Source organism: Eutrigla gurnardus, assembly GCF_963514095.1.
Source record: "Eutrigla gurnardus genome assembly, chromosome: 8".
NCBI lineage: Eukaryota > Metazoa > Chordata > Actinopteri > Perciformes > Triglidae > Eutrigla > Eutrigla gurnardus.
In genome coordinates, this window is record NC_139922.1 from 16,455,896 (window position 1) to 17,011,512 (window position 555,617).

At 42.0% G+C, this 555,617-nt stretch overlaps 27 protein-coding genes, 1 long non-coding RNA gene and 1 pseudogene across 68 annotated transcripts; 17 read left to right on the top strand and 12 right to left on the bottom strand.

Annotated features, from left to right (window-relative positions):
* Window positions 1-22,882: 22,882 nt before the first annotated feature.
* Window positions 22,883-189,489, top strand: prdm16 (PR domain containing 16). Of its 11 annotated transcripts, XM_084016445.1 has the most exons (17): window positions 22,883-23,145; window positions 76,547-77,010; window positions 110,197-110,247; window positions 164,236-164,376; window positions 169,573-169,675; window positions 173,308-173,509; window positions 173,619-173,766; window positions 173,957-174,110; window positions 174,660-176,283; window positions 176,454-176,538; window positions 178,381-178,550; window positions 178,711-178,788; window positions 179,211-179,380; window positions 180,893-181,064; window positions 184,191-184,448; window positions 184,897-185,074; window positions 186,200-189,489. In XM_084016445.1, the coding sequence occupies exons 1-17, from the start codon at window positions 23,109-23,111 to the stop codon at window positions 186,332-186,334; spliced, it is 4,170 nt and encodes a 1,389-aa protein (XP_083872571.1). In that variant the 5' UTR covers window positions 22,883-23,108; the 3' UTR covers window positions 186,335-189,489. The 11 variants fall into 11 exon arrangements, with proteins under 11 accessions (XP_083872571.1, XP_083872569.1, XP_083872573.1 ...); XM_084016443.1 differs by lacking the exon at window positions 184,897-185,074 and having other exon boundaries at window positions 173,619-173,784; window positions 174,627-176,283; window positions 176,451-176,538; window positions 186,200-186,357; XM_084016447.1 differs by lacking the exon at window positions 184,897-185,074 and having other exon boundaries at window positions 173,619-173,784; window positions 174,627-176,283; window positions 186,200-186,357.
* A 5,412-nt stretch (window positions 189,490-194,901) lies between these two features.
* tprg1l (tumor protein p63 regulated 1-like) lies at window positions 194,902-198,092 on the top strand. The gene is made up of 6 exons (XM_084015793.1): window positions 194,902-195,245; window positions 195,443-195,534; window positions 195,892-195,942; window positions 196,048-196,173; window positions 196,612-196,765; window positions 197,250-198,092. Exons 1-6 carry the CDS (start codon window positions 195,024-195,026, stop codon window positions 197,442-197,444), a joined length of 840 nt encoding a protein of 279 aa, XP_083871919.1. The 5' UTR covers window positions 194,902-195,023; the 3' UTR covers window positions 197,445-198,092.
* On the bottom strand, window positions 197,672-211,974 carry wrap73 (WD repeat containing, antisense to TP73). The gene is made up of 13 exons (XM_084015792.1): window positions 211,848-211,974; window positions 211,123-211,210; window positions 210,832-210,984; window positions 209,604-209,720; window positions 203,825-203,897; window positions 203,025-203,128; window positions 202,577-202,663; window positions 201,609-201,743; window positions 201,447-201,524; window positions 201,268-201,370; window positions 201,035-201,160; window positions 200,193-200,384; window positions 197,672-199,709 (listed from the first exon to the last, which is right to left on the bottom strand). The coding sequence occupies exons 2-13, from the start codon at window positions 211,189-211,191 to the stop codon at window positions 199,597-199,599; spliced, it is 1,350 nt and encodes a 449-aa protein (XP_083871918.1). The 5' UTR covers window positions 211,192-211,210; window positions 211,848-211,974; the 3' UTR covers window positions 197,672-199,596.
* On the top strand, window positions 209,824-234,384 carry tp73 (tumor protein p73; the record flags this gene model as incomplete). 3 transcript variants are annotated; one of them, XM_084015789.1, is made up of 14 exons in its annotated part: window positions 209,824-209,870; window positions 214,892-214,987; window positions 215,688-215,838; window positions 221,097-221,345; window positions 227,620-227,806; window positions 228,007-228,122; window positions 228,693-228,802; window positions 229,128-229,270; window positions 229,460-229,548; window positions 229,713-229,840; window positions 230,036-230,187; window positions 230,352-230,484; window positions 231,899-231,992; window positions 232,309-234,384. In XM_084015789.1, exons 1-14 carry the CDS (start codon window positions 209,839-209,841, stop codon window positions 232,708-232,710), a joined length of 2,082 nt encoding a protein of 693 aa, XP_083871915.1. In that variant the 5' UTR covers window positions 209,824-209,838. The 3 variants fall into 3 exon arrangements, with proteins under 3 accessions (XP_083871915.1, XP_083871917.1, XP_083871916.1); XM_084015790.1 differs by lacking the exons at window positions 209,824-209,870; window positions 214,892-214,987; window positions 215,688-215,838 and adding an exon at window positions 219,979-220,197 and having other exon boundaries at window positions 232,309-234,378; XM_084015791.1 differs by lacking the exons at window positions 230,036-230,187; window positions 230,352-230,484; window positions 231,899-231,992; window positions 232,309-234,384 and having other exon boundaries at window positions 229,713-229,844.
* A 1,496-nt stretch (window positions 234,385-235,880) lies between these two features.
* On the top strand, window positions 235,881-242,737 carry rer1 (retention in endoplasmic reticulum sorting receptor 1). 2 transcript variants are annotated; one of them, XM_084015795.1, is made up of 8 exons: window positions 235,881-236,002; window positions 237,953-238,034; window positions 238,312-238,416; window positions 238,578-238,674; window positions 239,214-239,292; window positions 239,915-240,050; window positions 240,810-240,864; window positions 242,226-242,737. In XM_084015795.1, the coding sequence occupies exons 2-8, from the start codon at window positions 237,954-237,956 to the stop codon at window positions 242,234-242,236; spliced, it is 564 nt and encodes a 187-aa protein (XP_083871921.1). In that variant the 5' UTR covers window positions 235,881-236,002; window position 237,953; the 3' UTR covers window positions 242,237-242,737. The 2 variants fall into 2 exon arrangements, with proteins under 2 accessions (XP_083871921.1, XP_083871920.1); XM_084015794.1 differs by having other exon boundaries at window positions 240,810-242,737.
* A 1,610-nt stretch (window positions 242,738-244,347) lies between these two features.
* On the top strand, window positions 244,348-249,019 carry LOC311017771 (taste receptor type 1 member 1-like; the record flags this gene model as incomplete). Its single annotated transcript, XM_084016347.1, has 5 exons — window positions 244,348-244,532; window positions 244,701-244,998; window positions 245,117-245,842; window positions 247,267-247,387; window positions 248,091-249,019. The coding sequence occupies 5 exons, from the start codon at window positions 244,348-244,350 to the stop codon at window positions 249,017-249,019; spliced, it is 2,259 nt and encodes a 752-aa protein (XP_083872473.1).
* Window positions 249,020-258,334: 9,315 nt separating this feature from the next.
* On the top strand, window positions 258,335-263,120 carry LOC311017772 (taste receptor type 1 member 1-like; the record flags this gene model as incomplete). Its single annotated transcript, XM_084016348.1, has 6 exons — window positions 258,335-258,519; window positions 258,687-258,984; window positions 259,103-259,828; window positions 260,398-260,604; window positions 261,244-261,364; window positions 262,192-263,120. The coding sequence occupies 6 exons, from the start codon at window positions 258,335-258,337 to the stop codon at window positions 263,118-263,120; spliced, it is 2,466 nt and encodes an 821-aa protein (XP_083872474.1).
* An 11,738-nt stretch (window positions 263,121-274,858) lies between these two features.
* On the top strand, window positions 274,859-278,400 carry LOC311017773 (taste receptor type 1 member 1-like; the record flags this gene model as incomplete). Its single annotated transcript, XM_084016349.1, has 6 exons — window positions 274,859-274,962; window positions 275,152-275,449; window positions 275,598-276,323; window positions 276,578-276,784; window positions 276,984-277,104; window positions 277,472-278,400. The coding sequence occupies exons 1-6, from the start codon at window positions 274,886-274,888 to the stop codon at window positions 278,398-278,400; spliced, it is 2,358 nt and encodes a 785-aa protein (XP_083872475.1). The 5' UTR covers window positions 274,859-274,885.
* A 7,568-nt stretch (window positions 278,401-285,968) lies between these two features.
* Window positions 285,969-287,068, top strand: her3 (hairy-related 3; the record flags this gene model as incomplete). The annotated part of the gene is made up of 4 exons (XM_084016350.1): window positions 285,969-286,076; window positions 286,189-286,284; window positions 286,415-286,496; window positions 286,632-287,068. Exons 1-4 carry the CDS (start codon window positions 286,023-286,025, stop codon window positions 287,066-287,068), a joined length of 669 nt encoding a protein of 222 aa, XP_083872476.1. The 5' UTR covers window positions 285,969-286,022.
* A 4,903-nt stretch (window positions 287,069-291,971) lies between these two features.
* On the bottom strand, window positions 291,972-317,261 carry gpr153 (G protein-coupled receptor 153). Of its 2 annotated transcripts, XM_084016465.1 has the most exons (7): window positions 316,904-317,261; window positions 306,819-307,446; window positions 303,485-303,914; window positions 299,550-299,739; window positions 297,612-297,641; window positions 295,414-295,433; window positions 291,972-294,882 (listed from the first exon to the last, which is right to left on the bottom strand). In XM_084016465.1, exons 2-7 carry the CDS (start codon window positions 307,190-307,192, stop codon window positions 294,061-294,063), a joined length of 1,866 nt encoding a protein of 621 aa, XP_083872591.1. In that variant the 5' UTR covers window positions 307,193-307,446; window positions 316,904-317,261; the 3' UTR covers window positions 291,972-294,060. The 2 variants fall into 2 exon arrangements, with proteins under 2 accessions (XP_083872591.1, XP_083872590.1); XM_084016464.1 differs by lacking the exons at window positions 295,414-295,433; window positions 297,612-297,641 and adding an exon at window positions 296,958-297,142.
* Window positions 317,262-322,057: 4,796 nt separating this feature from the next.
* acot7 (acyl-CoA thioesterase 7) lies at window positions 322,058-362,188 on the bottom strand. Of its 3 annotated transcripts, none has more exons than XM_084016313.1 (10): window positions 361,977-362,188; window positions 356,701-356,818; window positions 355,560-355,716; window positions 348,074-348,165; window positions 347,730-347,844; window positions 347,192-347,206; window positions 346,938-347,024; window positions 336,902-337,018; window positions 331,953-332,131; window positions 322,058-322,512 (listed from the first exon to the last, which is right to left on the bottom strand). In XM_084016313.1, the coding sequence occupies exons 1-10, from the start codon at window positions 362,024-362,026 to the stop codon at window positions 322,414-322,416; spliced, it is 1,029 nt and encodes a 342-aa protein (XP_083872439.1). In that variant the 5' UTR covers window positions 362,027-362,188; the 3' UTR covers window positions 322,058-322,413. The 3 variants fall into 3 exon arrangements, with proteins under 3 accessions (XP_083872439.1, XP_083872437.1, XP_083872438.1); XM_084016311.1 differs by lacking the exon at window positions 361,977-362,188 and adding an exon at window positions 358,170-358,356; XM_084016312.1 differs by lacking the exons at window positions 347,192-347,206; window positions 361,977-362,188 and adding an exon at window positions 358,170-358,354.
* A 1,104-nt stretch (window positions 362,189-363,292) lies between these two features.
* Window positions 363,293-364,302, bottom strand: LOC311017047 (transcription factor HES-2-like; the record flags this gene model as incomplete). The annotated part of the gene is made up of 4 exons (XM_084015161.1): window positions 363,293-363,708; window positions 363,813-363,900; window positions 364,014-364,109; window positions 364,213-364,302. The coding sequence occupies 4 exons, from the start codon at window positions 364,300-364,302 to the stop codon at window positions 363,368-363,370; spliced, it is 615 nt and encodes a 204-aa protein (XP_083871287.1). The 3' UTR covers window positions 363,293-363,367.
* Window positions 364,303-374,422: 10,120 nt separating this feature from the next.
* Window positions 374,423-375,466, bottom strand: LOC311017851 (transcription factor HES-2-like; annotated as a pseudogene). Its single transcript, XR_014599284.1, has 3 exons — window positions 375,163-375,466; window positions 374,871-375,054; window positions 374,423-374,766 (listed from the first exon to the last, which is right to left on the bottom strand). The product of XR_014599284.1 is annotated as a transcription factor HES-2-like (transcript).
* An 11,568-nt stretch (window positions 375,467-387,034) lies between these two features.
* On the top strand, window positions 387,035-424,826 carry espn (espin). 5 transcript variants are annotated; one of them, XM_084016457.1, is made up of 15 exons: window positions 387,035-387,823; window positions 389,996-390,189; window positions 396,724-396,910; window positions 397,258-397,440; window positions 398,570-398,701; window positions 400,500-400,755; window positions 401,077-401,360; window positions 405,255-405,413; window positions 407,544-407,781; window positions 408,548-408,595; window positions 411,838-411,986; window positions 412,892-413,278; window positions 421,099-421,177; window positions 421,942-421,963; window positions 423,192-424,826. In XM_084016457.1, the coding sequence occupies exons 1-15, from the start codon at window positions 387,479-387,481 to the stop codon at window positions 423,337-423,339; spliced, it is 2,811 nt and encodes a 936-aa protein (XP_083872583.1). In that variant the 5' UTR covers window positions 387,035-387,478; the 3' UTR covers window positions 423,340-424,826. The 5 variants fall into 5 exon arrangements, with proteins under 5 accessions (XP_083872583.1, XP_083872584.1, XP_083872585.1 ...); XM_084016458.1 differs by lacking the exon at window positions 421,942-421,963 and having other exon boundaries at window positions 405,252-405,413; window positions 421,099-421,178; XM_084016459.1 differs by lacking the exon at window positions 408,548-408,595.
* LOC311017846 (espin-like protein) lies at window positions 414,981-418,894 on the top strand. Its single transcript, XM_084016463.1, has one exon. The coding sequence runs from the start codon at window positions 415,368-415,370 to the stop codon at window positions 417,420-417,422; it is 2,055 nt and encodes a 684-aa protein (XP_083872589.1). The 5' UTR covers window positions 414,981-415,367; the 3' UTR covers window positions 417,423-418,894.
* A 992-nt stretch (window positions 424,827-425,818) lies between the features above and the next one.
* On the top strand, window positions 425,819-437,245 carry arhgef16 (Rho guanine nucleotide exchange factor (GEF) 16). The gene is made up of 15 exons (XM_084016462.1): window positions 425,819-425,997; window positions 426,689-427,306; window positions 427,757-427,808; window positions 428,659-428,822; window positions 429,152-429,208; window positions 430,842-431,002; window positions 432,124-432,276; window positions 432,363-432,492; window positions 432,689-432,763; window positions 432,872-432,964; window positions 433,075-433,226; window positions 434,229-434,417; window positions 434,712-434,782; window positions 435,587-435,688; window positions 435,835-437,245. The coding sequence occupies exons 2-15, from the start codon at window positions 426,743-426,745 to the stop codon at window positions 435,972-435,974; spliced, it is 2,103 nt and encodes a 700-aa protein (XP_083872588.1). The 5' UTR covers window positions 425,819-425,997; window positions 426,689-426,742; the 3' UTR covers window positions 435,975-437,245.
* On the bottom strand, window positions 436,909-441,808 carry ybx1 (Y box binding protein 1). Of its 4 annotated transcripts, none has more exons than XM_084016467.1 (8): window positions 441,533-441,808; window positions 439,618-439,681; window positions 439,333-439,366; window positions 439,156-439,245; window positions 438,680-439,027; window positions 438,277-438,374; window positions 437,694-437,980; window positions 436,909-437,257 (listed from the first exon to the last, which is right to left on the bottom strand). In XM_084016467.1, exons 1-7 carry the CDS (start codon window positions 441,636-441,638, stop codon window positions 437,740-437,742), a joined length of 981 nt encoding a protein of 326 aa, XP_083872593.1. In that variant the 5' UTR covers window positions 441,639-441,808; the 3' UTR covers window positions 436,909-437,257; window positions 437,694-437,739. The 4 variants fall into 4 exon arrangements, with proteins under 4 accessions (XP_083872593.1, XP_083872594.1, XP_083872595.1 ...); XM_084016468.1 differs by having other exon boundaries at window positions 438,289-438,374; window positions 441,533-441,805; XM_084016469.1 differs by having other exon boundaries at window positions 438,743-439,027; window positions 441,533-441,804.
* A 1,976-nt stretch (window positions 441,809-443,784) lies between these two features.
* ppih (peptidylprolyl isomerase H (cyclophilin H)) lies at window positions 443,785-453,016 on the bottom strand. The gene is made up of 9 exons (XM_084016473.1): window positions 452,825-453,016; window positions 446,900-446,964; window positions 446,783-446,806; window positions 446,450-446,494; window positions 445,858-445,900; window positions 445,219-445,311; window positions 444,814-444,901; window positions 444,646-444,686; window positions 443,785-444,287 (listed from the first exon to the last, which is right to left on the bottom strand). Exons 1-9 carry the CDS (start codon window positions 452,888-452,890, stop codon window positions 444,219-444,221), a joined length of 534 nt encoding a protein of 177 aa, XP_083872599.1. The 5' UTR covers window positions 452,891-453,016; the 3' UTR covers window positions 443,785-444,218.
* Window positions 447,041-451,074, top strand: LOC311017165 (putative G-protein coupled receptor 160). Of its 2 annotated transcripts, none has more exons than XM_084015342.1 (2): window positions 447,041-447,656; window positions 448,710-451,074. In XM_084015342.1, the coding sequence occupies exons 1-2, from the start codon at window positions 447,631-447,633 to the stop codon at window positions 449,830-449,832; spliced, it is 1,149 nt and encodes a 382-aa protein (XP_083871468.1). In that variant the 5' UTR covers window positions 447,041-447,630; the 3' UTR covers window positions 449,833-451,074. The 2 variants fall into 2 exon arrangements, with proteins under 2 accessions (XP_083871468.1, XP_083871469.1); XM_084015343.1 differs by lacking the exon at window positions 447,041-447,656 and adding an exon at window positions 447,984-448,441.
* A 382-nt stretch (window positions 453,017-453,398) lies between the features above and the next one.
* On the bottom strand, window positions 453,399-456,379 carry taf10 (TAF10 RNA polymerase II, TATA box binding protein (TBP)-associated factor). The gene is made up of 5 exons (XM_084016472.1): window positions 456,032-456,379; window positions 455,631-455,788; window positions 455,017-455,081; window positions 454,004-454,118; window positions 453,399-453,843 (listed from the first exon to the last, which is right to left on the bottom strand). Exons 1-5 carry the CDS (start codon window positions 456,162-456,164, stop codon window positions 453,754-453,756), a joined length of 561 nt encoding a protein of 186 aa, XP_083872598.1. The 5' UTR covers window positions 456,165-456,379; the 3' UTR covers window positions 453,399-453,753.
* A 304-nt stretch (window positions 456,380-456,683) lies between these two features.
* Window positions 456,684-461,869, top strand: LOC311017848 (putative oxidoreductase YteT). The gene is made up of 14 exons (XM_084016466.1): window positions 456,684-457,048; window positions 457,352-457,460; window positions 458,038-458,122; window positions 458,212-458,285; window positions 458,378-458,437; window positions 458,574-458,681; window positions 458,915-458,971; window positions 459,089-459,219; window positions 459,371-459,425; window positions 459,504-459,596; window positions 459,889-460,023; window positions 460,178-460,279; window positions 460,822-460,983; window positions 461,246-461,869. Exons 1-14 carry the CDS (start codon window positions 457,035-457,037, stop codon window positions 461,372-461,374), a joined length of 1,314 nt encoding a protein of 437 aa, XP_083872592.1. The 5' UTR covers window positions 456,684-457,034; the 3' UTR covers window positions 461,375-461,869.
* Window positions 461,870-470,183: 8,314 nt separating this feature from the next.
* Window positions 470,184-478,404, top strand: errfi1b (ERBB receptor feedback inhibitor 1b). Its single transcript, XM_084014657.1, has 4 exons — window positions 470,184-470,349; window positions 474,344-474,496; window positions 475,113-475,192; window positions 476,197-478,404. Exons 2-4 carry the CDS (start codon window positions 474,450-474,452, stop codon window positions 477,189-477,191), a joined length of 1,122 nt encoding a protein of 373 aa, XP_083870783.1. The 5' UTR covers window positions 470,184-470,349; window positions 474,344-474,449; the 3' UTR covers window positions 477,192-478,404.
* A 571-nt stretch (window positions 478,405-478,975) lies between these two features.
* On the bottom strand, window positions 478,976-488,321 carry emc1 (ER membrane protein complex subunit 1). Its single transcript, XM_084016456.1, has 22 exons — window positions 488,180-488,321; window positions 487,603-487,730; window positions 487,442-487,507; window positions 487,191-487,284; window positions 486,973-487,101; window positions 486,331-486,457; window positions 486,068-486,217; window positions 485,693-485,860; window positions 485,296-485,367; window positions 485,031-485,129; window positions 484,787-484,883; window positions 484,133-484,249; window positions 482,936-483,135; window positions 482,670-482,819; window positions 482,382-482,543; window positions 482,141-482,260; window positions 481,657-481,794; window positions 481,105-481,278; window positions 480,763-480,973; window positions 480,594-480,678; window positions 480,381-480,510; window positions 478,976-479,939 (listed from the first exon to the last, which is right to left on the bottom strand). Exons 1-22 carry the CDS (start codon window positions 488,269-488,271, stop codon window positions 479,760-479,762), a joined length of 2,889 nt encoding a protein of 962 aa, XP_083872582.1. The 5' UTR covers window positions 488,272-488,321; the 3' UTR covers window positions 478,976-479,759.
* Window positions 488,322-488,930: 609 nt separating this feature from the next.
* On the top strand, window positions 488,931-537,153 carry ubr4 (ubiquitin protein ligase E3 component n-recognin 4). 16 transcript variants are annotated; one of them, XM_084016426.1, is made up of 105 exons: window positions 488,931-489,070; window positions 491,690-491,787; window positions 491,903-492,006; window positions 492,276-492,405; window positions 492,694-492,839; window positions 493,232-493,331; window positions 493,535-493,676; window positions 493,896-494,020; window positions 494,255-494,379; window positions 494,522-494,581; window positions 494,820-495,010; window positions 495,142-495,241; window positions 495,680-495,832; window positions 496,119-496,236; window positions 499,274-499,461; window positions 499,647-499,803; window positions 499,930-500,015; window positions 500,153-500,322; window positions 500,527-500,806; window positions 501,100-501,232; window positions 501,810-501,889; window positions 501,983-502,111; window positions 502,411-502,593; window positions 502,725-502,847; window positions 502,977-503,206; window positions 503,463-503,581; window positions 503,664-503,761; window positions 504,125-504,282; window positions 504,400-504,606; window positions 504,709-504,810; window positions 504,889-504,989; window positions 505,181-505,568; window positions 505,724-505,787; window positions 505,959-506,150; window positions 506,981-507,051; window positions 508,384-508,576; window positions 509,244-509,477; window positions 509,571-509,741; window positions 509,853-510,035; window positions 510,474-510,632; window positions 510,925-511,077; window positions 511,213-511,440; window positions 511,680-511,837; window positions 511,963-512,137; window positions 512,306-512,507; window positions 512,953-513,116; window positions 513,266-513,482; window positions 514,015-514,231; window positions 514,821-514,853; window positions 515,140-515,203; window positions 515,292-515,426; window positions 515,935-516,109; window positions 516,324-516,458; window positions 516,644-516,765; window positions 517,168-517,279; window positions 517,502-517,632; window positions 518,030-518,207; window positions 518,663-518,767; window positions 519,084-519,221; window positions 519,348-519,516; window positions 519,758-519,962; window positions 520,048-520,161; window positions 520,427-520,660; window positions 520,749-520,898; window positions 521,202-521,429; window positions 521,528-521,606; window positions 521,704-521,940; window positions 522,092-522,260; window positions 522,461-522,605; window positions 522,826-522,911; window positions 523,005-523,092; window positions 523,390-523,583; window positions 523,772-524,011; window positions 524,106-524,244; window positions 524,416-524,541; window positions 524,930-525,058; window positions 526,016-526,362; window positions 526,790-526,880; window positions 527,038-527,122; window positions 527,336-527,463; window positions 527,663-527,792; window positions 527,920-528,080; window positions 528,170-528,279; window positions 528,414-528,555; window positions 528,778-528,859; window positions 529,065-529,238; window positions 529,710-529,831; window positions 529,948-530,145; window positions 530,324-530,404; window positions 530,554-530,641; window positions 530,834-530,961; window positions 531,560-531,667; window positions 531,843-531,959; window positions 532,068-532,258; window positions 532,477-532,650; window positions 532,766-532,865; window positions 533,021-533,239; window positions 533,326-533,439; window positions 533,622-533,764; window positions 533,876-534,001; window positions 534,272-534,466; window positions 534,602-534,826; window positions 535,380-535,470; window positions 535,702-535,864; window positions 536,088-537,153. In XM_084016426.1, the coding sequence occupies exons 1-105, from the start codon at window positions 488,946-488,948 to the stop codon at window positions 536,150-536,152; spliced, it is 15,588 nt and encodes a 5,195-aa protein (XP_083872552.1). In that variant the 5' UTR covers window positions 488,931-488,945; the 3' UTR covers window positions 536,153-537,153. The 16 variants fall into 16 exon arrangements, with proteins under 16 accessions (XP_083872552.1, XP_083872562.1, XP_083872560.1 ...); XM_084016436.1 differs by having other exon boundaries at window positions 520,451-520,660; XM_084016434.1 differs by having other exon boundaries at window positions 516,327-516,458.
* Window positions 537,154-538,836: 1,683 nt separating this feature from the next.
* On the bottom strand, window positions 538,837-539,739 carry LOC311016894. The gene is made up of 2 exons (XR_014597549.1): window positions 539,684-539,739; window positions 538,837-539,151 (listed from the first exon to the last, which is right to left on the bottom strand). It is a non-coding gene; the product is annotated as an uncharacterized lncRNA (long non-coding RNA).
* Window positions 539,740-541,688: 1,949 nt separating this feature from the next.
* On the top strand, window positions 541,689-543,163 carry LOC311016881 (transcription factor HES-5-like; the record flags this gene model as incomplete). The annotated part of the gene is given in 4 exon segments (XM_084014881.1): window positions 541,689-541,739; window positions 541,741-541,794; window positions 541,798-541,950; window positions 542,062-543,163. Coding segments are annotated over 4 exon segments (681 nt in total). The 3' UTR covers window positions 542,485-543,163.
* Window positions 543,164-546,287: 3,124 nt separating this feature from the next.
* Window positions 546,288-547,480, top strand: LOC311017078 (transcription factor HES-5-like). The gene is made up of 2 exons (XM_084015216.1): window positions 546,288-546,536; window positions 546,650-547,480. Exons 1-2 carry the CDS (start codon window positions 546,468-546,470, stop codon window positions 547,082-547,084), a joined length of 504 nt encoding a protein of 167 aa, XP_083871342.1. The 5' UTR covers window positions 546,288-546,467; the 3' UTR covers window positions 547,085-547,480.
* A 1,238-nt stretch (window positions 547,481-548,718) lies between these two features.
* Window positions 548,719-549,377, bottom strand: LOC311017907 (transcription factor HES-5-like). The gene is made up of 2 exons (XM_084016557.1): window positions 549,304-549,377; window positions 548,719-549,195 (listed from the first exon to the last, which is right to left on the bottom strand). Exons 1-2 carry the CDS (start codon window positions 549,370-549,372, stop codon window positions 548,773-548,775), a joined length of 492 nt encoding a protein of 163 aa, XP_083872683.1. The 5' UTR covers window positions 549,373-549,377; the 3' UTR covers window positions 548,719-548,772.
* Window positions 549,378-551,073: 1,696 nt separating this feature from the next.
* tas1r1 (taste receptor, type 1, member 1) lies at window positions 551,074-554,795 on the bottom strand (the record flags this gene model as incomplete). The annotated part of the gene is made up of 6 exons (XM_084016351.1): window positions 551,074-551,996; window positions 552,656-552,776; window positions 553,020-553,238; window positions 553,329-554,099; window positions 554,214-554,523; window positions 554,611-554,795. The coding sequence occupies 6 exons, from the start codon at window positions 554,793-554,795 to the stop codon at window positions 551,074-551,076; spliced, it is 2,529 nt and encodes an 842-aa protein (XP_083872477.1).
* Between the last annotated feature and the right edge of the window lie 822 nt (window positions 554,796-555,617).

A 555,617-nucleotide genomic window follows, 5' to 3' on the forward strand; every position in this document is an offset into this window, starting at 1 on the left:
ATGCAGTCAAAAATGAAATTGAAGGTCTTTCACCCACCTGGATTATTTCCCACTGATCTCTCTGAATTAATGCCATGGCGGATAATGAAGATGTCCATAAAAAGCATTAGTGGTGTGATGTCAGCCATAATTCTCCCCTGAAAGATTTCTACCCTCAAGCTTTTTTCCTGCTGCATGTTGTTCCACTGCGTCCGTCATTATGTGCTATTTGAAGTCGTTACTGTAATCACCAAACCATCTTTGGGATTTAGCGTAATCTGTCTATAGATTTTGGGATTTCATTGTTTAGAGGAAGGAAGACGTGAACTAGATAATGGCTCATGTAAATCACGAGAACACGGTTGAAATTTTGATCCAGCATTGTACAGTGTGTGCACACAATCATAGAGTCAAAGAAAATTGTCTTGAGTTTATGTTCTGATTGTTCAGATCCTGGAACTCGTCAAGCAGACGTTGACTCCGGCGAAAGCCCCTGTGGACTTGAGGATGATCCAGTTAAATGGACAGCAACAGGGCTTAGTTTGTGCCAGAACCCTCCACATTAAGAATAGCAAATATGTTGTGGCCCTCTGGCACCATGTGATAATAAGATGAATTTTAAGCATTCCTTTATCTCTCACAAAAATGTGTCAATTCAACAACGTTACCATCAGCACTACTTGACATTTGCTCGCTGACATGACCAGCAGAAGGAACTACAAGAGAACGTGGACCTAGAGGCTTGATAAAGGTTTTCTTGAAGGTGAGAACCTGCTGTGTTGGATCTGTACCTTATCTGTGCTCTGACACCTCCCAACTCACAAATGTATCCAGACAGCAAAGTTACTCATTTTGGTTTAATTCAAAAGTTGACAGTGGTGATGGCTTCCACATACATAGTAGGCAGGATAATCCCTGTGCTAAGTTAAGGTCTATTAAGAATTTGGAAGACAAGTCTGAGTAGTCATGCTTACGATCAAAGTTGGGGTGACAAAGACCATTTATATATAGCATGCTCTGTACGTTTGTGTCGTTGCTGCAGACAGCACTGCATTTACAAGCTTTGTCATCATTAGTTCAACTGTAAGCAAAGGTAGAATGATGAAGCCAAGGTTCTTTTTAGCACTGAGAGGAGGAAGTTTCACACAAAGCAGGCAGACAATGTGCTTCTCCATCCAGGCACTGCATTAATACTGTATTTGCTACTAACACGGAGTCATTTTACAGTATTAGAACTGGCCAAATGTGATGTGCAAAGCAGTGGAATTTATAAAAAGGTGCAATGAAAATTCAGTAACAATTAAAATAAAAAATAAAATAATTCTTGGTGTAGTGCAATCTGGCATTTCTGATTGAAGTTCAGAGGCTAGGTTAGCAGGGACATTCCTTCTATATGCAAATTACATCAAGCCACCAATGCAAATAAGCTGGAAATGACTCAAAACAACAAATGCTGTGTTTGTAAATGTGGCAGTGCAGGAAACCAATCAAGAGAACATGTCAACAGTCTGAAAATGGTAATTAGAATAATATGTGGAAGGCCCACCGATGTTTAGTAGCCATTAATAAGTTTATATGCAGATTTAAAAAAAAATATTTTACTCACTCTGAGGGAGCAGCAGCTTTATCCTCACCAAGTTTAGGAAACAACCCCAATGTTTAACCACCAACCTATTAATTAATACAATAGCTTAATTTGCTACTCTGTGCTCTCTGTGTATAATTGGCATTGTGTATGTTTGAGGCTGAGAAACAGAGGCAAAAGAGGGTAACTAAGAGATGCCAGTAGGCTGTTTACATATCTGCCCAAAGCTAGTGCTATAATTGTAAAATGTCTTGTAATCATGTTGTAATCGTCAAGTTAATTTTACAGTAAAACAATATAAAAGTTCAACAATCAACAGTTGCTTTGGAAAAACCTACCTTTTGCTGAGTTCTTCAAAGTGCCAAAATGGAATCAAATCATTTAATGTTGTTCTGCTACAACTTCTGCTTGTTTAGGACATTTGCATATACATATAATGTTGTATTACACAACAATAATTTTGTCAAAAGGCCAGAATGGGAAGCTTTCATATTCGTGATGTTGACAATACAGTTGTTCACAATTGAAAACATAGCTTACTCCTGAATATTTGCAATTTAAAGATTGAGTGTTTTCCTCTAGATGAATGCCTCACAGCAGACTGCTCTCCACATCAATAAAATGCCATTAGCCTCTGTGTTGGCTTCTGTGCTCCATGTTGTCTGCATAAATAGTTTGCAAATTGAGGAGAAAATAGATTATTTACCAAAAAAGGGTTTCATTTCCCGGTTAGTCTAAATAAAGTAGTATTTTATCTGTCACTCAGTTTCACTGTTTGCAATAAAAATCAAACGTTCAAAAGGCCTTGTGTAATATATTAGATCCAGACTTCTCTGTTCGCACAGCCTTTCATTTTAGGGAAATGTCCAAAACAGCATATTTTTCCCCTTAGAATCAATCCCAAGTCAGGCAGATACTGTATGTCCTTTTTTATGTCAAAACTCTATCCACTCATAATCTATCCATCATACATCCTTTGATTTGTTATGAGGATTACATTAAAATGCTTTTTCTAAGTTCTGTAGTGTTAAAGTAAAGGCATTCAGTGTCTTCAAAGCTAAAATAGACACATTTATTTGATTTTAGTTTTTCTTTCATTGCCTTCTTACCTGGCACATGTAAAGTAAAATGTCATACCCCCTGCATTTAGAGAGATAAATGATCTCGCCGATTACGTATTTAATATTTAGTAGTTCCATATGAACCTCTGTGTATGCTGTTCACAGGATTCAGGACTGTTACTGGAAGAAATCAGCTGGAGTCTTACAGTAACAGTACCACCAGCTTGTTGGCCATCTCATGGGCTCTCATTTCTGTAAGTCCTTAAAGCCCAGTCATTTAATATAGGTTAGTATCTACGTGAAATCCCCACCACACCACCATTTTTCACTTCGCTCCTCTTTGCTGCTGCTTCACTCCCCATGCCTGCCTGCTGGTTGTGGGTCAGATCTGATCACAATCCTAACACAATTAGTGCTATGCAGATGCACATTATGTCCCAGGTGCACAGGCAGGAATACAGTAAACGATGTATACAACAATGTTGCAGTTTGGAGGCACCTAAAGACAGATTTATGATTCATGTAACACATATATGTACATACATTATACATGTCTAAAAAACATTGTTTTCATACTAGCTTCAACTGAAGTTTAAAAAACATGGCAAACCCCACATTTAGAGCTGCTATGCCACCATGTTACATCCAAATAGTAACTTGCGATATTAACATGATTAATGAGTAGTTTGTTACTGCTGCAGGTGACTGACCCTTTGATGAATGTCATTTCCAGCGCAATGATAAATGTGATGCAGTGATAGCACAGTGTTGGCACAGCCAACGTAATCAGAGGTTAATATGTTGGTTTACACAAACTTAACGATCTGTGGACTAAATAACAATAAAGCCCTAATTAGTATGTTTATGAGAGCACTTTCATTTTGATAGACGACCACGCAGCGTTCAGTGCCGCTAGCTAGCATGGCTAGCCTAATGTAAACACCTCAGTCCAGCGCTCTCAGTGACAGACCAAGTTGTAAAAACATTTACAGGATTAAGAGAATGGTGGGGGGGCAAGAATGAATTGTGTGTGTGTGTGTGTGTGTGTGTGTGTGCGTGCGTGTGTGCGTGCGTGTGTCTGATAGGGGTCAGCTGATAGACTACCAAGGCAGTTTTTCTGCTGAGTGGAGTGCTTTGGAAATATTGTTTCGTCTTTTTTTTCCCCCCTCTATTTTCTTTCCTTGTTGGGGGAAACTAGTCTATGAATTCATGCCAGCACTGTTTCTCTGTCACTCCTCCAGGGCACCAATTCTGTAAACTATAGACACACACCCACACACACACACACACACACTCCAGCCGAGTTGAAGAATTGACTCTACAGCTTTTTAAGATTTTTGTGACCTGACCTAAGAGCATGGCCATGTTTAAAAATAATGTTTGTATATTTTGATAACACGAGACCCAAGTTAAACAACTTGTTTGTGTTAGAATACTGTATCTATATTTGGAAACATTGTTATTGGCAGACCTTTGAGGAGTAAAATATATGATCTACAGTAAAAATCCCTAAAATGGATATAAAGGGGTGTGGATTTTTTTATGTGGGGTAGATTTTTATCTTATGTATTTCATATGAATATAAATGCATATTAAATATGTATTAAGGTCTTACAGCAATTAACTTATTAAACTTTTATTTTGCCTCATAATGATCAGATTGGAGGCCAAACCTCTTTTTCACCACTCTGTATTAGCTGTGTATGAGCATATTCTTGGAGGACCCATGGTTTATCACTTATTACATATTTTAGTCTTTTGAGACAAACTATTTTGCACCCCCCAAATAGTAAAAAAATAAGCTAAACTACTTAAATGTTCTTCAACATTATATTTTTATTATATTATTCATTTTTATTGCTATGCAGAAGAGCGCATGCTCAAAAAACAGGTGGTGATTAATTACTTTATTTATCTCTCAGGGGCATTATTGGCTAAAATGTTTTAAAAATCAAATTTGCTACTTTCCATAAGCCTCAGTTTAATATTCTTTGCAAAATAATATCCATCTACAATACCGAAAACTATCTGAGAAAACCCCTCCCTACCTCCTGATGAATGACTGATTCACTGTGCATAGTCACAAAAGATAACACAAAATATAATGTGTTTTTAAGGCCTTTATTTAGCGTGGATGCTCCCATTTTGCGCACTATTGGCCAGTGTTTAGTCACAAATGAGTGAACATGAATGTTCTGCACAGTATTTCAGCACAGGCCCCCCTAATTAGTTTAACATTAGCAACCACAATCAAACATATGCTGTTCTTGAGTGAGGGAAGTCGTAAACCTCAGTATTTACTTTGTGTGCCCCTGTTTGCACCATTAAAACGGCTAATAGGTAATACTGCCTTTTTCACAATTGATAACAAGTGCTTTGAGACTGAGGTGTGAATAGCGATTTCTTTGAATGCAAACTTTGAAAAGTGAACGAATGGTGCTATTAAGATTCATTCTTTTTGGACAGAAGTGGACGGCATATTTATGTTAAATGGACTGAGCCACCAACTTTGTAAATTACGATTGACAGGAGCACTGTAATGATCAAGTTCATTACTGCAAGTTACCGCTGCATGATCTGACGTTTTCACCATGATCAGCATTTCTGAGACACAAGCCTACCTCCTAGCCTCGTCCAATCTTACACCCTGACACCTACTGAAATCTCATCCAGTATCACCAGCTAATAGAGTGACTTACCCCCTCGGCTGTTTTATGATTGGCATTTTTTATGAGACCACAGTGGGCCTTTCAGCCCTGAGAGGTCAGATGGCTCGACAGCAGCGGGCAGAATGAATGGCTCATTTCCTAGCCGTGGCACGATGGAAAGGCTACAGTTCCTCTTGCCTTTCCTCCGGGCTGTCATTGACGAGACACACAGACGGAGCAAATCTTAAAAAGTGTGTCAAACCACTGTCTGCTAGCTCTGCTTCATGTACTGAACACCACATGGGTCATTATGAGCCGTTTCAGTGTGACAAATCTCTACAGAAGACGCAGACGCACATCACTCAAAGGGATCTGTTCCACTGTAACTGGAAAAGGTAGCTAGTATTTAGCCACCCCCAGAAGATGTGGTTGATTTAATTTTATATGGAGTGAAACAATGAGTCAGGACAGGCTACTGCTGAGCTCTCAATGTGAAAGGCAGCCATCCCATCTGGAGGTGACTGAGTGGGATTTGTACGAGCCAGCACTGGATATCCTTGCTGTCGTCTTTTATATGCTCATAAGGACAAAAAGGCGGAGGAGGAGGAGTGCAAAGGGGGTGGCGGTGTGGCTCTGAAAAGGCAAAGGAATTCTGGCTTTTGCCCTGTGCGTTTTATGAGAACTCGGAGCAAACGTCATTGGACAACCCACTTGCAGATCAAGCCCCCACGGCTATTGGATATCTCTGGTTTCCATCACGAGGGAGGGCGCGTGCATGAAACATGCAGGGGCATGTATAAAAAGACAATTATACACAAGTGCCAACAAATAGTTGCAAACACACACACACTGACACACACGCTTATATATATATATATATATATATATATATATATATATACATACATACACACACAAGTGAAAACCCTCACACACTCTGTTCACTACATGTGTATCAATCCCATATAAAGCACACAATCCTCTCTCCGTCTCTCTCACTCACACACACACACACACACACACACACACACACACCCACACACTGCTGTGAGGGTCTGGGAGCAATCAAAAAGCTGCACTACATAGCCCGTCTGAATCCTGTTTTCCTGTGCGTCTGCACCCATGTACCAGCGGTTCCTCCACAGTGCTCCAATAAAACCTCACTAATGATCCCCCTCACCCCCCTCACCCACACCCTGGCTCTGGCACCCGGCCTGTAGATGCACAAACCAAGGGGCACTTTACGAGTTAAGCGGCCGTCCTTACCCGTGATGTCATCTGCAGCACTCACTTAATCCTGCCAATCCCCCGAGAGCTGCCAACCAGACACACCAGAAGAATACAGCTGCTATTTCTACCTTCTTTCTTCACTGCTCCCCCATCTCTTTTCTATTTGTTTGTTTGTTTATTTTTCAGGTTGTAAAAAGCACTGCCTGTGCACCACACACACACTCTCTCAGTCTGCGGGCAGATATTTTTATAAAGGGCTTTTCCCCAAAAAATACTGCTTGTCCAATTACTGACACATTAACTGCTTCTCATGTGACGCACCAAGTGGTGAGCGGACACTGACTCACTGTTTTCAGAAAGACTCTATTCAAGCAGCATAGATGGATTATAGGTTTATTTCTGCCCTCTACATGGCTGCCTCCATTCAAATAGGACGCACTCTGACATGCAGTCACACTCTTTAAATCCACCACCTGATGTTTTTCTTAACTCGTTTAGCCTTTTCCTTAAAAAATAAAAAAAGGGAATATCTATTCTATTCCATAGGTGTTTTTCAATCAGCCCCTGTATTTGTATTTAAATGAAATGCACAGAAATGTAATAGGATTCCATCCGTACGGAAAAGTAATGAACCTCATTCTTAAGCAAAACATTCTTCTGTAATGTCATCCTCTCTGTAACTGAGCACACACACCTTGTGCACAACTTTCCCAGCTCTCAGGATAATTTTTCCAGGTTATGTGTCAGGCTTTCAAAGAAGTAATAATGAAATTGACTTCCTAATCGTTTAATGCTATGATGCAACATTGTTTTTAAATGATGAAAGCAAAGAGGTTGTTTCTTTAGTCCATGAGTTGTGATTGTTTACATCTTTGTTCCAGATTCAGCACCACAGGTCACAGTGTGATGTATGGCCGCTGCCACCTAATCAGCTCTGGGAAATGAGCACACATGCACAGGAACGCATTTAGACACACAAACTAATTGTTGTGTTGTTCGATAAATGTGAACAAAATTACTTGTTTTCTTTAAATCTTTGGTCAGTAAACATTATCAAAGATGTTTTGTTGTCATCTGTTTTGAAAAGGACAAAGATAAAGCTGTCATCATTCAACTGCGTTTGCTGGAGGAGAATCGCAATCGAAGATAGTAAACGACATGATGACATTTTTTACTTAATTCCAAATGGCTTAATTTAGCCTCGCCCTCTGTTTCTCTCTCTCTCACACACACACACACACACACACACACACACACACACACACACACACACACACACACACAATATATTCTGCCCCAACTCTCATGCAGACTCGGACACACCGTACAACATCCAACTTAGGTAGCTAATTATGGGGGAAATGACCCTTTACTCATTTGAAAGGTATCCAGACAAGCTCTTGCAACACCTACTCAATTAGCTGCCAGTTGTCCCCTTGAAATGAATGACTCGCTCTCTCCTCAGTTACTCAAAACATGAACACTTCAGTCTTTGATCTGCTGTTGAATTAGATCAGATCTTCCACAAGTGAGGTACTCAAACACTCACAGTCATGTAGTGGGAAAAGAGTGTACATGTTATTTGATTGGCTTAGTTGTACAAATGGTGCTCTATACATGCAAATATAAAACTAAAATCTCCTGATACACATCACGTCTGACATTTACATGGTTGCAAATTGGCTTGTAACGGTATGAGATTTTCACAGTGTACTATAACAGTGGCCAACATCACGGTTTCACAGTAAAAGTACAGCATTATTATTATTATTTACAATGACCTTGATGAAAAATGAACATAACTATAACGTGTTATTTAACTGATGTGGGCTAGTTTACTGTACTGTAATATGTTAAATTAGCAAATAAATGAATAATAACGTTTTTTCATAGGTGAGCAAATGTACATGTTATGATAACCATCACTTTTCACAACAAAACTACCACTCCTATTTCCTTTGTAAAGGAAGAAAGGTCTGAGAGGGTGTTTGGGCCCCGAGAGGACAGGTGACTGGGCTTCACCTTGCTTCCTCCTACCTCTGAAAAGAAAACAAGTCATAAACCAAAGAAAAAAGAAAAAAACTTTCTCAGCTAAAGAATCCGCTGGGTGAATGGAGAGAGGGAGGGTTATATGGAGCGGGAGAGTCCATTAAAAAGAATGACGGCCACAAAAAAAAGAGGAAAAAATCCCCACGGCAGCACACAATGCCATAGCTGGGGTTAAGTGCTAGGATTTCAGTCGATGGGGGATTTGGGGGACCCTGCGTTTTTAAGCCTCTGTCCCCAAACCTCAACTTCATCCCACCTCCCTCTGCAATACACTCTCTGTTTCTTTTGCTCTCTGGCTCTCACACACACACATGTACGTCTTTCCCAGATCTCCCATCTCCACCCCTCCTCCCCCGAGTCCCAGTCATCTGCCATAATCAGAACGATGATATACGGGCCCCATTAAAAGAGAGGGGCTGCTGACATGCAGGACAATAGCCCCTCACAGCGTGTCCAGGAAGCCTGCCCATCCAGGTGCACTCTCCCTTACAGCCAGAGGCCTGCCACTCTCCCTCCTCTCTCTCTCCCTCTCTCTTTCTACCTTTCTCCTGCTCGTTTTCTCCCCCACTCTCCAAAGGCGGGGTGAGCCCATTGAGAGGAAAGGTAGAAACAGGAGAGGCACAAATGGGGAGCGGAGGAGTTGTGTTGGGGTAAGGAGGGATTTGCGGGACTGAGATTTGGGAGAGAAAAGGGAGGGTAGTGGTGGGGACAGAGGGGTGAGGGAGAGCTCAGGTGTGTTGAAAAGACAGGACATTTGAGCAGTCAGTGATGGGGGGGAAATCAGTGAGGTTGAAACAATGGTGATAATAAAAGTCTCCCCTTTCACCCTGTGTGCCTCTCTCTTTTTGCTCACAGTCTCTACCTACCTGACCTACCGCAGCGCATCATGGGGCACAGTGGAGGACGAGGAGGAAGGAACGGCTGATGGGACGGCAATGGTGGCAACGGGGGGGAGGAGTGTGGACCGGTGGCCCATCAGCACATCCTCACTGACAGCCGCTGGCCTGTCCGTCATCAGGTAATTTAGACGGAGGAAGGTCTGCACCCACACACTCACACAGACAGACACACACATATGTATGTGTGCCTGGGCAACCTTGGTGGTGGTATGTTTTCAAGTGTATCCATCAATACTCAGATTAATTCTTACAGTATGTGAGAATGTGAGGATGTTTGCATTTTTATTATATACTATAATATATACTCGTGACATCAAATTATTCCTATTCGCGAAAATACAGCCAAGAATGCTTCAAGCATAAATCTCCCATTGTCTCGACTGATTGTAAAACAGTGACAGTCCTATATTGCATTTAAAATGAATGCACGGTCGACATCACACTGCTACAGCATCATACTGATGTGCAGGCCATATTACATACAACCTATTTTAAACAGTATTTAAATAATAAATAGTAAATATTTCAGTTTGAAATGGACCCTAACCACACACTCGAATACAGTCAGTGTTGTTGAACTAACTGTAACTGTAACATCATGAATGACCTTCTAATAATCAAATCTGTGCTAGCTGGGTGAAAGAGTTATGTTTCTAATTTTAGAAATTATATGTTGCATCACGGTTTCCCCTGTGTGCTCTGTAGCCTTTAGTGAACCATGGAGGCATATGGTCTTTCTCCTCAGTAGTTAGTGGCCCAGGCTCTGTCACCAATACTGAGGGCCACCACCAGACCCCCAGAGAGCCTCCAAGGTCCACTGCACAAATCCCCTTCTGCGCCAACCAGTCCGATAATCCACACCGACTATCTGCCCCCAGCTCTCTGTGTGGTCCTCCTCCGAAAGAGATGTCAGCTCTCTTTCACATTTCCTCTGTCTGCGAAGCTCTGCCTTTTCCTGGCGGTCACCTATCCTGTATCTATGGCAGAGACTCTGGTGCAATTAAGATAAGAAACACTTGGCTGATTATTTCCTTTCTGTGACTGGAGAAGCTGAAAAAATTGAGGATACAACACACTCATCTGAGTAGGTTTCTCCATCCTCTGACTCACAATCTCCTAATCATCTGAGCTCAGCATTGTTATACTCTTAGATACATTTCAGTGTCGAGAGCTGTTTTCCAGGACATCCCTTCCATGTCCAATTTAAGGTTTGTCTCTCTTGCCTTTAGCCAAGCTGCACTCCCTCGCCATCCCTTGTGTCCCTGAGAGGGAAATGAAAGCTGGTTGGGGAGATGCAGTCAACAAGGTGGTAGGAATTTTAATGACCGGCTTTCTGCTGCCTTTTCCTCTCCCGTCGTTTTGGCACTCAAATAATGATCCGGCAGACTTTGCTGTTTGGCACCTACTGGCTTTCCTCCCTGAAAAAGGTGGTGGACAGAATTAAGGACAAGTCCACCACACCCCCCGCCCACTCACTGTTAAACGACAAAGGCAAATCAGCCTCAGTAAATAGATGGATCTTATGTGCTTTATTCTTTTGACTTTTTATACTTCTGTAAAGTTTCTCTGTTCTCTTGATGTTTCTTTTCCTCCATCTAAATGCTGCAAAGAAATATTTCTTGCTTATGCATATCCCCCGTGTGCACGTATATTGAAAAAACTCTACACACATAATCACACACAGTAACAGACTTAAAAGGTGACAGGCCTTCAAACCCTTTGTAGCAGAGAGCATTCGTCACGACCAATCAGAAGAGCCAGTAGAGTTTGTTATTGGAGCTCTGATTTTGGACCACGGGTGCTCATACACTCAGCGGTAGGTAACACTGACAAAGTCCTGGCTTGTGTGTGTCTCAGTGCAAGTGTGTGGCACACTCGGTTCCTATCAGACCTCTTTCTCCTTCATTTGAAGCAGAACAGATCCTCTGGATAAACTCACCCAGAATCCCCCCCTACTATATCCTATATTGCATGCCTCCCCTGCTTCCTTCCCGTCATCTCTCCTGTCTTGATCTATTGCTCAGTGCATAATGGAACAAAGACAAGTGTGATTTTTCTACTATTCTCTGATTGCGCCTTTTTTCTATAGTGTGGATGAAGGTCCTGAGTTTCCCAGTACAGGCAGGGCAGAGTAGGACTGCTGGGAGCAGACAGCAGCCGATTGTGAATGGTAGGAGACCGTGGTATTCTGCCATGTGAATGATGACTGATGCTGTTGCATACACACCCTGTCTGTCCAGGTGTGTGTATGTCATGTACACACATCCTTACATGTGTATGTGCAACATTAAGTAAATGCATTTCCTTTTCAGTTTGCTTAGGTTTCTCTGCATGTGATGTTATTTTCCATTTGAGCTTCCAAAATGAAGGAAAAAATACATCAACATAACTCCAAGTCATCTTTATTGAGATAGAGATATTGAATGGTAAACCTCAGGTTTCCAAAAAATGGACTTAGAACATTCTTCAAAAATTGTCCTGTTAGAATGGAAGCCTTGGCGCGCAGTTGGCGGAGTGGTTAGAGCGCATGCCATGTACGAACGTACATACGCAGCAGACCCCGGTTCGAATCCAGGCCGGAGGTCCCTTCTTGCATGTCACACCCCACTCTCTCTCCTATGTTTCCTATCTGTCCACTGCTAATAAAGGCATCTATGGCAAAAAAAAAAAAATCTTAAAAAAATAAATAAAAAGAATGGAGGCCCTCGGGTGTACCGGCAATTTGGCATGACACATTTTTTTAGTATGAGTATGGCAACAATTGACACAGTAGCTTGTTTACCAAGATGAAAGATGATGAAATAAATATATGTATTTCTGCTTTGGGTTTGATTGTAAACTCTCTACACAACGTTAAATGAAGAGCCAGATTTTGGACAATCGGGATTTGTTGTTCACTGCAGGCCACCAGAAACCCATTTATTTTTTAGTACCACAAAGACGTCAGCTGGTGTTAACCGTGGTCACTTAATTTCCTCCTCGCTGGCACTGGAGGGTTGACTGGAGCTGAACTGTTGGATGACATCACACAAGGACAATGCTAGCAACCAGTTATTGTATATCAGCAATAACACAGTGATGGTGTGAACATTGTGGAGCATATAATAGAATACTAATGCTCAGTTTAACACTCCAATAATGTTTAGTTAAGTGGAAGCTCGTATGGCAGTGGAGTCCAGCGTGCAGCAGTGACCATTACATTTCAAAGTCAAACCATGTTACTGTAGATTCCGGTGATGTAGTTCAGAGTTTTGTTTACTTACATTTAGGTTATTCCCTTCAGTTCAGGTTAGATTTACAGAAGCAGACATGCACACAAATCCCACAGGACTGGAAAAGTTGAGAGGTGCCACCATGACCCCCAGGCCTACAGGTGTCTGTAAGCCCTGTCTTCCATACACTGAAGTCCCAGCAGCTGACAGGCTATAAGTGTCCCACAGTAGCCTTGTTCCAACCGACAACTTCAAAGGTTACACTGCATGGGTCACAACAAAACATTATTTTCAGCATATGTGTTACTTGTTGGTGTGGGGGGAGGAATGGGAACCCCAAAATAGAGTGGCAAGTTGTCCAGTTTTACCATATGGCAAATGTCACAATGTGACATATATGGGCTTATGAAAATGGCAAGCGAGGACGGGGCGGATCGCAAATCCAATCGTCTGTCACACTTTATTAGCACGACCAGAAAGGCTGAATCGTACTATGTGACACATTTGGTCCACAGATGCGCTCCATTGTAAAACAAGTCATTGGATGTTAACAGAAACCACACTGCCGAATAAAAATCCTCTCAATGATGGGCAATCAGCATTAGTGTGCAGGCAGACATTTGCATGCTGGCGTCCCACTGAGCAACTGTCACTCTCTGCTCTTTCTCCCCTAATTCATCTCAACAAACATCACTTAAAATTCACCTCGGCACTACACACGCTGTACTTTGACATGCAGGGTTATTGTTTTTTTTTTGTTTTTTTTTTAAATGAGAGGAGAAGGCCCAAGTGGTAACAATTTGAAGTCAATAAACTCTTCTCCTCTAAAATGCCCTGGCTTCAAAAGGGTAGTGTGGGTGTTCTGCGCGGCGGTAATGGAATTGTTAAGCATGCTCAGGGATTTGGCAGCCAGCTCCCTTCGGAAAAGAGCAGGCGTAGAGGATGACAACCTGTTAAAATTTGTTTCTCTCTTTCCCTCTCCCTCGTGATTAGGTGTGGCTAGGAATGCACACAAACATGCAGGGCCAGTATAGGTGATTTTAGGTCCATATAGTAAATACAAAGAATGTCTTCCCCGACACACATGCAAGCTTTGTATAAATACACATACTGTGCACAAATTAAGACAAAGTTCTCCTTTTATATACAAATGTTTAACTTCAGCATACATCCAGATCCAGTAACCTCAGCAACGGTGTATTCTGTGTTATGACTGGCCTCTGTCTCCCAGCACAAAACCTCTTAAAGGAGGCCAAATTCAGTAAAGAGAGAGAGAGAGAGAGAGTGAGTGAGTCTATTGTGCAACATGTGTTTGTGCGTCTGACACAGGAGGGCAGTCTTTCAAAGCTTCCCTCCATCTGTGGAGGAGACCACCTTACCGTTTAATTGCATTGTACTCTCAATACTGGGCCTTAGCAATTTTGTTGTCTTTAATGTCAATGGTCTCCAGTAATGATGATTGTTTGATTTGCTTATTGGAAAATGGTTTCATAGCTTCATCTTCAGCAGGAGAAAGAAAATGTCCGCTTCAACTTGAAGAAACCTCCCATTTGCTTGATTTTGACTTCCCGTTGCTCTCTGCCTCTCTTGCCATTAAATTCCTAACATAAGTTCATAGTTCAGAACTAAAGTTCAAAAAGTCACTTCCATCCCCTGTCTCCTCCTGTCACCACCACTACATCACCTGCCCCCCCGTCCCTGTTTTAGCCAAGAACACTTACAAATCCTGCGTGAGCCGTCATAAGGGAAAGCGGTCCAGAGTCAATATTTATCCAGGTTGTGCGTGAAGGTATCTGCCATTTCAGCACTCGCTGTGCCCCTTCTACAAACAACATGCAGCTCTGATGCACATTGAAATTCCCCCTTATGTGTTTCTTCCCCCTGCCCTTTTCTTCCTTCACTCTTCTTGCTGTAAGCAGACTAATTATACAGTTCATCCACCCTGTTATGAATGTGTGTCTTCATTAACTCTGTCTGCTCATTCTGGGGTTACTCCATGGGGATTATGTGCTGGGGTGGAGGAGATTTTAGGGAGCGGGATGGTCCTACTGGGGGAAGTGGCGGCAAACCCTGTGAAGTGCTGTTGTTTTTGATGTGTTTCTTGAGTCCCACCGAGCCCCCACTTCCACCCACCATCGCTGCCAACCCCCCTCCCTCATAAGTCCCCTTGGCTGGAGCTTCTATTAATCATCCTGTCAGTCCAGCGACGCACATACACTTGCTTTGTCGCCACAGACAGGCCGCCACCACCACCACACATATACACTGTGCAACAAAACAAACAAATAAATAATGTAGCCCGGTCACTGCCGAGCCACAGGAGTCTGAAGAAAGAATGAGGAAATAATCTCTATGGAAATGGAAACGGTGCAGGAGAGCTGCCAGGATTGTTCGCTACTTGCAGTGTTTGTGCTTCAGTCGTTGAAACCTTTATTGGTCTTTGTTGGGTTGTGGAGTGTTTGGTGCTTTACGGTTTGTTTCCTATGTGATGTCAGGCTTATAGTGTAAGTGTGCTGCTTGGCGCAAGTTATTTTTTTTCCCCATGCTGGGAAGTCATCCACTCCTGTAGGGGAAAGAGGCTAACTTGAAAATGTTTTTGCCACAGAGTACAATACAGCGCAGCACTCGGTAGCACAGCACTAGTGCTGGTGTTAGTGTGTGCGTACACATGAAGGAGTGTGCGTCTGCCTGGATGTGTATCGGGTTGAGTTTAAGTCATTTTTTGTGTTTTGCTGAAATCCCTTACAGTGCCCCTTGGACTGCAGGTCTGCATACTTTGGCAGTGGAAGCATATTACCGAGAAGCAAATCCATTTAGCTTGAGAATGTCAACAAGACTTGCGGGTTTGGGTCAGAGATGATAACTGCTACAGTCTGTATATGAGATACACTCATGAATATTTGTCATCAATTAACTTGTATCTATTCAAGCAAACTGAAAGTGCATCATTAAATGACAATTCCAATATGTCCATATGATTTAGAACCATTTTTCTTCAAGGCCGGCGGAGGAAAGGCTCTCCATAACCGGAGCCCTTCCCATCCCTCCTGCTAAGCATTTTCACCACTGTTAGTATGGGTGTGTTGTGTTTTGTTGTGGGGCCCCACTGTAGCCGGCTGCAGTGGCGCCACTCCCCACATACAGTACTGTAATACATCAGGGCTGTGTCAGTAGTCGTATGGAGACTGGGATCTGGAGCTGTTTGGAAATCTTACTAGATAATTTTGGTCATTTGGCTTGCTGATTTACAGCTATGTTGTGCTTGTACAGATTTTGAATGGCCACCTTATCGTAGTGACCTTAACATTTCAGTCAGTGATAAGATTCAGCCTTCATCCTCATTATAATTAATTAATCTGGCCCTGCTTTTTACAGATATTGTACATGACTGTATATTATTATCGATATAGTAATGGGACACAACAACCTCCATTGCACCTTGTACTTGCACACTTCCCTAAGCCTCACTGTGCTATCAAAGCCTAAATAGTCACTGAAGCTGCTATGAGAACACTCCAGATCCAGGTCTTTACTGGAGGTGAGAACACGAATCTTAGGTTGAAACCCTGCAAAAGGGGTTCTTTCAAATATGAGTTAATCAATTTCGGTCATTCCCTAGCTTCTCCAGAATTCCCAGAAGCTGGTGTGCTTCAAAGGGCTGCTGAGAGGTGGTAGATGGCTCTCTGGAGTCCTAAGCTGCTGCCATGCCAGGCTGGTGTGAAATGGACACTTGTGGACTCGGCCTGTTCTTTCTGTCCACAGTGGTTAATGATAACATGCACCAGCCTCAGCACATCATGCTGCCCACGTGAGCCCCTTGTTTCCTGCCAAGTTGTGTTTGCCCTGTTCTTGGTGCTATTACTTCTGCACCAGTGGTTGGTACCTGGACTCATTCTGCATAATACCTGCTGCGCTCACCGAGTTTAGCAGGGGGGGGCGGGGGGGGGGGGGGTTTGATACTCATACATTTATCCAATAGCTTTTATCTTATTTGCTGACCCTTTTGTCTTTTCATTCTCCCCTTCAGGTATCTCCTTGTAAATATAACAAGACCGAACCTCATTCTGGCTTTGTGACAATTTGTTTTAATTAAAAGATGAAAGAGCAAATCTGATATACTTTCTTAAAATATTCATGGTTTCATGAATTTCTTTATTTTAATTGAATTGATGTCCATAAGGAATCTTGGTCAAACCTTGTGAGAAATTATCTTTGTGATATTCCTGAAAATAGTTAGTTTCCATTTCACTTTGAGAATTTGTTTCTCTATTATCATTTCACTTAAGACATTTGATCTAATCATACACTGAAATGCTATATATGTTATTATGTTTGCCTTAAATTACAAGCACTGAGGTTGCATTAAAAAAAAAACCCTGTACAGGCCCAAAGGCCTTTAGGCCTGCAACACAAAATGTGTGGACCTTCCTGTAAATCCCATGTGCAGCCTATATATATTTTTCCAGTAGGCTACTATAAAAACAATATATAACAATATTTCAGCAGTAGGCTTCTCCATGTGTCACTGAACTCATAAACCGTGTGCTTTTTGGCTGAGTTGTAAAATATGACAGGTTATTTCCCCCCCGCCCTCCAAACTAAAAGATTAACATTGTGATTCTCTGAGTCCCAGCAGACAGCTTGATTGATTACATCATATTAAGGCCATTTCTACATCGGCGTAATTTTCACTGGAGCCTCCGGGCGATATTTTAATGTGCATTTGTTTGGCGGCGCTGTCGGCTCCTCTGATCTGCGGGGAAATGGATGGCGACATTAACGAGCGATTAATTAAAAACAACAACATTGATGACGGTGGGACGGGAGGTGGTCGGGATGCTTTGCGGGTTTTTTTTGTTGTTGTTTTTTTTTGGAGGAACTTATTCCCAGTCAGATTCGGTCAGACTATGCATATTCATTGTTAACATTTTGCAAACTGATCGACAGTCGTGGTTAAAATTTCGCTTAGACTGAATATTGTTTATTGAATAATAATTATCTTTATTTAATTTTCAACCAAACAATAATGGTTATTGAAAATGCTAGGCTCTATATTCGTTGGTTGAAATTCTAATACGATATTTGATTCATGGATACCCTGTCATTTCTACTGGCACTATTCAATATTGCATTAATACGATTTGTCGTTTTCTACAGAATTTACCGGGAATTGTCAACGAAAATAAATAAGGCAGAATTATAGAAAGAAAACAACCTCTAAGGAAAAACGAAAATGATTAAATGCATTTGTTGGTTTGTTTGTTTTTTGATCGAGAGCAGGCAGCGAGTCAGCAGTGTTGTAACTGAACCGACAGCTGAATACGTTCCAGGCAGGAGCCTACTGAACTGACCCACAATTAACAATCAAATATGGGAATTTTAACCGGGTTAGCTTTTAGGAGCTAATTGAAAAACAATAATGCATAAGAGTTACCATAAAATGTGTTGGCAAAATATGCGAATCGAAATATCCAGGTTAAGAGTCCCCTGTAATTTGCATAAATTATTATCGACTAATTAAAAAAAACACTGATCTGTCTGATTAACCACCAACCCACACATTGACACTCTTTGTTGCTCTCCGGATGTGAAGCATGCAGAAAGTGCGCTCCCGTGCAGGCCTCCTGCAGTGTGTCTGTATCTGCGCTGCTGCCCTTTAACCTCTTCATATTCCTGCTATCAGTAGCTGTGGCGCAGCGCCCGTCTGTCTCTGACAGCGTGTTAACAACACTGCAAAAGGCCTCAAAGAAACGTCTTGGATTAGCGGTCAGATTTCTCATTTCCTAGACGCACAAGGTCCTGAACCCAATTAATGGCTAATAATTACCAAGGCAACTTCACAGTGACCGCTCCTGGCGACTCCATTAACGGGGAGGAGGAGGGGGAGGAGGGGCCTGCTGGTGGAGTGCTGCTCCGAACTAATACTGAAGGGGAAAATTGGGATTTTCTAATTGATTAGCTGTTGTGATCTTGGCGAATTTGTGCATATCGATCTATGGAGAGAAAAAACAGTGGTGGAGATCATTTTTTATTTTGTCATTTCTCTTTAAAATAACAGCTGTGTGTGGCATCGCCCCCTCCTCGTGCAGGTGGTCTAACCATGCCTCGGTACCATACACTAATATTTTCTATATACAGTCTATGGTCTGTACAGTAGTGTGTGTAACCTGCCTGCCTGCCTGTGTGCGTGCACGTGCTTCCGCGCACGTCCCAGCGACCAGCCGCAGCTAGTTACCATGTTTACTCTCCCATTACATCGACTGTGGCAGAATTGCAGTTAGCAAATTTACAATGCTCGCAGCGCACACAAAAGGGCCCGCTGTGGCTTCTTGATGTCGCCGACCCTGCCTCATCCGCGTGCTGGGCCGCGAGGTGCTCCATTTCACATATCTAATGTGCGCCGATGTTATCTGCGCGTAACGTCTAATCCAGAGACCCGGAGCCTTCTCCAGCGTGGATAAGGCTTGGGTTTCAGACGCCTGTGTGTGTGTGTGTGTGTGTGTGTGTGTGTGTGTGTGTGTGTGTGTGTGTGTGTGTGTGTGTGTGTGTGTGTGTGAGAGAGAGGGAGGGAGGGAGGGTAGAGTGTACAGTCACCGCAGTCCCAGCGATAAACTTCCGTCGCCCCCCCTCCCGTCCACCACACACACACACACACACACACACACACACACACACACACACACACACACACACACACACACACACACACACACACACACACACCTATCTTTATCTTCAGCGCGCCCCTATGATGAAGATAGTGAGTCAGATTGTTTGTTTGTGTGAGGTTCTGAGATTAATTGTGTTCCCTCCACTCTCATTATGTTTAATCCAGACTGTAGCCCCTTATCTATAACTCTTCTAAATTAACTGTAAACAGTCCTCTCATCCTCTCGGTTCCAACCGAATAAATTATCTGAAATAATAACTTTACAGGTCTTTAAGTATTACATTTTTGCTCTTTGCATATTGTGATATTATTGCTATGTTTATATTTGCAAACATGCGCACACACAGAAACACAGGCTACACTATCGCCGTGACACAGAACGGCCGGTTACCTTTTTGAGAATCAGTTCAGGTGAAGCCGTCATCGCTTCATCAATATGAGATTAAGGAAGCTAAAGCGACTTGACACAACCAGTGTCCTACGATTAGTCTCCACATACATGAACAGGCCTCGGTGCACACGGAAGGGCCTGCATGTGACATAAGAGCCATGGAGACAACATCTTGACATATAATGCAGTCGATAATATAGATAGCAGCCACAGACGTCACACTGCGTCCTTTCTAGGCGCAGGTGAGATGCTACAGGTTGATAAATAAGGATAATCAAATAAATCCTAAACCGAACTAAAGGATGAGTATGATGTCAATGGATCGTATTGTTTTTGTTTGTTTGTTTGTGGCTTTCAGCTGACAATGAGTATTCAGTCTAATAAAACACGGTTATTCCGAATTGAACAGGAGTGCAGCAGCAGTAGCACGCCTCTCTTCCGGGGACTGGGCCAGTGGCGCTGCCTTCTCTTCCTCCAGCCGCGGGACCAAAAGAGGGAGGGGGGAAAAAAGCCACATTTTCAGGAAAGCAAATACTCCTAAACGCGAGGTTTTCCTGCGCAGCCGTTCTCCGTTTCCCCAAATCCCTTAAAGGTCGACGTTTAAATGACGCAGACAATTATCTCCCAACGGGCTCGTGTCGGGAGCAACACTTTGCTTTGCGAGCCTAATTACAGCTAATTGCTCCTTAAGAAGGTGTTGCACCGTGTGAAATCATTTGTCCGGGCTGATGTGCGAGAAAATACTCAGAGGCCTGGCTCGAACAGTCTGGTGGAAATAATTTCGACAAACTTCTGCCGAATGGCCTTTTCTTCGGTTTCCCTCTGACTGAAGCTGGATGAAGTATCGATAAAAACCAATCGATTACGACAATGGATTATTGACAACTTGTCGTCACGCTCCCACGCTTCCATCAGACACCGAGCAATAAACAAAACCTTTGTACATCGCCGTTATTCACGTCAGTTATTTGTTTATCGACCCGTTTCTCCGTGTCTGTCACTATTACCTCCGCGCTGCCTGCAAGGCCGTGCGACTCGTGCCTTCAAAATGTAACAGTTGCTATGCTACTGTATTTGAACTACACGTGTTTTCACACGAAGCTACAAAGAAAAATGTTATAGGTCTGTAATGTGGCCGCGTCCCGACTCTTCACGTTCCCTGTGGAAATAGACGTGTGCTTCACACCCTTCTTTGTTTTCTGTGAAGCCAATAAAATTAACCTCCTCGCCTCGTGATGCCAAGACAAACTCCCCATTACACAGATAATGTATGCTAATTACTGCTGATTATTATTGATTAATGATCCCGCTATTAATTTTACTTCAACTCCTGGGGTAACATCTCACGGCAATTTCGGTCCAATATGGGCTGGAGACGTGTTTAATGAACTCGAGCCTTTTATTCAAATCAATTTTTTGACGCGCTATAAATGAGCAACAAGCTGCGGTTCAACCGTGAAGCAAGAAAACCAAAGAAAATGTCAGACAGACCGCGACACATTTGCAGTGGTTTTATGCCAATGTGATATTCAGCAAAGGCCACAATTTCGAAATTATAATAATAATGCAAATAAATCATGATGCAAATAAAAATGCAAATAATTACGACTATTATTTACGCATGGATTTGAAAGTTCCCGTTACATAAAAGTGCGGTGCGATAAGTGTGCAGAGAATTGATCCCTGCAGCTCTCCCAGCAGACTGCAGTTGCTCCATCACCACCGGTCTTTAATAGGCTCCAACATAGAGCCGCCTTTATTCAGCCAAACTAAACGGAAACCATTCCCATATGACATGTAGGCTAAAGGTCCAGGCACCACATGAATATGACGACCAGCCTACCACCACCACTCAAACTGGACTTTCTTATTTTTATAGATAATAAAATGCCCATATAGTATAACCAAGCATCTCTTTTTGAAGTTATTCTTTAATATTTCCGTCAGTAAAAAATATACATTGATTTATCAATACAATATTATTTAATGTAATACAAATATAATTAGTGTTATAATAATAATATAATTCATATTATAATTCTAGTCATAAATATATTAGGATCTACAGATTTGAAATCATGCAAAAACAGTTTAATAAATTGTGTAATAAAATGTTTCCCATTTGCCTAATGAATACAATAAATGATCTAAATTGCAACTTCATTATTAACATAAAATTTAATTTTGCAGCATTATTATGTAGGCCCGTTGTTCGATATTAGAATCGAACAATAGGAATAAATACATTTTTCGTAAATAAAAAAAATTGACCTTGGAGTCCGTCAGGCTTCATCAGACTGCTCGATGCATGGACTACCGTACAGGCGGTCCCCTCGTGTCTGCAGCAAAAACAAACAAACAAACAACCAAACAGGTGCAAGGCAAAAGTCATACTTACGAAGAGAAAGCGTGTCGTCTATCCACCTTCGTTCAGGTGCCTTTACGCGGCTCAGTGGCACTCACAGCAAACACAAACCCTTCCCCGAGAAATAACTGCTGCAAGTTACAAATGTGAACATTTAAGGAAGGAGGGAAAAAAGCCTGTAGGCTTCTGCCCGGTACGACCGCTGCTGATGGAGGCTCCAAGCATGCGTCAAACAGCTGCTGGCCGCTGCTGGTCCTGAGGGCAACAAGGTTTACACACACGCACACACACACACACACACACACACACGACCAAGTCATACTCTGTAAAGTGCAACTCCAATCGAGTCTTGCACCTATTACGTCTGCATGCGCATTAATTAAGTTAAAAATAACCTCTGCAACTCGAGCACTTTTTGGCACATCAGCTGCGTCAACAGACCGAAATAAACGTTTCTGTCAATTCAGAAAAGCAAAAAAAAAAAAAAAAATGTGATGACCAAAATAAAAATATGAGGGGAAAACACTCGTGAAACAATATTATTATTAATAATAATTTAATTTCTCTTATTCTAATACGACCTTGACCTCACTATACCTCATGTGTCCACCGCCGGTTGGAGAAAACCAAGTTGTCGCTGTTAAAGGGGTAAAAATCCAAGGAGGTGCTGGCAGGAGCTGAATGGGGTGGGTGGGGGGTGTCGTAGTGAGGAGGGGGAAGAGGGTAAGGGGATGGCAAGGGGGGAGGGAGGGAAGGTGAGATGGTGAGGAGAGAGCAGGAGGAGGAGGAAGAGGAGGAGGGGAAGAGATAAGTGATCTAAAGGGGAGACGATAGGACAAAAAAAAGTGATGATGATGAATACATTGGAAAGTTTTTTGGCCCGGGCGAGGGTGTCAGATTGAATGGCCTGTGCGCATGTGCGAAGGTGTCCAAACTGACAATGCTGGTGAGATGAAGATAGTGTTGTTGCTGCTTCTGGGCTCACGGAGGACGACGAGAGGAATCTACAAGCCGACAAGATGAGATCCAAGGCGAGGGCGAGAAAACTGGCCAAAAGTAGGTCTTCATTTTCCGCTTCTTATCGCTTTCAGCCGCCGGCTCCAAACTCGTGCTCGCGTAGATGTCCACTGTGTCCTTGTCATTTGTCATATCCTTAAGAGAGGAGGGGGCGACTCTTTGTCCAGGGTTAACTTTTTCTGCTTAAAAAATGTGTCCCGCTCCGGCTGCCCAGACTGCGTTTTCTCCGCACGCTGCGGTCTTTGGCTTCGTTGCTTTCTCAGTCTCAGAAAGTTTCATGTGTGATGAGAAACGCCGCTGGTGCTTTTAGTTGATTGCACTCCTTTTCTACGCGCTACACAGATATAAACACCGCCGTATAAACCTCAGCTCGGTCTGCTCTTTTGCTCTTTTCGCTGGTCGCGACTTTTCGGCGGAGGCGCAGACGCGTTTCCCGAAAGTTACAACGAAAAGTTGTTGAAACGGGATAGTAACTTTTTTTTTTTATAGAGCCGTTCCAAGTCTTGTGAAATCATATTCCCGGCTTCTGAAATAGTGGGCGCTGTGGCACCGCTGCTCTGCTGCACAGCTCCCACCGAGCTGCTGAGCGCACCCGTTCACTCGCCATGCAAACCGAGACGCCGACACACGAAGTTAGATCGAAGGAGCGATATTTTTAATGCACATTTCTTTGCAGTCGATCCCGCCCGAGCCGCAGAAAAACATCGCTCTCTCCGGCGACTGCGCTTTGCCCCGCGGCCCTCGCGCCGCTGCAGACCGGTTCCTCCTCCAGGGAATGCCAATCAATAATGCGTAATGCAAGAAAGCGCCCATATAGCACTAAGTTAGTGGACCGCTGCTCGCGTCACACGGAAAATGCATGTATTTTTTGTGAACACGAGCAGGCCTACTTTGTTGTCGGAAACGGAGCGTGTTTGTTTAACATTTTGTTTATTGTTGCTGGGTTGATTTACCAGTCGTCTTCATACGCGCCGTCTATTTTTGACTGCTGCACGAATACACGCTGTTTTCCACCATGTGGGTCAATCTGCTTTTTTATTATCCACAATTCATGTGTAAGACCACGTTTTGTAGGCCTGCTGCTGCTTGCTTTCGTTATGTGTTAATATCGTTGTTTTATTCATAATGAGGTTCGAGTTGTAGTTTTGTGGAAACGCAGAGCTAAAACACAAGCCATATTTAGCCGAGTATTCATCTTATTTTTTAAGAACAATTTGATTGGAAAATAATTATTTTAAAATAACAGCATACCTGTTATTGTTTTCATTTTGCCCTTGCTTGATTACATGTTTACAGGCCTTTAAAAACTTTGTAACTTTGCAAAGCCACTGTCCCTCTTAATTCTATGAACCTCGATCTTTATATTATAATTTTATTCATTACAAAAATAAAAAAAGGCCGATTTATATTTACACGTCTGACCCTAAGTGAAAAATGTGTGTGCACAGCTTTCAAAGCAAATGTGTTAATTCCCTACCAGCCTGGACTGTAACCTATTTCAGGAATGTATATCTACTACATCTGATAGGATTATTATTAAATGAGTAAACATGCATTCAGATAAATTAAAAGAATAACCAACACTTTTTTGCAGCAGCGTTTACGTTATTATTACCTTCTTACTCTCGCATGTTCTTCGTGATTGGTGCACATGGCTCAAGTTCCCGTATATCACTTAAAGACAAAGAAGAAGAAAAAAAAGAAAAGAAAAGGAACTAAATGCTGAATGGGCTACTTTGTGAAAAATACTTAAACATGTCGAGGATCTGTCTGCTCCTTGCCAGTAATTGCTCTTGGTCTTGATCTTTAAACAGCCTTGATAGTCTGTTGATCCGGGTGCTAATGAACACAAATACCTGGCTTTGTAGCCCCCTCTCATCGGACCACTGGAAACCTCTGCTGTCCAGAGGCCTCGTTGCTGTTGTGTTGCAGCGGCACGAGGGAGAAACGGACCAAAAATATTGTGTTGTTCTTAACATTCAAAACATGCAGGCCCACAACTTTTGAATGCGACGCGTGGGAGTATAATCCACCCTCCTTTTTCTTCTCCTGCCGTTCAAGCGAAATCCTCTCCTGTAGGCCCGCAGCAACATCCCAGCAGCTGCTATATCATTTCTTTTTAACTCTCGTGTATATTTTCTTCTGTCGGCAGATAGCACACAGAGACTAAAGGGCCATGACTCCGCCATCCAACTGTAGAATATGCATATGTAATATGTGTGTTTTTTCTTGATCAGTATGCAGTCGTTCCGGTTTGTGTACTTAATGCTTTGGGGTCAGGATTAAGTGAGTGTTAGTGTGTTTGGATTATAATTTGATATCGCCCTCACAGGTGGGCTTTAAAAAAATGAAAGAAATATTACATTTCTTGATATTTTCCGCAAATCTATTATTTCATTTCGTATACACACTTTTATCTCCGTTTTTTTTAATTGCATTTAACTTTTTATTATTAAGAAGTCATCCGACACATACAAATCTCATTTTATCCAAGATATCGGTTTTGACGTGAGACCTGGTCTTTTATTTTAATAACTTCAATAGGCGGTGCGCACAGGAACACAGTGACAATGGATTCGCTCACGTTGAGTTTGGATCTGACCATATCAGTTCTGTGGCTTATTTCTGTGCGCTACCTCCATATTGGGGTTGGATCAATTAAATCTTCCAGATGACTAATTGTCATTCCCCCCCCCCCCCCCCCCCCCCCCCACATATTTTTTATGTGCACAGGTGAGACAAACACGTAACACGCGCCCCCCCCCCTCGCTCTACCGCACCCTGCAGCCGAGCGCTAAACGTCTCCACAGAAACCTAAAGAAATAGAATTAAAACAGAAACGTGGAGCAGCTTTGCACACATTCGCAGAAACGGGAAGGTGCGTCGATTCTGGCCGCAACTTACACACGTCAGTGATTCTCTAAACCTATTTCAATTACTGGGGCCGTTTACATGATCGAGTAGATGAAAGCAGGCGCCACGCGGGTTGATTTTTTTTTTTTTTTTACCGCTTGGTTTTTGTAAATATATTTATTTTGCTGATTTTGCACAAAATGGTCCCCATCCCTCTCATTACCCTCCACACATTCACACAGGTTCTGACAGTTTGCCTATCATTCACCCCTCTCTGTCTCTCTCTTTTTTGGCCTATATACTAATTGCCAGATATCCTATTGATCTTTGTGTTAAATGCCCTGAGGCTATTAGATGGACTCCCAGTCATGAACTTGGCCTGGCTCAACAGCCTCTGATGTTTTGACAGAAGTAATAAAACCCAACCCATAACACTTTAAAACCAACAATGGTAGCTATGTTAAACTTCTGGCTAAACGTTCAGGGTCCCGTGCATGCTCCCAATGTATTACTGCTATGCAGCTGTAATGTGTGTCAGATAGCACTGCTCCTTGTTCACAGATTAGAGCCTGAACATAAAAATGATAGGATCATCAAATGAAAAGGAAATGTAAAGTCAGTGTCGTGTATGATCGGGACTGCAATTCACTGGCAGCTTTTGTTTTTTGTGAGATCTTCACTTTTTTGCTGCAGACCTTTCCTAGATAAAACACGGTGGGAAACCTGAGCCTCCTGTGGTTCCACAGAACCTATTTGCATTCATGTGTGATGATGTGAATGATCTTACCAGCGCTCTGAATCAGGCAACACCAGTTTTGCCGTTTTACATCTCTGTCTAAAATGACATGATAATCACAGTCTCATGAATATTTGGCCCCAAAAAATGAAGCCATTCAGGAAATGTCATGGGTTGGTTCTGTGCAGTATTCTTTTTTTGTTTTCTCAATACTCGGATATACTGTTAACCATCCAGTCAGACCACCTGCTTTGCAATGATTTTTGTGAAATGGGGTTTTTGATACAGAAATGCTTCAGTAAATTTCATTTTAATTCTATTATTTGGACCAATTTCAGGATCATTTGTGTCAATTTTTGAAGCATTGAAAAATTGTGTAGCTTACTAATTGCATCAGTCCACATTTGGCACGGCCACATATGCTGCAGGAGTACTTGATTATAGAAGTTTGTGGGATGTGAGTCCCTCATCCCTGTGTGTACACATGTAGGATACAGTTTAGTGTGCGTTGTGAGCAGTAAGGCTCTTAGTCTTCTTTCCATATTTATTTCCAGGGCTGGTCCCTCATCTTTGGCCAGTGAAATACCTTTGCAGTGTGCATGTATAACGACAACTATGTTCTCCGATATATGATATTCTATGAAATGCAGTAACTGTTTTGTCATAACACAGCCATAAATATGCCCATTTGTAACATATTAATGGGTTGCATGGGGGGAGTTGGATAAAGTAAAATTGTTGGTCATGGTTACAGTTAGTTCAGTGTCAAGCCACTGTCTGTTTCAGTAACATATGGTCCACATTGGATTCACATAATATGATGCAAATAAAGATGCATTGCTTTTTGTAACCATATCTTCAAATTTTCTGTGAGAGCAGACTCCTAAAGAATGTTCTTCCCAGTAAAGTATTCATATTACCCTGAGGACTAGAGGACAGTGTAGTCACTTACAAGTCCTAAATCTTAGAAACAGGCAGCCATGAAAGAAAACGCGTTTTCTATTCCACCTACAGGGAAATAACTGAAAGAAAGAATCACAATATGAGACCCTGGTTATTCTGTGAATTACATCCTCTCTAAAGCTTTAGGGAAGATTAATTTATGGGAGCAGAGTTCAAATGCGTTGTGACAATCCTCTTTTATAAATAGTCTGTTTTACAACCATGTTCACTATCAATGACTCCCTTTCTTCCTCCCTGAACACTGTGTGAGAGTGTCTTTTATCTCCAGGAAAGGCTTTTATAGATGTCTCTATCCAGTGACGTACAGGTCACAAATTGTGACAATAATTTAGAAATGTGGACATTGTAATGTCATCTCAGTTAATGCCAGTGCGCCTACAAAATACAGAAATGCTGCCTCTTATATCCATCTTTTGTCCCTGCGATCCCCCGCAATACCTTAAAAGTATGCGTTTTTTTCCCTTCAAATGTTATCCCTTTAAATGACGATGTAATTATGAAATGGGAGAACTTGGATGGCCACTAATTTAAGATTTATGTGTTTATTGAATAATCCATATTCAGTATTGTGTTTGCTGATTTAATAAATGTTCAAGACTGTTACAGCATCTCAGTATCTCTCTCTGCATACACGAGATGGAAATGAAGACAGAGCTTTGGCTTTAGTTTTTAGATTAGCAACTAAAGTTGCACTTTAGCAGATTGTTGAAGTCTCTGTGACGCTTTAATGTCAACTGAGACCCACTGAAGGCTTTCCTTAGCCCTCTATCACATTCACCTGCTCACATAGAAACCATACATGCACAATACTGAAGATGTATCCTGGATGGACACACACACACACATACACACACTCACACCTACACACACACCTACATTCACACACACACACACACACACACCTACATACACACACACACACCTACATACACACACACACACACACCTTAGTGCTGACAGATTTTTTTGGGCAATGTTTGGATTTAACCCCAATCAATCACAAACGAGAAAGGTTGAGTGTAAATGTCATCCAAACAGCAGGAGCTGGCACTGTTGGCTGGCTAAATACGTGTGTGTGTGTGTGTGTGTGTGTGTGTGTGTGTGTGTGTGTGTGTGTGCGCGTGTGTGCGTCAGAATCACTGTGTGCATCGTTTTATACAGTTATTGGAGGTCCTGTCACTGTTATGAGCTTTGACCTTGGCGCAGCGATGGGTGGGCACCCCTTACACCTGGACACACACACACACACACACACACACACACACACACACACACTCTCTTTTCAGCCCCAAGCTTCCTGCCTGGTCTCATGCTGGCTAAGTCAAATTTTGAGTTGACATACAAATACCATTGCATTAAGCTCTTGCACATGGCTCTAAATCCCATTCATTCCAATGATACATTGACCTCACATTATCCAGTTGGCAAATACATGCCTCTTTCTGCCTAGCACCATGACCTCATCCGCCATGTTTGTAAAAACACACAGCAATCTCCCAATCATTTGGCAGTGGAGACTGTGGCATGCCTGAGAGAGTTTTAAGATATATCCCTGATGTTTTCTTTTTTCGCAGCCCCCTGTTTTTCGTCTCTCCTCATTCCCTTCATTTTCAGCCTGCAGATGGGGGCAGGGTCTTGTTAAAAATAGCCGGGCAGCATTCAAAGAGCGGTATGTGTTGGCGAAAAGGGGGTTCAAAAAATGAAAAGCCATTACACTGCAGCTAAATGCATTTTGTCTTGACCTGTGGCTGCTTATCGAGTTACGTCCCACCACTGCTGGGCCGGTTCCAGAAGACTCCAGCCAGCCTCTCAGGGCTAAGAATACACCACGGCTGCTGCTAGGAAATACCCCATCCTAACTTCTTGAGTGTGCTGATTAATCCTAAATGATTATCTCTCTGTGTGTCACCTCATTTTGTGTTGTTTTCCAAACAAGAAGCAAATGTGTCAAGTCCCTAATTAGCATATTTTAGCAGCCCTCATGATTTCCCCTCGCATTGTGATATCCCAGGGATTGCTCTGCATTGTGACTAGTCTTATCAGGGTCTAATCCTGATTTGTTTGGTATTAGCCTTTTCACTTTCTTCTCACTTTCTCTCCCTTTCCTTTTTATTCCGACTGACTGACTGTCATTTACACTCTGTTCTCTGAGCTGGAGGACTGTCTTGCTACGAAGACAAAGTGTAAATGAACAAGAGTTGTATTATTTATCAACATTTCTCCGCTGAGAGATATTGTGATGATGAGCTGATGATTGGAGCATTTTGCAAATTTCTCCTGTCTAATTTACGTAGTTTCAGAGGAAGTTGTAGTTTAAAAATAACATGGTTCGAATCTCGGATTGATTAACTGAAAATTGCTATGTCATGATATTTACTCATATTGGAATGTTTCCCTCTTAATACTGTCCCGCATTAAAATTAGCAAATGCAGTCAGCTGGTGGGCTCAGGGAATTTGCTCAATGTCTGTACAGTAGCAAGCTTTTAAGCTGTGAGTAACCACGGAAACCCTTTTTACCAGCTGAGAAATGCATTCTGTTATCATCGCACATGGTGAAAGGTCTCACCCAACTATCTTGAATTTCTTGAAAAACTATTTTCTTCTTCTGTATTTCACAAATTATAGCTCATCTCTTGAAACGCGCACACACACACACGCAGACACACACTCTCCAGTCCCGATCCGGCCCTGCTGATGATGGCTCATCCTGTCCAGATATGATAAGCAGACAAACTGCTCTGTCCCCTGGGCTGTTTGTCTGTCTCAGAAACAGACTGTTGTGTGGCAGCAGCGTCGCTCTAAAGTCCCTCCGCCTGCTTCCCCTTTCATCAGACCGTCGGTTCAAAGCCTTGGCTCCATCTTCAATTCTATCTCTCCCACTTCTCCCTCCCCCGTCCTTCACACTGGATTTCGTTATTACCACAAAGATGGGCACGCAGTGTCTCATTAAAGCGGATTAGAGACATCTCCACATCTCACAGGGGCTGAGCGGGACATTTCTCTTCTCTAGTCACCCCCCACCCTTTTTTTCTCTGAGAGATCAGGTTCTTTGATTTGGCCAGATAAAGACCCCTTTCATGTCGGTGGGGACGGTTAGCGATTACACTGTCAGACCCATCGTTTTGGTGAGTTTGACAAATTTGCCGTGCTGGGTGGGGCGACTGTCGGGATTGTACTGGGGGGGGGGGCTGTACAAGGAGATTCGCCGTAATTGAGCTGTCATTATCCAGTGACCCTGCCAGGAGCTAGTGTGTAGGGCTCACCATTTCTCTATTTGTTTAATACTTGGCTAACTTTCTTTGTGAGTATGACGGATAGAAAGCGAAGGAGGGAGAAGGGGGGTGGGGGGATGGAAGCGGGGTACCGGCCCCCAGATGAATGCCTCTGCTTATTTGACCACCTCTGCTGTCCATGAAAATTGGCTCCACTACATCACTACTGCAAGCTCACCCAGCTCCTCCCTGGTGCAACACAATTAGGCCCATATCACCGGCTGCCATTTATTTTCATACAAAATGAAAACTGGTGGCATGTTGATTACTGAACTTCCCCAGAGACAAAGGGCCACTATTGGTGTGGTTTAATTTCATTAAGTGGAGTGTGGCGCACAGGATAAATATATTAAGAACTCCCTCTCATTGCAGGCCCTCCGTTCACCTCAGCCACTTTGTATGCTAAACACATCCTTAGATGTTACAGTTGTGGGATTGGAACAAATCTCCTGAAATGGTTTGGTCTAAACGAAGCACATTTCCATAAAGTTAACACTTTTTACTCTGTGGTGTTTCCTGATTTCTGACCTGTTACTAACTGTTTGCTCTGGTAGTCTATGTCCAGTAGTTGTTGTTGAAAAATTGAAACACATTCTCAAAACACACTTATCATTAATCAGCTAATGCTGGATTTGCCAAATTTCATCATATTGTATTGAGACATACGTTTAAATGTACCTTTTTGCTGAGATGCATCATTGTCATTTGGTTGTTGCTGACTGTGGGCTGTATATTAGTGTTAGATGTTGTCTGGTGTGATGGAGGGAGACTTTTCCTAGCAGCCGATGACCGCGTTAACCCAGTGATTTTGATGAAGGAAGTTGGAGCCCTCCTCGTTAACCTGGAGTCAGATTGCTTGTGAAGCGATGAGTAGGGCAGAATGTGTGTGTGTGTGTGTGTGTGTGTGTGTGTGTGTGTGCACACACTTGTTTGTGTGTGTGTAGGTGTTGGAGGGGGTCTTGGCTAAAACATTTCAAGATGGCCCATTAGCCGGCACAGACCCGTCCCCTCCCGACACTAGGATTCCTCTCTGCTGACCCCCTCTCCTCCACCTCTCAGCCCCTCTGTCCCAGAGGCCCCTAGCCTCATCCTGCCAAGTGTACGGTTCCAAAGTAACGATGAAGCTGCCTGCGTGTGAAAATATTGAATTGCAAAAACATCCCTGGGTGAGAGGGTGTGTGAATGGAGCTTTCAGCACCGGGGCCGACCCTGGCCCTGTGCTACTGACTGACGGACAACAAATGGCATTTTGTGTCCAGAGAGCGAGGGGACAGAGAGGGGGAAGAGAAAAGACGAGGACGCAGAGAAAGTGTGTGTGTGGGTGTGGGGGGAGGATGGGGGTCTTGGAAGTTTTTCAGGCCTCTGCAGTTTGTGGCCATATATGCAGGTCTGAAATGCCTTATCACATGACCTGTCTGACCTTTGGCCCCCACTCAGCTCAGGCTGTCATGCTGCTCTTAAACGGGGAGCACAAAGCCTCACAGCCTCAAAGGCCACCATTCACCCCCCTGTGCAGCTGTACTCCAAAAGGTAATAGGTAAAAGTAATGTCAATGACCTCCACTTTCCCTAGCACTACAGGAGGGCAAAACTCTTAAGATTCCCTGATAATGTCAAAGGTAGAGGGGTGGCCATTTTGGCTCCTTATCTACTGCTTCTATTAACTCTTATGAGAATAAGTGTAAACCAAAATTAACCTCCTCTTTTGGGGAAAACATTCTTTTGGTTAAAGACACATTTCATATTTTCATGCCTCCAAAACGGATGGGAATTATGATGAAAAAACAAAACAAAAAAACAATTACATGATTTTGTTTTCAGTTGGTATGTGCTTGGAATATAGTTGTGTAACTGCACTGTGCTATCTAAGTGCGTGTGTGTGTGGGGGGGGGGCACATTAATGAATTTCTGATGTCTCAGAGGACTGACTGGGTCACAGTATGACCGCAACCTCCTGTCTCGCTTTGCAACCCACACACTGGCATCTCTCTGTGTCTCTCTCCTGACCAGTCCTACGATTCTTTCTTCTCTTCTCCTTTTCCCCTCCTTCTCTGGAACACTGGAGTTTCTCTCTCTCTCCAGTCCCCTTTGAAAAGATGCGGCGTCTTTGTCCGGCCTGATAAAGGATGCCATAGTTCCCCTTTTCCCCTTCTTTGTGGCTTGGGGCTGGCGGCTCCTGTAGAAGTGCAAATGGTATCCTCTCGGAGGGGCTATCCCCGCGGGCCCTGGAGGGCCCTCTCTCTCCTCCAGGCTTGGCTAATTACCACCCTGCTCCCCTCTCACAGCCCCCACCAGCTCCCTGGTCCCTGGAACCATGGACGGCACATTCCCACAACCAGCACCTGGCCTTCTTTTCTCCTGGCCTGCTTTGATGGCTGACACCCCAGCCTACCCCTCCCTCCTTCTTCATCCTCTTCTTCTCTCCGCCCCACTACCTCATCTCCCTCTCTCTCCCTCCCTTTAACGTCTCCCACTTCTCTCTCTCACTGACTCTCATTACCAGAGGTTTTAAATTGCTTTCTGACCCTGACAAAATGCTCTTGTTGAAAAGGGAGATGTTGAAGAGGGAGGGCAGCGGATGTGAGCAAGAAGTGGAAGAAACGAGGAAGGCAGTAGAAAGTTATGTTTATATGTAAACCATTATACATTTTTTGTTTTATGTTGTTGAAGCAGGAACAAACGTATGTTTCACTTATTTTTCTAATATTAAAACACTTACAAACATTTAAATTGTACATTTTGTAAAGTTAAAGAGGCACAGCGGCACATCATATTGCATTAAGAGCTCCGTTTGTAGAACTTGACCAGTGGTTGATGCAGATTAAGTTGATCTACTGCAACAGTAACACACACACACACACACACACTAACACAAATATCTAATTTAGTTGCATATTTGCGTTCTACTAGCCGTGGGCCTAATCAATAACCTGCCCCAGTGGCTTTGACCAATTCATAGCTCACCTTTGTGCAGTCTAGCGATCCCTGCGAGGCCATTTGGACAGCTTTCTGAGGAAAACAAATAGCTCTATTACAAGCTTGCGTCTCTGTGATGCTCAGTGTCCCAAAGGCAAAGTGTTCAGTCTGTATTAATTGTATGTTCTCCACACAGCATAACACACGTCCAGACAGAAGAGTGTTGCGTTAAGTTAAATATGAGATGGATTATTTAATAATAATTTAAATATAAAATTGGTTGAATAAACTGAATCTCGAAGATAATGTATCACATATTTGAGTGATCGTGTAGCGTGTAGTGTGATTATCAGCCTTCCACGAGTTTTTAAAAAGGTACCTGCTTGGTGGTCAGAAGAAGTAATTTGCATTTTTTATTCTTAGCTGAAAACACACAAAGCAGCGGTTGAATGTCTTGTATTGACTCCCAACGCAACACAGACAGAAGCAGTGGGTGCTTCTGTGAGTTGAACACACCCAGACCAGTTCCACGAGTGTAGCAGAGTTTGGATTTGATTTGTAAGACTGGGACTAGCTTAGTAAATACAGATGACATAATACTGCCAGGATTTTGAATTTGATGGTCAAGCTTTAAAAAACACCCTATTCTGGTTCATTTTTGCAGCTACCATTAGCTATATGTGACGATGTGTTTCTTTCAATGAAAAGTATATCTTATCTCAAATATCGTCTGCCATCCAGTCTGGACTTCCTAAGTATCTCTGCTTCTGCCATTTTCCAGCCACAGCTGCCCTTCCCTGTGTAGTTCACACATCATCACCTATCTCGGCCTCCGATGATGTCATGAACTGGGCTGCTTCTTCCCGGTCGCGCTCAACCATAACGATCATCAACTGGATGTTGCGTCTAAGTTGAATCATCCAGGCATTAAAGTGAAAGTACACTCGGTTATCAATTTGTGATGTTTGATGTTGGTTCATTTAATGGAGAATGTACAATAATTATTAAGTCCTTACTGTCTGAGGAGAACATTAGTCTTCAGCCACTAAACATGTCTGGTTTCTGATTTATGCTGTGGTGCTGTCAGTGAAGATATCTTCTATCATTCTATAATGGATTTCTTTCTGTATCATGATGAACTTAATGGTAGCTTTATAAAAGGCATCGCTGGGCGAGACATTTGACACCATATGTGTTTTCACAAGTTGAGTCGGTTGATTTGACTTGAATAATCTAAATCCTGAGATGGCACATTTAGAATTTCTGCAGTCTGTCGTCTCCCTCCCTTTCCACCTCTCTCCTCATCAAGTCTAGCCACATCCTCTCCTCCGAGTACAGAAAAGGAAAGAGGAAGAAGTTTCTGAATTGTGTTTTATGAGTGGTTAAAACGGCCACTTCTGTGGCTTTTGTCTGTCCGCTCTGACCGTTCAACTCAAAGTTCCTGAGGTTTTTAAGACATGACAATTTAGCCGTTTTAATAGGGAGATGTTATTCCGAACAAATGTTTGCACTCTGGGACCCGTATGTTGGTGGGTGGGTGGGAGACACGCAGCTTTTCACTTATTGCTTTGTTTTAGTGCCACGTTGGCTTTGCAAATATGTTTCTCTTCATTTCTCTCGATGTAGTAAAAGCTCACTTGGATGACCGCAGGAACACACATGCACTGACAGAGGCATCTTGTTTTTCAACGGCGCTGAAGAGCAGTAAGTGTTTAAGAATGGCATGGTGAAGCAGTGACAAAGCAAACAAAAGTGGCAGGTGGGTGAGGCTGCTGTTGGCCTGTTGCTGGCCTTGGCTCCATTTTAAAACCTATTTTATTTTTTGTACATACAGCAATGTCCTTTTTATATAGCATTTTTAAGGCTATGTTGTGATTTTTTGTTATTGTTATTTGTGTTGTGGAATTTTTAAATATATTTCTAAAAATAATTAGCTTGTTTTTCTATTTCTTTACATTTTACTGTCGATATTTTATACATTTCTACAGGAAAAAACTTAATCTTCAACTGTGAGGCAAATAATTCTACATTTTAAAATACAAACTTTGTGCTGTATGTTGAGATAAAATGTTAAAAGATTCAGACCCCAGGTTTACACTTTGCCTCTTTTCTAAAACAAGGAACAGATTAATGGGCCTCTCTGTGGCTCTCTCTCTCTCTCTCTCTCTCTCTCTCTCTCTCTCTGCTTCTCCCTGTTCATCTGCACCCCGCTCTCCCAATTTAATTAAAACTAGGTGTGAGGTTTGCCTTCCCGTCTTTTGACACCTCGGTATTTATCTGTCGGATGCGGGCTCAGGGCAGGACCCACGGAAAAGAAGGGCAGAGTTTTGTTTTCAGAGAACTGCAGGGAACTTTGATGCCAAGTTCCTCTGCGGCAAAAGGCAAGGCCTCGACCCAGCACATCTGAGAGTACTTTGGTGAAATAACAGCAAATGTTTGTTTTGTATTGTATGGCACGCTGCTGGAGGAGCGCTAAAGCCCCTTCTTCCAGCGCCTAAAGCACCTCTTAATAAAATAGTCAAGAATAACTCCTTCACCTTAATCTTCCCCTCAGATTACTGCACTCAGGGCGGGAAATTAGCAGCAGGCCCATGTGCTTCCCCCTTTTCTTTGACACTGTTACATCTTTATTTGCCTGTGCCTCCTCCTCTCTGTCCAGCACCATCTCCCTCCTTTGCTCCGTAATTTTTTGTTTCCGGTCTTTCTCTCTCCATTCGTCATCTCTCTGTGTGGTGGGGCCAGATGAACTCTCTGTGGCAGGGGAAACGGCATTTTATTGGGTCAGTATTAGAAGCAACATGTGGCTAATGGGTGGCTGAATTTTCCATGGTCTGGTCCTCATCAGTGAAGAGAAGAGGCCTAAACAACTAAACATGGCCGTTGACAATTGATACGAGGCCTTTTAAGTGGATCTGCTTGGTTGAAGAGGGGGTGGGCCGGGGCGTGTGAGAGTCTGTGTGAGCGAAACACGCACATGTGTGTGTGCACCTTTCTCTTTGCATACTAATTAGGATATTAACAGACGCACACTCTCGCGCACTCACCAACACGGTGTCCTTTGGGAAGCATACATACAAGAATGTGTGTCTGTGTGTGTCTGTCCCTTGTGTCCAGTAGTGTAACCCACACCTTGAGTACGGTAGCGGCGGTGGCTTTGAGAGAGGTTCGTCCCGCCGTCTGATCCTCGTAACCAGAACTCTCCTTTACGCCTTCCTGTTCGCTTGGCCCACCTTCCCCGTTGCCGCCTGCCATCTGGGTCTGCCAAGTGATGCACACACACACACACGAACACACACAGTGTGGACTGTAACCTGTGTCTTTCACTTACAACTGCACCTTTGAAACCAATATCACACAGAGGAGAAGCGATAAATGGACTACACCATCTATGTTCACAACTTCTCCCTTTTTCTTGTGACATAAGGAATCAAAACCTGTTTTTCCTTTTACTTTTTTACCCAGAGAGTAGAGCAGAGTTGAATGGTTCACGTCATGGTCTTGTATGGACTATTTCCAAAATAATCATGTTTAGACAGGTTTAAAAAACTGATACAAATGTTTATTGGAAGATGATTTAGGACGGGAACCATGCAGGGTAGCAACCACAGAAAAATCAGCGAAAAGTGCAATGATTTCTTCTCACAATGCACAACAGCAGTACTCCATATCCAAATGTGTTCTTCTGTTCTTTATTAGTAGATATAAAAAAAAGTAGTAGTTAGTATGACTAAAAGTGAAATCCTCCATTATACTCACATCAAAGCCTTGTAGTACACTGTGGGTATCTAAATTACATAGTTGTGTCGATAGTGTTTCCGAGTAGGGGGCACTGTGGGTTTTCAGTATCAGAGTTCTGTTTGACACTTTGATCACTTCCTCCACTCTTTATACCTTCATTGTGTTCAAGATCAGATCACGCACGCACACACACACACACACACACACACACGCACACACACTCACACAGAGTGACACACGCACACACCACCACAGGTGGAAGGGGCAGTGTCAGGTGTAGCGGGGGACAATGCAGGGATGCGTAGCAGCGAGCCAACACGGTGTCTGTGACAGTGATGGCGGCAGTGCGCTTCTCAAAGCTGCTCCTCTCCTCTTTCATCACCTCCCGTCACTGAGTGTGTGAGGAACACCGTTGGCCAAAAAGTCACTGGTGATGTCATTTTCTTGAGATACAAATATTCAATATTAGAAATGACGAATTTTTAATGTAAATCAGTGAATGTTTGTATTATCTCTATGTGGGTATCTCAGATAATAGACTTTTTTTTGTCATCTTGTTTCTAGGTGTATGAATTGTCAGTTTTCCCATGAATTATTTGCCTTTGCACCTGATGATATACAGGTATGCAAATGTTAGAGCATTTTGCAACAGCGAGCCTGAACTAATCAGTATGTTGTGCTCATTCAGGCTGAAACACAAATAATCTGCGGTAATAAGATGACGAAATTAGACTAAATACAGCTGTGATGTAGTGTGAATATATTTTGATGTAATTCAGAAGTCAGTGATGGTACTGATAGGAGTTTGATCAAAAGTCCTCAGTGTTTGTGTTTGTTTGGATGCTGTAGTTGATGTACGTGATGGAGGTCAGGACAGCTGACATAAACCTGCTCCACTGAAAACTGATTTTGGCGGCTGCAGAATACCCGATGAAGGTGGATAAACAGAATTGTTTTCACAGGTTTGCTCATGAGGCGATGAGGGAATAAGCAGAGTGGGAATGGAAATAAAGACAACTTATTTATTTTCAGTGAGGCAGGTGCCCGCTCCCAGCTTATTGGTTTTTTGGATGACTCTTTTACTCTAAAGAGGGCAATTTATGTCCCTCTCTCATCTCTCTCCAGAGGCAAGGGCTGAAGTGGCTCGCTTATTTTACCAGGGTCTCGTGGTCTTGACTTGTGGTGACATATTAATTGAGCAGTTCCTCTAAGAAAAGAAACGCCAGTGTCACGATTGGTGCGATGTTGTTTGTAGAGCTTTGAAAATTGGTTTTGTTTGGCTGGAAAGCTCTCAGGTGTTTATTTACACATCAGAATGTTTCGAATGGCAGCTGGCTCTGTCCCCTGCTTTCTGTTTGTGCGTCTCCGTGTGCCTGGATGTCTGGATGCATATCTGCTGCGTTTGCTCACTTATGAACATGCCGTCTGTGTCATGCAAGTTTGCATGAGAGAGATGAAGACAGGGAGAGACACAGAAGTGAGGAGGTGAGACAATTTCCTCAGCCTCTTCTTGAGTTTCCACATAGCAACTTGTCCTCGCTGTGCTCTTCATCCATTATTGACCGCATTCATTCACAACAGCCTCTAGACGTGGCTTCGACTCCCGTGTGGAGTTTTGACAAGAAGAGCACATTTGTTTTCCCAACTTCACCCCAAAGCCGGGTGTATTAGCTCAGCAGTTTAGCCCAGCCAATGAGTGAAGGGAAGTAACTGCTCAGCCACCTATCATAACATGCTTACCAAGACAGTGACTGTTTAGGCTGGCATTTCCGCGAAGAAGATCATTAAAGTTGCATGAGACCTCAGCAAGTTAGTCAGTTGGAAAGCTGGAAAAATGACACATTTGTTCTGGAGAGATTACCTTGTTTTGGGAAAAGTCAAACAGGAGTTTACGTTCAACATTTATTTTTCCATCTTCTGTGATTGGAAATGTTTTGGAGGCATCATGGGAGACATAAAAGGAAGGAAATTGTGGTGATGCATTGTGTGAGTTTTGCATCAACCTAATAGCTGTATGGAATAAACACAATGTTAATCGATGTGAAGCAATTTAGACACAGAACTTTTGTGTTTGACTTAAATAAAAACACATTTTTGTCCGTTCTATGCACACGTATAAAAACCAAGTAACAGGGCAGGCATGTATGCACAGTCATGCCCTGCAGCAGGCAGCTAAACGATCCAGATATATTAACTGTCTTTTAATGAAGTGAGACTGATCTCTCTCTCTCTCTTCTCTGCTCAACTGAAGTATCAATAATAAGATTTATCTGTCTTCCCCTGCAGCCTTGATTCAATTATCTCCATCTCTTTCTCTTCCTCTGACTCCCTCCCTATTTGCCCCTCCACTGTGGATCCGTTTCCAATTGAAGGCAGGTCATGCTTTGTGTTTCTATTTGTCATGACAGGGTTCCTTAACGAGTGGAGGCTCCCTTCCACTGCGGCTTAATCTGATCTGGAAAGGAGGGAGTGAGGGATAGGGAACAAAGAGGTGGGGGTAACAGGTAAAAGTGGGGTCACAAGTAGTTTACCTCCAACTCCTCATTGTCTGCATTTCCCCTTTTTAGGAAAATTAGATTTGTGTGATCCCTCCTCCTCCGCCTCTTCCAAACGTGTGTTTTGTGTCCAATCTGAATCCTTTGAAGTTTGAAGGGTCCCTTACCCCTCCATACGCCCACCTCAGTCAACCCCCCCAACCTTATCTGGCCTCCACCTACTTCCAGACATACCTGATTACCTGAGGCTGTATTGGAAGAAAGAGTGCCGGCTAATCAAATTGACTCTGCAGGTTTTCTGCCATCAGAGGAAGTATCGGCCATTGAGGGGTCATTGGTTCAATGTTAGGTTTCAGCAACAAAAAAACAAAAAAAATCCCTGAAAAAACAAGACAAACCATTGAACGTGTTGTTCAGGCAACATATGTTGTCCTGTAAAGAACACACTGCACTAGCCAACTCGTAACACTAGGTATGTTTCCAGTCACCTGTTTTTATGCCAGGAGGGGAAAAAAGCCCAAAATGCTACAAAACTGTTTTCATATTTGGCTGAGGTGGATAAGTTGCCATATCGAGAAACAGAAGATTTGATAAAGGCTGACAGAAACCAGAACCATATTTTACAAACATACCTTGTATACTTTTTGGCACTACTACTCTGTTTTCTAATGTAGTAAAGCATTATCACCATGCTACAATACAACAGCAATGAAATGCTTCTATCAGAGTTAACCATGTAATTATCATCCCCTTAAATATACTTAAATAAAGGTCGTTAGTGAAAACACGCACAGATTAATGTTTTATCTTGCGGAAATTTCAGAAAATAACTTTCCCTTAAACTCTCAAACTACTGGTTATTTGAGCTAACTCCCATCAACAGCCAAAGGGAGAGTGAGCGAGCTACAGAGTAAATTCAGAGAGACAGAGTTGAGTCTGTTTACAATTGGCAGGTCTGGAGTGTGAACATCTTGAGGTGAGCCTCTGGCTAATTTCACAGAAGCTGTGAATGAAGTCTTTCTTATGGCTTGCACTATGCAAATGACTGCACGCATACACATATATGCAGTAAGTGTGAAGAAAAACACACACTTGCATTTACACACACATCACTTGTTAGTGCACATGAGGGATGAGGCTGGGCGGTGCAGCTGTTGAAGCAGCCAAAGGCATTAGCTGGTACAGTTCAGCAGCTTTGCATTGGCCCAGTGTGTGTTTTTTAGGGTTGCTAGCCATTTGCAGTGCTCTTGGATTTCCCCAGGGAACACAGGGTATGTGATGGATACCAAGCATCTGTCCTATTGCTCAGGACCGGATGGGAATCACACAGTTTTTAAATTAGTCAGGATGAGGCTGGATGTACATTTCTATTGGGTGGATTACATGCTAAGGAAAAATCCCTGGCGCGAGCTCTTACTAGACACCGTAAGGAAAAGTCTGCAGCGAATGAAAAATTAGTTGCCATGTGCAGCTCTCTCAGATGTTGTTTCACATACATTTCATCCATTTAGTATTCTACAGTGAGCTGGTGACGAAGAAAAATCTGATAGAAGTTCAGCTCAGCAGGACACAGGGATGTTGGACGGCTTCGGTTCTTGTAGGAGTCGAATGGGGACTTTTGAGTTAATATGGAATAAAATCTACAACCACAAAGACACCCTGTACCACATTATAACACAGGGATGATATTTCATAAAAAGATATTTCCATACCAGAATAATTCGTCTTCTAGAGATGAACATGATCCACATCAGTGTCCTGCATGGAGTCTTTGTGTGGCAGCCGTCAACGGCCTCATCCACAATGGCTTGTTCACACACACAACTATTGGCATATTTATGATCTGTGTTGGGATGGCTGTAAATTCATGAATTGTTCCCTTCCACAGCTCAGCCGTAAAAGTTGGCCACTTTGGAGAGCTCAACAATCAAAAGCTAGAGCATAATTATTTTTACAGCACATTGTTGAACCGGCCATTTACATCTCACAAATCACCAGTTTTGTCGGTTTTGATTCTTTTTTTTCTGACAGACAATTGCAACTGGAAAGAGGAAAACATCACTCAGTTTTATTTGTCATGAATACAGATGTTTTTTTTCCTTTCGGTTGGTGTGATGGTGGTGGTGGTGTGTGTGCGACAGCTTGTTTGACCTTTTCACATTGTGTATGAACTTGCCTGCACGCTCTGACTCAAAATTGGGATGAATGCCCCCAAAGTGGTGTATGTATGTGTGGGAGGAAGCACTAAAAAGCATCAACATGTTTTAGCGTGTGTTGTCAAATGGCAGCAGAAAGAAGCAACTCATCTTTGGTAAGCGTCCTCTGGCTTTGGCTCCGCGTTGACCTCTCACCCAAATTAAACTTCCACAGTTCTCTCCTTCTCCTCTCCTCCCTCAACATCTCTCCGCTGCCCACTGCCAGGCACTTTTGTTTTCACATGGCCAACTTCTCAGGGAACATGCTCATATTTGTGGCTTTCGGGGTTGGCAGCAGAGTGTGCTGTGCCTGTCAAGTTTTTTTTTTTTTTTCACTCCGACTTACCCCAGCACCCAAATTGAACTGTTCAGTCATTTCCTGTCATCCCCCCTCAACCACCTCCCTTTCCCATATTTGCCAATAATGTCGAATTTCATTGTTGCTGCCAGGGCAAAACATCATGGCCTGTAGTACGTCTTTCCCTCCGTGTAGTAGTCGCCCACGCTGAATGTATAAAGAAAGAAAACACGATCGCCGAAAACCTCTCGAATCCAGATAAGAAATTGACGGACGTCCTGTGGAGCCTTCAGTTCTTTTTGGCTCCTGAGGAATACATTTGTTTGAATGACCTACAAAGCAAAAGCAAACATTTTGGTCTTATTCGGTACCCGCAAAAACCGTTAGCATGAGCGCATGGTTAGAAGAACCCTCCACAAAAACGCCCAGGCTCATCCAAAGCATATCCCTTAATGTGAGCGAGAGAGAAAGAGACATGCAGAAATAAAGGGAGAAAGCAAGATGGTTATCTGAAGTGAGGTCAGAAATGAAACATGTCATAGCAAATTAGAGCCATGTTGTTTGAATTACAGTCCTGCTTCTTAAAGAACAGTCTGCCCGTGGAAAAAAAAGAAGTGGGCAGAGAGCGTCTATTGAGTAAGAAAAGCGAGAGACAGATGAAGGGAGAAATGGGGAAATATGAGAGACACGAGAGGTAATTTACAGTGGGAGCAAAAGAGATAAAGACGTACAAAGATATGAAAAGAAAGAATAACAGTGCAAGTTAGTGAGAGAGAAAACAGAGGGAGAGAGAGAGGCTTGACAGAAAAAGAAATAATGTTTTCTCTGGAACAAATAATGTGACTCGGGCTGAGTCATGGGCCTGCCGAGGAATGATGATGATGATGATGATGAGAAGAAACCTTGGACTCATTTCTGCTTCGAGCTAAGTTTGGGGCATCATTTACCAAACTACTGGAGAGGGGCCCCTGCGTGTGTGTATGTGCAATAATAACCACATTCTCTAAGCATCTTCGGCCACCGGGGCCTGTTTTTATAGCTGGGAACAGGGATGGGCCAACACTCGTTAGGAAGACTATTTCGGAAGATGGGAGGGAAAAAAAACCGGAGGGCTCGAGGGGAGAAGGATGACCAGAAGGGGGTGTGCAGAGGGACAGAGCGCCCGCAGGCTCAGAAACCGGCCCGTACAATTGGGACGTGTTGAACAAGAGATGAGCTTTCTCTGGAAAAATGGCCTCCTGAGACTGAGATCAGCGCAGGCTTTCCAGACAATATTTCACAACTCTGAAAGCTTTTTGAATAGCGACAAATGAACGGGCTAGGTCGTTGGCTGAAAATCATCTGAAAGAATATATCAAAGATTTATTCTCGTGATTTTTCTCCTCACGCAATGGCCAAATAACTCTATTTCACTTGTCTTGTCACCTTTTGTCTTCTCTACTTTGTTTTATAACGTCACATTTTTCATCTGTTACTTTCCAAGATCACCTTTCGATATGCTTTGTTTTCTAACAAAGATGGACATCATGCAAGCATAAATTATACATAGGTGTGTGTCTGTGTTTCTCTCTCTGTGTGTGCAGGAGAGTTGGAGAGTGATATCTCCTTTTCAGCATATTGTGTAGCCACAAAGATTGATATGAAATCGATGTAACAATACGTTCACACAGAAAAGGATAGAGTGCAAAAACAAGCAGGGATAAGCTGAGCTGGTAATCTTCCCTTCAAAAACGGAATGCATTTATGAGACACGTGTGTTTGTGCCTGTATGTGTGTGTGAATGTGCACGAGGCTGCGACTCGTTATTCGCACGGCCGCAGCCTAAGTATCTCATTTTTCGTTGGTATTGTGTACAGCAGTCCGCCGTAGCGCAAGTCGTGCCACCGTAAACACGAGTGGGGACCGGCGTCTCTGAATAGCAGCAGTGTGCGTTGGAAGACATCAGGCGGTGAATCCATCACTTCACCACAGACAGGGCCCAGCGATGAGAAATAAATATTTACTCTAAGCTTCCCCAAATCACATCCAGAGATTTCTCTCTCTGCTTTCGGTCTCCTTTTTCTCTTGTCCTCAGTTTCTCTCCGTCTGTATTTCAATCAGTCAGTCTCTTTTTCCTGATTTTGTCCATTTCTGTCCTTCCTCTTTGATTCCTTTTTCTTTATCACGGTCCCCCACAAACACACGGCAGAGCACAGGGGCCCCGTGTGGACGTGGAACACAGGTCATGTTTCCACTCAAGCGCACACACACACCGACTCCCACAAATGGGGGTACAAACATATACACAAACATACTCGCCACACACACACGCTCACACAAACACACGCACGGTCAGCTTGAGATATCCATCTGGGGTTTGTCATGTCAGACATGGCCCATGTCTCTCTCTCCTGTAATTATGGCAGTATTTATTTTTTCAGACCGTCCCGCTGGGTTAGGAGCGTCCCGTGGTGCGGTTTGGACGTGGAAACACACTCCGCTCAAGACATCCAGCTTAGCAGAAAAATGGGCTCACAGTACATTGACTAGAAATTGGTAACCCATAATTCAGAGATTTAATGTAATGTGAAGGAAGTGCGTGTGTGTGTGTGTGTGTGTGTGTGTGTGTGTGTGTGTGTGTGTGTGTGTGTGTGTGTGTGTGTGTGTGTGTGTGTGTGTGTGTCCGTGTGCTGCTGTGAACGTAAGTGTAGAAGAAAGCAGATGAGTCTGTAACTTTTCACAGCGGGGTAAACGTTCGACAGATTGAGCCTCGCTGATGCCAAGAGAGTGAGATTTGATATTATAATGTCTCATAGCCTTACGTAACACTTAAGACCTACCCATAATGCCTGACTGACTTTGTAACAGCTACTGCATGTGTAATGTATTTATAAGTTCTTGTTGCCTCGCATGTGAAGAACATCCGATGATCAATTTCCAGAAGTATTTTTAAAAATAACCTAATCCTTACGTAATCCGCTTGTCATATCATTGGTTAACTTGATAAGCCTTTTTCTAAAAAAATGTCTTTTACATTTCTTGAGCTGAAACTATAGGTCAATTGACTGATCAGTTGAGTGACAGAAAAGAAAATCTGCTGGTCGAACAAAATGAGGAATGGTTCACCTTTGCCTCTGGGAAATTACAAATGGATTTTTCAGTTGTTTTTTTTGTTTATGAAAGAAGTTTTTGAAATAAATATTAAAAGCTTAATTGACTATTCACTAGATACGCTCTTAATTTAATATTGAGCACATTGAAAGCTGTATCTATTGATGGGGCCTCATGGTAATCCCTGACGAATTACTAAGTTAAATAAACGCACTTCTAAACAGTTTCAGCAAAGGCAGGTTTTATTAAAGGGCATTATATTACAATCGCTGGTACAGCTAAACGTATCCAAATCCCACCCATCACCAAATCCTGGTAATCCTGCCTATCCTAAAGATGACTGTTTGTTTGCAATAACATTTTAATAATAGTAGCATATAACAAAAGTTATCTAAGGACACTTTTCACATAGATACTAGAACACGCTCATGATTTTCAAAGTCCCAACATCAGCCAGGATCGAGCGTTTTTTAACCCTTCCTCTTTTCGTCTGGGTTGCAAAGACTTATAGTAATGAGTGTGCTTGTGTGTTTGTGTGTGTGTCGACCCAGCTGAGGGGAAGCGCCCTCTGTCCTGGGCACACTCGATGAACTTGGCCCTCACACTACCCTTTCACCACTCCTGGCCTCCTTTCACTTTCTCTTCCTTGTCTGTCTGTCTCCTTATTTATCTCTATTGCCTTACAAATCCTTTACCCCCTCACTGTCTTTTTTATCACTCGCCTCCAAGCTGCCTTATTCCTCTGTTGACAAAAACACAGATGAGTCCCCTTGAAAAAAAAGCCCCCCAACAAGATAGAGATAATGGCTTATGTCCAATCGGGCCGTGGTGCTAATCAGCGACTATCGTGGGAAAAGCGCAAGGGGACGGGGGTGGCGGTGGTGGTGGAGTCGGTGGTAGGAGGAAAACCAGGCCCATTGTCCTGGGGAGATTAAAGTCCCCGAAAAGGCGGCATTGTCCACCGACGGGGATAAATCTTCCTCCTCCCGTCACTCAGGGCTTGAATTCAATTCTTCTCAACCCCTCCTAAAAGAGAGGCTTATCTCCTGCTCAATAGCTTGTTGCGCTACAAGCCAGGCAGGAATGCACCAAGTTGTATCCCTGACACCCGCTCACTGAGTTAAAAAGGAATTAGGAGAGGGAGGGAGACAGAGAGGGAGAGAAAGTGAGTGCCTGAATTGCGACCTCTATTTTGCTAGAGGATGTGCGCTGGGAGGCAGATTGAGGTGCAGATAGAAGCTGACAGAAGGAAAGGGGACCAGAGAGCGGGATTGATTGACTGCTGCCGGGGGATTGAGGCCAGCAGAGAAGAATAGCGTCCCGCTCACTCAGCTTTCTCCGGGGCTGCGAGCAGCATGGTAAACTGCTGCCCCATTGGAGGACAGACAGAGGAGGCCCAGCGGAAGAAACCACTTGGGAGCTCCTGGCATGCGGTCTGGATGCCACCTAACAAACTCACCCCCTCCTTTCCTTTCACCCCTTCCCTTTGCCCCCCTATTGCTACAGCAGCATCTCTGTAACTCCAGTCCAGGGGGCATCAGTAGTTGCGAGGACCCACTGCTTCACAACACTTGGATGCCCCACACCCCCCTCCAAACAGATTCAATTCAGAGCCCCCTAGTCCCACGAAAAGGGATAGACAGAGAAAGGATGGCTGGCAAATAAAAAGAACTTGTGCAGACTCGAGCCCATAGTCCTGCTCTGTTTGGCCCAAGGAGAAAAACAAGCCTTGCGTCCCCATTTTTCACCCCTTTCTCCCTTTCTCATTCACTCTACCCCCATTGGAGCTATCTCCGGGAAGAGACACAAAAAAGACAGAAGAGAGAAAGCGAGAGAAATGGATGGTGAGGGAGAGAGAGATACCGATATAACATTCACTGAATGCCCCTTCACTTTAACACTCCTCTCCTTAGAATATGTGAAAACAAGATTTTCCCCTCTTTTGGACACTCTTGCCCACCCCCCCTCCTTCTGTTGCCCCTTGTAAGAAAAAACAGGATTTTTCCGCTTTGTCACCAATTTCCCCATTTGTTGTTTATGCCCACGCTGTCCTCGCTTTCACAATGCACCCCTGCTTCTCTTCACCCCCCATTTACTGTGACTTGGCTCCACTTAATGACGGGGCTTACACCTGCTTACAGGATTAAATTAATTAGCACGAAACAGGGATTGGTGGAGGGAGGGGGGGGCGGAGAAGAGGAAGAAGCAGGGGGTGGCAGAGGGAGGACAACAACAGGGGGTCAGGAGAAAAGTACAGCAGGAAGAAGGCCCAATAAAGAACGGGCCGCTTGGTAGCTGGTGCTGGGCCTCATGGCCTGCCGGATGCTGGGGGTGGCAGTGTGTGTAGGAGGGGGGTGATGGCTTGTTTTCAGTAGAGGAAGTGGGGTTGGCCAAAGGGATGGGGAGACTTGGGTTGGTGTGTTGCGGGGACAAATGGACTCCTGAACAATGTTTGGGTGTGCAGGGTCAGAGGTGACAGCCGCCATTGTGGGGACACGTCTGCCCAACAGAAACTCTGCCAGTTGTTTCTCGTTCAGAGCTTCCGCTTCTTCTGTCTGCCATTGGAGCAGAATAGGGCTGAACTACACAGGATAGACTAGTAGTTCCCAGCAGGAGGCTTATAGGATGAGTTGGTAACAAAGGGGAGTTTATTTTGTGTTTTTGCTTTTTCCACTTGTGAAATACAAAATAGCTTTAGCACTTTGGAATTCAAATCATTCACAAGGAAAAAACCCAGAAGGCAAACTACTAAAGTGATACATTCAGTAGTCACGTTATGTCTTTTACACATGTCCGTTTTCGATTGGTCTTTCAATGTGTTCTTTATTTAGAAAGGGGTTGATGAATATGTACAGGCCTCAGCTTTGCCTGGCCTCTTGTCCTTGGTCTGGGCTTTCCTCTGTCATCTGTCTCATTTCTCATGACCTCAGTCATCTCTCTGTCCCTCTATCTCTGTCCCTCTCGAGCTGCTAGATGTGCGGTTGGAAGGCTGGATCCATCACGATAAGCACTCACAGATGGGCTGCTAGGCCTTTCATACGAGCAGACTTGACTCATTTCAGAGGTTTGGACCATATTGCACTCCCTCTGTGTGTCTGTTGACAGAAAGACAAACTCTCTGTTTTGAATAGGGGATCTTCCTGGTGTCTGTCATCAATGTCATTTAGGCAAAGAACTGTGAAGAATTTTTTGGCAGCATTTTGGGAGTCATTGGGGTAAATCTGGCAAGCACTCAAACATAGATACAGTACACACACACAGGGTTGTCCTTACATGCAGGTTACAGCAATGGTCACATAACTCAACAAACATGTGCTTATCAATAGCTATTATCCAGTCAGTGTCCTTAAACCTCTACTTGTTCTTTCGCTGTCTTCAGTCTGGATAAGTCAGCGAAATACTTAAATGCAAATGTGTCAAACACACACACACGCACTCCAACAGACACACACATACACACAAAGAGGATCTAGTTGATCACAGATGTGGTGTGGTCCGGCCCATTGCGTGGCAGTGGTCACTTCAATCCCTTCCATATGACAGTGATTAGGCAGGACGCACATAATGCTCGTAGATCCCTGCTCTGCCATCTGAAACACACACAAAGGCCAAGACACACACACACACCCCCAACTCCCTCACTCTCTGGCTTAGCACATTCCGTACCTGTATTAACAAACGGCTAAGCTAATTGCTTTCCGTTATTAGTGTATTACAGAACACTTTCTTTGTGTCTCTTAGCTGTGTACTAGCAGAGTGGATTGCAGCACAGTTGGAACGACTGTGGGGTGTGTGTGAGGAACAGATGCAAGCACTGGTTGGATAAGAAAACTATTTTCCGTAGCATTTGATATATGTACAATAATATACGAGAAAATGCTTATGTATATTATATATTTTCTTTGTTATTTCTTTCGTTCGTTCAGACGGTGGAAACTCAGCATTGCACTTGTGGAGCAGGGTGGTTGGGGTCAGCGGCTTTGCTTGCCTACAGGAGTGCTTGTGAGTGTGTTATTGTGCCTGTGTGAGAGTCTACAGCTGTGACAGCCAGTGGCCTTGCCAAATCGGGCCGCATGCTGATAACACATTGACAAGATAGTGGCAGACAGTGTTGGTGGATTGTCACAACAGCTTATTCCATCAACAGGTGAAGATCAAAGGCAGGAAAAAGCTACAGAACAACCAGGTGAAATAGTAGTTTATTGTAGAACTCTGAATGATGGTTACTGTGAGACAATATATTTAAATAATAAATGCAGAACATTGAGAAGATCCCAGTACAATCTTATTGTGGAGGGAGGCTATACAGAAAAGGCTCCTCCTTAGCAGTTGCAACTAGTGTTTTTCTCATTACAGAGTAAGAGGTTGATGGATATGAGGGATTCAGTGGCCTGATTTTACCTTCATCGTTGTCTCTTAAATGTTTCTTTCTGGTTCCTTTCTGTCTGTCTTCTCTTTTAATACTTTTTCCCTTCTGGCATCAGTAGGATCTCAGAGCACAGTTTATGCTGCCCATTCCCTGTCCCCCGCCGAATGCAATCAGCAGACACCGCTGGTGATAACTTTCACTCATACACTTTTCTTCCTCTATCTTCTTGTCTCCGCCTCCCTCTCTCTTTCTGTTTCACATCCCCTACCTGCCTTTCCTCTGATTATATCCTGTCTACCTACCTACCTTCCTACCTACCTACCTACTCTGTTGGACAAAAGTGGCCGAATGAATGGCCATTCGCCCTGGCGTGATAAATCACATTCAGCAAAGAGATCGTCAAATGAAAGAAAAGGAGAGTAGAAAGGGGTTGGAGGAGGAAAAAGAGGCCCCTGCTTCTCCAAGCTTTCCTGGAAACCTTGATAACAGATGCAAAATAGAGAGGAAGAATCAGGTCTGAGAGAGGTGCAAGATTTTTACTTCACCAAAAAATGTTTTTTTGCTCACTAGAAATTTTATATAAGTTTTCTGTTTTCTGCACTAAAATGTGCTGTCTGGGGTTCAGGCATCCATTTGCCTATTTTCTCTGGCATGATCCAACTGAAGTCATTCAAACAACAAAATTAAAGGTGGCTGCCTGCAGAACGACCATTTGCCCTTGCCACAAGATAAATCACACACTCCAATTTAGCATCAACGCAGGGAGCAAAAAAGACAAAAGCAACCAAGGACCCAATGGCATCAAAGCGATTAGTGGCTACCCAGGTAACCCTCCCCCCAATTCTGCCCCACCCTTGTCCCCTCTCCTCTTATCAGGCTAATTGAAGACAAGCTCTTTGAGACGAACGCACAATAGGGCCAACGGTAGAGTGGCATTTGGGACTCGACGGGTGGACCGGAGAAAAGGAGATGCCGGGGTATTCTATAAGCACCCCCACCCACCTCCCTGTCTAAATCCCTTTCTCTGTCTTTCTTTTATCCCATGGCGTCTCATTCAGCGCCCTACTTGACATAGCTCGACCTCTGAACCCAGAGTTTATGAACTGAAGCAGCAGCTATTTATTTGGTGTGGAACTAATGTGTGGCCGTACCATTGTGCGGAGATTTGGAGCAATGTTAGCATTGTGTTCGAGATGCTGTGTGCTTGGATAAGCTGGTGGCTGACAGACCTTGGTGCTAATGCCATTTCATGACCAATGACAACTGGGGGTGAATTGTCACCCGTCAGAAAACTAATAAAGTTATTGCAAAAGGACAAGTCCAGTGGCTTTTTCCAATAAGGGTTACCCTTCCTCCAGCATTGCTTTTTTGTCTTTCCAAATTCCAAGAGCAGGTAGCTTAGCTTTCAATCTTTAGGTGGGTGTAAGCTTATTGGCAGCAATGAAAACACCCTTTTTGAAGAGCGGAAGGCATTGCAGCATTCTGTCACTTTGAGTGAAATGCCTCCACCCACTGAGTAAACTGAGGTAATCTTCATAAAAAGATCAGTCTTCATCATTCATAGTTCAAAGGTAAGATTGTCATATCCTTCCCTGGGACTATTTATCAAATCCCCATGTGCTGTTTGGAGTCAACTCCTTTTGATCTAGTTTGATAGATATGTTGTCACTACTAAACTTTAGAAACTCAATATTTAACAATGCATTTTTTGTCAGCTCTTTAATGTATACGTGGAATTTAGGTTTTGAAGTTCCCCTGACGGTGAGGTCTCATTATTTCGATAGTCGTTGGATTTGATTGCAATGTCAGTCCAAGTCTAATAAATGCCGACTAGAAGCTGCAGCAAATATGAAATTATAAACCTTAAGTTGCTGAAAACAGTATGTGGATACTCGGCAAAAAACTTGGCTGTTTATCAATAAGAAAAGTCACAGATTAACAAGCCATGGCCTGTCTATGTGCTACCTGTGTGTGTGTGTGTGTGTGTGTGTGTGTGTGTGTGTGTGTGTTTGTGTGTGCATGTGAAGGGAACAGGTTAGGTTTTGAAGTGGTTGCGTTGTAGCAGTCTCTTTGGAGGACATGCGGCTCCAAGCAAACAGAGAGCTCTGCTTAAACAAACAAGGGAGGACAGGAGAAATAAGACTAATGATGGGATCCACGCAGCTTACATACACATGTACTGAAAAAAGCACGTACACACATGCACGTATACACTCACAAACTCACTAGTGCAAAGACGAGAGGAATTTGTCCCCGGAAGAGGAGTGGTGGAGAGATAGACTACAGATCTGTACAAGAGGATGAAAAGAATGGAAAAATCCCATCCCACATCTCTGTATTCCCTTCTGGATGCCAAATAGGGCACATATCTTGTTCAACATTGAAATGCATTAATGTGATTGTAAACACATTTTTTGGGTTACACCTTTAAAATCTTTTTTGTTAAAAGCACTGTATTTTCTCATGCTACGTACTCAGTGTAACCTGCGTTTGTGTGTGTGTATGTGTGTGTGTGTGTGTGTGTGTGTGAGCCTGCATGCACGTGTCTCCGCATGCACGAGTCCACGCCTGCCTGAGCGCCCTGACGGCATTGTGCAGCAGAGTCCTTGACAGAAGTGAATTAATCAGACCCCTCTGGCCCATTTGTCTCTATTTGGAGGGCTAATTGGAAAAGAAGCAGGTGTTAATAGAGAGAGGAGAGAGCCACAGAAAGAGTGTGTGTATGAGCGTGTGCTTCGTGTGTGTGTGTGCGTGTGTGTAATAGAAGACTCAGAGCTAAGTTAACCAGACTTAATTAGGCTTGTTCGGGCTCCAGCCAACCTTACATCTTTCTCTCTCCTTATCTGAGGTGAAGGCAACGCAGCAAGTGAGAGATGGAGGGATGTGGGGGAGGAATTGAAGACTGCAGTCAGGCCTCTGGCATATTGGTTGGCTACACTCTTGAAAACAAAACAAACATAAAACTTTAAAACGAAAGCATGCACATGTCCGCACAGATGCTACAGTTAACCAACACAACCACACACGAGTTTAATTTGGGATGCCGCCTGTTGTTTAGCGTGGGCACGGTGCGACAGACAAGGATGGGGAACGCCGCTCTCCTCTCTGCAGATATTTACCTCGACCGCTGCTGTCTGGAATTGTTTGTTTGAGATGCTCAATTGCAAGCGTGCAGCAGGCCTGCGTCCTGTCCTGCGGGTACCTGGCGATAAAATTTGAACCTGTTTGGAAGCTCAATCAAAGGGCCCCACTAGCTCGTTAGCTCCCTGCATATTTAGCTGTCTAAGTGATGTCAGCAAGTTTTAATGGACGACAGCTTTTCTCAATTACGCAGGAGGGAGGCAGGCAAACAGTATCCAGTGGTGTGTGTGTGTGTGTGTGTGTGTGTGTGTGTGTGTGTGTTTGATGTGGTGTTTACTCAGTTGAAAGCTGTCTCCTGTGTGGTCTCGCCACAAAGTTATCCCCCTCCAGATCACATACACGCTCACCTGAGGCAGTGTATGTATGTTTGTTGTGCGCGATTGTGTGTGCCTGTATTCATGGCAACTCGTGGTGCATCTTCATGAATTTTGTCGGGCACGTTGCTCTTGCCACCGATGCCCGGTCCACACAGACCAACACACAGAGCCAAAAACACAGAGATATACAGAGATTCAATACATAAACACGCAACAAAAATCTTCCATAATATTTAGATATTTCTCTATGCGCACAACTATGTGCACCCCTGTGTATATACACATGAAGACACATTGTTCTTGCTTCTTTCCGCATGGCTTCATATCTGTTTTTGTTACAGTCTCACACACACTCAAGGGTGCGGGTGTACAACAGCTTTAGTTCTTAGTCAGTCAGACGACCAATCCTCGATCCATCCATCCACGAGGCTTTATAACAATAAAATATATTTTTAAAATGTAAACAATACCGAGTTCTATCCATCCATCCATCGATTCATTCATCTTTCTTTATTTATACTCAACTATCCTTGACAGATTTCTATAAGGAGACAATAAAGCCACTCTAAATCATTCATTCATTTATCAGATCAAGTTACAGCCTTTCAGGTTCTCAGACTTCTGCTCTCTTCATTCCTCCCTTTTCTTGCTTGCAGCAACCTTTCATCAGCACAAGCAAATAGAATCATTTGAATGCTGGTAGTACTTCATTGACTGGAGTGGAGAAATCTGTGAAAGAGCATTTTTATTTGTGTATGTTATATATTTATTTATTTGAGGAAAGTTTTATCTGAAATGTTTCAAAAAGCTTGAGTGGGTGTGTGTGTGTGTGTCTCTGTGTGTGTTAAAGAGTGTGTTAATGTGCCAAAATATGCATCTATGTGAACATTCTGCCCTCTTGAACCTGGGATGCCCCCTGACACACACACACACACACACACACACCAGTCAGAGGTGGGATGGCTGCAGGCAGGGAGGCAGGTCGGCAGCGATTAGAGGGGCTGTGTGTGTAATGGTTGCCATGTGCGGACCCATCTCATCCACCATTACACACACGCACACGGCGCCCACCTCCCCAATCCCTCCAAGATACCGTACACTTTTAAAAACATTAGCCTCTAATGCTTTAATGCCCTCGCGTCAACGTGGGGTTTGACTGGAGCTAAAATGGCAGACACAGAGGAATGCTGGCTTGTGTTTGCTTAGTGTATAAGGAAGGGCTCTGGCTTACTTTTGATTCAAACATGATGGCGCTATAGCCCAGCTGCACACTCCTCCAAACATGTAATGGACACAACAATACCTTTTTTTTTAATTACTCGTCTTGTTCAATACATTGCTCATATGGAAGTACTATATTTTCTAGTGTAAATCATTAATCACAGGCTTCTATGCAAAACGCCAACCAGTGTGGATATTTACATGAGAATTGCGTGGCCATGCCGGCCCAGTAATGACTAACGAACACTCGGCACGGCTAGTGGTCTGTCTCTGGAGCGTGCCAGGTGTTTGTTCCAGGCCAGACTGCATGAAAAGCAGCGTCTGACCTTGGGACGGGTGGGTTAAACCCGTGTTACCTCGTCTAAATGTCAGGCACCTGACAAAGTGTGAGGCTCCTCCTGTTTGTCCGCCTTTTCTCTCTGTACCTGTCGCTCCACCCTCGATGATGTAAAAAAAAAAAAAAAAACCCTCCTCCTGCATCTCCGCCCTCTTCTCCTCCCACCTCCGACGCACGCACATACAGAACCTTTGGCCATTGGACACTGAACAGCTTCCTTGTCTGTGAGCTCGGTGAATGTAAACACAACCGGAGAGGGCGCAAAAACAAAAGTGTTATTGCGAGGGATTCATTGTGTCAACATCTTAGCTGGTGAGCTCCAGAAAGGATGAAGGGCCACAGTCTAGACTATTTACTGACAAAGGGAGCGTTTTACAAGGGCGTTATTTAATGTACACTTCACCTTTACGTGCACCCGGTTAACTAATCAGTAAAAGCAACATTTTTGTCACGGAAGGGTGATGAGATTCTCCCCTTAGGTTTCTTACAGGGATGTCACTGTGCAGATGTGTCACGTGCATAAGACAGGTATGAAAAAACACATTGTTCCCCCCAAGACTTAGTTAGGAGGGCAGGAAATTGATGTCAAAAACAAGGTCTTAAATGCTTGCCCCTGTGAATATTGGCATTGAGGAGTTAAATACCCGGCCTTTCAGGTGGCCCTTTAGCTGATACATTAGCTAAATGTTGTTGATCAGTTCCAGTGTTTCCCCGAGGTTGACTGCTTTTGGACAGCCTGTATTCAAAACTCATCTACACACCAGATTCTGTTCTCAAATGTAACACTCTGCATGTTCTTTAAATATTTAACAGTGTTCGAAATATCTATCAGGTTATTTTCAATATCAACATGATTCACTTTTCTCATTGGCATGAATGAGATGCAACAGCATGTAATTAAAATGAAAATAGGCAACTTTTAAAGCTGGTACGCCTGCTTCTCACGTTATTTCCTTCTAAAAAGCAGTGGTAAAGAATACCGGGAGCAAATGCCAGGAGTTGAGTTTTCATGAAAACAAATTTATGACTGGTGTTTTAACTGCATGCCAATTAATCAGAGGACAGAAGGCCGCATTGCCTACCATAAGACTGGTTGCTGACAAGCAATGTAGCATTATTTTCTGAAATACTGCGTTTGGCATAAAGTAGCATGAATGCTTTTCTTGAACTGCAGAGACAACCCACCTTACCTATGACACACCAGAATGAGTGGTGAGAACCACCAGAATAAAGTCATTATCAGCACCGCATGTTTAAGCTCTCAGCTGAACTGTGAAAGTAATTATATTGTAAAGTAACTGTTTTTCTTTGATCAGGATTTGGGGAAATAGGTGATAATGAGACTGCCGGTAACTTGGCACTTCACTGCAATTAGCAAAATCAAACGCAGGGGTAGTAAAGGCATTCCAAGGTGCTCGATCAGTTTGCCAATAGAATAGACCCAGTTCTCCTATATCTCCCGTCGCTGATTACACTGTTGTGTTTACATTTGAAACCAATTAGCCAGCACACCTATAGTTAAAACGACCATAACCAGGTAGGAAATCTGTCTGTTAGCTCTAGCTTACATGCTAATGGTGTTAAGCCTGATTGAAGGTGTTTGAGTGTATGTTGAGGAACCGAGAGGAGAGGGAGGAGCATGTTTATGTGTGAGAGCAGGATAGAGAAACAACAACGTAGATGAGAACAATAGCAGAGGTTTGGTGATCTATGCGTTTCATATTATTTGAAGTATTATTATTATTAAGTGTAACTTTTGATGCATTTAGTGGATGAACTTCTCACCTTTCTTCTGATCTTTCCTTGCTTTCATCTATCACTGTGATCGACTCTTTGCCTTCAAACGTTGACCATGCAGGGATCAACTTGATCAATATAGAAAGAGCTCTCTCTTTCCCTCCTTCTTTGTTTGGCTCCGTTTCTCTCCGTCTCTCTCCTTCACACTTGTCCCCCGGGTATAGCAGATTAATAATGCTCCTTCTTTGACCATTCAGTGGAATGTAGAAGGGGAATTGTGTAGAGGCCCTTAATGAACTGGGTGGCCAGTGTTGGCCTCAACACCAATTAACACAGCTTTTAATTATGGCTCTAATCAGAGCAGCGGCTGGCGAGAGCCCTGCATCCCCGGATCCAAGCACCCTGCTGAGACATGCAGATGCACACGAGCACATGCACACACTCTGACTGCTGAATTTTAAAAAAAGGCTTTATGAGAGAGAATGTGCCATACTTTCACGAATCGCTCGTTCCTTACCCAGCTTCCCTCCACATGTAGCTCTCTATCGCTGTTGTTAAACAGATGACTGATTGTACTAAAGGGGTTTGAAAACATATCTGGCCCCCAAAAATAGCCCAAACACATTTTTATTTAGAATCTCTAAGGCAGTCAAGGGTACGCTGCCCCTATCCAAAAACATGAAGCAACAGGAAGAGAATGTCTACTGGAGTCGTCTGCCAACTTCCCAAGCTGAGGGAAATATTGGTATTTTTATTATGAAGAGAGGGCCGCTGACTGTTTGACTTATAGCTCCGAGAAAAGTAGATTTTTTTAAAGGGAAAAGACAGAGGAAAGATGCAACATGCAGAGGTAATAATGAGACCAGATATTAAGCTTGATTCCCTCATCATAAACTACTTTATGATTACTATTTTGTCTGAGAGCCAAATTTGCCTCATTTCAGTTTCAGTGTTTCAACAGCCATTCGGCTGCCAGCTACAGTGTCTGATTCTTCTAACACGGATAGAAGTAATGCTCTTGAGGGGGTGGAAGAGCTGATCTGGAATCAGTTTGACTTTTGGATTAGGGAATGTGAAAAGAGAATATGTCATTTTTGGCAAAAACAAGAAAATACGTTGTAATCGCTGTCTTCTCATATGCATTTGATTTAAAACAAAAAGCATGCATATTCTGTATAACATGAGCACACTGTGTGGTTGAGTGGTGAAGTTAAAAAGAGGTGGTCAAAGTTTAATCAAGCTGCTCGTTGAACTGCAGAAAGTTTACAGTGTCTCGTTCTCATCCTGCTGAGATCTCTACAGATCCCTGACATTTCTTCTCCTGTGATTCCTCACTATTTTCATCTCCATCTTTCACCAGTCTCTTTTTGCATATTCACTGGGAATTGTTAGCAAAGCTCACCCACTGTTTCTAATCAGCTGCCTTTGTAAAGCACGGTGCCCCAATACCAGAAAATGTCTCACACTGGCAACACACACACACACACACACACACACACACACACAAAGGAGAAAAAACATTTTTGGAACATTTAGACAAATGCCGTTTCCCTATCCATGCCTTTTCTATCTCACTTTGTCTCAACACTGGCACAGATATACGAAGATACACACATGCAATCTTGTGCACATACAGACAGCGAGATAGCACAGCAGACAGAATGGCATTAAGAATGACAAATAGAGGAAGATAGATAGTAAGTTGGACAGACAGAGAGAAGCAGAGCCCAGAAAACGACCCTCTTTAAAGCCTGTTAGAAATCACAGCCGTCAGCACACTCGGAGCTGGCATGGCAAACTCTCGGAAAACAGCCCGTCGGTCTCTCAGTTCTCAAAAGCAGCCCCTTCTTCTTCTCTTTCTCCTGCCTTCTCTCCTTTCTTTTCTGTGTCTTTTTGTGACTCTCCAACTTGGTTGTACTTCCTGTAACCCTGGTAGCCTTTATTCCTTTTACTGAGAGAATTGGTTTGTAGTTGCACTGCAGCTCCCAGACAGCTTTAGTGTCTATGATCTCTTTCATGCTGAAAGCACGGAAGGAGACTGAACTGGATTCAGTTTAACTGTTCTCCTCTCTTAAAAGTATGATTTACAACATGTATTGTTTCCATGTATGATTTAATGGGAGTACTGGGCGTATGTGCCATCATATTTTCTTGCAATTGTGGTATTTTTGTATGAGACAGATGGCAATAATGTCAAGTCAAATTCTGTTTTATTTGTATAAATTGCAACTGAAATACAAATATTTGATTATTGGTATTGAAACCCTCTATACATATTCTTCATAAGAAAAAACTTACCGAGAGGGGGGGGCACAGGAAGAGCAATAAAGCAGGCCAAATGAAATAATACATAACAGAAACATGCAATACATGTTGTACAGACAAGTAGTTGCTGTAGTAGAATTTCAAAATCAAGTATATAGAACAAGGTTGAACATTAATTACATTAAGTATATTGTAGTATTTAGTAAACATACTACGTTTAGAAAGATGTATTATATATAGAGGTAGCCTATAAAGAAACACATATTTGAAGCATTTTGAATTTCTTGAGTCTTGATTCAAATAGAGTTGGTTGATTTCAAAGTGGTCCTGATCCTTTCATCACCTGCTGTGTTTCATTATATCAGCTTGTAAGTCTACAGGGCCATGATGCTGACACAACACACACACACACGCACATCTAACCTAATTAAAATGGCCTGGTTAAGCACCATGCGTCAGGGCCTAGCAGGGGTAGGTGTTAAGCAAGTGGAGTCGGTGGGGGTGCTGCGGGGTGGGGGCGCACAAACAACTTAAACGCAAAGAGATTAGACAACTTTTGCAAGATATTAGCTGGTCAAAAATGAGAAAAATGTCCCTAAGCCTCTTGTACAAGCGCCGGACCTTGTCAGACAAGGCCTGCTTTTGTTTCACAGGCAGAGGCATGGGGCTGTGTGTGTGTGTGTGTGTGTGTGTGTGTGTGTGTGTGTGTGTGTGTGTGTGTGTGTGTGTGTGTGTGTGTGTGTGTGTGTGTGTGTGTGTGTGTGTGAGATGGCGGAGAGTCATCAGGCCTGTGGTGTGCAGGATGAGGGGACGGGACTGATCCAGGCCTGTGTGTGTGTGTGCGTGTTGCTGTGTAACAATCAGGCCAGATATTAGCAGCCAGATTACAGTCTGGTCCCACCTTTCACCCATGTGAGACAAAATACAGTAGAGTTTTTTTTAAATTTGTATTGTAGTTTATAGTATTTATTGTCTTGAAACAAAATAGGCATTCATAACTTTCAGAGAGAGCAGTAACATTAGCCTCCAGATCGGATATTAACATCTACTAATCACAGCAAACTTGAAGTACGCTGCCTGTGTTGAAGCTCACTTATACTGAGACTGTTGCTGCACTAACACAACACGGTGTTTATATGACTGTGGGTCTGTCTTACAAAAAGACCTTCAAGACAGATGCAGAACAGGATTGTTTTCATGTCAAAAAAATTAAACTTGGAGCACAGATGATGAGCAAACATGGATTCCAAACAGAATGACGTATATAGAGCGATTTATGTTGGCAGCAAAAATGGCTCTTAATGTCAAGCTACATTTAAAAACAAATATTTCAAATAGTTTGTGAGAGTTTAAGAGTAACGTTATTAGAGCAAAAGGGAACAAAAGTGGCCACCCACATGGCCAAATCTAACTATCTCCATTGGAGGAGAAAGGTATGCAGCTTGAAACGTCAAAACATCGCCCTCCCATCTGACTTACTGAACCTAAAACACTGAGGTACCAACTTGCTGTTTGACTTGGAGACTGGTTATTTCTTGCTATATTACTCTCTGCGTGATAAGGAGAGCCACCAGAGTCCCTTGTGTGACGAGGTCTGGCCCCTGTCATCACAGAGCTCCTGTTGTGGCTGAGAAACACCCACCTCTACCCCTCCACTCCCTCATCGCCAGCTCAGAGAGGGAGAGGTTGGAGACAGTCAGACAGACAGAAAGAGAGAGTCCAGACAGAGGCCATGTGAGCATGTGTCATATGGAACAGATTTAGTACTAATGACCCCCCCCCCACCCCCTGCGCTCTGTGCCCACCCTCTGCCACCCATTCCTCCTACTACCTCACATCACGTCCCAGCCAGTATCATCCCTTCATAAGGAATGCTGGTCAGTTTCAGCTCCAGCTCCATGGCTGGCTTTACACACCCATTAACCTTTCTTTTTCTTCGTTTTACAATTACACATGTAATACCTTTCGGGTTTTATAAGTCTAACAAAATGCTACTTGAAGGTGGCAATAAGCATTTTTCAATATGATATCACTGTCTCTAGCGATTCAAGACTTGACTTGGTCTCATCTTGAACAACATGAAACTTGCCTTCAGGCCTCGAGTTAAGAGTCTGACTTGGATGTGTCTCCCGTGACTCAAGTCTTAAGATGAATGAAGAAAATGTGTGATATTTCAGTCATAGAGAAAGGAAGGATTTTAGGTGAGGCCTAGAAGTGCTGCTCTAACAACCGATTTTTGAATAGTCACATTTGCACAACTTACGATTAAATCATATTAATAAATACATTGCGAAAGAAATCGCAACGTGACGATTCTCAGCATGTTCCAAACGAGTGTCCACCACTTTAGGACTTGACCTCGACATCGACCTTCACCCGGCCCATCGGCCCCCTGCACTTCCCGTATCGCTGTCACATTGACACTGGCATTCTTTCACGTTAGCGCATCGCAGCGCCACAGATAGGCCTGCCAGACACCCCCTGTGCTCTCCTAGTATCTCTGTCTCTCACACACACACACACACACACACAGACACACACACCCACACACACGTGGTTAATTGGTAACTAGACTTTATGGGTAGCCGGGAACTTTTAGTTTGACTGCGCTGTAGCGGGACGACGCGTGCGATAATATGTCGTCTTTTGGTGAGTTATGACCACACGTGTGAGTATTTGAGATGTATGTCTGAAGTAGGGCGCTTTGTGAGATTAGGGTCGGCGTATGTGTGGTTTGAATTTGAGGTTGCGTTGTCATGGTGTGCTGTTTTTGTCTCATGGCGGTGTTTCCTGAAGGGGCGACTGTCTTTTAACGTTTAAATGTGAACATCTTTGAATAACACTGAATATTTGCCTCTGTGCCAGTGAGTGTATGTGTGTATGTGAAGTTACTTTCATTAACACACAAATCGCTAGCAGTTTTCTCCTCTCGCCAAATGTCTTTTTTTTTTGTTTTCCTCCCGAACCTAATCCTCATTCATTGCACAATAATTCAGCAAGATTTTTTTAGGGAAGTTATTTCGCCCCTTTGACTCCTCAATCAATACCAATAAAGTGCTCTAGTTATCTATTTTACCCGCCTTCAACAACTAACAGATCAATACCCATCTGTCATGGTTTCACCCACTGAATGTTATCACTTGTGCCGGAGATTAGCTCGCTGTAGCATCTTATCCTGACATTTGCTGTTATCCTGAGTTATGTAGGTTAGCACTATCTCAGTGCTTTCCAGGCTTCACTTGCTCAATTGCCTCATATGCGAGAAACATTTTAGAAGAATTGCTTAGCAGGTATGTTGCACTATGTATTTTATTCAAGGAAGCTCAAATGTTGGTCTTCTTGATTATAAAAGTATTATTTTTCTATTTTGAATTTCTCTCTAATGGTATCCAACTTAAAAAATAATTGCCCTTCTCTTTGTCATTATAGAATATGTATGGAGAAAAAATAGCATTCTCTGTTTGCACATATAGTTTATTTTTCAAAACGCCCATTACTGAACTATTTTATCTATATAATTGTTTTGTTAATGCACACTATTTGACATTTCAACAAACTAATATGGTGTTTCATTTTGCTGTTTTCATCCTTGTTCGTCTTTCCTCAGCCCTCTAAAACACTGAATTAAAAAAAAAAAAAAAGGTCTATCCCTTGTTAACCCAGGACCCTTTCTCTGTCACATTGGTGTGGAGGGTCATCCATATCCCAGACTGTCACACCACCAAACCAGGTCCATCCTTCATTCCTTTCTCATCCTTCAAGTCCTGACCACTCTCCTCCATCTGTCTGTCAGGCCAGGACTTGACCTCTCACCTCTTGAGGCCCGCCCACCTTGTTACCCCTAACCCTTGGTTGATTGTGTCACTGACCGGCAATGGTTAATGTGTCTTTTTTTCACCCTCAGAAAGCAGGAAATGTATGGCACACGGTTCACAGAAAATGTCTGAAAGCCACCTTTAATAGCTAGACAAAGGAAATCACAAAGAGAAGTGAAAACTACATTTTGGTGCTTGTAATATCTTGAAATAAAATAACAGTAGCCTCAATATACTAAGATATGTCTTTGGGGCGTGGATGCAGTATAATATCACAGAGTAGGAGTAAAATCCTAAAATGAAAGAGATCCTTATTAACACTGAGGAACATAAATCTCTTGAGAGGAATGGTAACATCACAGAGGACTGTAAAAATAAAGTAATGAAGATTTAAATTTCTTTCATCCACCCATCCTTCTCCTTCTCTTCCCCCCGTCTTCCCATCCTTGTACCTTGATGCCTACTTAATGCCCAGACTGATGAGCCCAATTTGGACTAGTTCTGCACCCGGTCCCGTTTGATTAATGGCTCTAGGTGAGGTAGCATCAGCACTGCCTCGTCCTTGTTTCATCACACACACACACACACGTACAAACACGACACACACACACACACATATAGCCAGTCACTGCCACCAGACCAGCCTTGTAATTGATGACAGAGGGCTAACCATTTGCAAACCAAATGTGTTAAAGGGAGACAGAGCAAACTCTGCTGCTAACACCTCCCCAACTCCCTCCTTTCTCTCACTCTCTCTCTCTCTCTCTCTTTCTATCTGTCTCTCCACCTCCTCCCACTGTCTATACACCCGCTCTTTCATTAGGCATTTGTCACATTGATATGAAGGGCCAGGGCAGCATTGTGACATGCTCAGAGGGCAGTATAAATATTTGATTAGCCCTAATGGAAATCGTCATGGAGCGCTAATTGCGCCACACATTATCTGAGGTGCGGTATCAGCGGCGGACATCCCCTTTGATCCTCCCTCCCTCTCCCCCGCTCTTCTTCCTTTAGCCCATCAAAGCCTCTCTTTCTTTTGTTTATGCAGTTTATTTTGGGTCATATGCCATTATCTGCCCCCTCCCACCCCTCCGCCTTCCTGCCTTTTCTTGCCAGCTCTCGTTGTTGTCATCTTCCTTTCAGTGGACACCGACGTCTCCATCTGCCTCCTCACCGTGTGTCTTCAGTGTTGTCCTCTGGTGCTCCGTTTGCTGATGTTTCCCTCTATGACGGAGCTGAGGCTAAATAGCTGCAAGGGCCACACATGCACACTAATAGTCAACACACAAGGGACCGGAGGACAATACACAGCCGGGAAACAACATGCGCGTTTTGCTTGTTCTCATCTGCAGCATGAAGTAGCACTATTAAACGCAATGTGTGGGGAAATGTGTGAAAAATGACCACACGGTTGCAACTCAGCCGTAACACCTTGAGAGTCTGTTGACAATTACTATTTTTAATCACATGTTGGAAGAGCAGCCTGTTCTTATTGCTGCAGTCAGCGCTCAGCTCAGTGAATGTGCACCTTCATTCTGACTGCCTTTTATTCTGCTCGCTTACTTTCAGCTTGAATTGAGTCATCCCCTTAGTTTTTCATGATTAATATGTATCCTTTAAGGTATTGAGCATTCTTTTGATGTGCACACAATGAGTTTTTCTATTCTTAACATGTCCTTCCGTAACCTCCGTCCTGTTTATATTTACTTGTTGTTATTTACGCCGTGTCTCCCGCAAAGATCTGTGACATTGTTTGGTGTCGCTCCTCTTTTCTCTCTCCCTCTCCTCTCACACCCTCCCTCGGACGTTTCCATTTAGCCAAAGACAAAACAAGTTAATTAGATCGGAAGTGCAGGCCTATCAATGGGGAATCAGTATTCAAATCAAGGCCCCGTCTGGACACAAACAGCAGGAAGCCAAACAAGACCCCGGTGCGGCTGAATGAGAGAGGGAGAGAGACAGACTGTAGTTCACACACACACACACAGATGCACACAAGTACGTATATGTTCATATTAGCCCTTAAGAAACTTCATTTATTCTGACTTTGTAACTGAGTTTTGTAACTGAGGGCTCTGCCCTCAACATGTTGTCTGTGAGTTAAATAAAGGTTCAGTCAAACTCAGGGGTCCATAATCTGGCCCACTTGCACTTGGAGTTGGGCAGTACACTATACTGAGAGATACAGAGACTGTAAATAGCATGGAGATAGCAACTTTAAATGTCAAACATGTAGCATTAAAATATTATATTATTATTATCATTATTGATAGCAAGAACCTGTAAGAATAATTTTAGATAACTTAGGAAAAGTAACCAGACTGAATTTAACTTGTGTGTTACTGGTTGATGGCACAAACAGATGTGTTATTATTCAAGTGCTAACAGAGCTGAAACATTAAGACCACCTAGCCCAGACAAAACCGGCAACCATTTTTCACAACTTAATCATTTCAGTATTGTAAAGTTGAAGGCAAATGCATGCAAAACAATGCCAGAGAAGTCAGGAGTTTTACTGTAAGTGACAACATCCTGTTTGTGACAGGATGCAACAGGGTTTGTTCAGAGAAACATAAACATTTGCATATGATTGATTTTAAAAATGCCATTTTGCATCTTTAGAAACTTGTGAACAACATGTAAACTCAGGGAATTCATTTTCCCAATGGGAAAGCCAATGATCCCCTATGACTTTCCATCCCTCCCTCCTCTGCCTCTGTCCTAAAACTACAGCACCCCCTAAAATATCAGGATACAGGTGTTGCTGCTTGTCTAACTAATAGAAAAAATATTGGCTTTATAATACAGAGTGTCTGCATGTTTTTTTTTCACATACATGAGCAGATATGGATGTCAAAGAAAAGGAAAGGCAGAGGAGAGGGGAGGAGAAGGGGGGTGGGAGGGAGGGAGGGAAAGGTCCCATTATCTCATGTGGAGGGCCACCTGAGCTAAAGACAGCCATTTGTTCCCAAATCGACCTGTCGACCCCCGCCTAATTACCAGCCAATTATTTCCAAATGGACCGCATTCACCCCACACTCTGCACACTTAAAGAGGAGAGGGACAAAATTGCTTCTCTCTCTCTCTCTCTGTCTGCCTGTATGACTCGTTCACTCTTCCAATCCGTTTGTCTTTCTGTCTTTCTTTTACTCTCCTTCTCTACTTCCAGCATTTTTTTATCCAGTGAGAAATACTTTTGCACTTATTGTTGCAGGATTTTGTCAGTCCAACCAGCCGCCCATTCAAACACACACACACACACACACACACACACACACACACACACACACACACACACACACACACACACACACACACACTCACTCATTTATTTTCATATGTTTGGTTGCTAATTAAGTGGCCTAATTATGAGAAGATTTGACACCGAGCCTGTGTATTGCCATTGTGTGTTTGATTATTGTCATTTTCACACACAAATATTATGATGCAGTGCTCATAGAGGTGCTACATATCTCTATGCTCTCTCGCCCTCGCTCTCTCTCTCTCTCTGGCACCGGTCAGTCTCAGCAGGCCGATGTGTATCGATGGGTCCGGCATGCAGGAGCCACCCGAAGGAGAAGAAGGCTGTGCCCCTGTTCCCAGAATTCTTTGTGGTTGGCCTCCATTGTTCGCCACCACTTGTATACAGTATTGTCAGACTGATTGTGAGCCTCCACTCTCTCTCACTCCGCGGACGGCTAGAGAGCAAGCAGAGTAGAGGAGACGGAGGGAGAGGGGATGAGGAGGAGGAGGAAGGGAGCAGTAAGCATTGTGTCCCTCGCTCGCCATTCTCCTGCCTTCCCATCTGTTTCCCTCTCTTCCTTCCTGTTTCTGTGGGATAGTGAACAGATTAGTAATAGCACCGCCACAGCTCCTAATAGGGGAAGTCATGGTTGGGAAATACGATGGATCGGTTTGAGATATCATCTGGCTGAGTGGCGCAATAGTTTTGAACTCTGACACCTGGCTGCTTGCTCGCTGACTTTGATCACATAGATGCAGACTTTCTGTATGTTAAACATAGAATATATTATATTGTAATTCTCCACCGCCTGCTCTATTACTCATCTTGTTAATGTTTGAATCAACCTTTTTGACCACTTTTCTGCCATATGTCAGAGCTGATACATTTAAAGCACCTGCACTTAGCTGTATTCTCATTTACATGGAGTATTAACTATGTTCTATAACTATTACCATACAACCAATATCTGGGAAAATATATAATAATGAATGAGTCAGAGAGAGTTTGTGCTTCTGATGCACTGATTGAAGGGCTGCGATGAACATTTTTTTTTTCATTATCAATTAATCTCTTGATTAATTTTCATTTTAAACTTTCATCCAAAAGGCATCCTTATTTGGAAGCATTGTTGTTTTATAAATATATATAATAGTTGACTTACATTTTCTGTCATTGGACTCACACTTGACATTTATTCCAAGTTTATTATGCACTAATTAAGGGGTATAATTATGGGAAGAATTTAACATTTTTAGATGAAATATTTAGTCCATCAAATGCCCTAAACAGAGATTAAAAGCCAAGGTATATGTCTTTAAATTGCTTGATTTGTCTGTCCGCTAGTAAAAAAAAAAAACATTCAGAAACCTACAGTATGACCGTACTAACAGAGAAAAGCATCCTGACATCTGCAAAACATTAAACACAGAATATTTGGTATTTTTGCTTGATAGATTAAGGGATTGGCTGATTATTTAATAAACTCTAGGAAAATGTCTCTCATTTGTCTAATAATTACAGGATATTTTGATTGCCTTAAAGACAGCCTCAAAATGACATTTTCTTGACAAAACCTGAACACTAAAATCTTCACATTATTTGTGGAGGGGCTATTGACTTGCCTTATATTATTTACAGGTGTTATGGTTAATGTGTCCACCCCCTGTGGACTATTCTTCTCATATAATATATATCCTATTGAGCAGCAGCTTAATATCCCCACAGGGATCATTTAAGCTTCATCTGATCTAATTTAATATACATATTCTGGAAAGTTCAGTGTTATGTGGCTTAATGTGGCCGCCTCAGATGTGTGTGTGTGCGTGTGTGAGTGTGTGTGTGTGTTCTGCTCACTGTGGACTGAGACAAGGCTGCGTACCGGCCTCCTGGCTGAGCTTGAAGCTAAGTGGATTAGCATATCTCCCATGTCAGCTCCATTCACTGTGACAGCCTGATGACATGGGACTGGGTGACGGCCGCGACCCACCTGACGTCCACGGCTCAGGCCTCCCAGCAGGTGGTCTGACTCTGGGAGGGAGGGAGAGAGGGCGAGAGACTGAGTGAGCGGTGGGGGGAGTCAGAGATGGGCTTATAGAAGGAAAAGTCATGCTCTCTGCAGTTACAAGAGTTTCAGTGAACAGCAAACATTCTTGTCCGTCGTTTTGTGTCGGTATAGTTGGAGTTGTGCTGTCGGTCTTGTGTCTTAAGTTTCTCCTCACTGCATAATAGGTCTGTGAAGAAAGACATTTGAATCATAAAAGCCTTTTAAAAAATGGGCATCTAGTATGCAATATTTGATTAGATTGTTTAACATGATCCTTTTCATATAGAAACTTTTTATTAAAACATTTGTGTCAATGATAAGAGGATTGAATGTTGTATGTACTTCAGTATGTGTATATATATATATATGTTCATACAGAATACATATTTTATACTTTTTTATAGTTTGACTGAACTAAAAATAAATGTAATTGTATGCTGAATGGTATGTGCAATAATAGTTTGTATTATTCTAAGCATGGAACTTGGAATAGCAGCAGCTCTGCCCGCTGAAGTGCAGAAGACCGCTGCTGGTCGACTGGTTTATTATTTTTGTTCACCTTGAGTACACTCTCTGTAACTACATTTAACTGTTCTATTACAGAAATCCAGAAATCAAACACATTTATGCACACACAGACTATATATATATATATATTCTCTGGCTCACACTGGCCTTCCTCTCCTCGACTTATCTACTCCCTTCTCTTTATCTCCTCTCCTCTGAACCTTTCGTACCTCATCTTCTCCTTCAGGACCGTTGCATCGTATCTCACTTCTCCTCTCCTACCACACAGACTCTCTAGTCCCCCGTGACCCACCTTACTCTCCTTCTCTCTAACCCTCCTCCTCCTCCTACACAGTCTCGTGCAGACCTAGCCAGGCAATGCTAACACTTTTGTCAGGGTGATTAATAGCATGCTGCATTGTTGTTAATTCACTGGCTAATGACTAAAGGGAGCAGGCGAGAAGAAGAGAGGAGCAGAGCGGAGCGAGGCTGGAGAGTAATAGACTGATGTATGGATGTAGGCTGCTTCTAGTGGCAGAGGTGAATATCATCACCCCCCCACCCCACCCTTCCATCTTCCATCCACACCCCCACGTACGCAGACATACAGCTACTGTATTGTAAGCAGAAAAGGCTAGAATTTAGCACATACACTGACATGTTCAGCGACACATGGAGGTACATGGCACTCGGGCAAGGTTATGGCACAAAACACCCATGGGCTGTGAACATGATTATGCATAACTAAAGCTTGATAGAACAAAGACATAAATATTTTTGTTTAATTAAATAGTTAATCAGGTCTTCCAGGATCTCAAAGCAACTCTTTTTTTCTTTTCTTTCTTTTTTTAATGCAAATATGTGACTTTTTCCAAAAGTATTGGACTAAAAATGTAAACTAATAAGTGTTAATTTGAGATAAATTGATTTTTATTTGAAAGGACAGCTATATGTTCCAGTGAGAGTAAAATTGAGTTTTTGCAGATTGTCATTTGACTGTGGCTCGTAAAAGTGGTTCTCAAAATTGGCAAAATGGTCACAGTCTTTTGTGGAAGCATTGCTGGAATTTGAAAACGAGTTATTGGATATGTTTGTGGTAATCGTTAGCGGATTATGAATTCTCTGAACATTTGGTCTAGCATTCTCCCTGCCTCACGTTGCCTCATCTAGATATTGCACACATTTATTTTCAAATTGTTGAGAATAGTTGGACAAGAGTGAAGACATACAGTACGTTACTCGCCTGGATGTGACGGGAAGATGTAATGACATTTTATTGAATCAAATTACAAAAAAATTAGACTTCATGTTTTAGACTAAAGACAAAAGATGTCTCCATTTCACATACGAACGCTGACGTGCACACAAATAGTCACAGCAGCTAACCCTTTCCACTCCCTGGTTAATAAGAATAGATGGGTCTGTTCTGCACACTGTCTGCCTTGGTGCTCCCATAGCTGGCTGGCCGGCCCCGAGTGGCTTGCTAAATGAAGCTGCACCAGAAGTGGGTGTAGGGACACACACACACACACACACACACATATGCATACTCAGTACAATTTGTTTTTCCTCCATAGACTTCTATCAAATGATCTGGGTCTGCTTATAAAAAAAGGGACATTTTGCTTTAACATTTAATTTGCCAGAATTATGTACCCCGTATTCGACTTTACATTGTTAAGAATTTTCAGAAAATTAAATTATTGCTATTGATTACTATCACTTCTGTAGATAATGACATATAATCTTCACTGTTCGTCCCCCTCATAGATCGCTCACAAATCTACATCAGTTTCTACATCAAAACCTACCTCAGAGAAATAGGACAGAACCGTTTATTGATTTTCCAGATTCTCCTCCAGTGGTGGACTAGCTGCTATGACATATTTAGTAGTGCTGCCTTCATTTAAATGATCTCTTGTAAATGTTCTTGCTTAGGTATGCCGTGTTCGGCCTGGACAGATTGTCACATTACAGATGAACCTCATTTAGCTGACAGTAAAGATGACCAAAGGTTAAGGTCTTTATCATCACAGTTTCATGCAGTTAAATCACATCTATTTTTATTTCACGCTCATCTCTTTTTTTCATTCCACCTTTTCACTTTCTCATTTTGCCTGCCAATCCCCCTCTCTTCTTCCTGTTTTACCCGGCTCCTTTCCCTATCCATCTTCTCTGTTTTTTTGCCCTTCTCCCCTCTCTCCACCCTCCCCCTGGGTGATGTTTGCAACTCAATTTGGTAAATGTAACTCAATATTGATTATTATTAATATTTATCATGTTTGCGAACATGTTTTCCTCTAGTGCTATTAATCTGCCCTGTTAATAAATGTCTGCAGTAGCCGGGGCCCCGGGGCGCCTGGGGACCACAGGGCCACCACACACACACACACACACACACACACACACAAACACACACACACACACCTGCTCTCGGTTGCAGGACGTCGCCTGCTGTCTTCTATTTGCCTGGAGGCTTGATTTCAGCGTAAACACACACACACACACACACGCTGTTGGAGGATGGAATGCCTTCAGGCTGCTCAGCACAAATAACACATCAATACATCAACCGTGTTGTTTCGCCACTACACCCAAAGACAAAAGTGCACACTCACATATGAAGACACAAAGGCTCCAGTGTGTTCCTTATTGAGCTACAGAGACCAAATTCAGTCCAGTTGTTTGTTTACGAGTGCTACAAGAGAAAGGAAGTAATGGAGAAATAAACTACAGAATAGAGCAAGAGATCAGGACAGGGACAGCTCCCCCTAGCAGGATTTATAGACTGATAGCCATACCTGTCAGAGATAGTAAGGGAAGAGCACCCACACACACACACATACACACGCACACACACACAATGAAGACTATGCCCTGCAACAAGGTATGTCTGGGACTGTGTGTGTGTGTGTGTGTGTGTGTGTGTGTGTGTGTGTGTGTGTGTGTGTGTGTGTGTGTGTGTATTCCGACCTTTGCACACGTTCCTACACGGCGTATATGTGCATAGATACATAGAAATGAAAACACTATTTCAGTTTTTGTTTTGGTGTTTATTTTGGTCATGTTAGCACTTAAAGTAATAAACACAGTTTACCACACATGAGCACAGAAGCAGTATACAGGGTGACTCACAAAAGCATAAACTTTAATGTAGCAGTAACTACAGTTAAAACATGTGATGGTTATTGTGCAATTATTATGCAGAGCAGCATGTGCACCCCTGTAGGGCAAAGCTTTTTAAGCACAACTCCTTTTCTTTCTTTCTATGGTCCTTTCATTTATTTATTTTTTTGTCTGCCACTGTGATCCTTATTTAACCACTCTGTAGAAGCCATGTTGTAGTTTAAAGTGTTGTTTGGAAATGTTCCCCGGTGCTTTTACAAGGGGAAGTGTGGCGTTCTTGCTGGTATTGTAGCTGACTGTGCCCCCGATCCTCGCTCACTGCTCCCAACCTCACACACTAAACACACAACGTCTCCCCCGAATGCTCTCCTTCGGCTCCCTCGTCACATGCTTCCATTTATACATAATTTTGAATACAGTACCCCAATGCCACAGTAGAAAAAACGCACCATTGTACATTTATTCACCTCGCTTTTTCACCTCGCTCACTCCACCTTTTGATTTGCAGCCGTTTGATTTTTACAGCTGCCTCTCTCCTCCGCCCCTCCTGTTTTAAAGCGGAGGGTGTTCTGAGCTCTTTTGTGTGGAGACAGAATCATCAAAGGCCTGCTTAATACATAGGAACAGGTACCAATATCACTCTGTGGCCCAATAACGCAGCTAAGTGGGACCATATTGACGCAATATAGCAGCACAAACAGAAGATTAAGCTTAGGGCTTCAATGCCGCCCCTCACAAACTTCTACACACATATGTGCACATGTAGGCACAAAGCTCCCACATCAAAAATGTTTGGTCATTTATTGCTCAACCAGCTACCCATTTTTCATATCTGTCAGGGTCCACACATTCTCCCTCTGCCTTCGTTTTTTTTTTTCTTTCTCCAGACGATCTTTCCTCCCCATATTTGGAGCCGGTGCAGAATTTTGCATAGTTTTGCCTTTTCCCTGGATACTGTCTTTTCATCAGTGGCTGGCTTTCCTTTTGAATTGAACCAGATCAATTTACGGCCAGACAAAGATACAGTCTCTGTGTGCATTGGAGGGGGAAGGCAGTGAAGGAAATAGAACGTGTGTGCTTTATGATGGCCATCATTGGCACACATGTCCTATTTCCAACTCTCTTTTCTTGTTATCATAGCCAGAGCCATGGCCCCACCGTGCTGCTTGCTCTCTAGCAAAGCATACACCTGGTCTGAATGCTCAAGCTATTGTTGGCATGTTGCAGTGGTCTGCAATGCTTTACACTATGTGCATCCCTGTATACAAGTAAAAATGCATCTGTAACTACAGTTTTACAAAGATTTGTGATTTTTCTCAATAAATACTTGGCTGCTTATTCATTTTATCCATTTATCCAAAAATGAGTTTATCCTTTTTTGATGCACGATTTATAGGTTCCTTCCCAGAAATCCTGCATGCAGTCAGTGTTGTTCCTTTCTACCCTGACTACGTCGACAATACAGCTCAGACTATATGCCACAAGGCACATGTGTTTATGTGTGTCCAGGCAGACGGCAGAAAATGACTCCAGATCTCTATCTATCTGCATTTAAGTCTAGAGTGCTCTGATTAAACACAACCACAGAACAATTTGCCCGTTGTAAGGCCCTCCGATTAAACCGCTGATTTCCAGCACTGTGTCAAGTTATTTTGCCATGGCAACCCTGATTGCAATGTTATCAGCATTTCATATTATTTTTGTATTTTTTTTCTTCTATTTTTTTAATCTTGAATCTTGAAAGGACATATAGTCTGATTTTTCTTTAATGGCTAGTGTTTTGTGGTTGCCTTTGGAATATTTGACATTGTTAAGTGTGCAGTTTAGAGGTTCATGCCTATAAATGTCATATCTCTGTCATATCTTGTAATTTCACTGGGACACGCTGTAATTATGAGATATCATCTTTAACTACAACACCATCTGATGTGTTGCACATGTGTGTCGAGTACAGTAACAGCTCCTGCAGACAGATGTGTGTTTGTGCGATAGCCTGCATCTGTGTTCATACGTGCCCTCAAATCTTTGTTATTGCAAGCCATGCTACAAAGTAAAGAGCTCCGTTTATGGCACGCATTTACAATTTATCAAATAAATGGGATGCCTTCATGTGGCCTGTGCCGAGCTCTCAGGCAGAGCAGCGTAGTTTTCCACTGGAATAACAGCCGCTGAACAAGCAACCCATTGTAGCCGCAGCCAGCACCGGGACCCCCAAGGTGCGAATTAATGATTGACCCCTGATGTAATCAGGGTAAATAGCTCCCCGTAAAAAGAGCAAGAGATGGCGAAAGGAACAGCCAGAGAAAGAACAACATAAGGAGCCAGGTAGAGGAAGGCACTATCTGGCCCGTGTGTTTTTTAAGAAGCCCTCAGGGAGACGAATCTAACATCTCTTTCTGTGTCTTTTGAGACGCAGAACAAGCATACAGCTGTTAAAAAGCAGCTCAATCGTCAGTTTTTAGACTCTTCGCCTCCTCCTCTTCGTCCTCTTCCTGGCCCCTTTCCTTATATTATTCCTTACTTTTTTCAGTCGAACATATTCGACTTGTCTTTGAGAGGGAAGGAGAGAGAACTTGTCCCTAGTTGCGACTAATCTGAAAATGTCCTTTTTTTCCCCTCCAGGCAACATTTTTTTTCGGAATGAACTAAATTACAACTGAGAGTTGAACTTTCCTCATACCACACTGTGTTAGCCATTTGTGCCTTTACTGCTTCGTGTGTCTCACAAAAGATGTTTTGTTCATTAAAATTAAGAGGGGTTTTCCCCCCCTCTTTATCCTTGTTACTCAATTATTTGACGTAGCGATCTGTGCATTTTTGGTGCTCAGAGGCTCTTAAAGCCAAATCGTATTTAATAGATTTTCCGAGGCTGTCTTTCTGCTTGTCAAAATTGCCCTCAATGGGTCAAGTGCCAGTGAGAGTGGGGATGTGAAGAGGGAGAGTGAGTGTAAAAAAAGTGTTTAAAAGCCTGAAAACACTTGATTGTGCAGAGGGAGCAGCAGATAGGGCTGAGTTATAAAACTTTAATTGATCTGTGAAAAGTGGAAGCTACTGCTGGCTCACTTGTTCCAATGCTTAATTGCACGCCTGTTCAGAGCCCCTATGAAACAGTGATCATTAAAAAAATGGGTTCTTTTCCAGTTGAAATCACTGGATGACGCAGAATCAGTCATAAAAGGCTGGATTTTACTGCTGCAGCTTTATATGATAAGTTTCCCGGATCTGTGTGGACATGCTGCAGGTTTGCCAGGCGCTGAAAAGCTCTTTTTGCATGCTTTCATAGTTTCACATTTCACATTTTAAAATGTACATGTCGGTTAATTTAACAACTTTCACAGCCCTCATCTGTCACTGGGCAGGAAGCCAAATATTTATCAAAGAACGAAAAACTGATGCCCTGTACGATGAATGTGCTCTTGTACAATTTCACTGATGACTTTTTTTCTACTTTGGTTTCTTGATTGGCTTTGATAATTTACAAGCCTCAGTGTTTCCCACCTCGCTTTATTAAGCATAAACAAAAAAAATAGTTCAAAAATTAGTACAAGCCTAAAACAGAAATAAAACATATTGTTGTTTGACTTTAACTTATGAATGATGCATATCTATTGTATTAAAATGCAGCCAACACACATTCACCTAATAAACTTTCAAGTACTAACAAGCACATTTTTAAGATGTCATGTTGCAGCTCCAGCAAGAATCTGGGAAGCGGTGGCAGGCTTGGCAGCCGGCTACATGGAGGCTAACAGAGGGAGAAATCTTGATTGGAACCACCCCTGCTGTAATTTTGGGCCTAGTTAGCCTGCTGATTGCCAGTCCTTGTATTTAGATATTAAAACTGCAGTGCTACTTTGACTAAAGACAGCAGAATGTGACATAGATGTGCTCTAACGCACACAAAAACAAGTTTTGTATAGACCAAGGCTGGGTATTGAACCTCTGCTCTTTGTTAATGCTGACTGAAGTGTATTGGCAGGACCAATATCTTTTCAGCACTGATGTCCAAAGGGGCGTATGGTAAAATTGTGTTGGTAAAAATCCTGTAGGCCCCAAAGAGCAAATCACACTGAGATGTATTGGCACATGTACATTTACAAACCTTCTGTGTCGACAAAAAAATCCTCAATAACACTTTTAGAGAAATGGGATGAAAATGAAAGCCAAATGTTATGTATACACACACTCACGTGGGATGGTGGGACCATTGAGCACAGGCACAATCATACTGTCAATCTCTTGATGGGACAATAATGTTAGGGGACGAGGCTAACCAGTGATAGACACAGCGATTATTTGTGAAATGAGTCCTGGCAGAAACCAGTGACTGGTGTGGAATTGAGAACTTTTCCCATCAACCACTTGGCTAACCTAAAGCTTCTTCTCTTCATCTGTCTGACTCTTCTCAAGTAGCCTCTCGAAAATCAATGATCTCAGATGAATACGTTTTCTTTTCTGCGCACCCCCAAATTCTCAGACAGTTGAGAGGTTTGGATATTGAGTGTTTTTGGGGTTTCTTTTTATGTGATGGTCAAGAAGTCATTGGGTGCGTAGTGTCTGGTGATGATGGAGATATTTCTTTGTCTCTGTATTTCAAGTTCCGAGTTAAATAGTACAAATGTAACTGGGTTAAACAGAGCTGTTCTCTCACATGCCGACAGTAAAATCCATGGGGTAATCTCCTAATACATTGCATGCCGTGTTACACTTCCTCTGCCTGCCTAGTAACAATAGTCTCTGTATATGTGTTCTGTCTCATAGATGACAGTGAGCCAGTGGACAGCATGTACGACACAGAGGCCGACCTCCCGGGTCTAGCGGGCGGAGGCAGTGCCGACAGCCCAGAAGACGATGCAGAAGACGGCGTCATCAACATGTCTCCCCTGCCCTCACCAACCCCTTCCCATCCAAACAACAACCACCACCTCCTGCTGCACCCCCATATCTACGCCGCCCACCACCACCACCACCTTCACAACAACAGCAACAGCAGCAGTAATGACCAGGATTTCACCACGCCCAAGGAGGGATCGCCCTACGAGGCACCCGTCTACATTCCTGACGACATTCCCATTCCCAGCGACCTGGAGCTGCGGGAGTCTTCAGTTCCTGGTGCCGGTCTGGGCGTTTGGGCCAAGACCTGTATTGGTGCTGGCGAGAGGTTCGGTCTGCACAGCACGCTGCATCATGAGACCACAGGCAAAGACAGCTCCTTTGGTTGGGAGGTAGGAACCAACCGGCCTTCTTTGTGTTTTGTTTTATGTCTCCATTCATTTCACTGTCCCTCACTTTTGACCACATGTAGCACAAAAACACCGTAAGATATGAGATGAAAGAGTGATCGAAAACAATGATGCAACAGTGAAGAGGGTAAGTGAATGAAACGAACCACTCTTCATTCATTCACATTTCCAGCCATCACTCTTTATCTCATCATCAGCAAACATGCTCATCCATTTGCATCCCCCCCCTCATCTTGTGAACCTGCACATACACACACACACACACACACACACACACACACGCACACATACAAAACACAGAATTTGTCCAGAATTCCAGCAGCACAGCAATGTCAGATGGAAAAATCTGCCTGATTAGTGGAGGTATCAGCTTTTCTGGGCGTCAGTCCGAGCGAGCACACTCATTTGGTCACGCCACCCGATATGGAAATGGAAGAAGCATGCCTCATGCAGTGGCGGCATATTGAACTATTAATTTTCATTTCAACATGACATTAGAGGATATTGAAGTTGCTTCAGTAAGCTCATTAAAAAGAAAAAAAAAGAAACTCTTGATCTCCGACTCACTCGCTGCGCTGTCTACCTTTCTCTCTTGCTCATGTGCCTAATCAGAGATGAAATACACTGGCCTGCTTTTCATTTCACTGACTCCTTGACTCTTCGTTTTGAGAGGGCCGGTCATTCACATAGTCTTATATTACATTTGTTTGTTATAAGCAAAGGAGACTTTGACAAGTTAACAATTTGAACACCATGTTGGAACGGGCATAATGTGCTTGAATTAGACACCACAGCTGATGTACACAAGTTTATAACATTTTCGATGTGGACCTAAAGGCCCTGCAATCATTTTGACACATTATTTTAGTGTAGTTTCTGGTTACTATGTGTAAGATTGTGTTTGGTAATATTAGAGTTTAGAATTAATTTTTCATTAAAAATTGATATTGATACTCATGTTGTCAAAGCATGTGGCATTTTTCAGTTTCTCCTGAAAAGAAAATGTTTATGTAGTCTATATATTGTAACTCTAATATCTTTAAAAACTTGTACTATGTATGATTGTGAATCCCTCATTGAGAAGATTTTTAAATGGGCTCAGTGTGTAAAACACAGGGTGGTTTTCACCAAAGCCTCCATTTCTCTTTTCACCCTGGTTTCCTAACAGTTGTAGGAGCAAGCAGACGATTAGAGCACGCAGGCACACGCTATGTGGCAGTGTGCCAGGCTGAACATTTTCCTTTTTAAAGTTCATATTATGGCTAGCCATTCGGGGTGCAAAGGGCACCCCTCCAAAAGCTACACTCTTCCTGTAGCTCTCATGTTTTCTCTCAGTTTTCCTCCTCCTTCCTCTTTTCTCCCCAGACGCCCCTGTTAATGCATATTCATCAGCTAAGCTTTTGCTCTCTGGCTTGTAGGAAAAGAGGCCACCTTCAGCTCTAAAGAGATACATGTGCTCACAGAAATGTTCTGACCTCCCCAAAAAAAGGAGAGATTCAGCATATCGTTGCATTTTTTTAAGATGGCCAAAGAGTTTGAAGTTAAATAAACCACCTGGTACAGGTAGTCCATGAACACAGTCCATATGCTAACACTGACTTTGACACAGTTTTAGTCTTTCATGGCATTTAACCAAAAAAATGTGTTTGTGAGCAAATGCTTCAGATCAATTAGCCTGAGGAGGTCAGTTGTGTTTCCCCTCAAGGTAAAATCTTGCTCATTGCCTCCAAACGTGTCAAAGCAGAACGATTGATCAGTCTTTTCTCCTCCTCCTCCTGAAATGTCGTTGGAGGACTCTCTCTGGGTTAGGCTGTATTATTTTTTAAAGATATCCTGTCTGGTTTGGGGCTGGAAGGCTTTGGGGGCTCTCCTCTCCCAGACTCTTATCACAGATAGTCATAACAGTCAGCCTGTTGATAATCATCAACAGACTCCCCTAGGAGTCCCGTACACCCCCTTACACCATCTACGCCTCTACTCATCTACTGCCTCTGGTCTTAGACAAATAGACAGGCGAGGGAGTGACAGAAGTAATACTGAGTGAAGAAAGATGTTGAAAGAAACCAGAGAGAAACAAGGATTAATGGGGATGGATAGAGTAGGAAAAGAAGATGCAAAACACATATTTCTCACAGCATCAGTAATGCTGGAGGAGTCTTAATACTCTTCATGGAAATACTGTGAATGCGTGTGTGTTACAGAAGCCCCTTGCCAAACAGGGGGATGTGTTATGAGAGATAATAAGTGAAGTCATCTGAGATCTCTGGTGTAAATGTGATCATATCTATCCAAGGCCTCACACATTTATTCTCAGCCCTTCTTGGTGGGAAGCCAACAGTGGATTTAGTGCTCAATTTAGTTATCTGAGTGATTAGTGTAACTATGTTTCCACTTTCTAATTAATAGCAGTATACTGTATTGCTGACGTTGGTTGAAAACCGTTCTTCCCACCTGAGACTTAAACAGTCTTGATGACTACTTAATTTATGATCAAGTTGATTGAATGATCTTCAAATCAGAGGTTGTACATGATACTGTTTGTGTAGCCCTATAATCCTTAAAAACATGTAATCACAGGTTGTTTTTTTTCCTCACCAGCAATAATATATGCCATCTGCAGTGGTATGCCGAAATCCCAAACAGTTTAACTACATTGATTGCATTTTTGTGGATTTTTTACTAAGACTGGCAGTAACTCATTATGTTGGCTTTGCAAGCACCGCGGTCTACCAACGAAACCAAACAGCTCTAACAATCACATGGCCAACGCTGTGGTGCTCTCTGGATAAAGGAGTGGAAGTGTAGATTGGTTGGAAAGAAACGGAGGGAGCGATAGAAAGAGAGAGTGAAAGAGTAGCGGTGAGAGAAAGAAGAAAGAGGAAGGCAGAGAGGAAGCCTACTATTGTCTGTCCAGGGGCGCTGGGGACTGGAAGAGGTGTTAACTCAGACTCATTTCAGCGAGACGGACAGCTCAATCTAAGAGCTGCTTTGCTGCAGGCCATGGCCATTCTCTTCTGTCTCACACTCCCTCTCTGGGCCAGCACCGAGTCATCCATTTAAAAACCATTATGCTCCCCCTTTAGCACAACATGATAGAACGGCAGAGCCCCGGGTTCTGTGTGTGCGTGTGTGTGTAGGGCTTTCAACCCCTCGGGATAGGAAGGCCTGAGCAGAGTGAGGCTCGGCCCTCAGAGAGTCCGGCGTGGGGATCTGCTGTCAGAGTGACTGCTGCTATTATCTGGCCGGTAGATTGGCCTGACTTGCCTATTGATAGAGACATGTCACCATACAATGGCTGGAGGTATTGTGCTCTGTGCGCACTGACTGGCATTGAGTGGACTCACTGATCTAACTCCCTCGGGTGTTCAGATGGCAGGAGAGAGGGCAACACGTCCGTGGATGTGTTCGGAGGAAGCGGGTGCATGTTAATAGGAACAAACTGCAAATTTACCGCTCGGATCTCTGAGAAACATTAATCCGTCCCACAGTTAACAACTTTGACTTTGATCTTTAGAGAAAAGAAGGGAAAAAAAGATCAAATCAAGTCTCTCAGTCGTGTCTGTATTCAGAACCTTTGTGAAGCAAACAAACGGTATGACCAAGCCCTCTCACAGCGATATTAATGGTGTTTACTCTCACTTCTCCTTAGCCTGTGACCACTGGGCGTGTCCTTACACCTCTGAATCATGGCTTTTGACACTCCTCCAGCACCTATTAGCTTTGTCTTTTCTCACTACCTTTTTTTTCCTCTAGCTTGAAAGTGTTTGCTTTATCAGAAAGTTCTAGAAGGTCAACGCACATCAGGTGTTGTAGCACAACCCCGCCCACTGTGGGAAGAATGACTTTCTTGTCAAATTTGGATGATTTCCTGGTTGCTAAACTTGTAATTTTCAGTTGTGGTGTTCTGCCATTATCAATTTATAGACTATAACTGTAACACAGCATGATACCTTCAGGGTATCATATATTCTGAGGTAGGATACCGTTATATGAGTAGCATTTTGATTTTAGGGATGTGCATTGATGTAGACCCTTTGGACAAGGTCAACACAAATGCTTTCACGCACAAAAACACTTATCGTAGAGTCCATGTCAGCCCTGCAGGCATATTTTCCTCTTTGCAGCAGTGGACCTTGGGATGACTTTGTTACCAGGCACTTCTTTTTCTCTGTCCCTCATTCTTTTTCTGTTTACTTTTTGTGGGGTGATTTTCCATATCAGTATCATTCATCCAGTGATGTGTGGAAAGAGGCGAAAAGTATGCTAGCTCTTCTGTTTACCCTGTTATTGACTTAGCGATAGGCTAAGACGTTTGGCGGGCACTCTCATGTCGCCAAGGTCCTACGTGACAGATACCCATCCGGCCATGGCATCATGAGTCTCCCTCACCCTCTGTCAGCCACTAAATCTCCAGCTTGACAGCTCACTTTTTCACGCCAATGCTGTGTTTCTTTTGTCCTCGACCTAATCTCTGAGTTAAGCTAATGTCCTTGTCTCCGAACTTTAGGGAGAAGAAGTCCTGGCGCACCCTGACACTTATCTGTCCTGAACCACCTCTCGCCTCCGAAAGTGTTTGCTCGCCTTTTGTGTTTTGCCTGAGGAGGGCGGATGGCCAAGTTCTGCAAGATATCCCTATAGGGCATTCAAGGTGCAGCTTGGAACTTGTCTGATCTGTTTGCCTTCTACAGAAAGGTGTTCTTTATCTTGATGTTTGGCCCTTAACGTGACTGGTACCGAACTGATAGGACAGAAACTCTCCGGGACAGTGGTCACACCGAATGAATGGATAGTGTGAGGCAGGGAGAGAAAGAAAGGGAGTGAGATAATGAGAGATAGAGTTGTTTCCTGCATGATTTAGCTAATGTGCTTTCCAGTGTTCTCACAGTGACAGTCCTGTTCTGCTACTTCTGAGTGTTGGTTAATGTCTGAGAAAGTAAGCTTTCAAGAACCTTACACAGGAAACCATAATTCTACATGAATCCATTTGTTCATCGTCTATTTTTAGGCACCCGATCCCAACACTACTCTTAGTTGACTTGAAACCCTACCGTGTGGACTATTGTATAGCATGAGTGAAGCTCTTCGCATAAATGGGGTCATTATCATGTCTTTTAGTAATCAAATCAGGACCATGCTCTGATGAGCCCGGCCGTGAGCTGAGAGTACTTCTTAAAGCCACTTAACAGGAAAACAGCAAGCCTTCTTAGTTTTACCTCCTCAGATCTAGTTTCATTGGAAAGTGGAGGATAATTTTTTATTAAAGGGTTAGTTCGCCTCGATTGCACAGCGAGAGATAGAAAAACATATTTCTCCACTTATCCCTTATTCTGTCTAGTTATGGAGTTTGAGATGTCCAATAGTGATACTTTTGCTGACACCCCTATATAACAGAAATAAATAGGAAATATAATTCATTATTTTTTTATGAAAAACACATGAAAGTTTTAAGAAAAGCTAATTCCCCAAAATCTGGGTGCATGAAAATGAACTGTCTTCATGGTTATAATCTACCAGGAATTAGTACAAACTCACAGTACAGCCCCTTTTGAAGTTAAATATAAAATTATTTACAATACTTAATTCTGCATTGATACATGAAGTATCCTGCTTTTTATGCCAGTGCTGTGAAGAAAAACAATCTTCCTCTGAGAAAAGGAATCTTTTAAAATCCTTTCATAGTGAAACATGTATTCACAGCTAACTGCATATTTTTAAGGGTTGGTTCTATGAAATGATGTGTTAAAGAAAGGAGTTACTTTGGCACATGTGCGTCCCACATTGTAATGAAAGGGATATCAAACCTGTGGTTTCTAATAACAGTATTGACCAACAGTGTGCGGTTTTCTGTCATCATTATTTGACTTTGACAGAAACCCCAAGTTTACACACGGTGCGAAAACACCCGAGAGGGAGCGTAACACCACAAGTCTCGGCCTGGGTGCCGTAATATCTTCCATTCACGTTCATTTTATGTAGGTTTTAAACATGCCATTAGCCAATTTAATCCAATTTTCCCAGCTTTCGGAGCACTCCAGTGGAACAGATTCCATCTAATATTAAACATATGGTCGTCGTTGCCCCTAGAAACTCCACAGCAGCGCTGCGCTTTTTTAAGAAGCTGTTAAAGACAAGCCTCCTGTGTCCCAGTGCAAACCATTGTCAATTAACTTCAATGGACATGGTAATTGATAACGAGGAAGCAGGGCAGCAAATTAAATGTCAGGTTTGATTAGAAGCCTGATACCTTATCATTTGTTCATAACTCGTTACCAACATCTGTTAATTAGTTAATAAATGAATCTGCAGGGCTTAGATGAAAGGTGCGCAGGCTCCCGAGGAAGTACATCGGGCAAAGTCATCCATCTTTGAAGAGAGTGGAACTCGACAAATATTGTCCCTGGGATTTGGACTGTTATTACTTGGTCATTGGTTTCAGACCTCAGCCACTCCAACCAAGCGTTCTCAATGGAACCTCTTGTTTGCCTGGAAACCCCCCCACAGTCTCCTCACGCATCTCCACCACAATGCTGTCCTTTATTGCACGAGGTTTCTCTGAGCAGACGTGCTTTAAACATCCATTTAAAACCCCTAACATCGGTCCATCAGTCCTCCGTGGTGAAGTGCAGGTAACGCTCCTGTTCAATCCCCGTCTCCTTCTCCTCCTCCTCCTCCTCCTCCTCTTTGTATCTTGTGAAACCACATCGTTCATCGTTACCCTGATAAATAGTCCCATCATTTACAGCCTCAGGGCAGGAGCAGACAATGACACTGCTCTTAGCCACAGTGGAAGATGATGACATTTGTCAAATGCTGTTTATATTTGTGATTTAGATTTATGCTATTATGTAGATAATATACCCTTTTCTGCCTTCCCAGCGCTTGCTGCTTGGCTGATATTTCTAAATTAGTCATGAAGCAAGGCTCATCTTATGTCAGCCCTGTCACATTCTGTCAAATCTATTTTATATGTATAATATAATACATTTTTGTGTGCCTATAACACGTATAGGTGCAAGCCTTCAATGCCAAACCGTTGTTAGTCACAGATCACTAACTCTTCCATTTTCACTTACTTTCCATTTCTCCCTTGCTTTAAATCTCAATCCCCTGTGCCTGCTTAACATTTCTGTGACTCAAGCAGGAGGTGGTGACCTATTAATCAGGTTCCCGTGGCTGTTGTGATTGCCATTTTCCATAATCAGATACACAACACGGCCTAAAAGCCTTGGCTGTAGAAATCCTTATTTCCGTTAACTCCTTACAGTGTGTACTGTAGGCCTCGATCCATAAGTAGTGAGCACAGGACGAAACCAGGGCGCTCAGCTGTGCCTTTTAATTACTTTTTATTAGGTATAAGGCCTAACATTTCAGCACAGTGTGCGACTTTGTCCAACTCAAACAGTCGTGGTACAAAAAGAGAGTGTAAAGACCTCATAAGATTGGTTCTAGGAGGAGAGGCAGGACTCTAACCAGTATATTATAATAAGTATAAAAGTTCAGGTAACCTTCACATTCGCTGTTTTGTTTTATAAACATATCGTTGCTTTTAAATGCTCCAGATTATAAAAATATTAATGTACTGTGTGTTTCAGTGTGGTTCCACACGAACATGCACAGGCACATGAACCGTCCATTACAACACGCACATACGTCCGCACAAACGTAAAGAGACACGGGCAGGCAGGAAAAAGACATTCTCCCATGTTATTCTTTCCTCGACTCGGTCATTTAGAATAACAGGGTAGAGTGAGAAGCTAAGCACGATGACGACATTAGATCTAAAAACAGTGTTGAATTGTTGAAGTGTCGAACACGGGAACACGGGATGTCTTTACTTTGGAAAGTCTCCGGAATCGCTTGGGTGATTTTCGCTTATTTTCTCCACCACTGTCATTGGGAGAAAGACCCGGAGTCTCGTCCGCATGAGACAACAAGGAGGTTTTGACAGAGTCACGATTGGTAGAGGTGTACTGTGTGTGTGTGTGTGTGTGTGTGTGTGTGTGTGTGTGTGCGCGCATCTATGTGCACACACGAGCACATGTACACATCACTATCTGTTAATCATCTTGGGCACCGGCCCGCCGTCCACATAATCCTAAATCTGTCAAACTTCCCCAACTAAAACAGGATCTCACCAGGAGTTTGGTGTAATATCTTAATTTAGTACGAGTGCTTGTGTCAAGATGACAAATAACAGTTTAAACAGATGTTTCCCAGACATTTCATTTATGAGATCGTATTGCCTCATTCAGTTGTGTTTGCATTATTCTGCACACGCGTCACACTGACATTGCATTGTAGTGATTATTCGCTGCTGTAAAGCATTTGATTTTGATGTTTCTTATTGTCATCATCAGAAGAACAGTAACTGTAAGATGCATTGTACATCTTGAAAAGATGTTTACTGGGATTTTTTTAAGATGGCTCGGATTGACAGCAAGTCTTTAGAAGCCCTCAGACATCATATTAAACTATTTAAAAATGCAAAACAAATTAATAAATTAATATTTTATTATAAATTTATAAAGTGGTTAAGTCCACAGAGCTTCTTTTATGTTGCCATAACAGTTGTCACCAAGGCATTTATTACCATAAGGGTGTGAAACAGACTTTATTTATTTATCATATCACTGCTTTGCCACTGCTGAACCCTTAAAAGATGTTATGTCAATTTATTCAAAACATATGAGTGGCTTCTACTCCTGCTTTCACTTTATAGTACCAGAAATGTCACCGACAACGGGGAACAATAACCCGACTTTTACATTGGCTCTCCAGAAAGAAAGGGAAGTAACAAACTAACTTGAGTTATGCACATCTACTAAATGGTCGGAGCAGTGTGCTGCCAGCCTCTCGGTCATTCTGTCCTCTAGAAAACTCGTAGGATTCTGCTCTTTGTCGCTCCTCCTGGAGGGAAGGTGAGCTGCTGTTGGTACAGCTGGTACGCAGCGGTACCCAGCATGCCACCCAGTGCCACGGAAGGGCAGGAAAACAGACTGAAAGATAATCTAGTTCTCTGAGACTTGCCATGTGATACTGAAGTTATGCCAAACAACAGAACAAAAGCATTGTCATATTGAGTGTGCGTGCATATGGCCCCCACATTTACCGGCAGATTATATTAGTGTCACAATCTCATCATTTTCCTTACACTTCTGAACATTCTGTGTCATTCATCATTATTTAATAGTTGAGATCAAATACCGGACATATTTATAATGAAACTTTTTCAGATGCCATTTTGTCTGCTCTTATTTTATTAAGCCTTAGTGCTTCTGCTGATAAAGCCTGCTCCCCTCTGCTGGCCAAGAGCTCATAATGCCTCTTTCTGAACAGGTTCTAAGTGCTTTTAATGTTGTGTCGCCAGTGTTGTTTATTCAGGCAGGGTGAGAGAGGCAGATAGTACAACTGTAGAAAAACATACAAGTGTACAGAACACACCAGCAAACATTGTCATTCACACACACACACATACACACTTGAAACACTGCGCCTAGCAAAGTACTCAAGCGTACAAACAGCACATTTTTCCAACTCTTCTTCCTCTCCTGTGGAGAAGGGGACACATGACAGACGTCACCTTCACTCTCTGTCTTTACACTTCTTTCCATACCCAATGTTCCCTTCTCATCTCTTTACCCATGTTCTCTGTCCACTTGCACATGTGTTCACAAGATGGATCACCACAGGGTCTTCAGAGCATCCCTTCAGAGTCTCGTCTCCGGCTGTACACTCGTATACAAAGATATTACAATGCTTGCAGATAGCAGACTTTGATCTCTTTTCGCATGCCAACGTACTGTCAAGTGTTGATGTCTGTGACTTGGACATTATGTGCTTTCATGACAAAATACTGGTCATGTGCTTTAATTATACCCAGATCACAAACTAAAATCTTTTCTTTTGTGATTCATTGATTTTTCAACCCTGCTCACTCAATCTTACGTGTCCTTCCTCTCTACTTCTCCTCTCTTTCCTTTCTTTTCACTCCCTCCTCCTCTTTTCCTGGCCTCCGGGGTCCCAGTGCTTCTAATTCGGCCTTATCAGTGAAGTAATTTAGCTGCCACAGCTTGGGTTTCTGTTGCGCGGCAAGCGGCCCCATTGTCCGGCCATGCTGTTGCTGAGATAAACCCTCAGATTGAACAAAGTCCGTGCTGACCTTTACAAACTCCCAAATCTCGCTCTGTACACCCCTCCAACAGAGATTCTCTCTGCCTCAAGGTCTTTCAGGGTGGGAGGAGGGGACATCAAGTGGGAGGTGGAAGGCGAATGAGTATGTGTATGTGTGTGAACGAGTGTGTGGGGTCAGAGTGGATTGAGTGAGCGTGAGATGGACAGGGGAGAGGGATTAAGATGGCTGACTGAGCTTGTCTATATTTCCAATGGCACTTTGCTCTGAGAGGGAAGCTGAGGAGGGAAAAAGTGCACCGCAAGCAAAGCATTCAAGCGTGCTTATTTCTGTTTCGTTCTGACTGCGAGGGAAGGTTTTGTGAGACACATTCTCTGACCTGTGTGCCTTCAACGCTCAACCTGAAATATGATTTATTTGACGTGAAAGAGACTGTTTGTGTCTGAATTCCTCGCACTTGCCGTTAGCTTCCCTGCAACGGCTCATTGAGAGAGTCCTGACAAAAGCACCGTTGAACCCCTCGTCTTACCTCCATTGTTATATATCATGTCCTTCATTCCTTGGCAGAAGGCCCAAGAGGAGTCTGTCGGGATTGTTGCTTTGACACAGTGAAACGGCTAGAGAGGAACGGTTGAAGCCAAGTGGTGGATGGGGATGGGGGGGCGGGGGTCGATTCTGTGCCGGGGAGGCTTGGGGCACAATGAAGCAAGAGTACCCTCTCCATTGTGAACCACTGTCATCCTTCAGAAGCCACTCGACCAGCTCTCTACGCCGCAAATCCTCTCCGCTCTCTATTCCAGCCGTATGTCGGTCAGGCAGGGAACCTCATCAAAAGGTCTTGGAGTTGGGGATTGGGGCAGAGTATGTGGAGGGGGGCAGGTTGGTGGAGAAGAGGGGAGGAAGGTGTTGTTAGTGTAGAGTCTGGGTGGTGGTGGTGTGTGTGGGCGGGGGTGGCGAGGGACAGGACATACCAGGCCCTAAGTTAAGGTGTGGGCTTCAGAGTCAGTGATGAAGAAAAGGAGAGAATCCACACTATTTTATCTGATGGTCAGGGTGGCCCTGTGTTCATCACACCCTTCATCCCTCCATCCATCCCTCCTCCCCCCCCCTGCCCAACACCACCTGCCTGCAAGCCACCACCAGTGTTCCCAGGGAGATGAGCGCTACGGAGAAGAAGGCCCACAAGGGATTAACTTTTCACATGGCTGGGAGTCCTCGTCTCAAAAGACCTGACAACCCCAGACGGCTTGATTAAAAAAGAAAAGAAGAGAAGAGGAAAGGAGGGAGGGAGGGAGGGCACAGGAGGAGGAGAAGAGGGGGAATTCTTCACATGATGGCCCTGAGAGAGGGATTTTGGATATTGGGTGTCTTTTTTTCCTTTCGTCCAAAGCCCCCATGTCTTGGTTGAGAATGAGCAAATTGTTCCTCCTGTTCTCTCGGCAGTCCCTGTGTTGCCCGGACTAAAGATGTGGGTGGGCACAGGCACACATTGTTGACTCCTCACAGGAAACCTAAAGATGCCCTCTAGTGTAAAAGAAAAAAACATGGAGGAAGTGATGCCTTTTAATCCACTTTCCATCTGCTTTTCAGTCATGGATTCTAATTTTCCACAATGATTATATTATGATGTATTATTGATTAATCTGTCATTAATGTATTATCAAAAGCCCTCTGTTGCTCCATGTATGTCAGCATTGCATTACAGTCAAGGAAGACATTGGCAGCAAGAGTCTGCGAACCGTTGCCGGCTTAAAGTTCTAGTGTTCAAGTGGCAAGGCGCCCTATTTCCCCTCACTCTAGCCCAGGTAAATTGGGCCTCTCAGGTTTGTCTGTGAGAAAGAGAGGACAAAAATCAAAACAAACGCTCCTACTGAAGTGAAGATGGGAGAAGGGGTTGGCTTTCCTCTCTGGCTAACGGATCAGCAACTCAACCTAGCGGGACAGCGGGCCACTTAATACCTCCCATCTTGTCCAGGTAACAGAGTGGCCTGACAGGGGGGTCAGGGAAGGTAGCAGGGTATCGTCTTACAGATCACCGCTCACCCTCTGGCTTCCTCCACATGGCTCACTTACCTTCTTCTCATCTCCGCTACTGAGACTCTCTTCCCACACCCCTTGGAAGGTATAGAAACATCCTTTTGAGAACGTTTTTGTGGATGTTTACTCCCAGATCCTCTTGAAAGGTCCTCTGAGAAGAACCAAAAACTGCATGCATGCTTGTCAATGACTTAGTTGGGATTTTCACATTTCCCTGCAATTGCAAGATTGATTTCAAATAAACCAATCTTCAGTTAGTGTATTTGTGTTCAAATCTATTGATTCCCATGGGGATATGTGCTTAAAGTGAGAATAATGCAAAGAAAAACAAATCACACACCAACTTGTTTAGTAACTTCTGCTGTCAACACTAGTAGTGCAAAGGACAAGAAATGCCATATCCAAGGGGTGACTAACACAGTTAGTTAACCCTAATATCAACACAGATTTCTCATTAATCATGCTGCTTACCCGCCATATGGCCCCAGACTCCAAAGTGGCTCTGAACCTATTTGCTGTGTACTTGACCTTGCTGATGGACCCAGGGGAACACCGAAGTTGAGTTCTGTCCTCCAAGATGTTGTGGGTTTTCTTCCTGTTCTCCTGGATAAATAAATGAACTCATGGAAAGATGAACAATGCTCCAGTAATCTTACAATGACCCACAGGTGGTTTGTGTTTTTTGCTTAAAGAAAAGCATATCAACATAGAGCATGAATAAGAAACACAATGCCCAGTAGACAAGTGAAGGTTAAGAAAAAGGATTAAACTATGATAATACTATGGCAACGGCGGTGCTTGTATACGGCACGTTTCATGTAGGCTACTGTCTTTGAGAGACAAAGATAGAGCACATTTCCCAAGAATCACATTTTATTTTATTTGACGCATCCCTGCTCCACTGGTGCTGTTTTGCCAAGAACTGATAATAAATATAAATGTTAGTTCCAGCTGTAGTATGAAAACAGGAAACCTATGTTGTGAAGTCGTGGAGAAGAAGGGTGTCTCCACACAAAGAAAAACACACTGTGGTATTCATTATTGTTCTGAAAGAACAGTGCGGTTTCTGGAGTATTAATACATCCATAAATTATGTGGCTCCTTCAGTCTATTCCCTAAAGACCGATTATGGAAGTTGCAATCCAAATTTAAAAGCACATCCAGTTCCACAGCAGGGTGCTCTGTGGATTACTGTGGAAAAAGTAACAAAAAGTATGTAAAGTATGTGATCTCTAATAATAATCACTCAAAGCTTGGACCCCTGCTATTCCTGAAGTGACAGAACTGATATGATATACTGAGTCACATTCTTCTGACCCTTGCACTGAATCAATATCCAATCAGTATTCCTTTGTCTGAGCACTCCTTCCCTGTAGCACGGCTATCATTAAGTGACTCATTTAGGCCATCACAGGTAGGCCCAAATTAAAGCCTGTTGGTGGCTTTTAACGGGGAATGGAGTTCTTTCTATTACTTTAGTTTGGCACTGAATGAGTGCCAGAAGACGCAGCAGCGAGCCTTTAACCTGGGGACGACAGGGCCATGATTATGTTCACCGCAGGATCAGCTCGGCTCGGCCAGAGGACACTCAGCTATACACACAAAGGGAACCATGTACAATGACATAAGTGGACACCGAGGCAATTATGGCCTTATATTTTTCACAAGTTACATTTTCTATGGAGGAAGTGTTTTAATACATTTTTTCCCCCATTTAAATTAATTATTTTTTGTTGTCGTGCTGTTTCAGTGAGGTGTCATTTCATGCTACTTGTTTTTTCCCCAAACATTGAGGGAGAACTATTGTTGATGCCTGTTGGTTACAGAATAATATTAAACAATCTCTTTAAAGTGCAGATTCACTCAAATAAAGAAATCAAACAAACAAAAAAAGAATTATTTATACACATATACACAGGTGTCATTTTAAATTTCAACAGAAGTATAGTGTGTTGGGAGAGAAATTTGTTTCAATGAAAAATAGATTATTAGGAGAGTAATTATGTTTACACAAAATATTTAAAAGACAATTTTAAATATCCCATTTTTCATTCCTTCAGCCATCCTCTTGAAAAAGTCAGCATTGCCATATTGACACGTATCAAAAAACCTGTTGATATCCGAGTCTTTCTTAATGTTTAAAAGTAGGTTCTCCTTCCGACCACAAATGTGGCTTTTCTTTTTGGTGTGCATCTCTGAAAAGTGTTAGCTAGTTTGTTTGTGTATAACTAGTGTGCAATGCACAGAGCTGGCCGCAAGTGAATGTGTGTTAGACATACACTAATGCATGCATGCACACACACACACACACACACACACACACACGTATAAAATGTCAGGTTGGCACAAAATAGGCACACTTATTTTGCCGTCCCATTTCCCTTCTCTCCACAATATCAGCTCTGTTACCATGTTTACTGTCTGTATTCACTTACTGACTCTTTCTCTTACTGTCTCTTTTGCACACACACACACACACACACACAAACACACACAGAAACACACACAGGATCCAGTCGTATTTCAAGATAATTCTCTTTCCCCTCACTCCTCTTGTCTCAGTATCCTGAGCCACTAGACACTGAATGGACCAAAGAGAAAGCTGATCTCACAGACACATAGTCACAGATACACACACTCACACACACACACACTCACACAACTGCGTGTGGTCCCACCGTTTCAGTCCTCCTGTTTTCTAATGCTTCATCAGGTCTGAAGGTCAGGGTTTTAGACTTAAGACTAATCTTTTAAATTCCTCACTGTTTCAGCCCCTTTTGTCTCATCAGAAGTCACCTTCCCACCTTTATCGCTTTCACTTCCACAGTTTTCTTTTGTGTGCAAGATTTCACCTCTTGGTGACTACAAAAGGTTAAGATGTTTTCTTTCCCATCCTTCTCTCCATCTCTCTTTCTATTTCCTTCTTTCTTTCCCCTTCCTCCCTTTGCATAATTCAAATCAGAATCCCCATGTGAGCACCTTGCTCTTGACCTAGCTTAGAAGGCTCCTGATTGCTTTAATAGCAGTCCTAGGACCTGGAAGGTGGGCGTCTTTAAGGAACTCTGTGTGTGTGTGTGTGTGTGTGTGTGTGTGTGTGTGTGTGTGTGTGTGTGTGCACAACCGAAGGGTGGTTGATTAGAACTGACCTCAAGAGTGTCGGGAGAAAAAGAACTGCAAATATGCAAAGTGGATGTGTGCTCTTGCATAATTGGGGCAGAGAGGAGTGCAGAGAGGTCAAGAAGAACAAATGGACAGCGGAGTGAATTCAAAGTCTATAAAAAAACCACACAGAAACACTCACTGCATATATACGTCTAAAGAGCACTGGTCACTTTGAGGTTAGAGAAGTGAGGCTGTGATGGAAAAAGTTGCCAGTTCCACTCCCCAGTCAGGGATAGCAAACCTGTGGTTTGTCGAGGGAAGCTCCCAGATGGAAATGAGTGTACACGTGTGAAGCATAACATTACTGAGAAAGAGCTTATGTGCTCCGTTGGCTTACCCCTGGCAAGTTAGATTTAAATTATCAGTTGGCACACACAAAAGCATAAATGCAAGCTGGTGTGTTTTGCCGAAGAGGCACAAATGTGCACAAGGCTAAGTCCTTCAACAGTGGGATTGCCCGAGCATTAGCCAAAGTCAGGAGCTCCAAAGTAAGGCCAGCTAAGGTCGGGGTGAGGCCTGGCAAACCCAAAGATTGAGTCTGAATTAGGCCCACCATTCAAGGCTACTGAAAGGAGTTCCTGAGCCTCCTATTCTATGCCAGCAAATTGGGAGGAAATCTGGCTATTGTGCGGAGTTTTGAAGAGACTGGTGGTGGGGAGGGGGGTGCACACTGTGCTTACCTATAGATGAGAGTGGAGACAAAGGCTCCTGAGACATCGAGGAGAGGCTTTGAAATCCCTCTTGGCTGGAGACGGAGGCAGCCTGGAGTAGCTCCTAGTGTAGAAAAGGTCAACAGTGTCTCGGTCAGCATAGACACCGAATGGAAGGGGATTTAACTTGAGAATTTGTTTGAATGGGAGAGATTAGAATGAGATTTCCATCATTTGAAAAGAGTTATGGTACTTTACAAAGAGTATGAAAAGTATGGTAGTTTTGGTACTTCTGACATGGGTTGTAGCAGATTTTTTAGCAGGTTTTCAACATCCACTCTAGGTGTGAAAGGTGGCTCGGGAAAGTTGTCAGTTTCCTCTTGTGCTGACTTTGATTTAAATTCACTTACAATTTGCCTGAGGGGAAAACAATTCAGAATCTCCATATGAACTTCTAGCACCACTTTTTGCTCCTCACACGAACTATGAATTATTGACACTGTTGATGTCAAGGTCTATGTGCCATGCTCTGTATTTTCTTATTTTAAATTGTGTGGTTTTTCATGACGGAATTACACTTAACGTTTTCAGAATGTAGCTATGATATGAGTAGATGACGACATTTAGTGGCAAGGTCCATGTGCTGTAGAGTTCAAACTACTGCTGTTTTCCCTTTGTGAGAAGCAGCTGAGCTTCTTAGATGGGTGACAACAAAGCAACTCCCTAATAATGGCGATGACGATGCCGGTCTTTTAGGAGCACTTTGATGGATGAAGATTGATGTGACCTATGTTGAATTGTGTGTGTCTACATGCATTTGTGTGTAGAGACAAGTATCAAAAGACACGCACATTTTTCTTTTGATGGGCACTGTTACACTGCAGTCACCCTCTTCCTGATCAGCAGTGCAGCCCGGGGCTCTTCCGGAGTCACTCTCACCCCTACGAGAGTCCAACCCCCCCTCTGGCCTACTATACCAACCCTTCTCTTCTTATTTTCACTCTCTCTGTCTTTCTCTCTCTCTCTCATTAATCAATGTCAAGCTGTCCAACAACAAGGCCGGCATTCTTCCCCTGCCTGCCTCCTCGGTTCGTCGTATATGTCATTGTGCCCTGACCCTCCCCCTCCACCAACACAGCGGCCACCGCCATCCTTTCACATGGCCGCGGATCCCAAACCCAGGCCCACACTGCCAACATGAAAGGTTGTTCAGAGGCGGCGTAAGGAAGAGAAAAAAGTGAGGAGGAGGAGGCGTTTCTCTCACTTCTGTCTTCCTCCCTTTTCCTGCCTTCCTCCAGCCAGCAGCAGAAAAAGATTCCATAGACGTTTACATAATTCATCAGACACACAGGAGAAAACGGCCATTGAGTAGTTAAAAAAAAAGTTTGGATTTCGCAGTCATGGGGGATGGAGGGGCATGTAGGCCAGTCTTTGTGTCCCCAGACCCATCTTCCTTGCTTCTCTCCATTCATCACCACTCCCCACACACACAGGCATTGTCCCGTCGTCGTCATTAACCTCTGGTATAAGTCGGCAGCCTCTCTCCCAAGAAAGATATGTCTCCATGGGAAAGAAATTATTTCATCATGCCTTGGCAAACCAGGCAAATAGATGTTTCTTGGCCCCTTTTTGTTGCTGATGTTGACATTTTGATGGACACTGCAGAGGCAAAATCATTAACCCCAGCATACTGTAGCTATCAAGGGGGGGGGATGGGAGAGGCGTGGCTCTGCTAGATGAAATTAAACTTGATTATGGTGAGGTGACGCTGACGTCAGCCATAAGAACTCATGTAAGACACATACGGACCCTAAAATCAGCACCTTCAGCATTTCTAGACATCCCATAGGCACTTGTCAGTTTACCATTACTCTTTGGTGTCTGTTTCATGGTCACATGCTGCATTTGCTCTTTTTTTCCCCCCACACTGCATTTCCACTATTAGCCTGAGAATAAGTAAGGCAAATCACAGACCATCCTATCACTAATACCCTGTTTAAACATTCAACTGTCCACGTTTACATTTAATAATGAGATCTCTTCTCGCTTGAGCTCCTCAGCATACCGCTTGTTTACAAAGAAGCAGATTGTCTTCAAATCAGCAGTCATTTGGGGGGGGGGGCATGTGCTTAGAAATCCTTTCTCTCTCTGCGTCCTCCCTCCCTGAGCATCTGTATGTATTTGTTGTACTAATGAACGGAACAAAAGTTTCCGGGGGCCCTGTGGAAGAAGGGGAACTCTGGCTTGTGAGGCAGAGCAGCCGTATTAAGGCTGAAGTGGAGTCTGCTGAGTGGTCAGTCGCCATGAGGTTGACAGTGAGAGAACAGAAGACAGGCAGAGTGATGGAGACTTGACCCTGCAACCTTTTCTCCCCTTTCTCTTGCCTTTTCCTCCAACCCCTCCTCAACCGTTCTCTTTAGATGATAGATGACCCTCCCTCTCATTCATGTCAATGCTCTCGCCCACCCTCCAGACTCCCAAAGTCATATGCCTATTGTATGTGTGCACATGCACACGCATGCCACGTACACACACATGCACACACTATCGCAGCCGTCTAACCGCTCTCCTTGTCAGCCTTTACATCAGTGCCATTGGGTACAGAGACTCCAACCTCTGAACATTACATGCACATCTGCAGACCTTGTCACACACGTATACAGTCATACACACTCACTGTCACTCCAGCCGACTCCTTTACCTCCAGGCAACAGGTATGGATTTGTAAAGGGTTGGAGATGAATGAATGGATGGATAGACGGATCAGGAGAAGGGCATGGAGAAAGGTAGAGCCAAAAGAGGGCAGTACAGACACAGGGCAGTAAATGACTTTGCCAATCAATCTTCCCCCTGTGTACCCTTGATAAAGGCTGTCCAAACTTTCCTTCACTGCTTTAAGTAAGCCTCCTACAGTCTGTCAGCAAAGGGCTGGGAAATAGGGTATAGAAATAGGTAGCAAGATTAGACCTAGCTGGGAGGAGAGAGGAAAAGACAGAGAGGATCTAAGGAAGTAGGGAGAGAAATAGGGAGGTCAAGTTTGGGAGAAAATGTGTGTGGCAGAGTTTGGATTAAAGGCGAGGGAGACGTGTGCTGTGGGGATGGAAAAGGTACTCATACAGTACAAAAAAAGTAATACTGTTGAGGAATGTTTCCTATTTGTTCTCACTTAAGGATGAGTAGCTTGTAACAGCCACACACACAGCTAGGCTTCAAGGGTGGCATGACAGGATGACTGGCGGTGACTTAAAACATGTGACACCTCACAGCACAGGGCTAAGTCTACGTAAGTTTGAAATCCTTTTTTTCCTTTTTTAGCAACAGAGGCAACAAGTGGAGATCTCCCTGACCACACATGCATGCAAACACACACACACACACACAGAGCCACATGCACCCATAGAACGCTTTCTTTTTTACACTTGTTTTCTGGCAAGTTTGAGAGTCACTCTGCCCAGAACTGTGAAGGGAGAGTAAGGGCTGTTTGGAATGTTAATTTGGTAATTTGTTGTTTTATATAAGCAGGGGTGGGATGGTGGTGGTGCAGCGAGGGCAGCACACACAGTCTGTGTGTTTGGGTCTGTTGGGGGGAGGTTGTGTTGGAAGGCGAGGGTAATGCCGGGTGACAAGGTCCAGCTCAGTGATGCAGATGACTCCCAACCAAGTTATTTTCTACGAGAGAATCGGGCAAAAATACCATGACGGTCGGAGAGCAAGAAGCGCCCCATGCCCATAGAAGGTATTAAGATGTCTCTGATACATAGCTGCCCTCCTCCTCCTCCCCATGTCTCTTACTCTCAGTCACTCTCTCACTCCTAATTCTGGGATGGTGGCCAAGTGCCACCAAGGACACTAAGGCTAATAAATCATCCTCGTTTCAACATCTGCCCAGGCCCAAAGGGCTGCCCACCACCGCCACCCCACCCCTTGTGAAGATGGGTCCTTGGCTTTATTCCTCTTTCAGCATCTCTCCATACTCCCCCACTGACACCCCCTCCCTGACTGACAAAACGTCTATTGTCCCATGCCCAAGTGAAGAAGAGACCCTCTTTTCCCCTCTTTGACAAAAGCCGTCTGAAGCCAAGATGGGGACTGCCAACCGAGATGCCTGGGACCCGGCAGGGGTGCCCCCTCTCCCCCTTCTACTTTTCTCCCGCCTTCTGGTTCATCCATCCCTTGCTCTCACTCTCTTTTTCACTTTTAATACTCCCCTTCTGTGGGGGTCACTCACTCAGCTCGGCCCCACCCTTTTCATGGTGGTGAACTCTCAGCCTCGCATAAAGACATCAAGTGACAGCAGTGAGAGAAAACAGCCAGATTTGGCAGAAAGAGATATTCGACATGGCTGTCAGTGGCCATTCTGCATGCCTTTTGTTCCCTTGGGTGTAGTTGAAATAGATAAATAAACAGTCATAGGCTGAAAAGCCGGGGATCAGAAGCTTGTCGCATTTATTCATATAGAACGAAGAAGAAAAAGAGGCAAAAAACCTGCTGCTGCCAATTAAGAAGAATGAGACAAAACTCAGTTCACAGTGTTTAGATTTGTTTTCACGGCTGAGGCTAAAACTAAGCTATTCAGTGGCCTTCTGTGGTCTGCTCTAAAGATGGCAGTAGGTCTTTAGCATTGTGGGTGTCTCCATGTGGCAGAGAAGATCTGGGAAGTTGTCTCTGGACTCATCAGTTAAGAAGCACTCTCTCCACGGTTACTCACAAGGCTTCATTTAGTGTGAATGCACAGCCCTTTTTCCCAGCACCTCAAATTCACCCCCAACAACAGGGAGTACCGCCCATAACGGTGCACGGGCCAGACTCCGGCTGCATGCACAGGGCTGTCTGCATGTAAAGAACAAAGTCACGCCACTTTGACTTGTCAAAATACTTTGAAGATGATGCTTGCCAGGAAATTTGCAGCATTGCAAAGATTCACTGTTTCTGTTATTTAAAAAAAACTTTTCTTCACAATTTTAGGACAAAACAGACTCAATAAATGTTTAAATCTGCTCACTTTTGTGAGCTTTTGCAACAACGACATGTTTTATGACGGTAATTGAAAGAAAGTAATTAAGAAAGTGGTTTCCATGATAATTACGTCAACAAATGCTTCATTGTTAAACAATATTTTGTATCACTTTTCAGTTTACTGGCGGGCCTCAAACCATAACTGTATGCAAATGTTTTCATTTTTCCAGAACTATTCAAGCAGGAAAGAACATTTACCAACAAAGCCCTGTGATGAATTAGTCAATTAGTGTTAGTGACATTTTTTGTTTCATATTTTATTTTGAATTATGTAGATGGAGGCACTGTAATTAATGTTTTTTTTGTTTTTTTTGTGGTTGGGTCATTATGCATGGAAATATATTTGCCTCTAATTCAGAGCTCAGAGTGTTTGCTCATTAAAAATGGCAAGGGTTTCAGGATGGGAATGTGTCTCCACAAAGGGTAAACATTGTTCATGCATCCACTATTCACTAAAGATGTTTTGTATTTTGCAGTTTGCCTCAACATAGTAATGATAAGAGTAAATACATATCAAATATCTCTGAATAGAAAAATCCTGTAATCAGATTTTCCGCTCCAAGGCAGACTGCATTCCTTCACAGCTCTTCTCTCCCCCTGCAAAACATTTAGATTTCCAATTAGCCGCTGAGAAGAATGGCTAATTTAGCACAGCGAGCAGGCGCCTGATGTCTCAATCTGCTGGGTGTCAACACTGTGAAAAGGAGTACTCTCATGTAGGCACACACACACAAGTGGAATTAAGCATGCTGTACTGTGTGTGTGTGTGTGTGTGTGTGTGTGTGTGAGGGGTGAGAAGTGATCAAATCCGTCATGGGGAGTAGAGGAGAATGTCATTTTTTCATTTTTTAAATGAATACAAAAAAAAGGGGAAGCACTTAAAAACAAGAACTCTGTAAAGAGGGGTCTCATTGATGCACTAGAGTGGTAGGACAGGCATCAGTTCAGTAGTGGCCCCAGATTGACTCGTCTGTGAGTGTACAACCAGCCAGCTCCTACACACAACACCCACATTGTCCACTGTGCCAAGGAGCCAGAGCAGCGCTCCACTCCTCAGGGGGCTGCCTGAGACGAACACATTATAGATACATGTGAGTCTTGGCCCGACCGTCTGTATACTGTGCAGTGCACACAGCGGAAAGGAGACACAGGAAGGAGGGAGGAGATGAGAAATTAAATGCACATGGAAGTTATTGAATGCTACAGAACGGATAAGGCTGTCCGACAGCTTAACAACCTCCAAAAAAAAGTATTTCAAATTCTTATTAAGAGAGCACTCTTATCACTCTTACATCTACTGAATTGAAAATGCTGTGAAACAAGATACACAGTATCTAGACAGCGGGTGAGACGAGATAGAGGGAGAGAGAGATGCTATTTGGTGGGACAAGATGTTTGCAAGAATCCATTGGCTTCACAAGCTAGTGGTTTTGGCTTTGGTTATCTGTCAGAATCCGTTCCCTAGATCTTCCATCTTTTTCTTTGTGCCTTATGAGGCCTCCTGCTTGTCCTGATGGGAAACCTCAAAGCTGCAACGCTATCATGCTGTGTAATGGTCACTAGCAAGCGGCCAAGCTTCCTCCCTGGGCCCTGATAGGGAGAGCGAAGGAGAGATTCCTGTCTGGCTCCCAAAACCCAAACAACATTAGTGTCACTGTCCCATTTCTCCCACTCTCCCTTTCCCAGCCTGCTGTTAAACACACACAGTTCCCCACAAAATGTTGTTTCAGCTTCTATCTCTCCACTGTCATTAACCAGAGGCAGGCTGACTGACTGTCTATGTGTCTGCAGCCAGTCCCTCATTCACTTAAGGCCCATCAGCGGCCACAGTCTTTATCTTGCCCAGGGCAGCCCTGTGATAACACTGTTAACAACAGTAATGTGTGGCGCGAGGGAGCCACTGGAGCTGCCTCTGTCAGGGTGAGTAAGTGAGGTCAAGGGCTTTTAACATCTGGTGACGTTGCACCAAACTCTTGTCCATCTTTTAGTTTTGCAACCCCTTCCCCTGTTCTCTGCTGTCCAGTCTTAACAGTGTGTGTGTGGGGGGGGGGGGGGGGGAACCTTGACTGAGCTCGGCAGGACTGAACAGGGCCTTCTCTCCCCACGTGCCTTAGGGAAAACACTGGTGTTATTTTAGAAATCACACTGTTAAAGATTAATGTGGGCCTGGAGGAGTGTGTCATCGTTCCTTAACGACAGAGCCGAGACGCTGAATAAAGCCGGCACTGTGTTCTGTCCCGCAGCCCAAGGACAGATAAGTTTCCTCTCACCAAGCTCGCCCCTCGCCCTCCCTCCTCCTTTGTCCAATAACTCTCTCCCTAAGTCATCTATTACAACCGCAGGGGCCTGAATGAGAAGAAACGTAATGAGTAAATTGCTCCAAAATCACTTTCTTCCCTGCTCGTAGTTTGTTTGGACATCTTTTTGCTCTTTTGTTATTGAAATGGACTGAGGAGTGAGCGAAGGATAGCTAACATTCTGGCTTTGCTGATATAAAAACAACGAAAAAAGGGTCGAGAGGGTGCTCGCAAACATTTTCCATGCTGATTGCTCTAGTTGGATGACTAATGGAAAGTCCCGGCTCCAAGTTGTGACCATGCAACTCCCCCAATAAAGTCATCCGTCATCATCGCGCTGACTAGCCAGACAGACAGACAGCTATAAACCAGGGTTCAGAGACCACGGCAGAGCATCCTATCTGTATATATCATACCTTTTGTTATTCTAACAGCCAGGAAGAAGACGATAGCTTTACATTAAAAACTGGTATCACTGACACCAATGAAGATAAGAGTGATAAGAGTTTGAACAGTTGGTGATGACAATGATAAAGAGCTGTGAAGTTTGATGAGTCTCAAGTCTGAGGTGTGCAAATGGGACTTAGTATGCCTTGCTGAAGGTTTCTGCTGATAACGGAAGCGCTCGATAAGCCAGGGAACATCAATCTTAGTGACAGAGATAGTCTCTGCTTCACACTAACAGGGTTGTAAAAGGCCTTCACCTTATATGGCCCAGCTAATAAACCCATTTGTGATGGGCCCGAAGGTCAACTAAATGAATATTAGCATTAACCTACATATTAGAGGTGGGAGTTGTCTTTGACGAGGTATAAATCAGTCTGACACACCTGTGATGGACACCTTAAAAGTGTGATATTTAGGTATTGATGTAACAGTTCTTGGTTGGTTTATCCTTTGAGAGATTGAACTTTGGAATGACATGAGGTATCTGTCAGATATTCAAATTCTACTTGGCAGTGTCTCGCACCACAAAGTCCACTGTTGTACACAGTTTTTCCATTCCGTGCCCCGGGATAGCCGGCAGCATCATATCATCACTTTTGCAACATCATTACCACACAGTCTTTTGATGTCTCAGACCATCCTTGAAATGATCAAAGCCAGCTTCACTTCAACTCATCTTGGGTTTTGATGGCAAAAACATCAGACAATGGCCTTTGTACAAGGAGTGGGACTGCTACATTATCTCCACTCAATAATATCTTCTCCGAAGAGTCCTCAAGGCCAAACCATAAAGACTGATGACAGAGGCTCCAGAGATGCAACTGTATCATTGTCAAGCGGTGGTTGACAAGATGTATCGCAACCTGGTTTTTACCACCCAGTGCCGTTTCATCCCAGACACACACAGACGTTGCTCTTCAAGCAAGTTGAGTAAACAGGACAGTGGTGAATCACGCGATTACAATGTTCTGGGACATTGTGGCCGTCTAATCAATTTCATTAGCTGCATAAATCATGACAGCTTGACATTTATTGTGGAGGTGATGGGTTGATCCTGTGGACTTGGAGACAGCTCTCGTGGTGATAAATGTTGCTATCTCTTGAGAGCAAGGATAAATGGAGTGTGCGTGTGTGTATTTGTGTGTCTGTTTGTACAGAAAGACGGAGGGAGGGTTGGAAAGAAGAAGAAGAAAAAAAAACACAGGACAGGGAGAATGAGAGCCCCAAAGAGGTTGCTGTGCAGCAACAAATGTTAGACTGGGCGAATCAATCAGAGCAGAATGGTGGAGAATTCATTCGCACAATAGGCGCAATTAATCATTTCTCAATGTTATTCTGGTGTGTCTCCAAATATTCTTTAGAGTGTATTTTGGTTGTCGAGTGTAGCAAGTTAAAAAAGATCTTTTAATCTGAAGACAGTTTTTGTATCGTTAGTTATTTCGTTGTTACAGTCCGAAAGACTGTTGACGCTTTAATACCATTATCCAAATTGTATTACAATTTGTTAATGTCTGTTGAAAGAACAGAATTTTAACATGATAAAATAATCACATGCATTTGGCAATAATTTCCCCTCTGCCTAAACCTACGCAAAATGCCTTCCACACCGGCCACCGTGGTGAAAGCAAACATTTGTAGCCAGTATGCCGAGACAGTATCTTTTGGCAGTAGCAGCGGGCGTAACTACACTGGTCTTTATACGTTTCCACCGTACAAATAATCTGATTGGCCACCAGAAGAAATCACAAGGATAAACATTGCGCTAGTTACAGACCATTTGTTAAAGACAAATGCTTTTTGTGTTTTATCTCCACATCGTACTCCAAACGATACACATGCTAATGGCAGTCATTACAACTATTAAGCTGCCGTTATTATTGTTGGTATTTATATCGTGTACGTGCTTCAGTTACTTGCGTTTGAAATAAAAAACCTTTTGAAAAGCGTTTTTGACCCTACTCATTGATGGCCTTGCAGAATGCGGAAACCCACTCTTTATTCCTGCGGTTGGTCAGATTCGGTTAAAAGGAAGGAAGGCGTCATGTTTAATGATGTGCAATAAAAGCAACTAAAAACACATGCTACCTCAGTAATAAGAGTGTCCTATTAAAACTATAATCCGCTTATTCTTTCCTCAGCACACGCCACACCATTCACCTCTGTTCCACTGATGACCTGATATCTAAGCTCTACATCTTCCCTCTAAACTCAGAGGCCACACCAATACAAAAAAGACCATTGAGAGTGAAGACAGGCTGAATAAATGAACCAAGTGGATGCTTTGAGTGTAGAGAAGACAGAGGACCTGTGGGAGGAGTTTGATAATCGATCTGTAAATATGTAATGGTTATGGTGTGTGTATGTGTGTGTGTGTGTGTGTGTGTGTGTGTATAAGTTGTGTCTGTTTGGTGCATCAGATCAAACTTGTATATCCGAAAATACGCTGCTGCACACAAACAAAAACACACTTATACCCCAGAGCCGGAAATCCTTGTTTGTTTATCTGCTGGAAAATCTCATCAGCGAGTCACTTGGAGTGACTTTGGCCTTCTCAAGCATCATCATCATCATCATCATCATCATAGTGTGTAGGGCTTGACCTTGGTATAAACCCTCAGAGCCCTAAAGAAAGCCCTTGCTTGTCCCAGGCACTGACCCATATATACATGCACTCAGCCTCTGAGTCACTAGAGACTTTTCACTTCTGTTTGGGCCCGCGCCCAAACTCCTCGCATATGTGTGTGTATGTGTGGGTGAAAAATGCAGAAAAGCCACAGGATGGATTTGGTGGGGGATACCTGACCGACTAACACACACAAGTACAGATACTAGCTGTATCAAAATGTCTCGTCATTTCCCTCTGCCTTGTTCTCTGTCTAACTTCTGTCCACATCCAGTCTTCTTGTTTAAGCCAGCGTCTTCTCCGTCTCCATATATTGGATTTGAAGTAAGAAGGAGAGTGGAGGAATGAAAAGCTACCAAAAGCCCCTCTGTTTACGTTGAAATATGCAAACGGTGTAAATATTTAGCCGGACCCTGATAAACGATATGCAATTTACTCGCCAGTTATCCGTCGTCACGTGACAATATCTCAGTGGCTGCTGTCCAAAAAGCCCCTGATGTGATGAGAGATCCCATCTCTGTGTTTCCGCGTCCTTCTCTACCTACCAAAAGGAATTCCTGGTTTGAATTAGGGATTCATGTTGGCACTAGACAGAGGGACAGACAGTGTGGTCCGGTGTATATTTCTAAATACACAAATTCAGTTTGCAAGGGGAAATGGAGATATGAAACATATGACATTGCTGAGCTGAAAAGCCAATATCAGATTTATGTAGTGCATAAACATAAACATCCATAAATGCATAGGCTGCGCAGGCATCTCGCTCAGCTGAGGTATGTGAAATAAAAAGTATCCGTGGCGTGACCTTTGATTCGATCTATATGCCTTCAAGTCAAGACCCTAAATCTTTCTCCCATAACCCCATGTCTTGCTCCAAGGCAATGTGTGTCATGGGAAGAATAGGAGATCGTTAGAAATAAGACATTTTTTTTTTCTTCCTGCTGCAACGTATCGATAAACTGCAACCTTTATCAAAATGAAGAGGGAGGATGTGATATATCATCATCTGAAAGGCATGCCACAGCAGCTGCCGATGCTGTGTAGGCAATCCTCTTAATCAAAAGGTAGGGTTATTTATTGGGCCTCAATCCTGCAGCTGTCACAGCATCTGCTAGCAGAAGATCTATCGGCACACCCTTATTCACTTATGATTATTACTGATCATCTGCCCAAATGACTTATCAATAAAGCGAAGGCCAAGCAGATAATTTATCTGTATGGTTCTGTCGATATCAAGTTCAGAGTCAACAGCCTTAAAAGGATAAGGGGCCTTGGACGTCAGGTGATGGATGGTCATACAAGGCCCCCATTAAAATATGACCCTCTTAATAAATTTGCAGAATCCTGCTCTCGTCCTGCTCCCTCCACCTCCCCTTGCATTCCTCTCACTCTCTATTCATGAAAGTGAGCTTCTTTCCCAAGGTTTGTTTGCTGACTAAGTGCAAAGCTCACCTTGTAGCATTACTTTCTCACAGAGAAATTAGTTCAAATGCTGCAACTGTCTGATTTATGAACACAAGTATTGAATCCGCTCATTTGTACCAAGTGTATAATGTGTGGCACCAAAACTGCACATGTCTATGCAAGACCTGTGAATCATACAGGACATTGAAATGATGAGACAAGCCTGTCCGGAGTCAATGCAAACCCTGGCGGGATATTTCACTGTGACATTTTCTTCATAAATCACACAAAGGCTCTTAGGACACACGGGGTCACCGCTCGTTCTGTAAATATCAGCCGTTTGTATTTGACAAGTGGCCATGACTTTCCAGAGTCACACAATAGTTCAGAGTGTTTGCTTTCCAAATCTAACCTTTGTGTGCAAAGCTCTATCTCACCAACAGTTCTCAGTTCCGTCACAGGCCGCACCCTGCATAGACCCATCTGAGATGTAGGGTTGGGTAACCGTGTTAGCATTTTGCACGGTGTGATATGTGGCAAGCTAATCTGATCCTCTTTCAGACAATGGCATCTCATGCATTCCTTTGCCGTCGGTTTCTTTTGCTTTTACAAATGAACCGTGTAATTTTCTCACATTAAGGTTTACAGCAAAATAAAGATGGAGATAAGGCACCAAACAGTGATTATATTTATAATTACCTTCTCTATCAACCCAGACAGAGAGGGAGTTTCACTATCAGCACTCCCATTGTGTTTGCCTTGGCCTAACACCTTAAGTCTTCACCTTATTAAAGTCATCATGAATATAATTTATCTGATGGACGCCCATTTTCCTGGTATTCAGCAGTACACATTTGTCCTCCTCCCCTGCGTTGGTTCCCCTACCTCGCTGCTTAAACTTAGTGAGCAACCTCATTGTTGAGGCATGTTTTTAAGAAGTCATAGCTCTTGTCTCAGCAGTCAAGGCCTCTATCTAAGGGAAGCCCAGAAATAGCTTCATTTTACACCCTTTTAAAGGACAAGCCAGAGAAGGGACTTGGAACTACTACCAGGCACCATCTGACTTCATGCTTAAAAGCAGACTGAATCAGACGTGTATCCTTAGTCAAACAATCTTGGATTCTGGCAGGAACGTGTAAAAGGTTTTATCAGGAGTTCAAATGATAGCAAGAGAACTTAGAGAAAAACACTGGAGACTTGATATCCCCACTTCTTTTTCTTCCTTTTTTGGAGCAGTCGTGCCGTTTCATTGATTGTAAAGTGTTCCGATCAGACTTGCCAGTATCTTGGAGTCAGAGGAGTCAGATCTATTTGTTGAGATCATGTTTGACATGATGGTTAGCTCCTATTTTAAAGGATCCAGCAATGAGAAACAGAGCCCCCCCTTCTAAATACACTTTCTCTGCAGTTTATTATTCAACACGACCCACAGCGAAAGACAGCTTCCTTTCCCATCCATACGTCAAAAAGATCAATAACCCTTCCAGGCCATTGCCACCACAATGAAATCCTGTCAACGTGCCAAAAAGCTGCAAAAGTTCCCAATAAATGCATAGCAAAACTTTCAATTTGTGGCTTTCTTGGTGTGGCTCTTGCAGCCAATGGGTTGTCAGTCAGGGCGCTGCTTCAAAAAGCTCTGAGGTTTGTTTGCTGCTGGTTCTTTTTGGAAACTTGCGGCTTTGTGACATCCGCAGCCATCCATTGGGCCGTGTTTCTGTATTGCCTCATATTATCCAGAGTTGAGGAGAATTGTTTTTGGCGACAGAATGCTAACATTTTCCTACGTGGGGCCCTCTTCTTCTCCGCACGCCTGAGGATGATGAGCAAGCTTTTTGAGGTCCTCCTCTAGTTGCTATGGCTACTTACTCAGCCTTGTCATTGGTGTGACTAGAAGTCATGATGTATGGGCCATTCTGTGAAGGCTTGACTTGAGCCATACATGCAAAACCACCACATATGCTTTGTGGGCCCTTTGCAGAAATCCCTCATGGGACATTTCTGCTGTTTTTTCATGTTAAATGAGTTCTGGAAATAAACTGAGCGGGATCTCACTCAGTCATGTGTTTTAGGCTGTGACAGGTCTTGTGAAAACAATGAGGCAGTCCACTTACTGAGTGTCTCTCCCCACGTCGTGTTTTCTTTGTCCGCTTGGTCATCACGGCATGTCAATACGAATGGTGCTAAAGTGGTGTTGAAAAACTCCTGACTCTGTCCAACAACAAAACCTGCGCTATGAAACACTAATAATGGTGGGGTTTTCCCTCCCGCCTGGTGTGAAAGCACACACCACAGACATGGTGAGATTCACACACACACACATGCACACATTCTCTCACATACACAAACACACACGTTTACGCACACCCATAATGAGGGTCTGGACAGCTCTCGGTGGAAGGATTCTGCAGGTGGCTGCACTTTCATCAAGCCACGGCTGGATTTGTTTATATTTGAGGTCATGTGGGCCAGAGAGAGAAGTTTGTGTGCCCAGACACACACTTGCACACTTTCTAATTACCCTCGCTTCAGTGTTTTCTCTTTCCCATAAGACATATTGACATGTCAGCATTCAGCAGAGTAGATACAGAACAAATGGACAATTTTACCTCTCTCTGTGTAGTGGAAAATCTATCCCTCTCAACATAGGCCAGTCTCTATTCCGACCTGTCTCACCGACCCAGCGTAAAAGTCACTTTGAGATGACGGTGGCATGTGCAATAAATCATCGCGCCGCCAGTCAGTGGCCAATCACATTTTCCTTCCATAATTAATAGCTTATTTATTTGCTTGGCGGGGTCCTGCTGCAAGGCTAGGCTATTCTGTGTGTGTTTGTCTGGTGTGTGTGTCAGTGTGTGAGTGTATGCGCGCAGTACATAATGCCAGTGTTGAAAGAGCCTCTCCACCTGCCATTGTTTTACAGTTATTGTCATCATTTCTAAAACCCTTGCTTTTCACCAAAAAAAGACCTCATTGGGTAACTTCTCAACAGACAACAACAATGTGGATCCCAATTGCATAGAATGCAATGCCAGGAAGCTTTATAATTAGCATTTTCCTGACAGTCAGCTCAGTCTTTCTGTACCCAGTACTGAAGTTTGGACCATAGAAAGCCACACCGTCCCGGCCCCCCCACCTGAAGCTGAAAGACATTAAGGCATCAGTAAAACCACGCATGTCTGCTTGCATGTCTTCTACAGTTTTAGGTTACTGTTGCACAATTTGATACACACACATATTTACACTTGGCGTGTAGCTGAACAGTGCAGGGGGAAAGTCCAGAAATTGTCCTATAGTGTTGAACGGCTGGTAGCATTTTAGATGACCCAGCCAAGCTGTTGGTTTTGTAAACTGTTGCAGCTGGTCTTGTGCATTACAAGAAAGGGGAAGTCCTCTCTCTTTCTCTCCCTCTCTTTAACGCTCTCTCCTTCTATATTTCACAGTCTACTCTATCGCCATGTTTTAAAATCACAAGCATACCGACTGAACAAAACAAAGAGAGGAATAGATTAAGAGAAAAATGTAATGTTTGTTTTAAAGGCAAATTTACCATTTTGTTATTTCTCTCTCTTTTGTTTGTTCAAACCAGCACATAAGAATATGTAGCTCTTTAAAAAATATTTATTTCTCAGAGCAGCGTATATGGTGGCATTACAGTTTTTCATCCCTGTGCACTTGACATAAACCTAAAATATGTGTGTTTAGAGTCATGAATACATACTGTGATGGTAGTGCGCCTAGAATACATTCTCATAACAACTGTGAAAAAGATTCCTTAGCTTTGCGCGTTCATCTGATCATTCATCATGGAAACACGATCGCATTTTGAGGAAAGTTACTTCACCTCCACTTATTCAAAATCCAGTTCGGAGTCAAAACGATGTGACAAATTTGATTGGCCGTGAGGGACACAGCACCTCATGTGTGGGGGAGGGGGTGACATGTTGTTGCGTTGCTTGGAGCTGAGTTCAGGAACAGGATGCTTCTGTAAAGGTTTAGATGATGTGTAAGTAGGCTGAGAACACTCTTGTAAGTATCTGTGGTGTAATTGCTCCCATTTGCTGAGGCTGAGAAACCGACTCCTTGACAGCTTAATTTAGGAAACCACTCTGTACGGCACGCCGGTGCACATATGGCCCATCTGATTTTCTGTTTAGTGTGAGGAGAGAAAGAGAACTTGAGAGTGAACTTTTGTTGAGATAACGCTTTTTCTATTTCACTGGGAGAATTAATAATTCTACAGAGCAACTTACAGCATGGACACCTTCATCTAGAGGCATATGTGAGTGCACACATCCACAAGCTCATACACACAATTCATAATCTCCTCCTGTGAATTGAGGCCTTGTATAGAAAGGTGCATAAAAGAAGTTGCTGTATACCAGAATTGAAAGAATGGCTCCACAGTTTCCATGGCAGATTCCACAGCAGATAAAACGTCTCTTTGCCAATCACGGTGGGCCACGCTGGTTTAGGAAATACAAACTTCAATATGTCAGCTCTAATGTAAAGGCAACCAGTCTTGTCACAACACCCTAACAACACGCCTACTGTGAAAGGGCAGATGGGGAGGATAGGGTGCAGGAAAAGGGAGGCTCAGATAGGTCGCGTGTCTGTGCTCGGAGAAGTTTTATAGGCCTAATTTCACTTAAACTCTGTAAAGTACCTGGCTGATCCCCCACCCCACCTAAAACTGCTCTGAAAACAGTCTGCATCTCTTCTTTGATCCACAGTTGCCATCAATGGGCTTCAGAGAGGGAGAGAAAGAGACAGACAGACGGAGAGAGACTCTGGGTTGCCATTATGTGAAATGCCCCCTCATTGCAGCAGGGCAGCCCCATCTCTTCATCATTCCCCCACTTCCTTCATTTCCTCTGGCAGACACTGGGAGCATTCTACCACCCATCTGCCCCAGTAAATATTGCTGGAAGGCTTAATTATACACACACACACAAACTCACAGACACGGTCTCAGCGAAATTTCCTGCAACGCTGAAGCGGAGAATTAACGTCAAATCTATGGGGCATTCATTCATCAGAGTGTATGTGTGTGTGTGTGTGTGTGTGTGTGTGTGTGTGTGGTGCTATGTTTGCTTCTGCATGTGTTTCTGTGACCCCTCAGTCCATTATTGTATCCCTCTGGTCACATTTGTAGCCCAGAGGGTCTGTGTGATGAACTGTGAACACGCTGTGCTCGTGTCATCAAGCGGCGACGGTCACAACCCATGGCCGAAGCCCTGTGAAGCTCAGGAATCAATATTGTCTTTAAATGCTTTCATAAACAGATTTTAACCAAGTCACGTAGTCGTTGTCTTGCTCATTGTGCTGCGTGACTTTTGAATGACTGAAGGTTTTTCTTACCATTAAGTACTTTAACAATGTCTTTTTGTTTGTGTGTTTTCTTAGCAGATGATGAATGACCATGACGAAGCCTCCCCTGACAGCTGCATCAAAAAGGTAGAATAGTTTCCTCTTTTTATGCTCTTTTAGGAATATCTGTGCCCCTGCCTTGTATGCCCACTGTCATGCTGGGTTTACCTATACGTCAATGGCGTCAAATGTCATTGTGTTTGTGGGTGAAATAAATAAAAACAACTCCTCTGAGTCTGCTAGAGCACATATACAGTACATTCAATATCTACCGACATGCAAGCCCAGCTGCGGTTTTCTGGTGTACAGAAAACGATCTACATGCTTTGATTCATACAGTTTTTTTAATAACGATATTATTCTAATAGAATATTATAATTAGTGTTACGTTTTCTAAGATTTCTACAAAAGCCCCAGCAGAGCGTACTTGACTTGAATAAATAAATCATCCTTTTCATGCTGCATTCAATGTCGAGCTTTTGAGTGACTTATGAGCTTTTCTTATCAACACCAGAAAGTCTCTCTTTAAGAAAAAAAAACTGACACACGCACACACACTGTGACCGATACGTCCCATTGACCAGTCACTGACCACTTTATGAGGTGATAAATTTATTGAAGAGGCTGGGCAGTTTGCTTTTACGGCCAGAGTCACCGGGTCAAGAAAGGACAGCGAGAGAATTCATGTCCATCTAATGGTCCGTGAAAGAACAATGCTGCAGCAGAGTGGACACTCTTTCTCAAGAATGAATGATTCCATGCAGGCGCAGCTCCGAGTCAAGTCAATGGCAAGATAGTTGAAACCCAAATCAATGGTTGAAAATGGGACGGCAGTAAATTATGAGTCGTTATTATTCAGTTTAAGTGGAGCAGTTCATATTTGTAGTTTAGCAGCAGCATTCCAAATACTCCAAAACCCACTATGGGCATTATAGTTTTTTACTTTTTTTTTTTCAATTCAAAACTGATTGACTGGCATAACTATAATAATACAATACAAAATGGTTGAAATACGAGCTTTAAATGAAAGCATTTGTTTACAGTTTTCGAGGGGACTTTGATTAATGTTGGTTGACAGAACAGAGCTAAAAACATCATTATGTCTCATGAGTGCCGTCCATCATGGATTTAGCCTTCAGAGAAATTGAAAATGAGATGTGGAATTTGTCTCCAAAGTTTCCGTGTGCCTTATCTTACATGACGGGACGGTCAAAACATCAGGAGCAGAACTAATGGTGGACTATTTTTCAATGCATAATCCAGCTCCCCTTAATAAAAGCAGTGTGTGAGAGGAGACGCCTTAGCAAGACCTATTTCACTTAGAATGTCTTTTGGCGTAATTTACATTTATGACCAGTATGGCCCTTAGAAAAACAAAATCACTTACATTTCCTCATTTACATTTCAGGTCAAGGGTCTTGTTGCTATTCCCTCTATAAACAGGCAGGCATGCAAATCCCAGACTGCTTGGTTGATTTGAAATCCTACATTAGTCAATGAGCTTTTTTTAAGCGTTGACCGCAGGTGGTTTGGGCCGGTCCCTGTTCCCCACATGTTCGTACAATGTGGAAAAACCGAGACGTTTTTTATAAACTACCTAACCACCTCGGCACGCACACACATTTACACGCTAGTTATTTAGCTAGCTATTTACACTAGTGCAAAGACGCAAATACACACACAAATGCACTAATAGGAGCGTGATGTGCAACACACAGGCTCACACAGAATACAGACATACAGTATGCTTACCTACGATACATACAATAAAAACACACACACACACACACACACTGGCCACATCTCATTATGCAGAGTGTGAGTTGCGGTGGGCCCTCATCGGGCGGTGGCAGGCCACATGCCTGTTATGAATATGAATGAAATTATGCATGAGCCATTCCTTATGACATGACTCATTCATCCACATCGTGCAGTCACACACACAAACACAGGTCATGAGCACATGCACATAAACATTGACTTCTCCTTTCTCCACCATGTCATTAACATTGCTACGCTTGATTAAGGCAGAATGTTAATTGAGTTGTAGCTTGTGAATAAACTACTTCACTTCAGAAAGGTGTGTGTGTGTGTGTGTGTGTGTGTGTGTGTGTGTGTGTTTGCATGACTGCAAGTGTTAGTTCTCATTTGTTTCTGAGCTTTATTAAAACAGATGTTATTATGTGTGTTATATATATTTTATATAAAGGGGAATATTAGAACAGTGCACACTATCAAGTGGATGTAAACTGTATTTCGGCCACTATGGTCACGGATTAATTCCGGCCTCTCCGAGCACCGACAAATCAAACTAACCACAATCAGTGGTTCATTCCATGCTGACTCAGTGTGAAAAGAATGTAAAGACAAATGGGGGCACTGCAGAGTCGGGGTTAAGACGAGGGATAAAACGGAAGCAAAGATGTTTTTGTAGCTTCTCCATCCACTTACAGAAAACTGCTGTGTGTGTGTGTGTGTGTGTGTGTGTGCGTGTGTGTGTGTGTGTGAGAGAGAGAGAGAGAGAGAGAGAGAGAGAGAGAGAGAGAGAGTTTAAGGCCTTGGCTACATATACAGCACTTGCTTAGATATGGATCAAGCCATATTGGCTTACACACATACGTCTTCACATCCCACCCACAGAAAATCAAAACATGTGTTATCGGAATTCCCTGTCTTCTTACTTCATCCATCCTCTTTCACTCATTTCATCCTCCTCCCTCCCTCTCAGCCGATGGTGTTGTGGGAGATATAGATTGCTATCAGTGGCTATTGATGGGAATTGCTTGGTTTTGGTACGGTCCAGCTATACAAAACAGGACTATCCGTCTGTTTAGCTGTCCCTGCTTACGTATATTCTCATTCACACACTGCACATACACTTAAGTGTGTGTATGTGTGAACGGTAATTGGGTACTGTAAGACTTGTGTTTCTTTTTGGATTCATTGGATTTAAAAGTGGTAGCCAGATAGGGAGCAGAGGGTAAGAAGGCAGTCTGTGCTCTGTGTGTGTGTTGTGAGAGTGTGTGTGTGTGTTTGTGTGTTAATCCTCATCTTCAGAAGAGCGCTGCTGTCCATCCCGACGTGTGTAAACACTCCAGCAGATCAGATGGCAGATAATGACTTCCAGATAGACACCCTCCATTCAACCAGCAGGAAAATCAATGAGCACTGATTGCTTTTTTCCCAAGACGATCATCTCCCCCAAAGGCTACTATCTATCTATCTCTCTCTCTCTCCTTCTATCTCTCTGTCTCTCATTTTTCTGTCTCTCTCTCTCTCTCTCTCTCTCTCTCTCTCTCTCTCTCTCTCTCTCTCTCTCTCTCTCTCCATTCATTCACCTCTCAATACTACTGAGATTGAATCAGTTCATGCTGCTTTCACCGGGGATTTACTGTGAAAAGATACAGCGAAATATCTCTTTAAGACGATCAAGTCCCCGTTACTCCGCCGGTGTCACTCTTCCTCTCTTATTTGTCTGAGTGAAGGTGGACATGCCTGCCTCACATATTTCTCTTCAGCACTGATGGTTTACAGATAGCGATTCATGCCTTTCTTTCTATTCTTGACAGATATGTGCTTTTTTTATTCAAAGTCTAGTCGTTGTTCCATCTGCATTGTGATGCAGAAGTAAATGTGTGTGTTTGGATGCAGCATTATTTGTAAATGAGAAAATGAGAGGGGTTGATATGAACTCTGACCTATAAGTAGATTTTTCCCACTCCATGTTGAAAGACTAGGGAGCCAAATGGGGGTCAGCTGCAGTTGTGAGTGCATGTGTGTATGTGCATGCAGTGGTGTGTGGATGTCTGTTTTCCCATATCAAGCTGGGGAATTGAATCTCTAAATATGCTAGCTAAATGACCCTAAATGTATGAGGGCTATTATGTGGACAGAGGGAGGCTCATGGGTCACAGAAGTGATCCAATGCTTCAGGCCATAGTTTACCCCCTGCCAACAGCACCGCACTCCCCCCATCCCTCCCCCTGCTTAAATAGGCTCATGATTGATTGATAATTATGATAATTTGTTTGAAATGATTATCTGGATATTATAATCACTGCCACCCCCGGTGCGCCACGGGGGCAAGTCATTTTTCATACTACTGAACGTCACAAATGCCCCCTGGTTACAGGGGTGGCTCTGTATGTAAAGAACGTGGACATTCTCTGAGATTAACGTGGCAAATTTACAAGAAAACGCTCACAAATTTGCCAGATTATGAAGTCCTACATTTACGAGAGAGAAAAATCTGAAAAATAGTCAAAATAGTGTTTGTTTTGTTAAGGTACCACATCCCTTCACTTTGCAAGGCTGGATCAATCTCATCACACCACAGATGCAATCATTAAACACTGCCGTAATGTGAGCCGCCGAGTGCAAGATATATTATATTCTAGGGGACTCTCCATCCATCCATCCATCCATCCATCCATCCAAAACACAGATCTTTGAGGAGTCAAAGATACAAGATACTTTCCCGTAACCTCAACAATATGGGTATTACTGTCTATAAACATCAAAATTCAGACGGCTGGCGTTACCACATCTTATATTACCCTTTCGCCCGACTCCATAATTGTTTTTTTGTTGTTTTTTTTACAATGGCCTAATACACCATTGTAGAGAAAAGAGCCTTCAGTTAATCAGTGGACAATAATCAGTAAATTAACTTCCCAATTCAAGCACTTGAGTAACCCTTATTTATACCATTATGTCCTAAAAGTAATAAAAAATGCACCAAAAACCAAATCCAGAGTTATTTTCTTCCTCTGTTAATGTAAATGAGATTGAGGCTGGACCAAGTGTGTGTGTGTGTGTGTGTGTCATAGTAATGAACGGGGCTCCGCCTCCAACACTATATCCACTTCCCTTTATATATCCATGAGTCGGTTCACTAGGGCCATGACTTGACTGTGGAGTGATGTGCCCAAAGAGCAGGAAATGGCCCAAACCCATATGCTCTACACACACAGAAACATAAATAGAAAGGCCTAGATAGTTGGAATTTACCAAAACAACCCACACAGTATGGCATAGATACGATGCATGGATGGCTGTAGAGCTGAAATGTGTCTTAAAATCAAGTCAATCATCAGAAAATGTTAGTTATTAAACAACGATAGGTCAGACAAAATAAGCTATCCGAATGCTTTACATGGGTTCTGGGACATTGTGAGAAATAGTTTGAACTTCTTTCTTTCTTTTTTTTTATTGACTAAAACGATGAGAATTAATCTTTAATTAAAAATGTAATGAGCATGTAGGTAAGATAGATATATGGATGGAAAGGTGTGTCTACCCAAAGTGAGAGAGTCGGCCGACTTTACCAGTGTGATTTACTTCATGTCTGCTCTTGAAAACATACAAACTGATGCATGATCAGGAAGTTCCCAAACCATCTTCTTGTCATTCTCAGGCAGTGAGCAAACATGGCGTAGCTCCAATCATCACGTCTTCTCTGTCATCTGAAGGAAAAGAAGGGGAGGGGTGTGTTAGCATGTGTGTATTGAGGGGGTGCAGGAATAATATTTGCGGTTTTCGCTTCACCCCGAGATGACTTAATGATGATATAGGTCCCTTTCTTCTGCTGGGCAGGGTTACGTTTTAATGGGCCCTGAGTGACATGTTTTCATTTGGCTCTGTAACCTGCCCCCCCCTCCCCTCCCCAGTACCACCACCTTCACCCCCCCCCCTTCAAAATATACACCGCCAGATCCTGCACTGTGTCAGGTCAGACAAGAGAAAAAGAAAGTGGTTTGAAACCAGAGGCAGTCAGCACTGAGCTTCCATGTTGGTGTGGTAGGTTAACGGAGGGATGGGGAGTGGTCCCCTCGCAGACGGGCAGACAAATATGCAGAGACTGAGCTCACATGGTCGAAATCATGTATGTTGGGGAATGTTTGGATCCTAAGGCGGGATAATCTTTCAAAGCATACCGCTTGCCTCCGAACATCGACCTGTGCTTAGAGAAGGTTAAATTAAAAAAGAATTCTCCCGCGAAATACTCAGTGCATGTAAGTTTGAAAGGTGGCTCTGATAGGTTTGTAGCTTGCTCGTTTGCCGAGGATGGAGGGATGTCACTGGCAACAAAGATCCATCTCAAGCCACTCCGGTAAATCTGCTGTTGATCTGTCGGGTCAAGATGTTCCAAGTACTCAAAATGTGCACACAAACCCAAATACACTCCTTCTACACCATAGCTCTAAAGTTTTGCTGGTGGTGTCATATTGAACCATTTATCGACTCATTATTGTTTATGTATTGATTGTGCTGCAGGGGTGGTTGGATCAGTTTCCATTGGTATTTTTAGAATTTTCAGCAAACTACAAACTTTTCTTTGCTGGCATATTCCTTTATTGTTTCTTTAATCGCTGGTTACGTTGATTAAAGACAACCAAGTCGTCTGTCCAGACTTTGTTAGCCAATAGTGTTCATCTATGGAAGGTCTCATGGTCTGGACAAAGTCAGGGTTGTTGGAGAGGAGGTGGGGTGTAGGAGGAGAGGTGAAGACAGAAAGAAATGCTCTTTCTCTCTCGGCCTGTCTTGTCTGTGGGAACTGTCCCAGTTATGGTCACTGCAGAATGCTGTCATTATGCCTTGTGAGGAGCTTTCACTCAAAGGCCACTGCTGTGTGTCACTGCTGTGTTCATGCCTGTGTGTGTCCGAGCGCCACTTTTTAACTTGCAATGGCACTTTTAACTGTGTGTGTGCATGTGTGTGTGTGTGTGTGTGGGCCCTGACTGACGCATCTCTGTTGTTATCGCTGATCAAAACCGAACGTCACAATGGAGTGAAGCGCTGGGAGAGGAATTCAAGTGGGAACGAAAGAAAGAAAGAGTGGAACAGATAGAGAGAGACAGAGCGAGGGGGCGGAGGAGAAGCACGAGGTGATCGGAGGCACTTTCACATCAGCTGGCTCCCTGACCTCTCGCTTGCTCTCTCTTTCTCTCCCTCCCTTCTTTTCTTGTGCCTTTCACTCTCTCTATCCTTCTCTCGTTCCCTCTCTTGCAGTCTTTGTCTCTCCATAATCTCTCTCCCAGTGGCCATTCCAACACATTCTCTGGGGTCACCCAACAAAAGGAGGAGGGCGATAGTCTGACAGTTGCGGGGGCTGTCATATGGGTTCGCTCGCACACACACTCACTTTCACATTTTTTTTTTTTTACTATCCATAAGAGGACATACTGTTGCTCCCTAATGTCTTTTTTTTAAGTTATTTTTTTGGCCTTTTTGCCTTTATCGTGATAGGACAGCATGCGAGTGAAAGGAGGGGAAGAGATGGGGATGACATGCAGAAAGGGCCACCGGTCGGATTTGAACCCGGGGCCGTTGCAGGCCGTCTTAGCCTCGGTACATGGGGCGCCAACTCTACCACTGAGCTATCCGTTCCCCCGCTCCCTAATGTCTAAGGAAACTAAATTCCTTTCTTAAACACTCCAATGTCTGGGGTAATTTTTCTAAGTGTAATACTTTTTGACATATTGTGTAATTTTCTTTCTCTAGCTTTGGATATCCTGTCAAACATAGGCCTACTGTAGGTGATATTTTAATATTTTACTAACTGGAAAGGTGTTTTACGGCTGAAATTTCATCATCCCAGAAAAGGTACTTTCAGGTCTTGCTTAATCCTAAACTTAATCCCAATGGTGATATTCTGATGTTTACCGTAAACCCAGGGACATTATATTGTCAAAAGAGGTTGTTAGATATTCTTTTGTAGTATTTGAATATCTCACATGACAACTTTTATCCTTACTATTTATTGGTAAAATGTACCCACTTTGGAGGATTACCGCCATCTTTGTGTGCTTTAAAGAACATATGGCGCTCACACACTTCAAAAAAGTAAAAAAAAACACACGCACACAAAAGACACAGACACACACACACACTCTTGTCTTGTCTGTCAAGAAAGCAGTGAGTCCATTAAGGCAGACGGAGTGAATGCAGAAGGCCGGCTGGTCAAGCATTGGTGATAATAACATGACGACCCACATGGCGTTGCCACGGAGACTTGGGAGCCAGGGGGAGGCAGAGAACAGAGAGTTGTGTGGTCCAGCTCTTCAAAAATATTTTCACGTGTCAGACAAGGATCTCCCTTCATCTGTTCGTGAGAACGGCTGGGTGCATTTGAAACTATGCGTTGTAAGAGGGAGTATTTCTTTTGTGTTAGGAAAGTCCTCATGTCACACTCAGCTCTAACTTTTAATGTAATTTCCAGTTGTTGCAGCAGTATATTGCACCGCATCTCATCTTTTTATTTTGCAGCTCAGAATATCTCACAAAATACTTTAACATGCTGTGCTTTAGTAGCTATACATGTGATGTATAAAAGAAAATGGGGGCTTTCGACACACCACGCCAAATCTTTAAATGTCCTTTTTTTTAACATTTCATTAATAAACTTGAAAAGCGGAAGGACAGAAATGCCTTGGGAGATGGGGAGGTGTTGACACAACTCACTGTCCATGGATAGACAGGCAAAAGACAGAGTTCAAGCAAGAGAGTGAGCGTCAGTAAAGATGGAAACCCTGAGAGGGCAAGAGACAGCCGGAGGCAGGGGGATGGGGGGCAAGACAGGGAAGGAATGCCAGAATGCCCAAGAGAGGCAAGAACTGCCAGCCCAGTCACAGACACAGCCCGTCTGGGGAAGAAAGACAGGGAGTGGGGGTGAGAGGCTGGCCCCGCCAACACAAGGTCATGTGAAAAAAGATCCCCCTTTCTCCACCCACCCACCTACCCATCCATCCATCCCTGTGTCCGCACATCGCGGATATTTTAGTTAGTCAAAACATTTGAAAATTGTTTGTAAAAAAGAAAAGAGTAGGAGGGGAGCAAACAGACTCGGGGTGTGGTAGATGTGAAGGATGAGGCAATGGCAGGAGACAGTGGCAGTGTGTCTGGGTATAACGGGTCTTAGGGGAGCTTTTAGCCACAGAGTGGTAAGTGACGCGTGCCGTGTGTTGAGGCTGCTCTGGTTAACTGTCTTCTTACTTGGAAGCAGGGCCTCAGACACACACATGCACATGCAATAGGCAAATACCCGTGAGTTTATCCCAGACCATGTGTTTAAATGTCTGTCTCTATACCACGGAAAGAGTGGCTGTTGTGCAGATAACAGCTCGTATAATAAATACACAAACAAATTTATGACATGATTTGGCAAAAAAAATAGTATAGCTCCATATCGGCTAGATGTGTAGGTAAGCAACACATTAGCTGTATTAATGACCACTGATGGGTGATTTTACCAGTTATTTAAGCATGTAACTGCTATTTGTTGGTCAAAATTCTGGCTGCTTCTGACTTAATTCTCATAATTCATCTGGATGATTTTTATTATCATCGGCAAAGAGGAAAAAGTATACATACTTTTGTTTATTTGAAACAGGACTCAAATGCATGTACCAAATCTTATCCTGAGGAGTGTAGTTTGTAGTTTTTGTTTCAACAAATTTTTCCATAAAGTTATATAATGATGTATAGTGATCGCTTGTAATGCAGTCAGTGCATTGTTGACAAAAATCAGTTTTTCTTCCCAGCTGGTTCAGAAATTTAGATGTAGAACACGATGCACAATGTAAAAAATGACTTTATATATTTATTTTATAATTATCACTTATTTTATGCATTCATTTTTTCTCCATTTCACGGTATCTATACCTGCTGCTGCAAATAAGGATAATCCACCCTCAAACACATTCTGAGACCAGGGGTTCTGTCCTCTCCATCCCTACTTTATCCTTTATCCTCACTTCCTTCCCTCTCCCCCTCCTTCCATCTCTCTCCTTCCCTCCGATCTCGGCTGAACAGTATGGTCTTTGACTGAGTCTTAATCTTCATTACAGGGCATTAGTCCACTGGGGAGGCCCTGTCTCGTCTCCCCACAGCGCAGCCTGGCACTGTCCCGCAAGGGACGTCCCGCAACGGCACAGCACACACCCTGCCAACCCCCCCCACCGGCTTCACCTTGGTCACCCCTTCGCTCAAATGAACTGTTAAATAAACGGCAGGCCTTAATCCACATGAAGGAGTCGGGTGGAGGTGGTGGAGTAAGTGGCAAGGCTGGTCAGGAGAAACAATAGAGCCAGCCCTGGACGCCTCCATTTAAAGCAACCATCAATCATACTCACCATGAGATTTTATTCTCATTCTTTTCTTTTGGACGTAGATTTTATCATTAATGACTAAATCTCAGGGAATCAGGGCGACAGTAAGCTGAGGCATGTGGCTCAGCACTCATATGCAGTCCACGAGCATGGCCTAGTGTCTGGTGATGCCTATGTAACCCGTTCTCTGAAGAGGAAAGTGACATACACACACTATTTTACATCGCTGCAGCTTCCCTTTTTCTGCATTTGGCTTTTTACTGTCGCATGGCTCGCTGTCTCAGTATATATAACATATTGTCACATTTATGTTGGCACTTTTTGTGTTTTTAAACAAACACACACACAAAAAAACGTGCACACACAGCCACATCGGCATATCACCTCTTCACTGAGCTCATTAACAAGGACAGTTGACTCGCTGTGAATTAGATAATTAAGGAGGATGGCTAATTCAGTAAACAAGCATCGGGGCCGTCACCCCTAATTAAGTGATTACAAGGAAGAGCACACTCAGCCGGCACAGCGCTAATTAACACACGCACAGACACGTGTGAGGACATTGAGAATTATCTGTTAGAGAAACAATGATTAGGCCGAGTGGGGGATCCCACGAGAGGCAAGCAATGAGAGGAGATCCCACACACACACACACACATTGAGCATCATCCAGAGAGAGGGGTTTTCTCTGTCTTAATTCATAGTGGATAATCCTTACATTGAAACGGATGGCAACAGCTCACTGTGGTCACATTTGGTGACCTGCATTCTGCTCATACAAACCCTCCTAGACAATGCCTGTGGCCTGCACACGATCTAACAGCGATGCCGAGATGTTGGGCACGGGCTCAGTTTAAATGCAATCACACCTTCTTTCCTTTTCACTGGTGATTATTGTCTCCAGCAATAGACTTTCACAGAGAAATGCTATACCCAAATGTAATAATCCAATCAAATATTTGTATATATTTACATATTTGGTTGTGCTTCTTCAATCCGCTACGGTAATATTGAAACCCATTTTGTTTTGTTTTTTCCACACTCCATGGGAATACACTGTACACCGGGAGTCAACCCCGCTCTAATCTCAGCTGTGACATTTCAGATCGAGATGCTCATACGAGGGTATTATCATAGAGAGTGTTTCCCTTGGGAGAATTATCCAGAACATTAACCAGGGAGTCAAAGTGATTATTTTTGCTCCAATTCTCCTTGGGGAATATTGTAGCATGTATGTGACATGATTTATTCCAATATAAACTATATCTAGTCAAATATTTATTTGGATATTAATGGCTTTGCTCAGTGAAAAGGGATTCTGCCGTGAAAATGTAAAATCTGTGATTTGAAACTGTACCAAATTCAAAATGAGCTCTTTGTGTCCAACAGATTCACGCAAAAAAGAGATTATCTTTTCATCATTCATTTTCAATCAGCTGGATTTTCACAGCAGAGCACAAAAGCAAATCAGCTTGGCTTAAAATCCACTTACAATGGAAAAAAAAAATAAAGCATTAATTAAGAATCGCCCTGGGGATGAAGTCTAATTATTTTTTGAAGTAGAAAAGATTTTCCACATTGGTCAGGATAACTGTGGTGCGGTGTTATCTGCTAACAATAAAGTCGGCCTTTCGACTCCCCTCCGCCATTGTGAGGCTGATTTAAGATCCCCAGCTAATGGGCATACCTGGCTGACAAACATGACTTCTTAGCAGGTGACTCCTGTCAAGTTTGACTGAAATAACAGGTAAATGAATTAGCAATAAAGTGGACTTAGGGTAACAGGCAGGGGTGCCCATTATTACTGCTCCTAATCACTAAAGAGATGCCATTCACTTGACTTACGAAGGCAGCATTTTTCACCGCTTGCTGGCCACCGGCCCCCTCAGAGCCACAACATATTTCTAATGGAAGGCTCGCTGCTTGAGCTCCAACCTCCTGAAAGCCCCCAACCATTTCTTTCTTTCGCTCTCTTTTCTCTCCTCTACCCACACCCCACTCCCCCCCCCTTTCCCTCCTGTAAGATTATCAGTTTTGATTACCGCCGGCAACAGGCTCTTACCAGCGGTCGGAAGCGGCGTCTCACAGACCTGAAAGGCCCTCAGCAGGTTGCAAGAAGCTTTTGAAATTATGGGGCTGGGCTCAGAGGGAAAGTGCTCTGCGTGCTGCTCCGTGGCCATTTAATCAACTCCTGACTTTTGATAGTCAAATAATAGCTAATTACAGTAGCACCTGCCCACAGGGTTAAAGGCTGGAACAGATTTAATGAGAGAAGGAGAGGAGGGAGACAGCGGAAAAGAGACAAGAAAATGAAAGAGCATGAGGAGTAAAGAAAGAGGGAGACTGTATTATTATCTTCATATTGGGTGCAATGATTCCGTAAACCCGGGATTGTCTTGTGTGCCACCACCTCCTTCTCACAATTGGCAGTTGTTTTTCTCACATAGAGCACATGATTGACGAGGGTGGTGAGATTCAAGGGGAGAAGACTGAGATTGAAAGAGTGATTGACTTTGATTAATTTGATAGGTTTGTGCAAAAGTCAAAAAACAAGAAAATGGAAAAACATACTTATCTGAGCCTCAGTTTTCTAATTTGATAGCTGGAATCACTGCTGTGATTTGACCCAGCTAATGTTAATTATTTTCTCTTAAAAGAAGATTAATGTTCTCTAGAATTTGAAAATTAAGTGCAATTGACTTCCACCGCACAGTTAACAAAATTATTATTTTATATTCACAGAAATTCCTAAATCAACAGAATTAGTTTCTAATTAATAACTACGTGAAATAGCACCAGTGTCACTCCTTCATATTATCAGTCCTTTTCTGTCTCCCTGTCCACATCTCCAGGGAGGCCGTTAGAGAGAGAATGAGCAAAGAAGAATGGGGCTATTAAAGGGACAATTTGATAGTTCACTCACCGTGTCTGGCGTCCCTAAAACAAGATGTTCTTGATAGAGCACACCCAAACACCTTCCCCACACACACACACACGCACACACACACACACACAGCTCAGCTGGGGTGACACATCAAAGCATATTAAAAATGACCTATGTGTCAGTGCATTGATCTAAGACCAGGTGGCACCCATACATGCAGGCTGAGCTGCTTGTTTGCTTTAATGCCCTCTCTCTCTCTCTCTCTCTCTCTCTCTCTCTCTCTCTCTCTCTCTCTCTCTCTCTGTCTCTCTCTCCCTCCCTCCCTCCATCCCTCCCTCCATCCCCCCCCCCCCCCCCCCCCCCTCTCTCTCTCTTCTTCCTTTCTAGTGACCAGCAACAACTTAGTCCTGGCACTCTATTGTTCAGGCACAAAGGCTATGTAAAGACATGTCAGCGATTACAAAGCTGCAATGGCACAGCTCAATTACTCAAACGGTCCTGTGTACCGCATTGGAATACATGTGTTTGTAGGTGAGTGTGTGTGTGTGTGTGAGTGCGAGAACGAGAACCGGTCTGTGTACTCACAATGAGTGCGTAGCCCCTGTGAGATATTAACAGGGTTGTGGCTGTGTCAGCAGGGCCGCACTGTGTTTTTAGTCTTTCATGTTCCATTTATCTGACCCCTGACCCTAAAACACACCACAGCTTCACTTCAGCCCCCTTCATACACGCCTCTGCGCCTTCATACGCAAACACACGCACACATCCCCAAACACAGCCACGCACACATCTTCACGTACTACAAAGCAATCCATTTCTCTCTCTGACCCTCTCCCTCTCTGTGCTATCACAAACCATATTTGCCCCATCCAATCAGTTTGATTAATCATGCGCCAGACCACAGTCTTGCAATCAGATGACCAGAGCATTGTACCCCTTTCCAAACACACGCACACACACACACAAGCGCACACCCAAACTAGCGCTTGTGGGGAAGTATTTCCCCATAGACATCCTCAGTGTGACAGCACCATAAACTGGCCATTTATCAAAGTGTCCCCCCAGAACACGCACACACAAAGGCACTCACACACACACGCACACACACACACACACACACGCACACACACACATTAGAGGAATTGTCTGTGAGTATTGCCTAAGTTGTGGAAAAAGCTGTTTGGTTCATACAATATATCTATTCCAAGTTTTAATGAATTTAATTTAATTTCATTGTTCCTTAAAATATTTAAATATTGTTTTTCTGTCCAAATACATTTTTACATTGTATTGTTATTATTGTTATATTACTACAATTATGGTTAGTTTTTATTATTTGATTTTTATTTTTACAGGTGAAGTTGTTTTCTAAATTATGCATATACATGCACTGTCACTGTCACTGTATTTTAATGAGTGGACACAATAATCTGTATGTGTCTATTCATTTGTGTATCCATGAGGCCATTGCCCTTTAGTAGTAGTGCCATAATTCTGAGGCTTGAGTAATGCAGGGCCCCTACCGTTCTTTATGGTACATGGGTCAATAGTAATAATAGCAGAGATATTCATAGACATGTGGGGGGGCTCTCACTCTGCCATATCAGCTAGAGATTTAAAAGCCCTGTTTTTTTCCTCCCTACACACAGGCTCTCTTACTCTTTGTATCTCTCTCTTTCTGCGTGTCTCCATCTTTTTCTCACTTTTCTCCTCATCAATCTTTCAGCTGGGTTAGACAAAGTGGAAGCAGCAGGGGAAACAAAAAGCTCTCCAATATCGTAGCCACAAAACCATCGTGACCAATCCTGCTTCGGCTGACTATCCTATTTATTTCTACTTACACATGTTTTCACTTTTTTTTAAAACTGTTTTTAAAAAGAAATTGTAGGTGAGTCCTCTGTCAATAAAGCATCATACACACATGTCAAGAAAACACAGCACAGCATCACAGTTTCTCCACAGTAGATTAATCTCTCCGACATGGTTACAGCTTCTGTCCCAGTCAGCCATACTTGCCATGCAGGCGGGTTTGCAGCAGCTCATTGAAGCCCTTTTTATTGCAGGCCTGTGTTCCAGAGGGCACTCTGTGTCAGTAATCAGGATATGGGGGTTATCCTGGCTGACCTATGTATTGAGGCTGCTAGCGCAGCCATTAACAGCGCTAACACAAGTTAAAAGCACCGACTCTCACTGAGGAGGAAAGAGAGCCACTGGATTGTTGCCTTTAAACAACATGGCTGGCCAGGAATGAACTGGCAACCCGCCTAACCTGGCAACAAATGCTGTTAGAATTTTAGGCTTAGTCAACATATTAGTGCTACAAAACTTAGCAAAGACTTGTGACACATAAATAGGATTCTTAATGTTTCTTTTTAAAAGGGTCAGTTCTCCCAAATTCCAAAAAGCATATTATGTGACCAACTAGATTTTTTTTCTTTCCTCCGTTTTTGACCCTTTAACATGTAATGTATTGTATTATTCCGCTCGTAACCTAACCCTTGACCTTTTATCCAAAAGTCCATCAGTATCATCAAAGCAAAAAAGTCCTGACAGCTGCCGAAGGAGAGTGTAAGATGACCGTTGATTGTTTTCCAAAAGAATTAGCTCGGCCCGAACCTCTTGAGCCGAGCCATCTTTTGAATGGCTGACACTTTATTTGTTTTGTCCCTATAACAACAGAATCTCCTGAGCACCGCAGCGCTCCTTCGCCCTGGTATTGTCACATACAACAAGACTCACTTTTCCTCTCCTTGTCTTTGTGGCGTGGAAAAAAAAGCCCCAGGCTTTTTACACAATCACAGGAGGCAATGCTGAGGTATGTGTGTGCCGTGATAAGACAGAGCGATGGGAGACAGATATGGGAAGGGCAGAGGTGGTCACGCACACACACTCGCATAGAAACACATACGCGGGTACAGCTAGTGCCCAGAGAGCCCACATCCAGGATACATTATCCTGTGCTGAAAAATATTACCCAACCAGGAAATGTGCTTTTAATGTTTGAATATATATTTGATCAAAGATAATGAGTGACAGGGGAGACAAAGGGGTTCATATACACAACTTTGCTGTGTGTGTGTGTGTGTGTGTGTGTGTGTGTGTGTGTGTGTGTGTGTGTGTGTGTGTGTGTGTGTGTGTTTTGTCCGAGACCTGTGTGTGACTGCAATGGCATTACATGAATGTCCAGCTGTGTGCAGGCGCCCCCTATTGCTTATACCTTTCACTTTCCTCTCTGCAGAAAGCAAGCGAGGGAAAAGTTACACATGTGAAGGCACGGACACATTCACATTCATAAATGCATGTAGCAACAGCCATGTTATCGTATTACATATCTGAGGATGTACATTGTCTTATAAAATCCACAGTCTTTATCAAAATAATGTCAGACTTTATAGTGAAATAAAGGTGCTTAGCTTGCATGATCTCATAATAGCTCCGCACAACACTTCCCTTTCCTGCAGCGCACACACACACACACACACACACACACACACACACACACACATACACTCTCATTCTCACCCATCAATCCCAGCGTGACCCCGTTTCAAATTCATTAACAGGACTTCAAAATTTGCAGACACAGCAATCACCCCAAGCAAAATAAATTCCTGCGCCAGAGGAAAGAGAGTGCCTGTGTGTGTGTGTGTGTGTGTGTGTGTGTGTGTGTGTGTGTGTGTGTGTGTGTGTGTGTGTGTGTGTGTGTGTGTGTGTGTGTGTGTAAATTATAGCAGTGCCGTGTCGTCCACTGTGGAGTGTAGCGAGGAATCTGTTTGGACAACTGCTGAATGTTTTGGTTCCCCCACAGCGCCTTGGAAAGCCATGCAGCCTCTGTATCTTTTACAAATTAGCCTGCATCGTCCACCAAGCACTTTCTCTTATCCCGGACTAAGCCCCGTCTGCCCACCGCAGGACAACCCTGGGTGTGTTTGGGGTAGCTGGGCTTGTGAGGGGAAGAGAGGAGAGGAAAAAGCCAGATAATGGACATGATGATGTATAATAGTTTTCATATATCAATAACAGTCACAAAGGTTTTGTGAGTATGGTCACTGCATCGTCAAATGCTGATAATGACATTCAGGCATCGGAATACGAACTTGAGTCATTTCTTAATGATGTTTATTTGTCATAGCAATAAACTGTTGCTGTCAAAGGGAAAGTAAGCTTTTCAGGAACTGAAACAGATTTGTAAATTCTTCCAATTTATTGTAAACTGACATAGATTGCTTTAACTTCTAGTCAGTTATTACCAGCTTATAATATATCATGAACTCTATGCCAAACTTCTGTTAGCTACATCATATGTCATTGCAATATACATTGCAAAGCTACAAACATTAGCAAAGTTTTAAAGTTTTCATAGAAAACTAGTCAAACACAAAAGAAAATGGATTAAAAAGGCTGTCATGGTGCGAGACGGACAATTGTAAAAACCTATTACAAATGTGTCACCATAGTGGAAGTTAGCGTTGAGGCCTGACACAGTGTGTGAAGTTCTTTCCATCTGCTGTCAGTTGTAAATGTCCATCTGTGTCTGGTTAGCAGCACTGCTAAAGGCTACAGTAGGCCGAAGTGGGAGATATTTGATGGAGAAGGTCAAAGCTAGTCATGTGACGAGTGGAGCTGCTACACAGAGCGATGTTTTTACTACTGATTTATGATGTAAAAGCATTTGGGCTGGGGAAGCGATGGAAGAGAACCCATGTGTGAGTCAAATAGTCGATTTGATGATGATGTCTGCAGCAGAGATGGTATGGGTGTGTGCGTATTGAAGAGTGTAACTGTTCACTACTTCGCCCAACAACTGCCACCAATGAGTGAGCTCGTTTTTTTTTAGAGGAATAATTAAATAAGCCAGTCCGCCTTAAAGATTTCAACATCATGAAAACAAATTTGGCAAAGCTTAGATTTTGTGAAAGCCCACAAAAGACCACATAGAATGTACCCCACTTTCTCTTTTCCTGATTTTTTTCTTCTTCATGTGGGTCTCCTCTCCTCGTGATGTAGCGTGTCATATAGTATTAGGTGGTCCAGGGTTGAGGAGGAAATCCTCAGGGCCGAGTAGAGTCGCTGCTCAACAGTTTGGCCATTGTTCACCGTCTCAGACACCAACACCCCCTCTCAAAAAAAAAAAAAATGTGAGCCCATCAGGCAGACACTCTCTAAAACCCACAGCACGCCACAGTTGGAGAAAAGAGTACAAAGGTGTGTGTAAGAGAGAGAGATAGAGACATGCAACTAAGATACCTAGCCTTTATTGAAACCAGGATGTTGATGTATTAATGTACAATAGTTTAGACATGGGATAAAGTGTACACAGAGCTGCGGCTAGTAGTCTGCCTCTCCCTATGTTTTCCTCCCCAAGCATTGTGGGAGATTGAATTAATTATACACTCAAACAGCAGTAGTTTGTTGTCTTTAATTACAGATATAAGGATGCCATGTGTAGTAAAAAAAAAAAAAGATCTGTCAAGATGCCACAAAAGCAACGAGTCTTTGTTTTGCTGATAAAGCTTGAATACATATCAATAATAATATATAATATACAATAAATGCAATGTTTTGTAGGTTGGATCCTATATAGCTACGAGGCACACACAGGACCTCTGTCATCATTTCTAAATATGTTTAAGAGGCAGCAGTGCAGCAGCCAGAACAGTCCATCCCAGCCCATACGTGGCTAACCTTCGCTCCTTATCAGTGTGACATTTATTAAAATGAAAATGTCACATAGTTTGAAGAGGAGGCGGCGGAGGACATGATGAAAAATCCAATTATACAGCAGGAGTTTATTTTTCACTATATGATAACCTCAGCAGCTTTCATGTAAATGTATGAGTTACCTGATCCCGGCAAAAAAATGTAAATATGCACTTTTTCATAAATTTCGGTGATGGATCACTACGAATCACTACACTAATTGTCTGATGCCATGTTTCAGTTTGGGAGAACACCTTCATGAATCCGTCCCCTCATCATTACACAGAGTTGGCCCTCCCTAAAGAATGTAAATAATGAATTGTGGAAAAATGTGTGATTGTTGACTGTTAAAGTATGAACTGGCTCCTGTCACAATGATTGTAGTCATAGATGAGGCCTCATAACTAACTCAAGCTTTTCCGTAATTGTAACCAGCAGCAACATGAAAATAACATAAACCAGAAGGAGAATTCTGTCCGCTCTGTGTTCATCCACTTTATTTTAAAGGGTCCTGATGAGTAGTTGTCAGCTACCCTCTTTGCAAACACACAGGCCATGTGCCGCTGGCTGTTATCATGGGCACTGAGTGAATGTTTGTGGTAACTGCTGGTGCCCTTAAAAAACTATGCCAGGTTTTAACTGTTATTAAATGCTGAGAAGAGGTATAAAATGGGATTTATTCCTTTTTTTAACCAAATAAAATAAGACCTCCACAAACAAAGTAACAGTCTTTTCTTCACCAATTCTAAAGATCCATCCACTGTGATTTGTTTAAAGGCGTAACAGAAAAGAGAATGGGGCACTGGCACAACAGAGAGGAAATACAACAGGCTGAGAAATAGTAGGACGGCCAGAAACGTTTTCATGGGTCTTAGCGGGTTACTGAGTGACCAGCCAACATGTCACTGACCCTGGGTTGTCAACCGCTGTACACACAAAGACCATTTGCAGTCAGTCTTTGCAGCACAGACGCATGCATACACATGCAGACGGACACCCGAGGGGGAATGTTCTCTCACGGTGGTGCTAGTAATTGAATCAAGCCAAAACCGAACACTGCTACGTTTCCCCCGCCTGCCCTCGCCTCTGCCTTAAAAAGGTAAGCCTTGTGGCTGATGGGAAGCAGATGTGGACTGAGCCCTGCAAAGTAAAGGTGCAGAGTCAGTGCCCCACATCCACCCCTGGCCAGGAATATATCTTCATTAAGGAGAATAAGGGTGTCCACTTACATCTGCTACAGCACATCAAATCACACTCATCTGTGTGTGTGCGTGTGTGTGTGCGCGCGCGCATGTCTGGAGAGGAAAAGGGTGAATGATAACGGTGTGTGTGTGTGTGTGTGTGTGTGTGTGTGTGTGTGTGTGTGTGGACCCCTGGGATGTGACTGACACCTATTCCTATCACTAGACCCTGACAGCTCCACACGTCTGGCTCCAATATCCCCCCACTGTTTCTGTAGAAACGCCATCCCATACAACCATCCGATGCATAATGATACTTGTTAGCGCCAGGATATGTTTGTGATATGTGTGTGTGTGTGTCTGTCGGCGTGCGTTACCGCCTCAACTTCAGCTTGAGTCAGGCTTTACAACAGAAACAGGAAGTTGAGAGTTGAAGACCTGGGAGATTTATCTATCTTCATTCTTAAAATTGAAAGATAAAACCTGACTGAAATCGTAAAAGTAATTGTTTTACTTGGATATGACACATCTACTCCAGCTCTATTTTTGCGACGCACGGCATAATTCACATAATAAAGAACTTAATAATGAATGTGAACATTTTCACATGGCACTTATTTAAAAAAAAGTGACATTATAAATTACCCAATAAGAAACAATCACCTCTGAGGACTATAAGCTCTAGCTCAGGCCATGTCACCACCAGCAGCAGCAGCACTTCTTCCTAATTATCCTTTTTACCAGGCATTTTCTATTTTGGACCATTATACCATACATATGTAATTATGGTCTAAAACACTATATGTTCGGCCTAAATCTGGCTTGTCTCTTCAAAACCTCTGGATTGCTTTCCAAGACGTTACATAGCTGTAATTCTCTCCAGCTGTTGCATAAAACATATGGAGGACGTGAGGCGTTGGGGATAGATGGCAGTCAAAGCCAACATGACGAAGATAGAGATATTTACTGTTTCTATGACCACACAAATTCATTATGAGGCTAATACTACTACTGAAGTAGTTTGACTGTTTTTAACATTGTGGCCGTCATTCTTGTTAATTGTCTCTTTCTAATTTCCTTTGTGTGGACATGGAATTTACCTTTCATGAGAGCTGTCTCCCCTTTTGCTCTCTGTCTTGACAGTCTTCGTCTTTCCCCATCTATGCAGACACAACACAAACTAGGACTTTTTCTTTTCTCCCCTCCCTCTCCCTCAATCATCCCCTTCCTCCACCTCGGCCTCAGACGATTTGGCAGTTGCCGTAAGCGAAAAGAGGAGAGGAGTGCAAAAAAAACAAACAACAAAAAAAAACACAACCACTGCTGCCTGTCAGTCTCATCAGTTTTTAGAAAGCAAGAGAAAAGGAGATGTTGGGAGGAGAAAAGGAAGGAAAGGAGGTATTTGTTTTCACTGCAGTGTTGTAAAGCCCTGGTCAGATCACAAAGGAATTCTCACTCCCGTCACTGGAACGACTTTTAATATGTATTTTACATGTTTTTATTTGAGTCGACAGTTTGTGTGTGTCATAGGTGAAGCTGTGAATCCTGTTCAAAACCAATGAAGTCCTGAATTGCCGTTTCATTTTCACTTGGTTCTCCAGTCTGACATTGAGTTCATGTTATCCAGATTGGGAGGAGGGTTTACTTTGCCTACCCAATCAGGGATGGCTTGCTGCATTTAAAATGTGTCATGTTATAAATAAACGACCTGTATACCGGTAGTTTTATCAATGTTAGTTTTACCATTATTTAACTTTTGAATGATTCAAATAATTTTGCAGAATAGTGCATCCTTCATTCGTCAGGAAGATCACATGCAGACACAAAGATGACAGAAAATGCAACAAGTGGAGTTATAGGACACATAAGAGACTGACATGGAGGGAAAATATTAACTGAGCTGAAAGAGTGAAAGCCAAAAACAAGGAAGGAAGGAGACGAGGAGGTGCACTGCAGAGGCAGCGCAAGAGAAGACATCCCGAGAGAGAGACGGGTAGGGTAAGTTAGTGAGTGAGTAGCCCAGTGACAGACAGACTGAACCGGAGATGAGCGGGGAAATCCCCCCAGTGCACACATAATAAAATCACCCAGCTGCACTGTGTGTGTGTGTGTGTGTGTGTGTGTGTGTGTGTGTGTGTGTGTGTGTGTGTGTGTGTGTGTGTGTGTGTGTGTGTGTGTGTGTGTGTGTGTGTGTGTGCGTGCGTGCGTGCGTGCGTGCGTGCGTGCGTGCGTGCGTGCGTGCGTGTGTGTGCGTGCGCGCGCGCGCGCGCAATGTAACTGAGACAGTCGGAGGGGTGTATTCAGTTTATACAGTGTATTCTACCCTGAGGACTCCCTGTCTATATTATGTCATCCAAAAGCACTTATACAGACCTTCTGCTGGAACACACACTCACACTCACTCACGAATACACACACATACACACACACACACACACACACACACACACACAGGCAAGCCCTAATATATTCAGAGTCATATAGGCCTCCCACCATGTCAAAGCCAGGAGCTGTTCTATTAGTTCTGATGTATTCTGGCTGGACTTTCCTGCCTGACTTTTGTCTTAGCGTTGTTCCCCACCGTTTCTGATGGCCTTAACACACATGTGGTTTTTACGTCTTGCACAAAAACACACACTTGCATCCTTGCATACACACCTACCCTCCTAGGATTGCACTGCAGATGTTCAAAGCCATTAGAGTATTCTTGGCGTATAATTTACAAGTGCATTTGACTTTATTTTGGACATTGGTTTTCTTTCTGTTCCTCTCTAGTGACGATTATCTGGTTTTGAAATTGTTGAAGAGACTTTCTCATATCTGTGCTAAGCTGACATTGTGCAAAAATATGCAGCTAGCAAGTATGACATCATTGATACATTAGGTGTCTGAAGGGGTGTTTTGATGCTTGGATATGGGTTCTCCCAAGACCCCAGTTGGACCTCTGGGCTGCAAGATATTTTTGGCGTCCAGACCACATTGGTGGAGTATCCCAGAACACACACTGGCCCAAGAATCACCAGAAAGAGAGTGCCTGTAAAATGGAGAATACATTCTTTCGAGAGCCACAATCACTCTGAAATGACTCTTTATATAGATTTTGACCCTTTGGGACAAATACAAGTGGGAAAGTCTGCAGGAGTTGAATGATTTAACTATTTTATGTCATTCATTTGTGCGGGGAAGTCAAACATCTCAGCTATAGGACTTTGATTGGCCCAAAAACAAGTAAGCAATGACAAACAAAGAAACTTGACGTGACATTAGGCATCATGCCACTCAATCAATTTATGCTTGCAGCAATGCGCCAGTCTTGCTTGAGGCTGCACGGCCAAAGTGATCAAACCATCAGTCTGCCCTCTCTGTGTGGCACGTTTTTGCCTGTCAGTGCACATTCAGCATTTTCTAACAATACAGATGCGGCTGGGTGAAGAAATTTGAGGAGCTTCGAGAATGTCAGTTTGCCACAAGGAGAAACCCGCACAAAAAAAGATCCAAACGTTTCATTGTCACAATTCCACGTCGGCTCATGTCCGTGCGACCATCCCTGCGGAAAGTATAGCCAACGGTTTGGAGTCAGGAAACTCTGAAAGCCAAGAGAACACATGAGTGACAGTGAACCTGGAGGAAGAGAGGAGCAGCAAGAGAAAATATCCATGGCTTATTGTGTTAGCCTCCCACAGTGCTGCGAAGGACTAAATATGACACCCCTTCACCCTGACCCTGTCTTACAAGGGAAGAGTAAGAGAGACAGAGCACGGGAGAAAGAGAGAGAATGCTTGGTAGTGACCCGCCTCGACCCTGCCAGCTCTTCCTGACCTTCCTTGTAGCCCCATGCCGCTTAATTCTCCCTAATTACATTCCTCACTGACAGAAAGTTGGCCCCTGACCACCCCTGCAAAGGCCCAGGTAGCAAAACCAATCATAGCATGGCCGGGACACAGGGAGGATCCATCCACTGGAGGGGGGGGGGGGGGGGGGGGATAACCGGCGATGACAAATTAATTAATGGAAGTGGAAGAGAAACACACACACATATATATTTTTAGGTGTGTAGCTACTGTGCATGTGGTCTCACTCCCTCCAACCGGTGGATCCAGTGAGCTCTGCAGCATGTTGATATGACAGGCAGTGATGGATGGTGTTTAGTGTTGGACTCAGCAGTAAGTGGGGACGTGGGGGAAACCTGTTCCACATTCACTTTTTTAGAGACTGCAGCATGTGTGAAAGCCCGAGGAAAGGAAGCGAACATGGTAACATTACTGGAATTTGAAAAAAAAGAGCTACATTTAAACTCTCTTCAAGAGGAAGTGCAAACAGCCGTATAACATTAACAGAGCTTTTTCAATAGCAAAAGGGAAACTTGGAAATGAGATGTTAAGACATTTTGTGATGTGATGCGTGTGATATAGAAGTACGGCTGCCTGGCTCAGTGTTTTTATCGGGCAGTGCAGTCTCTGGCCAGTGTTTTGGTTCAGCTGCATGGGGTAGGGTTACAGGAGTTTGCCTGCATTTGTCTTTACAATGTAATTAAGGGATTTTTGGGGCCTACGGCCTCAGAATGACAAAGTCCTCTTGCTCGGAGAGCCGGGTTCTTGATAGGAAATCTATTAGCAAATCAATTGTAGAAAGTTAATACATTTTGTAGCCACCATACAGGTTGTTGCTTTTGAAAGTGTCCTGATAAACACATGCAGTGTGTTTATCAGGACGACACTGGTGCTTTTTTTAACCCGTAACATTAGTAAACTACACTGTATTGCACTTTCTACTCAGTGGGCCTCGTCTTTATCTCAGACTATTAACCAAAGTTCAAATGTCACCTCTGAAAGAGTGGATTGTGGAGGAAAACCTGTGCATCCCCCTGGTCATTACCGAGGCTCAACTCAATACAACAGTGTTGGCCTGTATTTGATATTCCATAAACATAATGGTCTCATGTGACTGTGGTTAGATAAATATCATGGACTTGGCCTGAAGGAGAGAAAAGGGGGAACGTTCCATTTTTTTATATCACATAATACAGCTCTTGTGTTCCCACAGAATACAAGGGGGCCTTCTCTTGGCCCCCTCTGCTAAATCCCTCAGCTATCTTTCAAACAGTGATAGTTACGGAAATTAGCGGCGCAGAAATCCATAAGCGTCCATCATCGGGGGGCTTATTAGTGTCTTTGTGAGGTTATGAGGGGAGGACAGAAGGCCCGGAGCACGGTGGGGACTCGGCTGAGACGCTACCTTCACATAACACACATGCAGAAGGACACGTGCGTTCAAATTGACACACACACACAGTTGTATACACCAGCAAACACACTCGTGCACACATATGGCCAGATGGAGATTGAAATGTCTCACTTTTTTACCTGCTGTGACAACAAAAAGTCAGGTTTTCTGACAAAACTAGGTTTTTCGTTTAATGTGACAGAAAAGATTCTTTATGACTTCATGTATGAATGAAGGTCTGAGTTTACTACACACATAGTGCATCACTCTCCTGCCCAGTCTCGGTAAAGAACACGCATAGAAATCAATATTGAGTAGAATTACCAGTATTATTAGTACAGATTTATCACACATCACAATTTTATTTGCCCTAGAAAAGATTTTGTGTCAATTTATTATTTATTCTCCATGTATTTTCTGTGAAGATGCCAGCTGATCTTTTTTAAGACAGTATTTGTATTCACTAAAACTGCACGTTAATGTTTAATAAATTTGGTTTTCATTAGTTCTGCTCATTAACATGTGCTTCTTTGACCTTGTTTCGATGATCTCATGTTAGGAGAAACGGTACAAAAGTAAATCATGGGTTACACGTACATTGCAAATTAAAGCAGGAGGAAGAAACGGGCACCATGAGACAAATAACATTACTTACTTCTCAAATTCTGCAAACCGTTGCTTATCTTGGGGCAAAAAGGGTTCTCTGACGCACACACACTCAAAGATTCACAAGCCTAGCAGAATTTCCATTCTATAGAACTTCCCAATAGTCCCCCTTCATCTCATTTCAGTGTGTGTGTGTGTGTGTGTGTGTGTGTGTGCGGTTGTTTGTTGGGGTTGTGGGGGGATAATAAATGGCGGCAGACATGGACATCGATTTCGGTAATAACACGGAGAGCAGAGCAGAGGCAGTGGCAGACGTCAGCCTGAGGTCCATCCATCTATGAAACAGGACATGCCAGTAATAGGAAAACACCACACACCGTTATGGCCAGGGGCAAAGCACACAGGCAACTTATCACAGCACTGAACTTTGATGCTTCGTCGCGCGCAGGGGAGAAAATATATATAATTCCATTATTTCTTCACAGATGATGAGACACAGGCCTTTTGTGTGTGTGTGTGTGTGTGTGGTGTGTGGGGGATGTTGTACCATGGTGAACGAAAAGGAAACGCACACACAAATAGGAATATACTCTTTCTGCTGACTACATATATACACTTGTTTATTTATTGAATTATTATAATTCCTTTGTTCCCCAAGAAAGGTGTGCTCTCTGGGGGCATGGCCAATTGATTGGTATGAGTGTTTGAGCATCTGCGAGCCGAAGTATACCTTATACCTCTTTGTAATAGCACCTTAAAGCACATGTCATGTAGCTAGATTGTGCATTTATTTTCAAGCTTGTTGAATAAATCAGAAGAAACCCCCTCCGTCCAAAGATGAGAACACAAGGCTTTGAACACACCAGGCCTACCGCTGGATACCGAGCCGACCACGGAGAAATCCAAGTCAAAGCGTGTCTTACTGCTCCATAAAAGAGAACTTGGTTGAACTTCAAACGCAGAGCTTCAATGTGCCTGCCGACCAAGCGCGAGTTCAAAGCTCCTGTGTCCAAAACATCAGTCCGGCTACTTAATCAAAGCCTGAACCTGGTAGTGCTCTAACTGCACAAAGGCCCCATCACTCTACTGTATAGCAGTAATAATACTGGGTGAAAGGACTGGCAGCCAGGGGATGATAAGAGAAAAGGATGTTTCGCCTCTCATCCAAGAAGCTTCTTCAGTTCTGGATGAACAGGCTTAGTGCTGACCAAATATTAGGGTTCTCTGCTGGTGCACTTTATCCGCAGTGTTTGTTGGAAACAACCAGCTTGCATTTAACAGCAAGACAAGTAGGCTCATTTATAGCAAGTCAAAGTGCCTCAATTAATTGGTGAGTATTTCATGCAAACCAAGTCCAGTCTACAATTTGATGCAGTAAAACAATAGTTGTATCCCTACTGGACCTTTTCCAAGTCAAAATGTTTCACAGTATACTAACCACAAATATACTGTACTTAATGAAATAAAACAAAGTCGGATTTACTGAGCAAACTTTGCACTTGAAATGGGCTCAGTTTCCAGACTTGGACTTGCATGTAACTGTGCTGTTCTATTAATAACGTAATAAAAATCCAAACAAGCATGGCCTCCACTCATTATAAAACGAGAAGTTCTGTTCCTTTTGGTTGGCAACTTCAATCCTTTGTACTGGTTTAAACGTCTGTGCTTGGCACAGTCCGGCAGCGTGTTGACCTCCATTTCACGCCAGGAAAGGAAAAATAACATCATTACAATTCTTGTCTTTTCCAAGCTCTGGGCTTTTCCTAATGGTGAAACGACTTCTTAAAACATTTCACTGGATTCAAAAGAAAGAGTCACCATTGCTTGGGGGTACAATAATACTTTGGTTGAGGGTGTTTATGAATGACTGAAAATACACACATTTATGCAGATATTTGAAGCACCGATTTCCCCCCACATCTATTCTCTTATAATTTATTTGTAAATCGTCATCAAGTCCACACATATAAGCACACACTACTTTAATAGTGTCCTTTATGATAGCCTTCCCTTTTACATTTTCCATCCTCCCCACACACACACACAGACATGCACACACCTCCTGTGTAATGAAAAGCAGATCAGTGCTGAAACAATCCCTGTTCTGTTACAGCCTGTCACTCACTCTCATCCAGAGAGTCTCTCCTCTTTCATTCTTTCGCCCCTGCTGTCTTATTTTCTCGCCTGACAGTCTCTTCTGCGGTTTTCCTCCTCCTGGCCTGTGGTTAAAAAGTAAGAAAGTAAATTATATAAACTATATTCTCAGAGGAAATTATAAAGGTAGACAGGAGATGATGTCTGTCTCTGTCTGTGTGTGTCTGTCTGTCTGTAGTTGTCGTTTCTGTTTAACTAAATTCTCTTCAGAATGAGCATGTGTGCGTTTAGCTCACCAGCTAAAACTCTTTCCTCGGGCTGGTGTGTGAATGGTGCATTTCCTCAAATGTTCCTCCTGTTACATTTGTGTTTCAACCTAAAAAATCACTTCCTGCTTTACTTATTCAATCTCCTGTCCCTATACGTACCTTCCTAAACTGATAAAAAGTGCTGGTTTCAGCTTAAAGCTGCAGACAAGATGTGTGTGTGTGTGTGTGTGAGAGAGAGAGAGAGAGAGGATGACGGGTGGTGGGGTAAGGGGATCTATGAATGGTGTGAAAAGTATTAAGTGCCAGTAATAATTGGAAGCGGGCCTAGAGAATCCAAATATAATCTTACAGCGGGAACACTTGTAATACATTGGTTCTGGAGATGGGCCCAGAACTCACATACACACACAAAGGCCCACAGTGGTTTCTCCTGCACTCCTAAAACAAGGGAAGATGTTATGCCAGACGCTGACAGTGCTTGCAAATGCGTCGGCCATTGCCCCCCCTCCCTAAACCTCCAAATCCTCCCATTAGCCCCCATTTGGCCAAAAGAAACATGGATCATATTTTACCTGGCATACTCCAGATACCTTTGCTTCATTCCCTCTGTCTTAAACTACATAGTCACCATTGCATTTCCTGTTGACTAATGTTAAATAACGTTTCACTGAGGTGGGGATAAGCAACATAAATTATACCGTTACATGTTCATAGTATCAAATGTTCTAGACTACACCCAACTTTCTAATTGCCTTCCTTGTTCTTTAAAATGTCCTAAAATAGTAAAAAAAAAATGGCCATCTAATCCATAATAAATAATCTATCTACAGACAAGTAAGGATGTGGAATGGAAACCATACAGTCTCTTTTACACACACTGCACAGTCTGTAATGACTTTTTCTGTATTCTAGTACTTTTATTCTAAAGAAAACAATGTATGAGGTCAATGTAACAGTGCTCTTATGTTGTCCTGTTATATAATAAACACATTCTTAGTAATACAGACAAGATTAACCATGATCCCTTATTATCTTGCAATCAGAACGGCAAAAATATGGAGGAGGGAGGCTTCTTGCTGTCCCATGGGCGTCCCTAGCAGGTGCCAGCAGCAACTTGTCAATAACTGTTAGGAGGAAGCCGGTGGTTGGCCCAGGCATTCCAGCGGCTAGCCTGACTCGGGTCCTTTGGCTCACGCTTCATGGTCCGCCACAGAAATGCCACTCTCTCTCTCTCTCCCTCACTCTTTCTCTTTCTCACACACGCACAAACGCACAGCTGCCGGACCTCACACTCCACCAATATTGTATTTTTAGCTGTCGCTGTTTTGAAAACCCCAGTTAGTGCCCATTTTTGCCTGGTGGCAAGAGTTAAGGGTTTATTTTGGGAGTGCTCGTATTTCCAGTCCTGGGAAGCAGGTACTCCCGTCGTCTTGTGGCTTCTGCTGCCACGGCGGAGAGGAAGAACATCTTAGGCTAGGCAACTTCTTTTTTTCTTTCTTCTCCATACGTTGCCCTGTTTTCCCCCCTCTGAGAGTTTCTGGGAATTTCTCTCCAACTAAGCAAGTCTGTGGTTTGTGAAGTGTTCCTATTTTAATCTGTGTTCCTGTTTGGGAAGGTTTGGACAACAACGTTTTTATTGAATCGTGGTACTGTTTGCTTTTTTTCCCCTTCACTCATTGTGGAGCATGCTGTCAATGAATGACACGTTCAAAAGAGGTGCTAGAGAATTATTCTGTGTGGTGTGCCTCGGTTTGCATGCCCATACCTACTATATTGTGTGTGTGTGTGTGTGTGTGTGTGTGTGTGTGTGTGTGTGTGTGTGTGTGTGTGTGTGTGTGTGTGTGTGTGTGTGTGTGTGTGTGTGTGTATGGCAGGATGCTGCTAGGCCTGCGCTTTGTCACTGTAATTCCCCCAAATGAGGAGGTGGAATGAGTCTCCCTCCTTTACTGCTCCCACTTACAGACCCCATATCAAATGCCTCGTTCTCTACACACCAGCCACAAGCACTTCATTTTAATACCGGCCCATAGAGCAAAACCCCACCGGCCTCAATCCAGCTGCCATTTGGGTGCAACGTTCTCCCCTGGTCCGTAGACTGCAGCCGGAGTGAGCCCCCTCTTGTTCAAGCAGTAAATGTTTATTGAATTACCTTGTGTTTTCCCAAGCAAAAGCGGGAGTGTAGCATAACAATAGAGAAAGGTTTACGTTTAGTCTCTCCGCCTGCTTTGCTATTCCAAAGTACCCCTGACGCTAGACTTTTCCCAAGAATGTGGAATTCCTCCTCCTCCTCTGCGTGAACCCGTTTCCCGTTTTTGCAAGTGCTACACTAAATCTTCTCAAACACCTGCCGTTTATTTTTCTCTCGTGTTGTTTTTCTGTGCTTCTTCTCTTCCACACACTTTTTGTCCTCTCCACGTCTGAACTCAATTATTTTCCCTGCATCTCCCATGACACCTTGTTCCTCTTTGGAGAATCTTGTCGGTGCTTGTATGTTTATCCGAGGGACGCCGGCTTTCAATAAACCTGGCCCCTGGACGCTGCACACACACACACACACACACACTCATATTCACACGTTCACACACATATGCGCACACGCTTCTTCCTACAGACACACAGGCCTCGGTAATTAATCTAAGAAACACACAGCCTCACACATACACATGTCAGGCAGAAGTACCCTGTAGGAAAATAATCACGCCAGAGAATGCGAGTTTTAAGCAGCGTAAGATCCTGCCTCCGTGTACTTTGGATGGGAAAACGTACCGAACGATCTGCAGGACAAACACTGGTGTCCATTCTATAGACAGACAGGGCTGCAAGCTGATAGCAGCCACCGCATATCCTGTTACCTCACATGTTCTGCGATTGCATGAGGTGGATTCTGAAACTGGTAGGAAGAAAGGTTAAAGGTCACTGGATAAAATAAACTGTGAAGGACGCGGAGTGAGTCAGATGTGGAAAATGGTGTTTTCAGGGTAAATTTGCGGTTTTGAGTGAACCGAAATAGTTGGCTAATAGGAAGGACAGGTCAAGCAGGTGAGTCGAGGGGTAAAGGGGCACCTCTAGGGAGGAGATCAGACTTCACATGCACATACACACACTACCTGAACAGAGAACAAGACACATCTGTGAACTGCAAACGAGTCATAGCAGGAGGGAAAGAGGGGCAGAGACAGACAGAGAGAAAGAAAGCTGAGCCGGTGGACCACACAGATAAAAGAGTGTGCTCTGTTCTCTTTCCTCCTGAAGGAACCTGAAGGAGGAAACTCCACCTCTGGGATTAAGGCTTGTGTTTCCCCAATTTACTGCCATGGCTGCCTCAGACAATATATTTCTGTTCTGCTTGTCTATATCATTGCTCTTCTCTTCTCTTCTGATCAGCAAGATCATCGTAAAGAAACACCACAAGATGAATTGCAGACATAAACCAAACACACACACACACACACACACATATATATATATATATATATATATATATATATATATATATATATATATATATATATATATAAAATATCTCTAAATATGATTTACAGTGTATTCATTACATCCTACTATCTAAGGCTTTGTGAACCTAACAGCAGAGTGAACTATGAAATATGGCAGCATTTTTAACAGCTATTTATTGAAAAAAAAAGTAATTTATCTAGTAAAGATATATTGTAAGATATATTGTACAGTAATTCATCTAGAAGTTTATTATTTATAGTATAAACTATAGAGACTATAGAGCCTGTTTGGTGCATATTGTTAGTATTTTGATAAATATATATATATATATATATATATAAATACATACACACACACACACACACACACACACACATGATGCAGTATGAGATAGCCGCGATATGAGGCCATGCTCTGGCCCATTTGGTGGTGGAATTATCGAATTTGCTGTGCACTGCCCCTGAACCAGCCTACCCAACCACAAGAAAGACCAGAGGAGGAGACGAAAGGTCTACACAAACATGGACACACACACACACACTGAGCCTCCCCCAGCACAAGGGGATGCACTGCACATTCCCCCTAATTGCTTGTTTCAAGCGCAGGCTGATTGTGGAAAATTATACCCTTCACATTTTCTTCGGTGCTCCCCCTGTGGCTTTTTTTCTTTTTCTTTGTGTCTGGACATATGCATACATGTCGATTGACCCAATGTACGGTATTGGCCTGTCTGCTCTGGGCGATGTGTACCTGCATGGATGCTTATATCCATGTGTGTTGAAAACATTTCTGTGCATGCACCTCCGATATTTTGTGTGTTTGTGCCTTACCATTCTTAAGGTTTGCAATCAGATCAGTGTGATATCGTCACCAACGTCCTGTATAAAGATCTTGAGTGTATGTGTGCATGTTTGTGTTTTGAAAAATCAGAGTTTTGGGAGCAGCCTCTTAAATGTGACTCTCACAGTTTTTTCCCTGATTTATATTATTGTTGAATAATTGAATATCTTCGAGGTTTTGGACTAAGCTATTTGAACCTGTCACCTTGGGACAAGAACAGGACCGTTTCCAAGAAACACAAACCTAATAAATTAACCATCTGAGAAAAAAAAAAGAGAAAACTGTGATGGTATAATCTTATTTTCCTTTTCCCTTTTTTTTGCCTGACAAAGCAACACAAGCCATAATTTGAGAATCTTCTCCACTTTTCCTTCCCCCGTTTCTCCACCACTCTTCCCACCTCTGCCTTTTCCAAATGTGTGGCTTCCTTACAGTGAATGCTGCCAACCTCACTTATACAGTATGCATTGGCCGAGCATTGGCCAAGAGCAACGTATAGGTCTGGGAAACCCACTTAGTGTGCGTGTGTTTATGTGTTTGTGCGAGGCTGTGAACTAGGTGCCTCTCGCCACAAGGTGGGCTCTGCAGGAGAGGTTGTGGTGGTCTCACTACTGTAACTACATAAGTGAGGAAATGAATTAAGTGGACTTGGGAGAAAAGGTGTGTGTGGGGGGGGCTGCTGTTTTCATATTTAACACACATACAAATCGAAGGTGCAAGTACTGGAAATATCTCAAATGGTATACAATCCTTAGAAACAGCAGCCATAGCAATGGAATCAATACATTTGTTTAAATCAGCAAATGGATCACTTGGACATGCACACACACACACACACACACACACATGGACACACTGTCTAGTCTGAGGGGCCTCGTCGTCTTCTAACAAGGCCTCTCTTACAGTATATGCAGCCTGCCCTGTCTGGTGCGTTTAAGGGGCCAAGTAAATCTGTCATTTCAGCCCCTGAACATTCAGTCACTCGCACACACATGCACACACTTGGAGCCTTGCAGCTGGAAGGAATTAGGCTGTCTCTCCCTCTCTCTCCTTACACCAGGGATGATAACCTCCACCACTCGCCCTCTGTGATTGGAGAACCATTTATTTTAGCTATTAACAACGTATCTGTTGGCCCCTGGGCTAATAGTTGAGAAGACAGAGAACCTTTAGTGTTTAGGTGAAAGGCAAGGCTTGTCTTCTGTCTGGGAGTTTAGCTACTGTATCCTTCAACTGGATATTCAGTGTGTGGAATGTGTGTGTGTGTGTGTGTGTGTGTGTGTGTGTGTGTGTGTTCACCTGTACAGCTCTCATGTATAATATACATTGAACTACTACGAACACGCTCGGAACAACTTCCTCATTTTAAACACGCTCCTCATTCACCATAGTTTTGTAGTCAAATCTAAACTTTTGGCTGTCTGGATTATGATGTCATCGCACCGGTGTGCGTGTGCACGGGCGTGCGTATGTGTGTGGACCCCCGGTGCCCCTCTGCAAACATGTCAGCTTAATCTGTGCTGGCGTCTCGGCTGTTTCACGGATCCCCCAGGTCTCAGTAACAAACTGTCCAGTTTAGATGGCTCGTTATCATGCGCTGTGTCTCGCATATTAGTCTTTATTTGATACAGAGAGGCTTAATGTCCGCATGAACTTAGACACCAACGCATATGCACTATCACATCTATAGTGCATATGAAGGAGTGCTGAAGTTCAGAGAGTGGAAATAATAACAGATCCACTGAAACATCATGCCCGATTACAACCCAGACACAGTCATGTTCTGTTGGCACAAACACACACACACACACACATGCAGACTAACCTATCCTACTGGCAGATGTGTAGATTATAGAGCACTGCTGCGTAATGGTGCTTCACCCTCTCACCTCCTGCCTTTAAGTGTCTCTCATTCACCACTTTTATTTCCTCTTCATATCCATCTTCCCATCTTTCTTCATATATCTTTATCATCCATGTTATCAGGCCACAGATAGGAGACTTTAGGTGGTTATACACATGATTGCTATTAGAATACGCCATCTTGATTGTAAATAGCAACTTACTACAGTAATGGCACAATCGCACGTTAGCATACCCATTATCACAGACACAGCCCAACTCTTTTCTGTCAATGCCCACTCCATCATCTTTCATTGTGTACTTTACTGAGACTGAGTGTAAACAGCAGGTCTACACACTCTGTAAACAACTTGTCAGAAAAATAAAAACCCCTGTAGGTGGCCGTAACAATGGGCCCATAACTGTTTCCCAAATCCAGTTTGCAAATAGGGTTTGACAGCAGACTAAGTGAAGTGAGGATGTTTTGTTCCAAAAAGGGCAATAGAAGTAAAGTTTTGAGAGCAACTGTAATGTCTTGATCATCTGTCCTTCTCGTTTTGATGTGATGTCATCCTCCAGCTGTAACCCAATAGTATGCCTTCAGGGTACATCGCCAGCATTACAGCCTGGATGATAATACCTATAAATACCCTCAGCAGCAGCAGCCAGGCCCTGTCTGTCTATCTATACCCATCTCACCATTTTGGAATGTATGACCTTAAATAGTCATATATGAAGACATTTTAGCACAGACCATTTTAGTCCAACATTTCTGATTTAAATTACATGGATTTTGTATAAAGTTCAAGCGCTCTTTGGGTCCTGTTTCAGCAATTCTTACAATGTCTTATTCTTTTCAGTTCCTTTTATTTCACTCAATCTTGGCAATTTATCACTTCTTAATTTATTGAGAAGCCTTGATTGTTGAGCTTGGGGGTACTTTTTCAATACACATTCATTTCATTGTAGTTCCTGTATATTCCCTATGGTGTTGGTTGCTTTCCCACTCTTCCGTGCATATTTTGTCCATTGTCCTCTTCATTAATCAAGATCTGTGTGTGTTATATGCAACAATAGCTGAGGTATGCCTTATAGCTGTTAATGAAGCCACTCAACAGAGAAAAAGAGAATAGGATAACATGAGGAAATGTGTGTGTGTGTGTGTGGGGGGGGGGGGGGGCAGGTGCTCTCCTTGGGGAACTCTCATGAAAAGAATAGAATAAGGATATGAATATAGGATATGTGCCTATGCACCTGCAGAGACTGTGACAAAGAACACACACACACACACAAAAAATGGCATGGGGAGGAAATGCAAGATTCCATCGCACTGCATTTGATTGGCTCTTTGACAAATTGTTAAAAACAATAATTTCAGAAACAATGTCAGAGCGAGTTATTAAGGTGTCGATGTTGATGTCGAATCCCTGCAACTCATCTTCAACCAGGTCATTTTCTTGAATGATTAATCATTTACATTTTGTAGAGAAACCAAGAAATCATTAAATAAGAAAGAATCAATAAACATATCAACGATGAAAAAGATAATTGTCAGTCGTAGCCTGAAGTTTCACTCCCCGTTGAGCGGCATCAGTACCGTCCCTGGAGTACTGTAGTCTACTGCTGCACTACTGTATGTTATCACAAGTGTTTAGACAGTTGGGTAGTAAACACACTGCTCCAATGGCACTGAACTCACACACACACACACACATGCAGACACACACACCTTGGTCCTGTCGCCCTCCTCCCGAGGGAACTTTGGTCTCCATTCTCTCCTGCTGGCTGCTGCAATGACTTTGGGGTCACGGGGTCTCCCAGATAAGACCGCAGGGGTTTTGTAAAGGCAAGCTTGACTTTCAGAGCACAGGAAGGAAGGATGAATGACCCAAAGGAAAGGAAGAGAGTAGGGAGTGAGGTGGAATGAAACTCCAAACCACCTGTGCATCTGATAAGGCAGCGCACACTAAGGTGAGCGTAAAAGAGAAGGTTAGCGGGGAAATGTCAATAAGCGCCCAGAGAGAAGAGAGTTCAGAGCTGGAAGGACAGAAAGTGAGGGAGAAATATAGACATCAAAAAGAGGAGAGAGAAAAACTGAATCTATCAAAGAAAGATCACGCAACACAAAAATATGGGAGGCTGAGGGGAACAAAGAGAACGGATGAATGAATTATCAATGAAAGAGAGACTACAGCCGCAAACTTGAATAGGTGATCTTTGACACAACACAATGCTGCTTTGAAATGGAGAATTTCACAATCATCGGAAAGACCAAAAAGATTTACACCCACCACGCTCCCCAATAGCCTTCTGACTGAAATGTGTAGTAGTTTCTGCTTATTGACTTATCGAGCGGTTATGACAAAGGAAGTGTGGGGGACCTCAGGTAGCTCTGTGTGGAACCATTGATTTTCACTGTCCACCTCAGGCCGTTAATTGATAGGGCAGCGCTGGAGTCATTAGATACATTCTCCTCCGGCATCTGAGCGTGCACACTCCGGAGCGTGGGCAATGAGAAGAGAGGCAGTATGAGGTCATTTACATCTGCCAAGTTCAAAATGCAACACTAAACGTAATCGCAACAAATATCTTGTATTTTTCAACAAAGTGTGCTGTGAATATTGGAAATAAAGCAGGATTTAAAGTTTGTGATTAATGCCAAAAGGAAGCCATTTGGCTTGAAGATGTTCTCTGACAACTAACGCTCTCTTCAATCCGGCCTGACCCTTGCGCCCCGTTGTCATAAGCTCAGTATTTATGAAGGTGGTGTGAACCCAAGGCCAAGGTGCAGGGCTTATTTTACAGATCTTGCCGTAAAACGGTCAGCTTGAAAATATGCAAGGCTTGGCAGGGGGACTTGACTACCTTTGGGATCCTATTGCAGATTGGCCTGTTTAACTGGGGATGGACAGGATGTGCTCTGGAGAGAGATACGCATACGGGGGGGATGACACACAGATGCACAAAATCACCCAGACACTTATTGACAGACACAAGTACTATTGCAGTATGTTGGGGTAGGAAACGGAAGGCTTGCTAGGGTCAGTGTCTTTGGTATATTTAGGTTTTCTTTTGCTTTTTGAAATATTGTTCATTTTGATCATCCAAATCTGTGTGAACATTTGATTGAAAAAATTTATATTATACACGTTTGGGTTTGGTTTAAGTTCTTATGATACTTTGGTTCACAATCTGCAGCCCATTTTCGCTCCATTTTCAATTGCTGATTTTGTAGCTCTGCCAGGTATAATCGTCCAACTGTAAGTGTCACTGTTGTGATGCAGACGCATGCAGATGGAAAAGTCCCCATAAAAGGGACGAATCTGCATTTATAAAAGGTCCTTGCTTTTTTTATTTTATTAAATTCTAGCATAATTTGTGACTGTGTTTTTGCTTGCTACTAATTACAGTGCAGCAACTTTGTCATTTTTGGTCATTTGTAATGAATTCTCACACCTTTGTGTGTATGGAGCTCAGGCCCGCTTGTGTCGGTTAAACTACCATACTGACCTCTCATTCATTTAGATGTCGCTTTATAATTTCCTTCTTTTAACATCCCTCTGTTAAAAAAGGAAGAAATTGTCCTGACATTGATGCAGATTGATATTCAAATAAGGATTGAGCCAGAGGGCCATCTTGGCCACTGAGCTGGAAAATGTTACCTTTTAAGAGGGGTAAGTCAGGATTTGAGATTTTCCTCCAGCAGGGAGCAACTGTTTACTTACGAAGACGGTGTATGCTGGAAATGAGCAGAATTAGTGGAAAGTGTTGAAAAGCGCTGCAAAGTTGGAATGTTTGTTTTGTGAATGAGATGAGATTTCTGACTCCATCATGAAGCCCAAACCTCTCTGGAGTCACAAGGCCTCTCAATGTGTCTTTGTGAGTGGGTACACACACACAGACACACACACAGACACACACACACATGAGCCAGATGTCCATTTGGCCTTGCAGATGATCTCTAATTTCATACAATTTCTCAACATCTCTCTCTTTGGGACTGAGGCAACCAGCTATGGGACTTCATTATATGCTACCCAAAAAACACATTCACACACACACACACACACACACACACACACACACACACACACACACACACACACACACACACACACACAGTCATCCATTTATTTATCTATCTTTATCTTAAGCTAAACATTTGCTCTAGCCATTTGATCTCAGTCATTTAGAATCTCAAATTGGAAAGGTATGATCAATTTTATCTGATGTAATGAGCATACTTTGGGGGTAAACTCTGGATTGAAAGGTTTATGTAATGTAGCATACTAGGACGCTCATGTTACTCTACCTGATCAGGAAATTAACCTGAAATGACTCCTCCGACGGCAGGTCAGACGTCTTCTCGAAGCTCCACTCAGATTGGGTTTCCTGCGTTCCCACGCTCTGTAAGAGAATTTATTTTGTCTTTGAGACATTGTATAGGCATACAAAAGTTATCATTCAGCTCTTCTTTGATTAAAACTTGATCCACAGGTGCAATAAAATTTGCAGGCTTTAAGGCCTCTGAGAATATTTTGTGATGGGACTTTCCAAAGAGTACGGCCTGAGAGGTGAAAAATCAAGAGTACACTCATCAGAACATATTACATCTGACAGACTGTGACTCCGACGCCATGTTTGGGATTATGACATGCAGACCAGAGGTGTGTGTGTGTGTGTGTGTGTGTGTGTGTGTGTGTGTGTGTGTGTGTGTGTCCATGCACTCAAGTTTAAAAGTTAACAACTCAATGTTGAGGCTAAGCGATCTCATTCCCCCACAGTATCACACACACTAACAAACATATGCACACACCCGAGGTCACAAACAAAATTCTGTGACTTGTTGGCCTTTTCTCCCAAATGAAGTGTTCCACGGATCAGCGAGCCCATCAGCCTACTCTCTCCTCCTCTTTGCTCAATCTCAGCAATTATATTTGACATGTAACATCAATAATCTCATTTATTTTCTCGCTGCCCTCTTTCTTTCTCACACACACACACACACACAGAAGGGTCTGCTCACTCCCATTCTCTTATCTGTGTCTGCAGGAAATGTGAGCGACGCAGCATTCGATAAAAACAATTTTTTGCACCATTGATCCCACTTGTTTCTCCCTCCCTGTTATTTTTTCCTCCTCCTGGTCCTCCTCTTTGAAAATGGTATTTGTGGAGGTTTGTTGTTAAATGATGAAGTAAATGTTAGGAGATGGCAGCGTTTTATAAAGAGCAGCAGGGGAATGACCGTGACGATTCATACTGAGATGAAATGAATTGCTTGAGGAGAAACAGACCACTGGAACAACCAGCTCAGATAGGCTACCTTCCTTACTGTATATACAGATCACATTAATGCACGGTATCCGTATGTGTATATGTGTGTGTGTGCTTGCAGATATGAGTTTATGCCCATCTGTTTGTGCCTGCGTTTCCATGTGGACACTGTTGGCATTGTCTCCACTGAGTGGAGAAGCCATGCAGGCTCAGTGGGTGCCACTTTCAGCTTACTCCACCACAGTGCCACGGATCAATATTGCTGAAGTCACCCACCTCCTCTGTAATCATTACCTACACTGTGTTCTGCTTCACTCCCTCCATCGGCCAGGTTGTTTATCCTATTATAGCCCTAATTGCCATGCGTATGGTAACCTTTCTTCAGCTTGCTACCCCCTGCACTAAACTAATGGGTAATGGCACAGGAGGGCTAATGCAACCAAGCTAATTTGGCTGAGCTCATATGCCCACATGGACACCTCTAGCACAATGCCCACGTCCATCATTCCCTTACTGTTTCTTTTTTTTTTTTACCTCTCTTTCTCTACATGGTTTTCCTAGCATTAGCGCTCAGTGCACTGTGTGGCTCATAAGCAGGTTGTGGCTAATGAGTTACCTCGGCGCTCTCACTGCTATGGCTTTTTAATTAGTGTCGCGGTACTAAGTGTCCCACATGGACCCTTCCCAAGCCCCCTTTCTTGTCATCCATCACCCACTCCTTTTGTTTGCCTTTCATTTACATATATGCACCAACCCCAAATTAGATAGTGGCTCGTTAATTGCACGTGTGGGGAAGTAAATGGATGCTGGTGTTGGTGGGGTGGAGGTGCAGTCAACATGTTTACTTCCTAAATACCCCTAAGGACCACTGAGCTCCAGCACAGGGGGAGGTCATAGTGAATACGCCCCTCGGGCAAAAAAGATCCATTGTGCTGTTTGGAGTAATTAGTACAACTAACAAGCTCAAGCCCACATTAATAGACATATACTGTACACACACACACACACACACACACACACACACACACCGCAAAGAGTTAGAAAAGACAAATTCAGTTGCTGTTCTCTATTCTCTATTCAGAATGAGCTTACCCTGTTCCTTCATGTCATACAATTACAGTATTTTCTAGTGACTTTACAAAGTCTATCAAATTAAGTCTCTTATTGTTTTATTGACTCCTTTTGGACGAGCTTATCGATAGTCAATAATAGATAATGATGTCTAAGTGCTGAGCTGTGATACGCTCCACCTGAATTGTCCTCAGTGTTATTGATCATTAACAGCCTCATAGATCAGTTTCTATTAACTGACATCAGTTTTATTCATTTTCCTGTTGTCTTCTTAGAAACTGTAGGAGTTAAGCTCAAATAAACAAAAGGTTCACCTCACCACCAAAGCTCCAAACATATTGGAATCTGTTTTCACTTTCAAATTGATAACAGATTTCTTGACTGCGTAGATTAACACACGGCCACATCTAAAGTTATTATCTGATGCCAAAAGTGTTTACATCAGCGCAAAGAAAAGGGCTTCACACAAGTCAAAAAGTATTTTAATATATGTACAATTGAAAAGGTGCTTCCGCTGTACATATACCTGAGCAGCTTTCAAAACAACATACATCGCCTCACATTTTCAATCAGACAACCTTCAAACAGCCCAGTGTGTGTTCGTAAGAGTAATACCACATTGTGTCCTTTTCCTCTATTTTTGTTTTTGACGTATCACGTGACTGTATCCGACAGCCTCACTGTGTGAGGTATATTGTGTTTGTTCCCGATGTTGATTGGCCAATTATGCCTGATTATGTTCCTTGAGGGAAGCATTCTCCAAGAGTTGTTCGTGAATGGCCAAATTATGCCTTAGCTTTTAATGTGACCATGGGGAGCCCAGGACCACTCGAAAAGTTATTTTCTGGCCTTTGCAAAGCCACAAGAAACCTGTAGTGACAGCATTATTAGTCAAAGGATAATTTGAAAGTCATTGTTATTTGCTAGTGTGACTTTAATGGCAACGTGGATGCCGTTGGCCGTTTAAGCTTTAATGAGAAGTTTCCAAGTGGGAGTTAAAGTTGGCATTTCTCTGTCCTTCATGACCCCTCTGTGCCCGGCCCAACTCTGCATATCTTAACTGTGACTACATGCTGTAGCTCTGATATCACTAATTTCTCCAGTACTGAAATTAATAATGTATAGCACTGCTATTTGAATATTCATCCACATATAAAACCCACACAGTCCATGCACGCACATAGTGTAGGCGATTGCAAACAGGCACATTTACTGTATGTCCATTAAGAGTGGTTACCCTCTGCAGTGTTGGCAAATCTCATAACTATGACTTAACTCTGAAACACAAGAGCACATCAAGGAGAGCTGTAAAAAAAAAAGAGGTAATCTGTTCTTCAACTCAGTTTGATGATGAACTGCTGCTTGTGTTCTTATGCCACAGTGGCCTTAGGATAGATATGCTGCAAGCATCAACTCTCTAGTGTCGGTTGGCTCTGTGTGTGTGTGTGTGTGTGTGTGTGTGTGTGTGTGTGTGTGTGTGTGTGTGTGTGTGTGTGTGTGTGTTGTGCTTGATGAGCTGTAAAGAAAAGGATGTAGTCTGACATGCTTGAAGCATTAATAGAGCAATATGTTGTGTCACACCCAGTAATCCTCCTCCGTCTCCTGTGTGTGCGTGTGTGTGTGTGTGTGTGTGTGTGTGTGTGTGTGTGTGTGTGTGTGTGTGTGTGTGTGTGTGTGTGTGTGTGTGTGTGTGTGTGTGTGTGTGTGTGTGTGTGTGTGTGCGTGCGTGTGTGTGTGTGATTGATGACACCACTAATGGTGTGTCTAAACACTGGCAGTCCAGTTATCTCTTATCTGACAGGGGGAGAAGGCTTGTGTTGACAGCTGCTCCTCCTCCTCATTTATCTCTCTCTGTCCTTACGCCTCTCTTCCTCCAACCGTTTTTTCTTTCACACATATTAAAAGCTCACACAGCTTATCATCATGGACTCTTAATTTGTCTGTTGAGCAAGTAATAATTCTATCAATTATTAATCTATTTTTTATCAGTAATTTTGTCTATAAAATAGTAACTAGTAACTATAAATAGTAACAGATGCTGTTACACTTACCGAAAGTCGAAGGGGGTGTCTTCAAAAAAACTAATTTGCCTGACAAAATAAGCGATTAAATGAATGTTTAATTGACTACTTGACAAACCATTTATATTTTCTTGGAAATGTCGTGTTTTTTAGCACCACACTTCACCCACCCATCTCCACTTCTATGCATTTGCCCCTCCCTCCATCTTTCCACTCATCCATCCCCACAACTGCCCTGCAGTTTCCAATAGCTTTGAGGCCACAGCGGATAGGAAGGCCCTCAAGCCTCCTTGTGCAGCTCCACTATGGGCCCCATCTCCACCATAGGCCTCAATCACCTTAATGCGCCGGTTTAGCCATTAGCTTCTCTGAGGGGGGCCCATATACAGCCATTCCTCCATATATCTCGTCATACATTAAAGGGCAGATTGATAGCCATCAGCCAGGCCTCGGCCACTGACACACTCTTAATATTGTGTCTAACACAGACCAGATGGCTGCAGGGCTCTTCTGCAACACATGCACACACATGATATACTCACACTGCTACCCCCAGCCTATTCTACCGTTTCCCTCTCTCTCAGGAGACGGGATGAGCGTTCTTAATTAAAAGTTGGATATATGGGCCTCTGGGTGGAGGTGGTCAAGCGGGATCCATTACCTGCACATTGGGGCCCTCCCGAGCAGGAGTCAGGGCGAAGGCTTAAGATGACGGGATGGGGGATGGGGGCACTGGTGAGTCTGTCTTTGCAGCATCCTGACTAAAAACAAAAGAAGAATTAAAGGCAGGAAAGAAAAAGGGAAGAAGTAGTAATGGAGGTTTGAGTGTGAGGTGGGAGCTGAGAGAGCCAAAGCGAGCAGTGAGCCGGGCTCAGGCCAGGAGGTCCGAGCCATGATCTCAATAGTCGTATTGTGTTCACACTTGAACGGGGGCCAAAAACCCCGTGATATATCAAAGCAGAAAGAGGGAGAGAGAAGTATGGAAATGAAACAATGGTTTACACAACAGTGAAATGGGTCTTTTCCTCTGCTTCTTGCCAGCAGGCGCGACACTCGGAGAGTAAGCTTTATTGGTCCTCCTGTCCTGGCTAGTCTCAGCCCCCATGGTAGGGCAGAGGAGGGGAGAGCCGGGCCTACATGTGTGTAGACAGACTCTGATAGGCAGACCTAAGTTCAGCAGCCGCACACAGAGCACAGATGAGAACACACACATTAAATTATCCTTTGGTAGAGATGAGAATAGCCAGATATTCTTCTAATCCTGTTCAAGGAGAGTAACACGTCAAGCAGCATCACGTATGCCTCTGTGGCTACAGCTAATCCTTCTGGGCAGAGCACCTCTCCTCACATCCGCCTGACAGAGGAGTCAAGAGTTAAAGTGTGTGGTCTTTGCTTTCCTGTTTTACAGAAGGAGAGTAAAGATACATTACATTAAGGGATCCAATAATGTGCAACGTACTGTATGTTGTTTTAATGTTAACAGCAGTTATTGGTTATTATTTGTACATTTAATGATTAATTTACTTTATTTCGGATCATCATTGAGGAGTAAAGCCGGGTGACTCGCTGCAGGTGAGGGACAGGAGGTGGTGAGAGGAGAAAAGGAGTCTGCTTGGTTAGAGTAAACGAAGACTTCTGCTCAGATGGTTCCAATAAGTCCAGGCCTGCAGCCACACAGGGGTTCTGCCACATGCTGTCTTGGCCAGCTGCTAAGTTTTTCCGGCACCACTTCACAATTCTTTTTTTTTTTTTTTCTTTTGGCAATTTGATCTTTTAAAATTCAAAACTCCAGAAAAAGCCCAGGTAGAGTATGGGTAAGGATGGATGATATACGAAAGACAGAGGAAGACAAAAGAGGAATGTCTGGCCGGTTCCCTCCAGTTTGAATGTTGTGTACTGTATTTTTCATCTCATCTCAGCCCTCTGCTGCCAACTCATCGATCTCATAACGCACAAGGGCACTGACACTTCCTACAGTGCAGGGACCAGATTACATTCCACCCAAAAAATTAAACTTACTGAAGGTTGGGAATATCTTCTGTTTTGTGTAAGTCTGCTTCTCTGAGATTCAAGGAATGAGGTAGTCGATGGGATAAATGTTGAGGCCAACGATGATTTGATCCTGAGCAGAAACTGACATGCAGAGTGGAAAATTCTCTGTGTCCATATTGAAAACCCCTGTTGTCTGGTTTAGATCACTGGAAATGTGATTGTAAATGAATAGTTTTTGTCACTGCGTTTCTCTCTTACACTGTCCCTCTCCCCCTCCATCCTTCTCCATTGTATTAAAAAAGCAAATGTTTGTCAAAGGAAGTATTCCTTTATTCGGGTGTTAATAAATAATTGATGGTGTTACGTGCTCTATAAATTTGTACCAAGCACCACTTCCCTATTTGTGTTTGCACAGTTCCAGGAATTGTCCCATTTTGTGTTTCACTTCCGATGTCTGTCGATAGAGTGGAGGTCAAGTTGTGTCAGCGTTGAATACAAGCTTCCTCGCCTCATTATTCGCCATTATTCTTGGCATGGATGCATTAGACCGATTGATTTAGTGGCTTTGCTTGAGCTTGAGAAATTTTATTTTACATCCCCGTATTATATCCACTACTTGACAACTTAGAAAAGTGAAGCGAGAAAAGCTATAATTGCTGATATGCATTATATGCTTGAATTTGGAGAGCTATAGTTTATCCCCTTTCTCATTTTGATGTTTTATGTTTTACAGAACAGAATGCGAAAAAGTGTGGACACACACACACACGCATCTTTTCTCTAGAAAACTTGAAGTACAATGTGACATGGGTTTCTCTGGGATTCTCTCTCTTTTTTTTTTACCAATATTAATTCATCAGAAAATTTGGAGGGAAAAAAGATAGTTTCCCTTCACATTATGGCTGTACTTAAATGTGGTGTTATTTGTGTTTGTAGGTTTTATGTGTATCTGTGTGTGTGCACTCTGGAGACAAGCCCAGCGGCACCATCAAACATTAGTCTCTGCAACCAATAAACAACCACTTTGCTCACTGTGCGTTCTTTCCAGCCAATAAACACGTACTTTACTAACTCAGCCTCCCTCTCAGTTAATATTCAACTAGTTTACTGACTTTTTTTCTTCTCTTGAGCCTGTTAACAATTATATTAAAATGTGATAAATGTTCCTCATGGATCACATGATTTCTCTGACAGAGGCCAGTATGAGAACATTTTTCCTCAGTCTGGCTCTCGCTGAGTTCAATGTCTGTGCTCCCGTTTGTCGCACACATAAGTCTAGCTGCCTCCAAACAGCGCAGACAGACTGTGTGACCCTGATGTTCTCTTCATATATTTCCCCCATTTACACTGCACCTGCTTCACTATAATGAGCCAATATATCTGCTCACTAATTGCCCTAAATACATATCATAAAGCCTGGCCTGCAAAAGGCTGTCCAACAGTAAAACAGACATAGCATGATGGTAACGTCTGTGCGCACACACACACACACACACACACACACTGAACACATCACACATGCATAAAACCTCACATGTACACAGGCAAAAAGTCATGCACATAAGTACACACACCTGCGTGTACACACATATAAGATTGCATACACAAGCATGTGCTTTCACACACACGAGCACACACACGCACACACACGCATACACACTCATCCAGCCTTTTAACAAGGAGCTGTAAATAACACAAAGCCATTTCATTAACGAGGTCCAGCCTGAAAACCCACTCGCTCTCTTCTTTTAAAGTGTGCACACTTCCTGTTTAAAGTTACACTAACCTGGCAACCCAGCACATGGCAACCTGCTCATTCAGATGAGCCACAGGGGTGCGGAGGCGGACATGGTGGCGTGATGCTAAAAATAACGGTGTAAATGTATATAATATAAGAATACCAATATATAATCGCTGGCTCCAAATGTGAAAACTCCTCTCCTGTTTCAAACAGCAAAACAATATATGTAGCTAGCTAACAATATGATAACGCAGAAATAATCAGTCATAACTGCTGGGTAACATAACTCAGAATGTATTTATTGTCTCTACCAAATTCATAAATCACCAAATCTCGCCTCGTTTTCCCCACCTGCACGGGAACTGTTGTTTGAGTCTCACTTAAAGGGAAAAGTTAGAAGGGTCAAACTCAAACAAAATGAGCTCTGACTTTACAACGATTCTGTGAGTGTGGGAGATAGACACTGGAACTTTTCACATGCTGTTTTCAGTGTGGCACATGCACACTCACCACAAATGATAGCTGTGTGACGGCGACTGTAGAGATGCTGATTTAAGAGAAGCAAGTTGGGTCATTAGTGAGCCGGGCCACATTCTGACACTCACAATGCATGTAGACACACCGCACACACACGCACACACACAGACACACACACACACACACTCACTACAACCCAGATGGCTTTTACAAGGCCCCAGGCCCTCCCCAGCCTGCCTGCCTGGTTTTTAATTATGTCGATGGCTGCCCGGCCCAGATAAAATGGGTCACATTTAACACGCCTTCACTCACCTTCACACACACCACACATCCACTCACAAACTGGGAACACACACTCTAACACCTTGCATACATATTACTACTGATACAACTGACGCCCGCACACAGGACAGACCTGTTTTTACAGTAGTATTCACTTGTTCTAGTAGTATTCTTTGACGGACAAAAAAAGAAATTGGATTTTTAACGTAAGGGCTCTTGCCTCGATAAAAGGAAGTGTGTGTGTGTGTGTGTGTGTGTGTGTGTGTGTGTGTGTGTGTGTGTGTGTGTGTGTGTGTGTGTGTGTGTGTGTGTGTGTGTGTGTGTGTGTGGATTTACAGCCTGTTTCCTTTTTTGCTGTCATTAGACTGCCAGACATGGCTACACAGGTGTACTATTACTAGCATCAGTAATTGGCCATGCACACACACACACACACACACACACACACATGCGCTTTATTTTTAAAGGCTCAATCTATACTCACAGTATGGCTCCTTCTGATAAAACACTAGCCCTGCTACCGCTTGTATTTATTTGGACTTTATTTTCACTTAAAATATTTGTATCTTTTCATCTAGTTTAAGGATTTGTGAGTGAGTGAATTTGGAATGTCATTATTCCATGGGTTTGATTTTAATTATTAAATGTTTGTCTTTATGAAAATTACATTTTATTGACCGTTGAAGTGCAGTCTTCTCACATTATCTCACTTTATCAACAGAATGTGACGGAAGATCTACTGAAATGAGCATGCTAGCCTGCTAGCCCCAGTCCGTCTCGTCTTGTTATACCACTTGTGCCTTGAGAGGCGGTAGTGAGTCACTGTAGCTCCAGTCTGCCCTCTATCCAACATGAGAGGACAAAGAAGTAGAGATGCCAGATGGCTCGTCACGTTAAAGTTACAGGGCCGGCGTACATTTTGAGGGTTTTCTTACTGGATTAAATCCAAGGAGAAAACAACTCATACTTTCATTTCATCCTCCTGCCACTAGGAGACTACTTTGCGGAGAGAAGATTTATTATTTTTAAGTTTGTTTCTTTTTTGTTGTTGTTGTTTTATATATATATATATATATAACTGATGACTTTAAATTTAGATTGAATATATGGACCCAGTAGCTGCTTGAGCATGTGGCCAGGTATTACACATGGTATCTTGGAGCTGTTTAAAGAACACACAGTATTTGAATAACATTTGAATACAATTTGAATTTAGCTGTACAAACAAATTATTGGCTTCTACATTTGACAGTTACTTTTGGTATAGTGTGTGGGTGGTTTGGTGTGTTTTTGTGTAGTTACAGTGAATGCTTGAAAAATCAGGAATGAGGAGACTTTGTGGTGTTGACACAAAGGGAAGAAAAGGAACATTTACATTATCAAGAGGACTCTCATGGCTGGGAACATTTGAATAAGGAAAAGAAATTAGTCATTCTTGACAAATACTGTCAACTTCACTATCAGAGCAGTGCTGAAAAGAGCAACATTTCCCTGGATTGAGTGAACACTCATATTTCATATGATTTCTTTGGGATTTTGAAATAACTGAAATGAGCTGAAGCCTTATCAAGAAATATGTCAGCTCTCCTGCATCTGGTTGTGGTTTTGCATCAACTTTGCATTTTTTTACACTATAAAATAGTGTGTGTGTGTGTGTGTGTGTGTGTGTGTGTGTGTGTATGTGTGTGTGTGTTTGCATTCAGTTTTCTATTGGCTCATAAAACGGTCATAAAGATTTGAAGTTCAGAAATCATTTCAAAGCCTCTGATTGTATATCACACGTTGCAAAAAAGTAACAACAAAAAAAAACCTTGGAGAAATTCAAGGTTTGTGACGTGTGTGTATACATGGCAGATGTGTTGTTGTAGAAAGAAATCACAAGGCATTAATAAAGTTGTCTTCACATTTTACAGTGAGGTTACACTGACACATAAGAACAGATTTTGTTGACATGTGTGTACCACATGAAATCAAGAATTAGTTGCAAAGAGTTGGATACATTCATCAGTTTGTGTTTGCAGCTTTCATCATCTTACTCTTCACACACACATAAACATCATCTACACCCAGAGGCCACTGAAGTTAATCCAATCCGAATAATCTTTTATTGTCTGTCTTTTTCCTTCCTGCTCTAAGAGAGGGTTTACTGACAGAACCCCTTGTGTGCCCGGCCACCTCTCACCTCCTCACACACACACACACACACAGTAAGGACGGACACACACTCATTTCGACTGTTGAGTGATGTGGCAGGGTAGGGTCATCTTTGCAGGCTCCCATCCATCACACACACAGGCACCATGCACACATAGACATGCATGTGAATGTGCACAAACACATGTGAGGCTGTGGGGATCTGTACTCTGTCAGCCGCTTTATTACTCCGCCTGTGTGTGTGTGTGTGTGTGTGTGTGTGTGTGTGTGTGTGTGTGTGTGTGTGTGTGTGTGTGTGTGTGTGTGTTAATGGACCTCCCAACTGGAAACAGACCCTTTTCCAGAAAGGATACACACTCTCACACACACTTCTTTATGTCTTGTTAGTCGTCCTGCACCTTAATTTGCAACACATCTAACAACCAGCTCTGCAGTCCACTTCTTAGCCACTCAATCTGTCACTGTCACTGCTCTGTTTCCATGATTGGCCCTCTCATCGGGGTAAAACAGAGCGCGTGTGTGTGCGTGTGCGTGCGCATGCATGCGTGCATGTAATTCTTACTTTGACTACCATTTTTATATTGTGTTTGTGCAGCTGTATAGAGGAGGGAAGTTTAATTTCCACTTGTGCTTTTCTACCTGGAGAGATTTCATTCCAGGATGCCCCCTAGCTGTTTTAAGGAGAAGTGCACGCTCCTTGTATTCTCTCTGCTTGTCTTTCCCAACATTTTCACATATTCTTGATCTAGATGGATTAAAAGCAAGATCCATATTGAAAAGCAATCTGTCCCCTTTTCTTTGCTCTTTCTCTTCGAAACAATCTTTTTTTCCTTTGTTGGCCACTTCCCCAGGACACGAGTAAGTAAACCAGGGGTGAGTCAGCCCTCTCTTTACATGTTCACAGTGCTGCTTTCCTGTTTTCCATAGGCAGAAAAAAACCCTTCAATGCAGAGAAATCTTTCAGCACGCTATTGTTGAAAAAGAGTGTCTGTGTGTCTTTGTGTGATTGTCACTTGACTACCTGCATCCTAAATATGCTTGTTGGACGGATGGCCATTGTTGTCTTGATACCTTCTGATTTATCAATCCCCTGACGTATGTATCACAGAAACAAACTATTTCTCAACATGGAAAACATGTAGACCTGTCAGAATGAAGCTGCTACATTTTCAGAGTTTTGAAACTATCACAGGCACATATATAAAAATACATGCAAACTTGGGTGTGTTCACACATTGAAACCCGGGGCAGTGCAACAAAGCACTAAGATCACACTTCATAAAAATATTCCCTGAGAGACACACAATCCAGCAGTTACATATCGCATGCTGTAAGTCTGCTTCTATCTCCGTCTCACATCAAAATCACAATCACCGCTGCACTCTGAGCTGCCATTTCCATTTTCTGCCCTCCGTCAAACAGAAAATAATATGTACCTTGTCACCAACGTCTACCCTTACATGCAACTTTCCCCTACTAATTCAGCCCTGCGCCCCACACACATCCATCAGATACAACTGGCGGAGGAGAGGGCATGCCGAGACATCCATTAAAGGTTCCTAGCTGTCAAAGGTTCCCCTTTGTGCTGTGAGGAGCGATATAAGTGTCGTGCTCTCATCAGAGCTTCCTGTGGAGTTTGCTCTGCATCCTGTCCACTCAGAGCTGCTTCTCTTTCACTGAAGTCTCATTGTGTCTTTGCGCAAATGCACGTATTGGTGTGTGTGTGTGTGTGTGTGTGTGTGTGTGTGTGATTGTCTGATGCTGTTGAATCAAATAAAACCATAGTTAAAAATGCATTCTTTTGGGTAGAAAATGAGTGATATAGAAGCGAATGAAAGTATGAAAATGATGATTTGTTGGCTTTGTTCTTCTCTTTACTGGCCTTAAATGTACCTGAAATCTCGTAACCCGGCAACACTAATATAGCAAAGTATGACAAGCAGTCACAAGCAGTCCAATGGTCCGGCAGTTTGTAAACAAGCAAAAACGAAACCCTGAAATGTTGACAATAATCCCTCACTGCACAAGGAAACTGCACTCACAACTTGAGCAAGTTCAGTATGTCAGAATGGAATCATGGAAATGTGACAGATGTTTAAATTGATTGTTTGGGTCATATCTTTACTGTTGGCATTCATTTCCTCTTCCAGATAATTTTAGCTAACTTGGGGGTTTGTTTAAACTGGTTGATTATCTGATTAAATGTGTTTCTTGCCCTATCAAACATTTTAAGCAATTTTGTCGCAGTCTCAAATTGCAGCAATTAATGCGTAAAATGTTGTTGTTTCTAATAGGAACGCTCGCCAAAACTATGAAAAAGATCCAAAGTAGCCTTTAATGGTGGAGAGGAAGAAGGTTGTCAGACACAGGCTCCCAGTAAATTGACATAGAGAGTTATATTAGAATGGGACAGTGCAAGGTTATTATCATTAGACAACATTTTTTTAAATATAAAAGCAGCATTCCACACATCTTTGATGTCAAAGTTTCTGTTTCCAGCCTCTGATCTGAAGGGGGACATTTTGGGCTGCTTTGCTTTGTTTTGTTTAAACCCTTTTCGCACGTGGAGCTGAGGATTTCCACCCGGGGGTAAAAGAAAGGTAAATAAACAAACAATCAGCCGTGGGCTTGTTCTGGCTCCCCTTCTCTGTTGCACCTCATTTGAAGCCTTATAAATCAGGCTTCCACCCAGAGACAGGGTGTTAGCAGGCCTCCCAGACAACGCACACACATACACATGTGCGCATACAAAAACACACAACACACACAGGTCTGCTGCTCATTAAGCCTGTGATCAGACCCTTGAGTGTGTGGATAGGTGGAGGAGGGGCAGCCAAAATGTACTAAAATGTGCGTGGCGTGTATGAATACTATGCCTGCATATTGGGCACGGTATTCATTCATGGGTGTGTCACCCTGTACAGAGTCGTGCTTCCCCATCTCCGTTCCCACACCTTTTCCCCCTAAAAACACAAATAATTCCACCTTGACTCCACCTGGATTTCAGCTGTGTTCATAAAACATGTAAGATACCTGTCGCAGCTCCCAGCAGTGCCCTGACAAGTGCACTCTGACTCCACGCTCGCAGAAAAGATATTGGGTGGAGCAGAAGGTGTGTAGGAGGCGCCATGCGTGAATAGTTTTCAGTGACTGTTTTCACACCTAAAATAAAGGCCTGGACTCAATCAAGCCAAGTATTTATGTAGTAAACTGGTAGCAGAAGCTGTTGATGCGGAGAGTGAGGAATGCATAGGATTTTTTTTTTTTTAAAGCTTTTTTTTTTTTTTCAGTCGACATCATCACATTAATCGCTTCCGATTATCTCAGTGTGATTTACAGAAAATACATAACAGGAACTTATTTGTACAGTCTCTTTTATCGCTCTCACAATCTGCAAATACATTAACATTAGCAGCAGCCACAGTTTATATTTCAGACTTGTGGATGGATTTTTAAAAATAAGTTATGGTTTTGATTATTTTTAGCCAAGGCACTAGCAGGCATTGTTATTCTACAACAGGCACATTTAGTGAGAAGGATAAACTCACACCTTGGCTCAGAAGTAGAAACATTTATGTAAAGATGTTAACTCAACTAAGCGCACATACATTTGCCTGAAAGTGGTTGCTCTATTTGTACAAACGCGCACATGGCAGTTCTTCCACACCTCCAACCAGACCCTTTACATATTTACTCACCAAACTTGGCACCTGCACCCCCACCCACGAAAATACACCTTCTGCACGCGCTCACCCAGACAACAAGAACATGACCATTCACACTTTACGAGCTGGGAAAAAAACCACGATCATGCCTTTAGAAAAGCAGCCAGTTAGAGAGGTTCATGAACTTTGCACATCTAAAAACGTCAGATGGTTTGTTGGTTCTTCTCCATCACACCTCGATTTCCTTCAGCAGACATTTGACTGTGATTAGGAGCTCAGAGAGTCAAGCTAGAGGTCAGCGCTGAACTCGGGGCCCGGCTGATTGGGAGTTGTAATTAGAGGAGTTGCTCTGTCTCTGGCCGGTTCTCCCCGGAGGATTCACACTGGCTCAGTATCACATGCAGCGCTGCGGCGAAATCGGAGCTTCAACCCCAGCTTGGTGGAGAGGGGTTGGCTGAAGGGGTTTCAGCCGAGTTGCATCCAGATTCACAGAACCACCGAACTCCACCACACAAACAAGAGTAGCAAGCCACATGCCTGGCCTTTAAAAATATGCAGTCCCATATCAATCTCCTCTGTTTTTTAAATAATTTCAGATCTTGATTTCATTGTATTCAAAATGTGTCATTAATTTTGTGTAGAATGAGGTCCCCTTTTTAAACATAAACCACTGCTGCTCTTTCCTGGATTACCCCTCTTTTTTGCTCTTTTTGCAATAAGCCCCTCTTCTCTCCTCCTCTTCCTCTTCCTCCTTCACCTCAACCTCCATCCTCCTTCATTCTCTATGAAAGTGGGTAACATGAAACCCACTCTCAGTCTCAGGGGGTCGTAGGGGTTGCAAAGGGTGATCAATATGTGCCAGAGAAAGTCTTTAAAACAAGTGAAAGAAGCCACAGTTTGTCTACTCCCTTCTCATCCTTTCTCCCCTTCCTCTTCTTGTTGTTGGGATTGACGAGGTTAGGTGGTCCCAACACCCACCGACATGTTGCCTGTCTGTCTAACAGTTGACTGACATAAAACTGCTGGAACAGCTTCCTTATATCCCGATGTGCACCTTAATAATTGCACAGAACCTCTTTGGAAAATGTCATTGAGAGAAATATTCCGTGTTTTGATATTTGATACTTGTTATAACTAAACGTTTTTCTGTAAACTTTCTCCTTAATAATATCTAAACCTTTGCTCTCCCAATAGGTGGTGGATGACATGGGCAACGTCAAGTTTGCGCTGGACACGGGACCGGACGCCGCCAGCAGCAGCTGGCTCAAATACGTCCGCTCCGCCCTGTCATTTGAGGAGCAGAACCTCGCTGCCTGTCACCTCACCGGCGACCAGGTGAGTGACATGACAGATATGTCCTGGTTGAGTTTGTTGTTCTTTCCCTTTTGGTCAGAGTGGACTCTGGTTTGATCTGTGTGAATCTGTGTGTGCACGCTCATGTGTGTGTGTGTGTGTGAGTATTGTGGTAGCAAAATGTGTGCGCTGCTAATGACCAAGGAATCATGTGTGGCTGTGGCTGGGACCGTTGCCAGTGCTGTTAGGAAATGACCCATTAAAAGAGGCTGAAGAATAGCCTGACACTTGTGAGTCCCATAATAACCATTATCCCAGGCATCGTCTTCTGCTGTGGAGGCAGCAGTTTTTTCTTTGTGCTTCTTACATCGCATCCTCCCTCTCTCTCTCTCTGGGTAAGGCTTTGGATACTCTTGGAAAGATGCCCAGCCAGTACCCATAAAACCCCAACTGCTTAACTAGGCCCTAACCCCAACCCCATGCAATGTGTGTGCCACAACTTACTGCCGCAATATATTACCTTTTTTTTTGCTTACTCTTGTCCCAGTTCTTCTAAATAAAATTCCAACAGTGTTGCTCTGCCATTATTTGGCCCACATTTCACTCTCAGTTCAGTTTCGACTATTATGTTAACTCGCATGTACTGGGCCTTACAAACAAAGGAGCAATGAGAATAAAAACGTGTCAGCTCAGAACAAAGACAAAGAAACAAACCATAAAAATGTGATTGAGGTATGACAGTAGCCAAATGCATCCATATGACCCGTCTGTGTGTTACCACATTCCTGTCACTCCACTCTTATTTGTTTCCTAATCCTGGCCTACATGGCTCTTTCCCCCTCTGGTCTCTAGCCGCCTGCTCCTCGCTGTCTTTGTCTCCTTTTCTCTGTGCTCAGGTCTTGATCTGCCACCTGTCACTCTGTCACACTAAGGGGACAGGCTAGTGTGTCCATTTAAGCTTCAGACATTAAGCCTGACCGGTAGAGAGAAAAGGGGTTTGGACCAAGTGATAGAGGGAACACACGGGGGCCTCCGAGATTGACAAGCACCAATTGGCTGGCAACACCGACCTGCCTAATCCTTTTAAGATTTTCACATCAGTGCCCCCTGCCACTGCCACACAATGTCAAAGAAAGAATCAGGGCACTGGCGAAAATTGTGGAGAATTATCAGAGCCGGGGAAGCCACGTGCATGAGTATTTTTTGATGCGTTTTGCAGTTATTTGTACTTAGCGAACGGCTTTGCTTTTGTTTGCCTGACCAGTTGCTTGGTGTAGTGGCTAACAGGTATGGCCTTATCATTTATTTACTAACTCCACAGACATATACACAACCACTCAGCGCTAAAATGTATAATTTAACAGACTATTCAGTGATTTTTCTTTTCTTTTTTTTCCCGTATCGGCATGCACAATGCATGAGTTTATGGAAATATGTGCACACGGGGCAGATTCAAATGTGGGCATTAACCTTTTAAAAGAAAGTGGATAATTTATTTGTTTATTTGTTTGTCATTAATTATGTAAGATGGACAAATGTGTGCATGACCATGCATAATTGAGATATTTGTGCTCATGCAATTATTTTTGATGTATTTTATATATTTGTTTCCATATACATCAGATACAACATACATCCTGAACACAGTTTCTTTTTGTTGTTTTTTTCTTTTTGTTTTTTTGTCTTTTCTAAACAGAGAAATGTCTGTTTCAGAAAGGTGAACTAGGGCTTTGTGTGTAGGCATCTACAGACAGCTGTGGTATTTTCTGTTCTTCTTCTTCAGCACACACACACACACACACACACACACACACACTGCAATTGAATCACAATGTAATGCTCAGGCACCTTAAATGGTGACCTAAGAAAACAAGGCAAATCAACACTTTCCTTACAGCTGTAAGTGTGTGTGTGTGTGTCTGTGTGTGTGTGTGTGTGTGTGTGTGTGTATGTATATATATATATATATATATATATAAATATATATATATATATATATATTTGTCTACCTATTAAATAGTTCCCATTCATTTAGATTGCCAACAATCACCCAAAACTGGTGTGTAAGCAAAGCAATTCATGCCAAGTCGCATCTAGTGAACAAAACGGCTGAGAGAGCACCAGGGGGTGTGACTGTGTGTGTGTGTGTGTGTGTGTGTGTGTGTGTGTGTGTGTGTGTGTGTGTGTGTGTGTGTGTGTGTGTGTGTGTGTGTGTGTGTGTGTTGGGTGGGATGTGGGTTTGAAGAGAAGATGAACCTTGTCCACCTTCTTGTCAGTCTTTCATCTTTTGTGTTTCGGAGTGGAGGCCTTTAACGTTGTTTGATCTGCCCTTCTACCCCGGGATGGATCCATCAATAAGTAGACACTAGTGTGTGTGTGTGTGTGTGTGTGTGTGTGTGTGTGTGTGTGTGTGTGTGTGTGTGTGCGTGTGTGTGTGCGTGTGCGTGCTTGAGGCCACAGTGAGGGATTATTGCAGGCCCTACGGCTGGCATTGATCGATGAGGCGTCTGTCCCCTGAACACTGGACAGAGATGGGAAGAGGTCAAGACAGGTCTGAGAGTGCAGGCCCTACTGTAGAATATAGACACACACACACACACACACACACACACACACACACACACACAGAGAGAGAGAGAGTCATTGTTTCATAAAGATTCAAAATGCAGCAGACACCCACATATTAATTAATAAATGCAATTAAAATTTCCTCATACATCAACTGGCTGTATTCATTAAAAAGAAAAAGAATATGTAATATTTGCTGATTATGTTCTCATCAATAATGATGTCATAATGAGGAAAATATGTCATTAACATCACAAATTAAGTTATTTCAAATGATTGAAAATAAATAGCATTCATAAAATAGGATATATATTTAAATTGTGGAATTACTTAAATAGGATATTGCAACGTTGTCCATCCTTTATTATTAATTTAAGTGTTTTTTTTTCATAAATGCACATTTTCGCGTCTCGAACGTATTTTATTTTTTCTTTGTTTTGTTTTTTTACCGGTACACATATATGCATTAAAACGATCGAAGTTAAATAGTGATATTAATCATGAATAGCCTTTTAAAAATAATTGTTTGGTGACGAATGCATGAAATAGACTTTCATTTTTCACAAGTGGTATTAAAATATCATCTTTAACGCCCCAGTATAAATTAGGGCCTGTAATTCTGACGCAAATACATCCAAATTGACTTCAGAGTTGAAAGAATTGCTACACGCAGTTATATCGAGGCCAGGCTGGAAGAAAGTGAACGAAATATTGTTTTCAGTCAAACTTAACTCACATCAATCAGCAACGTGTCTTATACGTCTCCATTGTGTATGCTCCTGTGTGTATTTCCGCCGTGTCTTTGATAGTGAGAGTGGCCGATAGAGTGAGTGCAAGTCCGTCGGGCTGCTTTATCCATTAATTACATCAATAATAGATTTATCAAGCGGCCAAAGCTGCGGCTGGGATCGGAGATGCGGGGAGGGGTCTGCGCCGCAGATCCTTCAATCCTTTTGGCTGGAGATAAGACGAGGAGGAGTGGCCGACGGGTAACCGAGAGAGCACCGAGGGGCAATAGGGAATCACTAATGAGAGAGAGAGAGACTCCGAAAGAAAGAGAGAGAGAGCGAGAGAGAGAGAGAAAGAGAGAGGGAGACTCATCATCATCAAAGACGCGCTCACTGACTAGATCAGAGAGTCGCCCAGCAGAGGAGCGTCGGGCTTCATCCAGCCAGAGGGAGCGAGCACCGACCGTCTGCAGCGCGCCCGGCCGATCCGCCACCTCCTCTCCCCGGCCCTGTCCGCTCCAGCGCCGCGCTCCCTCTCCGGTAGAACTACTATGGGTTGTGTCGCCAACTCCACCGGGACTGAAGTGCTGCTGCAGCTGGAGGCTCTCAGCAGCGCCGCGCAACTTTCTCAACTATTCCGCCTCACGGAGAAAAGAAAGGTCAGCTCGAAACAACGCAGAGTGGCTGCTGTTGCAGCCGCTGTGCCGCGTCGTGTTGTTGTAAATACGTAGCCTCTTAACAATAATACTTTTTTTAAAAAATCATAGAAATAATAATAAGAATATGTGATATTTTCAGTCATTTAGGCCTCTGCTCCTCGTCTCTTCTTTAGAGGTTTAGTCTTGGAAGTTAGTTTCATCGGCCCCGTGTGTGTGTGTGTGTGTGTGTGTGTGTGTGTGTGTGTGTGTGTGTGTGTGTGTGTGGATGAGCGTGTCTTCTGCCTTCCTTGTTGTGGTGACATCGTTCAGTTGGTGCAGAGCGCCCCCATGTGTTCACACATCACAGCTTCTGCATGCAGCTTAAAGCGATGCGCTGTGGTTTATTGGGATGCACGAAGGCTGCTGTGAGACTATTTTTTATTGGAATATTATACAAGTTAATTATGATCCGGTTTAATGAATTTTCCTTCGACCATGTAATACGTGTTTGAGCTTAATTTGATTCATGGATTGTCTAGATGTGGGACAGACTCTCAATGGCCTCGAATAATGCCATTATTCCCGTTTCCACAGTTTCCCCATTTTCTTTACTTCGAGCACAAAACCCTCATAATCCTATTTATTTATGCCCGATCACATAAATTAAATGACCTCGATCGAATGAATAGTTGTGTGCAGTTAAATACTCGACATTTCCCGATTTGCTGCAGCTATAAATGAAAAACGCACGAGAGCAGCTGAGCTGTTTTTGTTTATTTTCACTCACCGCGTCTCTTTCACACTGTTTACACTCACACAACAGTATTTGTATCGTTTGGATTTCTTCTGTATTATCTTTTTTTTAATAATTGTAATAATAATTATTATTATTTGTAAACGCAGATCATTTTTTTGTTTTTTTTATTTTATTTTTTGATCCGGGGAAACTTGTTGTTTTTCTTTTCGTTTGATTTATTTTAAAATATAACTCTCAACTAAAACAAAACATTGTCTTTTATCGTGTATTAACGTAAAACCTGGCGGCCCGGCTTTTAATTGGGCCTTCAATATAAAATATTGCAAACAAGATGTTTCAATAACTATGCTGCAGTCTGAATAATGCATATTATTTTAGACTTGCTTGGTGTTATTTTCTTCTTAACAACCTTATTAATATGCTAATATTCTCAATTTCAGCGGTAGGCCATTCCTTTAACTGCGCCAATAAATAAGCAGGGGTCCAGACTTATTAATTCCATCTTGACCTTAAGTTAAAGTCTCCCTCTCTTTCTCCCTCTCTTCAGATTTATTATAAAGCTGTCCGGGACATTGAAGCAGGGGAGGAGCTCTTAGTGTATATGAAGGACGGTATTTTCCCCGAGGGATCCATGGCACCCAACCTACAAGGTAAGATTAATGCGCGTCATTAGCGCACTTTTTAAACAAACTCCAACCTGCATCCTGTGCTGCTCTGTGCGGCCAACACACTCCATAACCTCGCTAATGTGACGGGGGAAAAGACACCATCCTCCCTCCAAGGTTTCCTTTTCCTCCGAAAATTTGAATTATTCGAATCATAAATTTTCAGGATATGGAATCAAATCCCGCATTAAAGCATCTGGTTGAAGCCGTTTTTTTTTTTTTTTTGGACCTGTCATTTAGAATATGCCTGCCAATAATGAAGGCTACTCGCAAGAGTCTGGTCTGAATTGTGCGCTGTAATGGGCCTCTTTGCTGTAATACTGTATTAGGCGTCAATTGGCACTTGTCATATTTCATTCTAGGTGAGTAGAAATTGTCTGCGAACGGAAAGCCAGGATCAAAGAGAAATGATGAGGAAGTCATATTCTTAACGGCACTTTATATGGGAGCACTCAGGGCCTGAAAACAGAGAGCTTAGAATTATTTATATTTCAGCCAAATAATAATAACAGTAATATAATAATAATAATAATATTGTTTTATTCACAAGTCAACATAACAGTTTGTATCCAGAAATTCAGCCTAAAAATGTATTTTCCATCAGGCTGCTAGTACCAGACTTGACTTAACACCCCTGGGGATCGGCTGCTTTCCGAGGTTAAAAAACAGTGTTGAAGCCTATTTACAGTGTTTTGTTAAAAAATAACAAAGAATGAAGCACATGTGGTCAATCCTGACATCTTATTTAATTTTAAATTTTTAATTTATTAATCCACTCACGAAAACCATAAACTCATTTTTAGTTAAACGCAAACTACAATTGGCGTTGAGGGAAAAATCCTATTCCCTGACAAGTTGAGCCATCTGTCTGTCTGTCTGTCTGTCTGTCTGTCTGTCTGTCTGTCTGTCTAAATTTATATGTATTTTAGTTTATCTTGGCTTTCCGTTATGACACTAAATTCTGCCAGCGTGTTAAGTGCTCCGCTACACCTTGCTGTACACTGATGTCGGCGTATACAGTAGGCCTACTGGATCACATTTCAAAGTGCGTCACGTTTTAGGTGCTCTCACCCACCCGTCATCCCTCTGAGTGGGTAACCTGATTCACTGTAGGCGACCCATGCATTTCAACTGCCTCCATACATCAGACTGAATATATCCTTTATTTTATCTCATGATCTAACTTGGACAGCTGCTCACTGTCTATCTGGCCTTTCCTTTCAAAGTTCAGTTAAGCGGAAAAGGGGCCGTGGTTCCGCTGTGTTTCTTTAAACATCTTGGACTTATTGCGGTGAAGGCTGTTGTCAGGTAACATTGTTTTGTTGTGTTTCCAGTCTTTCTGGAACCACGGATGAAAGAAAAATCAGATTACTCTTACTTGTCATTGACTATAAAACGGTGAAGGGAGAACAAGATGTTCGTGAGATGTTCTGCAGTTCACCAGGTTTTTCCCCCCGCACGATGCACAGTTCATACACAGATCTGCATGCCAAAGGAACGGGAGGAAACGGGAGCTCAAGGCGAGCTTGATTATTGAAAAGAAGGAGATTGGCACGTTCTCGGGGTGCGTCAAAGATGGAACACACTTGTAAATTATTTGTTCAATTCCTCTGTGTGTGTATGTGATATATGGAGAAAGGGAGGCTGACAGAGACAAAAAGAGAGACAGTCCACCTGCCAGAATGTGGGCGTCAGAGCCAAAGTATTCAGTGTTGTGTGTTGGTTTGAGAGAGGGATGCAAGCAGATGGAAAAATAATTAATAAGTGTAACAGTTTGTCTACTGTTTTTTCCCTCCACGGATGCTGTCTGTTTTGTCTGCATGCATTTGTGAGAGTAGGAGAGAGAGAGAAGGCTGAGTGGGAGCTTGGCAGTGCAGCCCTGCTCTCTGTGTCTGGCTTATCGGAGAAGGAATTTGAAGTAGAGGACTTGAGGAGTCCCCTGAGACCTCACCCATGCTCCCAGATTAGCTGCTAAACTGCACATAATTGTGCTTCCCTTCGTCTCCCAGAGAGCTATTAGTCTCTCCTTTATAACCCCCCCCCCCACCTGCCGCCCAGACCGGAGTTACTGAAAAAGCACAGGCACGCCGATACATGCAAGCACCTTTATTTATGAAACATGGATGCATGCACACCTGAGTGTCCACACAGAGGTTTTGTCAACACCCAAGTTCCTATTTGCATGTAGGTTTATCAAACACAAGCGGCCTTATAATTTCAACATATATTGTAGTTTGTTACTGTATGAACCACCTCTTCTTTTTTTTTATTCTCCAAAACATATTCCACTCTTAAAGGCCAGATATTGCCTCTTCAGAACAAATGATAACCAACTCTGCTTACCAACTCTTGGTCTCCATCAAATCTGTACACACTGGTGTCAAAGTGAGTGAGTTAGCTGAGCGTTTGAGCACAGTGTAATGGCCCATTGACCAGAAGGTCATTTATCCTTCTCCCCAAGGTTAGACACATTGATGTTGCTACACTAATGCCCTTTTAATGTGCCCAAGAAGTTCCAGCTGGATAAACAGTCACATGCAGTAGAAAGCAGGTGAGCCATGCACTGTAAGTCATTTTGGATAAACTCATTTAGTGGAGTTTGAAATGATGGATGGGTGTGCGTGGCGTGTTGGGACACCTGGGTCGGGGGGGGGGGCTGTTTTGGTCTTGGCAAAGAGGGTATGGCAGGTTGGCGCTGAAATCACCATGGGGTTGGCGCCACTCTGCCCCAGCTTACCTCTGTTCCTTGTGGCTCATTCTTTTTGGAAAGCGTTCACACACACACACACACACGTACACACATTAATGCCCATGCACAAAGACACTCCACTGGGCTTTCCCCTGATCTGTTGAACTTGGCGTCTGAGTCAGGAACTCGCTATTGAAAAAGCTGGCCCGAGTTTTATGTATTTGACCTTGGTGGCGAGAAGTATTGTAAAGGTTATCAACATGGAAGGGGAAGACCAGCCCCTGTCGTTTCCCCTGTGTGCTATTACACCTCCAGTCTCAAGCACAACACTTACTTTAACAAGCAATTAACAGTGTTAATGAAGGGCACATTTCACTGCTAATTGACTTCCATTTTATGTGAATGTCAATTGCAGGATTGTTGCTTTTGCCATTTGAATGGGAGTCTATGTAGCCTTAACTAACACACAGATAATAGATTTTTCTTCTTGTTTAGTACTACAAACAGGTTTATGTACATGGATGCCTGGTTCTGCACAATTTATTTTTGTTTTTGCACAGCAAGGATTTGTCTTGACTCATTTTTGCTGCCATACATTAAAAATCAGTTAATACAATTAAATGTCCGCCATTGTTACTGTGAATTGTCTAAGTTGCTGCGTGACAACCCTAATATACAAGAACATATATTTGTCCTGCTTAAGGTAGAAGTTTTTTCATTAATTTTAATTGGATACATTTTTGCATGTATTCTTTTACATGTACATATTATAGGATAATATATAAGAAATAGTTTTCTTTTTAAAACAGTGAAACTGGAAAATGCAGTTTTGAAGTTTCAGGTGGATTTAAGGTGGATCGGTATTCTATATTTCATGAAGCTAAATTGTGTGACGGCTCAACTAATCTGCCTGTGTTTGTGTGTGCAGACGAGCAGATGTACCGCTGTGAAGACTGTGATGAGCTCTTCTCTTCAACACTTGAGCTGCGGCGGCACCAGAAGTACTCTTGTTCCAGTACCGGCTCCATCTTTGACACACTGAGGGAGGACTTCAAACAGGAACGCGAGGACAGCGATGAGCCTGTCCACGAGTGTAAAGACTGTGAGAAGATCTTCCCAAATGAGTACAGGTACACAGACGCGGAATAATCATTTCTACCACACTGCAATACTCCTAAAGATGTACACATAAGTCCAATCATCCCATTTCACTGATGGTTTTGTGCTTTCCTTATAAAGTCTGGGCCAACACATGATAGTCCATACAGAGGAGAGGGAGTACAAGTGTGACCAGTGCCCCAAAGCTTTCAACTGGAAGTCCAACCTCATCCGTCACCAGATGTCACATGACAGCGGCAAGCGCTTTGAGTGTGAAAACTGTGATAAGGTACAGCATACCCGGCACGTAAGTTGTGCACTGGACACACAGGTTTTATCTGCTTCAGAATTTCAGCTGGTCTTGTTTTTTTTGTTAGGCTTTGCTCAAAATGGCATTGGACACATATTAAGCCATGCTGAAAGACCAGCATTTTGTTTTTGCACAGTTAATTATGTTGTGTGCTTATTTCGAATTTCAGGTGTTCACAGATCCCAGCAACCTTCAGCGCCACATCCGCTCCCAGCATGTGGGGGCGCGCGCTCACACATGCCCTGAGTGTGGCAAGACCTTTGCCACTTCGTCAGGCCTCAAGCAGCATAAGCACATCCACAGCAGTGTCAAACCCTTTATCTGTAAGTGAGAGCGTTGGATGTTAATGCCCTTTTACTTTCTTCCTATTTTCTTTCCACCTCATCTATATTTTGATCCTGTTTACATCGCTGAACCAAACATACATGTCCAGGGATCAGATTTTCATTGCTATTAATTTGATTATGTATATACAGTTTATACATACATTTGTCCTGTTTACCTGCACTCTTTTTTACAGCCAAATGTTGACATATAATTTAGGGGACAAGTACTACAACAATTTTAAAAAGGAAATATCATGACACATCATTTTAAGACCTATTTTTTGCTCTCTTTAAGGTAATTAAATACATATTAATTTTATGTTCTTTCTTGCATATGTTCAGTATGTTTTGTAAAATACACACAAGAAGATCAGTAGCGTTTTAATTTGCAGAAAGAATCAGTCCCTTTTCTTCTAGAAGGAGCTATTTCATCAGCAGTTTCCATTTCGATGTATGTGTTGCTGTTAATTTGGTATTCAAAGTTAGAGACAGTGTTAAAATGGGTTTAACCAGGCCCTGATGGGCTGCGTTTTTTTGCTCCCCCAGGCGAGGTGTGCCACAAATCCTACACCCAGTTCTCCAACCTCTGCCGCCACAAGCGTATGCATGCTGACTGCCGTACCCAGATCAAGTGTAAGGACTGTGGGCAGTTGTTCAGCACTACCTCCTCCCTCAACAAGCATCGTCGCTTCTGTGAGGGCAAAAATCATTATGGCTCTCCGACAGGGATGTTCAACCCTGGCATCCCCATGAGCTCCAGCCCCATCATGGCCAAGGTCAAGTCCCATCATCCCCACCTTCAAGCTCTAAACCACTCAGGTTTAGGCTTCACTGACTACTTTCCCTCCCGACCCCACCCGCACGCTGGCTTGCCCTTCTCCCCAGGAGCCCATGGCTTCCCATCCCTTCCTCATGGTTTCCCAGGTCTCTTCTCCCCATCACTGTATCCACGACCACCTTTATTGCCGGCCAGTCCGTTGCTAAAGAGCCCGCTGAGCGGCGGCAGTCAGGAGGTGAAACTGCCTCGGAGTCCCCTAGATGCCGCTCCACTGTCCCTGGTCAGCTCCACAAACACAAATGGAGGTAACAGTTTGAGTCTGCCGGAAGACAAAGAAAAAGAGAACAAACTGGATTTGTCTACTGGAGAAGCCAAGCAAAAATGTAAGATGGCTGACATGTCTGATGGTAGTGACCTTGAAGACGTTAATACCACAAGTGGGACAGATTTGGACACCACGACTGGTACTGCTTCAGGTGATGGCTCTGACCTGGAGAGCGATGGGGAGAGTGAACGTGAGCGAAGTGGTAAAAGAAGGAAGCCATCTGGGGCCATATCAAGTCAAGAAGTCCACCAGTTAGAAGACACAAACAGTGCGTTATTATCAGCCGTGTCTAGTTCTGGGAACTTTGCCCTTGATCGTCCCTTTCTCTCTTCCGCAACATCCCAGCACTCCTTCTTCCCTCCGCTTGATGAGCAAGCCCTCCCACCCACCCACACAAACGCCAATGCAGCCACGGATTCCATCAAAGCCATCGCCTCTATTGCCGAGAAATATTTTGGTCCAGGTTTGATTGGTCTCCATCAAGAGAAGAAGATGGGTCCATTGCCCTATCATTCCATGTTTCCCTTCCAGTTTCTGCCCAACTTCCACAACTCCCTCTATCCGTTCAGCACTGATCGAGGTGCCATCAATCCTAGCATGTTCTTAAAGGCGGAGCCCAAGTCACCTCGCGAGCAGCTGCACAAGATGGTTTCGGGTGCCCCAGGAGCTACTGCTTCCACAGGGGAGTCCCCATTTGATCTCACCGTAAAGTCCAAGGAGACCAAGTTAGCTCCTCCAACCCCAACAAACCCCTCAAACCCCAACAGTAGTATTGGGAGCAGTAGTGGACCCTTAGCAATATCTAGCGGTGAAGAACAGCCATTGGACCTCAGCATTGGTGGCCGGAGCCGAGGAGGTCATAATGGTGTGGCAGCTGAGCCACAGAATCGAAAGAACCTCATCTTTGGAGTTGGAAAGGGGGTCTCCATCAAGGATGAAATCCCAGCTGGGTTTCCACACCCTCATTCCCAGTCATTGCACCAATCCAGCATCGCCCAACAGCCACACCAGCCACCACCCCTACACTACGCCAAGCCCTCAGCCTTTTTCATGGACCCCATATACAGGTATTTCAGCCCCGATTAGACCAGAAACTACTTATTCCACATGAGCAACCGCAGTACTTTTATGTTCACACATTGTAGAAGGTAGAAGCTGATGTTTAGTGTGTAGTCGGAGGTTGTAGATAAACTCTGACCTTGGTACGTAACCCTCTGCCTTGTTGCTGGTCCAGCAGGGTGGAGAAGAGGAAGCTACTCGACCCCGTTGGAGCTTTGAAGGAAAAATTCCTCAGGCCCTCCCCGCCACTCTTCCATCCACAGGTAGGCTTGCGACACATTTCAAATCAAGGAAAGCACTTGTTTTAATCGTAGATAAAAACAGCAGCAAACATGAGCAAAATGGCACATGCACTTTGATCAAAATATACAGCAACGGAATAGCAAACAGGGGAATTGACGTCCAGGTATTGCACACGGGCTGATTATTCGCAGATACAATCGCCTATTATTTTCAAACCATGTATTATGTGAAAATACCTCACTGCTGCCTCCCACGCTGCTGCAACCTGAGTTGATAGGGCCCTATGTACCATCATTCCACACTGTTGATGTTATTTTCTCAAGGGTTCTGTATGATTTCTTCCTTTGTTTACTGAATGGCGCCTGTGTACCTCGTCACTTCTACCTTTTTCAGAAGACACAGTCTGTTATCGCAGGCCCTTTGATAATCAGTCACATTGTTCAAATGTCCCCAGACCCTCCCTACCTCAACAAGTCTTGATTACAAGGAATGATAGTATTAATAAAAGAGAGAATAATAACCTCTCTTGGCCACGCTAATCTTAGTTGTGGCATTGTTTCACGTACTGGGAGCCCACAGGCCAGCTAATAACTCAACCCCCTCCAAGTTTTTTTTCTCTGTGGCTGGCTGGCTGGCTAGATAATAGCACCGTGTCCATCAAGGACATCCTGTGTTTGTCTCCAGGAGAATGGGGGGCTCTCGTTGGGGAAACGGTTTAATCTGACCTGGAAATCTGTATCCTCTATCAACTGTGACTTTGCAAAACACTCAGTTTTATGCATAGGCAGACAGATACATTAACACATGAACATGGATTTTCAATGATGACACTATATGAGTGGTTATGCCTTTGCTAATGAATGATATGGTTATAGTAAACATTTTTTCAGAAATTTGTATGACATCTATATAATAACACCTATTCCCAATAGCATTTATCCAGCACTCACAACATTGTATTTTTCATCATCGGATGATATGTTATCATCTCATAATTGATCAATATTCCTAGGATGTCAAGTTTTCACAGTCTCCCATCTGAATAGAGTCTCAGCTGTGATCCTCCCTGTGATCCAAAAACAATACCACCTCCAATTCAGTCTCATGACGGAATCACCCGGCTCCCCCCTCACCCGTTCTCAGACTGCGAATAAACACATCGAGACGCAGTGGCTGTCCCTGTCTCTCCTGTCCCGTATTCACTAAAAAAGGAAGGATGTAAGCTGTTTTTGGCAAATAAACTCCTACATAACTGGACCCCTTTGTTCACAAGCTTCTAGGGGAGGGGAAGCGCCTATCAGTTGGGGGTATCTCAAACTGTATTGTACAGCTCCAATCAGGGCTCTTGAATGCCTCATTTAGCCAGTTTGCCGGCCTGCAACAGTAGCTGCGGCAGAAGAAGGTAAGAGGTAGGGAACAAAGTGCTGAAGCTGAAGTTGAGAGTATATGAAGGGGGTGTGGGGGGGGGGGCTGGAGGAATGGTACTTAAGCGTTGTGAATGTGTTATAGGTCATGGAGGTGACTCGCCTGAAGCACAAACAACAAGGCTAACCTCTGATATACTGCTTCCTCAATGCTTCCGTTCTCTGTCTCTTTCCCTCCGTCCCTGTTTTTTTCTGACATTGTGTCTTTGTTTTCAATGCTTCCGTTGCTCTTTTGATACACGCACGCACACACACACACACACACACACACACACACACACACGTTTATAAACATATATACAGAGAACGAGAGATAGAAACATAGATAGAAAGAAGAAAGAACAAGGTTTCAAATTAGATAAAATAACATTTTCAGAAATCTAAGAAAATATTTGATTTAACCTGTTCCCGTTTTTTGTTTCCCTACCATCTCCTCAGATGTCAGCCATGGAGAACATGACAGAGAAGCTGGAGAGCTTTGGAGCTCTAAAACTGGACGGGCCGCCCAATTCGCTGCAACACACTCATCCACTGTTCAACTTCCGCTCACCACCACCTTCCCTCTCAGATGCCATCCTTCGCAAGGGCAAGGAACGCTACTCCTGCAGGTAAGCGCCCTGTGCTGCAGCTTGTTGTTTCCAGTCTTAACAGATGTTTGCATACATTTAACTGCATTATTTTACATCAAATATTTGAAGTGATTAAGTAAAAATACACAGATCCCTCAACCACCCTTTTCTCTGCCTTTGTGTCTGTCCTCCCCTCCAGGTACTGTGGGAAAATCTTCCCTCGTTCAGCAAACCTCACCAGACACTTGCGGACACACACAGGGGAACAACCCTACAGGTATTCTGTTATGGTTCAGTCCGTCCATCACATCTTCTCTTATTGATGTATTTCCATTTCACTGCTCGTCTTACTGTTATTCTCCAAAGTTGGCATCCCTTTGCTTAGCACTGTTTCTTTTGGTTTTTGCTCAGCAATTTCTGGCCTAACTTACATAACTAGGATTGCCAGATGCCCTGAGATCAGATTGGTGGATTCCTGGGGAAATTGTGTAAAAGGCAAAAAAAAAAAATACCTGTGGCAACACTATGTAGTTTAAATTCATAATCAGCAGCATTTCATCCCGTTATTCTCTTCATTCCAATTACTGAAATATTTTCTAATTTGTGCTCTAATACCAATTTGCTTCTTCTTTAAAGATCACTATGCCAGTCTGCTGCTCTTTCAACCCCTATTCATGTTGTTATGTTCTCCTTCGGCAGGTGTAAATACTGTGACCGCTCATTCAGCATCTCCTCCAATCTTCAACGCCACGTTCGCAACATCCATAACAAGGAGAAACCCTTCAAGTGTCACCTGTGCAACCGCTGCTTCGGTCAGCAAACCAACCTCGACCGCCATCTCAAGAAGCACGAGCATGAGAACATTCCTGGTCAGTTTGCAACATCTATGACTCAGTTTGTCTGGAGGAAGTGAGGCTGTGATAACTGAAATGTCGTTATTAAACAGGGAGTTGAGATTTTGTGTTACGTTAATGGCCTCAATGATGAATGGCTCACATTACCAATTTAAAAGTTTTAAAACCTCACCTAACCTCAAAGTTTGATGTTCCCAATCATCCCAATTTCTTTGAAATAGAAAACCGGGAAGAATAAAGAATTCACATTTGCTTCTCCTGCCCAGTGTTGAAATATGCCACAGAATATGCATGGGACAGAAACTTTATTACTGAATGATTGTGTATTTTAGCATTTACATCCAAGTTCTCCATGCTTTACAATAGTGTTAACATTTCTAAATTCAAAATGACACCCTATTGAAGCGAGGCAATACGCTTGGTTTCCAACTTGTGCCAGTTATTATAAACCAGTGGAGCTGTAAACTGTTGTGACAGCAGCAGCATACAAACTTAACTTTCTCAAAAACCAAGGGAAGCCATTGTTTGACTTGAGTATGCTAATAAGAGGCAATACATCGTTGAGTGCCCAGATGGTTTGTTTACATTGTATCCTTGATTGCTAATTCTGAGTCAAATTAAAGTAAGCAATAGCATCTGCTAAAAAATGGGCAAAAATACCGACTAAGAAAACATCCTTAACTTAAACGCAAACACTGCTATTCTTATATTTTGTAAATTACACCATCATTTCCCCTTAAGTACCGCTGTGATTCATCCAAGAGCAATGTTATAAAATCCCTAAGAAAGACAACAGAAATAACAAAAACGAAGTGAGAATATTTTCCTTAAGCTATAAACGCCACCTAAGTATGAAGTCTAAAGTAAGATTTGAGCTTGAATACACAGACGAACATGTTTTTTAGTAAAAATAAAGGAGGTACCAGTACAGTTCAGTTCCATTCTTCTGGTACAGCGTCACATGCTCTTCTTATAATTTGACTTTTTCAGGATTCAAAAGCAGACAAAAGTATTGGCTGCCCCAGTTGTGGGTTAAGACTTCAACCATGAAAAGATTTTTCATCTCTCCACTATCTCATTCTGATAAAGACTAAACTAAATTAGCATAAAAAAGACCTTTCCTCAGTTAACTGTTAGCCTCTTCTTTTCAGAAGAACGTTAAATGTAAAAACATTCAAAGAACACAGATGATATAAAAGCCTTTTCAAACGTAACACGGATCGTCTTCTCTCTTTTGTCACAGTTTATCTTCTGCACTAAATTCAAAGAACATCATCCTGTTTGTTAGAATATCTTCAACCCAGTTTCACAAAGTTTTGACCAAAAATAATGCAATGAATCTCATCTTTGTTTTAATACATTTGTTAATGTGTATAATAATCATCATTATGTTTAGCGTTTACCTTGAACTCATGTATTATGTACGTCTGATGATCATCAAACTAATCATGCTTGTGTATTTGCTTGCGTGTGTGTGTGTGTGTTTTTGTGTGACTGGTGTGTGTTTGTGCATGCTTTCCCCTACAGTGAGCCAACAGTCCGGGATGCTTTCCAACCTAGGAACCACCATCTCCTCCCCAAACTCTGAGCCAGACAATCATGCACTTTTAGATGAGAAGGAGGACTCGTACTTCTCAGAAATCCGCAACTTCATATCCAACAGTGAGATGAACCAGGCCTCCAGCTCCACGGACAAGAGGTAACACGCTCATACGGACCACATTTGTATTGTATTTTGGGGAGCACTCCAGTGATTACATTTGATCCACATGGCCTACCTTCTACTCATCATGCCAAGCTCCAACTCTTACAGCGACCTCATCTTAAACCTAAATCTAATCCTCTCAAGCAAAACGTGTCAGTGAAATGTCCTCACTCTGAAGACGTTTCTGATATCTTCTCCCTTATCAGGAGTCATGTGGTCATGTGATCATGTAGTCCTGATGGGTATGGAGGACGAACACACATTTTGTTCAAATAACAGCAGCAGTTGTGCTGCTAGTTTTGTCTTTAGTCCCTTCCTTCTCCTTACACACAATAACATACATGGTAGTACTTGGTGCACAGTGCCCTCTGGTGGCTTTAACCTGTATGGCAATAGTCACCACCAGTTAGGCGTAACAGTTTATTTTATTGCAACTATTAAATGAATAAAAAATAAAACAAACAAAGCTCTTACTGCAGCTGCATTGACACCATCCACAATGTATTAGTACCAGTGTATTTCCTCTAAAGGTCTAGTATTATATTATATATTTCAACAATACAGAAACATTCAGTTAGATTTAGTATGCATTTTTATTGCTAACTATGTATTTAGATATACTTGTTCACCGTTAAATCCTGCTTAGAATGTTTTGTAGTAGTTCATTGAAAAACAGCCAAAAAAATTTCCAGTTTTCCAATTTCTAAAGTTTAGCTAGAGCTGACTTTGTAAAGAATTGCAATTAATACCAGCTGTATGCTATTGTATTTGGTATTACCAGTAACTCTGGCAGCATTGATCGTCATGCATGTGTTTTTTCGGGGCTCTAGGCATCATGTTGTAAGTCCTGATGTACTCTCAGGGTTTAAGCTTCAGGCATGAAGAGGGTGTTGGAAAAGAAAGAGGAAATGTTTTCTCTTATAGTCAGTGGTTTGCCTCTTTCCTTGACTCCATCCACCCTTCATCTTGCTCTCATTCTTAATGTGGATTCCTTTCTGGTAGTCTCACTTTCTGTCTGTCTCTTCCTCCATCATCCACCCCTCCCTCTTGTCAACACGTATTATGGCCAGCAGACCCAGTGGCAATTTAGCTCCTCTGCCATCTGGGATCAATACTGAGTCTCATCCGCAACAAGCTGGTCTGACATTTTAATATCTGTAATTCAGACTTAGTATTATGCTTTCTGTCCACCCACCAGACAGCCCACTGTTTATTCTCCCTCTGAGTGACTGAAGTCAAACGCTGAATGGTAACACACGTTCGTGGATGACTATCTGTAATCGCTCTTAACCGCCCTTGCAACATCATTTCTCCCCTTTTTTCAGCATCATTGCCAGTCAAAATAAAAGTCCCTGGCAGCTCGCGTTCTCACGTGAAAAAACTTTGACCAGTCTCCAAGCTGGGGGGCATTGGAGATGCTGAGTCAGCACTGAGGGTGGGGATTTTCAAACAAACAAGTTAGGCGGGGGTTACATCATATAAAGTCTAACGTTATATTTCCAGCACTGCAGTGCCGAAGAACGGAGAGGTATCTGTCACTTCGGGACCGTAGTCCAGGTCATAATTAGCTGGAATGAGGACCCAGGCCATGGCTCGAGCTCTATGGTTTGGATAAAAATGCAGTTGGAGCCGGTTCCTTGTCTGGGACTGAGCTACAATGGCTGGCAGTTTGGACACTGGAGGGAACTCAAGTTGAGGTATTTATCTAGGAGATCCACTGTTGATGGAGCTCTTCCCCCATCCACCCGCTATATCCATACCCCCAGCCCGCTAACACAAACACCCAACTGACGTGTTTAGACTAAATGACAAAACCCAGGGCCCCCTATGTCAGAGCTACGCTTCTTTCTCTGTACATAGGCATGGACTTTCCCCCCGCCAACCAGCTCTGCAATTTGATTATGGTGATATTTAATCTAGATTGAAAGAGGAGAATTAACCCCCTTCCCCGAAAAGTCCCCCTACTCGCATTTACCCACCCACTGTGTGTGACCCAATCCTGTCCCTGTGCACCCCTTCCCAGAGGTAATCCTGTCCGACTTGATAAATGTCCACTGTGTGGCAAAGTTGGACGGGGTAAATTTGCCGTCCCAGAGGAAATGATATCATGAGCCATGACATCGTGGTTGAGGGTTGATGGAGGCGGGGGGGGGGGAGTCGGCGTGCTGGCTGGAAAATGTACAGATGGCAGGTCATAATGGTGGTGTGCTGATAGCCTGTTTGCAGATCAGCCGTAGTCTTCCCTCAGTCGCACAGAGTCTGTTCCACCATTACAGGGTGTAGAGGAGCTGGTCATCTCCTGCTCCGTTCCTGAGGAGCTGGACAATTAATCATGTGTCGGCCGTTTGAAAAGCGCTCCAGGCAGACTGTCAGCACCCGTGTTGTTTGTGTGGACGCTGGACTCGGACTGTGCACGCTGTCAACAGATTATTTATGTTTCGCTTTCCGTTTGTGCGTCATGTCTTGAAGATAGTCAGGAAATGGTAACAGCCACTAAGCTCTAGCCTGGACACAGACCAAACTAAAATCAGTCCTTCTCATGTTACAGCAGTATAAGTAATAGTAGTATATAGTAAATCTATATAGTATAGCAATACAAATAGCACCTAGTGGTGTCAATTTGCAATTAAGGTTTGGGTACTGACAATTTGTAAAAAGAACATTATAATAATAATAATATTAATCAATGCTGTTGAACCAGAGATATGCTCCCTTTTTCTTCCTCTATACCCTTTTTTTTATCTTGGCTGCAACACACACACACGATTCAGATTTATATGGTCTTTTGCCTCAGGGCCTCCCTGATTGGCTAGCATGCCACGCTCACATCCACTTTTTCTGGAAGCTGGCTCAAAGTTGCTTTAAGAGCCAGAAACAACTTCAGGACAGTTAATGTTTTTTGCCTTTCACAATTTTAGAAACTTTGTTTGAGTTTTTTATTTCCCCTCAAGGAACATGCAGCCCCACAGACCAGAAAAACATAACTTCTCGTGAGCTCTAAAAGGCTGTTTCTTATTCTGAAATGTGACTAATATGGGAGGAATTCAGGCAGCCGATTCAGAAACAGTTTCCAACATCACTAACACTTCCTCTCTACTTTGACCTTTGATCCCTCTGCAGATCGGATCTGGCTGAGGAGGAACGCCCACCCAGCCACAGTTTGTCCAACAAGAAGCTAGGGCTCCGGGGCCTAGACGAGGAGGAAGAGGAAGTGGAGGGCGACGATGAGGAGGAGGAGGAAGGCAGCCTGACGGAGAAGTCTCACGATGAGGCGCCAGAGTCCCCGTCTCCCGTCACAACAGGAGCGTATGAGGAGGACGAGGAGGAGGAAGAGACGGAGACGGCTCCATTAGCCATGAGCTATGAACACACTCGCAGGTACTTATTTTGTTGAACATCGGTGTTCATGGACACACAATCTAAACCACAGCTAATGTAGCCCATATGGTGAACCTATTAACAAACCTATAAACAGAAGCAGCCACGTATAACTTCTCTCATTAGAACTACTGCCAATACTAAGCATGGATTGCTATTGATTCCCTTCACGGACATCCAAACTCAAAATGAGACTGTTTCAGTTTCAGCTGCTACTCATCTCTCCTTTACCTTCTCCCAATATTACCTTTAACTGTCCTTTTATTAATCGTACCTCTCCTTTCTCTTCTCTTCATGTTTTCTTTCACCGTAACTTTGCTCCCTTCACTTTTTCTTCCCCTCTCTATTGCATTGACTCTCCATCTATCCATCTGTCTTCCCATCCATTTAACCATCCATCAACCCATCCATACTGCTCTATCTCTGCCATCCATAACTCGGTGTGCAGGTGTATAGAGGAGGGCTCTCTCTTGGACCTGGAAGGTCTGCCCAGCTTTCCCAAGAGCCTGGAGGGGTTACGTAAAGCAGCCAGTGACGAGCAACCCTTTGACGTTAAAGACATATTTAACACTTCACTAGAGTCGGAGGCATTGAAAGAAACATTGTACAGGCAGGCTAAAACCCAGGTATGTGGCTGGCTATTGGATGTCCACTAAAAGTGTGAGGAAGGACAAAATGTGTCCTGTGATAGATCCTTTCACATTTTCAGATGCTTAAGGCAGGTAACTGAACCTCTACCTAAAAGGTGCCTGTTGTCCTGCTCCCTCGTGTATTTTCCTCTCACTTAACCGACTAACATATTACCTGTGAACTGCCCTTCTCTTTTCTCTCATCTTCGGTCTTCAAATTGTCTAATGAAAAACACTTTTACTGGCTGTAGTGTCAAGAAATTAAAGGATAATTATGGTTTGATTGCATCCTGAATTGTGAAGCAAGAAACATGTTTCAATATGAGAGCTATAAATGAATCATTCATAATCTGGCTGACATTTAATAATGATGACTCTGACCGCCATAGTGGTTTACAGCATAGTTTTTCAAAGTGGGCTAATGATGACCGTCAGAAATATTTTGTTGAGACCCCACACAATATAGAATAGAATTTGAAATATAATATTATAATAAATAAAAAATATTATAGTATAGCCATGAAAAAAGTCATTAAAAAGTGATGGTATAGTATGTCATAACAGAATTTAAATGTACTAGTATGCCATAAAATAATTGTAAAAATCATGGTATAGCATGTGATACAAGTATCATTAAAAAGTCATAGTATAGTATGTCATAAAATGTAATAACAATATTATAATAGATATAAAGAAACATCAAATATTAATTTAAAAGTTTACAATGCCATAAAAACATAAGAAATAGTAATGGTATAGTATGAAAAGAAAATATTGGAAATATTAGAAAGAGTCATACAAAATAAAAAATATTATAGTATGGTATCAAAAATAAAAATATAAAGTCATAGTATAGTAATCTAAATAAATGCCAACAGTAAAAGTATGAAAAAAAATAACTAATAATTTAACATAAAACATGTCATACTGAGGCATGCCATTAGAATGTCAAACAAGTATTTACCATAAATACCATAAAAATGTCACAGTGTGTCACTAAACGTCATAGAACAGCATGTCAGAACCAGTGTCGTCATAAAAACACCAATGAAGAAATGTTCATGAACATGTTTGGAAATATGGCGTTTCCTTCAGTTGAAAGTGGCCTCTCTTCTCCTGCAGGCTTATGCAATGATGCTGTCCCTCTCAGAGAACAACCCTTTGCACGCGCCCTCCCAGAACTCTCTGGACGCTTGGCTGAGCATGGGAGGTGGACCGTCTGAGACGAGCAGCTTTCACCCGCTCAACCACATCTAGACGAGAGAGAGAGAGAGAGGAAGTGGGAGGAACATTAGTTTCACAAACGGATAGAAACGAGAGACGGAGTGGACACGAGTAGTGAGAAACATGGAGGCCAGAGAAGAATTCAATGTCACGTACATTCAAGATAGAAAGAATATGTTTGTGTGTGTGTGTGTGTGTGTGTGTGTGTGTGTGTGTGTGTGTGTGTGTGTGTGTGTGTGTGTTGAGCAGGAGACTGTCCCTTTGTGAGGCGTCTCACAAGACTCTGTCAAAAAGAAAGCACTGCTAAGCTCCTGTTGATGTGAAGGACATGATGAATGCTTCTCAACAGCATTAAACTCTGCATTACTCTGATCCTCCCCGAGTCCACAAAGCTCAGTACAGCACCACAGAGACCCGACACGAGGCTCTTGTAAAGACACTTAATGACTAGTATGTCTCTAAAGTCTGTGTACACCGCCTATTACAAGCACTACAGCATCAGCACTGCATGTCCACAAGATGGTGCTGTTTCACCAGGAACATAGTGGGCGCGTGCACTATTGTCTCTTGCCCCTCCCCCCTCCACCACCAATCACAGCGACTCATTTACTGATCTCGTTTCAGTTATAACTGCAGAATCAACAATAGCACCACACTTAATGTTACTTGAGGAAATGACAGTTCCACTTGACTGTTGATTTTTGAATGATTACATGGAGATTGATGTTCAATGTTCAAGTGTGCACAGCAACTGGTGATTTGATGAGCTATCTGGGACACTAGCCATTATGATTGGTTACCCAATTTGATCATGCTGAAAATGAATTTAAATCATGCTCAAAAATGAGGAAAGTCTTTCTCTGCTTGTTTATTTCTCATCGTCATTTGTTAATTTTATTTTCTTTCTCTCCTTTTAGATACCACAGTATTGTTTTGTTGTAGGCACCACAGTGCTAAATTGTTAATATAATTATTTTAGAGAAGGACCAAAATTGTATGATATTGTCATATGATGTACAAAATAACCTAGTTGTTCATAGCAAGAGTGGTATGTGCCAAATAACCCATAGAAAATGTTTTGTTCTCTGACAATCATTTCATTTCCAAGGGGCTTGCATTTGCTGTCATAGTTTTTTTTTTCTTCTTCTTCTTATTACGCTCTTATATATTTGATTTCAGAAATATGTGTGTATGTATTTATTTTTGGTTGTTTTGTCATGACTGGAGGAGTGAAAATGAAGACATAATTTCGTCCCTCTTTTCTTGATACAGAAGGAATGAACGCCGATCAGAACGCGAGGGAGATTCTGAATCTCTGGTTTTGATGCATTAGTGTGCCAAAATGGAAAGAACCCATGAAATTAATTGTTTTATTTATAGTGAAAGATAGCTGTAGTTAGCTCTAGATCCTATTTGGCAATGTATCATCCCGCAGTGTTTAGGGTTTTTTTTTCTTGTCTCATTTCAACCATTTTTACCCAGTATGCTGAATGTGTCTTTTTCAAATTGGTTCAAGTATTATGGGGTGTAGATTTGGAAATCTTTCATTATGAATGTCAGAAAAGGGCATTATGTTGTCACATTATTGAATCTGACTAATTTTTACCACATCAAGCTCCCCTTTCCCTCTGTTTTTCCATTTGATACATGTAGTGTAAACAATTAATATTCTTTTCAAAATTGGATGTCCTGTATTAAATAATCCAAACATTTAAAACACTCAAGTCTGCATGAATGACTGTAGTGACATAATCGCCAGTCATGCAAGAACAAAGGCAACGAGTCATGAAACCTAAAAAAAACACTTGATTATGGGTTAACTTATTTATTCCCTGTTCTTCTCCTGAGATCATACTAAAAACTCATTCCATGTGGTTGACAAGGTAGCTGTGCCATCGAGGGCATAAGTCGTGTACTGTAGATAACTGTAGATAGCTGCAGGAGCAGGGGGGGTGAGCATTGTTGAGAATCGTTGCCTTGGTCCTCCCGGCATACTGGGACTCAGAACTAGGCCTGATGCTGTATTTTCAAACTAGTACTTAAATCATGTTGGGTCCAAGCCATAAATTGATCAGGCTTAGGTCTCTGGAACATATAACACAGATAGATTCTGAGACTAGTTTCACTTTCAGTACATGAGCAACTTGAGTTCAACATGGAGAGATAAGAAAAATCTGAAACAGAAGCACTGTAATTTTTAGTCGTGACAGCAGGTGGTAGTGTGATGCTGATGAGGACTGCTGCATCATCTCATTTTTTTCTAAAGACACAAGTCTTTTTGTATAATTCTACTGAATGAGATTTCATTCATGGTAAACTCATTGTTTTCCCAAGTCGTGGTTATAAAATGTAAAGGCTTGGGTTGCTAAGTTTTTAGGTTGACTATATGTAGTAATTCATGTCATGGACTACTGTAATAAGTACGCGCTGTGTAAAGCAAAGGAATTGAAGGCATTGAAGTATTCCATTTTGCCAACTTCAGAAAGTATTCTGGCAGATGGTCGCTGAAATATGTTTCAGCATAATAGAACATGGTTGCTGTTTTCCCCCCACTGTTACAGAAGAAAGTAAAAATATACATATTGTTTCTTTTTAACTGTATAGTATTTTAAAGATTGAAAAACAATGGTGCATTCGTCTGAAGAAAAAAAAGTAATTGAAAAATATGGGTTTAAATGGATGGTGCTTGTTTTGTTTGGATCTGAGTTGTATATCGCCTCCGTTATGTTTATTGAAAACAAACAAACAAAAAAAAACATATTGTGCATGACGTGTTTAGCAGTCATAATGATGTCCATTTGTGAAATGTGTATCAAATCAAAAAATGAGAAAAAAAAATGAATGAAAAAAAATAATAAATCCGTAGATGCACTTATTGTAAATGTGGTTAGTTTGGTAGGTTTGACTTCAAGTTCTTGACTGCCTTACAGATATTTGGGCAGGTGGCTCTGGAGAAGACATAATGAAAACAATAAAGGATTGTAGAATAATATTGAACAATTCTGAAAATTGCAGTTCTTTTGATGCTTGTGATTATTGAAGATGTACTTTAGAGAAATTTCATTGAAAAGATATGACTCTGATGTTAATTCTGTAGAATAGCAATGTATACCAAATGTAATCTTTCCAATGCTATGAAGAATTTATACATGAAATTGATATGCAATAAAACCTGTGTGCTTTTTAAATGAGATCGCCACTTTGTATTTGTGAGCTGTTAGCATCTGTCATCAATGCTTGCGCTAAATTTAACGATTTTAGTGGACAACCCAGAAGTTTAACGTGGAAGTGAGATGGAAGAGGTATTTTGTTTGATGTGTTTACATTTTCTTTGCAGGCCTCAATCATGTGCGTAATGCTGGAGTTGGATCTCAGTCATCAAAACTTTGAGAACCCATGGTAATGTATATCACAAAGAATTTCATAATAATCAATAGTTATGACAATAAAACATTTTAAATAAATCACATGATGGTATGTTAAAGAAAAGTAATAAAAAGTCATCGAGGCTTATTTAAAAAACAGTCATAAATAATCATAGTTTTTTGAAAAAAAGTAATACTTTTTGGCTGGAGGAGCCCCCTGTCCAAGAGATTTTCAACTCACACCTCCAGTGGAGTTTTTCTGGCATCCCTGTGGAGGTTGGGGGCATCGAACCCTGAGTGGGCGATGTTCAAAGCCTCCATTTCCGAAGCTGTGGCGGTGAGCTGTGGGCTAAAGGTCTTAGGTGCCTCAAGGGGCGGTAACCCTCGAACACTGTGGGGGACACCGGTGGTCAGGGAAGCCGTCCGACTAAAGAAGGAGTTATTCCGGGATATGTTAAATATGTTATCTCGGAAGACTCCGGAGGCGGGTGCAAGATACCGACAGGCCCAAAGGGCTGCACTCTCTGCCGTGAGGGAGGCAAAGCAGCAGGTGTGGGAGGAGTTCGGAGTAGCCATGGAGAAGGACTTTTGGTCGGCACCAAGGTGCTTCTGGAAAACCATCCGGCACCTCAGAAGGGGGAAATGGGGAACCATCCAAGCTGCATAAGGATGGGACACTGTTGACCTTGAAATGACTTTTTATGACTGTAAAAAGTATGACTTTTTTCTAGATTTTGACAAAAATGTATGATTTTTTCAAAGATTTTTGACAAGTATGACTTTTTTCAAAAAAACTAACCAAAGGTATTACTTTTTTAAAAATATGTTGACAAAAAGTGTGACTTATTTAAAAAAAATGTCAACAAATTCATAAAATGTCAAAATCTGATTAGAAGGTCATACAAATCCATGGTTTCAATGACTGTTCAAATTTGAGTGTAGTAACCCTAACCCCCAACCCTAACTCCTAACCCTAACCCCTACACCTAAACCTAAACGTTAACCCAACCACAACCCTAACCCTAGATCTAACCAACCAACCTGAACCCTAAACCTGAACCACACTTTTTGATACAAAATGTATAATATCTTCACGCAGACCACCTATATAACCACCTGATCAGACGATTTTCTGCCAGAGAGGCTCTTGACCTTTTTTTTTCAAACTGATGAAGAAGGGATTGAAGTTGAACCGGAAATAGAGCAGGATGTCTCAGAAATAGAAGACAACATCGATCCTGATTTTGACCCAGACCATTGTGAGACCGACCAGTCAACAGATGGTGAGGAAGAGGCACCTGAGGAAGAGGCACCTGAGATGACATTCCAGTCCAAGGATGGCAACTTGCTCTGGTATTCATCCACCCAGGACAGAGGAGGCAGAGCAAGAGTTTAGGATATTGTTAGGATGACGCCAGGGCCAACATGGAACGCAACATCTCATGTGGATGACATCAAGTCCAGCTTCCAACTCTTTTTACCAGAGTCCATTATGGAAATTATACTGGAGATGACAAACCTGGAGGGGAGGCGTGTGTTTGCAGACACATTGAAAGCATTGAACCAGGTAGACCTCCAAGCCTACATGGGTCTTAGCAGGAGTATATCGGTCCAACAATGAGGCTACAAAAAGTCTGTGGGATGCGGAGTCAGGGAGGCCTATATTCTGGTCAACTATGTCCCTGCAACAGTTTGTCCACTCACAACAAGTTATCCGATTTGATGACCTCACAACCTTTCTGACCTTGCCTACGTTTGCAAGGCGCATTCTGACCTGATGATTACCACGTAATCTCGCTGTCCGTGTCTATATCACGGAACCTCACTGTCCGTCTATATCACAGAACCTCGCTGTCCGTGTCTATATCACGGAACCTCGCTGTCCGTGTCAATATCACGGAACCTCGCTGTCCGTCTATATCACGGAACCTCGCTGTCCGTGTCTATATCACGGAACCTCGCTGTCCGTGTCTATATCACGGAACCTCGCTGTCCGTGTCTATATCACGGAACCTCGCTGTCCGTGTCTATATCACGGAACCTCACTGTCCGTCTATATCACAGAACCTCGCTGTCCGTGTCTATATCACGGAACCTCGCTGTCCGTGTCAATATCACGGAACCTCGCTGTCCGTCTATATCACGGAACCTCGCTGTCCGTGTCTATATCACGGAACCTCGCTGTCCGTGTCTATATCACGGAACCTCGCTGTCCGTCTATATCACGGAACCTCGCTGTCCGTGTCAATATCACGGAACCTCGCTGTCCGTGTCAATATATAACTATATTTTTGCCAAATATGGTCCTTTCCTCTAACTGCCCAAAATATGTGTGTATATAGTGTACTTCTTATTTGCCATTTATTTATTACATTTTTTTAATTTAGATTTTTTTTACTTCTGCCACCACCAGATGAAAAGGCTGGGGCAAAGAAATCATATCTTGAATTAGCGAAGCCCAACTCCAAGCCTAACCCACTAACCCTAACCCTAATTTGAGACTTTAGCCCTAATTAATTATGATTTAATTTTCATTAAATTTTTTCAAGTTTGATTTTTTTTACTTCTGCCACCACTGAATGAATAGGCTGGGGCAAAGAAATCATATCCTGAATTAGCGAACCCTAACTCCAGGCCTAATCCACTAACACTAAACCTAAACCCTTACCTAAACCCCAACCCCAAAGTAAAAATTTTCAGAAAAAGTCATATTTTTTGTCAAAAGGAATGAAGGAATTACTATAACTAAACAAGAAGGACGGCACATGTGTGAGATCTAACATTTACTCAGAAACATTGATATTTAATATGGAACATAAAACACTTCAGTATCAGAGAAATGGACTCTATTAAACACCTGTTTTATTCACCAACCAATTATTTTGCTCATTGAAATTATTTGAACTTAAACAAGTAAATAAATTATTCGACAATTACAATCCACCACAGTTTTCTAGAGATGTCTTTTGAGACACGTCGGATAGAGGATTACATTCAAATACATGAACACAAATTGATCCAAAATGTCCTGCAGAATGTCACTGACAAAAGCCTGGCCGGTAAGAAGAAGCCTGCAGCAAGCGAAGAGTGTGTACTGCTGCATTGCCTCTCGTTGAAGAGCCGAAAGGGTATGTAGACACCGCTTGGGAGGGGAGGTGCCACGAAGGAGGTCAATGTTGCTGTCGCATGCATGATTAAGAGGCAGGTATGTGGCCTGGGCATTATTGAACAGCTCCTTGAGGTCCAGGCAACAGGAGGGAACACCAGAGAGCTCAGGGAATTCCTCAGACCAAGACACCACTGAAGAGTTAGGTGACAGGCAGGTTCATGTACATCTGGCTGGCACCTTATTACATTCACAGTATCATGTCCCAAAACACCCACTCCCTTATACAAACATTGACTGGGAAGTGGGAAAGCCTCTGTCCACTTTGAAAAATAGACACTGACAACTCGAGTGTCCTTATTTGTTTTTGCTGGAGCCAATAATAATATCAAGTCCCACCTGTATAAAAAGGCATAAAGATGTAGAAGATTGCTGCAAAGCTCATCAACAATGTAAGACATAAAAATACACATTCCTTGACCCACACCTAAATTATCCCAGATAATAGAAAGGTTTCTTGATTTTGATGTTCCACACCGTAGGGTCATTGATCTGTGCCTGAGATGACTCCTTTATCTCCTTGTTCTGACCAAACTGTTACCACGCCCATCTCATCAAATACGGAGGCTTGGTCAGTGCCCTGTGAGCCAACACAGGTTTGCAGATTACCTTGAATTACAGAGTCATGATTTCTAGAAAGAGGCTGTTGAGTTGTTCAAATGTACTTTTTGAGCACCACGAGCCGAATTCCATAAAGTCCCATTCTATCTAAGAGAAGGCAGTTATCTCAACAGCTGATAACTACAAAATACACAACTTACACCAAAACAATCTAGATTGCACAACAGGTAAGATGGGAAATGTGTATTTTTGATTTTGGGGTGAAGTGTCCCTTTAAAGCAATTGCAATATTTGCTGAACGTGTGGGAAACTAAAACCATGTATTATTTGTGTAGATAATGGTTTATTCTTATGCGCCACACGAGAAACCACACTGTCTCACCTACAGCGTTAATTTCATTACCTGCCACTTCTCTTACTTCATAAAATCATCATGTGTCGACAGTAGAATTAAGATAATGAGCAACTATTAAGATTAAATACTTTATTGCCATACAACTCTGTACAAGTTGCTAGGGATTTGTTTCAGTGTGCTCATGACCGTATATAACAAAGACCCACACAAAAGACATATAAAACATAGAACATCATTTCATCCTTGCAGTATCCTTCCAAGGATCCCACTTAGATACAACATATAGGCAGATAAATGAAAAAGGGACATCCCCACTGTTCTGTCCTCAGAATTACATTTATATTCTTTATGCAAATGATTTAATAATTTACATGTTACATGCAGTAGTCGTGATGTCAGTCACTCCGTGAATCTTCTCTTCCATTCTCACGCTCACGAAAGCAATGGCTTTTCGCTCTTGGTATATCACCATATGAAAGGAAATAAAGGGAGCAAGACGCTCGGATCCAGTGTTATACCTGTGTTTGGCTTGCTGTTAAACTGCAATAACGTACCAGAAGTGCCTAACGTGCAGGGAGAACAGTACACCCACACATTAGACATATAGCCCACTTACACCTGGTTGACAGGCCATGCTAAGTGCTGTATGTTTGATTAAAGTGACAGGTGCTTATAGGTGCAAGTGATGTGCAAATTGGCATAGAGCAAGTCATGTGCAAATCTGCATAAGGTCAAATAAATAAGTACATAGTTAAGAAAACTCACAGTATATAAAAACAGAGTAGAAATTTGTGCGTATTATACTAAAAATACAGGGCCACTGGGGGAGTCTGCATTCCTGATAGACTGGTGTAGGGATGTATTATTGGATAATGATTCGGTTTTAAAGCTTAAATCCAATAAAAACCCTGGAGCAGGTTGAGGCTGTGGGATTTAATATGAATATGTCATAATCACATAATAATATGCGTAGAAACAAATTGACACTTCAGATGATTGAGTCGTAGATTTGATCATTATGAAGTGTGTTCAGCCACTCTGAACACCTGTTTCGACAATAATTAGCTCGGATTAAAAACAAGATGTCCCTTTAAGAGGAAGGAGATTAAAGGGGAGGGGGAGTGAAGCAAGAGGACACTACTTCCTCGTAGCCCTCTCACAATCAAAACATTTTTCGTGCGCAATGGGTGAGTCCGCGTCTCCGAAGGGACGCCGTTGAACCGAACAGCTGACACACATCGCCCGGGAGCTCCCCGGAACAGCGTTTGCTGCACGATGCTTCAGCTGAACGACACGGTGGAGCCGGAGAGTCCGGGCGCTGCCATCCTCCACCCTGCAGACACCGAGGAGGGGGTCGAGGTTGCCTTCACCCCGCCGGAGGCCGGGAGAAGCCTCGGAGCCTCCGTGGCCTGCTGCCCTCCGTTACAGACGCTGACGCCTTTTCACGTGCACAACCCCACCATGCAGGCGAAGGTGAAGGACTACTTCGTGTTCAGGGTAAGTACGTCGGCAGCGCGGCCGATCCGCCTGGTTTTCCAAGTAGGCTGCATCTTTTCACTGCGTGTTCACGAAAGGCAAACAAACACGACCATTACCGTACTTCACATAGCAGCGCATGTGCATTGTCAAAGCTACAGCAGCACCCCACAGGGAGGACTGGTGATGTCTGATGGTTGTGTGATGCTGATCCCCAGCCAGGCACCATCGAGCAGGCTGTGAGCGACATCAGGACCGTGGCACTCCCTTCCGAGGATGGAGAGGTGCTCAGCGTCTGGCTGCTGGCTGAGTGAGTATCCCAGCAGCATGGAACGCATCTATTACCAGCCCGAAACACGAGGCGACTGCTGGGAGAGGAGCTGATGTTTGTGCACTGTGGGGTTTAAATACACGTTCATCTGATGTGTTAAAGCTAAAGACTAAATCTTTAACGGTCGGATTTTTGTTTTCACTTTAGCTGCTCCTCCATATATTTATGTGGTACAGGATATTAAGTGGGTGCCAAAGATTTGATAGTTTTTCCTCATTTTGTACATTTATTGATTTACATTTTTTAAAACATGTTTTCAAATCGTGCTTTATAAGTGTAACAAAAAAAACAGAAAAAAAAACAGCTGGCATATTTTGTTTTTGTGGGTTTCTGCAGAGTTGACCACTGGAACAATGAGAGGGAGAGACTTGTGCTGATAACTGATAGGTAAGTCCAAAAGTACTTTGTTGACCCCCCCCCCATGTTTGAGGAAATATCCCATATGACATTCAACATTGCATGGTTACAGGATTTGACATCTTTTGTTCGCAGGTCGCTGCTGGTGTGCAAGTATGACTTCATCAACCTGTTGTGTCAGCAGGTCATCAGGATCTCTCTCAACGCTGTGGACACGATCTCAGTGGGCGAGTTTGAGTTTCCACCCAAATCCCTCAACAAGTACGGCAGCATGTTTCAGTTGAAGTATATTAATGCCAGTGTTAACAAGTGGCTTGAGAAACTGTTAAAATATTGCAGGGAAGTTTTTTTGTTTGTTGCTTAGTTGTAAAAAAAAAAAAAAAAAAAAAAAAAAGATTTGACAGTTCAAGTTCTGCATTGTTGGTAACATTATTGTTATTTTATGTGGCAAAATTAGTAATAAGCTTATTTTTTTTAAGGTTTACAAAACGATGTATTGTAAAGAAAGTGGTAAATACAGAATATGGAGATGAAAATTAAGAAATGGAAGAGATAAAAAAAAAAAAGGCTGTAAGAATTCAGTTTTTTTTTTTTAAAGTCTCTCTCTCAACATTCTTGGCTCAGCTCAGTAGCTGTGCTTTTGTGTGCTACTGGCACATTTAACTGGCCGATCCTTTAGTCACATTGCTCTTCTTACAGGAGGGAAGGCTACGGGATCCGTGTCCAGTGGGACAAACGTCCTCGGGCCTCGTTCATAAACCGCTGGAACCCCTGGTCTACAGAGATGCCCTACGCCACCCTCACAGAGCACCCCATGGCCCACGCTGATGAGAAGGTGGCCTCTCTCTGCCAGGTATAATCTCTGACTAAATGTGACCAAAATTCATCATCTGTTGTATTTTAAAGCTGACCCTTGTGATTATTTCACAAGACAGACAGTGGTGACTACTGGTGCTGCAGTTCTTTCATGCATAAATAGGCAACAAAACCGCTCTAGCAGTTACAGTCCAATCGAAAACAAAAGACTGATTGATGCCTTGAAAATGACGTCATCCCTACAGAGAATGAGTTATTCATATAACTCTTATTGGCAGGGCAACAACAGTACCCGAGGCCATGTTCTGGGGGTTTGACTGCATTTTCTCCTTCAGTGCCATTAGCATTGCATCATGTAATAAATGGAGCAAGTTAATTTTAGCTGTAAAGTCTCAAGCATATTGATTATTCCACACTTGAGCAGCTCCAGAATGTTATATTCTAGACATAATAAATATATATATATTAATAGATGAGAAGGAGTGTTCTGGTTATATGTGCTTGTTTCTTTACTTACCAAGTTGGACAACTTCAGGACCCAGCTGGTGCAGGCAGTGAAGAAAGCCCATAAGGAGCACCCCATACCCGGTCGGGCTAACGGTGTCCTGATCCTGGAGAGACCCCTGCTCATCGAGACCTATTTGGGCATCATGTCCTTTATCAACAATGAGGCCAAGTTGGGCTACTCCATAACCCGCGGAAAGATCGGCTTCTAAAATCCAGTTTCTCCAAATTACAACCGCGTTCAACCCGTGTGTCCATGTTCCGCTGCACCGTCTGAGGGAGGCTGTCGCTCCACTACAGTGTAATGCACAGTCTGTGTGTGAGTTGAGCCCAGAAGCTGTTTACACAAGTGGTCAGCCTGCTGTAGGTAAATGATGCGCATCACTGCATGGACCCGTCTTTGTTTCTTGGTTGTTTTTCACGCCTTCGGTACCTTTCCCCCCAAAGAGCTGCCATACCTAAGTGGGCCTGCAGGAGTGTAAACCTATGTGACATAAGTTGGACAGAAAGGACAAAGCACTGGCATTAATTCTTCTTCTTATGTACTTATTCTAGATTGAGTTTCTTGTTGTCTCATGCTCCTTCACCACTAACTGACTGCATTGACACACTGTCCAATATAATGAGAAGTGTAGATTTTGGTTGAGGAATGCAAACATCAGGGTTATTTCAGGGTTATGGATGTGCTTTGTTTGGGCTCGTTTCTACAACAAAAAGCAGAGTTCCATATTTGCTACATTAATATGGTTTGAAATGAAGGATCTTATTAGTCGGATCAAAGGGCCATAGGGTAGCTTCACAGAATGGAAGAGCAGCTGTTGGATTGACGGATTGAGTCACGTCACATGATGATTGTAATTTAACAGAAAAAACGTTCCAGGATCTGGGCTTCTGAGCTCAGCTCTGTATAGGAAATAACAGCTAGAATCTTCAGCATCAATCAAACTCGTCCGGTGGAGATGTTAAATGATTACGTTTTACCATCCATCCTCTCTTATTTGCAAATGTTTTGCTTTTTCCGTGCTTAGTATTTATGTCTTTGCTCGGAGTAGCACGCAGAGAGCAGTATTAGCTACTATAGCTAAATGTCCTTGTATGTTACAGATGTTTTATGCAATGTGAACTTGGAAACCATGTCTTTACATTTCTTTGTAAGTTGCCTTAAAAAGTCCTGCAATCGTTTTAGACACATTTTTGCACTCAGCTGCATTTAACCCTGCAGTGGAAATGATAGATTGGTAACAATGAAATACATGCGGACGAAGCTTTACATCAGTTCATTAAGCACACACACACACTGTATCTTGTGAACAGGATTTAGGGGATTTCCCCCCCCCCCCTAAACCACAACCTATAATACATCATTGTACTACCAAAGGTAATGGGTCATATTTTCATGCTTTACAATGCCAATGAATAATTGTATCCCAAGATATCCTTTTCTGGTATTTAATTTTGCACGTTCCCTGCACGTTCAGTTTGCATGACATGTTTTTAAAGGAATATCTTCAATTTATTTGTAAATACTAAATAGGTTTTATTTAGCTGCTGTTAATCTGATGCACTGAACACAGATGCTACTAGAAAATAAATATTTCATTGCAAGTTCTGAAGTCATCTGAAGATGAACTCATTATTATAAACATTTGAAAGAAACCTTTTGCTCTAGATATTTGTAGCACAGGAGTCACAATGGAGAATAATAAATGCAATGTATGTTCTTGTCAGGTCCTCTGCTCTGGTCATTGTTAAGAAGTGCAATTACATTATAGTCATACTGTGAGGGGCATCATCAAAGTGGTTTAAAAGTTGGCTGTAATATTCACACTTTTATAAACAGGACATCATCAGATGATGCTATAAGTATTTCCTGGGCTGAGTAAACTGTTTTGACAAACTGAACGATTTAGTTGTACAACTTTTAGTAACTCACATTAAGCTGCATCATTTATAACAAATTTTATTCACAATTTCAAGGTAAAACACATACAAAATACAGTGAAATCTATAAAACTTTGTAAACCTATCTTCTCACAGTGTTTTAAATTAGTGCTTCAGTTTGCATTTGGTTATTTAAATAAAAATCCATTCTGCGTCTCTGAGGAGGGAATGTAATGGCAGGTTTTCCGTATATTTCAACTTGACAAGAAAAGGAGCATCCCAGTAACCTGCACCGAGGGCCTTTGAAAAAAAACTTGGCTACGAGCTACAGTTCAGCATGTGGAAGTTGAGATTTTAAGGAGTGTTCCCATCAGTCTTTTTGTTGACGACATAACTCACTCGAAGTGTGCACGGCTAATTAAGCCAGACCTGTATCAGCCAGACCTGTATCCAGTCATTCTTGAGACCTGTGATTACTGCGTTTTACTTGTCCTCCTGGTCGGTGTCCATGTAGCACAAACACAGCTGCTCTTTCCCGAGCAGGATCAGAGAGTCTCCACTGCAGTGCCAGTTTAGAGACTGGACCTGGAAACCACCTGGCAGCGTAGAGAGGGGCAGGGGCAAGTGTGATCACTACGTCATTACTCATACACAAAAGGAAGGTGGGGAAAAAACATTGTGCATAAAAATACAGATTCAGCTTTGTTGGTTTGCAAACCATAAAAAGTAGTTTGTTTTTTGAATTCTGAATTACATTTTCTGTTGATTTTTTTTCTTGGGGTTTCTAAGTACACACCCACCTTTCAGGCTAAATGAAAATGAACAGCAACAGAGATGAACACCACAAATGTAAAACGTTAGAAACCATTTAAAAAATTAAGAGCTTAACCTTGGACACGTTTCACTGTGATCAAGTCATAAATATTAGTTTCAGGCTTGTCATGGTCAAAACAGTGACTCTTCCAACAAGCAGAAGTTGCCTTGTGCAGCTGGTTTACGGTTAGACAGACATTAGAGTGTACTGGCCTTCCTTTATATCTGAGAACACCATAATGGAGCTGTGTATTCCAGCTTCTTACCTTCAGTGGGGACTTGGACGGAAACGCAGCCTGCCGGGGACCAAAGGTAGAGTTTGGTGTTGCCTGTACACAGTGCTAGACGGGGGCGTCGGGGGTCCCACTGAAAGCAACGCACGGCTGATGTCTGCTCAAGCACACTCACCAGGTTCATCTTCTGAATGTCCCACACCCAGACAACACTGGCCATGTTGTCTACGGTAAGAGAAACACAGGTGCACACTCAATACCGCTCTCAGTTCATAGAACCGTGAGACACCAGAATCACAGAAAAAACACTAAAGTAGCTGTTTTTTTTTATTTTTTTTAACAAAAGGGTGAATTTAATTCAGTTAACAGTTCCTCCAGTTTATGGCAAGTTAGACTTTAATTTACCATACTTTACCATAACAAAAATGTAAGAAAAGAAATAAAATTACTTTTGAATGAATTGAATTTGAATTAATTTTGCCCGAATGTTTATTGTAACATAAAGTACTTCCCAAGCTTCCCAGTGCATCTTCTCAGAGCATTTCAGTTGCGAACAGTTGCAACAAAATATGAGGGTTGTTGGCTCTGTTATCCTGATATGGGTGATGTTAATGCAAGCTTCATTCGGTCAATTATTGAAACATTTTTTGATTGTCTGATGTTATCAGTTATTTTGAGAATTTAAATTGCAATTCCAAAGAAAATAGATTCATAAAACTCTCGGACTTTTGAAAGATTTCTTTAACACATTTTTATACCAATTAAGACTTTATTTTTATGTTATCTGAATAAGATTAATAAATACATTCCTTTTCAGAAGGATCTACTGGAACCCACTTGGGATTACAATGAAGGTAAAAGCTGTAAAGTCTTACCGTTTTTGGTGGCTAGATAGCGACTGTCGGAGCTGAATGCTAAAGTAGAGACACCGATCTTGGGGTTGGCTCGGTCTGGGTCCGGTTTGACTACAGGAATTTGGACGGGCAGAGGGCAGATCTCATCTGGAACAGTCAACCACAACAAAGAGTTTGTAAAGTGACAAAGTTGGTTACTTGACCTGGGTAGTTTCAGTCAAATATTGCTCTATTCTTTTTTAAGGGTGACATACATTTACTCTGGGTGTTGAAGAGGGTGGTGCCAACTGTGATGTTGTGTAGCGATAGGTCATCACTGCCAACAGCTATCTTTTTCTCCACTTCCTTATAAACCACCTTGAAACACAAAAGACAGTTAATAATTGCACTGCGTTGCCTGCAAGGCTCATCATAAAGGCTGGAAAATACTCACTGCTTTTGTGTCGTTGATGGATGATGGGTGCTCAAACTGTGTGATTTTTTTCCACGTGATATGATTGAGGATGCGCACCTTACATGAAGGAAATTAAGTCTGGTCATTTACCTTGTATGGATATTGATCAAAAAAAGCAAATCCTATTTAATGCGAACATACTTTTTCATCATAACTGCCAATGGCCAGGAACTGGCTGCTGGGGCTCCAGGTCACAGACTTGACACCCAGTGACCAATCATAAGCACTGTAGGTTGACAGCAATCGGCCATCCAAAGAATACAACAGCACCTTGTACTGTGGGGAGGATACACACACACAAAACGGTAGTACCATCCATTAATCCTGACCCTACTAGGCTTGGTCAATTGTACTTTGACAAAAAGGATGCCTCACAGTAACCGTAACATCATCATCATCATCATCATCATCATCATTTTCGTCGTCATTTATTTTACAGTTCTGTTACAATAGGAATTTATGTTGCTAGTATTAAATTGTAGTATTTCTTCAACAGATGACAGCTTTGTAAACAGGTACACTTTGTAAATGTGCTTTATTGTTAACTTCAATACTCAAATGTCACAAAGCAACATGTGACGTCACTAACCATATCAACGTACGTCCTCATGTCTCATCCACATGGAAGAAAACCCCTAACATCATCATAATGAACGTGAACAACAGACATGGTTATTTTAGTTCTCACAGCTGTCGAGCTAGCATGTTAGCATTGGGAAATGTAGTCTGCCCAGCATTATGGAAGACTGCATGAGTGTGTGCAGGTACACAGGTAGGTAGACAGGCAGGTAAACCATCCAATCATTTTATGCGGGTGCAATGAAATTATTGGACGGACTAACCACGGAGAACATCTTTGACCGATCTATAGTTGAGGATAACTTATTGTCCATATGTCTCATAATTCCTCTTGACATTCACATTATTTAGGGTTTTTCTTCAAAATGAATCAGTTATTTGGCGTCTGGCTATCGAAGACAAAATTAACCAAAAATGACATCCCTAGTGAAAGGATATTCTTTATTGATTGCTGTCATGTCATCAAATGACCTACTCTAGCTCCAGCGGAGCGGAAGGAGTTCAACAAGTCTGTAAGGCCAATGACTCACCTCCAGACAGCTATCCCACACTGCCAGCACACAGCCGTTGGGAGACCACTCCAACCCCGCCAGGTCCTGTGTCTCAGTCTCAAAATGCTGTGACAGAGTCAAATGAAAACAAATCAATTTACGATACACATTTACAGAAAACAAACATGTCCCTTTCTCTGTATACATTCTTACTAAAGAAAAGCAATATTAAAATGATTTTGCCAAACTTGAATAAAAGACACATGATGCTTTCAAGGAATAAAGATCTGGAGTCTATGTGGCAGTAAAGCTCAGCACAGTGTAACGCAAATCATGTTTGAGATGTTTTACTAAATGATAGTATGGCGGATGCCGTACATCTTTTAGGTCACCTACATTTAGATTTCTTCTACTGTTGCTTACTTAGCTTACTCAAATGTCAAATGTATAATCATGGTCATAAAACGCAAGTAAAATATTTACTTACCCTGAGCAAATGCCAGTCGTCACACACAAATACACTGACATAGTCTTTGCAGTCACGGCGTTCAGCCAAGGCCATATAACAGCCATCTCTGCTGAAATCTATACCTGTGGGTTAAAGATGGAAGAAAACTATAATTAAACCAGTTATGGCTTATAATTACAAGTATGATAGAGATCTTACAGTGATAATGACACCATAACAACTCAGAAATATAGAATGCAAAAAAAAACCCAAAAGCAGAGAAAGACATGCATTAGTTAGGTACCATATTGCCCTTGAAAAGGATGTATCAAGTAATCTAGAAAGTTAAATATGACAAAATAAAGATTTTCAAATTTGATCAAACCATCTGTATATATTGGCTGAAAAGAACAATAAACTATGCCAATAACTTAATATGTAACCTAGTGGCTCCCTGTTTATTTCATCCAATGTGATATCTGAAACGTTGGCACCATCACGTAGCTGGTATGTAACTATCATGGCATATCATATTATTTATGTGACGGGTTAGGGGATACACGGGTCGCAGAGGGACATAGTATTGCATGCGGAAAATGGGGAGAGTCACGGACAATCATTTTTCCCCAAGCTGCTGACAGAACTGTTATGAAGAGCATGCCCCATTTACTGAACAGGGGCACAGCTGTCAGCAAAGAGGACCGTAGTTTGGCCTCATATCCATAAAGTAAAGAACGGCATGTGGTTCATGAGGGCACGCTGAGACACTCAGACTACTGCTAATACATATACACTTATAAGCCACAAGAAAAGAAATAAAACATCGTTCTCATACTGACCTTTCTGACATGCTTTGGGATACTTGATGTAAGATACAGCTTTGGTGCACAGGGACCAGACGGTGACTCTCAGCTGTCAAGTAAAGAGGGGAAAATCACAGTGGATTATCTCGCAAGAGAAAGTATGACAAACACACTGTACTGCCAGGCAGCACTAAGGGTGTAAGGGTAACTGCTGTTGCTAATACGTTTGACCAAGTTATGTACTGCCTGCGGCAGTATAAGCGCAGTTTTCATTACTCTCTAGTGGACAGCAGACTTATACTGTGATAGCGAAAATCACAGCGATAGCTGAAATTGGACAACAATATCGGTTCTGATAATTCTGATAAATCTGTCAGGTTCTACTCAAAACACAACATGTAAAAGAATCTTGGACTAGGGATGGGGTTTTGAATAAAAAGAGGGTTTTACAAGCCACTACGAGGAAAACTACATAAGGATTTGGACCAGATACCGTCTCTACTAGACGTCGATGTGACATATCAATTCAACCACCAGCCTTCGGTAAGCCGATCTCAACTGCGGCTGGGTTTTAATAAGTGTTGTGTATGGTGACTGGGTGTCAACAGCGACCTAATAAGAGCTCAATCAACCAGGCCACAGGCCTAATGATGCCTCTAAGTGCTCCTCTAAACCCCAAGACTTGTCCATCAACTGGGCCGATCCAGACTACAGTCCAGGCTAGCGAGGTCTGTCATGCCCTTTAACGGCTGTGGACAGAGTGCCTTATGTGTCTGAAGAGGTCTACAACAAATCTCAATGAGGGATATGAGACACTGACATGGAATCCATCCACCACTAGATGGACAGCCCTGTAAGGTCCTGAGTGTGTATTTCCACAGGGAATGAACACTTATGTTTAAGGGTTGCAGTCACTGACAGGGATTGAAAGATTCTCCCGATTAAATTAGGACTTGACACATAATAAATAACCCCGATCCAAAACATTGATACATATAGGACCACTGATGTAATTTTAGACAAGTGTGACAAATTAACAAGCGCATTGCATAGCCAGCAGGATGTGTATATTTCAACAAATGAGAAGCAGTGCCAAAGAACAACTATCTGGCCACAAGTCGGCATAACAAAGAGACCACATGCGAGACCCAGCAGTCTCAAATCAACAAGATTGGTGGGACTCGGCTTACGAATCGATGCAGCATGTTTCGACTCACGTACCAGTATGATATGTGCTATCTTGGCCTTCAAGAAGCACATCACAGTATTTAGGACACTGTTAGAGAAACTATGGTCTGTAACACAGTACAGTTGCTTGGGTGTTTAAGTGTTCACTGAGAAAGCTGAAAGGCCACTGTCAACAATAACAGGAAAGGACAGTCCACAATGCATTGAATATAAAAGGTGTATGTAAATGCAGAGTATACATCTTCATAAGCCACTGTGTTTGAGCAGTTCTGTAGTTTGACCTACAATAGGTTAATATCTGAGCACTGCTTTCCTGATGCTGCAAAATTAAAGACGTGTCTTGTTTGATCCTCTCTTATACTCAACATCTATGACAGTAGTCATTATTAACAATCTAAATATCATGCAAGCGCCCCTCTAGAACATTAAAGGTGTTAAATGCATGGCACTTACACCTTCTTTTATAGCTTAATCGTAAGCCAATATGATGTGGGAGCATAAAGACCTGTCTGATCAGGTTTTTTAAGTATTTAAGATGTGAAAATGTTTAAAACTGTACACTAGTCATCGAGACTCATGGAGATGCATTCCTTTTCTCATAGGAAAACAAGTAAAGTTGCCACAAAACAAATAACAAATACAAGTTGAGCTTGTAACAGAGGAAAAATACAGCAACATTCTGGAGAACCCTGTATATATATATATATATATACACACACACACACACACACACACACACACACACACACACACACACACACACACACACACACACACACACACACACACACACACACACACACACACAAATAACAACAATAATAAATGATTCTTCAAATAAAAAATGTAAGCCTACTCTTAATGCTGTGTTTTGCGAATGTGCAGTGCTAAAACTACTGAAGTGACAAGGCTTTCATCACAGTGCCCAGACAGACATTTGAACCGGGCCAAGTCTGTCACCTCACTGGGCTGAAGTGCCGACCCTCCTGTTTTGTCAAGACATCCAGCTGTGTAGACCCTCTAATAACACCTCACTGCACGCTTCCTGGACATCCCCTCAGACATGGTGCCATGACAACCGATATCAACATTGCTCAAACACAAACACACTTACACTTCTTAGATGCCTTGAACCCACCACATAGGGGATGTGGGGAGATCAAGACCCGAAAGGCTGTGTAACTTTAAACTGGGTGGAGGAAGGGTAGCATGAAGAAAATAGGTGGGAAATGCTTTTCCATGTGGGGCGGTATGCAATAAGATCCTTAGCTGGTAAAGCTACACTTTAGATGAAGTATCCTCACCAAAGGTGAGCAGTAGCTTGAAGATGGGGGTGGCGTCAAAAGGCAAAACTTAAATACAACAGCTTTTCTTTATTGATCAGAGATGGACAAATTTAAATCTGCATCAGGGTTAGCATAACTGCAAATGGTGACCAGTACTGGCTGTAATTACAGACATTAGAACGGACAAGTACATTAAAGTATTGTTTTGATCTCTAAATGTACAAGGCTTCCTAATGTTTCCTAAGGTTCCTTCAAATGTTTACCAGCAGACGGCTCGCTTGGCCGGTGGCGAGCGGAGTGTTGTGCAACGGCTCTGCAAGGCAGATGTGTCTGCAGACATTTTGTTTATCGGCCTCGTGAGCGCAGGCAGGCAGGCATAAACCTATCAGCTATTCTTTGTGCACGCCTATCTGAGTGGGAGAGAATGGGCGAGTGTATTTGATGTCATATAGGCCTATCTGTCAGCAGAGGATTAGACTGCAGGCATTCCACCGAGGAAGCCATCTCAAACCAATATAGCCTATTTCTCCTGTTACAGCCTCATGATTCTACCAAGGAACTGGACACTCTCCTGGCCCACATGTAGGTATGGGTGAGCTATTGTCCTGTGTTGCAGTACAGCAGCTGCCTACGTTTGCAGTTTAGTCCTGTAGCGTCGTTGCCAACAATGCTACATGCTAGCAAGTCTCCAGCAGTACTGGCCAAGAATCCTATTGCTAATCCAATCCCAACAATGTAAAACCATTAGAGAAGTCAGGCTCAATGATGTCCTTGGCAAGAGTTTTTCCACACACACTTTATCACCCCTCAGCTGGTAAAGGTGGATTAACATGGATCTTCGAGTGGCATTTTGTGAGGTCCTAAGATAAACGATTGGGAATTCAAATAGGAGACAACTTGCATGAAGTCTCGCAATACATAAGCTAGGTTCAGCAATAAGACTCTCTGATAAATATTTGACATGGCGCCATCTCATATTTTACAACAACTGTTTTTTTTAACACGTCTGCCTAAAAATGTATTGTAGTTCTACCGTGAAATGTTTAAGGAAAACCTCAATAGCATTTCTAGCTACCTGGAAAAGAGGTTATTCTGATAGCACTAGAGACACTACATGCTTCGTCATTCTCCGACTGTCACAATGTCAGCTGTAAGCTAATAAATGATTGTGTACCCGCCAGTCACAAAGATTTGAAAATATTCCGTTTGGGTTAAAAAGAAATCACACTGTAATAGTTACAGACAGACAGCCAGCCAGCCACACACACACACACACACACACACAAAGTGGCACGATCCACACCATCGGCAGCTGTCCCTAAACAAGTTAATATAGCAGGCTGTTTATGAGTGGGGCTGAAATTCAAACCTGACACGAACACCCGTCTGGCACAGCCTTAATGAAATGTTGGGTTGGGGTGAAGGTAAGTTCAGTGGGCCCCTTAGTAATGTGGTAGCCAGTGCCTAATTTGCCTCTATTAAATTAGTTTTTAAACCTCAACTAGTAAAGGATGCTCAGTATCGGTTAGCAGTTCTTAACTTCCTGCTCACATTAAGGCAGGTTTTTGAACGCACAACAGCACAGGTGAGAGGATGTTGTGATGCATGATGGGATGTGTTGAACTATAAAAAAAATACCCAACATTGACATTTAAAAAATCTGACCATGACAATTATGAATAATATGCCTTTAAACTGTGTGTCAGGGCTTGACATCAGTTTTCTCAGAGCACTTGATCAGAAATATTGAATTTCTGATCAAGTGGTTTGCTTAAGTGTGATTTAAAGGTTAAATGAAGCAGTGTCATTATCTAACCTTTGTATATTATTTTCCAATGATAAAACCAGTAGATGATTACCTATAGCAAAAAACAAATGGCTGCCTGATTGGAAAAACAAGCTCCACAAAACATCTAAAAAGAGATGCTTTGGGGAATACTGGCATAGGGCTGCAACTAACAATTATTTTCATTATTGATTACTCTATCAATAGTTGGCTCTAATATCGATACGGCAATATATTGCGATACTTTGCCGCCCAATACAATATCGATTTTTCAACTCCAAAGATCGATTTTTAAAAAAAAAGTAATGTTTAGACGCGTTGTGAATGCAGTACTTTATCCTTTTTCATTTTATTTTCAATATTTATTCCAGTGAATTTCATTGGAATTAATAAAATAGAGAGGCTGTTTTGAATGAAATCGTTTTGACTCAATTTGTCCTCTGATCAATATCATCTGACGTACATATACAGGTACTTGTGTTTTCATCTTTATTTATATCGCAATATCATGATACGTATCATATCGTGAGGTTCTTGCCAATACTCACCCCTACTCTACAGAATGTCAGAAAACCACTTCCTAAAGCCCAACATCATCAAACTGCTTGCTTTGACCAAATGATGCCTGACATTTTCCAGAAAAAAAACCCCAACTGATCAATTATTCAAATATTTGCCAATTCTTTTTTATGTTGATTGATTAGAGGAAAACACAGTTAGCAGTTCAAAGTGGTTATGAGGACTCATTTGACACAGATACTTTAAAAAAATAATTTGAACAAACATAAGAGGAAAGAGCCTCCATTCTTATTCATAAGATGCAGACAGACACAAAGCAGACATGCCACAGACATTTGCACTCCCTGCACCCTTCTGCACACCAGACACAGTTGTGTCTTGGGCTGCAACACCTGTCAAACAATTCCTGGAGTCAGGTTCAGCATGACAGACGCAGCCCATGGTGCCCCCATCATATTCCACATGGCTCAGGGGTAGCTGCTATTACCCATTACAACATGGGAGGGGGTCATATGTTTTCTTCACTGTCGTTTATCTAATTCTACATCCACACCAATAAGTTTTTGTTGAAAACACATGTTCGCTGCCAACAGCTGTTGTGCCGTTTAATTCAGAATTACCAAACAAGACATGCATTTCCAGGAGTGTTATTATGGACAGAGTTTATTTCTAAAATGGTGCTAAAGTGCTTGTGTGTGCAAACAAGTGAGGATGTAACCTAGGAGCATCATTAATAGGAGTTGTTGCCAAAGAAAATACCAGAACTAGATTGGAAGGGCATATACACATTGCAACCATGTTCCAGAGGTACTTGAGACCCATGTATGACAGGATGCTAACAGGAGGGGAGCTATGAAATCAGGCTGAATACATGCAGCAGGTGGGGGGGTGTAGGGGTGGTCAAGACAGGCTCTGGTGTCCGGCTATTTTCAGGTCCCCCTTCCTTGCGAGCCAGCAACAGTTGAAACCAGACAAGCATATACATAAACACACTTTCGTGCACATGAATGCATACGCACACCAACTTCACACTTACACTGAACTCCGTGGTGTTGAGAATGTGACGTCCGTCTGGACTCCAGCGCGAGGAGACTAGTCCTATTGAGCCCTCATCAATCTTACAGTGCCAGTCTGGCTGTTCCAGAGACCACACCTGAAGAGAAAGGCAGAGAGTCACAGAAGGACAGCAATCAGCCGTCATTGATGACATCCCACACGTATATCCCTAAATTTGATTTCAAACAGTAAGAAACGCTTGAGCATCAGAAACCATGAAGGACTGGCACTGGATACCCCTTCAAAGGTAAGCTACTTGCCCTGTGTTGCACATAAAACTGTTACGCTAGCATGCAGAACTTTTTGTTACCACTGCAGCTCTTTAAAAAGACAGTAATTATTACCAGCTATGTCTGTTGATTAGGATGCGTTATTTCAAAAGTAGTATCCCTAGTTTACATTTATGTTAATGAATCCTTAAAACATTTTTTTTGTTTTGTCTTTATATTGAACAAAAGGGTAAAAGAACGATACGTGTCACTATTATTGATGGTTCATAAATCTTTGTTGTTGTTGTGTTCAATGGTGAATTTAATTTGAAACAACAGCGTATGGGTCTCAGATTTCTGGTGTGCATCCCTTTATATCTTGTGTGTGGTCTACACGTTTAATGTAACATTTCTTTACAACATGACTAACTAGTACACAAATTGATATCCAAATTATTCGACTGCTGTAAATTACTGTTTCGCAAATATTATGCTGCTTTTAACAATAAAACAATCTTATCTTAAACAGTTTAACAAAAAAACTGTGATGTAAATCAGGGTATACATTAAGCAAATGTACAATATTTAAATTAAATTTACAAAATTACTTAAACACTGCCAGTGAAGACACTGTTTATTTTCAAGAGGAAATATTTATTGTTGAAATTATTTCAAAAGTTTATTAACACAGGATGTGGTCGTTTATTGGCACTATAAACAATAGGCTTTTAGGAGTTCAATGTAAAGGCTGTACAAATAAAATCCAGAGAGACTTCATCTTGTATTACCTATAAGTCAAAACTCCAGTTAAAAAATAATTTATTTCCCAGCCTAAACAAATGTACATTCCAATCTTGTTTATATTAAAATGTCTCAATGATACCACTCATAAATCAATAACATAGCTTTTACATACTTCCTCTTCATCATCTCTAAACCAGTATTTACACAGCATGAGGTGTCACATATTCACACTACTGTCCCCTCCTGTCAGCCTACCTGTACCAGTCCCCTCTTGTACATAGCACAGAGGATAAAGAGAGAGTCTGAAGACCAGTCCATGTGGGATATCTGGTCCAGGCAGGTGTAGAGTTGCAGGATCTGCAGTGTGTTCATGTCTCGGACCACCAGCCTATACTGCACACAGGTAGCCTGACGGGTACATCCAAAGAGAGAACAAGGCATCGAACACACTTCACTTTTATCTATGTGCAACTAGCAATCTAACCCTGGGAATTAAAACAAGTGTATTATTTATACTGCATGACGCGACCCAAACTTAACACTTACCAAATATTTCCCATCTGGGGAAACTTTACAGAGTTGGTTGGATTGCTTGAAAACCTCAGAGAAATTCATCTTACAATCACAACAGTTCCTGCGCAAGAAAAAAACAAAACAATACAATTACCACAACTTTTTAAACGCCCAACTGAGTTTGTTTGAACATTAAATGCACCAGAGATGGACGCTTTTGACTGACTGCCTATTTGGATCAACTAGTGCACTTTTCAATCGTCAACACGCGATGGCGCCATGAGTCCAATAAATAAACACGCGTTACACAGTAAACACTCAACACACGTTGCACACACTGCAAAATAAATAGTTACGGTATTCTCTTATGCAACAATGGGAATTAATAATAATGCACTGCATGGGGAAAGCACTGTGTAAAACTGGATTGAGTCCGTTTCAAAACAAAGACTCGGCAGAAAGAACTCAGCTACGGGTAGCTAAGTTAGCCTAGCCTGAGCTAGTTGACTCGCAATTAATAGTAGCGAAGTAAGGCCACACATTAACGCCGTCTAAATCACGACTTCATTGCTATTACATGGTCTAGCTGTGAACGTGTTTAGGTAGCGTCTAAGGCAGTAAAACCAGTAGCTTACATGCTAAGGTAAAGTTAGCTATTAGTTGTCACTGGACTCAACACAGCCGTTAGCAAATGACGCTAGTCGCACTTTAGCAGGAAGCTGACCGCCACTATCTTCGCCCTCATTGGTACAACTTACCTCTGACGGTAATTGTGTTGCTTTCGTGACTTTAACGAGAGACGCAAAGTGCTAGGAGCAGCTGATAACCTTTTTACTTCGCATGGTTGTCAGGCTGTTGTTCTAACTGTTGCTCGTTCGTTTGGATGAGCCGATGACAACGAACCGAAGCTGTCCAATCAGCTGCGTCTGTCGCGCTTTGCCTTCTGGGAAATGCAGTTCATTATTGTGTTTCCTCAGTTCTTGCTGCGTTGACGTGTCAACCTCTGTGTGTATGTAGTAATATAATATCCGTATATAATAAAGTTATAAAAGCGACTACATATATTTTTCTATTACAGGCTATACGTATACATATATGTATACATACATACATACATACATACATACATACATACACACACACACACACACACACACACACACACATATATATATATATATATATATATATTTATAATATTTATAATATTTTTATACTTAGGCCTAATTACTTTTCATGTCCCGCAGCTGGAAAGGGTTTCCCGCTTACATGTGCGCCCAAACCGCGCTACCGCCTCCCTTCTTCTTCCAGCGCAAAAAAAAAAAAAAAGAAAAAAAAAAAGAAAAACCGTTTCGCCTCCTCCTTGGTCTCTCTCAGCAAAGCTCACACTTGCCTCTACAGCATGCAAATCACTTTTCCTCTTGTGTCTCCGCAGATAGTGCTGTTTCTCAGAAAAGTCAATCATCTTCATCCGCTGTTATCATACCGTAAAGTCGGTCGATTTTTCACTTTTTTGTAGTTGCTGGTTGTTTATGGAGGGTCACTCTCTTGGCATGTTTGATAATAAACAGGCAGGTGCTCGGCGCGACATAAATCTTGGGTATTTGGATTGGAGTAATAACCTTCAGGTACGTTGATTTATTTGAATCGCCAGCAGTAGGGGTATTGATTTAGAATGAACTGATGTCATATATATTTTTTTTAATTATTATTTCAGGCCTAGTTTGTCAGTAGACTATTTATTGTTTATCAAAATTACGAATAAAACGGAGTTGTTGACAGGGAAGTGCCAGCTTAGGTTAAGAATTTGCATTTTGGCTGTAAGATTCCAGCTATTTAAAGAGTCTTAGTTTTAAATCTTTCTGGTTATTTTGTTGATGCGATTTCAGCTTGTCGTCGATTTGGGCTAATAGTTTGTTCTGTATTATGTATTCAAGTGTAGTCCCGTATATAATTGGTCTAATGGGTTAATACAAATCTATTGTCTGACCAAAAATATATCGGCCTTACAAAGGATCCCTATAGTAGACATGCACGATGAAATAGGCCTAAGTGTAATATTACTATCCCTAACTCGATTTTCTTTATATCGATATATATATATATATATATATATATATATATATATATATATCGATCATTCAATTATCCAACAAAATAATGATCGTCCAAATGAAATATTTCACTTGGGGCTCGAATCTAAAACAATTAATTTCTTCTCAGTAGGGACTGTGTAATTTTATGTGTGAGTAAAATGGCCCTTGGGAAGGCAGTGTGTGTGTGCGTGTGTGTGTGTGTGTGTGTTGTCATGGGTGCTGTAACCCAGGAAGGGAGACACAAAGTAGAAGACAGGTGAATATCAGTGAAGCACAATGTCAAACTTGATTGGAGGGTCTGGCATGAAGGTAAAGAACCAGCAGAGGCCGTGCTTTACAGAAATGACACAGACATGTTCTTTGTTCAAATAACAAGTGGCACGTGTTAATAAATACATAATATACATATTGATATGAGAGATACACATTTCTTGTCGATACATGGAAATATTGTAATATCTTAACGCTTATCAATAACTGCCTCACGCGATTTCTGATCAACCTCTATTAAGAAAAGACAACCCAAACGTTCTGAAAGACGTGTATGTAGCCTATAAGGTCTTTATTAGAGAGCAGACTAATGAATCATATTTCTGTTGGCGGCAGCCACCTCGGGAACAGCGGGAACCTGCAGCCACACAGTCCTCTATGATGCAGGCTTCTTTATCACCTCTATGCTCCAGCTTGTTTTTTTTTATATGTCACAATAATGTGACTATGTGGCATGAATCCAAGCTTAGACGAACCTGGATGTGTCGCTAAGAGCCACGTAGAACAAAACAGCCTTTGTCCAATAAACATGACACAGTAAAACTGATTAGATGTTTACTGAAGTCTTCAATCGATTCAGTAGATCGACCTACATACTAGAAACGTGAATGTAGAGATACAGTTAATTGTGAATTATTTAAACTGTCAGGGTTACTTTTTTATTTGTATTTTTTATTTTCTGCGGGTGCATCTTTACAGCCATGCACACTTGCCAAACTTGGTTCTTGCGCAGTCCAACTGCGCTGTTACTTAGGAGATAGCCCAGGACGCCGCTGTGGATGTAGTCAACTTTGGCAGAACTAATAGAGGATTTTGTGTGATCGTTGACACGTCAAACTGGAGAGATGGAAAAACTCCCTTTATCAGCTTTACGCGGTAGGTCTGCAGTCCTTTTTGATTTTCTTTGTGCTGACAAACGCGGATTTATATGACAACTTTTAGTATCGCGACGCAAACCATCGCAAAGAGGCCCGGATGTCCCACTTTACAAGTCTAAACCCTCACGATAAATAATTTATCATGTGTTCCATCAAAATAAGACACCGAGTTTTCTGTCAGTTTTTGAGTTATTGCGTAAATAGTTCTCGATGCTGTCCGCCGCAGTTCCCCTTGCTGTTTGCTCCGGTAGCTCCACGATGGCTGGACACGTTACGTTAGCAGTGGCTGGCTGTGCTATTTAGAGATAGAGGCCGAGGTGATGCTCACACTTCGCGGAGTGAGTGAGACGGTGATGAGGCAGGCAGGTTTGGGCACGCCCAGGTCCCCTGACGCCGCCTCACAGGGACTACATTGGTGTGCTCACACCAATGAATGAACGTGTGTGCGTGTGTTTTTTTGAATTACTTCCTCTCCTTTTTGAACACCTATAAGATGATCATCTCGTAGCTTGTCTAGTCTGTCTTATGTGAACAGTGTATTTCATTCTGTGTGTGCAGAGTGATCTGTCCCTCACCAGACTACCCATCCTCTAAGATGTCCCAGTCCACTATTACTGAAGAAGGAGGCACCTTCGAGCACCTGTGGAGCTCCCTGTGAGTGTCAACAACACCTGCTGGCGATTGTTTTACTCTCATATGTTCGAAATTACAAAAATGTATTAAACGTTTGAAATACAATAATCATCACCTACTTTTAAGTGAATGAGTAAATTATGATATGATTATTCCAAACTGAGCATCAATTCATGACTGTCTGTATAGCATGTAAGGGCAAGTAAACCCCTTTTTGGGCTGAATAATTAACATATTTATTCAAGGTTTTGGTATGCAGACATAATCAAAAGCTCAGAGCAAACGCATATCTGCATTTTATATTCATCTCTTGCTTTCGGTGCGTTTTGCTGCACATGAGAAAATGTGATTCATATTTCCGATTCTTGCTTAGTGTTGCACTGAACCTTCTGGAAGTTTTCCCATTGCATTTTATGAGAATACAATAAATAATATCACAGCAGTTTTAATATTAAAAATATTTTTATGATATCCAGTCTAATGTTGGGCAAAAATCTTTTATCTCAAGTCTTCTTTTTTACTTCTAGTCTACTTGGGAAATACCACATTGTCTCCCTGTAATAAAACAAGCAGTTCAGAAATATTCTTTCATTTTTTTCAAACAATAAAAAAGTAATTTTCTTTGCTCAGCTAGTCATGTGACATGCTTGCGCTATGTTAATTTTTTGAAAGCTCATCCCTCGTTTCCTCAACTTGTATCGATGGCGTCATGTTTTCATAGGGAGCCAGACAGCACCTACTTTGAGCTTCCACCAGGCAGCCAGCCAGGGGAGCGCCCAGTGCCTTCTGTCAGCACCCCGGGGAGCCACCGCAGCGCTACGGAGGTCTCCATGGACGTCTACCAAATGAGGGACATGAACGACAACGTGATGGTAGGAACATGGGTTCACATTGCTGTTCACTTCGTATCGTTGTGGTAAATCTGTTTTACTTTTGCTGTTACCTGGAGTGTGTTTTCCTCCTCTCTGTCAGATGTTTCTTTCTTCACTTTAGAGGACATTACACTGACTGACGTTAATTTCCTGGAGGCTTACCCTAGCCATGACTGCTACTTGCCTAATCCTAACCCTTAACTTTACCCGAACCCAAACCAAGTTTTCACCTAAAATAAGTGAAGTTATGGGGACATGCATTTTGAGAGGTATGTGGCCACAATGAGACGCACATAAACACACACAGCCACACTTCTAAAGATCTTTTCTTTTCCCATTTTGTATGTTGTGTCCTTTTACATTTTTTTCCCTCCAGTGTTGAGGAGTTTCCCTCCGCTGTAGTTTCCCTCTTCTCTGCAGCCTTTTCCCTCTCTCTCTGTCTCCCTGCTGAGCAGGCTGGAGGGGCTGTGGGGAGTGTGTGTGCGTGTGTGTGTGTGTGTGTGTGTGTGTGTGTGTGTTTAGGGATGGCTAATTAAACCCCTTTGCTGCTCCCCCGTAGAGCCATCTGTAGACTGGGCTGTGTCTGTGCAGTTAACATAATCAGCATGCATGTATGTTTGCAGGTGTATGTACCTGCATATTTCTGTTCCTGGAAGGAAACGTCATATCCACAGAGTATGCCATCTTTTTATGAATGAAGCTTTTGGCGGTATCACACAGATATGGGCAGTTCATTTGTTCGCTTGATCAGTCTCCAAACATGAAAAGGGAAGTTGTTTCCAAACACTCCCATGTTTCCTTCCCCTTCAGATCTAGAATATTGGTAGATCTAATCTTTAAGTGGGCCTGCCAGGGCCTGTCTGGGCCTGCCTGGGCCTGCCTGGGGTGGTTAATGAATAGTCATGGCAGAAATAAGGGGGCGGAGCTAGGATTTGTTGTTAGGTGCCTATGCAAGGCAAGTTGAGGTGGCCCAGACAGGCAAGGGAAACAAGTTGAGGGGAAGAGAGGCAGGGCATCCCCTGCATCCTCCATCATGTCCTGCTGCACAGAGGGACAGCTGGCCACATGGACTCCACTCTTACAGTCACTCTTGACCACAGCAGACTGTAAGTCCTATGACAGCCGGGTCACAGAGACATTGTAGGAACACCCCATCTTGTCTTTCCAGGACCATAAGATGCTGTGTGGCGTGGTAAGTGGAGGTTTATGTTTATGTTTTTGCATATGCAGGACTTTTTCTCAATGTTTGAAGATAGTGAGATAGCGAAGAGATGGTTTGTGTTAAGGAGTGAAGAAACTCTGGTATTATTTCCAAATTGTTGCTCATCAAACATGGACCAGGGAAACGGGGGATTTGTTTGTGCTTGTGACTCGTCGTCCTCTCTGAGAGCGGGTTGATATTTCAAGATCAAGCCTGCTTCAGCTTGTATTTCTTTTCATGAATGCATAAGTGGCCGTGGCTCCTTGCCTTTGAACTAGTGTGCTTATTCTAGTACAATAGATATGTATCCTGGTATAATGGAGCTCGATTGATCATCATTACATCAACAAGTTGGATTCTTTTGGAAAGATGGATGGTGACTCATGTCCCTGAATCACTGACACGTGTTGATCCAACTACATGCTGTAATGGCTCACCGGTGTTTTCCTTCAAATCCTCTGCCATTAAGTCTATAAAGAGGAAACTATGAAGATATTTTTTTTAATGATACAAATTCCACATGTTTGCATGAATGTGGACCTCTCAAGAATGAATGGCACATCCCGTTCCTGCACTTTGCCAAATATTCCCAACAGGGGGCAACCTTCTTAAACATAACGCCACATTTCACCTCCTCTCCTCCTCGCCTTGATCTAACATAGCTCGTTGGGACATGCTGCAGTTTTGATGCCATGTCATCATTCATGTAGCCTAATTTTTGGTCATGTTGTTTCCTTTATGTCAACAGGGCCATATAGCAACATGTGGGTCCTGTGTTGTTAACTATTTAATAAGTAGCTGTAAACAGAGGCATTCAGCAGGGTGATATTCTCCTTAAACCCAGCACATAATGTTTCACTCATCTTGACAAGTGAGGGTTGTTGTGGCGGGCTTATCTACGTCTCCAAATGTTTTCAGCCTTTAAAGCTCGGCTTTGAGTGGCAGCTACCAGGAAGGCTGCCCATAGGGGACATCAGATGCTGTTGGGATGGGAAGCTTCAACACACACACACACTCACACACACACACACACTCTCACACACACACACACACACACACACACACACACACACACACACACACACACACACACACACACACACACACACACACACACACACACACACAGGCAGCAGAGGATTTAGCTCTGTTTCAACTTGTTACGGATCAAGTTTAGGTATTAAGACCAAGCACACCTGTGAGCGGATGGGTCTGTGTGACTGTGTGTGTGTGTGTGTGTGTGTGTGTGTGTGTGTGTGTGTGTGTGTGTGTGTGTGTGTTTTTGACACACACCTGGGCTTAACTTGCGCCGTAAATCCCCTTGGACAATACTCATTCGGAGAAGATTTCAAAGGTAGTCAGCTATTAATGGGAGGACAGAATTATTTTTTATACACCTTTCATGAGAAAATAAACATCAGGGCACAATAGCCTACACACTCATTTTCATGTTTCATGAGGGTGAACACATTTGTATTGCAGCAAATTTTATAAGGGCCTATATTTATTCCTATACAGACATGAGACACAGTTAAAGCTGCCAATAACATTAATTTTCTATATCAAAAAAGAAAAGGAAAAAAAATAATTTGATTGATTGTTTTCTCTGCAAAATATATAATAAATAGGGGGAAAAATTATGTAATCCAAAATTACATTCAACAAAAACCTCATTAAGGACAAAGTAAAGATACAATTTCTCACATTTGAAAACCAGTGTAAGGAAATGACTATTAATTCAATCAAAACAGGTATTAGTTGTTTTGAACCCAGCTGTCTGTATGACATGTGTTGCATTGCATGTGTGTGAGTGAGTTAGAGTCAATGTATAGATCCGAACGCCCACTGCATCCTCATTTAAACTCGACAGTTTGCATTAAGTCTAGGACATTGACCTGTCCCTTTGCTTTCATCTGGTGAACCATGGTATGAAGTTTAGTTTACATTTCCTTGTGTAACTTTGTCTTAGATTTTGTGTCTGTTAGTCGTCATTGTCTGATATTAAAAACATAAAGCAGGTTGGTGTTTTTAAATTATAATAATTGTTATAATTATTATTATTATTATTAGTGAATAATGAGATCAGCAACCACAGTCTAAATGAACATGAGGTGTGCAAGGGGGGAACCAGGTGAAAGATACCGCTGCTTTCATGCTTTCAGCTGGCATACATATGTTATCTTCTGCACTTTGTTTTCTCCAGGTGCAAAGAGAATGAAAAACCATCACATTCTTGGTGAGAGATTGTTGCAGTTTTGTGCTTTTTTGTGGCTGACAGGTCAAGGAGGTTATTTTCATTTAAATGTCTCAAGGTGTGACGTTTAAAGATCGTTTTACTTGCAGTTCGAGCTGCAGAGGGCATTTCATTATTCCTTTTTAAAGCAAATCAGATTCATTTTAAATTGGTGGCATTTTCTGTGTCCAAATATGAATATCTGTATCCCCAAAAACATTATTAATTTGTTAAATAATTGGGGCTGCTGCCTCTTCGTCGACTAAAAAAAAGTAAAAAAGTAAAAAGAGAAAAGGATACAGTTACTAAGGCTTTTGTTCCAACAATTTCCATCAAGCATTAATGATTTACTCCAAGGTGTCCAAAGTGCTGCTCAGTCCTGACTGCTGATTTAATTCTTTATTGATATACAATATCAATAGGGGGTGGGGGGGTCTGACCCTTGAACTCTTGTTCTTTCATGTGTTTTCTCCTCTCTCTCTCTCTCTCTCTCTCTCTCTCTCTCTCTCTCTCTCTCTCTCTCTCAGACCAGACAGTGTTTACTTAGTGCAGGCCTTCACAAGGTGTTTAGGAGCATGTGTGTACATGTGCCGTCTATGTCTGGGCTTGCCATAATTAGAACGTTCTCCCATTTTTTGGGTTCCCATCCATCTTTCCCTCTCTTCTTCTCTCCCCTTGTCTCAGTCTATCGCTTCGCTCTCTCCACACCAGTCTTCACCTTTCTCCCTGTCCTGACTGTACACTGTGTCTATGTCTGGTGTGTGTGTGTGTGTGTGTGGGGTGTCCACTGATGCACACCTCACATGAACTCTCTGGTTAGGCTATGGTCCCGCACTCTCTTTGCTTTACTGTGTTTGGACGTTTCTGACTGAAGAGTTGACCAATGAGACTAAAGCAATAGAAGATGTACTACGTGAAAAAGAAGGTAAAAATTCTTATTTTTTCTTCTGCTTATAGGGAAATTGTGTGCATATATGATTGTGCATTTGTGGCATTTTCGGTGGCAATTATTTGACACATTTATGAAGAGTACAAGCAGCAGGGGTAAATCTAGGGATATTTTTTGAAATCTCTCTTTTTTTTTTTTTAAAGAAGGTCGGTTCGTCTTGTTGAATGTGAATCAACTGTTTTCAAATTGAGTGGATAATGGATGGGTGTTAAAGGAAAGTAATAGTCTGATGTTGAGAGGGTGGGCAGGAGGACTCACAGTACTGTAGCCGGCAGTTTGTGCTTCTGACCTTTCGTGGCTTTAATTCTACTAATGTGGCAGAGAACCAATAAATGAACACGATGTTGAAAAAAAATTATAAATATAGCAGTTTTCCAATCGCAGTGGCTTCTGTGGTGGTTTGTGTCCAACTGTATAAGTGTGTCGCCACCACACACACGTCAGAGCGACAAATCTTCCCTCTTCTCAAACACAGTGGAGAGGACAAGAGGGGAATGGCAGGCAATTAGGCAGATTACGCCTGTGTTTTACAACTCATCCTATAGCCCCGAGGAGGTGACTGTGGGGAACTCACTGCTACCGCCACTCACTCACTCACACACTCACTCATACACTCACTCATACACCTCAGTTTGTGCCTCTGCACTAGTCATAATTTTATCAATCTCAAAAGTCTTCTCCATGATATAAATCACTCCCAAAGTGCCGAGATCACAGACACACGCAGCGTCACACTACCCATAACTCCCTGTAATCTGACCTCCATTTAAGCCTCCACGCCCCTGTCTCTCCCACATCTCTACCTGTGCCCTCCCTCCGTCTCCCTCCCTCCCTCTTCACCTCCCTCATTGTCTTCCCTCTCCTTTTCTCCCCAGTCCCAATACAACTTGCTGAGCAGCAGCATGGAGAGCCTGGGGAGCCGCGCGACGTCCGCCAGCCCCTACAGCTCTGAAAACGCCTCCTCGTCGGCCGTGCCCACCCCCTCACCCTACTCCCAGCCCAACTCCACCTTCGAGGGCCTGTCGCCTGCCCCGGCTATCCCCTCCAACACCGACTACCCCGGACTGCACACCTTCCAGGTGTCCTTCCAGCAGTCCAGCACCGCCAAGTCTGCCACATGGACCGTGAGTACACTCACTTTCTTGACTTTGCAGTGTGTGTCTGTCCGTGTTTGTGTTTCTCTGTATTTTTCTTTCTCTTTGTCTTACTGAGTAACTATTGTGCACACACATAAGCAAGCACACAAATGCATTATTTCACATACACACACACATAAACAGACAAACACTCACACCAGCACGTGTGCATGTGCAGGCATGCAAGAGAAAGTTGCGCATCATTCAGTGATTCATCATGTCCTCTACTCACCTCTCGTAGTCAAATCGAATGTGCAACAGGGAAAGTGTGGTGGGTGGTCTGGAAAGTTTTAGTCTTTAGACAATTCGTAGACTCAATCTATCAAAAGAATAATGTCTCTTAAAAAACATTTCTGAGACAATTTTATCTTGTAAAGCACAAGGTTAAATATTAGTGTGAGAAGTTACTCACACAGTAGTTTCCTCTACAGTATCATTCAATATTTTAGAGTTTATGTAAAATTAGTGTAAATCCAGGGATTATTGCATATATGCATATATATATATATACATACACACACACCCTGGACAGGTCTATCACAGGGCTAATATTAATATTAATAATATATGATATATATGATACTGAATCAACATCTGGTATTTGTTCTAAACCTTTGGGTCATGCTTCTTACTGGAGAAGTTTCCACATGTTGAAAGGAAGATTATCTTTGGTTCTTCAACAGGGACAATATGATACATTTACATAATTCAATATACAGAAATGTAACAGAATTATTCTGTTTTTTTTTCATCAGTGCAGGGTGGCAGTTTACTACTTAGAGGATATATTTTACTATTTTATAGGGTAGAATTAAAAAAAGAAAAAGACGGTAATACGTCACCGAACCACACAGCTTCGTTGTGATGTAAAGGTGGTGAAAGACAGGTGAAATGGGAGCCGTGTAATTTGTCATGAACTGATGAGAATTCATCCCACTGAAAAGGTGTCACCTCTGACTGTCACACAGTTGACCTCCTTGAAACAAGAGAACCAAGAGACAAACTGCACATCCTTCCCCCTGGAAGAGTGTGTGTGTGTGTGTGTGTGTGTGTGTGTGTGTGAGGGTTCAGACCTGTGAATGTCTTGTCATGATTGACCGAGGGGCTCCTCCGCTGCCGTGTTTGCTGGAAGTAACCATGCATGGTGGGCTCCTTTACTCAGCCCTCGGTGATGTAAGACGATCCCCCTCTGGACATTAGAGTGGTGGTCTTTGACCCACTGCTTTTCTTTCTCCGTCTCTTTCTTCCTCTGGTCTTAACACACACTCATGGCTGTCACCTCTGGCGCCTAAAGTTTCATCCTGTCTTCTCCTATAATGTGTCCATCATCTCCTTTCCCTCACTTCCATTCTCTGACTCGGGTCTTTCTCACGGCCAAACGCCATCAACAGGAAAACATGGGCAAGAATTATTATCGTGTTTTACCTGAGAAATGACTGCAATGAAATAAAATCAGAAATATGTCTAAAACTTGTTTCAGCCTGTTAGGTTAAACATTATCCTAACATGCCTTCAAATTTACTTGCCTTATACAATCCCCTACATCTGATTGGTTTACTGATTGGCGTTTAATTGAAGGGAGCCTGCCACCTTCTTTAATCACCTGCAGTCCTATCTAACCCTTTTCAACGAATTCAATTATCCCAATTTTCTTTGAATTAACGTGCCTGAACAATTCAAGTCATAGCAGGTATTTTTTTTTACCATGAGAGGAGAGACAAAGGACATTTTGACTGGCACACGACTTAAGCCACAGATGATGACGCAGCAGAAAAGGATTTGTGAGGAAACCTGTGATTATTCAGATTCCTCTGCTGCTATTAAACAGGAGGGGTTAGGATGAGAGAGAGAGAGAGGGAGGGAGAGAGAGTTTGTGATTGCTCATAGCTTTTATGGAGTTTACTGCTAGTTTTCATGTTGAAAGAAAATAGATTACGGTCAAGCCTCTTGCAATGAATATGTTTCTACTAATGGGAGGGGATTTCCCAAAAATAACACGAGGGTGTGTGTGTCTAATGCTCATGTTTGTTTGTGTGTGTGTGTGTGTGTGTGTGTATTAATGGAAAATTCAGTGCAAGGCCCAGGTTTGAACATGCTTGAAACAAAAGGATGGCTATGTGGACCAGATTGAGTCACCTTGATTGAATAGAGGAGTTACCCGTCATTGGGTTTCTTGAGGATTTCTTGTGGCCTCAGGCGGTGGGGAATGTGGAATGCCATAGGGGCATATTGACTATAGTCAGTTTCCTATCCGCCCCTCGTCCCCACCTGTCTGCCTCCCTCTAAGAGCGGATGGCATGCGGTGCTTTGTGAGATTGCAGGTATGCAGCTACCTGTTGCATCAAAGATTTCTTATTAAATCCCCTCTACTCAAGTTGTCAACTAAATGATTGATGGGAGGTTTGTAGCCGCTTACAAGTGGCCACCAAGTCAGTCCGCATCGACTTCACCATTCAAAAGTGAAAGAAGAAAAACCGGGAGAATAGATTTGACCAGAAGACAAAATGCTTTTCCCCTCTCATCTATCATAATGTTTCAACATACAGTAAGTCCATTCAAGCCCTTGTTAAGCTAGTCTGGTAATCTTCCAGTCCCCCTCCTGTCTCGTCAAGACACTGTGCATTAGTGATAATAGCTCTGGAGCTCTGCTGCTCTCTTGCCTCTTGAAGATGATTCCTTGGCTTGGGTGCAGACAAGCCTCACCACGGCTGGAAATAAGATCTAACAACTCAGCCTTGGCGAATAATAAAACTTATTTCTGTTCACTCAGACTTCAAGTTATGTGTATGTGTGTGCACGTACAGTATGTGTCAGGAGTGGGAGGGGGCGTGATGTGGCGGGTGCGGGCTCGAGCATGCACTGCTAGGCGGCTTGTCAGAAGCTGCTCTTCCCAGCTATTAGCCTCTCTCCGTTAGGATGCAGGTCCCAACACGCCCTGCATAACGCATCCTTCCCTTCCTTTCCAAATGCATCATCTGCGGCCACATCACCGTTGGCCTTCCTGCCGAGCATCACATCTGGGAAAACACACTCAATAAGGATTTTTCACACACATTTCGGTGGTCAAATTTGTTTTATTAATGACAGCACACAAGTAAATGCAAGAAGTTGTTCAAGTTAAAGAAAATAGCCTCCAGGAGTGATATCTTAAGTAATTTAATTCATGTTAAACAGTGTGTAAGGTCCAGTATCAATACTGGTCTATTCTGCTGTGCTTAACACTCAGTGTAACACTGTATGAATGCCATGAATCTAGAAGACCTTTATAATCACCAAATGCACCCTTAACAATATGGTGAATGAACATTATACTGTCGATAAAAAAGGGAAACTTTCCAGTGAAATTCTTAATGAATTGCTATGTGAGGCAAAAATGTTTGAATGACTAATCAATTATTTCAGGGTTAGATATTTAACTACAGACAGCCAGGATTAGATAATAGGTGTTTAAAGATCATTACATCATGCTTTATTTCCCTTAAAAGTCTCATAAAAATAAACCGTCATTTTAACAGCATTATGACCTCAAAGAAGGTGTAGGATATTCTCTTCTATATTGATTTGAATGAAATATACAGACTAGATAGAAATCCAGCTGAGGCTGTGTACGGCATAATGTGCATCAGCTCTCTGCGCCTGTGTATTCAATATTGGGACAGTTAAGCAAATTTGCGGCAGGCAAGTTGTTGCTTGTGTTTATGGATGACGGTCGGACAATTATCACCTTGTCTCCAAGAGCCTGCCAGGACCTGCCTCCACTGGTCCACCACCGCATAGAGGCAGGGACAGACGGCCGGATGGATGGATGGATGGATGGATGGATGGATGGATGGATGGATGGATGGATGGATGGATGGATGGATGGATGGATGGATGGATGGGATTGCAATGAAAACGGAAAATAAACAGTTAGATACAGCATTATACTGTGCTCTTGTAAAGTCATGATCAAATGATCACATTTTGGGATGAATTGCTGGATGAGCTGCTGCTACATGTATTGCATTGATCAAATTACATTACAATACATTACGATAGACAGATAGCTGAGCTGAACTCACAGATGTGTGTGGATGCCTATGCCTCATCAATGCATGTGCACACTAGTCTGCGTGCTGGACGAGTTGAGACGTCTCCCACGGCATCTCTACCCCGGAAGACTGAAACAGAAAAAGTAATTTATGACTTTTCATGCACTCTGCGATGTTCAAAAACGACATCGCCAAACACGCTGATCCCACAACTAACCAAAAGATCTTTTCTTACCCTGTGTGGATAAAGAACCAAACTTTTTGTTTTTTGCACGGGTGCCTTTTTGAATGACCCGGGACACGGTTATACATTATGTCATAATGTAGCTGAAAACGTGGATATTTTTTATACTCTTCTTCTTCAGGTTCTCTAATGCGTGACACTTGTGAGTCAGTAGCTAAAAAAGCGTGGCATTGGTGACGTAGGGTATTATAGATTAGAAAACACAAACAAACCGAAACAAATACATTAAACCACAACCATGACAGGATATCAGTGAACTGCATTTCCTATGTTCCCCTTTTCAAATGCTCAGGGAGATAATATTCTTTCTGTTCTGTGATCATGCTGTAGAGCAAACCTTTGGTGATCGGTTTTGGAGATGTGGTTGTTGTTCCAGGAAAAGTCCTCTGGTCTGTAAATAAAGAAGTCTGACTGCTGCATCTCAGAGAAATGATTTATTCATGACATGGACAGGCTGTTGAGACTTGTCAGGGAAGGCTAGGTGGGAAAAAGGTAATGCTGCGTGCAGGTATTTGCATTGCCCTCAAGGGAGAACTCCTGGCTAAGTGTGTGTGTGTGTGTGTGTGTGTGTGTGTGGTTGTGAGAGAGGGGCTTAGTAACGGCGTCACAACAAGTAATCCAAGCAGTTGTTGTTGGAATGACTCTTCCCCAGCCGTTATCGGGCCAGAGGCTGTCTGGTGTCTAGGAGTCAAATCCCTGGCCTAACAGTGGGACATTTTAAAGTCATTACATTTAAATTTGAAGAATATAACTGGTCGTTATGGAAACTGAACAATTAAACCCATTCTAAGTAGCAGTAATGTGCAGAGGGGTCAAAGTACGAGAGTCCACAACAAAAAGTAAACTGTATTTAATATCCAGGAACGCATGAGCGGGGAGAGATGGATGTTGAAATCAAGGGCAAGAAAAATAATTTGAATTTTGATTGATTATAATACACTAATACCACAAGACAAAATAGCATTAAAATTTCATATGCATCTTGATTTGTATGTACTCTCTATCTGCTATCGGGTACGCTATTACATTTGCATTCGGGGCCAGTGTAGCAAGTCCACACAGGACAACTGTCTCCAGTTTTTTCCTGGAAGGTCTCACTTTGATTTCCACATGGGGATGTTAAAGCTTCATTCCTTGTCCCAATGTCTTTGGATACATCGCTACTGGCATTAACAAACATACATCCATGTATGCATGCATGCATAAATGCTCATAATCTAAGGAATAACTGACGACAGCTCATCATATTCTCCTTGAGCTTTACTTATTTAGTTATCTTCCTTTTTTTCCAGCTTTTCACAGACTGAGACTCAACCATTTTTTCTCCATAATGTCCTTTTGAACTTCTGCTTCTCATCCAGCTAGCATCTCACATTAAAACTCAAAACCCAGTCTGCTGGATAATAATTATTTATGCATTCTAATAACACAGTAATTACCTACACAGACATGCATTTACTGCTGACAGTTTACAGTCCTCGTGTATTTTCATTTTCCTCTTCCTTTAATGTGCTCCCTTCCCTCAAACGACACAATTTGTTCTTCAGTCATAATTTTATGTGATAATTACAGTTTCCTGTGGTCACAACCCATTATTGTGTCATCATATAATCACCCAGCTCTTTATTTGTCCACCTTGTCTTCTGTTATTTAAATATGTGTTTGTCTGCTGGGCTGATAGGTAGCTGTCAGAGGTAGCACAGTCTTCCCTACGTTCCTCCTTCGATTTACCCATAGCTACTTCGTGAGATCATTAACATGAAACTGAGAAGACACAACTTTAGAAAATATGAATGTGAATGTTTCTTGCACAAGCAAATTTGAACACAGCATTTTGTTGGACAAAGCATTAATTCACACTCCCGTACGACTGACTGATTGTGATGCTGTCAGAATATTCAGGGTCGATTGCTCTGTCATTGTATCACTGCAAGGCATATATAAACGTGAGTCTCTCTGGTGCCGTGTGTGTTCTTTCCCCAACCAGTACTCACCCTTGCTGAAGAAGCTCTACTGTCAGATTGCCAAGACATGTCCAATCCAAATCAAGCTGTCCTCATCCCCTCCGCATGGCAGCATCATCAGAGCCATGCCTGTCTACAAGAAAGCAGAGCACGTCACAGAAGTGGTAAAACGCTGCCCCAACCACGAGCTAGGACGAGACTTCAATGATGGTATGACCAACAAGCCTGGTCCTTTGGCCATAACTGACTTTACTTGGACATTTCATACTTTTCCAGCAATAATATCGCCAATCTATGTGAGCCATTTCAGGTTATAAATTGAATGACTAGGAGAGGAGAAGGTGTGTAAATGCTTTGACTTAGATCAACCAACTGTGCCCTCACCTGTTCATCCATCATTCTCTCCACAGGTCAAGCAGCCCCGGCCAGTCACCTGATCCGAGTAGAGGGGAACAACCTCAGTCAGTACGTGGATGATCCCGTCACTGGCCGGCAGAGTGTCTTCCTGCCATACGAGGCTCCACAGGTACGTGACTCAACAGCTACTGTGTATCAAAGAGACACACAATGCCGTGAATCAGGGAAGGGACTCGTGAGCTCAAACATAAGACAGTATGGTTCAGAGTGAATGTACAAAATATTTGGGGTGTCACTATTTTTATGACGCATACACCACGATGATTTACAACCATCGCAATGTATATGAAAGTACCTAATATTCAGCCCAAATGTCATCAAATCCACACAATGGATGAGTGGAGCTCATACCAAAGAAACAGTCGATTTCTCTGAGGTACTTCATGGGAAGCACATCTATAAATAAAGATGCCAGGCATGTCCAAACAAGTGCAAGAGTGTGAAATCATGATGTCTGCAATTGCACCTCCGGAGGTAAATGAAAAGCACTGTCTCTCCTCACTTCAAAGTGCGCTGCAACACTGCCCTCTGGTGGGGGATTGCAATATTTACTGTATGTAATGTAATGTGAGGTGTGTGCAGATGATCATGTTAAAATCAATTGTTTCACTAAACCGACAGGTGAGCCAACTTAACGTAGCGTCTAGTCATTGGTGGGAATCGCTGCTTTGTGTTTCAGGTGGGTACTGAGTTTACCACCATCCTGTATAACTTCATGTGCAACAGCAGCTGTGTGGGCGGCATGAACAGAAGACCTATCCTTATCATCATCACTTTGGAAACCAGAGAGTAAGTCAACAAATTACAATTCATACAGGCAGAACGTTCAAATAAGGTTCTTCTTTTTAATCCAACAAGCAATTTCTCAGTTCTTTCTCTCTGGTGGTGGAGATTTGGATTTCCAAATGTTTTACAGCAGTACATACTGGCAAATGATACAGGGCAAAACCCACTGACCCACAAATCAAGGGGAAGATCACATACTACATTAAACAAATCCGATTATATATTACTAACTACTTAATATTCAGTACCATGTATTACTCGAGCCGTAAAGTACATTGTGAGAATATTCAGTGCATATCCATAGAGCATATTTCCTCTTCTTCTGCAGTGGTCAAGTGTTGGGCAGAAGGTCGTTTGAAGGTCGGATATGTGCGTGCCCTGGCCGAGACCGCAAAGCAGACGAGGACCACTTCAGGGAACAACAGGCCCTGAATGACAGTGTGGCTAAAAATGGCAGCGCCAACAAGCGCAGTGAGTCGATTCAAACTGAATGACGTGTTTGATTTTAACTGCACATTTAAATAGCCATATGTTGTGACATTCGTCTGGTATACATTCAACAGTTAGCATAAACAGTCCAAAAAATCTTCAAAATGAATGAGATTGTGAAAATGTGTCAGAAACCTGTTGGATCATAATTCAAGTTTCTGTTGTCTGCAGACTTCAAACAGAGCCCGCCAAATATTCCCTCTCCAAATATTAACATGAGGAAGAGGCGGCATGGAGAAGAGGAGATTTACTATATACCCGTAAGAGCCTCTCACACTGTTATTATGAATACATTGCATTTGATCAAACACTGAAAACAATTGTACCAGCTTTCAAAGATGGGCTCACCTGCCTAATGTTATTGTATGTGTCGTGTGTGTGTGTGTGTGTGTGTGTGTGTGTGTGTGTGTGTGTGTGTGTGTAGGTTCGTGGTCGGGAGAACTTTGAGCTGCTGATGAAGATTAAAGACAGTTTGGAGCTGGTGGAGCTGGTGCCGCAGCAACTGGTGGACTCCTACAGACAACAAACACAGCAGCAACTCCTGCAGAGACCGTGAGTCACTGTAGCACACATTTCTTTATGACTAGGTTTACAGCTGAAGTCTATGAGTAAGTCAAGTTATAAACTCCAAATGGAGCAAAACGAAAAGCAAAATATAGAGTCTCGTTGACTTCATCAAGCTGAAGTGTTTTGTGTACTCACTGAGAAAGCGACACACACATTCAGCTATTCTCTTCTTTTCTCTAGGAGCCATATCGCATCACCCTCCTCTTACTCTCCACTGTCCAATATGAACAAGCTTCATGTCCACGGAGGCCTCAACAAACAGCCCTCAGTTAACCAGCTGGTGGGGCAGCAGCCCCAGCACTCCACTGCCCCCAACTCCATGGCCCATATGGGTGAGTATCTGTACATGTGCATTCAAATCTGAAGCACATGTTTTCAACCACTTTGGTATAAGTTTTCAGAAAATATCAGGGCCAACAGAGCCCACATGTGCGATGATAGTTCTGCTTTTTGTGCCATTCTGCGGCTCATTGACCTCCGCTCCCATCTCTCCCAGGTTCAAACATGCTCAACAGCCACCACATGCAGGGAAATGGTGATATGAACGGTGGACACGGCAGTCAGACTCTAGTGTCTGCCTCCCACTGCAGCCCGCCCCCTCCGTATAACCCTGACCCCAGCCTTGTCAGGTACCTCACCCTCCAATGACACTGCTTATTTATCCTCCTGTAAACGGCCTGCAGACAATCAGATGCACTTGTTGGGTTTAAATATGAATGCGATGGAACAGCTAGAACAGCTAGTTTGTGCGGCGGTGTTCGTAACAATTTGATCAAACAGGTTTTTTTTGGAAAAGTTCCTAAATTGCAGCATCATGTGTCTAGATTGAACGGTGTTATACAGTTGGTTTGATTTGATTCTGGCTGATTTGTAAAAGGCTTTCACGGACATCACAAATCTCCTCGCAACAATGGCTGATGGTAGTCCACTGGAGATTGGCTGGAAGGAAATTATGTCTAGACATAATTAAGGGAGGGATGGAAAAAGGGCATGACATTTAAAGGATGTGTTATGGAAGTAGGTTCACTCAGAAATGTTTTAAGTAAAAGTTACGTTAGTTAGTTAAGTGTGTATTGGTATGTTACGTCCCTAACTTTGACCACCATAAAAACGGTCCTGCCTCCGGTCGTATGAGATATGTCTTAAAGTGTCTATCTTTATCTTTGGAAGCTGACGAAGGGACATTTACAAACAAAATTAGTGTTCCTGCCTAAGCCGGCTCCTATTCAGTGTCTAATTTAGATGTGTTGATCAGCTCCCATTCAAAAAACAGCACATGAATCTATTTACTCATACAGTCAAGCTGCTCTAGAGTTGTAGACCTCCACTGTGGCTGCCAGAGGCTTTGCTTTGTCACCCAGAAGCCCAAACTTTGTGTCGTACACGTAGCTTTGTTCAACACTGTCATTGTGTAAACAGCCATCCTTTTCAATGCACTACAGCGAATTTTCTTCAAAAGAAATTTCCATTGTTTAATTTCTGTTTAATTTAAAAACAGTTTTGTTCATAGTTTTTTTTAATGTGTCAATGCAGTCGTTTTAATACTTTGCTTTTGCAAGTTTCAGATTTTTTGATACAACTTTGTCCAACTTTTTTTTTGTTTCTAGATTGTTATGTTTATTGTACAGTTAAATTGTACAGTTAGCTTCTTTTTTCGATTACACTGTATGTTGCCAAAACATTAACATTTCATGTATTTATAATAAAGGTTCTTCATCAAAGCAAGAATGGCCTTGAATCATTAATATAAATGCATGTTTATGGGTTTACATCCATTGCATCTATCAAGATGTATAGTTTCTGCACACTTGAGGCTTGAACTGTGGCCTAATTATTTCACTCCACTTTGAACTGACAATAAAAGCTTCAGTAGATAATGATGTTACATAACAGAATGAGGTGCCTCATTATCAAATTAGTGTGGTCTTTTCACAGCTGCACCATGCATCAGTGTGACTGAAGATGGTTTTTAAAGTCCTACATTTAGCTTTGTACGTGTGATCTGATGGCGGTCTAAGCAGCCCTGCTTTTCTCCCCTTACAGTTTTTTAACCAGTGTGGGCTGTCAGAACTTCATTGAGTACTTCACCTCCCAAGGCCTCCAGTCTCTCTACCATCTCCAGACTCTCTCCATGGAGGTAACCACTCTGTTGCTGCACTCACATTTTCACAGTGAAAATAACATTTTGTCCTGTTTAGAGCTCCAGAGAATATAGAGAAAAGGGGGAAAGAAAAGAACAAACAATAGTAAACATGAAACTATCGTGTCCTTTAAAAAAAAAAGAATTTGAGGAATCATTTTTGATCGTACTTTAGGTAGTTTTTTGGTGATGTAGAGCAATGTTTTAATGAGCAGGCCCCAAATCAAACCCACGAGGATGCACATCCATTCTTATTCTTTTCTTTGTTCTTAATGTGCTTACACTCCAATGTCTAACTTTGTGCCGTCACCAGGATTTAGGTGCACTGAAAATCCCGGAGCAGTGTCGCCTTGCCATCTGGCGAGGTCTGCAGGACATGAAACAAGTCGCTCCCCTCCAACTGCCTGCCCCCACTCATCACCACGACTACCACGGCCAGCAGCTTCTCCGCTCCAGCAGTAACATGACTGCATCTGCCATGGCGGCCATTGGGGCTGCCAGCGGGGAACTCCAGCGTCAGCGCGTCATGGAGGCTGTACACTTTCGCGTCCGCCACACCATAACCATCCCCAACAGGCCAGGTGTGGTCGGGACATCAGGGATGGCCGCAGCTACTGATGAGTGGGCGGACTTTGGTTTCGACATGCCCGACTGCAAGCTGTCACGTAGCAAGCACTCCATCAAGGAGGAGTTCATGGAAAGTGATGTTCATTGAGCCTGAAGAGAATCTTTGGATCCAAGATTGTCATCTGCATCAGCCTATTTAAAAATTAAAACCTGTGGATAGGGCCTTAACGTTTTACTTTAGGGTGTTGCTGTCATGTTTCAGTCAGTGATATTGCAGAGAATCAAGTTCCATTTTGATTGTGGTGTATTTCAATGTGTTAATGCACTTTCCTGTGCAATCTTTGTTTCGTGCTCGAACAGTTGTTCCACCCAAAAGTTTGAACAAGAGCCGACACAAAAGGACGCCTAAAGTCGAAATAGCAAATACCTCTGTGGCAACAGCATTATCAAGGCAATGCTAAACACATATGGTCTGGACTATACTTTTTGGGACTCTGATTCAGTTCATGTTAATAAATGTTGTATATTTTTTTCTGGAAAACTGAATGTTGATTGGTTTCAATGTGCAATAATACGTGTATACATGTTCTTTTACAGCATCCAGTTACATTTCATAGTGAACATACGACGTAGCAATTTCACAATCGCTCAAATGTCACAGTAGACGTATCACCAGTTCATGACTTGCTAGTTTCAATTTTGTATTTGAATACACACAATTACTTCTCAGCTGACTTATTTATTGTTCTTTGCATTTTCTTCACATGTACAAATGTATATAATGTATCTTGTTCTCGACTAGATGTGGTTGAAAAGGGGTACTTAGATCAAAATGGTGTATCTCCTGTTTGAAGCCAATGTAAAGAATTGAATGTCAATTCTGGTAAAAAAAAAAAAGTCATAGCTATGGGAACACATAGTCATGTGTATTTTAACGGATATGATAATGTGATGACTTGTAGTTCAGTACACCCTTATCATTTCGTTGTTTAAAACGTGTTTTATGGGCTTTGGTATTCATAGTGTGTATTCATGAAAATTAATAGAAATCACAGTCAACACGTAATATCAGAAGTTAGACACTGCATCCATTACTTTTTTATGAAGCCATAGGAAACACTGTAATTCTTGTACAGAAACATTGTAAAGCTGTTGAGTCAAGTGCAGTCAGTATTATATCTTAATAGCAGCAATTCATTCAGAATTGAGTGAATAATAACTTAAGAATAGCATCCCTGTTTACCAAGACAGTAGACGAGACCATAGAATTTTTGTCCTTATTTCTGTATTTTGAACAACCTTGCAGGGCAAGGTCCTCATATATTGATTATAGATAGTTGTGTACCTAGTATGTATCTTCATGGCACTTGTTTGTGGATATTTAATCCCAACATTCCAGTTTTATTTCTAAATTTGCCGCCAAGCAGGATTAATCATTGTGGAGTTCTAATGGTGTGATTACTACATGACTTTGTACCATAATAACGTGTATGGTTGTACCTGACTTACATCAATTTTCTTTACAAAGGCTTTCTCACATACAAAGACACACATCCCTCCACACACTTACCACCAACTGGTCAAAAGGAGCACTTTAATGCTTTAAAAGAAAAATAATTTAGGATTATTTGTGCTTATGATCAGTATTATGAACCACAATGTAAATAGAAATGGTGCTTGTTTTGATATCTCTGGTAAGTTTTTTGTTATCAGTTTTATAACGATTATTAAGACGTGTACTTACATAACTATTGCTGTTCATCAATGTCCTCTAGTTTCTTAGAGTTTCTGTAAAGTTTAGTGTTTTTTTTTCTTAAAATCATGGATATTAAAATATTTGCCTCTCTTTAATGTGTCTCATCATCAAAGTTGAAAAGGAGTTTAGACTAATTACTGGTCTCTAGATTAATTTGAATGGACATTTAACCCTTACATACTTATTGGGACATTTGAAAGCAGTAAAACCTAAATACCCTATACCCTAAATGTCTTTCTTTTAGCCTGAAATTCAATGGCCTTTCCTAAAGTGACCCTAAATACAAAATTAATTAAACATTGAGGCTGTTCCGGGTCAAATGTACCTGTATCTATTGAAATGGATTTTAGATCCACTAGTGTGGGTCAAATCAAGGGAAATGGTGGTTTTAGGGAATCTTGAAACTGTGAAACTGAAAATGCCATGTCTGTGTGTATTTTTATGGGACAGTGGTGACAGAGTTCCAGGGGGATCTTGACAATGTGTGTTACCACCACATGTGCCCAGGGAAAGAGTAAGACAACATAGAAGTGATCATGTATGGTGCATATAAGGAACAGAAGACCCAGAAGAACAGAAGAACACACAGACACCTGCAAGCACCTGCAATGTAACCAAATAATCTAAAAATGAACCAATTTGAATCCATTTATTCTGAGATAACTGAGATCAAAACAGATGTCAAAAGAGGGGTTGGGGGGTTATAAGATTATAAAGTTGCCTTTTCAGTGACTGAGGATATGGCAGCAAGACTTACCGCCACCTGCGTTGATTACAACAAGGGGGAGAGAGGACTTTTCTTCCTAGTTTGCTTTTACCTACAGCCCCAAAGGTGTCTCAATTTATACGCAAAAGAAGAACAACCACCTGGCCCTGAACAACAAGTCACACAAGAAGCCAACACAGGAAAAACAGGACATGATATGATGTGATAGATGTTTTGCTAGAAAAACAAGTGTTGTAAAACAGAAAAACTACACTCTCCCTGCTCTCTGAAACATTAATTAGGATAATCATACAATTATTGTTGGATAGGTTATTTATACATTCAAAATAGATCTGTTGTTCAAAATTTGTTATTGACACTTATTATGAGGGAATTCCCGACCCGGGTCAAAGTTGTCAAAGGCATAGACAATATCTAGGCCACATTTAACACGACATGCATCCACATTAATATGGTATTTATTCATATTACTCAAATGGGGAAGTGTACATGCTTGTATTCGTTCATAGCTCATTATTGTGTTGATAGGTATATTATTATTATTTCTATTATTGTTTCATCTATTGTACAGGTTTTTATCTTTGTTTAAATTTTAACTTAGTTTTGTCTTGCTTTTGTTTGACCTAACTTGTTGCTTTTCTGTTGCTATACTGTCTTGTGACCTGCTTTTGCTGTCAGTTAAAACACTAAATGTGCTTTGAAGTTATTATTATTATTATTATTATTATTATTATTATTAGTGTTAGTGTTAGTGTTCACCAGTTGTTCAGCGTTTATGGTGCTCAGGCATGAATATATAAAGAGACCTCGGGGGCTCGGGGCTCTACTATCCTGCCTGCCGTTAGCTCCGAACTCGAATTCTCGCGGAAGTACTGACGTGTTCACAAGAGTTAGCACGAGAAGTGGCTAGTTTAGCTAGCTAGGTAGTGCCGGGTAGTGACACAGCGGCCGTATCAGGTAAGAAATTACTCATTGATTATTTTCACAATGATTGCAAACACAACCACGAGACGTAGACAATAATTGAAACTAAGAATCACATTTCAAAACAATTACATAATTCAGCGAGTAAGGATGTGGTTACTAGAGAGTGGTTTGGTTTTTACTGGGCTAACGTTTGCTTGCTAGCCGTTGGCAGCGTAGTAACGTATCGCCGGAAGTGAGTTGTCACATTATCATACCTTGCTGGAATTTGTAGTTCAACGTTTTCCCGATATACATGGATTACAATAGAAAGAGAGCGAATCATGAACTACACTTTCGCTTGCCAGGTTTTAATAGGCGCTGCGCTGGAGTTGAGGGAAATGTAGTTTCATACAGTCGTGTAAGGGCCGATAGGCGTTAACTGAAGCTTTACTAAAACTACATAACCCATACAAGCAATTATTTGGGCCAAAGGGCAATGTACATTTAGATGGCTAGTTAGCCATTTCTAGGGCTAATTTGTTAGCTAACGTCAGTAACGTTTATCTAAGATAATGTCACCGACGAAGCGTTTGTAACGTCTATAAAGCATGATCTGTTTCGATCGTATATATGTTATGGTTTTGCCAGGTAGCCTGTTGTTGTAAATATGCTATATGAGCTGCCATTCTGACTGGCTAAGCCTTTTGGCTAGTTATGCAGCTAACGTTAGCCACAACCTCGAACACGATCACTGCATTACACGATCTTGCATTTTTTAGGGTAACGTTGCATGTCAAAATGAATTATTTAAAATGGCCCTGTAATCGCTGCGGCAATACAACGCACATTGTTAATGAAATATCGAAAACCTCAAACTATAACGTTGAAGCAGCTTACGTTACCTAGAATATCCACGACCTGCTCGTTAATAAATCAATGGATCTCTGACAAGTTAGATTTCGATGACTAGATTCCGTTCTTCAGGCGGTTTCCCCCATTTCCGTAATCTACATAAATAATATTCGTATCTCTTCTTGCGCTGGTGGTGTGTACCTGTCTTCAGCTGCCCCACCTGGATTTCCTTAAATACATAACACAGACACCATCGCCTGATTCTGCTCTTTACAGCTGTGAACGGCTGCTTCTGATCACACATTTCAGTAGACTCATCAGGTCAGACTTCTTAACAAGTCTGACTTGGTGGGTTGTCCATCAGTGCCTTCAGTACAATGCAGGTACTAAGTTTAATTCAAACTCAGAACACACCTACTGTACTGGTGCATACAAACATAAATGTTCATGTCCCAAATTACTGTTTCATATTTTCTTGGGAGCACTTTCAGCACACCAGATGGTTGTTATTATTAGCAACTTGAAAAAAAAATACCCTTACCTATAGCACTCTGATCGTAGCACTGTTGCTCTTGAAGTACTAGTTTACTCAGATGAGGACCTAACACTTGTTCTATTTTTAGCTCTTACTTTATCGGCAATGATTCGTTGTGGTTTCCTTGTTTCCTTCTTTTGACAAATGTACTTATTGTAAGTCGCTTTGGACAAAAGCGTCTGCTAAATGACCTAAATGTAAATGTGAATCTTTATTTGCAATGCATGTTCTTTAGGGCATTCATGACCATGAATCCCATCACTTATGGTGACCATGAATCACCATAATACCTTCCATAAACAGGGGATTTTAGAATTATCAATTGAAAAGGCCTTGCCTGTACTAAATAAGATTTATATTTCCACTAAAAGAGACAATAAAGAACAAGTGAAGTGAGTATGTATAATGTATAGTATGTGTGCTGTTGGCTGAAAACATTTCCACCTTGCTGTCTTACAAACTCAATTGAAATTCCAGCCAATCTATCTAAGAGGGAGAGGTGCTAGCTTTGTGAATGCTAGGAAATGCTACTGCCCTGTTTATAAAGTCTGTTTCAGTCGTAGCCTATATTTGTGCACCACTTATGAAAATGTCTTTTTCATCTTCATTGGCAGAATGTCAGAAGGGGACAGTGTTGGGGAGTCAATCCATGGGAAACCATCTGTAGTCGCTGCCTTTTTCACACGGATTGGACAGGTAACTTGTCTGTTATTAGGATCTTACATTATTTAAATAATTTGGGATTCAATTATTTGATACTCAGGCCTACTTACTGGTTTGCATATCATGTCAAAGGAATACTTGAATTATATATTGCTTTGCAATACGTATAAATTAGGGCAGTGATAGTCATGGGACGCTCAGTTAATGTCCAATTAAAGTTGTTTTTCAGAGGCCCTGCAGTGTTTATCTAAGGTTGTGTCTTACCTGTTCATAAGTGACATTCTCTACCTCTGGCTACCTTTTGTAACAGGTCTATCAGTCATGGTTAGACAAATCAACTCCATTCTATGCAATGCGATGGGCAGGCACTCTACTATTTACTGCCGTCTACATGATCAGAGTGTACATACTACAGGTAATTGTCTACTTAAGTTTTTTTTTTGATCTACTCTATTCGTTGCTCAGGGAAGGCAGCAAATGATAATGTAATTTCCACTAACAAATGTGTGCATTAATGTTTACTGGCTGTCAAAAAAATAATTTTAATGTGGTGATGTTTCTTATGCTGCTTTTCAGGGTTGGTATATAGTTACATATGCTTTGGGAATCTACCATCTCAACCTGTTCATTGCTTTTCTATCACCAAAAGTGGATCCATCACTGCTTGACGAAGGCAAGTTGTCTCAATTAAATCTGTTAAAGTTTTTATACAATGGTTATGTACTTGGCAGTATGTTACCGCTCTGTTTGTTACCTTGCTGTTTATTTAAGCTTTTAACTAGTCACATGTTATCTTCAATATCAAGTACTAAGAAAATATAACTTATTTGTAACAAAAGCTTACTTTCATCGTCGTCAGAACAGAATGCTATTGTAGATTTATATATTTGAGGATGGACTTGAAATTCTTGTTTGGTTGGAAGTGTGTAACACTTCTTAACATGGAGATGGGTCGATCCAAACAAAGAAAAAAATATTGTGAAGTAGTTTATTCCTCTTTCGTGGACCTATACACTTTTCCTTTTATACAAAAAATCTTATTGTGAAACATTTCACATCAGTGTTGTTTCCACAGTAATAGGGTCTTTTCAAGAAAATAAAACATGAACGTAATAAAACTTTTCATCATATAGGGTTTTTGGTACATTGTTGTTCTTAGATTCTGCGTTTTTATTAACCATTATATTATCATACAACCTATCTCTGCTGTAGACGAGGGCCCATCCCTTCCTACCAAGCAGAACGAGGAGTTCCGCCCTTTCATCAGGAGGTTGCCCGAATTCAAATTCTGGTGAGTCTAGCTCATTGCCTGGCCGTCTAGAGTGATTGCAAATGATCTCTTGTCAAATGACCTGTGGTCAATGTTTAAGTCATGCAGAGCTCATTTGTAGAAGAGGTAGCATTTTAGCATAAACCAAAGATTTTGGATTGAATTGAACCATCACCAGAAAAGAGGACATATCTGAGTAGTATTAGTATTATAAAAAAGGTGTATCAACGAAAATGCTGCTAGTTTAGCATAATTTATTAAGAACATTTATCGTTGTACTATTTACAGTTTGTTACACATTGTCTGACTGCAGTCTTAATGCAAATGGAAGAGGGGAAAGTGGTTTGGCATCAGTCATGCAGCTGGCATTTGCCTAGTGTATGAAAAGATGATCTTTGGTTCTTATCATGTGGTTCTAATAGACGACTGTTGGTTATAATTTAATCATCAGATGTTTTCAGACTCACTGGCTGAACTTGAGTAAAAAAAAAAAAGATAATGACCTGTCAGTTGTTTGTTTTTTCCTATATAGATTTATTTCATGTTATGGACTCAAATGTTTTGACAATGTTGATTTATGCTTCCTCAATAACACAAGTGTGGTTAAACTGTTTTAACTGAGGTTATGTTACTTACTTTCCAGGCATTCGGCGACAAAAGGCATCGTCATCGCCATGATTTGCACATTTTTTGAAGCCTTCAACGTGCCAGTCTTCTGGCCTATACTTGTAATGTACTTCATCATGCTCTTCTGCATCACCATGAAGAGGCAGATCAAGGTAAAAAAAAAAAAGAATACATTTGACCGTCACTGTGTATGATGACACTGTGGCTGTACTGGAGTCGCTTTGTAAAGGCCATTGCAGTTTATCCAAAAAGGGTAATTTGGATTACCCACAAAATACATGGCTTGTGATAAATACAAGAGACCAGAAGGAAATCTTTTCATCGTGCATTATGAACATGAGCTATGTAGAATGTAAGGCACATCAGACTATATAATGCAATAAACAAGACTAGGTGAAACCTATCTGGCTGGACCGTGTGGTCAATGTGCTTAATTGCAGATAAGCTAATCTTCTCAACCTCAACAATTATTTTGTTAAACACATGTCCATGTATCCATGTTGAGCCTTGAATGCGAATGTTTCTGCTCGCTCCGATTCCCTCAGACGACTTCATGAGCAACGCCCCTTGGTGATGTAGTAGGCCTACATTGGTGCAACTTGATCAGTCAGTTACTTACTTCCTCAGCCAGAGAGCCACTAACAGGGCTGGCCCTCTACGGTCCTGCCAAAAATTAAAGTAGAGATGAATCAACGACCCTCTGACAAAGCTTTTACCAAAACTAGACATCATTCAGGACTGTTATGTTTTAAAGGGTTCATTATGTCCAGCCTTGCCTTGTCTACTTGATAAAACCAGCAATCATTGTGTTACTGCACCTTATGGAAAACGATGATAAAAATGTTTAAGCAAACCCTAGAGTTACCTGTTGCTAACTCTCTTCTCCTTCTTTTCTTCCCCACATTCTCTAGCATATGGTCAAGTACAGATACCTACCCTTCACACATGGGAAGAGGACATACAAAGGCAAGGACGAAACAGGGAAACCTTTTGCTAGTTAAAATCTCCCATTTACCCATCCCCTCCTTCTCATTTTAAATGTATCTGTCACATCTAGTGGGGAGTGACGAGGGTAGAGATTTATTTTTCTTTTTGTAAGTGGGACAGTAACATGAAAACATGACATGAAAAATAGTTTTGATCCATGGTTCAGTGTTGGATGAGGATATGAGCAGCATGGATCAAATTAGTCTTGGAATATTGCCTTCGTCTATTGAGCGATAGGATTTTTTTCTTCTTCTTCTTGAGGACCCTGATCCTCATTTTAGGCTTGGTCTGCATTTGATCAGTAGTAGGTGAGATTCAGTGCTGCCTTTTGCCTTTTAACCCCATGGGGTAAGTATAAAATTACCACGGACGAACCAGACTGAAAGAAATTGCAGTGAAATTTGTATTTTTTGTTTATTATTATTTCTTTTCAATGATGGTGATTCCAGTACATCTCCTTCCCTCAAGTTAAATAAATCTGCCAAGTTTTGATTAATATATTGGTACTTACTTATTTGTAACACATTATATATTGAAAGTCAGTAATGTTGAAGAAAAATATACAATGTCTTTTTAATTGGAATAATTTAATTTTTTGTCATAAAAGTGTACAACTATTCTGGCTCACAAGTGTCTCAGCATGTTCTCTCTACCACATGCAGATGCAAATAAGTCACTTTTTAGACAGGGAGGAATACACCTATCAGAATGTATCTGTTGAAATGGATGGCCTAAACACAGTGCAAATCATTTGATTGATGTTTATTTTGAATACTTCCTGTTACCAAATTCTCTCTAGCATAGTCATTGGAGCAATTATTAATATGGCTGATTTATAGGGACATCTTAAACTACCCACCACATATTTGAATACATAATTCAAAGCAACACTTATCCCAACCCATTTAGTCTCCTGTAGCCGGTAGTCTACGTTAAATCCATTCTTTCTTCTTTGCGCCTTTTGTAGAGTTGACAGATGGGATACTGTGTTGAGCACCCCTATAAACCAATTATGCATTATTTTAGGGTACATTTAGCTTGACATTTAGCATGTCAATGAATTTATTTTAGGTCATCATTATTGTGTGCATCATTATTCAAAATATACTTTGTCTTCAAATGGCACAACCAATACATGCGATATAAATCTAGAAAATACACATTTACCCTGACGACCTTTTCCTTTTGAAACATTTACCCACCTATGTTTCAAAGCCTGGGGTCCATTCGATTTATGTGGACTAGCTGTTTTAGTACTGTTTTAATCTGTGTTTACTTTTAGAAAATGTTGTGGTAAATATAGTCATTCCAAGCAAACTTTTGTTCTCTTTCTTTTGCAGAGGAAACATAAGAAAACAGAGATTGTGAGCTTTTATTATAACAAATGGATGAAGTGAATGATGATCACACTCTTTTTTTATGAACCTGTTGATTTTTTTCCTCTCCATTTTTATCAGACTGCTGGGGATTATCTATCATTACTAAACTGATCAGCACTGTAGAAGGGATCAAAACATTTTCCTGTAAAAAGTTTGTTTCAAAGGGTTTTCTGGAGGATTTGTATATATATATAAATATTTTAAAATATGAATTTCTTTTTGAGATTTTTATTTAGTTTTTTTCTTCCAACCACCATACTGTTTCCAAGTGTTTTAAATCCATTTCAGTTAAAATTGATGAAATAAGAACTGACTAATTGGGTTCTAGATTTGATTAATTAAAATGTTTCTCATGGATTGCATGTTATTGTTTTCTTGTGCTACAGTTATAAACAAAAATATGATTTTAATAACTTAAGTGTAATTTTTTCACTCCAAATGCTATTAAAGAGGCTGTGTCCCTTCAACCTGTACATAGTTGTCTCTGCCTCATAATTTGTAGATATTCGTGGGGGAGAGTTAATGGACGGACAACAAATCTGATCTGGGTGCAAATTGTCACTACCCTTGTTCCCTAGTTAAGTTAACTCCCTTTCACTGTGGTTCATAGTTCACTTAACAAGAAGGTTTTAGCCTATAGCCCAATTATAATTTTATGGTACATCTCGTGTGCTGTACTCTATTAGTGTATTTGAATTATAAACAGTACAATATACTTGTTTAAAAAGATTAAAACAGTCAAAGTGCAGTAAAAAGTGAAGATTTCGGTTTGTACACTACTTTTACAAATGTCAGTTAGTACTCTGCATTAGAAATAAAAAGTTACACTTCAGCAATTAACGAATAGCAGCATTCCATTAAGGGAATCTTTGGCTTCACAGCGATTCCATTAATGATTAGGTGGTTGGTGATTCGATTCAAGGACACATTTTCTTTTTCTTTTTTCTTTTTTTTGGAACGATTCGATTCAGTAACTTTTAACCAAAATTCTATCTCCATGAAATAAACATGCAATAATGCGAGTGAGACTATCTGTATTATTTTGAAAGGTGAAAAATAAACAGACAACAGAATTACTTATTAAACATATTTATTCTATAAAAAAAGTAGTCCTGCCTAATATTTAATGCTGAATACCAAAATGTAATTAAACATTGCTCAGTTATTTTGAACATTAATTAAGAATCGCGATTCATAAGATTTAACGCATTTATACCGATTATTGGTGAAGCAAAAGCAATTCATTCTATTTATTTATTTTAGCAGATCGATTTAATTGAATCGGTAGGACTGACAATCGACTCATTGATGCATCGCATGAATGGTTACACTACTACATCCCATGCATTTTTGTGTGTTCTTTTATATCCACTACTGATGCTATAAATATGACGATCAGTTCCTGCAGACATATCACTGAAGAACTCTTTAAAGTTGTTTTTATGTTTGGAGTCCTGCGCTTCACCCTCGAGACTTTCTATTTGGTGTTTTAATTTCTGTGTGCACAGGCCCTGCGTTCTCATGCCCTTTTATGGGGCTTGGCAGGGTGTTTACCTTTTTGTAATTAGGATCAACTGGCACACCCCGTCAATTTACAAGGGAAGTGGGAGTCATCATTATAAGAACGCAGTTGAAAACAATACTGCAATTTAAGAAGGCGTCATCCAAATCTGTGGCTCGACACAATCTGGTGTGTGCTTTGCTTTTCCAAATCCACAGGTAACAGACTCCAATCAATGTATAGAAAAACATGTCAAAGATACTCAAGAGAAATGCAAGGCACCTGAGCTAAATCTCAGTGTCACGGCAAAGGTTTTCGTTTGAATACATTTACAAAATATTCTACAATCCTTTTTCATGTTGTCATTATTGGGTATTTAGTGTAGAATTTAAACCATTTTATAACAAATATGAAAAAAAGGGAAGAAGGGGCCTGAGTACATTTCGAATGCATTGTACACAGTTTAGAGGATTTTTGCATACTGATTTGTGTATGCTCCTTCAACCATCAGGCATTTCCGACACCTCACACACTCCCAACCTCACAGTTCACACCTGATCTGTGAACAGTAGGCTGACTACCATGATGAAACAAATCCTGGTTTATCTGTGTCTACTGGGAACTTCTCTACATGCCCTGGCTCAATGCGCTCTCCCAGCCTCAGATTTTCAGCTGGAAGGAGATTATATGTTAGGTGGACTTTTTGATATTCACCACGATAGTAAACCTGCTTATCAGGACAGACCAGAAGCCATCGACTGCTCCAGGTGAGTCCAACAATAAAGCTGAAAGGATAGCTTCTGAATTTAAAAATAATGAATGCCTGGTATAACAGATGACAGATTTCAAAGTATCAAGTCTGCATTATTGACCCTGGGCCCTAAATATTAAACTTATTCTCACATTCTCTTGTTTTTTACTTCCTCTGTCCACAGTAAACCCTTAATTCTATCAAGTTACCGGAGGTTTCAGGTGATGAGATTCTCTGTGGAGGAGATCAATAACTCGTCCAACCTCCTGCCCAATGTATCTCTTGGCTATGAGATGTTTGATCACTGCTCAGATACGCTAAACTTTCCAGGCAGTTTGAAGCTCCTCTCAGTGAATGGCTTGATCCATCCTTGGGCTGAACCAAACAAGGATCGGTCCAAAGTGGTAGCGATAGTTGGCCCTTTTACAAGCACTCAGGCCCTGACTGTAGCCCCACTGTTCATGATGGATCTCATTCCTATGGTAAATGGTAATCAAGTACAAACAGTTTTGGATATATTAATTAAAGAAATTACAACAGCTTTAAATTGCAATAATGTGTTACTAAAATAATGTCAATGTCATTATTTTCTCTTAACAGGTCAGTTACGGAGCTGCTAGTTCGGTCTTCTCAAGAAAACTGCAATTTCCCTCTTTTCTACGAACAGTTCAGTCCAATAAAGACGTCATAGAAGTGATTGTTAACATCGTGCAGCACTTCAACTGGCGCTGGGTCGCTTTCCTTAACACTGATGATGCTTATGGCAGAGATGGTCAGGAGTTGTTCATAAAAAGGATTAAGGATACAGAAATCTGCCTGGCGTACACTAAAGGTCTCAATCAATTTACAGATCACTCCCAAATATTCAAACAGATAGAGGAACAGAGGATAGGCATCATTATTGTTTTTGCTCTAGCACGGACTGCTAAAGCTCTCATTGAGGCCGCAATACAAAAAAATGTCACAGACAAGGTGTGGATAGCGGGCGACGCGTGGTCCTTAAACAAGAAGCTCCCCAAGACTGAAGGAATCAAAAATATCGGAACTGTACTTGGGGTCTCCGAGCCAGCAGTCACAATACCTGGCTTCAGCGATTTTATCTCTTCTTCCAAAAGCCAGACTCATTGTGACAATGCAGAACAAAATCTATTTTGTAATCAGGTTTGCAACTGCAGCAGCCTGAGTGCAGACGAGGTCATCGCCGCAGACCCATCTTTTAATGTTCCTGTTTATACTGCGGTCTATGCCATCGCTCATGCCTTACACAATGCCTTACAATGTGAATCTGGCACATGTGATGGAAAAATGACAGTATATCCATACATGGTAAGTATTACAAATAATAAGAGAATTTCATTTCTTCTAACCATCCGGATTCTTGGACTTCAATGTGACTTTTTTCTTACAGACGAGCTGATTTGAAAGTGACCGATGATAACACCATAGCTGGTTTTCTTATTGAATATCACAGATGTAAATATCTTTAGTCGTTGAATGTTCAGAACTCAATTCAAATGTGTTTTTATCCGTCAATTATTATAGATCCTAAATCTGCAAACTGTTGATGGCTTTCAGTAGGATACTTTAAATACAATGTTCCAGTCTCAGTGAGATCTTGCAGTAATTGAATTTGCTGTGAACTACCAGCACAGTGTGCAAATGTTTCATCTGATTTCTGCTTTGAATATTTAGTGGGTTGATCCTGCACCTGCATTTTCTCTACTCTGATTACCTTATAAACATTGCCTCGGTATCAGAAACTCAGAAGAGACAATAAAATAAACCACTTCCTCTAAAGGGGGGCATCACACTGCAGTCCCACTCTACATGGATATTTCTAAAAACCTATTTAATGACCCCTTCATAATGTTCATTGGGAACACATGCAAGTAATCTGAACTTTGTGTTCCCACATCAGCTTCTCGCAGCGCTGAAGAAGACAAACTTCACAATTTTAAATCAAAGTTTTCGGTTCGATGAGAACGGTGACCCCAGATACGGATCCCATTCTATCATTTTTTGGAACCACAGTGGTGATGCAGAGGAGATCGGCTCTTATCATTTCCACTCATCACTCCCTTTCTTCATCAACGACAGCAAAATTCAGTGGTACACAAAGGGAGACGTAAGTTGTTTTTCTCCCCAAGTATCAATACGCTGTTCATTTAAAATGTGTGTTGTTTATCCTACTATTATTGTATTTTGTCTTTTAAATCTGCTACTTGTAGTGTAGTTTTTGTTATAAAAGGACCGGTCCAGTTCCGCTCACGCCCCGAGTTTGAAGTGAGATCTCACCACTGATCTGTAATAGGTCTGTAGCGTTGGTGGGTCCCGTCCCCTATATCAATTTTGTGTCTCATTTGTTGTTATTATTAATTATTATTTCAAGCTTCTTTATTTATCAAGTGCACAGATGAGATGCAACGTAAAACATGATAATAAAAACATAGCATTGGCATTATAGATCGGCCATCGGCCAACCTGCTCTCTAAATATCGGCACTGGCCATTTAAAAACCCATACGTTCGACCACTATCTGCTACTAATGCTTTTGTTATTTGCACTATCCCCTTTTGCTGCTGTAAGGCTGTACATTTCCTCACTGTGGGACTAATAAATGATTATCTTATCTTTGTATGAATGCACATAGTCTCTATAGGCTTAAATATCAACACTTCTGCATCATTTGCCTCCACCCCTTATGATGCTCTCTTGCATTTACTTGTCTGCTATATAATTGTCTTGTACAGGCGCCGACTTCACCGTGTTCCCCAGAATGTTCTGTAGGATTTGCAAAAAAGCAAGATGGAATCCACAAATGCTGCTTCGATTGTGAAATCTGTCCGAATGGAACGTACATCAACAGCACAGGTGAATAAATGGACAGTGGCTGGCTGCTTTCAGCAGAGTAGGGTGTGGTAACTACCAAAACATGCAATTAGAGAACAATCATGTCAAAAACAGATTACACCAACAGGCTCCCCGGGTCAGTTTGAAATTCAGCGAATACGTCACGGTATCATAGTGAGGTAGCTACACAAGCAACTCATGCTCCATTCATGTTGTGTGCAGTTTAGGTCTTCATTCGGATAAACTGACGAGGTTGTGATGATAATAAATATTCTTTAGAGTTCTAATTCTAACTCCTTAATCAGAATATAGTGGCTTTCACCACTGCACATAATAGAATGGCCACTGCAATAAAAAGTGTTCATTGTTTAGATTATCAAAAAGATTTTTTTAAAATAAGGTCCTATGCAATGGGTGTGTCAGGTTAATGAGTGACTGTTAACTAGTGACTAAAATACAGATGAATAAACACAAATGAGCATGCATTTAAAATCGAGTGAAGGCATTTATGAGGACACCTAATGTCCTCTTCGTGTTTGTAACAGATGCCGTCACTTCAAGCAACCATGGACGCATGGACTGGATAGTTAGATCATTCTGAACACTGCACATTCCAAAACTATCACAATAAATGATTTATAATGCTACTATTACCTTTAGGGTATATCACTACTGTAGGCTACAGTTTGACAGTTTTTGAAATTGTGTCTCTCACGCAAAACAGAGGATCCGTACAAGTGCACCGACTGTAAGGACGGAGAGTGGTCTGCAGTAGGAAGTACATCGTGCAGACCGCGGGTGGTGGAGTACATCCCCTTTACAGCCGTCGGGGCTATACTGATCATGGTCGGGGCCTGGGCCTTGGTGGGCCTCACACTAGCCATGTCTGTTCTCTTCGCCATCAACTACAACACACCTGTCGTCAGATCTGCAGGGGGACCGATGTGCTTCCTGATTTTAGGCTGCCTCAGTCTGTGTAGTCTTAGCGTGTTCTTTTACTTTGGTAAGCCAACCATTTCCTTTTGCATCTTAAGGTTCTTGCCATTTCTCTTGTTCTACACCGTTTGCCTCGCATGTTTTGTTGTGCGCTCTTTTCAAATCGTTTGCATTTTCAAAATAGCTGCCAAGTTCCCCAAACTCCACAGCTGGTGGATGAAATATCATGGACAATGGCTGGTCATCACTGTGGCCTTTTTTACTCAGGCACTCTTACTTCTTATTGGCTATACGTATTCCCCTCCCAAGCCCTACAATGATACACTTATGTACCCAGACAAGATCATACTTGATTGTGACAATAATCTCAAAGCATCCTCTGGTTCTGTTGCTTTACTTGTATCTCTTTGTTCCCTTTGCTTTGTTTTCTCCTACATGGGAAAAGACCTCCCAAAAAATTACAATGAAGCCAAAGCAATAACCTTCTGCCTGCTCCTGCTGATCCTCACCTGGATCTTCTTTGCCACTGAAAACATACTTTACCATGGCAAGGACCTCCAAATACTTAATGCTCTGGCAGTACTCTCCAGTCTCTACTACTTTCTGTTGTGGTATTTCCTCCCGAAATGCTACATCATCATTTTACAACCCCAAAAAAACACACAGGAGTTCTTCCAAGGGCTCATTCAGAATTATACCAGAACAATCAGCCAGTAGCAGCTTCAAGTTAATATTAACATCACTAATGAATCAATTAAATTACAATAATTTTGCTTTTTAGAGTAGATGGTCAACCTAATAGTTTAAGTCTGTTTTGTTGCACCCTTATCAGGTTGATTGGCCATTTGGTCATTACTCAGGGATGTAAGAATCGGGAAATAAGCTATAAAAAGAAAAGTTAATTAACCCTTTAAAAAGAGGCATTCATAGAGCTAACATGCTCGTGGTAGAGGGCTACAAGAATAATATATTTTTGTAGGTTGACCCTGGAAGTAAGCATCACTCACTTGTTATTTTATAGTAGTGCAGAAAATGAGCTCTGTGGCAAACAAGTTCATGATACCTAAACGCTTTGTTCACCAAGATAATCATCAAAAATTAACACCACCACTTTGGGGATTTTTGAAGCATAAATACAATCGCCAGAAGTAAAAATTTAACACTAGACTAAACGATTTACACCACAATGGCATGACTTCACATCAGTAAGCTAAAGGCATGAAGACATTTAGTGATCTCATTTAGCCACTTGTTAGCAGTCCTCTTTTTTAAGACATGTAAGGCTTCAGAATCCATGAGTGAGGTGTTTACTAATGTATTTGATGTCATAGAACAACACATTAAAACCTCTTAAGCTTTTGTTAACTGCAGACCTTATATCAGGCATCTCAACAAAAACCCATCGACTTTAACATGAGGCAACCAGAAATGTAAAAATGCTAACTTGTTTCCATGTTTTAGGACTAATACCCACAGCTCTCTATGACTCATGCTGATGTTCAGCAGGTATCATGTTAACCATGGTCATTGTTAACATTTGCTAAGTAGTTCCAAACGCAAGTTCAACTGAGGCTGATATGAATGTCATTATAGTAAGTATTGTGTTTTTATTGATCTCTTACATACTCTCACTGTGGAACATCTGGGAGGAGAATATAGAAAGTAATATCATTTAAAAGCAAAATATCCCACCTTACAATATTCTCTTAAATGAGACTTTATGTTCTTGATGTTGATCTTGTTGTGTTTGATCTGAGCTGCCATGCAATTTCTATAAAAAGCCCCTTAGAGCTGAGTGAGCAGTGGCCGGTTTCTTTTTTTTTTTCTTCAATTTAAAAGCTGGGGATATACATTTTGGTTGTGAATTGCATGCCATCCTGTGGCATGTTGACCAACTTCACAAAGAATTTCTCTCTGCCTGTAAGACAAACATGCCTCCTGGCCACAGGAAAATTGTTGCCGCTGCCAGGTGTGTTTTGGGTGTAGGAAAGCCAACAGAGAGTTTCTGTTCAGGGGAAGTATTAAACAGTCAAGCATAAAGCATTACACAGTAAGACACATTTACAAACACATTTACAGTAAATCAATTTACTGAAATACTTCAGCTGAGTACAATTGGGAATCTTGTTTCCGATATAAGATTAGGAATTGTTCCTGACAACAGACTGAATACTCAAGTATCTAATTAATTAATAAAACAGGTACGACAGAACACCGGTCGGAAAAAGACAAAGGCAGCAAATGAAACAAAACATGACACATGGGAAGAGTGAACAAAATCAAACAGGAAACACCAATCATGAATGAATGACATGAGACAAGGAAAAACATAAACAGAAGACCCAAAAGCCAGAAGACCAAAGTTCTGATCACCTTCTTAAAGATGTGACACAGTCCGGTCTGTGATCACCTTCTTAAGGATGTGACACAGTCGGGTCTGTGATCACCTTCTTAATGATGTGACACAGTCCGGTCTGTGCCAGACTGACACGTAGATTAAAATGAGAGCGTATCTGAAGCCTGAGACGTGAGAGTGAAAGAGTGACGGGGTGGGGGTTGGGTGGGGGGGACAGTTTTGGTTTGTATTCATTGAATCAAATGTGAAGCAGAGGTCGTTGCAGACACACTTGAGCCATGTCCTCTACTGAGTGCACTTTTCTTGTTAGATCGTGTGTTACATTCAGTAATAATTCTGCACATTAAGTTGATTCTGTTAAGAGAAGCCCTGCTGGTTTGGAAATGTACATGTAGAGCAGTTATATAATAGTAAACGTGATTCAATAAAAAGAACAACTTAAAAATGGAATGTGTGCGATTTCTGCTCTGTTCAAGTTTTTTGAGGCTGCTTTGCCACCACAGTATTAACAGTGTTAGGGCTTTGACTTTGTGAGTCCGTGTGTGAGTCAGGTGTGGAGTGTGTAGAGATCAAACTGAAGGCAGAGAAGATATTTCAGTTTCTTATAAACAAGTATTATTCTGCTTTTATACAAATGTGTACTGGGCAGTTGTACCACCACTGTAAAAGCAGTGTAACATGAAGTGGGATGGTGACCATCATATCACCTAACTGGATAGTGGAACAGCCAAACAATGAATATCAAATAATGGTTAGGAGCCATCTGATAACGCTGGTCACGAGACAGCAACGAAGGTAAATGAGCATCAAGGCTACAATGATTTGATTGCTGACACTGACAGTTTGAGCATGGACATGAAATTAAATGTTGACATGAAGATGGACAGAAACAGGCACTACATCTACAAAGTTAAACTTCCCCTTAACATACAAGGAAGGTTATTTAGAAAGTGATCTCTTGGGAGCAAAGTGTAAACATTTCACAGCAATGACTGCTGTTCACCAAAACCTATTGTAAAAGTTGTTTGCCCAACTTATGTGGCTTCCAAAAAACTTAAAGTGATGGTTCGGAGTAAAATGCACCCTAGGTCATTTCCACCAAGACATCCAGCCAAACACCCCCTCAGAAGCATTTTTAGCGATGGTCAGCATTGGTCAAGATAGGGCTATCAGCCGAATGGCTTAGTACTAACGCGATGGTACATCTTGATTATCTCATAAATTACCCCACTAATAATGCATGGAATGTTACCAAATTTCTGCAGTAGTACACATAGGGTCTGTACTCACAAAACGAGGCATTTGAAAGTTTGTAAGTACACCAGGGCTGTGTCCGAAATCACTCCCTACTCCCTATATAGTGCACTATATAGGGAGTTCGCCATTTTGTAGGGGTGTCCGAATGTGTAGTGAGCATTACTATTCCCTATATAGTCCACTCAAAGTTTCCCACAATGCATCGTGAAAAGTAGTGTACAGCCGATGGTCACTAGCCGAGCAAATTTTACCATCATGCATTGCGCTGAAAGACAAATCGCGAAGGGAGGAGAGAGAGCAGGAAAAAGCGGAGGAAATATGAATAATCGTACAATAATAAATGTTAATATTTATATTGCAGAGCAGAACAAGACGACACAAATGGCCAAAGTGTAATGTTTTCCTTTATTTACTAAAACCGCGATATATATATGAATTATTTATATGAGACTTTGGGCGAGCGGCGGCCGGTGTCAAATTCTGGCAGACGATCACTTTTTGGCACGACACCGGTAGTGCTGCAACCTGGTCCTGAAGTCCACCTGGACCCGATCGGGATCGTTGAAAATAAAAATAGCAGTGAGGACGATGTAGTGATCGTCTCATTATTGAAAATTATTTTTTTCTCAAGAAATGAGACGGCCACGGAATCCCCTTATTGCTGGAGGACTCGTTCTTTTGGTTTTGTAAATTTTCGCAACGAATATGTATTAAAAAATAATTATCCTGGTTATTTCTCTGCGTGAGACTTAAGAGCCGTTGGCGGAATCTGACACGTATTAATTATGCGTCAGGACAACATCATCAACGGCGCCGAAAGAAATCCCCCGAGTAGTGTCCGAAAGTGTTTTTTCATTTTGCCTTTGAGTCCACTATATAGTGCCCTCCATAGAACTACCCTATATAGGGAGTAGGGAGTAGGGAGTAGGGAATGATTTCGGACACAGCCCAGGAGTTTATTTAAAAGAACACTTGCCTGATAGCTTCTATCCTTGGCTACTAACGCTAACTAACGCTACCGCAGCGTAGACGCTACTTCCGTGTTTACCCAGCTGTTGCCGTGACGCGAGTTTCACGCGAGAGTATGAAAACGTTTCGCTGATTTTTTATAAATGCTTGTATTATCATGTCAACACTTGTCGACCTGATAATAGAAGCATTTATAAAAAAAATTAAGCAAAACTTTTTCATACTCTCGCGTGAAACTCGCATCAGGGAAACAGCTGGGTAAACGCAGACTACTATGAGGGGCCGTCAGGGACATAATTCAGAATTACCTCTCACACACACGTGAAATGCTCTCATATACACTACTGAAACACTCTCACATAAACAACTGAAAAAGTATTTGCTCACACACACTACTGAAACGCTCTCACACACACTACTGAAACACTCTCATACACACTACTGAAACGCTCTCACACACACTACTGAAACGCTCTCATACACACTACTGAAACGCTCTCACACACACTACTGAAACGCTCTCACACACACTACTGAAACGCTCTCACACACACTACTAAAACACTCTCACACACACTACTGAAACGCTCTCACACACACTACTGAAACGCTCTCACACACACTACTGAAACGCTCTCATACACACTACTGAAACGCTCTCACACACACTACTGAAACGCTCTCACACACACTACTAAAACGCTCTCACACACACTACTAAAATGCTCTCATACATACAGGTAAAACTCTCTCACGCACACTACTAAAACACTCTCACACACACTACTAAAATGCTCTCGTACACACTACTTCACTTTAATTTGTAAGAGGATTTTACTTGGTTATATGAGAGCATTTCAGTATAGTGTGTGAGGATTTTCAGTTAAACCGGAAGGCATTTCAGTCAAAGCGGAAGGTGTTTCAGTAAAACCGGAAGGTCTTCGGTTCAACAAAATTGCGCAATTAACAGTGCGATTCACGTGTTGATCGTCAGCCACGTTGTTTGCAACACTAATGTCTGCCCAACAGCCTGCACGTAGCCTAACCGAGGCAGCAGCGTTACTTCACACTGTACTGGCGTCAGCGGAGACCATCAGAACCTTGTCAAATGCGTTGTCAGGCAGCAACTGACATTGCAAATCCAAGCCGCGACACGCTGGGCAGTCACATCGCGTCGCTTTTCCCCTCCCGGACAGCACAGCAGCATAAAGCCCTGATTATGCTTCCGCGTAGTGATCACGCAACGGCCACGCAACGGCCACGCAACGGCCACACAACGGCTACACAGTTGCTTGGAGACCGTGATGGTTCTGCGTTGGGTTTACGTGTCGAAATGCAATTCAATGCCACACCGGTAAAGGGCGCTATGTTTTTTGTAAAGACTGACCGACCGACCGAGACTCTTGACGTATATCGTCGTTAGCCTCGTTATAACCTATTTGTTTACTTTCCGGCTTTAAACATCCACTATTTTTCAGAACTTTTATTTCTTTGTGCAAAAGCGACAAGGTGCAAACAATAAAACGAGGTGAAAACAATAAAAGTAGCCTTTTAAAAGTTTAAATGGCAGTGTTTATGAGTGGAAACCGGATAGCGGTCTCCAGCGGATGTAGTTAGCGGACCAATCACAGCCAATGCCGCTGCGTTGGTGTTGCGACGATTTTTGGGAGGTACACGACGATTTTTGGGAGGTACACGTCAGGCCCCTTACGTCCTTGCGGACCCCCGCAAGGACGCCCCCTTGCGTTGTGTCGATGCGGAAGCATAACTTGGGCTTAAGGGGGTCCGCAAGGTCGTAAGGGGTCCGCAAGCCCCCTTGCGTTGTGTCGACGCGGAAGCATAACTTGGGCTTAAAGCCAAGTCCACTCATAAACCTTGGGCCACCATATATATATATATATATATGGTGGCCCAAGGTATATATATATATATATATATATATATATATATATATATATATAATGTGTGTATATATATTTATATATATATATATATGTGTATATTTATATGTTTATATATATATATGTATATACAGTATATATACACTCAACAAAAATATAAACGCAACACTTTTGTTTTTGCTCCCATTTTTCATGAGATGGACTTAAAGATCTAAAATTCATTCCAGATACACAATATTACCATTTCTCTCAAACATTGTTCACAAATCAGTCTAAATGTGTGATAGTGAGCACTTCTGCTTTGCTGAGATAATCCATCCCACCTCACAGGTGTGCCACATCAAGATGCTGATCTGACATCATGATTAGTGCACAGGTGTGCCTTAGACTGTCCACAATAAAAGGCCACCCTGAAATGTGCATTTTTTTGCTTTATTGGGGGTCTGGGGACTCAGAACCAGTCAGTATCTGGTGTGACCACCATTTGCCTCATGCAGTGCAACACATCTTCTTCGCATAGAGTTTATCAGATTGTCAATTGTGGCCTGTGGAATGTTGGTCCACTCCTCTTCAATGGCTGTGCGAAGTTGCTGGATATTAGTGGGAACTGGTACACGCTGTCGTATACGCCGGTCAAGCACATCCCAAACATGCTCAATGGGTGACATGTCCGGTGAGTATGCTGGCCATGCAAGAACTGGGACATTTTCAGCTTCCAAGAATTGTGTACAGATCCTTGCAACATGGGGCCGTGCATTATCTTGCTGAAACATGAGGTGATGTTCATGGATGTATGGCACAACAATGGGCCTCAGGATCTCATCACGGTATCTCTGTGCATTCAAAATGCCATCAATAAAATGCACCTGTGTTCTTCGTCCATAACAGATGCCTGCCCATACCATAACCCCACCACCACCATGGGCCACTCGATCCACAACATTGACATCAGCAAAGCGCTCACGCACACGACGCCACACACGCTGTCTGCCATCTGCCCTGAACAATGTAAACCGAGATTCATCCGTGAAGAGAACACCTCTCCAACGTGCCAGACACCATCGAATGTGAGCATTTGCCCACTCAAGTCTGTTTACGGCGACGAGCTGGAGTCAGGTCAAGACCCCGATGAGGACGATGAGCATGCAGTTGAGCTTCCCTGAGACGGTTTCTGACAGTTTGTGCAGAAATTGTTTGGTTATGCAAACCAATTGTTTCAGCAGCTGTCAGACGAACTTGGAGGTGAACCTGCTGGATGTGGAGGTCCTGGGCTGGTGTGGTTACACGTGGTCTGCGGTTGTAAAGGCCGGTTAGATGTACTGCCATATTCTCTGAAACGCCTTTGGAGACGGCTTATAGTGGAGAAATGAACATTCAATGCACGAGCAACAGGTCTGGTTGACATTCCTGCTGTCAGCATGCCAATTGCACGCTCCCTCAATGCTTGTGGCATCTGTGGCATTTTGCTGTGAGACAAAACTGCACATTTCAGAGTAGCCTTTTATTGTGGGCAGTATAAGGTACACCTGTGCACTAATCATGATGTCAGATCAGCATCTTGATGTGGCACACCTGTGAGGTGGGATGGATTATCTCAGCGAAGCAGAAGTGCTCACTATCACACATTTAGACAGATTTGTGAACAATGTTTGAGAGAAATGGTAATATTGTGTATCTGGAATGAATTTTAGATCTTTAAGTCCATCTCATGAAAAATGGGAGCAAAAACAAAAGTGTTGCGTTTCTATTTTTGTTGAGTGTATATACATACATATATACATACATACTGTATATATACATATACTATATATATATGTATATATATATACACACTGAGTGTGTGTGAGAGCGTTTCAGTAGTGTGTGTAAGCGTTTCAGTAGTGGGTATGAGAGCATTTTAGTAGTGTGTGTGAGAGCGTTTCAGTAGTGTGTATGAGAGCGTTTCAGTAGTGTGTATCAGAGCGTTTCAGTAGTGTGTATGAGAGCATTTCAGTAGTGTGTGTGAGAGAGTTTTACTTGTATGTATGAGAGCATTTTAGTAGTGTGTGTGAGAGCGTTTCAGTAGTGTGTGTGTGAGAGCATTTCAGTAGTGTGTGAGCAAATACTTTTTCAGTTATTTATGTGAGAGTGTTTCAGTAGTGTATATGAGAGCATTTCACATGTGTGTGTGAGAGGTAATTCTGAATTATGTCCCTGACGGCCCCTCATAGACCATAGACCATTAAACACCAACGAAGAAGAAGAAGCTGGGTAAACACGGAAGTGCCGTCTACGCAACAGCGGTAGCCTTAGCAGTAGAAGCTATCAGGCAAGTGTTCTTTTAAATAAACTCCTGATGTACTTACAAACTTTCAAATGCCTCGTTTTGTGAGTACAGACCCTATGTGTACTACTGCAGAAGTTTGGTAACATTCCATGCATTATTAGTGGGGAAATTTACGACATATACACTATGTACCTACGCGCTATTACTAAACCATTCGGCTGATAGCCCTATCTGGACCAATGCTGACCATCGCTAAAAATGCTTCCGAGGGTGTGTGGCTGGATGTCATGGTGGAAATTACCTAGGGTGCATTCAACTCCGAACCATCACTTTAAATGACTTGAAACAAGCATAATTAAGAATCGCGATTCATAAGATTTAACGCATTTATATCAATTATTGGTGAAGCCAAAGTGATTCAGTCTATTCATTTATTTTAGCAGATCGATTTAATTGAATCGGTAGGACTGACAATCGATTCATCGATGCATCGCATGAATGGTTACACTACTACATCCCATGCATTTTTGTGTGTTCTTTTATATCCACTGCTGATGCTATGAAATATGCTATCACTTCCTGCAGACGTATCACTGAAGAACTCGTTAAAGTTGTTTTTACGTTTGGAGTCCTGCGCTTCACCCTCAAGACTTTCTATTTGGTGTTTTAATTTCTGTGTGCACAGGCCCTGCGTTCTCATGCCCTTTTATGGGGCTTGGCAGGGTGTTTACCTTTTTCTAATTAGGATCAACTGGCACACCCCGTCAATTTACAAGGGAAGTGGGAGTCATCATTATAAGAATGCAGTTGAAAACAATACTGCAATTTAAGAAGGCGTCATCCAAATCTGTGGCTCGACACAATCTGGTGTGTGCTTTGCTTTTCCAAATCTTATCCAATCCATTTAATCTACCACAGGTAACAGACTCCAATCAATGTATAGAAAAACATCTCAAAGATGCTCAAGAGAAATGCAAGGCACCTGAGCTAAATTTCAGTGTCACGGCAAAGGTTTTCGTTTGAATGCATTTACAAAATATTCTACAATCCTTTTTTCATATTGTCATTATTGGTTATTGAGTGTAGAATTTAAACCATTTTATAACAAATATGAAAAAAAGGGAAGAAGGGGCCTGAGTACATTTTGAATGCATTGTACACAGTTTAGAGGATTTTTGCATACTGATTTGTGTATGCTCCTTCAACCATCAGGCATTTCCGACACCTCACACACTCCCAACCTCACAGTTCACATCTGATCTGTGAACAGTAGGCTGACTACCATGATGAAACAAATCCTGGTTTCTCTGTGTCTACTGGGAACTTCTCTACATGCCCTGGCTCAATTCGCTCTCCCAGCCTCAGAGTTTCAGCTGGAAGGAGATTATATGTTAGGTGGACTTTTTGATATTCACCACGACAGTGAACCTGCTTATCAGGACAGACCAGAAGCCATCGACTGCTCCAGGTGAGTCCAACAATAAAGCTTAAAGGATAGCTTCTGAATTTAAAAATAATGAATGCCTGGTATAACAGATGACAGATTACAAAGTATCAAGTCTGCATTATTGACCCTGGGCCCTAAATATTAAACTAATTATCACATTCTCTCGTTTTTACTTCCTCTGTCCACAGTAAACCCTTAATTCTATCAAGTTACCGGAGGTTTCAGGTGATGAGATTCTCTGTGGAGGAGATCAATAACTCGACCAACCTCCTGCCCAATGTATCTCTTGGCTATGAGATGTTTGATCACTGCTCAGATACACTAAACTTTCCAGGCATTTTGAAGCTCCTCTCAGTGAATGGCTTGATCCATCCTTGGGCTGAACCAAACAAGGATTGGTCCAAAGTGGTAGCGATAGTCGGCCCTTATACAAGCACTCAGGCCCTGACTGTAGCCCCACTGTTCATGGTGGATCTCATTCCTATGGTAAATGGTAATCAAGTATAAACAGTTTTGGATATATTAATTAAAGAAATTACAACAGCTTCAAATTGCAATAATGTGTGACTAAAATAATGTCAATGTCATTATTTTCTCTTAACAGGTCAGTTACGGAGCTGCTAGTTCGGTCTTCTCAAGAAAACTGCAATTTCCCTCTTTTCTACGAACAGTTCACTCCAATAAAGACGTCATAGAAGTGATTGTTAACATCGTGCAGCACTTCAACTGGCGCTGGGTCGCTTTCCTTAACATTGATGATGCTTATGGCAGAGATGGTCAGGAGTTGTTCATAAAAAGGATTAAGGATACAGAAATCTGCCTGGCGTACACTAAAGGTCTCAATCAATTTACAGATCACTACCAAATATTCAAACAGATAGAGGAACAGAGGATAGGCATCATTATTGTTTTTGCTCCGGAATGGACTGCTGAAGCTCTCATTGAGGCCGCAATACAAAAAAATGTCACAGACAAGGTGTGGATAGCGGGCGACGCGTGGTCCTTAAACAAGAAGCTCCCCAAGACTGAAGGAATCAAAAATATCGGAACTGTACTTGGGGTCTCCGAGCCAGCAGTCACAATACCTGGCTTCAGCGATTTTATCTCTTCTTCCAAAAGCCAGACTCATTGTGACAATGCAGAACAAAATCTATTTTGTAATCAGGTTTGCAACTGCAGCAGCCTGAGTGCAGACGAGGTCATCGCCGCAGACCCATCTTTTAATGTTCCTGTTTATACTGCGGTCTATGCCATCGCTCATGCCTTACACAATGCCTTACAATGTGAATCTGGCACATGTGATGGAAAAATGACAGTATATCCATACATGGTAAGTATTACAAATAATAAGAGAATTTCATTTCTTCTAACCATCCGGATTCTTGGACGAGCTGATTTGAAAGTGACCGATGATAACACCATAGCTGGTTTTCTTATTGAATATTACAGATGTAAATATCTTTAGTCGTTGAATGTTCAGAACTCAATTGAAATGTGTTTTTATCCGTCAATTATTATAGATCCTAAATCTGCAAACTGTTGATGGCTTTCAGTAGGATATTGTTATACTGTTCCAGTCTCAGTGAGATCTTGCAGTAATTGAATTTGAATTTGCTGTGAACTACCAGCACAGTGTGCAAATGTTTCATCTGATTTCTGGTTTGAATATTTAGTGGGTTGATCCTGCACCTGCATTTTCTCTACTCTGATTACCTTGTAAACATTGCCTCGGTATCAGAAACTCAGAAGAGACAATAAAATAAATCACTTCCTCTAAAGGGGGGCATCACACTGCAGTCCCACTCTACAGGGATATTTCTAAAAAAAAAATTAATGACCCCTTCATAATGTTCATTGGGAACACATGCAAGTAATCTGAACTTTGTGTTCCCACATCAGCTTCTCGCAGCGCTGAAGAAGACAAACTTCACAATTTTAAATCAAAGTTTTCGGTTCGATGAGAACGGTGACCCCAGATACGGATCCTATTCTATCGTTTTTTGGAACCACAGTGGTGATGCAGAGGAGATCGGCTCTTATCATTTCCACTCATCACTCCCTTTCTTCATCAACGACAGCAAAATTCAGTGGTACACAAAGGGAGACGTAAGTTGTTTTTCTCCCCAAGTATCAATACACTGTTCATTTAAAATGTGTGTTGTTTATCCTACTATTATTGTATTTTGTCTTTTAAATCTGCTACTTGTAGTCTAGTTTTTGTTATAAAAGGACCGGTCCAGTTCCGCTCACGCCATGAGTTTGAAGTGAGATCTCACCACTGATCTGTAATAGGTCTGTAGCGTTGGTGGGTCCCGTCCCCTATATCAATTTTGTGTCTATTTGTTGTTATTATTAATTATGAATTAATTCATTATTATTTCAAGCTTCTTTATTGATCAAGTGCACAGATGAGATGCAACATAAAACATGATAACAAAAACATAGCATTGGCATTATAGATCGGCCATCGGCCACCCTGCTCTCTAAATATCGGCACCGGCCATTTAAAAACCCATACGTTCGACCACTATCTGCTACTAATGCTTTTGTTATTTGCACTATCCCCTTTTGCTGCTGTAAGGCTGTACATTTCCTCACTGTGGGACTAATAAATGATTATCTTATCTTTGTATGAATGCACATAGTCTCTATAGGCTTAAATATCAACACTTCTGCATCATTTGCCTCCACCCCTTATGATGCTCTCTTGCATTTACTTGTCTGCTATATAATTGTCTTGTACAGGCGCCGACTTCACTGTGTTCCCCAGAATGTCCTGTAGGATTTGCAAAAAAGTATGATGGAATCCACAAATGCTGCTTCGATTGTGAAATCTGTCCGAATGGAACGTACATCAACAGCACAGGTGAATAAATGGACAGTGGTTGGCTAACTGGCTTTCAGCAGAGTAGGGTGTGGTAACTACCAAACATGTTGCAATTAGAGAACAATCATGTCAAAAACAGATTACACCAACAGGCTCCCCGGGTCAGTTTTTAATTCAGGGAATACTTCACGGTATCATAGTGAGGTAGCTACACAAGCAACTCATGCTCCATTCATGTTGTGTGCAGTTTAGGTCTTCATTCGGATAAACTGACGAGGTTGTGATGATAATAAATATTCTTTATAGTTCTAATTCTAACTCCTTGATCAGAATATAGTGGCTTTTACCACTTCACATAATAGAAGGGCCACCGCAATAAAAAGTGTTCTTTGTTTAGATTATCAAACAGATTTTTTCAAAATAAGGTCCTATGGGTGTGTCAGGTTAACGAGTGACTGTCAACTGGTGACTAAAATACAGATGAATAAACACAAATGAGCATGCATTTAAAATTGAGTCAAGGCATTTATGAGGACACCTAAGAGGACACTGTCCTCTTCAAGTATCCAACAGATGCCGTCACTTCAAGCAACCATGGACGCATGGACTGGATAGTTAGATCATTCTGAACACTGCACATTCCAAAACTATCACAATAAATGATTTATAATGCTACAATTACCTTTTGGGTATATCACTACTGTAGGCTACAATTTGACATGTAAAAGCTAATTTTAGGAGAACACACGCTATCACAGATTAAACGTCTAACGCTGCTTGCTAAAGTGTTTGATCTCTTTATCCACAGAGGATGTCAAAAGTGAACTTTAACATTATTGACAAATTGTGTGTCTCACGCAAAACAGAGGATCCGTACAAGTGCACCGACTGTAAGGACGGAGAGTGGTCTGCAGTAGGAAGTACATCGTGCAGACTGCGGGTGGTGGAGTACATCCCCTTCACAGACGTCGGGGCTATACTGATCATGGTCGGGGCCTGGGCCTTGGTGGGCCTCACACTAGCCATGTCTGTTCTCTTCGCCATCAACTACAACACACCTGTCGTCAGATCTGCCGGGGGACCGATGTGCTTCCTGATTTTAGGCTGCCTCAGTCTGTGTAGTCTTAGCGTGTTCTTTTACTTTGGTAAGCCAACCATTTCCTTTTGCATCTTAAGGTTCTTGCCATTTCTCTTGTTCTACACCGTCTGTCTCGCATGTTTTGTTGTGCGCTCTTTTCAAATCGTTTGCATTTTCAAAATAGCTGCCAAGTTCCCCAAACTCCACAGCTGGTGGATGAAATATCATGGACAATGGCTGGTCATCACTGTGGCCTTTGTTACTCAGGCACTCTTACTTCTTATTGGCTATACGTATTCCCCTCCCAAGCCCTACAATGATACACTTCTGTACCCAGACAAGATCATACTTGATTGTGACAATAATCTCAAAGCATCCTCTGGTTCTGTTGCTTTCCTTGTATCTCTTTGCTCCCTTTGCTTTGTTTTCTCCTACATGGGAAAAGACCTCCCAAAAAATTACAATGAAGCCAAAGCAATAACCTTCTGCCTGCTCCTGCTGATCCTCACCTGGATCATCTTTGCCACTGAAAACATACTTTACCAGGGCAAGGACATCCAAATACTTAATGCTCTGGCAGTACTCTCCAGTCTCTACTCCTTTCTGTTGTGGTATTTCCTCCCAAAATGCTACATTATCATTTTTCAATCATACAAAAACACGCACGAGTACTTCCAAGGTCTCATTCAGAATTATACCAGAACAATCAGCCAGTAGCAGCTTCAAGTTATTATTAGCATCACTAATGAATCAATTCAATTACAATAATTTGTCTTTTTACAGTAGATGGTCAACCTAATAGTTTAAATCTGTTTTGTTGCACCCTTATCAGGTTGATTGGCCATTTGGTCATTACTCAGGGATGCAAGAATCGTGAAATAAGCTATAAAAAGAAAAGTTAATTAACCCTTTAAAAAGAGGCATTCATAGAGCTAACATGCTCGTGGTAGAGGGCTACAAGCATCACTCACTTTATTTTATAGAGTGCAGAAAATGAGCTCTGTGGCAAACAAGTTCATGATACCTAAACGCTTTGTTCACCAAGATAATCATCAAAAATTAACACCACCACTTTGGGGATTTTTGAAGCATAAATACAATCGCCAGAAGTAAAAATTTAACACCAGACTAAACGATTTACACCACAATGGCATGACTTCACATCAGTAAGCTAAAGGCATGAAGACATTCAGTGATCTCATTTAGCCACTTGTTAGCAGTCCTCTTTTTTAAGACATGTAAGGCTTCAGAATCCATGAGTGAGGTGTTTACTAATGTATTTGATGTCATAGAACAACACATTAAAACCTCTTAAGCTTGTGTTAACTGCAGACCTTATATCAGGCATCTCAACAAAAACCCATCGACTTTAACATGAGGCAACCAGAAATGTAAAAATGCTAACTTGTTTCCATGTTTTAGGACTAATACCCACAGCTCTCTATGACTCATGCTGATGTTCAGCAGGTATCATGTTAACCATGGTCATTGTTAACATTTGCTAAGTAGTTCCAAACGCAAGTTCAACTGAGGCTGATATGAATGTCATTATAGTAAGTATTGTGTTTTTATTGATCTCCTACATACTCTCACTGTGGAACATCTGGGGGAGAATATAGAAAGTAATATAGTTTAAAAGCAAAATATCCCACCTGACAATATTCTCTTAAATGAGACTTTATGTTCTTGATGTTGATCTTGTTGTGTTTGATCTGAGCTGCCATGCAATTTCTATGAAAAGCCCCTTAGAGCTGAGTGAGCAGTGGCCGGTTTCTTTTTTTCTTCAATTTAAAAGCTGGGGATATACATTTTGGTTGTTTTGCATGCCATCCTGTGGCATGTTGACCAACTTCACGAATAATTTCTTCCCGCATGTAAGACAAACATGCCTCCTGGCCACAGGAAAATTGTTGCCGCTGCCAGGTGTGTTTTGGGTGTAGGAAAGCCAACAGAGAGTTTCTGTTCAGGGGAAGTATTAAACAGTCAAGCATAAAGCATTACACAGTAAGACACATTTACAAACACATTTACAGTAAATCAATTTACTGAAATACTTCAGCTGAGTACAATTGGGAATCTTGTTTCCAATATAGGATTAGGAATTGTTCCTGACAACAGACTGAATACTCAAGTATCTAATTAATTAATAAAACAGGTACGACAGAACACCGGTCAGAAAAAGACAAAGGCAGCAAATGAAACAAAACATGACACATGGGAAGAGTGAACAAAATCAAACAGGAAACACCAATCATGAATGAATAACATGAGACAAGGAAAAACATAAACAGAAGACCCCAAAGCCAGAAGACCAAAGTTCTGATCACCTTCTTAAAGATGTGACACAGTCCGGTCTGTGATCCCCTTCTTAAAGATGTGACACAGTCCGGTCTGTGATCACCTTCTTAAGGATGTGACACAGTCCGGTCTGTGATCCCCTTCTTAAGGATGTGACACAGTCCGGTCTGTGATCCCCTTCTTAAAGATGTGACACAGTCCGGTCTGTGCCAGACTGACACGTAGATTAAAATGAGAGCGTATCTGAAGCCTGAGACATAAGAGTGAAAACCGCATTTGATACGCTCTCAGTCTAGAGAGGGGACAGTTTTGGTTTGTATTCATTGAATCAAATGTGACGCAGAGGTCATGGCAGACACACTTGAGCCATGTCCTCTACTGAGTGCACTTTTCTTGTTAGATTGTGTGTTACATTCAGTAATTATGCACATTAAGTTGATTCTGTTAAGAGAAGCCCTGCACTGGTTTGGAAATGTACATGTAGTGCAGTTATTTAATAGTAAACATGATTCAATAAAAAGAACAAATTAAAAATGGAATGTCTGCGATTTCTGTTCTGTTCAAGTTTTTGGAGGCTGCTTTGCCACCACAGTGTTAACAGTGTTAAGCCTTTGACTTTGTGAGTCTGTGTGTGAGTCAGGTGTGGAGTGTGTAGAGATCAAAGGCAGAGAAGATATTTCAGTTTCTTATAAACAAGTGTTATTCTGGTTTTATAAATGTGTACTGGGCAGTTGCACCAAAACTGTAAAAGCAGTGTAACATGAAATGGGATGGTGACCATTGTTGGGACCTCACCATTAGGACTACACAATGCGGCCTACAAAAGCCTTCACATGCGGTCAGGACAAAGGAACAAAGGAGATAAAAAAACTACAACTGCCATTTTGGTTTCACCTCGCACCTAGGTGCGAAGTGCAACGTCATACAACTGGTGCCCTATTGGCTGAAAACCACAGGTACCCCAGGGGGTCCCCGGGAGCAGCCGTGAGCTATATAAACCGGCGCCACCTTAAGAACACCCTCTTCCATCGCAACACCACGTTGCAACAGGAGGCGACTCCTCCACCGCAGCACACCGCTGCAACAGGAGGCCAACTTATAACGTCTGCAGCGTTTCCTTTGTCCTAGGCCACAGTCTTCTCCCCGATCTCGCTGGATGAGCGACAGACGGTTTTTCCCCGTTTTCCGCGACTCGCCCCTTTTTCTTTTACTCGTTTTTGGATCCTGAGAGATCGCCACGACCGCGCGATTATCTTTGTTTTTGCCTGCAGAAGAGGAACAAAACCGGTTCCTGCATTCCAGCTACCAGCTCCTGTCTGAAGTCAGCTGACCAAATCGCCAAGCCGCGATTGTTGCCCGCGGAAGGAAGAAACACGAACTGTTTTCTTTATTCGAGCTTGATCAACGAGAGGAAAAACGCCCTGCTCTCGTCTGGACTTAGCCGACTCATCACGTCCCCCGCTGACGCCGGGGACTCACGAACTACCGCCACCGCCCGCCATCGCCGGGACAGACTCGCAGCCTACGCAACGACACCAGTAAGAGGCTATCAGTCTGGGCAGAGACATAAGTTTGATAGTGTAGGATATGCTTGTAATTCTTGTTAACGTGTTTTAAGTTTTGATCACGGACCGCCGTGTTATGCCCAGCTCGCTCAAGAGCATAACCAAGGAGGGAGGACCACACAACGACCAGGTCAATTAACCATAAATTTATTAACGGAACACAAGTTTTAAGTGTAAGTCAGTAATCTGTAGCGTGGTGAGAGGTGCTGGATGTGTGTGTGCAATCATAAGGTAACAAAAGGCTAACAGAACATAATCAACCAAAACAACGCTGAGGTGCCTGGGTGGCACCAGCCATCCAAGAGGGAGGAAGAGGCCACCATCTTGGAAAGACCTCCTCTTTATAGACACAGCCACAGGTGGAGTTGATCCCTCTGACGAGGTAGGAGGGACACAGGCAGAGAACCTATGGAGGGGAGATGAGACAGAGAGACACAGCAGCAACACAACATGGCCGAGGGCCATAACACCCCCCCCCATAAAACACAAGACCCCACTAATAAGGTCTTGTGTAGAATCAACAGGGCGCACGGGAAAGCGCGTCAGCCAGAACATTATCTTTACCCTTGATGTGACATACATTCAATGTATAAGGCTGCAAAAACAGCAGCCACCTCATGAGCCTACTATTGGCATTATACATGCTGTTCAAAAACGTCAAGGGATTATGGTCCGTGTAAACAGTTACAGGCAAAGACGGCCCAACATACACTTCAAAAAATTTCAAGGACCAAATCAAGGCTAGAGTCTCCTTTTCAATGACTGAATAATTCAGCTGATGACGATTAAACTTACGTGAAAAATAGCACACAGGGTGGTCAACTCCCCCCTCCCCTTCTTGCAGGAGCACGGCCCCAGCACCAACGTTGCTCGCATCCACCTGGATTTTGAACGGTTTGTGGAAGACTGGAGCAGACAGGACAGGAGCAGAGCATATCAAACTTTTTACACACTCAAATGCAGCATGACAGTTGGAGGACCAGTCGAAAGGTGTGTTTTTCTTAAGTAGGCTGGTCAACGGAGCCACCACAGTAGAAAAGTTGGGACAAAAACTGCGGTAAAACCCCACCAACCCAAGGAACCGCATCAGGTCCTTCTTGGACGCTGGCACTGGATAATTGAGGATGGCCTCCACCTTAGCCTGCACTGGCCGAACCTCACCCTGACCAACCACCTTACCCAGATAGGTTACTGTCGCCTTAGCGAACTCGCATTTTGCTAAATTAACCGTCAAATTAGCCTGGGCTAACCGGTCAAGCACTGCACCCAAACGCTGAACATGGGATTCCCACGTCTCACTGAAAACAACAACGTCATCCAAATAAGCTGAACACCCTGCCAACCCTGCTAACACCCTGTTCATGAGACGCTGAAAGGTCGCAGGGGCATTTCGAAGACCAAATGGCATCACAGAATAAGAAAACAAGCCCCAAGGGGTAATAAATGATGAAATTTCCTTGGCCCTGGCTGACAATGGCACCTGCCAATAACCTTTCAAAAGGTCCAGTTTAGTCACAAATTCTGCCCCACCCACTTGATCAATGCAGTCCTCAATGCGAGGGAGGGGATAACAGTCAGGTTTGGTGACTGCATTGACCCGTCTGAAATCTGTGCAAAACCTGTCTGACCCATCCGCCTTATCTACCAACAGACATGGAGAGGACCAGCCTGAGCATGATGGCTCTGCTAACCCGTTTTGCAGCAAATACTCAACCTCCTTCTCCATACGCCCACGCTTTTCCACCGGGAGCCTGTAAGCACGCTGCCTCACAGGCGGAGCATCTCCCACCTCTATATCGTGCTCGATCATGTTCGTGCGTGATGGTACATCTGAAAAAAGAGACACATGAGACAGAAGCAATTTCACCAGATCGTCCTGCTGGGTATCTGACAGATAACTAACTTGACTGGGAAGACAGTTCAAATACTCAGAGTTCTTAAGTTTCCCAGTCAGAATGGGCTCAGAGGGAATGTCAAAATCATCTGAAGGCCCAGCACCAACTGCAGCCACAGACTTAACGCCATCACCCACAGGAAGCGTGTCACCGCCCTTAACAGCAGAGGAGGTCAAAAAAGATTTCAACAAGTTCACATGACACCATTGCACTGTCTTCCTCCTGTCAGGTGTGACAATCAAATAGTCCCTGTCAGACATCCTGCTCTTCACGGTGTAGGGCCCACTAAATCTGGCCTGAAACGGTGAACCAACCACAGGTAACAAAGCCAGAACCTGGTCCCCTGGCTCAAACAGCCGGCCCTCAGCCTTTTGGTCAAAATCTTCTTTCATTTTCTTTTGAGCTCCACCAAGATTCTTATGAGCAGTAGCACAAGCAATGTGCAATCGACGACGAAAATCATTCACATAATCCAAAACATTTTCAGGTGGCTCATTAAGTTTCAAATCAACCCCCAGAACCGCTAATGGGCCCCGGACAGAGTGTCCGAACACAAGTTCATTTGGACTGAAACCAGTACTAGTCTGTGACACCTCCCTAATTGCCAACAACAACCATGGCAGGCCTTCTTCCCAATCCTGCGAGAGCTCAGTACAGTAGGAACGTAACATAGATTTCAACGTTTGATGGAAACGTTCCAAAACACCCTGAGACTCTGGATGACAGGCACTAGACACATGATGTTCAACCCTCAGCTGTTTTAACACCTGGGAAAAAGTCCGGGACATAAAATTACTGCCCTGGTCTGTCTGCACTACCTTAGGAACACCAAAAGTTGAAATAAAAGCAGTCAGAGCTTTCAGAACTGGCTTAGTCTTTATAGAACGTAGTGGAAAAGCAGCAGGATAACGTGTACTCTTACACATTATTGTCAACAGGTACTGGTTACCCACCTTACTTTTTGGAAGCGGGCCCACGCAGTCAAGCAACAGATATTCGAAAGGTTTTTCCACCACAGGAATTGGGTACAGGGGAGCTGGCTTCAGCTTCTGGTTGGGCTTTCCTGTTAACTGACATGTCTTACAGGTTTTACAATATTCAGCAACATCCCTTTTCAACCGAGGCCAGAAAAAATGGCGGAGCACTTTGTCATAGGTTTTCTTCACACCAAGATGGCCTGCCACACCATCATGTGAAGTGCTCAACACCACCTCTCTGAACCGGGAAGGAACCACAACCTGAACCACACTATCCACCTGCACCCCACTTACCACGCGAGCCCACTTCCTCAACAGTAAGCCATCACTGAGAAAATAACCACCAGAGGCCCCCTTGACTTCACTCTCTGGACCAACCATCGCAAACGCAGGACCCAGCGTAGGATCCACAGCCTGTTCCTTGACACACTCCTCCCTAGAAAACACAGGCAAAGGCATGGAAAAGAACTTGCACAACTCCTGTCTCTCAGAAAGACCTGCCTGAGAAGACTGGGCCTGTTCAGAAAGCTCCAGCTGTTCTGCCAGAGCCTTACTCCTAGCCCGGGTCACAACACAAGAGGACAACACTGTAGGGCCCCCTTCAGCACCTCCTTCAGGCTCTTTAGGCACCTGCAAGACTGAACTCACATACACACAGGGTGGACCATCCTTCCAGACCTTTGACCCTGCCAAATCATTGCCCAAGATGACATCAACCCCCTGAATTGGCAGCTGGGGACGGACGGCCATGTCGACTTCACCACACACCAACTCAGAGTCAAGGTGGAACTGATGCACAGGCACCAAGAGTGTAACCATTCCAACACCCAGTACAGGGGCGTTCCCACCAGTAGCTGTACGGGCTGAAAATGGCAGAACACTACTCAAAATGAGACTCTGACTAGCTCCGGAGTCCCGCAGAATCTTAACAGGTACCTTCCCCTGTCCACCTAAAGACACAAGACCATCGGAAATGAAAGGTGCATACAACTCACCCACATGTTTAGACAACACAGTCCCTGGTGGACGAACAGACTCCTCAGCATGACGCACAGAGGTCACCAGGCCAGCTGGTTTCACATACACACTGGCAACTGCTGATTTCTGACCTGTTTTACTAAGTGGACACTCCCCTTTCCAGTGTCCCCTGTTCCTACAGACATGACACGTCCTGCTGGGATCGAACTTCCCATCTGTTCCTGGAACATGTCTGACAGCAGCCTGAGAAACCTCATGAACCATCACAGGCCTGTCAGGCCTAGGCCTAAAACTCTCCCTCCGTTGTCCCTCTCTATAGCCCTGGCCACCATTTGAGCCACTGCCATGTGTTAAAACATATTCATCAGCCAACACTGCCGCTGCGGCTGCTGTTTTAACTTTCTTTTCAGTTACATAAGTGGCCAGCTGGGCAGGCAACGACATCTTGAACTGTTCTAACACAACCAAGTCACATAAATCATCAAACGACTCTACACTGGACGCCGAGCACCACCGACTGAAATGAGTTGAAATATCCTGAACAAACTCAACATGGGTCTGCTGGTCTCTTCTCTTCCAGTTGCGAAACCTCTGCCTATAAGCTTCCGGCACGAGTTCATATGCTTTAAAGACTGCCGCTTTAACCTTAGCATAACTGGCACTGTCAACAGAGCTCAGGGCAGAGAAAGCTCTCTGGGCCTTGCCCGTGAAGACACACTGCAGCATCAAAGTCTGGTGGGCATCTGACCACCCCCTAACGCCTGCCACGCGCTCGAACAATGCAAAAAATGTGTCGGGGTCCTTCTCATCAAATTTTGGCAACAACCGCAACCCTTCAGCAACATCAAAGCCCTGATGCGGTCCTGTAGGCCTATCACTCCCATCCCTCAACTTCAACCTCAGCCGTTCCACTTTAACCCTTTCCTTTTCCAATGCTGCTTCAGCCCTCAGCTTCTCCTGCTCCAACTCAAACTGGAACCTCTCCCTCTCCAGCTTCGCCTTTTCTCTCTCCAGCTGCAGGCACTGCTCAAATGTCCAACCCCCCTCCCCAACACCTGGCGCCTGAGCCACCTCCAACAGAGCAGCAGACACAGCGAGCCCCTCAACAATGACCCGTAGCTTAGCCTTTTTTGGCACCCCTTTTGCGTCAGACCAACCCAAATGTACGGCCAAATCAACCAGATCCGATTTATCAAACTGAGCTAAAGTGCTACGAGATGGTCGCTGGAGGAACTCAGAAATCAGTGGATTACTGTGTGAAGTCTCCATGTTAACTGCCAACCTAAACCACAACAACAACAACCAGTCCAAACTCCATGCACCTCATTCAACAGAGAACACAGCTAGCCACTCAATAACAGCCACAGAGAGACAGAATGACCAAGGAGCGCACCCTCCTAACTGCCTAACTGAAGCTGACTAACTGCGCCCTAGTCTTCATGTGCGTACTGGCGGCGGGTATTTATGCACCTTTAAACCGTCTGTATTGGGGAGACAACTTGTCCCAGCCAATACTTCGGGGTGCTCCCGAGACCACTGCTGCTAACCGCCCAGACGACACACAAAAACAAAAAACAGCCCTGCAAAAAAACAAACAAAGCAACCCCTCCTTGTGAGAGAACTGCCACTACAGCCTACCGAGGGACACAACTGCTCCAGTCACCCCCTCCCCGCAGCCACACAGAGTGTAACTTAGCCACCATTCTCCTTGAATGCAGGTCACCAGAAAAAAAACACCACAGCCTTTACCCCCCGGTTAACACTACACTCACAAAACCAAGCCACTGTGATCCTCCCAACTTCACTGCCACACAAGTGCCATACTCTGACACTCCCAAGTTCACAATTGGACGAGCCCCCACTTGTTATGCCCAGCTCGCTCAAGAGCATAACCAAGGAGGGAGGACCACACAACGACCAGGTCAATTAACCATAAATTTATTAACGGAACACAAGTTTTAAGTGTAAGTCAGTAATCTGTAGCGTGGTGAGAGGTGCTGGATGTGTGTGTGCAATCATAAGGTAACAAAAGGCTAACAGAACATAATCAACCAAAACAACGCTGAGGTGCCTGGGTGGCACCAGCCATCCAAGAGGGAGGAAGAGGCCACCATCTTGGAAAGACCTCCTCTTTATAGACACAGCCACAGGTGGAGTTGATCCCTCTGACGAGGTAGGAGGGACACAGGCAGAGAACCTATGGAGGGGAGATGAGACAGAGAGACACAGCAGCAACACAACATGGCCGAGGGCCATAACAGCCGAGTCCGTTGCTTCCTGTGTTGTTGTTTTTGAATGCTGATGGTGCACCCACACCGCTGGGTTTCATCTCGGTAACAATGCATGTCCAACCTCGGACACATTCACGAGCTCAGTAAGTGATCTACCACCAGTTAAAAGACCGGGGTCCCGCCGAACGAACGCCAGTTCATTCACGGGCTCCCGTGTGATGGTAATAGCTTACTGATCCTTTGTGTATTACGCGCGCATTCTCTCTCTCTTTGTTCTGGCTAACACACATGTGCACACACATACACCGCCCCCCACACGTATCCTACGCCAGCTGTTTCAATCTTCGGACGCTAAGGACATAGCTCCATCTAGTGGCTGTACCCGGCCATCTCTCGCTCTCTCTCTCTGGCTCCGCCCCTGAACGCTGTGAGGAATAGCTCCATCTGGTGGTCGCGCCAGGCCATATCTCTCTCTCTCTCTCTCTCTCTCTCTCTCTCTCTCTCTCTCTCTCTCTCTCTCTACACACACGCACGCACACGCACACACACGCACGCACACGCACACACACACACACACACACACCCGCACACGCACTCCACGTGTGTCTCTTCCTTTGTGTGTTAGGTAGTTAGGTAATGAGGCTTTGTTAATTGCAGTGTAATTGATTGTGATCATTATTACAGATTTGAATAAATCTTATTATATTATAACTGGCGGTCTCTTGTGCTTGTTGTGTATATGTCACTGGATAACAGCAGGTTGTGAAGGCTAGTGCTTGAATTTCACGCCTTTTTAATTGTTCGATTGGTTTTGTACTCCTATGCCAATGATCACGATGATTGGCATGTGAGTATAAAACCTTTATATTGAGACTGAATACAGTTTTAGGTTATCTTTTCCCTGATCCCAGGGTGGTGCCCCGTTTATTCATGATTATATCATGATAATATGTTAAATATAATTATTAATATCGATAACCATATTGACATTAATAATTAGCTGTTAATAACCAAATCTGCCCCTGCTACTACCCCAACACCATCATATCACCTAACTGGATAGTGGAACAGCCAAACAATGAATATCAAATAATGGTTAGGAGCCATCTAAATGATGGTCATGAGACTAACTAAGGTACATGAGCATCAAGGCTACAATGATTTGATTGCTGACAGTTTGAGCATGGGGATGAAATGAAATGTTGACATGAAGATGGACAGAAACAAGCACTACATCTACAAAGTTAAACTTCCCCTTAACATACAAGGAAGGTTATTTAGAAAGTGATCTGGAGCAAAGTGTAAACATTTCACAGCAATGACTGCTGTTCACCAAAACCTATTGTAAAAGTTGTTTGCCCAACTTATGTGGCTTCCATAAAACTTAATCTGTGGTTTTATTAACCACTACATCCCCCTATAACCCAAGTCTCCGGGAGACGAGGGCCCATCCCTTCCTACCAAGCGTAACAACAGGTTGCCTGCATTTAAACTGCGGTCAGAGTCTAAGCTGATGGCCGCACCATCAATGTCATCCGCAGGGCGATTGCAAATCATCTCCTTTCAAATGTGGTCAAAGCTGAAGTCATGCAGAGCTCATTTGTAAGAGGATGTCCGATTTTAGCATAAACCAAAGATACCTGGTTGAATTCATTAATTCATTTGTGTGTATTTGCTTGTGACCCGACGTGATCTCATAACCTCATCTGTACAACACCTTTACTTCATCCCCGTCATCAAAGATCACCTCTATAGCAAAATAATATCCAAAACAATATCTTTGACTTTTGAGACTTTGACCAGCGCGAGTTATTGTTTAACAGCTTTCAGCAGCTTTAGTCATTGTAGAAAATGGAGAAACCCACTGATTGGTTTCACTGTGTTTCATCTGTGCACTTTAAAAAAACATTTGAGTTCAATTTCAACATAAATGAATAAGGAGCCTTACAAATGACAGTTTTAAGTAAAAATGTTTTACGCTTTCTGCCAAAGGCATCATCATTGCAGTGATTTGCACAATTGTCTATACAGCATAAAGACAGGGAGCACAGGAAGAAGGGAAATTATCTCCAGGAATAAGATTGATTCTGGCTCTAGCACCCATATCCCTTCAACGCATGTGTCACTGGTCTTTTCTTTTTTTTAAACTGCCGTGTCGTTACATTGTTCTTTCGTGATAAGAGGTTTTAAATTTGCTTGCTCATAACAATGATAATTACTGTGTTTGACATCACAGAGAGTCTGAGCAGCTACTTTTTGCATACTGATTTGTGTATTCTCCTCCAACCATTCACAGGTATGTATTCATGACTCCGGGGAATCAACGCTGGGTTTTGGAGTTACTCTCATCTCATACAACCATTGCATCGCTTATTAAAAAAAGGCAGAGGCTATTCCCATTAGAGTTCCCATCAGATTGGTAAAAAGGTTGTTACAACAATGAAACATTTCCTGGTTTCTCTGTGTGTGGGAACTTTTCTTCATGCCTTGGCCCAATGCGCTGTCCCAGCTTCAGAGTTTCAGCTGGAAGGAGATTATATGTTAGGTGGACTTTTTGATATTCATCACAGTGACCCTGTTTATCATGACAGACCAGAAGCCATCGACTGCTCCAGGTGAGTTTCATTTAAAATATGTGTAAATAACCGTTTGAGTTAGAACTAATGACATACTTTTTTCAGCTTTAACTCAAAAGCAAGATCAATAGCGATAGCTAGTCGCTCCAATAATTACTACACTATCAAATTGTTCAATGTTAACTGAGGGGCAAGTCTATTCTCCTGTTGTGCTTTCTCCGTTTACAGTCAATGCTTCATTCTATCAAGTTACCGGAGGTTTCAGTTGATGAGATTCTCTGTGGAGGAGATCAATAACTCGACCAACCTCCTGCCCAATGTATCTCTTGGCTATGAGATATTTGACCACTGCTCAGATTCAAACAATTTTCCAGGCAGTTTGAAGCTCCTCTCAGTGAATGGCTTGATCCATCCTTGGGCTCAACCAAACAAGGATCTGTCCAAAGTGGTAGCGATAGTCGGCCCTTTTTCAAGCACTAACGCCCTGACTTTAGCCCCACTGTTCATGATGGATCTCATTCCTATGGTAAGTTTACCAACTTCTCAATATAATCAGTTTAAGTCTTTTCAAATAAAAAGGTATTACATTTTTTAAATTTTAAATGTTAAATTTCAGAAATTAATTGTTACAGAATACAATTTCTCTATTAATTTGTCTGTCACTGCTTTATCAGGTCAGTTACGGAGCAGCTTCCTCTGCCTTTGCGGACCACGTAAAATTTCCCTCTTTTCTACGAACAGTTCACTCCAATAAAGGCGTCATAGAAGTGATTGTTAACATCGTGCAGCACTTCAACTGGCGCTGGGTCGCTTTCCTTAACAGCGATGATGCTTATGGCAGAGATGGCAGGGATTTGTTCATTGAAAGGATCGAGGATACCGAGATATGCCTGGCATATAACAATGACCTCAATGCCAATACAGATGACTCACTGATATTCAAACAGATAAACGCACAGAGGATACACGTCGTTATTGTTTTTGCTCCAAAAATGACTGCTGAAGCTCTCATTGAGTCCGCAATACAACTGAATGTCACAAACAAGGTGTGGATAGGGGGTGACACCTGGTCCTTAAGCCAGACACTCCAAAAAAAGGAAGGAATTCAAAACATTGGAACTGTACTTGGAGTGTCACAGCCAGTAGTGACAATACCTGGTTTCAATGATTATATCTATTCTTTCAAAAGCCAGAGTCATTCTGAAATGTCAGAAGAAAATATATTTTGCAATCAGGTTTGCAACTGCAGCAGCCTGAGTGCAGAAGAAATCCTTGCTGTGGACCCGTCTTTCTCTTTTCCTGTTTATTCTGCTGTCTACGCCATCGCTCATGCCTTACACAAGACCTTACAATGTGGAGTTGATAAATGTAACGGCAATAGTACAGTGTATCCATATATGGTAAGTATATAAATGATGACCTACAATAATGTTAACATTAATACATCAATGTTTATGATATGTTCAACTCAAAACTGAATCATGTATAGAGTTGTTAGCTGGATATATTACGATAGAAACTTAAATTACAATCATTAAAATCTCATGCAAGGAATGTCAGCGATAGGAAAAGTCAGAAATATTTTAACAACCTATTTAATGAGTGTGAAATCAATTTAAATAATGGTCGTCTGAACTTTGTGTACCCACATCAGGTTCTTGCAGAGCTGATGAAGTCAAACTTTACACTTTTAAATCAAAGTATTCAATTTGATGGGAACGGTGACCCCACATTCGGGTCCTATTGTGTCGTTTTCTGGAACCACAGCGGTGATGCAGAGGAGATCGGCTTTTATAAATTTCACCCATCAGTCACTTTCTCCATCAACAACACCAACATTAGGTGGTACACAAACGGAGACGTAAGTTGTTGTTGCAGTATTTCCAGACTTAAAAAGGTATGTGATGATTAAACATGCTTTGTTTCTTCACCCTTCCACATGGATATGTGGTTGTATGCAAAACACTGACAGCGGCTTAGCACATTATCAAGAACATGAACAGATGGTGGTTGTTTATGGTGAAACATTGGCGGTGTGCCCTCTTAATTGTCTTGTACAGGCGCCGACTTCACTGTGTTCCCCAGAATGTCCTGTAGGATTTGCAAAAAAGCAAGATGGAATCCACAAATGCTGCTTCGATTGTAGAATCTGTTCGAATGGAACGTACATCAACATCACAGGTGAGAGGAAGACAGAGTAAGACAGAGCGGCCTTGATGGGAATGAAGTTTAGATTGTTAATTGGACATATATGTTCAATTTATACTCCTCCAATGAAATGTCAACTAATCTCGAGCCTAATCAATAACAGATTATTATGAAATGTTTCACATTCTTGTTTTATGGAAATTAAGTTGGCTTTTTTTTTTTACTATGAACAAAAGTATGTTTGTGGCAGAAAGAAATGTCCAAATACTACATCATCATAGGAAAACATAAATTATGAAAGATAAAAATTCCCTCCTCCACGGTCTGATTTTTTTGGTTAACATAACTTTTACTAAGTTACTTTAAATTAATATGTCTGTCCTTCTCTCATGCAAAACAGAGGATCCGTACAAGTGCACCGACTGTAAGGATGGAGAGTGGTCTGCAGTAGGAAGTACATCGTGCAGACTGCGGGTGGTGGAGTACATCCCCTTCACAGCCGTCGGGGCTATACTGATCATGGTCGGGGCCTGGGCCTTGGTGGGCCTCACACTAGCCATGTCTGTTCTCTTCGCCATCAACTACAACACACCCGTCGTCAGATCTGCCGGGGGACCGATGTGCTTCCTGATTTTAGGCTGCCTCAGTCTGTGTAGTCTTAGCGTGTTCTTTTACTTTGGTAAGCCAACCATTTCCTTTTGCATCTTAAGGTTCTTGCCATTTCTCTTGTTCTACACCGTCTGTCTCGCATGTTTTGTTGTGCGCTCTTTTCAAATCGTTTGCATTTTCAAAATAGCTGCCAAGTTCCCCAAACTCCACAGCTGGTGGATGAAATATCATGGACAATGGCTGGTCATCACTGTGGCCTTTGTTACTCAGGCACTCTTACTTCTTATTGGCTATACGTATTCCCCTCCCAAGCCCTACAATGATACACTTTGGTACCCAGACAAGATCATTCTTGATTGTGACAATAATCTCAAAGCATCCTCTGGTTCTGTTGCTTTCCTTGTATCTCTGTGCTCCCTTTGCTTTGTTTTCTCCTACATGGGAAAAGACCTCCCAAAAAATTACAATGAAGCCAAAGCAATAACCTTCTGCCTGCTCCTGCTGATCCTCACCTGGATCATCTTTGCCACTGAAAACATACTTTACCATGGCAAGGACCTCCAAATACTTAATGCTCTGGCAGTACTCTCCAGTCTCTACTCCTTTCTGTTGTGGTATTTCCTCCCGAAATGCTACATCATCATTTTACAACCCCAAAAAAACACACAGGAGTTCTTCCAAGGGCTCATTCAGAATTATACCAGAACAATCAGCCAGTAGCAGCTTCAAGTTAATATGAGACTTTTCAGACAGAAAAAAATGTCCATAATAATTTTGCTTTTTAGAGTAGATTATAATTAGAATCTTCGTCTCTGAGATTTTCTTCCAAGTGCTGTAAACAAATGTTTTAAGCTTGGCTTTTGTTTAGTTGAGGAATATTTCAATACACAAAGCATTGAAATGCAAGATACCCTTCAGGAAAATTGTGACAAGGGGTCATTTCAGAGATGGTTGGCCTATTTGTTATCAGAGCTGTTATAAAGATTCTGAGTAGTCGCTTTCATATACATATAGCTGATACCTTTAATAATCAGTAATGGGGAATGCTGCCCTCTGATTGCAACATTTAACATAGGACACGTTTGCAGATGCTCCACCATATAAGTCTTATTGAAGACATATTTTAACATTTTGGGAAATGTGCTTATTCGTTTTCTTGCTGAAAGTAAGATGAGAAGATCAATACCGCTCTTTCAATATTGTCATCTAATTCACAAAAATAAAGTAAATAATCATGTAATGTATAATGTATGGAATAAAACTGTAAGACTTATTTAAATGTGCTCAGTTGTATTAGGTTGTATAATATATCCAAAGTTACTGCATAAAGTTGAGTCAATAAAGATATTAAATGGGAATGTGTGTTGGTTTTATGTTGTTGTACTAATCTCAGCACATCATGGAAGGATTTATTCATGCTAGACTACTGCTGGACCCTAAATAAACCCAAGTGTCAAGTGTCCTTGATCATCAATACATACCTGCATATTTTTTTTACCTCTGTTGTTTTAAGAGTAAATTTCCTTTCTAAGTTTGATGCCTGCCTACATGTTTATAGCCTTTAATTTAGAAAATGTGTGGCAGAAGTGCATAACTTAAGAAAATATATATAAATAGCATGACATCAGTGCCCCTGTTTATCCATATCCACGTTCATATCTACATGGGTCCCTAAAAGGATAATGTTACCTTGAGGAACAGGCAAATAAGGGGTGCACTGAAACAAATTGTGTAAATTTCACACTAAGTAAACTGGTTCCCTCAAATTGTTCAGCCAATTTCAGCAAACTAAAAGAGTATGTAACAGTTTCGCTTCTTTAAAGTAAAAGAAATCTTTGCAATTCTATTTAGATGTTGTTATTTCTGAGAAGTGTCGGTAGCATGAAAGGGACAAATAAAGTACTTCTATCACATTGTCATGGGACGTAAGAGAGAGGTCGGATTGCATTTTTACTAAATTATCAATATACATTTTGTGGTTGGTGAATTATTGCTTCAACCTATTTGGAAGTTATATAATATTTAACAGATTTAGGGCATTTAATGATCCACTTAACATCAATTATGTAAAGCCCCTGTACAAATACAGATATTTTCATGCACGTTTATCACAGTTATTTAACAGTAAGGGTGATTCAATACAAACTATAAAATGTGTTTTTCTGTGTTCAAGTTATTGAGGTTGCTATAACACCACTCTGACCACATGATGGCGCCATTCACAGTGACGCTGTCCGCAAGTTCCACCACATGTATGACTTCATTTTCCTCTGATGTCAGTATTGAAAGTCAAAGCCTGATACTAAACACATTCTACAGTTTATGTTCTCCTCCCTTTAGTGCAGGTGTGGGGAATCTTTTTCCTATCAAGGGCCATTTCGATTTTAATATCATCCCTCAGGGGCCATACCAAATTATTGAACACATAACCTCTGTGGAAATGTTTAAGACACGCAGCTCACAATGTGTTATTATGACCTTTTAACTTCATTGGAATAACATCAAGATCATGACCATTCAATTCATGTTTTTAGCCAATTTGAATTGTATCCATCTCATTGTTTTAGGTGATTGTAGCAGATGCGTTGCACAGAGGAAGACTCAGGTCCTCCGTTTGTTGTCCAAAACAATCAGAAATAATAATAATAATCATAAATAAATGTGATTTTTTTCTTTTGTGTATTTATGTATTGCCGGCAGGTATCAAACGGTCTCACGGGGCACTGAGGCTTGAGGTTCCTCACCCCTGCTTTAGTGTGACCTTGAAGCCATATTCTACTGGGCACAATCCTTAAAAACTAGACTGTTAATAATACTTCAAACCGGATAATGTGAATTAAGCTTTGAATGTGAATCCTCTCGGATTTTACAGATGAAAGTCGGGGTGGGTAGAGAGTGCAGGTTGGAGGCTTTGGAAGGATTAAGACTGTATGCATTTAACAGTTGCTATTATTACACAGGAGTAATAATTAAACACTCAGCATCATTTTAGTTTTTGCCTGTGTACGTGGTTTTCTGTTTCCTTGTGGACAAATTAAAATCTTCATTTGGGAAAGTGAGGTTCTGATAAACATCCTTCGAGGTTTGGGGCTAAGTGCCATTATCAGTGAACCTCTAGAAGGTTACTGCCTAAGAACAACTGTGCCCTTTGACCATCACCCATCTGAAAGTAATTTGTATTAGCTGTGCTTTCATATTGTCACCAATAATAACTCTGCCATATGTCCATGTTTGGTGTCGCAATGTATTTCCTACGACTGCTTTAATTCCTTGCATTTAGTGAGATGAACAAACGTGTTTTGACAGGTTCACTTCGTGGTGGTTGGTCATGGACACAAGTGATCTGACCTGAGACGGGGGGACTACTTTCTGTCTCCATTTTAAAGTCACGGTTTCACGCTGTGAGGCTCAGTGGGTGTGTGTGTGTGGGGGGGGGGGCAAAGTGAAACGGAAAGAGCCTTGCCGCAGGGGGTATGTGACCATTCCAGAGGGTAAATTGCCATTTTGTCGTGGCTATTCAGTTTCCTGGCAGGGAGAAGGGGAGGACGGACCGTGAAACCAGGAACGAATCGGTAAATGGTGCCACTTAGCATGGCATATGGTGCGCTGAGAGAGCCGAACGCTGACACCAACAAATTGACGATTTCATACCAATTTCAGAGTTACATTCGCCACACACGTTGTTCATCCCCACCGGAGAAGAAGGTTTAACTGTGTGTGATTATTAAAATAACACTATTTCACAAAAACTACTAATAATAAATAGCCTAATAAACTACTTATCACTCAGAAAATCTTGAGCCTAAACTTTGAAAACGATGAGTAGGGCCTGCTATAAACGCCAATATTTCTATTATTCTATAACAACTAACGTGATGAATTTAATCTTTTTTTAGTAGTGATTTTGTTGATCGAGTCGATGGAGGCGACGTTTCTGCTGAGGGGACACATATTTGTGTTTTACAAAATATGGAGCGAGGAAAATCGCAGGAACGCCCCGCGGCTTTTCACTTGTAGCGTTCAATTTTCCACTTTGGCCAGATAAAGGGGGGAACCCTGGGAAAAACTTGGACACCGACCGGGCCTTCATTTTGCGCCTGAAGCAAAAACAAAAACGCACTTAAAGCGTGGGCCACTTGGCGTTTGGTGGCAATCTGGGATTTGCCTTTAAATGCGTCTTCTGTCTCGAATGAATAGACTGCAGGTCCATCGCGCGTCAGGGATGCTGAGGTTGAGAGATCTGACATCCTGTGTCTCCAAACATTTAGCTTCCATCACTCAGATATCCGCGTTCATTTGTCGCTTTTTTATACGGAGAGTGACTTAAACATGTTGGTCTTTGAGAATATCGATTTTAATGATTAACAAGGAGATGACCAAATGAATTCATGTTGGATATCTTTACATCATCAGCCCTTTCAGGGATGACAATTAGATGGAGTTAATTTTTAGCCTGTGCGCCATTGTTCAAACCTAACGGTGGGTTTTATCTGCAGAGGCCGACACTGTGCGCAAAGAGACGGAGCTCACCAATAGGACTATATGTGTACTTCATAGTCATAAATCCATCACACCGAAACAAATGCCGTGACGTGGACTACATTTAGACAAGATGGGGTTTCAGGGAGAAACATTAATATGGCAAACAAGTAGGCTACTTATTGAACAAGATGACTGTGTTGATCCTTCAGGTGACAGACATTATGTGGCAATACGAAGAAAAAAAGACTAAATTATTTCATCAGAGGTTTGATATTTGAATCTCAAAGCTTCATTTCCGCGTTGGTCATGTGCCTGGTAACTTTGTTTTACGCGCGGCTAAATACAGTGCGCTAAGGGACGCTTGGTTATTCTCATTCAAATCTGGCTGAAGTGGTTCAGAGTAAATGGCAGATGTTTTGCAATTCAAGGCGCATCAATACCCATGCGCTTTATAGTGTTTAACAATGGCTCCCCTCTTTTGTTAGGCACTTGTGTCTTTCAGTTCAGAGCTCGACAAAGGCTTCATCCTCCAGCGAGTTATAAAGTTACTTTCCAGTCAGTTCATTTCGGTCCTTGAGAAAACCTTAAGCGATGTTAATGTGCACCTCTGGTCTTTTCATGCGGTAACCCCGGCACACACAGCCGAACAGCGGCCATTGTGTCCCCAGACCTAAGTAAGAAGTCTTTAAATAACCCGAGGACCAGTCTATAGAAATTCATGACGCTATTTCTATTTGATGTTTGATCAGAGCTTCGTCGACAGGTCCGTCGCGTGGCTTAAAAAAATCCTGTATATATATTGTATATTTCTAATTGTCCCCCCATTGCACCTGTCCACGTATCTATCTACAGTGACTTTGTTACTACGAGGCTTTGGGGTCACACCAGCGCTGCCTCGCGTCCATCTCAATGGAAGGCGGTACATCGATTTGCTCCGCTCACGGTGCGCTAAATTATGGGTCTGTATTTGCAGATTGGCGCTCTTGACGCGCAGACATGGTGGAGCATATTAATTCGTACGTTGGCAACATACCGACGGAATTCCTTACAACAAACACAGGTTTAAGTGTCCGCAACATGCAATGACATACAGGGAGATTTAATTATTTATTGAGGGTGATGTTAGAGTAGGCCTATTATTTGGTGTTTACTGATATAACCACCCATGTTACTAACCCTAACTCTATTTTTAGTCTGAAACATTATACTCTAATCATGTTTTCTTCTGAAATAGCCTCATGTATAACAGAGATGTATAACCTCTGCATTTTTTGCATATTATACCATTTGGCCTAACCATTGGCTTGCAAATGTCTCAGTTTCCCTTGGGGAATAGTTTATTGCAGTAATTGCATAATTGCTCTGCTAATTGTTGTTAACAAGTTCCCGAATAGTCCAATTATTACAGCAGCTTTGTCGGGTCCCCGCCGGCAGGCTGCATGACAAAGGTCCGATTGGGTTAATGAATGACCTGCGGCTGAAAAGTGAAAGTGAGCCCGGGCCCTTTTATAAACATACACTTAACTTGTCGTTTAATGGCGCTTGCATTATTACGTCCACCTGGGACACAAGTTTCTCGTTGCGCCATTCTTATGGATAGGTAATGACGTAATGCCTTTAGGGAGAAGTGAGGTGGTCTTGGAGGGGGGAAACGGCCGGATTCCTTCACTGTAGAGCCAAGAGGGCCAACACTAATTGAAATTATACCGAATAATCAGCGGTGAAATCTCTACTCTGTTGCACAGAATAACAAAACAGGCGACTGTTGTGATTCCGCGACTCCATGCTGAAATCAACGCTCCACGGTCCTGTGTTAGAAACCAAGCGTGAAAACGCAGATAATGTGGCGTCCAGAGAGGACAAAAGACACCAGAGAGCTCACTTACACCAGAGCACCTCGGCCACATTTCATACCGATTAAATGCTTCAGTATATAACACCGCAATTGTGACTCCCAAGTTATCGGTACATTTTACGCAATTAGTGTCGTCTGACACGCGCCTGACAATCATGTGCTTCAATAGTGGCCCATTTGAATGACCGCAGCTTCGAAGGCATGACTTTAGAGTTTCGTTTTGCAAAGACCATTGAATCCTGTTTTAACAACGTTGCCACTATATTATGCTATTTAATAAACGAACATTGCACACAGTGCAGTTTGAAACAGAGCCTCGGTGCCAAATACAACTGAAATCAGTCAATTTGAAGCTTTTAATAAAACTAGTTCGCATGAAAAGGCAGATTTACATGAAGTCTATTTTATCTTGTCAGGACAGAATGAAGAGAAAGGAAGCTATAGCTTCACTTTAGAAGTGTGTGTGTGTGTGTGTGTGTGTGTGTGTGTGTGTGTGTGTGTGTGTGTGTGTGTGTGTGTGTGTGTTTGGGGGGGGGGGGGGGGCTTTTGATGCCCACACATTTGTGGTCACAAAGCAAGCCGAAAGAATAGATCAATGGCGCGCTACTATAAACTGGCCTCTTTTCACGCGCACTCTCCCCAGACTGAATACAGGAGATGCCCCTCCTTTACGCGGGCCCTCAGTCATTTGAACACAGAAGAAATGTTACGTCTCGTCTCTTCCAAAACGCACAATATAAACAAACCTCACGTCTTTACATCTGGGAATACAGAAGCAACCCCAAATCACACATCTATAGAGTACATGATGAACACCTCCACCTGACCCACAATGCCAAAGGCTTCATATAGCATCCCATACATTGGCGTCTATAGCTTTAATTCGCCACCATTAAGTATTTCCAGATGGTCTGTGTGTGAGCGCAAGATGCGCAGTGGACTGCGAGCCTATAGTCAATACATTGTTTCAGCTAGTATGACTTTCCCAAGCCTTCGCTCCTTTCAGGGTGCAGTGTGGAAAATCGGGAGGCGAGGAACCGAGGACAAGGGGCGGCCCGCGATTCTCCTCGGTGCCTCAGCGCGCCTGGTATAAAGACAAAACCTGCGCACAATAGTCTACGAATCCTGAAGTCATAACTATTTTATAAAATCTATTTTGCGTTTTCGTGCGACGTGTTTGGCGTTTGGTGTGTAAACGCAAGCGGCATTGTGCATGTTCGTGCCATTAAGCGTAGCTGTTGTAAAGATATTTTACAGGTAAAAACACTTTGACTACAAGTGGCCACCAGAAAATCGAGATGTTGTGGCGACACGCAGGGAATTACCACGGTGCTGCCTTCGACCTGGTGGCGTGAAACTCACATAGAAAAGATTGAATACAGGAGTCATGTGTGTCCACACCGCGCTCACCAAGCAGAACCATTATGATTAGCCATTATGTTTATGATTTTTACGCTTCTCTTGAGCGTTTTGCCCCACACGTTGCTCGGGTATAAGCCTACTGCACTTAATACCAAAAGGCTAAACTTAGCAATGTTTGTGCTCACTTGTGTTTAACCGGCCAAATCATCCCAATAGATAGACTGACTGAGAACTTTATATCCCAAAGGGAAATTACAGTTTTATGCATAACCTGCGCAGGGCCTGTGTTTGTTAACACGTTCACTTATATCAACCGAATAAACACATTTCCAGGTTATTGTAATACATTTTTAGGAAGGATATACATCGCAAAAAACATACAGCAATTTCCAATATATATTTTATACAACATAACATGGTTCCCTTGTCTGTGGTGCGTCTTAGCCTTTGGTTGGTCTTGGCTGTCAAGTGACGCCAGTGTTACTCATTTGAGCGCAAGAGACAGGCGGGACTGTCTGCATTGAGATGTTAAGTGGGTATCTCTATATAAATCCACTCAGGGTCAACTCCGTCATTCGTGCGCCGAAGAGAGCGAGAGAGAAAGAGAGATTAACTTCAAGGGAGCCAGAAAAGGATTAACAGAATGGTGGCAACGACAGACTGCGAGGAAAAACCCAAACCAATCGCTGGGAACAAGGTGTTTAGAATCAGTTGTTATGAAGAACATGATTTAAGGGCATCATTAAATTAAAGATATTGAAGTGTGTTGTATGCGATATTAATTTTACCCGCTTTTTTATTTGAAACAGGTATCCAAACCACTCATGGAAAAAAAACGAAGAGCTCGCATTAACAAGTGTTTGGACCAGTTAAAATCTCTTCTGGAGAGCTACTACAGTACCAGTGTAAGTATGCAGCATGTGACTTTTACAGAATGTATTATTATTATTATTATTATTAATTTTATTATTATTATTATTATCATCTCGGCTCAGTTATTGCAACGACTAATTGTATTCTCTTCTCTTTTCTCAGATTCGAAAGCGCAAGCTGGAAAAGGCTGACATCTTGGAGCTTACTGTGAAACATTTAAGAAACCTCCAAAAGATCCAGAGCTGTAAGTTAGAACCTCAACAGTACACCAAGAAGCCACATAGTCAAATACTTACCTGACTTCAGACCATTTATGGAAACTCCAGGTCAGCTTTACGCACGACGTGTTACTTACCTTAATGTCTTCCATTGCTTTCAGGCGCCGTCGCTGCTTCGGACTTCTCCGATTATCAAAGTGGGTTCCGCAGCTGCCTGGCGAACGTCAACCGATATCTGCTGATGGCCGACACCTTGAACGGAAGCGACCGCTGGATGTTGTCGCAGCTCTCCGGTAAACTGTGCCGCTCTCGGGGAGCGGAGGAGGGTTTCAGCACCACGGACAGCGGCCCAGGCCGAGCAGAGACACCGGACGAGGTGCAGAGACTTCTTCCATCCGCAGCCGGACCTGAGGAAAGAAAAGCGATCAGGTCTAAAGCTCTGAAGCCCCGCAGTGAAGACGCACGACGGTCACCCGGAACCAAAAAGGCCGCCACAGTAGAGACTCGTGAAGAAAGTTCCAGCAACAAGATGTTTCACGCTGTCAGTCACAGGAATGAAGCAGCAAACACTCAGCATAACGTGTGGCGGCCTTGGTAGAGCCGCACAGATACGAAAATCACAGCTTGATGGAATGTTTATAATTGCACTGTATAGATTACCACAATATGCTATTAGAGGTTATAATGTATACGTTTTATTTTCTTAATAAAAATCCTCAAAAGAAAGATGCGTCTTGTTTGTTGAAATTGGTATAGACCTTCCACATGTTGGAAAAGGGGTCGTTTAGTACAACATGTAATAGAACGTGACACATGATTTATCAACGTCATGTTGGTAAAAAGGAGAGATGGCGAGTTGGTCGAACTGAAAAAGAAATAAAACAACGATGTTGCATTTTTCGTTTTTGTGTGGTCAAAGTGGATTTGTCAAATGATTAAAAATCAAATCCTATCTTGTTTATCGAACTGTGTTAAATATTTGATACATTAAATTGGTCCACTGAGGTTGCAATGTTTTCAAACTTGATTTAAAGTCCTTTTTTGAAAGAAAGAAAAAAACTATACATCGAATGTATTCACAACAAAGGGCAATAAATAATCTCAATATAATATTATATGTGAAATAATATAAATATGATTTACTACCCTTATAATAAAAAAAGGTACAAATCTAATTGTTAAGTTGATTAGTGCATGACGCATGATTTAATTCATTCATTCATTTAAGGATATTTTATAAATCCCTGGTGCTCAGCTTTAATAATTTATATAATACATGAAATAGATCATGAATGAATGAATGTCAGTTACTTCATAAACTAAATGATATGCGACCAAATTGCAGCAGAACAGCAACCTTTTCTCAGAAATATTATTATTTTATTCCACAGTCCATTCTACTATTCTGTCAAATGACAATTATTGATGATGATGATGATGATGATGATGATGATGATGATGATGATGATGAAATGAAAATCATTGTTGATAAGTTTGATTTAAAATGAAAATAAGCTTATATAATCTACTTTGATCATAGGGGAAAATACACCCCGTTTGATGCTCACGTTGATGGAGTGGATCAAGCATTTAACCAAAATCATCGTCGAAATCTTCAAATGACTAATATGAATACTGTTCTACAGAGTAAGTAAAGCTTGTATATGATTTGAACCCGGATTACAAAGTGTTACCGGATAATAAAAAAAAATATAGGCCTACCCCACTGAGTTATTTAGAAAGAAAGAGAAAAAAGGAGAGGGTTTGACTGTCACTTCTTCCATTCTTCTCTGGTTTCACGCGTAAGTACCGAAACAGTGGCGGGAAAATCGGATGCTTGTCGGACAGCGCAACGATTTTCTGCTACAGGCTATAATTACACGCTCTCCTCTGAACTTACATCTCTGTCGGTTCAATTGTTTCCAACTTTGGATGAAACGCAATTAAGAATAGATTTAGCCCTCAACCGTAAGGGCACATAGCCTCATTATTGTTCTTTTTAGGATGGTTGGGTGCCAGAAACCATTTATACAACTTAACGTAAATGTAACCATTCATCGTAGAAAATAAACCCTTCTTTGTAGTGCATATACAGGTTTTAAACTAAACCAAGGTCAAGAGCAAACTATTTTGTGATGTCTCATGTAAACTAGAACTAACACGTTGCGTTTCATTGATATACGGGGTTCTGTCTGCCTATTTTGACATTGGAATTTCTTTCGAGCCTTCATCTTAGTATCAGACACTAAGCTGTTTATCCTTGAAATGCTATTAAATATACATCAAAACTTATAAACCTGCTTGGGTAAACAAAGTGCATGTTTTCAACAAGTTACTGATTTAATTTAACATGAAACCCTTCAAGATGACATGGCTAGGATGTGTCTAATACCAGTCACACTGATTGAACCAATCTACAGGACAGTAATTAGTGTAATGATATGACATTCTTTAGACCTGCAGCTTATCTAATGGAGAGAGGAATTTGATATTGTATCACTTTAGGACACATTTACATAATCAGGTTCTAAGCATGCAGCTTTAATGAGTCTAAAAGTTAACATTACAGTAACTTGTGTTCAACAGAAGAGGACGGAAAAAGACAAGGTCTGCTGCTTTTAACTTGCTACCAGCTGGACTTCTTCACTGTTAATCCAGTACTAAAAAAGATAAGAAGGATGCTTTACGTATAACAGAAAGGTGATGACGAGGTGACAAATTGAAGCACAACTTTCTGTGTTACTGAACAGCCTATGGGCCTGCCCACATATGCGCAAGACAGCAGACCTGTCCGTCCATCACGCAGCTCTTTCAGGGTGCCCTATATAGTTTTCTTCCGCTGCTTTGGCAGGGGTGTCATAAAGTGTCTCTCCATTCTCAGCCGCCGGAAAGGATGGCACCTCACAGCGAGGAGAATCGCTGAAACGCCCACAGCTCTTTCACGTGGTGCAGAGACGCTGAAAAGACGCTGCTGCCCGGTGAAAGAGGGCTACTGGTCAGCAGCAGGCCTAAGGACAATAAACTAAAAACACTGCCTGGCTCAAGTCCCCCCCCCCCCCCCCCCCCCCCCCGCTGCAAAATAAAATATATACTCCAGAGTGGCCGAGTGTTTTTGTCCGGTCCGATCGGCTCATAAACCCCGTCTGTAAATATTCTTTATCTCTCCACAAAGTCAGAGCCCGTTTGATGAGACCCAGAGAGGCCCGAAAGAAGGGTTTCATCCTAGAAAGGAAAGGCCTCGTGACTTCCACAATGAATGACCTTAAACTTTCTCCAAGAATTTCTATGAACTCTTCTCGGTATTGTTTAAAGTAACCTAGTTTGCTTTGCCACTATAATAGCGCCGCGTCTTGGAGCTGGGAAGCGGAGGGAGGAGGATAATGAGTTATTAGCATCAGACTGGGCCCAGCCGAGCGAGTTTAAGAGAGCAGACGTGGATGAAGTGCGCTGCTCACTTGGCTCGTCGTCGCGTCTTTGCCGGGTTCAGCACGACTGCATGCATGATTGGCATCGTATTGATTTAGGCTAGTGTACGCATATTTAATGCACAATCCATACTTTGATATGATATATCATGCAACTTACATTTTGTTTCATTTATTTCCCATCAGATTTCACTGAACACAATACCAACAATGTTGCAAAACACACAAATACACTGGTTCTCTGCAGCAAGGTTGAAGGCCTATATTATTTGAAAAGCCTTTGAACATTGTCCCAATCACTCAAATGATATTACACATTAACATATTTTTTTCGTTTGACTGATTTTGTTGCAGTCGCTCATCACACCACGTTTCCATCAAAGGTTCGTGTAATATAACAGGTATCACGCTATTATGAGCGAAAGTTCAGGTCACTTTCCTTACCTCACTCTTTGCTGGGTCAACTTCCTGGTTGATGATTGCCCCTCCCACCTACGTGATGTCACGCCAATGAGGCCACACGATCTTGGTTGTGGCGTTGACCCACCCAATCTTTCTTCACTCGCGCCTACAGAATGTGACTCACCCAAAATACTCATAATTTAGCGGGAACCTTATATGCGATATGGTTGTAGGCTGTTTCCTGCAACACACCGTGCAATGACCTCCTGGCTCGTGGAGAGTCGTGTCCATGCTCACTGCCGCGGACAACTCGGGACAATACGGTGCAGATGAAGCAGCTGGTTAGCGACACCGGCCTCAGAAGACAACGTAGGGCTGTCGGGCTGCGTTCCAGTCAACTGGGGACTCGAACATTTTCGACATCAAAATTCGGAGTTCCTCGATGTAATTATGTTTATAACATTGTCAGACGCAACAACGTAACGTTAGCTGTGGAGTGACAAAGAAAAGTTCGGAAGAAAGAAAAGCTAGCAGAGGATGGTTTCGATCCATCGACCTCTGGGTTATGGGCCCAGCACGCTTCCGCTGCGCCACTCTGCTGTCTGCCGGGCAAGAGCGGAATTAGCTTCCATATATACATACGCATACGAATGTGTGTACGTTATGTGTGTGTAGTTGATGTCGTGTACACGACATGTCAAGGGTTGCTTCGTGGGTATAACTCAATTTTGTAAAAAATAAATAAATAGCCTAATAATAATGTTTCTTCTATATGAAGGGAACCCCATTCAAATGAAGTACATATAGACTACTTATATTCAAAAAATACTTCTTTAGGCTACTCAAGGGTCTGAAATGTAGGCTACTCCATAAAGTAAAAAGCATCCCCATGAAGGACATTTCTACTGCCTCTATAACGTTATGAGCCTGCTGAGAATAAAAAGGAGTAGAAAGTACAGATATTTGTTTTATGTAGGGAGTCAAAGTAAAAAGTTGTCAAAAAATAGTTAAGTTAAATACAGATACCTGAACACTTAAGTACTTCCCATCTCTGAGACAGTAACTCCAAACTCTAAATCTTTAGCCTGCTATTGTAAGCTGATATCAGCTCGCTGGTTCACGCTTACCTGCATTAGGCCTATCATTATAATCACCTTTATGAAACAAAAAAACATCAAATAATACAGTCAATAAAGATATAAATAGCTGTATAGCCAATGAATAGCCCAATTAAATGTGGTAGTTTTGTGTCACTATGGCAACAGCTTGTTAACGGATACTGAAACTCTTATGTGTAAAATCTTCGTGGGTCATGATTAGTATGAAGAAGGAAAAATCCACGTTAGTTTTGGCCTGAGTTTTATGTTAAGCTTAATGACTCATGTCTGCATTGTCTCTCAGTCATTCATCCAAGTCCTTCTGTGGTGATTGGTATGTTTGCCTTATCCCACTAAAAGCAGACTGTTGCCAAAACATGAGGGAATCTTGCATGGTTGAAAAGGACACCAAACCTTGGTCTTCTGGGGACCTGCATGGGCTTCACTTTTTTCAAGAACAACATTAGGTCCATCACTCACACTCCTGAGACAAAAATCCACAACAGGCAACAAATAAAGTGCAACTCTTGCAGAATTCTAAAAACACTTTCTGAAGCATCATCTTGTGAATTTAATTAGTCACATCTTTTTTTTTTTTTTTTAAACAAAGTCATCATTGGGACAAGAAAATCATAACATTTAACATCATTCATATTTGAGTCGTAAAATCTTTGAATATGTTACAAAATTATATTTTAATATGAGAAACGTAACAAAATGCAAAAATGTATGACAGCAATGTTTGACAGGGATTTTGTGTTATTATGCTTCCAAAGACAGATACATTTCAGCTAAAAAAAACAAAACCCGGTCCTATTGAACCGGATGTAATGAATGAGAGGTACATACTTTAGAATTCAAACTTAACATTTAACTGACTGCAGATGGGTGAAAACCTAGATATGCCAAACACATGCAACTTTATTATTACTTGGATGATGAAAGCAAAACAGTTGTCTAAGGGCACATTTTAATTCCATGCGCTCCTTTTTTTTAAAAACGTAATCATGATGTCCGAATACATTCATTCAGTGAGCAATCCAAGCCCATTATAACAGTAGAGTTCTCACTCCTTTTAGTTATTCAATTGCTCCATTAGGTAAATATGAGAAGTTCCTCATTAAGTTAAGAATGGGCTTCATGAAGTCATCATGGCATTGTCAAGTTTACTGCTGTACTTAATTTGAGTGACGAAGTGAGAATTTAGTAATACCATTTTTTGTCCTGCTATACCTTGCTATGATATGAAATAAACATATATAGGAAAATGAATACATCTTAACATGACTTTTCCCAATTGCATCCCTTAGTGAATCTTTGGGGATTCTTACATTTACTCACATTTATGGGGCAAAAATAAACCAGGTGTTCACAAAAGTCACCAGAATACTCCCAGAATAAAACCGTTATCAATCTTAATGCATGTAATGAGATAACATATCTAATATAATGTTTGCTTTTTTGTTGAAGCAGATCATATACTATAAATCCCTAATAATCAATCATATTACTTTAGCTAGTCAGCTTGAAGCTTTTATTAGTCAGCTTGAAGGCCTTATTCAACTTTAGGACCAGTTGACATCTTGTAGAGGTTCCCTAGAGAGCTACAAATCATTATTGGTGCTTTTTATAACACGTTACTGCAACATAACAAGTGAGGTCTGGCTGACATGCTCAGTTGATGGACAAACCACCATTTCCAGCTCTGTTGGTCTGATGTTATGTATGTTAATTTGCAAGGTGACCCCCAAAGTTAACACAAATATTGGAATAAGAATCGTGAGGAAACACTAAGGGAAGATGTCATTGAACAAAAAATAAAGAACACCAAAACCATAAATCCAACATCTTTCATATATACATGACATGTCAATCTTAAAAACAGACACATTTTAATTAAGAATTTAGGGGTCTCCACATTATATCTCAATATCACACAGTAACTGTAAAAACTATTCATTAAAGAGATTGGGATTACCACTCTCAGTTTACTTCAACAAAGGGTGCTTGGGAAGAAAAAAAGCTTTTCATGTGCTGGGAACAATAATGTTAATAGAAAAGGTTGATGTACATCATGATCAAAATGAAGTCAACATGTATAATGTGTCATGTCCTTAAGTATTCAGAAAAGTTTGGTTTGAAAGAAAATGCGTTGATACAACAAAACACAGCCATGAAAGGCAAAATAAAATACACTTTGAATTCAAGTCCGTAAATTCAAAGAAAAACAAAAGGAAATATAGAACACCAACCTAAAAACTACCTCCTCCGATTCTTTAAGTAGTTCATAAGAAACAACAGTGATCAGCAAAAAACAGATGTGGGAATGTTCACACTATTTAAAAAAAAAAAGTTTATTTGTGTCAGTGCTGGAAAGAAGATGTCCTCAGTGGAGATTTTGTGATGTGAACGCTGACTAAGCGGACCACCCAACCTATTCACCAACCTATGAAATCAACATTAGGCCCATTCAGAAATGATGTCCAAAGCTCCCACGGCTGTTCAGCATAACATATGTATCGGTGGTATAGTCAAACAGAATAGTGGCACCAGTAAAAAGGACAAATAATCCAGTTTGTCACCTTCCAATAACCACCAATCATCCCGTTGGTTTTGATTATGATAATAACATCAGTAATAATGTTGATATTAACAAGGGGAAACTTTCAGGTGCCGGAGCCAACAGAATCAGAGTGAAAGGACGATGCCGAGGGTGTGCGTACAAAACTGTTTGTGCTAACTTTACCATCACCTTTGCTCGGGTGCTTTTGTCTCCCCCAGTCAGCCCTGGCTCCACCGCCTGTCCGGGGCCTGCAGGCAGAGTGCCCGGGAGTCTGCTGGCCGCACCCAGGTGAGTCCAACTCACACTGCTGTTTCCTGTCTCGCACGCGCTCCCGGCAGCCTTTGCCAGAGCCACAAGCCCCGTGGCTCTTCTTCCCGGCCGGCCTGTCGGGTTTGGGGGAAGCCTCGGGCGTGTGGCCCCGGCTGCCGCTGCTCCGTTTGTGTTCTGAGAAACGCCTGAGCGCTTGAGGCTCACACTCGAAGTCCGTGAGAAGGAACTGAGGGAGGAGGACTGTGTGCTGCTCGTACACATTGGGGACAAGTGAGACGCTGGATGCGCGCCGTGGGCTCTTCCTGGGGCTCGGCAGCGGCGTCTCGTCTATGAAGTTGATCACCTCGTCGCGGCTAAAACACCGCAGCTCGTCCTCGTAGTGCTCCGCGCCACAGACCACGCGCGGCAGGTGCTTGAGGGAGTGCATGCTGTCCTCAGAGCGTCGCCGCTTGCGATGCGGGTGGTGGTGATGGTGGCTCTCCTCGTGGTAGGAGACCAGGCTGCTCCTGCGCCTCTCGCGGCGCGGCAAGGTGGAGCTGTAGTGGGCAGTCACTATCATGTCCTCGGTGGAGCCCCATCGCTGAAGGTATGAGGGGATCCGGTCGTTGGTCCACATGTCGGTTTCGTCGTGGGAGTATCTTCTTGTAGGGGGCACCTGGACGCAACACACAGATCAAACCCTTCAGTGCATCAATGACTCTGCCATTCATTCGCCTAGAGCAACACAGAACCAGTAAGCATTGTGACACTGCTCATTGTCATATAACATTATCATAGATGTTATTTATACACCTATATTATCCATTAAAAAGGGTATTACATGTAGGATTCTTCTTATGTGCCCGTCAACGCCACTGTGATCTTGCACCTGCTGCAACAGCATGACTTGCAGTCACCCCAATGAATGAATAATGTGTGTGAACGTATAGATCCGTGATCTTTATTTTTAGATACCTTTCTATTTTTCGTACGCTGATTGAGCCGTTTGTGAAAAATCCTACATGCTGTACATGGAAGTTGTCCAAGTCCAAGAATGCTAAGTGCTTAATTTGTTTTTTTAATCAATCCCTCAGGCAATTTGTGGAAAATGTTAACATACACATGGTCATAACTGAACTAGTATTCCTCTTCATTATTTGGAGATGAAAACGGCAAAAGGTGACGATTCCCTACATGTTATACTCACATTCCATTCTGCTCTGACAACTATGCAAGAGTGAGAGGGTTTGTCAAGGTGACGTCAAGAGCCACAAGATTGATATCAGCCTGCCCCCCTGTGGTGGGTTTTAGTATAACAGAGAAATGAGACAGAAGACGATACAGTACCATTGAGTGTGTTAGGTGGGAGGGCTGAACAGCAGAGGGCAGCATAAGCATAATGATGAAGTCGGATGCAGGATGAAGCGACAGCGACTCGTACAATTAGCCAATAAAGCCAAAGAGGCTTTATTCTGCAATCAAACCATGTGAGAAGTGCCTTGGCAATTCTCACTTGGAGGTCCTACTTGATAGTGATTCAAAGGGTGGTGTTGATTCATGGTCTAATTGGGTCTTAACCCGTTTACAAGCAACAAATATGACATGACACAGTTTAGCCAGTCGTCCTGTAACTGAAATAAAAAAAAAAATTAAAAAGCAGCTTATTTGTTTCACCATCTCACATATACAGCAGGAAATAATAGCAAAAATAACTATACAATCCAATCAAGCTACTGAATCTAATGATGACAAAACAATGGATGGAGTAATGATTTGGTCTGATGAAATGATACGATTACTGTATTCATCTCTGTTTCACAGCTTTGTCAAAAGTCAAATTGAATAGAGAGCGAATCCTGTCGGATCACTGGTCTTTAAAATGTCCATTATAATGTTGGATGTCTGACCTGTTACACCAATTTAATTGAATTGTTTTTTTTTATATTCAATAAGCAAATTATTCAAGTAGTGTAGACTGCTCCAGCTGCAGGCCATACTGAGAAAGCTGAAGCCCTTGTTAAGTTGTTTCTGACAAAGATGACACAGTTTTAAGATGCTTTGTAAAAGCTAATATTGTGTGGGTTGCATCAGCTGATTCTGAAATTATATATCCTCACCACAGCCTTTCCGGGCCAAGTCAACCAATAATTTTCAGGAAAATTGATCCAATATTGGATTGTGGGCCAGGAATTGGGTTTTGTTGAATTGTCTGAGAAGGCTGTATGTTGGAGCAAATGCTTAATGCAGGCTGGAAAGGAGCGTTTCACAGCTCTGCATCTGACTGGGATGAATGCCCGATCCAATGGACACAATGATTTTGGGTAGAACATGAGCAAATGTTTAAAGTGCTTTCATGAAACCTTGAGAGATTCCTGAAATATAGAAGGTAAGTCAGTTACTAAACTCTTACCCTCTTACAAAATATAAATGCACTTGCATGTAGGCCCATGGCAAGGACAGAAACTTTGATTAAAAAAGCACATTAACATGTTGGGACTGCCGATGGTCATATTTACCAAACATTAGTCAGCCAGAGTGTATTTTTGATTCACGTAAAAAGAAGAAGAGAAAGAAAAAAGACAAAAAGAAAATCTGTGGCATATCTAGGAGAAATCACAAAATGTCTGATCATTCCAGAAAATTCAAGCAAGCTACTGTAAAGGCCCACAAGGCCATTTCACCATGCACAGTGTCATTTTAAAATAGTTCAATAATCAAGTAAAAGAAATGAAGAAAATTAATAAAATATACCTGCAAATACTGCATTTTATCTTCCTGTTGTTCCCTCAATGGATACCCTTGCAGAACCCCCCTTTCTAAGGTTGAGAACTCATACTTGGCATTACGGTCTACCGTCACGATTTCAGGCGCCAAGCTATAGTCATATGGTCTGTCATATATTAAGTCGGCATGAATTCCTCCATCTTGGCTGTTTTCTGCAAAGTGCAGAAAAGCACGGACGTCAGGATTAGAGAGCAATTAACTCAATACACAAGACAGACAGACAGACAGACGAATAGATAAGAGAGACAAGTTCAATTGTTGTCAAAAAAAATGTTGCTACAAAAACGACTTGTAATTCAATGTAGATGTTCAGTCGGGGATTAAAAAGGCCTAGATTGATGCTAATCCAGAAATCATTCCAAAAAGTTGAAGGGTCACGGCTTAACTCTCTGAAAAACTAAATTGTACAAAAGCGTGTGTATAAAAACACAACCGCCAAGTTTATTTTCCCAATTACTGCATTCATGTTCGTTGAAGATCAATTGGAGATGAGTGTAAAATGCTGATCTTGAGGATAATGTCGGCCAAAAAAAGATGAAAGATGGAAGTTGCTATTTGCACAAGCAGATCGGCATGCAAGTCAGTAGCTTCGGGAAAACAGGAAACAGTCCTTATACATACAACTGTGGTGAGTTATACATGGCAGGCCCTCTGGGAAAAAAGCAGAGAACTGGCAGTGTTAATTATCACACAGAATATGGCCTGCCCCTGTGTTGTGTTAATGTCTCCTGCTGGACAACGGGCAGTTATTAGGGAGGACGGCGGGAGGGAGACAATCAACAGGTTTGGAGGGTTAGAAACAGGAGAGAAAGGGTTCAGATCGGGTCGAGTTTAAACACGGCCAAAAAAAAAAATATTTTACATGAAGACATGGACCCAGTCCATAAGCATTTCTATGATTATCATGTGACCTAATTTTAGGACCAGATTTTATTAAAGTGTCTGTGATTCCTTGGTGAAATATTTAATTTCTCTTTTTTTTATGTATTAGTCTGATTTTTTGTATGTTCAGTTTAATTCAGACTACCGTCTCACATATAAGCTATATTATCTGAGCAGTAGGTGGGAGTCCACGTCACACGAAGAAAAATAGACTAAAAACAAAAACAATATATATTTATATGCTGTGTTTTCAGAAGAAGAAAAAAATACTTGTAACTCTTTGTGACTTGAGGGAAATATGACCATCATAATGACATGAAAGTGCTTTTCAACTTTACTGCAGGCGTTCTAGTTTCACTCTGGGTCCTAACAAATAAATAGGGAACCATTTATTTGTTTGTCCTCTCGTTAAATGCATTGGAGTGAACACGAAAAAAGTGCTGAAAGGAAAATATGTCCTTTGTGCAGCAATATTTCTTTTCTTTTCGTAATGACATCAATCTCATAGCATGATAAAGAAAATAAATAATTTTATGGAGTACAAGCCACGTACAAACCCACAAAAAAATATATTTTACTACAGAAAGTTACATTAACCAGACACATGTCAGTTTAAGCTCCTGACAACAAAGGTCACATGGTAGGTCACATGATAACATCTGTCCACTGATTTCAGATGTGAAACCACAAAATAATATAAAGTAATAATGACCTTTCAAAAGGAACTAAATATGTATAATTATTTAAGTAACATGTAATAACAGCCAAACTCAGAAATGCTACTGTTAAAAGGTCTTAACCACTCTGTAATAATGTAACCAAATGTATCCCTAAATAGGCTGCACATATAAGACATTGTGTTATATTTGTGATTATTCACTGACATTCTGAAAAGTGTCTTTTCCTTGTGACAAACCTTTGAAGTTAACTGGCTTGGATGGACTTTATTATGTACTGTAGCTTTTTCACATTTCTTATCATAACCATTAGATTCTCAGCCATAATTTGACAAAAGAAAAGAGTCAGTAGTCTGAATAACAGCATGTCTCTGTTGCTAATGCATTAATGTGCATTCAAATAAAATCACTTCTGATGGTTATTAATCCCAGAAGTGACACCATGCTGTACCTCAGGGACGAGAGGTGGAAATCTCTATAAAACATTAGGCTATAAACTAATGATTTCTCAGCTTGATGCTAACCTCTGGTTCCTTCATGCAATATTACTGCTCTCATCTTCCCCAGTACATTTACTCCTCAGGCTAAAACACACAATGATTCAGTTGACAGATCACATAGGTCGCTGTAATTCCTATGGCCAAAGACAGTCCAGAACACTTCTCCACTCTCTGTGCCCAAACCCTAAATTCAGAGAGCCATGCCTCATTTTTAACTGTCACTTGAATTTTGTAAAGTCAAGCAAATCATCTGCAACTTCACTTCAAAGCGTCTGTGAATTGGGCATTATCTTTGGAACCACCTTTGAATGCAGTTTGTGCGCGTCCTCAGGGAGCGCTCAACGGCACAAACGCTACTCTTCAAAGAGTTGACTTGTCCACACGGAGCTGTCTTCAGTAATAGGAATCATCGTCCATAGTCACATCATCAGGTGTAGAGAGGAAGGGGGAAAAGGGAGGCGGGGAGAGGGAGGGAGGGAGACAGTCCGACAGTGTCTTACCCTCGTCCACGTCGTCGTTGGACATGATGGCGACACACTTCTCCCACACCATGCGGATGTCAGCCCGATAGCGGTCACAGGCCCAGAGGAACATGGGCAGCAGGATGGACTGGGCAATGGAGCACCACAGCACACACAACACCATCCAGTTGTAGGAGCGGTCAAACTTCAGACTGGCAAAGCTCACCACCTGGGCAGGGTAAGCAAAGGGTCACACCGTATGGTGAGGACTGCTCACTGTGCTAAATTCTTTAAATCCATTCAGCCATAGTCAGAGCAAGGATAATGACTTTGATTGGGTGGACAAAGCTCGTGTTAATGTGTACTGTATATGTGGGTGTACAGGTACGAGCATGCAGCGGTAACTTGAGATGACTTATTCTACAGGATTATCACATATATCACCGATTAAATTAGATTAGTAAAGAGTGGCAATTCAATCACTTAGTTCAATTCAACTCGACAACAAATAGGTTCTCACATTTCAACATCAACTTGTAAATGCAACTGCTCACACATGCCCAACAACTGCTGCTGTGTTCAGGGTATCAAGTAACTAAACTTCCACAGTCATGTGATCTGCCGTAGAATTGATTTTAGTTCATTTACAGCCTGATGATATATAACGGAAGAGAAGAGCAGCGAGATATTTTTTTCTCATCATTTCACCCCTTACTTGTGCTGACTTTCAAAGTAAGCAGAGTTCAAAGGTTGATCAAGTGTGCTGTAGATGTAATGCGTTTTCACGTCTCGACTGAAAACTGGCACAGTTGTCCGGAGATCCTATGCAACACAGTGAACCCAATATCATTCATCAACCAATAGAAGTAGGTGCATCTCATATTCACATACGCATTAATGCCTCTGAACTGCTCCGTAGTGTAGAGAAAGGTGACCTTGGTTGGAGCACGGCCGCTTTATAAACCAAGCATTAGAGCTAATATTAGTCATCTGCCTCAGTGAAGCAACAGAGTGCATTATCTGATCGTTAGAGCTGACAGGTTCAGAGTCTGATCCTCATCTCTAATGCACTGTGCCAAGATGCTGTTCAGATTGATTAACTGAAATTCATTATCTCGGGTGTGACCTGTTCTGGGATTGAACTTGAGCACCAGTCATCCAGCAGCGGCGTCACTATGCGACTTGATGAAGTCGTGAAGTCTCCACCTGATATTTGTCTCGTCGACTGAGCTGAGCCAATCGATGAGGCCAGGTAAACCGAAGACAGTGGAAACAACTACATATACTGTGAACTGGTTTTCTATAAGAACACATCATCTGCTGATTTTGTAGCACTCTCTTTCAGCCAGTGAGCATATTAATATAGCAATAATAAAACACTCGATCTGGCATCAGACATTTTTTTTTATTTCCCATCCCTATCAAATTGATATTTATCCAATGACCAGTATGATGATTACTGTATGATGCTATTTTAAGGAGTTAATTTGACTATAACGAGCAGTTGTATAATGATGGCTGGTGTCATTTCTTCCATAAACAAATAAATGTTTATGGATGAAATAAATAGCTTTCACTTCAATTTAAAAATATAATGTATAAGTAGCTCACACACCACCTCTCGAGTATATGCTCATATAAATAATAACATTTTGTGTTTCTAACATCTATAATGTGGTGATTCCATTCTGTCCTTCATATCCATTAGTCAGTATTTGTCTGTGTAACACGATACATTTGTATGTGCACTACAGCTTTCCATGCATTTAAATAGCTCATTACATCAGGTCATAAAGACAGCTAGCTAACTTTGCTGTTTCTGTCACTGCGCTGGCATTATTATCTTTCATCAGTATGACACACACACACACACACACACACACACACACACACACACACACACACACACACACACACACACACACACACACACACACACACACACACACACACACACACACACACACACACACACACACACACAGGCTGTTGTTGTAAAAGTGATACTATCTTTTCAAATCAACTTCCAGCATATGAAGCAACAAGAATGTGGTTTCCCTTCCGATCCTGAACTCCAACACGTCACCATAGAGGCGTGATGTTGTTCAATCTTACGAGTAAAAACATGACACACAAATTAATTAAGCAGCACACAATATCAACAGAGGCATTATATAAAGACATGGTGGCTTTTTCCAGTATTCGTGTTTTATCTTTTCCCTGAAATTCATTATTCATAAAAAAGCATTTCCAACTCTCTTCTTTTTGAACCACGAACAGCAGCTGTGGTGCCTAAAGACCTGTGAGCTCATCAGTGCTGAGTAATTGCTCTTACCAGCTAGGATTTAATAATGGAGTTCATTCAGTCTCTGTATCTTTATTCACATTACTTATGGGTGCAAATTCTGACCTACTACCATATCTGTAAAATCCCAGCAAGGACCCTACATGCACCTTCTCGTAGGACAGGATTACAACACTAAGACATCACAGCATTGGAAAGTATATTCAAAGAAATAATGTGTTCTTCTGTGTGGCTTTGAAGCAGTATTATATTGTTGTGCAATGCTTATTATCACTAATTGGTGGAATTGAAGCGAACAAGCAACCATGAAATCCGTATGCTGCTGTGTGCTTCAGCACTAAAGGCTTGTGCAGAGAGTGCTGCTTTGTGCAGAAGTTTCTGTTCGGCTTGCCTCAGGTGTACCAGCACTTAATTAAAAAAGGCTTGTCTCATGTAAAAATGACAACTAACAGATGGCTTGTACAAATGATTACACAACAAAGGCAATACATTAGACACAAACTGATGCTTTAACATGCACAAAGCCCTCCTGTTTAAAAGTGATACTATATACAGAGCTCGTAGAAAAACACCTCGACATTAAAATAGACACTTGCATTTTGAAAACAGACTGTAATCCACACATGAGCAGAGGGTACCTGCTTTAACAAAAACATTTTCCGAATGGAAAATCCCAGCTCCACCAGTGACTTGCTTTTAAGATGACAGGATGGCTGGTTTGACTGCATCACAAGCAGTATGCCTTCCACAAGCTCTCAAGTCTGCATAGATGACCGATTAATTGACTTGTTTAAAAATGAATGAGAACGAGAATGAGGTGTGGCAATGGAAAGAGAACAGAACCTGCTGCTGCCTCAGTCACTGATCAAGCACATGGAGGATCGGTTTCCCCGGGAAGCAGAGCGAAGTTACACTTCGGTGTCACAAAAGACAACAGAGGGACGGTGTTTCCCGTGGCCTGTTCCTGGGAAAGCTCTGTCACATTATGTCACAGGGGTAACATATTCTTATTTTTGTTATGGTCATTTCTATACTGAATATATATATACACACACACACACACACACACACACAAGAATGCTGACCTACTTACACCCCCAGATGAGTGGAACCATTTAAGTTCATGTAAATAATAGAACAGTATGGTATGGTTACAGAAGCTACAGTGGAGAAACTCCATGCTTAACCCTCTCTTTTCAGCTTAATTTTTAATTTTTACCCCATCCACCCCGCTCTCTCCAGTGCCAACTCAATTAACCTCCCTCAGCCGAAGCATATAGCCTGAGTGAAGAGGTCAAAAAACAGAGCTCACTGTATGTTAAGGTGCATTTCTTTCTACTTTCTTTCTTCTTTTTTTAATGCTCCTTTTTATTATTATTTTATTCGATGGAACAAATAATACGGTTAAACTTGTTTTTATTTGCATAAATATAAAATTCCATTTATATTTTTCTTGTGTCAAATTAAATACATAATTAGATATGCTTATGTTGTCTGTTTGGATTAGGAAATAAAATGGGAAGTAATGAAATCTTTTTTTTTTTTTTAATCTAAATACACACAAGAGTCTCTGGGAGTTCTGGAAATACCTCCTATCTGGCAGACAGTGCTGTGAAAGACCAGCTCCATCATTAACTGCATGTGCATCATGTTTCGGCAGTGTACTCACCAGTATGGGGAAGCCAGTCAGGAAGTCATAGATAAAGACGATTCCACTGATCAGGTATGTGATCTGCAGCGACGTCTTGAGAGGCTCCGATCCATCAATGGATGATCTGCGTTTCCCCTGGGCGTCCTCCACCACTATGGTGGGGACGTTGAACTTGTTCTTGTCAGCATTGTGGCCCGCCTGAATGGAGAAGGTCTGGAAGAGTGCGATGCCGATGCAGATCACACCCATGGCCACGCTGCCGCCAATCAGCAGCAGGAAGCACACGCCGAAGCCCAGACCGATCTCTGTCACAATGAACCGGCAGTCGGAGGTGTAGAAACGGTCAATGGTGTCGTGCCAGCCCACTGCTGGAAGCGTAGACAGGATGAAGGAGACCATCCAGATGCCCATCACTGTGTGCACCGCCTGCTTCTTGGTGTTACTCAACCTGGAAGCAAAACCACAGATTTAAGCATAAACCGAGTCAAACTGCTGTCAGGCCTTCAAGTGAAATGGGCTTTGGCTTCTTTACTGCCGTATGTCCTGTAGCTCATAAGAGTGTTAAACTGGTGGACCTTGACTCTCATATTGGTGGATCTCAAAAGCTGCAATCCTAGTTCTGCTATACAATACTGAACGTAGATATTTTAAAACCTTAAACTAACTTTAAAAAACTGTTTCAAACAAGTGAAACCTGTAAAAGAAAAAGACAAAAGTAGGAGATTGTGAAAGTTGGACCCATAATAGTATTTTCAGCACATTGACTCACCTGTGTGTGAACTCACAGTATAGCTTAAAATAATTCCAACGAGCACTAATGAGAGATCCGACAGTACAGTTACATTTGATAAGGAGGAGACTGATGGCAAAGAAACATGCCTGACTGAGGAAATCAGCGGAAAGAATCCCACAAACTTGGATTAACTGGACTTGAATGGAGGGAAATCCATGGTTTGCTGATGGCAAACTATTGTTTTTCATGTCCTTCGGTCTACTTGTCATCTAGGTCTATTTCAGTGCAAAGTGATTTCTATTTCCTCTCACCTCCAAGTAATTGTTACAGTCGAGCAATTTGCTGAATGTGTTCGTGTCCTCTGGTGGTATTGCACTTTTGAAGGTTTGCAGCATACAGTACATAGATCTAAAAACATGGCAGACGCTTACTGGGGTTTTCATTTCCCAAACCAGACGCTGTGCTACGGAAACATTTGCACCTAAAGTAGTGTTGAGCTGTTCGCTGCTAGCTGGTAGAATATGTAAAGAGAAGCCATGACTTGGCTTTTGAAACATTCTTGTTTTATTGTCACTTCAGTCTAGCAATTACAAATGAGCCCCCTTTCAAAGTAGAGTTACAGTTTTAACAGTTTACGCTAATGAACGCTTCATGTGTGTGAATTCTCCGTTAAGTGTCAGTTGTCCAGGAGCGGTTTTGGCAGGAAACCCAATCTGTCTCCTCTAAAGAGAGCCAGAGCGCATGTCGCCTGTTCCCTTCTTCCTCTCATTAAGATCATCTGGAGGAGCAACTTGCAAGATATAGAATGCATCTCTTCACATAGAAAATAAGCTTTGATCAATGCGCTGATAGGATTTAGAGGGGCAGCAGTAGCCTCTATCTTTGCACTATGGCTTTGTGCAAAGACAAGCAGGTCTTGTTGTCACTGTGAGTAATTATGCTAGCCTTTCCTGAATGTGCCTGGGGTATATATGATGGAGAAGTTACGTCACCAAGCTGCTTGAATCTATTGCCAGAGAGAGAGAGAGAGAGAGAGAGAGAGAGAGACAGAGAGAGAGAGAGAGAGAGAGAGAGAGAGAGAGAGAGAGAGAGAGAGAGAGAGAGAGAGAGAGAGAGAGAGAGAGAGAGAGAGTTGTGAGTGGGGAAAAAGCTTCTAAGAGATAGCGAGCCCAGGATGACGAGAACAGCTGCCGAAGTACAAGGTTAGAATTCATAATTCAGGCCTTCGGTGTGTGTTAATGTCAGAGACAAGGCAGCCATACTACCTCAGCAGGGCAAACATGGAGCGATTTAAATGAAAGATGAACAGCAATTACACGGTGCATCGCCTGGGCTATCACTCCACCATATCATTGTTAAAAGTGACTCGCAAACAAGAAGGGCGAGCGGCTAAGAGCAAAGTCGATGCTTCCAGACAGGAGATGAGAGAGAATATAGTCAGATGAGTGAGAGAACAGATGAGGGTGATAAAAGCGTTTGAGCATAGCCTGTTATCTCTGTGTGGGCATCGGCCAATAATGACAGCTGCACAAGCAATAAAGATAGTAAGATTGAGCAAAGATTCATTTTTAAAAAGGACGTTTGCCTATCTTAAGTGAACATCTGCTTATGTGCAAAATCAGCAAAGCCGACTATAGGCTGAGCATCTGCAGGCGTGATGCCACAGGAAGTAAAAATCACTTTGTTTTTCTGCAGCGGAGGAAGAGCGTGGCGACAGAATACTGATCATCATGTACCACAGAACTAGTTCCTGCAGCATTTCAATATTCCATATAGTAGCTTGTTTTGTATTGCCCATTTCACATGTGCTTCGTCTGTATTTGCCACAGTATTTGCTCTACAAATGCATTCATGTGCAAGTGATTGTTCTGCGCCTGATGACCACAAATTACCCATGCATACTAAAGCCGAGACCTCTGAGGTGTGCATCAAGGTTAAATTGTCCTTTAGCTGCAAATAAACTAACCTAAAAGCACACTGGTCACATAATCATCTATATGCTAGTTACTGTAAAGCAATCATCATCATCATCATCATCATCATCATCATCATCATCATGCTGCTGCATCAATATCAAAGTAATGTGATGAAAAAGACACAAACGGCAACACAACAGTATTATTTTTTCATTAAATGTGTTCGTAAAAGATGAATAATGGCTGCTTCTAGATAACATCAGAACAGATTATGTTAAAGCAGCACTTCCCTGGATGTGGACAGAAATTGCATCAAAATCGTGTTTCAAATGAAGCAGCAACGTTCCGAACATCTGATTGTGTGTGAACAGCAGCTGTCTTGGGAATCTAACGAGACCAAACTGGTGTTACCGTAGACTGTTAATGTGAGGTGAAGCCCATCTTTATTATTCAGCGTTACTTAGTAATATCACTTGCTGTTAGCAGCCAAATGAAGCTGGAAGCTTGTGCTGGCAGATGATCAGTCTAGAGGGTTTTACATGGTGTTACCCCAAATGACTGCAACCAGTAGATGTGTTGGCACTGGCAGGAGAGGCGTTCCATCCAGAGAATCCCTTTCAAAGTTTTACTAACAACCCCTTAAATTACAAAAACCCAAAGCCTGGATATAGGCAAGAGGACAACAGACGCATGTGTCTCTTACCTGTAGTTCACAGGCCAGCGTACCATCCACATGCGGTGGTAAGACAGCGAGGTCACGGAGAAGCAAGTGACCAGCGTGAGGGTGTAGAAGGTGGAGACGAACACCTTGCACAGACCCTCGTTCCACTCGTAGTTGGAGTGCTGGCGGCGCAGCGTTATGACACAGTACATGGTGATGGGGATGGCCATGTTGAGGATGTGCGTGCCGGCCAGCGTGCAGATGAGGAACTCCAGTGGCTTCCACTTTTTCTGCTTGGCACTGACGCTGAGGATGCTCCAAGTGTTGGCCAGGATGGACACGCCCGAGCAGACCAGCCAAGCCAGCGTGTTGGCGTTGATGACGTCATCCTTCATGGTGGTGACCTCATCCACCATGTTGGAGCGGGGCAGGGCGGAGCCTGGGGGTCCGCAAGGAGCTGTTGGCGAGAGCAGGTACACTCAAGGAGAAGGAGGAGGTGATGATGGGCAGGAGGGGATGCAGGACGTCGGGCAAGGCAGGCATCCTATCTGGGTGGGCGTGCACTCTCCATGGCATGGCCACAGCAGGGGGAGGACATGGTAGAGGTGCGACACAGTGGGATGTTGGAGGGGGGAGGAAGAGCCAGGCCAGTTCCCTAACAAGCCTGAGGCTGGAGAGGGGGAGAGAGATCACACAGTCAGAGACAGAGGATGTAAAGAAAATTATGTGAGTCAGTCCGATTCAAAATAATCCTTCACCCCACATAATCCCTCATCCCAGCGAACTAATAGGGTTACGTTAATCACAACAGTTTAACTATCACTTAATTCTGAAAGCTGTCAATTTCATGCCAGTAACAAGAGTAATCATTTTTCAAATGCAGTGATATGTTAGACCAAAGCATAAAGCTACTGTCATACGCAACTCCTGTTTCAAATCATTCCTGAACTAAAAAAAAAAACACGAAGCATCCCTCAATTTATATCACGATAGGAATGTCGATTTTTCGCCAGATAAAACAAGCAAGACTTCACTGTGGTCTCTTCAAAATTGTTATCGGCTGTTTTTTTAAATGTATAGGGCAGACTAGAAATGACTAATCCTGATCCTAACCAATAAATCACTTGTCATTTTGTCCCACCCCCTATACCCCTTAAAAACTGTGACATAACATAATAGGATATCATGCAATCTTGTTTCAAGGAGTCGTCAAAAGAACAGGCATAAAAAATAGTTTGCTATAGTTTTGGTTGGCTGTTTTTTAGAGCCATTTCCAATATAATACAGCTTCAGCCAGAGTAGTCAGAAGAGGATGACTTTGCTTCCCCTACTGTGAAGTGAAAAATGCTTTGCACAGCTGGAGCACGTTGTCACATCTATTTCCTGTCTTTCAGTTTGTCCAAACACTGATGTAATGTGGGCAAGGCCCTTAAGAGGGGACACTGGAAATGACAAGAACCACATCGTCGTCATCATCCTCACTGCTCTCAAATCCTCCTCCAATGCCACCCTAAACATCTGCCAGCAGGAAGGTTATGAAGCAGCATCTATATGCTCCTCAGGACGTGTGTAACCACATATATATCAGGAGGTGGTCCTGCAAACATGAAATACTCTGCTGGTTCAAGAAGAAACATATTCACACCAAAGGACCTTAAAGCTTGTCATTTAATATTTGTCCAGGAAACAACAAATCAAAGTCTGGACTGACTCTTAAACCTGATCTTCCGTGTTCTTCAAGTCCAATAACACTGTAGATGTAAAATCATCATATAACTCAAGTTTAAAAGGGATCAAATGTGTTGTGATCCCCCTGCCGCCAAAACAGATTACCAACTAATACATTTAAGAACTTACTGATCGTCCATGCTGTTTGATTATGATGTTATAGTGAGAATCCTGACAAACCAGATACAATAATAGATTTGAAAAAAAGATAACAAAAAGGAACATTTCACTATGGAGTCGAAAACACACAGTGTTAAAAAGTGTTATCACATCCTCAAGAACCATTAAAAAACTCCTGGGATAGTAAAAGAATGATTCATAGCGAACTGAGCTGCAGTCTGCAGACTGGAAACACAGTTGAGTCAAACACTAAACATAGTAACAGCATCAAAACACTGGAAAATACCACAAATCTGTTTCAAAGAACCACACAAGAAAAGAAAAAAATCACAAAACTTTATTTCATTTTCAAAATTCTCATCTTCCCCACAGTGGGAATATGATATTTACTGTGTCACCCTGACCATTTTGAATACCTTCACTTTATTATATTGTTTGCTAGCAAATGATGAGGTGATAGCGTTGTGTTTACAGCTTGTTTCCAGTCCCCCAAGAGGACAAAAAAATCATTGCAAGTTTACTACTAATTTCTAATAGTATCCAAGCCGCTGTTTGCTAGATTTTATACCCAGCAGTGAAAGTTTTACGTGGGGTGTGATGAGATAGTGAGAGTCAGTGCAATTACAGACCAGTGAACCACAGCAAAAGACTCTTTTCACCTTGTAAAAGCTTTTAGATGAGCCGGTTTCAGGAATCCGCCATTGTGCGTGCCCACACTCTGACACACGGGGAGACGTAATGGAAAGGAAGCATCATTAATACTATTTACACCTGTGCTTTTTCTGTTTTCACAAAGCTGTGTCTCAGTGAAAGGGGTCAATAAGGTGACTAAAACCCAAGTGCTGCACAGTGGAGATGAGTAATAGTATATCAGTTCTTGAGTTACCACCAAAAATGTGTTTTTTGTGACGGACCTTTGACCACTGCATTCTAACAAGTCACACAAAAACATGCCACATTATACCTCTTGTAGCCGCAAAGAGACTACAGAGAAGACCACTTAGCCAACAATGTGGTCCATTACCATGATAAATCACAATATACCCAAACAATTCCCCTTTCTACCTGCAGCTATTTTTATAATTCACCAACGATGCAAGAGAGCAGCAGAAAATGTACTCCAAGTCCTGCTTGGGTGACTCATGAGGCTCTAGAGGGACAATGGCAGCTTTCAATTTTCAACCACGATGTTGACAGGCAACTGCAGTTTTTCTACCTGTGGGAAGAGCTGGCGGTGCCGTCGAGGTAATACTGCCATCGTTATTGTTCCTTTATGTAGGGTCACTTTCGGTTAATGCTCACATGTTCAGAAATTAGATGTTCTGAGGGACCTTTTGTGTAATGTGATGCACGAGTCCACTGAGAACACACTGATTCCTTCTAGATGTCCATGAGAATCAGCACAATTCTGCATCATTCGGACTAAAATTCAATTAAGCCAGCCATCGTCCTCAAACAGCACGTAACCAGGCCAAAACCTGGGAGAGGAGTCAGTTACTGGATGACTGCGCTGTGTAATACTATATAAGAAATGTTGAATATTCAGAGATGAGAAGTGAAAAATGCAGACACAGTTAATCATGTCTATGATGTGGGTAAACTGCAATGAAACCCAAAGTACTCCAGCCTGGACTACAAATAAGATTCAGAGAATTATTAGTATTTTATGGTGTTACAATTTATATTGTGACAGATTAGGTGTTAGTAATGGCAACAACTGCTCTTACTGAGAAGAAAACATGAGTTCGCACGTTCTTCTGTTAGGATGAAAGGTCAAGAGGGCAACATCTTCCTTGGACTGCGTTTAAATGATTGGTTAAAGGTTTAAGAGAGATCCAAGTCTCCAGGCTTAAAGCCAAGCAGCTCATTGTACATCTTGTTCCAACAGTTACAGCAGCTTTTACTGTGAAAAAAGAGCACATGGTGTAAATACTGGCAGTATCAGCCAAGGAGGGTTTGTTCAGACTCAGAGTGACTCTAAAGAGCCGACTCGGTTTGCTCATTACTGATCCTCATTACTAACCTCTCAAAGAATGGTGTGGCGCAAACGCTCTGTTGTTTTGAACCGTTTGTTTTATTTAATTGAAGGTTTATGGATCATAATCAACTGCTCATTTGCATTTTCTTTTCTCTCTTTCTCCCTTTGTTAAAATATTTTGTGCTAACTTTATGACAAGAAAACAACTGTTTACTGTGACCTGCTGCATGAAATTAGATTTAGATTTAGAGTTTTAGATATAATATCAGGTTAATTTAATCTACTCTGGTATTCTTCAATGAAACTGTAAAAATGGAAAATAATGAAATAGACTACAAAAAAAACTTGAAATAGTCTTTGTACTTCTTTATATATTTAGTAATAAAAATATATGAAAAGCTTTAAGGAAGTATAATTTGCTAAGATAATTAGTAGTAGTAGAAGTAGTAGTAGTGGTATAGTGGTTGTCATATTAGTAGAAGTCACCACAATCGCAGTGCTTTTCTTGAAACACGTGACTGACAGGCTTCCTAACCATAGTGGAACTAACAGCTCGTCACCCACAATCCCCTGGGCCTCCAAGCCAAATGTGTCCTCTACACAGGGGAAATCAGCACTGGAAATTACACACAATCTGTAAAGACTTTCCGTCTCCAACATCCAGATGTTGAATGTTAACAGACTGGCACAGATTCATTGAGGATGATAAGGAGACAGAAACGTGTCATGGTGGCTTTAATTGCAATTTAATAATCAATCATTTTGTACTTTGTCTACATGGAGGGTTTACATCCAGACGTTGCTTAAGAGCCAAGCTGGGGTAAATAATTCATATTTTTTTTGCCTTGAAACAAGAAATAATTGATGTCTGAGACTTTAGAATAACTATGACATCAATGTCTAGATCTGGGCTAAAGAATCAGTTCTAGACATTTAAAAATAAAAAGTATGGGGTTTAGTTTTGCCCTCTAATAGCTTTGTTAGTGATAAATATCAACAATTTCCAAAATAATGTGTTGTATTGTGTTTGTTTCTACAGATTACTCAGGATTGGTTGTTCATTTCTAGGCACAGCATAATTATTCTCCATCGAAACTTATCTGTCAATGTAAACATGAAGGCCGACTGCCTGTCTGAACAAAAGCATTATTATAGAGGGCTGATGAAATCTATCTGCTGAGGAAACTGTTTTTTTTTTCCTCCCGGATGACTAACTTATCACTCTGCACATGAGTCAGTTTGAACTGCTGGAAAAAAAACACTTTTTCATTTCTTCATTTCAAACTATAATCAGCAGTGATAAAGAGAGGAGGAGACAAGTGTGCCTAGACAGATTTTGGCGGGCAAAAAGACGGCTGCATCTGTTAAAACAAAGGCCAAACTGAATGACAGCGAGTCTGAATGGGATCAGACCAATTATTACACATGAACCTGTTCCAAGCAGGAGGAGGATTTTCAAAGCACCATCCATCATCAGCACAATGTCGGTCAGTGTGTTGGGTGTGGTGCCGAGTGAGAGCCAACGTACATGTGTAATGCTGACCCTCATCACTCAGCTCCTAATTGGCAGGAGCTGGAGTGGACCTCTTTTATAAGCTCCATGCTGATGGGTGTGATGCATGGGCTCTTACTGCCCCCCCGGCCACTCATCCCTGCAGCTGTCAGCCAGAAAAATACTCTGTTCCCCCCCTCAGTGTTCAAAAAGTCTCTGATCCCTACACATGACAGGTACTTTACTTTGAAAGTCAAGTCAGCATGCAGGTAAGCTTTTTGCAGCAGCAGGACTCTGCTTCATATTTACAGTTACAACCACTCATTCTAGGGAGCTGCCCAGTACAAGTACATCCTCTACAGCTTTGAGGGTTAAGTGCCTTCTGCCGGGAATGTCAGGGGCAGCCATTCATTTCCCCGTCCCACTTAAAAACAATTACAAATCCAGCACAAAATATTTTACTGCACTGCATGGATTTAATGTTTCTCCTCTGTAAACATTGTGCTATATTTTCTTTGTAATCAGATCCCTTTGTTTACTTATGCTGCCTGCTCTTTAATATTATAGTCTGTTACATTTCTAAATCATGGACTCAGCAGCTAAATGGGATCCTAATAAGTGAATAAAGGGGGGGGGTCATGCAGAGGGGCATGGCAGGGTTTTCAGGCCTTCCATTTGCTCTCTGTGTGGACCGATTCATCATTCAGGTTTACATCCTATAATGTAAAAAGGTCCGTCTGAATGTGCCTGTCCCTTTAAGACCCCTCCCGAAAAAAGCCAAGTCTGCTGTGATTGATCAGCGTTTTCCACTCATCTGCATCTGCGCCGTCACCGTCTTCATCGTCAAAGCAGCCGAGGACAGAGATTAGCACTATGGCTCCGGCAGCATCTGTTTTTTCACACCTTCCTGACATTTCACTGGGGTATAGGGTACATGACGTTATATGTCGGGGGGGGGGGGCACCTTAAAACTATACCACCATAACACTACACTGCTACGACGAGCTATGACGTTTCCGATACATTTTTTTCAAACCTTCCCTGGGAAATATGCCATATGTGTAGTTTAACAACTCACATAAATAATCATGCATCCAAAATATAATACAAAACCATACATTTATCATATATTATCATAGTTGCAGACTGTTTGCACATAGTGCGACATGTCACCCACACTCGCTCTCCCTATGAGGGATTACAATTGCCCTGAGAGGCCAAAGACACTATCAATCTTCCTCATCTCCAGCGTGCGCTCATCATCTTGTTATCAATGAGAGTCCAGGAGAGGTTCCTCCTCGTGTGACAAACGATCAGCACGACTGGCTTCAACCCGCTGTCCTGGAGAAAGAAGATACCCGAGACAACGAAGGGGATTCACCTCTTTTACACTCAAGTGGCTGATATTTGTGTCCTCTTTAGAAGTGCTGGTTCATCTTTAAGACAGAAGATTTCCTGGAATAACGGAAAACCTACCAATGTTATTATACAGTTCAATGCACACATACTAAATCCTAAAACCAGCCATGAAGTGAACGCTTCATTGAGATCTATAAAGGTTCCTGTTCCCTCCGTTGGTATGTTCCTGCTGCGTCCGCGCTGTAACCAAAGGAGGAAGCACAGCTGAGTATAACAAGTCTTATAAGATATAAGATATGGCCTTCCTCAGTCAAAATCCTTTAGACCACAGCCAGTGGGCTTGTTTTGTCACCAATATCTGACATTACCGTATCATGCCTTCATAAGATCAGTCATTGGTAAACCAGCATCACATTAGGCACTCTGCTGCACTGAACTGGAACCAGACTGGATCTCTTATAGAGTAGGTTGCATAGCAACTGCATCGGTCTCGAAGAAAACATTTCAGCAGAAAACTTTGATCACACTAACTGCACGTCTACCTCATAAATATAAAAATAAATCTGTCAATTAAACTTGTTGAAATAAGGATAAGTGAAGCCCATGCACCTCTCCTGAACACCGACACAAAGTATCCAAAAGAGGCAGATACAGGATAAAGACACATTAAATGTCCCTACTTTTCCCAGAATCCTCTTGAGTCAGCTTCTTTACAGTAAAGGCAGCATCATTAGGTGACCTTTCTCACGGAGTGATTCTGACACAGCCATAGCTATAAAAATAAAATACATTTAAAAAAAAGCTTATTTGAGTATAGGGTGACACATTTGGATGAGGAATGACAACGTTCATTTCATACCCTGCATAGTGGTTCTGTGGTGAGTACCTCTGCTGTCCCTGTACAGTATCTGCTTACAGCATGCGACACTGGATGACAAAGGACTGAAACACTACAACAATAACATGTTGTGAGCAAAATGCCGCTTCCGTTTAATCACAGCATTTTGCTAATGCACAGCGGGGAGGCAGGCTGCTCTCCAACCAGAGGACCTGGATTCAGGCCCCTGTGTCAGATACACAAGTCTCAGCGCCAGTCATCGGAGGATAATGAGCTCTAGAGGTGCTCACGTGACCCTGACCTTTGACCTTCACGTCGAGAGGTAAACCAAGACCATTCTTCTATTGAATCGATAACCTCCTGCTCGAGATTACACATCAAAAAGGCAAAGTATTGAATATGGAGCAACCTCCCAAATCAATACATCAACTGGGTCATTATTAAAATAGTCTTCCGGGTTCCAAGTATGAAACATTGGCAACAAATGTTCTGTAAGTTGTATTTTTTTAACATCGTAGAATCACACTTTTATATAAGTAAGGTATCAAGTATTGTTTTGAAACACTGATATACTGGCACTTGAATCAAAATCTTTTTAAGATCAGGCCATTGTTTGACAATCAGGCACTGAAAGCTTGCATCAGTTATCATTTTTTGATTAGGTTTGATTAGAAGAAAACATCCCATGAGCTCAAGGATTCATCACAGTGCAACATGAATTAAAACACGTCGAAAAGTACTTGATTAAGTAGCACTGATTAAATACCCGTCAAGTAGTATTATGCTCCCAGGTACTTTAAAAAAGCTGCACGGGACATAAATAGTAATAGGAAATCTAAAATGTCTGGCTCTAATTGGCTTTTGCGGTGCAGTTAAACTCAGTCTCGGGCCTAGAGACACTTCCAAACAGGTTTTAATTTTTCCACTCTGTTAAAAAAGTTTAGACCCTTTTGCTTGCATTTGACATAGAAGTGTCTAATATTTTTCCTGCCTGTGAGAATGCATTAATAATAAACTATGGCACCCGAGCTTGACATCATTTTCATTAGAAAACAAGCTCCCATTGCTGATATGTCTTATCTACTGTGGTTTCCATAATTCCCTTCATGCACTTGATTTTCCAGTAACTCTAAGCTGCAGTAAATATGCGAGATTACCAGCCGTATTAGTGCAATCAGCGTCAATTGGATGCCTAAACAGAACTCACTAATAAGGTAAAAGGTATTAAAAAGGTCTAAAGCCAGACTCCTACATGCCGTTTAATGTTGCCGAGGCACACTGTAAGCACTTTTCTTAGCTGAGCGACCAGCCTGTCAGAGTAAGTGTTTGAATTTTCCATTACAAAATGTAACCCTAGAGGCTCTCTTCCTGTTTATGTTAAGCTACCTCCAGCTAGGACTGGAGCTGGATCACTGGGCACCATATGGCAGAAGGGTTAGAGTTCGGAAACAGGCATCACATTTGTGTGAACTGAGATGGTAGAATAATGCCATACTCTACATAATATACAAATATATTCACAAATTCTCAATGTCATTAATGCCATGACAATAAAGCTTACTAACAAAGTCAAGCATGTGTGTGTGTGTGTCTGAGTAGCACAGTGTGAACACGAGCTGACGCGGTCACAAAATGACAGAGCCAAATGTGTGACAGACAAAATGTCACATATGCCCCGTGAAACACTGAGATCTGTTGTGAGGCTTTGTGGCGCAGCGGCAACAGCACACTGGGAACATTCGTCGGCTTGCATGGCCACTTTCTGACCTGCGACTGCGCAAAATCCACTTCTGCTGCGACTTCTCTGTGGGAAAGGCATTCAAATAACAGCACATTAACTCCCTGCTCATTCTCCCTCGTCTTGCTTGCAGTCAAGTCGAGAGTCCTTACTTTCAAATGGTGAAAACTAGTGATGGGTTGGAACCTGACGGGCAAATCCTTTGTCCAATAGTCTGAGAGTCAGTGTCGGTTCCGGCTTCAAAAAGTCCTTCATCACGGCGAGTGCTACTGCACTGTGTGGCTATACTCGACACTTTCATTCCAGAGTTATACATTGGGAGTGGGACTCCATGGGGCGTGTAAAGGTCTATAAAGAACCACAGAGAAGAGTAGCAAGGAAAAGTTGAGGTGTGGATCTGTGCCAAGATTGTGTTCAACACATTGCAGAAATGGCCTGCGTTAAGTTTGCATGTTCTCTGCAGGCTGAAGAGCTTTGTGATGGCAGGATACTCTATATTCTTACGTGACTGAGTGGAAGTGCATGAACCATCTGGGTTATTGGTTCCAATTTTCCACCCCTTTCTTAACCGTGTAAACAGTGTCAAGATCTTGGTTATAATCCAACACACACATTTAATGTAAAAGGCACTCCTTGGTAAAATTAGGGCCCTTATGTAGTTTGTAATTCAATCAACCCACTCCTGAAAATAGGTTAAATTTACAAGAATGTTACATTTTTATTCAAGTTCATTTACTTTCCCCTTCTGATCAGCTGAGCTGCTCATGCTGCAGGACGCCACCTGTTTGGACGAAGCCTCCTCCACCTATCAAAGATGGGCTGATCGCCAACGAGCCTGACAGGATTACAACCAGCTGTGCGAGTCGCATCTTACCTTTCACGAGACGTTCCGGGCGCCAAACGGGCTCATTGTTCCGGAGGGGACGAGGATCAGTTCGGGTCCGTTGAAAGTGTCGTTTACATCCCTGATAACTGATCAGCGTCAAGTTAAAAGGGACGACCTGGGAAATGTAGGATGAGCCACCACATCGCCACAGCTGTACTCCTCTTGTTTCTTGTTGCCCTCTTTGTCTCAGTGGTTAAAGGGAGGGAAATAATGACGCAAAAAATATGGACGAGTTTTGGAATAAAAAAAATGTAAAAACTACTTAGCTCGCGAGACGACGCGAGCGCCGAAAGGGCGAGTAGTTTCTAGGTAAAAGGCGGATTTCTCCTTCTATTTCCCGACACTGGCGAGGCGTGCGACGGATGAGGCATGATTGCTGCGCGCTCCCGACAGCACAGGCTCGTGCGCGGGTCAGACGCTCCGTGGCCGTGGGAGTGAACCGCAATAAGAAATAATTCATGGAAAAGAGGTCGGCATTCTGGCAGCGCGAGGACGGCTCTTCTGTGTGTTGCACGTTTTTGCTTTGAATAAAAAAAACGGGTCATTTGATTCCTGCGACCTCTGAGTGAACACGATTATCATTATCATTTTTAAATCATGAAATGTCTCATTTGAATGAGTTGATTTTAAAATGGATTTCCATAAGCTAAGAGAAGATGGAAACCAGAGGAAGTGAGAGGTGACTATAGTGGCCGGTCTGAATCAAACTGACCGTTGATGTTATCCATTAAAAGTTTAAAGGACCTTTGAATTCCCCCTATCAATGAATGCACGTTATTTCCCCGTTATTCACGCTCCTTTAAACGAGCCCTGTTCATTGACATTATAGGACTTGTTATGTAAGACTCCTCTCCTGGATGATTCTGTAAGAGTGGCTCGCCTCCCTCGGGGCCTAGATTGTACCCAGTGAAGAAAACGAATAGGCCCTCCATGAGAGGAGAGACACACACAGAGGTCCCTGGTGCCGTGATTGCTGCCACTATTAGAAGGATTATTTTCATTTATTTGGTGGACGGTCTGATGAGCAGCTCACACTCTTCCCATTCATTAAAACACACACACACACACACACACACACACACAGAGAGAGAGAGAGAGAGAGCTGCAGCACACTAAAGAGCCTTGAAAAGAAACGCTCTTCGAGATACTGATGCTGTTTATCACAGCTGATCACAGCTGTGATAAACAGTCAATACTAACCTAAAGCTACTGCAGCCTCCAGGTTTAAACATTCATCCTAGCATTCAAATCCCATAATGGGACTGCAACAGAAACAAGAAATTCTGTCTGATATCTAAATGCCTAAAGTCTAAATGCTGTATGATGTACCCTGTTTGTCCATATTGTTTGCACATTTAAGGGCGAGAGCTTTTCCAAAACCCGCAGTAAGAGTTGCACCGCAGAGAAGGCAGGAGGAGGAGGCGGTAGCTTGTTTCATTCCTCACTGAAAGGTCAAATGATAACCTTCAACCTATAGTCTCCCTTTCAGTTCGGGTCATTACAGCTTGTTACATTCAGTTACAACACTTCTGTTCTGTTCTGTCACTTCATTGGAGAGATCAACAACTAACCTTAAAACAGGTTTTCTAAGCTTTGGGTGAGAAAAATGTCGCTTAGCAAAGACGAAAAGAGTTAAAAGGGTGCGAAAACAGAAGAGAACATTAGTTTCCTGCGTTAACAAATTATATTATATTTTCCATATTTCAACTTTGACCCCTTGCCCTTACCTGCATGCAGGTTTGGTTGCAATGGTGGGAATTGAACCTCACTCCAAAATAAGTGGTTTAAACGATAAAGATAAATGGGGATATGTTTAAAACTCATGCTGCTAGCCTCATTGGACCTTACTGTAATGTTGTCTAATGATGTCATTGTGTCGGCTAATCTAATCAATGTAACAATGTAAACATGACTCAGGTTATAAAGACACTGCTTTTTGCTTTATCAGACTTCTCCACATAGTATACAGCAACCTTTGCACCCCAGCGGTCATGTCATGATGGTACATGGTGCACATCACTCACTGATGACTAGCGGCTCTGTTTGACACCGTTTCACCCACTTTCCTCATTTTTGTTAGGACTTCATACAAATTCAAAGGAATAACAGAAGCTGAGGAAAAGACCGTTTTGATGCATCACAACCTGAGAGGATGAAAAAATGAACAAAGAACAGAAGAGTAGTGTAAGTGTGAGAGAGAGAAAGAGATCAAGAGAGGGAAAGGTTGAGAAGCCAAATCTGTAAAAAAAAAAAAAAAAAGATGGCTATTTGAAGCAGATGATGCAATTTCATTCACAAACGTGTCCAAATCAACATTTCGGTGAAGAGCATGTTGCATTCAAATGCATACCTTTATCACAAAGATGTTCAATGTTACGTTGTCGGGGTGAAAGTGAGTCAGGAGTGTGCAGAGGGTGCATCAATCAGTAATTACCAGAATGTTTTAATCAGCACCTTGCAGCGAACAAATCAGACGCCTTGCTGATAGGAGTTCAAATGATCTTTAAACAAAGCTTGTGTAACTTTCTGGGGTGTGATGGTGTGTGGACATACACAGGTAATACTCTGCTGTGGATGATTTATTTTGGTGCTTAAACAAGTCCGTCATTAGAAGTAGACATGACAGGAAGGTTTGTTAAAAGAATCACCGTCCATGTCTAACCTCTCCTGTGTGATGCTGGGTGACCTGGAAGTAAAGAGTAACAGAAGGCATTCCCGCCCACTGGCTCCGCTGGCACTGGGCTGCCCCCACTCTTCACCGTCAGCCCCGCTGTCTCTCACACACACACACACACACACACACACACACACACACACACACACACACACACACACACACACACACACACACACACACACACACACACACACACACACACACACACACACACACACACACACAGCAGCTCTTGAACGTCCCCACCGATGTTCCCTCTTACCATCTACCTTTCTACGTTTCCACCTCCCCGTGTGTTGGAGTTTGTGTGCCTTTCAGTCAGAGGTAGCCTAGTTTGGTGTACTCCCAGCGAGGTCCCCTGTGGCTGACAAAAAGGGAGGTTCCAGGCCAGACAAAGTACGGCTCATCACCTACTCCTCTGCCAGGAAAGCCCTTCTGGCTCAAAGCCCAGATAACAGAGGAGGGCTGGATGTAGGACTCATCTCTCTGCTCTGTGAAGGTGTTCCAGGAAGCACAAACAAAAGATCTTTTTTTTTTTTTTACAAAAACAAAAAGGAAACATCGAGTTTAACCATTTACTGTGTGAGGCTGATGTCTTTGAGCATCTGCCTCTTCTGCCAACAAACCCAACCCAGCCTCACACAAATATTGGCAGACTTATTTTCTCGAGTGACCTTGAAATATAACGCACACGCGGTTCAGGTTTCTGTGTCTCGTCTCATGTGTGGAAATAAAGCTCCCGCTGTCAGGAAATGACTGACGATGGAGACGTTTCCCCGAGCCGAGGGGGAAAATGCAAAGCAGGTCACTCTGTAATGAAAGCCGAGAGTTTTTCGTTTATCCTTCCTTCAGAGTCCTTAATGGTTTCTTCTCAGGCACCATAGAATCATTCATCTTGTACGCAGCCTTGTCGGTCTCTCTACACTGGGAAACAGCTGCGATGGGGGGCTGCACGTCCACTCATCGACGCAAAGACATAAGAGGAAACATGAGATCAGCTTTTTGCCCTGGTTTCATTATTCTCTGATGGGGAAAGAAGCAGTTTGACATGCAGCTCCTCCGCTGCCGAGGGTGTGATATATAAACACAAATAAATAAAATAAATATCACAAACATTATTCACGTGAGACTTGAATTATTTAAAGCAGATTTACCTGGAAGAGAAACATGCACTTCTGATAATGTCATCTCTTCCATTTCAAGTCTGTTCTTCCACATAAGTAACCATGGTTACCATATTATGTCCCTACGTATGAAAAAGCCAGCTGCTGCCAGCTGAAATGGCCGAATACGGTGATGAACATTGTGAATGATGAGAAATTAGATATTTCCAGGACAGAGACTGTTGATGTGCATTAGGTAGATGCTTTTTCAATGAGCTCATATTTGCTCATGGTATTTTCTCATGAGCCTCATCTTGCCATCTGCAATGGATCCCGTCTCGCTGGAGTGCGTTTCTCCTTCTCCCACAAGATGCCACGACTTCACTGGGGTTAAAAATAGATCATCCCCCTGGTGCAGCTTGAGCCTAACTTTATTTTCATGGGGGAAATGAAAAGCACACATACTGTGCTGGAGGGGGGGGGGGGGGGGGGGGGGGGGGACAATAACCTTCAAGATCCAATGACAAATCAGTTTCTGTCTGTGTGAGAATAACAGCACAGGAGGAACAAAGGTCCCAACGAAGAGGCCTCTTGCTGAGATTTGGACCAGTGTGTCTCTCTGTTCTTCACAGAGCTCACTCACCAGGCTTTAATCTTTGAATTTCACTTTGGGTTTGATCTCAAATTAGTCCTTGCCATCTGTTGCACATGATTGAAGCCCGCCTACTCCTACTAACAGTGCTTTAAACACCCAAATGAAAAAACAATCTAACTATATATTTGAACAGGAGCTTTAAAGGCAGGTTAATGATCACATTTTTTTTGTCCCAGCACGGCCATAAAGATATTGATTTCTCACTAGCTGCTGCTGACCTGGATTCATCTTTATTTTATTTTTTTATCTCCGTTTGTGCACACATGCAAGGGATATGCCACGAGAATGGTGCCCATACAGACACATTTTTAGTTGTACGAGTTCTCATGTCTCATGTGGAGACAAAGGGAGTGAGACAGTGAGAAGACAGAGGGACAAATGTAATGAATGAGAGGGAGAAAGTGACATTGTAAGAGAATGGAGACGGATGAGGACGTGACGAGGAGAGGGAAAGGATAGCATGTGAAGGCAGAGCGAACGCTGAAGTCAGAGTGTGACAGACAGACAGACAGAGGAGAGAGGAGAGGGGGATGGGCGGGCGTGGGAGAGATGGGAGTTGAGTCAAAGCCCCCGAGCTTCCCTGATTTCTCTGTGAAAGACACAGTGCTGAAAAGATGGATAGCGTGTGTCCTCTCCGCCAAGGCATGCCCAAGACAATGACATCATCACCATCATCATCAAAATAGCAAGGACACGAGGCGAGAGGCTCAGACTCACACTTGGATCTTTTATTCATTGTTATTCACTCACTTATTCATCATTTTGCTTGCGTTCAGACTATAGCTTTGCACTGACAGTGATCATGAAGTCTTCATACTTAAAAAAAAACTTAAAATTAAACAGTGCTTCTACAGTCAGACCGTCACTTTGCACTGACGAGTGATCATCAACAGTCTTCATACATCAATAAAAATATACCCAAGATAAAATATGAACTCTTACTTTTAAATACATGTGATGCCACGCGTGGACACTTTGGTGCGTAGCGCAGGGAAAATGGTTAAACAGGACGCTACCGTTAGCGAACAGAGAGGAGGGAATTCATGTCATCATTTCAGCGGCGTCACTGCTGGCTCTCCTTTTCTGCGACTCTCTTTGCTTTATTGTTGAGGTAACGCGCTTTGCCCTCCTCGAAACGTCTCTGCTCCTGCTCCCCGTCAATCTGAAGAAAACACGAAGAAAAGACCAAAGATTTGTTATTAGGCACAGTCATCGTTTACACACAGTGTGCACTGGAATGTTTCCCCCTGCTGTTATGAAATCAATCGTGGGCACGAAGCCCTGATCTAATTGACCGGTCTGGTGCAGTTGTAGACTTTCATTCATCTTCTGAAATACAGAATGAATGATTGAAATTGCATTGCATTAGAGGTGATTTGCAAGATGTTTGCAGGACACGGACGCATTTAAAATTCCTTAAACTGCATGCTGTTCAAGGCTTACCGATTAAAATGCATTCGGAGCTTTCAAGCCTTTTAAGACCAAATCTTGTATTTGACCTTCACTTATTTCAGTTTGGCTGCTGATTTGTGGGGCACTGTCGCCTCACAGCGAGAGGGTCCCGGGTTCGATTCCCGGGTCGGGGTCAGGTTCGGGTTCCTTCTGTGTGGAGTTTGCATGTTCTCCCCATGTAAGCGTGGGTTCTCTCCGGGTTCTCCGGCTTCCTCCCACAGTCCAAAGACGGGGATAGGTTCATTGATGACTCTAAATTGCCCGCGGTGTGAATGTGAGCGTGAATGGTTGTTTGTCTCTGTATGTTAGCCCTGTGATAGACTGTCCAGGGTGTACCCTGCCTTCGCCCAATGACAGCTGGGATCGGCTCCAGCCCCCCCGCAACCCTGAATACAGGATAAGCGGTAGACAATGGATGGATGGATGCTGATTTGTGTGCATTTTAATTAGACTGCCTGGCAAATTCGTGACTTTAACAACAATACACCTGAGACAGTATCAACATTTACTGCTATAAGAAAAGCATCCCGGCTTTCATGCTACTTTATCATACCATTGCACCTTGATCTTTGACTCATTAGGTCTGCTGCACGGAGGATCGTGGGTCAGAATAGCCAGAAAATTATGTTGGCTTGCATCGTGTATAATGAGACCAGATGCATTCCGACATCCTGGTATTTTTGGCATACTGCATTTGACATACTGTGTATTTGGACACACTAAATACGTTTGTGACATCCTAAACAGTGTGGTAGTATGGGGTATTGGAAGGCAGAGAATAATCTATTTGGTGAGGTTTTGAGTAATGTGTTTGTGATGCGTCCGGCAAGCTAGAGCACGGACCAATCAGCTCCTGTGAGCAGCGAGTAGCAGCTAAGTGTGTGGCTTCGGTGTGTGTGTGAGTGTTGTGAGACAAGAGAGAACAAATCTTCACTGTCTTCTTCACTTAGCTCAGTTTGACTGCCGATTCGTTAGCCTGCCCAGTTTCATAATAATAATAATATATACTTTGTGTTCGCTTTTCCGAACACAAAGGTGCTTTACAGAAAACCCCCCCCAAATAAACAAACAAATAAGACAAAGACAAGACAGAACAACGATCAGTTGAAATAAATGAGGGGGCTAGTGGTAGGTAGAGGAGAAGAGAGGCAGGACTGAAATATGGTGAAGGACTCAGAGTCACGGATGGGTTGGGGTAGGGAGTTTCAGAGGCTCGGAGCTGCTCTGTCCCCAAAGCTGCGGAGGTTTGATTTATGGATGGAGAGGAGACGGGCTGATGAGGATCTGAGGGACCGAGAGGGTTGTTAGGAGGGATGAAGTCAGTGAGTTAAGGGGGGGGGGGGGGGGGGGGGGATGGTGGAGTGCTTTGAAAGTGAGGACCAGGATTTTGTAGGTGATGCGGTGGGAGATGGGAAGCCAGCAGGGGTTCATTAGGACTGGGGTGATGTGGTGTGTGGCAGCATTCTTGACCAGTTGGACTTGGTTTATGGAGCTGGAACTGATGCCATGGAGGAGTGAATTACAATAATCCAGACAGGAGGGAAGGAAGGCATGAAAGAGTCTTTCGGCAGCGGGGGGTGTGAGAGAGTCTGAGTTTCGCAATATTGTGGGGATGAAAGAAGGAGGTTTTGACTATATGGCAGATATGGGGCTCAAGGGAGAGAGTGGAGTCGGGAATCACGGCAAGGTTGCGGGCCTGGGGAGAGGGAGAGATAGTGTTGCCGTCGATGATCAGAGTGAGGTTGTTGGTTTTGCTGAGTGTGGATTTGGAGACGATGAGGAGGAGTTCAGTTTTATTGCTGTTGAGTTTGAGGAAATTGTGTTGCATCCGGGTTTTAATTGATGACAGGCAGGAGTTGATGCGGGAGAGTGAGGGGTTGTGGAGAGATTTAGTGCTGAGGTAGATCTGGGTGTCATCGGCGCAGCAGTGGAAGTCCAGGTTAAAAATGATAGTAGTGAAGTATGTGACCATGGGGGAGGATGTAGATGATGAAGAGGAGGGGACCAAGTACAGATCCTTGGAGAACACCTTGTGTTGCTGTAAAAGAGCTGTGGTTATGGAGGGAAATTAAGTGGGATCTGTTGGAGAGGTGACTGGAGCCAGCTGAGTGCAGTACATCGATACCGAGGTCTTTGAGCCTGGAGAGCAGTACGTTATGGCTCACGGTATCGAAGGCTGCACTCAGGTCGAGGAGGATATTGAGGGAACCGGTTTCAGCAGAGGTGACGAGGTAATTGAGGACTTTTTGGAGGGGCTTAAACAGGTTATTGATGTGGAGATGGGATTGTAATTGTGTGGCGACGATGCGTTCCAGGGTTTAGCTCAGTTTGGCTGCCGATTGATGGGAGGAATAGCCTGCGCAGTTTAATTAGACTATCTGGCAACCTCATGATTTAAACAATACCACCTCCGGTGACAGTGTCAACACTTACGTTTATGGTGCTGCCCGCTCTCACACTCATATGCACACTGCAATAAGGGGAATGTGTTGGATGTGAGCACCCACACACGTATGCCTATGTATGTTTTTGGATGTTAAAACTGTACAAGTGAATACTAGCGTCAGTGACATGTTCAGATGTGGGCTCTGCACACACCAGGTGTTGGCAGACTCAACAGCACCCGCCACTCAGCAGCACCCTGGGTGCAAAGCTGACAGATGGCGCCTTAACTTTATGGAGAGAGCAGGGTTGGTAACGGAGACGACAAAAACACCGTGCCAGGGACGAGCCCAGGGGTCACGACGCAAATGTGATGAGAATATTCAAATAGTGACGCGGTGGGAATGTGCGTCTCTGTAGAGCAGCTTCAGGAGCATGCAGCTGGAGTGCTGGTGTTTGTTGTATGCTGGTTATGTAAGTCAACATAATGCTCAGTCAATTTTGCTTTTGCCATTCAACTGAAAGTAATGGATAATTCCAGTTCATTGACTTTAAAAAGTGAGAGCGAGAGAGAGACCCAAGTTTCACATTCCAGTATTTTTAAACATTTGAATAAACAGAAAATGCTGCTCAGACCATTTCATTTTCAAAAACATAACTGCTTTTTTCCAAATTTGTAAACATACACAATCAGGATCTGTGGAGTCTTGCTTTGGCGATCGTGTGCAGTCACACAGCAAATTCAGGGATATGAAATTGACTAACAAATAGCGTAATACATTACATTACATTACCTCTCTAGAGACAGCTGTTATGGTTTTGGGGTATAAATTGTTGACAGAAGATACATTGAGGGATCAAGATTGTGCATACGCAGCCACAAAGAGATGTGACCCAAATATACTATATACAAACAAACATACGGTCTCAGTGCAAGTCCACATGGTTGTTAAATGCAGTCAGTCTGAAGTATATCCTCTCCTTCAAGCCCCTCAAATCTCTCTCTTTCTCACTCAGGCCCCTGAGGACTGAGCCCTTATTTAATTACACTTTTAAAACCATAGTCAGCGACAGCTTGAGCTGCTTTAATGAGCATGCCAATTCAAATGAACGGTACACCTGACTACTGCGAATGAAGAATGGCACTTCCTAACGATATGAGATATGGTCCTCTAAAGTTTCCGCACGTAGCAAAGGAAACAGGATTCTTAGAGTCTTACTGTTTGGGTGAAGGACAGGTTCATGTAGAGGACTGAAACACTGGACTTAGTAGTCTGTTATTATTATTATTAAAAAGATCTGTATCGATGTGTGATTTCTCCTACACTACTTGGTTTTGCAGTGTTTCTAATGATTGGTTCAAACTGCATTTTCACTCACACTTGATTATAATAGTATAGTGGTATGAGATGCTGTTCTAATACTGGTGTTACTACTTTCATGCCCACGTGTATGTCTGTGTGCACACATTATCCTGCTTATACTTTGTGCGTATTCCTACTAGGCTGCACGTGTGTTTGCATATGTTTATGCTCATGTGGATTACATTTGCATAACTCAATGTGGCAATTCAATGCTAGGCTCTAAATGTACTTTTGGTGTCCCCATGTAATTGGTATTTGCACAATGGCTCTAGTCTAATAACTGTGATTATGCAGGATCATCACCTACTGCTGGTGACTCGCTGATGCGGAACCCATAAACCCTGCAAAAAGCAGTCATGCTTGCTTTATAGCATCTTCAACTTAAAGTTCTCTTTTTATTGTTTGTTTTGGTTTTATGTTTCAGGCAACTGTACCATGTCATATTTATCATATATATATATATATATATATAAATATCATATAACTGTATGTGTAATAGCTCATCCATAGCAAGAATGAAGGCCACAATAGTGCTACGAATCAAATCTTCAGCATGCAAATTTGGTTTCAGTTATTACTAAAATGTATATATATATATATATTGTAGCTAGCATGTTAGCATTCAAGTCACAGTGGTGGGTGTGAATGCCATTAGTTAGTATTTAATATTGACCAAAGTTATGAACATCTGAGCCAAAGTTCATGTCAGTCCATTTTCACAACAAAACACACACAAAAAAAAACATAATTTCGAGCACCATTGAAGTATTTAAGATACATCAAATGGGAACCACGGATGCTGTACCTAACTGTGTGTCAATCCATCTAATGGTTGATATTTCCATCTCCACCAAGGTAAGCAGACATCCCTAGAGTCATGCTACTTGCATGGCTGATAAAAAATATTACAATAGAAATAAATTAATACATCAATGGCTATCTGCAATAAATCGCACTGGAACACATCAAATTGTCAATTTGAATGTAGCCCACAAAGCCAAAATCAGCCTTCAGAGCCTTGGCTATCGGGTCCAACAGCCAAGAAAAACAGCTGTTTCACCTGGCCTGCTGGTCGTCCGTTATGTGGGCAGCTGAATCAAGTGTCACAAATTGTGTAAACTTGGAACAGGGACATGGCTTGTAAATGGGACTGCTCGGACAATGCCAGCAAAATGCCAGAGGGGTTTCTTTGTATTGGTGCAAGCTGTTATTAGAAAAGGCACGGGGCATCAGTGTAGCACACAGCTATAGGCAACTGGCTCAACAGAATAACAGGCCAACATGAGTTTGGATGCTAACCTATATGTGTGATATATACATAGTAGGCCTACATACACATACAAATACATACACTCACACAAAGGATGACATTTTAGACCATGCTGAAAGGTGTTTCATTTGTACACAAAAGAAATCCTTTCAAATGCTTATACACACAAATGGATTATGCCATCTTGTCTTTCTTCACAAAACATGACATTGAGTTGTGGCTATGAATACAGAACATTATAGGATGGGCTTTAATAATAATAATATGTTTTCTGTGTGTTGAGCCTCGGATTACCACACAGTCAGAAAATATCGGCAACTCTGCCTCAAGTGTATCTGTTAACCCATTGCTTATCGTCTTGAATGGGAGGCATCTAAAAATAAATGTGCATCACTTCATGTGGACTACAGGGGGTTGCCATGACAACCAGGCATGTTTTTGTGTCACGGGAGGCCAGCTGAGTTTCTGCCAGCGAGGAGGGAGCGAGATGGAGAAGAAGGAAGGAGGGAGAGATGAAGAAAAGAGGGTAAAGGACGGTTGGAAGGAAAGAGGGATTTGGGGGGGTTAGGGAAGCTGAATAGAGGCAGAAGAGATGAAGGGAGAAGGCAGGAAGCAGCGACACGATGAAACAAGAAGGAAGGAGTAAAGAGAAAGGAAGAAGGACCAAACCTTTTACAGAATTAAATCACTTACATCACCCTTTGTTGCATTGCAGGAGGATTCCCGAATGTGCACACGGTTTTCACCAACAACAACCTTCATACCGTAAGACTCAGGCTTTGCCACAGCACAACCACATCCTTCCACCACCGGCTGGTATTCAGGATTGAACATGCTGACATGCTGGTGGCAAGCCAGTTCCTCTAACCTTGAGGCAACTGGTACCCCATTAAAATCATCATAAATACAGCGAAGACATACGTTGGTCAACGATGCTTCCAGGCATTTGTGATTATTTCTACACCGGCCCAGCGTGCACATGCATTATTTCAGTACTTTTCAAGGGTACTGCTGCAGAGCGGTGAGGCATCCCCCAATATCCTCCCTTCTGCTCGCGCTGTCCTCTTTCCCCACTTCAGCATTACCCACAGTATCCTACGGTGGTGACAGGCCCCGCCCCGCTGAGCTAAAACAGGAAGATCTAAAAATAGCACAGCGGGCTCACTGAAGGGAACGCAAGGATGAGAGAATAGGGGGAAAGGCACCTGCAGTCAAAAATAGCAGAAGCTGTCCTTTCGAATGAGACTATTTATAGAACTCAACTGGAGCAAAATCTGCCACGATGTCATAAAAGTTTCATTAGCGGAGGTTTGACATGGATGTGTTTTAGCTGAACATGAAAGAAAGATAACATATTCAGGGAAAATATAAATACTTTAAAGGAGGAGGGGATGCAACATGAACACTTTGAAAATAATGTCTTAAAGTGCAAATATAACTAACAGTATAACTAATAAGGTTGAAAAGCCTCACACTGTGGCAAAGAATAAATACTGGGTCAAGAAACATGAGGGGGGCGTGAAGGCAGATTTATTTTTCCGCGAAAAAATTAAAAGAAAAGATAACTTTAAATAAGCTTAAATTATTGCCAAGAGTTTGATGAGAAGACAGTAGCCATCTGTCCAAGGGTAACAACATCTAACAGCATCCCTAAACCTCCCCAATTAACACGTTATACAGGTTGGTTTCTTCAATAACAAAACTTGCAGAAAGCATTTCTACATTAACGTGTTTAAATACTATCTGGTAGGACTACATAGAATACTACATGGTGGTTAACCTGCAGTAGAACTAAAACAAAATGGACAGGGGGCCAAATGTTTGTCTCACTTGCATTATCTGGCTTACCCGGCTAATTAATGTCAGCATCGTATTTCCATCCCTCACAGTCATCTCCAGGTGTTAATTGGACTGACGTGCTCAACCTTATTTACTGCATGTGACGCGTGTCTGTTGTACACCAAGGGACTGACATCTATGAATAGGTTTACCGCCATCAATAGTTTGGACGGGCACTCCCTTGTTTTGAGTCGATCTCATCTCATCTTTGAGCCCTCAGTAAATAGTGATAAAGCCAGAAATAGCCCTGATTGAGCCTCACATAAATAAACACACGCATTTGTGCTCAGTGATCTGTTCAAGCACGTGCACCTTCACACGCAAAGCCCGCTCTGTCGAGCACAAACCTACATGTTTTAAAGCTGGATTTGTCTCTGTCGTCACAAACCGCATACAGTTGGTCTATATTGTAACTGTTTCATGCCCACACACACATTTTTCTCTATTCCCGCCCTTGTTTGTCTGACACATGCTACATCAGAGTCCTGGCAGCCCTGTCTCCATTTAGATTTCCATTTATAGTGTTGAGAATGAATTATTAAATCACCAGGAGACTTTTTTTAACCTCTCTTTTCATAAAATTGAGGCGAACAGGATAACCAGGTAATGAATGCATGGAGGAGGGGGCAGACAACAGAGCAAACCAAACGTGGGTTTATGTGAAATGGAAATAGGGAGGCTGGCGGCTCTTTTTTTTCTTCAAAGGCCGACTAGAGGAGACGCACAGTGGATGCACATTTAAGTCTGTCAGAAGGAGAGGAGTCAAATGGACATGTCATGGTGTTAAAGTCTGATGCTGCACCTTTATGTGTGTGTGTTTATGATAAGAACGGTCCATGCAGCACTTGGTGGCAGGACATCACACCTATAACAACCCTTTTTCCACGCTTCACTCTCATCCACGCTGCCAAGATATGCTTCCTTTACTGCAATTTCTTCAGTGACTGCAGGCCATGCTCGTATGCATCACATTTCTTTAAAGATCTTACATTCAGTGAGAGAAATGTGCAGCATTCATACTATAATATATATTTTCTACATGGTTTGGTTCTTTATATCGGTTCAAGTTTGAGGACGGATGCATGCTAACCTAAAAAACGTCTTTGTGCTCGATCTCTCTTACTTAAAATACTGCTGCATGGTCTTCACTTTGAATGCATTTTCCTGCCTGACTCGGTATTCTGCATATACTTAAAGGTTTAATGATTAGCCCAGGTGCAAACTCTGAATTTTGTACAAGAGTTCATGGAGAGATTAATGACCTGCTGTTGGTCTGTCTAGTTTAACTGGAGCCGCCCACTCTGCCCATAGGGATGCACCGGTACCAATACTGACACCGATATCAGGAGGATGCTGCCTTAAATAGCTGGATCAGGCATCTGTGATAATGGGGCTGATCTATTCATATATGCTATATACTGAAATACTCATTTAAACATGCTGGGTTAAACAGATGGCCTGCACGTCCAGTGTTTGCACATAAACAGGGTTCGGATCCCCGTGTATTGCTGAGCCAGGACAAACAGCAGGTGCCTCGCTCCTGTCTGCAGGTAAACATGCACACTTTACATCCTGACAATAAGTGCTGAGTCAGCCGGACATAGGCGTCCGGGGATGTGGTAGAGATATTAGCATTCAGGGCTCGGCACTTAAGGTTTATGCGCAGACACAGCAAAGAATTTAAAGCACCGGAAAGATACTGACGTGCTAAATTGCCAAATGAGGGAGTGTTTGTCATGCTGTGAGCTTTCCAAAAGTCACAGGTGTTACTGACTGAAGGAATGGGACCATCAGGTGAAAAGTAGAGAAACAGAAGACAATTGAGAAATTTAGCGATAACGGTTTGAACATTTCATTGGCGTGTGATGAGGAATCTGCCACTTGTATTTGCATAAAATTGCACTGCAAACTAACTGGAGCATAAGATTTAGCAGCAATCTGTTTATATAAAACACATTTTTGAAAATATTGTTATGCTCTGAAAAGGACATTTTATATTTCTTCGTGCCTTTTTGTTCAGTGAGTTGTCCAAGGACAAGTTATCATCCCCCACAAAATTGAAAAGTGTGCATGGACTTAAAAAGTAACGGCAGAAGCAAATCCATGAACACCCAACTGAGATACGAAGAAACCAAGGTTTTAAATAAGTCCGTGTGCAAAGAAAGGTACACCACACTTGGCTGACACATCAAATAACCTGTCTGACTCGTGTAAATGTAGTTGTGTGCATACAAAATGGTGTCTAGGATCAAATCAATGACGGATTTCAGAAAGCAGAGACTGGATGGGACCAACCTTCAGAGGGGGAACAGGAAGAGGCTTATTGTCCTTGTCCAGGGAGATGTAGGTGAAGAAGGCTGAGACAGCACGATATTTATCTGTGTCCACCAGAGAGCAAGCATCGACGAACACTTCAATCTCCATAGACTTGTTACTGACGAAGGTGAGGCGTCCCGTCACCGTCACCACACAGCCTTGGGGAGATGAAGAAAAAGCAGAAAAACACATTTGGCCCATAAATGTTTGACATTCATGCCGTGCTTGAATCAAGCTGTCCTTCAGCCATCCATACAGAAAGTATGTTGTTATTAAATTTTATTAAAAGGGCAAAAAAAGAAAAAAAGGATTTGTGTGAGAAAAATAAATATTGCAACTATCAGTATCAATCTATCTATCTAGACATCGTTTTAAATCACCTGACTTAGAACACATGTTAGATATCCATTATAAACAACGTTCACGTGTAGCTACTCTGAACATAACTGTATATGATACAGTCATCTGAGGAAAATGTGGGCTCTACTCTTGCCATCTGATTCACATCGTTGCATCATGAACTTCTTGAAGTCTGATCAACCGAGAGTGAAGCAGACTGATGATCTCTGCCTGGGAGGATTTACTACATCCATCAGTCTCTCCTACTGCAAGGTTTTCAGGTGAATACAAAGTAGGAACTTTCATATGAAGCTTGTTTTGGTGCTTATAGTGAGACAGAAAAGTAAAAAACCCTTTTTTGAATTATTAACATTATTAAATGAAACATGTCCACTGCTGCAAAGCATTTGCTACCCTTTATTTTAATGTCATCCCTGAGTCTCATCTAATCCATCTAGGACATTTGACTCATATTTTGTTACTGTGGGGAGGTGGGAAAAAAAGTCAACTAATAGGACTGGGCACTGCTGATGTGTTTCTTTATTCTATTTCATGTGCCTGTACTGTATTATTACTGCTGTTGCCATAGAGACGAGAAGACAAGGCGCTATCCCTGCAGTCTGAGATAGACCTCGGGTCTACGACTGAGATCTTATAAAACAGTCAACGGTGTGATACAAGCATGGGCATAGCGGATGAATAAAGGGGCTTTTATGAAAGTATATGCTGGCAACTATTTCTAAGAGACTTCCACTTGATCCTCAATCACATTAACACACACTTCAATGAAGTGTAAGATGTTAATCACCAGCAAAAGTAACACTAAAGAAAGTGTGTTTCTTCCCTTGGCTACTGCTCTTAATACATTTAACTGACTTCCTTTGGCACCTTTTCACAATAAACTGTGAGAATACTTCTGGCCATTCTCTCCCTTGTGGACTGTTTTTACATGTTAGTGCCAGGAGAGAGTCCGGTGTCCTTCAGGTAAACTATCTCTGGCACAGATGTATTAGGTTCAGCCAAGCGGGTTCTTAAAATAAAATAAAAACATCCTTGATGAGACAGAGTGTGTGTGTTTTTTTATATACATTATAAAAGATCTTCATGATTAATTATTTATTTATTTAGAGAATCGATCTTGGGCTTGATTGCCATTGAAGGTCTGCCAACCTTTAAAGTTGAAGTCTCATCTCTTATATTGCCTTTGAGCCATTTTAGCTCCAGCCTTTGTGAGTAGACTCTAGGGTTTCCTATTACGCTTTGTACCGCAACTGGACCACAGTGAATATATATTTCTCATGTTGTGAAAAGAAGAAGAACTAGTCGGAATGGTATCTTGTTCATTGTTCTACATTTTCCTCTTTGTGGAAATGAGAATATGACCAGAGGAGCCGTCTGGTCAGCCTTCACTCCTGACAACTTCTCCAGAAACAGGATTGTGGCTTTTGTTGCTGGGAATGAAAGAAAGTGTCTCATATAAGACACACACCCTGTAGCTTTACTGCAAACCAAAGAACTATTTGATTTCAAAGTCTCCAGTCTTTAGTTATTAGAGCGAAACACCAATCATGCTGGATCAATAATCAAATTAAAATAGAACAAGAACACCATTGTTTATTATGCAACACTGCTCTCTATACTTATTTATTTATCTCTCTCCCTGAAATCTCAGCAGCATATCAATGGCCAACTCCTAACCGACTTAGACTCTCAGTGCCAAATAATACACATTATTGTTCAGGGCCACATCGCGGTTGCTTTACTTTCTATAAAGTCTGCGGTTATGGAGTGGAAATGAAACGCTTCTCCGTGTGGGCGCAGAACAAAAAAAGACAATGATTCACAAGCTGTGACATGAGATGAGCCATTTTCTAATGTTAAAAAGACTCAACGCAGTGTCTCACCTCCACTCAGGCTGCAGTTTGACACCAAGGTCAACTATTCATAAATCTTTGCGAAGGAAAATCGATCCACTCAGCATGGATCATTTCAGTCATCTTTAGTGTGACAGCTTTAGTTCTCACACGGCATTTCAAACGCATTTCTTGCTTGTGTTTCAGACTGAGGTTGAATACAGGTAAAGCTGAGGAAAATAATGGGTTTTATTGGACATTAAAGCATGTAAACATGTTCTAGTAGAAACCTAAAATACAAAAAATGATCATAATATGTTCCCTTTAACATCTGGGGTCCTTTTTTGACCTTTGACCCTGCAAATGAGGACATTTTATGTTGCTGTGTTTGTTCTGAAACTCTGCTTATTTTATTTTATTGCAGTTTGAATTCAGCTCTTCTGTGTTTTTCTCTCTCTAATTATATTTTTGTAAACTTGCCCGACTCTACACTCGTGATATTTCTGCTACTGGACCCCGAGAGAGTAAAAATCTGTGCAATTAGTCAAGTGGACTGCTTAGGATAAACACAGCGGGACCTCCAAAAACGTATAAACAAATCATGTGAATGTCCTCCACATGAGCCATGTGCAGACACAGGCCTTGGTCTGTTTTATGTTCTGGGGCTTAACTCCCCATCTTGCTTTATTTAATGTTAAATTTGTCTGTGTGCTGGTGTGTGGCCCTCCGTCCTCACACAGGTGTGTATGGAATATGCTAAACTCTATTTCTCTTCAGTAGAGAAATTGTGCTTTATAAAGTCTTTCAGTGATTTTTCCCATAACACCTTTCACTAGAGTACCTAGTGTCCGTGCATCCAGCTGGCTTTTACATATCAATGGAGAAATAGTCATTATTATGGCAAACCCTAACAAACCATAACATTTTCATCATCATAACACAGTGGCAGTTCCTTCCCTATGAGGAAATACTGCCTAATAGGCTCAGGTCAGATAATATTACATATTATTATTATTATTATTAATATTATTATTATTAGACTAATGATTACCTTAAGACTGATTCAGTCAGTGGACAATTTTGCCATTAAGGGGCTAAAACACAAAGTCTGAGCAGCTGTGCTGGAAATATCTCAAAGTTCCTATTTTTTATTGGGGGAAAAAAACAAAACATAGTTACAGCCCACAGTTCAAGTGGCTGTTTTGCTTTTTTGTTTTTATTTGATCCTTTAAACATCCTTTCCCTAAGCACACCTCTTCTTTGTCTGACCAGCTTAAGCAATGGGAAATCTACTGGTGACATAACACCCAAGTCACTGTGGAAGCCAGCGGTAATCATGTCACCACCAACTAAACTCAGAGGACAGGTGGAGGGAGCGACCGGAGCTACTGGGAGCAGCTGAAATCTGTGGACATGGATCTAAACCAATCTGTGCTGCTCAGTTCTCTGGTCCCATACACATAAAGGTGCGTTTTGAATGTTTTAAACTTCCCCTTTCCAGCCACTCCCTCTTTACTCAGGCCTCCCTGAACAACCACTTTTGGATCAAGTCTATTATCCTGCTTTAATAAAGGCACCTGCATTTGAAAATGCACGGACTGTAAATTGCGTAGACTTGCAGCTGACCCGGCACACTTGTGCTGAGCTGTGAAGTATAGATTTTTTTTTCACTTCATAATTCAACAATGGGGAGGAGAGACGTAGCTGTGCCATTGTTAACATCATATCCTGAGATAATCATAACATCTGAAAGCTAGCACTGGATGTCTGGATCGCATCATCTCCAGATAAAACAGCTGCTGAGCCGAGAAACACTCAAGTCCATAAATGTGATACACTGTTGTATGCCACTTTGAAGAGGCTGCTTTCAGTCACTTGTGACATATTTAGACTCCATAAAAAGATTAATGAACGAGGCGAAAAAGCAACAATATTTTTTTATAGAGAATTACGTTTATAGAGATTTTTTTCTCTCAATAGCAGTATCTAATAATCTTCAAAAGCATTACAGCTTGACTACTGAAATCATATTTATCAGGAGTGTTAACTGTTTTTCTGTTTTCTCTCAGGTATAAGATGCTAACTCTCCTCTTGTGATATAGTTTGTCTGTGGGCGTGTATCTGCAGGAGAGTACGCTTGTTTCTCTGTGGATTTATGTACTTTATCTTTGCTTCCTAATGTCCTGACGAGCACTTTGGATTACCTGCGTTGTCCAAACTGTGCTGCAAATAAAACCTTTAACCCAATGTTCAAATGTCAGAATATAAAAGCCTTAAAGTTGTGAGTGGACACTTTGAATGAATGAACAATCCTTGAATGAATTTTAAAGTAAGAGGCTTAGAATTTGTCTGCAAATACAATCAATGATATCTCACTTTAACGGTGAGGAAACGGCACAGAGACAAACCTTGGTCATGGAAAAAAGTTATATCATAACAACGGTGTGTTTTTCCAGATGGAGTAGCAGCCCCACTAAACACAGTTAGTGTTGATGGTGGACGAGGACGACATGAAAATGTCATGTCAGGATTATCCTGCGCATAATTTTTTTTTTTGTGAAAATAAAATAAAATAATCTTAAATCAGATGATCAGACATCGTAAGATCTCGTAACCCGATGATGAAAATTCACCACGATCTACTTATTGTGACGTTTATCCCAAATCTCATATCTGGCTAGTCCCATTTAAAAGAGCCTGGTGTGAATTCATAGACCGCTGTATTCTCTATGTCACCTTTGTTGATCTTGCGGTGGAAGTTGATGGCATCCACAGAGGCGGTGACAATGTTGGTGTTGCAGTGGCGAGCTGCCACAATGCCGGCGACTTCATCCATCAGCTTCATGGTCACACCTGCTCCAGACACACAAACACAGTGGGACTTTTGTAAAATAGACAGGATCCTCACCGGGGGATTAACACATGTTTGGTATTTGTTCTGAGTATTCTGTTTTTTCTCTGGGCTCTCAACGTTGTAAAATAACAAGTTACGTTTCTGTGTCTTGTACATCAAACAGCATATTCAATTTATACTTCCAGTATTATGATTCAAGTGTTTGTTTCACTGCAAAAGTAGCATTAACAAGTACTGCTGACTCAACCTGAGGAAAAGTTTCAGAATAATTTTCAGGATGAGTCATCAAGTCTGAACATAAAGAAACAGCCTACTCTCTATGTTCTATAGTACTCATGGTTCATTGACTGCAGTTCACTTTTGCTGCTGGATCCTAGATATCCTAACCTTTCCATGAATGCCGGATGTACTTCGCTTCGCTGGCGTGAGCATGGAGCATGTTTACCGTACCAATATAAAATGTGATCGCTGGCAAAATACCTCCACCATGCATGTTTGCACATGTGCGCTGATGAATAGGTTTGTGCATGGTTTACAACCGGTCTCGACTCCTGCGTAGTTCCACATTATCACATTATTTAGTTCTTAAACAGCGCAGTTCATTAACAGGCAAGAGGCAAACGCCTTAGCACACTAGAGCAGAGCCTCAACAGATGGCCTTCATCTGGAGAAGACGCGGCGATCGCTGGAAAGCTAGTCGCTGCACGTTATTAAACCTTTATTTACAACCTTGTGTTCTAGATCTTGTGGTTGTTTGATAATTAAGACTCTAAACATGTCTTACAACTGGCAGCGAGACGAATACAAGCTGTTCTGTGAGAGAAATTAAACTCCAAACACTAACCAGCCACCGTTCAAACCAATCTGATACTTTTAAGATGTGAGAGCGTATCAAATAATCCATCATCAAAAATGTTTATGGATCACTCTGCCAACTAAAAGCTCGCAAATGATTTGAAGAGGAAGGAAATGCTTCAAATCAAAAAGGTGCCGATTACAGTAAGGCTTGGAAGTCATTCTTCCCCTAAAGAAGCGGAGCTCCCGACGAGGACACAGGAGTCCACAGACCTGCACCTGCAGTTGTTAACACGTGCACACCTACGGTCATCACAGTCGGTGTCGTGTGTGAAGGAAGCAGTTGTTGGGTTTCTCACAGAAGCTGGGTGATCTGGTGCGGAGCGGGTGGGCTGGAGATGAGAACAAGCGAGTAGGAGGGAGGCATCTGTTTCTCATGTTGGAGAAAGTGTGTGTGCATGTGTGATGCGCTTGTGTTTGTGAACATATGCTCAATTAAAGATATTCAGACTCTCCACCAGGCGCTCCGGTTTGCCCCGATCCTTTCCTCCGAGTTGCTTCTGTATCGCTCAGGCTACAGAAAATCAATAAGTCTGCTTGCTGATGACTCCTTAAGGCGCCCATCATCCGCACTGCGTGGCTCTATTTATGACAGCCAAATGTGTGGGAGTATAAACAGAATGTGCTCCTTGCTCCCAAATGCAGCATTCGCTGTAAGAGTGGACCCGCTGAGTTGATTAAGGATTAAAAAATGCCATTTACTTTGACATCATCTTATCCCAAATGGCCTGAGCATCACTTCCATTTCATTTCCCTCCAAACCCTGGTCAGAGGGGAAGGAAAAATGCACTTCCCAACGCTATTTCAAAATGCTACAGAAACTGCACCAAGCTGTGACTTTGTTGTGTGATTATGTGGTTAAACTCAGGTCTGGCACTATGAAAGTGACAGAGCTCCAACACATGAAAAGCTCCATCGTCTTGAACTCCAACTAAAACCCTGTTGATTGAGGAAGTATATCCATTAAAAACCCCTCTGATAAGAAGAGGCTCATGATGTGCTCAGAGTTCAGAAAGGCGACAAAGACATGACAAGCTTAAAGTCCGCCTGGGCAACGAAATATATCACCAGCCTGTTGTGAAGCATTTTCCAAAACCCATCTTGATTTTTTCTTTTTTTTCTTTATCCATCTCGGCTTTGTTGTGAAAATTGATGGGATCTCACCTAAGATTGAAAATCTCCCCTGGGTACAAGGCAGAGCAGGCTGCTGCTATTCCAAGCCTGGACTGGTCGTGTCTAAGCATGTAACATTTAACTGAGATGGATCATGACCTGACAAGGTGTTGAAATTAAATGTAAATATTGGATGAATTGAATCTAAAGATTTCACTCTTGGTGACTTTGAGAATATTGAGCTAATAGTAACAAAGTTAGTATACCTTAAAGCAGCTGTGATCAATATTTTAAGTGAACTTTGAAGCGGCATCTGTGGAGTATCCCTCCCTCTATACGCTGCTTTATAGCTCAAAGACAGTGAATATTGGCTGTACAGAACACAACTTCAAAGGAAGGATAATGTTGCTCTGTATCTGTTGGATGTTCACATGTTGCTCCCAAAAACATCAGCCGTGCCACTTTCATCCTTTTATCCGAGGTGCTTGGGAGGTTGCGCTCCTGTCCCACCTTGCTGTTACCAGGCAACCAAAACCCAATGAAGTTGTTGTAGATTTAAAAAAGGACCAAAGTCATTTTTCAAGACCATCAATCTAGTCTAGAATATGCAAACTAACATTAATATGTTCTAGTGTTAAAGGTCATCCATTACCTTAATTAACTCCAAAAGAAAATGTTGAGCGAGGAATGAATTCCCAACTAACTGCCGGATGGTCTTGCACACCATAATGATAAAAGCTGCTTCCCTATTGCTCCTATGGATTTGAACTGTCCCCTTTTAATGGGACTGACGCAGTCCAGCACAGCTCCAGACATAATCTATTGTACAACTGTTCCTATTGGGTCCATAACAGTAGTCCTATTTCCTATATATTAGCTGGAAGAAGACAATATTAACACATTAGCATTCAAATCATCTTTCATTTGGGAATATTGAATGGTAAGAATTAGATTATATTCATAACTTCTCCTATAATAGCATGTTAATCTATCGTTCAGAGGTCATTCTGGGTAAATAAAGGACGAAGCCCTGCTCAGCATGCTATGGTACCAATTGAATGCTTAAGTGTTTGATGGCTAGACTGGAAAAGCCACAAATATAATTTTATGACATGGCACAAACTCTGGAACTCTGTTGGAGAAAAACATAAATAGAATTGCACTAAGGACGTGGTTATTTGTGGGTTGGACTGTGTATTTCTGAGAGTGGACTCCCGTGGTCTTGCTCCCCAGCTGGGGGGGTTTACTCATGTTCTTCACTTTTCCCCACTCCTTCCCACGGCCTAAAAGTAGCTATGAGTAGTTAAAAGCTGCTCGTTCAAAAATATTGTTTTATAGCCAGCATTAGTCTGGATGGCCAAGCTGGGAGGCAATAAGGCACAGTAACCGGTAAAGGTCGTTGTTATCCAAATTTTTCCTTAAAAAAAAACTGACACATGAATGATTTTGCACATAAAACTAAATAAGGTTAAAATAATTGTAATGTTGTCAATAATGACTGAGTGCAGGTAACTGCCGACAACCTCCATTTCTTTTCAAAAGCTCCTCCCATTGTTATTTGTTCACAGTCTGCTGCTGACCTTGCCTTACTTACATCACCATGCAAACATGGAGCATTTGTATGTAACATCTACTTCGCTTGACAAAAGAATGATGAGATTGTGTTGGGTATTCCATTCATCTAGTGCACTACAAAGCTACGACTTGAATGTCGAGCCAAATCAAGTGAAGGACTGCGCTGTCCTTGAGCGTCAAAGATGCTCATCTTTAATCACCACCATCAGAAGAACTGTTAATGCAACTCCTGCAACAACAACAAAAAAACCCTCTCCTTGTACAGTCGATGGAAAAGGTTGAAGTGAGGCTCAATGCGAGACTGCAAATGAGGACAAGCGAGGCCAAGACAGCCCTGGGCCTGGCGTTACACATTCACAGGGTGACATGGCACACTATGACTCTCCCTTTGCCGTAGGGTGGGAACACGAAAAGCAGAGTCGGGGGGGGGATGGTGGACGGTGGAGATGGTGTGTGTGAAGAGGAAAGACAGCTCACTCCAAATGGGGAAAAAGGGCAATTAGTAACCAAGTCCCTAGTGCAGCCCAGTTTGCCATGGGGCAGAGTACCTCTGTGATTAGATTCCTTCTGACGATTTCCCCAAATCTTCGCGCACATTGCTGTCCGTCGGCAAAACCGGCATGAGAACAATGAAGGGGGTCTTCTGGGCAGTCCTGTCGCCCATCAACTCTGTCGACTAACTTCAAGCCCTTTTAATTAGAACCAGCTCCAGCACAGCACACTAAGACCAAGAGATATCGGACGGCAAAGCGTTCGTGACCCCTGCCTTTCTCAAATTCTCTCACCACTTCTGAAACTCACTCCATCTTTGTATCTGCCTCTTTGATTCCCTCTGACAATCTGTCCGTCCTTCTCATCCCCTCCCCAACAAGTGCTTTAATCGTGGACAGTATTAAACGGCTCAAACAGCCTCCTAACAAGCAGTTACTATAGAAACGGCTCCTGTTAACATTACTGCCATGCAGCAACCCACCTACATCCTCTTTGAAAGTCCCATAAGCTGCCTTTTCTTTTTCTTGGTACATTTTACCATTCCAGCTGTGGCAATCTCGACTACACACCTTAACAACCATGACGTTATGTCCGGAAAATTGTGTTACACTATAAGCTCCGTGGACTCCACATACTCTGGAAATCTCAGAGATAGGATTCCTGTAAAGGACATTCTGTCAGATAAAGGGCATTCAGATAAAATGCACCTCTGGCTGTGATGGCAAAGGTCATGCAGATGACTTTTCTAAATGCAGAACCTTAGTAACTGTAATAAACATGGTTCATTCCTGCTCTTTTACTTAACTTGTTATATTAATTTTACAACCGAAACATCTGCTTCATTTTGTGTTTGGATGATATCAGCTTGTTCAGTGGGTAATACTGGTACCAGGGGATTGGATTACAAGTCCCCGTCACTTTCCTGTATTATAATTTGTCTTAAAGTGTCCAGCTGTCAAAATTCAGATGAGAGAAGGCTTTATTTACTGCTGCCATTCTTTGATGGAGGTTGATGGAGGTTGTTGGGCCGTCCGTGGCCTGATGAGAAGAGCTGCAGACCTGCAGACTGCAGATGATTGAGGTGGCAGTGTGGTCAATAGATGGTTCTTCAAGCACGGTGGTATTTGTGGTTCTGTTTTCTGAAGCATATTTGGTGGCATGTTTCAAGCTCTGAGATCAGTCATCCAGGCCTCTACTTCCTATTTAGTCGTACAGCTCTAGCTTTAATTGTAATTCAGTTTCTGTTTAAGGTTGTAATGATTTAAGTTTTATATTATTTATTTATTAGAGGTAAATTGGCTGCTGTAACTCTATATCTCAGTCCATCAGGGGAGGCAGAACCAGTGTCTCTTTTAGACCAGGAACTTGGCTCTCACGGGCATCAAGATGTCTTGATGTTTTTACAGACCCTTCTCTTGGGCCTCTAAAAGTCCCACTGGTGCAGCCGATCCACTATTTTATTTCTGAACCAATGTTGGTTTTGGAGGAAAGATTAGCTAGAGGTAGAGCTACACACACACACACACACACACAAGAAAACACACTCTGTCCTCACAAAGGTCGATCACACAAGCTCCAGTGGACATATCCCTGTCTCGCTGAATTCCTCTGTGTCAGGCAGTGTGTTTATATACACTCTGAGCACAGATCAGGGCAGAGGACAGATAGTATAGAGTCACAGTGATGGATGTGTTCTTGTGCTCTGGAAGTCCCTGGCTCAACACGCACGCACACACACACACACACACACACACACACACCTGTATTTCCAACACCTCCACCCCCTCCATTTGTGTATTTATTTCTGTGATTCAGATGACGAAAGGAAACTTAGTGTGTCCTGCATCAATTCTTCAGTGTATTTGTTTTAATCAGCCTGCAGCGGCGTTGACCTGTGGCAATCAACTGCTGTTTCCATGGAAACAGGTGGTACGCATCCTTCGAACATGAAGGAAGGAGGAGAGCGAGGAAGGAGAGAGGGAGAGAGAGCATGAGATATTGAAGAGAGGTGGGCAGACGGTAAAGAAAAAGCAACAAGGAAAAGGACAGTTGAGGAGAGAAAAAGGTAAACAAAGATTCTGATCTCTTCCAGCATTTGGACAATTTCCAGGCTTCATGTCGGAGACTTTCATTACACACCCAGGTGTCGCAGGCCTTCATCCCTCAACATCTGGTTTTGCAAACATGGGGGTATTTATCAGATTTGTGTGATGTCTACGCTTCAGAAATGTGATCCATTCAACTCAAACATCACAAAAACACATGTTCTTCTCACGTACTCTTGGTGGTATCGTGCATTTTGCTTTGTCTGATCAGTTCTCTGTGTATCCGTCCCTACACTCCCGCTGCCACTGCAGCATATGGTGATGAAAGGAATGGATTGGGAATCTCAAGCCACTGAAGAATTAGATTAAATAACAGCAGGTTGTGATTTGAGACATGTTCAGCGATGGATCATCCACAGACCTTACTGTAAACATATTCACAGGGGGGGATTGCATCAGAAGAAAGTTATTCCAATGAATGAATACGCTCCAAATCTAATCTGCATGACAAGCGAGACAGGGTGCGCTTGTCAAATAAATGAAGAATGCGATGTCCAATCAGGGCAGGAGGAGAACCCCGTACCACTGTCAAAGCATCTCTGACCAAATGGATGTTTTTACGCTGACACAATCGTGTTAGCCCACATTAGCCTCAGTGACATAATTGTCGAATCTCTGGATGGATGGCTGCGGGTCACATTTGGGCTGTGCTATTACAATCTGCAGCGAGTCAGTCAGGATTCTGGTATATTTAATGAGACCTAAAGAGAAGTGCTTTTAGAGGGGGAAAAAAGTAAGAATTGTGACGGGTGCACATGTGGAGTGCGTGTTCCTTAAAGTCCATGTATTTGTGCATGTGCTTTATGTCTCCTTAGGCTCAAACTTGTCCATAACACCAAAAGGGAAACGGTACAGTAAATGAATCACCTGGCTCTGTCATGTAGAAGTCAGTTTGCTTTTCTCCAATGAGAGGACGGAGTGAAAGCGAGAGCGAGCGTCCTGGCGGCCTGACCTGACTCCAGTTATGTAAACAAAATAAGTGTAGTGAAAGCAGCAGCGGCGAACAACAGGGAACATTGCTTAATGAGCAATGGCATGTAGAGAGAGAGAGGGAGAGAGAGAGGGAGAGAGGGGGAGAGAGAGAGAGAGAGAGAGAGAGAGAGAGGGAGAGAGAGGGAGAGAGAGGGAGAGGGAGAGACAGAGAGAGAGACAGAGAGAGAGACAGAGAGAGAGACAGAGAGAGAGAGAGAGAGAGAGAGAGAGAGAGAGAGAGAAGGGATGTGTGTGTGTGTTTATTCTAAATGACCTGCATGCTTGTTCCACATTTGTTTTATTAATTGGACAGATTTGTTAGCCAGCTTGCTAAATTAAAAAGGCATCCATGACACGTGCAACACTTATCTGTCCCGCCCTGCTCCCCCCGCCTCCCGCCCTGCTGTCCCGTCCTGTTCTCATTGCCTCTCTTTCTCAGTCAACGTCTCTCGTCTGTTTTTCTTCCAGACTATCTGTCTCTCTGATGGCCTCTTTACATAGCTGACCTCAATAGAAATGGCAGCATGAGGCAGGAATATCTTGCCAGAAACAATATACCTCGACCAATAAAAAGCATCTGCTCTGTGCTGATAAAATGTTGGATTTGTTACACATGCTGCCAGAATGGTTTCCAGTGAGAGCTTGCTCTTTCTTTTATTATTTAAATGTTGTTTGGGTCATCTAGATAATTTGGGTTTTTGGTTACGGGTGGCTGCCATCAAATCATATCATATCAGATAAGTGCTTGCTAAATGAGTTGTTTGTCTTACTTTTAATCTTAGTTTGCTGTTCTCTGTACTGTTTGCAAACTTTTTAGGAATCTTAATCAAATCCTTGATAAAGAGTAAATATTAAGGAAGGATTATGATGCACATAAAGTGTTTAAATTGAGGATTTTTTTGGTTCTGTGCAGAAAAAGAGGCCCACAATGCCGTTTTTGAAAGCCCCATCCAAATACTAAAAATACCTTTTCTACTCAACGATGATTGAATAGGCCCAGTCGGAAGTTTTAACGAGGTCAAAGAGAGAAGTCACAGAGAGACAATTTAATCCTCTGAGTGGTCTCGCTCGTCAGTGGAGCACCGAATTGGAAACGGCATCAGCGCCGTGAATTCCCCGTTATGAAGACCTTCTATTTCTCATTTGTTGTTCTCGTTGTCCATTTCCAGCTTTGTCCTCGTCATTCCGGTCTCCGCGCCATCACAGCCGTGATGCCAATGCAAGTAACGATCCGAGCGGTGATTTCAAAACGCAACAGTGCTCACGTACACACAAATAAATGTGCCATCACTCACGACAAGCTGTGTATTCACACACGTTACCAAACAACCATTAACTCATACGTTCCATTGGAGAACTACGTACTAAGAGCCACAAAATTCTCAAGGGCGTTTCACTTTGGATTCAATTCAGCAGTATTTCTTCTTGTGCCCATTCTGTGTTGCCGCAGGACATGCTGTTCCATCACACAGTCTGGAGGTTAATGCCAGAGGCTATAAGAAATTGTCGGCAATTCACAAATTGAAATCGTAGAATGGCTGGAATAACGTCGATACTGTAAACACTGTGAACTTGCACTGCATGTACTCTATATGTGAAATGTTTGATCACTCTTTACTCATTGCATTCCATCGATCCTTGCCTCGATTTCTATGTGTGTATCGCGTCCTCTTCTCCTATAAATCGCTCTCCTCCCACCCAACCCTCATAGCCTTTCACCATCTGGCTGTACATTCTCTGCTGTAGGTTTCCTTCTCTCCCCTGCAGGACTTCCATACTGTCCCGAGGATGTGGCTGGTCAGGCTCGTCCCTGCCTTGAATATCAAACAGTGTAATGCAGTTCACCAGCTCTTTGTTTCACATTAGACGAGAACGACAAAGAAATCCGACAAACACTGGAGACTAATGGCAGAGGGCGACTTGGAAACACTGCTTGTCAGCAGCTGTTAGTACCGGAGCAATCACACAGACACCGTGTGGTACATTTGAACTTGGATCCGAATATTTTAATAGGAATGAAAATGAAATTCACCGCTTCATACTTGAGTGAAGAAAGTGTATTAGATAGTTTTTTCTTTATATAGCTTCCTATGGAGGGACGAGATAACATTCACATTGTTGGTGGTTTAAAGCAGGATCAGCTACTATGGCGTTATGCAGCTATACAGCTATCATTATCACCTACTGTATAAGCTCCCTTTGGCCTCCCAGTATGGATAAATATGTACAACTCACACTGTCTGTAGTCTATTCTCTCAGCTAACAGAGCCTACAAAGGCCGGTCAGTATGAGTAGTGGCCTCTTCCATGAAAAGGTAAATGAAGACAAATAGGCTTTCATGCATCCCTCCCTGCATTTTTAACAGATTTCAGGTAAATAACATTAACCAAACAACTTATTGTTTCAGACTTTCTTCAGCAGCCGCTGGTTTACCGTAGGTACCTGCTTGTCCACATTCAGCAGTAAGTCTATACTCAGCTTGTCTCATAGCAACTGCCTATGGATTGACGGGGGATGGTGAGAGCCACGAGCTAAACGTGGCTAAACAGTGACATAGAAGTGGCTAAAAATGTATGAGCTGCAATTATTAGAATGTTTTTTAACGCTATTTTCAATCACGGCTAATATTAAAAGAATTTCTTAATGGTTGATTCAAGATTCTCCATTCTCCACAGCAAAAAGAACGGCCGGACCCTAGTTTTAATTGTAGTTTCATTTCTGGCCAGAAACTTTAGAAAGTCAACGGTCCACCTAATTAACTGTTCAACCCGTGATGATGGAAATGAAAAGTAACAGTTGGACTCACCACCCTGAACATATTGGCGAATGGTGCAGTCAGACGGGCCCACCAAATGGATCAGACTGGACTGGCTGAAACCAACCGTGTATTGTTCTGCGATGCAAACACACAAACACAACAAAAGAAATGTGAAAAATAGCAGGTTTTGCATTGAAACCTTGTTGGCGTGTATTTTGTCCAAGCAAACCAACACTGACATAAACGACATGCTTCTGCACACCTCCCTACTGACATGCAGCCTGTGGAGCACGTAAGCATACCTTTTGGTGGATCCTCTGCAGTTGAATGAACATGACAAAATTACAGAATTAGTTATGAATCTTATTAGCACGATGATAGAACACATTTACGGAGCAAATATGTTCCTTTGATTTCAACTTCTATGTTATTTGACAAAAATCTTCTTGAGTGTCCATTATGCAGATTGTAATGTTTAGTGGAAGGCACAAATTAGCAACAGTGTACGTACATTTATTACCGAAAGTGCACAAGGGATTCTTCACTCATAACATTTCAACACAATATCCAAACAAGTGTTTTGCTGTGTAACAACTGAGAACTCTAATTTATCTGACAGTATAAACCAACATATTCAAACATATTAAAGAATGATCAGAGTCAGCTGAAATATTTTTTTCTTTTCTTGTCACGTTGAAGAAAATATTTGCTTTTGACTTCATCATCACATCATTGAGTTGTAAAAGGAAGAGCGATGGATGGTATGAATATTTATTATATTTTATTTATATTTAGCAAAGTTCAAATATTTGATTTGAGGCCTTGAGTGGAGGAAGTCACCTGGTGTGGGTGAAGGCGGCATGATCTCCTCAATCCTCGCTTTGGTCTCCAGTCTCTCCATCTTCTGAGCCTCGTAGCGCTTCCTGCCCTGCTCCTCCTTTTCTTCACTGGCATACTACAGACAAAGCATATACAGTGAGAACATGTGCAAAGGTGGACACACTCAAATACCTTTCTCTGCACGGGTGCAAAGTTTACCGCATTGATATTCAAGACAAGCAAAAGTGACTTTTCACACCGTTTTAATACGGAGGAAGAGAGTCGGATAGAGACAGAGATAAGCTGACAGGTAAAAATGCCAAACTTCGTTCCATGAAGGTCAGAGCGATAACTTTTCCATGTACCTTGAGGGGGGGCACATCCATGATCTTGTCGACATTCTGCAGAGAGCAGGGAACGTACCACAGCGCTGCCTTGTTGGCCAGCTTTTTGGCACCTGCAGCCACAGAGAAAAGGTTGAATTCTTCTTCAGGAGGAAAATGTCAGTGAGGAATTCTGCAGCTTTCTTCCCCCAAATAAACGGACACAATCTGAGTTTTGTGACTGTAAACCAATAAACAAGGAGTTTTGACACGTCTTAAACAAAAAGACAATGGAGCACGCAAGTTTGAAATATATGTTGTCACTTTTATTAACACCCCAACAAAAGCCAATCCAGCCAAATCCAGCGGCGCTGCCTGACGATTAACGTCTTTCTTCTGCAGACAAAAGGAGCAGAAAACAAATGAGGACTTCAAAGACGATCATTCACGTCTATTCAGAACACAAACTCACATTGACTAAACAAAGTCTCTCAGTGAATGCGGGGCTTTAGCATAATCCCTAAATCCTGAGGTCCACATTTATGTGTTGTGGTTATAAAATGGATGAAATACTACGGCGGCTCACTCATTTCATTCTCTGGACAAATATTCTTCTTCGGCAGTTGACACAACAACGCGTCACAATAATGTGAGAGATCGTTTTATTTGGCGAGATGTCAACTAAAAACTTCTCTCGATCATCAAATAAATGAATAAACCCCATTTGGACGGACACACGTTGAATTAAACTAAAATATGGCTTATTATTGGAGTATTTTTATCTGGTTTAGATATTTAAAGTATTATTGTTATTTTTTGTCTTGGAACATTTCCTGGATAAAAGTGCTATCACTTTAACAGTTTATCCCTTAGATTTGGCTCCGTTTTGAACACAGATATGAAACCATATTCATCACCAATGAGGGAAACACATGCACAAGAATCCCAAGAATAGATGTTTGGTCCACCATTTCCATAGGCCTCTAACAGCACATGAAACACGTTGGTGGTTGGTGGAATTAGCCCCACAGAAGGTTCAGAACCGGAAGACAATCAGAAGTCAGAACTGGAAATCACATCTCATAGAAATCAGGTGGCGAGGTTGCCATAGCGATATCCGTTCTATTCTGCTCATATTTTTTCTCTTAATTCGCTAACAGAGAGAGAGAGAGAGAGAGAGAGTGGGGCTATTTTGAGGTTGTGTTGTTACGACACACAGGGGAGGCGCGCAGATTAAAGACAGCACGGGGCCAGCAGATTGAAATGAAATCACCGTCTTATAGTGTTAAAGGCTATTACTTGTGGCTGCAGCATCTGATGAACTTGGTGGGTTGATGCGTCTCATCACCACTGATGAGGCTTGTGTTCAGATTCATTTAGTTAACGCGATGGTAGTTTAAAGATTTTGCAATTGCTGCCTTGCCCATATCTTCTACTGTACTCGTGAATACAGAATACATTCGAAGTTAAAGTTGCATAAACGTGCATTACATGTACATGGGCATAAAAACAGGACATCTTATAAATAAGAAAATATGACATAATGAAAATTGTGACATCATAGTGTGCCCTTTTGATTGGCGGTTAACAGACGGAGACTTTGCAGGAGGAAATGTGAAGTTGTGAGAAGAGAGCGGCAGCAGAGGCTACTCTCAGAGAATAACATTTGCATTTTACACCCTAGTTAAAACAGTGCAGGCAGCCGGTCCACGTCGCCATGGCGACCGTGCTCCTCTATCCCCCTCTCATTGGCTCCCGCCCCTGCCAGCAACCAGGAAGTTGCCCACAGGAGAAAGGCATATTTACATATCCTTGACTCTACTGAGTCAGACTGAGTGACTTCGGTCTATTATTAGCTCCTGCTGGACCTTTTAAGTGAACTGTGTTTAGGATGGAGGGAGGAAGACGATGAGCGAGAGAGGGACGGAGGGTGGAGGGTGAAGGGTGAAAGCACCGGAATTAACCATTCCCAGCCGGACAGACAACCTTTTTGACCAGAATGCACCCAGGGAACTGGCTTTGAATTTCAAATCCTGCCGCATCAAATGAAGTCAATGTCAATGTTTGACCATGTCATTGCCTTTACTGCACCCTTCTTCCCTTCACAGTGTGTCTACTACAACAGCACATATTAGTCCTCATCATACGTGCAGTATCATGCATGTTGCATCTCGTTTTTGTAAAATGCTGCAGAAACAGTCGCTCAACATTGAGGAATGGGTTTATTGTAAGTGTTGTTTTCTATGTTATTAAAGAGCATTGAATTCTGTCACGAAGGAGAGGTTTCAACTAGCAGGAGGGACAGCTGGCTTACTTAGTTAGCATTAATGAATTAGTGAAAGGAAGGTTTTGGCTGCATCCATCCTGAACACAAGCTCCAAAAAAATCTGCTCCCTCACAGTTACACACTCTGTGAACAACAGAACTGTGACTTTGCACACGGTATTTCAAATTCATCTGGTGGCAGCCGTAGAACAATGAATGCAAAAGGGCACTCTAGCATCTATGATGACAGCTAAGACAAATGACACCAGGCAGCAGCTTTTTTTCTTTAATTGATGGTGTATTGGTGCGGCAGTGCATTGAGTGCATAAACATGTAAGAGGGAGACTTTCTGTGAGCTGCAGGATATTACATAGGAAACAATCCAAGTACTTGGCTGGTTTTACAAGAGTGTAATGTATCAGCAAAGAGAAAGCACTTTTGCAGAAGCAGTTATAAAATATACTGATAAGCGTAGCAATAAATGGAAGCACAACCAAAGTCTGGGAGTCTGCTGCCAAAAAGAAATCATATTAATCTGGTTGTCTTTGTGTTTATCCTCAAACTTTAAGGTCATTATGAGACAAAAATCCAGTAAATTGGCTTTTTTATGACAAAGCAGACAGCACTAGAAGCTGTTGTCGAGCAGCTTTAGACACAAAGGCTGTTTTAAACTGTACAATGGGCAGCAGAATGCCCAAACACTGCACTCAGTCATATTTAATTATAAATCAGAGAGTTTTTGCTGCTGATTTGGGATTCCCTCCAGCACTTATGCACCGGCCAATCCACTTTAATCAAAGTTTAAGGCATCAATCGTTGCTTCATGCAATTGCTGAAATTTCACAAATGGACATTTTATGTTCTCAAAGACTTTTAACAGTCGGTTCAGATTTTTAATCTCTCATCTTTTTCCATTCCTCCTTGTTCTTCTTTTCCTCCCTTTCCCTTTACGGCCACGTCACCCTCATCCATTTCCTTCACCTCAAGCGATTTCATTTCATTTATCACTGGATTTTACTCGGTCGCCCCTCCGCTCTCCCCGTTGACTCTTGCCCGCTACCCTTCATTCTCCCTCTGAGCAGAAACCCCCTTGTTTTCTTTTCTCCGTACGCCATGTTCCAGACTCCGAGACAGTGCAGCGAGGATTGTTCTTAGTCCTCCATCTCCATGATCAAAACCACAGATTTTCCATTGTGCTGAGCCAAGGCTCAATTACTTTTATCTACACTAAAAACCATATGTGGGATGTTCCAGCCTGATAGGAATATGTGAAATCATGCCAGTATTAATGTTTTGACTGAAAGGGAATATCTGATCCTCATTTTGAGTATTATGATATGTATGCCACATACTGTATGATGGATTACAGAGTGACCCATGACCTTTAACCTGTTATGCCTCGTTATGCCCTCAGGAATGTCTTGTGGTCCAAAAGTCAAACGAGTCTCATTTGAAATTGTTAAAGGTTTTACTGCATTTTTTTTTTTTTTTGGTTTGTTTTACATATTTGATTCAGAGTTTAAATTTTGATTTGATATAATTGACATTACACATTTAATTTCTTCTGTGGTGGGTGTTAATGACAGGACAATTTAACAATACAGAAAATCATGACTCATTTTGTTTGATGAGCTGCGGAGCTTAACAGAAACCTATAACAGAAATGTTCTAAAAAAAATTGTCTGTGTAGGTTCACGGAGCAGTCTTTCACCATGTGCTGCTGTGTGACCAACCAGGATCATGGCAGGGGCTGTCATGCTTATTTTAAGCCTCAACCCACAATGCATTGCACTCTATGCATGTGCGTGTGTGATGAAGGGGCACGATCTGTGTGTATGCTGTGTTTATGTAAATATGTGCCTGAGTGTACATGCAACACGAGCATTATTACCTCTGCAGGAATGTGCATTTATACATGAGCCTTTGGTCTTTTTTCCTGTGTGGCAATGTGACACCTGCAGATCTTGTAAGTATTTGTGCAAAATATAGGTGTGTGTGTGTGTGTGTGTGCGCGCGCCCCTGCATGTTTTTTAGTTTCGGGCGTAGGCATGTGCATTTTCATGTATTTATTTGGACATACGTGGGTACATGCAAATCTGTGTATGCCGATGTGTGTGGGTCTGTGTGTCTGTTAGTACGCATGTGCAATCCCCCCCAGCGGGGACAATCATCACGGCTCGTGCCCACAGTAGGCAGCCTTCCCCTGGGGGGCCGTGACTGAGGCCTGCCTGACGAGATGCTGCCTGACTGACTGTGGAACCTGGGTGCTTGCCTCCTCCCCCAACACACACACACACACACACACACACACACACACACACACACACACACACACACACACACACACACACACACACACACACACACACACACACACACACACACACACACACACACACACACACACACACACACACACACACACACAAAATAAACATGAATGCATAAACACAAAGATGCTGTGCACAGAGACTGATCTACATACTGCTGCAGTATGAAGAAGAGCATGCGCGTTTATATAGAAAAAGTTGCAAAAGATTACACGGCTCCACAAACACTGACCCTCGAATGTACACAAAGGTGCATAAAATGGAAACATAAACCACACATGCAGGTTTAGAACCGAACACTAAAATGTCTTCTTGTGTGTTCCTGTCCAAGCAATCCATCAAAAAAAAAAGAAGAAAAAGATCTAGCCAGGAACATGCAAAACCCTGGGAGTCCTGCCACAGTACTTTTAGAAAGAAGGGAAGTGTGTGTGTGTTCAGTGTGCGTCTGTGTGGGTGTGAGAAAGTGTAGGTGTGTGACTTTTTCCATGCAAAATGTGTCAGCATGTGCATATCAGGCTCCGGGTGCACGCAGGTCATCCTGACACAGCCGCCGCGCGTGTCAGTCTGCGTCGCGTCGGCGGGCGCGTCGTGTCGGAGCATGTGTGCAGGTACTTCCACTTGGCGTCCGTGTCTGACTGGGCCACAGTGTGTGAGGCGTGACGCTAAGCCGACATGACAGAAGCAAATAATGTCTGCTCCCGTTATCTTCTCTTCCCCCTCGGCCCCACAGGAACCTTTTAAAGGGCCAAACACTGATGAAGTCACACACACACACACACACACACACACACACGCACGAAGCCACTATGCATATGCATACCGTGTCACACGTGCACACGACGCAAACATTCGCACACAGTGACACACACACATCTAAAGTCACATTTCACACCGTGAGTCACATATGACATAACTGCATCACAAATCCACCTTTTAAACCTGAACACATACTCCACACAAACATGTGCTATACCGTTTATTCACACGGGCCCTACATGATGTGAAGAACAGACAATTCTTCTGAGGTTTGGATAGAAATAAATCCATTAAAAAACATCCATAAGTGTCATATGGCTAGCAGCTGTGACAACTCCGATGCACACATCCCTGCATATGACCTACTTCCTATAGCCGTAACCAAACAGACCACCGAGCTGCAGCCTCTCCTCCACACACCCACAGTGCCCCGACTGTGAACCTACACCAGCTATGAGCAGCACCGGGAAAACATATTTATGAATAAACATATTTATCAATCATGGAGCTCACCTGTGTCTGCTATTATTCTGTTTTATTAGAAGACAATCTGTCACAGTAATAAGTCATATATTATACATATTTCTGTTCATCAGCGCTCTTCCTGATCTGCCCTCTTCGGTATCCTTCTGTAGCGGACTGTCCGGGCTGATGCCTGTACGTACATGCGCTGCTCTCTACCTGTCATCTAATGTCTCTGCCTCCGCCTCCGTCAACCTACTTCCAGCACAGCAACCAGTCAACCAACCATTACAAGCCTGTTGCTAGGGCAACGGCTGTCTAGGGGGGCTACTTCTTTTGTTTCTCACACCTCCTTTCCTTCACCCTTCTGTCTCCTTTCCTACTCTCACTCTTTCTTAATTAATTCCCTCTGCTGTCTTTTTACCCATCCACATGTTTGTCTGCTTCTCTCCTCACATCTTTCTGTCTCACCCCCATCTGTCTCCTCCTCTGTCGTTTTCTCTCTTGAAGATGCACACACACACACACACACAAGTGAGGCTCCCTTTGTAACTTATCAAGAAACTCCCCCAGTGAAACTCATTCACATCAGCATTACCGTGATACACGGTGTGCATGTGTCTATACATGTGTTAATAGATGTAGACATCATCATCTCTACCACTTTGACCTGAACTCCAGCAGTTAGAGTACGGTCAGCACATTGCGTGTGGTTGTGCATCATTGTTGCCACTGGCATTGCAAAGATAACGCTACGTCAGCCAAATGTGATCCTCACTGCAACTTCCCTCAAGGGACTCTGACCAGCATGTATGTATGTATGTGTGTGTGTGTGTGTGTGTGTGTGTGTGTGTGTGTGTGTGTAAGCCTGCATACAGTAAGTGTGCATATGCTCTCATATGACCGTAGCATGCATTCAATATGCACATACCTTAATAATTAGAACTACAAATCAAAACTAGAAATCAACATGGCCCTTAGTTTGTATTTCCCTGTCAGAGCACAGAATGCAGGCTTTCATGCTTCTCGGGGCTGTTACTTGTTGTGTGCTGCCATCTACTGGTCAAACAGCAGAAAGAAGATACAAGATATGACACCTTTTAAATGTAATTACACAACATCATATGTAACTTATTCCATGAATCCTGATTTTGTTTGCCTTTTTGCATCCCTAGTTATTTCCTCAGCCAAGGAGGTCATTTTTGGTTTCATTTTGTTTGTCTGTCCGTTTGGCAGCAGGATGAGGGTAAATCTACCGCCCCAATTCTCATAAAACTTGGTGCAAGGGGTGTAGCATGGGACAGGAATCACGCAAATTATTTTTCCACTGTCATTAACATTGCGAGATAAGGCCATGGTCTTGGCGGAGGTCTGCGTTCTCTGAGTGCCCTCCAGTTATATTGTAGGTGGAGGTTTTTGGACATGAATGTTGTATGTGGGTGTGTATCCTTGTGTTTTGTCTGTCTTCCTGAATACCTGAACATGAATGCATGCCATTCTTGTTTCGCCTCTACGGTGATGTGGGAGAGAATTAGGCTGAAGGTGAATGTTTCTGCGTAGGTGAGGCAGCAGACTCAAACAAAACACGCTCAGAGAGCACTTCTTTTTAGAGTTCATCAAATTGTATCAAGAGGCGTAATAACATTTCTAATATTACTTGTATAGACCAAGGCTGTATTATGGGGTACGTTGTATAAGCATGGACTGTTCATCACCTGTGAGTATGTTCTCAGCCATGACTTTGACCTGCACCTCCAGTGAGTGCTTGGAGCTGTAGGTGATCTCGGCGGTGACGTGGGCAACCTCGCCAATGAACACGGGGAACAGGAACTCCGTCTTCTCCACCCGAACCAGAGCTGCCAAACAGCGGTCCTACAAGGAGAAAGGGCAGACCTGAAACTTAAGACATACATCACACATACTTTCACAACATTAAACAAGTTTGATCATTTTTAAGATGTTATATTTATTATTTCTTCAGTGTCTGTGACAGTGTGGATCTCCTTGATAATCAGCGGTATGGTTGGTTGTTACTGTACAAATTAAATCTGATAGATTGATTGATAATAATGGTGCCACTGTCTGGAAACTTATCTTCATACACGAGGACATAACCACTAAACATAAAGCATGGAGATGGAATTAAATATTAAAAACATGAGAGATTATTTTGCATTTATAAAAGGTTTGTAATACATGACAGAAAGATGGAGCTTAAAAGCTGAAAGTCGTTTCTGAATTTAATTTTACTTCATTGTTTTAAGAATACACTGCCTAGAACTACTTCCCTTCATTTCATAAGTCGTCAGCAAGATATAATCACATTGTTTTAGCAGGTGAGACGACTATCGGAATGATGCAGGTTAAAGTCGGTTAGAGTTCACCAGGTGAAAAGTCAAACCTCGACAGTGAGGAGGAAAACAAGTGTGGCAACACAGAAGAGGAAGGATAATAATGCAGCCATGAAGTTTGGAAATATGAGATTTCAAAGCCGTTTTATACCGTTACTAAACAAGGTGAATTTTCTAAATCCCGTCAAACACAGCAGAGACCGATCACATGCTGGAGAGAAGTCGACTTTAAGGTATTCATTTGCCTCACTTTTTTCATATTTAAACAAGAAGTAGTTACTGTAAGTAATGATAATGATTTCTTTCTTTCTTGAACACATCATATTTATTGGCTATGATGAATATACTTTGTTTATTCAGGTGATGAAAAGGAACGTTTAGTACCAGATAAATGTTTGATTTCACATATTTTGCTACTAAAATAGTGAACCTTATTAATACTACAGGAGAGCCCTGTATGTGGTGTGAGGTCCCACCAGTTATCAGTGTAGTCGTCGTCTCTTACCCCGTCCTGTGAGTTGCAATGTCGCGTGCTAACAATGCACCCGGCTTCCTCGATCATCTTGAGGATGATGCCGCCGTGGACGTTGCCTGCAATGTTGGCGTCGTCTGGCGTCATGATCCTGCAGTCAAGAGGAGATTAGTTATCATGACTGAGGAGCTGATGCTGGGATAACAACGTTTTTTAGCATGTTATAAGAGTTCTTGGCATCCTGTTGGAAAATAAAATACGATTGATCAATAAATGTTCAAACTGACCAGTTGTGAGAACTGATTGTTTCCCCTTTCACATATTTTTTCTACTTTTGAGGAGGGGGAAGCTGCAATAGATTATAACATTGTTGATCAATGATTTCATGTCTCTTCTTACTCTAACTTACTCAACTTCTGTACTTATTTTAATAAAAAAAGGACTGAGCTAATCTCATGCACACACATGCACACGACGATGGCACAGCCTTCAGGGGCAATTTGGGTTTCAGTGTCTTGCCCAAGGACACTTCAGTATGCGGACTGGAGGAGACGGGATTCGAACCACCGACCACCGATCTTCCAATTGGAAGACAACACTCTCCACGCCCGCCCCAATCAGCTATCATACATGAATCAGGCTTTGATGGATGACGGCTTGTTTGTTGAAACCTTATCTGAAAAAGGAAGTAATAGTGCAACAAAAGTAGGGGAACTACATATCTGCCTTGATGTGCCTCTAGATAGACACTCATTGTCTATAGAGCAAAATTGTTTGTTGTTGGTGTATACTTTACATTTTTTAAACTCCAGCCTGCGTGTCTGTCTGATGACAACATAGGTGGGTGTCGGTGGGTGAACTTGTATTACCAGTTAAAATCTAATCTACTTACATATTCAGCTGCCACAAACACAAAGGGTATGCACTGTTCAGCAAGAATGTATGTGTAATACAAAGCAAGAACTTCTGTTTCTTATCACCCATTAGCAGTCCAAAGGAAGGCGATCGAAAACCCCCAACAGAGTTGTTTGTGCAATAGTCATGTTTAATGTTTTGTTGACGGTTACAACTACAATTAACCATCTTGAGATTGCTACCGATGCCTGAAATTATTAATGCCACGTGTTTACAGGACGGTATGATAGAAACAGTCTGAGATAGACTTACATGTAGACAGGTGCAGACTTTTACTAAGTAACAGTTCCCTGGCATCAAGAACTGAGACGTTAACCAGAAAATAATAATCATAACCCTCATCACTTTAGCACGGTCATACAACTGTTGACAGCCTAAAACATAGAGATATCAGATAAGTGTTGATGTACCTTTCTGTTTATTGCATCTACGATACTGACACAGTCTGAACAACCATTAAAAAGTTTAGCAAAGGAATTTAGTCTAGATTTGTTTAATATTCCTGTGATGAGGTTCATTTTAAACCAGACAGAGTATCCTGTATATTCAGCATCACTGTGTGTGTGTGTGTGTTAGCGATTAACTACCTGCTGAGTTGATATTTAGAGGCCTGCTGAGTTTCCCTAACATCTCTGCTGACTTGGCGCTTCTCCACCGCTGCTGCTGCTGCTGCTGTCTCAGCCACTTCAGCCGGTGCCTTGCTGCTCCGAGGCCTAAAGCAACGCATCTTTGCCCGCTGACTGACTCTCAGTCTTACTCTCTGCCTCACTTCCCTTTTGTATGATCTCTACATTCCTATCTTCTGAGATTTTGGGCCTTGTGTTAACGTTGACCCCGCCTTCGGCGTCACCACAACTCTGACTGGAAGTCAACACCCGGTAATACCTGTCATTATCGCGTCTAGGTTTGTGTGTCACAGCTGACAGACAAGAGTGACAAATATTTCAGTGACACATCAGCCAAGATGGGATGACAATGATAAGAGTTTGACAAACGGTGTGCCTAATTGTTCAACAACAGCTAAGAAATGGTGAGAATGACAAACAAAAACCACAACCAAATCAGTTATAAGTGCCGGCCTGTCTTCCGTGTTGCGGTGGTGAAAGTCTCTGCCAGGAATGAAATCCTCTCTTCCCTTTGATCTGATTCACGACATGCAATGAACAAATCACTGAGGTGTGAAGTCTTGTAGTGAAAAGTACCCAGAAACGTATATTTCTATCAAGCCTAGTTCTCATTTTCTAGAATTGAAGCCATGTGGCTTCAATTCTATTCATTCAAAATAAAGCTTACAAATAGGGATAGGATTTGAATCGCACGTGGGGATAAAAAACACTCACAATAATCAAAATTGGTGAATTGCCATTATTGGGATATATTCATGAGTGACTTGAAAAAGATGTCAGGAGCCTTATTTAAAAAATACAGGACATAAAAATATATTTTTAAATGTATTTATCCTATATTTTATGCATGGAGACCTTATGATTATTATTAATATAATTTGATTGTTTTCACTAAAAAGGATGTTCACTAACGAAAGTCTTATCTGGGATGCAATAAAAAGATTTGTTTCTTAACTAAATGTAAAAACATTCCAGTATGTTTCAGTTCCATTTAGGAGTTTTAAGCACATTTTGATCTTGAATAAAAGTACCATTTCCCAATTTGACAAACCATTATAGGCTCAACATTGCAGCCACGAGACACACTGACTTTTGGGCAAGGCCAGAATCTTTGACAAACCCGTGTTTAAACAAACTAACTGACTAACTGCCTATATTTGCATACACAACCACCGTTAACTGTCCACACAGGTTAAACAGAAGGTAGGGGTCATTGTGGGAAGTGTGGAAATTATTTTTCTGGGGCAGGTTCAGGGAAATAGATGCAATAAAAAAAAGTAACATCTCCTCATAAAGTAATCTGCAAACACTTTGACCATCACACAGCTGTATTCACAATTTCTCAGTTTTAGAGCAGGCATGGGACTACAGGAACATTTCATGACAAGCTTGTCCCCAACATAATTATGATTCACAATATTATCCTGATAATCATCAAACTAGGCTTAAGTCTCTTAAAATGGCACTAAAGCATAAACAGATCTTTATTGCGTCACAAATGGCACGTCTTTGTTAAGTAAACATCATGTTTAGTGGAAAAAAAATATATCTTAAATAGGTATCACAAATCAGTCATCTTTTTGACCCCGTAAAACTAATCATGACGTGCTTACGTAAACGACTACCAAACAATAATATTGTCGCGTCGATCTCTCGGCCAATCACATGACTGCACGGTACGTTGGTCAGCGTGCGTGCAGGTGGGGAGGGGGGGAGGAGTGTATGGCTCAATAAACCAGATAGAACTCTACGCTTATGGCAAGCCGTTTTAACATTTAATCGAACCACACTGCTATCTGTAATTATATTTTAGATATCCATAATAGCATTTCTCCTAGTCAAAATGTAAATTTGACTAGGAGAAATGGTAATTAAAGATATCCACAATACATTCTTACTAGTAAAAATTATATTTTAAGATATCTACAACTTTGATTGTACTAGTCAAAACTAAATTTAAGATATCTAAAAATCCTTAAAAAGTATAAGTGGCCGTTTTAACATTTAATAGCTAGACTGAATATGTATTGCAGATATCTGTAATTCAATTCTTCCTAGTCAAAAAGAACATTTCAGATATCCACAATGGCATTCTTCCTAGGACAAATGACGTCACTTTTGCCATTCATGTGTATTGGGCTTTCAATTTCAGATATCCACAATTACATTCTGGATATCTAGAATGAACATTCTGGATATCTGCAATTGAATTCTTACTAGGAGAAACTCCCATTTCAGATATCTTCAATCCAATTGTTACTAGTCATAATTAAAAAAAAATGTAATGGCGTCCTGTCTACCTGTCAACAGATATCAACAATACATTTTGTGGATATCTGCAATTGTATTGTTCCTAGTCACAATTCTAATTGTAGATATCTGAAATTACATTTCTACTAGTCATAATATGAATTGTGGATATCCATAATGACATTTCTACTAGTCACAATGTATTTTTGGATATTCAAAATTACATTCTGGATATCTGGAATAGTTTTTCATTTTGGATATCTGAAATGAAAATTATGACTAGTAACAATTGGATTGAAGATATCTGAAATGGGAGTTTCTCCTAGTAAGAATTCAATTGCAGATATCCAGAATGTTCATTCTAGATATCCAGAATGTAATTGTGGATATCTGAAATTGAAAGCCCAATACACATGAATGGCAAAAGTGACGTCATTTGTCCTAGGAAGAATGCCATTGTGGATATCTGAAATGACAATTGTGGATAGGAAGAATGCCATTGTGGATATCTGAAATGACAATTGTGGATAGGAAGAATGTCATTGTGGATATCTGAAATGTTCTTTATGACTAGGAAGAATTGAATTACAGATATCTGCAATACATATTCAGTCTAGCTATTAAATGTTAAAATGGCTTGCCATACTACGCTTGCCTCTGACTAGTATGAGCAATACAATGACCCATCCATCAATCTTCCCACTTTTATTAATCCAATCAAATGTGAAGGAGATTATGTCAATCCGTGTCCGTGTCACCGGGCTGCTGCACTCTGCTGAAGGAAGCAGCTTTCACCACCTCGTGGAGCGATTACGTCACATGTGGTCTAGCAGCTTTACAACGCTGGCTTTCCAAGAATGCACCTGGCGAGACGCACAACGCTTCAACTTCAAGCAATTAAACGAGCTGGCTGTATTGGCACCGAGCTGTGTGGCTCCACCTACTGGCGAGCACAGGTAGCTCACATAAAGTCAAACTGCCGGGAAATGAAGCAGGTTAATCGCAAAGATATGTAAAAAGGGGAGCAGTCATTGGACACGGTAACGACACATCGCTGACGGATGTTTCCAGTGTTCTTCACCTGCTTATCGTCTCAATCAATAATACATAATCAAGGCGATTTGACGTCACGCTCCAAACAAACTTACAGGAGCCAAATGAGTCCAGTTTACGGTGAATAAATGACACTTGTGTGAAATGACGGCGGCTAACGTGTCCTTGCTCGTCTGATTTCAGCTCCTACCGATGCTAACGGTGGCGAGGTCGTCACAATGCGATTTAAACAGGATCCTCGCGGGCTAAATGATCCGAAACACGTCGTTTGATTTAACCTCAAGTCAACCAAGCTCGAACATGATCGACCACCGGCAGAACGCGGCGGTGAATGACGTAATGCAGCCACACAAGGAGCGGATTATCTGCGTTATCATCCGGCGGTGATCCGCGCTGTTCATCTGGTCGACCAACAGCGCGTTATTATCTCGAACACGTGTTAATGCGTCCCATCCAGCGACCTACCTGCATAACTGAAGGGGGGCTGCTCCCTCGCGCGCCTGCGGTACCGACATGATGATGAGGAGGATGAGCTCTCTCGGGGTTTGTCGGTCTCGTGTTGCACCGGGGCTCCTGTGTGACGTGAACCAGACTCCTCTGATGTCCGCCGGCTGCTCTGTCCGGTCTCCTCGAGAAATGACTCATCTGTCGGGGAAGTGGGTTCGGTGTCTACTATTCAGAAACGCAAAGAGGATGTTGTGTATGATGTAACTCAAATGTTCATTCAAGGATGAGGGGAAACCACACGAGAGCCATTTAGCCGGTGCATTTCAGAGAGCTTAGTGGGGAAAAACCATGATTGTGAAACGGAAATAGAAACCCGTTCAATACCTACAACCGTCAGAGGAGGGCAGCAGAGACCGCGTTTCCTCCCAACACCATCAACGCAGGGGCAGTATTTGATGTCGCCTCTAGTAGGCGCGTTTTACCACAACATCCTTGCCCAAGTCACGCCAACTGCTTCTATTCTGTTCAAGTCTGGTCGACAGATGCACGACACAGGCTTTTGTTTGCTTTATAAAGGATGGCATCATCTTTGCTGCACCAAAATCCTACGTTTTCATTTCCATGACCCTATTGTTTGACGGAGGCAAGCCTCAGAGCGTTTTCTTTTAATGCTTTTCAATTAAATGCATTTTTAGCACAGTCGTTTTCAAACAGGTTTGTTTTTCCGTCCCTGTAATTTAAGACACGTTCAGTTTTCCTTTCCATGTGTCGTGTGCCATCTAAATAACGTTTTCTTTGCCATCATATAATGTTTTATGCGCCATAATGATGCGCAATTACGCACGTGAATGAGACACTATTCTGGCAAACTGACGAATAACAATGTTTAAACGAAACACAACACAATATATTACCACGACATCGCAGTTTTATTTGTTTTTATATAACATATATACAACATTTGCTGTAAAGAGCAAAAATAAAAAAAAAACACATCTCAACCGAGATACTTTACAATGACATATAATGTCTACAGAGTTCATCTGCACAGACGCGGTACACTGACGTCCATGGTGCAAATTCATACAGACTGACCCTTTGGGTCTTACAGGGCTGTTTCAACGGCCCATAATCACTTAGTCCGCAAAGAGGACTAAATATTTAACGTATACATACATGCAGATTTAAAAAAATACGACTGTCTAAACGTGTCACCTTTACAGGACAACAGACCCGTGCGCAAAACGTAAGTATATAATACTCAACCAATACGATTTAACGATGAATTCTGGCTTTTCATCAGCGGGAACGAGGCAGTGAATCAAGTGTATATTTACAAATGATGAACCTACATATGAAACACTTCACAGTTAGCGTTCATGGAGAGCCGGTCATTTAGCTCGTGAAGTCTACCAAGGTCTCCACATGGCAGCGCTGACAGCCTGCGGGACGGACTGCGCTCTGCTGGGAGCCACTGCGCCGCCGCCGCTGCTGCTGCTGCGGGACTGGCTCTCCAGTCTGGAGCCGAAGCTGGATTTGAGGCTCAGGAGTCTCTGTTGGATCTGAGGGAGAGTCTTGGAGCTCTGAGCGCAGCAGTTCCGGCAGGTCGGAGTGACGCTGGCCGACATGGACTGCTGGACGAAGTCGTTAACCCGCTGACACGCGTCTTGATCCAGGCTCGTTTTGGGAAGCAGAGTGGAGACGCGCTGGAGGCAGGCTTTGTAGCCTTCTCTGTAACTGTCTGCGGAGTCTGAAAAAGACAATGCGATTTAATTTCATTGTTCAACAACTATACGAGTCCAGTGTCTGCATATGTATCAACAAAAGGGTCAAACAAGCAGAAGCATAACTCACTTTTCGTGCTAACTGGGGGGATGTCGCCGAGGAACCTCACGGTCATTTCCAGGATGTCTGCTTTCTCAAGCTTGGAGTAGCGATTCTTCTGGAGAAAACAATAAAAAGCAAATGTTAAACATATGAACCTGAACACTGCCGCTGCTTTATATCTGAAAAGTGTTTCTACGCGTCTGTATTTGAGTTAATATAACAACTTACATCTCGGCCTGTGAGAGGAAGGATGAGGTTTTTCAAATGGTCCAGGCTGTCGTTAATACGGGCGCGCCTTCTTTTTTCCATCAGAGGTTTCATTGTCTGCAAAGAAAACATGATATTTAGCATTCATTCATTACAGGAAGTGCAAATCAACAGCGAAAATGTTTAAGATAATGAGGCAAAATGCAGGGACGTCGCTTACCTTTCTGAGCTCAAGAGCTTCTTTTCTTTTGGCCACAGTTGGCCGAGGAGAAAAAGACTGGAGAGCTTCACAATTCATGTTTGGAGACATTTTTCAGAGTCGTCTTTGTGTCAGAGACGCGTCCAGAACCGAAGTCAGGGAAGGTGTGTCTCTAACGGCCAAGGGCTGCGGTATATATGCCGGTCTGTGGCGTCGGTTAACGTGCGTCACGGGTACGCCCCCAAGCCAACACGAAACTATTAGGACCGCGCGTATTCGACAGATACAACACTAAACCATCACATTTGGCCAGATAACCATCTGTCTTTTTTTTGTTATCCATGCATAATAACTGCAGTGCGTGTCTGCGTTATGATCCAAGTACCACATTTTTAAAATCTGCGTCCACAAGCCGAATAAATGCGTGCGTAAAGAAGCGTAAAGTTTGGACGAACCGAATGCTCTTTCACCAAATATATAAATACATGAATCCGCAAACTCTACAGTTTATATCATATTAAATAATACACAATGAGTTTCTGTATTTCACATGTATGACATATAGCAGGTTATTCGTAAAATACTGATAAACAGCTTCTGCTGCGTAATTACGCACGTGATTGGGAACTAAAAACAGGCTACATAGCATTCATTTATGTTGAGATCTAACAATGAAACATAACATGTTTCATAAAAAGATAAAAACATTTCCACAACATATCTCAGTGTAAATTAAATATATCTGTTTGCCTGCTGTCCTGTTGCTCTTCCATACGTTTGTTTTCTGTATTTTATTGTGTGGAATTTGCCAACGTTTGATTACATATATTTTGCATTACATATAATTTTTTTTAAAAAGTAATAAGCAAACTTAGAACAATAGGGTGCAATTCATACATTACTGGCATAGGGGTCAGGCTTGCGTGTATGAAAAAGTGTCCACTGAGGCACAGACTCTTACTCCAATCTCATACCCAAGCCACGCTACTTTGAAATAACATCTGCTCTTAGATTTTGACAACAATAGTTTTGCATATGACGTTTTTATGCAGTTTCTGCCGGGGGAGGGGGGGGGGGGGGGGGGGGAGGCAGTGTCTACCTGTAGGGTGTATCCCGCTGCTACCAACGCCTCACGCAAGCCGGTGGGGGCTGAAGAACAGAGGGTGGGTGGCGAGGGAGCATATACTTAAATCACAATAGCCAGCTCGAAATATAAAATCAGCTTGTCATAGCTATGACATGATTATGTATGACACATATTTATTTATTTACTTGTTTATGTGGTGTGTTTAGCCATCGCGTCATGTGATGAATGAATCTTTGAATTAGAGCTTTGGGATTTTTAGTTTGAAAATAAAACATAAATAAATAAAAAAAAACAGGAAAGAGACGACAACCCATCAAATGCCACAGCATTCAGGGAAACCACGCGCGCAGCACGCGCCACGGCGACCAGATGGCTGTCTGTTACCGAGCCGACAACACCACCCCTCCCCAACCTCCATCCATCGACCCCGCCCCCCATACACGCCTCCTGCACAACACCAGCATCCTGAACTCCATGTCTCACCACCGTGGCTCTATCCATAGCTCGCGCGCGCACGCACACACACAGCCTGCACTGCATCTCTTTTTCTATACAACTTTACACGCACGACACATGATCTGCACGCAGTTCTGGCGTGGGGGCCCCATCTGTATGCATCTTATGGCTCCATGTTGCTGTCCAACTGAAAGAAAGCATGCTCACCCCCCCGTTTGGAAACTCGCAATGCAATTGTCTGCTTCAGCTTGACACCTGGATACTTTGGCGTCCAAGCTTTCATGAAATGCTTGTTTATCAATATTATACGCGGTGATGACGAAGCACAAGCTCAATCTGTTGAGGATGAAGATTGTTGGAGATGAAGATGCTGGTCTGGGAGAGCAGAATCTTAAAAATCCCCCAAAACCAAATGCGAGAATTATTATATTATATTATATTAAATAGATAGATGGATAGATGTATATCTATATACAGTATATATATATATATATATATATATATATATATATATAGATAGATAGATAGATAGATAGATAGATAGATAGATAGATAGATAGATAGATAGATAGATAGATAGATAGATAGATAGATAGATAGATAGATAGATAGATAGATAGATAGATAGATAGAGAGAGAGAGAGAGAGAGAGAGAGAGAGAGAGAGAGAGAGAGAGAGAGAGAGAGAGAGAGAGAGAGAGAGTTGGGACAATTCAGATTTGTATTTCTATAACTTGAAATAAAAAATAAGTCACAATATTGTTGCCCTGAAACTGAGAGGCACACTTGCTGCACGCGCCCCTCTCCGCCCCGCTGGGATGGTTAGGGGAGGGGGAGGGGAGAGGAAGGGGGCGGTGGGGGTTGCAGGGAGGTACACTTCTCCTCCGTTTTACTCTTACGGTTAGAGTCCTCTTTTGTGTTTTCAAGCAAATTCGGCGTCGGTAACCCATCTGTGCAGGCCGGATAACAGGGAGCCTTTGTCTGCAAATGTTCCGACACTTCATGGGAATTAAGAGTCACGTGCGGGCTGCGGGATGGGGGAGAAACAGCGAGACGGACTCCACCTGACTTTTGCTTCATCGATGTGAGCTGAGAGAAAACAGGCGCCTTCCCCCTCAAACAAAGAGAGCATCATATTCCAGCTATATCAACCATAGACAAACATATTCTTGACGATATGTAATGAAAGCAATCCTGAGCGTGTGAGCATAACAAGTGATTCTACCAAGCATGTTCTTGTGGCAGTAAAATAGGTCAAAATAAGAATATCCCAATTATAGGAAGGAAAAATTAATGTTACCACGTGCTTCTCAAGCAAATGCCCTGCAGTGTTCTGCAGTGTTCTTCCATTTATTTGACTGGTTTTGCAAGGGAAGTCACTCATCATAATCTAATCTTAATTATGATTAATTTGTTATGAAGATTTTTTTTGTGAGGATTCATGACTTTGTTCTTCCAAAATTAAATTAAAATTGAAATTCCAGAAAACCGGAAAGAACTTACAAGCTGCAAGTGTTGGACAAATAACATCTATTGAGCAAAGCATTCAATCTATCACAGTGTCAGGAGGGTTTCCTGTTAGCAGCTAACTGGTTTTGCTTCCACGTGTCAGTGCAGAGGATCGTTTCCACAAGGAAGGTTTTAAAGAGAACACACTGCATGTTTGCAAATACACGGGCTATCTCCATTTCTTAACCACTTCATTCCACTCCATTCAAATGAATGACAAATGTGGCATCCCACCTGAAACCTGTTACTGGAATCAAACAATATAATGTGATGCCAACACTCGCAAACACTCATCCAACTGCAAATCTCCAATAAACGGCTAAAAGAGACACATAAAAAGAAGAATCAAATTGGCAACTGGAGCAGCTGGAGCAACTTCCAAAACATCTAAATTTCATAATTCAAATCAAAAGCAGCTCCAGTTTGTAAAACAGGATTTTTATTTTTAAAAACATTGAGTCTCAGGCCCAAGCAAACTCTGATGTCATTTTTCTTTGAATAAACTGAACATGATGTGTAAAGTTGAGTTCACACAGTTTGACAGTGTAAAATCAACGCTATCACCAGACAAGAACGTCAAGATTCGGCAATTCCTACAAAATCCCAGAATAAACAAAATGAATAACATTTTCTCTCTAGAATATCTGTGTATGGTAACTATATGCACAGCATGGTTATGGGTGGAGAGAGATTTAGCAGGTCTGTCTGCACAATACTCACGAGCACCCAACCCCCACTGGGAACACAGTTTGGACAAGGAAAACTGAACAACAGTGGATTTCAGTTTTTAGAGGTTACCCTATTATGGGACAATTTTATTTTAGACATCTTTCGTCCACTTAAAAAAGGTTTATGTTTACAATAAACAATAAATGATAATGTGTACAACCCTTTTTGTATTATTTCCATCATGTGTATTATAGTGTGGTGCAATGCTGTCAAATGTTTTGTGCATTGTTTTTCTTTCATCTGCAAATTATGGCAATGACACATCACATTAGGTATTATACAACTGGCTGAAAAATAATTAAGCTAAGAGTTGGCTTTTATTTTGCAAATAAGTCCTGCTTTTATATTGAGACCAAAAAAAAGGGGGAAAAAGTCTTTGCCACATTTCTGTCGGTCTGTATTGTAGACATCATAACTAACTGCTGCCAGAACCGTCGTTGTTTAAACGAGAGGGTTGGCGGGGCCTTCACACAGACTCACGTATTGTTTCACAATTTTGTTGTTCCAAATAAGGCAGGGAAAATGAGTACAGAGCAATGGAAAAGATAATTAATCTCTGCTGCTCCATCTGACTGGAACATGTTTCAGTCAGACTTAAATCCATTAGCTATGAATTGGAGTCGAGCCATTCCAGCCGTTTAGCGTTTATCAAGTTTTTCTTTTTTTTAGATGATATTGTGATCACTTGACAACTGTTTTAGGATTTTTATTTATTTGTGTTTTAAAGAATTTAATTCTAGTGTGCCTCTGTTTCTATTACTTGTATTGTACTTTTCAATCCCGTGTGTTTTTCAGCACATATGCTGCCATGCTTAGTGCCTCTGTGCCGTCCTTCAGACCAGCCTTATCTAGCCACTGGTATGATTCCTCCATATCAGCCACTTCTGTCCTTCCATGATGGTTCTCCCTCATCCTCGGGTTTCTGCTGTCTGAGATATCCACTGAGCAGCTCATCACTTCAGGCCATCTTCCTGATGTACTCCTGGATGTTGGTCCTGGAGGCTCTGACGCTCAGTAGTCCTCGGTCTCCATCCTGCAACTTAGTGTACAAGTCTCGGAGTCCTGGACTTGGGGTGAAACCTCCATGCATGGTGAGGAGCTTACTTGTCTTGATATCAGTGGTATCTCTTCCTTTGGCCATGTTATTACACCAGCAGGGTACCTGATGACCGGCAGTGCGTACGTGTTGATGGCTTGGATCTTGTTCTTTCCATTCAGATGACTTTTTAGGACCTGCCTTACTCTGTGTAGGTATCTGGCTGTGGCTGACTTTATTGCAGCCTCTTCCATTTAGGACTCCAAGGTATTTGTAGCTGTCCTGGACATCTGCCATGTTACCGTCTGGTAATTCAACCCCTTCAGTGGTGATCATCTTGTTTCTCTTGGATACCATCCGACCACACTTATCTTGCCCGAATGACATCCCCATGTCGTTGCTGTAGATCCTGGTGATGGGGATCAGTGAGTCAATGTCAAGCTCATTCCTGATGTCATCCATGTAGAAGAGGTGGCTGATGGTGACTCGGTACCGGTATTTAGCCCCTCTTAGTGATGATCTGGCTGAGGGGGTTCAGGCGGGGACAGAGCATCTCCTTGGTTTATGCTGCACTTGATGGTAACTTGTGCTGTTGGCTTTGAGTTGTCTTCCACAGCCCCAGTGAGTTATTGATGAAGGCTTGTGTGTCCTGTTGATGTTGTACAATTCCAAGCATTCCAGTATCCATGTGTGTGGCATTGAGTCATAGCTTGTAATCAGTCCAGGCCTTATAAAACCATTGCTAAGGCTGTGAGTGTTCCCAGGAGCACAGTGGTGTCAATCATTGTGAAATGGAAAAAAGTTCAGAACCACCAGGCCAAACGGAGTAACCAAGCAAGAAGGGACTTCAGAGATGCTCGATACATAAACTGGAAGAGCTGTTGGTCGTTGCCATGCCATTTGAAAGGTCCCTACTTTGCCTAACTTTAGAGATGTAGGACAGAGCGTGTAAGTATTGTAAGATGGACTTAATGTATGACTCATCTGCCTAAAGACAAATAACTATATTATCAGAAAATTGTGAATGCTGTGCCAAATTGTGCCAAAAGCCTTTTTTAGAGCTACAACACAGGCAAATATTTTCCCTTTGTGTTTCTAATGAACGTGGTTTTTGATGACTGTGTGTAAATATGGTCTGATGTTTGATGGTACGCAGGACATTGTGAGATATGACAGTATTCTAGAGTTTAGGATGCTATAGGTTACTGACCGAACACATAAAACAGTAATGTGAACATTAACACAACATTAAGATTGATTATATTATTATATATACAGTATATAGTGTTTGTGTCTGTGTGTATGTATTTGTGTTGATGTATGTGTGTCGGTCGTTCACTGTCCGTTTTGTTGGTGGCATGGGTGTCTCATTTGATTATCATTATCATCATATTTATTACAGATACATAAATAACTGATAGACCTAAATGAATTATAACAAAATGAGTAAATGATTAAATAGAAAGTTTGTCAAGAATACAATACAACAGGAATAGTCGTAATTAACCTTTCTCTAATATGGTGGCAGACTGTCATATTGTGCGGCTGAATGTATGAATTGTGGTTCTTCTGCTAAACACAGTTTCATCAGGTCCTCACGTGTTGTCTCTGCTGCTGTCAGCTGTCCTGGGAAGCTCTTTCTGACAGCCTCATACAGCGAGGGGGCAGACGAAGAGAAAGTGGACCTCGTTTCCATTTCCGATAGTGAACAGTGTTAACACATTCTCTCTTCTCTGGTATCCAATCGTTACCAATACGACCTGTTTCGATTTATGGTTAAGATGAAGAAGATGGAGCTCTTGGTTTTCGAGCTGGTAGGTTTCCTTGAAGATTCTCAGATGGTCGGTTTCTGGGCAGAGACTGTTCCTCCTGAAGGCTGTGTAATGGTAGGATTCAGGATCAGCTAAGTGAACCTGGAACTGGAAAGCTCTTTGCTCTCATGTGGAGAGACAGAGGGAATTCCCCCAGCTCTGCTCTGTATATTCGTGATTTGGGCTGTTTTTGTGGACCTTGAGGATTTCTTTACAGAACTGTAGGTGAAGTTTTTCAAGGGCGGTTGCGTCCCAGGACGTCTGCCACTGGTTCATTAGAGGGCCCTGCACTTCACGTCCATACATGAGGATGGGTTTAATGATATTATTGAATCATTTTAGCCAAATGTTAAACAGGGGATTAGAGATTTCCTTATCTTATAGTCGGCCCTGCATGCCCTGTTTTTTCAACATTTCTGAGCTAATACTGTCTATACCACAGGCTTTAATGCTTTTGAGTTGGTGTTATAGTTTGTTTATAGTGATGAGTTAAATTCAAGGGCACATTGGTTGTCCTTCACAGCTTTTTCCATTTTCTTCTTTTTCTTCTTCTTTTTTAAGGAATATTTCCCCATCATTTCCAAAAGCTATTATCATTGATTGCTTTTTAAATTTTGTTTCTCTTTCCATGTGATGTATTATACAGTATATCTTATGTATAAGCTTTTTGTATTGTTTTAGGTAAATTTAGGTAAATAAATTAAATTGCGTCTCATGGTCATTTGGGTTGCTGTGTTTTCTGTTTGACAGTTACAGCACTTTGTCAACCAGTTTAGATTCTTTCACCAGTTGAATACGTTTTGAAGATGTTGTGTGACCAAATTTATGTTTTCCTCATTAGGTTGATATTGGGTGTTCAGAAAAGCATCCAACATGTTTTGAATTTGTGCAGCGTTGTGTAGATAGTAGGGCTCTATCATGTCCATTTAAATTCTTTGGAAGAGGAAACAACCTCAATTCAATTCAATCAATTCAACTTTATTTCGCCATGCATACAGATACTAGGAATTTGATTTGGTTGGAATGGAGATAGTGCAGTATTAAATAAAATTAAAGTGCAATGGAGTCCAAGTTTAAGGGTTATCCAGAGGGGAGAAGATTAAACAGACTATTGGCAGGATGAGAGGGGTCGGCCGCAATCTTCACAGCTCTGTTAATGGTCCTGGAGCTGTGGAGGTCCATGATGGGGGGCATGATCCGCTCTGCTGCCCGGACGACTCTTTGTAACCTGGCCTTTGCGCGGGCTGACGCAGAGGCAAACCAGACCGTGAGGGAGGATGTTAGCACACTCTCAATGCCGCTCTGTAGAATTGTACCATGAGGGGGGAATGACCTGTAGCCCTTTCAGGCGGCGGAGGAAAAACAAGCGCTGCTGGCCTTTTTTCACGAGTTGGGAGATGTTATTGTCCCATCTGAGTGTGTTGGGGATGGTTGTGCCCAGGAACTTAAAGTGCTCTACCACAGTAAAGGATGAGTTGTTAAAGACCAGAGGAGGATGAGTCGGGGTTTTTTTGTGGAAGTCCACTATCATCTCCACAGTTGATGTTAAGCTCCAGGTAACTGACTGCACACCAGGACTCCAGGAGACTCATCTCTTGTTGGTGTTGGAGATGAGGCCTATTATGGTGGTGTCGTCCACATATTTGATGGTTTTGACAGAAGGGTCTCTAGAGGTGCAGTCATTGGTGAACAGGGAGAAGAGCAACGGGGACAGCACACAACCCTGGGGGGCACCGGTGTTAACTGTGCGGGGCTGTGAGAGATGTTGGCCCAGCCTGACATACCAGGTTCGTGGGTGCCAGGGACTTTTTCAGAAACAAGGTTATTTGACTATGGTCTGATAAGGGTAATTGGGGCAATACTACAAATGCATTTATATATTCTGTTTCAACATCAGTAATGGCATAATCTACAACACCAAGTCTACAATAGCAAGCACAGGGCAGTATGTGAGTCTGCCCAGAGAATCTCCTCTGATTCTGCCATTAACAATGTACAAACTCATGTCTTAACAGATCTGGAGTATCTGCTTGCCAGTTTTGTTTTTACGCTATCATTGATTTGTCTCTGTGTGTTTATGTGGTTGTGGTATAAAGGGAAATGTCCAAACATATGTTTGTTCCCTTCAGAGTAAAGGAAGCTTTGTTCCCTTCTGGTATTAAGGTCAGATATGAAGATTGATCCTAAACTTTGAAAAAAAAAAGGAGATTTCTTTTTGGAGTTCCTCAAAGTTTTCTTTAAGGTGGAAGACGTTTTGCACGTAGATAAACATCTCTGTTGTTTTCCAAGATACTTGAATACATTTTAATCGAAATGTGCATTTTACCTTTTTTGTACTTTTTTTTTGTAAAATTGTGTTTGCACAGTGCTCAGCTAATTTTTTGCTTCAAACATACTATTTTGTTATTAAACAGACAGTTTTCTGCTAAACAAAATGCATGTAAAATCATTGTCCCCTCTACGATAGAGACTTACATCCAGTGAAGCAGAGGGACATCATAAGGATTCGTTTGTGGAGTCAGTTGTGCAAAAGAAACATCAATAAACATCATGCATGATCATTTGCTGGTATAGAATAAAGAAGTGGTAAACAGTAAACATTGCTAAAATTCAGTTTAAGTCTGCTAGCCACCCACAGATATCAGATAAGTAAGATTAATGCTTTTTTAAAACTGAAATATTAAAGTGATCTGACCATAATTTTGCCTTTATACTATAAAGAAGTGTCTTTGAAAAGCGCTGTGTGAAACCAACGTATTGTCATTATTATTATTATTAAGCCATAATCACAGGAAAACGCTGGCTGATATTGCATTGGGAAACGTTATTAAAATGACTAAGAAACAAGTGTGTTTTGGGTGACGTCAAGTCATTGTAATTCACAACTGCAGTCATCTCAGTGTGTGTCCCATCACACAACCAGTCCAAGTTCTTCCCACCAATTTGGCGGCAACCAGGCGCCTCACATCTGCAACAATAGAGCAGCTGCTCATCCGCGTCAATAGGCTCAGGCTGACCTGCGGCTTTGTGCGTTTGCGCGCCTTTTCCCTTCCTTTCATATACGTGAGATTCCTCTGGTTAAGACGTCTGGAATTAATGAGACATTTGAGGTCCTTGGAAGAAGAATAAATCAAATATCCAACACAACCATATTCGAGAAATGAGCATTTATTGAAAAACCTTTGTCGATGACAAAACATTGGAAGTGTCACAAAACATATTTGATTTCCTTACAAAACGCCATCCTATTTAACACACAGTGTTTACAGACTATTCTTTTGCACAGACCAAAATACTTTTAAGTCCAACGTGCAAACCTCAAACAAAATAACCCTTGGGGTTTTACAAAAGTGTTGTCTACAACCCGTATCTCTGAAACCCCAAAGAGGATTGCATTTTAAAAAAGCCCATAGACTTCTGTTTCTTTAAGATCTGTGCTCTTGTGCTCTCTGGCATTAAACGCAAAATGAGCCAAACGCTGAATTAAATTATTGTACAGCGACTCAAACCATTCTTGATCGCCAAGACTGCGGTCGTTGGAATACAAATAGCATAAATAACATCACAAAATAAATAACACGCGTGGGATGAATGTCCAGCCGATCTACCAAGGTCTCCACATGGCAGCGCTGACAGCCTGCGGGACGGACTGCGCTCTGCTGGGAGCCACTGCGCCGCCGCCGCTGCTGCTGCTGCTGCGGGACTGGCTCTCCAGTCTGGAGCCGAAGCTGGATTTGAGGCTCAGGAGTCTCTGTTGGATCTGAGGGAGAGTCTTGGAGCTCTGAGCGCAGCAGTTCCGGCAGGTCGGAGTGACGCTGGCCGACATGGACTGCTGGACGAAGTCGTTAACCCGCTGACACGCGTCTTGATCCAGGCTCGTTTTGGGAAGCAGAGTGGAGACGCGCTGGAGGCAGGCTTTGTAGCCTTCTCTGTAACTGTCTGCGGAGTCTGGAGGGAGAAGAGGATTTGATCAGTGACTTGAATTCCGTGCACAATCTCAGTTTATAGATACTTTGTCAAATGCATGCGGTAGTTCAGGAGACGAGGCGTACCTTTGACAGGACTGGAAGGAAGGTCTCTGAGGAAACGGACGGTCATTTCCAGAATATCAGCTTTCTCCAGCTTGGAGTAGCGTGCGTTATCTTTGCCAACCAGGGGTAGAATCAGGCCTTTCAAATGGCTGAGACTGTCGTTAATACGAGCACGTCGTTTCTTCTCCAACAAGGGTTTGAGAGTCTGGAAGAAATCAAGAAAATGCGTTATTCAGCTGTACTTTTAAAAGGCTTGAATGAGAAAACATTTCCAGAAACATAAAGGGCTCTGGCGTTTCTGTCTGTCCCTTACCTTTCTCAGTTCGTTGGCTTGTTTTCTCTGGGCCACGGTGGACCTGGCAGGGAGAGGCTGGCTGGCCTCGGTCGTGATGCTGGGACTCATTTCGTTGGCCGTTTGTTGCTGTGCTTTTTGAGGGGAGGTACTTGCTCTTGGAGGAGCTGAGGTGAAGTGTGCCGCAGATCTGGGGAGCCTCCTATTTATGTGGGTCCGGCGCGTCAGAGGGGAGGGAACACAAGCCATTGCGCTTGGGATTTGACACAGGGGGGGAGTGGGGGCGATGCCTTTGGGAGATGGGCAGAGCTCCTGTCTGGACCATCTGGTCCCGTTGGGACCCTGCGTCTACCGCTGGTATGCGTAGTTCCGTGACGATGTCCCACGTTGTTGCGTTTGAAATTTAAAGCTTTAACGTTCATCCGGGATCCATACAAGCCATATGACGATGCTGTAGTTCTAACACATAGCGTAGCCCCTCTTTTGTTACATTCTACAGCCAGGTTTGATTCTTCATTCGCCTGGTTTTGTTATTAAATTAACAAACTTTCTGTTTACTATCCAGTTTATTTTCACTTTTATTATGTTTGCATCGAAAATCCCCCACAAAGCGCAGACATCTTAGAGATATGGATATGTCTGTATAATAAGATACCATAAAGTTACAGTGGTATAAATTAACCTTTAAAAACTAAGATAAATAATAAATAACAAAATAATAAAAACACACACACACAAACAGTGTATTCATGCTTATAGGGAGGTACATTGCCACCCGCCACAATAAAACAAACACCGAACCATGAGTGATTCTGAGGTGACAAGACTAATCTATTCCTAAAATTAATAAACCAGATACCCAAGCCACGCCATGTATGGATTAACATCTGCTTGTGGACCCTCAGCAGCTTGTTTCCAATATCAACAGCACGATGTTTACCTGGAGCGGTGGGGGAGGAGACGGAGTGACGTGCCAACCTGCACGCAGAGAGGTGCGTTCATACTCCGCATTATATTCACACAAAGGAGTCATGCAGTCTGCTCTAACACTAAAACACGCTGAAGGAGGCATATGATTCAGTACAAAGCTGGACCTCTTTTGAAGTGATATTGGCTTCAAAACTATATTAACGCAGTGTTAAATATATCATTGTAGATATTTAAAAAATAATATATTAATAAAAAATATTTTTTTTCTTTCGAAACACTGTGGACCAATCTCTACTGCTGACCATTAAACCGAACACCGTGCAGCCAGATACCAGTAGGATTCACGCGTTCGGCACGCGCCACCAGCGCGCAACAGATGGGAACCCCCCCCCCCCCTCTTCCCATCCCCCGTCTCTACACACTAGACACACCCCCCTCCTCTGTTTCCCACTATCACTCCGCTGCTGCTCCCATCAGCATCCCGGCTCTTGCGCCCCCTCATCAACATCATCGTCATCATCATCGATGTGCTTCAACCACGCGTTTTGTCTTTTTTGGAAGGGGGGCTCTCAGACACAATGGCGCAGTTATAGCCTTGACCAACATGTTAATACGAAGCAAACCCAATAAAACAACACTGTTCAAAACGATGCTAAAAAGGACGCCCTGCGACGTTCACAGGAGAGACAACAAATAAAACCAGATATGTGGCAAAGATCGGCTTTACGCACAAAATACGCACGGGATCGTTTGTTGAATAACTTATAACCTCGAGGTTTAGGGAACTATTAAAGAGCGGGAACATGCTCAACACAGTAATAGATCAATTACAGCTCAGTTGATTTATTTACATTTTGAAACAGATATGTAGTCCAACAAGCTCACAACGTTGCTCTCGGCTGCAAGCTGGCCTGAGCTTGAGGGCTTTCAACCCTTTTTTTACAGGCATTAGATGCGCGGTTTTGCACGCGTCCTGCCCCATGGGGCCCCAAATAACTGCCATCAAGTCCAGTCTGGGAACGGGCCCTTCGAGATAAAACCAAAAAAAAGTGCATGAGAGGCTTCGGTTGGGACCCTTTTTGTCCTAGTTTCAGCGTGGGTATCCATCTGTGCAAGCTGAGAGCATAGTGATCCTTTGTTGAAGGACGTACGGAATAGTGGCCTTTAAAGCAACTGTATGGGAAAGGGATATGATCAGCTTCTTCGTTTTCTTCCTGTTAAACTAAGAGCTATTCGTTGGGGATTCAATACTTGACTATTTATGTCAGATTTAAGTCAAATAAACGAACAACTAGAAATAGGCCTTCGTGTTTGTAGCCTACAGTTTATTATTACAAGTGTAACGTCGCCAACAATTTTGGGAATATATGTGGAGCAAACGTCAATAATATATTAATCTACACCCAGAAAATATTTCATATTCTAATAATCGAGTTCGTACAATCCCGATAGGTGATCATTCGGTGGTTTGAGCGGCATGAGACCGACACGAGCCAGAGTGATGAGACAGATGGAGCGCAGGTTTATTGATGTGTGAAACCAGAAGCGTCGACGGGCTCCGCTTTGCTGAAGGTGGTCGCCTCCATTGCGGCGACGTAGAAGCTTCCAGACTTTTAGGCTCACAGGCTTGTAATCGTGACTGCAGCTGAAAGGATGTCTGGCATCCCAAGCCAAAATCTACGCCAACATTATCCACATCACACTGAGCATCTGGACAGCTGCTGTTTGAGCGGAGCACAGCATTGAGACAGACATGGCAAGTTTGGTTGAACGTCCTGTTATTCCTAGTTTATGATCAAATCACTCGACTTTAAAACTAAATGTTTGTGTTGTTTTTGTATCATTAAATATTAAATCTGTATCAGATTTGTATTAGCTAAAATGTAAAATGTAGACTACATTTAGCATATGTGTAAATTATATCACTTATAATTTCCATGAATTGATACAAATAGCTAAAATGTATGATTTCAAAATTGGTTGTGGTGTGTTTTAGCTGCGGCTCGCCAATTGTTTTCTTGGAAATAGTTAGAATGAAATATAGGCTAAGACAACATATAATAAATAATTTCATAAAGCAAGTCTGTTTCTCTCCAAACTTATTGAATGCTAGTGAGATATTTAAATATTAAATATTTAAATTTATTGGAATGTGACTATACTGTATATACATATGTATGTCTTGTGGTGAATCTATTTGAATATTGAAGAATCTAAACCTAAATGACGAATGATGAATGTGTAATTGAGGAGAAGCTCATCATTTCATTTATGGAGAGATTGTGATGTTTAAGAGACAGTTTTACATGATAATACAAAAATATGAAAATATAATTTCAGTATTATTAAGTTAGTAAGTTACATTGCAGACATTGCTTGATGTGGTCATGGCTTCCATTCTGTTTTGTGGGAAATATATATTTAGCCTTTTCTTGACGTCTTTATTTACTGACTTGTCTCCTCTCTTATTACTGACTGTGTGGTATAAAATATAAAGTAACTGATTTCAGAAGGAAAAAGGGACAGGAGCAGAGATTTGCAGAGTACAGTTTCAATAGTATTTTCAACACATTTCAACTAGCATTTCCCTCTGACATTTACTGTCCTTCTGAGAATCAACTGGTTTAGCTGCACATTGGTGAAGATGCTCATAGAACCCTTTCTATCCGACAACACTCTCTGCTGATGTGATACGGAGCTGATCCCTGGACTGTTAACAGGACTGATGGCTTTCTGAAAGGGTGTACCTCCAAATGAGTTAATCACTGATTTACTTGTTTTTATATTTTTCAGAGTGGTGGCAGACTATTGAAATAATGGTTTCCTCACAAAATAGCCTATCCTATAAGTGTACGAAAACATTTTTTCTTTCTCTCTCTACTCTCAGTTGCTTGAAGTGGCAGCAGCATAATCAACTGTGTTACTATTCAAGTTGCTTGCTGTTCACTGTTATATTGAGTTTTGGCACAAACAAAGACAATTGAGAGAATTTAACTAAATAACATCAAACAAAACAAAATTTCCTTTCCCCCCTTTAGAATATCTATCCAATCATAACGGACATGAACTTTCTGAGTATATCATGTAACCAGAAGATTGTGGGTTTAGATTCGGCCCAGGTTCTTTGTTTCATGCGACCCCACCTCACTTAAATAGTTCTCAACCTCTATTTACAGCTACTTGTACTTGCTCATGTAACAAATGTTTCCAGCAAAGCATCAACTAACTGTGTATCTCTTGTGTATCTGTCAACCACATCTTATTGCTATGAAGAAAGCTCACAAAAAAAACCTAGTGGACCTTGAGTCTTGATTTCTTTATTTTTTGTCTTTAAAATACATCTTTGGAACAATAAGCTTCTTTCCTCCGCCTCATTAACAAGACAGAAAGCTACCTGAACATCTATATTGAGCTGATGGAGTAAAAAAGGGGATTAAGGGACCTAGGAGACATTGTAAGGGTGTACACCTGGCTTTGCATCTCTGATCAAGAGGAGGCAGGTGTGGCTGACTGGTTGACACTTTTGCTCCATGTGGTGGTGCTTTATAAGATGACCACTGTCCGTGGTGCTGAAGAGGAAGAAGGAGTTTTGAAAGGCGAAAGCCGTCTTGGGTACTAAATTCTGGCTTTGAAGTCAGCCACTCAGGCCTGTCAGTATGTCATGTTGGCTCTCATGTAGAAATCGCTGTCTACTTTGGTCTTGTTGCCGATTATCTTATCCTGAGAGACATCAACGAGTGCAACAACGTGCTGAACTGTGTTTGTGATCCTGAAAATGCAGCAGTCGCTTGGTCCAATCCAATGCAACTGAGAGAATAAGCATGAACTCTACTTCAATGAAAGGTGATAATTATTGTTGTGTGATTATTATGGACCATTATGTGCATGTGCATTATAATAATATCACTATACTGGGTATGTTATTGTTAAGTTTTCATTTTAAGATGTAAAACATTTGATACTGTAGAGAGAAGTGGGAGTGAATTAAGTGAAAATGGGATATATAGGCTATACAATGTATCAATTTTCCTTCTAAAAAAATAGTCTGCAAATGTTATGCATAGCCAGTTGTGTTCCATTTGTCAGCTTTGTCAACGCGCTGATGAGACGCAGCCTCTTCACCCTCCGGGGATGCAAAAGAAGACCTATCAAAAATTGCCGAGAAGCTTCCGACGCCTAAAACAACGCTGGTTTCGTAAAGCATCTGCCGCACTGGTGACGGAAACCCAAACTTGTTTTCCTCCCGCACGAAGTCCCTCCGACGTCACCGAGTCTGTCCCGAAGTCTGCGTCAGCATCCGTACAGGCCACGCGCTGAACGAGACGGTAACAAAGGATGGGTCTGCTGATAAATGATAGTGCTCTCTAAAACAACAAAAAAACACATAAAATAATAGAAATAAACCCAAGAGTCTAAAAAGATGGTGTATTGATGTTATATTACTTCAGCTGCCTCAAACGTCGTGCTCTCTGTGGATGATTTGCTTTTGAAGGGTATAAAACCAAAGCCTTTTTGCTGTAAGCTGGTTATAGTGAACACAGAAAAAAATCAAAGTGCACATATTATGGTTGAGTAGAATTATGGCTTTCTAAAAATACTGTATGAAAGACAAAAAGTGGAGAGGTTTTAGAGATATCATGCAAACACTGATTCTGCTTTATTACTTAAAGGCGTCCATTGTCAGCGTCTCTTGTTGAACACGTCTATTACACTGCAAAGCACCGAGCATGGCGTCGTTTGCAGAGAAGCGTAATTGTGCATTGCATAAATCAGAGGGATGGCTCAGACAGGATTTGAATATCCAACCAAGCCTAAATCCAAGCTGCAAGGCACAGCACACATCTGGTGGTGCGCATTTGTTTTGCTCTTCAAAGTTGACAAAGGTAAAGTTACAGCGTCGCATAGGCTTCTCCACCAATAGCAGTCGTTTCCAGCTCTGACAGCAATGCGCCTCAACATAAAGTCACCAGCCTAACGCTCCATTAAGGTTTCGGGTGTAGACGTAAATTATGAAATAGACTCACAAAAAAATGCTAAATACATTGCTGTTTATTTCTTCGTCTTTTCGTAAATAATAGGCGTTGGGGGTGTGAGGGATTAAAGCAGCCGCAGCTACATCCGAGGTATTGGACAGGCGGCTTGTTGGCGGGTTTTTTGAATATTGGATTTCTGATTGGGGGGGGATCCATTGTGTTGCCATATCAGGGGCACGAGAACAGCACGAGCCAGGCGAACAAAGGCAGCAGATGGCTTTCCTGCTCCGATTAATTATTTTGAAGAGGCACAGGGACCATTAAGAGTTGTTCGGGGGGGAATTAAAGAGTGGGAGGTTAATCATGAAAATACGTTCATATTGAGATCTTCTATAATGCAGCAACGGCCCATGGAGATGACAGATATTCTTCAAGACGTCTACAAATAAGGTAGATTATTTCTATGTTACGAAAACGAATTACTCATTTCGCTATATATGGTCATAATTACGTAATAATAATAATAATAATAATAATAATAATAATAATAATAATAATAAAGGGTTCACTCTCACTGCTCAAGTACAAAATGTATTAATTTTTGCTAGGTGATCACGGATGTATATCTCTGCTTTTCTGGATTTCTTTGGAACATACAATAAATATATGCTTTCATTACATTTTTAATTGCAAATGAACCTGGCAAAAGCAGATAAGCAATTACCTTATTCTGATATTTGGCTGAATAAAATGAAATATAAGCTGATAATAAAACTTAAACAGCTTTTACAGCTTAAACGAAAGAAATAATTTAAAACCTTGGTATTTAGCAGCCTATTTTTTCTGCATGGTCCTGCAGTCCTTCAGTGGCGTGTCTGAGCCACTCCAAGGGGGCGTGGCCTGCAGGAGGTGTCCGCCCACAGAGAGAATGCGTCTCTGTCATTTGGGCCCAAACCTCGTGGTGTAAAAGGGCGCTCAATACAAGCGCAGCTTTCAAGCAGCAACGAGCTGCACGCACCGCTACGTGGGCTTTAACGACGAGCAGAGGCGCAGCGAAGTCACACCCTGGTATGTTGTTATTTCCTTTTTAAATTATGTATTCCAGCTTGTGTGTTGAGCATGTCACTTATGTGTCTTATAATGTATAACTTAATTTAATCTCAAGACACCGTGGTTTACATGGGATCATAATCATTTGTCTTAACCTGCCTCTATTTGCTATGTATGTATGTATGTATATATATGTATGTATATATATATATATATATATATATATATATATATATATATATATATAGCTTTAGTGTAAGTGTTTAATGTAACGCTGTCCATCCCAGCTTGAATAATGAGATTTGTCTAATTAGTTGTTAATCTAACCTGTAACACCTGACTGTGGATGTTTGGATTACTTTCTATAATATGGCAAAATGAATAGCTATTAATATATTTACATTTATTGTATGGGGTACAGCTATTCTGACTCCAGTGTATGATGCACTGTTCTTTGGTTTATGCCTAAGCTACAGTCAAATCCTGAGGACCTTATACCTTATAAAACAACTGATAGAGAGACAGACAATTTAAACATTTCCAGTCAATTATATGATACCAGTGGTCTTTTTTAGTTTCATTGTTCAAATGCCTGTCTCGTCAAATCAGTCGTCCTGTTTCTGTCAGTCGATAATGAGCCTGGGTGTGAGAAAGTTTGACTGTAGACATTCTCACTGCAGCTCACGGATGGCTGGGTCCCTGTGGGAGAGACGTCCCGCCTGCATGGTGAGTTCAAGAGGACAGAAGACACCAAACGTATGTTTAGAAGACACAAGATGCTAACAATTATCCCAAATAACACCCAGAAACATGGGATCTGCATCCCTGCTTTTGTTGGATATTTGTATGTGTGTACTAAAGGTTCCAGGATCATAAGGGAATCAATAACTATTAGCTGCTATAAGTTTGTATTGCTATATTTTTTACTGGAGGTATAAAAGTTAAAGTTTTATCATGTGTCTATCTTTTGACTTTTGAGGTTTACTTCAGCCTCGATTGTTTATATGAAAATGATCCATATAAAAACAAGGGAAAACTTATTAGCTGCACTTGTTAAATGGTATTCATTAAACAGCCTATTTAAGTCAAACATATACAATATTACATTTCTCATATCTGAAATAACCAGAGGCTTGTAGACATAATGTTTGTTAGGAATATTAGTTTTAGAGTTTGGGGTAAAAAAAAGAATTGTAGCTTTAAAACTGCCAAGTGAGTTACAGTTACAGTTTATCAGCACATAAACAGCAGTCGGCTTAATGTCAGCATCTTATGGTGCTGACTTTAATATAGCTGCAGTGGTGGATTCTTTTTTATAACCATCATTCATGAAGAGTTTGAATTTCAATTAAAATTTTTATGTCACCACCCATCTCAAGTGTAAATTAAAAATGCATTACATTTGTTATTAGAGTGCCATATCAATCAATCAATCTTCATTCCGGACACAACGATGGTCCATAGAATAAAAATACATATAAAGACATACAGACCTAAAATTATAAATATGTAGGCATAACATTCACAAGGTTTAAGGTGTTACATTTGATTATTACTCTCAGCTCCAGCTTGATTCAAAAGGCTGCAAAAAATAAATCTTATGGGCAATGTTCAAAGATGCAGTATGGGGGTGGGTAGATGGACAATGAAAAATAAAGTAATTTCCTTTCTTTGTGTGTGTTGGGCTTCTTTCAGTCGCTAAATAAAGTGGATTTTGTCTGGACTCTTTTTATATGAACAATGTTTTTACCTCATGTCATCATTACGGTTTGGTGTCAGCTTGTATTCATTTGCGGGTTCCTTACTATTATAAGTATTTTAGCTCATACATAAAAAAATAAATAAAGACAAGCTTCTCTCTGTGGTTCATCATCGACTGGAGCATTACACAGGGCACGCGCCAACCAGATGGGCCAATGCAGATGAGCGCGAGGAGCTGCGCTGTAACTACACGCATAGGGCTATTATACTTATGGCCGTTTAAAGAGCGTTTTTAGAACTGTGACGGCTGAGATGGTAAAAGGAAGATTTGAAGAAAGCAGTGTTATTATCGTCAATATTATTATTATCATGGACTAAAATCTCACATGTCAAAAGCTCCAACTGAAATGTTCTAGTGGTCATTATCGACAGCTGTCTTCTCATAAAGCGGTTATCGTTCTGGTTCAGCCACTAAAGTTTTAATGAATTTATTCTCTGTAACATATATGGTCCGCTTCGGACAGTTTCATCGCTAATATTCAGGAGAACAGTCGTGAATTGTTCGCTGTTGGGTTTTCTTCATGATTACTTTTGCAAAGTGTTTTGGGGCCACGTACCGCTGCACACGGGCCGTGGGTTACGTTAGGACGGCATGAACTTGAGCCGAAAATGTCCTAATTTGAATGTTCCCGCGCAGCAGCAGATGTGACCATACAAATACAATAGAGGGGGGCCCATACGCTCAATGGTTGAGTCCAATTTGAATAACTGTCGCACGCCTGACGCGTGCAAGAAATATCCCAGCTTTCCCAGGCTTTGTAGGAAAACCGTTGGCAGCCCTTTCCACTTCAATGGGGATTTAGTCTGTGACGGCTTGAAGTTGTGGGAACGTCTTTAACGAAGCCTGGGAAACGACTCCAGATCACCTACACATGATTAAATCCCGGGTTAGCCCCTCATTATAGAGCTGGGCTGCAGCTGCACCAAACACGTGCTTGGTTTTATGTCTGGACCTCATTTAACAAACTGGCAAATAAATAATTAAACATACTTTAACAGTATGGTTCACACGTCCAAACAATATCCAATTTCATTAAAAAAAGAAGCAGAAAAAGCTATCCAAATACCAAACCATTTTGTGATATTACATTTTTTGAACCACGTCTTATCTTTAAATTAAAACGTTTTTTTTTCTTCGCTAAGTGATAAATCACTATGACTATTCAAATCGAAATTTCTTGCCTGTGTACTTCAAGGCTGACAAATAGGCATAGGCTATGAAATATATATATTATGCATCCTATTTGGTCGAATTAATATATATGTTGTAAGGCCTATTATGCATCATATATATATATATATATATATATATATATATATATATATATATATATATATATATATATATATATATATATATATATATATATATATATATATATATATATATATAAATAAATAAATAAATAAATGGGACGCATAATAGGATGTTGTTTTTTCAAATAGGCCTTACAACAAAGGCCTAGCTAGATCTCTTTTTTGTTACCTGAAAGTAAATACCCCCTAAATCGTGTTAGGGACTTATTGTCCATTTCCTCTAGGGAATTGTCCCATTAGTAGACCACTCATGGGAATTCCCCCTCTCCTCCTCCAAATCGGCGCGTGGTGTCTATGACAGTTGGACCAGTGCAACAGATGGACCGGAGAGGCACGCGCCGAGCACGAGACTCGCCCAACCCCCCCCCCCCCCCTCCATACTCCGCAGCAAACCCACCCACATCAGGCACAAGCCGCTGAAGCGCAGAAATCAATCAACCTAATCTGACTGCGCAGAGGCAGAAAGTGCGCAACCTGATGTGAGGTTGTAAGTTTTCTTATTATGATGTCAGCTTCCAAATCACTCGGGGAAAATATATAAACACGTCTAAGATACTTAGAGACGAGGCTGAACACGAGAACATACTGGCTTGGATTTAAATAGCTTCCACACAATGTACAAATACAACCCCTTAAATCAGGAAAAGGGCTACACTGTTTTGGTAAACAAAATGTACACGTGATTTAAATATATATAGATTATAAAGAATATTCGTTATTCTTTTTGGATCCACGCATGTGAGATTGCTAGTGATTTAGAGAAGCCAATACAAACTGACGACTTGACACCTGAACACCTTCGCAGGTGCAGCTCTACCTCGGCGAACATGAAGCGTTCCTGCCACCGTTTGGTGATTAAAAGTATTACAATTCATCATCAGGTTCATATGGGTTTTTGCTAGAGTCGTATCAAGCCTACTGTCTTCACTCAACTAAGTCAAAGCAAAGATCAAAATCTGTAAGGTGTGTAAAGCTGCGCAGAGACGTTTTAACCGAGTTATTTGACTAGATGAGAGAAATCTCTCGTCATATTCATCTATGCTTGAAAATAAAAGCTCGATAAAATAAATCCACATCCATCTACTCCCTGCATTAAAAATGATACTCAAGAAAAGGGAAAACAAATATTTCTCTTAGGGAAGAGGTAACTTAAAATTGAGATACTCATGTAACCTTCATGCTTTTACCTGGAAATTATATAGTATTTGTAATTTAATTAGTTACTTCGACCACTGATCACATCACAACAACTCACAATTAATATATCTTCACTATCCCCTATTAATCTCCCAGACCTATAGTTCCATTATTGCATCGATTGATCAGTTATACGATTACAGGTTCTCTTTGACTACAACAATTTAATTTAGCACACTAAACGTCTCCTGGGGAAAAAAACATGGCGTATTATACAGGATCTAGCTACACTAATAAAATTAAAAATACGTTAAGATATCTAAATACGAGGAGCATTGTCTTGATCAAACCGTAATAGCTCCACAACAGCTGAACTTCAACCCCCCACTAAACAGTCATAAAGGCAACACACATAAAGGCCAGCAGATGGACCTCTACCGTGTACAAGACCTTGGGTGTTCAGTGGTGCAGATTTCACTATATGTAAAATTAATGCAGGCGGAGCCGCATGTAACAAGACTGGGCAAATGATCAAAAAGTCCATATCTGAATAGGAGCTATGTATCCCCGGATTGGGTCTATATGACTGACAGCCAGCATCACAGTGGACCGTCTCTGTGCTCCGAGTTTAAAGTAGCCTCTTCGTACTGCCCCTTTAACTTCTGAGCCGATTTCCAGAAAGCAACAACCTGTAACCGGCTCAGCGATCCTCCCCCTGATGGATTATTTAACAGGCGCTGAGTCCCATGTCGCCATCTGCTATAGGAGCAAAACACTGCGGAATATCCTCCGAGGCGCATCGCAGCACACACGTCCGCAAACAGGACGCACAAACAAATTAAAACAACCAGCTACACCCAACTGGCGCAACAGGTGTTGCGCATCCTGCGGGCGTCAGAGGGAAGAGGCGGGCACAGCACAGACAGCAGGTCGGTTTATCGCCCGGATAAAGAATGAGGGACTGAGTTTTATTCCAACATGTAAGAAGAGATCGCACAGCAACATGCGTGTGAACGGCACCGGCGCCTGCTTTTGACCGTTTTGCTGGGGGAGGATGTGCAGCGCCGTCTGAGTTTTGCAACTAAAGGAACCGGGTGACTGAGATGATCTGAGGCTTCGTAAATACAATGCTGGCGCCGTCAGCACGGTGAAGTGATCGGGCTCAACGCATGCAACCAACGGAAGAAGTGGTCCAATCTGCAGCAGCAGCCGCGATGGTGGTGGAAGGCGACAGGACGCTGCTCGCCGCGAGGCAAGGCGACGTGCAGGCTCTCAAGGTGCAACTGGCGCAAAACGCGCTCACCTGCGACGTCAAGGACGTGCTGGGAGCGTCGCCGGTCCACCACGCAGCCCGGGCCGGGAAACTCACCTGCCTGCGTTTCCTGGTGGAGGAGGCAGGGCTGCCGGCGAACTGCCTGGCTAATAACGGGGCAAGTCCGGCCCATGACGCAGCAGCCACCGGTAACCTGTCCTGCTTGCAGTGGCTGCTGACCCAGGGTGGATGTCGGCCAGAGGTGAGCGACTTGAGCTGTAGTTATACAGGATGAAGTGTGGCAGAAAGTAGCCTGATTGTTTCTTCTCCTTGGTCAGGTACACAGCTAAGAGATGACAGCCAGGCCAACCTCTTTCACCTCACTAACTATTCACGCCTAAAACTTAACAGACTTTGCACTGGGAAATTAATAACATAAAAACACCTCGAAAACAATATTTAGACCATCATGAGACACTATCCACACTGATGAAATGCAAAAGGTATAGCAGCTCCTCAAGGTGACACATCTGCGTTTTTTCATAAAGCAAACCCAGAGAGAATATAACTGAGGATTATGTTGAGTGACTAAATTCTACACTTCTACACAAATTCTTTCACTGGTTGACTTTGTGTTGCTGTTCAAACAGGCACTTCCACAATTGGTCCGTTGACCACAATGCCAATAAATATGGCTTAAATCCGTGTTAAATGTTCTGCATCATCATGATTCCTTCATCTTGAGTGGTGATCTGATGTCAGTTTGTTGATAACCAAAAAAACCCACCAATAACAGATTTAGCATCAAGACATTAAGAGACAACAAACATGGTGACCTAACCATGAGTGCGGCTGAAAACGCACGCAAGAGTATGTCCGTGTTAAACGTCAGAATATGCAAACACTCTGAGAAACAGAAAGTAATGAAATCATTGGTCTTTTGTTCAGATTAAATCCCACTGTGCTGCACTGCCTCATGTTCCTGCATGCTAATAATGAAGTATGCAAAACTGGATTTGCAAAGCTAATATCCTGTAGACATCACATACAGTAACGCACGCAGGGCACATATAAAAATACTTAATGACAGTGTAGTTTGATATGAGAGTGGGTGAGGTGTTTGATAAGGAGTATAAGCTTTTATTTACCTCAAAGTACTTTTACATCAGGGAAGAAATGCAGTAGGCCTTTTGAAGGAGTCTTAAGTAAAAGCTGTAGTTGTACTTTGGCATAGCTTAGCAGTTATGGTGTGCCCTGTAATTCTATCGACATTTACTTATACGCAGGGCATCCTGCAAGGTATCCTAGCATGCTTTAGATGAGTGGCAAGGGACCAAGACCCTCTTAGTCTGAGGTGACAGTGCTGATTACTAAAGCACCGAGCTGACCCGTATTTCTCGAGACCATCACAACACAAACAGAAGTACCAAAACCAGAGTCAATCATCATCACAGTAATAAGAGCTCTATCGTCTATTTGCCGTCTCCATTCCTTCCGCTGCCTGAATGAGTGCCAAAGAAATGCCCCGCGCCACCAACTAACCGATAAGATACTTGGCTGACATTAAGTGAAACCTATCAATTACCACCGGCAATACAATCTACCTGATGGGTTATCATCAACGTCAGCTTTCACTTTTCCTACCGTGTCTTTTGCTTTGTATTACTGCACTCTGATCCTGATTTTATCGGACATTCATGATGTTCATCTGAGGCACTCCACTGCCTTCTTTGTTGACTCAAGTATTAATAGCCTACGCATCATAGAGTATGCAAATAGACATTTCTAATTTCCATGTTAGCTATTGGTATATCTCTTGACACAAAGCATAAAAGTATATTACAGTGTGTCTTTTCTGGCTCAGCCGATTAAACTGTGAGTTTGATTGCAATCGTCAGTCTATGCGTTTTCAGGAACGAAGGTAAGCGTTTATATGTGAGCAAGGACTTATTTCCTCACTCAAAAATGTCCCCTACTAAATCACAGCATGCAACGCTTTGAAGTTTGAAGTAAATCAGTCAGCAGAATCATTCAAACTTACTTTATATAAACACACAAAAACCTAATAGTTAATATGGCCTGTTCATCGCACAGCAAAGAGAGTTCTTCTTTGATTCAATTCCCTTTCTGCTCATTTCAACAGTGAACACTAAAATATAGCTGCAACAAATACAGTAGTAATAAATCCATAATTTCTATTCATCCCTAAACTGGACTGTGATGGAGCAGCATTAATCTCTCATACATGCTGCTAATTTCACAAGAATATGGTCTCAGTGCTAGTTTCAAGGTATGCATGTTAATAATCAAGTACTCCTTTGAGTTTGTAAATATCGGATATCCTTTTTATCATTACCTTTAAATGGATTTTTTTTAAATGTCACAACTTCAGAATAAATATTTCATCACTATTCCTCTTTTGTATGATTGACAGGACCGAGACAGTTCTGGTGCCACCATTCTCCACCTTGCGTCCCGCTTCAGTCACCATGAGATCACCGATTGGCTACTCAAGAGTGGTGATTTGGACCCGGGGTCCTCCACCGATACAGGCGCCGTACCGGTTCACTATGCTGCTGCCAAGGGAGACCTGCCCTCTCTCCGACTGTTACTGGGGCACAGCCCAAAGTAAGAGCCACATGCTTTTGTCTTTGAGCTTTGTTATATGTGTTCAAAATCTGACCTGGCAGTGTGGTTTATAAATTGATTGTTTCTTTTCCCTGTTGTTGAAAGAGGATTTCATTTGGTAACTTGGATTGAAGGATGTTTTGAGCAGGGAATGCAAGGCTAGGTGTCATTTACATAAAGTACTACAAGATGTCATCTAAATAGATCAAGTGTTATATTTATTAATAAAAAGGAACAACATATTGTACCTTCCTTATGGATAGCATTCTAATCAGTGCTAAAAAAAATTCTAGAAGTTACTTCCAATCAACATCCTCTTTGATTCCCATCCTCTTTGTTTAGTAGTCCCACCTATTCAAAGATATTTTGATGTAAGTAATGTAAATTTGAATGAAAATATGAGGTTGTTTCTCAGCTGATAAATCTAAGAGAAGATTCATTTCAACTGTTCAACAGATGAGTTTGGATACAAGTTAGCATAAACATTCCAAATCAATATAAACGTAGGTATTTTTATTATATACATACATGGTAGGCTTTATGGTGGCTGTTATTTTTGTAGGCTGGAGTCAGTTTCCTCCTACTGATTTCAGACTGCTAGCACTTTAGCATGATTTCCATAACGTTAACATACATCAAGTGTATGAGAACCATGTCAACAAGCAAGTAAATGTCTGTGATCAAATATTTAGTTGCCAATATGACTGTTGCAATATTAGGTCCACTCTAAGGTTGCCAAGTATTTTCTCGATGAATTAATTACACTATAATTATATTATAGAACATCAGAAAAATGAAAAATGCCCAATTCATTATCCTGAAACACAATGTGATGTCATTAGGCGTCTTGCTTTTACAAGAACAGTCCAAAGATGTTAAAATTATTCTAATGCAAAACAAACAAAATATGTTTGTTTATTAAAATAGTTGCAGATGATTTTTCTATCGATTGAGTAGTTGTTGCTGTTTGCAAAGTGTTTGCGTGTGTGTTTGTGATTAGCCCTTGATGAATATCATCCCGTATCAACTCAGCGTCAGACCCACCAGTGTCCTGTAGAGATAGCAGACCATGACAACTAGACGGACACTGGTGGTGAGGCATTGTCTTTTCTGGAAAGCAGCACTGAGCACAAACCAACATCACAGTCTCTTCCTAGTCAGCAAAAGCTTGTTTGCAGGAAATTAGAAAACTACGGCACGTATTATTGAAAAAGCCCCTCAATGCTGTTTAATGTTATGTTTGTTATCCTGTGAAAGTAGAAAATGAAAAAAAAAAACCCACCTCAAACAGTACACACCACTGAGCCACCAATGAGGATATTTCATATTAATATTTTAGATTTATGTTTGATGGCTAAATATAACTGACACTTACAGGAAGTGAACAGGTATAGGGTCTAGTGACTGGGTCAGTGGCGTCGCAGTGGAATGGCGGTTGATTCCTCCCTACACGGGTGGTAATATATTAATGCTTTTAAACTGAAACCTGTTTATTTTAGTGATATTAAAGTGAATTCAGTACACAAACAGGTCTCTGTGGACGACGTTTATTAGGCAAGACTGTTGGCCTTGTTTGGTTTGTTTTTCAGTTTAGCATTATTGATAGCAACATATGTCTGGTTATAAAATAATAAAAATGGAAAATATGGAGATAACTGTAGAGCAAATGGATGTTCTCTCTGATGTTGGCTTCATCCACCAACAATGACCACTAACTGATGCCATAAAGAAATATAAATGTAATTTACGACTTAGTCTCTAAGCTAAGCACCCTTGTCTCTTGAATCGCTTTGACTTTGATAACCCGAGCAGGACGAGCAGCTTGTCCAGGCACTAACCTCTGTGCCTCCAATAATGTGTGGTTGCACCCCAGACAGGTGCATAGTTGCTGAAAATTTAATGAGCCCCAGGGACATGGTAGCTCCCTGATAGCTGGTCCCCATTCACTCTTCTCCACCGCCACTCGCACGGTTACTGTTTACTGTCTCTGTTTTCATCTCCACGGCGACACATGGTAGCGCCAACTGGTGATAAGATAATGAGGAAAACAAATCTGTTTGAATAGACGGGGCTGCTTTCTAGCCTCGGGCATTGTTCAGAATTTAACTTTGCAAAACAGAGATAGCATTCTTATTTCAGGGTTTATTACAGGCTGCACATTTGTATCAGAGAGTTGTAAGAGGTAATTGGATGGCTCAGTTTGTTCTGCTTGAAAAATCACAAGGACAACATGACCCCCTTGGTTACATCATCACTTTAGTAACTAGCAGCCCATTGATGGTAGAGCATGATGAGAATATCGCTGCACAGAGGTAATAGTACACCCACCACTGTGTGGTAAACAGTAAACACCAACTACAGTCTTTTACAGCGTTACACTAAACCAATGGTTTTAAGTTCTATTTCAGCCTCATACCTGTACCCTCTATTTCAAGACCGTATACTCCCACCTGAGCTTTGACCAATATAGACTTCTGAAGGCTGGGGGTCTGGTTTGAAGATTAAGACCAATATGTTGAGAAGGGGAGACCTCTGCATTAGGACATTCTAGGTAGTTAGCTATATATATATATTTTAGTTGGACACACAATCAAGATACAAAATCTTCTCATTTCTTATTGAGCCTTTTCTCACTGTTGTTTACAGTTGCTGAAGTATGTACTGTTTAACTCAAGTGGATCATACAGTCCAGCATACATTGTATTTATACTAGCATTCATTTCACCTTCAAAGAAAATATTGTTCCATTTTGTTCCAAAATGAGGCAGTTCATCCTGTATCCAAGCATCTGTTGTAGTAGCAAGGAGAGGTTTAAATACAACATAAAGTGATTAAGATAGCTGATAACACTAAGTGTTTTCTAAGATGATGAATGAAGGTCATTTTTGTTGGTCAGGTTGGAAGAAATTCTACGTGAGCCTGATGCTTTCTGTGCATCCAGTTAACAAACAGGTTAAAATAGTGCTCTTTCCAGCAATGAGTCTGTTTTTAAGTCAGGTGGTGCTCCGCATTAAATTTACACATGGAGAGTAAGGGGTAAATAGGTGAAAAGAGTTGTTCCACTCAGCCAACTCTGCAGTTTTTTCCTTCAGCACTAATCTTCTTAACTTCTTGGTACAAGACAAACAAACTCTGTTCTCTTTTACAACAAAAGGTTTAAACTGATTAAATGCAATGTAACTTGCCATTTTAGGATGCTTTCGGGCAGCAGGCCCACAGTACTACAACTGTACACTTTGTAAGATTATTGTTACCAAGTTAAAACCTTAGACATGCAATTCTTAAAGTCAAGTATTACATGCTCCTCCAAAGGTTTAAAAACTCACTACATAAACCTGCGATCTGCATGGGTATCAAGCTGAACACAAGGCCGTTTGATTTAGCTATGATTATGTGTTGCATCGGCATGCGGCAAGTGTTCTGCTCACATAAGACCATATCAAACGTCTCCGTGTGTCCCAACATGTTGGTTGCCTGTGATTTAATTGTGTTGTCTTTGTGTGTTTTTTGGGCTCTGTCTACAGTTGTAGCTTGTAAAAGAAGATATGGACGAGAGCTGCATATTATGTAATCTGAGTATCAAATTGACTAGAATTGAATAGAAATGTACAATCAGCTCACAAAGCTTAACAAACAAATTCACCACAACATTCTTCATTATTTAGACAGGAAAAACCACAGAGAAGCTTACGAGCCTCCATCAGGCAAGAAGGCGATTTGTGTGACACCAATTACTCTGCCAGTAATGAAGATAACTTTGCTCTTTGTTACCGCATACATGGGGGTAAGGGAGCGGACAATTACTGGGGTAAATTACATATAGTAGCCGCATTGGAAATAGATCAAATGTCTGCTACTTTGTGCTGAAGTGTATTTTTTTCTCCTCCGAGTAACAAAGTGACTAACGAGGAAGTGACCCTTGTGTCACTTGCTAGCTCCGTCGTCATACAAGGCTAACCTCTTTCTGAGCTCTTAGAAATCCACACCAGTTCCACCAAAAGCGCTTCAGTGGATTGTTCAAGCTTCCTCACCTGAGAGAGTTGTAACAAAGGCAGCATGTGCTTTCTTTGAATCCGTTTTAACTCAAATACACTCAACATTGTCATAATTGTGGTTAGATTAATACTTTGTTGCCATACAGGCCTAAGTGAGCAGGTGAACTTGGGCCCACTTTGGTTACACTTGTCAATAATTAACCCATTGGTCCACTTCCTGATGACAGAACCATAGATTTCCTTGCATTATTTTTAAATATTTAAAGTGTGCTTCTTCATTATATAGTCTATTTTTCCTGAAACACAAGTCTGAGCTTTAAACACATTTCGGACAGCACTAAAGATCTTATTGAAAGAATGTGTATGTTTTTTTAGACTCTGATTGATCATAATAACAATCTTGCATGTTGATGTTTGACACATTATTTGAATGCAGGGTCTTAAAGGAGTCATCACCCGGAAATCGCAATTTCTCTTGTTAAAACATGCATATCTGTGTTTGACCTCAGTTGAAACTTGCCTGAAAGGCTGGAGTTTGAAAGTGGCGCCGTTTTTTCGCTTCTGCTCTTTTTCCGAACAGGAATAGCACACAAGGGTGTGCATTCCTAAAGCACGAGATTTTGATTCTGCGCCTTCGGTGACGTCACCGTGGCGGCTACTTGCATAAGCCCACCCCTCTTTCACCACCCAACCCCGCCCCGTCCGCTACCTGAAATCGCCGAAGCGCCGCCATTATGTTTTGGAGTCTGCATGCAGGCAAGCCCCCCCGGCTCTGTCCTTCCTGCGGCGAATCAACGCGCGCCTCATTACATATTATACAATGCACATCCGGACCAGTCAAAACCTCGCGCGTAATCTCGCGTGATAAAATCGCGGTACGAAAAAGGGTCAGAACAAGCTCAATGTTTGATTAAAATTTTTTTTTTTTTTTCTAATAAGTTTTACGAATTGATCCAAAGCGATCCAAGGGGGGCTGGATACGTATAAAACCAGGTGATGACTCCTTTAAGTTAACACATTTTTGGCCTTGAGCCACGTCTTTTGGAGAGAAAGTTTGGCAGGGTAACGTTAGTGTCTACAAGATCCATCAGTCCACTTAAGCCCCGTCTCTCATCTTCTCTGCTCCTCCTCACCTACTCAGTCTGTCTACTGGCAAGCCTTTGTGAAGCTGCCTCCAGGAGATTTGTCACAACAGCACATTCAGCCATTTTGTCATTTGTCAGCGACTGAGGTCAAAGTTTAAAAAATTTGACTGCAGCAATTTGTTACAATTTCACCACAGGTAGTGACTGCTCTCCCCACCCCCGTAGGAAAGCAATGACAAGGCCAACCCAGGGTGGCTTTAAGTCGGGCAAAGCCAGTGGAGTGATAACCCTCTTAGGAGATTCATTGCTCATTTGTCAGTGTCCAAATAAAGCACACCCTTATGGGATTTAGTGGGGAAGCGCTCATTCACTCACTGACCCCCACTGTGACTGAAAAGATCTGGGACAAGGAGGGATACGGGCACAGGATTGGCTTTTGTCAGAGAGGCGGGACTTAGGGACTTTGGAAATAGGAGAGCAGGATTTGGCTCAGTGTGACTGCTGTCTGCTCTCAAAATAGCCGACGGCTGACACTGACAAAGGGATGTTTTCCTGTCACTTACCTGTTGCATTCAATCTACAGTGACACATCCAACCTTTCGGACGCATGTCTGGCTTCAAACAGCTGGAGGACTATAAACAATTATTTGATTGCAGTGTCAATTTGTTTATGGGATCATTATGAGTGGATGGAAATGAATTGATCAGAGTACAGTGCTTTTGCCAAGAAATCTTCCCAGCCAATCACGAAGAACCAGTTGAATGTTGAGAATAGTAACATCAAATTTAAATAAAGGTTGTAGTCTTTATTTTAAAAGACTCACCATACTTTAACTTGGACGTCTTTTCTGGGCTGAGCTGCTATCGGCTTGGGGGAAATGAAAAGTTAAAGCCACAAGAATGCTCCACAAAATGCATTATAATTTCCTGAATTCCCATTATTAATAAATCCTCACGTTTTGGTTTACCACCAAGATCAACCAGGAATTGCTGAATAATGAGCAATCTGGTAATGGGCCGATCACAGGCAGCCACCTGGCTTATTGCCTGCTAAGTAACCACCCCACGAACTTGGTAGTTTCCTGACTGAAATCCCTCTTTTACATTATCACATTTTTTCCAGTCTCAGGAGAATTTAACTTTCTTCCCATTAAAATTACAATAAGGAATTAAATTAATTGACCTAAGACAACAACAACAGTGTTTTGTTTTGTTTTTTCACAGGCTCTATGTTTTTGCATTCTATTCAAATGTTGCATTTGAAACCCGAGCTCTCTTTAGTTTATTTGAACTGAAAAGAAAATTGTATGTTGGTAATAGATGAACAAGTAACTGTTCTTTTTGTCAGAACTTAGGTTTCAGGGATGAAGGAAGGACAGGCTGTGACAAACAACTTTAATTGTATTAGGTTTCCGTGTGTTTCTTAATTTACTTCCTTGTTTAATTTCCCCCAGTGTTGTCAATTCCCAAACTAAGAATGGTGCCACACCGCTCTACTTGGCCTGCCAAGAGGGTCACCTGGAGGTCGTCCAATACCTGGTTAAGGATTGTGGGGCAGATGCGAGCATCAGAGCCAATGACGGGATGACACCTCTGCATGCTGCTGCCCAGATGGGCCACAGCACCGTCATCGTCTGGCTGGTATGTTGGGATGTTCGGACACTAACAAACAAGAGTACATTGACCTATTCCTCGATGCACATCCCATACTTAATTGGTTTATATTTGTATTCATTTTTTTAAACAAATCTGATTCAATTTAATAATGTACTCCCAAGACCATGATCATGCAGATTCATTATTAATTTGCTTAAGTATTAAATAGTTATATTTAATAGCGTTATAAATATATAACTCCCCAAGTCTGCTACGTATCTCATATTCAAATGACTATGTTAGCACAAATAGAACTTAGTTGCATCGTGACCAGGTTTTCTAGAATTTGAATGTCAAGGCCATGTTGATATTTGTCATCCTCCCTCCTTTAGATGAGTTTCACAGAGATCAGCCTGACAGACAGGGATAGTGACGGGGCCACGTGCATGCACTTTGCAGCCAGTCGTGGCCATGCAAAGGTGCTCAGCTGGCTGCTGCTGCACGGCGGAGAGATCGTCAACGACAACTGGGGAGGAACCCCGCTTCACGACGCTGCCGAGAATGGCGAACTGGAGGTGATTTGTGATTTTTGACCTCAGTAGACCTCAGCTGGACTGAAATTAAAAGTGAAATAGAATACGGGGAAATAAAGCTCTTCCTTTTGACTTTGATATCAGTGAAACATATGGCATGCTATTAGAATGTAAACATCTTCTGAACGTGAAATGAGACTTGGTGTATACATTTTTAGTAAGTGACTTTATGCAGAATGATGGCCTTCCTAATCTGAGCAATAGCAGAGAAGATTTAGAAGCACAACTATATGAAAAAACAATATTCATATAAGTTAGCTAGGAGCATTATGGTTATTGGTTGTTTTCAAAATTAGCCATGTGTTTTGAATAAATTGCCTCTATTTTATGGTTTTACCACCACTCTCACCTTCTACTTTGACTAATGTTTTGTTGTGTCCAATTCTGGTCAGTGGGCTGTTTCAGCACAAGCTCCATGTGTTTGGAGAGAAAATTGTGTGTTTCGTCTGATATTCGCACTGCATAAGAAGAGTTAGAAAGGGAACTCCAATGAAACAGACCCCGATGCTGACTTACATGGTGCTGGCCCAAGTTTGGGAAGGGAGAGATCATTGGAAAACAAGTCAATGTCAAGCTATGGAAAACAAGTCAATGTGGCAACACAGCTTTGTCACTCAGAGTCTGGTTTCCATCTTGACAGGAGGGTTTCAAAACAGATGTTTGGTTGATTTGGTTTACCAGAAAGATTTATATTAAAGATGATGATGGTTTGCCCCAGTATCTGCTTTTAGGAAGGATATTTCATTTCTGTTACCTATGCAGTAATAAATGAGCAAGACTGTCCGTCATTGAATTAAGATGGTCAGTGACTAATCAGGTCATAATCCTGGTGAGGGTCTTAGTATCTACTCATCTATGTACATGTGAATATGATTTAACAAATTAATTAAGTATGCATCTGTTTTATAATGTACAAATATATTATTTTCTGTTGTACTGTAGTGTAAATGAGCAAAAACTAAACACTGTAGTCTACACCCGAGTAATACAATTATTCAGCCAGTATTATCAACTTTTTACACGCTTTGTGCATAACTAATCATCTACCAGGTTTTGTGTATATTAGATTTATTCATATCTGACTTCTACCACTGTCTCTGTCTCTCTCCAGTGCTGTCAGATCCTTGTGGTCAATGGGGTGGACCTGGGCATCAAGGACCAGGACGGTTTCACAGCAGCAGACCTTGCTGAATACAATGGCCACTCCCAGTGTGCCAAGTACCTGCGCACTGTGGAGAACATGGTAAGAGACTAAGAAGGAAAAAAGCAGGTGTTGCTCAGTCTATCTTGATTAAATCGTTGGATGTTCCTTTTATATCTAATAAATATCAATATAATCATGTGCTACTTCCTTTTTCCAACCCACTGCAAGCCTTTAGGTGAGTGGCTGAGAACCCAATTGGTGGCCCAGGACAACTCTTGACTTTTTATTACTAAACACTTCTTTATCACACACACAGAACACACTGGGGCTGTCAACAAAGCAACGACATTAAAATATGAAAAATAATATTTGATTATGAAAAAAAGATTGCTCACACTAAATGCACTTTCGGTCAAGCTGAACAAGGAACAATTCATCAAGAACCATATGATGACAGAGACCACAGCCAGAGAGAAACACTGTTAATCAAGCATTACATCATGTAAACAAACCATGTACCTATCAGCTGTGTGCGCCTGATCAGACTGGTCTGTTTGTTCAGCATCTGAACAAACAACAACAACAACAGCATTTAGTACTTAATGTCTCTGACAAACAGTAATACACCCATTTTATATTGTGATATTTACTGGAAATCACACACAATATAGCCAACAGCAAGTAGGAAACTTACAGGTGATCTCCTGGTGATCCCCACCCTACCAGCGCCCACCTTATTTAGGACATTTGTCTGAAATTTGAGGCAACTGGACAAAAATGGCAAGCTCACGCATAAGTCACATGATTGGTTTAGTTTGCTTTTATTGCTGGGATCGCAACATGGCAACTTCCTGGAGGGACCGACTAGGGCCTAGACCTGTGACAGGGGAGTCATAAGTAGACTTGGCCTCATTTTAAGGGGTAGTTGCTTCAGTGTTTGTCGAATGATTACACAATATCTCAGACATATGTCCTACCGATGTGTTTTTTGCATTGTCAAACACTAATTGGTCTTAAGGGAACTCTACTCAAAACAAGAAATCATAACAGCATTTGTTTTAGAACATTCATGGAGCATGGCATGTGAACCGCCCAGTCAGCATGAAATTATAATGAGTTATGTCCGCTATAGTGACTACGACTTGTAGTTCAAATTCTGCATCATACCAGTCAAACATCTGATTATACATTTTTATAAATTCTTACTAAGGTGGTCTCCCAGAGCCAAACTGCAACCTTGGAAAACACAAGACGGCACATTGCAGCAAAAAAAAAAAAAAAAAAAACAGCTGTAGCTGACCCAACATGTCCCTTGACTGACATCAGTATTTCTCTGCTAATTGACAGATCTATTAGCACTTGATATACAGTGGACTCCACAGCTTCCACCCAGTGATATCCCCAAGTGGCCAGAGGAATAATGACTCCACCACTCTGAACTCTGTGGTGTGTGGGAAACATATCCCCCCCCCTCTTGTATTCTTCCCATTAGGGACATTCAGCAGAGTCCTGCACTGTGGGAAAAGCAGAGGACTCCAGAGTCTTTTTGATCAGCTGTGAGATGTTTCATTAGTGTGCAGTAATTAAAATTGTAACGATGTTCTCCCCAAGCAAGTCATCAGGGACTGGGAGGTAGTGGAACTGATGTGCTCTTGGTAATTCATATTAACTAATTCCAGTATCAGTCGTGTGTGTAATGACACTCTATCCTTTGACATCCAAATCAAATTAACCAGACATATTCTAATAATAAGTAATTACTTAAGACTGAATTCATAGATTAATGGTTTTGTTTTTTTAACTACAGTGGAAATGATATCCACATCTTGGGCAGTTCAACACACAAAACGATAGAATGTTTTCTATATTTGTATTAATGAATTGCATCCTCTAACAGAGTGTGGAGCACCGTGTTTTGTCTCGGGACCCGTCAATGGACCTCGAGTACAAGCAGCCGGACTCGGGCCTCTCGTCCCCCAACACCACCATGCACCCCGTCAGTCAGACAGCACACTTTGAAATCAGTTCACCATCCAGCTCCCTGTCCAACTACGACTCAGCCAACTCCAGCCAGTCCAGCACTGGGGAGAAAAGGAGCAGCGTAACAATGCCACGAGGTCCGCCCGCTCAGCTGAACGCGGTCGCACACACAGGTCTGCAACACATGTTTTGTTGAATTGGTGTTGTTGTTCAAATGTGTTTTGTACATGGATGAGCAGGTGGAAGCCTCAACTGAGCCTTTACTGAAGAAAAGCAGGCATCATGCAGCAGATTGCTTAAGTTTATGTCACAGGTGGATGGCATACTGGTGCTGCACCCTAGTGGACTGTGTGCAGATAGTTTGTTTTGGACGGACAGGTGGACCATCATTTAAGGAAACCATGTTTCTAATTCATGTTTGAATGATGTAAAGCAAATGAGTACATGTTGGAAAGGTTTACTTAATGCTTTGTTTTGCCGTGTCTTTGTCACAGGGGCATCAGATTCAGCCATTTCAGACATGCAGGCATATATGGACATGCTAAACCCAGACATTGGCTCCGACATGACCAAGAAGAATGACATACCTTCTGATGCTGCCTCCAAGCTCCCAGCTCCACCGACCTATCCACCCCCGCCTCCCCCACAGTCTCCCCCGGCGCCCCCTCCACCCCCGGCCTACCCAGCACCACAGCCCCCTCAGGAGACGACGCCAGCCGAGTTCCTGAAGGTGAAAAGCAACTTACGACCTGTGGAGAGCAAACCCAGCAAGACGGAGGTAAAAACAGCAGTGGTGAGCTCCTGCTTGAGTTCAAACGTTTAAGCTGTTTGTAAGTTGAGCCTCAGAGCTGTGTGCATATATTTCCTCATCAGGCAAACGGACAGTGTCATAATTTCTAGTGTGTCCTCCATGGGATGATCAATGGCAGGATATCATATACACTAGGTTAGGTAATTTTCCCTCAAACATGCATAGATATTTTTGGGAAAAATATAGAAATATTTGGAAAATGTTTTGCAAAGCCTGTGACATGACAAGCGATATGGAGCAATCCTAAACAAGCAGAAGGACTGGGGTGTTCGGGATGAATTGGCCATTAGCTGCAATGTTCCCTTGTGTCTAATCAGTTTGCTCCAGTTGGGCAATTGCTCTTGCGTAACAATGTGCCTTGTCCGGGTGCCTACAATGACGTTATTGTGTTAACATGGCTAACAAGGCTAACAAAGACGCTCATTACCGTGGAAGCTCCTGACACACAGTGGCTGTGATGGGTTTGATCTTAATTCCATTAATTGATCTGGCAGCAGATGACTCAAAAGTGTGTTTAAAAGGAGCAGCAATTAAAATTGGCATCAACAGTGCTGCTTCTGATGTTTCAGTGCTGCCTTGAGGTACATTAAAACTGGTTGTTAGGTTGTTCTAATTGAATTGTAACTGGGTTGTTCAGAGAACACCGAAATGTACGACAAAGATAATCAAACCGAGTGATCACTTTCACCTCATGATGAATTTATCTCCTGGTTGTTGCCAGGCCTTCCAGTATGAAGATAGCAAGACGCGACTCTTTCTAGGTTTGAACGCCACAAACATAAGATTTTTGCTCATTTAAATCATTGTTTTTGCATTTATTATTAACGGAAGCAAAATATATATTTTTTTAATTAAGTTTTTATCCTGCATAATAATTTGGAGTAATATCTCTAAATTAGACTCATTAAAAGGTTGTCAGTGGTGTATCACTTCACCTAAAAGCAGAAGTGCAGTTTAAAGTCAGGGAGCGGCAGAACCAGCTCATTTGCTGGGGGAAAAAAACAGATTGTTCAGTCAGGCCGTGTGTATAGATCTGCTATTATCTGTATAGTCAGTTGTTGTTGGGTATTATAAAGTCCAGATGTAGCAATAGTGTCCTGAGTGAGTTGTGTTTGTCTGGTCATATGGGTGAGCGTTTATAATTACTGCCACCAACTCTCCTCTCTGCAACCTGGCGACCAGCGGGGCTCGCCCTCATTAACAATTTAACAAAAGCTAGTGCTCAGATCACATGCACACATGCATGCGCGCACACAAACACACACACAATTAAGATCAGTGTCTACCACATACATTGGGAAAAACAATCCAATCTACCTTGGGCGCCATAGTAACAGGGAGCAGTAACCTATTCCAGGAACACAGCCGATCAGATGGACTGATCCTATAACATTTAGACGTGTTACAGCCTGGCGTGTTAAAAAACGTATTTTAGAAAACTCTGAATACAGATGTAAGTGAAGGAAACTATCGGCTTTCTCTGCTGGCACTTCCCCACCTCATTTGTCTGTATTTGCCTTGAGTGAAGTCAAATGTTTCGTGTGAAGCAACCAAACAAATGACTACTTTGCCTCTCATGCCTCTCTTATTCCTTACATGCTGTAGTCCCTCCAGAAAACTTTGAGCTCTCACCCGCTAGTAGTATATATTCTGCTGCCAATTCAGGGCACTGAGCGCCATAGTATTCTATTTATCCTAAAGACTGAGAGATTTGAGTTCAGTCGGCCATGGTAAGGGCAGCAACTGGGTCTTTTTTCTTTGCATAAGAGGCAACGGGGCAGGGTAGGGGAGTGTTTGGTCTGCGGGCTGGTGGTGACATCATTGCCACCACTGTGGCTGGCCCGATAGGTAATTGATGAGGCCTGTGGGTAAAGTGAGAGGGCAGGTAGAGTGACAGGCGTGGCGCTGAGCGGAGAGGAGGTGACACTCTGGATTTGGTGACAGCTACTCTCTGGGCTTTGTAGATGAGGCTCTGTCCAGACTGGACGAGAGCTGCAGGAGAGGATTCTTAACTCTAAGGTAAGGTGGAGTACTACAGCTTTGTCTTTACCACGGGCAAAAGTGATGTCATGGAGATGTTAAGGCTGCAGATACAGAAAAGATAGAACAAATAGTTTTGCGTATTTCCAGTTTCTGGATCCATGTGAACGACTATATGTTTGAACAATTAATGTGTTGCATGTTGTCATGTACTTTCCTTTGTGTGAAATTAAGTTTTTATTAATTTGTTTAAATGGCACAAACAGCCTTCATGTTGTCTGGGGGTTTTGCAAAACCGCATGTAGACGTGCTGAACCACTTCAAACCGCCGCCAGGCTAAACAAGCTTTGTATGCAAATGCATTAGTGTGTAAAAACAAATATATGGATATGTCTGTCAGCATAAAGTCATTGTTACGGGGAGAAAGGTGGTGTACGTCTATGTGAGGGATGGCGGGGGGGGGGGGGGGGGGGGGCAGCTAAAAAGCTTTGTACGTTTGCTTTTGCTGGCCCACCTCCCTGGAGGATGACAATCAAACCATCTGTAGTGCTCCCCTGCTCACATTACCATCCCACCTGATGTGTGCTCAGGGACCATTTCTGTGACAGCAGACATGAGTCAACAGGCTTATAAGAAGTCAGAACATGACACCACAAAAGGGGAAGAGGTCAGGGGTCAGCTGTCAATTATTTCCGCTGGTATGCTGGTGGTTGACAGCTTTCAAGTTTAATTCCTTAGTCACATTTACACACCATTTTTGTGAAAAATGTAATACCAAGCACAAGATTAAATTACATTTTTTGAGACAACTTTTGTTCACAATAAATGCAAATTCAAGGCTTTTTGCTTTAGGGAAAATGTCAAAATGCAAGTTGAGCTTATCTCCTGCTAATGTCTGGTTATAATAGTTTAATAGCAGCATACACATCGACAGTTGCCAGTTGCCTGAGATAGATGTCAGGTGGAAAGTGAGAGTGCTCAACTGAAAGGACCATGCCAGTGACCTCTCACCCTGCTCTGTGGATGGAAGGGCCATTAATACAAATGTGAACTCTGATGTTCTGTGGCCCCGCAGTCTTTACATGAAACAATGCTGTTTTACGAGAACTGAACCAAAGCCTTGTTATGTTACCCATATAAGTCTGCTTTGGTCACACGAGAGAGCTAATCTGGCAACAAAAGCTACTAAGTATGTCTTACAGTATGTTGGCCCACATATGACAAAAGTAGGGTTTAGCCATTCAACTCTCAGTATTTCTAAAACATCAACGATTCTGTTATTTTGTTAACAAAATACTACGGTTAGCAACGATCGTTTTAGAATCATAATTCACCATATTGGATTTATATGACTCCTTTTTTAGAAATGAATACAATATAATTGTTTATTACTATACAAAATGTTCTCCACTACTTTTACCTTTAAATTCCTTGAATGACAATCCATTTAGTATACCTTTGCTTTGGGCTGCAAATAAGTAGTATGCCAATTATTTTCTTTATAATTTATTGAAGGTGATGTTGTGTCCAACAGTACAAAAAAACAAGCTTCAGTTTACAATCATGTAAGAGAAAGAAATGCAGATAATCCATCACAGAAGATAGATCCGGGAATGCTTGATGAACATCAACAACAGTCGACATTTTGATTCATTCGACTAATCATTTCTCCTTAAATTTAAATAATTTAATATCACAATGTGCTTATAAAACCAAAAAAAGGCAAGGTACAATTACTTTTTATCATAATATCTATTTCCTGTATAAGTGGGCTGAAGTTTAAGTTTTAACAGGATAATAAAAACATTGAGTGAATGAGCAAGTTTAACCAACACTGTTTAAAGTTACAATATTTTCTGACTGTTTTTTTCTCGTAAGCAGCTGACTCCTGGAGAAAACCACGACAAACTGCGGCGCGTGGATTCAAACAGGAGGTCAAGGAGCTTCAGCAAGCAGCCCAGTACTGGAGACTACTACAAGTCTCTGGGCAGCGACACAGCAGAGCCCCGAAGGAGAAAAAGCATGCCGCCCAATGAGGAGGTGAGCCAGATCTTTGCTGTTTATAACATCAATATGTTCAATGTTTTGACATCATCCAGTTCACTAAAACAAGTATATTGAAACATTATATTCAGGGTTACCACTGACATCCTGTCTAATATTTGTGTACCTTTTTTTAAACCCTTTTCTCTTGATACATTTGCCTTGCAATACTTTAAAATACAGCAGAAAGTCTGTGTTTCACTGTCCTTTGGATGTTATGCAGATTTGTTCATTAGGGAGGTTATTTGATAAAAGTTACTCTTTTATGATAACATTTTAAGCTCGTTATTTATATCATAACATATAATAATATAATAATGTATTGCCATGTAATTTAGCATGTACAGCAATCATATATTGGCTGTTACTAACAGATACTGGTGTAGGACTTTTGTATGTTGCCCAAACATGCTGTTTAGGGTTGTGTGTGCACTCCTTATAAAAAGGTCCTATTCAGGGTGAGATTTAGCTGAGTGATGGTGTGTTGGCATTAGGTTACCACAATGACGGCACTATTTGCCTGTGCATTATGCAACTCGGCATGTTACATAGTCCTGTGTCCTCCTGAGCTTTTGTTTGCCACCGGATGCAAACTTCTCCCTCATTTCCATTGACTCTTGAGTCTCCACCCTGTTGTGCAAACTCTCCAAGAACCTACAATTGAACAAACTCCGAACAATCCCAGATCCATGACCAGGTCCCAATCCTGCTGAATCTTTTAACTTTTTTCTTTATCCAAAAATCTGTTGTATTTATGAGCTTGTTTTAGTGACAGATTGTGATATCCTCGAGATTTGTGTTACTGATCACATTATCTACAAATGTGTGAAAATATAAAATGTTCATTCATCATGAGGGAAAAATATTTAGAATGTATAAAATGTCCCCATTATTTCATTTTATTTGGAAATTGTATAAAATTCTAAGTAAACATTTTGATAGGGCTTCTACTGACTAATCCACTGTGAAGTGAAACAAAATCATGGTCATAAAGCACCTGTTTGGTGCCACATACTCACACAGGCAGCTGAATGAATAGAGTCTGTTAGACTCTCATCAATGTCCCTGGAGAGGTGTTCTTATAATCTCATGGGTATCAGTAGCGGGGGCATTCCGGTTGATACGGACTACAATCCACATTGAGCCAATTAAGGTCTCAGTGGGGCCCCTCCTGGTCTCAGAGGCACCCTAACAGATGGATCAGCTAATCAACTGGAGCAACGGCACGTGCTGCCAAGACCCATCTGGACACAGCCCTTCCCCCAACTCTCTGGGGGGGGCAGGGGGGATTGAAAAATAAAGGCGACAACAATGGCGAGCACGCGTCTAAAGAACTAAGGAGGGGCGGGGTCAAGTTAAATGTCACGGCCCATTAACTCGCTTCCAGCAGAGTTATGGCACGCTTTCAGAGCGTGTCAGACACGTGCATGCTGGGGGGCGTGGAGGTTAAAGCACTATCACTTGCAGTGACAGATGGCTTCGCCCCACTGTTTCCCCTCAAACTTTCCCCTAGAGATTATGTCATATTAGCTCCGTTATGAGCAACAGGGTGCCATGTCCTTATGAGCTGATTAAAGATGGCAGGAAGCAGAGGGAGGGCACATCTAATAGGGCAGTGTACATCTGTCACCCTCGACAGTCTATGAAAGAATTTAATCGTCATTCAGCCCAGCACGGGTTTCAACTGGCATGCCTATGCAAGCAGGGAAAATAAATAAACCATCCCAGTTTCATATTTGATAGATTTTTTTTCAAATAAATAAAATGTATTTATTTTTTTTCGAGTCAAAGAAAACGTATAATGATTTAGCAGATTGTATTGTAGTTTAATGTTTGTTTTTTTATTTTTGCTAACATTATTTCACAGGTTTTAGGAATATGATAGAGGAATGAAATGAAAAAGTCACAATTATTTTCCAGAGGGGGAAAAAAAAGCTTTGGGAAATTCATTCTCAAGTGGTGTTTAAATTTAAGTATAATATCACCACCTCCTGGGTCACCTGTCACATCCCTGTTTTCAATGACCCAATTTTGGCTACCAAAACAATACAACAATTTGGTTGCTATAAGTGAATGGGTAAATACAGGACTAATTCAGCTGTGTGCCTCGCCCTTCTCTCTGGTCAGGGCTCCGTGTTATTGGAGGAGCCTACAGACAGCCCCGCTCACAGCTCAGAGAACGGCACCACAGAAGAATCGGCCACGCCTCCACCTCCTCCACCGCCGCCTCCTCCTCTTCCCCCATGCAACCCAACACCAGCACCCCCACCGCCTCCTCCATTGCCCCCAGAGATGCCAACCACCCAGAATTACTCTGCCAGTAGCGCCTCCAACAACCAGCGACGCCTGTCTTCCTCATCAGGAAGTGAGTGCTTTACCCCCCCTCTTTTTCTATCCTTTCATCTTTTAATTTCTCTTAATTTCCTACTCCCCCACGACACTTTTCTCTGGTAAAATGAATGCTTATACACATTATTGTACAATTGCAATGTCCTGGATGCAGCAGTCAGTGTACCTTCACAACGAGGACTAGAAGCATGCATGTAAACTGTGGCATTGTGACCATTGCAATTTCTCCAAAATTCACATGTCCCAACAAGTTTTGAAAATTGAAAAATTATTTAACTTTATACCTGTTAACATTCAAGATCAACACCATTTCTAGCAGAGAAATCTCACTGAGTGATAAATCACAACAAAGTAACAAATAGCACACGTAAGTAAATGAAGCACAAGAAACATATATCAAAGATTCATCATTAGCATAGTCTGTTTGAACTTCAAAGAAGATGAGAAAAGCATCCCAAAATAATAATTACTTTTTAAAAAACAGTCTCGATGTCAAACAGTAGTAACAAGAGATAAAATAAATCAGAAACATAATTTGTATCTCTCTTTTTCATAATAATGAACATTATACCAATGCTGTTCTATTTGATTTTATTGATTGGCAAGCCAACACTGTTCTTCCTGTTGATTTCATTTTTCTCTCCCTTAACCCCTTAAATGTAAATTTCTGTTTACATGTTCCTTTTTTTCATCTGCTCCACCTGTTTCCTCTGTTTTGTTGTTTGTTTGTTTTTCCCCTCTTTTTGCCTGCCATGGTTTGTCCTCACTGCTGCTCTGTCAAGATATGTCTGCTTCTCAGGCAGAGGGAGGGGCACAAAGACTGATGAAGAGTAAGTACAGACCAGGATGTCAACTAAATCAGTTCACTCATCGTACACAGTGAATTTGATTTGAGTTAAAAAAAAAAAAAAAAAAAGTAGTTCTAAACAATCCGTGTCCAATCATCCTCTTTGTTGATTGGACTCTCCCTAGACAGGCTGATATCCACTATCAAACAGTCAAAGACAATTTTGCACCGACTGTAAATTTATAGTCGACAAGCGTACTCAATGAGGTTCTCTGCAAATTTGAAAAAACACCGCATTTACCAGTCACAGAGATATCAACAACCTGTGTGATTTCTCAAAACAGCAGCTGACCTGTTTTTTTTTTGTTAAATATAAAAAAAAAAAATCACCATCACAGTAGAAAATCAAGCGCCAAATGTTTTAGGTAATTCATTTATAGCAAGCAATGTTTACGCTTTTTATTCTCTTGACTTGAATTGAATTCTCATCTCAGTACAGCGAAGTACACTACTGTGGTTTGAGACAATACTCGATATACAGCATTGTTATAAACCAGTAATAAACAGCAACATCCATTAAGCTGTAAAGTATTTATTGCTCCATTTAGGCACATTTTTACAATCATTGTACTTTCTCTTTACATTTCGTTCCCCAAATATCCAATTGTCTCATCTATTTAGCCTCCACCTGCTGCCTAATGGTAGGATACCAATAAAATACTTGCAGCTAAAGAGCAGTGTGTGCGAACTAATGGCATGATTCCACGTTAATCAGGTCATAAACGGGCAGTTAGGTGGTCATAAAATTAAAAGCCACCAACACATCTGAGAGCTCAAGATGAATTTACAGCCGAGATGCTCATTGTGACGATGGCAACAAACCAGGTGGCTGATTGAAAAAGCTGCTGCAACGTTGTATATTGTTAGAAGTTCCCTTTTGTTTTCTATAAGTTAACCGAATGGAGAGGGCACTTTCTTTGATAGATTACAGGACACATCTCTTTCTTAAGTGCTTTGCGGCGGAGCAGCTATTCACGGATACAGCAGCAGCTGGAATTTTTAAGCCAGAGCAGCTAATCTTTTGTGCCGTGACGTCTATCATGAGAGGTGATTTGTCAAATGTTCCCTACCTGTCAAAGCCCCACCCTCCTTTACACTGCCGAGTCCACACCTCTGAGCCTAAACAGAATTTAGCTAACGCACTCAACCTTTGACTCCAAAAAGGTACAAATAAGTGTGTATTCAAACAGATTTAAGTACACCACCTTCAGTCCGGTGTAAGTTTTTAGCCCTCAAACACCTGATTGTGGATAATCAAGTGTTTCTGAAGCTGTTCAATGGGGAAATGGATGAAGGTAGGCTGCACATATTGCCAAGACGAGATATATTGTTTTGTGATGCATTTACATTTATGTAAGTAGGTAAGAGTTTAGTAGCACTCATTGGACCCGGCAATGAAGATCTATTGAATAATACAATTTGTTACTGACCCTAAAGAGCTGTTACATGCTGTCGTAAAAGTGTGTCAGGGTTCAGTAGCCATTTCATTTTATTCACTAACTTTTTACAGGCAACAGTTTGAAGTTGTACAACTGCACATTGTATCAGCGTCACCAGTCTCTCTTCCTTACTCTGTAATTCAGTAAATGTGGCTGAATGCTTGTCATGAACGAGTGTGTGATTGAATTGTGTGTCAGGTTTGCTGCAGTGAGGACTGGTCAGGAAGGCTGGACCAGCAAGCTAGGGATTGAAGGGACTGTGTGTGTGTGTGTGTGTGTGTGTGTGTGTGTGTGTGTGTGTGTGTGTGTGTGTGTGTCTCTCTGTTTGTGTCTGTCTCTCTAACATCCATCCATGTGTGCGTGTGCATGCGTGTTAATTCCTGGCCGGCTTGCCAATGGCTCGCTGTCACTTCCAGTTACTGGTGATTCCTTTAGATTTCCCCCAACTGTGATGATGGGTCTTTAATAGAAAGCTGCTCTCTTCTCCCAGAGAGAGAGAGAGAGAGAGAGAGAGAGAGAGAGAGAGAGAGAGAGAGAGAGAGAGAGAGAGAGCGAGAGAGAGAGAGAGAGAGAGAAGCAGGGAGGGTGGCAGGCTAGCGAGGCTTTTTGTCCAGCTAGACCATTGTGGTCGCCTCTACAGGGAACACTTAACGGAAGGATTTTTCCCCCCATTCCCCAAAAACAAAATGAGTGATCAATGAGGAACTGAGGATATTCAATTCATTGGAGGTTCACTAAAACAGGTGAGGTATAGCTGTTGGCCTTCGGTGTGTTTGGGGCCAATATGTGAACTGTAAATGTTAAAAAATATTTATGTGTATCTGCTATCATAGTGAGTTACATTATCACATTTGATCAGAGCTACTTTTCCCAACTACATCTTAAATGTTTGTTGCATAGATACAACTAAAATGATAGCTGCCTTGTTTTCCATTAACACTGGAGTTAACTGTTTGAATATATTTTAATTTGGTCAGTCATATGTTAATGGTATAGATTTTAAATGTTTATGTCTTGAAAAAACATTTACGTACAAATCAACAGAAATGTGACCTCGCATGTAAGCTACTTCTCATCCCGTCAATCCTTACAAAGGGAAAATAAAGTTCCTTTGTAATGGTGTTTGCAATAGAGGTCCTATTTGAACACCGTCTGAATTTGTTGCATTGTTCACTATAAGCAGATTAGGGCCCATGGAAACCTACTCCTTTTTTAAGTTAATGTTCAGCAATAGCTTAGCTGTGTGTATGTCAGGTGACATTGGAAGAAGTTGTGTGCCTCCTCTCTTTGGGTTCAGTGTAGTGAAATAATTTGAAATGGCTCCTCCCCATGTAATCCTAGCTCAATGCAACTTTTTACTGATGCAATAGTTGTCTAATGTGTTGAATTACCATTGAGTTATTTGCAATGTCATATACAATGGAGTTTGGTAGATGGGAAGCCATTTGCTTAATGCAAATTGTGTTTGGGAAAGACATTTCTAAAGGAAACCCATGGAGTTATAATGACAATGCAAATCAATGTAAACCAATTCAAAATAAAAACTTAGAAGGCTTATCCTTGAAAGACGGGGGCTCAGTACACCGTAATGAACGCCCTTCACTGTGCAACATGCTCCAGGTCAGCATTGCTACCTGCCTGATCGGATGAAATATTTAACACTGAAATGCCACCCAACCCTTCTCTCTCTCTCTTCAATCTCTCACTCTCTCCATTTCTCTCTCCCCCTCTTCTGTCTCTCCCTCTACACGGTTTCACTTTTCCGCTCCAATCCTTTTGTCTGCAGGCACAAAATCTTTCAACATGATGTCCCCCACTGGTGACAACTCGGAGCTGCTGGCAGAGATCAAAGCAGGGAAGAGCCTCAAGCCAACACCTCACAGTAAAGGCTACACCACTGTATTTTCCAACAACAGTGGACCCACAGGCAACAACGTAGGTGCAAAGCCTTCCACCTCTACGGACGCTTATGTAACTGTCACTGACAAATACAAAATTGCTCATTTTAGCGTTTGATGTCAACCCGGCTCTCCATTTTAAAACAAGGAAAATGCAAAGACTCACTGACTTAAATGAATATCAGAAATTAACCAAAATTATCCCAAACCCATCAACGGTGTGATTAATGTATCCAGCAACATGCCTGGGACACCTCTCCACATCATTGCGGACCAGCGAACACTTCAGTAATGCTTCATTTATGACCACATCAGTGCACCTTTATGAATTATAATTTAATTTGACGGAAACAATGCAAAGGAATTCACTAATGCGCCAGGATTTTTACCCCAGAATTTGTTAATTGTCACTTTTAGAAACTGAGCACAATGTTTGTGAGGGGACACTGTTGCTCTTTGAACTCGATGGATGGATCACTTCCATCATGGGAACTGTAGTACCGTACTTGGCTGTATTTAGATATAACATTACTTCTATCCCAGTTTCTCATTCTAATATAGTCTCACAAAGACCACATTACATTGCTCCTTCTAAATTTATAAGTTATTTCACTCCAAAGTATTGTCATTGGTCCCCTAAGACTGAGCAGAAACTGGCAATCCACTACCTCAATTACTTAAAACACATTACAATGTCATTATTTATTACTGAATGAGTCGAGATATATATATATATATATATATATATATATATATATATATATATATATATATAATATATAATTGAATCTTGGCATTCAGTGGTACTTTAACTTTCCTCAAGAATGTCTAATACAGCTTTCTTATTGTTCGTTTCCAAGGATATAATGAAATAAGAGTGTTGTTACTGGTACAGTTTGGTCACGCCCCATGTTCTACTGTCCTTTGTTTTTTTTTGTGCAGGAAAACTCTGCATCTCCACCAGAGACCCGCACATCTAGCCCACCTGCCAAGCAGCCATCCCCGCCGCCATCCAATACATTTGTCAGCTCCCCGCCCACCACCCCCAGCCCCAGCCCCAGTCCTAGTCCCAGCCCCACTGGCTCAGGATCTGCCAGGACCATTTCAACCTCTGCGAGCTACGAGCAACTGTCCTCCAACGCTGTGATCAATGGGAACGGTGGCGGTACAGCAGGAGCAGAGTCGGGGCGAAAGATGAGCCTTGCAGACGTGGAGGCGCTAGTGCCCACTCACGATGAACAGGGGAAGGCCATCCCTGAATGGAAGAGGCAGGTGATGGTACGAAAGCTTCAGGTCAAAATGCAAGACGAGGAGGACCACAAGCGCAAGGTAAGCATGATGTTGCAAAGCTGTACAAAATATCTACAAGTTTTACGGTGTCTTAGCTATCCCATTTGTGGTCCTGTAAATTTAAATGCTCTGTAAGCTTGATTGCATTCAGCTTCAGTTCGACATAATAAGCAACACAAAGGGGATAGCTGGTGCTTGGATTTGAGGGTGGATTTCTGTGGTTTTGAAGAATGAGGTTGTATGAATGCATTTTTAGTATTTATGCATGGCATAAGTTTTGCTGTCTTGCGACTTATCCAGTGGGAGTTGAGACATGTTAATTTAATATATCTGATGGTGTGAGAGTGAGAGTTCTATATGCTTTTGAGCATTTTGCAGTTTAATCACTCACTTGCCTTATACTCATCTTAAAAATAAATATAATGGCCGAAGTCATTCACAAATATTTTAGTCGGCACACTTATTTCACCAACGAGCTGCGTTTGTAAATTGGGATGCTACATCTCATTTATTATGGAAATGTTAGTGTAGTGTTTATTAAATCAGAGGACTGAAGATAACACAAAAAGCAATCATTGTGCACACACGTTTCAGCACTCAAAGGTGCTCTTGAATGTGCATAGATTCCGCAGCATTCTCAAGAACGGTTGGTGAATGAGATCCAGTTACATCTACAAATCCTTTGATCTAAGTGCAGCGTGTGGTAATATTGCGTGTATTCAGACATGATACTTATTAGTAATTCATACTGTAGCAATCTGAACACTTGTTAGTCCTATGTAATACAAGAAGGCCGTGATGTGATTGATTAAATTTAATAATAATTAACTGTTAGAGGATTGCAATCTTATACTGATCCAGCATGTAGAAATTTGTCGTCAGTGTAATTCTGTGATGGTCACATGTAGTGTTTGTTTATTTGTTGAGATGCAGTGGCGTCATGAGAATAAAATTAGGAAAATAAACTGAACATAAAGTATTTTAGTGATACAAGTAACTCATTAGTAATTGCCTGAAAGGACATTGAACCCAATTAAGTCATCCATTGAGTCACACTTATTTTATTCATTTCTTTGTTTCATTATTCATGTCTATGCATGTTTCTTTTGTCATATTTCCAGTGTTTATTAATAGCAAGAGACTTTGGGTGCAGTGAATTGGATACTTGGCCACAACATCCGTCACAACACACTTGACTAATGGATTCCCAGTGTTGAAGGCTGGTGTTTGAGGATTTGTGTGGCTCCAAGTTGTTACATGCTGATTCAGTGGTGTGATGCCAAGCCCATTCACACTACAGGTCCATCAGTGATATTTACAACAAACAACAAAAAATACTAAAACAGTTCTTTTTTTAAATTTGCTTTTTTAGAAGAACCTCATGGTACATCAACAAAAAGTAACTCCCTACCAAGTCCATTAATCAGAAAAAAAACCTTTGTTGCACTGACCTCCTTCGGTTGACAGTTCCAACTTTACTGCACCTCTAAACAGTCAGTGTGGTTGCTTATCACTGTTGGCCGTAGAGTGAAGTGTGTTGCACTGGTGCCAATAACCAACCGTGATGTAACATTGCACTATATTATGATATGTTACATATTTTGGTTGCAGACATAAAAATCTCAACTGCTGGAAGGAAATAAATGCAAGGCAATAGGAGCAGAATATTCAGCAACTGAAGTGAGGTTAACTAATCCAGACTATAAAAACCTGCCAGTGGGAGAGAGAAGGGAGAGGGATTGGATATATGCAAAATATCTGCAGTGTCAATTCCCTAAAAAATACAAATGTAGACATGTTGTAAAGCTTTTTTTCCCCTCAAAAAAAGGACAAAGCATTCTCTGTTCTCTTGGACTCAAAATTAAAAAGATGAAAGCCCTGTGCTTATAATGAGGCAGTGCCATTGCACCACTAAATCCATGTGAATCAAGTGTGTCAAGATGGATTTGAGTTGAAGAGTGTGTTCAGGCCAGGAACTTCAAGCTGAAGGACCCCCCTTCCCTTTTTTTTCTTGTCTCTTGGTCTCCTTTGACCTCTGATTTAGTTTGTGGCAAACGGACACTACCAGCCTCAGGAATGGCACTACTCCCATGTCCACAATGCCATTTTGGGTCCATTTGGGGAACTGATGACAGAGGATGACCTAAACCGTATTGAGAAGCAAATTGAGAACCTGCAGGTCATGCACAAGGTTTCAGAAGTCGAGAGGGAGCTTGAAGAACTGGAGCGGGAGCTTCACCAGCTCCTACCAGTGTCTGCTGCCCTCAATCAAGGGCACTTCTCAGTCAATCCAAAGCAGGTACATGGCCAAGCTGAAGATCTCCCAGCCTGGTGCAGCAAGATTTCTACCCTGCTCAAGAGTATGGCCATTCTTCTTGCCACCCTGGGGGGGAAAGAGATAGACATCTTGGATCTCATATGTCCTGGACATTCTCCAGAAGAGGCAAGGAATGTGAGCACAGGTCACTCTGAACCAGCAGGATCCATTGGCACTGGCTTTATTGGACGATCTCAGTCCTTCTCAACGAGAGAGGATGTGGAGGAGGAGATAAAGCAGTGTGGGGTTTCAGTGAAGAACCTTAAGGCCAATTATGAAATTCAGAATCAGCAGTCTGCAGATAATGAAAATAGGGTGTACAAGCGCAAGAGGTCACTCCCCGTGGTAAGTGAGTCAAATTATCATCCAGAGACCATTTGTGAGGATGATGTCCCTTGTTCCTCTGCTGAGGTCCTTCAGTTCCATACCAATGGAGATTTACCTTCAGTGGCGGAACCAGTCTTACCGCTTGTTGAAGAGCCAGTTATAATTGCATCTCATGCTCCTCAGACTTATGGGTCCTCTGAAGTAATGGCTCCAACTAACATTGAACACTTCAACCAGGTTCTTTCTGCAGATCCTGTTTTAAATAATGGTCAACTAACAAGAAGCTTGGAGGTACAGACAGATCTAAGCTATGTGCAGGAATGCATTGAAATGAGGAAAGAAAGAATCGTCTTCCTGTTCCTTGAACACTGGCGGAAGTACACCGTCTCTGATACTTATCGGACTAAACATACGACCAGGAGAGGACATTTTTTAAACGTGGGCTGGGAAGACTATGACCAATTTAGTGCACAGATTGGCGAGGAGATGCAGAGTGAAGACGATAAACTCCTTCTTTTTATGAAGTCAAAGCAGGTAGTGGGGAATCTGATTGGCCACTGGAGGGCAATCATGAGTCAGGTGCCCACACGCCAGATCCGCAGGCTCAGTCGCACCCAGATGATATACTGGCCAGAGCACTTCTTGCCACACATCAATGGCTCTCCTGTGAGCTACGAAAGCCTAACCCTTGACCTCTTCATGCTTGGTTACTTCCAGTTACTGGAAATGAGCATGTCTCGCTCTGAACGCAAATTTCGGCACCTCCTGTGCTATGAGATGTTTGACCGCCTTGGCAGCCATAAATGGGAGATCATAAGGCAGTTTCACAAGGAGGTCATGGAGGAAATTGAGAGAGGGAAGAGAGACTGGGCAGATGGTTTTGAAAACATAAAACTCAAGTATTTTGGAGACTCAAATGATGGAGGAGGTGTGTTGACAGCTTCTCTACATTCCATGTCTCCTGACATGTCCATTACACAGGAGACACTGCCTCCCCCACCTCCTCATCCTCCACCTCCTCCTCCTCCTCCTGCACCTCCAAAGGCACAGTCTGCTCCACTTTCCCCACCAGAGTCACAATCAAATGTTTCTCCATCATCATCATCACCTGCTGCACCTGACACCATATCTGGCAATGGCCAGTGTGCGGCGCAGGGAACCGTCAAGAACTTATTGCAGGAAAATACTCAGGGAGATGTAAAAATCTGTGAGCAGATGTCATCAAATGAGGCAGTGGTTTCTAACAAGAAAAGCTCAGAGCAGGACAAAACTGTACAGCACATTGATGCAAAAGCAGAGATGCTACAGGACAAAACAGAAAGCTCAGGACCAGCTCAAGGGAAAGAAGTTCCGCCTGTTACTGTTAAAATCATAGAGGAACCAAATGTTGATAAACATCCACCCAGGGATGAACATAATGAAGACTCAATTAAAGTGATCTATGAGCTAAAAGAATTCAGCAATGAGGAGATCATCAGATACATAGACCGAAGCTTTGCATTTTGGAAAGAGAAGGAAGCTGAGCTTTTTGATATCTAACAGAAATGTGGACCAAGGGTCCACTAAAAGCACAGTTCACCTGTACAACCAGAGGGGAAATGCAGCAGGATGAGGTAAACTACCCTGCAAAATGGAGTATTCTGGGAAAGGAAACTAATCTGGTGTGTTAGCTTTTAAGTCATGTCCCATAAGGGACTTAACTGCAGAAAAGCAAAGACCATCCACTTGGCTGTACTGACTTTACCTTTTGCATATAAGCTGAAGTGGAGGGGAAAAAAGCCCATGATGTCGAAACACACAGATTTGCTACAATCATTACATTCTGAATTGGTATTGAACCAAAGTGTTTTTGTTAATCTAGTATGAATGATTGCCATGGCGCACTACTTCTAGGAAAACAAGTTTTTAAACAGGAAAGGGTTTGCCATAAAAGTAATGTAATGTGTTTGTTAAGGACACCTTTGCAATGAAGGATATAATAAAACACTCCATATAACTGCACACTCTCCACACTGTTCGGATATCCAGTAACCCCCTAATCAGACAGACTAGGGATTCACTTCCAGATCAACCTCCAAAGAGCATCTGGTTAGACAGACACTAGAAATAAAATACTGACAGTTTGATCAAATGTATACGTTGTTGATACATAGTGAGGGTAAGAAATGCATTTTAAGGGATCTTTATTGTTTGAAATCAAAAGAGGGACTTCAGTGGGTTTCCAAGAGTTTAAGGTTACTTTGTGGTTCACAAATGGCCCTGGTCTTTCAGCCTGTGACCACGTGCTTTAGTTTATACAATGTGTGCCTTTCAGTATAGCTTACAAACATTAACCGGTGTGGGAAATGCAATGCCTGGAGAAACAGTTTTTTTCATTAGAAATTCAGAACTCGAAAAATTGCAAACTTCAGTCAGCAAATATAAGAATTCACTTGACAAAGCTATTATCATCTAAACAAAACATCACATTGAGGATATGTTCCATGAAGCCTGTTCTTTTTGTTACTCTATTTATAATTTGAGAATTTTTTTTGAGAGATCTGTTCATTTCCATAATTTAAATTTGTGTTTCTTTATTACTAAGGTTTCTACATTGCTGTTAGAAATAAAGTCTGTTGACATTTTTGTGACGACATGAGTTCAGTAGTTCTTTCTTTAAACAATCTATACTTCAACTGTTGGAGTTACTCAACTCAAGGTACCTATAACATAATATTTAAATTATCTGAATAGAGAGCAGGCCAGATTAATACATTTTAAATAAGCACACTGATAGACGTACCAATGACAGAGTCTAACACTGAGCGCTAGAGTGTGTAATCCTCCGCTGTGACACTTGTAACAGTGATGAACCACACTAGTCTCATACTGTCTCCTCTGTAGCACCAAGATTACCTTCAAATAACCCTCTTAGCACCACCCGCTGTCATGCTATCCATGGCTTATGGAGGCATAAGGAGGTTACAGTGAATCTTGATCAACTCCAAATGGAAAGGCAGTCAGGTGGTGAACTTAACAGCATATATATAGATTTGTATTTATGTGTGGTATTAGTATAATTTAGTTCCACTTTTAAGTCTGCCAAGCCTGCACACTGCAATAAGATGGATTTTTGTACATTGTACAGTATTGCTTGCACAAATGCAATTGACTGTACAGACAACAACACATCCAGACAATGGAGAGCACATAAAACAACAATACAAATAAAGATTTAAAATTGATTTAAAACCACTTTACTCACACTCCCGTTTTCATGATACATGTCGATCCACGGACACAAAATTTGAGTAGCCAATGAGCTATAATAAGCAATAACACTACAGAAGTTGCCACCAACTACTAGCACAGGATTTCTCTAATATCTTAATAATAAAGCATCTGCCTTACCTGTAATTATTATTACTATTACTGCTTAACGTTTATTACTGCTGATAAACGTGAATTCAGAACTTCTTGCTCAGAGGAAACCAACAACTCAGTCATCTGCCAGAATGATGTGCAGGCACAATCAAAGGTTAGGTTTTTCTTGCCTGTTAACAATTTATATTGCATCTAGTACTGCTTGTAATGGATGATTGCAGGCAAAGACAATAGTTACACCCTTATGGACAACATGAACCTGCCCCAAAAACTAGTACCTTTTAGAGTTCCATGGGGTATAGGCTGCGTAGTAGAACTTTATTTCTAACAGGACGAGTTTGGATTTTTATGTGAGGTTTGCATCCATTCAGTGCTGTAGTTACCTCTCAAAGACATCCTCACCATCCCCCGTTGTGTGGACGGAGGATTTTACTAATGATCTTAATGTTAATGGGAGTGATTTCATGTGAGTTAAATGGGCAGCGCATCACAGTAACATTGCTGAGCTTAGAGGTTTAAGAAGTCGCTGATAAACTACTTACTTCAATGCTTAATACTCTTTGTGTAGTTAACAATGTTGGGAAGAAATTTCTATTTCAGTCACATGAAACATGAATATTGTTGCCATACCAATCGTTACTAACAGGTACTGCTGACAAGGTAAAGTACATGTAGACTATAGCTGCAGATAGTAGATACTACAGAACTATTTTAGACAGCATATATGACCAATTTTAAAGTACTAAACACAACTTTGACTTGTAGATGAGCAGTAGCATAGATATAAAACTATGAGCAGTAGTACTTATTTTATCAATACAACACAAATGTTACCATTTATTAATTACCAGTTCACATGTGCACTTCATAGCAATGAGCACCAAATATTTCTTACTCTGTAATTCCCAGGGGAATCATTAAAAATGTACCGTGTAGTTGAGCTCACCTGGGATAATGTTTGCCAGGGCGAGTGAAATGCTTTAGTCAGAGGAATGCAAAAGGGTAATCTATCTTGTCAGATGAAGATGAGAAATCCAAGATGGCTGCCCTCGTTCTCTTCCCCCCACTGCTCCTCCAATTACAGCCTGAAAGAAGGAAAAGGATCTAGTTACCGCTTGTGTGCGCCATCTGCAAGAGCGTCCTGTAAAACAGTGTCCTGTCCATTTAAAAGGCGTAATTTCTTTTCGAGGAGACCTGTTGTTGAGTATCTATTGTGTGTTTCTGTGTGTTCGCTTTTTGCTGTTCTAAGTACATACATCAGTTTAAATAGTATGCTATATGCTCTATATGTGCGCTTCCATAAAGGCCATTCATCAACAAAAATTGACATTTGACGATGTGTGTACTGGACTAATTGGTTGGTCTAACAACCGTTTTTCTATGCAGGTGTTTTCCTGCCCTCTCCAAGCATGTAGACAGGGGCTTTATGTGGGACTGTAAGCATTAAACGCATCAATGCAACCTTTGATGCAGGTTTTCAATGCCCTTGAAACTCCAGTTAACTCCAGTTTCAGTTAGCAGGTTTATTGAGTGAATAACTTTGCAGAGTAAGACTGTGGAACAGAAATTAATGTAAGTATTTAAAGTGAGTGTTAAATGACTTTTTTTTTCCCATGTGTGAATTGTTTGATAATAATAATAATAGTAATACATTAACTGTGGGGGGGCAGGTTATTGTATTTATTTAAGAAAAAAATGTAAAATCACTTGACATGTATCTGAGGGTGATCTCTTCACCAGGGAATGAGTTCATGCAAAGCAGGACAAGAGGGCTGCTGGTCTCGTTAAAATCCTTTACTGACTGGTTTGGGCCCCTATTTCTGTCTGTCCCCTGACCCCCCCTGTCCCATAGGTTGAGGAGGAGGCCACACGCCTGGCATCGATGCCGGCCTGGAGGAGAGACATGATGAAGAAGAAAATGGACGAAGAGAGGTGAATAATGAAGCTATCTTGCGCTGCATCTGTTTTTCCTAATTGTGCTTTGTGTGTTCACGTATGTTAGTGTGTTTGCGTTTAGGTCTCTTCACCAAGATAACCTTGGAAATAAGGACAGGAAGTTCTTACTGACATTGAGATGCACTCTGGGGCCGAGACTGAGCTAAGGGACTGTGAGGATTCTCTCTCCTCTGCAGCTGAGCCTGAATTATATTTAACAACAGGCTGGAATTGACCCAGAGGTTTTAGTCTGTGCTGATGCAATGGTATCACACAGTTCCTGCTGAGCATTATTAATGCTGAGCTTTATTAATGCTGTCTCATCCGATGGTTAAGATCTGGATCTTGAGATGCATTATGTTGTAAGATGGCAAAGTATCTTGAAGGAAGTATACAGTATGTTATCCACTGCTTTGATTGACAAGGGCATCCATTTGTGGCTGATCGCATTTAAACAATACTAAGTTTGTCTAAGTGCCAAGAGAACATTTCCTCCACCATTACATCAACACAATGTCCCATGCACTGGCACATGTTTGGGTTTGGTCTAGCAGAAACATCCCCCAAAATATCAAAATAAGAAAAAAAAGAGAGAAAATACAGGCAGAGTCCCCCCCAGGAAACTGTTATATTCATATTATACCTGTAATGTTGTTGTTATTTAAGCATTATAACAATGTCCCACTTGCTTTGACTTTTTGGAATAACTTGTTGCCATTTAAGATATTTACACCTTTTCTTATTTTGCTTATGTCCTCCTGATGTGGCAGGGAAGAAAAAAGGTAAGGAAACATTGATTGCACATGATAATGGACAATGTGTTTAATGATTAGAAAAAGAAGATAAAAAAAAGTCTTCAGAATTTCGTAATTGTACAAGAGACTATATTTGCGATCAAGTCTTTCATCTAGTGGCCAAAAATGGTAACACCATGTCATGGTGGTAAAACATTACAGTTAAAGACAGGAAACAACTATTAGCCATATGTTTACCAATTAATTACGTATCTATATTGACAGCCAAACATAACAACTAGCCAAGCCCTGTTGAAATTAAAAGGGAATAAATAATGGGGTACTGACGTCATGTTGACGTACGGCTAACGTGATAAGACAGGGTCTTATCATGTTTCGCCTCGCGTTTCTCACTGATAAAGCTAACCCTACTGAGCAATGATAGCATACATTTCATATTACGCTAAACTTCACTAAAAATAACAAGACAAAACTGTATAAATACACAAAGTTGCATCCGTTTGCTCGGACAGATAAGCTAACAGGCATTAGCCGTGACGTAACTATCTAAAAGGCCACCAGACCAGCGCACTCACCTGTCATTGGGCCCAAAACTCTCTTCCTGCGGGTTTGAAGTATCAGCACACACGCCTCTGAGCGTTGTCCAGTATCTACCGATACAAAAGAAACCGAACATAAGGTGTCCTCATAGCTAACTGTTTCTTCGCATGATTTGCGGCAATGTTCAGTCCAGCGCCGTTTCACATTTTGAGCGTTTCCGCCATTATTCCCACGTGACCCGCGCAGCCAATCCCATGATATCAACAGAAAGACGTAATGGCACGCACTTTTTTTTTCTCCTTCACCCTCGCTGCAGACCTCAATGCTCAAATACACATTTGTCACAACCTATTAATGATGATTGTGACAAAGGCCCTCTACAGGGCCATCATGTTTCTGGTGTCCAGTTAGGTTTTGAAAAAAATAGACACCTTTTTAGGGGGGAGCCCTGACCCTCAACCCCACCTCCAACTATGACACAGGCTTTAAGTACTCTTGTGGCTGAATAGGAGGAAATCCCTGCATCCATTATCTGTAACTGCTTATCATATTCAGGCGGGATGGAGCCAATCCCAGACACAGAGGCCAGATCTGCCAGTCAGGGCTAACACATAGACACATAGAGACAGAAAGCCATTCACACCTACGGGAAATGTAGAGACATCAATTAACCTTATAAAACCTGTACAATTCTACCTTCTATTTCTGCATCTAGAAAAGTTGAGCAGCAGGCCAAACAGGTCAAGGATATGGAGGAGAAGACGGAGCTGGAGCGAATACGGAACCTGGGCTACGACGAGACCAAGCTGGCCCCCTGGCAGCGACAGATTATTCTGAAGAAAGGGGATATAGCCAAACCGTGAACTGAGCTGTGTTCCCCTCCACTGCCCTGCAGCACTCCCCACCGTCATACGCCCACCCTAAGGCCTTCACTGAACACCTCCCCATCCCTGGTCCTCCACCCTGCACTGTACACTGGACAGCAGGGAAGAGCGTGTCTCCTCTGAACCCCCGTCTCACCCTTTGACCTCCAGAAACACAGGACCATGCTGACCAGTTGCTGCTGTCCACACCAGCTTTGAGGCACAGCGTCTGAAAGTCTCATCGACACACAAACGTCTTTTTAGTGCTAACAATAGCTATGTATATATACTTATTCTCCCCACTTAAGAAAACTGCTGAACTAAATTCAGATTATCTGTAGTATCCATATACTTGCTTTCATGCAAATCAATAGACGCTTTGCACATAGAAGAGCAAGCAAAGAGGTGTGTGATAAATTGACAGAGGCTACTTGTGAGCATTTTGCCATGGGGGGAAAAAGCCTCTGAAAGTCATTGCATGATTATTTCCCCTTTATAAGCAACATTTACCATTATGTAATGAATGGAAAGTAAGAACACATCAGCTGTGTCATCTGAAAATGGCATGAAGATACCAGTAAAGCTTATTAAACCCTGAAGCACATCTTAATCATGTTAAACACAGATTTTTGTATCAAACTCATAGAAGCACTTCCTGCCAGAGTCATATTCCAAACATTGCTCAAACTCATTTGGAATATATATATATATATATATATATATATATATATATATATATATATATATATTTCAAATTGTACTAATTATCAATGGGGAAAAAGCTGCAATGTTCCAATTTAATTGTTCCATATGTGACCTAAATGTTAAGCTATTGTGATCATGAATGTGAAATGTTGCGTGTGTGAGTTGCATAATGTTTATTGAGCATGTTGTGATGGATTATTGAGCACATTTGACCCCAGGACTCTGCATTTTCATTGAAAACACAAAAGAAAAAAAATCTGTAGGTTTCTATTAGAACATAACAAAAACATGGACATGGAAAGAGCACCGTCCAGATGTTTCATCTGCATACTAATTGTTGAAAAACAGTAGAGCAAAATATACTGTTCCTCAGATAATGCCAGCTGTGTGTTCATAATCTGCAGACACTCGTGTGAGTCTTTGGCTCAAACTTCAGATTACAAACTAAATGAAGCAGACTTATAAAATGTACCTTTTAACAAATGCCAGGGTGTTAATTCCAACATTTGTCCTCAAAATCATGCCGGATGTCACTTGCTGAGTGTGACACAAGTATTCCCACACGATGAAACATTTTCTTTGTGTTTACTACATTTATGTTGGATGTACATTTTTACAGGCGTAGGATATTGAGCATACACATCATGTCGTCGTGAAAGACATGGTCCTGGTCGGGGAATCATTTGGAAATATTCAAATTCACTTTCATCGGATGCCATATGATGTTTAAATTAAAAATGATGTTAACGTCATTGCCATTTCATTATATATATATATATATATATATATATATATATATATATATATATATATATATATATATATATATATATATATATATATATATAAGCTCTGTATATAGTGACCCTCTCAGATTTTTGTTGTTCCATTGTTTCCATATTGCATTATAATACATGTCTCAGCCTTGCTTGAATAGAATGTTGGCTAATTCATGTATAATTATATTTTCAGACTGTTAAAAATGAAGACAATAAATCTTTAATCACCAAACAGCGTCCAGAGTGAACTTGTGAAACACAGAAAGAGAAACAAATAATAAAATCCAAGAGAGCAACGATGAACAGCCCTCAAATGAATGTGAATGTGATTCACCTCCGTTCAAGAAGATTGAGACAAAATTTAAGGACATTTTAAAGATTTAAAATTAATACAATAAATACAACCAAATTACAACCAATGGTGAAATATATTGGGATGCTCATGTGTTTCAGACATTTATTGACAGGTTACTGCTTTCAAAACAAAAAAACTGAGCGGAAGATATTGATTGATAATGTTTGATTATTGTATGTGAACTTTAATTTAACATGTATTATCTACATGCAGTGTAATTAATCAAGCAAGCTAAAGTTCCACCTGTTTCTCACCAGGGGGCGCCAAAGAGCTTCCAATCAGGTGGACTAGATAAGAGGATGTCAACAAACACCAGAAAAGAATGAAACAGTAGACAATTGATGGAACATAAAAAAAACAGTCAATTTGTGTATATGCAAAATGAATATAATTGTGTGGAAAAACTCTCGCTGACATTTTTAAATGCATTAATTAGAACGGAAGCCGGGCTTTTGATGAGGCTGAGCCGGATTGTAAAACAGTCACAGGAACGGCGGCTGCATCCAGATGTTATACCGCTCTCCTGTGAGAAGAAGCTGCGTCCGAGGCTGCGAGCTTTTCCTCGGCAGTTTCCCATGATTGATCGACGCTCACCTGTGGTGACGTAGGCAGAGCGACTTAATGGGCGCCTGTAAACAGAGGAGGAAGTGAGAGAGTAACGAGGAATATGTGACCGAGAGCAGCGGGACCAGGACTCGGGACCACATCTGCTGCTGAAGTTACCGCTCTCGACGCGCCGTGCAGCAGCCGCATGAAAACCCGTCGTGATAGGCTATCGTCTAATAAGAAGGCTGGTGTTTGTTAGGTTACCTCACGCAGGTAAGCTTCGCCGAACTGCCTTCCACCTCGCTGTTTTGAACCATGGGAATGTGAGGCGGACATGTTTGCTCCCACCCTAATCCGTCTGTCAGGGAGCGGAGTTATTGGAAAACTCACATTTCGACTAAACAAGAGAAACAACGAAGTAAATTAGTCACTTTGCTGTCAGTTTTTTATAAAAGTTTATATGTTAAAACTACAGCTGTAGCTAATTTCTTAGTGTCATGCATGTCATTTGTCGCTCTAATGACATGTTTATAAGAGTTCGGTCTGCGTAATAACGAGCCCGTGTGTGTGGATTTGCACACCACACTCCACACGGGGCAGGTTAGGAGTATTTATCAGGGGGGGAAACGTGTCAATTTATGTTTTCTTGTAGTTTATGCGGAGTACAGATTTGCTGGAGCAGCAAAGTGAGCTGTGAGTCACGGGTTGAGTCCTGTAATATAAGTTATGGGGACACAAGCTCCGTCCCACTGACTCAGTGTGAGTGTGGAACTGGATCACGGTTTAGGCTCCCTTCTTGAAGAGATCTGGGAGCCCCACTGTAGGTCACAGGTGGTATTTGAGGGTCATCCAGACTGTAGACACCCATATGCTGTTTTCCCATGTCACTGTGTAAAGTGCTGGTTTATACACGGTTCCTGTATTGAGCTTCATGCATGTAAATGCTGTCATTTTCCTTTTTCAGGCTCCTTCAATGTTGTAGGGGCTGAAGAGCTCAGTAGACCGGGCCGAGGACGCCATGTCCCAACAGTTAGACAGCAGCATGGGCGACCAGGACCCTGTCATTCTGGAGAGCAACTTCGCCATAGAACTCCACATATCTGAGCCCGGCGATGACTGCTGCCAGTCACAAAGCGCCCCCGCACCCCAATCTGAAACCCCCGCCGCCCAGGAAGACGTAGTGGACAGGCTGGTGGTGCCTCCGCAGGTGGTTTTGAGCACCCAGAGTCCTGCAGCGCGGAAGGTCGGCAAACACCAGCTCATTCCCAAGAATTTAGCCAGCCGGCCTAAGAACCGCCACCACACCACGGTGGTGACGTTCCCAGTGGGACTGGAGCACTCCAGCAGCGCGACCCGGAGCCGTCACTCCACCCAGGGGACGGATGTGTCCTGGGAGGATTACGACAGTGATGGAGACGGCTTTGCCTTGAGGAGGAACCGCAGGAACAAGTCATACAGAGCGGCTGTGACCAGCCTGGACATTGAAGCCATGGCGGCGGGGGGAGGGGCCGCAGCCACGCTGAAGCCGGTCAGAGAAGACAGAGCACCCAGTCCTGGTCCAGCTCGCAGCCCTGGACGCAAGGTACGGGGATGAGGGGGGTAGGGGTCAAAGGGCACTACTGTACTTTGTCCATTTATCATCAAACTGTGAAAAATACTGTATTTTTATACATGTTTTTTTTAATGAAGGACTATCAGAAGTAACTGGCCAAATACATTTCAGTGCTACCACTGATGTTACAGTGTTGTCCTTCAAACAGCCAGCAGACAATAGCATTGGTGGCGACCTCTGTCAAATCCTCCTTTAGTCACAGCGGTGATGCCTAACTGTTTCCTAACTTCCAGTCCAGCATCAGCGTTGAGGAAGTCCCCATAGTGTCCTTAAAATTCTACGTTTAAAGGATTGAAAGAAAGAGATAGTGTTGAAGAGAGAATGAGCCGTAAGAGGGAAACAAAGATTGAATTAAAACATAATTGAGGTTCATGCTTGCCACGGTGTTAAGCTGATGCTGCGTGTCTGTGTCCCCTCCAGCGAACCTTTGGGAGAAAGAGGAACCAGAAGCAGCGTGGGTCCTTCAAAGATGGTTTGTTCACCGATGTGTCACTCTGTCCACTTCTCTAAATTTGGCTATAGAACTACAAATAGATGGGACATAACAATGACATTTGGTGTTTTTTTTTAGAGATTGGGGTCTTGTGGATTGCAAAGCAATTATACGTTGACGAATTTCACAATGAACACAAAAAACAACAGCTGCAATGTGATGTGTGGATGCAATCAAATCTGTGTCATAGCTGCTTAGGGAAAAAATCCCTTGAGGCAACGGGAGAAGACAGAACAGGAAATCACTCGCTATGAACGCTCTCAGCATGTTGAGTGTTGCAGAGTGTTGAGTCCTGAATGTTGAAATGCGATGCCCGGTACCCTCAGACAGCATCACTTCTGCAGCTTTGAGACTTTTTCTAGTTCTAATCACGCAGACTTGAAGAGTTGTTTGTGATATCTCACTGCTACTCAAACATGTAAACATTTAAACATTTAACTTCTTTCCCAATATCATAATCAGCTAATCACACTGCGAGAATCAAACCTGTGGCCTTTTACTTACTCAATGGTGTTGGTATTATTCCAGTAACGACACACTGCAGACAGAACCAGATGCATTCTCTCTTCCCACACTTTGTCAAAGTGGCCCACGTTGTTATGTTGACAGAGTTCAACTCTGCTTTAGTTTTTCATTTTTTTTACACTTCACAAAACACCTCCAGTAACTTCTTTCAACACGTTCCACGGATCACGGCCCATTGTGAGAGACATAGAATCCAGATATTTTGCCCCTCTAAATTGTGCGTGATTTTGCAAAAGCGTGCTTCTATTCCAAACTCATTGCGTACGCGCTCACCCTAACCCTTATGGCGTTGATGTCTCCTCAGCTACGCCGCGTCTCTACCAGGAGATCCGCGAGCGAGGGCTGAACTCCACCAACCAGGACGAGCTGCTGGACGACTTTGTGGTGGTGGAGCCTCCTGTGGAGGACCAGGGCATCGTGGTGAAGAGCTACCGGCCCGCACAGCTCACTTGGAGCCAGCTGCCACAGGTAAACCTCTGACTGATCACTAATTGAATCATGATTATACGTATATACGTGTATATATAAGTGTTTTAATGCATAATCTATCATCTATTTCAGTCTCAAATTGTTCATTTGTTGTTTAAAAGGGTGCGTTTTAAAAGCTGCTGACATGTTTTTGCTGCTGCATAAACTCCCACACTTTTGTGGCCCTTTGTGGAAAGGCAGGAATGTTTGCTCTAGATGAATATCCACGGAGCTTGTCTTCTCCATTTTCAAACCAATCTCTTATTTCATGTATACAGCAGAATGTGGTTTTAACTATCGTTGTTTTGTTCGTTTTATCTCTAACTAAGGTGAGGGACACAGGTATCCTGACATTGATCTCACCTCAGGAGAGAAAGAGACAAGAGGTTAGTATGTGTGTGTGTGTGTGTGTGTGTGTGTGTGTGTGTGTGTGTGTGTGTGTGTGTGTGTGTGTGTGTGTGTGTGTGTGTGTGTGTGTGTGTGTGTGCATACCAAGTATGCCTACAGAAATGTCAGAGAAGGGCTTTAATGTACTACAGGATGGCAGAAGGTGTTTCAGTTCACAACCAAACCTCGACAAAAACACAGCGTTCTTTCTGTGTCAGTGTTTTGAGTTAATCACAGTCACACACAGAGAAAACTAGAATATAAAAGGCACAGATAACGTTTCCTGATACATGATATTGTAATGTGATATATGAGGGAAAAACAGCCATAGCATGGGTGACCATAAACTAGCTGTAAACACTAATAGTATCTTTATACATAGTATCTATTAAAAATGTACTCCCGCAATTTCACAACCATCAGACCTCCCCTGCCTCCTTTAAGTCAACATAAAGGTATGTTTTTTCCCTTTAGTTTCATAAACCAACATGGATCTTAAAAATAAAGGAAGTCACTGAGCAGAAGTAGATGAAACAGGTTGAGGTGATTTAAGTTTAACAACAAAACCACTTACAGTCCATTACAAAAGAACCCCTAGAAAGCAATACAAGATCACAGACTGATACCACCTTTGTAGTGTAACCATATGAATGTGGAGTTCCCCGATTGTAATGTGTCCTCACTTGCAGTCTAACAACAGATGTTGTGTCAATACCAAAGGTCCACCCTGTGTGCTCTGCAGGCCTTGAATAAAGCCACACCCTGCTAGAGTGATCGCATTAAGTCAGTCTGCTGAGCACACGTCGTCTCACTCTTTTGGACCCCAATGCTACATTTAAGGCACATGAAAGCATTTCGCTGAAGTTTGGGGCTAACTACGTGTTCTTCTAGTGGAAGGAAGACGTGAACAGTTAGAAAACTCCACATGTTAGCTCAGACAGCAGAGCTTTACCATGTTCACCAGGCACGCCGCCAATGACTAGCTTCAAGTCTGAAACGTCAGTGTTGGTGTGAGATTTACAGGAAGTAGCTCAGCTAATGCCCTTTGGTCGCGTCTCAGCCATCACCACCTGATTACAGCAGACAGCAGAGGGTTACTAAGGCTGCTGATATTCGCTTCTGATACATCCACAACACTACAGTGTGTAAAGAACGTGAAGATTCTAAGAAGAATCTAAAACATCACCAGTAAATGTGGGAGTTAGGTCTTAGATTCACCATTTTGCTCCAATATTCAACATGTCCTACAGCAAAGATGCAGATTTCTCCACCAGCAGCAGCCTCAGTGAACCAGAATGCACTGCAGCCAGAGTATACTGTGGGTGTTTTTTAGTGTCATGGGACATGTCGGTTGCACTTTCTCGATTTTGAAGAGCGTCACAACTGCTTTGCTCTGTTTATCTCGGAGTAAATCCGATATTTGATTGCAGTAAGTACATGTAATTGGTCTGAAGGAGAAAAGGAAAAAGATAATAGAGACTTAACAGTAAGAGCAATCACATGGTGGGATTTTTCCTTTCCAAAGGGTTTAAGCTGTAAAGAAAGCACATTTAGCAAACGTGGGTCGCCCCCTTCACATTCACATTCATTTGGGTATGTGTTTTTATTTTTTATTTGTATTTTTTTTGACAGGCCATTTTTGAGATAATCACATCGGAGCATTCGTACCTGCACAGCCTGGGCATCCTGGTGCGTCACTTCAAGAGTAGCGAAGCTCTCAAGAAAACGATGACGGCCACCGAGCACCATCACCTCTTCTCCAACATTTCTGTCATTCAACAAGTCAGCAAACGGTGGGCACGACATCGTCTTACTTGTGTGTGTGTGTTTGTATGTAAGGTGGAAAACGAGTGGTGGGGGAGGTTCACCAACCTTTCATGATGTTATCAGCGTGTGAAGCGGTGTAGTGGACTGATTGACTGCATGCGGTATCTCCGGGTTTTAAATAGGGCGGCACACGAGTGTTTTCTGTCATACGGTTCACGTTCCCAGAGACGTGGTTTCCCGTAGCAACCGGGTTGATTTAAAGCTCAGAGAAAGGTAAAGTATTTGCCCTTAACATATCTTTAGTGTCCTGTAGGCGCTTCCGACATGTTAAAACACGCCAGCCAAACTGGTTCTGCTTCCTCGCTGCTCTGAGCGGGATTCCCGGGCTTTGAGCTGATAATGTGCCTGAGAGCAGCTCTTGTGTCGCCCTGTGCATCGCTGTCTGCATTATTTTGAATGAAAATAGATGGAGAGACAGAGGAGTGGCCTTCTCTCTTTCACCCACTTGTTTCCAGGTACAACAGGAGAAACTTGAAGCTGCTGAATGGTTTGACTTGCGGTATCAGTGGGTGGACGTATATCCTGTAGTTTCCTCCTGGGTTGGGCTTCCAGGTGTCATTTTACTCCCTTTTATCAAGAAGGGTGTAAGCAAGGGTTATTTTTATTCTATTACAATAATGCCAATAACGAAAAGCCATTACGGTTCTTCAGTTTCACCTGGATCTTGTAGAAGAATGTTACATTTTGTGTAGTATTTCAGCGTTTTGGCAGCTTGACGTTGTGAGTCTGTGTGCTTTTAGGTTCGTAGTGAATTGCACATTTTTCAGAATCCACTGAGTTAAATGAAGAAGGATGCCTTTTGTTTTCAAAATGACAGGCTGACATGACTCCTTCCAGTGGCACCACAGTTACTAACATGAAACTTTACAACCAACATGACATGGTTTGACAGAGAAACCACCATGTCAATATATAATATGTGTACTTGTTCAACTTGTTTTTTGACAGATTGAAACCCAGGCTGACAATGTGTTTTTGCATGAGGTTTCTAGTTCATATTAGATCACCTGTTTCTGGATGTGTTTAACATTTAAATGAAACCCTGATGCTTTCATCAGTACGTTGATGGCTTAAGTATCGTTTTCAGGTTTTTTGAGGACCTTGAGCGGCGTCACTATGACAACCCAGTGATCCGGGACATTAGCGATATTGTTCAGAACCATGCTGCCCACCACTTTGAGCCCTACATCGTCTACTGCTCCAACGAGACCTTCCAGCAGAGGACGCTGCAGAAGCTGCTGTGAGTAGCAGGAACGACCTGAACCGAGTTTCTTCAGTAACCCGGCAGGATGAGCTGAGTTTCCCTCTTGCCTTTGCGTCTCTTAGGACCAGTAACACGGCGTTCAAAGAAGCCCTGAAGCAGATTGAAGGGAGCAGCGAATGCGGAGGCCTGCCCATGATCTCTTTCCTCATCCTCCCCATGCAGCGGGTCACACGACTGCCACTGCTGCTGGACGTCAGTTCAAACTTTACTTTCTTATATCAACGACTAACTTGAAGACACAAGAGTCATCAATTTTTCCTAACCTTTTACCACTTTAAGGATGCATTCACCAAATTATTTTCAATGTCTTCATACAGTGATACAGAAGGTGGCTTTGCCCTCCAGAATAACTCATACTTAGGTTCATACCTTTGTTTTCTGCTCACAGACAATCTGCCAGAAAACGAAAGATAAGACGGCGGAGTTCTTTGCTGCTACTTGGTCGCTGCACGCCATCAGCAAGGTAGAGATGTGGAGAACGCACTCTTCAAACCCTACCTCGCATGTGAGGGTGGACTATGAAGTCGAAGTGTTTTTAAGGTTGCGATTATCATTGTGTTATGTTTAACAGTTGGTCTCGAGCTGCAACGATGGTGCTCAGCGGATGGAGAGGACAGAGCAGATGTACACCATCCAGAAACAGATGGATTTTGGTAAAATCAAGGTGAGTTGTGTTTCTACACAAACACCTGGGAGCAAAGCAAATATTGCGATATAATGATGGCTGTGGTTGTATATAATATAAATATCTTAAAATATCTTGTGTCCTCGCAGCCGTTTCCTCTGGTGTCATCATCGCGGTGGTTAAAGAAGCGCGGTGAGCTGGCCTTCAGCACCGAAGAGCTCAGCATCTGGAGGGCTTTCAGCCACAGGAGCTACTACCTGTTTCTCTTTAACGACGTTCTGATCGTCACCAAGAAGAAGAGGTCAGTGGGACTAATATTGTTTTGAATATTTGTAATTTCACGTGTATCTATCTTCCGTGTGGGGGGCGTATTTCCGATTGAAACAGGAAAGGTGGGCGGGACTTAAAGTTGGGAGGATTTTGATTTGATTAACTCAGGAGCTTCTCCAGCTCTGTGCGCAGCTGAAGTTGCAGATTGATTGATGAATGGATGTCAAGATATCATTGAGTAATATAAAATATTGGATTTTAAAATATGAGGAAATAGATTTTTATGTATTTCTTTTCAGCATATATTGTTCAATTTTTTTTACAATATGACCGGGGTGATTTAAAAGGATTAAAAAGGCTTTTTTTAAATTTCAGCTCGACATTAAAGTTTTTACAAACTGACAGATTTTCTTTTTAATTCACTCATTTTAACAAATATTTCCCAGTATGTCATCATAATCACAATGGTAAAGATGTTTAAGAGCAATCTGGCATTAGAAAACAATGCCACGAGAGCAGGACGCTAATATTTGTAACCTCCTTGTTGAGTCTAGTCAGCTCAGCCGCTGGCAGGCCGGGAATATGATAAATGGATTGAAATGAGGAGAAGAAGGGGACAGAGAGGAGAGTCTGGATGTGGCGCGTGCATACTTGAGATTCTTCAATCTTGCATTCAGCGAGTCAGCTCGACAGACTACAGGTCTCTGTTTTGAGTTAGGGAGAAACCAAAACAATGTCAACACAGAGGAAACAGCTGCCCACAGCACTGCACTCATTATCTGAGTTGTTAAGTCGACACTGCGTCCCAGTCTTCAGGTGATTATATCGAGGAAATGCTATTAGAGAGACACGAATGTGGTTCGTATGTGTTAACAGTTCACACATACACGGTAACATAGTAGCTAGGTTTAGCTTCACTATAATGTGACAAAAATATGATTTAAAATCACATTATTCCTGGGAATGTTGCGCAATTTGAGTAAAGTTAACCAGTATGTTGAACTGTTTTTTTTTTTTTTTTACTTGAATCTAGTGAGGAGAGCTTTGTGGTGATGGACTATGCTACCCTGGAGAATATGGAGGTGGAGGTCGGGGAGGATGCAGAAGGACGGACGTCTTCGCCTGCCAAGAACAGCTCCAGCTACTATCTGTCCTTCAAGTTGCTGATGAGCAAGAACAGCGAAGGCAGAGCGGAGCAGATCTCCCTAGTGGCTGAGAGCAGGTACTGCTTCTCATCCATGAACTTTACATAGAAGCTACACAAACACTAAGCAGCAATCCGCTGCTATGAGGCTGTAGTGGAAAAGCATGCGATCTTGGCTCTTGGTGGAATCCTACTGTAAACTGATGTCTTGTGTCTGGCTCCCTCTACTGACAGAAGTTGCAATGGCAACCTCAAAAATTCCTGTGCATTCAGTCCACTCATGAGAAACAGACGTTTTGCGTCACCACATGTGCTATACACACCACTGGCTCTTGAGTCATGTTTAACAGCTTTTTTCCCTCTGTTGCCAAGGGTGGACCGGGCGCGTTGGATAGTTGCTCTCACAGAGCACAAGCAGGCAGGACAAGTCACTTGTAAAGATGGTGAGTGGTGTTTTATTTGCCAAGGGAGTCATTCTTTGAATTGCACTTTGAGTTGCCTCTGAGCATGGCAAGTCTTCATTGTGTACATGTTACCTTTAAAAGTGGCAATGTTCCTGCTTCTTGTGTAAATCTTTCATTTGTCATGGAAGGCAGTGTGCTGCACAGAAAACACATGGTTTGCATTCATTTTCCATTTCATGCGAGTCTGCAACTGTTTAAAATGCAATCTTGTTCGCATCAGAGCTGCCCGGCTTCTCCCCTCTTTCCCAGACTTTTCAACTATTTTGCAACGTTTTCTTGATCTATGCGAGTCCTGACTTTGGGTTTACAATATTTCACAACTACTCAAATACATTTAAAGAATATAATTCATACTTACAGGCATTTGAGACTGTTGTAGGCCTATGTGATCCCACAGTGTGTGCCAAACAGGCTTTGGACATGCAGGGAACAATTTTTCAAAATAAAGCTAATGTGCATGAGGCTCCAATAGGTCTATAAGTTACACTTCTTTAATGTCATATTTAAAACATCACACAGTTGCTATGTGTGGTGAGTTTCTTAAGAGTGTATCTCTGTTTGATATTTGACATTGTTATCAAAGGGTGTGCCTCTCCAGGGACAGTGACGCATTACAGGAAGTAACATGATAGATGTGTAGATAATCAGCAGTGCGTCACAGGACGTGTTTTTATAATGCAGACAACAGGGTTCTTAACTCTTCTGTAATAACTTGGAAAGCAGGACAATGTACCGTGACAGCAAATTTGATTCTAATCGGTCACGTTGCATCATGTTTTTCAGGTCTGCCACAGTATGAAGCCACTAAAGCCTACATGCCAAAGGAACCAGATGAGTTGGGGCTTCAACAGGCCGAGGTAGTCATTCTGCTGCAGAAAGAGGAAGGTGAGGCTTGTGCGCACGAAGCTCCATCCCTATTTGTAATACAGCATTAAATCCGGACCTAAGTGCTTGATCAGCTAACTGCCTTCCTTTAAATCACATACAAGCAAACAAGTGTGTTTATAAGGTTCCCCGTCTGCTCTTCCTAGCCTGGTGCTATGCAGAGAGAATGCGAGATGGAGAGAGAGGCTGGTTTCCTGCTACCTGCGCCACAGAGATCACCGACCCCACGGCCGTTGAGAACAACGTGCAACGCATGAAGCGCCTGCGAAAGGAGACCAATGTTTGAGTCACTTCAAAGCTGGAAAGAGAAACACCTTCCAGTAGATGGCTGAGGCTCATAAGGTTCAGCATTTGTTGACACTCCCTTGCTTGTGTATCACACTGAACCCAGTGATCCAGAAGTGTTACGCAGGTTATGAAAAGGCCAAATTTATGCTTTGCTGGTGGGTACCAGTTGTACAAAATGAATACACTGTGACTGTGAGGCTCCTGGGTTGAATGCAGCCGGTGGCATGTTTTACATTACTCTCATGTCAGACTGTCCAAACTAATGATTTAAAAACATGACCAAGATGAATTGACATTTTCATCTCCACAAAAACATATGTGGTGCAGAGCTGTTGTATATAAAAAAGGTGTTTTGTCCACCTTCAATACATGCAGCCCTTAAGAATGGATGTTTGCAATAGCAGGACCAATTTTCACTTAGACAGCATCACGTATGTATAAGTATTTCCCTGTTGGTGTAAATGTAAATTTAAACTTATATTGAGCCTCATAGGTTTTAAAACAAAATCCAGGAGCTACACAATTTTAATGTATACATAGACTAGTATGAGAATTTGCATGCAAAAAACATGTTAGTGTATTACCTATGATTTACCGTCAGGACTCCTGTCACCTATACTTAAGATGAGAAACTTGATAAAGTGCTAAAATGTCAGTTGTAATAGTTTTTGTATCACATAGCATTGGTGTCATTGTAGTAGCAAGTTTTAGCAAAACATTTACCATGAGTGCAGTTTATTTTTTATTGTGTAATTTGTTTGATTATGAAACTTTCTGCATTATATTTATCAAAATATATTCATATTTGAAATAAAAAATAAAAAAAACACTCCCAACATAAATGTACATTATGTAAGTGAAAGAAAAATTCTATTGGTGTCATTGTTTAGAACCCATATACTTGAAATATAAAGCAAACACTCAAGACAATCTTCCTGGTTTCTGGACTTTTATTTGAGCTTGCATTTTGTTAAAATGTTTGAATACATAAAAAGTTATTTAAAAATGTCAAACTGACCAGATATCAAATTCCATTTTTTCTTTAAAAACCATTTGGTGTAAAAACTTAGGACAGATTTAGAAAAACATTTGCTGTTTCCCCAAAACTTTTTGTAGCTGTCACATAAAAATAATGAAAAAAAAAAAACAGGTCTGCATAGATTCTGCAGGCAATTGGTGGTAATCTGGTCAAATGCATGGTGCAAGCTTGTGACGATCGTCAAGTCAAATCTTTATTGCTCAGGTCTTGTTTGATGTTTCATCTTGTTGTTGACAAAAAAACTGCAAAGAAGAAAATTAGCAAATTAGTCAACTTTTCATCTGTACGCTGCATTTTCAATCATTTTGAGTTTTGCATGCTGCACTGTGAATTGCCTGAAAAAGTTCAACATCACCATTGTAGAAAAATAATATGGAGAAGAGACGATCGCTATGGCTCCATGGTGCCAGACAGTTTGCTTTATTTTATCCACTGCATTACCTCATGCTTTCAAGCATACACAATAGAGCCAAAGGCAGGCCAGGCAAAGATGTGCAAATGATAAGCTAGTCAGCTTCATTTAGCTTGGATATTACATTTTAATATTTGCATTTCCTAGCTTGTACAGTCATCATCCTTTACCGTCAGCTCTGTCCGAATCCAGATATTTATGAAGCTTAAGTTAATGGACATTATCAAGAAGGACTAGGATTGGCCATCATGAGGCATTAGACTCACCCGGACGATGGTAAAAGATGGTAGGTGCCGGTGGGCAGGTTGTTTCCTACTCAGCCCCACCCTGCTGGGCCTCGGGAGCGGACGTTTTCTCTGCAGATGGGTCACCTCCTGTCTTGGCCTCCTTGGTTTCCTGGCCGGGTTTGCCACCAGTCTGTGGACGTCTGCGGCGGTAGTTGAAGTTGCGGCGGTAGCGCCGCTGGCGGGGCTGTTGGTTCTGGCCACTTTCGCTACCCTGATTCTCCTTGTCCTCCTCGCCGTCCCGCACCGGTCTGGGACGGGGTGGACCCCTGGAACCAACAAGCAAAAAGCATGTGGCTGTAGTCAAGTGATATCATGCAAAGAATACATCATCCACTGAGATGAGATACAGTTGTCACTGGACAACTAAACGTGACACAAATGTACATAAGCAAAGTTTTAACATGAAGCTGCAATTTGAGGTGAGGCTACAATAAAAGGAACGCTTCTGGATAAAATAGGTGGCATTTATTTATTCAGGTCATTGGTAGACTCTGGGCTAAAATCCAAAATGCTCTACTCTCCCATTGTCGCGGCCCCGCATCAATGAAGCCAACACGTAAACCTTGGAACGAACCTTGGTCGGAAGCCTCTGTAGTAGCTCTGTCTCGCTGGTTTGTTGCCTTGGTCAGGAGCTCCCTGGCTCTCGTCACCCTCACCCCCCTAAAAGCAAATAGATCAAACAACTGACAAAACTTTTTCCAAAGCCAACACATAGGCAAACAAACTAAAGAGCACAGTCCCTGTGATTAAACTGGCCAGTTTGCCATTTAATGTTAGCTTAGATTAGGGCCTAGATTGAGTCAATTTGAAAGATTTTGGCCAGACCCCCGATACACCAACTTGTTTTTTGGACGCAACCACGTGAGTGTTTAAAGGAGAGGTTGTTGTGAATGACATCAACATTTCACACGTCACAACTGGGACTGCTGGGTGCCTGCTTCAGGATAGAAGCCCTGTGACGGCACACCTGTCATCTCCCCACGTGGTGCGTTGGTGTATGGGGGCCGGCGGCTGTATTGTCTACGTACAAAGTATGGTGGGTAGCGCCGTCTGCCAGGGTAAGCGGGCCTGCGCTGTGGTTGCTGCAAGTCTCCTTCAGGGGCGTTCTCTCCCCCATCCCGGCTGCCTTTGTCACGACTTCCTCCGCTGCTTGGCTCACCCTCTCCGTCACTCTGGTAGTTATCTGGATATTCCCCAGCACGGGGAGGACCCCTTCTCCTGGGATAGCGCCTGTAGCGGTTCCTGTCAGCAGCGTACTTACTTCCCTGGACTGCAATGCCTCCTGGGCCAGTGACATTTGCCGCCTCGGCTCCCTTTTTTTTGTTGAAAAAAGATGTGCAGTTACTGAAATTATTATTTTTTTTAATTGCTGCAAACTAAAATCAGAACTTTGGACCTAGTCGCAAAACAGAATTAATGACCAACCCAAATCACAGCTTACCTTCTCTCCCTCAACTACGTCAAACTCCACAGTTTCTCCGTCTCCAACACTGCGAAGGTATTTCCTCGGGTTGTTCTTTTTGATGGCCGTCTAAAACACATGAAAAGCTCACGTGAGATTTTATATTACTGATCACTTTGAAAAATTACAAAATAAAAATAAATACTAACAACTCACCTGGTGTACAAAAACATCCTCTTTTGTATCATTCCTAAAAGGGGGAGAAAAAACAACATTATCTTGCTGAGCCACAGAACGCAACAATGTATCTGCAGGCAGATTGCAACTATACCAGGGTGTGTAAGCATAAGTACTGCGTGTAACAGCAGCATGGCCGGCACGCAAATCGTCTGGTCAGCTTTGTATGCAAATCAAAGCCATAATAGGATTGGGAATATCCTTTCAGACAGAGATGATATCAGGGTCTTTAAGGAGCAGGGATGGGGGTGGGGGTCCACTTACCTATTGATAAAACCATATCCATTCCTGACGTTGAACCATTTGACTGTACCCAAGACTTTTGTTGCTGTAATCAGACACAATAAAAGAAAATTATTAACTAGGTTTAGGCTTCAATGATTTCCTTATCCATGTCACACTGTTAATAACATACTGAGTATACATGGAGAGCTTCCAAGCAGCTTGTGCATGACTCAGAACAAACGGTAAGAGAATCAAATAACGACAGATGAGACACCAATCACGGCCAGATAACGTGGAAGTTATATTTAACTCCCAACTGTCACCCTTTTTATAGATCCTGATGCATAGGAGTGCCCTGTGCCAGCTGCACTGAATGTGAGCTAGTATGAACCAAGACCCGCATGAGCCAGTACCATGAACGACCGCGCTGTTTCTCAAGCGGAATTTAAGATTACTTATCATCCAAATTATCGGCGCATCTGTTTTATAGAGCTGATGTGGTTACTGAGGCAATAGGGCACTACGCCTAGGACACTGAGATTTCAAAGTTCAACTACTACAGACCTACTGCCCCATTTAAGCCGCACCGCTCGGCAGTTGAGCGCTCACACGTGGTACAGTCGCGCCCGGATACGTTATCGAGCAGCAAGACCCAGCTGGCTTGTTAGCATCGTGGCTAACGGCGTCTCAGCCATGTGGTTGGATTAAAGCCAGAAAAGACAAACTATCGTAGCTACACCGGATAGCATCCACCGAGACGAAGTTAATTTAAGAATACAAATAAACGTGTTGGTGTTGTAGCGCTTGACGCGTTAACGAACAACTAAACTGTGAGAGAAATCCGCAGAATCGTACGGCGGACATTTTGGGTTGCCCCTTCAGCCATGTAAATAGCTAATGTAGCTCCGTTAGCCAACGAGCTATCGCCGCTCTAAAGCACATAGGCCCCTGAAGTGTGCGCAAAATTCGACTACCGTTGACAGTTGGATTCTGATTTATTCACGAACGGGCCTTACTACGGTCGTTTCGACGGCTATGTTGGCCATAAACTCGTCGACCTGTTACGGCAATTTTAAGAGAAAACACACTTCTAACGCCGAACTGATCCTTTTTGTGTGAACAAAGGGACGGTCAGCAGCTAACGTTAGCTTGATTTCGACGACAGTAATCGTGGCCGGGTACGTGAGCGGCAACGTTGTGAAATAACTTGGTGTTCCAACGTGAGCCGTGATTGACGGCTACAAAAAAGAACTAATCTTACGTTAACGTTTTAACGGCTCGACGTCACCTATTGCCTGGTAACTTAAAACGTGTGGCACTGACGCTAGCCGAGAAACACGGGTCCTTAAACAACCTCAACGTTCGTGCATGTGACGGCCAGTCGGTAACACGGCACGCTGTGGCGGTTATGAGACGTTAGAAGGCCGATGCCGACAAGAGAAGATTGGCCGTTTATAATTTAAGGACTACCATTATAAATCACGTTCTGTACACATTCCGAACAGAAATCAATGCCACTAGGATAAATTGAGTATAATTTGCCAAGCGGTTAATATTAACTGGCAACGATAAAGACCCATCTTCCAATTTACATTTTAAAGTGTGTTGCTAACTAACGTCAGGACCACAGTTTCTCTTTTTGACAGCAAATTGAACCCTGCTCAAGATAAAATCCACCCCCGTCAATAGCCAATTAACACTAACGTTTCAAACATTCCACATAATATACATAATTGACAGAGATACTTGTAGCAAAATGGAACGTTTATTCTGTAGTTTTTTTCAATTTCATCTATGGTTAACGTTATTCTGTGAGGGTTAACGGCTAAATCAGCGCGTTAGCGTACGGTTGGTTATTCAACGATAGTTAACGTTCGCAACCGCCGCTTTTGCGCATCGCCTCTACGGCGTACAAAACCACGTTAGCTAACTAGCTTATTTCCAGTAGCCTTACCGATGACCTTCTTATCCGCCGCGGAAGCTGCGGCTGCCGGGCTGGATGGGCTCTCCGCATCGGCAGCGGCATCGGGCGGTTGTTGTGTCTCGGCCTCGCTGCTCATGGTTACTACTGGTTGGTAATGGCTTCTGCCGGCGGCGGCTCTCTGCTATGTTTCCCGGTGCTAGATGGTAACCTGGGCCGGCGGTGGTGGGGGCTACTGCCTTCGGGCTCTCTGCTTTCCTCTTTCCGCTCCCGTTGCCGATCGAACTGGGCAGAATGAGATACTGTGCCGGGGAATGTTCCTGGTCGGGGTCCGCCCAACTAGTCTTCCAATTGGTCAGAATTTGTAACGAAGAAGAAAAGGCGTTCCCATTGGTTGAAACAACTGTCATATTCGGTTGAGACAAGAGATATGTGAAAGTAATTGGCTAAAGGAGAATGTACCTGTTCATTGTCACCGCCCCATAGTGATGTCAAAGCCAGACCAGTCAGACAGTTAACCGTGACACTTTTGGAACAGTGTCTGCTTGGTTATGTGTCGGATTTTTAACAATTATGGAATTATTATAAAGCTATATTTACATAAAATATTGCGTCAGTAAGATATATCATCTTTATTTCATATTTTAAATATGTGGGCAAAGCAGGACTTCAGTTCAGTATTAATCAAATTTGATCTCACAAGCCTTTTAATATAATTGTCGTTTTGATCACTGGGTATTTGTGTGGCTGCCATCACTACTGACAAACATGCAATGCCTACTAGACATTGTACACACATAGACAAAACAGGATGTAAATGTTAGAGTTATCATTTTTACTGCATTGTCAGGTGCTCTGGTTATTGCTCTCAAAAAGACATGATACCTCGGATGATTTAGGAATAGCGATCATTTTGATGTGCTGTGAGAACATTGAGGTCGCACCAGCCTTTAAACAGCCAGAGTCGACAAATATATACTGACTGTAACACCCAAACACAGGAATTCAGTATTCCATACAACAGAACATTTCTACTAGTAACCCTACTATTAAAGTTGAAATGTGATATTATTTTGTAAGAGATAAGCCCCAGATCCTTAGTTCATTGTTTTAAATAAATGAATAAAGGTTATCTAAGGACACCCGAGATGAACAATAACCATAATGTTCCCTTACGATATAAGACAAAGCGTGCTATTTGACAGTGTCCTGAAATGATTCACAATTCAATCGGAAGGGCTTTTTTTCCATCCTGTAATCTTTTCTTACATGATTGCATTGCTTACATTTTATCAGCACACAAATGCTCAAATACCGACATCCTGTTGTAATAACATGTATTTGTTTTCTTCTCTCATATTTCCATAGTGAATAAACTGATTAAATGCTGTCATTATCCTAAATCCACTTCCAGTATTACAGAGCAGACAGACCCAGACTGAGTGTGAGACAGCCCCACCGCAGCCCCCCACCCATTGTCATGTTAATGCGCCACTGGCACTGTTTATGAGCACTGGCTGATGTGTGAAGAGCTCGCTGTTAATGGCTGAGCCCCGTTCTCCCACACAAAGATGGGCTTTAGCATTGACCCCAGAGAGCCTGCCCACGAAGAGACACCCCCTCCTCCCCAAAAAAACCTTCTTCCTGCCTCCATAAGAACAGAGTATCCATCTGAAAGGATTCTTTTGTGCCAAGGGAACAAGGTCCAAGGCAGAAGAGAGAGAGCGTGGATGGGGGAGGGGGTTTGGTTGCCTGGATTTGTATGGATGACTGGGATAAGGAGAGGTAGCCATAAGTTCAGCAGAGGATTGCTTTGGCACTGAAATGTGTGCCTTGGAGGACTCTCGTGCCTTTCACACTGTAAAGTGTTTCCCTCCTTTTCTTCCCAGTGATGAAGTTGAGATTGATTACTATCCCGTATCACCTCAGAGTTCAAATATACACCCCTGCACAATTCCTCATTTATAAAATTCTAATAATTTCCAATGGAAACCAGGTTTTTACATACACATTAAATGGATAAAATTAGATTACAATATCAAAACAAGAAGGGCTTGAGACTAATTACTGAAGATTCTGGCTATTGTAAATATAATACGTACAAATTCTTTGTGTGAAGATGGTAGCAATTAAAAGGATTTTACTACCGTGAAAAATAATTATACAATGATAATGTGAATTAATAATAAAAAATATATATATTTTACTGTAAGGTTGATAGCATTTAAGGATGTAAATAGCTTTGTCCAAACAAACAGGATCTCCTTCAAAAAGTTTTATAAAAATGTAAAATAATGTTTATTGATCATAAATGATTCACGGTGTGACTGAATGTTTCACATCTCAGGTAATTCTATCATTAGGGCTTCAAAAAAAATCACAATTTGTCTTTTTATAAACAGGATACACAAATTGTCTCCATTTGGACGCAACAACAACAGTGTCGAACATGAAGTCTCGTCAGTTCCAAAACCCGTCTGATGGGAATAATCCTGGTTTGGAGACAGCAGTTAACCAGAATCACGTATACCAAACAAAATGAGCATTAGAAATGAGCAAAATGATGTACTGCTGTCCTTCAGTGTGCATTATGGTACAAGGCATCCTTACAGGAATGTAATATGTGGGTTGATTTCTGCTGAGGGGGATCAAGTGACTACTACACTACTTCAGGAATACAGAAGTTGTATGATTCTTGCGTGGTGTTGAGCTAGCTGGATCACATCTCTCCACACTGCGAAATGAGGATGGGGAGCTTGGGCTTGTTGTTGGGTCCTGTCGGAACGTTCTGTCGGCACAGAAGGAGCACAAATAGTAATTACCCACATTGCACAGGCCCATCCTTATCCTAATAGACCGATTACCATACTTGTTACATAACCATGAAGCAGTGCAACATTCATGTACTGCAAGTATTAATGACTGGGAGTCACGGGTTGGATGCCTGCTTTGAAGTGTCTGAAGTTTTAAAAACGTCCAAGACAGTGAACATTTTTACACAAGCATTTAAGACTTCTAAATTACATACATAGTTGTCTTCTAACTTGATTTGAAGAGTGAAAGAATTCAGGGAAATAGAGTAGAGTAGTCATTATATCACAATTCTAACCATTGACGACCATATATTTATATCACTGTGTTTTTACCTCAATTTTTCTCATGATCAGCAAACCGTCGACCACTTTTCCTGAAATGGTCGAGAACAAGACAGGTCAGCTACGACAACTTCACAGACAGTAACCATGACGCACCTACAAATGCAACCAACACTCTAAATAAATATGATTGACAACGGATATCGTAGACGTACTCACCGAAAACAACATGCTTCCCATCTAACCAGTCACATTTAGTGCAGGTGATGAAAAACTGGCAACCGTTTGTCCCTGGCCCACTGTTTGCCTGAGTGAGACGCATATTATTGAGAAAGAATGTCAGTAAAAATCTGTCTATATTAGCCAGCGTTAATTCACTTTGAATGGATCAATCAAATCCTATTGTCTATAGAGGTTGGGGTCAATCCACTTTGACTGGATTAATCAAATCTTAATATACATACATTATATAGATATATAAAAAATAGAGACTGTACAAAATGTTTGCAGGAAATGCAGCATCTTCATTTAATTGACGTTAAAGTCAAAAGACCTCTTCCGGATTCGGGCAGAGTCCCCAACATCTAGGCTCAATCTACATACCATGTACAGTATGGTACATACCATGGACAGGAGACCAGGTGAACAGTGCTTCATTTTGAAGTTTTCATCTGCAAACGGACCTCTGTAGATGCTGCAGATACCAGTGCCATCACCCTTCACAAGAGACAAAAACAATAGTACATAAGAAGGGACTCACATAGAAGATAGAGAAAGCTTGAGTTTCAATGGGCTGTAATTCACAACAGGACCCACCAGGGGGCGGAATATTAAATATTGTCCTCCATCCCTGCTCAAAATTAACTGAAGTCTCTCTGACATCATAGGAAGATTTACTTTAAATAATACAAGTCGTGCTAGATAGTAGATTTAATAGAAAAAAGGAGTACCAGTTCACCAGCTTTTAAAACATCACTTTCTTTATATTCTTTATGGTAAAAATCTTCAGGTCTTTCACTCAAGCAATTATCCTGCCAGGGATTACTGTTGGTTATGGAAACAAGCAAAAATGCTATTTTTCCTGCAAAGAAGCTGGCTCTGTGAAAATATTATACTCAACATACGATGTGAGATCACAAATATAATCCAAGCCGTAAATGCACACAATGACAGATGCATAACTTTATACCGTGAATCACAAGTCATCCTAAAAATGCAACAAGAGCATCAACCGGACAGCAGAAGAGGTGTGCATGTACTTACGTTTACAAAGTCCCCTCCTTGTATCATAAAGTCTTTAATCACCCTGCCAATGAACAATGAAAACATAAGTACAGTCAGATTTTTCCATTGAGTGCCAAAAAGAGACATAATTCTACTTTGCGCTTATCAGTTAAAACAAAAAAATCAACATTAGTTCCCATAAAACACTGTGTTGCTGTATGATTGAGGTGATTTTTCAGGGCCCTAATATTTTGCATGCTGGCTCATTGGATCGACTGTGACACATTAAATAGAACGGGAGAATAATCACACCTGTTTACCCTGCTAGGTCAATGGGATATGCTGAAGTACACCTTATAAACATGGAGGTGCTGAAGGTGGATTTCAACAGTTATTCTTATTCTTAGTCCTGGATCACTCATGTTCATGAGTGATTTTTGCCCTAGAATAATGAATATTCAGAAATCTAAACAGTGACAGAAACATCCTGAATGCCAGGGCTGGACATGGACACCCTTGAAGCTGTGCCATGAGACAACCAGGTTAGATAACAAAAAACCCAGCAGATAGCGCGGGTCATATAACAGCAGTATGACGCGAGTTATACCAAACATGCCGCCATGTTGTTTACCTGTGGAACGTGCAACCTTTGTAACCAATAGGGACTCCGTCCTTCCTGTAGACAGAACAAAATGAAGTAAAAGACAATCACACTGTGTTGTGCTACAAGCTATTACTTCTCACAAAGCAGTTTTGTCCATATATGTGATGCGACTTTTCACGGTAAACGACCATTAAACTAAACCATATAGAAATAGGGAGGGTAACCATGCTACGGGCCAAGCACCTCCTGCAAGAGGTTGAGGTCCGTCAAGTCCACCTCCCCTCAGATGCAGGATGGTGAAGTAGTGTGTGTGTGTGTGTGTGCGTGCAATAAAAGAATACAACCCTTTCATTACTTTACCTGAACTCTCCAGTGCAGAACTGCCTGTAAGACATAACAAAAGTTTTAAGTGACATATTTCAAAAGTCAGACCTGCACAAAACAAACTAAACGCCATCACATAGACTCTCTCCTTACCGGAAATTTTCTGCCATCTTTGGAACCACATCGGCAAACAGCTCAATCTTCATCCGTCCGACATCCTTGTTAACAGAAATAACAAAAGACAGAAAGTTTCAGCTCAGCGAAACCTTCATGGCACGGAGAGAAACTGGTTATTCTTGTTACACAAATCTGAACCAACCAGTTTCACAATAAGACCATCTGCAGCAGCACCAGATAATCCTACTGAAGAACTGGTTTAGGGTTTCTTCTCTCTTCCTTCTACTTCTGACTTTTAATACAAGGACACATTAGCCTTGTCAAGTAGACCGCTCATCGCAATAATACTGTACAAGCCATTTTGTCCAAGTTCTGATTCTCAATGGTCAAAGCATGCATAATAGAAATATGTTAATTATGCCACAATCTCCACGCAAGACTTTAATGTCAGATGTGTGTTTGTGTGCGTGTGTGTGTGCACCCTCGCCTCCCACCACCCAGAGGGACACGCAAATGGCTGACTGTTGTAACATTGTCTGCGTGTCTGTATATGCGTGTATGAAAACAAACATTGTGCCGTCGTGAAAAGAGTGGTTTGTCCCCATGACAACACTGCACAACTCTCCCTTCAGGGCTCGCACACGACTCAGTAAAACAAACTGTCTTTGCCGTTTAGACAATACTGTGCGTTTTCAGTTTTCCAGGGAATGACATGAAATACGGACGCTATCTGTAGAGCTAATTATCTGCTAAGGGTTTTTCTCTGGATGGAGTCGGACATGCCCAACAACAGGTAAGACAGCTTATAATGTAAAGTTTATTTTTTTAATACCTCCATTTTAGGGGCTACTCTCTACAATTTGATGAATGTTTATTGCTGAGCTGAACTGACTTTTGCTGTGATGCTGGAACGAGGATGTCAAATTTCATGTCAAAAGAGCCCTTTGGTTTCCACAGCAATAAATCTTTAAGGAAGATGAGAAACCTGCACTGAAATGATTGAGATACGAGATCAAAGGTTCCACTCAAAAGCCAAGCCGCTGCCACACCTGCTTTAAATTGTTTACTGCTTTATAAACTTGTATTTCTGAATGACAAGAATAGCTGATCAAAGTCCCTTTTTCCACAGGCTGAGGACTTTAATAAATGCATGCTATAACAGCAGTTATCAGACAACTTTTCCTATAATACACATCTAGTGTAAAAGCACAGAAATCTGGTACAGGTGTTCAAACGCATCCACAGGGTGTGGTTTCCACTAAGTATTGTTGGGGGAAGTTGTTCAGAGTTCCGTCGGGGTTATCGGTTACAGGACATGCAAATCCAAATAAGAGGCAGACACCTTCAGGGCATATGGGAGGGAAAACAAGCCAGCTTCATTTTTAGGGTCAGGAGGCGTGTCCCATCGGTTGCTGGCATTCACAATAGGAAGGTGGAGCTATAAAGAACGGCCTCAAATTAACTGCTCCAACTGACATCAGTCACACACCTCCGCGATGAGCCTTGAGGAAAGCATGCAGGCTCCCTCGCTGGATCTCAACTGAAACTCGCTGGATTAAAACAAGCCTGAGCACAGAGGTACAGATGACCGAGGGGCACACACTGTTTTCTTTTTCTCCTGTAATGTTGAAAAGGAAATTTAGGATGGTGCGTGTGCAAAAACAGAACATACTTGAGAACCAAAGTGTGTCTGAAAACAGCAAGAGATTTTCTATTATTTACTTATTTTTAACCACAATTCAATTTTTTAATAATTGCCAGTGTACTGTAGTGACAGTGAATGAAATTGGAATCATCATTGTTTGAATAGTTTCGTTCCTAACAAATATTATCTTGTCCTCCACAGCCTTTCCTGGAGCACCCTGATACCGAACGGAGCACCGTCTGTGTCTTTGGAAACCAGCCGTACCTTCAACATGCTGGGCATTTTAGAGCAAAAGGATGTGGCGTCTGGCTGTCATAGCAATAACGCCGACAGGTATCTGGTACTCATGCTTTTGAAGACGACAATGGACACTGTGGTCCTTTACTTTTGCTGCCAGAAGCTGTGCACCTGCTTTTTACGGATGTGCAGTCTGTCCATCATCTTGGCTGACATAGTGATGGTGTGTCTCATAGCCAGCATGTGGTTCCTTGGTCCTGAAAGGTATATTTTGTCACTCTGCTACCTCTTGGCGAATGCCTCGGCGACATATGAAGCACTGCCACTGCCCATGATGTGCCTGGGCTTATTGGACTACTGTTTAGAAGACACCTACCTTGGCAAACAGAGCGACTTATGCACATTTCTAAGGAACCTGGTCTTGACGTTGGTGGTGTGGATCCTAGCGCTGACCTACTCCTTTGGTTCGGTCACACCCGATTTGATGGAACTAAATTTTGGGACAGGGGTTATGGTTCTAGTGTGTGAGGTACGGGAGTCTACACTTGCAAACTACTTCGTTTTAGGGGTTTTTACAGCAGTTATTTGTGCAATGCTGCCTTTCTGGGCAATGATTCCGCAGTGGGTGAAGGAGGCCGAGAGGTTATTAGAAGCAAGGGAAAAACCAGAGAAGCAGAGCAGTGACTTGTTGTTCACCTTGACCAACCAAGATGAGACAAAAAGCGGCGAGGAGAATTATCTGGAGTCCATCCAACCGTGCCCACCTCCGTGGTTCAGCCTAACATTAGGCTTTGGTATGTTGTGGATGCCTTATCTCTCCGTGTCCATGGTCTGTATTGTCTCTGGCATGGGAGTCCCGGCCTATATCATGGTTAACCTTCTGTGGCTGGAGTGTGCAAACAGTTTACTGACGGGGATGGTGTTTTGGGAAAAGAGCAAGTCACAAGGACCGTACACCCGGCTCCCAGAAAACGTGTGCTCGTGGCACGTTTACTGGCATTTAAGCAAAGGCACACGACATCAGGAATTCCCCATAGCCGTGTTCAACCCATCAAAAGAGAAGAGTAACACTCTCCTGTGTGTGTGATGGGAAAAGATGTCAACAATTAACCGGTTCGATCACAGACTCGACAGCGAATACCAAGAGGAAACCATGAACGGAGACCGGTTCAGCTGCTTGTGCTAGATTCTTCAACTGACACCTGAAACCTGCATCTCTCACCACCTCTCATTCAGCACATGCAGTGCATAAGCAAAGAGTTAAACAGCAACATGTTGCAGCTGACAAGGTGGTGACTGGATTAAAATATACTTCGGGAGTTGGGGAGCCAAGTTTCATGAAAGCTTTAATAATTAAGCTTAACTTTTGTAAATATTTCTTTTTTTTTTTATGACCATAGATGCTGTATTTTCTACAGTCATTTGTATACGTTTGTCACAAAAGCCTTTTTTAAAGATTGTTTTAGACTTGAAGGAAATGCTGTTTACTCATGATTTTTATCTATCCCTATTACCTTTCTGTCCAAAAAGGTATAACAGCTTCTAAATGCATATCTCGAAACACAGTCCTTCATTTTCACTTGCACTGAACCATGGCTTGTTCTACCTGTTGTTTAATGAAAACCTATTTACATGCTTTAATATTGTTGAGTGGTGTTTTCAATTATTGATTGTTTATGTATTTATGTTTATTTGTCAGGACATTGACAGTGACATATGATTTAACTGTGAAGGTGAAGCCACCTGTCTGGTGGGCGTGGTTAATAAAAGAGCCCTCCTGCACACAGCTGTGAGCAGTTGCGGTGCTGAGTGCCATGTGAGGCAAACTGAGTGGGTGCAGTCGAATAGTCAAAAAATAAGGTCCTAACTCCTATTCCTATCTCCTATTCCTTGACCTCTGGGGAAAACGTCACGGGGTTAAGGAAAGGCGATAGGAGAACTCAAAAGGACTTAGGAATAGTCGACCGCGGTGTTCAGAGAATCCGACCGGACTTTCACTAAGCTACGTCATTATATCGCGGCCGCTGATGATTGACAGCTGATGATCGGCACCGGCGATTGACGTGCGTCTGCGCTGGAGAAACTACAATAATGGACTACAAAAAGCGCATCTTCCACTTCTCCACATGTTGGTTTTATAAACAGCTGGTTCACTGACCGGCTTCAGGTCCAGCAGCTCCTCCTTTCTGTTTGACCGTTGTTTTATTTACTTTTCATTTGTGGTTTTAGTTTCGTTTTTGTCAAACATTTGTAACATGATTGAAATAAATAAAAAAAAAACATTAAATTATTATCACTGTCCACACATTTATCATCACTATTCCAATTACTCTGTCTGCATGAAAGTCATTGTTAAATATGTAAATGCACCTATCGTTTGTTTTCATGAACGGCTGAGGTGTGCGGCACTTTAAATGTTGCTCTCGCAAAGAATTGTGGGTCGGCGTAATCTCCTTTCCTATGGCATAGGAAGGTCCGTTGCATCCTATGCTAAAGGAGCTCTGAAAGGAAGCATTGGAGCTCCTTTCCTATGCATTTAGAGAATTCGAACAGCTCTTATCATGGCGGCCACTTGTTTACTTCCGGGTCACTTCTTCAGTTAGGAACCTTCCTAAGCAAAAAAGACTATTCGACTGCACCCAGTGTCTCTCTCGTCTTCCTTCTTTCTCCTCCGCGTACGGCGCTGACAACGTGGGTTTTACACCAGTAGCCGCTGTATGGCTGCTCTGCCAACAAATATAATTTTTAAAAACAAAAGCTTAATTTATTTGAAATGTGCCATTAATTACACGTATATTTATCCATTTAAAATGTAATTTTGCACATCAACAAGGTAGCAGCACCTTCCCATATAGAAGCCTACACACATTAGTGACTGCTTCAGTCACTGCCTGTTTCAGACCAGGCTGTAACGTTACTCACACCAACAACACGATAGTTCTTCAGCTTCCTGGCCGACAAGAACATCACTGGAAACAACACGTCATTACATTACATTACATTTGTGCATGGAATATAGCCAAGATATGTAACTAGCTAGCTAGCAAGCCATGGTTATGGCCATGTTGGTGACGTACATTGTCCAAGATGAGCGATGGAGTTCACTGAGCAGTTTCACACAGAACTAAATGATACCAAAAAAATCTACTCCAAACTGGGACTTCCTTGGCTTGTAAAATTACCTTTGAAATTGACATTGACTGTACAACTTTTTCTGATATAAGGTCACACGGGGGTCACCGAGAGGGACGTGACTTAGCCTACATGGTACTCTGGATGGGCTCCTTTATTCATTTTGCTACATGAAAATCTAATAAAACTATTTTGGCAACAAGTGTCAGTAACTGCATTAATTATGAATGGAGACCAATAAATTTGTGATTTTGCGTCAAGACTGATTACAGAGTAACGCAACTGGAAGTGAACAAGAACACAATCGGAGAATGTTGAATTAAATTGTCCTAAAGTTGAACAAATTAATGCATTAAATCAAGCATAAAGTAAGTGTAAGAATAAAAAAGTGGGTAAACATAGTTTTAAAACTTAGTCATGTTAAACCCATATACAGAGCATTGAATAAAACGCTGCAGTGGAAATAAATTACAAGTTGTGAAGACACATATGGACACAAGGAGACCCCTTCGTGCACTGAACATCTCAGTTAAACTTTAGCATAATATCTGAGTAAACTCTGTAAAGCCCTGACGATGGATTGACGGATCAGTCTCGTCTTACAGACCAAAGATAAGTACTATAATTTTTTTTGCAATAAACTGCCACCACTGAGAGAAACCATTCAAACCAGGATACCAGACCACCATTTCGACACTTGTACCGTAATTACAATGCGAGGCGCTCAACACAATATTAGCCGCGCGAGAGTAATGTAGAATCTGCACATCGTTCATTGTTATGTGTCTCACATGCGTGTATTAATATGAAGACGTTTAAAAACCACCAACGAAGCTAAGCGGTTCACAACTTTGAACGCGATATATTTGTGCGACGTTGAGATACGGTAACGTTAACATAACGTTAGCTAGCCGGTGTTAGCTTATCTCTTTCTTTCTTCTACTCACCTGGCCTCCGATGGTTATGTCGAAGAAGACAATCGGGTTGTTGGGATTTGTTGACTGGACAGACATTGCGACTCCTTCCTCGATAGTTAAGACAAAATAAAAATAACTATTTGTCGGATAGCACGTGAATAATTTGAATGTCTAGCATATGAGCTGTTTGGACATACGGGTGCTCAGGAGAGACATGTTACGGTCCGCAGTTGGGGACAAAATACTGACATCGCGGGGGAAAGCGCGATTGGAGGGAAGTGCATTTTTAAAAGTTTGGTTGCAAAAAACATTTACTGGAGGATTTACGCGACTTCGGGAATAGTTGTGCTGTCACACTTGACTTATAAAGCATTATAATGCAGTAGAAGTGCTTCATTAATCTTAAAATAAAATCAAATAAAATCATGAAAATATGACACTATTAATAAAATTGAATAATACAATGTAATGAAGCTGTATTTTACTTTTGCACAATAAGATTGTTAAACAAGTGCCTTTATAGATGTAGACTGTCACAAAATGTATAGCTGTTCTATTTGTGTCAGACAGATGTAACATCTCAGACATCAAGGGTTTTGGTAAAGGTTTTATTTCCACAACAAAACTTAAACATACAATGCAACATATTTGAAAGGAGACTCCACAAAAAAAAAAAAAAAAAAAACTGGGCACTTGCTGCAGTGGCCCGGGTTTGAGTCTGACTCAGCACTTTGCTGCACCCTGACCCCCTACCTGATTATCACTATCATGTCCAAGGCAAAAAAAGCCCCCAACAAATAATCTTTAAAAAAATGGCAAAGTGACTACAAAGATTTTTTTTACCAAAACACCACGATAAAAAAAAAGAAAGAAAAAAAAAGCAATATATGTGTTAACAGACTCTAGTTGGTCAGCAGGGAGATAAAACTAGCGAAAGCAAAAAGCCTTGAAGGACAATTCTATGTAAAGTAATATGGTTTCTTGACATTGACGCCATATTCTGAGAGGGCAGGAGTCAGGTCTTCCATAGTCAGAGTGTACTTCTTATCCTATATATAGAAAAGGAAACAATACAAAACCATAAACAATCAGGAATAACATGATCAGAGATGATCCATGATTTAAAACGATTGAACACATACAGCAGTTTCAAGATATAGTATGGCGGTATTACATTTGGAGCATGTTACAAATTAGAGAAAAACTCACCTTTGTTTTACTCCTCGAGCTTCCTGATGCAGTGCCCTTCATTTTACAGTACTGCAGTGCATCATTGGCAATATCTGAGATAAACTTCTGAGAAGCCAGGGAGATCAGACGGATTCTAAAGAAATGAAAAAAGAAAATCATTGTTGCTATACACAGCCAGCCTGGGCCTACAGTATCTATCTATCTTACTATGGGAAAAAAAACTAAGTAATAGAGTCAGGTCAAAGAGTTCCATTGATCAAGAAATCATTCTAGCAACTATCATAAAGTTGACAGTAAATGTTTAACTTTCAATTTTTAATAGTCAAGACAAGCATGGCAGTCACTCAACCATCAAGTCAGTTTAAGTCATCCAGGTCCTGATAACCCTCGAAACTTTATCGTAGGCAACTGGACTTGCTGTAGGTTTTCAAAGACGTTTCGCCTCTCATCCAAGGGATTTCTTCACTGAAGATTTCTGATAATAAAGTTTTCAAGGATGAGTTTGTAAACTTTTTAACATTATCTTGATCACTCTGCAAACCACATGACCCTACCAAGTACATACCTTGACTAAAAACATGACAAAACTGCCGTCATCACAAGTGGCAATTAAAACAATGCATCCAAATTACTTCAGCACGACACGTTAGGTTCTAAAAATAATTTAAAGAATAAGGAAACATCTTTTCAGAATAAATTCATCTATAGAATGTCGCTGTTGGGACCTCTTCATAAGTGCAACACATGCAGTGCCTGTGAGCTTACAAAACATTCATAATTTAAACAAGTAGATAAGATTAAGTTTCTCAGATATTTAAACTCCCAACAAGTAATTAAAAAAGCTTAATAGGGCTTTACAATGTGCCTCTCATTCACACATTCTACAAGCACTTTAACTGCTTGTGTGTCCGTACTGTGAGTCTAATACCAGCAGTTTGATCAGTTTAATTTTGTTCCATGGGGTTACAAGTGGATCTGCTCACAATGAAGCTTGAAAGGAGCCTATACTACTCAGTCTTTGTTGCACTTACATTCTTGGATCAGAAGCCTCAAAGCCAGCCCGGTTGAGGTAGTGGCCTGTTACTGCATCAGGAATCTGAAAAAACAAACAAAAAAACCTTCAGCCTGTGGTGAAGATTCACATCCAGGCCTGTTCACTGCAACGGACACTTATTTGTGCAGAACATTATTACTGCATGTCTGCCATTCAGTGATGATCAGCCAAGTGAATTGTAGCAAGAACACTGGTACAACCTCTGATCGCTGAATTAATAGGCCTAGTGTGAGTGCACCCTAAAAAGGACAATTGAATAACAAAAGGTAATGTTCATAAATGGAGGGAAGGGTGTGCTGGGTGACCTGGGGGTGGTAAGGGCCCTACCCTTACCACCCCAGGTAGGGTCTGTATAACCAATTATCAGTATGGAAGAAAGCATTGAACGTAAAAAAAAAATGTAACCCTAAATTCAATGACATTTTGATGACACTCTGATGATGTTTTGATGTACTTAACTATGATGACCCACATAAATCAATCAAATAAAATTATGAGGAAAAAAATAAATGTGTGGTCTCTCTGACAACATGGACATGTATTTACTGCATTTACAGCATGTTGTGAGCCGACTGATAGAAGTTGCCGTACCGTGGGAGTGTACTCTTCTAGCTGCATGAGGAAATCTGCCAGGGGAGCTGTGGAGAGGGCTGGCTTCATGTCTCCATTGGTGATGCCACCAGGAACATAGACGCCGTTGGAGACAGATGAGTCCGCTGAAGGTGTCACCATGGCTGCTGAAGCTGAAGCTGGATACATTCATTTGGGATTAAAAAAAAAGAAAGAAAATTCTCTACCTATATTGCACAGTTCACAAATAATGATGAGTCACAGTTTTAACTTTCTGTAATAGGGTGTTTAGCAAAATTGTCTTCAGAAAGTTAGTGCATAGTGCAATTCCTTTTACACATTACCTATAAAGCTATCATGCCTCGAAGTTACTAAACAGTTGACAACATGGACAGTAACATTAGTGAGTCACATAACGTTACCATTACTCGTAACCGAAGGGATGCTGCTGACGTTGGTGGTTGCATTATCGTTTGCGATACAATTACTTGAAGTCGAAGACGTCGTGGATGACACGCCGGTTGTGACGGACTGATTAACGTTGTCTATATTCATATTGATGTCAGCGTTAGCTAACGCGCTAACCTTGGCTAGCTAGCACAGATAATACGTCCAAATATGCCCAAAAGCGCGACCCCGTGCTATGTAGCTCTAACACTAGTCTTCTACACAATACTTTGGTGTGAAGTATAGCCCCTGTTTTTACCCGGGTGATATTAAAAAGACTGAATTCGGAGCTAGTTAGCTAGCATTAGGAATGTTTGTAGCTAACGTTACCGAGCAGCTGAAAGCTGAGCTCAGGCTGCGGTGCAGAGTCACGTGCCCTCTGCTGTACGTATCGGATCTGACGAAAGTAGCCGAAGATTCCCGAAGACCCTGTAAAAATGCCAGCAGCTAACTCGGTAGATTGCTAAAAAGCTGGTGACGAGTAACGGTATAAGGATTTAGTAGCACTATTAAAACCACTTTACGCGGTATCTGCTCATTGTGATACGTGAACGTAATACCGTTAACACTGTTTTGCGAATACTCATACTAATACATAGGCCTACTAAAAATGTTGCCTTTTGGTGATGTCGGAAACATTTGCAATGCCAGTAGAGTGACGTGTTGAGTTCTGTGGCAGTGGCGTTGTAAAATGATTAATTGTTTTGACATGCGTTTTACGTTTTGTTCCGTTTATTTCTATGTTCTATTTTCCAACAAGGAAATGACAGTTTACGGGGAGCAGTGAATGCAGCAGCAAGGGTCTCGTGCGTACTGTAGGGGGCGTTACGCCACTTTGTGACTGCTTTGCGGTAGGCTTTTTTGCTCGAAGAAGTAAAGCGCTTCTACAATCATACACACTCCGACGTGTGTGATTGTAGTCGTGTCTTGGCACAATTGGACCAACGCGGAAAACGGGGAGGAGGTTCTGACAGCTGTATGGGACAGAACAGGTACCGAGCCATGTCATAAACTGTTAAACGAAAAAAAAAAACAGTTTTAACGAGCTATAGTTACCTATTCATACATTTTAATGTTATCTATTTATTTGAAAGGATGTAGACGTGATTACGTGTTAAATTCACCTTCAAAGGATGACTCTCTTCATCTAGAGAACTATATGTAGTGAATAATTAACCCAGATTACAGGGAGTATCCTGTTTACTGTAGACTGCATCAACCTCTGCCCGATGAGTGTTTATTACCTAAGGGCTAAGGTACTGTGCGGAACTACAAGCTTTGGTTTTTGTTAAAAGTTCACAGGGCACCAGAATGACTTCCCCTGTCCGTGTTATCGTGGTGGGAGCCGGCTGCCGGGGGGAGATCTACTCGCAGTATGCATCCATCCACCCTGAGCGTGTTAAGGTCAGGAGAGGACGCCCTGCAACCTCATCTTATCAACAAGGAGGGAATTGAGTAATTTGTAAATAAACATTTATGTGACAGTTCAAGTAGATCATTAAATGTTTTCTATATCAATACACAGTGGGTTTATTTAGAGCAGAGGTCTTCAACGTTTTCAGGCCAATGACTCCCAAGGCTTAGAGTGACCCAATGGAGGGACCCCCTATCTTATAAAATTGTGTTCCTTATTACTATTATAATTACTGCTGCCTATAGTGCCACTTTTCACAGTTTCAATCACAATTTCTCAACATAATATTAAACAAACAGGAAGATTTATATTTGCTTAGTATAGGTTGTATTCACATCAAGGTGTATTTTATGGACATATTTACATTTTTGGAAGAAAAAAGTTTGGGATCAAATAATTTCGTAGACCCCCTACAGTAACTGCGGACCCCCTAGGGGTCCCGGACCCCCTGTTGAAGACTCTGATTTAGAGCATACATTTAATACATGACTTTTACTTGGATCTTTCCCTTTCCCTGATCTGATTATTTGTTACATCCAGTTCATTAACTCAACTTCACCACTTCAGGTTGTTGGAGTAGCTGACCCAAGGAAATTTGCTCGCACTAAACTTCAACACCAACACAAAATTCCAGATGAAAACACATTTGAAGGTGAGCATCAAATGAAAAACAAAAATGCACAAACTGTTTATAATTATCCGGCTCATACAAAATGATTGAATGCTCTTTTCTTTAACTAGACTGGCACTGTATAGTCGAAAGAGAGCAGTTTGCAGACGCTGTGTTAATTTGTACCCCAGACCGTCTTCATAAGGTAAACATACAATAAAATGTATTAACTAGTCTTTATGTGGAACTTTGTCATTGTTCTTTGTCTATTCTATTAAACTAGTGTATGTTCCCCAGGAACCTGCAGTGGCCTTTGCAAAGAAGGGCTACCATGTTCTGCTGGAGAAACCAATGGCAGTGAGTGCTTTGTAACTAAACAGAAACCATGTTAACATATAATATTTTCTTGTTGTCTGAAATATGAAAACGTAACCCTCTTTTCCTTTATATGATTAGAACTGTTATTGACTCCAGTGTGTTCATGTGACTTTAGACAACGGGTGAAGACTGCAGAGCGATTGTAGAGGCTTGCACTCAGAGTGGCGTGATGCTATCAGTGGGTCATGTTCTCCGGTATGATCCTGTCATCCACAAGATAAAGGTGAGGTTTATGAAAACATTTGACCGTTTTCTCCACCCGGCATGGCTCTTAGTTTTAGGTTCAAATATTTGGGTGCCAAAAAAAGTTGAGTTTTAATATGAGAGTTAAGCATGTTTTGATTGTTTCAATTACAGAACACAAAAACAGAATATTTTCTCACATTCAGACAAGTGTTGAACAGAATGACAAAATTCCAATTATGATTTTACCCTTGTGTTTTTTTCTTCTTCTAGGAGCTGATAGATGCTGGAGTCATAGGTGATGTGATGCACATTCAGCACCTTGAGCCGGTAAGAATGCAAATAAAATAAAAATGAATGAAAAACTATTTCTGCTTTTAGCAGATCATTTTTTTTTATTATTAAAAACAGTTTTAAGCGGATTTGTTTCGTCAACCTCTCCTTCAGGTCGGGTTTTATCACTTTGCTCACTCATTTGTCCGAGGAAACTGGAGGAACGAAGCAGAGAGCTCTTTTGCTCTTTTGGCTAAATCCTGCCATGACATCGACCTAATACATCACTGGGCCGGAGCACGCAGGTAAACAATGAGCCACCAATGATCAACTACAAGCTCTTGTGATGTTCAGAAAAAAGATGCAGTTAACACGGTTGGAACACAGTTTGTGTGTTTTCAAGTGGACGTGGTTGTTTTTTTTTAAATCATTAACTTTGCCGTTTGTACTTGGAAGATGTGTGAAAGTGTCATCATTTGGATCCGTCAGCCACTTTGGAAAAGAAAGCAAGGTCTGTTTACAGTATCAAAAGAAAATGTCTCCAAACTAAGCCCGAATATGAAATATGACATTGCTAGTTTATTTTCAGCCAACAGGTGCTGGAAGTCGCTGCCTGGATTGTTCTATAGAAGGAGACTGTCCATACTCGGCATGCAAAATCTACCTGGATAAAGTGAAACGGGTTAATATTTTAGCACACTCAGTATCTTCCATTACATCTCACTCACTTTTATCTAATGGCTTTCTTAACTGATGGTAAATTAATGTTCATTTTAAAAACATTTTTACTTTGTGATATATTAACCGTAATCCTTTTTTTAAATCACGTTTTTTTTTTTTTTTACTGTAAAGCACTTTGTACTCAGAAGTAACTTTGTTTTTGAAAGGTGCTATATTGGTGAAGTTTATGATTTATTTATTTTAGATTGTACCATCTGTGAACATAATCCTTAACATGTGTTTGTGCGTGCTAGGGTCACACTGGCTGGCCTGTATCAGTCATATGTCCGAGCTCCTTACCAGACATCGAGTCAGTAACTGAGGCCCTGAGGACCGGACCATATGGCCGCTGTGTCTACGAGTGTGACAACGATGTCTGCAGTAACCAGGTTAGAAAACACTGGCTGTCTAACACACTCAGGATCAGCTGTTCATCTCCACATATTGAACCGTCCCTCTCTGAACCCTTAAAGCTTTGTTGCTAGTACTAGTATCCATGGTGGTATCAATGTCTCTTCTTGTTTGTGTGTTCTGTTCACTCAGGTTGTTAACATGGAGTTTGAAGGGGGTCTGACGGCAGCCTTTTCCATGGTGGCATTCACTGAGGAGCTATGCAAGCGGAAAACAAGCATCTATGGCAGCAAGGTCAATCATCAATCATCCCTCACTTATGTCTCTGTTTGTTTATATTGTATATATACTTTATATATGTACTATACATATTATAGTCACTGTTTGTTTATTGTTATTGTCCTCAATGTATGCATCTTAGTCACCATGACAAATTCCTCGTTGGTGTAAAATCCTTTTTGGTAATAAATATGTTTCTGATTGTGAGATTTTGAAAATCTGTTTTGTAAAGATTTGTTCCCATTCAGCCACAATAGTTGAGCGCTGATGTGATAAGGTCTGGCAGTTTCTTCCACAATAAATTAGAAAATTAGTAAAACATGGCCCAGCCCTAAAGAGCACAGATTATGTGGGGTGTATTACTTTTGGCTATTTAGTGTACCAGGATATGCAATCAATCCAATGTGGCACAACTTTAGAAATAACAGTTGTTTTTCTACGATGTTAACACACGTGAAAGTTTTGAGAAAAAGTGAGCTACCGTATCCTGGTATGACCTAACATAGTCATGTTGTCATGCACCAGTTAAATAACACACATGAACCATGTCTTCACAGGGCGAGCTGACATATGAAAACCATGAGATACGCGTGTTTGATTTTCTGACCCAAAGATCCACACAGCACAAGGCGCACAGTGACGCCCCCGGGCTCTTTGGCATGAGTGGACATGGTGGAGCAGACTACCACCTTATGGATGCCTTCGTTTCCGCTGTGGCAGTGAGTGCTTTTTAAAATTCTCCTTAGCCCACTCCAGAATCGACTCATTAGGTTGTTCCAGAATATGAGCAGCGTTCTCTTGAATCTTGGCCTTTTATTGACAGTTGACCTGTATTTGCAGTTGTTTGTCCACATTCAGAATATTCACTGTATTTATATTGTTGTACCCGTGGAGGACATTAAATCCATGTAAAGGACTTGGAGACACTGAGTGCGATGGCTGATTAACCGTGTGTGTGTTTCTGTTTTTTTGTGAGCACAGAACAATGATCCATCCCTGATCCGCTCGGGCCCTGAGGAGACGCTGCTGAGCCATTTGCTGGTGTTTGAAGCCGAGCGTTCGCGACTAGAGAGCAGGGTGGTTTACTGTGGCGACCTCGGCCAGAGCTAGACGACTGAAAAAAACCACAACACAATCAATCAAAATGGCCTCACCTCAAAAATCAAACACTATATTGAAGCTTGGTGGACGATCAGAGGGGACGACTCATGATGCTCTCATTAATTTACACCTCAACCCTATCAGCCGACTACCCGTTCAAGTTTAACTGTGACACTACAGGCAACGACATTGTTGCTTTCATGCATTGCTCAATTGAGATTTTGGGCTATTTTGCTTCCGTACATTTCTTCTTTCAGACTAGTGATAAGAAAACATCAAAAATACACATTATGTATTTAGGTCTGTAGATTTCTATATCAACTGGGGAAGTTTCATGTTGGTATCTGTTTATCAAAATGTTTATCCGAGTGTCGCTCCTTCAATCATTCACCTGAATAGAGGGCCAAATCGTGGAGTGTACTGTGGCTTTACTGTTTAGTTCATATTGCTCAGGGCTTTTAATTGTGTGTGTGTGTGTGTGTGTGTGTGTGTGTGTGTGTGTGTGTGTGTGTGTGTGTGTGTGTGTGTGTGTGTGTGTGTGTGTGTGTGTGTGTGTGTGTGTGTGTGTGTGTGTGTGAGAGAGAGAGTGAATGAGAGAGAGAAATATGGTAATACTTGATTATATTATTATTTTTTTTTATGATGAAAGTGTTCTCACATTTTTTAATACAAATCTGCGTAATTGAAAATGTCTTTGAGTCATTGTTTTGTTCTTAATGTCATCACACACACAATATGATTTTTCCCACTTGTGCAGATAATATCTCAGATATGTATCATGGTTTAATGTAAAAAATACTACTGAGCTATGAAGGGAATACATAAAATAACTACATTTATTGACTGAACAAATGCACATTCATATACATAACTATGCTAATAGCTCTTGTTGAATCAAGTATATTATTCCCTGTTGAATAACTGATACATTGAAGCTTCACATCATATGATGTCCAAATAAACATAAATATCACAATATATAAATATTATATTATTATAAATAAAGCATAAAGTAACATACATCTTGGATACCAGGGGCTCAGTGTGAAGTAGTTTATGGCAGCAGAGAGCTTTGTCACGCATTAGTCCAGCAGTAACATCTTTTACACACAGGGTGTCACTAGTTCATTTGATTAGAAGTCAACACATTTGGATTGAAAACGCAAGCCTGGAGTGGTTTGTTGCATTTAATAGTCTGAGATTTAAGACTAGAAAATGTCAAAATATTAGAGCCAATAATGATGAAGTTTGGAACAAGAACTGTCCACAACACACAAGAGAAAGCAAGAAACATCGGGAAATAGCTTGGCAGCCTTTGACATTTCACACTTTATGGGAACAGCAGGATGAAAGAACTTCCTTCACAGATTGCTGAAACTAAAAACTATTAAATAATATTTAGATCCCTTCAAATGTTTGACATAGTTTGGGCACAGGATGTATGGTAGCGAAACACATTTTATGTTCAAAGTACAAGATTTATAGTCACATTTTCTATGATCAGTGTCCTGGTTGTTGCATGCAATGGACTTTAGGTCGAAAACAACCTCAAAGTTGCTGTCAAAAAAAAAAAGTCTTGTTCCATGTTGCTCCTCTCTTTGATGTACTGAGCAACATGCTGGGCTGGTCCATCAGCATCCTCTGTCTTTCCTGGCTGTTCACACTAAGCGTAGCCATAAATATATAAAAACAAACATGTTTGTGGATGTATTATACTTCACCTTCATGAATCTAAGATGCAAAGATAAAGAATAGTCTCGTAAAAAGTAAGCTGTATAACTTGAGCAAATCAAGTCTGCTCATATTTCTTGTTTGTTAACACAATGAATCATTTAATGATTTCCTCCATTAGACATTGCACCTTTAAGCCTTGCCAATCAACCTCAGCTAGCATGTCAAAATAAAACATCTTATTTCCTGTATCAGATGAGTAACACTATGAATATGCACTCTAACTTAACAATTGTGCACAGTGGGTCACAAGAAATGCAAATACCAGATTTAGCGTGCTGGTTCACCTGGCATTGAAGGCTTCAGTGTGTTTAGTCACCAGCTTACGAATATCCTTGCAAATTGCGTGCAGCTCCTGGATGACATAACACTGTGATGAGTTAACTGTCTACAATCTCCAAATACGACCCCAGATAATACTCCTTCACTGGCCATCCCACATCAGAACATCTCCACTATCAACAGCCAAGTCCTGTCTGGCACTAGTCCCAAAACTCTCCAGCATTGGGGATGGTGATTAATCTTCAGCTACAAAAATAATTCAATCAAAACGGGGAAAAAAAAAAAGATTTCAAGAGCTACAAGTCTTACTTGTACCTTTTCCAGACACGAATGAACATTTAGGAACAGTTTCTTCTCCGCCTGCAGTGTCTCAGCTCCTCTCTCAACACTCTATTCTTCGTCATCATATCGAGGTATTTGAGACCCTAGAGTAGAAACATATCTTAATAATGTGTGTTTAATAGAGTGTGAAAATCAAATGTTATCTCTGTGCAACACTAACACTGTGCAGTTTGTGTTATTAAGCAGGCATTGTCTTGGACAACACTCATTTGAGTCCAGTGGTTAAAAAAACTCTGAGAGACTCTGAATAAACTGCGTAAAAGCTCTTCACATTCATCCTGAAGCCTCTGATTACACACAGACACACACTCCGGAAAAATATTTTTTCACTTCAACCATTCTGACTAAATGAGGTGATCTCTAACTCAAAACTTACATCATTGGTGTAAAGGGTCGCCATAGAGGTCAGTGGCAATGGGGACATTTTGTGATTGACTTTATTTTTTACGAAACTTTATGAAGTTTGTTGCAGAGAAATGAGAAATTTCAGGCAAAATAATGTTTCACTTTAATGTAAAGGGGAGGGGGGCAAAAAACGTGGTTTTGTTGGAAGTCTATGGTACACATTTTGGCCTTAACAGTACCAGTATAACAAAAACATCCCACACAGTCAAAATACAGTGGATATGGATGAAACTCAAAAATATCAAAAGTCATTCAAAAACACTCTTCCGGACCTAATTTTTATCGCTAGGGAACAATCACAGCCAAAGTTATTGCAATAAATGCACCCCCAACTACACACATTTCCCTTAACCGTACCTAAGGGTTAAACACGGTTTTGTAGGAAGGCTTGCCGTGCATCACGGATATGCTGCCAGTTTAAGAGAAATTAGCACTTCTTTTTTGACCAGGTTCACCTCACTTAATGCTCAACTTGCTTTTTTGTTTTTACTGAAACCATTGTAAAGATTTTGTCAAGGATGCTCTAAATTTGTTACAGCAGACAAAAAGAACTGGTGCTTAATGGTTTTGTCATCAGTTTTATTGTAATACTTTCTTTGAACAAGTGAATACTGGTGAACAAGTAATTACAGTTTGAGCTCAGCATTACTCACCTTATGTCACACTCTTGTAAAACAGCTCTACTCTTTTATCAGGGTATATCACATTCCAGCATGGAGGGAGGTGTCCTTCGTAATTATCCTCTGAACATAATAATGTCAACAACAGCACACACCATTCTTGGACCTTGCAACACATCTAGGGTGACTAATTCTGGAGCGTGTCCCAGAGTCCATACTCCCAGAAGGGTCACGTTGTGTTGATGGTTGGACTGACACAGTTATAAGACTAATGTGGCAAGAAGGGTGTGTAAAGAAAAACTGGAGAAATTACGTAATGACTGAATCACAAAAATGAAAAAAAAACTTGACCTGCTGCCAGGATGGGATTACAGCAGTGGTGTGCATAGGCACTCCTTCAGGCAAAGCTTCATTTTCCATTTGATGTAATCTGCTTGAACAAACCACAAAAATGTGGTTTATGGTCAAATGAAACCAAAATGAATAATGTCAAGTTGAAATGTTCTTTTTTTCCCAGAGTAATAAAGATCAACCTGAAGGAGTTCCCTTATGTCTCTAAGCGGTTTTGTCCTCACAAGTACTGAACACACACACACACACACACACACACACACACACAATATGCCAGATAGACTGGCGACGTGCTCTTGGAGACGAGTTTGCAAACCGAGTCAGCAGCTGCATTTTTGAGTGACTCAACCAATCCACCACAGAGCCCTGCCGTTTCTCAGAGCCGTGCCCTCAACGCTCCCTCACACACAGGCGCACACTGCCTACGTTTTCCCAGCCTGTGACCTCACCACAGCATCACTTCCTCACACTTTACTAGGATATTCCCAATATATATAGCCAATAGCAACATAGAAATATTTTCCCAAAGAAACTCAACTCAGTAGTCAATAGTATATTTTATGGGGAATACCCCCCCCCCCAATAATAATACAGACTGATGCTCTGGCAGGTGATATGGTGGATTTTCTGCAGAGCTGATAATCCTGTGACCATCCGAGGCATTTACTGCAGGAATCAGTCGCGTTGCCACAAAAACACCCCTAAGTTGTGCTTTTTACTTTTCTCCATCTCTGCCTGCTTTCAATCAATAATATCTGCTGGAGGGCTTTACGGTCACACTCTGCGTTATTCTCCTTTACAAGACAGGCGTCTATGAACGAGGAAGTGGAGGAGGAAAGGAAAGAGGGGAGCAGTAAACTGTAAAACATGGTGCAGTCTGCCTCTGCCAGTGACTCAACAGGATATGATGGAGCGGGAGTAAGTTACGTAGGTGAGAGGAGGAAAGGGAGGAGGGTGGGAGAGAGAGAGAGAGAGAGAGAGATGAGAGATACAGTGACGGAAAAAGAAAGATTGACTTTGTCATGCCTCAAGACTCTGAGCTATGTTGTGGGGAAAGGCACACTAAGAGATGTTTTTTTAGGAAATCTGTGGGCCGTGAATACCCAGATGGCCCTGTCATTTCTCTGCCACACACACACACACACACACACACACACACATGCGATTAATAATCAGCAGTTGAACAACAATATTACCAAATTTGACTATTTTCCGTTCTCCAGGTGACCCTGTATTTCATGTGGTGATTCAAAAAGACTTTGACCTTTAAACAAGTTGTGAGCACTGCAAGGACAAGCAAATATTGACTGTCTGCCTGTCACATGATGGGTAACCTTGTGTGAAAGTCTAGAGTTGCCACAGAGGAACGAAATAATGTAAAAAATAAAAGTCAAATCACTAATTTCCACTGATTGTCTTAATGAACTGGGGATCAGCTTCGCAGGGCGGCGGATGACCTCCTGCTGGGCCTGCAGACACTCTGCCCACATTGAGGCCTGATATCACGGGAAGCTGCCCCGGCCTGCAGTCCTGCATCCTGGGCAAAGAATCACTCTTTTCATGCCATTCATTGAAACCATCACCATGAAATCGGATGTCACAGGGTTTAAATCACTTTAATCCTGCCACTTCCTCTCAGCTCTTTGCCCGCTGGCTGTTTTGTTTTTCTCTGTCGGCACCCTGAGGGGGAAAGTATTTTACACATAAGGCTGTGTGTTTGTGTGTATCTTAACCCATAAATTACTCTTAGCTCCATTTTCTTAAGGGGACACCATAGCAGCCTATAAAGCTATATATTTGTGTAATTTGTGTCAATCAATTTAGCATCTGCGCGGGATAGATTTCCCAGAAAGTATTTTCTTTTGGCCCTCAGTTCAGTTCCTGAGCAACCCAACAATCAAAACGCAGCACAAACATCATTCTTCATTCTCCTCTTCCTCTCGGTGGCTGCTCTTTGATAACTGAGCTGTCTCCTCACAGGATGAGGTCAAAGGCCGTGATGTAAAGCCCACTCAGACATTCGAGGAGCCCGACTCTTCCCCGACGCCTTCAACTTGTCAGACCTCACCGCAGATCCACTCAATTAGAGAAGATTAAACAAAGGGTGTGTTTTTCAAATCATACAGAAAGTCTGAACGAATGTTCCTGATTCATGACTTTTCTAAATGTATCCCCTTTGGCTAAAACCAATGCTTAAAAAGTATGTGTAGACCACCTCTGGCAGTCTAGAAGAAAAACTTCAAACATGACTGTTACATGTGAGACTGAAGGAAGTGGTGGGTGGGAACAAAGAGGTGCAGTTTATTATTTTTTCATAATTTCTCACTGGTTTTACGCAATGGCAGCCTGGAATTAAATGCTCCTTGTTTCCACTCTGGTGCTAGATTATAGAGTTAACTGTGACGTCCTTACACACGTAGCAGTTAGAGCTGAGACATTTCTACCTCGTTTACATCCAATGAACAACTCTTTTATTTGTTACACCCACTGACATTGATCCAACACAGGTTGAATGGCGGTTGAGAGGAATGTGAAACTCAAACATAAGACAGGTCGACTTTGAAACCAGCAGCACGCTTGTCTGTCTGCCGTCTGTACCGGGGCTCTAATTACTATTACATGTTTGTACACAGCTGGTTCCTCTATAAGAGAATTCCCCGCGTCACCGTGTCAGCACATCAACCTACACAGATGTGTTTACCATAGAACAAGTATGTTAACACCTACTTACTTCATATTCCAGCTTGCAACGTTATTAAACGAGCCGTTTATCTTCTGAGATATTTCTCATTTCAGGGTTTTTTTTCTGCACGTTGAAACATGCCCATGCAGCTTGATATTTCTGGAATTATTATTGCAGTTTTTTTTGGTCTTGAATTGAATTGAGCCCATAAACAGAACACATCATAAACAGAAGGCCTTGATTTGAGGTCTTTAATTCTGCAGCATGAGGGAGTTCCTTCAGAGCAATCCATCACGTCTTTGAAAGAAGCAAAAAAAGAAAAAAGAAAAGGGGGGGGGGGGGGGGGGGTACAGATGTGGGAGGTGGGCTTCTGACTGCACTGACAGCTGTGAGGGACGGAGTTCTCTCAGAGCAGGAAATGACTTGACCTCCCCTGTGGGAGACTGGCCCACCCCGACAGCAACCCCCACAGCTTTGAGCATCCTGGGTCGCCACAAGCGCCCACAAAGGGCCTCGGAGCAGCAGCAGAGCACAAAGATCTGCGGGTCCCGGTGGCTCAAAGTCGAAATGTGGATGCTGCTGTGTCGCCTCTACGTATCCAACATAGAACAAATCAGACCAAGACAGTTAAATGGGCCGAGATCATTAAGATGCAAGTTGCATCATTGCTCTTTCGAGACAAAGCCTCACGTTTGTCGAGTGCGACGTGACAACCGACAGCAGCTTCACCTCTTTATGTCACACACACACACACACACACACACACACACACACACACACACACACACACACACACACACACACACACACACACACACATACACGTGATATCAGTCACTTCATTGCACAACAGGAAGTTGATCAAACAGTTTATTTGCTTAAACGTATGAGTGTTTCTTTAAGCAAACAAGTGATGTGGGTGGAAGAGAGACAGTCGATTGCAGCACATCACACGTGGTGTATTTATTTTGTGGGTTTATGATCTGTACAACAGCTATATAGGTTTAAGGCACTCCTTAATATGACATATGACCCTACATGGATTTTTATTAGGAGTAATAAAACCGTGGAAAAGATTTAGGACAGAAGCAGGGGATGCCATGGGGACCTTTGGCATCCCTCCCACTGTTACGAGGTGGTTATTTTATTCGGCACAATATTTAATGTTTATTTGCCTGAGGATTTATTTGTTACCACAGTGAAAAGATCACTTGGTAGTCTGTTGGAAGACTGTAGGCTCAGCGTGGTCTGGACTCTGATAATAAGGAGAATGGCCTGCGCTCACTTATTTTGTGATTTTCTAGTAAATTACCTCCCGTATTGTCCTACTGCCTCTCTCCGCGTGGGCAAAGACAAACACAGACAGTGAACTCCTATGTGACATCCAGGCTTCAAAACAAGTCCTCATCCACCAGATCTGGGCTGCCAATCTTGTACTTGTTCATCACTCGTATACTGTACTCTCGCCAAAAGCCACCCACACGCTCTCTCCCACACAGGTCAGGCCAAAATTGTTTACTGCTTTATGAAGGGCAATTTCCCATACACTCATCACACAAGGCAAATAAAATGATTATTATTATAATTTTGGGCGTTTCTGTTTTGATTTGACCCACGGTTGCTTTTCATAGGGGAAACATGGTTTGCAACAATAGAACTCCAGCTGCTTATAGTTATTATCATAAATTAAATGCTAAGGGTGCTCAATGATGAAGCATTTCTGCTATATTAAGAGTTTTGATGTCTAAAAAAATCCTTAAAAAAGGAGTGCCTTACACCTCTGGACTTATTTGAACTGAACAGGGTGACACATCTTCGTTGTGGAGGCTGTATTCACACCTGAGGTCAAAATCCTGGATGTAAAGTAAAAAACATAGCAGCTAATGTTATATCAAAATAAAATTATTTGATTTGAATTATTATTGCTAATGGAAATCAGCTCAGACAGAAACTCCAGATGCAGCCATCATTATGTCATGAAGTAGAACAATCATAGAATTCAAATATGTGGGTTTGTGATTTAGATTGTTTGTCAAAATAGAGATGTTTTGAATCGTTTATGTACTGCTTGGTTTAATCCAGGCCATAATAAGTGATTATTATTGTTAAAAGTGGTGAATTAAATAAAAAATGTCCCTCTGAAAATAAATAGTAGAATTAATGTTTCAAGTATTCTAAAGTAGAAAAGAAATAAATAAAGCCATAAATGATTCTCCACCTCCGCTGGTTACTAATCCATGGGCTTTTCCTACTGGTTGGTTTGCGCTAATGGTTTTCATCTTTTCGGGGAATTGTTCCCCTTTAAGGCGGACTTGGGTGGAGCTCCAGTCAGGCGCTCGGGGTGCAGGATGCGTTTATAAGGAGATGTGGAAACCCGCGTCACGCTGACACGACGGGTCTCACCTCCTCCCGGTGTTGTTGATAGAGGAGGGATGTTGCACATGGTTTAGTTTGGACAGAGACCGCCTCCTACGACCGTCGTACCGTGGACTGGCTCACATTGGACAGGAGCAAGTCGACCGACCCGGCTTTACGTGATGGACGAGTAACGTTAGTCTGCTTCTTTCGTGGTAAGACTTCCTTTCCTTTTAACTATCATAAACAATACGTCATTTGATGAAACAAACGCACAAACAAACTGCGACTTAAAGGAAAATTCAACTGTGAGCAGTGTTTGATGTGATTGGCTGGCTCGCTCATTTTAAACTCACAAAGCGACACTGGGTTGTAACTGAAGTCCTCGCGACGAACCGGGAGACGCGACGGCCGTTCAAAGTCACCGTAACGCGTGTTGTTCCGGTATGAGAGGCCGCTCGGTTGAACTGTGTCGACATAGCGGGTCTGTGTGGGTGTTTTGTCTGTGAGCAGCGGGGCAGGCTGCTCTCTTGACCCGCTGTACGGTTTCTTGATGTCCGGCCGAGTGAAGTCCCATCTGGGGATGGGTGAGTCCTGGACCGCCTGTCCCGTCCCTGGGCGGCCGCTAGTGGGCGCTGAAAGTCAGTGCCAAAAGTTGTGTCTATTAAAATATACGATATGTAGGCTGTATGTACCTGTTGATCCATATTAAGAAGCTATAGACTGTGTGTTGTAGTCAGCAACAAAGCCCAGTTAATTAGACTGATCTAAAATTCTATAAACTTGGGAAAATATGGACTATTGTTAACAGTTTTTAATTGTTGCTTCACCAAATGATTGCCTCCCCAACACATTCATGAATGGCTTCCTCAGCTTATGTGGAACATTTGAAAGCTGGATATAAATTTGTTGGAGGAAAGGTTTAAATAGTTAATGTATAAATGTAATAATATTTAATACACACACATTAATTCTATTCAAAGATTCAGATTTGAAGGTTTATATTTCATATATGCATACAATAATATGTGCTGGTAAATGCAGGGTGGCATCACAAGGAACTCGAAAAATAAACTATAAAAATGCATAGGCTTATGTGTAGTTGCTAACGGGTATATTGGTCGTGTTGGTGTGTGCATATTGGGCTGAACAATCTTTCTGGTTAATAAAAATATAAATAAAAATAATTGAAAGTTTATTAGAGAATTTCAAAAATCTAAAATGTATTTATGTCACGGCTGTGAAGTAAATTAAAATCAAATGCTTTGGATGCTCAAAAAATTAAGAATCAATGTTTTTGCAAATGATGACATTAATTGTTCAACCTAGAAACTGCACTTTACAACCACATGCTACGTTTACCCTGCCAGCAGAATCAACAGCAAGTTGTGAACAGGTGATGCAAAGCACATATCGCCCGCAACATAATTTGATTATCTGTAAAGGTCCAGTCGGAGAATGGCCTGTTGCCTGAAAGAAGTGAGGTGGGGCCAGCCAAGGACAACACATCAAAGCTCCTGCATGAGTCGAGAACAAACTGTTTTTCAGCCTCTCCGCTTCTCCTTTTAACGGTGCCAACATGCACAATTCTCTTGCAGGGGATTTGCGGCTCAGGCTCATACCTTGGCCACGTCTGCTTGTCTCCATGGCGTATCTTCAGCCCTAACCTCATGGGAGAGTTCACTTGTATTTTCAGGCTTGCTTCACTGTGCACCAAAGTGACACAAAGCCCCATTCATGCCTGAGAGTGGCTCCATTCATGGACACTGAGTACTTGCCGGTAGAATTCATAATTGTTCAGCGTCTTCCATCTCCGAGGATCACTGGCGGAAATGACGTCACAGTCGGTTGTTTTAAGGATGACATAAATATTCAAATAGACGCATGGCTCGCTGTTTTGTTTGTCGTGGGTTTCGGGTTACGTTATGCATGCTCTGCATTGTTTGTATCCCACATCGGCCCTGGGCCTTTCAGTGACATGAAACAAAGCAAGACTTTGAAGAATAAGATTGCAGGGTGATAGTAAAGTCGAGAACTTGCGTCGCCCTCTGGTCGAGTAGGAGTGAGTTACTAATTAGTGGTTTGCAGGTGAATAGCTGCATGGTTCAATTCTAGAGACAGGACCCTACAATTGTAGTGCATTTTCCATTCAATCTTTACATTTTATTTTGAAAGGTAGCCATTTACCGTACGAGATTAAGGGCCTGGGAACAACTTTATTATATGGTTTGAAGCATGAAACATTTTTTTCAGTTTTTCATAAGGTAAAGTAGTTCATTTTACAAAAAAAAAAGTGGATTTGCAAAATAGATATTTTTTAATAAAAACTTAATGGCACATTCAAGTTTGTACAACAATGTGGATTGAAGTTGCCCATTTTATTGCTGTTTATGTTTGAAGAGTCAGGGCCTCAGGGTGCTGAGCAGCACCCCGGCTTTGCTTGTCGTCAGGGCAACAGTGTAGAGACTTTACTCAGTGTTAAACCCGTTCAGTCGTCAAATGGACTGTTTAACATAACCTTTAAACTTCCACTTGTGTGTAACACATAGGAAGCAAGGTAAATGTTTCCCCTTCAATATAAAAGCAAATTAATTTATTGTTTTAATGGAATTTCAGCCGATACGTCTGATGATGTGCGGACTAGGGATGGCATATATGCGTATCGGTATCCATCAAAACAAGAAGTTTATTATTATTATCAGCGTCATTATAAGTAAGTTCGACGTTGATGCATCTCTAAGAGTGACCATCAGTTGACTCAGAATATGTGTTCATCTCCACTTAACATTGATATTAGTTGGTATGTTTCGTATCAGGAGAAAGGAAGCTGCCTTCATGTATGGAGTTAAATGTTAGAATAATGAGCATCTGTGTAAAGGAACGTCGACACATTTCCCCCATTATTCTGCAGATGGTGACATATTTCACACAATGCCTGAGATCCTTTTTCTTTTGTCACTACTTTCATATAGACATGTATTATTACGTGTGACTCGTAGGTGTAGGTTTGTCATCCAGTGTCTCTGGAATGCTGCACAATTAGCCCCTGTTGTAAGAGTGGATACTGCCGGGTTTCATGGTCACAGAGAGGAAGGAGGGCGAGGAGTGCTGCTGCCCTCCCACATCTGACCCAGAGGTTGTGCAACAGCCCGTACATCAGACAAATGGCTTTAAGCTGAAACCACAAGGAGACACGCATGGTGGCTGCAAGAGCAGACTGAAGTAATTCACTGGGCTTTTGATGTGACTGTTGTTTCTTAGAAGCTCATCTAAAACGATGCAGTGTTCCAGGAATGTAAGTCGCTATTTACTGTACCGAGTAAATACACACTTTTTCTATGTGGGCTGCTCTTTTTCAGAGTGAGTAATGTCTGGACAGAATAACGAGCAGTCTATGAGTTATGATATTCGTGCTGTATTAATAATATTGCTTCACCCACAGGTGATATGTGTTTTTCAAGCCTTGATGTATTTGTTCTAGAGCGTGTGTCCTTTGACCTGCCTGGTAGGATGAGTGTGTGCAGCTGGTGGTGCTGGATGGGGTTGTGCTCCAGATGTTCACCGTTTATGTGCCCTGTTCACGGTCGTTTCACACTCAACGAAGGTGTGAGTGGAACAAATAGAGTGATGTAACGCAAAAGTTCAAATGTAGAGGATTCGTTTTTTTAAAAAGCCTAATTCTTTACACACCTGCTACAACAAGTAGTGAATGTGAAAGCAAATTTCTTTTCTGTAACCGAGGGAGATTATTGCCAGGTGAATTGCATAACCAGAGACTGGACAATATGAACATTTCATTATGCTGGCCAAAATAATTGTTCCCAATAAAATCCAGATAGTCATCAAAATATGCTAAACCCATTAAATTGGCATGAAAACACATTGGAATCTCTTTACTTTTTGTTAAGAAGCTAATTTATTGCATCACAAATAAGAAGCACATCTTTTTTTAGTGAAAAATAATGAGTATGATCATAAGGTCTCCCTGTTTAAATAAAGGATAGATAAAAAATGTTTAAATGTATTTTTGTATCCTGTATTCTTTTTTAAAAATCAGGCTCTGTTTTTCATGTCTCCACCATGATAATGAGCTAGATAGCTTTTTCAGGTCAGTTGTGATGATAATGGAAATTCATCACAATCAACTTACTGTGAGTGTTTATTTGATCCCTAACCGCTAAACACGTCTCTGTTCTCTCTCTCCAACAGTTTTCTGCTGTCTAGAATGACGCTGTGATGGCTTTGATGGCGCCGACTTGTGTTCAGATACCAAACAGACCTTCATGCTATTTAAGAACACACTTTCTGCCACGACATGGCCGGAAGTCAGAATAACTACTGGGGTCAACATGACCCGAACAGGTACGCAAACATCACTCTGATACTGATGGAAGCAAAATGTCAGTTTGTGGGCAATAGCAATATCATATAATATCATATAATATAATAGCAATATCATATAATATAATATAATAGCAATATAATATAAAAGCAATATCTGACCTATTCATATTAAATACTAATGAAATACTTCAAACTACCAACAATGGATTTTAGCCAAGAACAGACACATTTTTCCTAACAATGTGTACAACAGACAACACCTTCACCATCACTATTAGACCCGTAACACTGTATAAAGTAACGGGACACATCTTTGCAAAGTAGGGATTCCCTCATCAACCATATGATGCTGTAGATACAGAGTAGACGTTATTAGTAAAATATAGGTATGTAAAGGTAGAGCAGGTCAATAAAGAGCAAATACACTTGAAGAAAATGTCTCAGAGAAGATGTCCAGCAACCTACAATGCGGTACAACGTAAACGCATGAAGGAGAACAGAAAAGCATGTTAAAGCATATGTCATGCTTGTTATTTCCCATATATAATGACTTACTCATGACAGGTTATGTGTAGGAATGATTTACACACATGCACAGCTCTGTACGGATTTCTCAACCTCCCTTGCTTTGCAGAGAGTGTTTTGGCCTGAGTTCTGACGTGGAACAGAACCTGCTGGAGCTTCGACAACAGCAAGTGGCCAAGGAATTTAACTGTGAGTCTTTTTGCATTATTATTGTATTTCTTATGATCATTATAACATTCATATGAATCTATAATTATTGATAATGGCAGGAGGTTGAAAATGAATTGCTGTTTTTATTCTGCTTTAGACTGAGATTAGAATTAACTGTTGAACCTTGAGATAGAAAGGAGCATACTGTATGTTCAAACACAGTACACATGATTATCAGTTATCTGTGAAATTGAATTCAAATAAACAAAACTGATAACTTTTGACTTTTGAAAATGTCAGATATATTTTTGTAATCTTTTCTTTTTTAAATGAATCATTTTTAATTGTTGTGAAACACTTTAAGGTTTTGACAAGTAATATAAAAGTGATTTTATACTAAATACGTACATTTTCTTGACATTAGCATTATTTAAAAATGAGGATCTCTTTGTCTGTCTGGATGAACTCGAGTTGAAAGCCAGTTTGGGGAATAAAACAGCACGTAGACGGGGTTTAGGTGAGTTTGTCATCACTGGACTGAGCTGTGTAGCAGAGGACAGCAGGGTGAAGGAGGAGGGGAAGCTATTGCTCCCTGGTCACCAGCTGTTCCTGCAGTCTGGGACACGTCGGATGTTTCCACAGAGAAGGTTATGGGAAGCTCCGTTAGCAGATAATGGCGATTCCTGTGTTAATCAGGGTGTTGTGGCTGATGTTTGACGAAGAGGGTGATAGGTTAAGCGGTTGTTTTCAACATGTTGTGAACTCCTGTTTCCTGTAAGATACCTTCAGCAAAACAGGAGGGTGGTGTTTTTTTTTTAAGTAGAGTGGGCAGCCCACTCCCCCTGGTATGTTTTCCCTCCTACACCATCACTACACTCCAGTTAACCTTTTTCTCTCATTGGAAGTTGTTTTCCATGTTTCTTCCTCGGCGAAGGAAATGACAGTGATTCCAAAAACCTTGTCTAAAAAAGCAATGGTTACAGCTCAATTTAGGATTTCATGAAGACATCTGTGTGATACCTGATTGTTTTTTCATTTCCCAGGCAACATCTCCCTCGCCCAGACTCCTTTCTACTCTGATACGTACCGCCTAGTGTCTAGTAACTTACTACGCCCCCATGAGGGAGACCAGGTTGTCCCTTCTTCCCAGAGACGGACTGTGTTTGGGGGCCCCCAGAGAGAAGCAAAACCCTTGCCGCCTCTTCCTGACCCTGAGGAGCTCATGTCTGATGAGGCAGCCGATAGTGAGGTGGAGTTTTTTACCAGTGACCGGCGTCGCCTTTTGCCTAAAAGCTGCCCCAAGGCCATGTGCAGGGGCAGGAACAGAGACGGTGGCCAAGTGAATTACGCTTACCAGGAGAGCTCGTTGCGGGCCGGTGGTGCCGGGGCTCGCTCCGTGGCTTTCTCTTGGCCAAGCAGAGAGGACAGAACCAGCAGGTTTTGGGCACCAGCTCCCCAGAGAGAAGACCGGCAGCATGGGGCGTCAACAGCCGGGGATACTCTTTGTAGCAAACAACCAGACCAACACCAATCATCCAGGCTCTGGTTTCCCTGTGCGGGCCCTGCTTCCCAGCCTCTCCAAAGCAGCACAACCTGCCCCACTGACAGGCCTCTGATCCCTCCCCGCATCCCCATCCCGCCAAAGCCTCCCGCTCTCTCAAAGACCATGTGCACCAGTGAGGAAGACAAGCCTCCCAAAATCCCTCCAAGGGTCCCCTTAGTTCCACCCTGCCCACCACGTACCCCGAGCCCCAAAAGCCTTCCGATTTATATCAACGGCGTGATGCCTGCCACACAGAGTTTTGCTGCTAACCCAAAATATGTGAGTAAGGCATTACAGAGACAGCAGAGTGAAAGGGCGCCACCTGCAGCCCAGTTTTCACCCTGCATCGTTCCCATTTTGAAGGATGGCAGACAGGCCAGCGCGACACACTACATCCTGCTGCCGCCGGGCCGACCAGCGTTCTCAGACCGACGGGAAAGACTTCTGAGTGAACCGGCCAGGATGGGAAGCAGCAGCGTCTGGCAGAACAGATAGAAAGCCTTGTTTATGTCACTGTCTGAAACTTGATGAGTACGAAACTGTGACTGACGGCACTAATAAGCATGTGATGCCTAACATGTTGGTGTTATTTTCAACGACTGGTGTATTTCCAGATCACGTATGTCACACAACACTGTGATGTTTTTGTCTGTTTTTAACTGAACATCTTACCGGTCAGTATTTGAGCAATGAAACGTTGTAACATTCCAGTATTTTCAACAATAGTGGAGAAATGTTCATATAACCATTTTCAATTTGCCGTTTTCTCAGAGGGAACATGTCTGATCACTCATTAATTTTAATTTTCATATCGCTAATACTCTATTTCTTACAAGAGAGCAAGTAATTACTGTATGTACAAGCTGGGCTTGTACCAAACTGTTCACCCCATGTGCCTTTTTTTTATGACAATGCTGCTTGAAGTCTTAAGTATGATTTATTGATAGATTTAATGCTTTTCTGAATCATTCTCACATACAGATTTACGGTAAATTCAACAATGAACAATGTGGAATAAGAATGACACATCCAGAACATGCTTTGAACTAAAGTGAAACGTGATCAAACTCTTAACTTGTGTTTCAGTGTTAACGCCTTTAACAGGCTTTTCATGACAGCTACATCCTACCTGCAAAATACCCTTTGAGCATCGACTCTTGCGTCATATTATTAAGTTGAATTTATCGAGTGGAAGCTTCTGTGATCTGAATACAAATTAGAGAGCTGCAGAACACATGACTGAAACCTGCATCCACCCTGAAATTAATTGACAGGTCTTTTAATGCATATGAAGTACAAAAGTCAACAACTCTGTTTTTTCCATCAGTAGTGTTTGTATCCACAGGAGTAAAAGAAGTCTTAATTTTCAGTTATGGTCAGTTAGCAAGCTATTAGTCATTATGATGATTTGTTTTCATGATGTATGTGCATTTAGCTTGAACAGTCTATGGTCAAGAAAGTAGAGATTGGGCCTGTAATGATTCTTTATCTGTGTGTGGGCATGGGAGTTAAGTTACGTTCAGGTTTACGCTGTCGAGGTGCAGACCCCTCCGTCGACGGCCTTTGTTACATCAGCAGGTTGGAAGTTCTCATGAAGATTCCGTGTCAGATTTGGTCCAAGCAAATGCTGTTTGTAAGTTCATCGTGTTGTTTGTGTCAAAAGTAAATCATTGTAATTTTAAAAAGATCTATTTATAGAAATAAAATAACTTATTCATTCTATGATAGGCTCAATGTCCCTTTTCTGCACTAGAACGACATAAACTAGTGGATTTTTTATTTATTTTTTTGGTTGGTCTGTTTTTTGACATTCAATCCATGAAACTAAAGCCGTTCTTTGAAAAAGAGGAAACATATCACTTCTTTATTTTGCCAGTGCACATATTTGTAGAAAAACTTCCAACATACTAAATTCAACTGACTGTAAATGTTTCCCTGCTGCTATGAGATAAACACATTGTAATGCTGACAACAAGAAACGAGTAGCAATCAGCATTTACTTCTAACATCTACTTAATGTTATTATTGTCCAAATGCCAAGTGTCTGGGCTTTTAGCCAATTTAACTGGTTGGCATACCAATAAACACAGTTGTGAAAATGTATTACAACCTAGAGTAAGTACATGTTAATGCATCCTTACTTAAAGGAATCATGCATCTAGATCACTTAAGAGTTAAATAAGCATCTATACAACTAAACAGTACCAGTGCCGTCTTCTATGAAGAATACATATTTGGGCTCTCTGAGAAACAGTCAAGAAAGAACAATTAAACTGGAGTTCTGAGACAAAATTTAATGGAGCATCAACAGTAGCTGATAGTGGATCAAAACTGCTCACACACGTATGAGCTGCAGGACGATTGATGTACATAAAATAAAGGCTACTGATGGCGTGTAGTGGTAACAGCAGTGCTTTTGGTGGGAGAGTCTTCAGGAAAGCGCAAATAACCATTTCTTGTCCATTCTGGATCATCCACCCACACAGTCCATTTGCCATCAAATCAAATAGCGTTTGGGTTTTTCTGCAGGCTAAAAAGTATCAAATCATGCAAATGTGTTGCATGTCTTCTGCGTCTATTATCTGACCTCCACATATATTATCACTCTCCATTAGAGCTGTCTAATGAAGCAGAAATGTTAACGTTCAAACATAATCTTGAAAAAAAAAGAAGAAAAAAAAAAGAAATTGCTTAGTATCTAACTTTCACATATTTGGGAATTTTCAAACTCCACAATTTATTAAATTAAACTTCCATTCATTTGTAATTAATTGGGTGTTAAACATTTAATCAAAACAACATGGCACAAAAAAAAACAGTTATTCTACTATGAAAGTATTCCTTGTGCTTGCAAAATAAGTTAAAAAATAAACACATTAAAAACCTCTACTAATCCTCCTATCACCCCCACCCCCGCCGCCCCCCCTCACCCCTGCAGTTCCTTATGGGCCTTATTGATCTCTGGCCTGTGTTCTTCTACAGGCATGGCCTCAGCCGTCTCCTCGGGCTGAGGTCCTTTGTGCAGCCTCGCGGCTGCAAGAGATGGGATTTTGACGATCAATTTTATCGCCAGGCCCGGTTGAGCAGTTTGACTTCTGCCAGGCGTTTGCTGATCATGGTGGCGAAGAAAAGGGCGAACAGAACGCTACTGATCAGCATGTAGTCATAGTCGTCTTTCAGGACATCAAACTGCTTTGAGGGATAGACGCGTGTCTGGTAGATGTCGAGACCGTATGCCACCACCTAGAAGGGAACAAATATTTATTTTATGGCCATTTTAGAGATGAATATCAGTATTAAAAAATACAAGATGTAAGAGTTTACATGTGTAGTCACTAGGAAGTATAAAATACAAAATGCATTGTGCTGTCAGTGTTTTAAACTAATGATAAATGCATAAATATATTTTCCTAATTAGAATGACTTTATCATCCTGAAGTCATCCACATGCCAGTTATTGATTACTATATAACTTTAAATATATCAATGAACTACTGGCACTACAGGCAAAGAGAAGTTGATAAAGATTTTAGAAGATAAACACCTCAAATGCTGAATAGGGAAGTTAAATTGTGACACACGGTGGCAGTTTGAGAATACATTTTTTTCCTCCACACAACATCATTTTGTCAACAACGACTCCTCAGTAATCATCATATGCAAGTATTGTTAGGGCAGACTCACCAGGCAGGTTGACTCCAGTCCAGAGGGGGCAGTGTAAATTCCTTGCACTCTTGATACAGTCTGATTGTAGTTGATGAACCACTCTGAACGAATCAGAAGCTCTGGTGCGTACGGTATCAGGTTCTCTTCCCTGGAGATCAAGTGAACAAGTTAAACAGACGGACGGGTCAAAACACAAAAGTCCAGAAAACTAAACGTGACTGGGGGACGCACCGGCTTTGCTCCGTTACTATTTCTGGCCTCCGAGGGTCAAGGAACATCTTGGGTAATGACAAAATCCCTCCAGATGGCAAGCCAACTGTGACGAAGAAAACCAAAAGGTGGGTTACACTTAAGCATTAATACACTGACGCCCATAAGTCTGGATCTCGTGGAAACTTACTGAGCAGATGGCGGCTGGTGATGCCCTTCTCGGTCAGCGTGGCCTCCATGGTAGAAATGGCGGAGGGGAAAATGTACGACTGCTGAAGCACCTGGGGAGCATGTGGCCGATCCAGTGAGCTGAACACGGTGCTGTTGTAGAGCTCCATCCCTTCATACAGTTCGATTACAGAGAACTCGTTCCTGCGAGACTTGGTGCTCCAGTATTCGTACTGTGGGGTCAAACAGAGGCACATTCGGATCACTGTTACTTTTACATTACATTTTTAATACAGCTGCAGAGAGCTGATAAACAATACAAAAATAATCTTTAAGAGCAACGTTATCCATCAGTAATACTCACCACCACCCAGTTTTCAGAGTGCACAACATGCACCGGTCCTTTGGCCTTTCTCTGAACAGCTTCGTGGATGATGCGACCCGTCACGCCATCAATCAGGAGAATCCCGATAAAGCTTCGCTCCTGGTGCAAGTCTGTGCTCTCGGTCACCACAGCCAGTAGATTGGGGTTCAGGTACTGCAAGGAATAAGATGAAATACAATTCAGCATCTTAATCAAAGTTGAGAAATGCACGTGCAAACAACTGGACTACTTTCTGCAATATGCCAAATACAAACGATTATGAGACCAAAAGTAGAATATTTGATAGTTCACACAGGAACTACACTGTGTGTAGAAGAAAATAGAGTTTGTTATTATTCAGAGTCGGTGGAGGACAGAGGATATGATTCACTGGGGAAACAGTGACAAGAGGTATAGTATTTCTTCAAAAGATGGGTTTTCAGCCTACATCAGAAGACTGCGTTTCTGATTCAAATGAGCGAGAAAAGACGACTAAAATCCAGCACCAATGTGAGCAATTCTATCCTTTTCACGGTTTCAGGGGAAGCCTACCTTATAGAGGACACTGCGGTCTCCCATCACTCTGCCCTGGGAGTGCACATGCTCGTTGGGCCTTTTCCCTTTGACCGAGACAATCTTCTGTACCTCGGTCGGCATGAGGATCTCCCAGATCAACTCGGTCGACAAGTCCTGAGTGCACAAAAACATCCAGATTAGTTATTTTTGTCATTCACCTTATCGTTTCATGGTAGCTCCTTTAAATCTAAAACAGTATCATTTCATAATTTCAATATTTTCACATTATTTTGTCTGCTTGTGTAATGCTCCATTGAATCTAACTAAAAAGTATTTGCTATGTAAAAACAGGGCTGGGCATCATCTTTCAATAGAATCATCAATAGAAGAATGTCTTATAAATTAGGAGTAACAAGCACATACTAAGTCAAATGTCTCAGAACATTTTAATTGATAAGAATTCTGCTTATGGGAATACTCAACGTTTGAAGGAATTCAGGGGAAAAAAAGGTTCACTTGCCGTTCGTAGCCTGTAGCCAGAAAGTCTCCCGTGGCTGGAGTCAACAAGATAAAAGAATATGGATGAGGCCATCTCCTGGAGCTGCTGGAGAACATTCTTTGTAGACGGAAAAGCAGACACCTGTGGAATAACAACAGAAGACCTGTGTTGGCCTGATGCGCATGGACACGTGACTCATGTCTGTATCTCTATGAGTTAATGTTGATCTGGCGAGTGAGTAGGTTAACAGTTTGCCACCGACCTTGTACTGATCGTCAACAAGGAGTAGGACCTTAGCATAGTCCTGGTCCATGACAGGCAGCATGAGGGACTGAAGGATTGGCTGAGATAGAGCAGGTGGGATGATGTGACTCTTCTTTCCAAAGATGGGATTAAATACATGGAGTGTGGCCAGGCCTGTATCCTTTTTGAAAAAAAACAAAACAAAAAGTATAAATACAACACTTCTACAGTTGTGCCAATGTTTTCCTTTCAAGTGCTGGCAACTGCACAAATCTCTTCCAACCACAGAGCTCTGGTTATGAGGTACCTTGTCTTTGATGAGCAGTGTGCACTGTGGAGGATGAGGGAAGTGTGCAGTGGTCCGCTGCACCATTAGTTTGAAGGCTGAATTAGATGGGATGTTGTCCAGGTAGTGCCTCCATAAAATACTGCCAGTCTTGCTGTCGATACCAAAGAGCTTAACAGAAATAAGCAAAAGGAAAAATTAGATGGGAGTCTATTTATTAGTGTGTAATTTCTCTTAAGGCCTGCCTGACCAGAGACAGTACCACCATGAAGGGTTAAGCTTTGTACCTTCCCAGATGCAGTAACCATAACCATCATCTTCTGCAGGTTGAACTCGTCTCTGGAGAGGGTCTCAATGGTCACGTCATTTTTGACTTGACTACGAGGCTGCCGTGCATCGTAGAACAGCTTCCAGAGGTGGGCGATCCAGGCCTGCAGCAAGATGAGCTGAGAGGAGAGCCTCTTCAGGACCATGGACATCAGGCCGTCTAGACAAATAGCAGATCACAGATGCTGCTTTATGACTTTTATTGGATTGTTATTGTGGGAATGTTATTGCAGGCAAATCACAGGTGTACCTTATACTAGGGCTTCGCAATCATTTGTAACTTAAGGCACACTTCGGATTGTTAAAACATTTCCGAGGACCACCTTCCCAAATAAATGAGAAAATAACGTAACATGACCAAAATAAAAGGAGAAAAATGTGGGCTGTAAATATTGTGTTATGCCACTGTTAGCTGTATTGACCATAATAAATATTCTGCTTATCACCTGCCACTGTCGGCAATTATAAATCCAAATTAATAGGGTCATATTTGAGGCGTTGTGAATGGTGTGGTCATATTGAAATAGAACATGTCATTGAAAATATACTTTTAAATTTGACCTTTTTTGTTTGCATGAATTCTTGAGCACATTTAGATATAAAAAAGTTATAGCTTTGTAAATTGCCCCCAAATCTAACCAGCGGGCAGGCCCTTAGTGGCCATCAGACAATTGGCCCTTACTAGCTGGCGCTCTGAGGCCCACCAGTGGTTGAGAACAGCCGCCTTATAACAATAACATGGATACGGCAATGGATTTCCTTTCAACAATAAGATATCCTAACCTTTAGACCCATGAATACAGTTTTGTTGAAGGACAGCAGAGAATAGTGTTACCTTGAATAGCTGAATCCAAGTGAAGCAATAAAGAAAACAGGAAAAAGACAAAAGAAAGTGAAGCAAATAGCAACAAAGCAAACACACCCAAGACATCTGCCTTACCAGGCCACCAAACCAGTTGCAACTACAAGTTTGTAAAAAATATCAGGAGTTAGGATCAGGAGTTACACAGCTGTTTTGAGTTTCTCAGACTACTAAAATGGAGTGAAGATCTCAGATAACAGATAAAACACTGCATATTGAATATCCAAGCAGAGATTAGTACTTAAAAGGTGGACAGAAAGGGAAATACACAAAGGGATTCTGGTTTGACATTTACCAGCCTTTTTGCCAAACTCTCCTTCCAGCTCTGCCTGCGTTCCTGTGAGGGGCAGATCCACCATTTCCATTGTCACCACATCTGACAGGGCTTCCTCTCTTGTCCACATTACACGCCCTGGAAAACAAGACTCATCACTGTTGTGCAATCATTCAATCCACTTTACACGTCGTGCAACAGTACGCGGTTTAGGTTGATGCTTTCTGTGGATTACGACATGAAGCATTTCTTCTACCCTTGTGGAAAGAACATGATGATGTGTGCATTAGGAAAAATGAGAGCCTGTTTGTGCTCCACACAGTGGTCAGATGTTGGCAGGATTTATGATGATTAAGAAGTGGAATGCTGGTGAGCCTGTATAAAACTAACACGGTCTAGTCTCATGCTTAATAAAAGGCAAAAGCTAAAAAGGTGTGTTTTTGTGGGATCTGGCCCAATAAAATTCCTGAAAAAAAGGCACATTTTATTACAATGATCAAGAATTTAAAACATTTAGACTTTGGCGCACCTCACTGGTAGAATAAACAACAAAAAACTGCACCATGGCAAACAGCAGCGCACACACATACCTCGGATAACATTATTCAGCACAGACTGACAAAGCAGAGCAGTCTTTCCAACACTAACAACGCTTTCTGTTTTTGCCATCCATACCTGGCTGTTGTATAAAAGTGAGCGTGTGGTCTTCTGTCTGCACCATGACCCTGTAGCCAACCGAGTCGTCTTTCTTAAGGAATGCTTGCACATGCAGCTGGAAGACAGAATAAAAAGTGTATTATTAAAAAAAAAGGAAACACGGCACGATCAATCATTATAAACTAAAGGTGAAGTAAATTGGTGAAGCCGTGCAGATATCAATCATGCTGGAGAATCACTGGCAAGACATTAAGAGCTTCACCTTCTCTGGTTTTCCACCATTAGGATCCATGTTAAAGATCAGTGTTGTGTCGAGAAGTCTGCGTCCGGTTTCTGCACTAAAGAGGTTAAGACTGCAAGCCTATAGGGAAGAAAAAGGACATGTACAAACACACATAAAGCACACAAAGAGACAACTAAGTGTGTCCTAAGTCTGCTAATATAGTGGACGTAGTTTTCAAAGAGATCACAATGGCAAAAAACACACAAAAAACAAGTCTGAATGTAATGCTTTCACAAGAACTCACAGTTATATTCTTGGGCGTCATGACAGCAGCAACAGTCTTCTCTCCTGTAGTCGCAAATGAAACCAGCATGGCCTAAGAAGGAAGACAAATTAGTCCATTTTTTTAAAATACCGTGCTTTGTAAGGTTTTCAGTTTAATCTGATATAAAACAGTGAGAAGTGGGTGATCTGTGTTTGAGAGGCAGAAAAAACCTTCTCTGTTATTATAACATACAAAAATTACTTTCAAGTTACTACTACGTAAAAGTATGTTAAATTAAAGCCATCTAACTAAAGCTTTTATCAAGAGCGACTGACAGTACGTGATTGCCATATTAGAATAAGCGAATGTTTTTTTAGATGGCAGAATCTTGAGCATGCATGAGAGGAAAGTGAGAGGTAGAGAAACAGTTACTTACAGGCTTGAAATCCCTCAGTGTAACTATCTGGCCATCGTTGAGCTGGAGAAGCAGGTGGTGTTCAGGCCCGAGCTGAAGGAAGAATTCTGACAGAGGTGGGTGAGCTGAATTGGGTTGGGTGGACACCAGTACTGGCTGAAAGCCGGGGGTGACTTCAACTCCCAGTGTCTGAAAGAAAACAAAAGGTGGCATACTGTTAAAAAAAATGGTGAAATGCATTCACACATAGAAGATGAGGGAGGTATAAAGAAACATAGTCTCATTGTGTAGGAAGGGACATGCAAAGAAATGAGAGAAAATGGTGACCTATATACAAACCGGACAATATGGCAATTTTATGAAATTAAAAGGATTTGATCTTATTCTGGTGGGTACCTGCAGGGGGATCTGGGTCATCTGTGCCTGCACGTGCAGGTCAAGCATGTACAGGGATACAGTTGTAGAGTCCACGCATGTTAACATCCCCTGGCCGATCACTGCACAGTTGGCATTTATGTTGGACAGCCACGGAGCTTCGACTGTGATCTGAGGACAACATGAGTTTGTGTTTTGATTTTCCTAAGCATTATAATTAAGTGAATATAATTAATATATTGACATTCTACACAACATTTATATTCTGCTAGAATCGGGATTACCTGCTTGATTATCTCTCCATCTTCCAAACTATAAGCAACAATTGCAATATGGGAATGGGGAACGATGCCCAGTGCATACACTTCCCCATTTCCACCAGAATACACGGACTGGTAATCCACGGTTTCACTGTTGAGATAAAAAAGACAGACAGTTATACAATGTTTGTAATGGCAACATGGTTTGTAAACACAAAGCATTTGAGCCTTCATGCACAAGCCACTAATCCAAGTTTAGGGTGTGTAGCTATGACCTTGATTTGTGACATAACAACTAGCTTGGAGCCAAATGGGGTCCAGTATGAAGCATTTGTATATGTGATGTGGAAACTTGAAAACCTCCAGGTTACATATGCTGAGAGTGGACGTCTCAGTAAAGTTGGAGACATCTTGTGTCCAGCACTTACATTTTTTTTAAACAAACAATATTTGCAGATTCATAGAAGAGTATTAGATGTAATTTTGAGAATTTCTATAGAGGTATTGTAACGATAAGACACAAAATATTATTCAGAGTATTTTAATATGTCCTCAAACATTTCTGCAGAGGATGTTTGATTTCAGGGGAGTCAGGCTTATAGTAAAAGTACATAGACATAGGTTCCAATGTTGACCCAATAACATTAAAAAAACACGTCCACTTGCCTTTCTGGGAGATTCTCTATCCATTTTTGATGACCATTAGAAAGGTAGTGGAGGGAGATAGCAGTTTTCTTCAAAACCGCCACATGTTTCACAGTGTCCTGCTGTCCAACTAAACATGCCGACTGGAAACTAAAAATCGGGACAAACGCAGTTAACAACATATAATCAAAATAAAGACAAATCTAGAATTAACAACAGCCAATCAAGGAGGTAATGACCTGCCGGAGTCCAGCACAATCTCCCAATTCAAACCACCAACATTTATCTCCCAGGAGCGCAGCAGACGGCCATTACCAACCACCAGAATCGCATCTAGGAGACAAGAACAGTTTAAAGAGTTATCTGCTGTCAGTAGGGAAACTGAAGAGGTCAAAACTCCAGCAGCACTTGTAGTTTATAGAATGGTATATTGAAAGACAATAGGGGAACTAAAAGATCTGTAAGCTCAACTGCAAAGACAAAAAATCACCTTGTCCGTGTTGCAGAAGGGCGTCAATGTTACCCTCTGGCCCAGTCTTATCCACATGTCGCCAGACTGTAACAGACATTGAATAAATATACAAACATAAACACGCAAAGTACAAATGAGAAGCCATCTTTCTGTCCTTGGCCCGAATACAAAATACTCACGAAGTTCTCCGGTCCTGGTGTTGACTGAAGCAAAAACATTGTTCTCTGTTGCCAGGAGCACCTTTTTGGATGACTGCACGTGTGTGTCGAAATGGGAAAAGCGAACTTTTCCAACATATTGCTGTCTCCTGTGAGACAACAAACAAGATCAACAACCTGGTAGAGAATTATAGCTGAACCCTATGACAAAAAGGTGCATCCCTTATGACAAACTGCTCTTTTTTTCTTTGTTAAAAAAGATGAAAATATTGGTGGACGGTACGATGGCCGATTGGTTAAAATGCTTTGCAAATGTTCAAATCAAACACATTTACTATAACTAATTGGGCTTGCTAGATCATAGGTTCCCTAAAGGAAAATCAAAACTTGTAAACGAGCAAAAATAACCTGCAACAACATAGCAAGATGTACATTATTATATTGTTTTTAATGTGTTTGGCCTATTCTCTCATACAAAGTCCACCTCAAACACCGGGTCGCAGCTAGAGGCTGTGACAGGTGTTAGCATTAGCATTTCATCATTAAAACGTGGCTCTAAATAGCACATATATTCGACTGCTCTCTAGATTCGTCTTACCAGTCAAATTTCCCAACTTGATCCTCAAATACAGCATCGATGGTGCTGCATAAAAGGATACATTTCAGGCACAACAGAATTAGCTTTGCCATTGCAGCAGCAGGGTTAGCTTGCTCTTCAAGAGCAGAAGGAAGGAAGTCATTTTTCGACTTCCTCCTTCTAGACTGAAAGGTGCTGCCCCCTACAGGATAGAAAGGCACACAGCTTCAATAAATGTAACGTTCATGAAGTGATCACAAATAATACATTTAATGGTTTTTACTTTCACGTGTCCACAAAAGTTCACATAACGGAAAATAACGTTGTGATAGTTACAAGTAATGCATTTACCATTTTTGTACAAACAACAAACAACTGTCCATTTCAGATTTCTGTCCAATCATCTAAACACACACATTGGTCCAGAGGAGTATCTTATTAATTTACAGGAATGTGAGAATATCTACGATTGTACCTACTATCTTATTTAATCAAACAATTGTAGAATAAAAAACACAGTGTAGGTCATGGGGAACAATGCAATCCAAATGAAAATAATTAATATTCTAAATAAGTGACCTGTATGAGGTATTTTTTATTATCAGTTTGTGGCATTAAATGTAATGGAATAAGGCATTGTTATATTTTCATGTACAAATTTGTGAATTTCATGGATGAAATGATGATGTTGACCTGACTGTAGTCGGATTGTCAGCGCCCCCTGTGATCGACTTTCACAGTTTCTTCTTCGAGTACAGTAGCGAGTTTTTTTCTATGGGATTTCAAGATGGCGTCGAGCGGAGGAGATGGGGAACACGAATGGACAGCGGCAGTACGGCCGCTTTTATCAGCTTCGTACACCGCTTTTGAAACGAAAGAGCTACCTCAGCTTATTGGGTCTATAATCAACAGGTAACCGGTTACATGTCAATAAATTGTGTGCCTTAATTTGCTCAAATACGAGCCTATGTATTCACGAGTGGGCTAACTGGGTAACTTGCTAACTTAGCTTGGTTGCTTAAGTTCCATGGGAACCGTATCTAACGTTAGCGGTTAGCAAGCTACTTGAGCTTAACTTGTGCTTACATCGAGTCATTTGGTGGCGTTAGCTATATGCTAACGTTAGCTAAGTTACTCAAAATGCTATTCAGCTAGTCATGGCTGATTAATCTTGAACTGTTTGAAACAAGGGTCGACTTATGACTTGTGGACATATATCTTTAATGTGGTATTACTGCAATCCAATCGCCAATCACCGTCGCAGTGTAACGTTTAGAAAATATGCTTCATCATTAGCTAGCTAACAGAAACATTAGCCAGCATGCTAACCAAGGGGCCTTCCAAACGGAATGGGCCAGCCACAATAATAGTTGACTACGTCAGCTAACTTTAGTTGGATGTGTTTTATTCGGTTGTGCTGTATTCTGAGCTTGTCATATCCAGTCTACTCTGGGCATGTCAACGGACCATTTCTACATTCACGTTAGCTGATTAATAAGGTAGCCAGTCAGTTTAACGTTAGCTCCTGTGTGTCTGTGGTTGGGCTGGAAGTAGGCGGGGACCTTTTAACATTACTGTCTCCTTATTTGAGGGTGGTTGATGGGTCCCCGCGAAAATATTGTTAGTAAAACGATACCTTGTTGATATGTTGTTTCTAAATAAACGTCAAGATAAATGTCTTTAGGGGAAATCTGTCACGATTGTGGTAAACTAACGTTACAAGGAAAGGGTGCAGTGCCAGTCACGCAGGGGAACTTGTCTTTGGGGACGAGTCTTTAGGCCAGGCATAACGTTAATCATTTACGGGGACCTTTCATTAATCTTCTTGTAAAACTAGAACATTTCGCCCTGCAAACTACCAATCCATCGCCATCAAGTGATAATCAAATCAGTGGTCCCTACACGGTAGTCAGATTGTCACTTGACACTCCTTTGCAGTAGTGACATCAGCTGACCTCCCTCTGGCCATTTAAACAAGCGCTTCCTCGATAACCAACCTGCAAATATATGCAGTGATAGTGATAGTGATACTGCTACCAGCAGGGCTGTTAGTTTCGTTTTCCAATGAAATTTCACTTTTGCTATTGCTCACTCTGGAGCTGCAGTATTAAGCATTTTCAGAAATGTTTTATTGACCATACAGGCATTTTCAGCATTGTGAGCATGAGTGTTTGATTATGCCCATTGAGTTGTGCCAAAAGTAGTGTGACAGATTTTTACAGCTGGAAAGTTTGGTTGTCAATGTAGTGGGTGCTTCATCTCCAGCAGCACATTTGAGTGATGTATGATTAGAAGAACCGTAGACTGTGTCTTGGTGAAAAACAAAAATATAGGTCTTTCAATTATTTAACAATCTCTCATTTTAAAGAAGAGAGCAGAAGCAGTTCTGGCTGAAAAAGACATTAGATTGAATAAACAGTAGCAGGCATAATATTACTATCGTATGTCTCTGTCACAGATATAATTGAGAAATTATATTAATGTCCTTGTACCATTTCCCAGTGGACAGTTTATGAAGTAGATGTTAGCATGTTGACTAAGTGTTAGTGGGAGCCATTTGTTTCTTTCACCCTCATAACATGCAGCTTGGAAAAACAGATTGTGTTTTGTAATTTTAGAGAGCAAATATATTTTTTCAGGTTACGGGCACATTGAAGTAATTTCTTAAACTTGATTAAATTGATATATCAGAGGCTTCAGAAAAAATCACTAGTATAGATGTATAGATAAGGAAAGAAACACAGTTTTCACGACCTTATGAAGGATTGATGCTCACAGAGTCGGCCACACAGGTTCGTCTCCACCAACAAAGACGGCCTTCCTTCTGTCTGGATATATGATCAGATCGGATTGAAGAGGTGTCATTTTGCTAGGGCAGCTTGTGCCGGTACTGGAAAAATGGCGTAGGACTCTGCTGAGGAACATTACTTCAGAGCTGTGTGTTTCCATGTGTTTGACACAGAACAGGCTAAGCTTAACTGCATAATTAAACACAAACTGGTTTTCCCTAGTGACAAACGGCGAGTAGCTAACAAGCATCTCAGACATTTTAGAAAAGACTGCATAACAGTGTGCTCGGAGGCATTGCTTTTACCTGAGGACAACACACAATGTAATGTCATACTGACACGCAATGCCAGCCAGTGTGTTTTCTTTTTTTATGTGATAATATATTTGTCATTAATAACAAACTAGCATGGTTTGTGAAATAAATAGAGGTGTGCCTATACAATTAAAAATTATTTTTTCTCCTGGTTTGTATAGGAAGCTTTATTTATTGTGCATCAGTTAGCATCCACAAAAAAGCCAACAAACACAAAATTCTAAATTAGTCTAAAGGTAAAATGGCACCAAATTTGATGTCCTACTGTTTTAATTATCATCATTTCGGTAGTGTTAATAATGACATCTTTGTGCGCTAAAGGCTACCTGTTGATTGTTGGTAAATGTTACTGGTGATATTGTGAAAAATGTTATACACAAATTCATATTCGACCGTGTTTAATAAGATATTCCACTGGTCATTTGCAGTGAATCAGACATCCTCCACCACGACAAACAGTATGAGCCGTTCTACTCATCATTCGTGGCACTCTCTGCACACTACATCACCACAGTATGTGGGCAAAGTATGTATCTTTTCTTTTCTCTTCAGTGTTTTGTCTACTGCCATTCAGCCAAAATATATTAATGTTTCAGTTTGTTTCTTCCAGTCAGCAAATAATTTTTATTCTGTCTCTCTAGTACCGAGAAATCAGCTGTTGTCAGTTGCTGCAGCTTGCAAAGTATTGATTGAATTTTCATTGCTGCGCTTGGAGAACCCAGATGAGGCATGTGCGGTATCACAGGTGAGAGAAACAAACTTGTAATGTAGGACTGCATTTAAATTACCTTTTCCATTTTAAGGTTATAGGACCAGCAACGGACAAAATGTAGCTATGTTTTCTCTGTCAGCACTTTGTCTCGTTTCAGTTGTGTTGAATTTTTTTTTTAATTTAGAAGATTCAATTATATATTATCTTGCTTTCTGTCATGTGTGTACTTTTTATGTTTTGATAGGACATTATTTACTATATAAACCACAAGTTAAATGGACCAATACTGTTTTTTTCTTCAGAAACACCTGATCCTTCTAATAAAAGGACTTTGCACTGGCTGCAGCAGACTAGATCGTACAGAAATCATTACTTTCACTGCTATGATGAAATCTGCCAAGTTGCCTCAAACCGTCAAGACCCTTTCCGATGGTAAGTGTGTATTATTTAAACAAACAGACTATTTAAAAACCGAGAGATCAAGTGAGGCATCCCACTGAGGCATTTTGACTCAGGGATCATACATTGATATTTATTTTATTAGTTCCTTAGTTTCCTATATTTACTATTTTGTCTGGTGTAGTGATTGTTCATTGATGTTGTTAGTATTTGTCCATACTGGAGCTAAACAAATGACAGAATAATCCTTCAGACTGTTTTGCAAAACAAATCTTCAAAGCTTTGGTATGTTAAAAATGTCATTCCTTGTTCGTTTAATAGTGGAAGATCAGAAGGAGTTGCCCAGTGCTGTGAACCCAGAGCTTCGACATAAAGAAGTACAAATGAACTTCTTTAATCAACTGACTTCAGTTTTCAACCCTGACCTTACCACCATCTTGGCCTCCCCGTCAGCATCACACATGCAGGCAAGTGTTACAGACCAGCCGTTCGTCTGTCTGCTCCTCTGTCATCACTAATTGATAGTGATCTTTAATTTTCTTCTCTTCAATGTTTATAATGAAAGTAAACATATCTGTGAAGATTCCCAGTCATCCAGGTCATGGTAATCTTTGAAAGCTTTATCGTCGGCAACTGGACAAAAAGTTAAATACCAGTCAGTTAGAACTGAAGAAGCCTCCAGCATGAGAGGTGATGTGTCTTCAAAAACCTAAAGCAAGTCCAGTTGCCTATGGCTTTCAAATAACATAAACTTGGGTTTAACCTATATTACAATTTGCCACATATGAAATTAAATTTGACATACAGTTGTACTTAATTATCACGATTGTTATGTTTTTCCATCTCTCTCCAAAAATAGGCTGAGAGTGATTGCGATGACCAAACCACAGATCAAGCCATTCAGGCCAAAATGAAAAATGCCTTCGTCTCTCAGAATGTGTCAAGCTTACAGGAACTTGGTGAGTGGTTATTTCTTTGTTGTTGGACCCTTTTGGTATATGAACACTAAGCTTACAGTTAAACTGTTTAAGTATCTTGATTTTAAAGTTTAATAAACTTTCATGTATTATCGAGTAGTAATCTATATAGCCTAATAAGTATATCAACTAAATATAATCATCTCTCCTAATAATATTTTTTTCTCGATAATTTGTATTTCCAGGTGGGTCTGAGAAGTTGCTACGAGTGTGCCTCAACCTGCCCTACTTTCTGCGTTACATCAACCGTTTCCAGGATGCTGTATCAGCCAACTCCTTCTTTATCATGCCTGCCACAGTGGCTGATGCCACTGCTGTCCGCAATGGGTAATTATTTCTCTCAGGCCTTGTGTATTTTAGATTATTTATTCTCCTCTTCAACTTTTCTCATTTGCTATCTCTGCTGATTCTTAACACATGTAGGCATGATTTACTGTTCCCCATACTTTTGTGTATTTTGTATGTGAAAGACTCTTTAAATGTGCATGTTGCACTTACTCCCCCCAAATGTTTAATTACCTTTTTTATACTTAAACCCATACCCAGATTTCATTCACTGGTGATCGATGTAACCATGGCTTTGGACACACTTTCCCTGCCTGTACTGGAGCCCTTGACACCTGGGAGACTACTGGATATGACCGTGCTGGCTTTGAGCTGTCTCTATGCTGGTAGGTGATAACTCTCTGTAGGTAAAACACATTTAAACTGTCAGTATTCAAACTGCTATATTCTTCATCAAACAAGGAGGAAATGTAGATTTGACAACGATATAGTTTTAGTCTACGAACAATCGACCAAAATGTAGTGCAGCAATATAGTGTGCTTCCCCCCCCCTTTGATCAAAACCTGAATGTTACAGTATCGAGTCAAAGTGGCAAATGTTTTTTTTTTACCGATTTTAGGTGTGAGTGTGGCTACTTGCATGGCCATTCTGCAGGTAGGTAGCGGCTTGCAGCTTCGCTCCGCCTCCACTGGGACTAAAGAGGAGGACTATGAAAATGACGCGGCTACAATTGTCCAGAAATGTGTGAGTATTATTAGTGCAACATTTTAGTTTTTTTAGCATTTTATCAGATCTTTGGCTAAAATCAAATCTCTAATGAATGCCATGCCAGCATGCATACAGCTAGTTTAAATGGTAACAAGTACAACATTTGTGTTTGCAACAGCTGGAGATCTACGAGATGATTGGACAAGCCATCAGCAACTCCCGCAGAGCTGGAGGAGAGGTCAGTAGTATGTTGAATTAGTCTTGGTAGAATTACAGCTACCCAGGATATTTACAAATCTAGATGGTATTATTTTCAACACAGTAGCCACAACTTCTGTACAAGCTCTGAAGGTGGACCAGCTTCTCATTTTAGTGATGAGCTGCTTCCCGTTTTTGTGACGAGAGCCTCTCGCTTTTTTATAAAATACATTTTTGCTGATATATATATATTTCTTTTACTTATTTCTCTACTGCAGCATTACCAGAACTTCCAGCTGCTTGGAGCCTGGTGCCTTTTAAACAGCCTGTATCTGATTCTTAACCTGAGCCCCACCGCCCTGGCGGATAAGGGCAAAGAGAAGGATCCTCTGGCTGCCTTGCGTGTCCGTGATATTGCTGCTCGCACCAAAGACGGTGCGGGATCTCCTAAACTTGGTCCTGGCAAAGGGTAAGTTTTGTCTTTTAATCATCATCAGCAGTTTAAATAATGAAGTGAATATGTGCACAATGGTTACTGCAGTGAAATGTCATCGTTTCATCTCATCTCGTAGTCATTTTCAATTTCCTGTTTTCCTTAAGGCACCAAGGGTTTGGTGTTCTGTCCGTTATCCTGGCAAACCATGCTATCAAACTTTTGACTTCGCTTTTCCAGGATCTGCAAGTTGAGGCGCTGCACCGGGTAAGACGAACAAAAAAACACTTACTATTTGTTGTTTTTAAGTAAATTTCCATTATTTTACATGTGTACATGTAGATGTTTTACATTTGTACTTGTTACCAACATCACAGCATATCGTCATTCTAGTGATTGTAGACATAAAGCCTCTGCTGAAAACATTATGATGAAAGAATTGCAAAAGGTCAACGTGTTGTTTAAAGATTCATAATACTTCCCATACCTCAGTTAGGCATATCATGTCCTGTATTTTACTGTAATAATGAATCAATTACTAATTCACTGTAGCTGTTTTTTATACAAAGCTAAACTTAAAAACATGATGTATTGAACGTTGGTTAATTAGATTGTTTCATGTTTAAAATGTTATTAAAATGATGCAAACATTCAAGAAAAACCTGAAACAACCATATGCAAAAGGAACCTTCTATTTTTTGAAAGCCATGTTTCCAGCAGGGCTGGGTGAGTGATGGACCACCAGCTGAACTCAACATCATGGCACAGAGCACTTCCATCCAGAGGGTCCAAAGGCTCATCGATTCTGTGCCCCTGACAAACCTACTCTTCACCCTTCTCTCTACTTCCTACAAAAAGGTAAAATCATTATACTTTTACCCACCTGTAATTTGCATTATTGCAAGCTATGTGATTAATGTTCACAGATGGATAGAAAGTGCTTGGTGGAATATGGGGAAAAAAGAGACATAGGTGCAGCAAAACATACATATAGTCATAATAGATACTGTGATGCAAAATGTTGTTTTGGCAGCTGTTTTTGTCCTCTTCACATCGCCCCATTAATAAAATTGGTGTCTGATTAAAAAGAGTGTGAAAACTTTTACATTTTGATTATCAATAAGACTGTTTTTGCTTCCACCAGGCTTGTGTTCTCCAACGCCAGAGGAAGGGCTCAGTCAGCAGTGATGCCAGCGCTTCTACAGATTCAAACACCTACTATGAGGATGATTTCAGCAGTACAGAGGAGGATAGTAGTCAAGGTACTTTATCTCTCTGGATTTAAGCAATGACATCATTCCCTAAAATTGAATTCATGTTCAAAGTTCACGAGTATGCACTTGCATAGCAGCTGTAAAAAACAAGAAAAAATTAAAACTGGCTGTTGTCTGGACAGCATTTTTACTTCAATCATAGCTCTGATTGTGAAAGAAAGTTTCTGTCCCCTGCTCTCTGTGGTGCTGCCTTTAACCATTTAACAGCGTCTCTGCTTCTTAACCATAAGTGCAATAAAGTATGGAAGGCAGTAAAGCAATTTATAGACCCTCTTACTGACCTAAAATGCAGAACTGCTATGTGTGCAAGAGTATGTCGAGTTCTTCTAATATTTTTGTAGCTTGTTAACAAGGACATAATGTCTGGAATGAATTAGTCATATTCCAAAAATTAACAAAATTGTCATCATTCTAGGGATTGTGAAGACACTCGCCAAACATTTTGTCTATTATTTATCGCTTACGGTTATTGACAGGGAAATTGCATAGTGTGCTCCTAATACATTTGATGGAAAATAAACTATAGGAAAGTATATGTTGACCAACAATCCAAAATCCCAGAAGCTTTGTGAAAAGGCTTCATGGTATGGCTCAGATTTCTTTCCATGACCCTGGATGAAGATGCTGAAAGCAGAGTCATGTTTGTGTTTTTCTCTGAGCTCGTGCTGAGTTGTATCAGGGAAACAGGTGTGCCGTCATTGGATCAGTCAGTCAGGTAATGACAGCAGTGAGAGGGTAACCACGTACATACGCCCACAGTAATGTAATTTACATTTTTGTCCCTTCATCACACAATGCGACAGTATAGTTGACTGTCTACTATTTCAGCAGAGAGAAGACAGGAGAAGACAAGTGCAGCTTGTATCTCAGGTCAGCAGTTTTCTGTCCTCGGGGCAAAGATTTCTTGTCCACTTCACTGTCCTAGATTCATTTTGTTTTTGTATGTCTCACAACTTAGGCTCTGAGCTGTACTAATAGCCCTAATAGCTTAGATAATTACGTAGTCACAGATGAAGAGGCTTTGGCAAAACAGCCCCTAGTCTGAAAGATTTATATGATCAATGACAATATTTTTTGTCAGAAAGATTCACCTGTGGTTCAAACCGTAGATTGTTATTGATACCAAGATTTACTATAATAGGACTAAATGTTGCTTCCCTGTTGAGTAAACATTTCCTCAGATGCTTTCAAGAGAATGTTAAAAAAAACAACAACATTGCCCTTTTGTCATCATTCTGAGCTCCTGCCTTGATTAAAATTGAATGCAGGCTTTTTGTCATAAAAATGTTACATTTTTTATTGTACATTTAGTGATTTATCAATAATTAGGTAAATGGTTAAAATTATTGTGGTACTGTGGTAATATTACCTAGCCCTATCTTAGATCATATTCATTTTTTTTTTTAATCATCACACTTACTTGCCATTGCATTACTTGTCACACATGTTGGAAAATGTCCGCAATACAAAAATAATTGTAGGCCCCTTGTCAAAACAGTGGTATTATTCTTGAATACTATGAATTCAAGTTCTGCTCGTAAACTTTGGCCTTGAACACACTATCCTACATATTGCTGTCACCTGAAACGTTTTGATTCTTGAATGCTGCATGCAGATGTGAATATCAACTTAAAGTGATATTCTTTTAACACTTAAGTTGTTTCTTGTTTTTGTATTTAAATTAATCTGTAGATAATTCAACTGGGTGTATCTGCTATAAGATGCTTGTCAAGTCTAATGTTGCTTAAATATTTTTAACTGATTCATAGATACTGAAATAGTATTGTCCAAGGTTAGAGGCTTTTAAGTGGTTGAGGGAAAACTCAAAAGCAAACCGCTGAGAGCTACTGTGTTGCAGGGTTAACGCTATGTGGCTTCATGTGGAAGGCTCAAAGAGGGCTTTCACAATTTGTTGTGCCCATGCAACAAACGGCATTTTGTAGTTTGTTGCCGGTCTTGGATTCCCTGTGTAGGTTCCTAGAGAGGAACTGAGGATTCCATAGTTGTGGGAAATGCACATTTGGGAAGCGATGGTGTGTGTGAATAATGCTGTTTTTTGTCTATTGCTATGTTTCTTTTCTATTTATATGTATTTTAGCTTGAAATGGACTGTTAAAGCTCTTTATAACTAACTATAGTATTATTATTATTATTACTAAAGGGGGTTGATTGTAAGGATGAATGTGATGGCCTTCCTGAGCTTAACACAAGTAGCGTTTCTCTCCTTGTCGTGGACTGTCCATGACAAGACAGTTTGAGCTTGAGGTAGCGGGTGTGTACATGGTAGCAGGTCACTAGATTGACGCTTGACTTAATAGTCATATAATCGGATCTGCGGACACTTTTTACACTGGTAAAGAGAGGAACATGGCTACTCTCTGAGTCTTGGCAGAGTCCCCTGTCCTTGTTTTTCATAGCACCCTTATGTAACCAATCAAGACTCGTTCAGGTGACTGTATCTCGACTTAATCCAAAAATGTAGGTGGTGTATAATTGCAGGAGATTTGTTTTTCAGTATCCCCCATATTTTATCCCCCATTTTTGAACCAGTCATCCAGGGTAAGGGGCATAGATCTTTATTACACTATGCTTTGAATAAAAATGTGTGATGTCTGGAGTTAGTGTAAAAAATGCTACCCAATAAACACAAATTAGCAAAAAGGTGTTAATTCATAAGGCCAGAAAGAGGTGGGTCAATACACCCTCAACCCCAATTGTAATTATTGTTTCCCTACCTGTTATAATTTACTTGGGTGGGGAAAAAAAGTAAATACACTAAATGGGCTTTCCCTTATTGGCAGTGATAAAAAACATTTTCCATGTTCTTTGAGTGGATATTCACCAACAGGATGTCACGATTCACCTTTTTGCCATCTTGTGGCTTGTGTCCACCACCTGCAATGTTGTAGGTGTCACTAGTTTGAAGCTTTTTACATTTTGCCTTTTGATCACATCTTGCAAGTCATGGGACATGTCTCATCCCCTCTCTAAGGAATGAATATAGATGATTTGTCTTTCTCTGCAGATGATGACAGCGAACCCATCTTGGGGCTTTGGTTCGAAGAGACAATTTCGCCAACTAAAGACAAAGTTGCTCCCCCACCCCCTCCCCCACCCCCACCTCTGGAGACCTCTCCCAGACTGAAGAGCCCCAGCAAGCAGAATCCCAGTGAGAATGGAAATATTTTAGCTGGACGTAAAGATCCAGAACTGGTGAGGACAGATTTTTGTGTACATTATAACATACAGAATAATGCTTCGGCATTCCAGCGTAAATGGAACATGTATTTTTATGCAATGCCAGTGTACCTATTGACATGTCTCTCATTGCAGCTTATTAAAGCATTTTGGTTTTAATGTGAGACAACCCAGCAAATCATAATTGTTTGTTCATATAGTTCCTCAGTTTAGCCTCCAGCATTCTGAACTTCATCACCACTTCAATGCTCAAGTCCCGGAACAACTTCATCCGCAACTACCTGAGTGTATCTCTCACAGAGCAGCACATGGCTACGCTAGCCAGCATCATCAAGGATGTCGATAAAGATGTCAAAGGTACACCGGGAAAAACATACCGCATCATGAATATTACCTCAGATTTTACACTTATCCCTTTTTCTTGACTTGGTGGCTAATAAAGGAGGCAACCAGTAATTGATTAATGTATTTTGTTCTCCACAGGCTCCTCAGATGAAGCGTTTTCTCTAGCTCTGTATCACTTCAACCACACCCTGGTAACATCAGATCTTCCATCCCCAGCCCTGCAGGTAAAAGGAATTTCTTTGTTTTGCCAGTATCTTGTTCACCAGCACCAAAAGTCTCTGCAAGTAACAAGTAATATTTATTGTGCGTATAAGTGTTTATTCAATGTCACAGACTTATTTTTGTTTCTCGTCATTCCCAGAGCACCCTTCTTCAGCAGTTAGGTGTTGCACCCTTTTCAGAGGGTCCCTGGCCTCTGTACATTCACCCCCAATCATTATCAGTGCTCTCCCGACTTCTACTCATATGGCAGCACAAGGCAAGCGTACAAGGAGAGCCAGATGTACCCGAGTGCATGAAAGTCTGGGAAAGGTATGTCAACCATTGTAATTCTTATCTACCAATTCAAGAACAGAGGGGAAACACCTTGTACAGTGCTGTGGTCTAGAAAAATGTGGGAATATATAGAGGATGTTCTTGTTGAAACACATACTAGCTCAGATTTGATCCGCTAATGTTTTCTATTTTGACCTATTTCTACTTTCTGCTCCCTGTCTCCCTTTCTTGCTCTCATAGATTTTTGGGAACGTTGAAGCAGCACACTATCCAATGTTCTGTGCATGGAGAAGACGACCTTAATGTAGAGCACCTCCAGCTCCTGCTGCTCCTTTTCCACAATCTGTCAGAACGTGGTCGGCGCTCAGTCCTCACCCTGGTAACCCAAGCCATCACCGAAGTGGCACAGAGCAAAGACTCCCAGCTGAAGGCAGTGCCCCTCAACCTGGCTCGCCTGTGTCTTGTTTTTGATTACCTGATGCGTCACTACTCCAAGGCGCCCGTGTACCTTTTTGAGCAGGTGAACTACTTATTTTTTTGGTTGCTTAGGTCTGATGGTAAATTGCATGAATTAAGTAGTAGTTCTGTCATTTTTATTTTTTATTTGTTACTTTATTTTTTATACTTTTCAAGTTAAATAGATATGTTGATAATACCACTGATTAACATAGTTCTATGGTTTCCAGATTTGGTAAAGTTTTGATTTGAGTAGTATAAATCTTTTATTTTTTCTAATGCTGACTCTTTGAATACATGTAACAATGTATGTGGCACTGGAATATTAGCATCTCTCTGTCATGAATGTTTTTATAGGTGCAGTATAACCTCCTGACCCCGCCATCAACCGGACCGACTTCTGTTCAGGAAGGTGGCAAGCGAAGTGGCCTCCCACTTTACTATGGATTCAAAGAGGTGGAGGAGAACTGGGCCAAACACTGTTCAGGAGGTAAGATCAATGATAAAAAATGTAACTTTTGACAGTATGACAGTAGGTACAAAAACACCACTCGCTTGGCCAGTGCTTTTGCCCACCACATGCATCTTTTTTCTTTTTTTAACAGAACCAACGATTAGCTGAGAAAAGGTTGTCTAATTGCTAAAGTAACTGGTTGTTTAAAGTATTCACCTTCGTGGCATTGATCTCCCAACATTTTATATCGGTGTATTTCCTTTTGAGCTATTTGCAGGGAAAGGTTTTTCATTCATATTGAGTGTAGTTTGGGTCTTATAAAACATCATAAATGCATTGCACATATTGTATTTACATATGTGCTTGTTCCTGTGCCATTATGCTGAACACTGTTGTTTGTGCTAGGTATATACAAGAAAAAGACCACAATTAAACAAGAAAACTAAAGCAAAAACAACAAGGAAATTTAAGAGACTGTCATCTTAGCAACTTTCACATATGTATTTCATATAGTCTGTGTTCTTGTGTCTTATATGTGAAGAGGATGTGGGTGGTGTGGTATCAGATGAGAAAATTAGCTTTCCCTGTTTTCATGCATTTCAACCTTTCTTAGATTCAAACGTTCAGCCCAAATTCTACTGCGTCCTTTCCCCTGAGGCATCTGAAGATGATATCAGCAGACTGGACAGCAAGGTGAGACTTTGACTGCTAATGGATGAACAAATAGGTAAAGGAGAAAATAAACTTCTCATTGTATTCAAACACAACTTCTTCTTTTCCGGGTAGGTCTTTCCAAAGCTGTTCAATGGAGCAGTTAAATATGATGAGCTGTATGCGTGGCTCATCTCACTCCTGGTTGCAGGCTCTCAGTTTGATACAGCAAGAAGACAGGAGAACAAGCCAATCACTCCTATGGTAAGAACGCACCACATGTGCACCAAACCTTGAATAGGGTAACCAAGTCCATGATGCAGGTGGCATCAAAGTATTGCTCAAACTACAGCAAGAACTTGTTGCAGTGCTTTGTTGCAGACTTTTGTGGCTCCACCCTTTTTATTTGTCATTCACCAATAATATTTGCATGTGTGCAGTTGCTTACTTCCATGACAAAGATCCATAATGTGCTTCAAATAAAAGTATTCCAGTTGTTAGATTTCAAAAGCCTTTTAATGTGGATGTGAAAACAGTGCATGTCTGTTTACCACCCTGCACAGGAGGCATGCTCCCTTCAGTACTACTTCCTGATACTGTGGAGGATCCTGGGTGTGTTACCACCCTCAAAAGCCTACATGGAGCAGCTGAAGTCTGGCTGCAGCGATCCCAGTGAGAGTGACATCCTGCACACACTGCGATGGTCCTCACGTCTCCGGGTGTCTACCTATGTGAATTGGATCAAGGTCTGTTGACACCTGAATGTCCTAAAGAATGCTAATTCGAATGATAGCTGCCAAAAAACAAATGAATGGCTTAAAATATTACATTTTCAGTTCATGTTGATATATCACTATTCTCATGTCATTACTGACAGGAACACTTGGTGAAGCAGGGGATGAAAGCAGACCAAGCAGCCTCTCTCGTTGAGATGACTGCTGCTAAATGCAGCACTGTTAAATACGATGTGGAGCTAGCAGAGGAGTACATTGCCAGACAGGTAATGATTATAACCGGGGGCTTTAATATTATAGTACATTTCAGTTTATTCAAGAAAGTTTACCGTCACATTGTCCAAACTAAGTTTTAAGCACAACTTTCACTCTTTGACGACTTGATTCTGTTGCAGATTTCCACCTTCTCCAGTGTAGACCCAAATGCCATCCTTCCATTTGATCAGTTACCCTCTCTACAAGCTATCTATACACTGGATGCAGTCATCTCTAAAGTGCAGGTTTCCCTTGATGAGCATTTGTCTAAGGTTGCCATCGAAGCAGATGGCCACAAGTCATCTGAGGTCACAAAGAACCTACTGCCTGCCACACTACAACTCACTGATGTTTACACAGCATTCACAAGGTGAGAAAGGGATCACTACATTCTGCACTTTGCTTAACACTGAATGTTAGGTATGCTCCCCTAGGTCATGCATTAGGACTAGCAAGCCTACATCTAAGGATGTGACTGAATTAACTGCAGGGTTTACTTTTACTTTGCTTTTGCTGTTGGTGTTTACCTGTAAACCTGCTGTAAACCTAAGAACAACAAGGCTCAATCTGTAATCACTCATCTGTTTATCCTAAATTAATGATTAAACTAAACTTGCCATGACTAGGTCTTACCTCCTAATGAACATCCCAGAGGAAGGGGAGAACAAGCTTACAGATGCCAAGCTCCAAGGTTATGCTGCAGTTCTGTCCATTGGCTCCACTCGCTGCAAGGCCAACTTGCTGGGTATGTGAACGAAAAACTGCACTGGCACATTCACTTTAAAAACTTTTCTGAATGCTCACATTTTTTTAATGAAACTTCACAGGTCATAGTATTATGCAGAACCTACCATCAGCTGTACAGACAATATGTGAAACTTGGAACAATATCCACACCAATGAATTCCCGAACATTGGCTCATGGGTACGTGAGTTAAGTTGTTGCTTATGGTTCATTTTGACTCCCTCTTTCTAAGCACTTTATAAGTAGACTAGGAAATCTCCTGACCACTACGATTTTTTTTACAATTATACCAGTAAGCTGGTACTATCCTTTCAGCGTTATTTTTATTTTATTTATTTTAAGGTAATTGTTTATTTTTATTTATTTTTTTGTTATTAATTATTGAATTCCAATTTTAATCATTGTGTGTTTTGTACTGTCCTATCTATATCTGATTTAATTGGTGTATTGGTATATTGCCGGGCACAACTCAGCATGCCATTAAAATACAATAATTGTACCTGCAATTATGTGACGGATAGTCTTGTGTTTTTTCATTCACAGCGAAATGCATTTGCCAATGATACCATTCCATCAGAGAGCTACATCAGTGCCATCCAAGTAGCTCACCTGGGTACATTGAGTTGTCAGTCCTTGCCTCTGGCCTCCTCTCTCAAACACATTCTTCTCTCTTTGGTTCGCCTCACTGGCGACCTCATTGTGTAAGTGCTTGTCCAGTCCTATCTCAAATCCTATAGCATAAAGTATGTGATAAGTAAATGGTATTCATGAAAATCCTGTAAACCAGATTTAATATTGCTGTGTTTTTGTCTCTGTAGCACAGAGGAGCTGAATCCTTCACAGGTTGTGCGCACTTTGCTGCCCCTACTCCTGGAGAGCAGCACAGAGAGTGTGGCAGAGATCAGCAGCACCTCGCTTGAGCGCATCCTTGGCCCATCAGAGTCAGATGCTTTCCTAGCTCGCATTTACGAGCGCTTGGTGACCGGTTGTTACAACATCATTGCCAATCACTCCGACCCCAACAGGTACACCATGTGTGACATGATTATTAATTAAACTTATATTCAGATATATTTGATATTAACGTCAAAATGTGTCGTGTGAAACGGCTGTTTCATTCTTTTTAGTGGTTTAGATGAGTCTGTGCTTGAGGAATGCCTTCAGTACCTTGAAAGACAGCTTGAGAGCAGTCAAGTCCGCAAGGCCATGGAAGAGTTCTTTTCATTCAGGTATCTGCTCATCTGAAAGTATGGCTGCATTATTACACATTTGTACTGCTACCTCACTTATTTTGTTCTGATTTCTAGCGGTGAGCTTGTCCAGATTATGATGGCGACAGCCAACGAAAATCTATCAGCCAAGTTCTGCAACAGGGTGCTGAAATTCTTCACCAAGCTTTTCCAGCTCGGTAAGTCTACCGTTCATTTCAATCAAGTAGAGCTATCAAAAGGCTGAGGTTTGCATTAAATGAGACACTTTTCGATGATCCAACAAACACTTTTTTTAAGCATACTGATGCCTTATAAAAAATAAAAGAAGTGTTTAAAGCTGAAGATGCATCTGATATGTCAATAATCCTCATGTTGCTCTTGTTCCCAGCGGAGAAGAGCCCAAACCCCAGCCTGTTGTGTCTGTGTGGCTCTCTTGCCCAGCTGGCCTGTGTGGAGCCCCCTCGTCTGCAGTCCTGGCTAACACGCATGACAGCCACCCCACCAAAGGACTCAGAGCAGCTGGAAATAGTACAAGAAAACCGCCAGCTGCTGCAGGTGCTCACCACTCATATTGTGCGCGACAACAGCCAGGTGGGCGAAGGAGTGTGCACTGTTCTCCTCAGTACACTCATTCCCATGGCAACAGACATGCTGGCCAATGGAGATGGAACAGGCTTTCCTGAGCTGATGGTCATCATGGCCACACTTGCCAGTGCTGGGCAGGGGGCCGGTCACCTGCAACTGCACAGGGCTGCTATTGACTGGCTGACCAGATGGTAAGAAATACGTTTCACAGACATGCTGTAGCCAAATATAATTTACATCAGGTAACTGCATGATTATTTCAGTGCAAGGGCTAATGTCACCTACAAAATTACTTGGTAAACAGACTCTCACATTCATTTTAAAATGACTCCATTTCTTTCTGCAGCAAAAAGTATTTGACACAGAAAAATGTCGTGGAAAAAGTGAGCACAAACTTGTCCCAGGGAAAGGTATGTTTTCCTATTTCTTAATATATTTCACACATTTATAGAAGTCCTTTATTTTGACTTCATCCAGGTGTAATTTAATTTTAACACTCTCTACCATTTTGCATTTACTAAGGCAGTTATAAGCATTTTTTTTGCCATTAACATTAAATAATTGATGTTCCCTGATTTCAGCACGCTAGCATGCTAGAATGCTCCTGCCACATCATCTCCTATCTGGCTGATGTGATGAATGCCTTGCGGCAAAGCAGTGGTCAAGGCACCTCTGCACTGCTGATGGAGGGAGAAGAGAAGGCCATGGAAGTGGACTCGGACTGGGTGGAGGAACTTGCAGTAGAGGAGGATGATTCCCAAGCTGAGGACTCTGTGAGATCTCTTCCCTTGATTTCTGTTGTTTCTCTTTTAAAATGGGGTCATATTTTCTAAATTTGTAGCATACAGACCTGAATATAAAATTATATGGAATTGTTGTGAAAACTACTGCAGTTTACATTGTGTATAATACAGTGTAATTTCTTTAATTGTTTTAACCAAATTGAAAAGCCAAATTCCATCCATCCATCCATTTTCTTCCGCTTTATCCGGGACCGGGTCGGGGGGGCAGCTGCCTGAGCAGGGACGCCCAGACTTCCCTCTCCCCGGACACTTCCCCCAGCTCCTCCGGGAGGACCCCAAGGCGTTCCCAGGCCAGCCGGGTGACATAGTCACTCCAGCGTGTCCTGGGTCTTCCTCGGGGTCTCCTCCCGGTAGGGCATGCCTGGAACACCTCCCGAGGGAGGCGTCCAGGGGGCATCCGATACAGATGCCCGAGCCACCTCAACTGGCTCCTCTCGATGCCAAATTATTTTACAAATATGCATTCTAACCAATCTTAGGAATAAAAAATATTGAAAAACAACATTATACTTTAAATCTGATGCAAACCACTTGCCATAAAAATGGTTTTAATAGTAATTCTTCCACTGCAGGTTGACTTATAAGGAAAATCCCTCTGGTTCAGGTGCATAGTGTGTCTCCGAATCTAAATCATGGCACTGTACATGCAAACAAAAATTATAAAGATAACATACCATGACATACATTTCCAGGCAGTGGCAGGCAGTGCAGTGTGGAATATTTTCTTAATTAAGATGTCAGAAATTCTGCTAGGGCTCAATAGAACAATGTATCTTAACTTGTATGTTATTTATTGACAGGATGAAGACTCCCTTTGCAACAAACTCTGCACCTTCACCATTACTCAGAAGGAGTTCATGAACCAGCACTGGTAAAGAAAAGTTTATTGTTCATTTGATTTGTTTTATTGTTGAGTGAGACCAGGAGTTGTTTCTTTCTTGTAACCATGATCGATTTAAGTTTTATTTTTTTAGCAGATGTTCTGTTTCAAGCTACCAGCCTGTTGCCCCTGAAAATAGATCAGTCCCACATGAACCCTTTAGGAACTAACTATTTCAGCCTTTTGGGCAAGAGATGTATTACTTGCCAAACTTACTTATCCATAATGGAAAATATAGGTATGAAAGTGACATTCTCTCATCTAGTGCTGGGCGGTATGACCAAAAATGTATATCACGGTATTTTTCAAAATGATATCGGTTTCACGGTATTTGACGGTATTTTTTTTTTCAAGCACGACTGGGTGTTAACCTAATTTTCTAATAATTTAGAGAATAATTACTGCAGTAAATTGGCTTGGACTGACATATTTTAATGTCATAAGGAATGAATATTGTAGAAAAACATTAATGTCCACACTAGCATTAATGATGTGAAGGAATCAGAATGCATGACTGTTGCAGTCAAAATACAGAACCCTTTATTGTTTTGCAACTTGAAAAAACATCTTTTGTAAACCAACTGGCTACACAATGTAAACAATACGTCTCCTGTAACTGCAATATGAAGACTTCTTTATCCACTGGACATCAATTAAGGCAACATCCATAAATAATATTGAAACAAATAAATAAAAAAAATAAATAGTTCCACAGTTTGCTTTTCTTGTCGTAGGCAGTCCCCCTAGCAAACGCGTCTTTGAGTGACATTTGACTCGTCTCTTCTCCCGCAGTGCGAACAGCGGCTACAACTTTAGCCCGACGGCATTTGCAGAATATTGTTGTTTGTTCGACGTCGATTTTTCAAAGCCGAAGAATTTCCAAACAACAGACACGGCTCCTCTTTTCGGCACAAGTTCTTCTGTTTCATTGCTTGCTCGTTCGGAACTTTCGGCGAAAGTTTCGGCGAAAAAAAGAAATGGATAAACACGGCGAAAGTTTCAAGAAACTTTCGCCGTGTTTATCTATTTTTTCACCGCATCTTACGCTCAACACAGGCTGTGCTCTCGCATGCTGCTTGTTTGGTGCAGCTGCTAAACAGCCCCCTCTCAAACAATGTCCGGCGGCGCGACGTTCCGCCGCTCTGCGTTCCCGACGTTCATACGCTACACACTCACCGGTATTGGGGTATATGAAAAATGCATATCATAAACAAAAAAACCACCGGTATTCGGTATGAACCGGTATACCGCCCAGCACTACTCTCATCACTAAATTGTTTGTGTGATATAAACAGACTTGTCCCGTTCCCTTTCATTCCACAGGTACCACTGTCACACCTGTAAGATGGTGGATGGGGTAGGTGTGTGCACAGTGTGCGCCAAGGTCTGTCACAAAGACCATGAGATCTCCTATGCCAAATATGGCTCTTTCTTCTGTGACTGCGGTGCCAAAGAGGATGGCAGCTGCCAGGTGAGACCGAATACCTCAGGTCATCATGGAAAGAGAACAACAGCGGTAACTTTGGCTTGCAAGTCATTCCCCCATTGACTTCCATCCAGTCATTTCATTTGGTCAGGGTTATAGCTAGCTCACACATCTGGCCTGAAAATGAGAAATCCTATGAAAGTCTGTCTACATTTTATTTATTGAAAAGGCCAGCTTTTTTTTTTCCTAGTTAATCTTAAATAATGGACTTTTGAATTTGCATGTGATGATGAACAAACCATCAACTACATTTTACCTTCAGTTTATTGTTAGTTTGATAAGATGTATAATAGGTATTTTTATTTGTTCATGTTTGCTGTTTGTAATTCTTCTGTATCTTGTTATTGCAATGGCTCATAATTGATTTGTTCATGGAGTTAACAAAGTGACAGTATATGCTATTGGCATGCAGCAAATTCCAAATATCAATGATTAATAATCATTCATGATATCAGCAGTCTTGTCATGATTTTTATTTTTTGTGGAGGCAGTTTGGTGAACCAGCTCTATCTCTGACCTTCCTTTTGACTAACTATATACTCCACAATGTGAAGGAGCTAGAAACATTACAACATAGCAATTTATCCTAATTTTAGAGAAGTTAAACAGAACATGTATGTGCTCCCAGTTGTATGTGCATGCACATATCAACAATGTTGCTATTCTCACTGCTCTTCTTGTGTTCTATCATCTACAGGCCTTGGTCAAACGCAGCCCCAGCAGCGGCATGGGCTCCACCCTGAAAGAGTCTTCTGCGTTCCAGAGTGAGCTCCGTATGCCCGACAGTGCTATACGCCACCAGAATGCTTCACCTTCTGACAAGGGCAAGGTCACCATCTGTGATGGCAAACCTGGTGATGAAGACAGACCTAAGAAGAGCAGTGTCTGCAAGAGCATTGAGGGCTGCCAGGAAGAGTTGGTAACACAAGTGGTGAGAGACTCGAATAACTTCACATTATTGCACAGAGAGGCATTTCGGATTTGTTTTCTGTTTCAAGCTTTTGGCTTACTTTCTACACAACAGATGGGATCGTCCACTGCAGCAGTCATACTCGAGATGCTCATGTTTCTCATGGAAGCCATCCAGACCAACTTCCAGCAGGCATCAGCAGTGGGAAGCAGCAGCCGGGCTCAGCAAGCACTCAACGAACTGCATACTCAGGACAAAGCCGTGGAGATGACTGACCAGTTAATGGTATGAAGATCTGTTATTTGGAGTGATTAGACAAAACACAAGTCATTAGACCTTCACTTTCCCATTCCTTAAATCATTGTATTTTATGTAAAATGCTGTGCTTTTCCTCAGGTGCCCACACTTGGCTCTCAGGAAGGGGCTTTTGAGAATGTGAGGATGAACTACAGTGGCGACCAAGGACAAACTATACGCCAACTCATTAGTGCACATGTTTTGCGTCGTGTTGCCATGTGTGTCCTGTCATCACCACATGGCCGTCGCCAGCACCTTGCAGTCAGCCATGAAAAGGGAAAGGTAAGCTTCACAAGCCAGTAAGCTGAATCCAGTACAATAATAACAAAACAATCTTGAGTGGACAATTTTATTTAGATCTTGATTTGAAATCCACAGTTTAATTTATTTCTGTGGGTTTTTTGATATATCAGAGTTAAATTACCTCTAAAATGGAGCACCAAAACCAAACAAAGCTGTACTTTTGGTAATGCTACATGGTTGCAAATACATTTTAAATTCAAATCATTCTATCATTCCATACAGTAAAACCAAAGTTGCTGTCAGTATATTATTGTCAATCGATAGATTTAAATATAGTTTATTTCTACACCCTTTTAATGCGTATTTCCATTGTTTTTCCCATATTATGTTTATTGCTTTTGTTCTAATTGCATAAATCAGTCATCACACCGTGAGAATATCCAATGACCCATTTCCTGTGTATCTCCTTCCTCACAGATAACCGTTCTGCAGCTGTCCACTCTCCTGAAACAGGCTGACTCGAGCAAGAGGAAGCTGACACTGACCCGTCTGGCCTCTGCTCCAGTCCCTTTCACTGTCCTCAGTCTCACAGGCAACCCTTGTAATGAAGATTACCTGGCTGTGTGCGGCCTCAAGGTCAGAAAGCCAGCTTCTTTTTAATTTAAGATTGTTTTATGTTGTCTAATCGTATGTGTGCAAATCAACATAATATATGTACAATTCTAGAAACAGCAATGTAGTTATTTTGCTTGTGAGAGAAGACAACTAAGTTACCCTAGATTACAATAATGATAGAATTCAGAGAAACTGGTCATACTATTATCGCCAAGTATCTCCAGAAGTGCTTTTTTATATGAATTGCTGTGATATGTGAATTTGGCATTTGACTGTTCTGTTTTGTTGTTTTTTTCTTTCATTTTTTTCCAAGGACTGCCATGTATTGACTTTCAGCAGCACGGGCTCTGTGTCAGACCATCTGGTGTTGCACCCACAACTGGCAACAGGGAACTTCATCATCAAAGCGATTTGGTTACCAGGCTCGCAGACTGAGCTTGCCATCATCACTGCTGACTTTGTCAAGGTATGTAGACTTTTGTAGGTACCTTAAATCAGAATATGATAAAAGACCTATTATTGGTGATCTGATTGAAATTATCCATTGATTTGTGAGGATACTCATTGCTTGCCTTTTCTATTTGTTCCCATTGCCAAACAGATTTATGACTTATCAGTCGATGCCCTGAGTCCCATGTACTACTTCCTGCTACCAAGTTCCAAGATCCGAGATGCCACCTTCCTGTTCAATGAAGAGGGGAAGAACATTATCGTCATCATGTCTTCAGCAGGTTACATGTACACCCAGCTCATGGACGAATCCAGCAGTGCCCAGCATGGCCCCTTCTATGTCACCAATGTATTGGAGATAAACCATGAAGACTTGAAGGTAAGCGGGACATATACTTCTCACAGATTGGATAATGTACAAAATGTTATGTCAAGAGCAAAAAATATTGTTTGTTAAAAGGGTTTATACTATCGCAAGCCCAACAGTAGATTCCTGCTGTCATTGGAATATTTGATTGATTACATGTTTACACAATAGTTCAAATCAGTGTCTGAGATTTCTTGAAAATGAATGGCAGAAAAGCAATATTGAGGTAAATGATTTATTTGTGACTCCAGGACAGTAATGGGCAGGTAGCTGGCGGTGGTGTGTCCGTCTATTACTCCCATGTGCTCCAGATGCTTTTCTTCAGCTACAGCCAGGGAAAGTCCTTTGCTGCGACAGTGAGCCGCAGCACTACCGAAGTGCAGAGGCTCTTCCCCATCAACGTCAAAGGGTAACACTTCTTCCACACTATATACGTTCTCTTAACGTGCACCCGCCACTGCACTGGGAAATGTAATGGGTACCTGCACAAGCTAACTATGTCTCCATCTTTCTCTTGCCCCCTGCTTTCCTTAGCTCTAATGGCAGCAGCAGTAAGATATCGCCTGCTTTGTGCCAGTGGTCTGAGGTCATGAACCACCCAGGCCTGGTGTGCTGTGTGCAGCAGACAACAGGCATACCGCTTGTCATCATGGTCAAGCCAGACACCTTCCTCATCCAAGAGATAAAAACATTGCCAGCCAAAGCTAAGGTAAGGGCCACTTACTGACGTGGAAGAGTCACTAACAGGTTAGAACGTAGTAAATAGACCATTTGCTATCAGAAATGGTGACCTATAGACTGTTTCAACTGTCCTCTCTGAATAAAGGCAAAAAGGCCAAATCATTTTCATTTTTAAATAATATTCTCTTTTCCCCAGATTCAAGATATGGTTGCAATCCGACATACTGCCAGCAATGAGCAACAGCGTACAACCATGATTCTTCTCTGTGAGGATGGAAGCCTGCGAATCTACATGGCCAATGTGGACAACACCTCTTACTGGCTCCAGCCCTCCCTGCAGCCCAGCTGTGGCATCAGTATCATGAAGCCAGTACGCAAGCGCAAAGCTGCTGCTACTAGTGAGTGAAGTGCAATTATTTTGTAATCACTAGATATTTAAGTAACTGGATCACAACATACATCATAAAATTATTGTAAATGATAACCACACCTAGAGCTGGTTATTAATTGGCTATTTGCTAAAATGCCTCATTAAACACTGCTGACCATTTCAATGGTAACCCTAACCCACAACCTCAGCACAAGATTATTTTAGTCTCTTCTCAAGAATGCCTGGCGTTTTGGCTTCAGTTCTGTAGTTCCACAAGTTTACGTGGAGGTTCTGTTTATTATCAATTTTCTTTAAAAAAAATCTGTCAATGCATTTAATCAGTCTCAGGATAATTATGTGTACACATTAGACATAAGGATTCGATCAAAAACAGAAAAGTGAGGGACTTACATAGCACATGCTGCGTGCCTGGAAAAAAATGTAAAATTGTAATGCAAGGATTTTACTTTCAGCCACCCGAACCTCCAGTCAGGTGACTTTCCCTGTGGACTTCTTTGAACATAACCAGCAGCTGACAGAGGTGGAGTTTGGTGGTAATGACTTGCTGCAGGTCTACAATGGACAGCAGATCAAACACAGGCTCAACTCTACTGGGATGTATGTTGCCAACACAAAGGTATGGTCATTTTAATTATTCTGTTTTAGAAAAGGTGCAAAAGACTGCCGTTATGTCTCTAATGTAATGAATTGCCACTGGGTTTGTATTACACAAGTGCTATTATACAAATTTTACATTTTGTTGTCATTCTGTTTGTTTCCTCCTAGCCTGGGGGATTCACTGTGGAAGCGGTTAACAACAACAGTTCAATGGTGATGACGGGCATGCGGGTGCAAGTGGGCACGCAAGCCATTGAGAGGGCTCCTTCCTATGTGGAGGTCTTTGGCCGCACCATGCAGATAAACCTGACGAGAGCCCGCTGGTTTGACTTCCCCTTCACCAGAGAGGAGGCCCTGCAGGCAGACAAGAAGCTGTCCATCTTTAGTAAGAGAGAGAGTGGGAAATTCTTGTTGCTGATAACCTAAATTCTATCCATAAATGCTGATTACTTTTACTTCAGAAACCAATTTAGTAATTTAGAAGAAATTACAGGATTTAACCAAAAAAAGTGACACTAAAATCTTCACATACTGTGAATGTTCACCCGCAATCGGCGAAATGCACCCGTAACTGCACCGCCAAGCAAAAAGCGTCTTGGTGCTACTGTGTTATTTGCACATATTTATATTGGGTAACGTGCATACATTTGCTGCAAAATCGGCCCCTTTCTATTCAAATGTGCATCATTGCAAAAGCAGTCCAATTCACAAAGTTCAGCGCTAATAGCCTCAAACACTTACAGTGAAATTGTTCGTGTCTTCAGAGAGTTGGCTGTTACAGAAGCTCATTGAAATTCCTTTCCTGAAATTCAATCAGGACCTGTACCTCTTCCTTTAAATTTGATGACATAAAATATACTGCAGACTGTTTAGAAACCATCTTCTGATGTAGTTTTGTCTTCCTGTTCTCTTCAAAGTCGGAGCATCTGTTGACCCAGCTGGAGTCACTATGCTTGACTCGATCAAAATCTATGGTAAAACCAAGGAGCAGTTTGGCTGGCCTGAGGATCCACCAGAGGACTTCTCTTCTGCCTCGGTGAACAATGTCTGCAGTCCCAACCTCAACCAGGGCAATGGCACCTCTGATGGAGACGTAGCCACCCCAACCACCACTAGCGGCACTGTGCTGGAGAGGTATGAGCTTTCTGCTTAAGGTCTTATAAGGTTAAACTAAGTTGTTGGAATATACACTTCTCTGTAGATCAGCTAACTACATCCATGATTGGATGAGATAGTGACTATTTCTTGGACTTGTATGTCCTAGTTTGTCACTTTATTATGAACTACCTTTTATCTATATAGTCAGATTTTGGGCAAATGAATGAGCAGAATTGTTTTTGATAATATTGGATTTTATATTTTTTGCATAAATATGATGAGTACAGACAAAACATGCCTGTGCTTATTTGATTTATAATAGATTCTAAATTGTTTTTTATAGAAAATGATGTATCAAAATAATAGATGTTGTGATTTAAAAAAAATATAGAAATCGAAAATAGTTTTTATACATGTCGCCCACTCCATGAGTCCAACTATGTAGTCTTAACAATTGATGTTGGGTTCTCTTGATTGTATTTAGTGCATGGCTGTTGTGATCTTGTCATCTTTTCTTGCATGCTTCTCTTTTGTTCAATGAATCATTTAATTTCACTTGTTTCTTTCTGTGATCCTCACACTTTTTTGTTTCTTTTTCTTTTGCTCCCAAAAATACAATAAAAAGTTGTGAAACTGAGTCCTTATCAACCTTGGACCGGTTAGTAACTGCCCTTTCTCTGCTTGTTTGTATGGTTTTGTGCATGTGTGCCAATTTGTGTGTCCATGCCTGATACTGTGAACATGCCATGCACCATCTCCACACTTGTACAACAACATAATTTTTTTTTCCTGAAACCATTAATTCTTGCATTCAGTGTTGTTTTGGCATTTAGATGAGAATGCAACACAATGCGACTGGCTGAGATTTGCTTTTTCCTGTTTGATTGGTTGATTTTAGGAAAAATCTGCATCAGAGCAGTGTTGATGTTCTTTCTTAATTTCAGGTTGGTAGTCAGTTCCCTTGAAGCATTGGAAAGCTGCTTTGCAGTAGGTTCCTCCAGTGAGAAGGTAAACAGATGATCTTTTTTTTTTGTTGCCTTTTTAAAAGTAATCCCATGCTTGAAAAAGTGCTGACTGCATGCCTTTAACTCTGTAGGAGAAGAATAAGACTGCAGCACTGGAGTTGGCCACGCTACTCCTGTCCATGCCGACCCCTGCGGGTGTGCAGCAGCAGACCAAGGGACTTCTTGCCAGCCTGCACACCAGTCGAACTGCCTACCACAACCACAAGGTAAACAAAAAACCCAACTAGACCAAAACACCCCCCCCCCCCCCCAACAAAAATGTTATCAATTCAAATTAGTGAAACTTGATTTTAAGTAAGGAAGGGGCAATTAGTAAGACAGGGGAATTGGGGAACCACATCACAAAGTTTTGTAGCTTACGTTTATGAACCCTGATCTTTTTTGAATACATCAAGAAACCACAGTGGAATTAAGTGTTGAACTTTCGACCCTGTAGTAAGGAAGTTAGCCAGATTGCTTGTTTGAACATTTTAAGGGAACAGTGTGAAGCCAGCAGTGCAGAAAAACAGTCCGTGTTTCTTCACATTTATCGTTCATAAACGTTTAATCCATTAAATATATAAATTGCACAGCAGTTTTTTCAGAAACTTCACCCTTAGAATAATAATAGCCAGTGGATTCTAAGCACTCAAGTACATTTAGTTGTTAAGTGTTGTGCTCCCTACCTCTCTTACAAAGAACTAATGCAACACTTTTCTGCCTCCCTTTAATCAGGACCAGTCCTTGCTGAGTAATGCAGTGCACTGTCTGAACAGCTGCAGCCGTGAGGGGAGGGAACTCGACCCTGATGTCTTCCAGAGGCTCGTCATCACTGCTCGCTCCATTGCAATAATGAGACCCAACAACTTGGTGCATTTCACAGAAACAAAGTCATTCCACCATGACTCTGGTAAGAGGCTATTCTACTGGTGACGCATGTTGCCCAAGGCTAAGGAATTGCAATTTGTATAAATTATTTATATGGTCAGACAATTTCACTTTCTGTAATAATGATTTAATAATTTACAGATCCAAATATTGTCCTGAATAACTGCTTCTGCCGGATAGAATCCGCTTAATTACATCAGGTCTTAAATAAAAACCCATTCATGTTCTTCTCAAAGCAGAACCGACAGACGATGGGCAAAAACATGTGGATGGTGAAAGCAGTAATTTCATCACACAGCTGATGAATAACTTCTGGAAGCTACATGCCCTAAAACCAAAGAACGCCTTTCTTGCTCCCGCTTGCTTGCCTGGTAAGTTCAAACTTTGGGTAGATAAAGCAAGATCACCACATGACCAGTTCTCCACTCACATTTAAATATTATGTAGAACATCTACAGATAGTTTATACTCTTCAGAAGTACTAATATGATTTTAGTAGTGTAAACTTAAAACAAGGCTCCCAGTAGGTTAATGTTATTTTTCTTCTCTGTCTAAGGCCTGACTCATGTGGAAGCAACAGTAAATGCCTTGGTCGACATCATTCACGCGTACTGCACGTGTGAACTGGATTACATCAATGTAGCCTCCAAGATCTACATGCAAATGTTACTGTGCCCAGTAAGTATTGGTCTATTGATAACTGCAGATACAATTTTGTGTATGTACCAGTATGTATGCAATACTTTTTTAATATGTTTATTCAATTGGCATTCAAGAAACCATTAGAATGAGAAATAAAATCACTATGATTGATAAATATTCATGGGATTTGCCAAAGTCATAGAAAAAACATTTGACCATTGCAACATTGTAATTACATTCGTATTAATACATCTGTGCATGCAAGGCTAAACGAGGCTATTTATAACAAGGATTTTGAGGAATGTGGGCATTATTTGACAAAATCCTAATCTCACAGTTAGGATAGGAACTGTAACATGGAATAATGCAGTTAAAGACAGTATGGTCATCTGTGACATGACTGTCATCAGGTAACTGTTGGATGTTATCCAATTTCAGGACACATCTGTGAGCTTTGCGTGTAAGCAGGCTCTGATCAGAGTGCTTCGACCAAGAAACAAACGGCGACATGTGACCCTTCCATCTCCCCCACGCTCCAACACACCTATGGGTAAGCTTTCAGTCTTTTCTTACAAAGCTTCTATGTATATACTTTGTCACTAGGGTATTAAAACCCTTGGTAAAAGCTTTGGTATTACAAGGCATTAGGAATAAAGGTTTTCTGCATACACATTCTATGCCTGCTCTGTGTATGTAAAACAAATCATTGAAACATCTGAGCCCCAAATGAACACAAGTTGATTCAGTTCGTATTGGTTGTTTCCCTTACCAGGAGACAAGGATGATGATGACGACGATGATGCAGATGACAAAATGCAGTCATCAGTGCTAACTGGAGGAGAAGAAGGTAGACAGGAGAGTCAGGAGCAGAATGAAGTTGACCATGGCGACTTTGAAATGGTGGTGAGCATATATTTGACATTGTGACATCATTCCTGGTATGAAATGAAACATGACGAGAGCCTCTGCACCCCTCACACAAAAATAAGAGATAAAAAAATACACCTGATGTGAATTATCCTGCTTTTAGTCAATAACGATGAACCAGATAATAAACATGGTTTAGTTCTTTTCTTTTTTTAGCTTGATTTCACAACAATCCAATCATAATATAATAATAATCAAATGTCACAAAGATATCTAATATGATTGAAATGTTTCCCATTTCCACATATAACATTGTTTTCACACCATACAGACCATTTGATAATCTCACTGATTGTGATCTGACTTAAACTTCAAATACAAATGATGCATATTAAAGAAATAAATAACACCTTTTGTTTTTATGCATCTTCAGTCGGAGTCCATGGTGCTGGAGACATCAGAAAATGTCAACAATGGAAATCCATCTCCTCTGGAGGCTCTGCTTGCTGGAGCCGAAGGTTTTCCCCCCATGCTGGACATCCCTCCTGATGCAGATGATGAAACTATGGTAGAGCTGGCCATTGCTCTCAGCCTTCAGCAAGATCAGCAAGGTAAGTTGCAGAAAATGAGTGAAGCAATCATTGTTTGGTAACCAAGACTGCCTGGAGTGCCACACCACATTTAGACACTCCCTATATGTGATGGAACCGTTCTCAGAACAGAGTTGTTTCAACCTAAAAATGTTATTAAGGAAGACAGGGAAGTGGTCAGCAGTTGAAAGAGATTGTAGGAAATAATACCACTAATAAATCAACATTTGTGTTGTCACAAAAGTGAAACTTGCAGTTATTGAAACACTCCTGCAACTTAATAAATACACAAGAATTGTCATGAACATCGGTTACCTGAATTTTCTACTTACAAAGTGCAATTTCCCCCCCTTATTTTGGTATTTGGTCATTCTTTACCTCAAATGGTTGATCAAATCTAAATCCGGTGAAGCATACACTTGGGATATCAATATTTATGATGGAATGCTGCCATTTACATACTTTTTTTTTTTTAGGCAGTAGCAGCAGTGCCCTTGGCCTTCAGAGCCTTGGCCTGTCTGGCCAGGCCCCCAGCTCCTCTTCACTGGATGCTGGCACCCTTTCAGACACTACAGCATCAGGTAACCAAACCACCTCTGTAATAGTATCTCATGAGAAGGAAGCTACGTTTTTATATCTGCAAGGTCACAGTGGCGAGCAAATTCAAAAATCAAAATCAAAAAAGAATCTTAAGTTGACAAAAATCTTACAAGCAGGTTGTAATTATATGTTGATGCCCAAAATAGTTCCCACAGAAAAAAAACAACAACTCTTTGAAGTGTTTTGAATGTACTGCATGCTTTATACATTGTTGATGCACAAATATGAACTAAAATCATGTATCCTGGCCAGATGACTGCGGTGTATTTACTGTTACAGCTATTGCTATGATTTCAGCCCCAGCATCAGATGATGAGGGTAGTACAGCTGCTACTGATGGCTCCACGCTGCGGACCTCACCAGCTGAGCACGGCGGCAGTGTGGGCTCAGAGAGTGGAGGTTCTGCCATCGACTCTGTAGCAGGGGAGCACAGCGGTGGGTGATTTCAGAACTTAACCAATTGGGAGATACTAGTCTTCTTATACTCTAACAGTTCATTAATATATATAACCATTTTTCCAGTTTGCTGAGTTGCATTTGTTTATACATATGTGTTAACAGTGTCGGGACGAAGTAGTGCATATGGGGACACAACGGTGGAGGGCCACCCTGCGGGTCCAGGCAGCGTGAGCTCCAGCACTGGAGCCATCAGCACCACCACAGCCCAGCAGGAAGGCGAAGGCTCTGAGGGAGAAGGAGAGACTGAAGGAGACATTCACACAAGCAATAGGTCTAAATCTCAAACACTACAGCTATCTACTAACAAACGTCTGCCTGTTAAGACCACTTTCTATCTCTCTACCACCCATGGTCTATACCATGACCACAGGAAGAGCTAAGCTTTGGGAATACCTTACATTTGCACTTGGGGAGCAGTTTGTCATCATTAGAAAAGCCAGATTAAGCTCACAATTGTTTTCTCTGTAGAAGTAGAAATGTTTTACATGTTTGTTTTGCTTTTTTTTTTTCAGGCTACACATGGTTCGTCTTATGCTCCTGGAGCGCTTGCTTCAGCACCTTTCTCAGCTCCACAACGTAGGTGGAGTCCAAGCCATCCCTTACATGCAGGTTATCCTCATGTTGACCTCTGATCTGGATGGCGAGGATGAAAAGGATAAGGGTGCCTTAGATGACCTACTAGCACAGCTAATTGCTGAGCTTTGCATGCACAAGAAGGTAACTGCAGTCTCTTTGTGATAAATGGTTTATCTGGCGTAATGTTGTGTTGTTTTAATTAATCCATGTTATTTTTTTTCTGCAGGATGTTTCCAAGAAGAATGAGCGTAGCTCCATCAATGAAGTTCACCTGGTCATCATGAGACTCCTCAGTGTCTTCATGTCTCGAACCAAGTCTGGCTCCAAATCCTCTTCAGAGGTACATCCTCATCTTTTTTTTATTGCAGTTCTCACAGATTTCACTAAAGGCTATGATTTTAATGTGTATTGGGACATGACAACAAGTGTGTTAAAACAACACGTCAGACATCATAGTTTTTTCAAAGCCACCTTACGGTACCCGTAGAAGGTACTTGCGTTGCTCACATATAATTGTTTATGTGACTGAATTTCTTCATGGGCAGCTGTCAACTTCTTCATGAGAACTCAAAACTATGGTGCGTGTACATTGTACTACATGGCAGGTGCACCCTCTTTCTCTCTTCCAGTCATCCTCGCTCATTTCGAACGCCACAGCGACTGCTTTGCTTAGCCTGGGTGCCATTGACTACTGTCTCCACGTGCTCAAGTCGCTCCTTGAGTTCTGGAAGAGCCAACAGGGCGAAGAAGAGCCTGCAACGGCCAGCCAGCTCCTCCGCCCACACACAGCCGCCTCTCCTCCAGACATGAGCCCTTTCTTCCTCCGCCAATATGTCAAGGTATCATATCTTTATTTGAAAAACTTGGCAACGGGATGTTTGTACAAGGAATGTTTATGTGAGCTGATTGTGTTGCTCACCCCATTAGGGACACGCTGCTGATGTGTTTGAAGCCTACTCCCAGCTATTGACTGAAATGGTGCTCCGGCTGCCATATCAGATCAAAAAGATTGCTGACACCAACCCACGTGTGCCACCTCCTGTCTTTGACCATTCCTGGTTCTACTATCTGTCTGAAGTAAGTATTTTTGAATCGAGTGTATTACATTTACATTTAGGGCATTTAGCAGACGCTTTTGTCCAAAGCGACTTACAATAAGTACATTTTTCGAAAGAAAGAAACCACAACATATCTTTGCCGATAACGTAAGAGGGAAAAATTAGAAACAAGTGTTAAGTACAAGTGTTAAGTCCTCATCTGAGTAAAGTAGTAACTGTTCAGCAAGGATACCTTAAGTACAACGGTACTACGATCAAACTGCTACAGGTAACCCCTTCCCATAACATAACCCCTTCCTTCTGTCTCCCTTTTTCTCCTCAGTATCTGATGATTCAACAGACACCATTCGTCAGGAGGCAGGTCAGAAAGCTGCTGTTGTTCATCTGTGGCTCAAAGGAAAAATATCGCCAGCTTCGCGATCTGCACACTCTTGACTCCCATGTGCGCAGCATCAAGAAGCTCCTGGAGGAACAGGGGATCTTCCTCAGGGCTGGCGTGGTCACTGCCACATCTGGCTCAGCACTACAGTATGACACACTCATCAATCTGGTGAGTGACCGATGAACAGTCCTAATGGCTACACATACAGAGGATTGGGATTTTTGTCACTACATGTGCTTAGATGTAACTTTCTTCTCTTGGTACAGATGGAACATCTGAAAGCTTGTGCTGAAATTGCCACCCAGAGGACAATCAATTGGCAGAAGTTCTGCATGAAGGATGACTGTAAGTTGTTGTTGTAAGCTGTTATAATTGGAAACAATCATCAAGGCCAGTAGCTTTAACAGTATTTGTGTCTCTTTTCTATCCATTCTCTGTCCAGCCGTGTTGTACTTCCTGCTCCAGGTCAGCTTCCTAGTGGATGAGGGTGTTTCCCCAGTACTTTTGCAACTGCTCTCCTGTGCCCTCTGTGGCAGTAAGGTGCTGGCAACCTCCTCCTCTTCATCATTGTCAGGAGGCGGCTCCAGTAGTGCTGGACAGGCAGGAGCTTCTCAATCCTCTCAGAGCAAGTCCTCCAGTAAAAAGAGCAAAAAAGAGGACAAAGAGAAAGACAAAGAGGGTGAGTCAATTATATAACTTTGCCATCCTTAATTATGGTCTCCTTGTTTAGATGATAAATCGTAAATAAACCTAAACTGAATGTTGATATCACAAATGAATATAAAGTGCAAGCATCTTGACAGTGTTGGGTTTTTGGGGACTAACCATAGGTGATGGAGTCGGCAGCCAGGAGGATCAGCTGTGTATGGCTCTGGTCAGCCAGCTCAACAAGTTCGCAGACAAGGAGACATTGATCCAGTTCTTGCGCTGCTTCCTGCTAGAGTCAAACTCATCTGCTGTGCGCTGGCAAGCCCACTGCTTGGCACTTCATATCTACAGGTACTATAGATATCTAACACATTGAGACATAGTGTGTCTAGTTTACATTTGACAGCCTCTTTGAAGGGTCCTTTTTAAATGTAGACTACTTCCACTACCTCAACCAGTTTTAGACTAGCGTGATTGAACATAGTTATTGAAGCCATGAATAAATTATTAAATGCTGAAAGTATAATCTCGATACATGAATCTCTCTGTAGGAACTCCAGTAAATCTCAGCAGGAGCTGCTACTGGAACTGACTTGGGCCATCTGGCCCGAGCTGCCGGCATACGGCCGCAAAGCTGCCCAGTTTGTCGACCTGCTTGGATACTTCTCACTCAAAACCCCTCAGACAGAGAAAAAGGTTTGTTCATACATTTTTTGGTTGGGCATTAATGTAATTTGGTCAGCTTAAAATATAAGGATATTTTAACACAGGAATGCCAATACATAATGTATCTCTGAGTTCTTATCCTGTATGCCTAAGCCCTTTTATCAATCAGCATAATATAATTATAGCTTTGGCAATGTTGGTGTGGCAACGTCTATTTAATTGTTGTAATTGTTTCTCTTTACCGTTCTAGCTGAAGGAGTATTCTCAAAAAGCTGTGGAAATCCTGAGGGCACAGAATCATATCCTGACAAACCACCCTAACTCCAACATCTACAAGTAGGTCTACAGAAACATGCTATCTTGTCTCAAGGAGAATCCAATTTTCAAGTATTGCATGAAATTATAATGATCTGATGTTTTCTCGTGCAGCACTCTCTCTGGTCTGGTGGAGTTTGATGGATTTTTCTTGGAGAGTGACCCCTGCTTGGTGTGCAACAATCCCGAAGTTCCCTTCTCGGTACATACAACACAAGTTTATTAAATGGACACAATCTCGAGCCACAACATTTAGCGGTTTACATTTTCTGTGCAGGTTTTACACTCGTTTCCATGGCTTTTGCATTGGTTACAGTTTGTTTTTGGTATATCTCTATTGTACTGTTATTTATAATGCAAATCATGGTAAAACTAATAATATGTAAACAGAACAAGGACAAGTCACCAGAACATTCGCCCTTTATAAGACACTAATATCATAAACACAGTCAATTATTGTTTTAAACATTATCTTGGGTGTCCCCTGTTTGTCCTCCAGAATATAAAACTGTCATCCATCAAAGTGGACACCCGCTACACCACCACACAGCAGGTTGTCAAGCTCATTGGCAGTCACACCATCAGCAAAGTCACAGTGAAGATTGGTGACCTCAAACGCACCAAAATGGTCCGCACCATCAACCTCTACTACAACAACAGGACTGTCCAGGCTATTGTGGAGCTGAAGAACAAGTATGTTTCAACAAAGAGCAGCTGGTCTTTCTCTCATTCCTTCCTTTTCACTTATTATGTGTAGTGTTTACAATAATTATTTTTAAAAAATTTAGTTTTTGAGCAAATACAAAGATTGGCCACTTTTCACTCTCATTCACCTGACTGTATAAGGTAAAAGATTTCAACTGAACTGTCTTTTTTTTTAGGCCGGCTCGTTGGCACAAAGCTAAGAAAGTTCAACTGACCCCAGGACAAACAGAGGTCAAGATCGACCTTCCTTTACCCATTGTCGCATCCAACCTGATGATCGAGTTCTCCGATTTTTACGAGAACTACCAGGCCTCCACTGAGACCCTGCAGTGTCCACGCTGCAGTGCCTCTGTGCCAGCCAACCCTGGGGTGTGTGGCAATTGCGGTGAGAACGTGTATCAGTGCCACAAGTGCAGGTGAGCAGCAGGTTTCCTCTACAGGTGTGAAAATATTGGGGAAGGTGTGGAAATGAGTGGAGACATTGATTGTATTTTATTTTTTACTTGTTAGGTCTATCAACTACGATGAAAAAGACCCCTTCCTGTGCAATGCCTGTGGTTTCTGCAAATATGCCAGATTTGACTTCATGCTATATGCTAAACCATGCTGCGCTGTGGATCCCATTGAGAACGAGGAAGACAGGAAAAAGGTAAGGCAGCCATTCTTGTGTGAAGAGTCAAAAGGGGGGGTTGTCATTTCAGAAAGTTAGCTTGCATGGCAAATCATAAGTTTTGTCTCATAAGTTTTTTGCTGAGAAAGTAGATCTGCATCCATTTATCTCTTTGCATTTGTTCATCTTTAATATATTATTTTCCTGCAGGCTGTGACCAACATCAATACCTTGCTGGACAAAGCTGACCGGGTCTACCACCAGCTGATGGGCCACCGGCCCCAGTTAGAGAGCCTCTTGTCTAAAGTCAATGAGGCTGCACCAGAGAAACCACAGGTGAGTCATAAGAGGGTTCTCAACAGTACTCTCTTTGAGTCAAGTCATTGAGGCATAATGTGAAAGAGGCCTCTTTGACCATATTTGCTATTAACTGAAATGTATGCAACGTATACATACAAATGTAGGCACAGTTTCTACTGAGAGATTATACACACACCTGGGATATTATTTAGTTTTAAGCAGCCAAAAATAATTCAGCAAATGTAATCTGAAAGACAGTAATATATTATGTCCAAAGGTGACCTCAGGTTAATATTGTAACATTATTTTTGCAGACTTTTGTTTTTTTGTAAAGTGATACATTTTATTTCTAATGCACTGTTCTTTGTGTTACTTCTAAAATTGTACCTCATCACATTACTTTCTTTTCCTGTGCCGCCCTCAGGATGACACTGGAGCAGGCGCAGGACTTGGTACGTCCTCTGCTAACGTGAACAGATACATTCAGCAGCTGGCTCAAGAGTACAGCGGAGACTGCAAGACGTCATTTGATGAACTCTCTAAGATCATTCAGGTTAGAGAGGAAAAGGAGTACATTTTCTGTTTAAGCACATTTGTTTTTGTGCCTGCTCAGTAGGGGTGTAACGGTACACAAAAATCTCGGTTCGGTACGTACCTCGGTTTTGAGGTCACGGTTCGGTTCATTTTCGGTACAGTAAGAAAACAAAATGCAAAATATAAATGTGCTAGTTGTTTATTACTTTTGTGCTTTTAACAGTAGGAACATGCACTGGAGCTAGAATGCTGCTCAAAAATATAAATACAAGTATTTAAAATATTTATTTAAAAAATAAAAATAAATAAAAATAACAGACTGTTTCTTTAAAAAAAATTCTCCATCTGATGTGCAAAATTGAACAGTTGCAACACTAAATAGTTTCAAGTTGTTGCTCAGATTAAATAACATGAATAAGGCTCAGACTGTTTTTTTAAAAACAAATCTTTTCTCCATCTGATGTGCAAAATTGAACAGGGCAGGGAGAGGCTGTTTAAATACGGTGGGGAGCTGTGTTTGCACTAACGTTACGCTCGTCTTTCTCCCCGTTGTAGCGATGTTCACGTGGGGGTGGTGCCGTTTCAAATGCGTCAACAGGTTTGACGTGTTGCCAGAAACATACCTGACCTCACATGAACAATGTCGGCAAACCGCTTTGCCGAAGTGTTCCCAAACGGGAGACCTTAATGTCGCGGGAGGGTCCTCCAACTCTGGCTTGTTGCCAACGCTAGCGGCATTAGCCCTGAAGTCCGCTACTACTGCTGTTTATTGTGTCGCGGTGTGCGCAACTGCGCATGTGCGGCTGCAGCACGCTCCACAAATGCGGTCCTCTACTTAATATGTCCGTATGGAAACTCGTTCGGTACGCCTCCGTTCCGAACCGAGCACCCCGGACCGAAACGGTTCAATACAAATACATGTACCGTTACACCCCTACTGCTCAGTTATAAATCTGGCCTCTGTTTTTGTTTACAGAAAGTGCTTGCGTCTCGTAAAGAGCTCCTGGAGTATGATCTGCAGCAGAGAGAGGCTGCCACCAAGTCATCCCGCAGCAGCAGCCACCAGCCCACCTTCACCGCCAGTCAGTACCGTGCCCTCTCTGTGCTGGGCTGCGGCCACACCTCCTCAAACAAGTGCTATGGCTGTGCCTCCGCTGTCACGGGTCACTGTATCACACTACTTCGTGCACTGGCCACTAACCCAGCCCTCCGGCAGATCCTGGTCCTCCAGGGTCTCATCCGTGAACTGTTTGAGTATAACTTGCGGCGAGGCACAGCTGCCATGAGAGAAGAGGTGCGCCAGTTGGTCTGCCTCCTCACCAGGTACGTCCCTCCCCATCATATGGTTAAGTAAGAGAGTTGTGTAAAAATGTGTAGATTTCTATACTTAGTGGCTAGAGAGTACTGATTGAACGGGTTCCTGATGGAGAAACAAGTCAGCCCCACGTTGCCTTTGAGCTCAGTGAAGTGCAGTTTAGATTGAGGAGGAGAGAATTTGCAGGGACTTTTGAAGCTGCAAGGGAAAGTGGGCCTGCTTGTGACAGTCTCATTGGCCTTGACAGACATTTTGAGAGAGGTTTTTCAGGTTGGTCTTGAGAGGATGCAGTCCCCATACTGATGGGTTCTACCTTGTTTCCCTCAGAGAACATTGGTTATTTGCAACTATTTTTTTGGTTCTTATATATCGTGTATTGCAGACGTGATTAAAATCATTCCGTCTCTTGCTTCTTCCCATATTATCTGACTTCAGAGATCATCCCGAGGCCACCCAACAGATGAATGACCTTATTATTGCCAAGGTGTCAGCTGCCCTCAAAGGCCACTGGGCCAATCCTGACCTGGTATGTCCTCTTACATGTTCTATGTTTTCTTCATTGAAGAAAATCTCATTTAGTTAGAAAATTACATTTTCCAAAGCTCCTTATTTTGTCAGTTTAACTTTTTTTAATAATTTTTTGAAGAAATTTTAACATGAAGGTATCTTTGTGTTTTCAACAGGTTAGTAATCTGCAATATGAAATGCTGCTGCTGACAGACTCCATTTCAAAAGAAGGAGGGTGCTGGGAGTTGCGTTTGCGATGTGGTAAGCCTGATTTCCTTACCCCATCTATTTAAAAGACGGTGTATTATTTGAGATCTGTTTTAGAGTCTGTGGGCGTTTCATGGGTAATTGCTTATACCTTAGTCTGATTAACTTTTGAAGCGTCTTCTCTTTGAACTACCTCTTCAGTTTTGTGTAACAGTGATAACAGTGATAACGACTTCTCTAACAGCATTGTATTTTTTGTTCTGATAGCCCTCAGTCTGTTCCTCATGTCGGTCAACATTAAGACGCCTGTAGTGGTGGAGAACATCACTCTCATGTGTCTGAGAATCCTGCAAAAGTTGATCAAGCCCCCTGCGCCCACTAGCAAGAAGAACAAGGTAAATATGCTGTATCTGCCATTTAACTACTGCTCTCTCATGGGTTTCCTTTTCCCTTTGAGGGTTAGCAAGTGACTGTGTTGCTTTACACTCTATATTTCATTTAAAATACCAGTACAGGAAAGGTAGGGACATATGCATTGTCTTGGTTGTATCATGATCCCTTTACACAACAGTATGTGTTTGTTTTTGATTATAGGATGCTGCTATTGAGTCCCTAACCACAGTCAGGCCATACAGTAATGAAATCCATGCCCAGGCCCAACTCTGGCTCAAAAAGGACCCCAAAGCATCTTATGAGGCCTGGAAAAAGTGTCTCCCAGCAAGATGTAAGTTCTATGTCTTGACAAATATAAGTTATATTGGTGTAGCAAGATGGTTCTCTTATTGGTTTTTCAGTGATATAATGTAAACTTGTGATGATAAGCTTTTCACTGTTTGTCTTGATGATCAAAGGTCAGGAAGCTGTGTCAAAGCCTCAGGGGAAGAGTGAGTTACGAAGGCAGTACCTGTTGGAAAAGTATGTTTGGAAGTGGAAGCAGTTCATGAGGTCCCGAAAAGGTGAAGGCCTCTTCCCTCGCCTGCTCAAACTGAGCCACAACAACTGGCTGCGACAGGTACAGTTTTTTGTTGCATGTGTCTTATAGCGTGTGACTTTACAAACTTGTTCAATTAAAATTGATGATTTAAGTTATATTTGTTGCAGGTCCTTTTCACACCTGCCACTCAGGCAGCCAGACAGGCAGCTTGCACTATTGTGGAGGCTCTAACCACAATCCCCAGCCGCAAGCAACAAGTCCTGGACTTGCTCACCAGGTATGAGCTTCAAACAGAAACTCAGCAAGTCAAACGACTGTCATATTATTCATGACATGATGTCATTAGATTACTATAAGATTTCCACAGGACTAAAAATGAGTACATAAAATTCCAACCCTTGTGTCCGTCAGCTATCTGGATGAGTTGAGTGTAGCTGGAGAGTGTGCGGTGGAATACCTGGGTCTGTACCAGAAGTTGATCAAGCCAACCCACTGGAAGGTTTACCTGGCAGCCCGTGGAGTCCTGCCCTACATCGGTAACCTGATCACCAAGGTAATGGCCCAAACGTTCAAAACAATATCATTTTATATTAAGATAAACTTGTTCAACATGTTTTTTGTAAAATATCTATATGTGCCACTTGCTGGAAAAAAAAATTTATATGGAGTGAAATCAATGCAAGAGGCTTCTTCAGTTCTAATAGAACACTGAATGAGAGGCGAAACACTTTAAAAAATGAAGCTTTCAAATGTCTTTGTTTAATTCCCTGTTCAGGAAATCGCCAACCTGCTGGCTCTGGAGGAGGCAACACTGAGCACAGACCTGCAGCAAGGCTACGCCCTCAAGAGCTTGACTGGTATGTTTCAGTTTGTCTGACCATGAAATTAGGCAGGACAAAAGCACTGTAGGGTTTAGATGAGACTCTCAACACCATTATAGAATATGATTGGTACGGTGGTATGATTTTTATGCCACAAGTACATTTCTGGCTGATGCATTTTTTAGTGTTGTTTTGATGGCTTTCCTTGAATATTTAAAATATTTGTTTGTGTTCACTGCAGGACTGCTCTCTTCTTTCGTGGAGGTGGAGTCCATTAAGCGGCATTTCAAAAGTAGGTTGGTCGGCACGGTGCTGAACGGCTACCTGTGTCTGAGGAAGCTGGTTGTGCAGCGCACCAAGCTCATCGATGAGACTCAGGACATGCTGCTCGAGATGCTGGAGGACATGACAACAGGTCTGTAATGACTCAAGTACAACAGACATGATTATCTAACCAGTTGTGGTTCCACTACTGCATTTTGGTGTTCATAGACATTCTTCTCTTTCATATTAGGATCATTAAGGAAAACTTTATTTATTTGAATTTGTTAAGTCTTTTACTAATGCTTCCATATCCCAATAAAATAGGTAAAGCATAAATTATACATCTCTACAGATTTTATTCAATGATCAGCTGATGTTTCTTCTAAATAGTTTGATTGGTGGTCTCTATCAGTGTGGTTCGGTATCAAGGAGCTTGCTGCTGTGCATCCTGTCTAAACAGCTCATTTAGTTAACATGTAGATCATAAATGAACCTATAGACTGACATGCGTAATTGTTCAAAAATGTTCTGACATCCATAGAATGCAATAATTAATTAAAGGAAATTGTATGTGTTAAAAATTGCATGTGTGTTAAAACTTCATCATTTGTGCTGTCCATAGGTACTGAGTCTGAAACCAAAGCATTCATGGCAGTGTGCATTGAGACTGCAAAGCGGTACAACCTGGATGACTACAGGACACCCGTGTTCATTTTTGAGAGACTGTGCAGCATCATTTATCCTGTAAGTTAGCTTTAACCTGGTGCATGTTTATTATTACATTACATTATTATTTTTTAATTCTGTTTAGCTCTGAATGTGTCTTCATCTGAGGCTTTTGTTGCATCCTTTGTGTTTAGGAGGAGAATGAGGTGACAGAGTTTTTTGTGACTCTGGAAAAGGATCCTCAGCAGGAGGACTTCCTGCAGGGTCGCATGCCAGGAAACCCTTACAGCAGCAATGAGCCCGGCATTGGCCCTCTCATGAGGGACATCAAGAACAAAATCTGCCAAGACTGCGACCTGGTGGCGCTTCTTGAAGACGACAGTGGCATGGAGGTAAATTATCTATTTTAGCCACTTTTCAAACAATATAGTATTAACCCTCCATCCCCTACATATTTAAAACACAGTTTCTTGTTTTTCATATTAGCTTTTATGTAAGTCCTAACAGTTTCTCTTTGAAATCTAAAAGCTGACCAGTTGCAATTTTCTGATGCCACTTTGTTTTCCTCAGCTTTTGGTAAACAACAAAATAATAAGCTTGGATTTGTCAGTGGGAGAGGTCTACAAGAAGGTCTGGTGCCCTACAAATGAGGTGAGCGTCAGTGATTTTGACAGAGAATGAATGATTATGAGCATTTTGAATTGTGCAGATTGTTATTAAATGCTTACAGTACTCTAAATAGCAGTGTAATAAGGCCATTATATGTAGTCATGAAGCCTATGTTTTTTTTTTATCCCAAGGGTGAGCCGATGAGAATAATTTATCGAATGAGAGGTCTGCTGGGAGATGCCACTGAGGAGTTCATAGAGTCACTGGACTCAACCACAGGTTAGATTTACTATTAAGTTACAGTATTTTTAGCCATTTTAATGCTGTTCACTAGTGTTTAAGCCAGTAGCCTCAAGGACATGCTCTAAGCCATCCCAAGTGCCTGTATTCAATACCTCATTGAAAGTAATGGAAAAGGATTTGGATAATGTCTTATCACAATTGAGGATTGTTTACCTGACCATATTACAGATGAAGAGGAGGATGACGAGGAGGTGTACAAGATGGCAGGAGTCATGGCACAGTGTGGAGGACTGGAGTGTATGCTCAACCGTCTGTCTGGAATCAAAGATTTTAAACAAGGAAGACATCTGCTCACTGTAAGCCCTAAACGATAAGACTGTAATCATCTGCTGTACACCTTTGATCCACAAGAGGGAGCCTCTATGTTCCTATTGTTCTGATAATTGAAGAATACATATAACATTGAATTGAACATGAAAGGCTAGCTTGCCTGGTTAGTTTCACTTAAATGCATTTATTTTCTCTAATTAATAAAGTGCTCAACATGTGTTTATGTTTTAAATAACACATGCTTAAAATGAAGCTGTGATTTAGCAAATGAAAATGGCTGATTTACCTATTTAAAATAATATTAATATAATAATAATAGGTGGTGCAGAAATGACAGTAAAAATGGTTGGCAATGTCAGTTTACGCCCAACTTTGCTCTTAAGGTTTATAGACGAGACCTATTGTTAATTAGGTTGCACTGATTTGTTATTTTGAAAAAGTGGGTCCCTAGGAAAAAAGTTTGGTAAACACTGTTCTGCATCTCGTCTTTTTAAACTACATACAGTTTTACTTTGGGTAGTCTTGTATTTCCAACAACAGCAGAAAGGTAGCAATTCCTTGTGTACTTTTGTAAATACAGAGCAGAGCTGCAAAGTGACGCATGTCCATCTGTCTCACTCACAGGTTTTGCTGAAGTTGTTCAGTTATTGTGTGAAGGTGAAGATCAACAGGCAACAGCTGGTTAAACCGGAGATGAACACTCTCAACGTCATGCTGGGAACTCTAAACCTGGTGAGTGTTACAGTGACCGTGTAACATTGTGTTGTGTAGTCTGATTAGTGGAGAGGAGGGTGATTCTGGTGCAGTTCAATTAAATCAATCAAATTCAGTCTTCATGAGGCTTTGTAATAAAGTTTATCAGTTGCTTTGGGTGTTTTATAAACTTGTCTTAATGTCCTTTCCTAAGGCCTTAGTGGCAGAACAAGAGAGTAAGGACAGCGGTGGAGCCTCTATAGCAGAACAAGTTCTGAGCATCATGGAGATCATTCTGGATGAAGCCAATGCCGAGATCTCAGAGGACAAGGTAAACCTCTAAATCTGATTCAACTTTCTAAGTAATGAAGACACATACCTGTAAATGTTTTTGCTTGTAACTGTTTAAATCCAATGGGCACTGTTTTTTTTTTTGTAGGGTAACCTGCTGCTCACAGGAGACAAAGATCAGCTGGTCATGTTGTTGGACCAGATTAACACCCCGTTTGTGCGCTCAAACCCCAGCGTGCTGCAGGGTCTGCTGCGCATCATCCCATACCTGTCCTTTGGTGAACTAGAGAAGATGAGGATCTTGGTGGAACGCTTCAAACCATGTTGCAGCTTTGACAAGTGGGCATCACTCAGCTTTGACTTACAAATAAATACATATTTTATTGTTTTAAATGAATACTGCTCAGGTCTTTAAATGGATAGGAATACTTACAGCCATTAAAAAGAGCTGTTACAGTTATTTCAGAAAAAACTGAGAGCCAGAATTGTTCAGCGAGTGTTTGGAGTATTACATTTTATGGTGAAGTAGTACTGACCATTGGCTTTCTTTTCCTCAGGTATGACGAGGAGCACAGTGCAGATGACAAAGTGTTTTTGGATTGCTTCTGTAAAATCGCTGCGGGGATAAAAAATAACAGCAACGGCCACCAGCTGAAAGATCTTATTCTCCAGAAAGGAATCACGCAGAGTGCACTGGACTACATGAAGAAACATATCCCCAATGCCAAAAAGTAGGTCTTCCCACATCTCCAAGTGTCCAAAGACAGTTCATCAACACCTTTTGATAATTAAGAATATGTGCTTGATTGTTTAAACTCTTTCTTCTGTTCTGCACTCCCTCATTAGTCTGGATGCAGATGTCTGGAAGAAGTTCCTCTCCAGACCAGCTCTACCCTTCATTCTCAGATTGCTCCGTGGTTTGGCTACCCAGCATCCTCCCACACAGGTACTCAATATTATTAATGCTCCAGTGTATGGAAGAGCGAGTACAAGATAAACCATTTAAACCCTGTTGACTGCAAACTCTGTGTCAGCAATACTTTTGCAAACAAATAACCTTCCTACCCAACATGACTGGATGTCTTCTTACCTTCTCTCTAGGTGCTGATAGGCACGGATTCAATAACCAACTTGCACAAGCTGGAGCAGGTATCCAGTGACGAAGGCATCGGCACGCTGGCAGAAAACCTTCTGGAGGCACTGAGGGAGCACAGCGATGTCAACCTGAAGATTGAAGCAGCCCGCAGGGAGACCAGATCTGAGAAGAAGCGTATGGCTATGGCCATGAGACAGAAGGCCCTGGGAACACTGGGCATGACGGTACTTTTTTTCTTCTTGTTTCAAACTTTGAACAACTTTTTATCACAATTGTTTTTCATGTGTTGCGTTGTTAATCTGCCTTTCAGACCAATGAGAAGGGTCAGGTTGTGACCAAGACGTCACTGTTGAAGCAGATGGAGGAGCTGATAGAGGAGCCGGGCTTGACCTGCTGTATTTGTAGAGAAGGTTACAAATTCCAGGTAAAACTCCAGGATTATCAAAATGTTTTTTTAGTTTGGATTAAAGTATTTCATGTACCAGCTGCCACTGGAAGGCAGACACAATGATATAGTACTGAGTTAGGCTTGGCAATCTTCTTGTATACTGAATCCACTTGTGGTGTTTTGAATTAAAATGTCATTCTTTGTCTCTTTTATCCTAGCCAACCAAAGTCCTGGGTATTTACACTTTCACGAAACGTGTGGCCTTGGAGGACTTTGAAAACAAGCCTAGGAAGCAGCAGGGCTATAGCACTGTGTCGCACTTTAACATAGTCCACTATGACTGCCATCTGGCAGCTGTCAGGTAATAACAAATACCATCATGTACTTGCTAATGTTTAGAGTTCTCTTTAAAAACATTTCTGAGGTAACCTCACTTTTCATTCATTCTGTTTTTACTTTTCCCGCGGGGCAGGCTGGCTCGTGGACGAGAGGAGTGGGAGAGTGCTGCCCTCCAGAACGCCAACACCAAGTGCAATGGGCTGCTTCCTGTGTGGGGGCCACATGTGCCAGAATCAGCCTTTGCTACATGTTTAGCAAGGTAAAACCAAAACAAAAGCCTGCGATGCGTACCGAGCTGGTGGTGTGACAAGAGGGCATGACGATTACAACTTTCTGAACAGCTGTGTGTACAACCAGAAAACGATGAAGCGAGAGTAATAATAAATGCATCATATCTGTCCATGAAAGAAAGTTTCATTGAATAACATTGTTCGGCTGAGTTCAGAGAAAGCATACAACAGCATACAATTTAAACGGCTTTTCTCACCCTCATTAATTCATGTCCTAACCATCCAACCCTGTCACACAGGCATAACACATATCTGCAGGAGTGCACAGGGCAGCGGGAGCCAACGTACCAACTCAACATCCATGACACCAAACTGCTGTTCCTGCGCTTTGCCACTGAACAATCGTTCAGCGTGGACACAGGAGGAGGGGGTCGAGAGAGCAACATCCACCTCATTCCCTACATCATACACACTGTGCTCTACGTCCTCAACACGTATGTACCCTTTTGATGTAAAATGTATTAGTCATCACACATTCAGTCTGTGCTGATGCCCAGCTGCTAGATAACACACAAACTCTCCTGTTTCTATCCTCATCTCACTTTGCTTTGCAAACTCTGTGACTGCAGTACAAGGGCTACGTCCCGGGAGGAGAAGAACCTGCAGAGTTTCCAGGAGCAGCCGTGTGAGAAATGGGTGGAGAGTTCATACGAAGTTGAAGGGCCGCACTATTTCACCATCTTGGCCATGCACATCATGCCGCCTGAACGCTGGAGGAGTTCACGTTTATACTTCCTGCGAAGACTCCTGGTCAACGCACACGCCCGCAAGGTCTCGGCAGTCTGCGTCAACAAGTATGACAAGTATTACTTCTTTTTTTATTTTGAAGTTCTTATCTTGTGAGGTCCACAATCCATTCACAGCTTCCAAAATGTTTTTTTAACCTTTTTTTTTAAACCTAGGTCAGATCACGAGTAATCCTACAGATTAGCGCTGTAGACAAATATTTTAAATTCTAAAATATATTCCAGTCGTAAAAAAGCAACAAAATAAATCCATTCAAATTGAAAATTAATATTTTAATGTGACAGAAAAAAAGCAGCACTACTGCAGCTGTCTGGCTCCCAAGAACAGGGCATTTGACAAAAACACCTCAAAACAGTGCACCATGTTGCTCACGGACATAATTAGTTTGATTTGTTGGGGAAAAAAACACTCAAAATACCAATTTCACAGTGTTATTTTGCGTTCAATTTATGTTGGAAATGAATTGTTTCTTGTTCTCGTCACTGAGAAATACTAAAAAGTGTTTCTTTATGCAAGTTTAGCATGAATAAATGTTTCCTTTTGCCTGTGTGTTTACTTCAATCAGTGGAAATAAAGTTGACACGTCTCTTTTATTATCAGACTCACAGATAAAGCACCAAAGGAATATGCAGTCTATCGCTCGCCTCTTCTCTTCTGGGGCCTGGTGGATCTTGTCTACGACATGTTCAGGGTAAATGTGTTACACTTTCATAACTGTCCATGTTGATCCCACAAACACCATTCACATGATATTCTGCTACGTATACATTGCTTGCTTTGATCGATTTGACACTGATCACTAACCGCAAAAACAGAACTGAATGTTAACGCCAACAAAATCTCTACGTGTAGTCGAGTGAAGTTGAGAAACTTAAGTACATTGACTGACCTCCCTGCCCTTTTCTCCTCTCTGACCGTACAGAAAGTACCCACCAGCAACACGGAGGGGGGCTGGTCCTTCTCGTTGGCAGAATATGTCCGCCACAACGACATGCCCATCTACGAGGCCTCAGAGCGCGTGCTCAGGGCCTTCCAGGATGAACTCATGCCCGCTGAGTCCTTGTCAGAGTTCTGTGACGTTGTAGGTCAGTATACTGCCCAATTATTAACAGTTAAGCTTCAGGGATTATTCTTGTATCTGAATTAATTCGTGAAATCGGACTATTTCTGAAAGGAGCCAACTGGTTGAACTAGCATGGTCTCTGATGTAGCTTGACTCTCGACAATTAATTCTTGTCTGGTGTCATTTCTAAACTGCAATATGATGTGAATAGTAGTGAGAGATTTGACTTTGTGTTTCTGTTCCAGGTCTCCTCTCTGAAATCGCAGACCCAGACCTCTTCCTGCAGGATTTGTTGAACTCTTTGCCCTAATGACTAACCTCATCCCACTCCCCCTTCAACACACAACAACCCTGCAAATGAAGTTGGGACACCTGCCAACTGAAAAGAAGAAAAAGATTTTCTGTTTTTGCACACTGACACACAGAGTATACACCATGCCTCCTACTCACTCCCCCCCTCCATATGACATCTTCAAATTAACTTTAAGCAGAAAGTGTGTAGTCAAAAAAAAAAATCCGCCTTTGCCAACATCTCTGTAACATAAAAACACAATGTTGTTTGTGAAACTGCACTAAAACAGAATTTACGCTTTGCTCCTCGAGGGTTGATGACTGATCAATGACTCGCCAAGCGTGAGACCAGTTCATTAAACCAGAGTTTGTTTTCTGGTTCATGACTATTACCACCAACAAACCGAAAAGTTCAGTTATTCTGACTTTTAAGGGCATCGCAGATTGTCACGGAATGGCAGGAAAAAAAACAACAACAAATAAACATGTGGATTGATGGGAATAACAAGGGAATTCTGTTTTAGGGTGGACATTTTTCGGCTTTCAAACCCCTTCCCCTGTAATATTGGGCTGCAATGTTAAGGTAAAATGTTTTGGGATTTAACCCACCATGTGTTAAGAGTGGCATTTGATTTTATCTGGTTTTCCTTTTTGTTTTTTCCGATTTAAGTTTGGTTTTTAAATGGCAGAATGTTCCAGTGTCACATGGTTTCTAGCTAAGTTGTCCTTTTCTTCGGGGCTCTTGCTGTTTGGTCTTCATGTAGGTTCGAACTGGAATTTGAATGGACAGTTTTTTTGATTTTGTGTGTGAGTGTGTGTGTATTTGTAAGGTTTATTTCATCAACCTCAGAAGCAAAATGGGGAAAAGAATGATGAATAGGAGTTTGTTTTATTTTTTTTTCCATAAAGCTTTGCCTTTGTGACAAAGTGAATTTTCAACATGTGAAAGATTCCATCTGTTGCAATGAAATATCATACACCTAAATTAATAATAAAACAGACCTACATGATATCCTTAAACCCTTTTTTTCTTTTTCTTGTTTTGTCTTTCAGTTCGTTTTCTGTCCCGGCAGTTTCTTTATTTCTCAGGCAAACACCCACGTGTCAATCCCCCAGAACAGATTTCTAGAAAGCAAAGTGCCGCTGAGTTTTATCCTCGGCGACTGACTTTCAGCTCTCATTTGAAACAAGAGTGAATGCATGGTGTGGAGTTCATCCAGTGTATTGTTAAATCGCCTATTCCCGCTGCTACAATGTTCAACTGTTGCTGAATGTCTGCTTTTTGAATTTAGCCTATGATTAATAAAGCCGTAATAACTCCAAATCTGATCTGGGGTAACCTCTTCTGTTCCAGCTGCCTCCCACATGAGAAGGGGACATTTGATTTCAACTAGGCAGGCCGGAGTTTCAGCTCTAAGTTGTTGGTAAATTCCATTTCATTGCTTTAGTTTCATTGTGGTACCGTCCTCAACGGAGCTATTGTTAATGTTAGCTTTTCACTGGAACAGGTTTGACGGTGAAGCGGCGTCAAACTAGCCATTTTTTCGTTTTTTCCCAAACTAACTGGCAACCCCAAATACTCTTGACCCCTGACTACGCAGAGATACCACGTGATACCAAGGTCGTTATTCTATTGGCTCACTCCAGACGCCGCAGCCACACATCTACACAGAGGTAAACAAAACATTAATTTTGGACCCGCCATTTAAAAAAAAAAATTATTAATCAATTTTTTTCCACGAGAAATGATAATCTGATTCTGCACCGTTCTAAAATGTCTGTGGTATATATATTTTTTTATATAACATGTTATCAATATGACCTTGAACAATAACAGATTGGCCATCATAAAACGCTTACATACCAATGCACCCTTTTCAGTTTGAGATGCACTACAACATTGACTATAGCTTAATATTCACACAACATTCTACACTCAGGCTCTAAACAATCAGATCATGTTGATCCAAAAACTAAGTGTTTTTTCAACTCGGTGTTTTAACATCTTTCTCTGGTTCTGCTCTTGTTTTAATGACATTTGATCAAAACCTGCTGGACCTTTGGGTCAACTGTTAAAATAGAAACAAGCTGTGATGTTGTATAAAGGCCACTAGAGGGGGCTGCTTATTAAGACTGATAATGTGTAAACCCCTATGGCCTACTCGATGTTAACCGAACATTCCTATGTAAACAACCTAACTGTGTTTAAATTTTGACACTGACTCGTTGAAATAATCTATCGTCATTATTGTTAGGAAATGATTTTCAACTCAAAACTGCACATGTTAGAAAAACATCAACATCACTTTATTTTCAACTGGCACACAAAAGCACATATTTTGCACATATTGCACATATTTCAGTTATGGCAACTAAAAAACTACCATTCAACACAATGTAAAAACATTTACAAAAACAAAGTATGCATTGGCATACACATTTCCCCTTTATACAAAGGAATATGGCTTCAGTTTTATCAAACCTGGCAACGTGGTCTTTAGGTGACCAGTCCCAAGGAATACTAAGGTTTAAGGCATAAAATGCACAAGTTAAGGCACGTATGTGGACCAACAACATCACCGTATATACAGCACCTTCCCCACTTACTGGGGAGTGAAAACACCCAACAGAAAACCAGATTTAAAGTCTTTTTCCATCTGAAGAATGTTTTTCATTTGGATCTTCTCCTTGACAATGTTCAGTACTACGAAGCTTGTACACACACACACACACAGTCCCATCCCATCTCAGGTCGTCTTCATGTGTGTGTCCGTGTCTTACTGGCAGCACAGCGGTGCCACGTCCTCAGCAGGTGAGGGGAACAGCCGCATGGCCCCCCGGGAGGTTTTTGTGTAGCCGTTATGGAAAATCAAGGCCCTCTTCACTGTGAAGAAGGAGACCGTCTTGTCCCACACGTCGGAGCTGGACACCCCGGTGACGAGTTGGCTCTCCAGGGCTGAGCGGAGCCTCACGGCTCTGTCTGTGCACTTCCTCTCCAAAACACTCACCTGACACATGCTGAAGGGGGGAAAGGAGAAACATCAGACTAATATTTACAGAGACCCAAGAGCTAAGGGTTCATTCAGCTAATTTACAAAACAGAACGTTGTCTGCAGACAATTTTGTTTGTGTTCTGCGTTTGATATTTCTGCTGCCGTTGTAACACAAAGGAGTTCTGTGGAGGCTCCCAGCATTGGAAAATGACAAACAGCAATTATCTTCCCCAAATGAGTGTCCGTGTTACTCTGGATAGTCCACAGTCCTCTTTGTGAACACTTAGAATTGGAAGTTCTCTCCCAGAAAAACTGTTCTCAATCTCAAACACTGGCAAAATGAAACAAATCTACTAATGAGGTAATTTTGGTGAACTGACCCTTTAACAGATCCCTTTGTTCGTGAAAATCCTGTATCAAGAAGCCCTGATAACCTTAGAAAGCCAAACTTCTAAAACACCCCTATGACCCTAGACTGACTGACTTGAATGAGACAAAAGTTTAAGTAAAAGAGTCCAATTAAGTTCTGCGGATGAGTTTCCTCTGTTTGAGCTTACGTTGTGTGCTGATCCCTCATGGTGACTTGGCAGTGAGACGGCGTCCAGTCAGTCCAGGCCCGTGTCGGCTCCAAGAGGCGTTCGGAGTTATGATTTTACCCACCGCGACCTTCCTCCCTTTATATACTTATCCCAACTTTCCCATCGATTTAATGCGATGCTGGTTCTCACAGTGTTTTGGCCAATCACAAAGCAGTGTTATGACAATAGGATGTGAATGAATTAGTTGAATTCATGGCATACAATGGCCCCAATCCAAACAAACAGGTGGGAGGGGCCCCTTCACTGGCCCCTTGTTGCTCGGCTGATGTGCCACAACGAGGGAGACATCCTCGTTATTGTGTCGGCTGGGAGTGATATGTGGTGGGAACATGAAGGGGGAACGTCAGCCTGAGGACGGCCTACATTCAGGAGAAGTTTGTCCATTCAACAACATCATGGATATAGATGTGCAGTCTAAAGCCGAATGGCATGAGACCTATGCCTCCACTTTTTACATCGAAAAAAGTATATTTTTTAATCAGCAATATGTCAAATCATCACAAACTTAATCACAACTGACATAGAATAGTTTGTCAGGTTGTCATTATTTTTTCTATTTAATACATGCTTTTTCCCATGCATCTTATCTCAAAACTGTGTCTATCCACAAGGTACACACACACACACACACACACACACACACACACACACACACACACACACACACCTCTATTCTTATTTAACTTTCTGTCTCTATTTCAACCTCTCCAATTCTCACGGTGAGCATCTCCCATGCTTGATTGGCTGACAATAGCGTACGATCCGTCCAGATGGTGTGCCTGGAAGCCCTGTTGACAGCACTGTGTTCCTGGGTGTGTGTGTGTGTGTGTGTGTGTCTTTTGGGAGGAGGGGGGGGTTTGGTCACTCAATCTTTGTTCGATGGGGCACACTTCCTTTGTGCAGCCGGCCTCAGTGTCATTAACACTGAAGTGTGGGAAGCCTGGGACCACAGCGGCTCCCACGTTCCACACAGGCAGGAAGGGAGCGTGTGACTGAGACGTGGCCAGCGGCAGGCAGGTCAGCCAGCTGTGTGTGAGAGTGTGTGAGAGTGTGTGTGTGTGTGTGTGTGTGTGTGGGAGAGGGAAAGTGAATGAGAGTGTGGCTGTCTGTATGAGTATGTGGGGGTTTGCCTGATGTGTGAACATGTGCTGGAAGTGTGGAGACTGTTTACAGTTGAATGTAAACAGCTGAAGCAACTTTCTTCTGCAGCAGTTCAGATCTTGAGCAGACAGACTGAACTTCAAAAGCAAAGACCACTGAGTCCTTTAGACAGCAACATATCAAGTGTCGGTATTGATTTTTCCATGACATTTATTTGGAGTGAGAGCAACTACAATGTCAGTAATAATGTCTTTTTGCACAGGGAAACGGTACAATGGGTGAAAAATGAACCAGGAAGTTGTTTCCGGGTGACATTTTGACTAATTATGATCTCTAAAATTCACCTGACGCCTCCAAACCAGTGAGAAGAGAACAGACAAAACAAAAATTCAACCATTTTGTCCTATTAAAACTGAGTGGACCAAAATCACCCCGACAGATTCACACATTTTTAGGGGAAGCTCCGTTTCCATCCTCCTCTGAGACATCTCAACTGTTGCACGGCTCCACGAGAGAAAGTCTGCCGTGTCAAACTGGTGGAATTGGCTGCATGTTGGCCTTTTCTAATGGCTGGCCCTATGTAACACCCACGTGTGCCTGGTGGCCGAGGCACTTTGTGCTCAATTACGTGGCGGTTGAGATGACATGAGACAGCAGCGTGCTTCCCTCTGGGGTCACTACTTTCCCATATCAACACAAGCACTGGGTCAGTCTCCCAGCTACACCCCCCCTCCTCCTCCTCCCTCCCCCCCCCCCCCCCCCCCCACACACACAACCCCACTCTTTCTCTCGCAGTCTATTCCTCCACCTGCTCCCCGGAGACACACTCATTGTCCCCACGGCTATAAACACTTCATTGAGCATGTGGCAGCCCTGCGTTCCTCAAAGCCCTTCCCAGCGCTCCCATTGGCCGGGGGGACTGTGAGAAACTCCAACAAGCCCAAGACCCACACATTCATATGGAGATTTGAGCGTATAAATACAGGGCAGAGGCAGAGGAGAAGGCAGCTCAGATCCAAGCAGCCCTTCACACCGAGCAGGAACGCTCTGACTCCACAGCTATGGCGCCCACTGTTTTTGGACAAGCAAGCTACCCTAAGGAACACCTGACTCCTGCTCATAAGGTACATTTCATTGCTATAAAGTCCATTAACTCCCTCGTTTAATGCTTCTCATCTCATTTGGAAAAAGTTTGATCTTATATTCTAAATTCTTTTTATTCTTCTTTCCTTCAGCTGAGAAAGCCTATGGTGGAGAAACTGCGTCGCGACCGCATCAACACCAGCATCGAGCAGCTGAAATCCCTGCTGGGTCCCGAGTTCCTCAGGCAGCAGCCCGACTCCAAGCAAGAGAAAGCGGACATCTTGGAGATGGCCGTGTCCTACCTGAGAGTCTGGCAGCAGCAGAAGGCCGGCGTGACCTCTGGCCCCACGACGGGCAGGGACGGCTACTCCCGCTGCGTGCAGGAGGCCGTCAGCTTCCTGTCCCACTGCGACGTTCAGACTCAGGCCCACCGACGGCTGCTCAGCCACTTCCAGGGCCTGCAGGCGTCCAGCCCCGGGCCGTGCACCCTCTCCCCTCCCGGCTCTCCGCTCCGACAGGTCAGCTCCAGCAAAGGTGTGAGCCAGGCCAGCAGTGCTCTGTGGAGGCCCTGGTAGGACGGAGGCAGCATCGCCTCCACGCCGACAGAAAGAAACCCACGTCTGTGAACGTCATGGACAGAAAGTTGAAGACTTACTGAAGTCTGTTTACTTTTGCTTTGGCAGGAGATTGAATATTGTTAAGAGTTTTACTCGTGTGGCCGAATGGGCACAGCATGCCAGTATTCCTTTGGAAGGACTGAAATGATTCAGGTTTCACTGAATGACTACACCATGTGTATACACGTTATACCCTTTAGAATTTAAAGTTCTTAATCTTGATCCCTGTGGGGGAAACTACGTTTGTTTGTTTTGTTTTGCAAACGTCACTGAATTACCTTGTTGTAACGCCCACATTGGGTTGACGATTTAAGTGTCTGAGACACAGTTTGATTTGTGTGTTTAAAGTCTTATCTCTGATACCGGGTATCACTGACTGATAGATTTCATCAGCTTGTTTTTGATGAAGCAATAACATCCCTTTAATGGATCCCATGGATTCACTTTTTACTGTAAATCTCTTTATGATTACACTCAATTATGACTGTTTGTAACCACTATTTGGCTGAAGTGTGAAGGAGTGTTGTAATGTTCATTATGGATGTTTTTTCATCTTCAAGAATACCTTTTATAAAGGCATTTTATGTTGACATCGATCTTTACTAAAAAGAATCTGTTGAATTGCTTCCTTGAGAAGTTTGCCTTCGAACTTGAAAAAATAAATGGGAAACTTCACATGAAGTTTTGCAAACATAACAACGTGTGTGTCTTTACTTTTCTCGGAAAACTGCAATGCTGAGTGTCAGAAGGCAATGCACATTACAGTCATACATACAAACTATACTGTGTAAGTGCAGAAACTGTTGACAAGTGTTGAATGATTGAATGAATAATGAATGAAATGAAAGGGACAGCAGGAGGAGTTTGTATTCGGTGTTTGGAAATAGCTTCATTACACACTTCTATTCAACCAGAGTGTTTACCAGCAGCAGCTCCAGTGTTAGACCGCAGACATCAAGGTTTCATTCCTGTAGCAGTCTACTTGGATAATGCAAAAATAAAAACATTTCAGGTAATCATAACATTCTCACATATTTGTTTGGTGCCATTTTGGCTCCATATGTCAATTGCACACAATTTGCATAACGTGTTTTCAAAAATCATTACAAGAATTGGATAAAGCCCAAATTCTTCAGTGCACAAACAAAAAAGGCAACATAATAATATCTCCATGTAGACGGGTTCTTTATGAGGGACTCCACATTAAAACAGCATTTCAGATTATAATCTTACTAAATTATGGATGTAAATGTGTGTTTTGATGTACAGAAATGTGTTTGTCGTGCAGATTATTGCAATATAGCCTAACGACCTAATTTCACTTCAAATTAGTTTTAAATACCTGCATGTTATAAAATATAATAAGCTATTCTGGGATTTTACATTTATTTGACTTTTATTTCACTCTTTCCCGCAGTATTTCCCAAAGGGGTCGTTCAAATTTAATCTTATCTGTCCTCAATGGTGCACAGGTGTTTTATAAACGGAGGGAAACTGGGATGACACCCCGCACACATGTCCCACTTGTGTTGTGGTGGTCGCCGCACGCTGTCTAATGCTTGAATTATGTCTCAAGTGCCACAAAAGTCTTTCACGACTATTCGTGTGTGCAGAAGTTGTGGAGAATGTGGCATGCCTGGGACTTTCTCAGGGTCTAGTTGGCCAGGCCAGATGGTCTGGCTGAAGCCGCCTCCCCTCCCCCTTCAACAGGAGATCAAACACCGTAGCTAATGTGATGTGTAACAAGACACACTTCTATTGTTCCTGTCTTGGGCCCAGTGAATAGGCGCAGAGTGTGGGAAACGGGAGATATCACACTCACAGAGAGATGGCTGACGGGAAGCCGCTCTGCGCCGCCGCGGGTCTGAGCGATGGCCGAGACTTTATGGCAGGAATTCAGAGCCTCTCGGGCTGCTGGTGGGAGGGGAACTCGTCTTCACACACACTTGTAGACAAAGACCCCCAGCAGCCGTGCAGTGCACACCAACTTTGGGAGGAGGCACAAATTCACACAAACATGTGTACAATGAAATCAATGGAGAGGACGAATAAGCCAAACACGGACGTGACTTGACAGATTGGAAGTTTTGGTGCTTTCAAATGCTGCGATGGTGACAAGAGAGTCACAGACACGAATTAAAAGAGGAATGTGAGATCAGAAATATCAACAGGTCACAGACATGCCCTCTCATCTTAATCTAAACCACTACAGCACTTTGAAATAACTGTTATTTGGCTGCAGCATCTCTGTTGTGGCATTTCTACTTTATGAAAAGTGTGAGTACTTCTTTAGACGGACGTCTGAAAAACCTAAATTAAAAGAGTCAACACAGACTAAAGGCAGACAGGCTGCTCCGTGCCAGGCAGTGAAACCAGTTGACTTGATTTTTCCCAGATGGACCGAGACACAGAGTTTCTGTTTGTCCTGCAACAAAAGATCAATTAACATTCCCAGTGGAGCATTGAAGAGCGGCATGGCTTTTGTAGCTCATTTACCCTGATGTGGAGGACTGGTGGGAAACTGGGGAGACGGGACTACTCACACTGCACCCACAAGGCCGGCTTCACATCTGGGGCCAGCCAGTGATGGGGACCCTCAGAGGCACACTGCCAGCCCGCTCATAATGCCATTAACTTGACACTGATTTGACACAGTTCATTTACAAGGGGGGCCTGCAGACCCTCAGGGGACGGTAGACAAGAGCTTATGACGAAAGGTTGCGCTCAGTTTTTCAGCAGAACTCAGTGACGAGTCATTAATATGTGACTAAAAACAACAAATGTGATTTGTTTCATCACACATAATTGGACATTCGGTGCCTGGAAAAAAAAGGAAATTAAATAGATTGGATATTCATAACTTGAAGCGACAGTGTGCCTACTTTTAGAGAATTATTGATAATCAAATATCAAAATAATTTAAAATAATTGCAACATGAAGGATGCACTTTTAATGTTTCATGTGTTGTAATACCTGTTCCACTTCATGAAGGGCTGCAAGCATTAGAAGTTAAATCTTTCTTTCTCTCTGTGTGGTGGATCTGTTATGGGAAAAAATAAATTGCGCCCTGTCCTTGTTTGCCTTTAATGAGGGCTAAATTAAAAAAAGGTCATGTTGTGCACATGACATCACTTGACGCCTCTGACCAGCACGCGGTGTTCGACGCGCGCCGCCGGGAACGTGCGCCACTCGCCGGCTTTCACACCTCCGAAGCGAGCCAGCAGCGGCAGCCTTTCATAAACGTGTCTCACTGGATTATTGCAGTCTTTCTTCACACATTGCTCCCGTGGGAAACAGTGTAACATTCAGCAGCGCGTATGGGTGGAAAACGAAAGCCAGTGACGTCACTCTTTGACGTTGATTTACCTGCTCCCGTCTCTCTCTCTCTTTCTTTCAGTTCTTCTTTCTAAACATTATTTAGTCTAAATGTGGTTAAAGCAACATTTTAATTTTCCAGATGCTCCTGTCTGCCACCAAGACGCGTTTTGTAGGAAGGGAAGCTTTTCTTTGAAGATACAATGAAAGCCTTCCCCTTATATTGTTTTATTGCAGTGAAGCGTTTGGTCCTTAATTGCAGTTTCCCCCCTTTTGAAGATACACACTTTTGTGCGCATCTCCTTCCCTTATTTTACATCTAATAATGAATGTTGACCATCAGTCCGTTATTAATTGTCAGATGAGTGTTCGATAACATGTTAATTACCTGTTGCTTATCTTGGGAAACATGCCTCGCACATGATACAAGCTCCCTGAGTTATTGACATGTCTCCCATTGTTGTCCTGGGAGTCCCACTGGTCAGAGTGTGGGAACTGCAGCCCTGCCTGAGCCACATGGCTTTGTTATGCTAATCTCCCAGTATAAAAAGAGGAGCAGCCCCTCCAGGGGCATCAGAGCGAACACTGCAGTCCATAAGAAGCTGCTAACTTCACCTGCACAGACATGGCTCCCTGCTCCACCAACTACTCCTCTATCCACCACATCAGGATGTCCGAGAGAGACAACATCAAAGTGAGTACCGCAGGGGATTTCAAGGCTTTTGCCTCAGCTGGTGTATAATCTCTGAGAGTCGATTGCTGTATGAATCATCAACTTACCTGCCTGTCATCTTTTTTTTTCCACAGTTGAGAAAACCTATCGTGGAGAAAATGCGCAGAGATCGCATCAACAGCTGCATCGAGCAACTCAAGACCATTCTGGAGAAGGAGTTCCACAATCAGGAGCCCAACTCCAAGCTGGAGAAAGCCGACATCCTGGAGATGACCGTCAGCTTCCTGAGGCAGCAGCTGCAGCAGCCGGGCCTCAGTCAGAGCGACTTCATCCAGGGCTACTCTCACTGCTGGAGGGACTCTGTACACTTCCTGTCTGCTGGATCCAGCACAGAGGCCTCTGTCACTCCTCTGCAGGGCCTCCAGCAGCAGCAGCAGCAGCTCCGTCGGGTCCAGAGAGCCGGCAGCTCCTCACCAGTCTGCTCCACCCTCAGACCCAGCATGCCGACGGACAGCAGCAGCAGCAGCAGCAGCAGCAGCAGCAGGCTCCCCGTGTGGAGGCCCTGGTAGAGACTCTGACACACAGACACTCTGAGACCTGAGGGGACTCTCCCTCACTACGTAGGAAATATATTTCCAGCCTGTTCATTGATGATGGGTTTCCTTATTGTCTCATCACATTGATGGACAAGTTGTAAAAGCAAAGGCTCTCACTTTCACATTTGAAGGTTGTCCTGCTCTGACTTTGATTCACATTTTCAGTTTGCTTTTCCTTTATGTTCAAAGTTGGAGGTTGATTTTGAGTGATGATGGTTTTGTCAAATCTTGTAAAATGACTGTTTACTCCAGTGGAGTTTATCATTGGACTGCTTGATGTAAGAGTATCCACCATACTGTGTTATACTGACAGCTGCTGTTGAGAATATTTCTCCTCTGTTTTGAATGATCTATGCCAAATTGTGTGTGTGTGTGATGATGGTGTGTGTGTGTGTGTGTGTGTGTGTGTGTGTGTGTGTGTGTGTGTGTGTGTTTGTTGATATTAATGTTTTGCTATTACATTTAGGCTCTTAAAATGCATTTCGGACATTTGTATGACAATTAACAATAAAAAAGATGCAATCATTAAAAAAATGCTGATTCCAGATTTTATTTTACATATTAAATATTCAAGTCATTTGAGCATTAAATTAAAGTCTCTTTCTGATGAATCTACTTTTTTAATTAAAGGAAACGTTCATACCATTTTAGCAAAAATATATATACTTTTTTTTTTTACCATGAAACTCTTTTTATATATATTCTAATGCCTAAAAACTAAACCAGCCACCATGTCATAAGAAAGCAATCATATTACACACACCTAAAATAAGTCATTCAAATCCATATTTAAAGGTGTGGTGGGTGATGTATCTTAGAATTTATTTTGTTATATTTGTTGAAATTCTCTTTACATCCTCACATCAATACATCAAATGCTGTGACAGTAAAAGGGAGACATATCCGGTATCCGTGGCTGCTCCAGGTAATAAGCCCGTCTAATTATTACCTGCCTGTCAGCCGGCCTGCACTCTGCCATAAGCTCTTTGCCAACTGGAGTCTTCCACAAGTTGCTAGTTTGACACCTGTGAGTGCTAACAATGACCATGTTCGTTGTTTAAGTTATGTGCTGTCATTGTTGCCGACTTGGCAACTTTCTCACTAGATTTGACTTAAGGACTTTTTAGTCTGAATACTTTGAAAGTGTGTTTACTCTTGCTGGTTTCTCCAGTGTTACAGTCGAGCTTTGAGTCCTGGTTTAACATTTCTAGCTTTTGTTTCACGATCAAATCTAAATTCACTTACAACGATATGCCTTGCAAAATAATACCCATCACACACACAGATATTAACATGAAATACAGTTATTTCTTCCTTTATTAAAGGCAAATAATTCAGAAACAGGCGTTCAGTCTGACAATGTGACATACATTAAAAACTTAAGTTTAACTTCATACAATGAATATATTTCCAGTGACATAAAGGAACACTGATAATAACCCCACTGTGAGGTGTGATGATACTGGGATATCATTTCACTGATAGAAGCAGTGTTGCACATGTGATCAATGATCTTGTGTGACTTTAGGATTAAGAGGATAGAATCCCTTTTACGCATTTTCTCATCAATATGATGAAACATTAACGAAGGCTGGAAATATATTTCCTACGTAGTGAGGGAGAGTCCCCTCAGGTCTCAGAGTGTCTGTGTGTCAGAGTCTCTACCAGGGCCTCCACACGGGGAGCCTGCTGCTGCTGCTGCTGCTGTCCGTCGGCATGCTGGGTCTGAGGGTGGAGCAGACTGGTGAGGAGCTGCCGGCTCTCTGGACCCGACGGAGCTGCTGCTGCTGCTGCTGGAGGCCCTGCAGAGGAGTGACAGAGGCCTCTGTGCTGGATCCAGCAGACAGGAAGTGTACAGAGTCCCTCCAGCAGTGAGAGTAGCCCTGGATGAAGTCGCTCTGACTGAGGCCCGGCTGCTGCAGCTGCTGCCTCAGGATGCTGACGGTCATCTCCAGGATGTCGGCTTTCTCCAGCTTGGAGTTGGGCTCCTGATTGTGGAACTCCTTCTCCAGAATGGTCTTGAGTTGCTCGATGCAGCTGTTGATGCGATCTCTGCGCATTTTCTCCACAATAGGTTTTCTCAACTGTGGAAAAGATGACAGGCAGGTAAGTTGATGATTCATACAGCAATCGACTCTCAGAGATCATATACCAGCTGAGGCAAAAGCCTTGATATCCGCTGCGGTACTCACTTTGATGTTGTCTCTCTCAGACATCCTGATGTGGTGAATAGAGGAGGTGGTGGTGGAGCAGGGAGCCATGTCCGTGCAGGATGACACCGTCAGCTCTGAGCTCTCTGGAGGAGCCGCTCTTCATTTTATAGTGAGCTATTAGCATAACAAAGCCACGTAGGGCTGGGGTTGGGAACAATGGGACACACATCAATAACTCGGAGGTGAAGCAATCTCAGGCTGACCAGTAGAGATAAAACCGTTCCCAAGATGTATATCAGACTGAGAATGATGTGCTGTCACTTTCTGATCAGGGGCTGCTGCTTATCTCCCCCTCCAGTTACACAGGGGAACACGGGCCCTATCTGCTGATGTGCCCCCGGGGAATAATTCAACAGGATTCAATGCATTTGGGGGCATCTAGGGAAAAGGTATTGGAAGTAAGCATTCTTTTTATTGATTTTATTGCTACTGTGGGCGTTTCTTCAACTTGTACATTAGCCACATGACACCCATCACAGTTTTACATAAGCTAATAAAGATGCAAGGACGTCAATGGCACATAGACATTTGTTCTTCACAGTATTTGTTTGTATCATGAGGCGTCTTGAGCGTCCCGTTGTCGTCTTTAGCAGAATGGTCGGACCACCGTCCTCTATTCTGTCAGAAGAACTGACCAAAAGTCTGAAAGATTGTTCAGGGATTTGATCTCCAGATGGAACACATGTTTTAAATACTGTGTGATGAATATTAATTTTCCAAAGTGCAGTGGATCAACGGATCAAAAAGCTTGTCAAATAAATCTCCCGAGATCATCCCCACAGCACATCACAATAAAACTCCTGCTTGTTCACCCATGGCACACTTCTATTGTTGACCCAGGGTATTAAGCTTTGAGTGGACAGAGAGACTGTGGGAAAACCAAGCTCAGATTCTACTCACACTACTGGTCAATAGCACTGACCTCCCAGCCACAAAAGGCCTTTTCAGCTCTGCTCTCAAACAACAGCCAACAGCAGCACTGAGTGTGTGTGCGTGTGTGTGTGTGTGTGTGTGTGTGTGTGTGTGTGTGTGTGTGTGTGTGTGTGTGGCTGCACATACACACAGATACAAAACAGGCCAATTGTGCATTTATTTGATATGCAATGAGCTGTTAAGTTATGCTGCAATAGTGAAACTTTTCTTTCTGTGACCAGCTGCCACCGTCCCTGGAAACATGATCATATCACTTGTTCTGTCGACGTTTATTAGAATCTCAAAAAACAATACATACACTTGTTGATCAAGATTTAAGTTTATACATAGAGATTTTTGGCCAATTATTTTCAATTTCAAATATTTGAAACTTTGTCAGAAACAAGAAGTGACGCTCACACTAGTCTTTTGTTTTTATTCTTAGAAAAAAACATAAGTCTACCATGAGTGTTGTGACACTAATAGGCCTAATATTAGTGCAGCCTAGTCTTTATCAAATTTGAATGCCAGCGTTATGAATGAAGCTTCAAACTACCGTCGTAGGACTGAAAACCCAGAGTTAAACCTAAAGTTCTACAGGGTTTCTTTTCTTAAAACGTAATTTTCAAATGTATACGACACAAAATAAAGGTTTAGTTATTTTCCTTTCTCCTACTGAGACCAATCTAATATTTGCACAAAAACAATATTCTAAACTCAATTCTTAAATTCATTTAAAAGTGACACTCAACCTGTGTAGTTCCAATTATTTCACCCGGTATTTCTGCATCATACAATTCAACAATTTTTCATCGACTGAAATAATCCCAAAGTTCATTATTTGCTCATGGTATACATTTGAATACAGTTCTGGAAATGGGCAGAAGTGTTCATTTGTGGCCTCATGACAATAATATAGATTTTGGGCAGGAAGTAGCCTCCGAGGAAGGCCAGGACACTAAAGAGTATGGCGAACACGTGCGCGGCAATGGTGAATGGGCCTCTGCTTATGAGGTAGACGGTGAAGAAGCTCATCCAGGAGATCATGTACACCATGAGGCTAAAGGTCACACACTTGGCCTCGTTGTAGTTGGCTGGCAGGTCTTTGCCCATGTAGCTGAAAGAGAAGCAGAGGACGCTGAGCAGTGATACGTAACCAAGCTCAAGGCCTGCGCCAGGTGAGAGGGTGTTACTGCACTCCAACACAATACTGTCCTCGTAAAAGTCAAGGTCCTGGGACGGCTGGGGAGTGTTGACGGCCACGCGGATCACAGAAATGAGCACGATGGTGATGGACACCAGGAAGATGGTGAACTCTGGTCCGTGTTTTTTGGCCCACTTGTCGTAGGCTGGCGGCAGCTTGGACGCAAACTTAAAAATGCAGACGACCTGGAGGGAGCGCACAGTGATGCAGGCCAAGCACACAGTGAAGCTAAACATGAATAGAGGCTGCTTGACGATGCAGGCCAGACGAGACGGCCGGCCAAAGTGGCACAAAGAGCTCATGGCAGCGGCAGTCAGGGCTGCCAGCATCAGGAGGCAGGTGCGGCCTCCGGCGGACTTGGCCACGGGCGTGTTCAGGTTGAGCAGGAGGATCATGGCAGCGCTGGAGGTCATGAGAAGACAGGTGGCCAGAAAGAAGAGGAGGGCGATGGAGAGGGGGTCGTCCCAGGCGAGCAGCAGGACTGTCCTGCTCAGACACTGGTCGCTGCTCGGGGGAGCCCACTCCTCCGGCAGACACGGCTGGCATGTAATGGGTTCTGAGGAAGAGAGACAGCGGCAAAAGCTACAGGCTTTTTTTTTCTGTCCAATGTGACAACATTCAGATTGAACATTTGTAAGTCATCAAGAGAAAATGTGATTGTCTAGAGGAGAATTTTTAAATTGTATTTGTTAGACGTTAAGCACAGTGACACTGTTCAAAAGAGGGGGTTTACATCTCTTTAGTGGCTGCATCAGGACATATTATGAGTAGTCAGCACCACCTGCTGGTCAACCTCACCTCACACACAACTGGTGAAACATGCTGCTGTGTTGGAGTTATCAAGATCAAGAGAGAAATCCTAAATAAGAATATTGATACTTGTCTCTGTGGAGTGGGACATCTGTCTGCTCTCTGTCTTGCATGTAGCATTTTGGTTTTGGATATCTTCCTATTTTATTTATTTGCTTTTACACTTTGGAACAACCTCCATTACATGCTTCACACATTCACTCCACTGATGATGATTAATTGGGTTATATGATTAATTGTTAAATTCCACATGGCTCTCTAAGGAGATAGTTATATTCTTTGTAAAAATTTACTTTGCTATCTAGTCCTAAATGAGCAACATAATTGATCAAAGAAACATCTTTCCATCAGTCCCTGTTTTCTTCTTTGTCTGAGTATTTTCTAGTGCTTTGACTTTTTTCTTACCACTTATATTGAGAAATGTAGCAGAGGGGCAGGCCTGGCAGTCGAAGCAGCATGTGTGTTGCCCTGTCAGCAGCTTCTTGTGGCCTATCGGGCAAGGTGGAGAGCAGATGGACAGCGGCACCTAGACAGAGCCAACAGGAATCGACAATAAAATATAACTTTGATAGAATCAACATTTTCACTTCCAATATCTGATTATATTGTTGGATCATTTTCCTTTCAAATAAGGAGGCAGCTGACAAACACTTTATTCCATTTGGGGGAAATGTGTTTCATAAACTTGCACTGATTTATATAAGAAACTGACGTGTTTTTAAGCTTTACACACAAACACTTGACTCAAAGATACTTCAATAGGTCCTACTTGTGTTGAGTCTCCTGTGTCATTCCACTCAATCTGATCAGCGTCGACTGTGAGCGTAACGGGATCTGGGCTGAAGGAGCCCACAATTCTGAGTGACCTGTCGGTGTCCCGCCAAACCCAGGAAATGATGTCATATCCTGTGGGCGGGTCGCCGTTTGAGTCGAAGTACACGGACGTGTTCCCCAGAGAGAATCGCACCTCCTTGAGCCACAAGAGCAGCTGACATGGAGAGGAAGAAGCAAACATCAGTGCCAAACAAACACGGTGACTTAGAGAGATTGTCTTCTTTGCAAAAACACACACGCTCACCTCCCATGGATACAGCTTCTTCCTTTGGCACTCTCCAGAGTCGCAATCAAGTGCTCGGTGCAAGGCATGAGCCACTGCGTACACTGCCTTATACACATTGAAGGAGGAGGTGATGTCATATTTCTCCAGAGAGAACTTCTTCCTGGCGAGGCTGTACAGGTCTACGCTCTGTAGACAGACGTTACCTCGGCTCATGGTAACTTCAGAGTCTTCCTGGGCGTCACTGTATTGCAGCGAAGCCTCCACCACCTTTGTCTCGAACTCCTCAAAGCCAGCTATGGCTTGATATTTGATGGAAACGCCCAGCACAGTACCAATGGTGTGGATCCCGGGTATGTCTGAAATCAAACTAGATGATGACCAGTCCTCTGTACCAATCCACACCTTACCTGTCACCTGCCGCTCTACGACAAACGGGAAGAAGCCCTTGAGCTTTGTCTTGCTGGAGAAGACCACCACGGTTTTGACCTTGGTCCTCAGGAGGCTGTCCACCATGTTCCTCATGGTCTGGATCGTGTCCTCTCTGTAGGAGGGGATGACGCCTTGGTAGGCGATGCAGATGCCGTGGTCAGCTGCTTGCTGGGACAGCCTTTGCATGCCCACCAGGCCATAGGCATTATCACTGCCTAAGAGAGCGATCCAGGTCCAGTTGAAACGGATCAGAAGCTGGATCATAGCCGCCACCTGGTTCTTATCACTTGGAATCGTCCGGAGAAATGCCGGATAGAGGAACTTGTTGCTCAGCATTTCATTTGATGCTTCATAAGAGATCTAAAATGCAGAGGGATGCAAGGAATTACTTTGCATTGTATGGATGTGTTTCATGTCATGTGGAATATGTAATAATTCAAGGGTCGAGATTAAAACGTCAAGGTTATAACTTACTTGCGGTACAAGATAGGCCCCCAGTAAAGCAGCGGGGGTGAAAGTTTTGCTGCTGCTGTCTGGCCCAATCACAGCCACCGCATTTTGACTGTTGTTGTAGTTTGTCTCAGATGTAGAGGGGCTCTGATACTGCTGGTCCAACAGGTCCAGTGTGGCCAGGATACCGGCCGGTACCGAGCAGGTGTCGTACATCTGGTAGCCCAGCTTCACCCCCGGTAAAAGAGGCTGCAGTCCGGTGCTGTTGTTGATTTCTTCCACAGCAAATCTCATGGCTTGCATTAGGTGAAATCCATGCTTGTTGGGTGTACCTCTAGAAAGGGTAACATGTTGACTGAGTCAAGTATGCAAGTCCTTTTTTTAATTGAATAGCTAGGTAGTGCTGTACAGTAAAACTCACTCATTGCACGGATCCAAAGTGACCAAACCAGTACTTGATCCTGCGTCGTGGAGAGGGAAGAGTCCAGCCATGGTGTAGTCGCCTTGCAGCTGCATCCCCTGTCCCTGAGAGTAGTCCAGTTCCCCATCAGAGAACTGCAGCATCAGCCAGCCTAAGGAAAGAAACATAGCACCAGACAGATCCATCCTCACCCCTACCTCACACACTGGCACTGTGGAAAAAAAACAACAACCCGGATCTGGGCCTGTTTTTAAAAGTGTGGACAGAGAGAGGCAGGGATGATCACGTTTGCATCTTTCCGGAGAGTGTTGGTTGACTGATCAGTATTTGCATGTCAGATTTGTTTGTGTGACTGTAGAGTTTCCCTCCCATTAAAATGAATTGCATAAATGTAATAAGCCATGAAAAGGACGACCGGTGTTTTTCCATTAATCTTTGCCAAGTGACATACAACTGTAAACCAGAGCAAACACAGACTGTTTGTGGCTCAGTGTCAATCTGTTCATCATAAAGCTACTTCCCTTGTACATGGGTGGCTAAGACATTGAAATTTTTCCCTCACAAGAGCAACCTCTGAAGAAAAAAATCATCAAGAAATAAGTGTAACACTGTGTAAATCAACCTGTTAAAACAAGTATTTAATTGAATCAAGTGGTTTCGCTTGAAATTAAAATGACCCTAAAGTGTTATTAGATAAATAAAGATCAAAATTTGAAGTGAAAGAACATGGATCAGCACACCAAATCATATTTTTTTTATTAATTAATAAATAGGATAAAAACATGAACATTATTCATAACATAAGATGGGTATTTTTTGCAGTGTGCCACAGCTCATTTTCCTTTATGATAGTTCAGAGGAACTGTTAATGAATTGAGTGTTGGTAATGGTGTGGTCAAATCCTGATTTACTAAACTAGCTTTTCATCCTGAGTTACCAGCTATTTGGAAATGTTCACACATCACTTTGTCTCCACTCCATAAGGAGGAGACATCCTTGATCCTAAA

Excerpts from the sequence above, each read along its gene's own strand:
- acot7 (XM_084016311.1), bottom strand. The coding sequence starts at position 358,309 with ATGCGTTGCTTTAGGCCTCGGAGCAGCAAGGCACCGGCTGAAGTGGCT. Across the intron at positions 355,717-356,700 it reads ATTGCAACTCACAGGACGGG|GACCGCTGTTTGGCAGCTCT; the intron begins GTAAGAGACGAC and ends TTCTCCTTGTAG. Across the intron at positions 348,166-355,559 it reads GGCTGAGAACATACTCACAG|GTGCCAAAAAGCTGGCCAAC; the intron begins GTGATGAACAGT and ends CTGTGGCTGCAG.
- LOC311017846 (XM_084016463.1), top strand. The coding sequence starts at position 415,368 with ATGACAGAGGATGACCTAAACCGTATTGAGAAGCAAATTGAGAACCTG.
- rer1 (XM_084015794.1), top strand. The coding sequence starts at position 237,954 with ATGTCAGAAGGGGACAGTGTTGGGGAGTCAATCCATGGGAAACCATCT. Across the intron at positions 238,417-238,577 it reads TCAGAGTGTACATACTACAG|GGTTGGTATATAGTTACATA; the intron begins GTAATTGTCTAC and ends GCTGCTTTTCAG. Across the intron at positions 240,051-240,809 it reads CCATGAAGAGGCAGATCAAG|CATATGGTCAAGTACAGATA; the intron begins GTAAAAAAAAAA and ends CACATTCTCTAG.
- taf10 (XM_084016472.1), bottom strand. The coding sequence starts at position 456,164 with ATGAATATAGACAACGTTAATCAGTCCGTCACAACCGGCGTGTCATCC. Across the intron at positions 455,789-456,031 it reads CCCTTCGGTTACGAGTAATG|CTTCAGCTTCAGCAGCCATG; the intron begins GTAACGTTATGT and ends GAATGTATCCAG. Across the intron at positions 455,082-455,630 it reads TAGAAGAGTACACTCCCACG|ATTCCTGATGCAGTAACAGG; the intron begins GTACGGCAACTT and ends TTGTTTTTTCAG.
- ubr4 (XM_084016426.1), top strand. The coding sequence starts at position 488,946 with ATGGCGTCGAGCGGAGGAGATGGGGAACACGAATGGACAGCGGCAGTA. Across the intron at positions 495,011-495,141 it reads AAACTTGGTCCTGGCAAAGG|GCACCAAGGGTTTGGTGTTC; the intron begins GTAAGTTTTGTC and ends GTTTTCCTTAAG. Across the intron at positions 531,960-532,067 it reads CCGAGATCTCAGAGGACAAG|GGTAACCTGCTGCTCACAGG; the intron begins GTAAACCTCTAA and ends TTTTTTTTGTAG.
- arhgef16 (XM_084016462.1), top strand. The coding sequence starts at position 426,743 with ATGTCCCAACAGTTAGACAGCAGCATGGGCGACCAGGACCCTGTCATT. Across the intron at positions 429,209-430,841 it reads AGGAGAGAAAGAGACAAGAG|GCCATTTTTGAGATAATCAC; the intron begins GTTAGTATGTGT and ends TTTTTTTGACAG. Across the intron at positions 432,965-433,074 it reads TGGATTTTGGTAAAATCAAG|CCGTTTCCTCTGGTGTCATC; the intron begins GTGAGTTGTGTT and ends GTGTCCTCGCAG.
- LOC311017078 (XM_084015216.1), top strand. The coding sequence starts at position 546,468 with ATGGCTCCCTGCTCCACCAACTACTCCTCTATCCACCACATCAGGATG. Across the intron at positions 546,537-546,649 it reads CCGAGAGAGACAACATCAAA|TTGAGAAAACCTATCGTGGA; the intron begins GTGAGTACCGCA and ends TTTTTTCCACAG.
- gpr153 (XM_084016464.1), bottom strand. The coding sequence starts at position 307,192 with ATGGTGGATGAGGTCACCACCATGAAGGATGACGTCATCAACGCCAAC. Across the intron at positions 303,915-306,818 it reads CGCTGGCCTGTGAACTACAG|GTTGAGTAACACCAAGAAGC; the intron begins GTAAGAGACACA and ends TTTTGCTTCCAG. Across the intron at positions 297,143-299,549 it reads CAACGACGACGTGGACGAGG|AAAACAGCCAAGATGGAGGA; the intron begins GTAAGACACTGT and ends TGCACTTTGCAG.
- prdm16 (XM_084016445.1), top strand. The coding sequence starts at position 23,109 with ATGAGATCCAAGGCGAGGGCGAGAAAACTGGCCAAAA. Across the intron at positions 176,284-176,453 it reads TTCATGGACCCCATATACAG|GGTGGAGAAGAGGAAGCTAC; the intron begins GTATTTCAGCCC and ends CTGGTCCAGCAG. Across the intron at positions 178,789-179,210 it reads ACAGGGGAACAACCCTACAG|GTGTAAATACTGTGACCGCT; the intron begins GTATTCTGTTAT and ends CTCCTTCGGCAG.
- wrap73 (XM_084015792.1), bottom strand. The coding sequence starts at position 211,191 with ATGAATTTCTCTGAGGTTTTCAAGCAATCCAACCAACTCTGTAAAGTT. Across the intron at positions 203,129-203,824 it reads TCCCAAAGCATGTCAGAAAG|GTATAGATTTCAGCAGAGAT; the intron begins GTCAGTATGAGA and ends TTTAACCCACAG. Across the intron at positions 201,161-201,267 it reads CTTCAACACCCAGAGTAAAT|ATGAGATCTGCCCTCTGCCC; the intron begins GTATGTCACCCT and ends TGACTGTTCCAG.
- espn (XM_084016457.1), top strand. The coding sequence starts at position 387,479 with ATGCAACCAACGGAAGAAGTGGTCCAATCTGCAGCAGCAGCCGCGATG. Across the intron at positions 401,361-405,254 it reads GCAAACCCAGCAAGACGGAG|CTGACTCCTGGAGAAAACCA; the intron begins GTAAAAACAGCA and ends TCTCGTAAGCAG. Across the intron at positions 407,782-408,547 it reads CCTGTCTTCCTCATCAGGAA|ATATGTCTGCTTCTCAGGCA; the intron begins GTGAGTGCTTTA and ends TGCTCTGTCAAG.
- ppih (XM_084016473.1), bottom strand. The coding sequence starts at position 452,890 with ATGTCTGTCCAGTCAACAAATCCCAACAACCCGATTGTCTTCTTCGAC. Across the intron at positions 446,495-446,782 it reads TTCTGCACTGGAGAGTTCAG|GAAGGACGGAGTCCCTATTG; the intron begins GTAAAGTAATGA and ends TTCTGTCTACAG. Across the intron at positions 444,288-444,645 it reads TGATCATGAGAAAAATTGAG|AACGTTCCGACAGGACCCAA; the intron begins GTAAAAACACAG and ends CTGTGCCGACAG.
- tprg1l (XM_084015793.1), top strand. The coding sequence starts at position 195,024 with ATGCTTCAGCTGAACGACACGGTGGAGCCGGAGAGTCCGGGCGCTGCC. Across the intron at positions 195,535-195,891 it reads AGCGTCTGGCTGCTGGCTGA|AGTTGACCACTGGAACAATG; the intron begins GTGAGTATCCCA and ends GGGTTTCTGCAG. Across the intron at positions 195,943-196,047 it reads CTTGTGCTGATAACTGATAG|GTCGCTGCTGGTGTGCAAGT; the intron begins GTAAGTCCAAAA and ends TTTTGTTCGCAG.
- LOC311017165 (XM_084015342.1), top strand. The coding sequence starts at position 447,631 with ATGGAGTCGGACATGCCCAACAACAG. Across the intron at positions 447,657-448,709 it reads TCGGACATGCCCAACAACAG|CCTTTCCTGGAGCACCCTGA; the intron begins GTAAGACAGCTT and ends TGTCCTCCACAG.
- emc1 (XM_084016456.1), bottom strand. The coding sequence starts at position 488,271 with ATGGCAAAGCTAATTCTGTTGTGCCTGAAATGTATCCTTTTATGCAGC. Across the intron at positions 487,102-487,190 it reads ATTGTGCTGGACTCCGGCAG|TTTCCAGTCGGCATGTTTAG; the intron begins GTCATTACCTCC and ends CCCGATTTTTAG. Across the intron at positions 484,250-484,786 it reads CACTTTTATACAACAGCCAG|GGCGTGTAATGTGGACAAGA; the intron begins GTATGGATGGCA and ends CTTGTTTTCCAG.
- errfi1b (XM_084014657.1), top strand. The coding sequence starts at position 474,450 with ATGGCCGGAAGTCAGAATAACTACTGGGGTCAACATGACCCGAACAG. Across the intron at positions 474,497-475,112 it reads GGTCAACATGACCCGAACAG|AGAGTGTTTTGGCCTGAGTT; the intron begins GTACGCAAACAT and ends CTTGCTTTGCAG. Across the intron at positions 475,193-476,196 it reads AGTGGCCAAGGAATTTAACT|GCAACATCTCCCTCGCCCAG; the intron begins GTGAGTCTTTTT and ends TTCATTTCCCAG.
- LOC311017848 (XM_084016466.1), top strand. Across the intron at positions 458,438-458,573 it reads TGCTGGAGAAACCAATGGCA|ACAACGGGTGAAGACTGCAG; the intron begins GTGAGTGCTTTG and ends ATGTGACTTTAG. Across the intron at positions 459,220-459,370 it reads CACTGGGCCGGAGCACGCAG|ATGTGTGAAAGTGTCATCAT; the intron begins GTAAACAATGAG and ends TGTACTTGGAAG.
- LOC311017907 (XM_084016557.1), bottom strand. The coding sequence starts at position 549,372 with ATGGCTCCCTGCTCCACCACCACCTCCTCTATTCACCACATCAGGATG. Across the intron at positions 549,196-549,303 it reads CTGAGAGAGACAACATCAAA|TTGAGAAAACCTATTGTGGA; the intron begins GTGAGTACCGCA and ends TCTTTTCCACAG.
- ybx1 (XM_084016467.1), bottom strand. The coding sequence starts at position 441,638 with ATGAGCAGCGAGGCCGAGACACAACAACCGCCCGATGCCGCTGCCGAT. Across the intron at positions 439,367-439,617 it reads GGATATGGTTTTATCAATAG|GAATGATACAAAAGAGGATG; the intron begins GTAAGTGGACCC and ends TCCCCCTTTTAG. Across the intron at positions 439,028-439,155 it reads ACGTAGTTGAGGGAGAGAAG|GGAGCCGAGGCGGCAAATGT; the intron begins GTAAGCTGTGAT and ends AACAAAAAAAAG.